The 576,716-nt window shown below is 42.3% G+C and overlaps 7 protein-coding genes and 1 long non-coding RNA gene across 20 annotated transcripts; 3 read left to right on the forward strand and 5 right to left on the reverse strand.

Moving 5' to 3' along the window:
* Window positions 1–7,507: 7,507 nt before the first annotated feature.
* NRBF2 (nuclear receptor binding factor 2) lies at window positions 7,508–23,437 on the reverse strand. 4 transcript variants are annotated; one of them, XM_052799602.1, is made up of 5 exons: window positions 23,257–23,382; window positions 21,144–21,325; window positions 11,805–11,889; window positions 10,207–10,247; window positions 7,508–9,045 (listed from the first exon to the last, which is right to left on the reverse strand). In XM_052799602.1, exons 4-5 carry the CDS (start codon window positions 10,228–10,230, stop codon window positions 8,329–8,331), a joined length of 741 nt encoding a protein of 246 aa, XP_052655562.1. In that variant the 5' UTR covers window positions 10,231–10,247; window positions 11,805–11,889; window positions 21,144–21,325; window positions 23,257–23,382; the 3' UTR covers window positions 7,508–8,328. The 4 variants fall into 4 exon arrangements, with proteins under 4 accessions (XP_052655562.1, XP_052655560.1, XP_052655559.1 ...); XM_052799600.1 differs by lacking the exon at window positions 21,144–21,325 and having other exon boundaries at window positions 23,257–23,437; XM_052799599.1 differs by lacking the exon at window positions 10,207–10,247 and having other exon boundaries at window positions 23,257–23,426.
* A 69,306-nt stretch (window positions 23,438–92,743) lies between these two features.
* LOC128147287 (uncharacterized) lies at window positions 92,744–96,113 on the forward strand. The gene is made up of 3 exons (XR_008236988.1): window positions 92,744–92,789; window positions 93,723–93,780; window positions 96,023–96,113. It is a non-coding gene; the product is annotated as an uncharacterized LOC128147287 (long non-coding RNA).
* Window positions 96,114–97,606: 1,493 nt separating this feature from the next.
* Window positions 97,607–102,326, forward strand: EGR2 (early growth response 2). Of its 2 annotated transcripts, XR_008236971.1 has the most exons (3): window positions 97,757–98,022; window positions 98,378–101,327; window positions 101,843–102,326. XR_008236971.1 is itself a non-coding variant. In XM_052799654.1 (2 exons), the coding sequence occupies exons 1-2, from the start codon at window positions 97,845–97,847 to the stop codon at window positions 99,589–99,591; spliced, it is 1,392 nt and encodes a 463-aa protein (XP_052655614.1). In that variant the 5' UTR covers window positions 97,607–97,844; the 3' UTR covers window positions 99,592–102,326. The 2 variants fall into 2 exon arrangements, 1 of the variants encoding a protein (XP_052655614.1); XM_052799654.1 differs by having other exon boundaries at window positions 97,607–98,022; window positions 98,378–102,326.
* ADO (2-aminoethanethiol dioxygenase) lies at window positions 102,055–105,306 on the reverse strand. Its single transcript, XM_052799655.1, has one exon. It carries the CDS (start codon window positions 105,237–105,239, stop codon window positions 104,505–104,507), a length of 735 nt encoding a protein of 244 aa, XP_052655615.1. The 5' UTR covers window positions 105,240–105,306; the 3' UTR covers window positions 102,055–104,504.
* Window positions 105,307–105,461: 155 nt separating this feature from the next.
* RTKN2 (rhotekin 2) lies at window positions 105,462–315,573 on the forward strand. The gene is made up of 21 exons (XM_052799817.1): window positions 105,462–105,492; window positions 106,188–107,748; window positions 111,945–115,850; window positions 116,867–117,031; window positions 121,673–123,423; window positions 123,535–125,865; window positions 126,853–129,346; window positions 130,017–130,930; window positions 133,477–133,616; window positions 172,661–172,757; window positions 282,316–282,515; window positions 284,564–284,622; window positions 288,799–288,852; window positions 289,844–289,964; window positions 291,476–291,676; window positions 296,447–296,541; window positions 298,079–298,185; window positions 299,222–299,353; window positions 306,131–306,296; window positions 308,248–308,355; window positions 309,854–315,573. The coding sequence occupies exons 11-21, from the start codon at window positions 282,355–282,357 to the stop codon at window positions 310,405–310,407; spliced, it is 1,758 nt and encodes a 585-aa protein (XP_052655777.1). The 5' UTR covers window positions 105,462–105,492; window positions 106,188–107,748; window positions 111,945–115,850; window positions 116,867–117,031; window positions 121,673–123,423; window positions 123,535–125,865; window positions 126,853–129,346; window positions 130,017–130,930; window positions 133,477–133,616; window positions 172,661–172,757; window positions 282,316–282,354; the 3' UTR covers window positions 310,408–315,573.
* ZNF365 (zinc finger protein 365) lies at window positions 241,290–261,441 on the reverse strand. 2 transcript variants are annotated; one of them, XM_052799820.1, is made up of 5 exons: window positions 260,256–261,441; window positions 249,662–249,842; window positions 247,626–247,663; window positions 243,536–243,737; window positions 241,290–242,366 (listed from the first exon to the last, which is right to left on the reverse strand). In XM_052799820.1, the coding sequence occupies exons 1-5, from the start codon at window positions 260,984–260,986 to the stop codon at window positions 242,349–242,351; spliced, it is 1,170 nt and encodes a 389-aa protein (XP_052655780.1). In that variant the 5' UTR covers window positions 260,987–261,441; the 3' UTR covers window positions 241,290–242,348. The 2 variants fall into 2 exon arrangements, with proteins under 2 accessions (XP_052655780.1, XP_052655778.1); XM_052799818.1 differs by having other exon boundaries at window positions 241,290–243,737.
* A 21,214-nt stretch (window positions 315,574–336,787) lies between the features above and the next one.
* On the reverse strand, window positions 336,788–462,299 carry ARID5B (AT-rich interaction domain 5B). 7 transcript variants are annotated; one of them, XM_052799240.1, is made up of 10 exons: window positions 462,184–462,299; window positions 461,690–461,950; window positions 448,090–448,315; window positions 411,986–412,216; window positions 376,482–376,594; window positions 369,799–370,003; window positions 367,421–367,473; window positions 359,745–359,842; window positions 346,623–346,821; window positions 336,788–342,667 (listed from the first exon to the last, which is right to left on the reverse strand). In XM_052799240.1, exons 1-10 carry the CDS (start codon window positions 462,202–462,204, stop codon window positions 340,517–340,519), a joined length of 3,558 nt encoding a protein of 1,185 aa, XP_052655200.1. In that variant the 5' UTR covers window positions 462,205–462,299; the 3' UTR covers window positions 336,788–340,516. The 7 variants fall into 7 exon arrangements, with proteins under 7 accessions (XP_052655200.1, XP_052655199.1, XP_052655202.1 ...); XM_052799239.1 differs by having other exon boundaries at window positions 461,687–461,950; XM_052799242.1 differs by lacking the exon at window positions 461,690–461,950 and having other exon boundaries at window positions 462,184–462,222.
* A 31,432-nt stretch (window positions 462,300–493,731) lies between these two features.
* CABCOCO1 (ciliary associated calcium binding coiled-coil 1) lies at window positions 493,732–559,023 on the reverse strand. Of its 2 annotated transcripts, none has more exons than XM_052800174.1 (8): window positions 558,973–559,023; window positions 551,393–551,505; window positions 548,311–548,480; window positions 545,013–545,157; window positions 539,925–539,997; window positions 509,241–509,363; window positions 508,702–508,842; window positions 493,732–494,163 (listed from the first exon to the last, which is right to left on the reverse strand). In XM_052800174.1, exons 1-8 carry the CDS (start codon window positions 558,988–558,990, stop codon window positions 494,086–494,088), a joined length of 861 nt encoding a protein of 286 aa, XP_052656134.1. In that variant the 5' UTR covers window positions 558,991–559,023; the 3' UTR covers window positions 493,732–494,085. The 2 variants fall into 2 exon arrangements, with proteins under 2 accessions (XP_052656134.1, XP_052656132.1); XM_052800172.1 differs by lacking the exon at window positions 493,732–494,163 and adding an exon at window positions 505,811–505,942.
* Window positions 559,024–576,716: the final 17,693 nt, after the last annotated feature.

A 576,716-nucleotide genomic window follows, 5' to 3' on the forward strand; every position in this document is an offset into this window, starting at 1 on the left:
ATCTGGTTTCATTTAGTAATGATAAATGTTAGACAGTTGAGCAGAATTCTGGTTCTTGGGAGTTAGTTTGAAAAGTGAAAGTGTACATGGATTTAAATTATTAAAACTATTCAGATGTTTAGATTTGATAGCAGATGTTAAGTGCAGCTGTTAGCTAGCTTGTGACATGTCCAAAAGGGGATAGTAACTAGCTTGGTTACTGCTCCCAGCCTGGCAAAGTCTGACTGGGTTTTGGGTCACCAAAAAAACCCCCCAAAACCCCACCAACAGAAAACCCATATAAATTATATTAAGAAATAGTGAAACACGAAAGCAATTTCTGGTTCCAAAAGTAAAGTTCTTTATTTAGTTGGTTTGAAAACCTGATATTTATTTGAAGTTGCAAAGAAATACTTCGGGGTTAACGTTGCCGTGCTTGGCAGTTGATTCTCAACTTCGTACCTGGTTCCACGCAGTGTCTTCCTTTATGCTGCGTGTAGCGTAGAACCGGAGCGTTGGCTGAAGATGCAAAACCTGCCAATGTATGTTTGCTTAATGACAAGTGGACTTAAGTTGCATGTACCTTTTAATTTTTTTTTAAAGTTCAGGATATGTAAATGAGTGAATTTTAATCAAGTCTTAAGTATTTCCCCCCCCGAACTGAGTTTGGGTGAGGTACTTCTAACATTTGTGCAATTTCTTGAGGCTGCTGAAATTTGCATTCCTGCTGCAGATGGCTTGCCCCCCCCTTGGTTTTTTTTCTACACAAAGAGCAGTTGTTCAGGCCTGGGCCATGGCTGTTATGACAGCTCGCTCCTCATGCTAGGCTGTCGTCGTTGAAGGGAATGGGTTGCTTTCCCCTGGGTTTCTATCGGAAAGTGTTGAGCTGCTGTGTCCGTCCTGGCCAAAGCCTCGGGCTTCCTGCTCTACCTCTTCTCAAAGGTGTTGAGGTGCTTTACTGTCAGTGACTGCACAGTGGTCTGAGCATTGGTACCGTCCTTTGGTACCCCTGTGGGGCACTGACCAGCTGCCCCCATCACCCCGCAGCACTTCCAGACCCAGGGATGGATCCCTGTGTCTGCCTGTGAGGTTGGAGAAGTTGTTGCCTCCTCAGGTGGTAACTGAGGGAGTCACTGAACAGAGGCTAATCTGTGTTTTCAGGTGTGAATATTAAAGTTGTTCGTGACCTTTTTCTTGCCCCCTTTGCTGATGAATCCTTAAGTGTGTGACAGAGTTGTTAAATCTGCAAAAACGTGTGGGTGAGACGGCTGGTGAAGCAGCAAGAATCCTCCCAAAGAAAAGTCTGAGAGATTGACAGGATTTTAAGACAAAAAGTCTCATTTTGGAGAGGCAAAACTGGTGGGCTCAAGCCACAGTGTTGCATGGCATGCTGCACAGTCACTGGGGTAAGTAGATCTTCACTGCTTTCACAGCAAAGATAAATTGATAAATCAGTTTGAACTGCATAAATGGGATTTCACTGTACTCACTGTAGTTTAACTACCCACTTGATTTGTTTAGTAGAGTTTATCTGTAGTAAATTGATGCGGTAGTTACACCAGATGCATAGTTGTAAAATTCTGTGGTTAGTGGGCATGTCTGATGGATTTGCAATGCATAAAAATATAACTTGATGCATTTTGCAAATCGCTTTGAGAATTGCTGCACTTGCAGATGGAATGGCCTCATAAAGTGCCCGCAACAATGACAGTGTTTCCCAGTAACTAACGGGAGGGGAAGAAGCCAAAAGCAAGTGAACAAGGACAACATGGCACAAGCGGAGCACAATGGGGAGTGCTATGAAGCATTTACTGCCATCAACTCGAAAAGTCTCAAGTCGCACGCTGCATACGTTAGCAGACCACGAGAAGTTGTTAAAGGTAACAGCTATTCCAAATACCACTGAAAGAGGCCCAAAATTCCGGGGTTTTTTAAGCACTTGGTGTACCAAATTCAGCTTACTCAGTATCTTAAGATTCCTGGCTCGGTCTCAAAGCTCCCTGCTCCCCTACAGGAAATGGGAGTGGGAAGTCGGGCTGGTGTTGCACTCACTGCCAGTATGACCTGAGAGTTTTGTAGCTGATGACTGAGACTAAAGAGGGGCCTGTAGGGAGGTGTTTTGTTTTCAGGTTAGCTTTTCTCTCTCGACCGTTTCCATGTTCTGCAAGGTGTTATTGGGCATGTTTTTCCCATCTTCCTTTCCTAAAGGCTCTGTAGGAGGTTTTCTAGTCTACAATCTCAACTGTTTTAATACAGCCAAAAGTATTCGATGAGATCAGCTGAAGCTGTTTGAGTGCAGGAAGGAACACTGTCAGCTCCTAGAACAAGAATATGAAGTACCGTGTCATCTTTAGCCACTTTCCTATTGAGACCAAGAGCTGTCTCCATCTGCTGTGCTCCCCATGAAACTCTTCTTGTCTGTTTTTCTGTCCCTTGAAAGCTCACTTCTCAAAGTCAGCAGACCTGCAAGCTTGGCTCTCCACACCCCCCTCCCTCCCTCAGCGCTTTCCAGCTCCTTACCATCAATCTCCTTCCACTGCACTGCTGTACAGTAAATGACCACAGCAATTTTCTTCCTATTGTAACTGCAGAAATAACTAATGAAGAGTAAGTAATTAGCAAAGAATAAAGTGGGGCTGCTATGACCTGAAGTATTTCGGCATGGATGGATGGCTGTGTATATGGTTTAGCTGAAACAGAAGTTACTGGATTGCTGGAACTGCTGGCAGTGAAACCGAGGTCCCTGTTAACGCAGGTCAGATGTAGGGGCTTATAACAATCTGATTTTAAAATCTATTTATTCTGCTCTTCCAGCTTCACAGAAATTGCTCAGATCTCCGTGTGTAAACCCAACCCCCATCTGATCAGCACTACGTTCTCATGCTCTCTGACCTTTTCGGTAGGTGGTAATTTTGTTCGTACCCTCTCCCGTGACATCCTGTCAAGCCCTCTCCTGCTCTCGCATCTGACAGCCTTCCCTGCCCTGCACCCATAACTGGGAATTTCCCTTCCTTCCTCCTTCCACAGCCACCATCACCCTGTTCTGCTGCTTTTCTGAGCAGGATGTTTGTGCTCTCCCCCACATCCGCGCCGGAGGAGCTGCCTCTCCCTGTTGAGACTCCCAGACTAAGGCTTTGCTGTGCCTTCCCCTCCCAACCCCCAGCTCTGCCTCAAACAATGTCAGCTCTCCACTGTGCTCCTGCTTTCTACCTTTTGACTTGCGCTTTGTTAGCAGGAGTGCCACTTTTCCTTCTCCGCCTTTGTGTTCCCATGATACGTGTGCCCCAGGAGGGCAGGAGAGCACTCTGTGGCGTGGGGGCTCCTCTGATGCAGCGTCCACTGCCATGTCCCTTTCTTTCTGTCTCAGCAGGGCGGCCTAGGAAACTGACCAAGGAGCAAATGATCTGTAGCCTTAGCAGCACACACACAAACTGACCTCTGTACTTTTCTCATTTGTTCTCGTAGGTTTTGAAAAGGAAGTTATGATCTATATATAGCTGGTAGGAAAATCTTGCCTCACAGCAAATTGAAGACATGTTTTACCTGATGTGTTGCATGCAAACAGTTGCATTTTAAACACGGGCCTTTCTAAAGCCAAGCAGTAGGCTGAAGGATTTTTACTGTTACGTTTCAAAGCACATGTTTCTGGTACCTTCCAACCATACCAATACAATATACCCTTGACGCAGATGCCTGTTTCTTTTTCCAGTCCCTGGGCATGTGGTTTTATCGTAGCTCTGTGCTTCCTTAGTGGAATTAAAGAGTAGGGTTTAGTAGCTCTGAGGCAGGAAATCCTGTATTTTCACAGCTCTAAGGATTTCATATTGTTTGATCTCAATAATACCTTAACTCCTGCAGCAAATGGGCCCAAGGGAACACTTCAGACGATTACAAGACAAAAAGCCTGGGTAAGTTTAGGTTACTTCTGGTAAAACAAACATGGGAGAGAAAGGAGGTGGAGGAAAAGATGGCTATAGCTCTGAGTCTTTAGGGAGCAATGAGCTGCTTTTTATACAGTTGAACTCCACAGGCTGCATACTGAGGCACAAAGGTCTGGCAAATGCTGTCCAGCCTATATCTGATTTGTGGCAGCCACACTACCACTCTGATTCCTTTTGAACAGTTTGATTGACTTCTTTGTTTTCTATTGTATTTTTAGTCCAATTCAGTAAGGGATTTTATCAGCTGTTGTGGCTGTACTTGCTTTTCTCCATCTATTTTAACAGCAAGCCTGCTTTCGTAGAACCACAGAACAGCCCAGGTTGGAAGGGACCTTGAAAGACCATCTGGTCCAACCTTTTGTGGGAGACTTTTAGATTGAGGTGTAGTCCGTACCACTGAAAGCAGGTCAACAGGAACTGCAGATGGCTAAGGAGCTGCTGCAGACAGGAGAGTAGGGAGGAGTTGAAGGCCAGCGTTCCTGAAAACAGAAATGCTCTCAGAGGAAGAGGTCACAAGATCCTCTTTTCCCTTATATAAAACCAAAATGTAAACCCCAACACTTACTTACATATTTTGGTTTTCACTGTCATTGTAAATAGCAACTGGTGATGTGGTCTGCAGATTTTATTCTCAAGAGACTCCAAATTGCTTCCCAGTTGCCTTTCTTTGGTTTCTCCTTCTGTGGAGATACAGCCGGAGTTTGGGTAATTACAATTTCTTTCTGCAAAGCGTATGTTGGCTGTGTTCAACAGGGATAATATTTCCATGTTCCAAGACAAGAGTGGTTTCTGTGGTAAAGCGAAGTCTACAAACAGAAGTCAGTGTCTGGACACAGGTTTAAAATTGGTTCTTGGTGAGATACTTTGAAATAATGGACCACAGAAGTCTTTAGTTCTGTCCAGTATGGAACAATACAGATATCAGACTTGCCACCCATGGGCATCTTTTCACGTATCGCGCCAGTCTTTGGTTACAGGCCCTGTGACCGCCAATAACTTCCCACTTCATCGTTGCTGCTGTAGTTCACGCAAAATGCCTTACTTTCCTCATAGTATTTCCCCACCGCACCTTTTCGTTATCCTTGAAAGGGCGTTAGCAGGACAGCTGGCGGCAAAGAACACGACCCCGCCGGAGAAAGAGAGGGGCTCCGCCGTTCAGCAGGAGCCGAGCAAGGCGCCGGGCTTCCACCAGGTGGCGGCCGGCGGCAGCCGAACGCCGCGGAAAGCGGCCGCCCGCCCGGCGGGAGGGCAGGCTCGGCGGCCGCCCGGCCGGCCACCCCATCTCCTGCAGGGGGAAAGGGGGAAAAACCAAAACAAAACCCAAAATAGCTATCGGTGGGAGGAAGGGAGCGTGGAAATGTGCGTAAACTGTAAGGCCAGCTGAGCCAGAGGTGCTAGGGAAGGAAAACCGGGTGTTCCCTTTTATCATCTCACCATGCCGGAACTCAAACAAGCTGAAAGGCAATAACTATTTAAAACTGTTTTAAATTGTTGGGGCATAAACCGGTTGCTGGCAGACGTTGCAGAAGAATTTCCTTAGACTTACCACTACATGTCTATAAAACTTGTCCACTAGTGGCGATTATTCTCTATACAACCCTTCATTCTTTAAATGGACTGTCTAATTGCTTAGCTCTGAATTCAGACTGAAGAATTAGAAAAATGAAAATATTTCATCTTATTTCATACACTTAGCTCTTTTCCTGGAACATAAAGAATTTTATAAGAAAAAGTCATTATTCAATGGATTATCAGCTGTAGGATGTTTTATAAATGTCCTGTGCTGCTGCTGAAAGCCTGTCTTTCCGTAGGCTTCATGGCTGGCTGACAGTGCGTGCTGCTGCGTGGAAGGGAGGGAAAGAAGAGGCTGGTGGTGCTAGGGCTCTCCTTTCAGCAGGAGCACCTGGGTTGTTCACTAGGCCACGGTCTGACTCTTTACTAGTATCGCCTGCTCCAGCTCTGGGACGGTCTCTGTATTACACAGAAATATTCAGCTTTCCACATCACCTTCATGGGACTTGTGTAATGCTAGCAGTAACAATAGCAGTGTTTATACTGCAGCTCAGTGCTCCTGCCCTATTAAAGGGATTGTTGTACCCATCCATTCTCCTTTCTGCAACACTCACAGGAGTGGAAAACTCTCATGCTAAGCCATGCTGCCTGGAGTTTTATTTCAGCAGCAGTCGTGTTGAGTAGGCAGACCGCAAGAACAAACAAACGTTTGCATTGCAGGAGAGAGAAAAGTTTTAACAACAATTTCAAAAGTAGCAGCATGGGGTTTTGCCCCTACTTGGCTATCTTCCTACAGAGAAGCAGCTTCCTTCGGATCTGGTGTTTTGTTTATGTAGCTATATATGAAGTTTAGTCTTAAAAACAGAAGATAGAGCTTGCAATTCCCCTACCCCTCCTCTGAAGAATCCTGACTCTTCAGCAGAGGCATTCAGGCTAAAAATTGCTTCCTTCTCCTATAGCTGCTGTTTGCAGAGGCAGCTGAAATGTCTGTAGCTAAGACCCCTGGGCTATCAGCCCCGGCAATGACATGAGATAGGTGCTTAAACAATTTTATTTCCTTCTTGTTAGCACATACCATTTTCTTTGCTTTACTTACATGAATAGAAACACTGTGCTCCCCTGCCTTGTTACCTGTAACAGCCAGCCAGGCAGGTGACAGTGGAGAATGTAACTTGCCCTTTTGTGGCAGCAGCGAGCTGGGGTTGACCTGGAACATGTTACTTCATCACAGCTGTTCCGTGGGGCCACATGCTAAACTGGTCCAACTAAAAAAAAGCTTTTTTTCCCCCAGCAAGTTTAGTTTCCTGCTACAATTCAGCACAAGGGACCTCCTCTAATGAACTTGTCTTACCTTTGTTTCCATAGGCTTTTTCTAGCCTTCAGTCCCTACTCTCCTTCAAGCAAGCACAGGAGACATCAGGTATACAGAGGTAAGAGGAGAATTTGCACAGCAGTAAGGTGTTCTTGCTGCGCTTCCAAGCCTATTCTGGAAGAAAAACGTACCCTTAGACAGCAAGCTTATCTTGTAACACCACAAGAATAACTTAAAATGGGGTAGCTTGCAACACTTAGTGCTTTTCAGTAATCGGTAACAGCTAAAGTTAATAATGCCTCCACTACATGTTGCAATATCCCCCCCCCCCCGGGAAAGCCTGGGTTCAGGTAACACTCTAGTGCAGGGGTAGGGCTGGCTAACGCTCTGGGGCAGGGCACGGGCTGACCCACGCTGAAAGGGGCTGAGTATGAGGAGGGCTGCACCGCCCTCCTCAGAAACCAAAGCCCTGAATGGGTGTGCACAGCTCTCACGGTGCGGTTTGTTCAGCTCTGGGTAGCCTGTCCCCAGCAAAACTCCAGTGCTGCTTCCTCTGACACTTCAGTGCTCTGTACGTGTTAGAAGCCAGCTATTAGCCAAGTCACTTCATGTATAGGCAAGGCTCGCTGAATTCATCCCAGCCTTCCCGTATTTGCTGGATGATGAACACAGAAGTTCAGCTGTAGGTGTGTACTAACACTGTTAGTATAAATCTTAATTTGTTTTTTGTACTCTGCAACATTTGTAGAGATTTAACACACGCTTAGTGTCAGAACACCTTGGGTTTTATTTTCATATCCTTTTTGAATCAGGTTAAGCTGTAAACAATTTCTTTTTCAATCAAATACTGCCAGCTAGAATTACTTCCATTCATGCATCACTGAAAACAAAAAGGGTATTTTTCCTTAAGTATAGATTTTTCTTTTTCAAACAATGTCACTTTATACAGAAACCAATAGCTAGATTTGATGCACCCTGATTAGTTATGTAAACAGATAACCCAAAACAACTCGTCAACAGAACTAAGAAGTTGGTTCCTTCATAGAATGGAAATTAAAATCTCTCCTGACTTGAGGTTAACATGGTCAGGAGTATAGAGCGTGGCACATAAATCCATCTGGGAGGTGTATAAATTGCACTGTATCTGAATTAACGAAGTTATGCATAATGAAATGCACAGTTTAAATTCATGCTAGAAAGCATTTTTCAGTATGAAGTGGCAGCCAACTGGCAACCATAACAGTTAGGTTCTGCACCATCATTTATGGCATTATAGATAACTATTACATATAGCATACTTTAAAACCCTGAAGGATTGTGTTACTTAAAACATTCTCCAGGCAGTTATTTGGTTTGAAACATCAGGAGAAAGACTAAAGAGTTTGCCATCTTATACCTAATATGGAACCTTTAACTTTTATGAAGTAGATCAGATATGATGTGTATTTCACAGTAACAAAGTTGCTTTAATGCCTTTTCTCCAACAGGATTGTGTTAGATGTTTCTGCCCTCAGATCACCATTGTCCTGGTGGTTTTCCCTTTTCTTAAGTTTGGGTAACTACATTGAGCACTTTTCCTGGTTTTTAACTATTCATCAGTCCTTTCAGTATATCTTCGGAGAGTTCCAGCAGAGGGAGTTCGGGGGACGGGATGTCCAGGGGAGGAAGGTTGGGTATTGGAATGTCCTTTGCCTTCCCAGCAGTTGTCGCAAACTTCTGCCAAGTTGCAGCAGCAGAAGTAGTTTCTGAGTGTTGCTGCAGACTCCACAATTCTGACTTCTCAACAAAGTCAGCATCTACATCCAACTCCTTGTCTACTGGAGATTTTTGGAGTCTAGCTCTTTCTGCTTTTAACTGCTTATTCTCTCTCCTTAATCTCTCATTTTCAGCTACGAGAAATTCTATGTGCCTTTTCAAATCTGCAATTTTGGTTGCCTGCTCTTCTATTATAGTTTTGTCATCTTTTGGAGCTTTACTCCCAATACATGCTTCCACCGGCTCCTTTTTTTTCTGAAGCAGAAATAATAGTGTATCCGGGTCCCTGTCAAAGACACCCTGAATATCCTGTGGATGTTTCTCTGTGGAAGGGCTGTATTTCTGAGTGACAGGAATCAATACATTTTGATCATCAGAGTCTTCAGCAGATGGCTTATAAGAAATCTGAAGATGTGCGGCTATTTCCTTGTCAGCATTCTGCTGGGCTTTCAGCTTTTCCTCCCTCTTTGCCCTTTTCCACCTCTCCTGGATGAGCAGTAACTGTTTCATGTGACTATCCCTTTGTAATTCCAGTGATAGCTGAGCCTGAGTAAGAACAAGATTAAACAATTTAATAGGTGATCCCTAATCCCACCTGAATATTCACACAAGTAAAGTTACATGCATGTAAATATTTACATAAACAGCATCACAGCATGCCCGAGGGAGGGGGAGGAGCTTTTGTTAATTCAGATACTAAATCCAACAAGAAGTGCTCTCTGTTTGTACAGTGCAACAGATTCAGATATGTCACCCAAATTTAGCATAACTACTGGTATTGTGAAGGAGTGAGTTAACATTTGGTCTGTTTGTTTGTTTGTGTTTTGTTTTTAAGTCACTGACCAGGCTACAATACCTCTGAGTGGAGGCACTAGGAGTTTAACTTACCTATGACCAACACCAAGAAGGAAGAAATTCACTTGATATGCACAGCCACACTTTAGCTAAATAATACAAACTATCTGTATGCTTCTGTGATGTGTAGACATATTAATAACACCCAACACTAAGCAGAGAAGTGCTCCAAGGCCAGATATGGTCCCAAATGATTCAGCCATATTTAATGAAGGAGATGACATGGTGGTTAGTAACTCACAGGAACCACCTGGGTAAGAGGCTACCATTTCTCTACAAGAATGACCCTTTGGAGGAAAGACAGATGTCCGATCTCCAACGGTTATTTGCTCTGATAATATTGGCTAAATTCAAAGCCTGCTGCTACAAAAGTGCTGAGCAGACTACACTACTACATTCAAAGATAGATTTGTGCAATGAATAAGGAAAGGTGTAAGGCTGCTGTTCTGGAGATCCCCCAGTCAGGATGAATAAAACCAAAATTACAGACTGTAGATGAGATGCTCAGCTTTGTGTCTCAGGAAAACAGCCTAAGAGCCTCACAGCAAAAGTTAAATATGAAACTAGTTTTATCACCTACTTGAAAATGCCTTGCAGACTAGAAACCATTGTTGGAGAACCCTTGGATAGGTTAGTAGTTCTCCTGTCCCTGCTCCACATAAACTTGGAAAAACTCTCATGGAAGACTAGCATCACTGCACTTCTAAAACTCCTGGTGCAGTTGCCATGGGTTCAGAAAACTATGCAGAGGCTAACGGCCAAGAGGGGTATGATCAGTTAGGGTGCAATATGACACACAGGCACACAACAGAGCTATGGCTGATTTTGGCATCTGCTGCACTTTGGTCTCACCTGCTCTGACTGGGTCAGCTTCATAGCATCTGTAAGGTATGCTGCAGAATAAAAAATTGATAAACACTTAGGACAGGGTTACAAAACCTGAACGTTTCCATAAGAGCTAAGAAAAGGCTTCAGACCTCCTGTATTCTGAATCCCCACATAAAAGCAGCAGTCCAGAGGCAGAGCATTTACCAAGTTACAGTGGCTGGAAACACCTGCTGTCTGAAAAAATTACTGTAACATCATGTAATACACGCTACACCCTTCCCACGGCATCTTGTTGGCTCAGGTTGTTCCAATTTGTTTTTCAGAGGAGGACAGCAGCCATTTCCAGAAAGTCCCAGAAGAACAACTTTCCCGTGAAGGGAAGAAACACAGCTAAGGACCAGACTTTTAACTTACAAGCATTTTAAGACAAAATGTGGTAAGTAAAATCCGCTCGCCCACGGCACACCACTATTATGAAGTAATGCTTTTTAATTATATTCTTGATGAAGAGGTATAGTCGTAGTTTCCCACTTTTTTCACCAACTTCCCCTCCAAACCACAAAACGTGCTGGCTTAGAGTTAGAGCAGCCCTTTAGACTTTGGGCATATCTTGCTAGTGCTGAAAATGACAAGATGTGAGAAATTCTTAACCAAATTCAGAAGGATGTAAGATAATGGCATAGAATCATCAAATGAAGAAAAGCAAGAAACTTTCAATGTATTTCTGGGTTTTGTCTTGGTATGTGAAGTGAAGGAAACCAAAACGAAAAGTCTGCACATTAGAATGCAAGTGCTATCCCTCATTGCTCTGAGTGTTCATAAATACCAAAGAAACTGTCAGTTTCTCATTTTATGGGGTTTTCTAGTATTTATGCCCTGGTATCTAGGTTACAATGTTTGGAGTAGTCACTTATTTTTTTTCCACACAAGCCCTGTCACTGGAAATGTCCTACTTGTTGCACCAATTAAGACCTCCTCTTTCTTCTTCTGCCAAGCAGTTGCCACGCTGTCAGGCAGCTGATGGACTCCAACACAAATAATTAAGCATCAGTAGTTAAATGGACAGGTAAATACACAAAGTCTCACTTAGGAGAGGCTGTCAATCGCAGCATCAAGGCCTGCGACGCAATCTGCTGTTTTGCTCGAGTTCTGGGAAAGCTGAGCTCATCAGCTGTTCTTAGCTGTCTTGATTCAGGCATTAGGAAAGGGAAGTAAGTAAACTTTTGCAAGCAAACATTTGTCTAAGTATTTCCTTTATCAACAGAGAAAGCAAGTGACTTCAGCTATGAAAGCAGTGAAGAAAATACAAAGTGTAAAGTGAAACTGGCTTACAGCAGGTTCCCAACTGCAGTTTGTGCATGACACAAGGTGTCGGCTTCATCTTGAGTCAAGAACTGCCTTCACAGTGATAACCACCCCCAATCAAAACAACTTTGGAAATGTCTGACTTTAGCTGCTCTTATTAGGAAAAAAAGTTTCTAAGAGGGTGCTTGATCTGGACTGGATAATTCACATTTTAAGAATAAAGATGTTGCAAGTAACTAGATATTCTACTTACACGAAGCATGCAGATCTTCTAGAAGCTGATTTTAAGAGCTGGAATGTGAGAAATACCTACTCACCAGCAGCTTTTTTGTGACAAGAAATTGCTTCTTCATATTTCCCTGCTGCCAGCAAACGGTCTGCTTTTCTGCTCTGCTGGTGAGCCTTAAAATAAAAAAGAGCATTACATCGAGGAGGGTTAACCGACAAATAGTTATACCTGTTTTAAAAGTAATCAGTACATCTATGAAACCTGTACTGATTCCAGTTGTCAGGGGTTTAGGCTCAGATCTCCCACCCCCTTCCAAGCTTTATAATTTGATTTCTTCTTTAATACTACCTTACAAGAATCTGTACTGTACAGGTAAGAACTGAAGTTTGTTAATGCAACAAAGACGGTGTGTACACAACAAAATCCTTTTGAAGCTGTTCCTCAGAAAGTACATGTTCTCCTTCACAGGCAGGCATTTACTGTAGTCATGTAGAAGCTGTAAGTATTTAGGACCAATTCACCTGGCAGAATGCAAGATATTTGAGTTATGTTACAGCTTACAGCTGGTTTGACATTTTCTGCTGCCCCATGCCCAAGAGACTTTGCCTCTTGGGTGAAGAAATTGCAAAAGATCTTTGGTTTTTTTGTTTGCAGCTTACACGAATTAATGGAAGCAGCACAGCCATAGTTAAAGATATCAAAGTCACATTGTTGCTGTACAACAGTTAAGTCTATATGAGTATTTGTAAGCCACTAATGTAAACCACTAAGGTAGACTAGGGATGTTGCTGAAAGCAAGCAATTGATGCAAGTACTTGCATACGCTCAAAGAGGAACAGTATTGCATAACCAGCACTGCAACATTCATGAAAGCAAGTCTTTTTGTCATTACTACAATGAATTTTATGGTCCTTCCTCCAAGACAAGCTGTTTAATATGAAAGGCTACAATCACTAACTGGCAAGACTGCCAGTAACACAGACTATTCATGACAGCTTTACTACATGTTGAGTTTGAAGTAAACAGACATCAGATACTGGGCACTGACTCTGTGAAACAACACAACGCACTTATGAATCTGAAGAAAGTGTTTGTCTGTTTCTTTGTTTAAGATTACTGTTTCTCAAGAAAGCCTTTACCAAACCCATGCTGCCTGAACCTGTATGGTAAACAGAGCTGAAAGCCTGAAATTTGTCTCTGTAATTCTCTCTCTGACCCACACAAATTCCCTATTCCCTCTGTTCACCCAAATAAAGGCATAAAACAGACTTCAGATGTTTGGTGAATATAAGTCACCGACTCACTTTCAGCATGTTCCAGGATCAACATAAAAATGAGCGCATTTGTCCATATCCTAAGACGTTAGAACAGCTGGCTCCCTACAGGCCTTATGGAATTACACTTTTGTCTGTCTCTTGCAGTCTTGGTAGAAGCGTTAAAGGTCAGATAATCCAAACAGGACAGTAACATGATTCTATCAGGACTAACATGATACTTATACTAACATCCATTTAAAAAATAAGTTCCAAAACGCAGGTCAATTTCTTTGTCATCTTTGTCCCCCAAATTGACTTATCACCTACAGTGTTACAGTAAGTTCAATTTTCTACCAGAATTTTAGCAGCTCTACACCACAGAAGAGAATGACTTCTACAGAAAACACTCTTTTGGGCAACAACTGTTCTTAAGCAATCCCTAGCAGTTATATCACTGCGTTTAGACATTTGGCTTTTCTAAAACTGATTTCCTATGCTAATGTGCGAGTGTTCTTAAATAAAAACCCACCACAGCTCCTTGATTCTTCACAACAACTATTTCGGTTATATTCTGCTTTCTTACCTTCATTCAATCCTCAGAGCATTGTCAGCATTCCCTGTTTCTTCTGCCCTGAGGTTAAATAATCTCAGAATAGGAAGTGTTTTTCTATTGGAAAATCATCTATTTTATGGCCTTTTTCTATGGACTCCTACAAATTACATATGCCAGAAAGATAAACTTATTTCCCACGGGAATGAACAAACAGTATCAGCTTATATAGAGCCATCTCCTTGGTTATTCATAGCAGCTCATCCGGTTACAAATTAGCTATGTCATGGACATGAAAACACCTGAGCTAGCTCCTTGCAAAACCAGGGAAAGAGGAAACAGGGTAGCTGGAGACAGAAGAGCTAAGTAATTCAACAAGCCAGGGCCTGGTTCCATTTATTAGTTTTTACATACAAGAATTTGAGTCTGGTGGTTTTCAAAGGTTATTTTCATATGTTTTAAACTACTGGAGCATGATCTTACTCAAATCACTTAAGCACGTGCAGAACATTTGAGGACAGTCATTTGTTATTTGATTGAGCAATTAAATTATTTCCATTCTCAACTCCCAGTGAAGCTGAAGGGAGTCTGAAGAAGTTGGGCTAGACTGTGAATCAAATTAGGAAAACAACAGTCCAGAGATGCTAGCAAAAAGAAAAGCTAGGAGCCTCTGATTACAAACTCAAAATGCCTTTCTTGCTATTACATCAAAATATATAGATGTCAGGCCATCTTACTCTGATGCAGAGCAACAGACTTCCCCAGTGGAAACAACAGGAACCGTGGCAGAGAAAAACCAGTTTCAGCACAGCCTTGTGTGAGAAAGCTAGGTGTTTTGTAGTCAGTCATGGGGGAGGAATTCCTCATTTTGTATGTTTTCCTGCCAGCTTGACAAGGAAATATTTGCTCATTTATTCCACCCTGCAAGTGTTTGTTCCACTTAGTTGATTATGGAAGGACCAAGGAATCTCTCCCATTTTCATGGTAGATTATTCATCACCAGCAGTTTGTAGAAATTAGTGGTGCTGTTTCCTAGCAGCAAGTGATGAAGCTGCAACAGAAGTACTTGGATGTTTGATAGCAATGTATCATGGATAAGCTTCTACATCTTGTCTAGTCTGCTGGTTTATTCTTAGTGCTCAGTTACACTTAGTCACACAGTATCCAACCATTGTTAGCAAATCTATTTTGAACTCAGAGGGGCCTGTATCCCATTATAAAACTGGCAATAGAAGAATTGGTCCTATATCATAAAGTGAAAAAAATGGCTCTCAAATTTATGCCTGGTCTCATGTCATGCTAGAGGAAGGTGTTTATACCAACAATTCTCAAGCTGCTATGTTGGTTCCCAACAGATTCAAGCAGGACTGCTTTGACTTTGTTCCTGCTGCTGTGATGATTACAGAAACAGCTGCCACATAACTGTGGTGGGTTTATATATCTGATTTCTCTTTCCTCTTCCAGTTGCAGTGCTGGAAATAAATGTGGGATGTGGTGTAAGAACAATTATAATTTATTAACAAGCTATGGAATTGAAGGGGGAAGCAGGTCGACAACTACTTCCAGATGTCCCTCCCAATCCAGATAAGCAGGAATTCCCAGTAGGCAAATGGACAGGTGTAACAACTTGACTCTAGTAAGAGGAAGCAGGTATGAGTGAAGGATGACCAAGCTAAAAAGCTTCCTCACCTGGTTCCAACATATTTGGTTCTTACGGGATTTGTGCATGCCTTATTGTGTCACTTAAACCACCATGGATCAACTACAGAAGCGGGTAAGCTAGACAGCTTTCCTCAAACTTTCTAACTGTAGCTGAGATGTTAAGGGGTGATACTTGCATTTGTAAGTTTTTACTGCTATTCCAGAGAAATGTTCCTATTTGATTTTCCACTCAGCTAGCCCAAATCATTGCCTATGTAATCTCTGAGCAACAGAATAAAAAAATAATCAAACCACCCTCTAAAACAGCAATACAGGCCTCCTTTTTACTTAGAGCTTTTTTTAGCAGCCCCAAAGTTAACACTCAACTTCTTTTTTCCCAATATAAACTAGACGATGATGTGACTGCAGGCCAGGAGAAATGAAGCCATAAGGCCTACTTGCCAGATTTCTTACCATTCCCTCAAACTAAAAAATAAAAATGCTAGTTTTCTTTCTAGAGATAGTGCACCATTACAACTTAAAGGATTCCCACCATATGATCCTAGCTTAGGTTGGGGCGGGGGGGGAAGCTGCTGCTTTTCTCATATAATTCCAGTTGATGGCTAGCTGTTATAGAAAGGAGAGTAATAGGAAAAAACCTGCTCGATCCTACAATATCTTTAAAAGGTAGGTGTAGCACTACTCATTTTCAAATAGGGTAAGTCTCCTACTCTCTCCTAAGAGCAGTAATTTGCAACAGTCCTCCTGTAGCTGAGACAGATAGTCTTGTGTATGTTTTGTTTTTCTTTGTTCCCCTAATGGGAACAGCTCTTCCCCAGACAAAGCCTCACTCAAGATGTTAAGCTTACAGCTTTGTTCGTTGTAAGGGACTCTCTAGAAAGTGATATATTTTAATATGACTATGAAGCACAGATTACAGCACCTTACTTACAAATGAAGGCAGTAAAACCCAGCTGCTTAAATGATGGAGCCTGAGGAAAGCTAAATGCAAAGAAGTTCTAGTATAACAGTTTGTATATGTTTTAAGTGAAACCACTGTTTGCTGCTAACATCATCTGTTTCATGCTATGGACTGTGGATACCAGTTATCTTTGCCAGAAAGGATCAATGCCTATGCTCTCTTACTGCTGAAAGCAAAGATGAAGGTATTTTTTTGAGAGATGAGGGATCTATTTGGGGATTTGTTTCCTTAAGGATACAGGGCTGTTTTTCTAAGAATGTATTTTGGAAAAAGGAAGCATCAGAAAGTGCACATTGCATTGCTTCCATATTGTACAAAAGAGTGCTAAGTATCTTCCACACAGATGTTTACAGCAGCAGGCCACAAAGAGTGGGATGAGGTGGTGCACCATTGTTCCCCCCCACCCCACAAACTTTCAAACCTATTCTTACCAGGAAATAGTGAACTTGGGAAGGTTTGAATGCTTATGCCTGCATATGCATTGAAAAATGGAATGAAGAGAGAACACAAGTGGAAAACTTGACCTGAAAGGTCCAAGAATTAGCTATGGCTATCCATTTTTTTATTAGAAAAGAAAAAGTGCAATCATGATGAATAAAACTCAGGGTGACTATGGAAAATGCTTGTATTTACAGGCAGTTACACTAAAAGCAAAAATAATAAAGAGTTGTACTGTAACTTATGTTAAATAATGGGAATATATTTGCCACTAAGCTTAAAGAAATGGTAATGTGTAGCTTTATGAACAGAAGCAACCCCCCTTAAAAATACTCCTTGTATTCTGTAGAGAAAGATAGAGTTGACTGAAGGAGAAACAAAAAATGGCAGAACCCACTGTGGCTGCTCAGCCAAGACCACTAGCCACATGTTAGCTCAATTTTCTGTCTTTGAAAGCCTGTACGTAGCAAGGTTGGCAGAACAATGACTCAACTGTAAATTACAGGTTAGTGTGACTATAGAGCAAAACAAGTATGTGAAACTCTCATGAGAATGTATTCTCAATATTAATAGACTTCTCAGTCACTTCATATTGAACTGTAAAGATGTTGAAGTTCAACTCGCTTGTAAGCAACAGTATTAGAATTTAAATATATGGGCAGACAAGCAACCAGTTGTTTATCCAACCAACATTAATTCACTGAATAGCTCTAATTGACTACGCATGTGTTTCCTACCTATTCCAAATTTAAGATAAAATGGTTAGTCTGAGTTCTTCACCATGCAAATGCAATTAAGAGATCTGGAATTAAACCAACTCACATTCACACTGTTCAGGTTAGGTGGAGTCTTCAAAACCCCATACAGGCATAGCTGCAGCTCTTTCCCTGATCACCTGCAACTTCATTAAGTCACGGTATCCTTTTACCTACTGCATAGTCAAATCAACCTCATTCTCTTCCCTTTCACCCATTTAGTATGATAAAAGCAGTAAATGCTTCAACTTGCTTGTCAGAGCCATTTTGTATACCTACAGTTCTCAGCTGCCTTGGTAATGCTTTTCTTGTCTCTATATATAGTGCTGCACGTGGTACTACACAAGTCTTGCTAACTGGAGGTTATAAGCTAAATGAGAACAGTTCCACTGCCCTGCTAATAAACAAAACCAATCTGGGCTCCTCTGTGTAGCCCTAAACCACATGGCTTAAGCTGTTACAGCAATTGAGCTACTCAGTCGTAACAACCGAATCATCACAACAAATGGTCTAGTAAACAAACTATTCAAGGAGCAACAATTTCAAATAAGTGGGGCAGAAAGGCTTCAGCCATGACTTCAGTCTGCTGCCTCCCAGGCCTCTATGAGATGGCTTCATTTGGGTCTTTAAACTGTTAGGCACACTTACTCAGAGCTGAACTGCACTGCTCGACAATGCCTGACACAGCAGAAAGGCACTGCTGGTAGGTACCCAAACAGCCTAGATATCAGTGAGGAAATAATGTTTCTGTCAACCACCTGTAGCTTAGCTAATTACATTCTTGACTGGGAGCTGCTGCAAGCTGTTATATGTGCAACATGGAACTGTTTTTTGTTGTGCTTTAATAGTAGTTATATGACTGAATACAACATTGTTGAGTTTTTCCAAGGAGGCTGTTACTGATCTGCCTGTTCAGCTGAGTATCTGATGCACCACCTTAGCAGCTCCAGTCACTCAGATATGCTGCTGCCTCTGTGTGTTCATACCTTAGATTTCCCTTAGCTGAAATGAATGGCCCCATATAGATCATGTTGTTACTGGGAAAACCAAGACAAGGCTTCCCATGGTGGTAAAAACAGATTTTGTTAGGCATGTTTATATAACGATGCTTCCACTTTTATTACCTAAAAGCTTGTTTTCTCTAGTTTGAGTTCAGCATTGAGCGCATCTACCTCTCTTTTTTTCATTCTAGATTGGAAGAGCAAGTATAGCAGCTTTCAGGTTAAGCTTTATTTAAAAAAAAAAAAAAAAAAAGAGAAAACAAACTGGATTCAGTGGATGTTTCTGTAGATTAACGTAATATTCCTGTTTTTCCAAACAAAGTAACAGAGGTGAAGGCTGGCATCAAGTCTCAAATATATTGGCCCATGTGATTTAAATCCTTTGGTGTCTGGTAAACATTCATAGGTGCTTTCTATTTTCTCCTCCTACTCTTCCATATTGCATATTTATCCTGCTTGTTATTTTGCCCTCATGTGGATGTACTATTCACCTCACTTCTAAACCATTTCTTAAAATAGACCATTGATTGTCTTGCACTGGAATGGCTGCTACCAGTGGCTTACAGCATTAATATTAAAAGCTGCCATTATATGAGATTCTTGCAATATACACTTTGTGTTATTCTCACTCCAACCACTGATCCGTGCTTTCTGTTTTTGATCAAAACAGCAGCTCTTCAAGCTGGGTCCCTTACACTTCAAGAAACTTAGAGGCAATAGATAATCATCAGATTTTGGATTGTATTTTATTAAACCATACAAAGTGCTATTACCCTGTAGGAAGAATAAAAGGTAGAGGTGGTATGGCTCCTTAGCAAATATTCTACAGGAAGACACTGAGGTATTAAAGTAGAATTGGCAGAGTTATGAAGTCCTGGGTGTCGGACTCTGTTCAACAAGCAAGTTTCCTTTTTAGTCTCTTCTTGAGGTTGGTAACATTTGCCTTGTATTTTTACTGTGTTATTTCCAAGCTTCTGATGGTCAGCAGCATGCTGTTGTGCTTCTTAACTGATACCTTTTGCTCCTATACTTAAGGTTAAAATTATTGCTGGATGTAAGATCAGAATTCTTTGCCTAAACCAGATAGCAGTAGGAAATGCCCCTACAGTAGGTAGCACAGAGAAGCTCTTAACTGCATTCTTTTACAGAGCATCTTTTCGTATGAGACTTATCTTCATGCTTTTGCAGTAGAAGTTTTAATCTGCTAAAGAATGTTGAGATGTCTTAGTTTATGGCACTGGATTATGTGTGAAACAAGTGTTCAGCTGGACTAGATATCCACTATGTGGTTGCCTGCAGGTGTAGGGACTGCACTTAGTCCATATCAGTTTTAAGTTCCACAGCACAACCTAAACGTTTTATTTGTAGGGCTGAAGAACTGGCTTCCTTATTAGTAAAAGCATACAGGTCAGGGCTTTAACCCATTCTTTCAAGATTGGGTGATGTTTCTCATCTGTGAGGCATACAGTACACTAAGGGGGGAGAGGGAATGAGGGAAAAGGGCAAGAGGAAGAGACAAAAATGAATGCTCAAGTATCATCAGAGCTGCCCCAAAACACTTTCCCATGGCTCTAACAACTCAAAGGATGGCAACACGTTTTGGAAAAGTTGTTTCAATTTGTTCCTAACTGAAGTATCACTGGATATAAGGAATACCTTGAGGACAGCTCAGTGGAAAAATCAAATCTGCAGTTAGTATTGTAGCACAAGGCCTAGAAAGGTTAAAAGAAAGAAAGAAAGATGGGCTTAGACTCACCATGATTATTTGTTAAGCATGCCACAATGGCACAGAAGCTATACGAAAAGATAAGAATAACTTTAAAAGGAAAACAAAAAAAAGGGGGGGGGGGCCCTGAAGAACTTGAAGCCCAAATTCTAAAAGGTTAAGTCCATTTCTTATTGAAGTCATTAGACCTGAAGGTCAACAATTAAAACTTCCATTAAACAAAAACCACTGTAGTTATAGATTTTTTTTTTTAACTGATCTGGAAAGCAAATCAGTATTTGTCTAGTGCCATCTACAGAAATAGATCAGTGAAGTAGAGAAACCAAAATATAATTAAGAAAAAGAAATATCATTGATAGTTTAAGGCATTAAGACCCAGATGCATAAAGATAAAATATTATTGTGAGGGAAACTTATCCTTCAGAAGGTAGAAAAAGAATGTAATTGAAGTCAGCAGGATACAACAAGGTATGGCATGCCACCTGTAATTAGGAAGGCTAAGCAAATAGTCAAATATATAAACAATAACTGAAACTGAAAGCCACTAATACAAGTGATTAAGTGCAGCTGGTGTGCTGCATGTGGAGAGAGAAATAGAGACATTAGGGTACTGCAAAACTACTCAGGATTTTGTAATCCATGCTTCCCAGTAATTAAGACTAGATGCTCGAATATACAACTAATGAAAAAGTTTTACAAGACAAAGCAACATCCAAGAACTATAGCAAATTCTAATAAAAAGCCTTAACTAAAGAAAAATCAAGTTCACAAAAATTAGCAAGCCATGATATACTGAAAGAAGGAAAATGTCTTGTACTTAAGGCATTGATAGCAGATAAATAAGCCTAATGATTATTGTATCCAAAACCACTTTGTAGTTTAGGGGTTTTTTTTTTTTGGTTGGGTTTTTTCCCACTCCTCTCTGATAGTTTGGCATCTTTGGAAAAAGTTGTGCTTTTCCAACCCACAGGAACTAGACTTAGATAAGAGAAGACATTTATAGGAGAAGCAAGTGAAATACATGACACTGGACAGTATCAAAAACTTAAATGAACATTTTTATATTGGAGGTTGGCACCTTCCCTGAATGTTGTTGCTAATCTGAAACTCAGCTGCAGAGAGGGACTGTGAATAGAAGAGCTTTGCAAAACTCCAGTTACTCCTGTTCAGGTCCTTGCAAAAACGTAGGCATGTTCTAACCATCGTACTGTACCCATTCAAGCTCTTGTCATCAAGAGTTTTCATGGTGCTTCACACAACCTGAAAAGGCAGGTCATTTTTCTATACAAGATGACTGTATCGTGCAGCAGTTCAAGAAAAGTTTTTGTATTTCAGGATAATTCTTAAAAGGGAGTAGGAACGTATGTACAGGCAACTTCATAATTTTCTGTCCAAAACTATATACAGCAGCTTTTTTTCCTGTATCATCTGTTATGCAGAAGTGTCTTGATCTTGTTAGCCCAGTGCTAGACAGGTGTGGTAACTGCACACTCCTATCATGGTCAGAGGATCATCAACTAGGCTTTAGTCATATTCTTGTCACTCCTACAACCCTTAGTAAGCAGTCTCAGTAAGAAACACTACTAACTGGTGATATCTACACTGCCACAAAATTGCTTCTTTCAGCTGTTTACTAGTGAATATTCAATTATCACTTATTTCCTTAGAAGCTCATGCACTAGATCTACTTTTAAAAGCGTTTTTACAGTGTCTGTGAAATAGCTATAGTTTATCCCTCCTGCATTACTGTGCTACATGTTGTGTGACTTCAAACCCATCATATCAACAAGTTGTAAGAGCTTTCTACTTCCTGCTGTTCCTTATTTCAATCAGGCTTCCAGTATACAAAGTAAAAAGTCTGAGACACCATGATGCAGACATACCCAAAGTGGTTCTGCACCATCAGTTCAGATCTAAATCAACCATCTTTCTGCTACGCTGTCAGCCCTAATTCCATGGGTGGTCTGCAATGCCAATTTTATAAGCCTTTCTGAAACTAGAGAGAGCATCCAGAAATACCTGACTGACTCTGTATGGAGCAGGCAAGGGTTTGTCAAGGCTGACACCATGCTGGAGTGAATAAGCTTTGATTAAAAACTAAACTGACACAAGCCTCTGAGGTTTGCATGGCGATACCTAAACAATTTCTGGATCAAACTCATTCCTGGAAGCACTACAGCTGTATTCCTGGTATGCTGCTCCTGGCTAATTGGACTGCTGGACCAAAGCTAGTTTTCTAAGTGAAAGCTCTGTGTATCACCGCATCTGAGGCACAGTCAGGATACAGCTTTGATAAAACCCACAAGGCAGCAGAGCATTAACTGTTCTTGACCCTAGATCTTGTCTGTGTGACCGAAACCTACCAATTTAAGCTGTTTAAAATCTGATTAGCTTTTGTGAAAATGTACTTTTCAGACATCTGTGTTTCAGTTAAAGTTCCTTAGAAATTTAGTTTAAGCAGAGTTATTACTGATTTAAGACTTTAAAGCACTTCACCTTCTGAAATTAAAAGAAGCATCTAGTGAGTAGTGGGCCGTGGTCTCTCAAACTCTTTGAAATCACGTAGATACAGCCTGTGTCACCTAAACGTTTCCTTCTAGAACTTCCCATCCCTTGTTTTTGCAACTTGGGCCATACTTACCCCCCCCAGCCCCCCGCCCGCCCCAATGTAAACGTACCGCTACACGCACACCTGCGTTGTTCCTACTCCCGCCGTGCTCCCAGCTGCTCCCGGGCTCGGAGCGGCCCCGGCCGCGGGCCCTACAGCAGCTCCCCTACAGCAGTGGGGCAGCGCGGCGCGGCCCGGCCTGGCCATCGCTTCCCCCCGCCTCTCAGCCACCGGACCGGGCTGTGGCGAGGCGAGCCCAGCCCCACCCCCTGCCTCAGAAACCGCCTCAAGTCCCGGACAGCCGCTCAGCCCCGCTCCCCTCCAGCCAGGCCAGGACCCGGTGCCGCCGCGGCAGGGCCTGGCACAAGCCCTGAACAGGTGCCGGGGGGAAGTGGCGCGGGGGGGGGGGGGGGGGCTATTTACTATTCAAGTCGCGCTTCTCCGCCCGGTTACCCTCCGGTAAGAGGGGAGCGGTGTCACACCTTCCCCGCCGCGGGCGCCCGCCGCCGCCCGAGAGCCGAGACCGGCTGACAGGACGCTCCGCTCCCCTCTCCTCTCCCGCCCCCCACGGCCGCGCACTCACCAGGTTGAGGGGCCCCTCCATCACTTCCATGGACGGCGGGGGCTGCGGGCACATGGGCGCGGAGGCGGCCTAGCTCGCCGCTCCCGGTGCCACTGGAGCCCCCACCACCCGGTCCGGTTGCCGGCGCCGCTCCTCCCGCGTCCCCGCCCCGGCGGGTTGTAAACACGGCGGCCGCTTCCGCCCGGCCCACACCGGGCGGCGGCTCGCGAGAGCCGGCGGCTCGCGCGAGACTCGGGCAGTGTCGCCGAGGCAACGGGCGCCGCACCCGGCCCCGCCCCGCCCCTCCAGCGGCCGCCCTCGCGCCGCCCCAACGGCCGTCTTCCCGCCCGCGGGTACGGTGCCCCGCTGAGGGGAGAGAGTGGGGGCCGGTCTGAGGGACCGGCTGAGCGGCCTCTGAAAGGCGGAGAGGTAGCGCCCGCGGTGGGCACGGCCGCAAACCGGGGGAGGAGAGCCTTGCGCCCGTCGCAGGAGGGCACGCAACCGTGATTTCTTCCCACCCCCCTTTTGGTTTTTTGCTCTTCTTTAGCGCTGCGTGTGGCACAGGTCACCGGTCTGTAGATGCGTGGGGTTTCTGTGAGGAAGAAAGCACCCAGCACGGTCATGAAGCGTGGCGGTAAAAGCACCCATTGCCGCAGGGCAGCAAGGTCGGTGCCGGAGTCAGAGAGGTCACGCAGGAGAGCCACAGACATGAGTGACAGCAAGAAGCGCCCGTCCATTGCAAAAGTGCAAAACCAGCTCCTGCCCCGGAGAGTTTAGTTCGGCCCTGAGGTGCATTATCCAATACAAGCAAAGGTGGTGGGGTCCGGGCTGTTATTTCAGCCCTGGGCAGAAAGCTAGTCAGGAGGGTGGCCGGTTCAGCTCTCTGCATGATGGGAAGAAGGAACAGCTATTGCTCTTCGTGGCTTTTCATTGCAGGAATTGCAGTATCTGAAAACAGGTGACAATGACAGTGATACCAAAATTGCCATATCACCATGTATGTGCTAACAAAATAGTAGTATTAATTATTCAAAATAAACTTTCTTGAGAAAGATCAGGTAAGCAGGGCACTGAACAGCAAATAAGCTGACCAGCTAACTTACTGAGCATCGTCATCATCCTTATCCATACAACATTGTGTTTTCTGAAGACTACAGAGAAGAAAACTGCCATAAAGGGATTGTGTATAACTTTCTCAGGTGGAACTAAGGATGGCATGAGTTCATAGGAGCATGGCAGTAATAGACTGAAAGGGGAATGAAGGCAAGAAAAAAAGGGGAAAGAGATGAGGGTAGAAGGTAGTAGGGAAGATGAGACACCTAGAAAACAAGAAGTAAAAAAGCTAATCAGCAGCAAGCAAAGTAAGTCCAGGATTCCCTTTCTACCCTTTGTAGATGTGATCCTCAGACATGAGTGGCATCTGTGGGTCTCTGAGGGAGCCTATGTGGCCTGATATGCCGTAGTTCTCAGCTATCCCTGTGCTATGGGGACTAGCTTTGCAACACAGGAGTGCTGGGGGGAGTTTTCCTTCCAACATACGTGGTTAGACAAAATAGTCTCTTCAGACAAGGAGCTTCCAAAAGATACTTTGCTAGTTTCTATTTTCATTTGCAAGAATTTATCTATCACTTGGTTTAATTATATATCACCAAGTCAGATTCTATGTTGTCCAGAGTGGTTTTGATCTAGAGCCCACTGATTGGATAGAAGATAGGTGAAGTTGTCCTCTACCAGTCATTGAAGGGATAGGTCAGCCAGGGTGAAGAAGAAAGGCTACTTGGCACTTCACTGCCAGTACATACACTCAGAAATATGAGATGATAAAATTCAATTGTTTTGTTGTAACAAACCATTGTGTTTTCCTTCCTCTTAGCTCATGGACACACACACTCATGAAGAGGTAACATTTATCTGTCATCTGTAGGAGTATAGCTCCCATGTTGACCATCCCACTTGGTCACTGTTCCTCTTCATAATGGCAAGCCCTTCTCTAAACCTTAGCCCTGTGCTGCCTGGCCTTTTTCTCTCTCTTGCCAGTAGTGCTACAATAGGAAAAAGTCTGCCAAAGGTCTTTACATCTGAGCACAAAACTTGGTTGTTCAATTGTTAATGAAGTTAAACTGAGTTAATATGTCACAATTTACTGATTCTCTTGCATCTGTACATGAGATCTTACACACTTAGCCAGTTGATTATCCTTTTCCATACTGCATTAATCCAGAGGCAATTTTTGATGATCTTGCTAAATATTATGTAGGATGAGATTTTTAGATGCACTGGCAGTTAAATTGCATACTGTCAAGCTGTTATTTCTAGCCACTTTACTAACTCTTTTTTTCATCTTTGGTGACTGAACTGCAGAGGGGTTTTTTTTAATTTATTTATTTATTTAAACTATATTGCTGATCTGTTTGTGTGTAATTTTTAATTTTGCATAAAATATTTGACTCGTGACAGGTAGTTGCATAGCTGGTTTTTACTATGTACTTATCAGTTCTCCATAAATCATACCAATTTGCTAAAATAGATCATTAGGTCAAACACTTTCTTAGAAGTAAAACAACTAGTTCTGAGAAATGTTTTCCATTCCTCCTGTTGCTGGCTCAGGAAAGACAATTTATTTTATTGGGTTTTAAGAGGCAGTCAATGTCCATTTCAAGACACATTATCTTTAGTGGAAGAAGGAATAAGATGCTGGGCCAATTTACCACTTGTGGAATGGGAGCTAAAGGAGTGAGGAATACTGACTGTATCAACAGAATAAAGGTTTTAGGAGCCGTGTTGCTGAGTCAGGCCAATGTGTTATACAGCATGCCTGTTGTTCACGTAACCAGCAGTGGTCATTACTGTTCCTCCAGCAATGCTGGCAGTGACCGTAAGCCCCTCTGGGGACCTGGCCATGCCTCTTCTCATCCAAGGACTGTTAGCAGATGCCTAAATGGGGCATTTTCCTTGACTTGTGTCAATGTTTTGTTTCCTATATCTAAATCTGATCAAAAATTGAAGGCAAATAAAAAGGAACCTGACAAGATTACCTTTTAAAATCTCATGTTTTAAAAACTGCTAGTCATATGCAGGATTTGCTTCAGAACCATCAGTGTTGCCATTTGCAACACTGTATTCAACTTACTTAGTTTCTAGTGTAATTTTTTTTTTTCCTGATGGATAGGTAGTACTTTTTGGCTTTGGCAAAACAAAAATATCATTGTGCCCTGGTCCTTCAAGAAGCATCATGTTGCCGATTCCTGAAGTGGCTGTGGAAAGCGAGTAAAACCTGTAATGTTATCTGTGTAACATTAGTTGCAATGTGATATAGTGATGTTATTGCTAGTTCAAAATCTAAATTTGTATGAAAGTTCTCCTTTACTCAGAGAATAGTCTTGGGACACTTTGCAGATTTTTGTCCAAAATTCCAAGATCCTGGAGTGCTGGATGTCACATATTCATTCCAGATAGTATGCTAACCTCCATTGCACTGGACTGAAAATGGCTACCATTTTCTACCAGTGTCTACCTAAGAGATTTAAAGTTGCCCTCCAGAGAAAACAGAACCATAGTAAATAGTCTACTGCATTATCTGTAAACTCATCAATGAAAACAAGATGATTCTTTCTTTTCATTACCACCCTTTCTGTGTTTTGCATGTTTTGCTCCTCCCTAGGGACTGCATGGGAATAACATGTTAACTGTGTAAGTATAAATTAAATGTTTGTCTAAAAGAACTATTAAAATGCAATTCTGGGCAGGATGTGCCTGTCAGCAGGAAGCTTCCTAAATTACTCTGTGTTTTAACGGTGGAATTTTAGAGTAGGAGGGAAGCATAGAATTGCTATTTACCTGTCTGATGTTGCTTTTGACACACATGATGAGCCAGCTTCATTTGACTGTCACCTCCTTAGGAGGCAGAATTCCTCAGCCCACACTTTGCTTAGCATTGACTACTTCTTTATTTACTCTTTGTGCCTTTGCATTTTATCTGGACTGTGCATTTTCAGTTAAGCTCCAGTTAAAGACAGGCTTCTCAGTCATGGCATTGTAGGAGGGCCCACAGAGCCTCCCACACAGTGCCTTCCTCAAAGAGAGATGGGGATGTCTGTTTCTTTGAAGAAGCACTTTTGAAACAAAAGGGATTCCCCTATGCCTCTGACAATTTATTTCCCACCACACATGTACAGAGCCATTGGACTGGTGGGCCTCCTTCCATTTGTCAGATTTTTCAGAATAACCAGATTTCAGCGTCTTCCCCTAGAACCTCTGTGTCTCTTTGGGTTGCCTCTGGGGAATGCCTGAGAGGAGCTGTGGGCAAGACAGTGGATGAAGGAGGGCTTTGACAACTGAGGCTGAAGGAGCCTCATTCAGAGAGCTGGGAGATTCAGGACACTGAAATCTTGGAGAAGGTGTAAACTAAATGAAAACCTTTTCCTGTCACCTTTCCCCCTTCTTTTGTGTCTATTTGGATTTTGGCTTCTCAAGGTCCTCTGTGACCTTTTCGCTTATAATTACATGTGGTCAGCAATCAGAACCAAAAACCAAAAGAGCAAGTCATTAAAATGGGCAGAAAACTTGCAATCAGAATGCCTTGGCATGAGGCTTTTATTTCTGAAAGAACTTCAGCACAGCTTAGAAATCAGCAACCGCAGTTTGGCGCTTTCCTTAGCTACCAGAGCAACTGATAGAATTAGAAACCAGTCAGATTTGCAGGGAAGGAAGAACTGGAGAGTTAAAAAACAAGAACACAATGAAGACCATGTCTGAATAAATTTCCAGTCATCTGTACATAGACCATTTATTGAGAAAGATAAGAAAAACTAAATTTTCATAATCCTGATTACATGCAGAGGATTGACCCAGATGCATGATTTTAGCTGTATTTATTATATTTAAACACAATGTATGCCTTCACATGTGTTTACTGAAAAGAGGAACCACAACCATTCAAATTAAAGGCGTTTTTAAATATTACTGTTTAAAAAAGAAACTATTGGATTCCTGCATACTAAGAAGTATATGACTGTGGTACTCTAGAATTAATTAGGTCTCTTATTTTAGTTTTAGAATCAAGAAGATATTTTCTCATTGCTTGCAGAATGAAATAGCTAAATCCTCTGCTTAGATCTGAAAGTAGTTTTGCCCACAGCAATCAAACTAATATTTTCTTTATAGCTCATTCTCTCTGTAAGCTTTCTGCTGATTTCATTAGGCTTTAGATCAGGTTCCAAGTAACTAATTATATTTATAGTGTGATTTCTTTGCTCAGTACAACTAATTTAGGTAAAGGAGTTGGTGGGAATCGTGAAAGGCTAAGTAGTATTCCTTTGCATTACTTTGTCCAGGTGCAAGATACCAGGAAAACTGTCTGTCTTTGTATTCGTAAGCTCTCAGTATTAAGCTGAGCAGAAACTTTCAGTATTTTGTGAGACCGTGATGATGAACAGTTGATATACTGACTTCTTCCTTTCTATTGACTAGGACTGACGTATTTCTGACAGCAAAAATGGGGGTCGGAAAAAGCTGGCCATTTGAAAGTGGTGATGAGGAATCAAACTTGGGTATGTGAGGATGTCCATGTTTTTTGCTCATGCTCCCTTGCCGCAGGTTTCTTCCTAACATTTCTTAATACCTATTCTCTCCTACAGCTCTACTGTAAAGCCACCACCCTCCCTTTCATCACTTTCCCACCCTTGCCACAAATCCCCTCTCACCTATAACCCACAGGCCTGCCCCTATTTCCCCAACTCAGATCTGCTGCTCCACTCACATTCATCTTTGAAAGGGCCAGTGCTGCATCATTGCTTTTGTTATTGCCTTCCTAAATGCTGCCATAGGCAGCTGAATAGTGCTTCTCTCAGCTGGCCCTATCCACAAAAATAAAAGACCCTTCAGCTTTGCTTTCTGGGGATTTAAAAAGCTTGGACAAAAGTAGGTTTGTTTAGCAGCTTTACTTTGCTAAAGGTTATGAAGGTTCTGTTCCTGCATCACTAGCACTGATTCCTTTCTCTTTTTCTAAACTGGGTCTCTTATCCTAACTCCACAGCTGTGTTTCTCTGTCTGGACAGAAAATTATTCCCTTCCTTGCCCATACAAATTGCCTTTTTTTCGAAATCCAATGAACATCACCTACCCTGAGTGCTCAGTCAGAAATTTTTGTTTTGTTTTTCCTCTCTCAGATTGAAATGCGAAGAAATAGGCCCATTTCAAACTGACTTGCTGACAAGAGGTCTGGTATTTGACACAACCCTGTAGGCTACAAGGCTATGTCAGGTCTTTAAAAGCTAGACCTTGATTTTAACAGAGGATTCTAGTGGAAGCCAGCAGTTCTTTGGAGGCCTGAGCCATAACATCACACTCAGTGATCTAAAGTTTACTTGAGGACCTCGAGTTACCTTCTTTTTTTCTGGTATGTTTCCATTCCTGAGAAAAGCAAGAGCTGCAAGACTTACTTATAATATACTCATTCAATTAATCAAGTGAGAGTGAATCAAACCTTTCTAGGCAATTTTGTTTGAAGTGTCTGCACTCTTCTCTGCATCGCATGAGGTGCCAACACCAGTGGGAGTTTGCCTGAGGTAAGAGCTGTGGGTTTGGATGTATTCTTCCATTTTTATTAGGTCTTACACTCACAGGAATTTTGTGCTTTTTAATCTTGTAACTGCACAAAACTTATCAGAGTATGGAGGAAGATAACTTAGTAATTTGCTTTAATTATTCTCATAACTGTTGACATTATGTTATATGAGCTAGTCACACTTAAAAAATTCCAAACCCACTTTTACAGCAAGAAGGTGTTTAACTGAAATCCTTGTGCCATAGATCTAACCAGTACAAAAACAGTAGGTCAGCTGAGCTACTAAGATGCATCAATATTCAGACCTCCTTCCCAGTTGATCCGAGTTGGTCATTAATTTCATGGTATCCATTTTAGCATTTTAATCTCCTTTTCTCTCTCCCTTTATTATCTGGATGCTTTCCCTTAAAATACTTTATATGGAATGACTTCTAGCAGAAAGCAAGTTGTCCAAAAAAAATTCCAGCTAAACACATTAAGTATTTTTTGCTCTTAATATTCAGAGTATAGCTGCAGAATTGAGTATTATTTATTTGGAGCACACTAGTACTGAGATTTCCTTTGCTGGTAAGCATGTCCACATAATACAAGGCAGTCTTACACCCCTTATAATCTTTCAAGACAAGAAAAGGGATTGAAAGTGGAACCAGGAAATGAAGAGGCAAACAGACTTTGGAAAGGTCTCATGGCAAGTACTATGCAATGCACTACATTTTTAAATACAATTAATTAAGCAATTAAGCAGGACTTGTACACTACTTCACATACTCAAAGTAAGATCCTCTGCTGTCTGCTATCTTGGTATTGGAGTCTACCAAAATTCTCTGGGTAAATAACTTGTTCGTTATAAAAAAGAATAATGCCTCAAAATTGTAAGTTGAATCTTTCAGTTAGGGGGGTGGAGGGAGTGGGAGATGGATGTCCAAGGCAGGCATGGGACAACATAAGCAAATCCCATCTGACTTTTCACTAGAACAGGAAATCAAAGTAGATAAATACAACTAGCTCTCTTTCAATGTCAAATATGGCAGTAAAAAGCCAGTTCAGTGTTTGATTTCCTTGCTGCCAGTTAAAAATGCAATATAGAATTATTGACAAATATGAGTTCCAAATTTTCAGATGAACAGGTTTCATTACTGACTTAAAGCTGAAAAGAAAGCTGCTGTCTGCAGCAGTAGAGGCACATTCTCTGGTTTTCCAGGGCGAAACCATCTTACGTTTGCAGATTTAGGCTGTGAATACTAACCCCCATCTATCTCCTTGTCCACCTGCAAAGCGACAGTAGCGTAATTAGGGTAAAAATGAACAGACCAAGGGTATTCCATGTGCCTGACACCCTGCTTCTCAGATCATAGCAAGTTTTTAAATAAATTGGGCTAATTTTTTCCAACTGCAGTGAGGAGTAATGGGTTTTTTTCACTACAGAGGCCATCATCTTTCGGGAAAGGCCCTTGTGCAGAGTTTATGTTAATCCATGCTTTTAAAAGAATGAGACAACTTGCAGTAGAAGAAAACAAAACATTCATATCAGTTACAGACACTGGAATACTTTTGATGGATCTAATATTTAGCCTTTGGCTGGAAGGCAATTTTAAAAGAGCCAACTAGTTAAACTTGAGATACTTCTATTTCCTCATAAGATTTACTTCTCTTCCTTAATCTGTAACTCTCCATAGTGAGTTTCTCTAACCATCAATATGACAGTACAGCAATATTGCCTCATCAGTCATGATTTACTTAATGTTTTCTGAATTTAGTAATATTTGATTAAAATTTAATGTGAACATATCATATCATGCCACATATATTATTGCATCCATTAATCAGGTAACCATAATAATGAAATGTCGGAAGATTGGATGAAAAAGGAGCTGAAGTCTTTGATATATGTTTGGCATGGTTTTGTGAGTGATTAACGAAAAGATATCCAGTCAATTGTGTAAAGCTTCATTAATATACATTTGCAATCATCTATGTACTGTATCATCAGATATTTTTAACCTTAGTTAAACTTGATTTTTTAATTTACTGAATGACACTAAATATTAATAATCCTGAAAAATATATAGTATTCTATTAACTCTCATAATGCCAGAATGATTCATAATGTGTCTTAATGCTTTTGTAACAAAATACATACTAAAAATATTGTCAGAGTTAATGGATTCGGTTTGTTATAGGTGGAATAACAAATGCTTTATGCACGCCTCTATAAACCTCAAATTACACAATTGTATTAAAATAAATGTAAGTCAGTATTTCCATCTACTTTTTTAGTATGCAAAGGTAATGTATGACCTAATCTAGCAAAGCATTTACTCCAGTTTGGCAGAGGAGGTATTGAAGACAGTAAGACTTGAGTTCATACTTGTAAGTATTTCATTAAACAAATAAAGATTTTCCAGATTTAAAAAAACCCTTTAAATCCTTAGGCTTCAGCTCATGAAGGAAGATAAGGACATGTTCTCCAGGTAAGTTTTGAGAGATGTGTCATTGTTTTCCTGATATTTGTGGCAAGAAGCAGCTAAGGCACTGATCCTACAGCCTGGATCTGTGTAGGAAATTCTTTATTGTGTGATGGATCTCAGTGGAGCTGTTTGTAGTGGCAGGAGTACACACGTGGATCTTCAGCTGTGTGTGTTCTTGCACTCAGAGCTGGACGCAAAACAGGTCAGGAGGCACGTGCTTCATTTGTAACATGCTCAATGTTCCCAATGACTTGCAGTACATCTCACTCATTGTAGATAACGTGAAGCGCACTTACAGTGTGTTCTGGAGTCCCATATTGAAAAGCTGCAGCTGTTATATGTCTGTTATTTGCATCATATCTTCTCACTTTTTGTGAGAATTTAATTTATTTGGTTTTCATATATTGATTACTGTAAATCATGGAGAACAGTATAATTTTTTTTGCTGCAGCTGCAGATAGATAAGTACATTTTTACACTACAACAACTTCTAAAAACAGATCTCTTCAAAATAATTTCAGAACAGAGGTGCCATCACAATGGCTTGTGTTTTTGAAGTGTATTTGGTTGGAAGCTGTACACTGATCTCTAAACTGAAATATCACCACTTTGGAAGGCTGCTTGGAGATCATTGTTGTGTAGTGTTAATCTGTATAAGCACTGTGCAGTGTATCAGCATCCAGTCTATATTTTTATCCCACAATGTCTTGTCTTCAGCTGATTCAAGGTCAATTTCTTCAGTAGTGTCTAGTGGGCAAAAGCTGATAGCAGTCATAAGCTACTTGGATAACAGCTTAGTTCTGAGCAAGGTGGATGAGCATATGCATCAATCTACTGATAAAGGGCATTAAAAACAGTCAGGCCAGGATCTATGAATCTTCTAAACTAAATTCAGCCAAAATAAGCCCATGCAGCTCCAACTGGCACCTATACCGTTAAGAAAGGCGAAACTATGGATTGAAGAAAAAGTGGTGAGGCTGGTTACCACTGATTTGGTATGAATGTATTTGTAAACAATCTCACTGAACACTACCCTCTTTTTCCCTCTAGTCTGCTTACTTGGAGATTGACACAAACATAAGTAAAATAATTATTATTCTACCTATAAAAAAAAGATCCACCTGTGCCAAAAATATTTTTAATACATTCTTTACGTAAAAAAAAAAAAAGAGTTGTGAATGCACAAGCTCTGTATAGTGTTGCACCACTTATTTCGCACCACTTAGTTCACATGCTACCTTTACCACCAATAGGTCTCAGCATGTGTCTTTGAGTGTGCAGGCTGGTGATGAAGAAAAACACATTGTGTACTTTCTTTACGTAGCTGTGAGGAAGAATTAAGAAGACACAGGGTGCAGAATTTTTTCCTGGGCTTAGGTGGACTTATGAAAATAAATTTGCTTCTGAGCTCCTGTCAGTTAGACTAGCCATAACTCATTTTCTGTGGCTGTTAATCCTGCCTGTGAGGGGGTAGGGATAGTAATTTTCTTTGTAGCTGAAGGCAGGAACAGCATCATAACAAATAATGACTTTAGGATAAGCCTAAATGGATGAACTGCAATTGCAGTTGTCCTTCAAAATTAAGAACGAGAGGACAAAAAATGCAGAAAATATGATCTAAACTAATATTACGTTCAGCTTTTTTGAGTGCTTTTTAGCCTAGGACCTGTAAAGGCTTGCAAATGCTAAGGCAATGGATGTTGAAACATCTGTGTTAAGCAGTTATTTATTCACATTTTTACAGGTGGGGAAATCAGAGGCACTGGATACAAGTGTCCCTTGTACAGCTAGCAGGAACAGAACAGTGGGTTGTACCCCAGACACCTGTGCTTTGACTTTTAGACAATGCAATTCATCACTATAATAGCAAATAGCATCTAACATGCATTTCCAATCTTTTCTGTAAAGCAAGCTCTTTTCCTTCACATTCACAGTTTTGGGATAGGAGAAAACCCATCAGAGATTTGGTGACTTTCAACAGTGTTTCATCTTTTCATCTTTAATTATAGCTGGACAAATGATGTCAAGTGTAGGCATGGAAAGCCATGGATAGGAACTGCTAAGAGTCTATAGGAAGATCCTATTTTGGTCATTTTTTTTTATGGAAGGGATGAGGAGAAGGTGTCTTTGGGAATGTGGCAATTGCTGCAAAGCACTTAAAGTTATTTCCTCCTAGTAGCATCTGTTTTTCAGGAGAGACAAATGCTGAGATTTTGCTACAGCGTGGAGCTCTAGCATGTCAATGAGGTAGAAGGAGTCCAAATAAATTAACTGTTGTCAGACTCTGATTCCAGTGACTGGGATTTTAAGTGGTTGGGAAAAAATGGTCTCATGTATTTGGAAAATTGTAGCATGTTTTGGCAAGAAGGAAAGTGAGCAGATCAGAGCCTGTTTGTCATGTCATTGAAGTGTTTGGGAACTTGCCTTCTGCTGAGATGGAAGGGAACCTTCTGCAAAATTAAAAGTGTTTGTTACATCTGTCTAAAATGTGTATCCCTTTTCTTGATGTAAGAAGCTTTGCATGGCTTCAGTCTGCTCTTCTGGGCTAGGGAGGTCTGCCTTTTAGCAGTCAAAGGGGATTTCTTTCAGGGATGAACTCTGACAGTTCCTTGGTTTTATGTTGCTGGGTTATGTAAACATTGGTGCAGGGTTTAAGGAAAAAGAGCAACATGAATTTGCTAGTGTTAATGTTCTTGTCCTTTCTCTCTGGAGCAGTCTCTGGTATGATGAATGAAGTGTTGCAAATACTCTTAGTTATTCCTTAATATTATGGATGCAAAAAAGGGAGGGGGGAGATTGTTGATGGCAGACTGCAGCTTGCAAGTTAAGAGTGATTTGCTCATGTTCATATTTCTACATTTTTATATTCAGATCCAATGTCCCCCTGGTGGGCCTCTGAGAATGATGGGGAAATGCCTCTTACACTAAGCTTTGGATATGAAGATGAACTTTATTCTGTTCTCTTCCCTTCCATTTCTATAGACTTGTACATTACAGTTTTCAGCATGGTATTTGAGAACCTAATGGTGCTTTAAGGTTTGTTCTCCTCACCCTTGCAACTAACTGGGAGAGGAACTGCATGCAGCATAGGTTCTTGTGTACAACATAGGTAGGGCTTTAGATGGGTGCTGTAGGGCTTTAGTTTGTTTATTTGGAAATGAGGGTGTTGCTGTGTGTAAATCAGGGAGACCAAAGTGACCAAAAGTTACTTAGCAGAGGGTGATTTAGTTGGAATACCTTGTAGATAACAATTCCTGCCTTACAGAGAACAGGCCATTGAGAAATTTCTGTCTCTTCTGTACAAACACACAGCCACTCAGTAGAGGTCCCTTTGTGCAGCACTGAGCTGAGTTACAGTACCTGAAATTTCAAATGACAAAGGAATCCTGCTGTCAGACTCTCTCTGCTGAGCTGCTGATACAAAGGACTGTGGGAGGCGAGTAGGAACACCAAAACATCTTCAGTTGTTATCAGATAGCTGTTCACAGAAAGGTCTTCCCAGAGTTTGTGGCATAGAAAGCACAACCCACACATCATTGTTATTCATTCGTTCAGTTTAAGAGGCTTGTTTTTTACAGATGTGCTCTTCCTGTTTGGCATCTGTAACTGAGGATTGTTGTTAGTTGAAGAAAAGTGTCATCCAACTATGAATTGAGATTTTCAGCTGATTCATGAACACCTTTGCTAACTACAGCATAAAAAGTAATATGGCTGAGTGTGAAATGTAGGTTAAGCTGTATTTCTACCCCAATATATTATACTACTATGGAAGGGTGAAAAAGAAATCTTAATTAACAGTTACACAAAAATTTCCTGCCCATTTTTATCTCAAATAAAATTAGTAAAGCAATTAGAAGACAGAGGTAATTGCTGTGTATTAGCCTCTCTTATTCATATGGAGCCTATATAGAGAGAGATGTATATATATGGATTTTAAAATAATTAACTAACATTGCTGTACAAAGCAAGTAAAGTAAGCAATCAGTATGTTTTAGTAAGGCTTTCATGTCAGAAGATTGGCCAGACATGCTAAGAAAGGGCAGTAAAACTTGGGAGAAAGGGAGGAAATTAATTATCTCAGAATAATGGGACAAGAGCCATTCACGTGTATATAGCAGATAATTTGTGGAGCTTACATTAATGTGAATCTGGAAAGTTTTGATATCTAAGTTAATGCTACAGCCAAGTAGCATGATCACAAATAAGCAGCTGTTTACTTTTGTTCCAGGGAATAATGATCAGATATGATTTATTTCTGCCCAAGTTTTCTTCAGCATATATGTATCATCTCATTTCTAGCTTTAGTAAAAGCATCCAATTTTTTTAAAAAAGTAATAACTAAAAAAGTAATTTTAAAATAAAAAAATAAAAAGTAAAAAATAAAAAGTAATTTTAAAATAGTTCTTTATACCAAATTGTAACTGTGAAAACAGTTCTGAATTGTCAGGTCTGATTTGACAAAGCAGCTTCCTTTTGGCAGATGGATTAAATGTGCTCTCTGACAGTCCCAGTCACATCTGTATCTGGTTGGGTACTCCATCTCTAGGAATTCACACTCTTCTGAAACAACATTAGGCATGAATCTGGCTACTCTTCAGAAGGCTATCCTTGCTTAGGCTTCCTTAGATCACAGTGACTTTTTAAATGGTAAGGATATCTTTTTAATCCATAGAAGTTCTCCTAAAAATTGATAAGCACACAGAAAGTGCTCATAATTAAAACAAAAAGGCTAAATAACAGCATTTGCCAATACAACAAACTCTGAGTACAGTTTTGCAGCAGAGTGAGAACCCAACATATATCCTTTGAAAATCAGTTTACTAAATTAAGTGTAAAGTAATTATTCTGCATTATTTAATTGACTTTTCATTCTCAAGTTTTTATTTTGTTTTTGCAAGATTCTTTTTATACCTAATATCAAAGATCTAATTTCCTGTACCTGAGCATTGTCAACACATTGGAGAGAAACATCCAAATGGGAATCAAATTTATTCGCTCTGTAAATTACTGCTGTATTTAATGTTGAGTGTTCTGGTATTCTTGGAAATCTTCCTTTTCAGTGAAGTTATCACAAAGAACGCAGCAAATCAGTTTTAGTGGTATTGATCTGATATGTGTTCAGTTGGAAAGAATGAGTGGAAGAGGGAAGAGACATCTGGACGGTGTTACTTCTGCAAAGAAAATATATACACTCCATCATATGGTAGAATGAAGCACCAGAGTGACTCTTCTGATGCTGTGCAAATTGTGGCCGTTCCTCAGCACATCCAATTTCTGTTCTGAGACTTGATTTTTAAGATCTCTTCACTACTAAATCCAGACATATCACACAAGTTGCTCTCCTTCAAGACTCTGAAGATGACTTGGCTCAGGCTGAGATTTATAGGGGCAGAGGCTGTAATCTTCCTGGCAGCTGCCCCCAGCTAATGACCTCCTGTCCATCCTGGGGAGGAAGGGCACTGGTAGTGTGCCCTTAGTTCCAGTCAGTCCTCCCGTTACCCAGTGTGGGGTATAGCTGCTATGCTTCCTTCCCAGATGTCTACAGTATGTGTCTGGGTCTTATCCCAGTGTAGTGTAAGGTAACAGTCCAGGTGTGCTCTCATGCCTTCAGCCTGCAAGCCAGGATGGCCGTGGGACTCATTACCCTCAGAACAAAACATGAGAACTCTTTTTGCCTTAGCTTTTCTCACAAGGACTTTCCCAAATGTGCAGAGCAACAGGGAGCCCCAAAGCAACCTGTCTCCTCATCCCATTCCAAAGTCACCACCTTAAAGGATCATCTCATAATGGGGACTGATTGCCTGTTTGATTTTGGTGAGCCTCAGTTTCACACTAAACCACGCAGATGCCTCAGGGCCACCATAGTAGCACTTGTGACTGAGGGTATTAGTGCATACATGGATGCCGGCACAGTATCTGTTCTGTAGTTAAATACCTTAAATAACCCTTGGAAATTATTCTGGCTGTATTCAAAAGTGGTAGCCTAGCAACTGATTTTTTTCCTTTTTTCTATTTTTTTTTTTTTTTTAACCAGTGAAGGAAGTGAGTTCTAATCCTCTTGAGGGTGCTGTTTATTAAAATTTCCACCATGGAAGTTACAGACTATCTTCCTCTTTCCTGAAACAATTCTGAACTAGTTGCAACAGAAATATTTCATTTGGTTGAGATGTTAGAAGTAGATGTTAGAGATAGAAAACAAAGCAAGCTTTCTTTTTTCCAGAAAACTAGAAATATGTAAGCATGAGGTTTGTTAGCGCATGTATTATATAATGGCTTTATATAATGAGATTAGATGGGAGAGGATATAGGCAGTTTTAGTGCTCTATATAATGGGTCAAGAACCAATAATGAGAATTAGGGTGCCTTGTAAATGTGTTGCAGTCACATTATCAACATTAGCAGTGTGGTGACAAGGAGTTGATTTTCTTCAGCCCATTCTGGACTGCCCTTTCCTGTGATCAGTGAGGGCTGCACTCCATGGAAAGTGATCTGCTTGTAGCCCATGTTACTGGAGCAGAGGAACTAGATGAAGGTTAATTGGCATTTTAAATTTGACCATTTTAGAAGCTCATCTTAGAAAATGGCAATTATACAGTTTTCTTTTTTTTTCCTGCTGAAGATGTATGTTCTGTCTTGCTCTGTTAATATAAAATGTCTTGTTAACATAAAGCATCTCTGCACAGTGTAGGCATTCAAGTCTCAGTCCATTAAAGGACTTAATCCTGATCATAGTATCCTTGACTTCAAAAATGCTTCTGGCTTCAGGGGGAGTACACAAAAAACTACAATTAAATCCGAGTCTTTGTTTTTTACAGAGTGCTGCACTCTGAGAGGCTTCCTGTGCAGACAAATATGTACTTGGCTATGTATCCTGAAATTTGTCATTTCACACCTGAATTGATGATACTGTGTCATTTTCACTATATGTGCAAGGTATTTAGAACTGTATTCTGTTAATTTTTCCTTTAATGTCTGAGACATGGAAGCCAATTAGAAGTTCTTGTATATTTTTTGCATACGTTTCAGACTTCGGTGATCCTGGAATGTCACAATTTCATCAGTTAATCACTGTTTTTAATATCCACCTTCTTTTCTATAGTGTTTTGGTGGTGTTTCCTATTGACAATATTATCCATCTACGTTCAGTTTACTCACCATATTGTAACTGTGCTTCCTCGCCCCTGCATTGTACCCATTGGCAATAGGTTATTCAGAGACTGCTTTAGGGAAGGAGATGCCAGAAAAAAGTAGTGAGAGAAAGACGTAGTGACAATAGAAATTCAAATACTCAGTTGTCCCTGTTGACCACTTTAAGTGGAGACAATTACATTAATCATATCTACAGTAAATATGCTAAATATCAGTAGTAGGTTAATTTTATAAAATTGTAACGACTATCTGTTGATAGCTGAGCCATGTCCAAATGTATAGTAATAACCTTATTACTCTGAGAGCTTCTGTCGTATCTAATGTGCCCCTTTTTCCTCCACAACACCAGCAATATGCATCCAGCGTGTCAACCCAGACAGGTTTTGGATAATCCTGTCAGCAAAGGTAAAATAGGAGTAGCTATGGCCCTGAAATAAATGCGCAGATGCACACAGATACGCAGCTGTAACACAGGACATGGTAGCACAGACAGCCTACTAGCCATTGCTCTCTGGATGGTAGCAGACCCTGTCCAGCCCCAGATATACTCACACCTGTGGCAGGTCAAGGCACAAATTCAGTGTTTCATTGTGGGGGCTTGAGAGTTTCTGGCTGGTAGGTGAGGAGGGGCACTACAAGGTTCCTGGAGAGTTTCTCCCAGCTCTTGCTGAAATGTTTAGTTGTGACACCACACTTGCATGTGTGAGCCATAAACATATAGGGTGTAAAGTATTGAAGGCTCTGGCCCTGCTCTGGCAAAATACCTTTGATAGTCTCACTGTATCTCATGCTCTGAGCCCAAGACCTCGTAATGATCTCATGTCTCAAACTCACCACCTGAAGGTCGGTAGTTCATAGTGCATGAATTCCTAGAGCTGTCCCATCTTGTAGCTCAGGCTATAGAACAGGAAAGACAGCATGGCATGATGCTATGACTGAGGCCAGCTGGGCACAGTATCCAAAGAAACTGCGTGAGGGAATACACTTCCCAGCTCCAGCTGAGCAGAGTGGTCCCTTTTATCGTGTGACCTGACAAATGACCTGCTGCAGGTCAGAGCAGAAGACACATGAAGGGTCTGCATTAGCTGGTGCTTAACTTTAAGTGCTTATGTAGTTACTAATGTTGCTATGAATACTCCAAAATAGTGTTGAAGCTCCTTGGTGTTTCAAGCCCACACTGCTTCACCCCTTGCAAGCCCATGCCCAGGGAAAACATTTTCTAAATCCTCCCATGTCCAAATTCTAGATTTAAGTGGAATGAATTACAAAATTGCATGCAAAAGTTTTCCAGGATTAAAATGTTTTTTTTACAATTGTCGTGGTTTAACCCCAGCCAGCAACTAAACACCACGCAGCCGCTCGCTCACTCCCCCCCACTCAGTGGGATGGGGGAGAAAATCGGGAAAAGAAGCAAAACCCGTGGGTTGAGATAAGAACGGTTTAATAGAACAGAAAAGAAGAAACTAATAATGATAATGATAACACTAATAAAATGACAACAGCAATAATGAAAGGATTGGAATGTACAAATGATACACAGTGCAATTGCTCACCACCCGCCGACCGACACCCAGCCAGTCCCCGAGCGGTGAATCCCTGCCCCCCCCCCACTTCCCCGTTCCTAAACTGGATGGGACGTCACATGGTATGGAATACACCGTTGGCCAGTTTGGGTCAGGTGCCCTGGCTGTGTCCTGTGCCAACTTCTTGTGCCCCTCCAGCTTTCTCACTGGCTGGGCATGAGAAGCTGAAAAATCCTTGACATTAGTCTAAACACTACTGAGCAACAACTGAAAACATCAGTGTTATCAACATTCTTCACATACTGAACTCAAAACATAGCACTGTACCAGCTACTAGGAAGACAGTTAACTCTATCCCAGCTGAAACCAGGACACAATGAAACCTTAAAATTATTATAAAGTGACTATTATAAACTAACAAATTATTTTAAACTAGTTTGCAACATGAGAAATCCACAAGTAACGCATTGGCTCATGCTTCAGAATCAGAAAATGAATTGAGGATCATGGTTTCCAACAGGCTTTGCTGTTCAAGAGCTCAAGGGACCACATTCTCTTTGTAATGAGAAGAAGCTGGTATAAGGCACCATCACTTGAAAAGCAGGGCAAAAGCCATTCATTGAACCATCCACCAGTAAGCAGGACAAGGATGCTGGCTGTGTGTCACCAAGAGGGAAGAAGAGAAATACATCCTCTCTCCTTTGGCAATGGTTCATGCTAGTTACCTGGAACAGGCATTTCCATTTGAACATCTCCATAACCACATGCTAGATGAGAGCACAAGATTAAAGTAGAAATTGCATTCTGCCATGTCAAGAGCAAATCTGTCACCTGCATGGCTTGTCTTCATGATACAAGCATAAGTAAAATTTTGTAAATGCTTTTCATTTTAATAATTAGAAGTTTATCTAAGTGAAGGAAGGCATTTTAAATAATGATTTTGCTTTTTAAAGCTGGGAAGGGGAAGAGAAGAATACAGCAAAGGCCAAATCAATGGAATTTTTGTGTGAGAGGCATGAAGGATTTGATGGTCCAGCCTTATCAATGTTCTAAAACATGAGGCAGGTATTTGTATTAGAAGCAAACAGCATCAGCTCAGTATAGGACAAGTCATATTTAAAAGGGAGGTAATATAATGTAAATGTGACAGAGAACCACATACTCCTCTAAAATATTTGAACTTTAGAAGAATCCATTAAGCTGTACTACAAACAGTTACAGAGCAAAGTGAACCCCATTACTGAAAAGTATTCTTTGCTGTCTACCCCTGTAATGACACAAGTCAGCCTTGGATTTATGATATAAATACCGCTTAAGAAAGATTTTAAAACCATGTGCAATTTAAGAAAAATATTTCATGTAAAACCACACACTGAATTAAAAAAGGAAAGGATTTCATCCTTGAAGAGGCTGTGAAGAACAGAAAACTTCACAAATTCTTGTGTTTAACATTACTTTTTAATATCCTTGCATTAAAAATGAATGATTACTTTTTAATATTACTTGTAACCAACTATCCCCTACCGTATAGATTCATTTCTTGTATGATTTTATTATATGCTCAATAATAGTACCTGTAAGCTCAGATTTCTTTTGAATATAAATGATTGGAAACAATATCTACCCTAAAGCATCTTTAATGTCATTATAGATGGGTAGGAGTAAATTAAGCGGTATTTAGCCACCAAAGTCTTTAATTTCATTGCATTTGAGTAGGAGTTAGACATTATGAGGTCCAATTAAAAAAGTCACTAATGTTTTTACATCTGAGTAGGAGTAAATTAAACAAAATCACTCCTGAGCTGCTAATATAATTTTAATTGAATGTCATTCAGTTTCTAACTGCTGTTACAACACAGTAGATAATGAGTCAAGCTCAACAAATCAACTGAGCTCCAGGTACCATGGCTACTAGGGGTGAAGGTAGAGTTTAGGGATGGAGAGGGAAAATGTTGGAAGTTAGGAGGCTGACAGGAATGATAGCAGACCTGACATCTCTGGGTTGATGAGACCTATGTTCATCTAAAAATATCACCCTAACAAGAGCTAATCTAGCAAGGCTGCAAGCCAGGTCATTATTTCTAGTGTTCAGAGATAAAAAAAAAGAAAAAAAAGCATTTATCCAGAAGATGCGATTTACAGAGTGAATGCTAGAAAGGCTAATTCCATTTATTCACACCTCATGAATAATTCATTGTTTGATTTAATGTTAATCTTGATGATGAGACAATGGTGAAACAATACTAGACAATACATAGACTTAAATATATGAAAAATAAAAAATCATATCCTATCACAAGCATTATTATTTTTTGATCTATAACAGATAATATTGCATTTTCCTCATACCTGGAAATCTTTTCACTTTGGTAAATAGCAGGTTTAAGACAAGCTGTGGCACTTCGTACAGAGACTGTTAAAGAGACTAGAGTGAAAAATACCCTTCACTGAAACTCAAATTACTATAAAACAGTAGATATTTTCCCTTAACAGCAGCTCAACCCATTACAGAATGCTAGGCTTCCATCAGGAGAAACTGCAGGGTTTTAAACCTGTTATTAATTTGTGAGCATCAGATCTATTCTGATGTTACCTGACTGCTAAGAGCAAATATTCCTTTAAAATATGCATTTAATATAAGACCCAAGAGACCAGGGTCTTCTGACTGAAGCTCAACACCTTGTTCCAAACTCAAGCTAGGTGTTGGCTTGGTTTATATTCACACACTTTCATTTGGCCTATGTGATCAAATGTTCCTGTCTCTTTGCAGAAAATGGTGAGGGCAAAGATGTCATTACAGTCTATATGTATGCATGTATCTGGGGCTGCTTCTTGCTCATATTAGGTGTTCAGAAAGTCCCATCAACTATCTCTTGGCTGTGTAATCAAAATCATATAGGGGGAAATTCGCAGTTCTGACTGTTTCTTTCTTATATATGGGACAACTGAAGGAAGTCCACTTTAGCAGATACCATAGACCTGCCTTTCCTCTTACCTCTCTGCAAGACTGAGGCCCCTTCGAAGTGTCTGAGACATAGTTCTTGTTCTTCCTCCATGGGCAGGGAGAAAGTCAGTGCTGCTGGACAGAGGAAGCAACTGCAGAACTGCAAAATGTCTTTCCAGGGGCTTGAGGATACCCTGTTATAAAAGGATGGGTTGCATCTAGCCACAGCAGCCCCCTCTTCCTCAGGGCTTCTCCTGCAGCCCCTGTCTGCAGATAACAGGATGTACCAAGGCAGCACAGTGGCTAGAACAGTCACAGGAGAGATGTCTTGTGACTTTCCAGGATGAATTCCCCCCCCGTTCTCCATCCTAAAGGTTAGTTACTTAGCCCAGGCACTGCTAGGCAGATTTGCAGTAAATTCCAACAATGTGCTTTTGGCCATAGATCATACCCCAATTTTTGCAGTGAGCTGTCTGTGTTGCTATTCTGGTAATGAAAACATTGTGCTGGAACTGATCCTGTGCCAATGGATGATTCTGAAAATTGCCCAGGCTCTGAGAGCAGCATGGGTCTGTGGAGGTAACTGCAGAATTTCAGTTGTAGAATAGGAAAGTTACAATTCCCTCTTGGCAGAAAGGACAGAATTTCCCACCGCCAAGGACACTGTCTTTTCCACTGCTTCAAATATGATGCTTTGAAAAAAATGACTATTGTCAAACTCTGCTTCTTCCCAAGTATTTATCTTATTTAATTGTGAGATTCTCCATTGACCCTTTCAATTATAACCTGCTATGTGTCAGTCTGTAATTCTGGTATCTTTTACCTGTCTTGCAATAAATGGATGTCTGACTAGACATTCTGCACAACTTGAAAGAAGTGGATGAAGAAAAAGAACTGTCAGTGGATGTAAAGAGGGAGGCAATCCACTAGACTGGTGAAGCTCTCAAATGAAAGGCTGGAGTTTGGGTCAGTTAGGGAAAGAGGATGGGAAGTAGAATTCTTCATTTAGGTAGGTTTTGCTTTTAGAACTGATTTTCAAATGAGCAAAGATGAGCAGAAATTCCTGCTTGGGATTCAAGTCTGGCTACTTTTTGCATTCACCTTCCATGATGTGGAACACCAAGGAGACCCAGTCCTGAATTTTGGTTCAGTATTCCCAGCAGGCAAGAGAGCAAGCTCTGTGAACTAAGACTTAAGGCTTTTAAACAGGGTGTGTGAAGAAAAGTTTGAGATTGAGCGTAGGGTAAGCTCTCTGTGTAGATGTATTGTTGCAAACATGCTCTGGGACATATTGAATTATATCGTTACTTGGGGGAACAATGATGAAATGTTTTGACTCAGCCTTTTGTCTTTTCTGTGTAGATTGCACTTGAACATGTTACAGCTTGTTTTAACTAATATGTTACATAGGTTGGTTGTGTCTTGTGTCTGTGAAGTTCCAGTTATAGCACTGCAAAAATAATTACTAAAAAAACCCTTACAGCAACTACTTGGGGAACACTAATGACTCCTGAGGAACTTAATGACTTCTGTCATGTTAAGATTTACTAAGTAGGTAGGATTTTAGTTATTGAAATGCAAGGATACAGGTCTCACTTTGGAATACTGCTTAATGCCATGTCTGTGGCTAAGTGGCAATTTGTGAAACATTTTGCATCTGCACACAAAGTCGTTCCAGTTGTTCTCTGTGTCTGTCAACCATAGAACGACAAAACTTCTTCAAGAGGTCTAAGAACTACTAACTCAGTATTAAAATATTAGACCTGGATCTTACTTTCCTGGAAAAAAAAAAAAATCTCATTGCAGCCTTCTGTTGCCATTCCTTTCATTCTTCCATTGCACTTTCAACATCCCAGAGTCTGAGGTTTGTGAATTGCACTTCGAAGCATTATAGAACCAGGATGTGTTCCCAGGTAAAGAACAAAGGTCTCTTACCCACACAAGTATTGCTAGGGTCGAAGACTGCATGACTGATACTTCTGCTTGCAAGGAGAGCAGTTTAGTTCAGTGAAGAAAGTTGTCACAGTGTATGTAGTAGAAGATACAAGTAGTAAGTGTCTTCAATTAATTTTTTTCTCATATCAATCCTGATTTGAGCACTTGCTTCCCTGAATTGATTTTGGTTGGTCAGGGGAAGTTCATTAGCTGTTCAAGTGTTGACTCTCTCTGGTTTAGCAGTCCTTTTGGAGGCTTTTAATCTTAAGCTTTTAAAGGTTGGTCACAACCACCTTTCTTTTCAAATGGGCCACTTTTTAAATCAAAATTATATATTTCTCAAAAATTTCTAGCTGTAGATACGGTTAGGCATGTCGTATGTAAATTCAGATTACTAATGAATCAGCCTTTTACCTCATGTTGCTCTTACAGTCAAGCACTTAGTTTCCTATCTCAGCAATATTTATATCCTTCATAGCTGAAAAGTCAAGTTTTGCTCAGTGTCTGTTAGTTCAGAGCCGAGGAACTCTCTCCCGTACGACTGGAACATGTAAGCTGTTCTCAGCATGTAGCACGCAGATACCTCTGAAGTGTGTGGGCACAAAATCAGGTAGAAGAGCTCTTGAAAATGCATCTGGTTTCAAACAAGGAACTTTAATTTTTTCTGTAACCATAAGTTACGGAATTAGTTTGATGGTAAGAGTTATGTTTACAGTGTGTTCTTAGTTCTTGCTTTGAAGTGTAGCAGTAAATATAAAAATCAAACTACTCATTGAATTAATCATAGGTGAATCTAGTTTGACCTTTTGCAAATGGCAGTACATTCAGTGCTAGCTGAAAGCAGGAATGGTGATCTTGAGAGAGCTGTTTGTTCACAAAGAACAAAATCACAGAACTGGCTCTTTATGCCCTCTGCCCAGCCACGACCTGCAGAAAGCTGAAACAATGAGGTACTGGAGACTCTGTGCCTGAACCACCTCCCCTGTAAACTGATGTGCCAGAGTGGGTGAAGTTATACTCATTGCAGGTTTTGCACTATTCTGACAGGCGAAAAAAATCATTACAGGTTATGATGTCTATGCCACCTGCTGCAGGCATTCACTTTGTGTATGTTTCAGAGCACGTACAGCTGGAGCTACATTAGGCCTGCCGGAGTTTCACCTGGGCAGTCTGGGTGTCTATGTGCTTGTGAAATATTTGAGTTAGAGAGAAATCTGGACCATTAAAGATCTTTATATGAAGGACCCAGAGCTGGTACTTTTAAGGAGTAGGAAGGACTGCTAATCCTTTTCCCTCCTGCTCTATGGTCTTTGTACCCTGCCTGCTTGGGTATGGCAGTGCTGCCTGTGACCCGTTGTCCTGCCTGAGTCTCAAGGAGGAAGAGATGTTGCGACTTGGCCTATGCAAGCAGCTAACAGTTGTAAGTGGGACCTTATTTCTTTAGGGGTACTCTGGGGAACACACATGCACCACATTTGAGCCCAGACAGGCAAATTCTCTCACATTCGGTTGAAGGAAGATGCCCTCAGAGTACAATTTACGGCATTTAAGTCAGATGCTTAAAATTAGACAGTCTGTATGCATCTTGGTAGCCTTCCTCTGTCTGTATTTTGTATACTAACCTGAAAACCTGGATGATAGGAATCTAATGCTTCCTGAGCCTGTGGGCAAGACAGGCTAGATGATCCACTGCATGGATACTCACACACAAATGCACTATGTTGCCTTTCATCAGCTCTGCCAGGGAACAACAGAACTAAGACTTTTGAAGTCTGCTGTCCCTGCATCTCTGTCTTTCCCAGGCATGCAGCCATCAGAAGTACTGCTCAGATAGTACTGTTTTGCTTACCATCTTACAGGATGAAGAGAAACAAAGTTTTGCCTATAATTTGCTGTACAATGTTTTCCTTAGCAGTCAAGAGTTTGTGATCAGCTTAGAGAGTTTTATATGACTTACTGGTGACTTTGGTTTTGGATCTCTAAATCCATAGAAAAGAAAGAGAAGATTTTTGTGCTTTTGTCCTGGTGCACTTTTAAAAGTTTCTTATTTGTACCCCTTTAGATAAAACTGCAAAATGACCTTTTAAACTTGAACAAAGCAGAGTGTAGTGTGGAGAAGTGCATTCTGAGTACAAGTTAGATTAGAACCCAAATTATTTAATCAAAATCAATAGGATATCACAGATTTAAATAGAGCTCTTTAGAAAGTAGGTCACAAGCTAGAGCTTCAGATTAGTTTAATGACTTGCATAGAGAAGTACATACTTCTGCTTGTAGTTATTTTTTCTCATAGGATCTCAGATTTCACAGTCTATGTACCTGTGTGATAAACATGAATAGATGCTGGCAAAGGGACATTACAGCGCAAACACCCTTTTCCTTTTTATGATGTTTAGATAGATTCATTCTTGTTGAAACTGATAAAAGTTGAGTTCAGGCAGTCAACTCAAAAGAAATGTAGTTGTCAGAATGGGTTTCCAAATATAGTCTTCCCATGTACAACACATGAGACTTAACTGTTCTGGCATCTAGGTGGAATATATCCGTGGTTCCCTGGTATAAACTGAGTACAATACATCGCTTTTAACATCTTGTTCTGAGTATCCTGGATATGTTTAGAAAATGTTGCTGCCAGCTGGCTGAATACATGAGGCTGCCATTCTTGCAGTGTCGTTACAGCCCCACCATTCCTTCATCCATTCTTCTCATCCCTGTAATTCAAAAGAGATGCTTTGCCTGCACCTTCTCTTGTCTTGAGTTTCCCAGGCGTGGCTTTCCTTATTAAACCTCACCTTTGCTGCAATTTTTTGTCATAGGATTATTTTTTTTTTTAAATTAAATTCAGGCAATTAGTTTCTTTTTTTTTCCTAGCTAATTGCTTTTACGTGAGTCTTACTAATCCATAAGTGCCAGTAGTCTCTGAGATACTGGATCTCATTTAATTTCCAAAGAAGCAGAAGAGAGCTAAAACAAGAAAATGTCACAGCATAAACAGACAACAGAAGGGAAGAAAAAACTAGATAAAACAGTTTCTTATCCTCCTACTTTACATTCATTCACTCAGCCATATTACATGTAACATCAGAGAATTATCATCTCTTGAAACTTACTTATCACAGGGAGAGTAAGTAGATCCCCCTTAATTTGCACAATTGCACAGAGTTGCAGAGCCTGAGGGGAGAGGATTATCTTCCTGCCCAGTAACTATTACAGGTTTAAAGGTTCCATTGTTTGTTAGTAGATGCAGTCAATATTTTTTCAATATTTTTTCCCCAGAAAATGAGAGTATGAAATCAAAGCTTGGTTGGTTTGGTTTTTTTTTTTTTAGAAAGGGTGATTTTTAACACAGTATTTGTTTAAAAAATACAGAAGAAAAGCTTTGAAACTATGGAAATGTTTCTTTGGATATTTTTTAAATTAAAAGTTATGTTTTTAGTCCAAGTGACATTTCACTTAGGAATTTAAATTGATTCAAAAAAATCAAAAAGTGAAATGTTTAAAAAATCTTGAAGGATTTTGATTGACTTAATCTCTGTTGTATCTGGGTCTCCATTTGTGGAAAGTTTCATCTTTTTATTCTCATTCCATTATTTTCTAAAAATAGAGGGCATATTGAAGAAACTTAAGTATTATAATTTGAGCCATTGAGAGGAAGAGCTAGTACTCAGACTTGAAATGATATTACCCCATTTACTTGAACAGGTAGCAAAAAAATTAGGATTTTGCACAAGTTCTAGTTCATAGGAGTACTCGGTGATAAGAGTAAAATATCTCAGGTTATGTATATAGGGACTTTCATGGAGAAAAGAATAGATCAAAGAATCAGAAGAGAATTTCCTTGTTCAGAGGCACAAGCCCCTTCCAGCCTCAACTTTTTTGCTTTTTTCAAAAGGTGCTTCCATTAGCTTCCCAGATTAGCTCCAAATTTCAGAGCAGATTTGGATTTGCTTTTGCTTTGAAGAAGTGGGATAAGCTTTATTGTTTCCTACTGGTTAAGTGAAAGACTGACCTATTTTACCCGTCTCAATCGTAACCCTACAGTTATTTGATAGCCTAAGGAAAAAACGTTAACAAAGGAGAATTAAAATTTTGGGACATAACATTTATTAAACTTTGACAAAAGCATTAGAACTTTAGATTTCAATCCTTGCCTTTTATAAATTAATACTACTAGCAATTTTTTTACCGTTAAAAAGGTTATAACCAAATTATTGTGCAACTAGAGAAATAACATGATACTTTTTTCTATGTCAGAGACATAGGAAAATTTCCACTTAAATAAAACAAACCAGACTCTAGTGTATCCTAATGCCTTGGTATACAGTAGAAGAAATGAAACAAAATGGCTCACTATCAAAGTCTATAGCACCACACTGACTTAAGCAGAACTCTGCAATGGGATATTCTGCTTTCAAGTTATCACATGATATAATTTAGACAGTTTTGAAACAGGCTTTGGAACTTGTGCACATACTTTTGCAATTTATTCAAAAGATTTACGTTGTATCATGCCATTTAGTTGCAGGTATCTGTGTTAACATAACATTCATAGGTTAATATTTGAAATATCATTATTTCAGTTGTTATACACACTGTAATTGTCCCTCAGGACTGATATAGCCTATATGAGCAACATTTACAATCATTTAAAAAGATCTGAATAAATAATTAGAAGAGGCAGTTATGAAGTTTTAAATAAAATATTTCCCTTTCAAAGCCAAACCGGGTGAAATAGAAGCTATACGATAGGTTGATTTGAACACATTTCTCATTCTTAATTAGTATATTCTAGTGTTCTGAAATTAAAATAGTCTATCTTACAGAATGAAAAATTCATCTGTGCTGTTCAAAACAAAAAATTTCAATTCCAAACCAAATGTGAAGTAAAAATGTAACAATAAGATGTTGTGCTTTTTAGAAATTGATGGAATATTACAAACAGCATGATGGAAATTTTGTATTTTTTTCATTCAGAAAACACGTCAAGATTCTGGCATTTTGTTTGCATTTGAGACAGGAACTGTTTTGAGATCTTATATTCTCAGAAGATGGAAAAAACATTTCATTCTGGGTAGAAATTATAAATGTAGTGAGGGTAGCTTTGTGATTTATCCTTCCCAGATGCATTGACCTGGTGGATGAGTCTATGAGTGAAAACTTAAAAGGTATCAATGACAGCAAATGTAAAGACAGTTCTTTATCCAGACATTCATCTCTGAACATTGGTGTAGTGGAGAAACTATTTGGCTCATGCCTGCTCAAGGCTTACCACATCCACTGTTGCCCTTGATATTTTGTAAGCTCTTTTTCCAAATAATGTTTGCATACTGAAGTATTCTATTGCCTGAGACTCACTATCATATGATTCTCAGAGAAAAGGCAAAATCAGCTGATAGACAAAATCTCAGAGGTGAAAACGAGGGACAGTTTCTGATAAATCAGAAAGGTAAGTGCCAGAGAATGAGAAGAAACATAACTCATAGTATAATTTTGAAGGTAGCTATCTGACTGTGGATCTATAGATTGAGGAGGTTTTGCCTGGTGTGGATATATTTATCATAACAGAAAATTATTTTGTAGTCAAACTGTTAATGCTATACAAAACTGCTCAAAGAATCGTAACTGTAGGGACAGTTGTTAAGCACATACATAAGGGAAGACACTTATGTTTGCAAGCCTTTGCCCTCATGGAAAGAAACCAGCCATAGTATAGTACTAATTATTAGTATGGAGCTGCTTACTTTTCTCATATTGGTATAAATAATACTGGTGAGAAATATACTGTCCTTGAATTTCTTTTGGTGATTGCCTACACAGTCGGTAGCAATGCCAACCCTCTTTACTTCAACCCGCAAATGGATGGTCCCCACACAGTGATTTTATATAACAGCCTGTCATGGACAGGATTAGGCAATCACGGCAAAGCAAACAGTTTTGTTTGTCTCCACCAGCAAGAAGATGTTTAAAGGCCCCTCAGTCCACAGGCTGTCATACAGACAGTCAACCTCATCCTCATCTTGCTACTCTGACTGGAGGGTTGGTCTTCTGGTCATCCTGCTACAGCTGCAAAACTAGTGCAGCAGAGGATGCAGCAGGTTAACATGGGATGGATACCTTTAGTGCTAGAGTGGAAGAAGACTGCTCCTCCAAAAAGCTGAGCATTTCCCTCCTACCTGGGAGCAGTTCAGGGCATTTAGTACCTCACAGGATCATTGCAAATCCAGCCAGCTAGTTAACATTGCTAATACTTTTGAGTGGGTCAGCGAAAAATGGTGATTATTTGTACAGTAGATGAATAACTAATAGGCTTGCCATTTTTAGTTTAGAGCATATTTTGTGGTTTAATGGTTTCTGACAAGCAATATGAACAAATGCTAGATTGAAAAAGGCAATAATATATGGAAGCTCACAAATGTGAGTGTCAGTGGCAGCAATTTGTTCTTTCTTGTTTGCTACCCAGCCACCTCTCATTATGTTATTCTTCATGTCTTAAAGTCGACCAATTCCAGGAATGAATCAATACCAGGGAAATCCTTTTGTCTTCTTCTAAGGCATAACATGTAAAGAAAGCTCAGTCAATATGTCTTTTAATAACATCTCATGGAAATGCCTGGATTTCCCTTCATGTTCTATAATTAATTGAGCTCCTTGCCACCCACAATGTATAGCTGTTCCCCTCTATAATTCTCTTTTGGCTTAATTGTCATTTGTTTTTCTGTTCTATTTGTCTTCAGCTTTTTTTTTTTATGGTGTTGGATGTGCTTTGTACTTAGTTTTATCTTTCTGTGCTTTTGCTGCTAAATGTCAGCATAATTTTTCTGCCTTATAATATCGGAGATGTTATAACCATCAATCAGTCCAATAGAAGAGCAGAAAAGATTAGATACCATTTATCTGTATTGGTTGCCCATTGTAATGACCCAGTGGACAACATGAACAGATAATCTGTTGCTTTGATGGAAACTAATTATTCTTAAGAGTGACAGCGTCGAAATAGCTTTTGTGACATTGTTTTTAAAAATGATGACTACCTAGTCATTGCTAGTGTAAGACTGCAATTCTGTGCTGTTCCTCAATGATTTCCCTACATAAGCAGCAGGAAACCTAGATTTTTTTTTTTTTTTAAAAGGAAAGAACCCTATTTGCAGAGACAAAAATATCTGACATCCCATGTAAAATGCCTATTAAATTTAATACAGAAAACACTGTGCTAGCTGCTAGAAAGTAAAAGTGCACTGCCATCTTATTTCTGTCGCGTGTAGTTGATCTTGTTGTTCTGTGAATATGAAGCCTGTTTTATTTTGACAGCTAATGGTTCTGCTAGTGTACTGTGCTGGCATTTCACCTCTTGAAAAGAAAGTTTCCTGAAGCTAAAATATATGCCTAATTGAATGATAGAATTAAAAATAAGTGATACAGTTAAAAATAGCTGCTTCCATCCTTTCCAGGCACATATAAATCACACAGCTTTTACTCCATGTCAATTAAAGGACTGGGGGGGGGGGGGGGGGGGGGGGCGAAAAAATAACTGTGCCTTGCAAAAACTTTCAAGAATCTCCTTAAAAATTGCCTATGTGAGGACTTGGTAAATGGCAGGATTCTTCAGTGTGTCCTGAAATTCAGTACACTCAAGCTATTGTTGACTAGGGAGGCATGAGGGAAGAGTTCGGGGAATGGGGTCTCCTCATTTGTACAGATAGTCTATCTGTGACCTTAGATCCTTATGTTGTTACAGGGCTGTGTGTGCCACATAATGAGTGGGAAGTACTTGCCTGGCAGGTGCCATGCGCCTTAGCCAGAAGACAGTAGCTTCTTGAGTATTTTACAGCTGTTGCTAAGCTTGTGAAACTGGTGGCCTTTGGGGCAAATTGAATAGGTGAAGGACTCTTCTGTAGGTTTGCTTTCAGTGAGCACACTGGGTGTGAGCCGCAGCAGCTGAAGGGCTGGTGCTGCCCCTACTCCCAGAGGTGTGTGATGGGCAGCTGGGGATGGTAGTGTTTACATCCATGCTTTCTGGCAAATTATTGACATGTTTGGGAGGAAGCAGAGCAATACCCCTGTCTTCCTAAACAAATGAAGGGAGATACTAAGTTGAGAAAGTTAAGCTGACTCCCTTTAGGTAGATGAGTGCTTTTTCAGTGCTGTCATTTGATTTCTCTGGTCAATAGGACTGGGATGTCTGGAGACACTAGCGATGACCTGGCCTGGTCAAAACGTCACGTTAGCCATTTTCATGGTCAGCTCTGACATGACTTAATCTCACTTGGGCTGTTGTAAATCAAGATGTCAGTTCCACCATGCTGCAAACCCACATAAATGGGATCATGAAACTTGGATCTCTGCCCAGCACTAAGTGCAGATCACCACCAGAGGTCTGTGCTCTTCTGTGGTCTCAGTGAGCCTAACCACAAATTAAAATGGCTGAAGAAATTTGAAGGCTTTGTGGCAATATCAAGGCTTGATTGTTGTGCCCTTCTCTGCAATGCTTTCTTGAAGGGATGGAAAAAGAAAGCTCAGAGGTCAGGAGAAAGGGCTTACTAATTTGAACTGTTAAAACTGATGCATATTGTGAATATTGTAATAGGCAGCACTGGACTAAAGTTGTTTTCATGGGCACTAATGAAAATTTCTTACTTATATAGTTATTTGGAGTCAGGAGCAAGGTATAAAAGTCCAGACTGTTAACTAATAACATAAAATAACCTAAATGCATAACCTAACCTCATAAAGAACATTGAATACTCCACAGCGGAGCTCCTAGAAATCCTTCTGAAGCATCTGAGAATTAAATTGTGGTGGTATTTCAGGATGGAAAGAGTCAATGGTACAAAAGATTTCAAGTGGTTTTGCAGTGAGCACAGCACATGGGAAATACATATTTTAAGAAGCACACTTAACTTCAGTGTGGTCTCTGCAGCCAGTTCTCTGGTCTTCAGACCAGTGTGCCTCTACTTTTTCTTCCACAAGTCTCTCTTCTTCCCTCTGTAAAAGCAACATAAACATATGGACTGATGAATTTTGCTAGAAACTGTTTTTGCAGGAGTTTTCAGCAAGGCGTGCTTTAATCCTGTATACGTATTTTATTAGAAATACATTCAATAGAGACATCTCCATACATATTTCAAATGTGCTTTTGTGTGTGTATGTATTTTTTTAAAAAGTCTCATAGAAATTCCACCATCTCTTCCTGTGTTTTTCTGATTCTTAAATTGCTCCGGTGGTAGAGCCTGCTGTAATCAGCCCTTTTTAAAATACATAAAGCAATCTGTCATCTTCTACACAGCATTTCAGATCTTTCCAAAGTGTCTATCTTAGCATCACTGAAAGAAAAAAAAACTGATGTTAAGAATTGCAAAGTTAATGGTTAATCAACAGTGTCTGGTCCCCATCCATGGGACATCTTGTAGAACAATCAAGCCCTGCTCCGTCATAGTCCCAAGCAGTGATTGCTTCTGCGTCCTATGTGGCATGAGGCACTAGGGATGAAGATGGAACACCTCAGTAGCTAATTAAACAAGGCAACTTACAACTAAAGTACATGCCTGGCTAAATAGGCTGGAGTGGAAATTCTGTCAAGCTGATCTGTCTTTAAGTGCTTTGCACCCTTCACTGTACCTGGTTGAACATTAACATCCCAAATTTGCTGATTTTCACCAATATCCTGCCACATGCAGAGAACTAGCGGAAAGGAAGCTGGTATTTTTTGTAATGTAGTTCCTTGAAGCATTATCCTAAAAAAGACATCAATCTTCACTGTTGCAAAGAAACAGCACAAGATGTTTTAAACATTTTGAAGGGAAAATGCACTGTCTGTACTTTCCTATTTCTCTTCTACTATTTCCTCACTCACTGGGATGTATGTTTTTATAAGAATGCAGAAAAGAAGTATCTAAAGAAAATGAAGGAATAGTAACAAAACAAGTTATCTGCTCTTCCCTGCCTGTTCACAAATTTTCTAACCTTGTCTGTGGCTGAACCTTTTAAAATTATCTTATCTGTACATTTCAAAGGTCACCAGAACTTCTTTCTGAAGAACCAGTGAAGAGAGCTATGCAAAATAAAAAGTGGGAATAAACACAGAGGGAAAGCTTTTCCTCAAAGCATTTTATCTTCATCTCCTGAACCTGTCTGAATCAAAAGAAATACATATGCAAAAATCTAAGGGAAATAAGCAAAATATTTGTTGGAAATAGACATTGAAAAAGGACTCGGGGGGGGGTTGATAAAAAATACAGATGTAGAAGCATGAATGTGAGGGGAAAATAGCATCAAGAATCTGCAGCTAGTGTAGTTGTGAATAATGATCATCTCGAGAGGACAGCAGAGATCACAGACTGGTATTCCAAAAATCTGTGGAAAAGTCTGTGCTGTAATAGAAAGATGTCAGTGTAGAGAAAAACTATTTAGCAAATTTGGCAATAGTTACTAGTGTCTGGGCAGAGCTGAAAATGAAATTTTCCTTTCTGTAAGAAAGGTTGTACCTTTCACATTAAATGATCTCCTTAAATTTATGCATTGTCCTTGGACAAAGGACAGTGCAAAGCAGTTGGAATACACAATATTGGGGTCCAAGACTCCTAGACAATTTTGATAAGAAGCTCAGTTCTTGTTAAGAGTTAAGACTGCTCAGAATAACTGGAGAGTTTGGAAGGTTTGGGGTGAGCAGCCAATTGACATGGGAGAACTTTGACAAGAATTAGCACTGACTGTTTGTACCAGTGAAAGAGTAGGAACGGTTTTGAATGGAGGGTTTTGACCATCTATTGTGAGTGATGTGAATTTTAAGGGTTAAAAACAGTTAACATGAAACATGAAGATGGTTGTGCAGATAGCTGGTGATAATATGCAGAATAACTGTCATGAGGAACTGTTTGATATGGTGGAGGAATGGAACTAATATGGCAGGATGGAAGTATTAATATTGAAAATGTACACACATTCAGGAGCCCTTCCAGGGTATGTAGCGGTGTTCCTAGGAAATACTGGCAGTCCTGTAACATCATAATTAAAGGCAGATAAAATTTCTGAAAATTCATGAGTGAGACTGGGAACCAAACTCTGTCTTCAAAAGGGTATTGGCCACAGAAAGATCTGCAGTGTCTGAGCTGAAATCAGGATGTCATATGCAGAATACACAACTAGTCCTTGAGCAATGACTGGGCTCCAAGCCTTACATTAAGTGCTACGCTACAGTTCATGCTATCACTTTTCTCTGCCCCTCTCTTGTAGAGCAGCTTAAACAGGAAGGCTGGAAAGTGCCCATACTGCTGGGGAGGTGGAGTGATGGAGGCTTCTCAGACAGAGCCGAATACAGTTTCATGCATTTGGCAACTGCAGGCTTATTGCAGAGAAGTGCATGTTATTACATGTAGATAATCCACCTCCGGTGCTGAGAAGGTGTGTTGTACAGAAGGAATAGTCTCTGCATTGCTTGTTACAGAAAGACACTCTGAGCAAGTCCTTCTCTGGGCACTTTGACAAGATCCCAGATTTGTAATGATAAAAGCTCCTGGATGATTGTTTCTGCCCCCAAGAAATTAGTCTGGGTTTGTATAAATGTCTCAGTCCTCAAATGTCTATTTCTATTTATTTTTTTCCAAGCTAAGATATTTCTAAAGCTGCTTTTGATGACAGAGACCTTTCATAGAAAATGGTAGTGAAAGCTAAATTTTACTAAACCATTGGCCTAGGAAGTACACTATAAAAATACTGACATAGGCTGAAGTCTGGAAGTGCAGATGCATCATTGCAGTAACTCTCATCTTAATTGTCTGTTTTCTGTTAAATCAGTGAGAAAATGCAAATTGCCATAACTGGAATGAAATCGGACTTAATTTATATTCTATGTAGCTGAAGTGGTTTGTGAATTTTTTCCCCTACAAAAAAATCCCTTTTGAGATATAGAAAATACTCACAGCAATTTTCAGATATGTGGAAATATTCCTTCTTTCAGTGCAGTAATTCAAAATGGAAAATGCTCTAACTGAACCTGAAGCTAAAATAAAAGGATTTGGGATTTGATTTACCCCAGTACTTCCATTTCTCCTCTTTTTTTCCTTATGGGAAGAGGGCGGAAAATGCCAAAAGCAGAAAACCAAACCATCAAAACTTTTTTTGATTTAGTTTGTTTCAAATCCTCTTTTGTACCTGTGCTACATTCCTAAGATCAAACAAAAACAATCACAAAATAAGTGGAAAAGGACTTACTCCTATTGATGTTATTTGAATTTTGCTACTTGTTTCATCCAGTGCAAAACCAGCACAAGACTGAGCCAGACAATCTTTCTTTGTTCAGTAAAAAGCACCTTTCAAATCAGGTGATCTATCAGCCATGTTTTCAAAGGCAGTAAGGTGCTTAATGCCTGTGTACCTCCTGGCGGGTGTGAAGATTTACCTAATCATTTTGCATTAGTGTAAATAACTGCCCAAACCATGATGTATAGTGAATTTGTCCCTAAAGCTTAATCTTATATCACTTGCATTTCAACTTCAGGGAGAGCATGATGTGCATAAGGAGAGAAGAAGTGATGCCCCAGTTGTACACTGGAGCTTAATTTCGGTCTGAGTACTGAACGTGCAGAGCTTGGCTAATAACAGTCAAAGTTTTCTTGTTACACTGATATTCACTGAAACACCTAAACTAACCCTGAACTGATAAAATTAGAAGTGGATTCAGCAGAATGCTGCAAGACAATATTTCATTTCCTGCAAATGTTTTTCCTGCTAATAAACATCTGCCAGAAAGCACTCCATGGGGGCAAGAACATCTGAAAATATGGAAAATTTAAAGAAGTATTCTTCCATGTTGCTAATGACTTGGTCAACTGAGAGTGGGAAACACAGCTAATTTTTGTTTGTTGTTAGGCAAAACATGCTTGATTCCTAAGTGCAGAAAATATGAGCTTTTGATATCACTACTTAGTCTAATTGACTCATCTGAGTCCTGTTTGAACCCTACGATTCATCATTTTTCAAATTAGTAGGGACATAGGTAGGATAATCTGTGGATATAATCAGTAAAACATTCACAATGCTTTCCACTGTAATGGATTATCCTGTCATTTACAGTATCTCTTATTTCGGTTATTATCAGGGCTTCACATCCCAATTAAAAGCCTCATTAGTTCATTCCTGAGGAAGCTGCCCCTCTGCATTGCTGCTGACAGCTGAAGGAAGTGTGTCAGCTTGTTGTGTAGAGCATTATTTGCTTGAAGTTGGCAGGTCACTTTAGCATAGCCGTCCTCCTGCTACATAGGAGATACTTAAGTGTCAAGCATTTTCAGGCCATCCATCTTCTTTGGCTATTCCACCCACCCATGCTCGAGCCACATCCACCAGTGCTGGTGCCCCTCTCTGCCTTCCCTTTGTCATTATGTCATTGTCAGTTGTTCAGTTTATTCAGTGATTAATCATCATTTGGAAGGTTCTGCTGGGAGTAAACAGAAATGGAGTATTCCTGCAGGTGGTTTCTCTCTGATTAGTTAGAGTCACAATGGCTGGCTGCTGAGCCTTTGTTTCGGTTTCTTCTGAAGATTGCATGGGCTCTTTCCTTACTAGAATTTAACTGGGCTACTGTGGGCCTGCCTTGGGTATCCTACTGGTGTATGCTGAAAATTAGACCTGTTAAGCTCAGCGGATTTGTGCCGGTCTAGCAGAGGAATCAGCTCTTTTGCAAAGATTGGTGGAGGGTTTTTGTAAGGAGTCCCTTGTTACATGTCCATGCTAACGCTGTTACAGGTTTAGCAGCAGAGCTTTCCACTAGTTTGTTCAGAAACACAGAACTATTCATTTTGCCTGGCTGCTTTGTGACTAAAAGATAAAATGTCGCCCAGATGAGGGCAGTTCAGCATCTCGTTTCTCCTTTGTATTTGCACCCACTATTTGATGAAGTGAAGTAATAACCTCTGAGAAGGGGGAATGATGATATTCAAAACTGTGAAAAACAAGGGAGCTCTTTTAAGCTTTGCTTGTGTCTTCTGCACAATGGCTTAAATGCAACTATTTCAGTATCTAATAAAGCATGATTAGTTTTGTGCCTCTTTGGGTCACATGAAAAGTCTTATAAATATTCCATGTATTCTCTCTACTTCTGTATTCCTTGACAATCATAACTTACCAAAACTTATGTTCAGTTAGAAAGCTGGTTGATGACCATAACAGCTATGCCATGGTTCCAGATCTGTTAGCTTGCCTGAGTATTAAATTGCTCTTCATATTTCTCTTGCAGATTAATATTTCTTTTTATGCTGCAGCAGCTTTTAATGTCATCAAAAGGAGACAAGATGAATAAGATACGTGTGGGAGGATGAAGCAGTGGTCACTCAAAGTATCCTGCTGTTTACTCTGGCTGCAGAGTTTATAGTCCCTCCCACAGGGCAGCTGGCACTGGGCTATGATTTTAGTACTTGCATTATTTGCAGTTCACAGCCTCCAGCCATGAAATGACAAACTCTGAGCATTCAGGTAAACTTGCAGCAGCTGTATTCTGACAGGCAGACTCACGAATGTGATGGGGTAGATCTGAGTGACATATGGCAAAGGATACTTTTTTTGCACGCTTACTTTGTTTTATTTGTTTGTTTTATTATATGTGTAAGAAAGGGTGGATAACTGTGGGTGGAAATGGCTTGAAGAGCAGCACAGCTAGACTTACTGAAACCTAAAGAAGATGCAGTCAGGGGCTTAGGTGGTTGTAGGTTTAACTGAAAGCATTCTCGATTTTTGTGCAAAAAGTCCTTCTTTTGGTGTTTTTTACCCTGATTCACAAGGGCTCTGCTCCACACCTTCTCCACATGCAGGAAGTGAAAGGCAAGAAATCCAAGGCAAGCAAATAGTGGTGGTGAATGAGATAGCTTTAAGAAGAGTTCTGTCATGCAGACCTGCTATTCTAGCTTGACTGGGTACGGCCATAGTGAGCATTCCTCTGCCTGGGAATGATTCTCTGGGGGTGTTTCAAAGAGTAAAAAAGCAGCCTGCATGCCCTTTATTGTCCCAAGGCCTAAGCTAGGACATTTCGGGGGAGGGAGGAGAGATAAGACAGGCCAGCAGTCTCATGTATAAGTCTGTACACAGGCCTGTGTCCACACCAAGTATGCAGGCATGGGTGGTAGGTAATGTGCCAACAACTGCTGTTCTAAGCTGCACCAGCATCTCTTCAATTCTGCTGAAATCATGAGTCAAATGAAGGGAAAAAAAATAAAAAAGCAAGCTTAAAAATCATTAAGATTTTGAAAACAAGTTGTTTGAGGGTTTATTTGCCCATACTCCTCAGAGCTTCTGGAAAGTCTCTAACATTTCTCACCAAGGTAAAATTTTCTGCCTAGAAGCATTGAAAAAAATATGAACGTGGGGATTTTTCCAGAACCACACGCCTCTAAGAGGAAGCAGCACCTTCAGGAAAAGCACCAAAACCCACATGGCTTTTAATAACATCGCAAGACCTCATAATACCACTAGCTATCACTAGGAGAGGGCTCACCCACCTCGTTGCATATGCAGAACCCTCTTACAGTTTGTGTCTGTGAAGCACGTCTTATTCTTGTCTCCCAGTGTAGCTCCACAGGTGAGTGTGTGTGTATGCAAACAGGAGCCCTTTGGCTTTTGCAAACCTGAGTAATTGTATGGTCCAAAATGGGAGGCTTGGACTAAAAGTCTGACAAGAGGAAGCCTTGAGAGCCAGGTCTTGTCAATCAGCAAGACTTTTCTTCCAGGAGTTGCCTGGGACACACAAAGAAGGAACCTCCTCTGGCAGTTCTAGTCTTGGCCCTTCATTGCACTTACTCTGCATTATCGGAAAAATCTGGCCGTAAAACACTTGTCACTCATAGTAGTCATGTTTTCCCAATTAATTTATGACTCATACTATATCCCAGCTGTTTCAGAGTCTTTTGCAACTACTCATTTATTGGTGTACATTAAATAAATAAATAAATAGATCTATTAAAAGGCATAAACAGTAACAGAGCTTTATACAGACTTATTCAGAAAAGTGCTATAGGAAAGAATTTAATTGCATTTTTAGGGCTCATGCTTCAGATGAAGTTCACAAGGTTGGCTGCAGTTTGTTTTTCATGAAACATAAGAAAATGGTGGCATGGTGTAGCTATCACAAGACCTCTTGCCCTCTTGTGCTTCCCCTCCCTTGTCATCCCACGGCCAGCATGGAGGAGCAGCAGTTGGCAAAGGGCAGGGGCCAGGGACTCCTGGGGATACAAGGGACCTTTCCCCTTTGGAGCAGCAGGCATCTTCTCTTTCTCCCCCCAAAGCAAAAGCCTCCAGGAGGTGTAGCCAAAAGTCATCCTAGCTGTTGGGGTCAGCATGGGGCGCATTTACTTTTACTGCACCCAGTCCTGTGTTTGGTGGTGTGGTGTTGGCTCCCCGGGGCTATGAGCAGTCCCTCCACCCTGGGGCCAGGCAGTCCCTGCAGCCTTGGGAGCTGGGAGGGCCACAATAGCTGATTAATGCTTTTGTGTTCAATACTATTTAACATTAAAATTTTCCCTTCGTGATTATTTTTGTTTACTCAAGCTCTATTTAGTGCATCATAAAACTAGGTCTTCTAATATGTCTTCATCATATTGTTATGGTTATTGTTTTTTAACAGAGCTACAAAATCGGGTGGACTCTGTATGCAAGCATAGGCTTTACATTTTTCAGTGAAAGGTAGGTTAATTTTTAAAGCATGGAAATTAAGTTGGTGTGCTGTCCATAAAAAGCACCTAATTTGCCAAGAATTTATTTGAAAAGTAACGTTATTATTATTTTAATTGAGGTTGTTATTGTGAATATTTTTAAAGGTTTTATTTAAAAGAAAAATACTTAAAAACAAAGAAATGAGGCAACAGAGAAAGGGAGATCAATGAAGCAAGCTGACTACAGGCAGCAGATACTAATTTAAGAAATAACAAATTATCATTACATTAAATACATGAAATAAAGTACTTATACTCTGGCTTATGCCAGAGAATCTGTACATCCTGAGGGATTTCAGAAGGTAATTGTTTCTGTTAATTGATTAATGCTGATAATATGCCTGGTACTGTACAGTGAGCTCTACCCTGTTGTTAATAGCACAGCCCCATCAATGTAAAGACTATACTAAATTAACATATAGCTGCAGGTGACATGGCATCCTATTTTTGCATAAATCAAATACGCACTCTGATCCAGCTCCTTCAAAACTCTTAGATGCTTTTCCTCAGACCTCCTGTCACTGGAGCCATTTTGGGAATGGGGCATGATGCTGTGATTAATTCTAGTTCAAGCAGCTATTTCTGGCATTTGCATATTTCCCATAGAGCAGAGCCCAAGACTTCACTCAGATAGATGAGATCTGAACTGATCTGGTCACATGTGATCTGTGTCTGAAGGATGCTGGAATAGTAAAGGAGTGTCATGCTTCAAAATGGCAGAAAAGCCACTGATCCTATTCTCCTCTATTTTCACACATGATTAAACGAAATATATATATATATTTTATCTGTATATGTGTGTGTGTATACACACACACATATGTATAATATAGAAAGATATCTTTTTGTGTTTTTGTCAGTTTGGTGGGTTTTTTTAGATCTTGGGAGCCAAAGAGTAACATCCAAATTATATCCTACCCTTCCTATACTGGTGTGCTTTTTGGAAATGAGATCGTTTTGGAAACAGGATTTAATTGGTTTCGTCCACTTAGACCTCATGAGGTATTAAGTTGACTTCATGTGGCAGTGGGTGAGCAGTGCAGCTACACTATTGAAGAGCTAAGGGTCTTCCTTTTTGTAGCTAATGATCCAGTCCTCTCACTACTTACTCTAAACCAAACTGTACATTGTTAATGGCACTGAATTTTTCACAAATGGGAACACCTTAATCAATATACTGAAAAATTTCATCTAGTAATATTTTAATTTAAGGGGTTTTTTTTCAGTTATTTTCATTGTTTCCAACAATGTCTATTATGATCATATAATGGTACTGCATAAATCCTCAAGTGAACTCATTAATGCAGATTGGGTTCATCAGTATATAAATAGCTTCCACTGTGTGTAGTAGACATACCATGTTTGTGTGCTGGAGCAGGCAAGTAATGTTGGTTGTCTTTATTCATTCTCACACTCTCAATTCTTACTGCTCTAAAAGTTTCTACTTACATGTTCTCCTCTGTTGATGTAATTTTGACTCGGGTGAAACAACAACTTTTGGTTTCTTAAGTAAACTAATGAAGAAAAACAATTGGTTCACTAAGCACTGTTACCTTTATCATACATGAGTTGTTAAGGAAAAGATGATATGGATCAAAAGTACAAAGGCTTCTTAATTAAAGGCAGTTAAAGGACCAGTTTTCTGGGAACAAGAGAACAATGAAACGTAAATGCGTGTACAAAAATATGCCCCAGAAAAGATTTGCAAACATGCTCATTGTGAAAAAAAGGAAGTGTATTTAGCTGAGAACATGGAAGACTTTGAACTGCATGAGGACTATTTCTATATAAATATGTCTTCTTATAATGATGAAAATGGAAACAGACACTGGCTGGCATCTCCTTTCTGGCCCAGTAAAACTTATGAAAGCTTCTCAGCCAAAACCATGTCCAACTGGAAAATAGAATTTTGTCAAAATTATTATTTCCTTGGGTAAAGGGTGTAGATTTTGATGGAAAACTTTCTTATTGTTAAATGTAGTAATTTCAGTGCCTTGGACCTTTTATTCAGAACCACTGATTTCTTGTCTAAGTCTTAATTTCACCTTTTTGTTTGGTTGGTTTCTTTTCCCCCTCTGTGGTGACTTTCCAAGGCACCTATCTTCTCAGACTTCAGAAAAATGACAGGGCAGCAGAAAGGAGAAAATGAAATTATTTCTCATTCTGCAAATCTTAGTAGTTGATGGTAGCAAAAAAGTGTTTTTGCTTCTGTAGGCTCAAATGTCCAGCTGCTAGGCAGATCCCTCCCCAAACTAGACACACAGAGATTGGCCTGCAATGGCTAAGAAGTTAGAATAAATAAAAAACTAGCAAAATTAAGAGAATTACCTGGTTAACTAAGAATCATTCATATGAATATATATTGCAGCTTGGGGTACTGTCCCTCAGTTGATAAAATTCTTTATAGCAATGATCATAAAAACACATGTCACTTCCTTTGTTTATATTCTTTTAGAGCTTTGAGAATATGCTCAAGAGATCTTGAATTGTGTCTCCTGAAATGACAAACCTACACAATTCAAGTGTTGTCATACGATAGGTGTATGAAAGAGCGGAAATCTTGCAGATCCCGCTGGCAACATTGATGCCAATAGCGTTGGCTGGAGGTGCAAATGTTCCTGCCGGAGCCATTGTGGTGGAAATGTGCACCAGATGAACAGCTGCCCTCCTCACTCAGCAGGCAGATTCACCGTGCTGAAATAGCTGCTACATAAAGCACGGAGAGAAAAGAGCAGATAAGCACTATTTCAGCTGTAAAGCACAGGAAGATGTGTTTCCCATTGTAACTATAAAAAGTATTTTAATATTTATGTAGCATTTATTCTAATCTCTATGAGTGGGGGATTTATATAGATTACTTGTTGTACATAAAGACAGGAAAATACCCCAAATATTCCATTAGTTATTTATTCCTCCACAAGCATCCATTATGCAGTTTATTTTCCAATTAATCCTTACTATCAGACAAATGTTATTCTCCTTCTCCATCCCCAATGGTAACGTCCTTCTTGTGGAACAGTTTTTCAGTGGGTGAATTAATGAAATGATGCTTGGTGATTTTGTTGCTGTTATAAGAATAATCATGTAACAGCAACTGAGAACCATGCTATTTAAGAAAGACATTTACAAAAAGAGAAAATGCAGTAGTCTACAGAAAGATTATTTTCATGGCAGATTGTAACCGAGATGTGTGCATCTGAATAAGGGAAAGTGAGAGATAGAGAAATGGAAGTGAATTGTTACTTCTCCTTTCTCATCTTCCCCAGTTTTAGACTTCTTTTAGCGTGGTCCCTCCCCAAAGCTTCCTAAAGAAACTGAACTGTGAAAGATGGAAGTTCATCACATGACTAAATGAGTTATTTAAAGGTAGAAAACAAGGAGCAAGAATAAATGATTGGGTTGCTGAATGAAGAGGTGTCACAGGAGAGTCCTTTGGGAACTAGTGCTGATCCTGGGCTGTTCTACATCTTCGTAGATAATCACTTATAAAGTGGGTGATGTTGTAGTGAGTGTGTTCACTGATGTGAGATTATTTAGGACAGTTAAAGAAAAATATTGAAAAAATAAAGGCTTTAAAAGATGTACAGGACAGTTTCATGCTATAGAGTGTCTAGGAAATAAAAAAGGCAGATGAAATGCAGTACAGGTTGAAGTAAGTTAATGTACATGAGGAAAAAACACCTGATACTGCATGCACAGTAATGGGCTCTGAACTGATTACCGTCACAATGACATTATCATAGGTCTTGAAAACATTTAGTCAGTGCTCAGTAGTGGGCAAAGAAACAAACAAAATCAGGAAAAGAGAAGGAAGCAGAAGATAGAAAATACAGTGTGGTCATTGCAGTAAACCATGAGTGCAGCTGAAAGGCTGGCACTTCTGTGCATTGAAGAGAGGTAATGGAGGAAGAGATTATAGAAAGCTGTAAAATCCTGGCAGTCATGAAAAAAATGCATAGGGAATTAATATTCCTTGTCTCCTCCTATACAACCACCAGGAGCCATCAAAAAATGTATCAGACTGCAGACTGAGAACAAGCAAAAGAAGTTACTTCTCCACATAGTGTGCAGTTAAACTCTGGAAGTCACCACCACAGGATGCTGTGGATTGTAACAGGCTTACATGGTTCAAAAAGCAATTAGAAATACCAATGGAAGAAAATCCATCTGCTAAGTGCAAAGATGCCCTAAGTGCAAAGGAAGCTCCTAAGCTGCAAATTACTGCAGAGTGAGAGAGTGTACCATAGATGTAGCATTATACATCTACCCTCTTTTATCTTCTTTCTGACAATCTGCCACTGGCTGTGGTTGGGGCACAGGATGGTTGACCACCTGACTCATGGTGGTTGTTACAGTCAGGTGATGGGTACAGTCAGGAAGGTGGAAGAAGTAGCTTGCCTTTCCTCAGAGCTGTGGAGGTCTATTTGCAATGGGTAGTAAAGGGCTAAATGGTAAGACAGCTGCTTGGTGCATTTTCAGAAAGGAAGTAGCGATTTGGGGAGAAGAGATGGAGCAAAATACACTGAGATGGGAAAAGCCAAGCCTCTTGAGAATCATCTTGGCTATTAGTGTTGGCTTTTGCAAGGAGGAGGTGGGTGTCACTGCATTTTCACACAGTTATCTGTTTGAGGCATGTGAAAACTGCTGCTGCAAAGAGCTGAGGGAGGTCATTACCTGCCATGGTGACCATGGCATGGCTTAGAGCCAGGAGAGGCTCAGCTCCTCCTGTCCTGCACAGACGAGCCTCAGCAAGAAGCTGACTTGTCAGGGCTTTTTGCATGGAGATAGGGCTGAGTTCTCAGGACCTACTTCCACATGTACAGTTGGAGCATGTAGTCACACTGGCTATGAAACCTTGCGTGAGTGGAGGTTTGCAAGATTGGATCCACAAACAGCCTGGTGGGCTTTGGTTATATTCTTATCTGTTTAGGTAAAGATGACTTCATTTTATTCAGTTTATTATTCAAGTTTATACTTGCCTTAGGACGAAAGAGGCGTTTGCTTTACTCTCTGGAGAAGAATGCAGATAGTTGGGGAGTATGTTTTTTACATATTGAGTATCTGGTGGCTTAAAGGTTGAGCTTAGTTGCATAACCCAAGGGCTACATGTCTTGGTGTACAGAACAATTACAAAGAAGTCATTGTTTTCCTATATTCCCTTTTTTTTTAAAGTAAAATTCACATCTGAAACCTCTTTTGAGCAATGCTTTGAAGTAGAGTGTAGCTCCCAGAGGTGCGTTATCTTGATGCTAATTTACTATACAACAATGTGCATTATTAAAGGACATGTGAATGATTCATCCAGTGAATGAAGAAAAATTATTCCAAATTATTATTGATGAGTTAATCAAGATAGCCATGTCAACTTTCTTTTGTCCATTAGTGTGAACAGTATTTCACAATCATGGTAATAAGAGCCAAATGTTAATGACTGAGGTAATCAGACCCTAATGAAGAGCAGTGAAAAGTGCTCTCTTTAAATAGTTTACAGTTTTCATAATCACTGGAGTGGTCAGTTGGTCCCATGATTCTTCATATTTCATAATGTATGTTTACTATCAGATTTTGTTTTTAATTTCCTTTTTCTTTCTCCAAAAGGTGAGTGAACAGAGAAATTAAGAAGGATAAAGCTGTGTAATAGCCTACCAAATAAAATGCACTTTGTAACATGAATTCTTTCTAAGAGAAAAGGATTTTAAACCTGGAGTTATAGGTATCTAGGAGCCTGCTTCTGCCTTTAATTTCTGCTCTTCATATAATTCTTTTGTTGAAAATAATCACTGTCATTTTTAAGAGCTCAGCACAGGCTTAAGCCTTATCCAGCAGACAAAGACCCTTGACTGCTTTGGTGTAGGAGCATTTTGGGGAAGAATATTTTAACTGCTATCTATCTTTCCCAAGTAGTATGCTTGTGGTCCACAAATATGCAGTTCAGGAACTGGTTTGTGTGACTGATCTGTGAGTAAGTTTACTCAAATGGCTTTTGAGGATCAGTGCCTTTCTCCTTGCTTGTATACTTGACTTGCCTTTCTCTCCCTGTGGTGTCTGAGACCGTTCTTTGAAAGTGTGTTTTTTCCTTCAATGTAACATTTGAAAAATCAATAAAAATGATATAATTTTGTGTCATTTTAGGCCAACAGACTTGCAAAGTACTTGTAGTTCTGACTGGTCCACAAAACATCCATCCAGCTTCCTCTGTCTTTTCCCAAGTGATGAAACTTTCTAGCAGTGTCTAATAAAATTGAGACCATTACTGTTAAAAGATCAAAAGCTATAAAATTAGAAAGCATCACAGGAATGTCCTAGGTCACTGCAGTGGCAGCAGATAGCAATAAAAAGGGAAAAAAGCAGTTTGGCCTGGGGGGAAATGCCTTTCTGACTCTAGCAGTCCTTTCCAGTTCTCTTTCCTGGACAAAAATCTTTCCATCCACAAGTCCTTCATTTGATGGATTGCTCTGAAGGCTGGAAGGGGTTACTTGTATAGTTCAGCTACTCACAGTTTGTAAGGTGGGAAGAACACAATGTTATTTTGCTGCACTGTGTATCTGCACCAACTCTGATGTCATTTTGGACAGGGACATGGCATCGTCAAGTTGTTCCTCAGGCTGCTAGGGGCCATGCACCAGACTGGGAAAGACCTTTCATTAGCAGGCCCAAGCCAACTAGTCTATATGCTACAGACTACTCGAGCCTTATCCACACAGCCCAATTGCCTGTCTTGCACCAATGTTGTCTGGATGCTCGTTACAAGGGGAGGGGGAGTGTGATAAACCTGCCTGCTGAGATGCTGCCTTGCATGCAGCTCCCCAGAAAAATCTGTTCTGCTTCTTTGTGAGGCAGGCCATGTTAGTGGGAACTTAGGAACCTTGTGGGCTTGGCCCACTTGGCAAACTCTCAAAACATTCCAGCTTGTGCTCCAGAGGAATGGCAGCTGTGGACCATGATGCATCTTTAAACTCCCCTGAACAGGATAATAGATGCAGATAGGTATTTCAGCAGCTGTTGAATTTGTAATGATGCTCACTGGAGAAGGATTCGTCAATGAAGTCCTATTGAAGGTTGTGAGAAAATGTAAAATTTGACTGATCTCTAGGTTTGCAAGTCTACAATAAGGAACAACCCTTACATGGCAAGGAATTGAGCTGGCTGCAAGACACCTTGATCAACATCTCCAGTAGATCTAGTGCAGGCAGCACCACATGGCCCTGGCTGCTTAGGCAGCGTGGTGCAGTAAAAATGCATCAGTGTCCTCCTCTAAAGGTCTCCAAGAAGGTGTTTGCCACATGACTGCTGGATGACTCGGCCAGTGTCTGCACAATGTCAGGTAAAGTGCATGGTACCAGGCAAAGGAAGCTACCAGGTGAGATTGACCCTATCCTTGCAGGAGACTGAGGTCTTCTCAGAGCTGGGGGGATAGGAACCTTCTGCTCCTACTGTCAGATGCATGTCCAACCCCTTTGCCCTTGAGGGGAACTACTGGGCAGGAATACAAAATCTCCTACTGTTTGGAGCCTGCCCAGGCTGCAAGGTGGCAACTGTCATTCTTCTTTGTGGTTTAAAACATTTTATTTGTTTTTCAGACTCAACTCTTCGGGAGTATTCTTGGAAATCCAGGGGATAGCTGTATCTGGAGACACATAAACATGTGATAATTACAGGAGCTATTTGCTGTGACTTTTACTCACTACAATAACTTGAGATGGTAGAGACAGTTATAGTGTCAAATGAGAAGTGAGAAGGAAGATCTGACAACTTTATTATGGTTATTGCTGTTTAAGAAGCCACTACACAGCTAGTAAGTGTACACTGTATTTAGCACGTCTTGCTGTTTCCTCCCAAGAGAGAGAACATCTTGGATTGTTAGAATTAATGGCACTGTAGTGTAGGTCAGAAACACACTAACAAGTAGAAAGTAGAGGCAAAATTTGCCTTAAAATTGTTCTAAACTCTCTGGGATGTATGTGTGTGTGTATACACCAGCATGGCATTAGGAAAGCCAGGAGGGTCATATTTTTCCTGTTAGGGGCTTGCAAATAATAACTTTACTTTTCATGTTCTGTTAGCTTCTGTCGCTAAGCTGAATTTGCCCTGGTGCATGTGTGTGTATTTGCTTGTGCTGTCTAGGGACGGAGGGAAAATGCAAGCACATTTTTTGAAAGTGTGGCCTAAGGCATAAGTGTACATGCAACACCAGGCACTGTCACATATACATCAGAAGGACCAACTTGTCCTGGCCTGATAGCAACTTTTGAAGTCTGGCAAGCTATAGAACAGAGGTAGTCCTGTAAGTTCAGAGTTCCTCCAACTTCTGGGTACTGAGGTTTTTTGAAAGTGAATTTCATAACTAGTTCTCACTTTATGTCCTGAAATGACATGGTCAAAACATAGGATGTGGCCTTTCCCAGAGTCTGGTAGGAATGAAGATCAGATCTGGACCTAAATCCTATGGTTTAGCACATCTGTACCGGAAAAAGAATATTATACTTTGATGTTATAATTGTTTGATATACTTGTATACTGTATAGTTTACCCAAGAGTAAGGTCTCTTATGCTGTTTTATGCAATAGTAAACTTGGGGTGAACTGCCTTAGTGGGAATTTCCTGAGTCTTGGTCTTGACCCTGCCATGCTACTTATTCCTTCTCACTTATGTAATGCTTATTTTTTTAAAACACCATTATGTTATATGTTATTAGTAGGAGATTCAAATTATCACTTGGGTAAGCTTTTGTCTCCTTTTTATCTGTTTTTTCTTTGAATTATCTGACCTTTAGAAAAATATTAAAATACATTTTCTGCTGTACATAAATGATTTTAAATTAATTGTTTACTAGAGATGAGACATTTACATGAAGTGTGAGTTACTTATGCATGTGAAAGAAGAGATTAAGGAGCTTTTTTATATCAGGTGTACAGTATCACATTTCTGTTAAGTGTCCACCTGCGATCAGTGGCCTTGTAAGACCTTCGACATTTGATTTACAGCTTGCAATCAAATTTCTTGCCCATTGCTTTGCTGCTGCTGATTTTACTTTTAAACACTTATCTTCTTGAGACACTTGTTTGTGAACTTAGCCAGAGACGCAACATGATGCTGAATTCTACTGTATCTCTGCAAGTCATTAATTTCAAACTATTCATGTCCCCATCTGGTTCCCTCTGAGGCTGCTGCCTTTGATTGAACCAAGGCTTTGCGTTCACACAATATGTAATTTGTGTAAATGTATATAGTGTTTAGATCTCATGCTCTTAATAATCAATCTGTCTGTGGCAAAGGCGTATCTTCCCCCAGGAAGGGAGGTCGGGCAGCAATAATGTTCTTGAAAACAGCAGTCTGGGATTGCTGATGGCTTAGAGCAGCAGCCTGATGTCATACTCCTGCTGGAAGATCAGCACCCTGAGCTGTAGGAATAAAAAGCAAGACTCCAGTCTCTGAGAGAAAGTGTGGCCCATGAGATGAGGCAAGCCAGCACAGAGTATTTCATGCTCATTCCCTGCAGCCTCCTCGTGCAGCTTCTTGCCCGACTCCTGTGTTTGGAACAAAGTCCTGTTCTCTTACGTATCTAATCAAGCACGACACATAAGCAGCTGGCTGTAACCCAGCACGAGACTGAGGGTGTATGTGAAAAAGATACAGGTAAAACAAGGTAGGTGAAAGCCCTCCCCAAAGTTTTTTGGACTACTCCAGCGTCTTCCAAAGATATCAAAAATTCTGTTTACAAAGTGAGACAGCAATCGACCTCTTCCCATCTTTGGGGCCTGCATCAGCAAGGTGCTTGTAAAAAATATACAAAATGCAATATTGGATTTTTACATTTTTCTGTTTCTTCTATGCTTGGCTTGGCAGATGTGTCTACGTACCCATTCCATGCATCCTCTGCAGATACCAACATGCAGCACGTAGTCCTTGCATTCATGTTGGCTCCCATTTACAGGCCGCTCACAGTTCTTCTGCTCCCCTGCCTCAAAGCCTTTCCCAAATGGGGTTATGGCAATAGCAGGTATATCTCTGAACTCACAAAATGGGAAACTTCATGCTTAGAGGGGTGTCTTTGTTACAGCCAAATCCTCTGCCAATTTGCTTCAGCTGTGATAAAATTTTAGCTTGCTTTCTTTGAGAAACTTGATCTGTCAAATGATTTGGTGTGGGGTTTTTTTCCCAAAGGTTCCTCTTTTTTTTTCCTGAAACAAGAAGATAACTTACAACTTAGCCAGTCTGCATTTTTCTTGGGTCTGACCATTAATTTTGCTATAAGGAAGAAAAGTACAGGGAGTACCGCTGATGATAAAAGGGCAGCTTTTGTGTTTCATGGACTTAGCTGGTGGTTGATGTTCATATCTCTTTGCCGCTTCAATTCAAGCGAATACTGGGATTGAATTTGGCAAATTAACATGACAAAGTCAATGTCAAGATGCATTACAATAAAGAGAGAGAGAGTTCTTATTTGCAAGGTAGTGTCTTAACAGCCTGGTTGCAGAGGAACACTTTCCCTTCATGTAATCATGAGGAAAATAAGTCAATGGTGATTAATTTGTTGATTTATTTTACCACTGTTTTTTTCAAAAGAATTCCTAAGAAGATAACAGAAATGTCATTTATCCAGCTTCCATCCCAATCTTCTAGCTTAATTTTTCAGAAACACCTAGGTAAACTGTTTTTCATTCCTGCAGTTTTGTTCAATGACTTCAGCTGAGGAACACTGGCACCTGCTTGAAGTTGCACCTGGCAACTTCAGAATCGTCTTTTTCTTTTCTTGAGAGGAGAATATGATTATGCTGACTAGAGGATGTCCCATCTGGGTCTCTGCAGCTTTCAGCCGGCTCTGAGGGCCATATCCTGCTCCAGTTGTATCTGTGCAAGGTTTGTTACTGTAATTTCATTATGCTCACCTGCATGTCAGAGAGTTGGGTCTTAAAGGCCTCATTTAACCATAACAGTTAAATGGGTTCTTTCTCCTGATTGTGAGGACTGGCATGTCTGTTGACTCCTGCAGTCCTTAATCTGGCAAGCACCTTTGTAAAATCAAAGGAGCAGCACCTGTGCTTAAACTAAGTGACCAAAGCAGGGCCCTTAGCATCAATACAGGTGACTTAGCAGCACTTCTAACTGATGTTAGTCTTCTTCAGACTGTTACTGGAAATACCACATTTTGTACTGATTGTGCTTAGCTAAAGAAGTTTCCGGGTATAACTGCCATTGGAGTAACATCCAGAAGAAGTGTATTCAGGCATAAGTCCCTAATCTGTGCCCTTGGATCCACCCTGCCAGCACCTTGAGTTTATGGCAGGTGAAAATGTTCAGCATGTTGCAGGATCTGATTAGTTGTTTGCATGCCATTTTAACATAAAGCTATCAGCCTCCCTTTGCTTTGCAGAAGGATATTTTCCATTTTTTCATAACTTAAAACCAAATGTAAATGCTGGTGGTTTACAGTGCTGAGACTCTGCTGCACAGGGTCATCGGTGGGGCAGTTTGTCAATGAATTCTCAGAAAGACTAGGGTTGAGCAGTGTTGGGAAACATGAGCCATCAGCTGTCTCCTCATTTAAGAAAATTGTTCCAAGTCTGTTGTAGTTCTCAGTGCAGAGAATTAATTAATTATAACATTAAATGTTTAAAAGGGTTATTCGGGGGCTTGTAAAATCTGAGTAAAACCAAATAGGAATGATTCAATTGTTTACATAAAGGACTTCTTCCAGGAAGATTTGATTGCTTAACTACAGTCCTCACTAATTCTTACTGCTCTGCTTGGGGAAAACAGACTCCTAAAATAGTAGTTTTAAATCCTTTTCATGATCCTTTCCTTTTAATTTCTTTTTGCTTTATTGTGTAGTCCCATTAAAACACCATGGTAACAACATGACACTGTCTTCCAAATATAGCTTTGCTGAGGAATGTCTTTCTGACAGTTATGTTTGGGTTTTTTCTCTTTTAGCCCCTCCTTTTGGAGCTGTGTGGCTGTTCTGCTAGCTTTGGGTAGGATGAGCATGTGTTTGTATGTGTGTGTGTGCAGGGAGGGGGGATTGTCCTTTTTGGTACCACTGTGTCAGTATAATGGATGTTTTGTTGTGGGTTAAATTGATAAAATAAGTGTCTCCTGTTTGATAACAATTTAAGGCAGTATTTTTCAGTAATGAAAAAATTATATTTCTAGTAATATCATTTTATATTCACTTTGAAGTCCTGTGGATTCAAATTCTGTAGCGTTAGGTTTTAATATGATGACTTGGCTTTTTGCTTCAATGGTAACTGCTCTGTTTTATTGTTTAGTACTGATTTACATTTTAAACTGAACACAACAGTTTTGAACAAGAAAGAAATAGCAAGGTAGACTGAAATATTTTTAATTGTGGGTTTTTTTTTTAAGCAGGCGACTTTTTGGAAGGCTATATTCTGCAGCCTCCAAAATGCTTAAGTTGCTGCCGTGTGAACTCATGTGAGAGGAGGAAGACAGAGAGCTCAAGTGCCTCATTCTATAGTGTGAAATGAAGTTTGTGGGTGGACTTTTCACAGGGCTGCATTGTGCTTTGTCTCCATGTGACATGCTGGTTAAATGGACAGGACAAACCTTTGTAGTTTTGCAATGTCCCATTGTTATTTAGCACATAAGAACAGTGCAGTATTGGTGCAGCTGTTCATAAACTGGTGATTGGAAAACCTTGTTCAGGGCAAGACAGAAAATGCTGTATCATAATTCGGAGTCTGAGTCTTGAAGATGCTTCTGGCAATGTGAAACACTCCCTTTCCTTAAAAACATGATTACCTCTAATCCTCGTTGTGTGATGCTACAGATGGAGACAGTACTGAGCATCTATTAGCAATTCAGGTACACAGGGCTGAGGTTGAAGTTTTGATCTTTTATGCTGAAGAGTATTTTTGGCCTGGGGGTTTTACACAGCCCTATTTTGTGAGAAATGCTGAGCTTCCGTTTCTTTTCTTTCTGCTTTGCTGAGGGTGGGGTTCTGAAAGCCACTGCTGAAAACTTGAGTTGTAGCCTGTCTTTTTGAAGTAGTTGCATTTTAAATACTTTGTGAACTTAAAGTATTCTAATTTCCCCTGGAATTACAAGCACCTTTCTCTAATGGTAGCCGAGAGGAGACTAGCTAACAACACTTTCACACACACTCCCCAACCTGAAATCTCATACCCCAGGGTACCAGGCCTGTTCTGCACTGCTGACCTGGACATTAACCTTTTACTCTAGCAAGGAAGGAAGGGTTTGGCCTGAACTGTGGATTTGGGATGTTTGCTAGAAGGCTGGGGTGTATAAATGATTAACTAGATGTTTTCATTTGTTGCAGCTGCCACCTTGCATTAGGGGCTCTTGGGAGCTTTTGCTGTTCACAGAGTCTCAGAGAGCTGGTGCCATGCAGGGAGAGCAAACTGAAGGGTCAAGATGATGTCAGGTATGTGCTCACCTGAGGTGTTATAGATGTACTGAAAAAGCCATACAAAAACTAGGATGCATCTGACACCTTCCGACATTCCTTGCTGAGGCTATGGAGTTGGGGAGCACCACTTTGTGGCATTTTAACACTGATCCTGAGAAGTCTAGATATTTTTCTGGCAGGTCTGTGTTAGTAGTTTGGAAATTTAATTTTCCTGTATATTTAATTTTCCTGTATACTGGAAGGCTTGTTTTCTAGATACTCCCAGGTTTCATCATGGTCGTTGAAATTCAATATAAGAGGATGGATCTGTCCTTGCTATTATTTACTCATAGGTGCTTGGTTTAGGAAGCAGCTATCACGGAACAAGATGAAAATATCAATTGGCATGCTGATCACAGTGAAGGCAATATGTCACATGTATATTTCTTCTGCTGAATGCATACTAATATGCGACTCGTGAGATGACACTCTCTGTTGCACTGGCTGCTGTATAAAAGATTAAAGCTTGGAGCAGTTTTTGATTAATTCCAGTATAGCAGATTCCATTACTAGTATGTGACCAGAGGCACTGAGACAAAGGATGATCTTCAGAACATGTTAACTGCAGGGCAGCGGGGGCAACTTTCACAAAGGTCACAGAAAAGGGTTTGTCCCAGCTTGGTGGGTAAGTGATCTCTCTGCAGGAGAAAGCAAATGCTGCTTTTACATACGTGAGGCTCTTATTTGCTCACAACGTGACAGTACAAAAGACAATCAAAGTGAGTTAATATATTCATTCTTTTACTTTTTCTCTTTCTTGATGAGCCATTGTAATTACTCAAAACTAATATATTTTTCAACATTAAAATATTGCATTGGGCTATCAATATTCCAGTTTACTCTTTCATGTTCAGAATGTGGAAGAGGGTTGCTAGAAGAGAACTTCCTGTATTTAATTAAGTAGCTTATATGTACATGGTACTTTTTGGAAAAATGAAATGAATAATCTGAGAAAGGATATTGTCAGGCTGCAGAGTATGAAATGATATATTGCACTGTCTTACCTTATCATTATTTTCCATTAATGAAAATCTTAAAAAACCAAAATCATTAAATGATTATTCAATAATTTGACCAGCGAATGTTCCTACATCTGTGTATTCTGTTTTTTTCTTACAATCGGAAAATACTGCCTACAAAAACTCTGTTGGTCCTTTTATCCCTGTGCAGGGTTACCTGGAACGATCTCAGCATTTCCATACAAGCAGTAAAGAGCAGCTCTTTCCAGTGTCAGACTTGCTTTCTGGCCCAACAGGTATGGGAGTATGTGCTGAGGTTCTGCTACTGTGAATTACTTATTTATAATTTTTAAAGCACCTCTTTTCAGAAGCAAATTAAACTGTTTGGACAGGATTTGTAAAGTTACTGAGGTTCCTAAAATGCAGATAAACTGTAGCTGGGACTTTTAAAATATGAATTAGGACTCCAAGAACTTCTGAGAGTCCAGGTTAGTACATATTTGGATCTTTGGGCCAAATATGGCCCCTGAGTCACTTCTTGAGGGTGGGATTTAGGAACGACTATCACTCGGAGATGTGTCCGAAAGCATGCAAATATTTTGCTGAATAAGACCAGACTTTAAAAAGTGTGTGTTTCAATGTTTTGTTTCATTTGACTGACAGACTTACACCATGCTTTGAATTTTGCAGTATGTGTATGGCTGGCTGAATTTCAGTACCACATTTCCTGAATATGCAGCCTTTGTGCAGAAAATAATGGACTTTACTTCTGGCATCAATGTTGACAGGGAAGTTTTCTTAGAAGCTGCCTGACATGTCACCCAAAGTCCCTTAAGGTAGCCACTCTGCTGGTGAGCCTGGGCTTGCCTGGACTCTCATAAGCAAGCACCTTTAGACTTTCTGTTGTTATGATGTCCTAAACTGTCTGAGGTAATACCTCAGGCTAGCATATAAAGCCCTATATAAGTGCTAAATATTCCCAAAAGTCTATTTGTCTGTGGGTGTCCTTGTTCCTTGCTGAAAAATAAAATAATTCCATTAACATATTTTGTAGAAAAATTAGCCCATCTTTGCTTTTTTTTCACCTATTTCCCTCTCAGTCAGGAGAAAAAAAAAAAAAACAACCTTTTGATGACCGAGGTACTGGCTATATTCAGAGGTTGTATGTCATGTTTTTGGAGTTCTTGGCATTGCCAGGACAAGAGGTCTAGGATTATGAACAGCTTTAAGGTTCAGCTCTTTAGCAACAAGGCTGTCTGCAAAGCTGCTGTTGCAGTATCTTTAAGCAAACTGAACTCTTCTAACCTGATGGCTGGATTAGGAATAAGGACTAAATTTCTCCAAGTTTCTCCCATTTTGATATCATTTGGGAATATTTAGGGCTGAAGAGATTACAGTCAGAACTTTGCAGCCACTGTGTTTCATTGCAAGTGTACTCATTGTTAAAAGACAACCTAGATCTGGTTCAGAAGTACATTAGGTCCACTGAAGTAACAATGTATTTGTTAGAATTAATTTTAATGGTAAACCCTCAACACTAGCAAGTGCAACTTGGTTGCTGAGGCTTGTTCAGTGTGCAATGCATACACGGGCAGCACCCACTGTTCAGCATGTGCCACGTACAGGTGATCAGCCTGCAGCTGCTCTGACTCACAGGTGAGGATGTAGTGTAGGAGAGCATCCTCGCTGCCATGCAGCAGCCAGGAGCATCTATCATCTGGCAGGCCCACCGTCTCCCTTGACTGAAAGAGTTCTGCCTGAGAACACACTCTTTGGCAATACAAAGTTTATATAATACACAGAGAGCACGTATTCTCTTATGAAGAGTAATTGGATGAAAATATAACTGTTGAAACACTGAACTGGGAGTTCTGATTTACTTGCATGAAGATAATTTGTACTCCAATCCAGTGCAACACTTGGATTTTTGTTTAACTGTAAGTCTGTGAGCCTCACTGAAGAAGTATCAAATGGAGCACTTGCAGAAGCATTTATAAGATCATGATCATACTGGTGAGAGACAATGAAGCATGCTTGTGGATGGATACACAGGAACGGTGCCTTCTTTTTGTGTTTTTACAAAACAAGCAAACAAAAATTGCCTGGAGTAGAATAAAAATTATAATGACAGAAAGTTGCAGCGAAAAGCCTGACATTCTTCTAGTGTTCCACAGCCTTCATAACAATGCACATTGTTCTGTGGCAGTGTGTCAGCCACGCAGAGTATTTAGATCAGCAGTGGGGAGATTCGTGATCCTGCAAGAAAATTTATAATCATGACAAAAATGGAATGAAATCCCATTTCCCTCCTTTTTACGTATTTTATCTTGAATTGTACCTTATGTGACAGGACTGCAATTAATATCTCTTGTAAAACAGAAGGCTCGTTAAATTGGTCTCATTATGGTTGCTGAGGTGGTGTGCTGCTGCTGAAAGGGATTCCCCCGTTATCTGTGTTTGACACGTACTCCTAATCAACCAAGCCAATTCTGCTTTATCAAAGGTCTGTCACATGAGTGGAGATAATATTTATTCTGACTTGTACTATTAGCTTAAAAAATGTAGGCTGCGCTGGCAGACACATAACCCTCTGTCACAAATGGCCACACAGGGCATTTATTGAGGTGTTCCCTTTCTGCAAAGGTGATCCTAAAAATAGCCCACTTCACCTTTGGGTACAGGGGACCCAGGTCATCTTGGTTTTTGAAAATCTGTACTTTCAAGGGATATTTATGGAATTAAATTTAAACAGACCTTGAGGAAATCTCACACCAAGAAGTGTTAAGGGGCAAGATTAATATCAATTCTGCAATTTCCTCCACAATTTATTGATAACAACAACAACAACAAAAATCCAGCAGCCCTACATATCCAGCTTCCTTTGGAAGCTCGTTAGAAATAAATGTTCTCCTTTCTGAGAGATCTTAATATGTATCACAATATTACCTCATTTGTTGAAAATTTTCTGAACACTTGGTTTTGTTTCATAGCAATACTCAGTTTAGCAGGGATACAGACATGTTCTCTGTTTATAGAACTGTTCACAGAAAATTGATGAGTTTTAACAGAGGTGATACTACTTTAGTCTGTTGGGTTTAGCAACACTACTACACTAACACAAGGCTTAAGAACATCACCCGTAAAAGGTTTGCACAGGTATTTTCATACTGTTACAGTGTTATGTGTTCAAAAGAAACATTTGTCACTGTAATGCAGCCTCATATGTTTGTATGAGAAACCACCTACCCCAAACCGCAAACCAAATGCTCTCTTAGTTACATGTAAGAAATTTTGGATAAAATGCTACAGACTTATTTTTGATTTTTCATCCTTTTCCTTATATATACAGCATCTCTTAAAGGGGAGGATGCTTCCTTATCTCCAAGAATACAAAGCAGTTTCTGATTTGAGGGAGAAGATGGGAACTGGGAGAAAGGGGAATTGACAGTGCTCATGCCAACTGTTGGAATGATGGTGCAACACCCGGACCAGCACTGATTGCTGCGAAAATGACAGAGAAATGAGGTGCAAGGGTGTTATTGGCTATGCGAGTCCTTATTTGGTTGTTTAAACTCTTTTTTTACATCAGCATAATTTCATTCTTAGATTACCATAAAACTGAAAGAGCACTGACCTGCATTTTGCAGCAGACCCCTTGGTACAGCAGTGCTGAATATTGGCTGATACTTCAGACAAGGTAAATGAAGCCAGGAGAAAACAAACATCATTCCTCCCCAGAAGGAGGTGTGGAAATGTGATTTCTGCAGAAGTCACTGTCACATCAAGGAGGAAGTTGAGGAGTTGTAAGGGTGCTGAGCCTGAATGAAAGCAGATACTGTCCTGCAAGTACCTGGAAGAGGTTTTGCAGGAGGGCCCTTATGAGCACAGCTTAGTGCCAGATCTCTTGGCCTCTCCCTTCCTTCTGTCTTGGGGCTGATGGCTGAAATGCTGGGTGTCCAGGAATCAAAGTATTTCCCAGTGACTATTCTGTCCCTGGGAAAGCTTTATCTGCTAATGAGGGCCATATGTTTATGATTTACTCCACTATGCAAAAAAGCTTCAGCTGGGACTGTAATTCAGAAGGCAACGTTTGTCTCCTTCTACAAGAGATGATCTGAGTCAGTGTGTTGATGCCAAGAGATTGGGCCCTTTATTCCCTGTTGAGAAGAGAACTTTCCTTTTTTCTTTCTCTCTTTCTTCCCCTTCCAAGGTGAAAAGCTCTACATTGTTTCTTTGGTCCCACACAGAATGATGGAGGACTAGCTATATTTTACAAATGAACAGAGACAGAACACTGCACTAGAAAGACTTTAGTCTGATTGTTCTTAGGTGCAGTGTGTAGAACGTTGAAATATCATATAGAGATATCATATGCTAAATCAGTCAGTCACAACTTGGAAATTGTTAATATATTTTTAGCCAAAACATCCAATCCAGGTGAAGCTAAAAGTGAAATGAGGTTTCTGATCATGTAGATAATAATCTTTCCCTTCTGCAGACTCATCTTCCGTGAGCTACCAGTATTGTGTGTACTTCTAACACTGTGTAGCTTGATGCATAATTAACAAGCTTATTATAATGCCATGTTTGTTTATTCATACTTACTTCAGATTTATTAGATGAAATATCCTGAAAGTCAGTGTTGGAAATCAGAAAGCATGGAGCTAGTCTTTTGATGAATAATTTGTTGAGAAGTTGATGCTTTTGCAGATGTAAATCATCAATTAAATAAACATGACTATAGACAACAGAATGGTCTTTGCCCCCTGAAGCTTAACCAGTCCCATTTGCACAAAGTTCCTGCAGGCCTTGTGGAGCTGCTGCCTTGTACATGCAATGATCTGCTTGTCAGCTGCACAGTGGCACACTGGGTTAGCAAGAACTCCCCAGGCATTGCTGTGCTGGGAACAGTGAATGGCTGCATCTTATTTTGGGGGGGGCAATTGCTCCTGGCTTCATTAGGGTTTGGAGCCAGACTTCTTTTTAGTTATTTACAGTACTCGAAGAAGAGGACACCTACATGAACTGCAGTTTGCATTGATTATCAGAGCACAACTCTGCTTGTACTTTCCAATTTTCATTTTTATTGCACAATGTATTATCTTAAGCGCTTTGCAAGATGTGGCAGGAAGGATGCAGAAACACGCGGCTGTGTTTCCTGCAGTAAGTCCATCTTTCCCGCTTTAGTGGACTGAGGTCTCAAAGGGAAAGTCCAAGAGCTGATAAGGACAGGGAATAACTCAGTTAACAGGGCTGAGTGGGCAAATGCTGGGCAGGTCATAAGTTCAGGCATGGTCTGATGCAGGAGGTTGATGTTCTGTAGGAACTTCTGAACATAATTAGCAAACAGAGGCCAAATTCTTTCCTCTGAGTCTTCCTAATCTGGAGGAAACAATGGAAAGAAAAATCTTCCCTATGCAGAGCTCAGAGATGTGCTTTATCCCAAAACAGTGAGGCTGTAAATATAACTTTAAGTGTTTAGGGCAAAGATGTGCCTTTAAAAAGACTTTCACTTAGAGATCAGGAAAACTGGAGAAACAGAAGTGAAGATCTCTGCCTGCACTGAGAGCTGATTTCTCAAGGTCAGCGATACTGGGGTCAGTTTTGGCTGGTTGTGGAGTACTTCTGGTTTTTTTTAATAATTGCAGAGAGACATCTCAATATTTTGTCAAGAAAATGGTGGTGGTAATGAAACCAAAGGGCAGTGATTTATCTGAAAATACTGAGGCAAAATATTTGTGTTGTGAATGTTAGACTGTAGGAGTCAGGCTGGTATTTTGCCAGAAAATGTGATTTTGGGGAATTCTGTGGAAATTTCAAGAGATTATAAACAAAAGCTGTCTGGCAATAGGTATGAAATCCAATATTTTTGTCTTCTGAAATAGACTTATTTAAGAAATACTACAGCTAGGTGAACAATTGAACAGTGCAGGGAGTAGGGGAGGAACTCCTGTTCTTGCTTTAATCCTCCTTTAATTTCCTTCTGACCAATCTCATTTAAGTATCAAGATGACTGATTTCTAACTGCACCCAGCAAAAAAGAGAATTGTTTCTTTTTACTCTGTTTAAATTTTAAGCTTGCTGTGGATTTTTAGAAAGGAATGTCTTTATGGAAATTGGCAATGCTAATGGACTTACAGTTTTCAAAGGAAACTCAATCCAGACTTCATCAGTTCAGTTACTAATATATATATGTGTGTGTGTATATATATATATATACAGTCCTTCTGCTGGACTTTTATTTTAGAAAGGACTTAAAGTTAGACTTCAGTTCAGCACCTTATCTAAATATTCCCCATAGGTAGATACGTGCTCAGCTGACTAGCTGCTAAATTGATAGCTGCCCTAGAAACATTGTCCTTACACTTTAATATCACAAAGGCCTTCTGTTTTAATTCCTTATACATAAGGAAAAACAGAATGGTTTCCAGTGTGAATAGGACAAGAAAATGGGATGCATATGTGTGTGAAGTTAAACGTATATGTAAGTGCTCAAAGTACTGCAGCCTGTACTAATAAAAATTACAGATTTGGAATTTTCAATTACTTTTTCACTCAAAATGGTTGATGAACAGCTTTTTATTCTTGTTTGGAAATATATTTTATTTTAGGGTTTATACAGTATTTCAGACTGCACAAAACATACAGTTCTTACTTGTAGAGCAAGTAGAACAAGCCATTACGCTGGAAAACTTCTCTGTGTCTGCCTGAGTCTTCTACCAGTTTCTCTTAGTTATTACAGACAGTTTGAAATGCCTTCCTTTTTTGTGCTTATATACAATGTCTATCTTGCATCCATATTTTCTATCCTCTAGATCATATTATATTAAAACTGTGTGAAATTAAAAGTGATTTTGGCAATGTATCAAAGTCATTTCAGGAGTAACCTTGTTCTTAATTTTCTATTAATAGGTAGTATTTTTATAATAAATTAATTTTTTTATGGCAGTCATTATTCATCAAAAAGGATTTTGTGTTTCTCCAAATGGGTAGCTCAGTGCCTTTTTATTGGCTCTAAGCCTAAACTTCAGCAAGTGTGTGATCAAGTATACCGGAAAAATTCTTTGTCCATTGCTAAACCTTATGAAATTGTAGATCAAAAGAATTTTCCTATCTTACAAGGACTGTGGTACTATTCATGGGCTAAAAATGACTGTCAAAGTAATAAAACAACTACTGTTGTCAGGCAAAGATTAAAAGCAGCAGCTGGATTGTACACAGTCAACTTTAAAATCTTTCTCTAGGAAGGTAGATGCTTTAGAAAATTATCTGGCTTTTCAGTTGATTTGCCATGATTGGCAGCCCCATAAAATGGCTACTGACACAGGAACTTGCAAAAGAAAGAAGCCTTTTTTTCCCTGTAAAGAGAATATTCTGCTTCTTGCCTTCTCCCAAATTGGGCTCTGCACTTGGAAGTGAGATGTAATGCAATGTCATTGCAATGATGGGTGCCAGCCTTTTCCTCTGTTTTATACAATTTACCTATCCTCTTTTTTTCTGAAATCATTCCTGCTGTCAGTTTTCTGCAACTTGTATTTTAACCTATGTTCTTTCTACTATTTTAGTTTTGTTCCTCAAGTTCATCTGTACATTTTGCAATTCTCCTTACATTCAGTATATTGCAACATCGGTTTCCATGTAATTTTTCCAAGATCATAATCAGCTCAACACTACCAAATACATCTAAACTCCATTCAGATTCTACCTTTATCCCTGGTATCAAGGAGTGAAATTTTTTAATTGTCTCCAAACTTCTAGCCATCCTGATCCTCAGGTTAGCATGTGTGCAATCTTTGAAACTTTATTTATGCAAGGTCAGTGTAATGGTTTCTTTCATTCCTTTCTTTCCATTTTCATTGTCTTTCTTATTTCTAGTCATCCAGACTTTCTTGTTCTCCTGAATGAAGTAGACTATCTTTCTATCTATCACAAGATTTGGCCATCTGCCTTGCACTTGTTAGTGATTTTTCCCAGATTGTTGTTGTCTTTGGGGTTTTCTCTTCCTGTACCTTTTTGATTTATATTTATTTCTTAACCTCTTCCCTCAAATATTTCTGACTACATAACTTGTTAACTTAGAGGGTAGCTGATCTTTCTTTCATCCTGACAGCACCATTGGAAATCAACTAAATGGTTTGCCAAACCTTTTCTTCTCCCAGGCTTCTGATTCCAGCCCTGCTAGTATACCAGCTTGTAATTCTGGGCTCCACATTTCCCTGTGAACATCACTGTACCTGTCCTCACCTCTGCTTGGCTAGATTAACAAATTTAAGACCTGTTTGTCTGTGCTGTTTTCCCTTAGGGTTATGTGCAATGGAGTTATGAAATGGACTGCTTTGTTCCACCACATCCTTTTTTCCATGTGCTGGTCTTAAAACCATGTATGCATTTGGCTTTTGTGGGTCTAAGAATGCATGTGTGTTGCATAATTTGTCACAACTCAAATTCATTAGTGGTGGCTGTGCCAGGCCTGTAACGTGTCTGGTCTGTAAGCATGTACGTTTTCTTCTTGCCTGTTCAGATGCTGGGCTTGGAACATACTGCCCTGCAGTTATCAGGTAACATCTGCAGTGTTCTTCATACCTGTGTTGGGGATGGAAAACTTCAGCTGGGAGCCAAAAGTTACTGCCCCTTCTGATCTTTCTTCAGTGCCCTGCCTGAAAAACACAAGCTCCTACAGCAGGTGACAGTTAAACAGATTCAGAAGGAATGGTGTGCAGAAGGGCTGCTGAGCAGGAGAGGCACTGGATGCAGCCGCTGGCACAATGGCAGGCAATGTGGTCCACCCCCTTGGCAGTTACCCTGCTTACAAACTACCTTTACCCAAATCTATAAGCGCCACCTCCTGAATGCCTTCAGCTCCTTTTTTGGGCTTAAGCTCTAACAGCAGCACCAAACCTCACCCTTGCTGACCGTGGACCTTGAAAAATAGAAGAAAAGGACAATGTCTGATGGTTTTTTCAGATCTTTCTGAAGGAGAAATACAGATAAAAGCAAAGCTCTTTGTGACTGATTTTTTTCACTATCTACTTGAAAGGCAGTGGGTCAGAATTAAGGCATTTTTGCTGCGGAGGAAATGTGTGGGATGTTGGCTGCAAGCCAGTAGCCACTAACGTCCCTGCTGCACTAGGAATACTTGAATGAAGTGGGCGTCAACCTCGGGAGAGCGGGCAGCACTACCTACAGCAGAGGAAAACCTCTTCATTGAGATTCAAGGAGTAAAAATACTGAATGGAGATAAACTAGTCTGGTAGATTTTTCTGTGAGGGACAGTAAAAATGCAAGAATCATCATCCAGTCTGGAAGAATGTCCTCTAAGGTCCTGTGCCTGTCAGGTCCTATTTGTTCTGCAGGAGAAGAGATCCATACAGTCCCTGACTTCTCTGATAATTTTAAAGTTTCATCTTCTAGTTCGGTTTTCTCAACACAAAGAATGGTAAAATAACATCCAGAAACTTTCAGCCAGTCTTTTAGTATTTTTTTCCAAAACCAGAATAAAGATCTGCAGTGTGTCAAATGTTTCTGCAGAATATAATTTATCCAGATACTCATACTGTTTGTGTCCAGCTGAATATCCACTGAGGAAAAAAAAAAAGTGATTTCTAGAGTTCCTTTGTACCACTAAACTATGAATCTGAAGGATCAAACAGAATATTCCCAGTGTTGTCTTTCTCATTGTTATCTGCCCTAGTTACAGAGTTAAGCCATCTCACTGAGTCAGTCACCAGTTCTATCCAATCTAAATATGACCACATTTTTCTTGAATCAAGTCCATCATCAAAACATCATGCCTATGAAATGGTTTTTCTTTCCAGCTCCAGTAATGTGATATGTAAGCAACAGATTTTTTTTGTCCAAAACTACAGATCTATTCTCAGTATGCATAAGGCAAAGGAAATTCCCATCTTATTTGTGACATCACTGAATTATTAGAAAGTAATACATTCATTTTTTCAAACAAGGAAAGTGGCAATGATAGAAAAATGAAAGGAAGTGCTTTGGCTAAGTGTTGGCACTGAACAAAAGTGGCCATGTAGAGACAGAATGGCTAGAATAGAGCATCACAAATACTTTAAAAAGCTCTTCTCCTCGCATGGAAAATAAAGAGATCCTGGATGAGTGACAATACTTCTGTGTAAATCTAGATGTTTACATGGTAGTGATTATTTAGATTTTGGATACAGCTGTGCATGTTGGCTCAAATGCGTCTGGTCTAATAACACTGAGGTTACAAAAAGCTAGGGGATCCAAAATGACAGCTAACTGACATGGATGAAAAAAGTGAATCTGAGCAGCATTTGGGAAGGCTAGACTCATGAACTGGAGCAGGTCTACCAAAGCAGAGAAAGTAATTATTGGCTTTGCTTTTATTATGGATAATAGCCTTGTGTTGACAATTTGCCTTTCAAATTCTGGCTTTGGAAATGACCTGTAACAATGTGTTTGTGGACAATTGCTTTGCAGTGTCCTCCCTCCCGGACAGAAAGCCTGGGGCAGGGGGCCAGTGGGGTGGGGTGGTGGGGGTGGCTGGGAAACAGCTTCACTGCCTCAGGGCTGTGTAGTTCCTGTGGTTGGTAAACTGAAAATCACCAACCAACCAACATAGCAGGTCTAGGTGGGTTGACAGGTAATGTGTGGTATGAAGCAAGCCTGTAAGATCAGGGGGAGAAATGTACCTGCTGGAGCAAAATTAATTGTTGGACTTCTGATGAGTTGGAAAAGTGAATTAGGGCTGCAGCTTGAAATAAATGAGTGAGGCTGAGGAAATGTGTAGCCAGGAGAGCCCATTAACCGATGGATGTGGTGGAAGTTGCAATTGCCAAGGTATGTGTGGACATCTGTGAGAAGACACAGAAAAAAGCCAGGAGTCAAAGTCTGAGATGAGGAGAAGGACCTGGAAGAAAGCTTAATGGCAGCAACATAGGAAGGAGAGAAGGAACGATACAGAGAAGGTTTGGATGCAATATTGGAAGATGCTTAGACACTTCAGCAACAAAAATGGTCTAAGGGGTAAAATACTCGGGGAAGTGGAAGAAAAGAATGTAATCGTAATGTCTTCTACTGTGAAGGACCTTTCTTTTTCTGAGATCCCTGGGTAGCAAGCAGCAAATTAGCAAATCCTCAAAACGAATTTTGAAAGTAACCACACTTTCTGCTCTGAGAGAAAAGTTTAAAATGTCTAACATAGTTTTTGTAAGGAAAAGGAAAATGTGCCTGAGGGCTGAGAGTTCTTAAGACCAAGTTATAAACCTTTGAAAATAGGATTTTATAATGGAAATGCAGAGATCATTAACTATTGTAAGCACCTCTAAGAATGACACCTCTATAGTAAATTACATTCAAATTAATATAAAACTGTAAAGATTCCCTGACAGCTTTGATTATGTAAGTTGATTTTAGTAGTTAAATGTTGACTTTCTATAATGCATTCTCCAAATATTATACTGAATGCTGCATCATATATAACAATTACCATGTCACAGTGCTATTTTGTGTAAATTAAATTATTGACAGCAATATAATTTTGTATTCACTTTATTATTTTGATTCATTTTTCTGTCAAAATGTACAATGACTAGATTTAGAAACCAGAAAAACTCTTTAGATGGTGAAGTATTATTCTCCATACATTATTTTTCCTTAGCCTGTAATGAGGTTGGGGGGGAGAAAGGGAAGCAACATTTGATTCCTTCCCTGACATTGTGTGTGTTTTTAGGCATGCTGTCAACTTTAAATCATGTTACAATAAGTGTGCTTATCAGAAAGCCTGCAAAGTCCACAGCAGCCCTGGTCAGCCCCTCCTAGCATGCTGCAGACCTGGTGTTTTTAGTGTGTTTCAGCACAAACGCTGTCCTGAATCACAGGACAGGGTTTATGATTTGATGATTATTCAGTCTAGATTTAAGGAAGGTCTGTTGTACATCACAGGGTGCATACTTCTTGTTCTTTGAAATTTCTTATGGATAAAAAGTGAAAAACATCATCTGTTTGGTGCTGCTCTTTCTTCACGCCTTGTCTTCCCATGTCCTATGTGGGTTATGGCAACAGTGATTGTCCCTCCTTGGATGCCTAGAAAGTACTTGCAGGTTGTGGTTGTAACAGCAAATTGGTACCTGTAATGCAGCACTTGAAGTTTTCTCATTAACCCTCCTCCAGATGCACAGCCTGTCAGCTCCTTGTGACCTGCTCAAAGCTAGAGTGCAGAAATTGGGACACCAGCTGTGTCTTCCTACTTGATCTCAGCTCTTCTCCAGGCAGGTACCCTGACCTCTGTTGTGGAGCCAGTCCAGCTGGCTCACTTCATGTAAAGCTCAAAGTTTGCATCAGAAAGACATAGGCAGGCCCCAGAGTGACTCTGAAACATGGTTTTGGGTATCATCCTACAAGGTGGAAGAAATGGGCTCAGCTGCATTTAGGCAGAAAAGAGGGCTGAATCCAGCACACCACACACTGTGGGCAAGGACTCTAACTCTGGGTATAAAGATTCCCTCCATTTCAAGTGGTGGTACAAAGGCTCAGAAAATGCTCATCTTCTCAGCTGGTCCAGACCAAGGAGGTTGGGGAAAGCCTACTCTGCAAATCTCAGTGGGGTTTAGTTGTGGCTTAGATGCAGCCAAGCCTTCATCGCGTCTGCATCTGCTCAATAATAAAAAGCAAAGGCACGTTGGCTCTCCTGAGAGCCTGGGAAGCAGTTTCTGGTCCCTGGGCCAGTGAGTGCGGACTTCTTTGTAGCCATACAGCTGTGGGCTAGCTCCCTCTTCAGCAAACAGGCCCAGGGCTGCGCCCCGTGTAGTGCCCTGGGAACCTGAAACCTGAAGATTATTTTTCAGATGCTCTTTGCAGTTTTGTTATTCAGCTGCACTGAGCACGTGGAGTCAAGGAGGCTGGGACAAAAGCTGCAAGTTGCCAGCATGGTGAGGATGGGACAGGGGATGAGAGGTAACAGGGGAGGGCTAAATCCTCTCTGAATTCACCATGGATTTAGCAGTGTTCTCCAAATATGCCAAAGTTCATTTGTCTGTTGACCTGAGGTTGGGAACATGTAAATAAAATATATTCGCTTTCCATGGCAGCACAAAATTGCAGAAACTCATCTGATGCTGATGAAATACACTTAGCCATTGCACTTGTGTTTAATTCAATATGAAAAGTTGTTATATTGTTACATCTGCAGTATACATCAAATTCCTTTGTGCTCACTTTTCAGGGACAGAAGCCCAAAGAGACACTTGGCAGTCTCTGTTGGGGATTAGTGGTAGTGCTGAAAGAAAGATGTCAGTTCTTAGCCTGGATCATTCCTTTTTCCCTTTGCTTAGCCTCTGTTTGATATGACACATTCAAGATATGCAGCGTGGTGGCAGTAGTAGTGGCAGTAGTAGTAGTGTGGACATGGAAAAGAATCTGTTTGCTTGAAGACTGATCTGTTTTTCTGTTAGATGGTCTGATGGAAAAACATTAGAGCTCTGCCAGCTTTGCCCTCCTAAGATATTGGTATTGATGTGTATTCTGTTGGCAAACTGAATGTATTAACAATTATTGCAGAGACAACTGTGGAAGCCCCACATCAGCCTGACCATTTGTGTTGGCTGGTTTATAAAATCCCAGGAAGTCATCGATGGATGGAAGAATCATTTCCTTCTAGCTTCTTGTCTAACGTTTAGCAGCCATCCCTCCTTTGAATGTTTAACTTGTAAGGAAAGATCTTGTCTCTGCATCTTTCTGTGTTTGTAATTTCATGTATCTTTCCCTGTATGAAGCAGTTCCACACACAAACACATGTACAGCAGTACGGTTTTAATAGAACCAGCTTCACTTGGGAGCAGACAAATAGACTTGGGTCTTCTTCTGGCACAGGCACAAAACACTAAGCCATGATGCTGAATTCCTCATTTGGCCTCATTTCTTGTTTGGTTTGCCAGCGTGGGAGTTAATCATGTAAATACAGAAATATGGGGGATAGGGAGAAATACGTTCTGTGCTGTCCTGTCTGTGTAGCTCTATTTCTTGCTGGCTTTGTTAATGTATTGCTAACAGCAGTTTAAATGGCAGGGGTGATGAGGAACAGGTGGTGATGAGAATGAGTTAATGTGAGAGGACATGGAGAAATCATGTTGCTTGATAGGAAATTGTTTCTCCCAGCATATTTCTGTGCTAGCCCATACAAGTGGGACTCTGTAACAGTACCCTGTGACTACACCAGAAGATACAATGGCATTGAGTTCAAGTGTTAAACAGGTATATATCTTGTTTCAGCTAATTCTGGCATCTGAGATTTTAGGTGGCAGTCATTCCCCTTGATGTGTGAGTGCCCAGACATTGTGGTGATGAGCTAGGCCTTGTTAGGACCTCAGGTTACTAACCTGGAGAGAAGAATTTTGCACAAAAGGAGGATTTAACACTAAAACAGAGCAAACAAGAACTAATAGCTGGTTAAGTTATCCTGTGAATTGGGAAAGATGAACCTGCTGGGCAGGTATTCCCTAACAATGTCATTTTGGCTTTACCAGCCTGCCTTCTCATCGACGTATCCTCTATTTGTTCAAAGAAAATCATCTGCTTTTCTCAGTTATTTCAAAGTAAAGTCACAAGAATAGCTTGTTCCCACTCTATTCCAAATATAGCTGTTGGCAGCAATTGCTGAGATAAGGGGGAAGGAAAAGGAACTACCAAGGAAGAGGAAAGGCAGGAGGGGGAAGAGAGAAAAGAGAGCTGAAAAGGTTGGACAATAGAGAGTAGAGAGAGACATGAATGAGAGGGGAGGTAAAAGAACAAGGACAATATGTTGCAGCAAAGAAAACAAATCAAAGATCGAAACAAACTCCTGCAAAACAGGTGGAAGCAGCCCAAATACAGAACGAAAAGGACCATGCCCACCCTCAGGAGAAATTTGAGTTTTAGCCATGAAAATTAACCAAACCTTAAATAAAATCATGTCCAATTTTGACTTTCACTCAGATTGTAGGGGTTATGCCATCAGAAAACTTATGCTAATTTACACCGCTTGAAGATCTGGCCTTAGAAATTTTAAAGCAAAACATGTTGCTTATTTTAATCTCTTGTGGGATTTTTTAAAAAGTTCTCTGCTCCAATAAACTTTGCTGGCAGTTCCTGACAGAAAGCCATCTGAAATTTCAGCCTGAAAATTAACCTGAACACCCTTCTCCTCAGGAGTTCACAGTCAGGATGGTCTTCTGGTGAGACTGGAGCCTGTAGACATGCCCTTGGGAGCAGAAAATAAATGATCATAAAAACTAAGGAAAAGCCAGAACCACGCTCAGACTGACTTACCCAGAGTAAAGAGCTGAGGGTTTTCGAGGCTCAAGGCAGACTGGTTTAAGACCAAAGGACAGAGAAATGAGACACAAATGGAAACAGGTTGTGAGAAGTGGTGCATAGGGCAAACGCAAACGAGTCCTTGGCAATCTAGAAATCCTGTGAATGTCTCCAGCTTCCCTGGAGGGGTGGGAAGTTTCTGAGAAACACCCTACAGAGCAATTCTGCTTCTCTTAGAAGACTGCTTGGAAAATGGTGCCAGAGTTTTGCTTTCCCTCCTGGTCTGCTGAAAAGAGATGCCATACATGACCTTACTCCTCAGCTGAGGATAAAAAGCCATACCCAGTTCTGAAGGTGCTGTTTCCTATAAACTGAGTATGTCCGGAAAGCCTTCTGACAAGCTTTTTAAATACTCAGATGCTAGGTTATGGGACCAACAGGAGAACTGAAAATGTGACACTTGCTATACTTCTTCAGTCCTTCAAGGAAGAAGGCCACATGCATCATTATGGGATGTGCTCAATTAGTCTCTCTCTGGACTAAAGGCACAGTGCAGCCATGGGACAAGATGGTATTTACACAAAGCACGGGAGACATGTTAGAGCAGGAAATACAAGGGTAAGTGAAACTAGTTTCAGAAGAAAGGACTGGAAAGTAGAGCTTAGCAGTCAGACTATCGCTATTCAAAACCAAAGTCGTCATTATTTTCAGTCTTGTCTCATGAATGATATGTATATCCGAGTTATGTTCCCTGTTTATGAGAAGCTTTTGGGGTTTTTTGTCCCTCCAGTAAGCGTCATGCAGAGCTGAGATATTTTAGCCTTTCAGCAGGGCTGCTCCCTCTGTGACTTGCTCCCAGCACCTCCCTGGGACATGTGCTGACACCTTTGGGGCTACGGGGGTCACAGCCTGTGGGGACGGCCATCAGGCAGCCCTGCTGCCCTGGCCGGGATCTCTGACTCAACAGGGCTATACCTTGGTCTCTCTATAGATAGCACTCCTATAATGTAAAGCTTTAGGGGTGCTGTTATATGGTGAAACACCAGCAGCATTCACCCCAGCGCACCACTTTTTGCTCAGCTGCTGTGTCCTCGCCGGCTCCCAGGAGCGTCTTCCCCCAGGAGAGGGCAGTGGAGCCCGCACAGGCTCCCGGCTCCCCTCCCGCCGGTTGCGGGGATCATCCATTCCCTCGGGCGTTACGTCAGGAATGAAAGGGGTGAGCAAAGGTAGGACTAGGCATTTATACATATGCTAGAAACCGCGTACGGGAATATCCAGGAAATGTTCTGCGCATTTACTAACGAGAATAGGTTTTGGGCAAACGAGTTTGTTGTTGCTTTTATTTGCCTGGAAGTTTTCTCTGTCACACATACTTGTTGACAGCCACACAAACTTAAACTAGTAACTTGCTGATTCCACATGGGTTTGTTTAATTCTTATAGCCTGAATTAGAAAATGTTATTGACATTTAAATAACCCTTCGGGATGCTGCTAAGGCTCTCCTGAGCCAAATCCTCACAATAAAGTCATTTACTTATTTCAAATTTACAGGCATTAATCCTGAGACAACAAGCAGCCTTGGCTGAAAACCGCAGAGTGTGGTTTCAAGGTACTGTAATTAAGGGCAGACTGGGATGCCTTTTCCTCTACTCTTTAACCATGCCCTTCCCCTAGCACACCAGCAGTCAGGCAACTGGCTGTTTTCTGTAGGTTCATGTTTACAGCAGGTTTCCCTGGCTGGGTACCAGGTTTCGGTGACTGGCCAGTACAGGCTGAGAGCCTGTATCAATCAGGCCTGTGAGGGGCAGGCAGGGTAAATTTAAGGGAAGTGGCTTTTGCCTGCAGTCTGGGAATGTAGTAGACACCTCTGGCAAAACAAAAGTTATTAGCAAACCAGCATTTCTTCCTGTGAGGACATGACAAACCTCTCTACCCCCAGTGAAAAGGGGCAAATTTAGGAAGCTCTGAAATCAGGCTTTGGAGAGAAGAACTTCTCTTTTATGTGAAACATTTAAAAAAACCACCAACCCCAACCTGAATCTAGCCCAGACTTAGGACAGACATCCCTTGCTGTTGTCAGAGGACAGGATCACTCACCTCCTGTCAAGGAACAAGCCCCTGCTCCCAGCTGAGTCCCCACTCCTGAGGGCACCTGCTGAGCTGGGGCCACCTTGATGTTCCCAAAAGCAGCAGGGTGCACAGTGGAAGTGGCAGAGTGCGTTTCCCAAGCAGGCCTACTAGCATTGCTGCTGTTAGCACATGAGGTTGGTCGAGTTTTGCTACAAAAGCATGGTAAGCCCCTGGAGACATGACTCAAATGTGTGATGTTAAGCTGGTTAAATGGTGCTGCCAGCTCTGCAGATGATGAGCTGCTTTTTCTTCCTCAGCCACTCTCAAGCTCAGGTATGGAGGCAAGGACAATTTCATTTCTACAGCTCCTGTCTCAGGTCCTTGTGGTAGAGAATGACTGCAGGAAAATACACCCAGTGCAATGTCAGCTAGCACCTTGTTAAAAGAGCAAATACAATAAATCCAAAGGGGGCTGGTTTCAAAGAAACCGGGAATGAGAGGTTCTGTCCTTCAGCTCTGAACCCTCCTTACTCAGTGCTATATCCAGTCAGACACGTCCTGCGTGTACAAGGCACAGCTCCTCTCTTGGTGCAAGCGGGGCTTTGGCAATTTACACCAGCAATCTGTCCGTCATATGAAACCACGTGGTTTATAGGAACCACAGGAATTGGTAAGATTTTTTGCGTGTAAGGCTCATTGACGTCAGTGTGAGTTGGACAGTCTAACCGTTGGAGTCTGGTATAATCAGCCAAACGGGGATCAAAGGCACAAAGCACACGCAAAGCACTACAGCAAGAGTATCTGAAAAGGGACGAGAAACATTTGAGTTTCATCTGTCAACATCTTCCTGAAGACCAAGTACTAACTATGTTTCCATCTTGCCCTGCACCAGATCCTGCTGCCATTCAGACAAAGCTCCCATTGAGAGAAGTCCCTGTAAAGGCTGGAAATCAGACACAATTTACCCCATTCTTGAGAAGGCTTTAAAATTAACCAACAAAGTCATCTAATAGTAGTATTCCTTAGGTAAAGTTAGCCAGGAGGTACATTAAATTTTATTCATGTCAGTCTTTCATTGAATCCTGCTCTGTAGTGGAAGAACACTAAATTCGCCAAGTTAGTTCAAAGGTGGAATTGAGACATAGGGAGGTGAAGGTGGGATGTGAAACCTTGGTTCTTATTTCTCACTTATGATTTAGTGTCATCAGTGAGCATGGGGTATTTTCAAATAATACAGGAAGGTGTTGTAGACTATCCCTAAACCCTGTATCTGATATATCTGCGACGTTTTGCAGTAAGGAGGATACTGTACTTAGAGTTACCTGTTTCTCAAATTCATGTAGAGTAACTTGCCCCACTGCACAACAGATTCCAATATTTTGTACTTTCATAGTAGCGATTAGACCAATTATAGCTCGGCTGTAATGGAAAGGTACAATACAATTGCTCCTACTTCTCAGTCAAATTTCCTAGAACCTGTCTCTCTGTCACAATTTAACTTTTAAATTGAGATGGGTTTTTAAAACGAAAATATCTAGAATCCTACTGCAATTGAACACTAACTTGCTTTCAACTAAATCTCATATGCCAAACTGTATTGGCTGTACATTAAGTGCTAGAAAAGACTGGTAACAAAATCTATGTTAAAAACCACTAAGTATTATGTACTTGCTAATTACTGTGCACACTTCCCCAATCACCCATAAAGGAAAATATCTAGGTTTATGCCTACTATTCCTTAGCAAGTATGACAAATGCCCCTCAAACTTTTACTTTTTCAGGCACGCTCCTGTCTAGCCTGGGCTGTGCAGTGACCAGACAAGTAGTGAACCTGGAGCATCACCAAAGGCAGGGAAACAAAAACAGAGGAACTGCGAGAGCCTTTCTCAGCTGGGGTGTGAGGTGTTGCATGGATAAAGAGGAGGCCTGGGAGACAGACACCCTGTGACAGCGTTTGGGACATAAGGCAGAGGTAAGTGCACACGCCATAGGGACACCCGAGCATGCCACACTTCTGTGGCACATGCTGTAATGTACTAAAACCTGTAAATATTGGTATCTGCAGTTAAAAATGGAAGTGAAGAGATTTTAGCCTTCTCGTGTAGTCTCTGGCTTGTTGCTTTGGAGCAGAAGTGCGCTTTTGTAGCATCTCTCGTATGTTGCCGTGTCTTGCTGCTGCTTGGGTTGTCAATAGGGTGGGTTTTTTGCAGACCGCTGTAAAGGGGCCTTGCATGCTACAGGCCATATGTGAGAGTTGCTTTGCGAAATGCAGGAATAAACAGCCATAAGATGAAATATTCATAAGTAATGAGATTAGTGACATGAACATAGCATGGGATACAGCTTTCAAAAATAATTACATCTGACACCCTCATCAGCAAGAAGATGTAGGGGCTGCAAGCTCTGAGCTTGGGAACAGCATATGAAAGATTGGCTTCTCCTGGGAAGGGAGGCACAAGGGAGGTTATTTTTAGTACTTTGTGTAAAAAAAAAAAAAAAAAAGCTAGAATTTAAGCACTCTTTGGCTTGATACCCTCATTATGGAGGAGATGGGGAAAGAAAAGCAAAAAGGGGAGTGGAAATGGTACTGAGGATGGGGCCTGGGGACACGGCAGTGGGACCAAGAGGCTGGTCCGAGAAGGGTGGGAGCGGCGGGCACGGGACGGGGGGATCGGAGGGGGGCCACGGAGTCCCCGCTTGCACCCATCGGTACGATAACAACCCACCGACAGCGGAGCAGGCGGTTCCGGTTTTGCAACGGTATATATAGATCAGACACTTTCCAAAAAAAGCAGCGACGCGCTCGGTCTGCTCGGCGCCTCTTTCCACCCGTAACTCAGAAAAAAAAAAATTATTAATTTTTTTTTTTTTTTTTTTAAGAAAAGAGAAGTCGGATTCCATGACTGCGGCTGTTTTCTGACCCGCCGCCGCTTTGCGGTTACGGGCTGATGAGAAAGTGAGCGGGGTCCGGCGGGGCGGCCCCGGGACCTCCTCTGCTTTTCCGAGCTTTTAAAAATTTTCCGGAACGAGCCCTAAAAAGGACAGGCGGGGCGGGGCCGGATCCTCGCCTTTTTAGGACAAGGGCCCCGCCACCGGAATACCCCCCTGGGCGGCGCGGCGGGCGGCGGCGGGGCGCTGCCGGCGCGGCGGGGGCTGAGCGGGGCCGGGGCGGGTCGGGGCTGCCCCCGCAGGGGCGCGGAGGGCGGGGGGGGGGGGGGGGGGGGAGGAGAATCGGGGCGGGCGCGGGGCGGCGGGTCCCGCACGCGGGGACCCACGTGACCGCCGGGCCCCGTTCCTCAGTCCTTATATGGGCAGTGACGTCCCGGGCATTCAGGGGGCCCCCATAAATACTTACCGCCAGACTTGTCCTCCAGCGCGAGCTGCGGCGGGAGCGCGGCTCTCCCGGGGCACCGCACCGCCGCGACGGGGCGGCCACCCGCCCGCCCGCACATGCCTCCCCGCGCGCCGCGCCGGCTCTCCGCCGTCCCCCCGCGCCGGTAGTGGGAGGCAGGGGGAAGCGCCCCCCTCCTCCGGCTGCCCTCCCCGCACCGAGCGCGCACCGCTGGCCGGGAGCGCCGCTCCCCCGGCCGCCCCGCTGCCCCCATGATGACCGCCAAGGCGGTGGACAAGATCCCGGTGACCCTCGGCGGGTTTGTGCACCAGCTCCCCGAGAGCATTTACCCCGCGGACGACATCTCCGCTGCGCTGCCAACTTCGGTCGCGATCTTCCCCAATGCCGACCTGGCGGGGCCGTTTGACCAGATGAGCGGTGTGGCAGGAGGTAAGCGGAGCCCGCGCGGCCGCGCAGGTGCGGGCCGGGCCGCCCGCAGAGGGCGGCGGGGCGGCGGGCAGGCGGGCGGGGGGCGGACTGGGACGGCGGCTGCGGCCCCCCGGGGCTCGCCCACCGCCCGGCCGGGGCCCCCGGCGCCCCTCGCGGCAGCCCTGCCTCCGCGCCCGGCTCGGGGGAAAAGTTGCGGCCGGCGCGGACCCCCCGCAGCCGGAGCGCAACATGTGCGCGCCGCAGCCCCGCGCCGAGTCGGGCCGGGCCGGGCCGGGCGGCGGCCGGGACCGGTGCCGGGCCGCCCGGCGGGTGGCGGCGCGGAGGGCTGACCGGCTCCTTGCCCCCCCCCCCCCAGACGGCATGATCAATGTGGACATGGGCGACAAGCGGGCCCTGGACCTGCCCTACGGCGGCGGCTTCGCGCCCAGCGCCCCGGCCTCCCGCAACCAGACCTTCACCTACATGGGCAAATTCTCCATCGACCCGCAGTACCCCGGCGCCGGCTGCTACCCCGAGGGCATCATCAACATCGTGAGCGCGGGGATCCTGCAGGGGGTCAGCACGCCCTCCTCCGCCGCCTCCTCCGCCTCCTCCGCCGCCTCCTCCGCCTCCTCCTCGGCCACCGCCGCCTCCGCCGCCTCCCCCAACCCGCTGGCCGGGGCCCTCGGCTGCACCATGGCGCAGGGCCAGCCGGCCGACCTGGAGCACCTCTACTCGCCGCCGCCGCCGCCCTATTCGGGCTGCGGCGACCTGTACCCGCAAGACCCCTCCTCGGCCTTCCTGCCCGCCGCCGGCGGCGGGGCGCTGCCTTTCCCCCCGCCGCCCTCCTACCCCTCCCCGAAGGCGGCGGCGGCCGACGGTGGGCTCTTCACCATGATCCCCGAGTACGGCGGCTTCTTCCCGCCGCCCCAGTGCCAGCGGGAGCTGCACGCCGGCCCCGACCGCAAGCCCTTCCCCTGCCCCCTCGACTCGCTCCGCGTCCCGCCGCCCCTCACGCCGCTCTCCACCATCCGCAACTTCACCATGGGGGCGCCCCCGGCGGGCGCCGCCCCCGGCAGTGCTCCCGGCGGCGGGGGCGAGGGCGCGGGCGCGGGCGCCCGGCTTCCCGCCGGCGCCTACAGCCCGCATCACCTGCCGCTGCGGCCCATCCTGCGGCCCCGCAAGTACCCCAACCGGCCCAGCAAGACGCCGGTCCACGAGCGGCCCTACCCCTGCCCCGCCGAGGGCTGCGACCGCCGCTTCTCCCGCTCCGACGAGCTCACCCGGCACATCCGCATCCACACGGGCCACAAGCCCTTCCAGTGCCGCATCTGCATGCGGAACTTCAGCCGCAGCGACCACCTCACCACCCACATCCGCACGCACACCGGCGAGAAGCCCTTCGCCTGCGACTTCTGCGGCAGGAAGTTCGCCCGCTCCGACGAGAGGAAGCGGCACACCAAGATCCACCTGCGCCAGAAGGAGCGGAAAGGAGCCGCCGCCGCCGCCGCCGGCGGGTGCCCGCAGCCCGGCGGCGGGAGCGGCGCCGCCGCCCTGGTCCCCTGCGCGGCGCGGACGCGGACGCCCTGAAGGCGCGGAGCGGGCAGGAGCCAGCGCTGAGCTGCCGCCGCCGCCGAGCGCGGCGGGGCGCGGAGCGGGGCCCGGCGGGGCGCGAAGAGCACCTGGCGGCGCCGCGGGGCTCCCCCGGGCCGGAGCCGGCCGGGCCGGGCCGGGCCGGGCCGGCGGGTGTACATAGGGGCTGCGGCGGGAGGATGGATGCATGCAGTGCCGTCGTGGTGAGGTGTCCTTGGTGCCTTGTGTGGTGTAGAGCTCGGTCCCCTGTCTGCATGTGGGGGGTGCCTTACCGATCCGCTCCGACGACAGCGGCGACACCGAGACCGGAAAGTTTTTCCTCCCTGGTTTTAGTATGGCTGTACATTTCTGCCTATTAATATTGGGATTTTTTTTTTTTTTTAGAGACTATATTTTTGTACGCACTGGTTTGGGGTTTCGGTTTTGTTTTTTCTTTTTGGTGACTTAAAAGTGTTGCGTTTGTAGTAGGACTTTGGGACGGGATGTAAATACTCTGGCTGGAACCGACGCCCGTTGTCCGCCGGGACCCGGCGCGCAGCAGATAACACGAGTAATGCGCAACCAACTAACGGGACCTGGAAGGAGAGAGGGTTTCTTTCTGCCCACTCTGTAAATAAACTTTTCGACGATAGGGTAGGTGCTTACAACGTTTATAAAAGACGACAAATAAATCTCTTAATTATGCTAAATTGACAGCTTTATTTCCGTAGGTTCCCTGGCCCGGCCTGGGGGAGGGGGTGCCTTCCGCCGGTCCCCGGGCCGCGCCGGACCCCGGCGGCGGGGTGCTGCGGGGCAGCCCGGCCCGGGCGCCGCTGGGCGCACCGCACCGCCTCGGCGCGGAAAACCAGCGTCCCCGGCCCCGGCGTACAAACACTCGCTCTCGGGCGCGGGGATTTCCCTCGGAGACCAGAGACGGGACGATATTAACCGGGGAGCGGGGTGGGTTTTTTTGACTCACTTTCTGTTTTGTTCCGCGGTTACGATCCGCCCCGGGCAACCTCCGCGAGCGGGCTCCGGAAAAGTGAGTACCGCCGCCCCGACGGCCGCCGCTCGGGGGAAGCGGCTCCCGGTGGCGCGGGGCTGCGCGGACGGCACCGCGCCCGCTGTCGGGGGGCTCCGCGGGGGCCCGAGGGCGGCGGCGCTCACCCCCGCGGCACAGCCGGGCTTTTTCTGCTGAACCCATCTGGCCGCAACATCGTGCTTTTTTTTTTTTTAAAACCCTATTTTGATGACTGTTTTTTAAGATGTTATCCCAGCCTGGCCCTGCCAGGGCCCACCCTCGGGTCCTGCCGTCGGTGCAGGGCCGTACTAGCCCCGCGGGCTCGCCCCACTGCCACAGAGATCCCCGATACCGCCCGCACTGCACAGGTGAGCTGTGCGGGATGGACCTCGCTGCAGGGAGCCGGGCTGAAGCCCTTGCCCGGCCGCTCCTAGCCTCTGCATGCCCCAGTGCTGGGTCCCACTGTGCAAAGCCCCAGCGGCACCTGCCTTTTCTGTCCGAAGCACCCTGCTTCCTGTCTCCTGGAACTGGCACCATTTTTGGGGGCAGCTGCTCTTTGCTCAGGCAAGGCCGTTAGTGGTAGCTGAAGTGACGTGCCCGATTTTCAATCGGACGTGAAGCAGGCTTCCAAAGCTGGGCACGGACCTGTCTGCGTGGGATGGAGAAGCCACAGAATGATGCCAGCTCCAGAGTGGCCACGCTCACCACCTCACTGTCCACCATAGCACCACAAGTAAGCCTTTGCCTCCCCTGCCGCATCTCTTGGCAGGCTGCAGCTTTGCCACCTGATCCCATGTGCTCCTGGCCCCCAAATGAGACCACGGCCTGCTGCGGGAGGGATATCAGACAGGAGCGAAACCCCATGGGGGCCACGGCCTCCTCGGTTGGCATCGGTGGTCTGCGGTACAGGGAGGTAGATAGGGATCCAGTGCTCTTAGCCTGCTGGGCTCCTGAAGGTACTGCCACGGCCTTGGATAACCACAGCTCGGTCACAGCCAGAGTGTCATGAGCAGAACTGGGATCTCAGCTACCCAGGCACACAATCTGAGGCTCCACTCACACTTTCCAAACAACTGTCTGCAGCCATGCTACAAGATTAGAACCCCAGTCAAAAGCAAAATGAGATAAACACAGAAATTGTGGATGAGCTGAATTAAGGAAACTGCCGCTGACTCACATACAGCTACAAGAGAACCTTACATTGTGTAACAGTATCGGCGATCTTAAAGCCGTGCTTTTGCCTTACAGTAACAGCCAGCTTCAAAAGTGGTAATACTGCTTGTGCCTGGATTTGTCTGCATGGCGCTGGTGGAAGATTTGGGCTGAGAACTTGGTGTTAAGCATTGCCTTTTCAAGAGAGGCCAGTCGCACCATTCGGACTGTTAGGCAAAAGAAGCTTGTGCTCCGTATGATATTTGGTTCGAAACTGTCATACTTGTGAAGTAATGACTGGTCAGTGGTGAGATAACCTGTATTTATTCTATAATTCAGCAATAACAGTTATGTTGCTGTTGTGAAAACACAATAACCAGACTGCAGAGAGAAGGAACGGCATTACAGACTTAAACCTGCTTACAGATATCAAGAATGTATGAAGTAAGTTTCAATTACTGAGTAAGCAAGAAGTTACACAAAGAGGCTTTTCTTTAATGCATCTCAGGTTTTCTTTGCTATTTTTGCTGGCTTTAATACTTTGGTGCTAACACCTCTATTAAAAAAAAAAAAAAGAAAACGGTTTTGCCACAGTTGTTAACGGTACTCTGCAGTGTAAGGGACCATGCACGAAAAGATGTATTAAAGTCCTATCCCATTAAACATCTCGACTAGGTTTTACACATGGACAAAAAAAAAAAATTAAAAACCAAGCAGAAAGACCTAAGGGGAGGATAGAGCAGATGAGATACAAAATGCTCTCTGTCGCAGTTTGTTTTTCCAGTACAGCTGTTTGCATGCACCACGCTATCTTCTTTGTGGACCTCTGAAAAAGGATGATGGTCTTCATTAGCATCGGAGAGAGTCAGAAACAGGCTGTAGCACAGGGAGGCATTGCGTTACAGTTAATGACTACATTCGATAGAGAATTGTTGCACATTAACTAATGCTAAGCTGCAGGGGAATTCCAGGAAAAGCAGGTAAGCCAGCTGCAGAAATATCAGACGCTTTAAAGTGCTGTAAGAATAAATGGAAATCGCTTGAAATAATTTCCACCAATTTTTCCTTGCAAAAGAATTAATCTCTGCATGCATAACGCTGTGTTTTACATTCATTCTTTCACAGGCCAAAAAAAACCCCAAAACCAAACAACCAATGCCATATCAGAATAATTTAAAAATTCACACATACAAGCCACTGTACAGGAAAAACAAGTCTGCTTTTCATAAATACACAAAGAAAAATTAAAGCCAGTTGTGGAACGATTTCTGGAGCAGGTTGGTACATCACTTAGGAGGCTGGTAAGTGGCGTTTTCTTATTCAAATTCCCACATGGTGACCAAGAGGGTCAAGGCTGCCCTGGCCTGGGTTTGTGGTACGAAGTATGCGTTAGGATGGATGGGCAGACCAGTCCCTGTGGTACAGATGGAGTATTTCACCTATAGAAAAAGTTTCTCCCTTGTTAGAAAGGTCGAATCCCCTGCCGTGGACAAACTGCATCTCCAGACTGCTTCCGTCGTAGCAAGGCGAAATTCATGGTGTCTCTTCTACGCTATATTTATTTAAAAGCCTTATGAAAAAGTAGTCTTTATAAATAGTATAAAGAGGGAAACTGCACGGCTTCAAAAGCCCAAAGCGTTCACTTGTCCATATAAAAACACAGACCACACTTTAAAGAGAAGACATCAGGTCAAATCTTGTCTGTACCTAGGGTACGCGCACTGCTGTATATATAGGGTTTGCAAATACGTCATGTTTCTAGAACAACTTCCACGACGCAACAGTGGATAGTTGGCTTTTCTCTTAAGATACCCACGGTTTCCGCTACCCTGCGCCACTGCTGCACGAGAGGTTCCAAGAGAGGTTAATTAGCAGCTGACTAGTCGCCTTCTCCTAGCTGAAGGAAATACGCATAGATGTACTCTGTAATTCTCAGTTGCAATAGTGAGATCTTCCACACAATGCTTTAAAGAACTGTTGTTAAAAGGTAATTCTGAACCTGACAGCGTCCTTTTGGAGCAGGAATTCCCTTAACTCCAGCCCTGGGGATCACAGGCGTTTACTGGAGGAGCATGTCCTGGCTCGGGAGTTGTTCTGCGTTTGTTTTTCGCTAGCAGGGTACAGCTCTTGGTCAAGACTCACTCTGGAGACGAGTCCCCAAAAGCTGCAGCCAGAGCAGCCCCCTGCCCAGGCTGGGTGGGCACACTCCGCCAGCCCACTGGCACCAGCCAGCTCTGGCAGCGGGAGCGCCTCCGGGGGGAGTCGGGGCGCCCCGCCACAATTCTTATTGCGTTTACTCTCCCTGCTGGAGCCCGATCCCCCCTCACTGACACGTGGCCCCAACTATTTACAGAGGATGCTGGATTATTTTCCCCCAACCGTTCAGCTGAGCAGAAGTTGAACCGTGCTACTCCTCCACATCAGCCCAAAGGAAATAGACACACTCTGATGCTTTATTCCCCTCGACTCACAAAGCCAGGCAGGCCTGTGGAAAGAAGAAGTCTTTGGCTGGTAGTGCTCCCGAGGAGCCCCAGCCAGCTACCCGAGGTCCCACTGGCCGGGCACGGGACACTGGGCAGAGCGCAGCCGTGGGTCCGCCGCTGCTGCCCGCCGCCGGGGCCGACTCGGGCAGCCGGTCCGTGAGGCAGGCGCGGGGCCGGCGGCGGCGACGAGCTCCCCTCACGCCGGCGCGCGGGGGGGTGGGGCGAGCGCCAACCGTCCCAACGTTCCCAACGGCCGGGCCCGGGCCGCCGCCGCCTCAGAGGCAGACGCGGGGCCCGGGGTAGGGCTCGCCCCCGCACCAGAAGTCGGAGGCCTGCGGGGTCTCCATCAGCCACACCTCCCGCGGCAGCCCGGGCTGCTCGGCGCCAGCCCCCGGCGGCGGCCCCTCCAGGAGGCGGTAGTAGTGGCAGTCCCGGCCGTGCTGGGGGTCGTAGGGCGGCGCCAGGATGTCGAGGAAGGCGGCGGGCCCGTCCACGGCGTCGATCTGGTGGAGGTTGTCGGTGTGCGGCGAGAGCAGGCAGGGCGGGGAGGCCGGCGTGTAGTGCTGGCGGGAGCGGAACAGGGCGCGGTGGCAGGGCCCGGCGGCGGGCGGCGGGGCGGCGGCGGCGGGGGGTAGCGTGTCCATGCAGGCGATGCGCAGCGTGCCGTAGAGCACCTTCAGCATGCCGTTCATGCCCGGGTGGTCGTGCAGCGGGATGCAGGCGCCGCTCCGCAGCAGGAACACGCCCATGCTGAAGCTCTCCGTCTCGCAGATGTGCATGTAGCTGACGGGCGGCACCACGCCGGCCCACGGGAGCCCCCCGCCCGCCGCCGCCGCCGCCGCCGCCGGCCCCCGCGGCGCCAAGTGCAAGTCTTCGGCGCGCACCTCGTCCAGCAGCTGCTGCAGCCGGTGCAGGTTCTCCCCGAAGGCCGGCCCCGCCGGACTGCGGAAGGTGATGCGCGCCTGCCGCGCCACCCGCTGGATCAGGGAGGCCATGTTGTCCCGGGGCATGGCGGCGCCCGACCCGGCCCGGCCGCGGCAAGGCGGTCCCGCCGCCGCTTCCGCCTCCTCCCCCTGCCCCCGCCGCGCAGGCGCGCCCGCGCCGCCGTGCACCACGGGGGTCGTAGTCCTGGCCGGCGCCGGCCCCGCACGCCGCCGCGGCCCCGCGACGCCCCCGTTCCGGTTCCCCGGGGTCCCACAGGGGTGTGAAGCCGGGGACGGCGGGGCGGGAGAGGAACTACGGCTCTCAGTGGGGCCGGCGGAGGTGAGTGGCCGGCGGGGGCGGCGCCCCGCGGGGCGGCGTGCGAGGGGCGGCGGGGCCGGCCGGCGCCCGGAGGTGTGCGGGGGCACCGCACCGCCCGCGGCCGCCGTCTTAGCGCCGCGGGGGGGTGAGGCGAAGCGAGGCGGGAAGCATCCTCCGTAGCCCCGGCCCCCCGTAGTCGGGCGCTGAGGGACGGTGGGGGTAGGGGGCGTTGCCCGCCGGTTGCGGGGGCCCGGGGACAGGCACGGCCCCGCTCCCGGCGGGCGGCGGGGGGGTCTCGCCCGCCACGGGGGTCTGCGCAGTGCCCTGCCTGCCGCGGACGGGGAAGCCACAGTAAATCGACAAAGTTGCCGTGCCGCGTGTTTTCTCCCGTGTAGCTGTGGGAGGGTGAGGAGAAGGTGCAGGAGGAACTTCTTGCGTGGCTTGTAGTTTAGCCAAGTAAAACTGAGCACGGGAGTGCAAATGCGGTGTCACGGACATCTAACAGGGACCACGTAAACAGTTTATTTTTGATCACTAATTGCTTGTTACAGCTAAGCCATTTTGGCAAATTTATCAGATTTCAACTTTCTGACACTGCCTCTCCCGTTGGAGTGTTGGATCGAGGTCTCGCTGTACGGCATGCACTGTCCTTGATGTGTCTCCTTATCGTCACTTTTGAGCGTGATTGTATCTGAATTCATTATCTTTAACCACAGATGAACATCGAACGAGCACATGGAGTTCCAGACGCTGATCCTCCGAGAATCCATGTGTGACAGAAAGGATGGAAAATCTTTTGGCTCAGTTCCAGACTGGTGGAGCCTGCATGTGGTTGTTTCAGGCTGATGTGCAAAAAGGGTGCAGCATTTATTCTGCCAGGGCATTACATGCAACGTTTTATTTCACTTACATGTCTGTGGCAACGATCCTATTACCTTGTTTCTAATATGCGTGACTGCTGCATAGCAGATCATGCCTGGAAAATATTGTGGTTTTGAAGTCAGAAATTAACCCGTTAGTGCTGGGACTTGTTAAAGTTAGGCTCTGATCACAAGAATTTACAGGCTCGTACCACCTTGAATTCAATTATTTAAGTGGGTCTTCAGGACCTAAGTACCATTGTAGATCTGGGCCCAGCTGGTTAGGATTCTGAAAACCAGCTGAATGATAATCAAATAGGACTCCAGTGGCTGCAGCCCACCAAGTTAAAAGAATTCATTTAAAAACATGGTAAACCAATGTGTTTTCTTATTAAAGGCAAACTCAAGTCTTAAGATACGCATTAAACTTAAGAAAGATACACGTGGCCTTGTAGTATTCTTACATACTATACATGAATCGGAAATACTGTACATGAATCAGGAGTATAGATGTTGTGAGCATGTGATGGCCCAGTAGAGGATGAAATACGGATACTGAAAACAAAGATCAGTGACTTGACTCTCTCTTCCCAAACCTACTTCTCTCCCTCTATAAATAAGTTTGGTGCACAGAATGCAAATTTACATCATGGCTTTATTGCTTCCTCTTCATAGAGGAGGATGTTCATTCGAGTTGCTGCTTTCGAGTTCCACCTGCAGCTACAAAGCACTGCAATATTCAGCTGTTTCATGTTCACACACCGACGTTTTAAGTCATTTCTCTCTCCAGTGCCAGTGTTGGGAGCATGGGGTGAAGATCAGGTGAGCGTTTCTATACCTGGCAGGAACAGGTCCGCCTGGCAGGGTGCTTAGGATGAGGGGGCAGATGTCTTGAGTTGAGAGGTAGCGTCTTTAATGGCCTGTGAGCCTTTCTGTATCTGAGTGAACTGCTGAAGATACCGACAGTCTCATGGCTGCTGCATTGATTGGCAACTGGCATTTTGTCAGAAACCAAGGGATTTGGAAGGCTCCATGTTCAGGTTGCTCTTCTATTCGGTCCCCTGACTGACAGGGACAGTCAATTTAATTATGGAGGTATGGACTGGAATTTTTGGCAGTTATCATTATTAGTGATAATGATAAATTATCTCTCTATTGCCTTAAGCTATCCATTTGTGTCCTGCTTCAGCAATTACATATTAAGCTTGCAAGTGATTGCTAGAATGCTCACTTTTGAACACACTGGTTCTTTTTATATGCAGCACAAAAATAAGCCAATTTGTGGACACAAAAATGCTTGGTATTGGTAGGACATTGTGCGCTTGGAGTAACATGCAGTTGTAAGAAAGATGAGCATGGAAAACCAGGATCCTGAGTTCTGATCTCAGCCTGATCTTGACTCGCTGGGTGATATTAGGTGAGTTACTTGACCCCTTTAGTGCTTATCGCTCTATAAACCATGACTTGCACGTCCTGTGTACGAGGATGTTTATTAAGATTTTTAAGAACATCTTTGTGTGAATATTCCCAGTGCCATGTTACGTCGGTGATAAGGTTTATATTTTGCATAACTGATCACCTTATGATCCTCAATGTTTTTAACTACTGTATTGATTTCCATTTCTAACAGACAAAAATATGTCCTTGGCACTTAACGTTCCAGTTAAATGCTATATCACACCCACCTTTTTCAGTGCAGTAATATTAAAAAAAAAACCCCAAACCAAAAACCTCAAAAGCAAAGAAGCTGTCCAGCCAACTGACAATTAAATTGACACATTTTTTCTGCTGAAAGGCCATATTCTTAGCTGGCCTCTACCATCTTGAGCACATGTGAAGAAAAAAAACCAAATCACGGTGTAGTTGCTTGGCTGGGCTTTGAGATTGCTTTGTGTCGGTGATGCAATGACCAAAGTTCAGCCCAGTAGTTTTAATACAATCAGTGTGAGGGAGGTCAGGTTCAGGTTACAGTTTTGGTCTCCTGCTGTGTTTGGTCCCTGTCGTGTTCCCCCCCCTCGAAAGAGAATGTGTTGAGAAGTGTTACAGGTATTTTCTCCTGCCCAACTTCTAGGGTCCTCTCCTTTCTACCTGAACTCTCCTGTGGGATTGACAGTTTTTCAGCTTCTCACTTCTTTGTTGCTGTTATGTATTACAATTCCCCCCAAGTTTGTGAAATATCCCATGTTTATTTTCACTTTCTTATAGAGGTTGCTTCCCAGATACACTTAATTCGGTTTGAGAAGTTAGAATTACCTGTAACCATCAGGTAAAACACTAGTCTTGAATGGATGAAAATGACAGCCACCTACTTAGAAGGGCAGTTGTTAGCTGTAACTAAATGTTGTGTCACGATGCTAGAATATTTTACGAGGTGTAGAACTTGGACAGGCAGTACAGAAACCGTCCTCCATTATAACATTGCCAACGGCTGCAGATGTGTGTTTACATAGGGCAAAAAGTAGGAATCTGTGTCAAAGAATGTCTTTTTTGCACTGTTCCTGCCACCGGTTCTGCAAGGGCTTGTATATATATATTATTTGTATATATATTTTTTTTTTTTTATAGCTACCACCAGTCAAGGAGATAGATACGAATGCTAGCCAAACATGATTCAGATGAGAACAAGACTAAAAAGAGATAAGACAAACAACATGTCTGTAATACTTGCTGGCTCTCCAATAATGGCTTACATAAAAGAAAGTTGATTACCAGTTATTCATCAGAGAATTTATATATCAGTAGAAACACATAGGAGTGCTAGATATAACGGTACCAAAATCAAAAGGGGAATTAGGTTCATATATATACCAAACTTCAAGCAGTTCTATGTAACATTAAGAATCCCACCCACCTTTACCACTTCTTTACTGACACACATCCTGTATTCCATTAACCGTGTAATTCACCCCTCGCTGCACTCTTCATTTGTTGTAGCCTCTCAGTTAAATGCACTATTTCTATATAAAGCACATCATTAATGAGTTTTATTCACAGTTTGCCACTGAACAGCCTAGAGCAGGAGTTGGAGTGACTCAGAGTAGGAAAGGCGGTGCAGCATGCAACTCCCTGTGCATGAATTTGCAGACATAATGAGTCTCATTCTGATCTTCTGAGTTTAGCTCCACTAATTTCATGTTTTCCACTGGTGTAAATCAGATCTCTGCTGATGTCTCTGACGCTGCCCAAGTTAGACTGTGGTGATGGGTGCTGTGAGTTCGTCATGGCCTTATTCCTTGTGAACACTCTTGGCTGTTTAGGACCAATCCTGGATGCAGAAGATGTTTACCAGTGTGGTTAGAAGCTGCCCTCCCTTCATGCGCTCCCTTCACGGCATGTAGTTTGCAGGAAGGCATCTCTGGCCAGAGCTGCTTGTGTGGTGTCACTCTTAGCCGCTGCAGCTGTGGAGCTGCATGATACTTTCGCCAGTTGTATGCAGTGGTGACAAAAAAGAGAGAGAGAGAGAGAGGGAGAAATCCCCTAATGGTTGTGGAAAGAGTTGTTACTTGACTTTTCTAAGTTTTTCATGTATGTTTAATGTTTTCTAAAGATAATCTGATTATATAGTCTGGGAAAAATATGAGCTAAAAATATATTCAAGAGTATTGTTGAACTGCCCATAATCCTGAGTGCTCAGATACAGGCAGGAAGGTAAAAAAGATTTTTTTTGTTAATTACTGAGATGAAAGAAACCCACAGCTCAATTTGCAAGTGTAATTCTGAGTCCACAAAAAGCTGTATTATCACTCTTTCTTAATACTGGCATAACTTTCAAAATATCAACAGGAATGCATATGGATACTATGTTATGAGGAATGTAAGTAGAAATAAATGGGAATCATTGATTAAACTGCTTAATCTTACAATATACGGAACACTGTAATTTGGACCATCACTTTTAGTCTTTTAACTGACAGCAGAAAAGACACAGTTAAAGATGTGGTATGTTTACTTGTGATTTCTTCCCTTCATATCTTTATCTCTGGCTGTACTAAAATAATTTTGATATTTGATATTTTACATAAGTGCATTCAAAAGCAGCAAAATGCATAGAAGTCATTTATCATTTTACTGATATAAATTACTGTTCATTTAAATGCTGACACTACCTGTTGGGAAAGTTGAAATCTGTTTCCTGGGATAGTTGGTACAGAATGAAAGTCACACTTGGCTCTAGTCTTGATGCTTTACTAGCATGAGGGGTCTGTTTCCTCCCTGGCAGGTCCCAGCTAGCAGTGAAGTGGAGCACCCGGAGACCGTCCTGCTGTTGCAGGCAGTGAGTGCGGGGTGCCGTGTCCCATCCCCCTGCTGCTCCAGGCATGCCGGAGAGGAGCCACCTGGAGAGGAGCCACCTGGTGCCACTGGCACTGGGTGGTTTCTTGGGCTCAGAGCGTGGCCCTCTCCACCATGTTTGAAACCAGTTCCCTGTAGGTCCTTTGAATTATGTCCCTGTCGCTGGCTGCCAGACCCATAAGGTCCCTCCAGCCTCTATTACATCAGTGCCAAACTCCACTTGTTTTTTTTTCTCCCTGTTACTTTTTCAGAGAATCTCAAGGGTCCCATTTGGTCACTCAGTGGGAGAGCGGAGGGTGGGAGAAAGCTTGGAAGGTCACCTCTGTTTGGAAGCAGCTCCCTTGGCCTTCAGCCCTCCCCTCAGCAGCTGTCTTTCAAATGGCAAGGGAAGGTTTTGTTGATACGACCCAGGGGAAAGGCCCGCTTAGCGTACAAAGGCTCTACAGAGTCCTCATTGTCGGGCAGGGATGAGGAAAGCTGCCCCCTTGCAGCCTTATGTTTCCCTCTCTGTGTGTGTCTGTTCTCCCATTATCACTGACTTCAGTGCTGTATTTACTTTTGCCTGCTTTGAGATAGGTGCGGTTTATAAGCACTTTTGTACTAGGGTAGGGTGTGATTCTGCTCTGTTGGAGTCTGAGGGTTGGCAGTAGATATTTTACTAACTCTGGGGTCCCAGAGGGTCTGAGGTGTGGGTCTACCACTGCTTGTGCTACGCTAAGGCTAGCAAGGTCTAAAGTAATCCTATTTCTCTGGCTTAAAGAGTTAAGCCAGAGTGCAGCTGAGTCACTGTAACCTGCTTGGTGCTCACTCACAGCCTTCCCTTGCTGCCAAAAATGCTTTAGCACAGACTATCTTTAAGCTAAGCCTTTCTTTTTCACAATCACAAGCGAGGACTGGGTATGGTCGTCACACAGGTGATAAGCAGTAACGCATGAAGCCATAGTAACTTGATTGCCTTTGGTTATACATGTAACACATTATTTTAAGAATCTCTTTTCAGCAAGAAAGAGAACTATTTCATTTCTTAATGATTTGGGATCAAATTTATCCTAGTGGAGATCTATACAGGTTAATCAATAGTGCTAAATTTAAGTAGGAAAGAAAAAGTAATTTTTAAGGAATAGCCAAGGGACATTTTTCTATTTTAAATAAATAATAGATACATTTTTTCATGGAAGGACTTAGTGTTCAGCAGAAGAGGTGAACAGAAAAATTTAGTGGATAAGGTATTTAGTGGGACAGGGAAATTTCTTTCAGTGTTTTTAGGTGTTTGTATGTTTAGGTTAATCGGTAAATCCAGTGAAATCCTTCTTTTTCCCATAGGTAAAGGATCCATATTAAACTCAAGGCCTCTGGGAAGAGGAATGAAATTTTATGCAAGTGTTTGAGCAAGGGAGGTGGACTGAGGGAAGCAGAAGAAAAAGGCCAGGACCCACAGGACTGTTACAGCTGCCCACGCAGCAGTATTGATCTTTGAGTTGTTGTTATCAAACAGGTTTTGACGACTTCCAAGAACAAAAGTATTAAAATACAAGAACATCAGTTAGAAAATGTTGGCAATTAGTTAGTAGAGGAAAATGGTGAGGAAAAAGAGGAGGAAGGAAGAGATGCCAGTGTGGATGAAATGCCAGTGAATGAGGTCACGGGGGTGTTCCAGAGAAGCAGCATGCAGAGGTGAGTTGATATTTGAATGTGGAGGGAACGAGGCAAGGAGGGAACGGGGCAGTTTGGTTCTGTGACATACAGTTGTGGGATGCGCAACTGTTAAAGGGAACATACAAAGGCATTTGGAAAATCAGTGCTATGTGTAGGCTAGGTTTTGAAGTGTGGGTTGAAATGATGATACAAAAATTTTAGTTTCTTTAAAAAATTAAGAAAGTAATTATATGTTTGAGGACAAAGTGAAGAGTCACAAATTTGGAAATGACAAATGCTTGCCAGAGCTATAAACATGACCTTTGCTGGTTGTGCTCTAGTACTCACAGTATTTACATGACCACATGTTCTTTTTCAGTTAGAATAACATACTTGTCAGTAACATACCACTTCTGCACTATGCTACAGTGTGCATAGGTGTATCTTCAGATGATTGAGGAAAAACCCCAAACCTGACCAAAGTATAAAGGGAAATTAGTTCAGATATTTAGTATCTAGATTTTACTTTTGCATTTCACGACGTGGTAGCAAAAGTGTGGCAGATTTGTCTTGGAAAATTAGGATGCATTCCAGCAGAAACTGATGCAGAGACTCAGCTTTTTCCTGAAAAATATCTTCCACTATTTCCCATAGCTAAGTATTTAGAGCTTGCAGGATCAGGGCCTAACAAGCCACATAGCCTTCTTACTGTTTTTTGGGGGGTTGGTTTTTTTTTTTCCTTCAGGAAAACAAAACTCTCAATGTTAAAATGATTGGAAATTGAACTTAGGGGGATCTAGCATGTGATTACTTTTTTTAGACAGGATTTTGTTTGTAGCTGAATTGGACTGAGTCTTTTTTTTCTCCCAAACCAGATGGTAAGTGATTCAGTACTTTTAGCAGTAGAAAAATGATTTGTTTTCTTTCCTCAGTAGTTGGTGTGAATGTACTTTTCTTTATCTATTTACATATTATGTAAACACACTTTACCAGCATTTATGTACATAGTTTACAGTCCACAGAGAGCCCTGTATAGGCAAGGCCGTGCACGTAGAAGGAGTTGACGTTGCTTACAGAGAGCTGTTCGCATGGAACTCATGGCAGGGTTGTATTTTTATTTGTATTTGTATTTTTATGTATACTCTTAAATTTATGACACTGTACAAGGATGCCAACAGAACCGTAAGTCCACAAAACAGTTGAGTGACTTTGCACACTTTACTTTTTTTCACTTAACAAAGTCTCTGGGGATGCCCTTGATCTCTTCTGCTGTCTTCCTGTGGTAGGCTGTAGTCCTTGTGACTTTTGAGCTAAAGCTAAAAGCTTTATCCTTATTACAGAGTGTTGGGATGAGTTCTTCCTGGTGTGCAGGGGGAGCGAGGGCCTCATTCGTGTGGCCTTTTGGACTTGTACTGATGCTACTAGGGAGACTTCGGAAGGGATTCCAGGAATGGTGAGAAATATTTGGGAGAGTATTAAAACTTCTTTCACATGTGTACCTGATTTCTCGAGGTTATCTGCATTTATGTTTGTGTATATACAATGTTAAAACTGAATGCTAAATGCAGCGCTGTTGCTTGTTTTGTGCTAAACAAAACATACATGTAAACCATATATATGCTGTGTCAGCATATGGGTATTTGAGGCGGAATGGAAGGATATGAAGCTAATAGTAGACTACATTATAGGGGAATAGTATGTTGTAGTGTCCAGCCATGGATTCCTTATACAAGAAGGTACAAGCAAGGTTGCCCAAGCAGCCTTACAGTTGTCCTTTCCAAGCAGTTAAGAGCTGTTTTGTAAATCTGATGTGCTTTTACCCTAGCTTTGTCTGAGAATTAAAATGTTGAATGCCTTGGAGTCATACTGCTGCTTTACTGGGATGGTAATACTCCATTTCAAAAATAGTGACCAGTTTCTCTCTTTACAAATCTGGCTGTACACAGTCGGAATGGGATTATCCGACTCTCTTCTTGGTTCTTGCCTCATCTACATATGCTTCAGCTGAGTCACTGGGAGTTTGCGCACAGAGGAGCTGGCCCCTTGCCTTGTTTTCCAGGTTTACCAGAGAGTTGCAACCCAGTTCTTAGCATCTTCCACTTGAAAAATGTGACAATCTTCTGCTTCCATGAATTCTAGTAGGGAAAAGAAGACACATGAATTAGTATCAGAAATATTGTGCTGTGACGTGTGTCAAGTTTTTCCCCTGAAATTATTCAGTGGAAGGGTGGCAGAAGAGGGCCCTTGAAAGTAGCACTGTTTTTTTGACATGGATAAGTAGTCAAGCTGGGGTGATTCACTGCGCCTTGTATTTGTGTAATAAATCACTTTTCCCTTTATGTAAGGGGAATTGTTTGGGGGCGTTTGCCTCTCGGGCTATGTGGCTGTTGGTGTGGTCATGCAAGGTGGCAGAAAACTGCGTCTGCAGAAGGATACATAATCCTGTGGGATGCTGCTGCATGGGGTGGCGTGTGAATCCCATCTGAGGTCAGACAGCCTGCTGGGAGGAATGAGAGCTTGCTTGGCCAGCGCTCTTTGTGTGTTTTGTACCAAGGGCTATACCTCTGGATGTACCTTATCACGGTCGCAAACAGTCACATTTTTTATAACTGGGAATTGTGTTATTACACTACCAGAAAGAAATAAAAGCACAAAGCAATGATTATGAACTTCTAAACATTGTATCTGTAGAAGAGCATAACTCCTAACCCAGCTATTGTGGGCATGCAGGGACAGCAGGATTAAGATTTCTGTTCTCTCAGACTTGCTGTGCATGCTCTTGTGCTTGTAATTGCCTCCTGACTGGCAGCAGAGTGCTTGCTTCCCAGTGCCACAGTTCCTGGTGTCCCCTGGCACCTAGCTGCCTGTCCCTCACTGGCCAAGTGTTACATGGGGAATGGTACCATGCCTGGGAGTGTGACAGTGGCTGTGATGTTTAGCAAATGAAGGGAGTCCAGGAGAAGTTAAACTAGGTGATCTGTCAGGGAGAATGAGCAAAATCTGCCCCCATTGTGGAGAGCTCTGAAGAAACAGGGTTGGAGACCAGTTATCTGTTACCTCTTGTGAGCCCCAGGGAGTAAATACTGTGGAGAAAACTTGGCTCAAAGTTTTGAGGACTACGTAATTGCTGGAAGCTCGAGGTTACTTAGGACATAAGCATGCATTTATAAGCACTGGAAGTACTAAAGAGCGTTTCTTCTGATTTCAGTTAATAATCAGGCATGTTGTGTACAGTTTGTTTGCTTGATTGGTTCATTTTATTGTGTGTAAATACACTGTAGAAACAATTTTGTCTTTTGTTCAGTGTTACTCAGCTGGCGTGCTTCTTGTAAATCCAATGAATTAAGGGGAATAAGTAACCTGCTCTGGTCTGTCTGTGAATCAAGGTCCATTTAAAATAAAGGCCCGCGAGGGATACAGTGGGACTGCAGTGAGCAGAGGAGGCGGCGTGTGCAGCAGAACGGAAACCTCCAGGCCACGTGCACCGCAGGCACAGCAACTCACTGGCAATGTGAGTTGCCTCAGTGAAAAAGAAGTTCTGCTCTCCCTTGTGTGGTACGAAACTCAAGCTCCACTGATCTTAGTGGAAATGACGTGGGTTTGCATTAGGGCAAATGAGAGCAGAATCTGGCCAACTGTTAATAGCTTTTTGTATTTGGGGCTGAAATAAAGTGTCTGTGTATGCAAATAATTGTGCAAGCATGACTCCTAAGTGACTTATTAAAGGAGAATTCAATATTTAATTGTTGGAAATACAAACTGTTTGGCACAGATCTCCTGGTTTGGCTGAGCTGTACTTGACCTGTGACAGCGAGAGCAAAGGTGATTTTAAGTCCTGGGATCCAAGGGGCCAGTGTGTAATGTAACTCAAGGCAGAGTCAGCGCATTGGCTGCTTTGTAATTACAGATGCTTATTTTGTGTACAAAACCAGTTGATTCATTATCTTTTGTTTCCATTATCTCATCTCAATCTTTATGGGTGAATCTGAGCTATTTTACTTCAAGGGGGTGGCATATAACTAGAGTTAAAAGGGGTTGATAAGTTGATAACAAGAAGTTGTTATTCTGATATAAAGGATGTTCTGATGTAACCAAAATTATAAAATTGGTTAAATCTATGTGCAGAATCTGAAAACTTTGGGGAAGCATAACAAGTTGAAAAAAAACTTTCTTCTGCTCTGTCCCCTGCATCTCTTGCAATATTTTGACCCATGCCTTGGAACAAGGATAGTTTAGCTCTTAGAATATAAAAGAGATGATTAGAAGCAATCACACTGCTGTAGCTTAACACACTGTCACTCCTCAGCTGTGCTTCAGGAACCAGCTGAACTTCAGGAACTCTGCCCTCACACCCTGCGGTGAAATGATACTTATTGGCTTAAGCCAGCTTCGTGTTGTTAAATTTTTAAACTGTGGTGATCTCACCACAAGTTATCAGCTGTCCTTATGCTTAGAAATATGGCCATCCTATTCAAACTCCTGAGAGCAGAGAACATTTTTGCTGAGGCCAAGATTTAAAAGTGCTTTCACCATTCAAAGAGCCTCCAGAATTTGACAAAGTGGATTTTACTTATGCAAGCTCTTTTTTTTTTTTTTTTTTTTCCTTCCAGCATGTAAAAGTGACAGTACAGGTGTGGATGGTGTGGAGAGACATCAGATTTTGTTGGGACATAAGTGTGAGCCCAGAGGTGATGGGGTATGTTTGAAAATACTTCCTGGCAAAAGTTGTACTGGCTGAGAATCAGAAGCTCGCAGCCCATTGACATCACTGGAAGGTGCACACACAAAGTGAAAGTCCTATGTGGCCTTTAAGCTTCTGTTCCTGTGGTACATGAGGTTTTATACTACACAGAAGAATTGAACCATTCACTTTTCAGGGTAATTGATATAAAATGGGTATCTGTGATCTATTCCAGTCTGCTCTGTCTTGGGTATGCCTCCATGACTTTAACGGTGTGCCACATATGCACAACAAGGAGGCTCTTTGGATGGAAACACTGTACTGCAGGACTCATTAACTGATGATACTTGATAATTTTTAGAGATGAGTACAACAGTTGCTGCTCATCGAGATCATAGATATAACTCGAGGGAATATGTTCACCAAAGTGAAATGTTCTCTAAAATGCTTGCTAAGAGGTTGCTTATGCTTGTTTACTCCAAAAGCGGTATCTTTTTCCCTCAGCCAGACGGAAAATTAGATTTTCTTCTTATTTAAGTATATGAGGAGTAACTGTGAGAATTGTTCGGGTTACATGGATGTTAACTAAGTATCATCAGTGGTAAATCAGGCCCACTGCTTTTTTTGTGTGTTTGGCCAAATGAAGGGGCATTTCCATTGTCTGTTGCTGATTGAGTTCCCCTATGATCTTGTCCAATATGCAGAAACACTGAAACGGTATCAAGAATATGGTCTCTCTTATGCCCTACCACACCGAAAAATCATGTGATCAAGTTCCCTGTTTGTGTGTGTCTCTTCACTTTGACTGTTTGTCTTTTTAGATGCAGGCTCTCTGGGACAGGAGCTGTTGGTCAGTGCGCCAGAGCCTGCAGGCACTGCTGGAATAGAGCGAGCAGCTTTCCTTCCACTCCGCTGTTTGGGTGTGACTGAGGGCTGAGCTGAAAGGCTGGTGGGTGGCTGGCTTGCTTTTCTAGGTGAACCCAGTGAAGCAGATGGATTGCATGAGGAGTCCTGCATCACTCTGGCTGGCACCAAGTGTGGCTGGATACATCACAAATCCCAGAGCTGCTCAGCTCTAAGCTCTGTCTATGCGTCTGCAGCACCAGTCTCCAGGGAACTGAGGTTCCTAGATTGGAGGATATGAGTTGCATTAAAAGACCAGTCCCTGGGGGTTTAGAAGTGATAGCAGAATAAATACTAGAGCTTGCTTTCATGTTACATGGCGTGGGACTTGTTCTTCCTTGCAGATGACTTCTCCAGTGCTGCTTGGATGTGCCTGCTGCTCTGTGATTGCTCCTAAAGCCTTGATTTGACAGTAGCCTCTGGCATGCTGTGGGCCAGCAGATCTGCATAGCAGCAGGCCCACAAGTCTTCCTGCAGATTAAGGGAGTTTTGGAGAAACTGAGTGATTCAAAAATTCACCACTCTTCTCTGGCAGTTCCCTGGATTTGAAGTGTCCCTTGTGTCTGGCACAGCTGGGCAGCAGGCTGGGGAGGAAAGCAGCACTGGTTTTGTTGTCTTTCAAATGCTTGGGGCTGCTGATGTTAGGTGCCATAAGTGTAGTTTTTTTGCAAGGAGAGTTGTAGGTGAGGGAGAAGCATCACTATCACATGAACTGGAGGGGTGGTACTTTGATGTCTTGGCACACAGGGCAGGCTGAGGAGAAGGAATAAGATTAACAGAAAGAAAATCCTCCCAATCTGGGCAATGTCACCTTGTCATCGTGAGTTTGGTAGTTATGTAGCTGCAAGTCTACTGCTGCCTGCTTTGCAAGGGGCAGATCATTAATTACAAGGCATGGCAGAGTGCAGCATGCTTAGGGCTTTGAGGTGCTGACAGGCTGATACTGCCCAGAATAACTGCAGAGAGCATGGTCATGTCCAACATGAGGTACAGTTTTAAGACCTGAAAAAACCTGTTTTCCAGTGTGTCACCCTTGAAGACAACATGGCATACATGCTGAAACCTAAAACTCCCTCGCTTTCTGCCTCCCCAGCAGCTTCATACATGCATTCAGCTTCTCCTTCATGTGAGCCACAAGGTGAGAATCAGGGTAGCACAGGGATCGGAAGAGCTTTGGTGTTTCCCTTGGCCAGCTGGATGTGCAGCAGTCCTGGGCCTTTTGACCTGAGAAGCACTGGAGCACCTGGGGAACGGTGCTGGGCAGGGCATAGGGGTGGAGCAGGCATACAGCTAAGTTGTATAGATCCCTGGCAAGACCAAGAGCCCATTTTGGGATGCGGAGGCAATATTGTGGGTCAGAGTGTGGGACTGAGTTAGGTCAGAGAATGCGAGAGCATGCTCGCTATATGGCTGCTAAGCAGGGAGCAAGAAAGGATTTTACTGTCTGTGGCTTGAGGTTTGGAGTGAGGAATGATGGATCAGGTGGAGAAGAATCTGGTTGGGCTGTGGGGTAATTGTACAATATACCCAGAGCTTGCAATTTATCCCAGACCAGATTGGAAATGTTCTGGTATTCTTCAGGAGTGCTTACAAGCATCTGATAGTCACCGTGCTGGGCACCTGACTCCCTGCCCAGAGCACTGACAATTTCCCCCATCTTGTTTGTCATACGCACCTGCAGATTTAGTACTTTTCTTTTGGAGAATACAGCACTTTCCTGTCCTGTGGGACAATGCTTCTCTTCTGCCATTCTCATGGAGATGTGTGGTGCGATGATATCACTTCCTAGCAAGGGGCTGGTGAATCACTTTGTTAGTGTTCATGAATCACTACTTTGCTACCAGTTTCTGCACTGGTCTTAATACAATTTCCAAAAGCAAAAATCACTATTTCAGAGACATTTTACTTTTTGTTAAAGAGACAATACTGGAATTATCTTGTTGCGTACCGTACTGAACCCAAGCTCCCAGGATGCTGCGGAAGAGCTGTCCGAAATCTATTTGTGTAGCTGAAGGTATTGCCACACATCCCTCCCCAGTAGTGGAGAGCTTGCTTGCAGCAGGGTGTGGAGAGGGAGCACACGTGTTTGTCTCACAGGCTCTGGTGGGTAGTCTGATAACTTAAAGTTTAAAGCTCTGCTGTGGGTCTGATAACTTCTTGCACAGGAGCAGAAGTGCTCTGAGCTGTCATGGCTAGGTGTGCAAAAGCTCTTCTGCTAGTTGAGAGCCTCCCATATTTTATTGCCTGCCTAGGAAGTGTAACTGGTTGTTCATCTCCATAAGCTTTGCACCTCAAGAGGTATAAAGAAGGCAGGAAGCAGGAGTAAGTAGATCCCTCAGAATTTGCTTGTCCAAAGGGAGAACAGATGGCAGGCTGTGTGGTTGTATCGAGGCAATGTCAAAGGTCTTTGACGTGCATCTCCTTATGCATTGGCACAGGGCTTTTTCCTGGGGAAAAAGGAGTTGTGCATGGTGTGGATATGATCTTGTGAGGGTAAAGGCACTCATGGTTTATTCTTGGCAAAGCCTGAGGCTGCTTTAAAGTCACCTTTATGACAGCACTACTCTTCTGGCAACTGCAGGGTCAGGGAATTGCACAAGAAGCGCAGAGGTGCTTTTGCATTTTACCTTGTTTGATGGGCCAAGCGTCCCTCCATCACAAAGATCCAACCTGTTTCTCCGACCAAGCACAGCACATGCTCCAGCAAGCCCACTGCTGCCCTCTCAGGGTATTTCCCTATTGTTTTGTCTTGACCATTACACTTTTACCTTTCTCTGTGATACATTGCATGCTGCCAACTGGTATTTGTAACATGTTCAGTAGAATTTTGAAGTGAAACTTCTTTAGAGGAGGTCAGTGTGCCATGCAGGACACATCCCGCGTGTGGGCAGCATCTGACAGATTCCTGTCACTGTTACCCAACAGGCTTGTCAGAAATGACAGCACCTGCCTGTGGACTGCACTAACACAGCTATACCAGCCAAAATGGGAAGTGTTAACGGTATTGTTTGCCCCGTGTGTTCTTATTCATAGTCCCTCCCCACTATGACAGGCACAGTGTAAATGTCTGGATGGATGGTTACCTGTGTTAGGATAATGAGATCAGATACCATTCAGTTCTGAGCACTGATGTGTAATTATTGTAACAGAAGAGTGGCACAGAAGATTGCTTAAGAGTTTTTCAGTTATCAGTGACTTTTCTACACATAGGCAGGTAAGAAGGTAACCTGTCTAAAAGATTTCTCCTTCCAGAACTAGTGCCAAGGATCAGATCTTCCTGATCCATTGGTGGAAAGCTCTGTTCTCACATTTACGGCGTGCCTACATGCTGGAGATTTTTCTGTTTCATTTCTCTTTTGTGATGGATGAAATAACTTGAAATCTGTTTTTTATATCGAAAGGTTATTTGACTTTTTCTGCCTATGTCGCAGCCATTAGTGTGTTTCATGTATGTCATCAGCACTCTGTAGCAGAATGCTGTTTTGTGCCCAATAGGGATTCTCAAAATAGCCATTGCTTCACCCTCTTTCTAAGCTTGTCTGCAGTCCCAGCCACTTAATTTACCACGTGGTCTGCTGTCAGCCTCCCATTGTAAATTATCTGCCCTTGTAACTCACAGCCTAATTTTTCTTACTCTGTTCAGTGGAGCTACTGACCACTGAATTTAGCAAATCAGGTTGTTGTTAAGACAATACCTGTGAGAACTTCCTAGTTGCATGTTTTGTACTTATTTTGTAAGTTTTGTAAGGCTGTTTGGTTCCCTGCTGCCCTGATCTCAAGTGTGTGACCTTGGAAATCGGTTGATTTGAACGTAACTTTTTTTCATTTGCAGTCCCTGGAGGATTGTAATTGCAGCGTTGCCTTGTGACTGTGCTGAATTAAGAATCGGAGCTCAGCTGAAATTCCCAGACCAAAGGATATGATGGCTACTAGTAACCTTGGTGCCTTTTTTTATGCTTTTTTTCTAAACAGTATCTTTTTGCATTATATATGGTCAGTGTTTTTGGAGAAAAAAAGTTATTTCTTAGGTACCTATTAAAATTTAAGAAAATAGCAGGTCCCCTTGCCCCTTGTGTGCACACCTTCTCCTTCCATATGCTTTAGTGTTGGAAACTGATCATGTCTTTCCATTGTTATGGGAAAACATTTAAATAGCACACCATTTTATAGGCAAAGGAAGGAAAAATCCAACAACTTTGTACTCTGCCTGTAGGAGCTCTCAGTCTAAGTATGGCAAAATTAGCAAATATGAAATGTAGGCTAACAGCTAAGGAGAATAAGGGAGTGAAGTTACAGATGCTAAATAAAGACAGGATGAGATTGTTCAAAGAGGCAGGAGGAAGGACAGAGGATACTTGGCAAGAGAGACTCAATGATATGGGTCAGCTTTACTCTTATTGAACCCGAGTGTTATCCCAGATTTGTGGAGATACAACATCCAAAGCCTTCCCAGGGAGAGAGATCTTAGCCCAGAGGGCAGCATGGAGTGAGGCTCAAAGCAGGGGGAAGAAAAGGAGATGGAAGTGAGTGAAGTGAGTAGGGAGCAGGAAAAGCAGAAGGATTGGGAGCATCCTGGGATAGGACTGTGTAAATGCTAACTGGGGTCTTGAGCAAAGTCAAAAGGAGTTTTCCCAAAAATAACAGTGGTCTCAAGCCCAGCATAAGAACTTGAATTTGACCCAAAAGTAGAGAGAATTACAGCAGTTCTGCTGTGTGTTAGGTCTGCATTTGGAATTTCAAACTTTGTTTTGCCTCTGGAGTCCTCAGTCTTGCACAGTCCCATTACAGCAGTGGTGGTTTTAGTGAGAGTGCAGGTTTTAGTGAGAGTGAGTTCCTGTCCTTGGGCAGCTGCACTTTCATGTGCACAGGCATGTGCATTTTCAGTAAAGGCTGTTCCCAGAGTGAAGATTAGCTGGTGGAACTAACAGCAGCAGCTTTTTGGAAAGCAACACTGAATTTGCCATAGGCATGACCCGGTAGCATTTTCCCCAGCCAAGCACTGGGACTGTGTATGGATGGCTCTGTTTGATGAAATCTGGGGCAGCTGAAGGGCAGACAGGCTATTCTAGTGCTTGCATGTCTGCTGCAGAAGGTGGAGGCGTACCGGTTTAACATGGGGAAATACTGGTGCACACTGAAACTTCCCTAAGAGCTCTGATTAGAAGATGCAAATGTGATGCTTTAAAAAAGGTAATTTACTGACAGAAGAAAAACTAGTAATGAGCTGAACAATTAGCTTATCTTTCACCTTTCTAGATACTTTAACAGCTAAAGACTTAAAATTAATCTAGCAGAAGTCGGAGCATTAATTTGAGGCTGTTAAAATCTTCCTGATCCATTTGTGGTACTCTTCTGGAGGAAGAGTTTCTTACTTCAAGTTAGCTTAACCCTCACTTTATTATTGCTACTGGTCAAATTAATTGCTATATTTGTCAGAGATCACAAACTCTCCACAAATCTGATTGTATTTACTCCTGTGTTTTCATTTCTTGAAAGGTGAAGATGTATAAAAAAAATAAAGGAACTTTGGTGGCAGTTTGTTGGAGTGAGGAATCAAAACTATTTTCAGCACATGTTAGTAATGTACGTGAATTCATAGAATGTATCTGAACTTTTACATGTATTTTAAGGTTTGCTTTTGTTCCACTTGCATCTTTTCCTCTCTCTTCCCAATCATCATTTAAAAAATGTCAGAGGAACCACAACTGAGCATTTCTCCTGTTCCCACCTGTGCTTTGGGATGCGAAAGAATAACATTAGCACACAGAGACCTTGACTTCCTCTTGGATGCATCTGGACAATTTTATTAGGCAGTCCACTGTGTGATCAGTCTGAGAGCAGCTGATGATGAGCATTGTGAAGATATGGTACTGGGCTGCTGATCAATTTTGTGTGTTTCAGAAGACTTGAAAAATTAGATTCATGAAACATCACTCTCATAAACCACAGCCTCACCATGAGGACATTAGGCCAGCCACAACTGTATAAAGTACCTTCACCAGCAATCTTTCACCCTCTGACAAATTTTTATTTCTTGAAGGTAACTGTGGGTGGTCTTCCTTTGTCTAATTTCTGTAAATTTGGTACATCATTTTCTAGTTATGCAGCTGATACTTGTGTTTATATGAATGGCTATTTAACAAAAGGAAAGATCAGATGTTTGTTGTTTCATTTCAACATAAATCAAACTTTGTACTCACATAGCAATTCTAGTTTAGCCCCAGGAATAGCTTTAGTATTGCTAAGTGTCTGGAGAGTATTGACTACAGAGACATGATTTTAAGCGGGCTATAATAGTTTCTACAGCTGTTAACAGTTCACAGAAGAAAGGCAGTATTATTCATCGGTGTTTAAAATGTGCATGACTTGCATTGCACAGAAGTCAGATTGGGAGAATGTCAGAATTTTTTTTTCTGAAATTCTGCCAGGAAAGACTTCAATAACTGGAGAAATTCTTTTCACTGGTGAAATCAACATGCAGCACATTGTGTTATTATAATTGCTTATAGCTCACCATGAAAGTTGTCTTTGTATGTGTGGATGTACGGCTTGTACTGTTTTGTTTTTATTTATTCTGCATTCTTTATTATAATGTTCTTTCCTTTTTTCCAGACCAGAAAGATTGTTATTGAGCCTTCCACAAAGCTGAAATAATGCTGTGTGTTAAAAAAATGTTAACAATTTGAAGAAGTTATAAAAATTTATAAGTTGACTGAATACTTTGGAAATTTCTGCATATTTTAATATAAATAGGTAATGCAAATGTTTGTTCTTTGCATTTAGAGGTGGGTCTCTGTTTTCTAAAGGTCTTGTATATAAATTTGATTCTCACAATTACATTAGAACAAAACCATTATTTTTTCAGATTGTATAATAGGAAAAAATGTATTCACAAAACACAGAACATACATGGTTATCTCTGAATGCCGTATAGTCATGAAATTTAACATAAATAGCATCAGTTCTTTGAATGACTTCATTAAGTGCCTTTAGGGGACTCCCTGTTGCAGTCAGCTGAGGTCCTTCCATTCAGTTCCGCAGGTCCTGGGTTGCCCACAAAGAAAAAGACCATGCTGTGGTTAACTGAGAAATAAGAGGAGATGATTTCGCTATAGATAACATGAAATTTGAGGTTGTACCGGTAGAACTTGCATAGAAATTAAGTCACATAAAATCAAAGAAATCACAGAAGATGAAGGAGTTATTTCAGATGAATTTGGTGTTAGCAATGAGTTCGAACTTTATTTGTAACTGAAATCATAAAACAGAACAAGAGAGTCCAAAAGAAAGAAAGGAAGAGTAGAAATAGGTGAAAGGGAAGAGCTGGGTGACAGAATACTAGCAGGTGAGCAAGGACCTAAATGATGACAGACAGTTTTAACAAAAACTAGTCCAAAATAGTAACAATTCAAATGTTATGGTCTGCTGGAGGTGCTGGTTGGGTAAATATCTGAAAAGACAGGCAGCAAGCTGCTTTTTTAGGAGGATGGAGGGGGAACAATGTGAGTTTTGGGTGGTTGTACATACAGAGTAGAAAGGGTTTGTTAAGTTTCTCTGAAGGAGAACGTATGTCTGATACTCCAAGGCGATTTCTCCACAAGCAAGTATAGTAGCAACTAGGAGTGGACCTGAAGAGCTGCAGCTCTGGTGAGGTCCCCTGGACTGCATGGTGCGTGCAGCTGGTGTGCTTTGCCTGTGCTGTCGGGGTACCTCTTCCAGCTTAGTTTTGTCTGAAAGGAATCTGGTCTGCGCACTTGGGGACCGCTCCATGATGCAAAGCAAAGCACAGTAAGTGGGGCATTTGAGGGGCTGGCTTCAAAAGCGCACTGCTGCTCCAAACTTGAACGCTAATGTAGATGTGCCCTGCCAAACTTTACGGTGGGAGTGGTGACATGGGACAGGGCAGAGGGAATACTCAGAATGCACTAGTTTATGTTGCAGATGCTGGCAGCGTGTGGAGCTGAGAGCAGTGAAAGCCCAAGGGAGTACAGCACCTGAAGAGGTCAGCAGGAGCTGTGGTGCAGGGTAAGCCCTCCAGGAAAGAGAAAGGGAGAATGATTGATGCAAGGATGTGTAGGTGTCCTTAAAAAAAAAAAAGAAAAATATGCGGTTCCCTTAACATACATCTTAAAAGGAGGATTGTGGCATGGTTTTGTCCAATGAAACAATATTATCCAGTGAGTAAGTTCCCTCCAGAAGGGACAAAAATGCCTTTTAGATATATGCAAGGTGACAGTGAAGTTAGCTAAAGCTTTGCATTGTCTGCCTTCTCCTCAGGATAAAGAATACTTCGGGAAAGTTGGTGTCTATCTTAAGGTTACTGTAATTTAGTATTTCAGGATGGATTCCCTCTTGACGTATTGCCTGTGAAATTTTGATAGGGCTAGAAGCACTTTGTAACACCAGCTCCATTAAGAAGTGTGCAAAAATAATGCACAAGGGTCCCAGGTTTTTGATGCGCAGTTTTTATAGGTCTTTTTCTCAAGACATCCTGGAACATGCTTTGCTGTGTTGAAAGGCGTCCTTGGTCGTTGTGTCCAGTGCTATGAAATAACATTGCTGCTAGCTGGTGGTTTGCTCTGTAGAAAGCTGCTTATAATTTTCAAAGACTGCTTTCCAAATGGAATCACTGTGGTAAATGAACCCTTTAAAACTTACACTCACAAAACTGAATTCAGTTCAGGAAACTGTTGATTCTTCAGTCTTTTGTGAGTCACTTCCACTGTAACATTCTCTGGAATCATTCACTTTTGAGTGTTAAAAATGACTGGTTGCTAATGGGAAGTTATCATAGAGTCAGAGGTATTTCCACATTCCCTGTCACTGTGCCACTTCATGCTGTATTTATTCTCACAGAGCCTGTTATGTAAAAGTACCACTTTACAGAGCAGAGGCAGGAGAGAATAAATGATGTAGATAAGTCTGTGTAAGGAAATATGTTGCAGAACTGATCTTGGGTTTCCTCAGCTTATGATGTTTAGCTGCTGGACTAGCTCTCCTTTTGTTCTGCAGCACAGTTCTATTCCTTTCTTGCTGTGGCTCTTGGTCGTCCCATCCAGCACAGCCAAAAACGCTGCTGCAGATACAGCCATCAGGTGAGCCTGAATGTTATCAGAAAGCTGATAGGATTTTTAGCTTTAGTGACAGGATTATGTCAAATAATGTGATGATTAGCTGAGACAAATGTGTTTAGTACCTAAGTATAGCATGTTTATGTATGCCAGTACTTTGAAAACCAGGAAAGCAAAAAATGTATGGACAATAGGTTATTGCCAAGAACTGTTATCCTTGCTACAAGCAATGGGCATACACAACAGTTTGGCTTTTGAACTTTGCTAAAATGATTTGCTAATGAGATTTTGGCTTATGAAAGACGACAAAATGCACGAGCAGAACACAAATGTCTTTACTAGATCTTGTCAGCAGTTGTGAAGATAAATTTTAACAAAGTTAGGATTTCAAAATGACTGTGTTGGCTCGCTAAATATGCTGATTGTTGCATGTCGTTGTCCAAGAACAGTTGGCCTTAATAGCTTCTGAGCAATATTTCCTTTGAAGCTCTCAGATAACAAAAGGCAATCCAGAGAAGTCTGAACGAATCTCTGCTTAGAAACTGGCCATGTTCAATCTGCAAAGCATGTAAAATTCTTTTTTTTCGTGGGGAAAGGCAGAAGAGGGCAATAGGTGCAGGATGTGGAGGGAAGAAGCAGTGCCATGACCCTACAGCATTTCTGCATGTTGAGTCAGGGAGTGACATTTAGACAATTCTCACTGCACCCAATAGGAAAAACTATGATGCAGATCAAATTGCTGGCTGTGCTCAGAGGGAGATGAGGAAGAAAAAGGTCAAGGCACCTGTCTATAGGTAGCCTCTCCTGCGTTTCAGATGTTGGGGGAGCTTACCAGAAAGCCAAATAGGCCTTTTTTTTTTTTTTTTTTTTCCTTTCTTTGAGGGAGTGAATGGCTCCGGACTTTCCATCTTTAGAGCTGGTGGTTTCCACACCACAGTGATTCAGCCAGCATGAACTCTTGACCAAATCCCAGTTTGCTTCCTGGTTTTGTTTTTCTAAAATATTTTACATTTAGCAGGGCACGAAGGCCTCCCTACTACATGACGGTGTAAGGAGAGCCGTGCTCTTTTTACTGGTTAGCTCTCAAGGGACAGTTCTCTATGCTCCTGAAAACATTGCAACCAAAGCAATTGAAAAGGAATCACTGAATTTTGACTAAAACTAAGACTGAATTCTTACATGCTCCTGGCTTTTTGATGCTGTGTGTTTGTGTGGAATTTCCATTGAGGTTTAATAAGGTCTGATTTTTATTTGAGAAATATGCCCTGCCTGCAATGTTCTAAGGGTTAATCACTATGCCATTGCAAAGGAAACCCATATGCATTTGTTTAGTTTCTAGATAAATAGATTAGTATTGACAACGATTTCAGGGGATAGTATGTTGTTAAATTAATGTGAAGGGTCTTGTTCCTTTGCCTTGCTGGATGCTTGTTGATGACTGAATTCTCTGGGGTGCCCTTTTTAGGGAATATGCTGGTGGTTATCCCTGTTACCGTGTAAGTGGTAGGCTCAGTAAGGACTTAGAGTAGCTTGGCTCTGGAGTTTTAAACACTGAGAGAGAGATGCTAGACAGGAAATCTATAGCCTGGGAAAGCTACAAACGAAAGAAATTATACCCTGAAAATTAAAACCATAAAATGTTCTTTCAAAAGTTCATACATTTATATAGATACATTATCCCAAACAATACATCATATGAGTAAACAAAATATTGGTCTAATAGGTTTGAGACCTGAGATAGAAACCTATTACAGTTTACCTCTGTGAAAACACAGCATTACTCCCTTCACACCCTGTGTCTTCTTGTCACCCAGCAGAGAGAAATACTGGTATGTACAGGTTTATTTCAGAGTCCCCTTCATGCAGGGACCCCCATTGTCTGCTTTCTTTTTTACACTACTCTCTATATGTCCCTAATTTTCTCCCTGTACTCCAGTAATTTGTTGCCTATCTCAGAATCTGCAGAGGTTGCCTGAGGCTGTGGGCTGAGGTAAGGTTGCATGGGGCCGTCCTTCTTTTCAAATACTAGTACTTTTTAAATGGTACAGGGCATCCAAAATGCAGGATGCAGAGGTATGGGTATGCTAATAACATTACAGTTGATTAACAAATATTCAGGTCACCAAGTGTTCAGCAGCTGCAAAGTGTCTGAACTAAGGTTGTCTTTGCAGTGGAAGTTCAGCCTTGTTTTGCATACGTGCAATGAGACAAGGTTTCATAACATGATCACATAGGGTGCTTTTTTACTTTCTAGCACAACCTTTGAGTAGAGCAGTCAGGAGGGAGCTGGTGCAGCCATTGCTACGTGCGTTGTGACTTGACGAGTGGCTCTCTGTCCACCTCCACATGGCACTACTACTGTGTCATCTTGGCCGTGCATGAGATTGAGTCTGGTCATAGTGGACATATTGCATGTGGAGCCCATAGGGAAGCAGGTAAGTGTCCTTGCTGCTGTGGCTTTGGAATCGTTGACGATAGATTGCATTGCTGAAGTCAGTGATGCAAGATCAACATAACATCCATACTCATCTCTGAAACCTCAGATTTTCACATTTCAGAATGTAAAACACAACCACCTTTTTGCACTCCATTTTCTAACATGCCTGGCCCAGTTTGAATGTCTTGTTCTGGAGTGGGAAGCAAGTGCTGTACTGCATGTGGAGGATACTATATGGTATCCCATATTCAAATATATGGTTTTCTTCCTGAACAGGGTAAGATGAAAAGGAAAGAGAAATTATTTCAGCTAAGTGAATAATTCACACAGAAGAATTTTTCCAGAGTATCCAACCTTCTCTTCTACTTGCAGCATGTTGATGGTACAATTGCTATTCTCTGTTGTTTATGTACATTTCAAAATTGCTATTACTTTTTTAACTCTGTGGATTGATGTGAAACAGTGTTTTGTGAGCTATTGTTAATCATAGTGTTGGTCTGGTGGGGTTTGGGTGCTCTTGTTGTATTGTTGGTGCTTTCTGTTTGGATGAAAGCACAGATACTTCCAATATAAACTTCAGTTTTCCTGAAGACTGTTCTGTGAAGCTCAGACACTGGCTTTCTTTAAGTGCTTTTGCTGGTACAACTCAATTGCACAAATGTTTGCAGACGGTACAGAGAAAAGGGGCACAAAGCAAGCATGAGGGAATGGAATGGAAGAAACGGTCTGCAGCATAGACTTTAGCTCTTAAAGAGTGCTGATCTCTTTCTGTGCTCAGAGATGCTTATTGTGCAGAATCTTCATAAGCATCAAAGATGAAACTTATACTTAGGCAAGTGCTGGAAGGATCACTGCTCTGTGACCTGCGTCTCTCGGATAGCTTTTTCACTCTTGTACCTGCTAGCAGGTGGTTCCTGTTCTTCAGACTGCTGTTACCTGCTCCAGCAGATAAGGACGGTATGGAATACTGTAGTGTATGGGATAACTGTTCACTGTGGCTGGTTCCTTCTGCTGATATCAAGAGATGATTTATGCCTTTTTGCTTCCCTCATTGTTCTTAGGGCTCCAACTTCTAAGTGTTAAATGACTTTCTTTTTCATGCTTTGCAAATACAGGGATTTCATTGAAGGAGAGTGTTCCAAGCTGCTTTTGAGAAACCTGATGTTTGCAACAGGTGACAGAGGGTATTACTAAATTGACTTCTTGAAAAGGATCCTTCAGGGTATGGTGCTGTCACTGTGTTAGAGAGGTATGGCCACAGGTGGGACTCAGTTGACACTGGTCCAGCGAGTGCCTGATCCAGCACAGCAGAACAGCACAGGCAGCTGTTAAAGCAGTGCACAGTCCCAGATTAGCCAAGGCCTAAATGCTTTGCTCTATTACAGCCTCACTGCAGCTCCCAGGGAAACAGCACAGGCCTCGTGCAGTCCAAGCTGCTCACCCATGCCTGCTCAAGACCAAACCGCCCAGCCTGAGGACCGTGATGAAGCTGTGACCATACTAGCTGCTTCCTCTGTCTCCTGCTGAAGGCCTCTGGCCCCCCATTCGGCTGCATGTAAAAGCATCTGTCAGCCAAGAAAGTGTGAGTAATCTTGCCCAGCTTCTTGGCATTTGTCAGCATAGAGTTAACCTTATGTTTCTGAAGGAGGTTTCAAAGGGCATTCATTAACCCAAAGATCCAGCGCTTTAGGGAATGGGTGAGGCGTGAATGGACAGGACATGGTTAGGTTGGTTCAGAGGCAAGGAACTGGTAGGAGGAAACACCTTTGCACCAGGACAGTTTTACTGCTCCCCCTGAGGGTCAGGGGAAAGTAGGTAAGGAGAACATGGACCTCCAGAAGTAGAACTGGAATGGTGAATGGAAGAGCCAGGGGCCAAGTTATAGAAATCTGGGATGAAGCTGGGACAGGGCCAGGGGTTTCAAAAGTGTTTCTTGAAGTGGGGGGTTGTTGAGAGAGGTGATTGGAGGGGGCTTTGGGAGTCAGTGGAGGAAAGAAGGGCAGCATGCACTTGCAGGACTACAATACAATATATACTATCCGGTACCCACTCGCCCCTGCAAGCAATAGAGATATTCCTGTGTGGGTCTGCAGTTTTGAAAACATCTATTTATTTTGTCTACCTCCATGATTAGGAGGCCAATTTAGGGCTTATCTACTTGGGGAAATCCCTGCAAAATAGGCTAGGGTATGAATTTACAGCCTACTTAAAGACCCAGCAGTAAATGCAGTGTAAATTCACACTTCAGCTTACTTCACAGGAACTCCCCTGCAGAAACAAACCCTCAGAGTCACCTCTGTACCTCAGTCTGGTGCTAAAAGTGAGTGGAAGCTTCTCAAAATGTGGGCCTCCAATTCCATTTTTATAGGTGGGTTTTTCGGTCTCCTGGGGCTTTTTGCAGCTGCTATAAATCTCTGTCACATTGCTGAGGCTGGAGAAGCTGGGCCACTTTATACTGCTCAGGATCTGACCCTTTGCCTCAAGTAACCTTTTATTATCAATTGGCCAGAGGGTATTTTCCTTTTTACTGGCTTTGTTACTAAGCTTGTTCATTCACTCCCACCACTGCTGATGTCTTTTTTTTTTTCTTTCTTTTTTTTTTTCCCTGTGAATTTTGTGTTGTGTCTTTCCTCCCATGTAATTTCCTAATAGTGAACTAGTGACAGAGTGGGCTGCTGGTATTTAATCTTGTGGCTGGAGAGGTCAGGCTGTTTCTGATACAGACAAACACTCCATTACAGTAAACTCACAGAAAGTTTCCTTTTCAACCTGAAAGGAGAAGGAAACAGACTCTCCACCAATGGGCTTTCAAGAATTATTTCTGTGAGCTGAACTTACACTAAAGGCCAGTTTGGCAATGTTCTGTGTAGAGGAAGAAAAAAAAAAAGAGGAAGACGTACTATTTCTTCTTTCCCTTTTTGCCGAGATTTGGCTCGAGTCTTGCCTCCTTATCAGATTAGAGTCCTGCAGTGAAAGCACCAACCCTTTGCACTGTGCACTATTGAAGAAATGGTCATTGCTGATGTCCAGCTAAAATTGCATAAAGATTAAACCTTCAAAGTTCTCTGTCTGCTTTTGGTATTTAGGAAAACTTGCTTCTTGGCAGGAGGAGCTCAGTAATAAGGCAAATACAGAGTGCAGTATGTTTCTTGCTGTACTCTAGGGCAAGACTAAAAACACTGCCCCTGTCTGCTTGATGGCTGTTTAATTTAAATTTATTAGACTGCTCCAGGGTATACATAGAAGTCTAATCCTGTAATCCGTGGTGAGGTTGTATGTACCCAGTATTGCAGTGTTCCCTGTGCATGGAATAATTTGACATCAAATGTGCTCCCTACTTCTCAGGGGAGAGGCAAATGTAACAGAGTATTGTCTTACTGTTCACTACTTGAACTTAGCTGAGTCGCCCTTTATTAGAAAGACATGAATAAAATTAATCTAAGTGTTGAAGGAATAGGAGCTGCAAGATAATAAGTAATTATGTCCCAAGCTTGACATAGTATCATAAATCAATAATTTTGAAGACATTTAATTTTCTTTCTGCCTAATTTCTTGATTTGTAGCACTAGTTTGCTTAAATTTGTTTCTGTGGTAACTTCAGTACTTTTATGCTTCTCCCTTCTACATAAAATTTAGTATTGATTTGCTGATTTCCTCTTTAAATGCAGTCAAAAATCCCCTGTTTGCTAAATTAAGAAACCAATAACATGGAAGGAAAACATGTACTACATTGCATTGCCTGAGCTCTGTGATTTGTTGACTTTGACATGTGCTGTCTATTATTAAAATACATGTTTATATTAAATATATAATATTTTCTTTTCCCTACCATTCTGGTATTATACCTATATGAAAAGTTAGGTTAAAGGGTAGTTAAAAGCCTGGTTAATTTAAGTGTGGGAGCATATCATCAATTGAAAAACATTATTGGAAAGATGACTTTGTAGTTGAAGCTGTTCTATTGCTTGACTGAACATTGCAAGGTCAAATGTGGACCAAGTGAAAAGAAAGTCAATTGATGTGTTTGCACACATTTGTGCTAGGTGTAAGTCATGAATGTTTTGTGCGCTTGATATTCTTCTCCCATCTTTTGTACACTGATTTTTATTATTTATGAAATCCTTGCAGGGAAGAGACAGTGTTCTCCTGCTGCTTTTGGTTTGTGGTGTATCTATCTGCGGGACATACAGAACTTGGTCTAGACAGCCTGGCTAATTTAAAAGCCTTGGAAATAGGATCCTATAAGGAGTTGTACAGGACAAAGTGCTGTAAGTAGTGCCCTCAAAGTATTCATATTGCATAATAAGCCTATTTCAGCTGGTGGCATGTTCTTGAATGTGACTGATCTTTTAAAAGCTGGTTGTTGAGGGATGCTCTCCTAAGCTTGGGGAGCCTAGTGGAGCAGTCAGTGCCTGGCTGCCTCACACTGTGTGCTAACTCAAACAGAAACCCTTTTTCTTTCCAACTGTAGCTGACACAGGCATTTGCTGTTCTGCCTCAGCCACAGGGTAGGTACAAGCCCAGCCAGGATGGCATCTCACTGCCATTGCAGTCTTTATGCCAAATCTATGTTTAAAGACATCTCAATTACTCTGGTCAAAATTCCCATTTAAAAAGAATAGTTAGAATTTGTCAGAGGGAGAACAATCCACAAGTCAATCATCAATGAAGTGTTAAGTGAAGAATGATGTATGTCTTTTGCAGTCTTCACACCTACAAGAAGCCTTTTCAGAGCCTGACTGTGCCGTATTTCATCTAGCTACCTGCTTTATGTGTTTAGAATGAAAATGCACAAAATCCCATTCCCACCCGGAGATAAAGGGCCACGTCACACCACACAGCTGGGTGTTTCAGAGCCAGTCAAACTTGATCCAGTCCCTGGGCCTGTTCCACTGGGGCTTGAACTGCACTCTCATGGGCATGGCAGAAACACCCACTGCAAAACAGGCAGCTGCTCGAAGATCACTGGAGCACAAGGTCACTGCATGCAAATCTTGTACCTCTGTATGATGTTGTGGATCCCTTGGGTCATTTCTACTTCCTGGCAATGCTGCTATTGCTGAGAGAAGCCTGGCAGCCTGCCCTGCCTGGTGCATGCCTTCAAGAGCTTTGAAACCAGCAGGAGAAAGTCTAGCTGCTTTCACACTGACAGAGCCTTGTTCTTCCCTGCCACTTCCCCAGCTATGCAGCTTGGGCCCAAGCAGACTCTCTATGGAAGTGTTAAAAGTACTGCAGAAGCCAAGCCAGGGAAATAAATCAAAGCTATGTTGAAAGGGCAGGGTTACAGGTGTTTGTCTGGACAGAAAGTTTCATGCAGGATACCAAGATCATGCAGAAGGAATCTCATGACCTGGTGTTCCAGCCCTTGGGCCAATGGCTTCTTTTCTTCTTCTCTGTTTGAAAACATACACAGCATGTGATTTGGCAGTGGCCTTCATACTGGGCATATGTGTGATACACATCTACACACAGGTAGCCTGTGCCACACTTCAGTTTCATGTGGAACAGTTATTGACTTATACGGGAATTACCTTTTGTGTTATTGTCATTAATATTAGTGTTGTTTGATTACTGCTTTCATGATAGTTTTATATGGTTATTGTGTCAAGAAGCCACAGTCTGAGTTCCTTTTTCATTTGTCTTGACCATTGGACACATTCAAAGGAAAAGACCATTCAGGTAGGATATATCTTATCCTACTTGAGCTGTCTGAAGGCTAGGTATCTAGTCTAAGCAAAGTGTATGGGCGGTCTCTGTTTCTCCCTCATCACTGAAGGTAGCCAGTGTGATTCATCAGGTATGTGAGTGAATCATCTAGCAATACTGTCTGTCTCTGCTGGTGATGGAGAGAGCCTGGATGATTAGCCTGGACTAGGCATTAACTTTAGGCTAAAGGTGCATGCTTTTCTTGCTCAGAGCCAGGGAAGTGTGAGTTTCATTTCCAGTTAGCAGTATTTAGATGCAAATGAATATAAAAAGGGCCTGGAGAGCTGCATGTCTGCAAAGGCAGCTATTGCCCACAGACAGATGGATGTGCTGCAGATACTTTGAGCATACTGTATATGCCCAGAGCTCCTCTTTGCCACATCTTCAGTGAGCATCTTTTGCATGATGAGACCACAGATAGTTTACCTTTTGCTGACTCTGCAAGGGCAGCTGTAACTTCTGGCAGGATGTACATAGACAGCTAGAGTGGAAATATTTTAAAGTCTAGTGGAAGGTGGACTGAGTTAATCTGTCAGAAACCTCACTCCTGGTTTCCTCACGCCAGCAGCATACCTAGGTCAGTTAGAGGCTGGAGTTTTCTTTACTGAGGTGCTTTTCCTATTGGGAAGATAAAAGTGTACTGGTATGAAGATACTCTGCACTGAAAGTTTGTTCCCCTTCCTGTGGGACACATCAGCACTTCTTAGATCAGTGTTGCTTTATTCATACCAGGCAAAGCAGGGGCCACCTCAGAAACCTTTTATGTTACTAGCATAGTGCAAACAGGCATTTGTTATAAATGAGCACTGGAACATAATTAAAAATGTATCTTTAAAGTTTATGGAAGATCTTTCTTTCTCTGGGAAAAAGAGGGCTGCTGTGAGTCTTATTCCACTGTGGTCAAGTTATTTCTAGTGCATAGTGTGAAAGACAAATCAGGAAGTCTTAGATACCATCTTTTGAAGAACATGAAACCGGATTCAGTACAGCTGCCTGTAGAAAGGTAAGGTCTAGCAACAACTGCAGTACGCAATTACTATTGCAGTTGTCTCTCTTCATCATCTTTTTATACATATATAAATATGGTCTTAGATTATCTGATCTGTCTAGCTCAGGCATGCTTTAGTTCTAGTGTTGGCATTCAAATCTAAAACTACTTCTGGAGATAATCTGAATTATTTCATAATTATGAGAAATTCTGGGGAGGTATCTCAGTGTTTACAGAGGAGTATCTTGCTGTACCACACTCCAGTTTTATCAACACAGCCAATTCTTCTTTTAGTATATTATAGTTTAATTAGCTCCACATCTTGAGTCATAATCTGTTTCTCTGGGGCTGAAGCACAGACACACACACACACAAAACACAAAATGTGAAATGTAAAGAATTGTGATCTTTACCACTTGGATTTGGTACCAACTTCTAAAGTCAGTTTCAAATTTGTTTGTTGAATTGGAGTTTCATGCTGTGAATAATGTTTCCCTTCATTGTGAAGCTGTCAGATGTAGCTCCCCTGAGAAAACCTTCCTGCCAGGCTGAGATCTGAGCCATAATTGCCTCTTGCTCAAAATTGACATGCTTCTAGAAAGCAGTGGCACCGTTTACGCTAGCTGAGGGCCTACCCCATAAAGTCTTTCAAGGGCAAACTCTAATTAGGCAGTGAACCCAAATGTCACCCCAGAGGAGCAATTGCCATGAAAACCTTGGCAGAGTTTCCCCAGATGTGTTGGAGGTGTCTGGGCTTCCCAAGCCACAGATTTTTCCTTGGCTTCTCTAGAATATTACTTCACCACTAACTTGGTCTGTTTACCCCTCTGTCAGAAGGGTTGATGTTTCTGATTTTTCATCCTCTTTTTCACTAGCTTTGTCTTCCAATAACGAAGTGTTGGAGTGACTTCAAGGCTGATATATCTAGAGCTGGCCAGCCTGTGCCTTGGAGATGTATGCAGCTGTTGAGTGTTTCAAGGGTGCCTCTCACGTTGGGACAACATCATATACAAAGGTCTCTGTGCTCACCAGGGCTGCTAGGTAGTCTGGTCTCGCTGTGGGTAGAAGTGAGCTAGATTGCTACACCAGCATCTCTGAGATGCCCAAACCATCTTGCTGTGGAGACATAGGGTCTGGTCAGCCTCTCCTGCCTGGTCAGTTCCTCCTGGACTTCCCCTACCTCTCAGCTCACTGAGGTAAGTGGTACGGATCTCATTGATCTCAGCAGAAGACTTTGATGTGTGGTTTGTTAGATTGGCTCCTCCAGAGCACTCTGTTTCTCTGTTCCAGTGATATTCTTGGATCTGTTCTTAAAGTCCTATACTTTGAACTCTCTGCAGTTAACCTCTCCTGGTGCTTCACTCTCAACTTTTTGGGAGATTTTCCTTGTGTGTGCACTTTTCCACATGTCAGTTACCACTTCTCATGCTTTTCCTGTTAGTCTTACTGGTGTGCAGAGTCATGGCACCATATATGACAACTCTCTCCTCTGTCACCATCATTGTTAACCAGTAGTCACATCTCAGTCATCTTGCCCTTATAAGCTGCAGAGGCTAATGGCATCAGGCTGCATATATTCCTACTGTGTGGCATTTTCTGGTCTGGTTTCCTTTCTTGGTCATGTGTTGATCAGGCAAGGACAGGAGGAGAATGAAGCAGTTAAATGAGATCAAAGTCTCTCATTTGAAACCTGCACAGAGAGTAACCACCATTCTCCCAGAACAGGAGCAGAAAATAGCAGCTTGTGTCACTGTGTGTGATGATGACTGCAATAAGAATGGGAAATAGTACACTTCCCTCATGTCTTTCGCAGCTTCAGGAGTAGATGAATGATAATTTTGGTTCCTTCTCCTCAGATTGAGGAGTAGATGACTAATGTCATTGTGACTGGTGCCATCTAATTGGCTCAAAAGAATTTTCTGGTTGTTCTCATGATTAGCATCACTTCCCATCATGTGCAAGCCATTGGAGAGCAAAGACCTCCTTTTGAACTGTCATGGTATGAAGAAGATGTAAAAGTACTGGGTTCCTGAATCAATTTGATGTATATGAAGTATGTATGAATCAGTATTCTGGTCTTCCTGTGCAGCAAGTCATGATGACTGATCTATTTCTACAGTTACAAATTATATTATGTTAAAAAATACTTGGTGTTGAAGTGACTTCTATGCAAAGTTTCTGTGAAGTTGAGATTTAAGAAGGACTCACCAGGATGGTATAACTGAAATATTTTGCTTTGAGTCGAATTGATCCATTTCAAAACAGTTTGTTGAGCTGGATTGCTGTGTTACTTAATGTTAAGTCCGAGCCATCTGCCTGAACTGCTGTGGCATTTTTGGGACAGGTAGCATTGTATCCTGATTATTTCTTAGTCACCTCCACCTCTGCATTACCTAACCAAGGGTGCATTGCAGTCTCCCTTCTTACCTACTGTAGTGGTGGATCATGGGAAAAAGCTTGGTCAGAGAGCCTCGCTCTGGGCGGATGAGACAAACTGATGTCAAACTGGGTCAAACCAAAATATTTTGCTTTGGTTCAACTCATTGAAATGAAATATTTCAATTCAGGAATACCAAACCACTTCATTTTTTCATCAAAAGTGTGGAAGTAAACATTTGGCACTTGCTAATGTCAGATTTTGAAGGTAAGCATATGAATTTCTCAGGTGGTGTTGACAGGAGATCCTCCCTTCCACATAAGAGTGGATGTTCTTACACAGGCCTGTTAGGGAGAGGTGGCACATAGGTGATGAAGAAATCGAGTCCATCACATTGCACCATACACCAGCCTAGTGAGAAGAGGTCTTTATGCTCAGTTTGAAAAAGGCCAGTGCAAAAGTTACCTGGGTAAGTAAAAATTAAGAAACACATAGAAGGAAAACATTGGAAAGTTTAAAAGGGCGAATATTACAGTAGCACCTTTGGAAGGTCAAGAGGGCAATGTCAATATAAACATGGGAAAAATGGAAAAGACCTGATATTGTAGTGTAGAATCAAATTAAATACTTAATAGGCATGTTAGAAATTAGCCAGGATAAGTGACAGGACTGGAGCATTCTTACAGCTTATTCTAGAAGGGCAGTCTTGGAGAAATGGAGAAGCATTATCCATGCTTGTTCTAAAGTTGTGGAATAAATGAGGGACAGACTTGTCTGGGTGAAGTTAGAGAGAAAGAACAGAGCCTCTTTGACAGGTGGGTGTAGTTTAAGCCACCTCCCTGGGAGGAGTGGAAAGGTGTTTTTGAGCGATTCTTGGAAGCACTTAGTAGCAAAGCCTCAGTGGTAATGGACACTTTATCTGGATATTGCTTGGAAAGGCAATATGGCAAAAACCCTCAATGTATCACCATTTTGGGATATCTTGAGGCAACTCTGTTTCACAAGGTAGACTTTATTAGGGAGTCATTTTAGCTGAGTCTTACTAAGGAGGACTTGCCTGTGCATAGAATCATAGAATAGTTTGCATTGGAACAGACCTTTAAAGGTCATCTAGTGTGTCTCATTGTCCATTGTCCATCCCTCCCCCACCCCAATGACCAGGAGCATCTTCAACTAGATCAGGTTGGTCAGGGCCCCATGCAACCTGACCTTGAATGTTTCCAGGGCTGGGGCATCTGCCACCTCTCTGGGCAACCTGTTCCAGTGTTTCACCACCCTCATTGTAAAAAATTTCTTCCTTATATCTAGTCTAAATCTACCCTCTTTTAGTTTAAAACCATTACCCCTTGTCCTATCACAACAGGGCCTGCTAAAAATTTTGTCACCATCTTTCTTATAAGCCCCCTTTAACTATTCTAAAGAAGGGAATGTTAATGAAGCTGAAAATATGAATCCAGTTAAGAAAGAGGTTTGGATTCCTGGACAGATAGTGGAACAGACTGTCAGACAGTCTGTACAAACCTGGACTGTAAAATGATTAAAAAATACAATTGCCAAGAGTAATTAATGTTAAACTAATATAATGTCCCAGTTTATAGGGCAGCTAGCTGAGGAAAAAAGAGTATGCAGTAGATATCATACAGATATTCTTTTGATCTTGATATATGTCTTGATCTTGATATATCTCTTGATCTTGGCTTTCAACATCATCCTTCATTATATTCTCTGACTAGGTTACCAGTCAAAATCTGGCTGATAAAACTGGGTAACTTGACCCAGTCAAAGTTACCTGGTTGGACAAATATCCTAATGAGGTGATAAGGTAAAGAGACGAGGCTCAAGCATTAGGAAAAATGTTCGAATAGCAGGAGTAGTAAAATCATGGCACAGATTACTTAGGGAGAAAGTAGAATCTTCTTGACTGAATTTTTGCAAGAACAAGAGTGACAAATATTTTTCAGAGATGGTCTAATTTATTTATTCTGCTTTAGAGCAAGAGATTAAATAATCCCTCCAGATCGCCTCTAGGCATGGATTTTTAAACTTCTGTTAAGTGGGTGCTTTGGGGACTTTTAAGATTCCTCCTTCTCAGGTGGAGTCAGGATGAGGATAAACATTGTACTATGGAATTTTCCTCAGGGCAGGTGTACATACAAGTATGGCTTTTGGGTTGTACTGAAAAGAATTATTCTTTATTTGCTCTGCAGAACTTTAGACAAGGATGCCCAACTTCCCAGGTTGAAATAGGGCACATCAGACCAGCATAAGCATTTCTGGAGGCTACAGCAGATTATCTGAAAATGTTTTTGCATGAACCTAATTTTATTAAAGAGTTATGCTCCAATGATGAGGAATACAGGAAGGGCATGTGATAGAAATGTGCAGTGTAAACAGCTTAGATTGCTCCTAGCGATTGCATGGTTTTAATTGGGTAACAGATCATGAACTATATTTGTAAAGATTATTCAGCAGTTTCAAAAAACAAAAATATTTAAGAAAACCATGCCCTTCTGGAGACATCTGGTAAACAGATAAAGAGCCAAAGTTCATTAATAGATGAGTCATTGCTTCTATGTCCGTCCCTGAGATACCCACACAAAACTCTTGCTGCCTTCAGCAGGTGGTACGGTCAGCCTGAAGGAGAGCGTGGTCACTTGGCCTGGCTCTGGCCTGACTTTGATCTCACATGGATTTGTTGGTGATTTTAGGCAAGCAGAGAGGAAAGACTGCCTTAACTAAGAAGGTGCTTTAGCACTCCTCTTTCTCCCTTTCCCCTTCTTGTCCCATCCCTCTCATTGCTGCTTCGGCTCCCCTTATGGCCAGGGACTTGTTGTCCCTTTTTCTGGGCAGTGACCACATGGCCAATCCCTCTGCAAAGCCCTGCCTTGTGAGTGATAGCTGTAAAACTTCTTGCCTTTAACTGGCCACCACTGCTTTCTTCCAGAGTACCTTGCCCTTGCTACAGGGATGGCTGTTGCTTGTGAAGCAGGGGGTGATTTGCAAATTATAAAATTGCAATAATTCTATGTACTTTTATATTGAATTGCAGAAGTACCAATTTAATTGACTGCATGGATTTGCAACCAGCAGTTCAGCAGCTGCTTCATGAGCCATCCTTGCAGGAGGGGAACCTCAGAGAGGTGGGTGAGTTGGATGCTGACAAATGGGAATGGGTCTAGTCATCCCGAGAGAAATCATCCCCATTTGTGAGTCAAAGCCTGCAGTCTCTTGCCTGAGATGAAGGGAATCTCCCAAGGGCAGCTAATCTTGCACGATTTCATCACTTGAGATCAAACATCATGATATCGGGTCAATAGATATTTCTAAAAGTACACGCGAACCTCATTCAAATTCACATTTAGCTCTAGCCAAAACACAACCCGAATCACGATCCAAATAACCTCCTCCTCAGCCCACCTTCATTGCCGTTCTGTTTCAGTGGCAGATGCAGCACAGAAGAGATGCCTGAATGCTTAATTCAGAAATTTACTGTTTAAGGCATTACTTGTATGAACACCAGCGTAACACATAGAATACCAATGCCCTAAATTTAGTAGTTTTGTCTGAGTCATTTTCACTATGTGGGAGGGCTGTGAAGACACTCCACAGAGTGGAGAAACTTGCTGCTGGTGTCTGTCCAATGAGATTATTTTTTTTAAAAGTCAGAACACAACAGAACTACAGATATGTTTGTGAGTAAAATGCAATTTTGTTGCAGACTTCAGTACAGGAAAGGGGCGGTGTTGCTCTCCACCCACTTCAAAAGCTGAAGTCAAGTTTGACAGATATGTATATCTGATACCGAAATAGGTACTGAACTTTTCATGACAGCAACACAAAGACACAGGTAAACACTCTGGCTGCGTGATTTGGAGGGACATGATGTGGTGTAATCCCCAGATTGTCTGTGCAATTATATCTTATTTTCAGATCTTCTAGCAATAGCAGCTGAGTTGTTACAATCCTACATGTTACCAACCAGCAGCCAAAAGCTATTCCTGGGCTTATTCACTGAGGAATGAAATGTTGTCCCACTGAAGACCAGGTGACTTCTGCCACAGAAGTCATTCAGTAGGGCTAGGAATAAACACACAGTTTTTGAAATAGATGTGGGCACGAGTAATTAGGTATGGATGTGAATGAGGCATTTAGACTTGGTGTTCTAAACTGGTAACACCTTCCTGCCAGTCTGGATTTTATTCTTACTCCATTAGACTTTCTGCTTGAATGCAGCTGATTTCAAGTTGATATGAATGAACTTAGAAATTCCATTTTGGAGATTTTTCCTGGGACCTTGTGGAATAAAACTGCCCCTCTCCTCAAGTGAAAACCTAACTTCACTGCCTGAGGTTAGTCAGAATTTATGTTTTTACTCTGAATAAAGGTTAGTTCTAGCATGATCCCTGCACTCTGGGTTTGGAGTGGACTCTTCATCAGGCAGAGATGAAGCATGTTTTCGTGTACTGTATACCGCTTGATATCAGCTGTGGCAGATATGTAAACACACTAGGATTTGATCCTATGGCCCTGATTCTCATGAGTAGTGCCACTGAGTTCAGGGCTCTGCTCACACAAACTGGAGGATCAGTTGTAATGTGTTTAACGTCAATGAGATGAACTCTGTTCCGAGAGAAACTTCAGTAAAATCAAAAGCTTGTTAACAGAAAAAGTAGTTAGCTGTTATCATTAATGGAGCAAAATGCCAAACAAAATTCTGCTCTGCTATTTGTTGCCATGCAGGCATTTAGCTGCCAGGAAGGACCAGTCTTATGAAATTATATCCATGGTAACATGCAAGCCATGTTTAACTTTGCAGCATGTTAAAATGTACATTAAAAAAAAATTTTTTTTTTTATTTTACTGCTGAGAATAGCAATTATGACTTTTAAGTCAGCTATTTTAACTCAGTCAGCCTGGGAGTTGTTGACTGGTGAGGGTAAAGGCCAGAGGCACAGCTCCTTCCTCAGAACACTTGCTATTGCTAGACATTCCCAGAAGGTATTATTGCTTAAACAGCTTGTGTTTTCTTTACCCAGATTCCTTTAACTAGAAAGATATGACAAGTTGTGGTATCGGACTGCAGTGAAGTCCCACCTGTGCTATTCTACCCTTCATGAGTGAGCAGTGCTGGGGCTGTGCAGCTGTCATGCATGTGCCCTTTTTGGGTAAGTACTGGATTCAAGGAGCCTGCTTTGTGTTATGGCTTCCTGGGATTATAAGCACTCTGCTCAGGTGCTGTTTAGTGACTCCTGCATCACGCTGGAAAGCAGATGCTTACATAGTGGGAGAACAGGTGGAGTGGGGAGTAGACCGAATTAGTGTCTGGGCTGGCAAACATATTGGGAGAAGTAACTGAAAGATCCCAACTTGGAGGAAAAGCTGAAGCTGAAAACTGCAGATGGTTTTCTTGTATGTAGGATAATGTCAAACCCAAAAAAGAGAGTTTTCGTGCTCTGTTGTCTGTTTAGTGCAAAGTGAAAATTATGTAGTGGAAAATGAAGCCCTGTGTCTAGAGAAAACAGCTATGACTGTACCTATACAATACCATATAGGAATCTGTGGAAGTTGGGCTTGACTGCTTTTGCGGAGGCCTCTGGAGCCTTGAGCTCTGTGCTGTGGAGTGGAGGGAAGGAAAAAGAACAATGGGATGTGTCCTCAGTATTTTTTATCTATTAGCACCTGCATGATAATGCCACTCTGAGTGAATTGTGCTAGGAGTGACTTCTAAAAACCAGAAATTTCATCTCTAGGGGCAGCAGAACAGCCCATGCTGGATGTGAGGGAAGCACCAGAGGTCGCAATGGCTACAGCTGGATCCCACGAAGTGTGGTGGAAAAGAACAGGGTGTTCTGGTAGCTACTGTCATGTGTGTGTCTTGAAGCAAAGGGGCTGGTGGATGCAGTAGCCTGGGTGTCTGTCTCTGAAAAGACAGCAGCATCTTTGAAGAATATACATATTTTTGCTGTCTTCCCTTAGCTGTTCAGGGTTCTAGAGTTTTTTTAGCTACACAAGTGAGACAAAGATGATACAAGGTGCACTTTGAGTAGAAATTTAAGAACACATGTACTAGCATGTACCTCTCAACAGAAAAGTGGAGATAGTTTATCAGCACAACCTGTCTTCTCACTTGGGTAAATCCCTTTTCTACTAACAGTCAACACTGATGTATAGGAGAGATTCGGACAAGGAGGGTTGGGCTGTACTGTGCCTTTTCCGCTTTTGTAAAGTGGACACAGACCATGTCTTCTAGCAGGGTGTATGATTTGACACTGCAAGACCCAACAGTCCCTCAGTTACTGGAGGTACTGTGTTCAGGCTGGGGAGGATGAAGAGTGTCTGAGATGCCTTGCCACTAAGTTGTTTGCGCACTGGTGCAAAGGGAGAGAGATGAAGCACCAGGCAGTATCAGAATAGTATCCTAGGGGCCTGAGTCCACAGTAACTTTTTACATGCCACTTCAGTGAGCGTTGTCTGTTCCATCATCTTTGAAATACTTATCTTCAGATGCCTAAAATGAGAGCCTAGGAGCCTGAAGTACCTAATTTTGAGAATAAAATGGCCTTTGTTTGCGGGAAGTTTCCTGAAAGGACTTTAGTGGTCATTCTCTAATGAACTTTGGATTCTACCCTGGGTGGTGGTGTCCCTCATGGGATATGCATAGCTCAATCTGTAGAGGGGTCAATGCAAGGCATATTTGCTCTATCAGCTCTGTGGGTACTTTGGCCTTTGCTCTGGATCTTAGGTCTAGTCATGCAACTCTTCTTTTGCAGGATGATAGTATCTTTAGACCTGTCTGCTGGGTTCTTTCTGCCTTCATGCTGAAGAGGTGTGTGGGAGAAGGTGGTCAGGCATGTCAGTAGTGTAATGACCTTTTACTGACGGAGGCACACCGGTGGTGTGTACTGGCAACATGCTCCAGCAGCACATGCATCTATTTCAGCAAAGCTGTGCCTCCTCCTGATTAATCTTGTGGGAGCAGAAGGAAAGAAACAATACTTGCAGAAGTCTAGGTTGGGGGGTGGTGTTGTGTGTGTAACAGCTATGCTGGTGGACACCCAAAGTGGGGGTCCAATGTTAGCCATGGGTTTTACCCCTTCACATTCTAGTGTGCATAGTCATGCCTGTAAAAGTCAGTTGTGTGCATGTAGCTGGGATGTCTTCTGCCACTTTCATTTCTGCTATGGGAAATCTCATTAAAAAGGTCCTTGAGCACTGGCTGAGAGAACTGTGGCACCCATGTGGACACAATGGGACTCAGAGACCCCATTAACTCAAGGACTTTCCCATAACCTTAGCAGACCTCAGGGAAGACCTACAGCACTTGGTTCCTGACCTCATACCAAATGTCTCTGTCAGGCATCAGTGAGGGGAATTTGATAGGATTCTCCTTATTCCACCCTTAAATGCCCACTGGTAGGTTGTTCTGTTGCAGAGACAACAGGACCCACTGAAAAGCTATTTTTCCATGAGGTTAACCTCAGCTTACCGGTGACAGCTATGGTGGGTGGCTATTGAACCAAGAGTGTCAAAGCCAACATCTAAAATGACCTTTAGGCTGTTTACTCAAAGCAGTAACAGACTCGCCCCCGACTTCCTGATAGGGGCCATTACTTATCAAGAAATAAGACGAGCAAGTGGCTAGATATGGAAATCATTGTGGGAGTGAGCCTAATTGAAAACATACAGCATCGTACAGAAGTAATATTAATACACTGGTAACCTTTACCTCTTCTGTGGAATGTGTATGTACAAACTAAGCCAGGAGAATTACCAGGAATTGGGAAAAAAGAAATATATATTAAAAGCCCATTCCAAAACAAATAGAAAACCTTTTCTTGGGCAGACAAATGTGCATAATTTAACTCAAGTATCTCCCTAGGGCTGTGCCACATGCCCCATGATCCTTTTTCCTAGCTATGCAGTAAAGTGTCAGAAATCAGTGATTTTCATCTCACTTAAGTGAAACTTTTTAGAAAAGGAGTCTAAAGTAAGCTAAGGGATTAAGTAGACACTAAAAATTCAGTAAGCTCTTAACTTAGTAGCTAGATATGCAGAAAGTTAAGTAACAAGTAGAAGCCAATAAGACTGGTTTCCACTCTAACTTAGAAAGCTAAATTAGGTTCTTACTTAAAAAAAAGTTTCTGCATAATCATAAGACAAATATATACTTTAATACATGCTTTAAATATGCTTTAAAAAGTGTTTGGAATTTTAATGGATTTACCTCAATAAGCTATATTGTAGCATTTTACCCTCTCAAACTAAGCTTGTTTTTAGCTAATGTTTACCTGGTTTTGTTCAAGAGGTTGTTTCTCTTTTAATTAATTTTTCTGTTCATTTGAGTCAGAATAGCAGCACTGTCTAATCCCACTTTTGTATTTGCTAGAAAATGTCTAGACTGGCTAGCATGAAGGTTTTCATCCTGGAAGGTTTTAGTAAGATCCTTCTCCACTTGGTATATACGTCACGTAAGTACTGAAACTGAAAGTTTCAGATGCGATACAACACCTAGTAACAAACTGTTTCAACTTTTTTTTTTAAAGGAAAAGAAACACCATCTTTTGGCAGTGTTTCCTCTCAAACCTCAGAGACTTGCTGATCTGCCATGTAGATCTGTACTGTGGTTGCAAAGTATCAAAACAGAACTCAGGATTTTTATATCTACTCTTCCCACCCAGCACTCACAGCTCCTTCCCCTTTCCCTGTCTGTTGGGTAGCTTCTGAAGGTGTTGAGAAGACAAGAAGGGACGCAGAACTGACCGTTGGACAGATAAATGGACACGTAGTGCCAACAACTAAGCCTTGTTTCTTTAGGAATGTAGCCTGAAAATGCGTTGGTAATTAGAATGGATTTGGAATATTTTATTTCTTGTGGAAAACTGCAGGGTTTTTGAGGGGAAAAAAAGCAAGGTAGAAGCAGCTGGTTTCCACGCCAGATTCAGGAACTTGCAAGTCTTCAGGGCAAATGACCCATTCTCTTCCTTAAACTCAGGGCTTTTTTAATGTGACTGATGGTTTTCTGTCACCTTGTGCTGTTATGTTACATCATGGGAACATCTGGCAATGATGCATGTTGGCCTTGGAGTCCAGTTGCAGCAAATGGTCCATGAAGAATAATGACATCCAAGCCATAACTCCAGTAAGTCACTGGGATGTTCAATTTCTTATCAAATTTTGGAAATTTCTTTCCAATTTTCTATGCAAAGCAGACACTTGGAGTGAAAAAGGTCATTTTGACAAAAATCCAACTTTTCACTAAAATCAGTTCTCTTCAGTACCCTGTCCCAAAATCTGTTATGTTCACAGTGTTCCAGAAAGCCTTGCCATCTGTCAGAAGCATTTTTAGGTAACAAATTATTCAACCTAACTGTGCCCTATCTTTGCCACACCAGTTGTGCATGTCTTTGAAGTTCCTTGGGATAGATAAGCCTGAGGCTCCCCCATGCCTGCAGGAATCCCCGAGTGCTGAAGGGGGAACCCCTAGAGCCAGGAAACAGAAATATCCTGAGGACATGGGTGTTTCTGAAGCACCAGCCATCTCCTGAGTAGAGATGTCTTTACCTACTACTGCAGAAAGCAAGTGTGTTCCAGCACTGAGGTAGCGCTGTTTCAGAGAGGAGCTTATCTCTTGCTCTCCCTTTAAAATGGATCCTCTTTTGCATATTGTGTGTTCTGGTAGGAGGTGGGAGGTCACACTCAGACTCTTCCTGACAAGATCCAAATTCATATTATCCACCCCCAGTTACTGCCTAAAACATACGAAAAGTGCTCAGATACAGGATTCATCTCTTCCAGCCATGTGTCCTAATCACTGGGCTGAAGATTCAGCCCTTTTAGGATCAAAGCCTGAATTTTTGTTGCATGATTTCAGTAGGATAAGAGGGGAGTCCCCTGTCCAAAGCCCTGTGGTTAAGGCACCTACTGAGGAGGTGAGAGACATGGGTTTGAACTGATGAATACATATCTTATGCTTCCTTTCAAGAGCATGCTAATTACTAGACTATGATATGAGAAGCAGACGGTGTTGCCACTATGAAATCAGTTACTCAGCCTGGGTTTTAAAAGAAAGTGGCCACAGCCGAGTTTGGGAGCCCAGCCAGCGCTGGATCAGTGTGCTGGTAGCTGTACTGCCTCTAGTGTGGGAGGTAGCCAGGCTTTCTGCATCTGGGTTTCAGTCTGGATGCAAGTTCGGTCAAGTCTCTGAGGCTGGGGGATATCCTGGGCAGGCAGTGGGGGGATATGGACTCAAATGGGAGGTGGTTAGAGGCCACAGGCATTGCAGGCTCTGGTGGGGAGGCAGAGGAGAAGCCTCTTCTAGCCATAGTTCTGGACTTAATTTTCTTCAAATGCTGAGATGTAAATGCAACATGTCACTGTGAGAGCTATTGAATATTTGTCATGACACCATTAATGAATTTGATAGCCACCACATTCACGAGTTAGTGGAACAGATTTACCCATCATTTCTGAATTTGAGTTTAAGTGAATGGGACTTCACTCGTGGTTAAAGGTTTGGTTTTTTTTTTTAAAAAGCTCTTAAGTATCTTGCTGGACTGGGACTTTTAACAGTGTTATTTTGTCTCTGCAAGTCTCCTTCAAGATAAGGTTTTCTTGTATTCTGAAATGATGTGGCAGAAGGCAAAAAATAATCTTGTGACTCATTAGGAAATAAACAGAGGCATAATTGCCATCTGTGTTTCAGTCCGTTTAATCTTTTCTCTCTCTCCAGTCATGGAAAAAAGTTCATAAAAAAAGTTGAGGTCTGGTTTTGTGATATTTTTGAGAGAAGCTGGCTTAAAAAAATTACAGAAAAGAAAGGAAAAAAAACCCCAATACTGGCTCTATACATTATCTTAGACAAAATGGATTAAATTTCTGACACCCTACTCATCAAATTCTGACCTTGATTTGACCCCATTGGCTTTTTACTGTTTGATGTTCTCAAACGATTTGGTGACACTTTTCCTTAGTGGTGCAGTTAATTTTGAGTGTTAGATAGAGATCAATAGTCATAGCTTGAAATTGGCACCTTTGGAGGAAAAATATGTTGTGTGGCAGTAACATAGATTTGATAGTACTTCAGTTAAGAAAATGGTGTACTCTTTCATTATTGTTTTCAATGACAGTATCCAGAGTGTTATTTCATTCTCCTACCAAGCTTCTGACAGTCTCTTGTAATATCTTATCTATCAAAGAGTTTTCATTCCTCTCCTTTCATGCTTGGCTTCTGGAGTGGAACTTTATTTAAAAGCTCCCTGAAATTAGAAAGAATGACCATGGCACTTCTGCTATCAAGCTGGTCAGTAAGAAATAAACCCCCATACTTCTAGACTTGTGTCTGGCCTCCTGCTTGCCCACACTGAAATCTCATTTAATGTGCTGGCCGTACAACGGAAGCTTAGCTGTCAAGAAAGTAAGTGGCCTGTTGGATAAGGTCTAATCTTCTCACAGGTAGCTGGGTTTTGCATACTGGCATTAAAAGGAAGGATGGAAATGCCATCCCTACCTTTGTCCATATGAAAGTGCCCTGTGCCTTGCTTTTCAGCCCATTGCTGCAGTGAGAGGTGGGCCTCTGTTTGCAGGGGATGGTTGTTCCTACACTGCTGCTTGGAGTAGCTGCCTCTGAGAGTACACAGCTGCTCTGGAGTACTGGGCTGGGCCTGAGGCAGTCTCTAGGGCACAGATGTGCCAGGACTGTGCTCCTTTCTGTGGCGTCCCACCCCAGAGCACCTGGTCCTTTGGAGGTGTGATGAAACTCTAATTCAGGCTGACAGCAATGCAGGTGCTGAACAGTTAGGGGAGTTTTCAGTGTGCCACTAAAACCTGGCCTTCAGTGCAAGTGTGCCCTTCCTCCTGTGTAACTTTGGATATCCTGACTAGTTTCATCCAAATTTGACAGGTGGTTGGAAATACCTCTTTGACCAAATTCAAAGAAATTACGTATGTGGAGGTAGGGAAGAAAATGCAGATAGGCCCAGGAGAGGAGAGGCTGTGGAGAGAGGCACTTGGGAGAGAGATGTCATGACAGTCTCAGGTACAGGGAGATGTCAGCCATGGCTTGTACCTTCTTCGTACCAAGGAATGCAGCCTTTGGACACAGATGAATAAGGAATGTGGCTGCAGCGGTCTGCTGCTCCTGGAGCTATTTGATTAATTTTCACATATTTCCTAGGAAAAATCACGAGCACCTCTGTTCTACCAACTACCTGAAAAACATTCCCCTGATTCCCCCCAAAAGGAAGTTTTCTTCAAAGATGAAGTGATTTGTTTGTCAGGTGCCTTCTGAAGAGTTTTTAAAATGCCAAGTGCTAACAGTTTCAGATCAGCAAAGTCTTTAATTTCTCTTTTAACTTGAAACCAATGGCAAAAAATACCTGGATGTGTTTTTGATTATTTGTGATGACAAAGCAGGGAAGGGTGGAGCTGTGCAGAGAGTTACTCTCCTGTGCATTGGTTAACCATGTGAATTACTACAGTGTAATCTGGACAATTGTTTCTTTTACACCACCAGCCTTCTGGCTGCTGCTTTGGAGCAGAAATAATCCTCTTCTCTGCTGGGAAACAGTCGATTCAGATGTAGTGATGGGATAGTCAGACTCCTAATTCAGTGCAAATCTTACCAACAGAAAACCTCATCAAAGTGACAACTAGTGGTCATGGCACGTGCGGCTACTCTTTCTAAGTGATTCACTTAGATCAGATTTAAATGGCAGATGAGGGGAGAGTTGTCTGCTACGTAAAGTGATGCTCTGTAGGAACTGGTGCTGATGGTGTCAGTGGCTGGGCAGGAGAGGCTTGTGCTGTAGGCTCACTGACTTGGTCGAGGCTGTTGGCAGCCAACAGTAATTGTTCCACTGCTACCTTTGCTACTTCAGTGTGTTACTGCCATCATTCCACTTATTTGAGTTCGTGATTATGGGAAACAAATGCATTTAGTAAAAAAGACCACAAGTGCAGTAATTTGATACAACTTATTAATACGTGCTTCACAAATACTCCAAGAGGATTTCAAGAGCTGTCCCTTAGGAGTGTTCAGTTCATTACAACAGCTGGAAATGAAGGAAGAGTGTTATCAAGTGAGTCCTTTCTAGAGGCACAGCCCTTTCTTATCCCATTCCACAGAAAGGAGTATCAGTTTCTGTTTTTCACCCTCCATGGCCTCTTCAGGCTGTTTACTTGAGAACCAAGTGCCCAAGCCACAAATCATTTTTACACTTTGGAAGCCAAGATGCCCAGTTTAAAACCATATTGATTATTATTGACTCTGTTCTCTAAGTCATGATACGTAATCTCATTGAGGAAGAGAGTGCACAATATGCAAAGCAGCGGCTTGGATAGTATGCAGGATCTTTGGGTGGTGCAAATAAATGCCAGTCCAAGAAATTCAACAGAACACTGTCCATTTACAGTCACTGAAGATCTGCGCCATGCTACTAGCAATGAAGTCTCTTTGGAGCAAAAGAGAACAGGGAGAGACTTTCAAAAGGCAAGATTGTCTTACTTTGTTAAGAAGCCTGTGGCATGTCATTATCAGCTCTTCCTAGCCAGCAATCAGAAGTTACGGAGTCCGAATGCAAATACAGACTGCAGGGAAAATGAGAGGGCAACCAGGCCCCATTTCTGAAGGATTCCTGCATCTTTGAGTAGCAGAGATGGCTCTGAATAGAAGCAGTTGTGGCAGGTGCACCATGATGCTTTTCATGAAGAAGTGAGGACTTCTGTAACAGGGACAGGCCTCTGAAACTGGTAATATTTTCCTTTCTACTTTCTTTACTGTTCAATCTCTGGAGAGCATGTGCAGATAAAATGGGGAAGAAATATTTCTCCGTGACCTTCTGGCTGTTTAGCAGAGGAGCAATGGCAGAGTGATAGGATAAAGACTGCTGAGAAGGGATGTTGTAGATATCCATGACTCATGCTCTTTACCTGGCAGCACCTCTGAGGCCTGCAGATACAAAAGGGTGTTAGACCTTGTACTAAGGAGCTTCATGCTTTTGTTCTCTGACTCAGGTCTGGAAACGCTTTTTGTACTGGTTTCCTGACATTTACTGCCTCCTGAAGGCAATTGCATTTAGCATGCTTTTCAATAGGCCTGTGTTCTTCTAGCCACAAGCCCCAGCCTGCTGTCAGGAAGGCTTGGACCTATCAAAGCGATGTTCTCCTGACGTGTGACCTGAGTTTATCTGCAGCTGTCTGGAGAAGTTTTCCCTGATAGGAACGCTGGGGGTGTACCAAGATACCAACTTCTCGGGTGCATGGCTGGGGTTCACGCATCATCTTACATAGGGAAGCCCATAGGTGTACGTGTACTCCAAGGGGGGGACTGAAAACTTAAGTTCCTTTCAAGGATGTGTCTTTGTGGCAGACTCCTGCTGTAATCAATGAGCTCAAGATAAATCACAAATTCCTCTCCTAGAGACAAAGCCTCGGTGGTGCTGACTACCAGCAATTCCCATTAGCCTCAATGGCAGCTGCAGGTGCTGAGTGTCCTGGTTATCTCTGCGAGACTCTGGCCCCAGGTCTCACCTCATGCAAGGGGGCAGATCCAACTGCATTTGGATACATACTGTTCTCCTTGGCTAGGATTTGTTACTAGTGGAATAAAGTTACCACACTGCTTTAAATCCAGTTTAACAGCAGGAATAAAGATTTAGTAAAACCAAACCTTTAATAAAACTTTGTTTATCTTTACAACTTTTACTGTCTCCTGAAATTTGTTTAGGTAGGCCAGCTTCTTCACATACCCTCTGTGACTCATCTGGGTCCCTGAGCAGCTGCTTTCCTTCCCAAGTTCAGTTTTAAGCCTAAAAAAAGGCTCAGGCCTTGCCTCCCAACAGCTATTAAGTGTGTTTCGAAAAGCAGTGCCACTGTAGCTGCTTCTGTTCCTCTTGTTTACGCTTCTCCTGACTGATACATTTCAGTGCCAATGTACATTACTCCTGAGTTATTCTAGAGCAGCTCCAAAGCTGTGCCAGGGAGTTTTCCCAGTTTATGGCACCAGCTGTACAGAGAGGTGTTTAACAACCTGCTTGATTGTACATTTAGGTGATGCCATTGATTACTGAAGCAACACATACACTTACAGGTAAGACATGCTTAAAAATGTCTTGCTTGGTCAGGACTGGAGCCCTTAATCTGCTCTGCACACTGCAGTTCACCAGGAAGGCTGGATTTGGTTTAGCGGGAGCAAGAGCTAACTCCAGACCACTGAAGAGGTGAATGGAAGAGAGTAATCCCTGGAAGACTTTGCAGATGAGATTTGATTGCCTTGCTGAATCTGGGGATTCTTCAGGGATGGGATCTGCGAGAAATCCCTGGAATGCTGCTAGTTACATAAAATTGCTATTAATAGTGAATTATTTTTAGAAGGGAGGCTGAATATTGTAAAAGTGTCAAATGATAATGATATGGTAGTTGGTATATGTAATGTGCATTTGCAGCCTGGATTGTTAAGCACTTCCAGGTTTGCTAGAAATTTCAGGTATGCCCTTACTGCAACTTTTAGTGTAGGCAAAATACCCAGCAATACTTAAGTAAATGAATTGGAACAGGAATTGCAAATTCAAAAGAAATGTCTGATTTGCTTTATTACTAGGGTCTACACATGTGCTGAAAGATCTTGGTCTGGTTCATTAGAGCCAGATATAAAAATGCTGCCTCCAGCTAACTCCATCCCTTGCAAACTGCCTTCTGTGAGCGCCTTTCCTCCCCGCTGCCCATCTCCTATGAGCCCTCTGATCTTTGCCTGGCTGGTGAGTGACTGCTCATCCTCTCACCTTTACAGACATTTACCTCAGAGTGCCCACCCCCTCTGTAGCTGAGGTCAAAGCCTCCAAGTCTATCCAAATCTATAGTATTATTTGCCTGGTGTATACCCATATCGGTGTGGCATGGTTGCATTCTTTGCATGACTGTACAGAAAGGAGTGTCTGAGTATTTGTGGATCTGGAAAGGACCATTTTTGTGGGCACACAACTGGTATGTGGGTGTTGTGGTTTAACCAGCCAGCAACTATGCACCACGCAGCCACTCGCTCACTTCCCCCCACCCAGTGGGATGGGGGAGAAAATCGGGAAAAAAAAGTAAAACTTGTGGGTTGAGGTAAAGAGAGTTTAACAAGACAGAAAGGAAGAAAATAATAACAACAACAACAACAATAATAAAATTACAATAATAATAAAAGAACTGGAATATACAAAACAAGCGATGCACAATGCAATTGCTCACCACTCGCCAACTGATGCCCGGTTAGTTCCTGATCAGCAATCTGCCCCCATCCAGCCAACTCCCCCCAGTTTATATACTAGGCATGACGTCACATAGTATGGAATATCGCTTTGGCCACTTCGGGTCAGCTGCCCTGGCTGTGTCCCCTCCCAACTACTTGTGCCCCTCCAGCCTTCTTGCTGGCTGGGCATGAGAAGCTGAAAAATCCTTGACTTAGTCTAAACATTACTTAGCAACAGCTGAAAACATCAGTATGTTATTAACATTCTTCTCATACTAAATCCAAAACATAACACTATACGAGTTACTATGAAGAAAATTAACTCTATCCCAGCTGAAACCAGGACAGTGGGGCATGAGTAAGAACAGTTATGCAGTTTTATAGAGTGAGAGCAGTATACTGGGAAGCTTGATGATGCCTCTGAATATTTTGGCTGAGCTGTTTTGGCCTAGGACTGAGTTTGTCTGAATTGTGGTGATAGCCATTTTGAACAATGTCTTGCTATAACGTCCTGGAGCTGATTGTAGCAAGGGGATAAAAGAAAAGATTGTGAGAAGCAGAGGAAATACTGGACTTTAGTGCTTCTAGGAATAATAAAATGTCTGTTCTCCAATATGTTTAGCAACGCATACAGAAACAAATAATCTGTGGAGTTGCTTAGCGTTTTCCAAGCTTTTATTAGGATGATAAAGGTAAAATCTTGGCCATCTTGAAGACAGTGGGAAACTGCCTTTGCCTCTCTTGGGTCAGGATTTCTCCTTTACATTTATGCCTGCTGTACTTGGCAAATAACCAGAAGCCCCATCGCAGCTAACCTAGGAAAGCAGAGAGGAGCAAGCATCCGAGCTGTACTTTCTAAACAAAATGGAGTGTCCCCAGGCAGTGCTCGGGGGGGATGTTGCACCTGGACACCCTCAGTCCGTCTCCGTGCTGAGGGTCTCCTGAGCAAAGAGGTGGTGAGAGCCAACAGGAAACATAGCTGCTTGAAAACAGAGCTCAGAGATGGCAAGGGACTCATGGCAGGCCAGGGGCAGAGCTGGGAAGAGACCCTGTTGGCCTGACCACCTCTGATATTGTGCGTGTATATGCAAGGAATTTAGATAGTGTCGCAAGTAAGTAAAGTTATCCTGCGTTAAATGCATCCCAGAAGGAAGTGACTTCTGCCCCAAAATCCTGACAAACAGACAAACCAGAAAAAAACCTCTCAATTGCCCAGAAATCTTGCTTATAATATGTATTAGTGCATGGAAATTCTCCAAATTTAAGTGACAAATGTTTAGAGCTGGCGTATGTGAAATGGTGCCATACCTCATTTCTGAGCCATGCAAACCTGGACCAATTTGACCACAGGCACCTCTCCTCTGGTGCCTTAATTCTGAGTAGATAGATTATAATAACTATTCCTACTTAAATACTGCTTTTCCTCTTTTGACCTCAGAACACTTTAAAAAGGGGATACTGCTTCAGCTCAATCATGGGCTAGGAATTTCTGTACCGAGTTTTAGCCTAAGAGCAGTTACAACAGCCCAACTTACAGATCTCTCAAAGATCTTAAACTGATGCTACTGATCTCCAAATGATAGCCTCTTAGATATTATTACTGAAACTTTCTGGAAGTAGTGCAAACCAGGAGGGAGCAATTAATCCTTGGAGTAACCCCATTTACTCTAGCAGTTCGGCCCTGAGGGAGTAGGAGCACTTGATGTCTGACAGCAGCCCCAAATGTCAGTATTTCTCCCCTTGTTCATTTGCCTGCTTGCTGTGGTAGATTTCATGCCGTTATAAGCTGTTTATGTACAGCCTGATCAAAGTACTTAATGACAGGGTTAATTTCTATGTATAATGAGGAAGTCAAGACAGGAGACAGGTACTGTGTAATCAAATTTTTCATTTTGGAATTTGTTTCTCTCCATGTAGGGCTTAGCTTTGATTTTTTATTACCATTAATGTCTGCATTTACTGTTCTTTCTAGTCTCTCAGATGAGCTAAACTTACTGTGGAAATAGTGGAAGCACTGAATTGTTCCAACAGCTTTCGTGAAAGTATGATGATAAAGTAGAAAGAGTCTATAACTTCTCTGCAACAAAACCTCAAAATGCAGTTTGGTTTGGAGGACAGTTCTTAATAAAATTACACTGCTTAAATAGTCTACTGAGACATCTAAGCCTCTTTTTATGACTCAGTAGGTATGTGCACAGGCATGGATGCTTAGTTATGTGTGTACATAGCCAGAGAAAGAGACAAAGATTGTGTTTAAATCCGGAAATCTTATAGTTTATGAAGTGTGTGTCTTCAGCAAGACTTTGTAGACATAAATTACTACCCATAGCATCCCTTTGAAAGAGCTGATGGTGAAAAAGAGGTTAATGGTCCTCACTTCTCAAAGGATGGAAATGAGACATGAAGCATTAGATCTGCATTTGCCCTGCTTATTTTGGCTTTCATTTTTAGATGCACTGAGCACTGTGAATATTTCTGGACATTCAAAAATCTAGGGGTATAGAAGTGATGGAGGCATTAGAAAATATGGCTCTCACTGAGGTAGCCAGCTTCAGGAATCAAGCTGGAAGTGGAGATGAAATTAAACCTGGGCATATCCAGCTCACCCTGCATCCATTGTGTTTCTCTTTTTCTAGCACTCTGTAAATTTTAGGAAAACAGTGATTTAAAAGTTCATGTGATGCTAAATTTTGTGAACCACTGTTAGCCAAGTTTCCTTATAGCTGAAGTAGAATTCTTTCTTTGTGAGGAAAGTGTGCACCTCTATTAGCACCACTGTGCAAGCTGTAGTTTGCAAATGCGGTGGGAGGCTTTGCTCATGCTAATTTGGGCTCAGTCATGCACCTCCTTTTACATGCAAATAGCAGCTGTGTCAGTTTCAGGGATGCCTGCTTGCTCCTTTAACGGAGAGATTCCAGTTCATACCTTCAACCAGTGCATTTGTGCATGGGCAGAGGTATAGCGCAGCGGTACAGTTGCTGACAAGGAAAGAGCTGTGATGGAGGTTGGAACAAGTTAGTGAAATAGAGAAGTTTTGAAAGAAGGCACTGAGCTCTTCTGGTGTGTTTTCATTTATTAAAAAAAAAAGGGGGGGGGGCAGGAGAACAGCAGATAATCCACAATCCTGCCCCCATAAAAAGGGATCTGTTGATTGACAGAGGGATCCATTTCTTTCTTCTGAACCCAAGGATTCAGGCAGCAGCCCCGGGACTGGAGCAGGTCAGCTGCCAGCCTGCGCAGCTAGGACAGTGGTGGGCTGAGCGCAGGTGCTTGTATTTCTCAGCGTGGTGCCCGGTACTGCAGGAGCTGAGGTGGTGAGCTGTCCTGCTGGGAGCTGTGGTGCCACCCTTGCCTGGCTTCTGCAGGCCCTGTGCTCCAGAGGGTCCGTGGCCTTGCCGAGCCACTGGCTGCTCTGCCGCTCTGCTCTCCCAGCGTTTTCCATGGTAGGGTGCTGCATGTCTGCCCTGCTGCAAAGACAAGGAGGTTTACAGTACTTGCTTGGGGCCAGCAGGCAAATTGGGTAGAAGTAATTGAAAATAAAGCATATTGGCATGATTTTATTTTTCTCCTCTGTCTTCAGCCTTCATCTCCGCTTTATGGGTGGGGCTCCCTGAACCCAGCCACTACATTACTCTTTCTGTTCTGAAAGGCCGTCCCTGCTCTTGTGTCACAGAAGTCAATGCAAAATGAAATCAGATAAATTCATTTCCATGGCATCACTTTGGATGCCACTGAACTTACTGAAGAAAGTAGGCATTAGTACCATGTGGGCCACGCAATGTAAGTGTTGAACAACAAGGACCTGTTTAAAAGGGTGTTTGATTTAGGGTGCAAGGATTTCCAGGAATTTGGAGTGCAAAGTTTTCTAGGAAGGTCAGCTCAAAGAAATATGATGTCCCTGTGAAGTTCTCAGTTGAGCCTGTAGGCAGCTTGCCACAAGGGTTTTCAGGTGACAGCTCGCCTTTTAGAAAGCCCTGGCTACTGTTTGTCTGTTCTCCCCTGGAAAGACTGCCTTGATGTCAGTGCCACAGCAGGACTCAGTGTACAGCCAGGACTCAGTGTATGTCTGCTTCATTGTGTGTCCATGGACATCCTTGGAGGCTGTAACATAATAACTGTGAAATAAGGTGCTTCAGCTCCCCTCTGACCTGCTTTATAATCTTCTTGAATATATCCCCTCTGTGTAAGTGCAGGTGACAGAGTGGGGTAAGGGGAAGAAACACATGTACATGCTTTAATCATACTGATGGAGTGGAAGTGATGTCATCTTTATATAGGGAAGGCCCTTAAACACCTCTTTGGCCTCTCCACTGATCTGTGGGAAACAAGGCTGTGGCCTGTAGGGTTTCCATTGACTTCAGATTTGGCAACACTAAATTAAGTGGGTAATATGTTGTGGCACAATAGGATGAAATCCTGTCCCTAGTAATGGCAGTGGATTTTGGTATTGATTTTGAAGGTATTTTAGGATTTCAGCTGTACAAATTAGTGGCAAACCCCATGATGAAATAATCTAGTTATTTCCTCTCAAACAGAGGCTCGTCAGCAACATGGATATTACAGAAAATGCTTTTCAAATGGAAATTTATCCTGTTGCAAAGGAACATCTTGAGCTATTGACCCTGCAAAGTAATACATGCATGTAATAGTTATTTCCTGTCTAGTTAAAACGTCCTTGTAACAACGTGGGTGGATCTGGTTATAGCGTTCTCCGCCATAACAACAGTTTATCCAAAGCAATTCATTGTCTGGCCTAAATTTCGCAAAAATATCTGGTCTTTAAAACATTTGAGAAAGGGAGATATTTGCACCTGACATGACTACAAGTAACTTAGATCAGGTTATTGATCGGTCCTGTATATGTTGCTTTCCAGTGGAAAGATGAGATGGAGAGGCCAATCCATTACTGCAGCTATCTACCACTGGAAAGCAATAGCACTAATGATACAGGTTTTCAATAGCTGATTTATATTATCCTGGTGTCAATAAAAACTCATGATTTTGTCACTGTAGTGTTTAAAGCAATGCTCCCAAATGCTGGCAGGCCCCAAATCTGACCCTCTCTAACACAGCTGCTGTGTTACAAGCTGGTGAAAACATAACAAAACCCCACCAGTCCTCCAGAGTATGGCCTGGACAAGCTCTTTGTTCACTGCGCAGTGGGTCCTGTGAGCCCCGAGCTGGTGTGAGGCTCGTTCCAGTGAGTGATTCCTGTTAAGACTAGCTATGGCTCCAACAGCTGCTCCCCCGCATCATGCCGCCTGTGAGGGGAAAGGTGAAGGAGTTACAGTCCTTTCTCTGGGCAAATATTGCACCTAAGCTCTCAGTGACTGACTGCTAATTTGGCAGTGATGAACGAGAAATACGTGTCAGTGGCTATAAATGAGAGGCAGTAACTGGCTCCCCTCTTCTTCCTTCTAGTGATGCAGGTACTTTCAGCACTACAGAGGAACTGCCTGCTGAATCCAGCATGGTGTAGAGCTCCTGAGGGAGAGAGTGGCAGCAGCGAGGAGCTGCGTTTGCTGGCGAAAGCATTCAACAAGCCATGTGAGAGCCAGCCTGAGCAGTCAGTGGGCAGAGTCCTGTCCTCCCTTTCGGCTGTGTTTGAACATGAGAATGGTCACATTAGAGTGGACTATAACAGGTCAGCTCAGCTAGGCTGGGGGCTTGCCTCGGGATGTGCTGGCGGTTCCGCGCAACATGTGCACAGGGGAAAAGGCTCTGTGCAGACCAGCCGTGCACGTAGAGAGGAGAGGGTAGCTGTAGTGTGGAGGTTTGCATGTTCAGATGGGCTGACCTACAGGGACAATGAATGTCTTTTTGGATTTGTACACCCCCTGTTTTCATGCAAACATTTCGTGCAGATCTGTAACATGCGATAGCTGCTAAGCATCTTTTACACAGTCACAGTCTAGTGACTGAAGGATCCGCTAATTAAGAAGCCCCTAATTAGGCTTTTAAATGATAAACTGTAATAGCTCTAGTGCAGCTGTTATAGAGTAAATTATACCCAGTTGAAAGAGGCTTTAATTACGTATTTATATAACAGACTTTAAGGACTTTGAAAGATAAAAGAATTTTTAGTATCTGCAATTAAAAAAACAAGAAAGCAACAATAGAACTCTTAAACCAATGAAAGCAAGGAAATTAAAAGTTAATCTGAAAAGCTGTGCTGGTACTTTCTTTTATGCTCATGGCATTCTAATTTTTTAGGGGTTGTTTTTGTTCTTTTTTGTTTTCATGATGGATGAGATAAAGAAGTATTGTCAGCCAGGAGTTTATGTCCTCTGCTCTCGATTTCCTAGCTTTTATAGGTCCATGTACGGCATTAATGATACTTCAGCGAACTTTCTGTGGTTTCATTTTTGCAGAAATCCTAGCAAGACGACCCTTATCAGCCAGCTGTTCTCCTTGCATCCGGATTTACAGAATGATTAGTTGTACACATGCCTTTGTGAAGTCAACAGGAGCTCAGAAAATTGGTCATATTGGGCCCTTGGAGACCATGTTCAGGCCAAACCTAGCCTGCACATTGTTGGTGCAGTTTTGGCAGCCATTCACCATGGTGTGCTTACCAAGTTGGGAAAAGATTTGGATGTATCTGGGACTATTCAGCTATTTTGTGATTGCACTCTGGGCTTCTTTTTTACAGGGCTCAGTCCTGCTCCACTGAAATCGAGGAAATTTTAGCCCTTGCCCACATTTGGGGCTGGACCAGACTCCAGTCTGCCTACCCTTTAGACATCAGCACCGCTCCTCTCCCCCAGTGCTGCCTGACAGTGCCTCTCTTGGTAACCTCACCAGTTCTATCTCCAAACTCGCATCTGCACTCAGCCTCCCTCACTTACCCAGCCCTCTTTGCTGCCCTTCCTTGCCACCTCCAATCACAACTAACACTGATGCACTGCAGTGAACAAAGGCCTCTTTACAGAGAAAAGGAAAGATGTCTCTGATGTGCCATCCATTGCTTGATGGCTTTGCTCATCTGTTGCCAATTCTCATTTCTTAGATTCCTGTTCCTCAGGACAAGGTCTGTGCTTTTTGTGCCTGCATGCTGCCACCACATAGAAGATACAGATGTTAGTCTGTGATGTGCAGAGAGCTCAGTTCCTTTAGTTGTTCTCAGGACTGGCCTTCACAGCTGTAGGACTGAGCAGCCCATAACAGCCAAACAAGGTAGTGCTTTTTGCTTATTCCAGCCACATCCAAGTATTTTTATCTGGAAATGTCACAGCAAGGGGAATAAGGACTAAGTTCTCATAGTTAATTTTTATGACTGATTAATTAGCCCAAAGAGTATTAAATTGTGCTAATGTAGTTTGCTTCTTCGATGCTGTCTTTTGACTTCAATGGAACTAAATACATGCTTAAAGTTAACTACATGCCTAAGTGCTGTGGTGAATCGGGGCCTAGGGCGTTAATTAGAACTTGGCTCAGATTTACTTTCAAGGCTTGCCCCCCTCTTTTTTTTTTTTTTTTTTTAACTCTTCAGCGCTCAGCAGTTTAATTGGTATGCAGATGTTCCCCTTTATTGCTGGCAGAGGCCTCTGTCACTGTTCTGAAGGTACTCAGACATCAAGGCTGGTACAGCGGGCAGGAAGAACCCCCCCCTGAAGGCTTTCAAGCTTTGTGGGAAATAATGATGTATGAGACAGCAATTCCTTTGGAACCTGAAGGGAACATGACAGACAGAATAATATGGGAGGAAAACATTGTCTTCACAATTGAGACTGATGGTCTCATCTTGTGTCCTTGTTATTGTTACCAATCAAGACTGAGATGAGCTTTCTTATGAAGAACTTCATTTTGTGGCAGGTTCTATATGTTGGACACACTGCGCTCAGTGGTAGCTTTCCATCCAAGGTACCGATATTGACAGGCTCTGAGAAACCCTTTGGGGTGGTGTTTTAGCTTAAAACCTAAAATTCCTTCCAGCATTGAGATGCATTTTGTCAGGAATGACAGTTGCACTTTGATAATCTTTTACCACTTTGCCTGCCTATCTCAAACAGCTAGCTGGAGGGGAGAAACCCAGAGCTGCTTGGCACAGGAGTGTCAGCTTTATGAATCAGCTTTTCTCGCACTTTATTAATTTCACTTTCCAGTGGTTAGTGCATGTTTGCAAGAGACAATTGATTTGTACAGATCTGTGTAGGATGGAGCAAAACTGGAACTAAAGAAGGAGTGCAAGTTGACAGCAATGCAATAGCTCTAATTGACAGATACCAAAGGCACTATTTAAAGCAACTTTTCTTTTGCTGTTTAGGTTAAAAATGGCCCTCAATTTGTCCTCCAATTGCCATGTTCAAAAACAAGTGTTTTCATATATATTCATTTCAAATGGATTAGCTGAAATATCAAATGCTCATTTTCTATACTTGTATTTTCAAGTTAGATGATTCAAAATGCTGTTGTGCAAGGTACAGGAAGATGGCTGTTTCTTAGCTCCTCCAGAGTAAAAGCTGTCTTTCAGGGGACACTTTGCACATGTGAGATTTGTGTTAGTGTTTTTTGCACCCACAGTTTCATCAGAAATGCATTTCAGCTAATGGAAGGCAGAAGGACTAATACACATGCTACATGTTGTGGGTGCAAAAATACAAATAGAAATTACACCCACCGTGGAAAGGGCTAGGAAAATGTACCTTCCTGGATGTGAGCAGGGCAGGTTAGGAAACATCATTTTCCTTTTACAATTGGCTGTTACTCTTTACATTTCTGGAGAATTGGGATCTTGCTGTTAATCTTACAAAAATAGATGCTGTGGTGAAGCCTCAGGCATGAATAAAATTGGATGTTAATCTTAAAGCAGATTTTTTACAGCTATGTACTCAGAGCCAGTGAATCCAAATGATTTTGGAAACTGTGCTTGTTGCTTACTTAGATCAAAATGCCATGGGGAAAGAGGTCAGTGGCACAGGTACATATTGTAACATTTGGGGCTCCTTAAAGTTGAGCAGATAAGCACAGCAAATATTAAACATCTCTGGCTTGACACAAATAATAGGCAAAGCTGAAAAAAGCCTGCTGACAAGAGGAGTGGGTGTTGGTGGGTGACTTGCCACAGTTTTAGAGCTGTTAAGTGTAGGTTTTTTAGCATTTTCATTATTTAAAAGTGGAATGGTAGTTTCTTCACTCCCTCTGGAAAGTTACTAATTTACTCTGAAATACAGGGTAAGCCACAATGATTTAACAGATTTGTAATGTGCTTTAGAGTGATTTCAAGTAACAGACACCCTTCTTCTCTCCAAGCTTCCCACTGTCTCAGCTCTGCCCTCACTCCTTTCTCTGTGTACATCTGCACTGAAATGCAAAGCAGAGGCTGCCCCACGTGTGGCTTTAATCTGTCCACCTCCAGTGTCAACACGTTGGGTGGCTTTGATCACTGGTGATCATGCCTCATTCACAGTGTTCAGAAACAGAGGCTAAGTTAGCTATGTTCAGATGCTGGGAACGGCATCCTAGAGCGCGGAGTGGCCCACAAGCTGCTGTTCTGCAGGTACTTCTGCAAGTGGACAGGCCTTCCTTAGAGTAGCCCTGACGTGCAGAAGCTGCCTTTTGCCTAGTGCATGTAAAGTGCCTAGTGGAGCATGGCCAAGGACCATGACTAAGGTCCCCAGGACTCTCCTGGAATACAGGCAATATTAAGTAATCTGCAGTCCTATGTGTCTGATTCAGAGAAGGCAGCTGAGTTGTGTTCCCAAGGGGCTGTCCAACAAGACAGGCAGCCTGCGGGGATGGGAGGTGGTCAGAGGATTTTCTCTGGTTATCAGGCTGAACGGGTCTCATCTATCTCATGCTCCAGCTGATTCATGCCTACATATTGCTGTGCTGAATAACCATGCCTATGGCAGGATGCTTAAGCTGGAGGCCTTTTGCATGGATGATATTTAAATTTGATGGAGCCTCGATGAGAAGGAGCTGGCCTTGCATTTACTCAGAGAGGTCTCTAGTGGTTTGTGGTAAGGAATTGGGACCTGGGGCTGAAGCCACAACCTCCAGGACCAAACCACAGAATTTACACAACTGCCAAGGCCTGCCCATTTGACTTCCCAGCAGAAGGTCTGTGTTACCACACATCTGCTGCTTTTCTGTCTGCTCTTGTTATTGCTGTTTGGGGGAAGAATCTATTTTGTTCAATATAGCAATGTTGTCTAGCTTAGTTTAATTTTATTAGCTGATGATGATTTGTTACTATTCTGTGCGTCCATGGGTTTGTTTAGTATCAATAATCAAGGGTAGAAATACTTAAATGGAAAGCTAGATGGAAATGCTGAGGTTCTGGAGGACTCCAGGGTTTCTTTTGCTCTTCTTTGTTTCCCTGTTCTAGGAGGCCTGGATAACACTTATCCATTCATAACAAACTATTCAAGATTCAGGGGCCTGAAAGGTCACTGTAAGTTTCTATTGCTCTTCTGGTGTGATTGGTATAGATCACGTCTTCTAGCAAACTTTAAGGAAGAAAGCTTTTGTTACAAGGAGACATGGTAAGTTTGTGCACCCAACCTCTATTTGGAAGAATATTTTGTTGTGAAACCTTTCTTCTTCTGGAGGCTTGAGCCAACTGCTTTTGATCTGGGAGCTTACGGTGTGAGTAAGCGCAGCCATATTAGGCTGGATAGATGTCACCCTCAGGGATTTGCACACATAACTCTCCTTGACTTGAACTGGAGAAGGGCCAGAGTTTGTTCGCTTTCACTTTCTGTCACTGAGAAAAATGAATGCTGTTCTACAGAAGCTATAATTTTTTCCTTTCTTCCCAAGTAGATGATGACTAAAGAAGGCCTGAACTGAGTATAGATATTCTTACATTTACTTGAAATGAATGTAGCTCATAACTCTTATTTTAGCACCAATCTGGAACACTACTGTGAACAGATTTACAATGTCTGCCTGTTCCTTACCTTGGCATTCTGGCATTTATGCTCATTCTTGCACTGATACTTGGGAGTTTAATGAAGCCAAATGTCTGAAAGGTGAGTAGGTAAAAGGTAGATACTTCCATATACAAACCTATTCCTTTTGTGTGCTCCATAATCTTCTTTTAGTTCTTAAATATGGTTTTATTCTTCTGATACTAAGGGTCTCGGCACTGATTTTTGTTCCAGTATGCATGTCATCAGTGGAGTTATTAGCTGTGTTACAGTTGCATCGTCCTTTGTTGCTGGATTGAAAAGATCTACTAACCTCAACCGTGTGTTTTTAGACTAGACACTTACAGAAAGCCTTTACTGTGTTTATAGAAGAGCACACTTAATCTGGAAGTCATTGAGAAAAACCAATAAAGAACTTCCTTGATGTGATTTTTGGAGTTACCCTGTGGAACTGAATTGCATGTTTTCAGGTATTGGACATAAGGGCACTTGAAAGTATAAAGAAGGTGAAGTGTAGATGATAATGAAAATGTTTTTGGTATTTATAGGTTGGTCAATAATGTCAGTATATTAAAGTGATATGAAATATCTCTTTGATTTCATGGACAGTGTCTTACTGTATATAGTTTACTGTAATAACATGATCCTTGGTATATACTGATGATAAGTTTAGCTTTATAAAAAGTTTGTTAGTAATCCAGTTGCCCTGAAATGCCTTATGAAAAGTATGTTTATTACAGGACACATACAGTTGCTATCTGCCTAGTGTTATCCCTGTTATAGTGATCTAAGCTAAGAAAACACATTTGGAAAAAACATGTGCCAAGTAGAGATGGTTGGGGGTTTTTATTTGTTAGACTTGCTGGAAACATTCATCAATAGTTGGGAGATGTGGTCTTTCAAGTAGATTTCTTTCACCCAGATTATAAGTAAATTGCAGGATTTTTCAAGCATAAAGTCATATGCCAGGAGTATGATATTAGCATTTCTTTTAATAAGAATAACTTTGGAATAGGTACCTTGTTTGGTGAATTGCCTTCCTTGTCATTCATCACTGTGTAACATCTTTGTAGAACTGCAGTAACTGGAAGGAAGGAAAATACTGGAAAGTGTTTCTGTAATTGGAGCTGGGTTTGGCAGAGAGTTCTGCCTTTCTGGAAAAGAAATGCTGATTTTGGTTCTTTACTTTGCCATCCCCTTTTTGTGCTGTTGTGTATTGGAATAAAAGAATAAAGGTGAGCACTAGATGAGCTGTGAATTCCCTTTGGACCAGACTTTGGGAGTCTCTGCTCTGACACACATTTCGGTGTTAATTTTTCCTGGGGGACTTTATTCACAAAATCTCAGAACATATTCTTCCAATAAGATTTCATGTAATTCGATAGATGTTTGGATAAAGTTCATACCATTTTATCAAAGCAGGCACAATAGTTCTTTCTTGAGAAACTGAGCTTAAATGAAATGCTCATTTATGTTGGTGGGATAATAATTAAGACTACAGATCCAAATCAGTGGTTTGTTATTCTGTTGCAGGAGTAGGCTGAATCAAAGCCTATGTCAACAATTAGAGCTGAAATACTGAATTAACATACTCAATAGTAGCACATCAGGAGCAGTCTTCTACTTGGGACAGTGTTGAGATGTACCTTGCTCACAGAAGCTCTGGAAACATTGTGGAACTTGGACAAACACAGTGCATCCTTGGACTGCAAGGATGTTGCTGCTCTCTGAGCACTGCACACTTTGAGTGTGTTCTTGGCTAATGGAAATCTGCACAGTATTAGGGGAGCTTGGTGGTATGGGAGACAGTCACAGCTGCTCTACTAGGATGGCTTATGACTTTCTTGTGGGGCAAGGTACAGCCTCTGTTCTCTTTTGCACTTGTGAAACTAGTATAATATTAATTAGATTGTCATCAGGTTTCATTAGTGAAACCCCATAAAACAAAAAAGGAATGGCTCTATAGTGATGCTAAAATTTGGTATGTTGTTTATATTAAGTGGGTGAGCAGATATCAGTAGCCATGAAGACACTGCTTTTCCAGAAATATGAAATATTTAGGTAAAATATCTAGGTAAACTCTGAACGGAAATTTGATTACTGCCTGCTAAAATGGTGATCTCTTCCCTCCTAAATAGGTTGAATTCTCTTCTTGTTGAGACCCCTGCACCTTCACCTAGATTCCTCCCTGGGCAGCTGTGGTGAATGGATCTGGCTACTGAGTGAATCTGGCCCACTGAATTCCTTTTCTTTTTGTGCAGTTGAATGAAAAGTGTGTCTTTTGTAAAACAGTGACAGAAAGAAATATTGATGACTGCAAGGGCATCTACAGAAAAGGGTAAGAAAATTACTCTACTACAACAGGGAAGACAAAGGGGCTTTGTTAACTCTTTCTTGTAGGTTGTATATATTAATAGTAACAACTAAAGTTTTGTATTTTTTCAGAGAAACACACAAGGCTTTGAATTGTATTGTTTTAATTGCAGCTAACTGAATGAATTAAGTGGAAAATTGCACACAGTACTTTGATTGTCTAACTCTCTGTATGTGAGGCTTTGGGAACAGTTTGTTATTATAAAAGAACAGCACTAACAAGAAATCAGCCAACATATAATTGCTAGGCTGAGGGGCAGTTTGGGGAAAGCTGATATTTATTTATAAATTATTAAATAATAGCACATACTATGTGGATCATCTCTCACTGCCTCCACACTTCATACATTACTCATCTTCCTAAATTTCATGTTCTCCAGGACATTGCTTCTTATAACCAGTGCAGGCATCAAACCTACCCACATCCAGTAAAGGAAATGCCTGTGTGTTTGTTACAATGGCAGTTTTGGTTATGGGACTCATCTAAGAACATGAGCCTTCAGTTCAAGGAAAGGACTCTTGACCAGATTTTTAAAGGTTGTTTTATGTGCCTAAAATACACACAAAGCCCCTGGGACTCTGTTCAGTTAGCTTAAACTCTGGCCAGTGTTTCCTACTGACAAAGTATCTTTGGAGATTTACGGCCAGCCAATATCGTAAATACAAGGACTTAAGAGCAATTTAGGCATTAAATTTAGCAGGGCTCTCAAAAAACTTTGGTTATATAATTCCCATCAGTTTTGGTAAGAATGAGGTAACTTCTGATTGTCCCATATGGTTCTCTCTGCACGCTTAGTGCCTTGCTACCTTAGGAAACACAGCCACTTTGCAGGACACCGAGAGGAGGTATATGGTGGTTGGACTCACCAAGAAGGTGGAACAGTACTTCATCCTCAATGTTTCTGGATACCAAATATCTCTTCCAGCTATCCTGGGGGACAGAGCTGCCGTTCTTTCCTTCAGTATAGATTTGTGGGCTTTTTTCTAGGAGAGCAGATGTAACTATTATGGTTGGCCCAGCTCTTCACAGCTGTACACCATTTCCTCTCATTTCCAGGCAAGAGCCAATAAACTGAAATTATTGATTAGCCTTCTGAGGCTTTCTAGCTGTGTGGGAAGAGCATTCTCCCCTGGCAGCTGAGGAGATGATTTCTGGGGGCACGCACAGCCCAGGTTCCTTGCCTTGCTGCCTTTCTGAAGGGGCAGCAGTAGGTGCTGGTGGATGTGGTGCTCACAGTCAGGTACACAGGGCAACCAATAACAGTATCTCTTTCAGAGGACCCAGTTGCTAACCAGGTGCACTGACATGTAGGCCATTCCTCACGTGCCCACATAACAAGGGGGTGGGTAATGTCCTGGCCTCACAAGAGAGGTATGTGTCCTACAGACCGAGAGGCAAGGCCTTGGCATTCTGCAGCAGAGGTTCTGGGGATGGAAAGGTATGCCATCCCCTGGGTAGCTGGCACTGCTGGACACATCATTGGACTTACTGTGCTGCTATATACAAATGATGTTTGTGCTGTACAAACAAATCACACTATTAAACCACTTAAACAGGGTTTATACAATTTTAAAATGGTAGAGGCTTAATTTTATGCCTTCATCTTCAGGCTTGTTAAAACTTATGTGTCCACACTGAAGTGCTGTGAAGATTATACCACTAATACTGGCTACCAACCTAGCTGATGTGAGACTGTGTTGTGCAGAAGGTGCTTGAGAGATGGAACTGGGCAGAGCTCAGCTTCGCACAGCTCAGCTCTTGCCAAGAGTTGCTTGGTATCCCTGTTGCTGTTTTTTGAAGCCCAAAAATGTTTTCCCGCATATAACCTATTTTTCTACAAGAGAACACAGATGCATTTATGAAAGGTCTCGGCTTCTACAGTAAATCTGGTTTGTATAGTTTCCTCTCTATATGTACGTTGCCTGCATAATTACCAACAGTCATAATGAAAAACACAGTTTTGTTACATGAACTTTCAACAATGGTTTTCAGTAATTTAGAAAGTATTGGAGCTACTTCCAACAAAAGGAAAAAATCAAAACAAAGCAGCTTTGAAAATGTTGATATACTCAGGGAAATAAATCTTCATTTTTGACCCTGTTCTATTCTCTCTCTGATACTAAAACCCATATAAAGCGCTATTGATTTCAGCCAGCTCAACAGGAGATAGCGTACGGCTTCTACCCCACTCTCCCCCGCATTGCGGGGCTAAATCTAGGCCATGCTCCTGTGTGGCCTTTGGCTGGGTTTTATGGGACAGCACTGCAAAAGCTGTCCTCACTGCGAGAAGTAACTCACCTTCACCACACCTCTTTTTCCAGCAGGACATGGGAAAGTTGCTGGATTAAATTCTTCTTGATCACAAAACTTGTTGTATTGGAGGCACTTAAAATATACAGCCTTTCAAACCCTTGTGAGTTCACAGCATTTAAAGATAAGAGCACAGTATTGCCAAGAAATGGGTCTTGTTGAGGCCCGCAATTAACTTTATCAAAAGAAGGAATCTTATTTTTGCCTGCTGCTGATAGAGGGTGCATCTCAAAGCATCCTAAAGATAGATACAGCATCTGGTTCAGATCACAATACGGAGAAAGATTCAGGTTAACTAGTATTTATTCTTAGTTTAAAGTTATTCCTTTTGGCTTGAGCTAACAGGCAGGAATTGGAGCCCCACAAAGTTGCTTCTCCTGGGACGAGAGATCAATGAGATAGACAGTCTCTGTGGTGAAAATGTATTTAGGGATGGGAGTGTCACTAAGGAAGACCGACCATTGCCCCGGGCTCTGTCAACCTGCAGGGAGGATGCTCTGAGGGGCCGCTCACTGCTGGCAGGGAGGATCTGGTGTAAGCATGGACTGAGGCATCCCCGGGGACCGTGGAGAAGGGGAGGTGTCCCAGGTCCCCCCTCAACCCGGTGCTCTCACACCTCTGTGCCCACATGACCCCCATTCACTGCGTGTTGCCCTTTCTGGGTGCTTTTGGCCGCAGGGAGCAGTTGCGCAAGGGTGAGCCGGCAGCTGGCTGGCGGGCAGCCTGCAGAGAAGGCAGCTTTCCAGAGCCCCTCCAAGGCTTTCAATTCCCCTTTCCTTCCACTGTTTTCTGCAACGCCACATGGGCTCTACCAGAAACAACACCACAGTTTGAGTGCAGCTGTTTAAGATACTGAGCTGTTTTTTTTTCCTGAGGTCTCCCCACTGCTCCCACTGCTGGAGACCAGACCTTCATGTTTTTTGCAGCTCCTGTTTTTTATACATTCCCCCCTGCCCCGTGAGTGTTCAGTTGGAGTTGAGATGTTCCTAGCAGGATGTCCTGTGTGTTTGGGCAGAGTGCCCCTTTTCCAGTTACTGCACAGACTGTTTTATTCCCTCAGGCACTTGCAGAGAAGTTAATTTATATTTTGGAGGGAATTTTCTGGCTTTGAAGATGCCTGGTTCCAGTGGCCCTGGGAAAGGGTAGCCCCATGGTGGGCAGGCTCTGGGCTTCCTGCCCCGCAGCCATAGGGCACCACCTCTGCCACTCTGTGACACGATTGGCTGGGCCTTCCCAGCAGGCGGGGCTGTTGATATAAAAGGGCTGCAGGCGTGGCACTCCCATCCTGAGGGGATGAGGAGATGGCTGTTGGGCTGTGGCTGTCTCTGGGCTGCTGTTGTGGCTCAGAGCATGGCGTGGACATGGCTGGGCAGCCTTTGCTTTGTGGGCATGGCTGCACGGGTACACCTGGAGGCCAGGCAGTGTATGTGGATTTGTGACTCTCCCCTGCCCTCTTTTCTGGAAATGTTTGCTTTAAGTTCTCAGCAAGATCTAAACTAAATTCTCTTCATGTGCTTTTGGCTGTCCTCCTTCCCCATCAGCCCTGTGGAGGAGCTGAGGAGGGGCTGGCCCCTCCTAGCCACTTCAGGCAGGCTGCTGAGGTGGGGCTGAGCTTGTGGTCCTCACCAGTGCTTCTGTTTGCAGGGACCTTGCTGAAGAGCTGTTGGGTTGAATAGAGATAAAATAGCATAAACTGTGTTTTTGAATGCAAGTTCACTTGCAGAAGGTGGGAAAAGGACTCCCAAACTTGCACATAAGCAAAATAGGTGGTAATTCTGCCTTGGAAACACCATGGTAGTCTCCGAAGAGACTACTGAGCAGTGAGCTCCAGCCTTGGAGCATGGTGCTGTGCCTTGCAAAACTCTGGTATCATCAGCTCCTCAGTGGTCTGCAGGAGCCTCAGGTGCATGAGACTTGTTGCTTTTAGCATGGGAAAATCCTAAGCTTAAAACAAACCATGTAAAATAAATGGTAAGAGCACCTGTTTCAAGGCTTCTTATGCCATCATAAACTACTAAAAAAAAAAAGAAAAGCAGGAATATGCTTTGTTGCTTACTTAATTGTGGAAGTTTTATTATGTGCTGGTGGTAAAGGCATGTTACCAAGGCTAAATCCCAATTACATCAGGTGTTTTCCATGTCATTGTAGTCTTGAGTGTCAGCTGTTTTAACAGTGCAACAAAACATTTGGGACAAGCAGCCCAGTTACTTGAGAATTTGCCCATGTAGATGCATAGACTCTCTCTTGATTTGGCCACCGCTTACTGTCAGCATGGCATCCTTATACTGCTCTTGAGTATGCAAAGGTGTGGACAAATGGGCTTGGAGGTTAAGCTGATTTAAAACTGGCTTTGTTTCCCTTTTTCCTGCTCCCTTTTCCTGGTCTTTAATTGAATGACTGAAATGTGTGTTCAATAAATACTTACAAATCATCTCTGTCTTTTGTTTGCTCCCAGAAAGAAGAGAACAGCACTTCTACCTGTTACCTGTGTGATGGAAATGTGAGGACAGCTATGAATCTGCAGTGAACTCCAAGCTGTATGGCAGCTACAGGTAAGCTCAGAAATTAAGCTGTTACTATGGAAGGCACAAAGCTTGGAAGCAGTTTGTTCTTGCTCCTTGTGTTGACTACTTGAAAGTAAATTCAGTTTTATGCTGTGCTCAGATACAGTCTTTTCCATAGTCTAGGTGTTCTGCAGGTTCACTGAACAGAACTGACTTTGTGTTTTGGACATGTGATGAGGCTGGATGGGCGGGTGCGGTAGATGGGGTTAGGTGGATCTGCCACCCTGGAAAGCATTGGAGCTGGATTACACTTGTGAGATGCTAGAGTTGAAAGAAGTGTTTAGTGTGTCTTCCCTTTCCTTTTCTCTTGTGCTCTTGGGCAGGTGGGACTTGGAGTCTAGGACCTCAAGTCTAGGGGCTTGGATTATTAATTCCTGCTCCTTGTTGTTCCAAAGTGATGATGGTCCTCCTTCAGCCTTTGCACTGAGTCTGAAAGCTCTGAGCGAGCACAAACCTGTTTCAGGGCTGAACATGGACATAGTTGTCAGTATTAATGTCTAATTATTATAGCTGGTTTTCAGCGTGAGCCTTTCTTTTAACATGAAATGTATTTTCTGAGCTGTTGTCTCAAGCTTTCTACAGATCCAGGAAGACTATGTTGCATGTTAAGTACATACTAAAGAGGATGTGGTTGATTTCACATTTTGAAATAGCTCTTCCACCACAAGGATTAGTAACTACTGCCTTCCTTTTAACTGAGGGTTTCTATCTGTAGTATAAATCTGTGGCAGTGACTCTGGAATATATTTGTAAATATATTTGCCAAAGTTATATATTGGATAATTCCTCTGTTTCCAGCATGTCTGAAATGACACATACAGAATGTAATTAAAAATGAACATGCTATGGTAATCGGGAAATCTGCATGTTTCTATCAGCTTTTTAACACCTTACTAGGAAATACTTTTTCCTGTTTTGTTACATCTTCTATTTAAATTAATGTCATTGACATGAGGAAAATATGTGTATGTGCTGAAGGGGGCTGGCTAAAAGTATTCATTTGTGTTAGAATATTACGAAGCATTTTCAAACTAGAGGCCGTTACAAAATCTAAGCAATCCCATAGCACAGGAAGCCCATAGTTTTCAAGTATTTGGTGTGTGTGGAAGGGAAAAGTTTATAGAAGAGGCTTGTGGGAAATAAATGGGAGGAAAAAGGACATTTACTTTTTTGCATAGTTTGTTGACTGGTTGACAAGTCAGACCATATATATTTCTCTGTATTCCCATGGCTGGCCAGGATCAAGCAAGGGATTTCTTGGAAAGGAAGGGAGATGTCTTGGATTCCCAAACATGAAGAGTTTCTACTTAGTGATTATCATATACTCAGCTCTGTAGAGTGCTAAGTCTTTGGTTTAGTTTCCCATACAGAGAAATGGAACACGACCGAAGCAGGGATTTACACTTATGGCATGTTTCAGAAAGTCCATGGGCTTTCAGCAATGCTCTATACGAACACAGCACAAGTACCAAAGTATATGTATTTCTTGAGGTAACGCTTCACAATATTACATTAATTTCTGAACTTGTATAACTACTAAGAGAGTAAAAAGGACTTGGAAAGAACATCTTTTTCTGAAAGGTTTTCTGCTGCTGGTTTTGGTTGAATCTACCTTACTATAGAGGCATGTTTTTGTCATGCACTCTACATAAGGAGAGCACTCCCTAATAATAAAAAGTTAGCAGGACACAAGGAGATATCATACTGTCCTGGTGGTCATGTTGCCAGCTGCCCACCAGACAGTCTCTCCAAAGTGGATGTCTTTGTCCAAGAGTGAGAAATTTATTTGTGGACCTGGCAAATTCCTGCTATGGGGGGCTATATTTGAAATGACATCTTCTTGGAATAGCTCTCAAGCAGTATGTGCCCGAGTATCCACAGCTGTCCTTTCCCTCTTCCTTTAGTTTGAGTTTTCTGCCATCTTAGCAGAGGGTCTCCTTTTTATGTGTACTCCTTAATACTCAGGAACTGAATGTAACTTTTATCTGTTTATGGGTTCTGCAGCATTCATAAGATGACCCTTTCCCACTGCACTGAGTGCTTTCCCATTCTGCATGAATGATGCACATAGTGTTGGGCTGTATATATTATTTTTCACCAGAAATAAGTTTTATTTCATGAAAGTGGCCAACTGTAGAGAAAATTTGCAGATTAATGCAACTTAGGCAGATGTGTGATGGAACAGTAGAATAAGTATGTGTGTTGAAATGTTTCACTTTCTTTCTATAACCCTCCTTTTATCTTTGACTGCTAAAATTCAGGCTGTCAGCACTGATACCCAATTTCCCTGTTGGCCCTTCAGATTCCAAGTGTGTTTGGTAAACTGCTGAGCTGAGTGCATTTAGCAGGGTGGACACGGTGCTTGTGTCATTGCAATCTGAGATAAAATGAAAATTGCTTTTGGACCAGTATGCTCAGTGTTTCTAGGAGGCCCTTGTAGTATAAGGAGTGGGCAGATGCTGTAGTGGGCATGTAGCCTAAGTAATGCTCTGTGGATCTTCAGATAGATAAGGCAACCATAGTGTGTGTGTTATTGCTACAAGCAGCAGTCCCCTTCAGCACTGTGGGCCCTGCTTTGTTTGGAAGGATGTAGAAGAGAGGAGACAGAGCATCTGCCATTCACACTCAGGCTTTCCGGTCTTCAGGGAATCAGCAGAGCAGCTCATTGCACTCTGGCATTGCCAGTACATCATCCTAGAGAAGAAGGTGGGTGTCTCATTTGAAACACACCGCTTTTTCTTTTCAAAGAACTCTTTCCAAGCCTCCTGGAGCTTCTGTCTTCACCAAGGAACTGGAGAAATACCCAACCATGCAATATCCCTTTCTGTCTCCATATTCTTGGGAGCGTGATGGACAAACAATTCCAATAAAGCTGCTTGTGTGTTAGGTAATCAGGGTCTTTCTCTCCAGACATCTCTCTGTGACAAAGAGCCAAATGCAGACTCCAACACTCCCGGGACTCCTGTGTTTCTCCCTATGGACATTTCAGCCTGTTAAACTCATCCCTGGAAGAGCCCTGCTTTTCCACTTAGAGGTTATGGTGTGCAGAATGGAAAGCTTACTTTATTTCAGTGTTAGAATAGTCACTCCATAGACTTTCATGGAGCCGTGAATCCCTCTCCCCAAGTCAAGTCACGTCTCCCAATTCTTCTCTCTCTCACTCCTGACACAGAACCGTTTGCTTCAGTAGATTCTTGACTTCATTGTCTGTTGCGCGGCCCCTATTACAATACCACAATACCATCCAAACTGTTCAAGATCTTCTATGAATTTTCTTTATGCTACTCACAACAGTTAGAGAAGTGAAACTTATCGAGTACAGAGTTACAGAGAAAACATTAAAGCAACCAAAGAGCAACTGAGGCTGTAGAGCACACCGAAGGAGCATTGCCACTGCTGTCCTGGGTCCCCAGATGGGATGTTCTAAAAGCTGCAGCTGCTTTCCCATCTTACCTTAACTCTCTGAACAAGGGTGGAGAGGAAGCAGGAAGAGAAAGATGTTTCCGCAGCTATTGCAACATGCTGTGATATGCAGATTCCATCTCCCTGCCCTGTGACAAGCACGGTGTAGGCCACAAAGTGCTGCAATCCTTATTGGGGCTTTTGGGGCCATTTTTTTAAAGAATTCTATCTTTGCTGTCACGTCTTCCACCCTCGCTGAAGGGGGGACTGACTAATTAGCATCGGTTCAGTGGCAGATGCTATTGTGAAAATGGTTTGATGGTGATCTAACTGGGAATAAGATCCCCATAAAGATCTGGGCAGACATCTTCTAACCTCTCTATGATACGGGCTCTGTTGGCTGGCGCATGAAACCAGGCCCACAGGTCCTGAAAGGATGAACCCTGTTGCTCACAAACAGCTGCTTCTCTTCCAAGATGATACCTGTGGGCATTATGGTTGCATCCTGTGCTATTACTCACTGACATATTAAAAACAATAACGGCATTGATTGTTTGATATACCTAGTAACATTTTTTAATAGGAGAATAAAATGCTAGGGTTGATGGTAGTTACCTGTTTCACTCTGAACACAGTGAGCATGCAATCAACATTGGTTGTTTTCTTCTCAGTCTGAAATCACATTAACATTAGTCATGTAAAGGGTTATACTGTTTTGAAATAAATATTTATCAACATATGCTATTGTGGTTTATTTTTAGTCTGCTGATGTGTTTGACTAGTATCTCATATGACCATGACATTTGTAAACAGAGTAGGGAGGGTGTGTCACTGCCCTTTAGGTTGGTATTTTCTTGGTAATTGTTGTCAGATTGTGATACATGTCAGACCCTAAACTAATTGTAACAGCTCAGACAGGAGAGCTATAACTTGAGTTCTTGCTGTTACCAGCTTTTCCAGTTGGTTTTAGTTTGGTTTGCAGAGGAATGATTCAGGTGCATAAATGTAGAGGACTAGTGCCATTTGAGGTGCCCACACCCATGGTGCCTGAACTCCAGCTATTGCTGCAGAGGAGCAGTGGCCTCCCAAGTGTCCTGTGCCGTGGTCTCAGCCCTATGCAGGCATTGCAGATGCCCAGAGGTGGCTAAATTGTGTTGGACAAATTGTCCAGGCAACTGACCCTCATCCTAGGTTTCTGCCAGCTGTTTCCCATGGGTGTCACTAGGGAGATACCTTCAGCACACAGCCATCTGCTGACACCTTGTGAGATGATCCTTGTGCCTCCCACTGAGCAGGCACAGGCTCAATCCTCTTAGCTACTCCCTAGCTACTGCATCACTCACTGCAAGCTTGGCGATTTGGGCAGCCTACAGAGAGAGATGTACATACATTTCCCCCCGATATTATTTGGGAAAATTTCCTCACATGTATGAGCAAATACAGTGGTCTCGCCAGCAGAAGATAGGGAAAAGCCTGAAAACTTCAAGTTAAAACTGCCATGCTTTAAGGTGTAATGAATTTGGCTTTTTACACATAATTGAAATCTATATATGTAAGTCGACCATATCCACTGGTTTGAGACTCATAGAGCTATCGTGCAGAAGATAGCAACCCCATGCAGCGCTACAGGCTTGGGGAAGAGTGGCTGGAAAGCTGCCCGGCAGAGAAAGACCTGGGGGTGCTGGTTGACAGCTGGCTGAATATGAGCTGGCAGTGTGCCCAGGTGGCCAAGAAGGCCAATCGCATCCTAGCCTGTATCAGGAACAGTGTGGCCAGCAGGAACAGGGAGGTGGTTGTTCCCCTGTACTCGGCACGGGTGAGGCCGCACCTTGAGTACTGTGTTCAGTTTTGGGCCCCTCACTACAGGAAAGACATTGAGCTGCTAGAGCGTGTCCAGAGGAGGGCAACCAAGTTGGTGAGGGGCCTGGAGCACAAGTCTTATGAGGAGCGGCTGAGGGATCTGGGGTTGTTCAGTCTAGAAAAGAGGAGGCTGAGGGGAGACCTTATCGCTCTCTACAACTACCTGAAAGGGGGTTGTAGTGAGGTGGGTGTTGGTCTCTTCTGTCAGGTGGCTGGAGATAGGACAAGAGGAAATGGCCTCAAGTTGAGGCAAGGGAGATTTAGGTTAGATATTAGGAAAAATTTTTTTACGGAGAGGGTTGTCAAACATTGGAATGGGCTGCCCAGGGAAGTGGTTGATTCACCATCCCTGGAGGTATTCAGAAAGCGAGTGGACAGGGTGCTCCAGGGCATGGTTTAGGGGGCATGGTTAATGGTTGGACTTGATGATCTTGAAGGTCTTTTCCAACCAAAATGATTCTATGATTCTAAGATCAGTGAGTAGTTCAGAGGTGTGTGGGCTGCAGCTTGGCTTGCAGTGTTGGGCTGTGGCAAGAAAGTCTCTTGGTCTCTTAGGTCTCGCCTTGTTTCTGATGATGAACTGTAGAGAGAGAAAGTGTCTCTCACATTTATTGTGGTACTTTCTCAGTACTGAACTGGTTTTCTCCACAGTAATTTCTGCAGCTGTCACAAGAGTGGTATGAGCTTTGAGACTGTGGGGATGTGTCCTTCTCTATCTGAGGTGATGTTCGGGAGTTAGGTGGCAGATTTCATGCCCCAGACAGAGGCTGAGGCCACCAGTGGCGTCAACATTTGCGCAGTCATTGCACAGCATGGGACATGATGTGAAATTCTGGCAGGCCTGTCTGAAGGACACAGGTCTAACAATGCAGCATGGGCAGCTCTTAGGTACTTCTTTCCAGTCGTGCCCTCTGAGGAGAGGGACGAGGACATGTCCTACGTACGGGACCGCTGCCTCCCACTTGTGCCACTGCTCACTGCTATTGCTGACATGGCCTTCTAGGCTGTGGAGGGGTATAAAACTGAGGGCCTGTTCCCATGCATGGCCAGGCTTTCCAGGAAACAAGTTTAACCTGCCATGGATGGTTATTTTCAAAATAAATCTGTCCCCGCTCATCACTATTTCCATCCCGCCACAGATTGTTGCACACCTCAGCTTGTGTGAGCACTCAGGGGAGGTCATCCAGGCTGCGCTGTGTCAGAGTGAGTGCTTTCTGTGCCTTTCCTAGCCTGGCTGATTTTGGAAAAAAGCCTGCCCAACCACTGCTGCAGGGAGGTTTATGTTCCTGAATCCTGTTGGCTGCTTCCAAAAATCATAAGCTGCAGAAGTAGAAAACCTGGTGGATGGAACTGCCAGTTATGCAGTTAAGAATGAATGAAAAAGCAAAGAAATGTAGGAAATAGAGAGTCAGTCAGCTTGTTGCCTAGGAGAGGATTTATAGGATGCCAGAGTTCCTGCTGCCTTAAGGAAATGCTGTAATGACCGGCCAGCAAGGCAAGAGAGAGCTGGAGGGCCTCGTCACTGTGTCACATTGATGGCATGGGTCGGATGTCAGCTGGGATAAGTGGGTGGTGCCTGTCGCCTTTGCTTGTCGAACTCCTGGTCACCAAATACAAGGTGTTTGTTAAAACCCTTCAAAATATTTTACAGGGCATGCATTTGCCCGTGTTCATTGTATTTTTTTAAAGCAGCGGTGCTCAGGCAGTGTCTGAGTTATCTCAGGAGGGAGTTCCTCCCAGCCCATGTGAGATCAGGGAGCTGTGCAGAAGCACCTGCGCCAGTGGGGAGGTCGGTGCTCAACAGACAGCTCCATTTCTCTTGGTTTGTATGGGCATCCTGACTGACCTTCCTGCAGTCCGAGCTGAGCTGAGAGCAGCGTATGGCAGAAGGACCCCCGCTCTGCTCCCCACCTTTGATTTTATCCTGAGGAATGGAGACTTTAAAATTCATAAAGTCAGTGCCTTCCATCAGCCCTGCAAAACTAAAGATAAATGCTAATTGCTGAAGCCTTTTTCAATATGAATGGGCATACATCAGCTCCTGAAAAATGCACTTGCTATTTTAGTTAAAAATAAACAAATCAATTCTTGGGCTTTTGAGCATTTAAGCTGCCTTAAGTGAGCAATAGATTTTTCAGAAGAAAAAACATCTTACTAGGAGGCAATCCAGTACATCTCATTAAGAATAGGCAGGAGCACTAGGAGACCCAGATTCAAATCTTAGTTTTGCCAGAGTTTCCCAATATATGCCTAGAAAAACCAGCTAAATCATGACAAGAATTATCTTTCAGAGTATTCACAGTGTACTTTTCTGATAAACCCAGAATGATGACAGATTTGTTACAGCAGGAATAAAATTCACCTTGCTGATGGGGTAATGTGATAACTAATTGGATAAAATGTTTTTGTAGAGTTTTTGACCAGTGAAAAGGTAGGTGCTGTCAGGTCACTTGTTGCCTGAAATCACTGAGGGGAACAGCATGTCTTGAAAGAAGCAATTGCTGAAATAACCCTGTAGCTCATTTGCATTGATTGAGTGAAAGAATGGTGCTGTCCTCATATTCTCAATATTTTTGTCTGTCCTCAGTGAACAGAGGGAGCTGATGGAGGCACTGACTGATAAGCGCTCCTGCTGTACAGTAGGATTTTGGTTACTATGGGGGGCTTTCTCCCCCCCAGGATAAACTGAATACTGGAAGAAAAGAATAGGGAAGGTCCCAAACAGAGGCACTTCTTTTAAAACAAACAAAAAACCCCACCAGAGTTTTTTTCAGTTTGTGACAGTGAGGCAGCCTTAGCATTTGTTTCATGGAAACCTCTGCAATTGATCAAGACAGGCGATGAGTAAGATTGTGCTCTACTCATGAAAGCACCTTCTTCCAGAGACCACTGCTTGCTCCTGATCTGCTGCTAATTAGTCTCCGCCCTGTGATACTGAGTCATTATATTCTTTGCCATGTCTGCTTTTGGTGTGGAAACTGAGACAAATATTGCTCCCCTGCTGGAAATCATCGTCATGTCGTCAAATTCATCAGTACCTGTAAGCCCAGATGAGAGGGGAATAGTGTTGTGTTTTTTTTTTTTTTAGTCCAGTGATCTCTGACAGGAATGTTTTGAAGTTCAGCCATGCTATATTTTACAGTGATGCACTGCATATAGCATCATATAGCATCTGGCTAGTTTCTGTAATATCAGAAATTATTTTATTTGTTAAAACAGCAAAGCTATTAAGCAGCCTTTAAAGCTACTGTCAGGAAAAGGTGGAGGCATTCCACACTTGATGCTTTTCAGTGCTTCTGTCAATGCAGGTGCCTGTGTTCGTGCTTGCCCATAGCTTGCTACGAGGTGTATTACCTCCAGCCATGACTTCCCAGTTTATTACAGGATTGTGCAGGATGTTTCCCTACAACTCTCCTGCATCCCCTTGTTCCATGCATCACTGGATTAAATGCCTCCTGCCTGATGTGTCAAGTTTTGTTTCGCTTTGTTTTCTTGGTGGAGGAAGAAGGGGACGGGTTGCCAGGGTCACCAGTGTCTTTCCCTGCTATGACCGACTTCCTTGATTTGGCAGGCATTACTAGCACTGGGCTGTTCTTGAGATCGTGTCCTTCTGCTGAATGGTACTTGATCAAGGCTGATTCAGGCTTGGTGCTGTGACTCAGAAGTCTGAGCTGGATAGAGACCCTCAGGACTTATGGAAGCAATTAGCTTAAGATGACCAACTTGGAAAGTTGCTTAGTGGGTTGCATAGTGGGTTACAGTAGCAGATGCACACAGTCATCCCATTATGCCTTAACCCCTGAAGTGGGCCAAGAGCCTCCTAGCTGTGTCCACTGTGATGAGTGGCTGCAAAGCCATAGTGGATGTGCCTAGGCAACAGGAGCAAAACTGAAGTGAGTCATTAAAAAATTTAATTAACAAATAGTAGGACAAGTAGTAGGACACAGCTAACAGTTCCCCAAGAATCCATGTTCCATCCTGTATTGCTCCTTCCCCTGTTATCCCTGAATCCTCAATGTCTGCTGTTTCCCTTTCTTCAGCACTTTGGGGCTAGGTGGCATCTTACCTTTCCACAAAGGCTTGCCAACTGAAAAATGTTACTTGCCTGGATGGCCAGCATGTGCCTCTGGGCTGGCAGCTGGGAATCCTGTGACGCTTTACCTGGTCAGCTCTCAGTGTGGAATAAAAAAAACCTCAAAACATGACTGAGCCTACCTGTCTGGGCTGCTGGGTCTGGGCAGTGCAAGGAGTGTAAGGGTGCTCTCCTAGTGTGCTGGGAGGAGGCTGCTGAGCCCTCCCCACAACAGCAAATTCCTGCTTTTTTTCTTTGCTGTGTTCCTGTGGGAATTAGGATGGCTGTGCCATCCTGGTGCAAATAATTCCACCCGTTGTACATGTACTGCACTGATGAGACTGATGGTGACTGTGTCTGAAAAGGCCACATAGATGGTGACAACTGTCAGTGACTAATTTGATGGAAGGATAAGAATATCATAATAAAATGATTTTTCTGTGGCACAGCAATTATAAGAGTTGGAGTAGCCCAAGTATCCAGTAGCACCGCAAAGACTGGAGGCTTTTTCTACTCTTTCTCCACATCCTTCTCCTAATAAGCATCTGTTGCAATAAAAACAAAGATGCAGGCAGAGAGGAAGAGAAGAACCGTCTGCACTCACGTGAAATGTTAAAATAAAGGCAGCTTTTTTCGAACATGTTGGTGAAGCGGATCTATGGTAACAGCAAGAGTTACAAAAGGGACAAATCCTTACCACTGAATATTTGTTCTTTTTGCAGTGAGCCTTGGTAAAACTCAAATAGTCTCTGACCTTACAACACTAGTTTACAGTATCAGTAGTTTCCTGCCATGACTCAGTGGCTGGAACAGTAATATCTGACAGTCGTGTTTTTCCTCTCTCTTTCCAGATCTCTTTTGAAGCTTCTCAGAGTGGGCGGGGAGAGATGAGTGACAGATATAGTCGTGGTTCTTGCCCTTCCTCTTGGCCCACCCCCCCCTTTAAAAAAAAAAAAAAAAAAAAAGAATCAACTTGCTCCTGCTTTTTCTGTTGCTTTCAGTCCTCTTTTCCATCAGGCTTCCCTTTCACACACGTCCTTGACCAAATCTTACTTTCCTTTTCATTCCTACTGGTGGTGTCTAGGCCTGGTGACAATGCCTGGGAAATACTGAGCTCATTCCCTCCCTGGCTTTTTCCCCTCACTGGTACTTTTCTACTCTCCATATCAAACCCCTTTACATCCTCCCTTCCTCTGTAGTTATCTTGCTGAGCCTGCACTGCTATAATAAACTCTGCTACCAGCAGAGATTGATTGAGTTTTGTATAGTCTAGTCTGGGCTGGATATGGTCTGTGGTTAAAGTTGGAGTAAAAGTTGGCTGTAAGACTGGGGGCAACCTGGCCTTGAAGGTGCTGCTTCATCTTTGGGTCCTCCGTAGCTGGGATAGTGAGTGATAATGGAGTAAGACAATGGCAAGCCCCACCTGTGTGGAAATGGTCTTAATTCTGCCCTGTGGCCTTGCAGTCACAAGGTCCTCCTGCCTCAAGGCTACGAAGCAGCAATTGATGTTTATTCCTGTCAGTTGTCAGCAAGCCCTGAGATCTTCCCAGGAGCCTAGAGTGAAACCCTCCTCCTTCTGTAGAATCCAGTGTAGAGATGGCTGACCCAGCATGAAGCACTGGCTCAGGGTTAGGACAACTAGGAACAGGGAGAGTGTTTCATTACATCCCGAGGGGCAGCCCTCCACCCTCCCTATAGAAGGTGTGAAAACCTACTTGTAGTCCTGACTATGCCTTCTGACCCTACTTAGCCTTTCAGTCTGGACAACAGAGCAAAATACCCTTCTTGTCAAAGTTAAGATAAAGACTCCAGAGTCTCCAGGTACCGATACCAATTTCACTCTCCCAGATTTTCTAATACTGTGTAGTAATCCTGACTCTGCAGCTTCTCTTCTGGAGACCCCAGTCCTATACCTCTGAACAGTACCCTGGGAACTTGCTTCAGACCACAGTTAGGAAGTTCCTTTGAATTCGCAAGTGATGGCCGTGAGCCAATCTTCTAGATTGGCAGAATTATTTCATAATTTGAGTTCTGTACTTTCTTTTCTGCTGAACTTAACCCTTATGTAGGCTGTGCATTAGGATCCCACCTTTATTGGAAGATTTAGCTTGCTTCTGAGGTCTTGGAGTAATAATCATGGCTCTGCTGCATATATTCAGGAGGTGTGAATCTGGGAGACTGACAACAGATAGAGTCCATTTCAGGCCAAAATTAAGTGGAAGGTATTTTAGTCTACTGAAGGCTATCTTCAGCTTTGTATGATCCTTTCAACTTCAGTCTAACCACAGCAGGCCCACAGGCTGGGAAAGTATCTGTGCTCAGTAGAAGCCGCTGGTATGTGGAATTGGCTGTTATTTCTCTGAGGTCACCTCTTCAGGGCATGCGAAGCTCAGGAACAATTTCAGATGTGCAGCTTGCCTGTAACTCACTGCAGGGAACCCAAGTCTTATCCTGGTAGATGAGGAGTACAGCTGAGGCCAAAATGAAGCACAGGATGTTTGAATCTACTGATAACTGTCAAGCTGATCATGCTCTTGCAGCCTCTGTTTTTGGGATCCCTCATGCTGATGTGGGCAATGAAGTAGAAATGTGTTTCAGGCCAAAAATTTGAGGGAAAGTCTACTGACACCAGTCCTCTGCTTTTCTAGTGGGACATACAAAATTTGGTAACAGTCCTGGTTCTCCTCAACAAAACTCTAGCACCATGCCTAATCTGGAATCAGCGTAGGAATATGTCTTGGGCTGGAAAGTCAGAAGATGAGTGAGATTGCAGGCACCCAGGCTCACCTTGGGGAATATTCAACACCGTTCAACGATATTGGTCCTGCAGCTTCTGTTTTGGGGACAGAAGCCTTAATTAACCTCAATTTTTGAAACCAAGTTATAAACCTGACCCTGCTCTGGATACCACATCAGCAATATATTGCAGGCCAAAATTACTTGGAAGCCATCACAATGTTTTGTTTACGCTGTGGTCTAAAGATGTTTGTTGGAAAAATTTAGGAAGAACTATTACAGGCTACAGAAATCGGCCCTTGGTTCAGCTGTGCAATAATTGCTAGTATGTGATATAGCCTTGCCTCTGTGACCTACATTCAGGAGAACCCCTAATTGCAAAATAGACAACAGAGCAGAATAAACAATGCTTTTCATATGAAATACTAAGAAGAAGTAATGTTAGTGTATGGGGATCAGACTTGTCTTTAGCTTGCAGGACTTTATAAAATCAGTTTTTTAGCTATACTCAAGGAAACTCTAGAGTAATTGTTTGGGTGAGAGAGGAGGAATGCTTTTCAGGACTATGTGAAATAGAAACTAGTTGAATTTGCTTCATGTGAAGCTGAAGAGACCAACCCAATAGAAAAGGCAAATCTTTCGTAGACTCTGCAACGTGGCTTGGAAATCTCTACTTTTGTGGAGCCTTCCATGTTGCTGTATGGATGCCCATGTCAATAGGAGCGCTGTTTGGGATGCAATGTCCCTGAGCTGTGGTGGCAGGAGGCGGGATGTGCTGCCAGCAGAGCTGCCTTCTCTGAATCCTCTTGGCTGAAGGGAGAGGCTTTGGGCAGGCAGAGCTGGCCGACAGCTTTCCTGTCACAGGGATAGCCTGTTAGGCAAATGAATAACTTTTTGAAGTTGTTTTCAGTCTCTCCAGACTAGATGTAAACACATGGTGTACTCCTGTGCTTTGAAAATTGCGTTTTTGTTGTGTTTTCCTATACATCCTGGATGTTTACTTAATTTTTTTACCATATGTGCAATTTCCTATGAGAATTTAGCCCTTCAAAGCCCTGAAAGACGTTTGTGTGTGTCATTATTTTTTTCAAAAAGCAAAGCCACTTCTCCGACTTCCACTTTCCCATCAGCAGCTCTTTCCACAAGAACCTCCCTCTCCCGCTAAAACCCAGGAGCCGTGAACACACATGACCTCGGGCATCTCTCAGACCAGGAGCAGGCAAGGTGCTTCCAAGCCTGTGGCCGCTCACCAGCCCCCGCAGCTCTCGCTGGCGGTTTCTCGCCGGGCGTCTGAGCCGCTAGCCGGGGCCTGGGGCAGGCCGAGCCGCTCGGCTCCGGGCAGCCCCGCGCTCCGCCGCTGCCTGAGGCTCCAGCGCCCTCTCTCGGCTCCGCGCCGCCGAGCCCGCCGCCCCGGGGCGGGATGGGGGGCCAGAGCGTCCCCGGGGGAGCTCCCCGCTTAACCCCGGCAGCCTCGTTAACCCGGCGGCGGTGCAGAGCTCCGGAGTAACGCTCGGCCTTCCCGGCTCACGGCGTGAGCCCGCTCCCCCTTACCTGGGTGCAAAGTACACGCTCGTTTCAGCTGGAGAAGGATCAGGACCGACCTCAAATTCACAGTAATGCCCAAAGGATAACGTTTGTCTCCTGCTTGTACGTACAGTAGCTCTGCCTGAGAAGGCTCCTTGCTTTTAGATCGCTAAATGTTGAGGGATCTGGTGTGCTAGAAGGAATAGAAAAACCCGCTGAAATTTTAGGTCTCGGTTAAGTTGCTCTGGACAACAAAGGGAGGCCGCTGCTGGGAATTAGGTAGCGGGTTTTCCCTTGCAAACCATTTGCTTGATGGCTCCTTTTCCCCAGTTCCTTCCTCAAAACCAAGTCCTGTCAGCGGAGGTCTTTCCTTCTAATAAGGAACCATTTATGAAGCCTCTCAAATTCATGTAAAGATAGACCAGTCAAGGGAGAGTCCTAGAGAGCTCTCAGGAGATGTCAGATACTAAAAGTGAGCAGATCAGGTCTGGCTGAATAGTAACAATAACCAGTGATCTAAATTCTCTACTGCAAATGACTCTTCTGCCTAGCCTGAAATTTTGGGTTTGCTAATTTTTTAAGTAACGTGTGGTGGGGAGTATTATTTGTGCTAATTTCAGAAAATCTTCCTTGTGTTACTGTCTCCAAATTTAATTTTAATGTCGATACCAGAATTTACATGTGAAATCTTTTATGTTCCTGAAGATTATGAGAAAGTGAAACAGAGTCCTATCATCTCAGAGCAGTATTTTGCAATAACAAAAGTAACAGGCCTTTGCTTTCTCTAACACCATGTTGAGCATATTAGGCCCAAGCGCTGGGGAATTTCAAAGCAGAAGTCAGACATCCCCTTCGGATCTTACTGTAAAGATGTCTCTGTATTTCTGTAGCTCTGCACTGCAGTTAGCATCTGTCCAACGTCTTTCCATGCCTTCTGGTCATCTGGAATCACAGCCACCAGGTGCAGCCCTGTAAGCTGTTCTGAGGATGATTCTCATGATCTGTTTGTTGGGCACTTGCACTTGACACTGTACTTGCTGTGCTACAAAAACATCGATCCTTTGAACAGACCATTAGTATGGCAGCACACAAAGGTAAGTTGCAGGCACAAAAGTCTATAAGTGGGTACTACATCAACCATGGTATGAAGTCTTCCTCTTACACCAGAGAAAAGTACTGCGGTAATGTGCCCTGCTATGGCATATCTGTCTGAGCTGAGTGTGGCACCGCTGGGTCAGCAGGGGCGAGGAAAGAAAAGAGGTCCTGAACGGCAAGTGATACAGCTAGGAGCCCTAACCTGGGTACAGTCCTGTCTTGTTTGCTGGTATTGTGATATATTTCAGTATTTGTGGAAGCTTTCAGTCAACACACAGCTTTTAAAGGCAAGGTGTGGAGGGTTTTTCTCTGAGTAGGATAGCTGTCTGCCAGCCCTTGCCAGGGGCATGATGCAGGGCTGGGGTGCATTACCCCAGTGCATTGCACAGTGGCAAGCTCCTGCCTTGCACTTTGAGGGAAAGCTCAGCAAGCAATGGGGGTTTGGTTTGTCAGCGCACTTACAGGTTAAAATGTTAAGTATTGCAATAATTAACAATATTTTGTACTTTATACTGTGCTTTTTATTATAGCTAAGATGGAGGTGAACAGTAAACTCAAATCTTCCCCTTTGCTCATTTCTTATCTTTAATATAGCATACATATTTCTGCTATAGTTTTTCTTGTTGCTATAGATCCTGCGTTCATCTTGCTATTCCTATACCATTAAAGGACTGTGAAGTTGGTTTAAGAAGTCACCTGAGAATTTCTGTAGCATGGCCCAAGTTCACAGATATCTGGACCACACTTATTCCCCAGAAAGGCTGGCCACTGTCACAGTAGGCCTTTGTTGTTGTAGGGTCCTCTGAGTATTCCTGAAGCCAGACCAAGCCCAGCAGCTCTCCGGTGCCCACAAGGTCTGAGATCTCATGCTGATATTCTTCCTCTTACCTGGTTGCACTGAGGTGTGAGGGCTAGTGAGAAAGATACTGTGTCCTCAGGACCAAGTGGGATCTGTAAACCATGCAGAAGCTTTGCCCCATTATCCCAATCAGCTTTTGGTTTTAAACTGCTTAAAAAGCAAATAAAACCTGTTTCTTCTGGCTAAGAGCTGAAGTGCTTAAGCAAAGGACTGTCTTGCATGGAGAGTGGAGATGCTTATCCTCTCAGTGTTTCCATGTTCCAAAAAGATATATGAAGTGCTGTAGACCATCTTTTTACTGGGACAAATCAGTTTCCCAAATGATTCCCTGGCTCTTGGGAGAGGTTTGGGGTTTTTGTTTTGCTGTGCATCCTTCAGTCTCTTGTCCTTTTTCCTAGCAGGAGGTGGAAATAATTTTGGAGAAGACATCTTAGCAGTTTTCATGTTTTTTCTTCATTTCCTACAGAAAAGACTGAGAGGGCCAGGAGGTTTTGAGTCCTTAACCTGATGGTCTTCAGAACATTTATCTCAGCATATATGCTCTGGAGGCCCTGTTTCTCAGCCGTCTAAAGAAACAGAGGGTGGAGATGGTGGAACATGGATTTTTGGCACAGAGTTTAGTGCACAGACCAATATGTCAAAATACCACCCAGTATAGTTTGTCAGGACTTGGTGTGTCACCTAGTAACAGACTTTGCAATTAGATCTCTCTGTTGCTCCTTCACGTTAAAAAATCCCACCGACCTCAGGAGGACTCTGCTGCTGTTGTCTCGCTCGGAAGAGCCGCTCTGGCTGATTGGCAGAGTGTTTTGTATTCACCCCAGTAACACCAGTGTTCCAAAGCCATGGAAATCTGGGACACATGTCCTCCCCAAATGGCTACATTTGGCATCTTTTCCTCCAGTGTTTGTCAGGCAGCTCCACATGCTTTCCTCTGAATGCCTCTGGCATGTTGCTATGCGATGGGATATCCCTTCCCAGTGGCTTTCTGGTACCTGTTTCTGGTCACCCACCCTTCAGTGGGAGCTCTTGCAAGCTGTGAAATGTAAGAAATTTTGCTTCGGAAACTCTTGTCACTTTGGGTTGATGGTGGCTTAACATCTGGAGCAGCAACCTAAATATTTATATATGTGTCTCCATGCAGTGAGTCACCTCAGTAGTGGTAAATAATCCCAGTTAATAAATTTTCAATGTGGCTTTAGGTAGCTGTTGTTTTCATAAACAAATGGTTTTGCTGTGCATGTTTCTCCATAAGGGATGGTTTGAGCAAAGCGCTGCTGACAGTTGTGAGCAAGTAGCAATGCCGTTTACATGTCCCTTTGTCATGCGCTTTGTGGTAATGCAGCATAGTGGTTGTTAATAAGAAAGTGCGGTGTGCCGTCTCCTGTCATCCTGCACGAGAGCTGCTGGTGCTTGCACGTGTCTTTAATTCTGTGTATGAGCACCCTGCTGAATCAGTGGGCAGCTTCAGTGAGACTCTTTCGAGTGATTTGTTTTACACAGCAGCGAACAAGCAGCCTGGCTCAGCACAGCTTCAAAGAATGACATTTTTAATATTTTGATTGACTCAATACAAAAAGGGATGAGACTCCAGCAGCTTGGAAAGATGCAGTTACTGTGGTAGGTGTTACCCAGTGATTAATGTCTCTTACTTTAAATCCAAACCTCTCAGCTCCCTTCATACATTTTTGCTAGCAACAGCAGATCCTGTGCCAGTCTCCTCAGTCTGAATTTCTTTAGGTGCAGACACTATTGCCAAATTTGGTTTCTTGGCAATTTTGGGCTTAGGACTTCAGCTCTGACTACGCATGCAGATCCCCAAGTATTCTGCCTGGAAGTTGTTGATCTGTTGAGCTGATTTATAGAGTGTGTTATTCTGCTTTCCTGCGGCACTTTTACTGTATGGAAAACATTTTTTGCTTATTATCACTTGCCACATGCATTTAATCTATTTTTGGTAATTATTCAGGGCCCATCACCATGGTATCCTAGCACCAGTGAACATAATGCCGATACCCATTCAATATGAACTGCTGATGCACAACTCCTTCTAATATTAACACAGCATCGTTATGGTACTTATTTTTCATTTTTCAAATACAAAGCGTTTGTGCTTTAAAAAAAAAAAGGCTTAAAGCTAAGACCAGCATACTGTAGACAGAACCATTTCTAAATGGCCAAATGGAATTAACGAACCCAGTGGACTAGACCCGCCTGTTACTGCTGACTGTGCGTTATTGTGTTGGTGATACACTTGAGATGACTTTTTTTTTAAATTAAAATCTGTAACACTCTAGTGACACAAAGTGGCCAAAGCGCCATGGGTGGCTCTGTCTTGCGGCACTAGCTAAATGATTTTTTTCCTACATGCTGGATATGCTAGTCTGTAGAACGTGTAACAGGCTGCCAATGTGATGAGAGGCATTGCTGTAACATATAGGAGGAGGTGGTCACTAAACCTGATGCACAGCAGTGGATCCAGATGTGTTGACTGCTGTCAATCACCAGTGTCACTCACTATCCTACTTCCAGCCCAGTCAATGGCAGAGTAGTAATTCAGTCATTTCTAACTTTCTCCGAGCTTATACTGTAGGAAAATTAAGTGCTAAGGGGATGTAAGTGATGAGTGTGTAGAAGATAACACTGTAAGAGGTTGTGATTCAGCTCAGTTTCTTTCAACATAACATAGAATTTTACTAAGGTAAATGGCTCTGTGCAAGATAGTAATACACATGTTTAACATGTTCAGTGTTTTTCTTATTACCTACATTTACCTCTTGCTAAATCATTATGCAAATGATTCTAAACTAAATGCTTCACAACTAAAATATGAATGAAAACAAGGTTGTATTTATTCTTTTGGCAAGTACAAGCTCAGGGTATATTTAAAAGACATCAAAGTGGACTGTGTGGGAAAAATGTAAACACGTTTGGATCAAAACCAAACCAGTAATCTTGTGCTCCTGCAAAAGTCTGTGGTGGGAATGCCTGAGACTCTCTTGCACATGCTGGGCAGGTATACAGAGAAAAGGTAGTTCTGAGAGCCAAGTGGTATCTCCTGGGGCTAGTGCTGGTGTTGAGTCTCACCCGTGTTCTGCTCCTAGTGTATTTATCCTACCAGAAGTGAAAGAGTGGCTTGATATTTTAAGGCCAAGATCCACAAAGGTCCCAAATGACTTGTGTGCCAGTGACAAATAATTTTTAAACTGAGTCTCTTGTTCCTTCTCTAACAGCGGCAGATCACCCCTTTCACTTTTTGTGGGTTCATGGGTACCTTAGTACTGTGTCCTTGTGTCAATGTAAGGCAAATGGCATTTTATGTACATGTCTAGCTGTGGTGCGGCAACTTTTTAAAAGTAATACATGTGTATTTTCATTATGCCTAGAAAATATTCATAGAAGGATGGTTAATCTCTTGGCAGAGGATACTTTCAAAAGTTTTTCTCTAACCATAGGTGTCTGGTCTCTGTTAATTGTCCACGTTCACAGGAAGGGGGTGGGTATCTCTGGGAGTGAACACAGCCCATCTGTCTCAGGGCTGGACAAGTCATGTTCTGCATTTCCAGCTACTATGTGCCACTCCATGATTACCAGGTTCTTGCGGGAGATAAGCTGTTGTGATTGAAAATCAAAGCAAAACAAGAAACTCCAGCATACAGTATCTACCATGGATTTAGATGATGACTCACTGTAAAAAGTAGTATGCTGATCATGCAGGCAAGTGCCACTTTTGCCAGTAAAGGCACTATTTCCTTCCTTTAGTTTTAAATTATGGCCTTGTTCTACATAATATTCTCCTAATAAGACTAAAAGAAAGTTTAGTCTTTCCAGCATGTGCTGGAACTGTTGTTTGCAGTGTTCCAGTTGACTCCCCGATTTCTGTGAGTATTGCAGTCCAGAGTGGCATGGCTCACCAGAGGTCAGAAAGGATCATTTCTGTGTAGTCATGGAGCTAGGTGGACCTCAAAAAGCTCTTGGCCAAAGGCAGGATCAGTACTACCTCTCACTTCTGAAGGGTTTTTGCCCAAAGTGTTCCTGGATGCTGGAAACTTTACAGCTTCCTGATGCAAGCTGTAGCTGTTCTTCTCTCCCTTCACCATTAAGAGGGTTTATCTCAAGTCTGAACTGCATTTTCCCAGCTGTGCCCTAAACTCATCACTTCCTATGCTCTTCTGTACATTATGGACTTTAGAAGGTAGATTCTTCCTTTCCTCCAAGCCACAGATTTTACATATCCAAAACCTGCTTTCATGATTTCTCCAGTCTTCATTTCTTTAGATTAAATAATCCCATCTTCTTCCCTCTCTTCCCTGTTGGTGCTGTTTTCTGGCCTTTTAATCATTCTTCTTGTTCCCTGGATTCTTTCCAGTTGTTCCCATGTTTTGTCAGGTGCAGTGCCCAGCCCTGGAAACAGGCAAGGAGGAGATGGGACCTGGGAGCAGGGCTGTGTGCGCAGGACAGGTGACTTGGTGAGCAGTGTAGGCTTCTAGCTCAGTCTATTCATGTCAGTGCAGTGTTTGACTTCTTTCAATACCGTGGTGCAACTGACTCCTGGTTTCCTTTGTGACCCATCCATTGCCAGGTCCTTCTCTTCAGAGCTGCTGCCTGGGCAAGTTATTTTCCTCCTATAGTTGTGAAGCTAATTCTTCCTGCCTGGCAGAAGCATCTTTCAATTTTCCCTATTGAATTTTTTTTCCCCAGACCATTTCTGCAAGCAGTCAAAAAAGTTTTTAAGTCCAAACCTATCCTCCAAGACACTGACAGTCTCATCTGTCTTGCCTCCTGGCTTGTGGTGCCTTGAAAGGCCATGGTCTCTTTTCTTCTACCTGTTTGTATTTTTCTGTCCTTAAAGCAAAGCCCGAACAGCAAACTACAGGTGAACATTGTTTGCTTATGACAGTGTCAAGCCAAGTAATATTGATCTGTCTGCTATTTATTTTGGCAAGTAATGCCTGGAAATGATCAGGACTCAGCAGTCTCCCACTTAACACATCCAAAAGCTCAAGCCTCTTGAGCAGCAGGACCTGAACAGTCCAGCACTGGCATGTAAAATCCCAGTATCAATAGTAAAACACCAGAATAATCTACTGAGTGACAAATCAGTTGTCCTTTTCACTAATACCAAAACTAGGTATGTGTTTTGATTCAAACAGGCAGTCTAGTTTGAATCTGAAACCAGCTTTCACTTTGCAGACATGTGACACACTGGCATTTATTGTTTTCAATCTATTGCATTAAATTAATACAATTTCTTTTAAAAATTAATTACAATCTAGCTTTTTTCTCTCTCCCCTGCTCCTGCCGGGCTTAGGGAAAGCCTGCCACCTAATGCATGTAAGGAATTCACACTGAACACACAAGCTGGGCTGGAAGGATCTAGTCCAGCCCTCCACCTCTGTGACACACCGTACACTGCTTACCCGCTACTGTGGTCTTCACACCATTTCCATTGGTGTTTGGTGGTGAATAATTCATTGGGAGCAGCTGTAGCTCCAATAAGCACTGGGGACGACTCAGACTCCCAAGCACTCACGATAGTATTTTTCCCTGGCTAAACAAGTGCTTTTGTTGGCTTTTGTGGTTTTGCATTTTGTTATTTTAGTACCAAAATGAACTGCTTTGCCAGGGCACTTTCTACTTGTTATTCCAGTGACATTTTGGTAAGATAAATGTTGTTTTAAGAAGAGATTTGTATTTCTGGACAATACTGAGCAGTGGTTCAGGTCCTTGCAAAGACTTAGGGGGACAATTCAGAAAACCGAAGGTCAAAGGGTGACTCCAGCAGGTGTGACCTGTGTGTTACACAGCTCTCTGGCTCATTGCTGTTTCACCAACCCTGCCCATCTCCTGGTAACCTCACAAAAAATGTCCTCAAAGAGGAACAACAATTTACAATGAGGTCCCATGAGGTGGTGGAGGGCAGTGAGCTGTGATCTTGGCCTCTCCTTCTGCCATTTGTAAGCTGGCATCTTTTCCTGAGCAACGCCTGTATTTTACCTCATGTTCAAAGTCTCTACATTCTTCTGTTTTCTGTCTTCTCCATTGAGAGTCCAGAAATAAAATAACCTCCCAATCAATTCTTCTGTAACTATATAACTGGAAATGTAAGTGTAAAGGGAAATGTAAAGTCTCTTCCTGTTGCTTATTAGTCAATGTAATACATTTTCTAGTCTCAGAGAGATTACAGTAATATTTTATGCCACTTTTTTTCTAATCTGCTTTCTCAATTATCAAATCCCTTGGAGGAAAACTTTTCAATTCAGTCATCAGAATAGCCAGAGTTGCTTTATGTGCTGTTTCCATTTTCATTACTCAAGTCTGTATCAGGAAGGGCAAAGAATAACGCTTGTTTGAGTGTCTATTCTCAGCCCATCAAGGAACACAGCAAAATGTAGGCTGCCCGATTGCTGGCTCAGCCAAAGTCCAGGGCCCTTGTACTGTTCAACTCTGTGTGAGAGAGTTTAGATCTAAATGTTGCTTAGAAAGTCTGTAAGTGAAAGAAGGACGGAAAGAGCTTAAAATAAGGCCAAAGAGACTAGAGCGTGGCTTCACTGTTATGGTCCAATAATTATTTCCATTAGTCTCAAGGATTATAAATTAATGACTCCACTATTTATTCTTTTTCTCTCATTGAAGCATTTGGTTAAGCCCATAAACTGCATGAGTCTGTAAATATGAAAAGACTTGGCATTTGATGCCTTCTGTCATGCCAGCGGTGTTGCTGGTTTCTGTTTTCCTCTTAATGTTTCTGTTCCTAAAACACCTTGCTACACACTCCCTGTGCCAGGATTATTTTGAGGCGATAGCAATCCTTTCAGTGTTAGCCCAGGATCCACTCATGCTGAGGGAATTCATGACGATACTTTCCTTGCTTTGCACAGCTAGAGTAGCAGTGGACAGAGAAAGAGATCGGGGTGGATGCCAGGCCTGGTTCTTAGGGGGTTTTCCTCCAGAGGTGCCTAAATCATGCACTGTGTAGCGGCATGCAGGCTTCTTCAAAGTAGTACAGTTGTGCGAAGCTATTGCTGCTGCCTGCAGCTCTGCTTGCGGGCAGTGGCAAGGCATGAACTTCCTCACCCAGGGGACAGGAGCAAGTCTGGGCAGTGATGGGCCAGGCTGTGCCGAGAGTGAGTGAGGGGTCCTGGGTTGGTAACACAGGGGTAGGTTCTGTGGGAGCAGAGCCAGGGTGGAGATAAGGAAGAAGGCAGAGGTCTCAGTGTGTGGGTATGACTTGAGGTTGGAGTTTTGGTTTGGGCAGACACCGTACAAAGATTGGACATGGGCTTAGGGGCCACTTTGGGGAGGATGAGAGTGGTGGGAAAAGAGCAGGGAGATGGGTAGGAGTCCTTGGCAATGGTACTCACAGCTGTGGGCAGTAGCAGAACATGCTATGATTTTGAACCCTTGTTTTACTCTGTTCTGACACTTTCTGGGATATATATAATGTGGAAACAGAAAACCTTTACGTTCAATCCACTGCAGAGAAGACAGATGTTTCCTCCTGGTAAGGGAAGCTTTCAGATGACAGATATTGCAAAGCACACCTTTTAAAAGAATTCAATTGGGTACCAATTAGCCATGATGAAATAAGTTTAATGTGGATGTTTTCATAAGGAAGTGAGCATTAGCTGCTGCAATGTGCAGTGTGAATGGAAGTATCCTGCATTACAGGGCTTTGCTGTGAGAGGGTCAGAGGCGTAATTGTTTGCAGCTGTTCCAGGCTTGCTTCCACTGTCAGTGTAAATACTGGGGATGAGTGCACCGGCTGGCTAGACTTTGGGCTGACCTAGACAGCTTCTGGAAACTCAGGATATGCCATTCCTAAAAGGCTCTTAATTTTTCCCATCCCACACTGATTGAAAACATTCCTCGTTCAGTCAAAATGTGAAGGAGAGAGCAAAGGGTCTAGTTCAGCTCCTGTTGAGAGCAGTGACCAATCTCAGCCAGGGCAGGAGCTGGCTGACAGTGGGTGACAGCAGCCTGCCGCATCACATCAGTCCAATTCTGGCATTTAGAAATCCAGGGTAGTGTCCCCTGTCTCTCCCAATTTTCTTTAAAGCTCTGGAGTCAGATTCTGTTCTGGTGCTGATGTAGGAGCCTGCCAATTTGGCAACAATTTCCTTTACACCATCTGAAAAGCTGATTCATTGCACAGGTCTGTGACAAAAAAACCAGCAGAAGGGCTCTTAGGTGAAGCACTCTATCTACTCCATGGTGAACACACATAGGCTATAGGAGCAATATCCTTTGATTCATTCAAAGAATATTGTAGATTATTTCCTGTTTAAAGAAAAAAACATTTTAACAAAGGAACAAAGAATGAAAAGGGGTTTATTGTAAGAAAAATAGTTTGAAATGAGCCTGACCGCGGCAGCATCTACCAGGTTGACATTTACTACTTGGAGTAGTCACATTTTGGCCACAAATGGGTGACAGAGGAAAAGCCACAATCAGTGTAGTTGATTGTTTCTGGGGCTGATCGCTGAACCTGTTAATTTCTTGTTATTTTTATAAATTGGTAAATTCTAGACTTGTATGTGTAAACAAGACAGATTTGTATTTGACAGGCTGTCTGAAAAGTGATTCATCCAGAGGGAAAACAAATGGGTCAGCCCTTGAGACAGGTTACCAAGAGCAGTGAGATCACCACCAGTGATCCCCATTAATTGCAGTGGATCCTCCTAGGTCTGTTGGAGCCTTTGGATGCTGAGGTTTTAAAGCCTGCAATCCTGGAAATGTCTCCAGGAACCTCTTCGAAGCTGTTTCTCACCTTATTTCGGTTGGGACACAACATCCTGGATCTGGCAACACACACCCATGCTTTCAGTGCAGCCTGGGGATGTTAGTGTGTTAGGAGGCCCTGGGGGCATGAGCCAGACCTGCTGCCTGTGTGTACTGACTGCTACTGCGTACAGTGAACCTGATGCTTCGAGTTGTGGTGACTTTGCCAGCCCTGCTCCTTACTCTAAGGACTGACCTTGACCTCTAGATATTGTATTGTGCCTCTGCAAGAGTTAAAATCCACGAGAAAAGGTTTTACAGGGCTATTGAATAACATGTGTTATCCACATTAATACATCATGGCCATAGGACCCAACCTCGGTGAAAAGCGACCTGGTGCATGATAGCTTTTAAACCTGATTTCTGTTCTCTCTGCTGCACTGTACAACAGGCGTGAGCGATTATCTACGAACACACCTGCCAGTTAACACCTCTGATATTATTGTCCTGCTGTGCTAATGAGGAAGAGTGTGTAAGATTTTGTACCTCATTTTCACCATGTGCAAGCTTTTATTTTTGCGATAGGAGCTCCATTTGAACAATATGCTTCCACGCATGCTGCTGCCCAAATGCTTGCAGCTAGCAACTGCTTTGATTCAGGCACGGGCAAATTAGCACTTCTCTTTCTTTGTGAGTTCCTCCTCTCCATTTATCACCAGTTTATGTGGAAATACGTTCAGTTGGCTATACTCAAAGTAGGGTTTTCAATGAAAAGGTAAATTTGTTTCCCATATTTAAATTACGCCTTTGAGGTATGAAAGATCTTGCTGTTTGCTGTGAGGTATTGAATAGGCTTCTTGCTAGTGTTCAGGGATAGAGGGAACAGGAAATGTTTGAGTCTTGTCACAAGTCAGAGGAACTTGGCAGCACACTCCTACACAGGGAAGGAATTCTTCCCCGCTTGCTGCCAGGGTAGCCCTTAAACAAACAAGAGGACCAGTCAGACTGAAAACTAGCTCTCCACCCTCGTGTGGAATCTGCTGGGTTTTGAAACTCCTGGTAGGATGATTTGCTGTTAGCCTTTCTTCCCTGTCTGGTCACCAGAGGAAGATCTGTGTTGGATGGAAACCTCTTATCCTGATGGTTGGGGTGCAGCTGTAATCCTGGAGAAAGAGGATCATACCTGCTCCTCTGAGGGCAGCCAGCATGAGAGCTTCCAAGTCAGGCAGCAGAGGAAGAGGGGGACAGACAGGGGAGCCTCTGTGTTGCACCAGCCTGGGCTGTTGCCTGGCTCGTAACATAAGGTGGGCTGAAGCCTTCACAAAGTCATGGCGGCTTTTACCGATTCCATGTGGGTCATCACAAGGCTGTTCAAGAGGAGGAAGGTGTGTTCCAGCTGTGCCCTTCATCTTGCATCAGAAGGGTTTTACAGAGGGCGCTAGTCCACCTCTGTGCCAATACAGCATCTCTCCTTGGTAGTGCCATCTTCCTCACACCAGTGACACCAGTTTTAGGGCCAAAATCTGTCCATTGATTAGCAGTTTCCAAAGAGCATCTTGAAAAGGGGCATAAAATACAACAAAAAGGCAATTTAGATGGCCATCGCTTAGGTCCTCTGCAGCGGAGCAGAGAGGAGCTGCCCTGTGGCCCAGAATGCTGCGCAGGGGGCAGTGAGCACGGTGCCTCCGGTGGGCAGCAGCTCTGGGTCCCCGCATGTGGGTCCCTAACGTGCTCCCTCCACCAAGGCATGGAGCAGCAGTGGACTGAGCAAGACTGAGGAGCCAAAAACCAGAGGGAAACACTCCAGAAAATCTCAAGAAACACTGATGCCATGCACCATGGTCTCGCATACTCCTCCTGCCTTTGCTCATGTTTGGGCTGCCAGGTATAATGGCAGCAAAGCTGATGTTTCTCTGCCTTTTTGTTAGGTGGACATGAGTTTCTGCCACTTGGGACAGGTGCACTTATCCCGCAGCGCCAGTGTATGGCACAGCTGAGACCTTTCGTTTGTTTTCCACCCCATATTTGGGTGTGATTTCAGGGATGTTTGCAAGCACGTAAGCAGTTTAAACAACCTGAATTGCTTGTTCCATTATCAGAATCACACCATAGGTCCCCTCTTTCTAATATAATTTACAACTAAAAATAATTTAGATCTTGTCTCCCAAAATGCAAGGCATTGCTAGAATATGAATAGAATACTAGAAAATAAACACACACATGTATACATGCATTCATTAAAAAACCCTTTTGCCTCAAAATTTTGAGCCAAAAAGGTAATTAATTTAGCATCTTAAAGTTTTGTTATCTCTTGGGTAGAGCTGATTTTTTTTTTTCCAAAATTCTGTGTCATTGGATAATCAAATTTCATTTTTTGACCACACTACAGCTTTTTAAAGTTGTAAAATAGAAATGATTGAAGTATGCTGACTTTTCCAAAGAAGTGCTGTCTGTCGGGATAAAGTAAAAATAAGAACAACAAAAAAATATATATTGGGCCACTTCTTAATGCGGTCTCTGCCACAACTGACTTCCAAACATTTAAGCAATGTTCACCTTAAGGAGTTTTAGTGATTCAGTTTCACTCAAAAAATTTTGCATTTTTTTTAAAAACAGTTTTGGTCAAGGAAGTCTTGTACAAATTTGCAAGAAGGAAAAGGTTACACTGTCAAGTAAGAATTCATTTCTTGGTTATACATTGCTTCATTCATATTTTTCATAGAAACAGATGAAAATTAAATTCCAGAGCATGATGCTAATGAAAGCGATAGTCTAGTCACAAAAGTTTGGTGGGTTGTTTTGGTTTTTTGTTGGTTTTTTTTTCCCCTGACTCTGTCTTTTTCCAATCAAAGTTTATTTTTATTGCTGTCTGAATTGGTTTTGGACACTGACCTTACGATGTTTCCCTAACTTGAGACCTCACGAAGTGAAATACAGTTTCCTTAGACCCGTGAAGGAAACAAATTAGATGGGACCGGTTATTTAGACCGCGTTGTGCAACAAAACTGAAGGGAAAAGTCTTTGGCCCAGCTCCAGGCCAGCTGTGGCTCGGCGGATGTAGCTGACTCAGAGGATATCAGACAGTCCGTGCTGGAAGACACTGTGCATGGTGATGGGGTGGTTTGGAAAAGGCTCCCAGCTTGTTTTTGAGGGGGCAGGGAGAGGAAAAACAGTGCAAAGCCAAGGCACTTCTCGCATAGTCCAAAATAACCTGTGTGATGGGGGACCCACAGGTTGAAACACGTAATTACAATACTGCGCAGTGATAGTCTGTGCCTGAGTTGCACTGGCCAAAGCTTTGAGGGGACCCCTGTCAGGAGTTGGGCTGTAAAAGTGGCTGTGATTGCTGGAGGCCGCAGTCTGTTGCACTTCCATCTGGAGCTGGCTGAAGCCATCCCTAAAAATAGACACCTGCCTGTGAGTCACAAATTACCAGTCTGAAAAGAAATTAGATTAGTAGCCCTCAACCTTGAGTATGTTGGGAGCCTTACCCCAGATTTGTTTTAGGAAGAAGGTTCCCATCCCAGCCACGCATGGGTACCCATGGGCTTGGCAACGCCATGGGCTGGGGGCTAGCTGGGGTGCTGGCATCAGTGGTGGCTGGCAGGCTGCTGGGCACTCTGTTTTCTCACAGGTGGGTTCTTTTTGTGCGATTGTCACTTTCAGTATGAGCTTAATGCCAAAACAGCAAAGACTGGAGGCTGGCTGTGAGGAGTAGCCAATTCCCCGTCACAGTTACTGCCTGTGTACCATCAGCATTCAACATCGCTCCATCCTTGTGCGATGGATACGGTAATAGGGATTTGGAGGGAAAATCCTTATAGATTACTATTGGCATATACTGTCTCCATTCCCCCTCCTCCCTCCTCTTAAGGATGCTGCCTGAAACCCTGTTTTTGCCAAGAGTTAAAGTGTTTCTTTGCTAAGAAAATTGAAGCTCTTAAAGAAATTCACCTGTTGGTCTGTGTCATACCATGTCTTTTTGGCAGAGAATCTAAAAGTGGGACTCCCTTCATTTGGGACGCTGGGTTGATTGAACTGTTAGGTACAAATAGTATTTGCTTCTAATTTGTTCCACCTCATTTAAAAAGGACAGTGGAAGTGTTGAGCGGCTTGCGTCTCTCTCAGGCATATGATCTGTTCCACACGGAGTCCCTCTGTTGGCCTTGGCAGGACTGGCGATTGAAAAGGGGAGTTTTAGTTGCTGGAGTAACTACACCATTTGCTGGGAAAAAGTTAGTGTGAAAAATATTTAGCCTGAGCCTCAGAGTTGTGGAAAGAAGCCTGGCTGTTTTTATAGGAAAACGAGTGCTTTCTAAGAACAAACAGAAAACATCCAACACCCTTCTCTTTGCGATAAATAAAAATATTGGCAATAGTGTTTTTATGACTCCCTGCTTGTGTAGTTACTCTGATGACAGAGGAGGGGGCTGGGCAGATGTGCTCAGGGTTGCCAGTGTCCCACCTTCCTGGTGCAGTGGTGGCCGGGCACCCTTTGCAGAGCGCTTTGCTGGCTCGCGCCTCGGCAGAGCTGCGATTTCTGCATGGGGCTTTCCAGAGCATCCCAAAGGAGACCTGTGCTTATGATTCAGACCTGGGGTGTGACAGGCTTTGGTTCATCTGGATTCCAGGCATCATTTAAAATAGCTCGTGGCTTAGCAGCTCAGATTGATTTTTCTTTTCTTTTTTGGTTTGCAAGACATTTATATTCAGGTCCTTCCTATCAAAGTTATTGGTGCATTTCTGAAATTAATGTATTCAGAAACCGTTTGTTTAGTTTGGGTACCATAATACATTTGTTTTCCCATCAGTGTATTAAGGGACTAGATAAATACATGACCAATTTGTAAGAATGCAATTCTGTTTCCTGAAGTTGTCATAAGATCTTCTATTCACCTTCATATGCAAAGCTACACCATAGCTGGAATTCATATTAAAGGAAATATCCAGCGGCATAATCCGTTTCAACTCTGCAGATGTATTTATTATTCTTAATAACAGTGGTTACATATCTGTGGTTCAGTTTTGCAGTTCTCCACATGTTAAGCATACAATTTCCTGTTATATTTGAGTTGGCAAAAATAGAACTGACATTTTTCGCACAACTCAGTTTTTATTTGCTAATATCCATATAAAACACTAGATTTACTGACAAAGTTTCAGAAGAACACCTCACTTCCCCCAAACCTGAAGGCTATAGAAATTTAAAGTGCTGAGGAAAGAGACCAACATTCCTCTCCTGTGCTGTGACACCTTCAGCACTGTCAATAAAGCTCTGCTGATTGCGAGGTGCTCATTTCCAGCTTGGGCAGATAGCAAGAAGCAGGGCACACCCTCGCTTCACTGAGTTAACCTTGGGCAGCACCTCAGAAATGGCCACAAATACTTTTAATCCAAGTAGATCCCCTCCAACTGTCCCACCCTGCAGAAACAACTTTGCCTTGGGACTTCCGAGGTCACTGTTGCAGATTTTGAAAGAGGACGTGGGAAGCATAGCAATGTTTTTGTCTACTAGACCCTGAGAAAGGGTGGGTTTGGACTTCCAAGAGTCCAGATGCTGTTTCTGAGAGCTGTGAGAGGAGGAAATGAAGTCAGGGACAGACAGCAGCCCATGTAGGAGTTTCTTGCAAGGGAAAGTGGGACAGGTTGGAGAATGGAGAGAAGAGGTGCAGCTGAAGCCACTTCCCATCTTATTCACAGTGTGGCCCTTCTGCCTGTGCTTGGTCTGAGGTTTGGTGTTGCAAGGAAAAATTCCAGACGCATTACTCATTTATGTTAGAGTCTGTTGACCTGATACTGTAAGCTGGGAAAACAGACTTGAAACAAAGAGGCGAGACATGAGTGAACAGAATGGTAATGACTTTACAGTAAATCGTGTCGTTTTGAAGAGGTTAATAATATGCTCATATTTTACTGAATGTATTAAAACTCTTAGTTAAATATTGTATGTTACTGGAAGGGGAATAAAATTTTATTTAAGTGGGAGCATTTTAATTTTATCACATTTCCTTTGATTTCCTTGAAGTCTCCAAAATTGATTTTACAGGATTTTCAAAGTGGATAGTATATTTATAGTTTTGCTAGGTTTGCTGCTGAAAACAAAGAAAGCTTCAAGATTAACATGGTTAAGAACCAAGCTCTGCCAAAACTTACACATGTGCAACTGAAAGCCTGCAAGTATTCTCTGTGCACTAATTCAAACTACTCACATGAGTAAATTTAAGAGCTTAATTGCATGCAGGTATTGTTTCCTCAAAATTAAGTATTTGGTTTCTGAGGCTGTGAAGACCTGGTGTTATGCAGCTCCCATGACCCCTGAAATAAGAAAGCATTGTAAAGACTGCATAAAATGACTTCTTTTGTTAAAATATTACTGAGACGAATGCTCCCCTCCCCGCTCCAATTGATATAATCTGAACGTTACATCGTTTCATCTAAAAGAGCTGCAGGTTTATATACTTTTTCTGTGCAGAGCCATATGAAATGAAAACTAATGAGGTTCAAAAGGTTTCTGAACATTTCAAAAAAAGTTTCATTTCAGTTTCCCATCTGGAAACTGCCAGAATTGAGGGGGGAAGGGCTCCTTATTTTTGCACAAGATCCTCTTGAGATCTTTTGTTACAGTGACTTTGCTCTCAAGAACCCACAGAGGGTCTATTCCCAGATGTTTTCCCACCCGCCTTCCCTGCTGTCCCTGCCATCAGCACAGGTTATTGCGGGGTGTGAATCCCATCTCATGGATGGGGCTGAGTTGGAGCAATAGCTTTTTTGGCACCAGCCGACTGGCAGCGATGGGCAACGCCTGCCTGTGCTGTGGGCAGAGCTGTGTGGAGGCAGCCGCGGGTCCCTGGCTCCACGCTTGGCTGTCACAGCCTGCTGGTGCTGTTTGCCTGCCTTCCTCAGGCCCCAAGGATCATTGCTGTAGATATGCCCCCCCATCCTACTTGTTATTTGGGTTCATATCCTTTGTAAAACCTCAGTGTTGGACCCCTTGCAGTTGTTTCAACTGAGACTACATTTATCTCTTAACCAATGAAGTGATTTTTGCCTGTAAACAGTTGCGAGTCCAGTTAGAGATGACCTTCTTTCTTGAGTGATATTCTCACCTGTTCTTTAATTCTCATGCGTCCTCTCCTGATGAAAAGCGTTTTCTCGGACACCTCGTCAGGCCGATGTCTGTCCCCTGCTTACGGCACAGGAGTTCTCCGATGACAGGGCTCTCCCATTTCAGACTAAATTAGTTACTCTATTTAACATCTGCTGGCTCCCTGGGGCGGTTAACTTTTAATATCTCTCCCCACTTTCTGTAAGATGGCTGTTTTTGTGCCACAGCTCTTGCTCCTGGGAGCCTTTTTTCTTTCAGTTGTGACACCCAGGACTCTCAAAGCATTTAAATGGAGGGTGCTTGTGATCTGCTTGTGACAGCTCCCCCCAACTTTGGCCAAGATCCTATTAGGTGTATATTTTAAAGGATGATTATTGATTTTGGGGTAGCCAGTTTTGGCCCCCAAACTTGAGCCATCTTAAAGTTTTTCTGAATTTCAGAGTTCGGTGGCAGGAGTTCATCGTCCAGGGATCCTGGCATTATCCAGGCCAGAAAAAGCTGTTTCAAGTCTTGAAGGAAACCAAATGTTTTCCCTTCCCCTTGCAGCCCTTCCTGCTGCATACGGACTTCCACGCAGATAAAGCATGCCGAGGCTGGAGGAGGCAGGAGGAAGTAGGGAGACAAGCAAGGTGCCGGGGGACCACCAGGGAGACACGGGATTTTTCCCAGCCCACCTGTGGTGGAGGGAAGCGCTCTGCCTGCTGCCTTTCTCTGTGCCAAATAGGAAAAAAAAAAAGGCCATAGTTGAAAAATGCATCTCCTCGCAGGTACTAGTTAACTCATTGAAATGTCACTTAGCAGATATGTAGACACAACCCTTCTGTTTAAAGCACTCTATCTGCTCATAATCACTGCAGGGGGAGTAAAGGCAGCTGTAATGAGCCTATGGGATCAATAATTACTCTTAAGAGTCTGTTTCTGCCTGGTTTTAAACACTGGCAAATACAGAGAAAGGCCCAAGTTACAGAGCTGTATCTTGGCTGCCCACTCTGCCAGTGCTCACTGTAGAGAGCCAGAGTAGCAGCTGCCTCGTGAGGTGAGATCAGGGTGCTTGTGGCAGTGGCTATGGGTAAGGGAAGATATGGACCATCCCAAAATACACCTCCTCTTCCTCCCTGGGGGCAGCAGCAGTACCAACCAGGCTACATGGCTCTGGGCTGCACAACCTCTTCCCTGAAGCTGCAAAATTCAGTTTTTCTTGGCTTTGCATACCCCCTCAGCTCCAGTCAAGAATCATCCTCTTAAAGTTGGTATATCCACAAGAGTGTGATGGCTGTGACAGCAGTCATGGGCAGCCAACCTCCTCCTTTCACTCCTGCTCTGTAGCCTGGCTTATTGGCCCTCTGCAAATGTCTGTCCCAGGTGTAGTCTGACATCTGCTCCCCCCCCTCCCCCTCCATTAAAGCTCACATCTTATTCTGACAAATCTGAGTTGTTTAAATCTTCTATGTTTATGCTGTATGCCTCCTGCATTTGATATACCTCTTTCCTCCTTGTCATCCACAGTTGCTGTCAAATTCACATATTCCACCAATAAATAACAGAAAAAATAATGTTGCTGATAAATAGGCTGAATGACGTTCACCCTAGCGCCGATGCTGGGGGAGCTGAACTGATACCACTTGCTGGCCTGCTGCAGCACCCACTTAATGACTCACTGCTTCCTGGATGTCAACTGGGTTTTTATTCACCTTTATTGTATTAATAACTAGACAATAGCTCCTTGCTTTCTGTGAGCCACCTCCATGTCAGAGATTTTGTTAAAATCTGACAAATGACTGCTTTTCCACCACAGAAGTCTTCAGTTTTACTATCTGTGCTCAGCAACTGCTAAGCTAAAAAAGAGCAATCATTGAAGTAATAGGTCCTAAACAGAGTTGGTATTTGCTACACAAGTAAAAACTGCAAACAAAAGCCATAGGCGACTCACTAAACCACTTTGGTGTGATGTGTTTTCAGAGGTTCAGCAGCCAGCAGAGCCCCTGTAGATGGCTCAATATATGACTGCAAAGGAAAATAAATTAAGTAGCAGGAAAGCCAAGGAAAGGCATGAAGCAAGATGCTGATACAATTACAGCAGAAATGAAACCCAAGCACTCTCTGAAGAGCTGAGTAACATGTATGGTAGAACTGTTAATGTACCTGACACAATACTTTTAAAAGCAAAATCCTGTTCATTTCCTCCGGTAGGTTTGTTTCATACTGAACAGGACATGTAGTCAGAACACAATATTTAAGGCAATGCAAGCTGTGCTGGCGAGCTGCCAGCAGCAGCCTTTCCTCCTGGCTGGCCCAAGAAGCTGGTGGCTGGCAGGGTGCAGTCTCCCACATAACCCCCTGTGGGCAGGGCTGCCAGGTGGGGCTCGCTGCAGGACAGTGGGGTCCCGAGGAGGCCTGTCAGCCTCCACCCTGCTTGAAAGCAGCCTGAGCCCACCCAACTAGCTGTGAGGGGCCAGCGAGCTGAGCGCTGCACCACAGCACCAGGGCAACTGCAAGTCGGGGCCACGTGGCACACGTTAGTAGTGATTTGGGGAGCAGCTATGCTGCTCCCTGGCTTCTCCCTTTGTTGGGCAAAAACTCTCTGCAGCTCCTGAGAGAAAGGCTTGCTTTCCTTTTTCTTACCTGTTTTCCTCATGAGTTACCATCCCCTTCCTTTTCTTGCCTGCAGCTCCCGTTCAGTCTGGATTGCATTTGGCCCTGTGATGCTGGCTGCCTCCTTGCCCTCTGTGGCAGACCTGGTGGCGGTCTCTCTCTGGTTTGGGTGCTGTGCCACTCTGGGGAGGTTTGGGGAATAGCAGAGCAGAAGGATAGCACAGGCCCTCGGTCACTGCTTTCCTCAAGCATCATGCATAACAGATCCATTTTTGCTAGGCACGCTATCACCAGCAGAGCCCTGTCTGTTGTTGGGCCATGGTTTCACAGGCTGGAGTTTCACAGTGCAATCATGTTTGAGCACATAATTGCTTTATCTTGTAGTAACAAATCAGGTTGGAAAATGGAGTCCAAATGATAAAGTACCTAATAAAGTGAGAAATCAGATTCCAATACATATTGGCTTTATTAACTTAAGGAGCAGCAGTATTAAGGCATCTATTCTCACTGCTGAGTTTGTTGGGTTTTTTTTTTCCAGTGAAAGCTGGAAAGTCAGATCACTGGTACTGTCAGAAACAGGTATTACAGTCACTGGGGAGAGATAAGGCAAAAAAAAAAAAAAAAGCTCAGTTGTGGACTGTTACCTCAGCTGCAGATTGTTTGTATCTGTCCTGAGAAGCAGTGGCTGCAGGCAGCAGTGACACAGAAGGAGGTAGCCCTGCCTTCGCATGGGGCTGTCATGTGTGACAGATATACATCATCAACAGAGGGAGAACTGGTTAACTAGTAGTTTCCAATGAGGTTGTTTGAGAAGTACAGATGGTTGTACTGACAAAGTATTTTCTGGTTATTTTATTCTTGATGCAAACTATCTTCTCTAGAAGTTGCCACTCTGAAATTTTGCCCTCCCAAATTAATCCCCAAATACTCCAGAACAAGCCGTGCCATAAGGCATGACACTACCTCTCAGCAACCTTCGCTTGCTGGTACTGCAGCCAAAAGCAGGGGCTACTGGCAGCAGGGCAGCACCGCTGCTCCCAGTGCCTGAGCCCAAGTGCTCAGCCCTGGGCAACACAGCATGAATGCTCTCCACAGGGTTGTGCAAAAATGTTTGAAGGTAGAGTTTAGACCCACGTGGGGAACCGTGAGCACCAGCAACTTTTTATTCTGCTCTATTTGCTCTAAATAGCAGCATTCTGAGGAGGTGTCCACTGCTTCTCTAGGAAATTGTGTCTTTAGGCATGGAGATCTTTTTTTTTTTTTTTTTTTTAAGGGTAGGCAAATATCAGAAGCATTCATTTTAAATCTTCTGGTTTTATTTTTGGCATAGGGTATTAATGAGACAAAAATATCTTTCTGATGTATGAAAGCACTCTTCCTCTTAAATGATATACAATGTACTGATATGAAATAATATAATGAAGGAAAACAAATAACAGTAAATAGCATTTCTAATTGGTCCTACGTACATTTGAATATGAGTGGGAATTAAGTGTTCTGGAACATTTTTAAAGGATGATACTGCTGCTTTCTGATGGTACTTTTATATTTGTCCATAATGACTTGTTTGTCTATTTGGCAAAGCCACATCTAATGGACCTGTGAGTCAGGCCCCTTGGTAGACCCTCAATGTTCTTCCTGAAATTGCGCACATGAGGAGACTCCCAGGGACTCCCTGGTGCCACGTTTTCTCAGAAAACAGGCTCTAACAGGGTAACTTTTTGAAGCAGAAAACATTTCAGGTTAAAATAAAAGGCTCTTTTTGTGTCCTTGGAGGGCAGGTCCCTCCCCTAGTCTTGTTTTTGAGCCCAGTGCCTCCCGTGTTACAGCCTCCAGCTCACTCCCCCATGTCCCCAGGCAAGCCACCATCTCTCTGTTGCACCAAGGCTGGCTCCAGGGTGCTCCCCACTGCTCCTGGGAGGCATGCCAACCCCCCTGGGCATTGCAGTCATCTCTGCTCCCTCTCATGTTCCCTCTCCAAACTGAGGGTGTCCTGAGCTCTCCAGGGAGGGACAACTCCCCTCTTCTCCCAGGACACTCCATCAGACCCAAGGTGCAACAGGGAGAGCAAAGTAAATCAGCAGCTCCCCTCCCTGCCTCCGCAGCAGGCTGGGACATGCTGTACACATGCAGGCAATGGAGAGCAAACACATAAACCAGAGCTGGGCCACCCAACTGGTTATGTGGATTACTCCCTCTTTTGCAGAATTACTGTCTGCTGCATTTTTAGGGCTGAATTTTTGAGCCTCCCCAAAGTAAGGGCATGAGAAGTGATGGGAGCGAAGATGACACTGTGGTATTGCCCTGGGCAGTTGTGTTGGCTTCACAGCGTGTTGCCCATTTGTAGTAAGAGATGTGGCATTTGTATTGGGGGGTAACTACAAACTGGTGTCAATCTAGTGTAGAAACTTGAAACTGCTTAGTAATATCCGGCTGCACAAGGTTGTTTCTTTGCAAGTTTATTTACATTTGTTTTATAGTCAGAAGTGCGAGGAAGTACACTGTGGAAGGCAACGAGAGCTGCTCTCGATCTGCTGGTACTGGCTGAAGTGCCTAGACAGCAAAATCACATTTCTATTTTTTCTCTAAATAACTGAAAGGGGAAAAAACCCTAACATCTTTGTCTGTAAAGGCTTTGTTTATACAAAGGAAAGTTTACACAGCTTGTAGAGAATTAATTTGTAGGAAATGAAACCTCTGTATCTTCTCCATCTTATATACATGGTCACCACCTCATTCCAAATCACACCACCACTTGGGTTGGGACCCAAGTGGGTTTTAGGGTTATCAGCAAGATTTCAGGTTTCAGAAAGAAATGCTTTTAATCTTAGATCGAGAGAAATGAGCAGAAAAAAGAAATGTAAAATCTTGCTTTATAGCCTTTTCAGAGGACCTAGGCTCAGTTAATATCCTGACCTAAATCTGAGAGACCCTGGGAGGATGTAATAGGTCCATTTTGCCCTGCTCTTTATGTTGTGGGACACAGTTTATGTTGGTGCCACCAGGTGCAGCTGGGAGTCCATTACGCACTGGCCTTGGTCTGGCAGAGGACAGGGCACCAGCAAGAGGTGGGCGAGGGCTGCCGTGGGTCTCAGCTGGCAGCGGCCCTGCTGCTGAGCTTGGTACACAGACACTGTAGGGATGCTCAGCTCCGATGGGCAGGAATGGAGACGCACGGCTGATTTGTGGGCACGGGAACCAGGAATGCTGTCAGAGTTGCAGGAAAGCAGCATCAAAGTGATGGCCTGGGCTCAGACTCCTGCTTCCCACTGGCCAGAGGAGGGTCAGGAAAAAGCCAAACTTTCTGGTCAAAACTGAACGGGAAGTTTACAGTGTTTGGGGTCACTTTAAGAATGTAAAAAAGACAGACTCCTGAATGAACTTTTATATCCTCTGATTCTCTGCCTCTGCACATCCTGCTCCCGTGGGCAGTGGGAATGACAAAAGCCTGAACTGTACTTGTAATATTTTTAGCTCAGGCTGCAGCAAGAGTTGCTGGACATCTTATGGACCTTCAAAAACATTTGTTTTTATCCATCAGACCTGGGTAGAAGTCAGCTGCCATCTGAGTCTCTGACATTGGTGTTAGTTTATCAGTTAGCTGCAACAGGTATGCTTGTGCTCCTGAAAGGTACTTGTCATAAATGAACATGGTACCTAAACAAAAACTGCATCCAAGGGCACTTGAAATCTGTGGCCAGTGGAGATGTTTCAGTGAAAGTGAAATCCTTCTTGAGGTGCAGAGTGAATGAATCCAAGGGTTCAGGTTTTAGCAGCAGCTATGCATGGTCGGTTAGAAGCAGTTCTGCATGGCTTTGGGAAGCTGCTAGGCTGTGCAATGCTGGGAGGCCTTGGTGCCCCACGCTACTGGCGTTTGGGACTCTGAGTACAGCCACCTTGCCGGTAGCCTCCAGCCCTTCCTCCGTGGTGCCATGTGAAACCATCTGTTGGTAGAAACCTTCTTCAAACCTGGAAGTAAAACCCCAGTTGGGTTCATCTGATAAACAGGAAGGAAGCAAAAGTGTCATTTCAGTGTTTTCAATAGATTTCACTTGCCTTCCCTGGGGAGTTCCCTTGGACTCAGCTGGCCTCTGCAGCTCTTGTGGCCTTCCTTGTTTAGCCTGGCACAGCTTGAAGTTTTCCACTGAACCATCACCAGGCGTTCACGGTAGCATCCACTCTCCCCCACACACATCTCAAGTTGTGGATGTCTTTTAAAACCAAAATAAGAGCAACAATAAATAAATAGTGCAATCCAGGACTCCTGTGAGAGAGAAGGATGCAGCCTTAGTAATAATTAAGGGTCAAAACATAAAGGAAGGACCAAACAGGAAATAATGGGGGAATGGGATGGGACACAGCAGGAGTTGGATGTGACCGGGGACATCAAACTGGCAGCCATGTTGCCAGCTGATGGCTGAAAGAGCTGGTGGCCTCCGATCCAGATTGTAGCAGGTCATGGTACTCTCATTGCATGGCCTCTGAGTGGTGGGGGCCCTTACACCAAAGAGAAGTCCGTGCTGTTCTGCCGTGCTGGCCCAACGGGGTACCCCAAAAGCACAGACAAGAGGTGCAAGCAGGCCCACGTGGAGACTAGCTCTTCTGCGGACTGTGCTGGAGGTCTGCCATGGACTCGGTCCAGCACATCTGATGAGTACTAAATTCACTGCATTTTTTAAAGAGGAAAAAAATTGGATTTATTTTCAAGATGGATCATGATGTCTTTAACTTAGGGTTTTGGGGGGGGGGGGGGGTTGAAATAAAGATGAGTGCATGGAGGGAGGGACCTGTACCACACAAAATCAATATCAATTACTACGCTGTAAAAGACTAGGCCATGCATATGCACTGCGGCAATAACCAAACCGAATCCCCTTTGTGCAGTGAGTACTTAGCTCTTTCATAGCATTTGTGGCTGTAGTGGTAGTTGAGCTGTTACAGGAACAATTGATGAGGCTAGCTGACGTCAATACTTGAAAAGAACTTCACCTGTTTTAGAAGCAAAAATAAAAATAGATGTCTGTTAAAAAATATAATTTAAGGTAATCAGAATGCCATATAATAAGAGCTCTGTTGCACATAATTGGTGCTCCTCTCTCATTTAGCATAGTGATTTGTCTGTATTCAATTTCCTCACATGGTTTGGTTATTGCTTTTGGTTATTACTATCTATATCTAATGACAAATAAACTTTTTTTTCCTCATTCCTTTCAAAATGGCCTCATGTCATTTTGCATTTAAGGAGAAAATACACATGTATCTGGCTGGGCAAAGTCCTAGATAAGTTTTGCAGTCGCAGATCACTACTTTATTCAGAATTCAGGCATGTTGCCTGGTTGGGTTTGGTGAGCAGCTTTGTGTGAACAGAAGGAAAGACGCAGGATTTTACCTCGGAGGTACAGCTCTTGTACCGCTCTGGCAGTTCGGTGCTTCAGGATTAGTGGTTTTCTGTCAAGGTCAGGTTGCAATTCAGCATGTTAGGGTGAGTGCCAGAGGCCCCATCCTGGTTTCCTAATCTAACCTGTGTCACTCAGTATTTCCCTGGATCTCCTGAACTACTCCATTAAAGGCAGTACAGTACTCAGGACCTAAAAGTTATTGTTTTAACATTGCAGTGAAGGATTTAAACTTTATACAAATTCACAGAAGCATGAATTGAAATAAAGGTTTTTAAAAAGTTTCCAATTAATGGTTAAAGAGCCTTCCAAGCCCTAAAGAAAAGTAACTTTTGCCCTCGTCCCTGTCCATAGCAGAGGTCCCCTTGCTGGCCGCCCCAAGGTGGTGTTAGTCCTTGCATGGTCACTGGCGGGTGCCTGTCCCTGGGTGGTGGGCACTCTCCTCGCCATGGGAGCTGTGCGTCATCCGTGAGGATGTACAGTCATTGCTCCAGATAGCTTAGCAAATGCCCAGCTCAAGGCAAGGGAGTGATGACCCCTGAATGCACCGCTCTACAGCCAGCTCCTTGCACTGCCTGGGGCTCAGGTGGGAGTTTCAGAGGCACCCTGGCTCCTCTTCCCTCTGGTGCTGGCTGTGGCCTCTCCTGCTTCTTTGGCAAAGCAGGCTGACCTCTCTGTTGCCCTACAGTGTTTGGCAGGAGAGGCTTTCTTTTACAGTCTCCCTTTGCCAGAGTGCTCTCCCTCCCAGCCCCCCCGCCCCAGCATTAGCTGCTTACGTTATCAGAGTTTGCCCCTCAGATGATCTGTTACTCAGGTCTCTGTCCAGGATGTATTAATCTGAAAAAAAGGATCATCAAGTTTAACAACTTTCCTTTCCTGTGCCAGCTGCTGTAATTTCTCCTGTCACCTCTGGGGATTTTCGCTCAATACTGAGACAAAACCATGTGGAAAAGGCAAAGTCCCTCGTTTAAAATGGGCTCTGTTCAAGGAATGCTCCCCCTCCCCAAGGAATGGCTGAATACTCTCCTCAGATGTGTAGAAAGAGCCAGCTGAAATGTGTATATCCGAGTACCATATTTTGCTGAATGTTTACTCTTATGAGATTTCTGATGAGATTACTAGATGACCTCTTAAAGTCCTTTCCCACCCAATTATTTATGATTCAGGGTTGCTCTAAGTTCTCATAATGGCTCCTTTATGACTCCTTACATAGTTTACTTGCTATTGAAGTTAAATGAATTGGTTAGTAAATTCCTGGATGCCCCTTTTTATAACTCAGTTGAGTGCTGTATTTTGTGGCTCTGAAATCCTCTGGCACCTCATCTGTTCTCCATGAACTTTCAAAAATCACTGCTCAAGGTATCACACTTCCCTCTATTAGCTCTGTTAGCAATCTTGGATGTTTGTCGTTCAGTCCTGTGGGTTTATAAATACTTTCCCAGGAATTCTTTTCATCTTCCCCTTTGATTTACTCATGATTCAGTCAAATCATCAGTAGAATCCAAGCCTCAGAGTTCCCCCCCCCTTTCCCTGGCACTTTGATTACAAAAAGGCAGCAGTAATTGGTGAAGAGACCTCAGTTTCCCAATGGAGGAGACATGCTCTTGGTTAAGGCGGTCAGCTGAGACCCAGAAAGACTAATTCCTGCTGTACATTGAACAGCTTTTCTGTTCATGATTGCAAACACCACATTGGTCTGATAGCATACAAATTATCCTTCTATAAAGGAAAGTTGTTGTTGAGCTACAAACAAATATTTGATCTGAATATCAAGACCATCGTTGCTTGAAGAGCTGACCACTCTGAGCATATCTCATTTAATCATTTTGCTTCAAAAGTCAAGTTCCAGCAGCTCAGCAGCAGGTCAGACAGGGTAAAACAAAATGGGATTAGTCAAGATGATGTCATAATCAGAAGAATACTAATAAAAAGCCCATAATACATGTAACGATCCACAGATTTTAAATGTCCTGAATCTCCTTGACAAGAACACTGATAATGACATAAATCTGATCAAATCTCGAGTGAACTGGGCTTAGTAAGGAATATGTAGGCAAAAGTTCCCTTGAAAGTGTGAACAATCTTCAGTAATTTGGACAAAACTGTAATAAAATAAAATCAATAATTATTCAGATTAATTTTACATGGGTCCCATACACCACAAAATAACCTGTAGCTGAATCTAGATGAACGCTAATTCACCATTATATAAAGGTACATTTAAGCAGATGAGAAACATGTTTAACAGCAATCAAAAAATTAGATTAAAAAAATAAAATCAATAGTTCCTGGTTATCAGAGGCACTTCTGTTGAGGGAATCTCATGGCAATAATCTGTATGGACCAGTCATATTTCTGACTATGTGCTGGTCCCAAAACACTCTGGACTGCAGCAGAGGCTGTTCAGTCAACTCTGCTCAAAACCCTTCCTGCACATTTATAGTCAGAAAAACTTCCATCTAGAAGAGATCTAGAGAAGAAAGGCACTGAGGTCCTGATTCAATGCACGCACATATGTTTACACCCATGAATTAGAGTGGGAACATTCATGTGCAGAAAGCTTAGCATATGTGTTAATCTTTGCAGGACTGACATGCCCAGTCCTGACACAGATCCTTGATGGAGCTTGTTTTCCTGCCAAGTGTTTATCCTGAGCTCCAAATGGGCCAGTCCTCCCTCACGGCAGGGTGTGAGCTTCCCCCACAGCAAGATCTGCCTGCAGAGAGATTTCCCGCAGCAGCTCCAAAAATATGTCCTTTGGAGAATACTTTTTCCCACCTTCTGCAAGTCTCAACCCATGTGACACTCAAACTTTTTTCTTATGTTGCATCCCTCCTTCATAGGAGAGAACAACACTGGCTGCTTTTTCTCTTTCAGGCTTCTCCAGAGACTTGCTCTTTCTATTTCAGTAGCTTTTCAGTATAGCCGATCTCTTCTTATGGATATAAGGCGCGCCAGAGTTTAGTGTCATCCATTTGTACTTGCAGACCTTGCATTTTGCTCTCAAAGTGGCAAGAGTAGAGAATGACTTTTATAGAAATAAATAGCATTTATTTAACTAAATATTATTTCAGCTCCTGAACTCCAATAGTTACAGGTGACAAGAACTAGATTATTAGATTTCATCAAATGTAGGCAATATTTTGATGTGTTGGCGTCTGTTGAAAAATAGACCATGATCTTTAGAAGAGCCCATTGTGTGGCATTTCTGAATAGTCCAAATCCACAACATCTTTGAGCTCCATTCCTGTAGATCACAGCTCACTCTGTGTCCTCCCTGATGAGTCCCTTCTGTTTGAATCGTTTTGTTGCGAGAAATCCTATCTAATAACAATATTTTGTTGAGATCTTCAGTAAAGCACTCGTCATTCTCCCTCCTTCTTCCTCCCCCACAGTTTCATTTGCTTTCACACTTGCAAATGTTCCCTTCTACAGCTGATTGCTTACCTCCTGTTAAATAAAAAATAATGGAAATCTAGCTGGTAGATTTGCCTGAGAGACATTGCAGGTGCTTAAACATAACCATTACACCCAAAGACCGTACTGAATGAGTGATACACAACTTCACCAACTGGTGTTTACAGCTGAAATATTTTCTGTGTATGTGAACCACAACAAACTTTCCATTGCCTATGTAAACAAAATCCTGTACAACAGAAACCAGGGACTATCCATATTCATGAACATAATTAAAGATTTTTTTTCAGTTAGTCATTTGAATGGTACTTAGTATAGAAATTGAGTTGAAATCCAGGCACCAGGAAATGAAACAGTGTGGTAATAGAGATTCTTCAATGTACTTAAACCTATGTCATTTGTGTTCCTAGAAGTATCACAATTTTCTAAGCTTCCTAAAAGTGTGAAGTGCATCTCTGTTTCCCACATACATTACTCCACAGACATAAGTCATCTGTTAAAATAGGCTCTGTAACAGTCTGAGAAATGCCTCTGTATCTAGCACGTTTGTTTTGGCATTCGTGCTCCAGGCAGAAAGGCCTGAGATGGGGAGGGTGACGGCTGTCCAAGGGGCCTGTGACACTTGGGGACAAGTAAGGAAAATCAAGACATTCGTGAGAAGAAAGTCCACTCTCCCAATCCTCTCATCTCTTAGAAAGACAAGTGGATCAACAAATCTGGGTGACAGGAATACATATTTGTGTGTATGTGTGTATGTGCGTACACAGGAATTCAGCCCCAGGACATTTGCTTTGGCACCTCCACAAGCTTCTCTGCCCTCTTGTTAAGCAGCTGAGCAGAACGATTACTTCCACAGCAACCAGAAGCAGGCCCAAGACACAGAATTGCAGCACTGGTCCCTGGGGGCATTTGTCCAAACCAGAGAGATCCCAGTGCCCGGATAAGGATGCGCAGAGGCATGTCTCTGAGTGCTTTGCTAACAGCTAAAGCCGAACTCCTCCATGGGGCATGGCAGCAAGGAGGGGATGCTGTGGATTGCCCAGGGAACACACTGCCCAAACCCAGGTATGAGGCTCCTGCTTAGCCTGGGATCTTTCCCTTGTGGATGTGGGCAATGGTACAGTTAACAGGTGAAATGTCACATGGGGATCAAAGAGGAGGAATTCTCAGAGTATTGTGTTTTTAATGTGAGTTTTCCATTGAGTAAAACAGCATGTGTCAGATATTCAGTCCTTTATAACTTAGAGGAACTTCCTAGCACATCGGAAACTTCAACAGATCTCATCTGATCCCCAGACTGGAGTGTGGTACCATTGCAGTGATTGTTGCTGGACTTGGATTTCCAACAAATGGATAAGCTGAGAGCTGGAGTCGGGGAGGCACCAGCTATTGCTGCCAAGAATGACTCGCTGTAGCTATGCCAGAGGGGTGAGCGGCTGGTGCTGTTACCTCCTGATGCACTGTGTTATGAGTGAGGCAGGTGGTAACCAGCTCTGAGCTTGCTGTGTCCATCAGTTGAGCAAACTTCTAAAAAAAAAAATCAATTCTGGTTTGATTCTCTACCTGCACAGACCTAATGAAGCCGTGCATGGAAAGGACAGTGTTCCTATGTAATTCAGTGAAAAAAACCCAGGTTAAATAACAGGATGCACTTTGCATGTGCGTTTTCAGAAAATCCCATCCCAGCAATGGCAGTATGGACTGTGAGATAAGGTAATAGCTGTGTCTTTCTGTTCCCAGATGGCCTTTAGCTGATTGGCACTTGAGTGTGCACAGACAGCAAGGTGCACTCTTTTGCCTTTTTCTTTACATTTCATCCAGCTGTGCTTTATAGAAAGATAGTTACCAGCGTCAGTAGGAGTTGGAAGCAAAGGACAACAAAGAAAGCAGTGAAGAGCTCTGTAGCTCTCATTTTTCCTAATGAAAGGGATTTTCTGTGCATGACATTGTTACAATTTCTATCAGGTGTACAAACAAAAAAACCCCACATCTGTTGCTTGCAGTAAATCTTTGTCAATAGCATGCATACACCAAGGCACAAATCCTCATGAAAAGTCCTTGGTGTTAAGAAGCAATTCCTGCAACAATGTTTATTTTTGCCTTGTGATGGTCCCACACACCAACTTATGTAGACATTCCAGACATGAAATTATCTGAAATTGGACAAATGTCTACACAAAATAAAGATTCAGAACATACAGAAAGAGAAAAAATTTAGGAAGTATTCTTCAGTCTGCAGCAGCCAGCTCTGAAAATAACATAGCAGGGGTTGGAAAATGTACCTCAAGTCAATAGCTTCTCAACTGTAAGCTTCATAGCAGTGCAGGCTCTTAGTTTTCAAAGGGATAAAGAGGAGTCAATTCTCCTTGTGCACCCTCTTATGCAACTTATGCCATTGCATAAGTGCCACAACGCGCTGCACTTGTTCAGCTGTTTTACAAGTGAGCCGTATTTGCAGAGCATATTTGCAAGAAGGTGGCAGTGAGACAGAATTTCATTCAGAAGTTCCTCCTAACGCAGTTGCACACCTTGCTTTGCTGCACATCCAGCCCTTTTTTGGTGAATGCAGAGACCAACATTAATCGGGGAAGTGGGCTGGTTTTTTTACTTTGCATTCATTTTGGTTACTTTACTCTTCATTCTTTGTCAGCTGTTTTCTTTTTCCTTCTCCCTGTCTTTCCCCTTGCCATCCGCACACCTGCAGGTGAAAAAGTGCTGGAGGGAGAGCCCGGAGTGCCGGGTGCCCACGGGCTGGAGCCAGCCCTACAGGCAGCAGAGCCTGCCCTGTGGCTACGGCAGGTGCCCTGCAGTCCTTGCTGTGCCCCTGCATGATGCCTCTTCCCATGCCTCTCCCCATGCCTCTCCCCGTGGCGTGGTGCACACAACGTCAGGCTTCCATCCTGCCTGTCCAATGCCAACCAGAGCTGGAGCCAGGAGGGTGGGCAGTGATATTCCAAGAGTGGGAATGGCTTGCTCCTTTTTCTGCCCCTGTGCGTGGGAGGAGAGTGTGCGAGGAAATGGCGAGTGAAATCTTGCAACTCAGAACTGAGCCAGTGAGCCCCACGTGCTGGCTAGCGTGCTGGGCTGAGAGGTATGTTTGAGGCTGCCAAAATGGTTATCTGCAAAATAGGCTCCTACTTTTTACCTTGCCTCATAATTCATCTATTTCTTTATTCTTGTAGTTTTAGTCAATAATCATATATGTGAGCATAACACAATCATGTCACACGTAAGTGTGGAATTGACAGCCATGGGTCTAGCCTGTGGGAAGGCTCTTGGTGCCTCTGGAGCAGATGTGCAGGGAGGAAATTGCTGCAGTAGCTTCTGTGACATACTTGGCTTTCCCCTGTCTATGAGCTGACCCATAATGTGCAAAAGCAATCTCCAAAGTGCCCACATGTGAAAAACATAAACTCCGTTTGGCAGCTCTTGGGATTTGGAATTCACTTGGCCAAGTTTATCCAAGTTTTGTGGTGATTCATGTGGTGCTAGTAGAGAAACAGCAAAGAGGAGCGGGGCTACATCAGCATGAAGCAGGTACGAAGTGGGACTATTAGCTGGCACATAGCCTCTGCAGTGAGCAGCATGGTGTCGTGAGACTCGAGGCATTGCTCCTCCAGGCAGAGATAGCCTTTAGTTTGGTGCTCAATCCTTAGCAACAATTAAGAAAAGAAGTGATGAAATGAAATGCCTTGCAGAATGGTTCATGTGAAAATTTTGACCACTGTTTTTGAGACAGGGAACTGTGTGAGTGGGAAGCGTTTGTAAGCTATTGGAGATTTTTTTTTATGCTGCTTAACTTGTGGTCTCAGCGTCCAGTGCATGTTACTGTGAGTGCTGTGCCAGAGCAGCGCGTGAGCGCTGTTAGAAAGAGAAATGAGTCCATACATCGTGTTCAAAATTGACTTCTTGTCTTCTACTAGCTTGGCATGAATACACAGACCTACTAATTTTACTGTAAATACTGAGATACACCAAAACAAGTAACCAAGCCAGCCATGAACCCGTTTAAAGAGCTTAGATATGAAGTGTGTCCTAGCCTTTAATGCAAAGGCTTCAAATGCTTACACCCAGTTATCCATCAGCCTGGCTAGAGGGTCACTGGGATGTTCCACATGACTATGAAGAGTACACAGTGTCATGGCATAAATAAAGGCAGTCAAATAATAATACCTGGATGGCTGAGGAGAGAAAGCCTCTTAAGACTACATAAGATACTAACCTGTATCCAGGATCCCCAGGCATGTTATATGCTTGCCAAGGGTGACCACAGAAATTCAATACTTCATGTGCAGCTACAAAGCAGAAGTGCCATCTGGTCAAAAAGCAAATACATGCAATACCTGACAGATCTGGGAGCCAAGGAGAAATAGCCTATTTCACTGTTAACCATGTGAACTGCATTTCAGGCAGGATTTGTATGAAATCATCCAGCATTAGGAGGGATGAAAACCAGGCAAATTCAGGCAGGCTCGTTTCAGAAGTAGGTGTGGTCTCTGGCATGCCATAGTTTGAGAGAAAGTGTACCATTTTTGCGTAAGGCAAGAAAATACTTGAATTTGGGGATGGCATTAAGAATTGAGCTGCTTTACTGGTGATCTGAGCATGGCCAGGTAGCTGAAGGGAGCTGCTGGCCTACAGAGCAATGGCCTCTCGGGCAACTGGATGGTAGGGCATGTATGACACGGAGGGAAAATCAAAGCCACCTTTTAGTCATCTTTCCTTTAGCCTTTTTCCTAAGTATTAGGTGTATTATCAGTGCAGGACTGATGCATGCAATGTTTGTGCTATGTTGATGGTTTGAAAGTTACCCATGAAGTTATTTCTGCACACATCAGGGCACTGCCTAGGCCCATTCACAGAAAAATGCTCAAAGATGAAACTAAGTATTTGTGAAATTTGGGAGGAAAAAGCGCCTCACACCCCTCCCCCTCCAGGCTTTCATCTATCACTATTTGTAAACCATATAAATGACTTGTAATGCCAGTCGTTTCAGCAACACAGATGTTTGCAATAAGCATGCAGTTGGGAAGTGTGAAGTGAAGATGAATGTATCATTATTATGCATAAGTAAACTTTTGTGGCCCATTTGTCAGATCAAGCTGAATTGCATCCTGTCTTTCCAGATTATAAATGGCTTGCATTAAAGCAACAGCTTTTTAAGAAGGCTGGGAAAATGTCCTACTCCGATTGCTCATTGTAAATACTTTAGTGCAGAAAGTTTGCCCAGTCTCTTCTCTCTGGGCTTTGGAAATAAAAGCTTAGGTAAAAGCACTATTATTTCCAGTCCGAGACCCCATTCTGTGAGAGGCTGCCAGATCCTTTCCTATCAAGGAGGGGTCCTAGAAGCTATCAACTACTGCATCTATGACAAGATGTTCAAGTGATATATAGATGCGTTCCTCCATCTGTTTTTAAGTTGCTCTTAAACACATTTTCTTTGGAGCAATGTTTCAGCCAAACAAGACAGGAAGGTAGATTTTTTTTTTTTTTTTGCCTTTAAACTAGTGAACATTTTTAAAAGTGAGCTATGCTTCAGTGTTTTTTGGCACACAGAATCCATCTTAATGTGGAGTACATGACAAAAAGTGCCATGCTTTCTATAAAGATCTTAACGAGAATGACTGAGCCCCAGTACCACACTGTAAATTAACTATTGTCCTTTGTCAGCATTGAGTGTGCCCCATCATGTCAAATAACCACAGTTGGCATCCTGTCTATGAGCATGACCCCATTCATTCCATCCACCCCACAGTGAATAATTCATATAGCAAGTTTTACCCTGGGCAAAATACACTGACATCAAGAGTCACTAAACTACAGTCATTCACAGAACAAAATAGTTATTCATGCTTTCAATGTGAACCATTAAATCTTGCCAGTTAAATTTAAGAATGAATTGAATTAATTCATTTAACATCTTCTGACCTCACAATAATGTGCACGCTTGCTGTGCTTTGCTTTACTTTCCCCCTTTTTTTCTGAACTGTTTGTACCTGGAAACTGAAATGCTGTGCCAAGCAGGTTTTAGTAAGCCCTGTAAAGGGAAAGCTCGGGAAAGAAGATAACTCCTAAGTCATGATGCAGCACCCTCAGCTTACAGAGTTTCTTGCATTACACGTCATCAGTTATAAAATGGTAACGTGGTTATCAGGAGTGTTTAAAGCAGCTAAGCGAGCAATGATAGCTCCTAAACACCCAGACCTGCCTCCTGGTGTGCACTGGGGCAGGGTGTGCTGCCTGCTGAGGCCGAGGGGCTGTGCTTGGGTCTCCTCCTGCTCTGCCTTGAGCAGGACCTTGCCTTTCTCCTCTGCAGCGGCTACTGTGCCCCCTGGGGCTGGGAAAAGAGGTGGGCCTGCACCAGAGATGGGAGGGAGCGGGCAGGCCCTCATGCTTTCCGTGAGACCCTGGCTGGCACATTGCTCCCAGGGAAATAATAGCACTGGTCAGATGGCAGAGAAGCACATGCAAGCGAGGGGCAGCAGATGAGATAGGAGGGGATTACATGAAGAGTCCTGTTACCATTGACTCAGGCTTCTTATTTGTTGTTTCCTTGCAAGAAAGAAAATGGCTCTTTTGTGCTGGTGGTGGCTCTTTGTGGCGGTCACCACGTAACTGCAAGTGCAAGGGATGATGTGAGCCCTCCTGTGCTGGTGGGCATTGGCAGGGGTCTCTCAGGTCTGTCACAAAGGCCCGGGGAGGGATCTGTGGGTGTTTTCTGAAAATGCTGTCACTTACAGGAAAAAAATGTATCCGTTAGAGGTTTATCGCAAGACAGTAAACAGGGGAGGTGAGTTTTCATCTGCCATGACCAAAAGAGCTGGTGGATGGGTGGTGGTGGTACGGTCCCGCTTAGTCATGTGGTGAGGAGATTGCATTGTTAAACCTCCACGCGTGGTGGCTCTGTCCTTTCAAAGCCTGGTAACACCTAGAGGTGGCATAGGAGTGGCACCTAATTAGGAAGAGTTAATAATTTACTCTTTTGTGAGTGATGGATGTGCTAACGATATTTGCACTACAGGCACTCTCCCCTTTCAGTGTAACCACTTTAAGCTGTTGCATGCTGGTCATTTCAGGGGGGATGGGCGTCTGTGGCCTAACAAAGGGAGCATCTTCTGGTTGTGAAGGGATTGACGTGTGTTCTTTGGCTCTGTGGCTGAAAACCTTTTCACCCCAGCCTGCAGTAGTCTGTATGCCCACATGCATCCCCTGGCTATTCCAGCCAGTCTTCAACAGCTATTTTGTTTATACTGTACAAGGTCCCTCACATTTTCTGTGTAATTGCTTAGTTTTCTCCCCAGATGTGTTTAAGTTGCTTTGTTTGGAAAACAGCGATGGAAAGATGCAAGAAAAAATTAAGTGTGGTTTACCGCACAAGGGCTACAGGTGAAGCTGTAGCCCTGGTGTAGGGATTCATCCGAGGCAGGTTGGATCCCTTGCTGCCACCACCCATCCTGCCCTATGATCACCGTCAAGCCTAAAATTCGGTGTAAAGTTCTGACCATCTTCCAAGCTGACAAGTCCTCTTTGGAGATGATTTCCTTGTGGTTTGGGCAAAATAATTAGCTGAAGAGTATTTATCACATTCTCCTGGAAAAATAGATCATATTCCAAAACACCTGCTTCCCTCTTAGAAATCACAGCTTCTGATCTGTGTAACATAACACCAACAAATCCAGGTTGCTGCTTTTATTGTGATTAGGGATGTATGTGCTGTGTTGTTTCAGCCTCTGCTTGAGGCTCACTCCCTGTGTGCAAGCAAGTGGGGTGGAGACAGCCAGTGGAGAGTGTTGGGTTTGGTGCTGGACACCACGTGATGGGGTCATGCAGAGAAGGGACACTACTGTCGTAGGCTGCAGTGTCTTCATTGCCTCAGCATGGTACAGCATAATTGTGCAAAACTAGCCTGTATCAGCGTTTGATCCCCTGGACAGGTTGTCTCGCCTTAGTAGAAGTGTGCTTTCAGCTATATGAGCCCTCGTGCCTTGATGTGAACTACAGCCACATTTACTGCAAGAATTTAATTGTGCAGGTCCAGGTTATCTAATGAGCATGACTAATCCATCGTGGTTTACTTTGGATTGCAGTTCACCTAGAAAAGCTCCCCCAGGGGTTGGAGGGAGCAAGGGGATGTGCATGCCTGGGTCTGAGCTTCCCCATATTCCTTCCCACGTCTCGTCCCCCCTGCCAGTGCCCATCCACAGGAGGTGACGGTCCTCTGGTGCCACCTGCCCGATGTGATTCAGGCAGAGGAGCTCCCTGGGGGCTTCCCCAGCTCTAGCAGAGAGAGAAGCTTCTCACTGGGCACTCACCAGTGTTTTTAATATGCACAGCCTGTTAGCTATCCATAAACCAAAACAGAACAGAAAACAATTCCCTCTCCTCCAGTGATCCAGTTACAAGGGGGTTATGTGCCTGTATGGGAAATTCTGGGGGAAGAACAGTTTCATGTAGGTTATCTGAGGGCATGGGCTGTGTGTAGCCTTCTTTTCAGGTAGTTTTTTTTAAGGGTGAGTGGTATATGAGGTGTGAATTATTCTTATTAAAAAAAAGGTAAATTTCTACTGTGGGGCGGGGGTCATTTGCACTTTAGTAAACTGGCTTTCTGACCCTGTTTCCTTGAAATTGCTGTGGTGTCCCTCCAAAAATCATGCTGGTATAGAAGAGCCCTTGCTCTCTCCCATGGCAAGCTCTGCTTCAGCCCCCAGGAGGCAGAGGCTGAGGGGCTGCAGGGGCTGGCAAAGAAAGGGTCACCTGTGGCAGTTGTCTCTACGCAGACAAACCTCTCTGGTTTGCTCTCAGTTGGTTTATATCTTAATCCTCTGGCAGTTTCAGGACCAAATAATTTATTTCTGATTGTTGGTGATTTTTTTAACCTGGCAGAAGAAGGCACAAGAAGAGTCAGTGAATAAACATTAAAGCTAGACACATTCAGACTCAGAAGGCGGCACATGTTTTTCACAGTGGGCACAGTTAACCATCAGAGCAACTTGTGTAGTGATTCAGTGGATTTTCCATCACTTGAAGGCTTTAAATTGAGCCTGAATGTAATATAATATGCTTTAAGCAGAACTTGCAGACTTGATTCAGAATTGCCTGGGTGAGATTTTTTGGTCTGTTTTGTGCAGCTGGACAGAGCAGATGGTCAGAAAAGCTATGAAAATAACTCCCCTAAGAGATCTGTGTTTAAATAAGCAAACAAACAAACCCCTTGAAAATGATATCCACACATACAGATGGATGAAAATTACAAGTCCTTAGCAATACTAGAAAAGGAAATGTTTGTCTGCTGTAACTGGCTGGTTTTGGTACTCCAGACACAGGGTAATTTGGAGGAAAGCGTGGTAAACTGCTCGTGCTGAGAAGGAAAGGGTTAAGATGTGTCACTTGCTGGGGGAATGCCCCCCACATCCTGCCACCCCATGGTGTTGACAGGAGCAGACCCTGGTGCTGTATCACTGCTCCCTGACTTTTGGCATCCCACCCATGCCGGAGTGAGGTGCTTTGGGTCTCTGAGCACCCAGTGACTGAAGGGGTGCGGAGCCAGGCTGTCCCAACTAGGCAGCATGTGGGAAAGCTGAGCTCCTCTTTGAACCCAGCTGCCCAACCTGGGTCAGTCTGTACAGCTTTCTGAGCGCTTGGATCAGGCCCCTCTTCCCTAATAGCCAACCTGTGAAGGCACCAGCCCTCCCAGAGAATGTCAAAGAACAGTTGGAGCTCTTCATTAGAGAGAACCTAATTAGACGTTTATTATTTATGTGATTTTACATTAATGGCCTGGCAACAAGATTTATTTCTCAACTTATTTGTTTCACAATGATGTGGTTTCTTCAGCAATCAATTGATATTTGGTTAGCTTAATAACTATCTTGTTAAAATTAAATTAAATGCTACTCTGATTTAACTGTATTAAAATAAATGTTGTCATTGTTAATGAAATGCAAATAACTGTTTAAATTGTGGCAGTGCTTCATTGAGTTGCCACCGTTGGGTGGAAGGATGTTGAAGAACGTGGCGGTGAGGCAGGGGATGGCAGGAGGTGCTGAGAGCTGGGACCCTCAGTCAGCACCAGCAAGGCAAATGGGAGCTTCCCTCTGTCTCTAGCAGGTCTTGGTCAATAACCACAACAGTGCAGGAAAGCAAAGTTTCTCTGTTTGCATAGGAAATCTGTTCTTTTAATTTTCACTCTCTGATATGCATGCTATGCTAGAAATGAAAACTGAGTCTGGCTACAAGCATCTATGTTCAGACACCACTGTATCTGCTCTAAGGGATCATCAAGCTTTCCCTGCAGTGTGGGACAAAGCCTGACAGAAAGGTGTCCCCATGCTTATTCATTTCCTGTCACTGTATGGTCCCATGCAGAGGCCTGAGCCCTGCACCTCAGTAGACATGGATGGCGGTGGCTATAGCAAGACGAGTCCTCTGTAGGTTCCTGCTGTGTAAATGCCTGTCCCTCCCACCTCCCCATTCCTCTGGCAGGTAGCAAGCACAGAGATGGAAGAAGTCTTCAGTCCGTCTGGGCTGGAAATAAGGATTTGTGAGCAGACAAGCAGCTCATTTGCCATAAACTTCTGCTCCTTAGGTCCGAGGAGGAATCTCTGGGTACAGGCGGTGGGATACCGAACACCAACAAACTCAGCTTCTTCAGCAAATCAGATAGGGGTAAGGGAAGGCTGTGGATCTCTGCAGATCTTTCCATCACTGTAGATGGAAAGAACGATGTCCATACAAAAGTCAAAATGTGTTACCAAAGCTTTCCGCTGATCTGGATGCCTACATGAAATAGTAGAAACAGCAGCTGGAGTCATCAAGAAAAAAGTCCTGACACGTTGCCAAAGCTTTACGCTGAAACTACGCAATCTAAAATGCGTGGCGTGTAGGGTTGATCCAGCTTCCTTTGTAGTCAGCACTGATACCACTTGTGACTGCAGCAGGAGCCGGGGCAGGGCTGCCCTTGTGAGAGAGAGAGAAGGTGAATGCAAAGCTCAACCTTCATAAGTAGGGTCAGGTGTACATCCCTGCATTAAATGGGTCTGCGTGTTTCCCAAAGCAATGGAGAAAATGAAGACATGGTACTGCACAAGTAACTGGTTTTGTCTTTTTTTTTAATGTGCAGATAAATTGTTCATTTGTATCCTTAATGACCAAATTTGTATGCACAAGTCCTTGTTAGTGAGTTACAAGTACTGCAAGAACAGTTGTGTGTACAAAGTTGGAGCAAAGCCATCAGAGAAATCCTTGAACTAACTAACTAACTGCAAAAAGGATCAGTCACAGAGTGAGTTCCCAGTCCTTCTCTCCGAAAGCACTAGCACGTCTAGGCATTTAATATTCACACAAACCGTTAACCACCAGTGGTGCAGCAAAGAACAAACTCCTAACAGAAACCGTGCTGCAGTTTTTAACACTTGTATTTTTGCCCACATGCACTACCAGTTATTGACAAAAGTGCAAGGAACACATGTGTATGCTACAGGGAGAAGTTATTCAAGATGAAGTACAGTACTGGATCTGCATTCCCTCCACAGTCCAGACAGGCATTTAATCACATATATGTGATTTTTTTTTTTCTTTTTGCATTTCCGGATATAATGATGCAACAGATCTAAGCCTGGGTGATATAATAGATAGGATGAGGAATCAGGAAAAAAAAAAGGAGAGAAGTTCAGTTCAGTATGAAATGTCCAAAGATCTAAACTTGGTGTGGTTTTTAATAAAGTTAGATGAACAACATATGATGCCTTGTGCTATATTAATCTTCCAGCACTTGATGCTTCACATGATTTTCCAGCAGCTTTCATTTATTGAATTTCCTGCTTAGATTTTTAGTGAAAAGCAAAGATTATGAAACATCCCCTTTTTAATTCTAATTTAATTGCATACAATTAGCTAAATACATCATTTGCTACAACTTCAGTTAATACATTGTTAAATATTATTTTTACAATAGTGTGCCAAATGACATATTAATAATATTTGGTGTCATTAGCGCTAGATTACAAAAATATTTGCATACTGCTTATTAGGATGTGATATGATGCGTTTCCACATTGGTTGACTATGTAGGTGACTAAGGATTATGAAATAGTTCTCAACCCATACCCTGGATTTTAAAACTTCCAGAATTGTTTATTTAAAAAAAGAATTAAAGTCAAGTTCCTGGCACTGTTTTTGTGGCATGGTTTTCTAGAATAAGTGCATTCAGCCTTATTCCTGTTCAGACTATGCTTTTGTATTTATACTTAGCCTGCCCCAATTCTCTCAAGTTTTGTTTCTTTATTCTTTATTTTTCAGTCTGCCAAGAATGATGAGGGGAAAATTGATCCTGCCTTGGGGATGAGGGACCAGAGTAAATGACCTCCACGGGGCCTTTCCAACCCTAATTTTCTTCGATCCTGTGTAGTCTGGAGCTGTCATGCATCCAGCCGGCTTGTGGTGGAGTCAAAGCGAACCAGTGTCCACGCTTGGCTGCAGCTTCTGTACTGAGAAAAAGAGAGCAGTGCAGCTCCGGCCATCACTTGGTGTTTTTATAACTGTTGTGCTGGTGAGAGATGCAGGGGTCCCTCCTGGGTCAGATGTCCTCTTGTTACTGCCGCTGCCCTGAGGGATTTAGTACTGGGTTGATCCCCCAACCTCCAGGCTTCTTGTTGAGCCCTGGGACACTGGCTGCCTCCTGGCTGGAGGGGGCTGCTGTGGTGCCTGACTGCACCAAATGCTCTTCACTGCAGGGCCTGGGATATAGAGCACTTGATGGTAATGCACCATGCTGCAGTTGCAGAAAAATTGAAGGTGTTACTTGATGTTGCACAGCACAGAAAACCAGTGACAGCTTGTGCCGAGGTGTGCCAGCCAGTGGTGTGCTGGAAACCTCAGGATAATGTGAGAGGGGCTTGAGGTGCCAGATCTCATCCTGGGTTTGAACTTTGTCTCTCCTAACCCTAGGGATGGCTCACTCCAGGGCTTTGGTCTGGCCCAAAAGTGATGACAGGAAGCATTTGCAAACTTGAAATGACATTTGGCTTTTCAGGGCCACCCAGTATTTGGGCTTGCCTTTCCAGGGCTACAAGTACTTCCAGGTGTTTGGGGCAGAGCCATATGTAAAAACATTCTTTTCAAGAGCAATAGGGCTCTGCCACTTGTGCTGTCTGCATCACGGAAGCAACAACTAACAGGAAACCTTAGGGATGAGGGTCAGACAGAAATACAGGTTCTAGCAACCAATTGGAAATGTCAAACATTAATGACTAGTTCAGAAAAATGAAAGTAAGGTGTTACTTTAGTTGTGGTACCAAGTTCTGGGCTGATTGGTCTGGAGGTTGGTGCTCCTAGGTGTGCTGAGCAGATGCTGCAGCAAAACAGTAGCACTCAGTATTTATGCAATACTCTGACATTCATGATTTGCTTTGAAAATAAAAATGAGTAGCTACAACTCAAGAAATGCACAAGCTCTGCCCCAGAGCTGCCTTTACTCTTCTCAGGAATCACTTTCTGCAAGAGGGGAGTTTAATCTATGTTTTTCCTGCAGTCATTGGGCTGGATACCTGTATCTGTACTGGTGGTAACCCCAGGCAGGCAGCAAGGCTGCAAAGGCTGTTTGACAGCTGTGGGGTGTAATGATGAGCTTATGAAGAAAGAACAATTGCTTTGGCTTTTATTGTGTACTTCTGGATTTTTGTTCAAAAGTAAAATTCCAGGATGCTGGTGGAAGGTTTCTTTATTTCTTTCCTTCTTTCTTTTTCTCTCTTAGCGTCTTGAGACAAAAGTGTTTAACAACAGACCTTAATAGAATGGAAAGTAAGTAACAGCAAAGAGCGAGTAGAGAGAGGTAAGGTGAACATGAACTAGTTTCCGCAGCCTTTGACAGCTCATCTGGTGGGAATAATGAGTAATTTATGTAGCATTCCCCACTTCAGATTATCGAGTGGCTAGACTGAAGCTGGGAAACACTCCAGGTCCAAATCAGATACAACAAAGGGGATATTTGTAGTCCTTTGTGTATTCCTTTATTGTATTCATTTTTATTAATTTCCTGATACTTAAAGTATTTGGGGTGGGGAAGACAAGGTTTCACATCCCACACTCTGTCCTCCTGGTAGTCGCTCAGGGTGCCGGGGTCAGCACATCTGTGGCAGGTCTGCGAGGCTGCACTGTCAGCTTTGGATGAGATCCCGGCATCAGGTACTCTGCCCAGCTCTGCTGCTTAATCTGTCACATCCTTGAGCCCACTGCTGATCGGTCAGAAGAAACTGAAGAAAGAATTTACGTTTAGTTTACCAGCAGGGAAGGGTCACTGTGAAGTACTGCCAAGTCATTTTCTGGTCTACAAGCGAGTCGGTCTGCCTCTTCAGGTCCAGACTGACATTCAGCTGGTTCTGGTTTGTCCCAAAAACTGGGCTACCAGAGGACAGCTGCCGCCTCAGCGGAAAGCATGGCGCAGGCGAGACTGCAGTCTCTTTCTCTGCAGTCTCAGACTGTATGGCAGCTCCTCCCCAGCTGCGTGTCTGGCAAACAGCCTGAATTTGTAACCTGGTGGCCATACATACAGTCCTGGTCTCAGCCATAGAGTCAGCATCACTATGGGTGCCTCGTTCTATCCTAGGGAATGGTGAAGGTCAGAGAAGTGCGTGGACAGGGGTATGGCTTCTCCCAGCTAGCCATGCCAAAGGCAAGTTCTCACTTTGGAGCAGTTCAAGGAAAGGCAATTAAATCTCAGTAAATTTAGAAAGCAGCGTTTTCCTTAAAAAGCCCCAGAAAGATGCTGGGGGGTAGGGTGGTCCAGGTTACTGGAGGTGCTGACCCCATCAGCTGCTGTCTCTGGTCAGGCTCATTGTCCCAGCCCTATCCCTGCTCCTGGCACATCTCCTCCGTCTAATGGAGATGCTTGTGTGGGGTGAGGTGATGCTCTGTGGCCTGAATGTGCTAGGGGAACTGGAGTGACCTGCTCAGACACCTGAGAGTCCTGTGTCTGTCCGCATCCTGCCTGCCTTCCTCGCTCTCTGGGAGGGTTCACGTGGCTGGGTTTTGGAGGGGAGAAGCTGCAGGATGGTTGGCCTCCTTGCACCTTTGACTTCAGAAAGCATGTGAAGAAGGGCTCTGTCAACAGAGAGCAAACAGGGGCTCAGGGGGACTTTTTGCAGCACTTACAGCTACTGCAAGCTTTTGGGTCGTTTTTTTGGTAACATTTGTAGTTACTCCACCAATTGTGAATGTCCTCTTGTTCATTTGCCTAAAGAGAAACGATATACAGCAGACTGGGAAATGTCTCCTGTTCCATAAAAACAAACAAAAAGAACAAACAAAATCTAAATAACCCCCTAGAGGCCTTTTTCTACTGCAGCTATTCTAGTATAAGGGGTTAGGAGAGCTTTTGTTAGAGGGGGGAAAAAAGGGATTTCAGCTTGCAGTATATTTTGCCTGTTTTGCTGCTAATGAAATCACATGCTACCCATAACACTTAGGGGCATATTGCTTTACAGATTGCAAATAACCTTTTTGGGTAACTATTAAACAAATTTAAATGTGTCCTAATTACACTTATTCACAGCAGCTAAGATTATTTGAAGTAATGTTACTTTTCCATTGGAAATCTTATAGCCAAGTTAACATTGCCATTAGTTTCCGAACACATATGTCCTTGAAAAAAATACACCAACAGTTCTTCTGAGCCCAATGCTTTCCAACTGCAATCCCTTTATACCATTGCATCCATCTTTTGTAGATGACATTACTCACTCCGTTTTTGTATCAGTGCGGCTAGAAATAGAATTAGGTCTTCTACCTCCAGTCAACATTATTCGGCATTAATCCTCTTTGGCATAGGCAGCAGCCAGCTCGCTGCCAGCTGTTGGCAGGTCGCTGCGAAGCACTGGAGTTAATGTTAGTTTCAGAAGTTGAAAATGCACATGGTGTTTAATGGAGAAGTATTACAAATTTCTTTAAAATGAGTGAGCGCGCTTAAAATTTAAGGCAGCTGTTAGAATGGGTCCTCTATACTCCCATGAGCATTTGGTAGCTGCTAAGGGAGGAAACTGAAAATAAATTATCTGTTTTTTCATTCTCATGCCAATTTACTGTATTAGCATCTCAGTATCTCAGTTTGTCTGTAAAATGGACAAATACTTAACTGGTCACTCTGCCATAGAGCAGTGGGACTTATCTAATATCCTGCAATAGTAATGTTGTAATTATAGCAATCTCCATCAAAAGGGCTGAAAGTGTTCAAAGGAGTAATCGTTATTCTAATTTTGTAAGTGGGGGAAGTGAAACAGAACCGCAGTGACGTGTCAGAGGGGGTGAGTGGCAGGAACCGGGCTTCCCGACCCTCCCTGCCTCTCCTGTGGGGCATCAGGTATGAAGTCAGGGCAAGCAGCAGAGACGCTGCCGTAAGACAGGAGTCTTCATGTGCATCTTGAAATACTATGGGTCTGTACACAGGATACAGCTTTAGGATATCAGCTTACCCTATCAGGGGTAGCTCCTGCAGAGCCTTCTCAGGGGGTTGCAGGTGAGATCAACCATATTCTTCTTGCAGGATTGGGGATGGTTGTGTCTGTTGTTGTAAGAAGAGAAATATCCATAGTTCTCCCCTCTAGTATTTGATATTAAGAATTTAATAATGCAGTTCCTTATGTATTCTTCCTTGCCTTGTTCTCCTTGTATCAATATAAATCTATATTTTCTCCCCTTTTAAGCAACAGGCTAGTATTTCTTTCCATCCCACACAAACTAAGCCTAGAATACCTGCAGTTAGATTAAACACCACTAACAAAACCTCTGTTTTGCGAAGAGTTGGAGGCAAGATGATATAAAGTGACTTGTGGTTTATATACAAGTATATGAAAGCCAAACTAGCCTTTGGATAGCTATGGATAATTCTTTCCGTCCCATAAAAGACTGGTAGTTCATACTGTTTTTCATATTTTAGTTGCTGGGATTTCATACCGATTATGGTATTTATTTGAAATAACAAGCTATATGAGTCTGTCCAATTCCCAAGAACCCCATTGCCACTGTTCATTATGAGCTTCGATTAGTGACAGGATTACATTGTTAATGTCCGCAGGTATTCTGAATATTAGACCTGTCTCTTGTGTGTAGTTCTCCCTTCTGGTTACCTGGGAGTTGTCTGCTTGTATTCCTTCACTTCAAATCTTTACCAACTAGAAATTATACACTTGTAAAACAGGCATGCTGTTCTGTTACAGTGAATCAATGGCTTTGCTCTCAGTCCTCTTTTTGTGTGTTACTAAAAACAGAAGTTTTTTTACATATAGCATGAGTGCTGTTGCTGATTAAAAGTTTGTGTTAGATTTTGAATTGAATCCTCAGCACAAGGGTAAAGGTTAAGTTTGCTGATGGCTTGCGGCTCCACGGTATGTTTCTTTGAAGCTGGAGGTGAGAGAGGAGGACACAGTGATGGGTCTTGGTGTCCATCTAGAAAAGGATTGGGTGATGGACTGGAGTTTGGTCTCCAGAAGACTAAGTTTTATTTGCTAGTGCAAGCTGGTGTTGGCTTAGACCATGTTCAGGTGCTCAGTTGAATTTTTGGCCAACTTGTGATGTAGATCTACTGTTCCTCTTCATCTGTAATATCCCTAGAATATAACTGAATTTTCCCATTAGCCTGTACTTTCATTAAAAAAACCCATATATTTAAATGGTGGCTACAGCCAAAACTTATGGCTCTAGTTTCAAATTCTACAAGGGAAAGCTGGCAATAGCCAGGTTTGCTGCGGCTCCTTGAAAATGTAGAACAGCCCATACAACCACAAAACAGCCGCAAAAGCTTGTTAAACAGCAAGGACTTGTGGTCCCAGAGATTTGGTAGGCTAATTCAGATTAGAAATGCTTTGGGGTTTTAGCTATGAGATGCGTATATCCTAGCATGGAGTGGTTACCTTTCTCCTTAATGCAGTGTTCAGAAATTTGTGTACTGCCCCATACGTATCTGCCCAGTGCGATGGGTAGAATGGTCTCTTGGTGGAGCCCTGTAATGCTGGTTTTGGAGTATGGTAGCAAGGAGAGCGGCACTTGCCATGCTCGTAGTACAGTACTCAAAGGACAGGTTCAAGCTGTGTCTGTCACCGGAATTTACTGCCATGGGAAACCAAGCTGCAGATAATCTAAACAGGGCACTTGCAGAAGATTTTAGTCCCTATATCGCTGCAAGAAGATCAAGATGGCCTGAGTTAAAGTGAAAAGAAGCCCTCATTCTGAGCCCCATATTAACATGTTTTTAATTTCTTTCCAAGTTGACCAAAGTGAAACCAATCTGCCTCAAATTTCATAGTCAAGATTTTGTGCCAAGATTATATATAAAGTGGGTCAGCTATTCAGAGCTGGTAATGTATGTGAATACAGGATTTCTACCGATTTGTTGTTATCTAAAATGACTGATGTTTCATAAAAACAAATTTCTGCTTGTGGATTGCTCTGAGAGTGGCAAATACTGCGTTTGTACCAGCGTGTTACTCTCTGGTGCTGCTCATGGGTAGCTGGTCACTTCAGACAGGGAGGCCTGTCTCTCTCCTTGGACACTGGTGGTCGAGGCACAGAAAGGTAGGGTGGCCCTTGAAACACTCCAGGAAAGAGTGGAAGTAGTTTCTGGAGTGAAGGAAGAACTATGCCAGCTGGATTAAAACATTGTTAGCACATCTAATGTTGTTTGGAAAAAACCCCTAACCTTTTAAATATATATTTGCAACCGTAAAGCCCCCTGAAACTTTCTCAGGGTGGGAAATGGCTAATCGTCAGGCTTGTATGCGTGTTGAACTGATCAGTGTAATAATGATGGGAGCAATGGGTACATTGAATTACTTGTTAATACCTCACCTAGGTGAGAGTCGCCATAGCTTTGGTCATCTTGCATGCCCCCGGCATTGCCTGGGATCTGAGCAGGAGCCGCAGGAGCCCGCCAGGCACAGGACTGCGGGGAATGTGTCCCCGCCATGGTTCCCACCCATGCGCCGTCCATCCTCTCTCCCTCTCCCTTCGCCCACGCCTTTCTGGCCTGGCAGCAAAGCCCTTTGCTCCAGGGCAGGCTGCAGGGTGAAGGTGTCTCCCTGCAGAGGGGATGGGTCCTTGCAGCCCCTGTTTTAGAGGTAGCCTTACCAGCTGGGCTGGTCTTCAGTAGACTCCAATAGGTGGGCCATGGCAGAGCATCAAGAAGCAGATGGGTGTACACTAAAAGCAAAGGGCCATGTGGCATGTAGTCATTAGCCGTTGATGAGTGCATTAGTCCTCTTATGTCTTTCAGAAAGTCACCATTTTATAACAGAAAATTGCTATTTTGTTCCAAGTAGACTTTATTTCTATAATAAGAATAAAACCCCTTAGTTAGGGTTATGAAGAAGCAGAATATCATGTGCTTAATAGGAAGGGCAGTACCTGCTAAGGTCACGCAAGGGGACAGGGGATGGGGCCAGCTGTAGCATGGTGCACAGTATGGCCCTGCACCAGGGTGGCTGCATTGGCGCCCTGCAGCCCAAGGGGTTTGTGGCCGGACAGTTGCTGCCCGGTGCTGCTGAGACAGTGTGGGCGGGGGAGAGGCGTGCTTGGCCTCTTCTGGGAGCAATGCCTTCATCTTCATGTGCTGAAATCCCTGCGCCTCACCAGCCTGCCCTGCACCTCAGCCTTTGGCCGCTGTTCCAGAAAACTCTGCTTTTTGCCTGTGGACCGTGGTGGATATTGTGCAGATTTGGCCCTGTCAGAAGAAGAAATTTTTGATCATTTATGTTCAGTTTGTGTGATTTGGGGATTGGCTCAGCTACTGATACTACCTTTGTTGCCAGCATCCTGTTGCAAATGACCACGGTAGTAGCATGTCATTTGTTGGTCTCCATTCACCATCACTAGTTAATTAAATGACACTTTCATGTATTTGGTGAAGTCCTCTAATTTAATGTATAACTCAAGCTGAGGGCAGACGGAGCGGACTGTCTCTGGTAACAGCAGAGCGTGTTGAAGTGGAACACACGCAACCACCGCGGGGGACGTGAACGGTGAGGAGAGCGTGAACTGCTCCGGTGCGGCGGGACTTGCACTGAGACCGTGCTGCACCAATTCATTATCGGCCATCACCACCTAGTGGCAAAAAGGCTCCGTCTGGACTCAGCTGCCAACTCAGGTGTCTCTTCCAAGGCTTTTCCCCCTAAAAAACGAGTTTTGAGGTAGGGTATGCATTTGCTGGGCTGGTTCTGGACTCACGCTGGCTTTTATGACAACGGGAAATTTCCTTCCGTGCAGAGAACCACTTCTGCTTCGTGCAAACTGACATCCGAACGTACCCATATGTGTTGCCTCCTAGACACCTTGACTGTGTACATGGATAAAATGGAAGTGTTTTAGCTTTTGCCCAGGAGGTGAACAGACCTTTCACACCACCCAGATTCACACATAATATAACCCCAATCCTGAAATCCAAGGAGGTAGGGATCCATGATGCAGGTTTTCATCTACTTACAACAAAAGGAATAAACCCCTGTCCCTAAATAAAAAATAATCTGGTTCTTTTAAGTCCTCTAATGGTGTACCCTAGAAAACAGAGGTGGGAAGACTATACAGTATTGAGGTGGGATGGGCACCTCCATTTCCTTGCTAACAAATGGTTAACAAAACTAAGAAGATACTGAAGCCCACTAAAAGAATAGAAGAAAAAGCACGATATTGCTGTCCTGGTCCCTTCTTTAGCACGTGCCATATTAATCTGTTTCAACTGCATCAGTTGCATCCTCCTTTTTATTCTCCCCACCCATACTTCTGGAAACTTAAACTTCTGCCTGTCCCCTGGCAAATGTTCCTCCTGGTTCACTTGGACCCAGGTTTTTGCCTTCTGCCTGTTGCTCTCAGCTGCCCTCCTCAGAGAGGAGTCTGCAGGTGAAATCCAGATAATGTCTGGTAACATTTTCTTCAGATAGAGAAAGACTCTACAATAAAACTTGTTCCCGATGGTTCAGCGTGCTCACCGTGGCAATTAATTAAGTGACAAAGGAGTTACGGCTCCTTCATTATAGTTGTGACTATCCTTTTAATTTCATGATTTGCTAATGGATAAAATGTTTTACGCCCTTAAGAGTATGTCAGCAGGGTGTTTGCTGCCAAATCGGGCTCCCTCTGCCCTTTCTCTAAACTAGTTGGCTCCCAGTGTGGCTGAAATACTCCTCTGCCTCCGTGGGACCAGAGAAGGGCAGGATGAGCTTGCGTGCGCTCACAAACTGCCCATTGAGATGGTCCCCCCATGCCTTTAAACCCTGTTTTCAAAGCTGCTGTGTGCAATAGAGTTTTTCAATATGTCCCCATGCCTCCCATTACCTCAAATCTTTTGTAGGGGTGGTGGGGAGCCTGGGCAGACTAGGGAAGTGTGCAGCCATGCTGGCAGCCACTGGCACGCCAAGGAGCTGGAAGTCATGGCTTTTGGTGCAGAAAGGAGTTCAGTTCCTATAAATCCGAATTGCTTTGGCTGCCATCGCCAGGCTTTGAGTGATGCCTGATCCATCCCTTGGTTCCTCAGGCTAATCCCCCCAAAGGGCCTCTGCCCAGGGGTGGCCCTGGCGTAGCTTGGCACAAACACCATGGCATACCCTAGCAGCATGCAAAACCGGTGACTTTCACGTGCTCCTCTTAAACAGGTGCCTGAACAGATCTTCAGAGGGTGGGATAATTAAACCATGTCATTTTTAGGAGGTCACCTCTATACCCCGGACCTCAGGACAGTTGGTAGGCCAAGCAGGCTGACACAGAAACAATTAAAGGCTCACTGGTGTGTGAGTTTCTTAGCGTAAGCCTCGTGGATTTGGGGTAGTGCTGGTCCATGAGAAAATATTTCATTTTTTCTGGCTGTTTTTTCTTCCCCATGAGAAAAATTTTAAAAATATCTTCTGAGTCTACGATTTTCTGCAAGGGGGAAAAATTTCTGAAAATTTGCTTCAGGTGAATGTGTTCTGTGATGCCAAAAGTGGTTTTCAGTGGAAGGTGTATATACAGTTCATGGACTAGCTTGTTGGTAGTTTTATTTTGAAAAGTTTCTTTTGGGGTTTTGATCTAGGAGTGATAGAATCTTAAGGAAGAGTAAAATCAGAAGAAAACCAACCTTGTTTCAGTTGTTTTCTTGACCCTCTCCTAGTGCACACACCTGAGCTGTAGTTTGCATGTATGTGTGTTGATCAAATGACCAACGCTCAGCCTCCCCTCTCTTACAAAAATACCCTGAACAGTGCTGGCTGGTGGGAGATCAGAAATCCCTTCAGGAGCAGAGGTCTGTGACGCCTGCCCAAGCTGTACTTCAGCAAAGGGTAATTACCATATGTATAATATCCTTGTGAAAATACTTCTGAAGTGTAGGACGCTGGGCCAAGGTTACCCTCGTTCTCCAGCTGAGGGGCGATAGACTGCAGATGTCTTCTCAGAAGCACACACCTTTGACCTTTCCTTGTTGGTCTACCATCTGTTTGCAAACAGGCATGAGAAGCATGAATGGCAACAGACGCGCTTGCCACCCGGGCGGTGTAAAGCCGCGGCAGAACGAGTGGGATGCCATGCCAGGAGCAAAAACCCAAGCAGCCATCTGGTCCAGAGAGGCGGCTGCAGCAGAGAGCACCGGAGCACCAAGTCTGCACACTTGTAAAAGACAGGGCCTTTTTTATCCTGGCACATCCAGCCTGCCTGCGAGGCTTCGAGTTATCATTCAAGTAGATGAAGCCAACCACATAGCTGCATGCTGTAAGGTTAGGATCTCTTGCACTGTGCACAGCTGTATATTCACACAATGCCTTTTGCCTGTATGGCCCAAATATGCATTTAATCTCAACACAAGACTGTTGCCTGGCCTTCTGCCTCCTGGACTGACTTAAAAGTACCGTGTAGGTGTAGTCATGGCTGGAGTAGGCACGTTTAGCTTTGCCAGGGTGTGGGTAAATACCAATATTGTGCATGTGCGGTGTAATATGTAATGCTCCATCTCCTCTGCCCACCTGGTGAGGGGCAAGTCAAGCAGCCATGCCGCGCACAGCTGGATAATCTGCCACCTTAGTGCAGCAGTTGCCCCCAGCCCGCCAAAGAAAGCACTTCACAAGTGTCTCTGGTACAATGCAGTGACTTATTAGCATGCTGAGGCCCAGGAAAGGTGCTTGCTGCACGTGAGAAACTGTTGAAGGTACTGAGTTGGCAGAAAGAAGAGGGAGGGATCTTGGGAAGCAGACAGAAAAATCAGCAAAGTAATGTAAAGGAAAGCGTTGCTGTGGGAACTGGCTGACAGTCAGGCAGGGTAGAGTCCAGGCAGAACTGCTGGCACCTGGCCAGCTGCTGCCAGTCACCGAGCAGAGATAGGAGAGGGCAAGTACCAAAAGTGTGCAGAAATCCCCCCTGCTGACAAGCCCCTCTTAGCACAGTTACCCACTGTAAGCCAATAAACTATGGTTTGAACAAATACCATGGACAGAGTCTGGGGAATTTCTTGGCAGCCCTTGTCCTGAAGTCTATTACTTTGAAATTAGTAATTAGGCTTCAAAACATGTGTCTAAAGCGTGATTTAAGGACTGAATGTGTCAGGCCTTATATATTCCAATGTTTTGGAGGTCAAAGCCTCTAAGAAAACAGCAGGCAGTAATGAGTCCCACATCCTTTCACTGCTGCCTTATGTGTAGCTCTGGTTTTCCCTCATCTCACACCAGGACACAGTAAATTTCTCCAACCCATCACATTTATCTTTGAAAGTGACTTCTCAAGCAAGCAGAGGATCTCTCCTCCTCTCTCTCTCTCCCTCTCAGCTCAGAAGAGCCTCTTCCTCTTTCATAAGATTATAATGAACCTGTAATCTGTTGTATTTTTTCCAGGCCTTTATGAAAAATTCAAGCCAACTTTTACCTGCCTGCAGTGTGTGATGCTAGGATAGAGACAGCAAGGGGGAAAAGGCTTGTCAAGCCAATGGCTGCATTTAACTTACGTTGCTTGTTTCTCCCTCTCCTTGGAGAGATGTACAATTGAAAATTCAAGAGACCAGAATAAAAAAAGCGTGGCTAGATAGAGGGTGGCATTAGCAACAAAATGGGAAAGGACATTTTGTTCATGTCACAACAGGATCTATTTTTAAGAGCTTGTTGTATGTTTCATGTCATAAAATCACTTCTGGGATTATTTTTTCTAAAAAAAAAAAAATAAAAAAAATAAAACCCATGCCCACTGCAGAAAGCACTAAAATAGTCCATTCCAGCCACTTCAGACAGGATGTATGGAAATGATCAGCATTAGTCTAAGGTAAGAACAAATAGACGTAACTATCTGGTGACGCAGAATAAAGAGAGAGAAGAGCAGGATTTTGCTCAAGTAATTTGAAAGAGCCAGTGGCACTGGAAGGATCATTAGGGATGATAGAAGCACTAACTTGTTTGACCTTGTAACTGCTCTAATTGGTGGCCATCCCTTTGAATATGAATATCCCCTTGAATATTTCCAGTAACTCTCCTGGAAACAAAACAAATGTGTTTAGATATCCTCTGGGTGTGGGAGACTGTTTTTACTACTGACACAGAGAGGGGGTCAGATGCCATCAAGTGCTTTAAAAACACGCTCTCTCTTCAACCAGCAAGAGCATCTCAAAATGATTGTCGTTTTTCTATGTACAGCTCTAATTAAAGGTCTAGGTTTCAATTAGTCTCATTTTCCTGGCCTATAATGTTACATGTCAGTCAGAACATCTTGTTTTAAGCAGAAAGTTCACCTGTAAGGGCCCAGACAGTATACATACTGCTCTGAGATGGTTTTAGTTATAGATGAGGTGTGATTTTAAAAACATATATAGGAATGAGGCATCGAGGTCCTACTGAATTTCACTTTGATGTGAGCATACAACCCACCTAGATGTCTTCAAAACGTCTCCAATGGCAAAATGTGCTAACTGTGCTTCAAATTCATTTTCAAAGATGAGTGGTCAACTTTGTCAGAACACTTTCAGATTTAAAACAATATTTTAAACTTGACATTTTCTGATTCGTGTTATCTCCTTGTAAAGTCCCCCCAAGCTAACAAGTTATATTCAGCCTAGTGCGTGTACCGATCCTTCTCAAGCATTCCACCTCTGTTAATGGGACATGAAGTATAGACATGATACACACATCCAGCAGTCAAGTTCTGCTGATGACCAGACATTAACTTTAAAAATGACCTAGTAAATTGTGTAAACATGACTGGGAAGGAGCCTTTTTTCCTGATGAACATTATTCAGGCTCTCAGGTGTCAGAGGGACCTCATCTCCTCATCCAGTCTTCTACAGCAGGACTATCATCTCGACAGGAACCTGGTTCCCCCATGGGAAAACCTCTCTTTCCAAGTCTTTCCAAGGGAGATACCTGATGAATTGATGACTCAGCAACTGGCAATGTGTGAGGGAGGCTGTATCACCTACTTTCCCCAGGAGCCCGTTTGCCTGAGCCTTCCCTCCACTCCCCCTACCTCTGCTTTGGGCAGGTTATCGGACCATGTGGGTTATCTCAGGAATAATTTTCAGGCATCATTACAGTAGGAAAGGGGCAGGTGATACGTGCAAGGTATGTGGGCAAGATGCTGTAGCTGTCTTTCAGGTTAATTTGTAATGCTTTGAAAGATCATGGCCCAACTTCACTGACATGGTGTTTTATCTGAGGAATAAGTAGAAGTCCAAGCAGGGCTGCCGTTTCTTGTCTTTTTCTCTGCTGTTGGGTAGGCTTTTGTAAGAAACGTATTTTACAGAGTTAAATGACACAGTAACTGAGAAATATATCTTTATTATTAGAATGTTTATATTCTAAAAACTTTTATCTGGGGTTACAGTACAATCCAATTTCTTTCTAATTAACTAACCTGGCATTTTCTCAGCAAGTAACTGTAACTTAGGCTTTGAAAAGTTTAAGAACATGCAACTTTTACTCTCTTTTTCTCTTCTTCCTCCCCCAAAAGGACAACTGACAGTCAAGATTTTGGCGTGATAAATAATAAAATAAACATCTCATTTATGAACTAGTAGTTACACTTAACTTTGGTGACTAACAGAGTAGATAGGCTTTTAAAAATAAAAATATTCTTTCAGTGTCAAGTGGATAAAGGAATGGATGAATATATTTTACTTTATTATCTTCAAAAAGGGTCATTTTTTTCAGGTTTGTAAAAGAATGTGGAAAGCAATAGAAAAAACTCAAGAATGTTTCTATTTTGTGGCTTGCCTAAGAAAGTTGTTGTAACACACAATCTGACCCAAACCCATGCAACACAATTAACAACAACTCTTCAACACACACAATGCCTACCATAAGGCCAAGCGTGGCCTTGTGACATAGTTAAATAAATACTAAAATGTCATTACAACCTGAATACCTGAACTGGTTTTACACTGTGACTTTCTACTGAAACAGTGTTGAGAAATTTTAAACGTATATCTGATTGTTCCATATACAATATTTAAAATAAGTGAGGAATAATACTCTCTTTCTTCACTCTGCTACTTTCTGGGAGCTCTGTGCACTGACAAATGTATGACATCTGTAGTTACCTGATCCTAGCTGACTGACTGGTCATCTTCTGCTTTAAAAATATTGCAACTCAGGTGCTTATTGCAGCAGTAATCATAGTGATACACTGTCTTTTAATACTCAGTTCTGCTTACAGTCATAAAAAATGAAAAACATTTTTCACAGATCTTTGTACACATACTGTAAAAATCACCTTCCACATAAACAATTTACATCTGTTATGAGTATTTAAAAAATAAATTACACAGACTTGTCTCACCTATCCTTTCTTTTTCATGAGAAAACAAATTTCATCAGTAACGTCAACAGGATGTTCTTATCTGTAAACATGGCATGAGGATTCATGTTACCAAAAAACTGTACACACAAAAAATCATCTTGATAAATACTCTGATAAATAAGGATCCTTTTAATTGGCACAAACCAATGTAAACATGTGCATTCCTGTCCTGCAGTCATCTCTAACTTCCTTGCTCTTGGGTTTTTAGTTGAAATTCAGGGATCTCTCAGTCCTGTCAAGATTCTTTAGAGATAAAAACATGAAGGGTTTTGGTTATGATCATTGCCATTTTAGGCCTCTCGTGCTTGAAACCAAGCACAGGCATTGAATGTGGTGCCATGCAATGTAACAGGTTGCTTTAGCCTTTCACTGCTGTACCACAGCTGATAACCTTTTGCTGGCACTTGGTACTGAAATTTCTCCTCTGGCTCAATGCGGTCTATGCTTGTCAAGGCTGCGGTACCAGCTTCTGGTCTCCTTGCTGAGTGATACCAGAGGCTGGTACCTATGGCAAAGCCATAAAGATTCTGGAATTTGAAAACTGTGCTTGAGACACCAGAGCAGCCCAAACTTGTGCCAACAGACAACATGGCTGCTGGCAGGATTGAGCAGTTTAATGTATGTAATAAAATATGGAAATGTGCCCGACTGGCCTTATGGCCAAAAATCCAGGGTACCAATCTTCTGCATCTAAGTATGTCTGTGCAGGCAACAGTTAACCATTGATCTTATATGTACCTAAGCCGAAAGATTGAATATTTAGGTGCCAATTAAATGGATTCTTCGGAACTTCAGCAAGAGCACGGATGGAAAATAAATTACCAAGCCACATGCTGCCACTAAAATAATTAAGGATACAGCCACAGTACTGCCCAGCAAGATAACTGCAGTCATTTAAAATAAGCTCTATAAATAAATAAATGAATGAATAAATAGAAAAACCTCCATGTAAACTGAATAAAATGTCACTTCTCTTATAGTGCCCAAAGAGGGAATGGCGTTACTAAATAATATAAATCTTCCATACTGTATATATTTCTATATATTATATCTGATATGTTTTGGCATGGCCAGATGTATAGGAAAAAGTAGGATGACTAACTTCATTCAGTATTTGTTCTGTTGAAGCCAAGCTCCAGCATTACTATATATTGCTAACCATTCCTATAGCGGTTTGGCCTTTTTACCCATCTTTGATTTTGCGCTTACTTTCCTGGCAGAGCAGACTGGTTCAGCTTTCTTTTGTGCTCTCCATATTTCCCTTGAGCAATCAACAGGTTCATAGAAGCATTTCACTGGCTGCAAGCTGTTTTTTTCATCCTTTGCTTTTTTCAACAAGATTCTTCCTTTTTGAAAGGAATGAGGCTTTGCATCAGGGATATTATACGAAGTGTGTTGACTTCCTCGGCTCCTGAAATTAATAACAGTGATAATTAATAACTATTATTCAATCTTGCAAAGTGATAGGTCCCCAAAATGTCCCAAATGCATACATTTTTGAAGACAGAAATAGCCTTGCTTTAAAGGACCACGCTGAAAGTTAAAAACAGAGTTGCAAGATGAATTACACTTCTCAATACTTAAACCCATCCGTTACTCTAAGAACCCTACATGTGTTACTGGTGGACTCTTCATGCGTGTTCACTTTTATTCAGATAGCATTCTGCTGATTTTGGAGCACTGAGACCTTATTCTCATAACTATATTCTCTGTATTCTCATAACTTGGTGTTCTACAGGGATTTTAAAGATGCACATGTTTACGGCAGCCTTCTGCAAAGAATGAACATTCCATGGTCTTTAGAAGACCATACAGCACCAGTAACAGTAGAAAGCGGGTGCAGGAACTATAGGACCTACTTGGTGGGATCTCAGCAAGATCCCTAGCCTGCGGCCAGGCCCCAGGGAACTGCTGCTACTAATGGCCAATAGCTCAGTAAACTCCAGGCTCTGCCTTTGTGCTGGCCACCCATCTAGGGAAACTTTAGCTTTGCTTTTAGGCTTTGATTTGAAATGGGAGAAGAGGCAAAGGGAATACAGAAATTGGTGGGAAGAAGGGTATGAAAGCTTAAAAGCCAAAGTAAGCTGAATTCTTTGTTCTCTCTGTGATGGTTCAAGCCCAGCAGGATTTGCTGAAATTGGTGGGCTTAGGTGGAGTGACAGCCTAGTGCTGCAAAGGCTGAACCATGCCCTCTGCTCTGAAATTTTACGTTGAAACTGCAGTTCCACAGTTTAGCTAGGTAAGATCATTACAGTCCCTTTTAACATAATCTTGAAATGTTTTACAGCAGATACATGTAGTGTAACAGCAGCACTATGAATATAAGGCACCAGCTCATGTGTGCCCAGCTACTGTGACTGAAGAACAGATGTGCTGATGTACAAGTTGATCTCTTCAGGGTTCCCACAGGGCTATTTTCCATAGCTCATTATTTCTGGAAACCATGTATCTGTAGTATTACTTCTTCTGGGAGTTCAACAATATTGAACAATTGACAAAGCCAGTTTTGGAAAAAGCTGTGGTTGTTCATGTGTGTAGAGCGCAAACTCTCCCCTGCTCTTTAAAAGACCAGAAGGGTGTCACGAAAGCCTCTGTATTTTTTGGTGGAAGGCAGTGAGGGCAAGTTGACAGCACAGGAACTGAGCCTTACCTACAGAACAGTTTTACCTGGTTGGCAGCTTTGCCAACCAGACTTCACTATCGGGAAGTTTTTTGGGAGAAAATGCTGTGCAGGTCCAAGCTGGAGTTTGCAGGCACTGTGCCATGCTGGCCTCGTGCAGGCCTGGGCTCTGACCACTTGCTGGGGGTTAGAAATTACTTTTGTAAATGCACAAGTGTTGGCCGCTCTGGTTTATGATCACTTCTTGGGCACTGTTTGTTACAGTCCGTTACTTAGTTGTTGTTAAAAGATGCAGTGCTCTGTTTTTCTCAGATGTTGTTATGGCAAAAAAGTTACATCATTTACTCCCAAGGTACACACAGGCGTTATTGCAGGTGATGTTAGTCACTCCTCTGCTGCACTGAATGATGCTATTAAAACCAGAAGAAGGTCTAGGTTAGTATGATTGGAGGGGATTGCCTAACAGAGCTAAACTCTATTTAAATTGAACGAGTTTATGGTAGAGAAGATGGACGTCTGTCCCTAATTCACAGTCAGGGTAAGAAGATATCTAAGACGGACAAAGATGCAGGTCATTGCATGTGAAATGCAATGCTGCCAGCTCCAGATGCAGGAAATGTTTTTTCACTGAAAGCGGCAGCTCCTCAATACAAGTGACTGTGAGAGTTTGAACTTCTACTCAAACATATTCCTAATCTGTCGCATTATGGAGAAAGACTGAAATGATGTGACTAAATGCAGCCCACTGCCACAGGCACTTAAGAATCCTATTCTTGCTGCATTTCAGAAACATCAGGTATTTTTCAAGACAGGTCTCATGATCTTGAGAGGCCTAATTCTTAGCTTCTTTACAATGGGAGCTGGCATTTAAAGTTGATTTAGGCACAGATGTGCTGGCAAATCTCAGTGCCCTTGAGAAATGGCTAGTGAGCATCAGCAAAGGTCTGCCATGCCCTCAGTGGAGCATTTCCCAAAAACACCCAGGAGAAATTGGAGAAAAGGAACTGGGAACCAAGGCGGAGGCCTTGGAGCAAGAGGGATTGCAAGTGCTGCCATTGATCCCAAACAACGTAAGCTATCAGTGGCCCCAAACCTGCTGAGATTACACTGCATTTTCTGGATAGGTAGTAACACTTCCCAATCTTTTAAACTGGTACATATCATTAAAACCTTGTTTTATGTACTGAGCTGAGTTAGAGCTCTTAAAAACAGCTGGTGTGGTGAATGCAAATGCTGGATTCATCCACAGAACAGGCAGAGCAAAATAACTTTCCTATCCTTCTGAGCATCCTCTCCCATATCCTCTCTGCTTTGTAGGACAAGTTGGGATATTTTTAATGTGGTAACTCCAAATAAAGGCTACTACTAAATTCTAGTTTTGACAGTGTCTTTTCAAAGTATATCAGTAGTTAAACAGAAACCTCTAAACAATTTCATATATGCCTTTGAACTCCAACTATTTGTCAGCAATTAATGGGTTTTACCAAACTGCACTATATTTAGACCAAAGACTTGTAAGTGGAAGGACTCATCTCACCAAGTCATTGAATTCATTGGTTATATTTTAATTCTATTTTCCTTGATTCCAGTCATATTAAGACATCTAGAAGCCTGAGAAGTGTATACACAGTCAACTGAAAGACTACTTTGAACAATCAAGTTTTTCCAGAATCTCAAATCAGTAGGAAAAAAAAAAGCTATAAAAATAAAAAGTAGAAAGAACAAAGCTAAAGCCCCATGCTGTTAATTATGAATGCAAACACTGCTTATCAGCAAAAGAGTACTTGGCCAGTTGCCTGCTAGGACTATAATATATGAAAAACAGAAAATAGTCAAAGAGCAAAAAGGCCACCCCCAACCCGGTAGGCTATACACTGTAATTTTGCTTTATTTTCCAGCCCATCCATCTGTTCATGCGTGTCTCAGTCTTCCAGTAATTCTTGAACCCATTGGTCAGACACAAACAAATCCGGCAGGGACGCAGAAGTCCCAGACCTGTGGTGATGCAACAAGTTTCATGGCAGTGGGAAGACGACCCAAACTCGTGTTCCCACTAAGAAAGGTTGCCCTGAAGAAGGATGCACTGCCTGACTGTCACTTGGCCAGGCAGCACACATGATGCTCCGAACCAGCTGCTGGGACTCATGACCAATTTGCAAAGACGTGGGAAACCAGCCCCAATTAGTTCTGCTGCTCCCAGGACACCTGCCTGAGTAACATGAGATATTGTTAGTGCCCATGCTTTGTCAGGGCACTTGTTTCATTACGCGTGATTTTTAAGTCGACAGTGTTACTGTCAGTTAGGAAATGACAACTGTCGCTCTCCTACCTACAGAATGTTAAAGATATTTTCAGCTGAAACATGGCCTGTCTTTGCTGAAGAGATTCAGCTACTGTAGCTTTGCAATAGGCTATTATAGTCAGCAGGAAGGAGCCATTCATTTAACAGAAAATTATTCTTTTTTTTTTTCTTTAAAGAATATCTGATTTTAGCTTTGATTTAGCAAAAATCTGTTTTTCCTCCCTTACATGACATAAATATAGATCACACTCAGGTATAGAACCTGATCCAAACCCAACCTGATTCAGGCTTTTGGATAAGGTGAAATGCAAAAGCAGAAATGCAAGCATGTCAAGTTAGTGTATTTAAGTAAGAGAAAAATAAAAAGCTATACGTACAGGCATCTGGGTTTCTTATTTAATGAAATGTCTGTAAACTGCAAAGAAAACAGAAGCAGGTTATTAATATTAGTATTACATGATAATGTAATTAAAGTACAGGGATAAAATATATGCAGTCTTGAAAATCACATTTCCATTCTCACCTGCTGTGAAAAGTAGAAGAATATTCATGAAAGAAATTGAAAAAAAACCCCAACTTACAGATTATTACTCCTCCAACTTATTACATCTGTTTCCAAAATTCGCAACATGTGAGTTAGTGGCTGGATATTTCCCCATTATTTTTATCGTAATGATAATCAAATTGCTCAAGAAGTGTGGGCTGAACAGAGATCTTTCACATTAGATTAAACAGTATGGATACAATGAAAAGTAATTATTGTGTTCAAGATAATTAAGGGACAGTGCCTGACTAAGCTGTATTAAATGAACTTTCTCTCAGAGCCTTTAATTTTGCAGTGATACATTTCCTTTACACAAGCGGCTAGCAAACTCCAGCTACGAGCCCTTGGCTCTGCCTACAGTAGCACTGAAGGGCAGAGGTCGAGAACACAAGCATTTCTCTCCCTTCCCACCCCACATCCTGAGACCACCTAGGGACAGCATAGCCTCAGAGCCAGCACAACTCTGCATGACTTCATTTTTTACAACAGTTTGGTTCACAGTGTGGAAACACTTTTTCTAGTTCCTCTTTTAGTGGAGGTCAGGAAAGGAGGTGTTTAATGCCAGCCCAGCTTAAATCGGTCTGGGTACTAAATCGGTTCTTTGTACTGATATCCCATCAGTGCTACTAGACTGAGCCTTTGAATATCATTTAATGAAGTCACTGAGCCAAGCGAGTCAGATCTGGCATCTGAAAATGATTATGTTCTTGTAAATGTTCCCTCTGTCCCTGGTATTGTCCACACTTTGCAGATGGATTTTTGCCCAGGCTAACTTTGCTTGTCATCTGTCTTGGATGGAGTCTGGAGCCATCTCATGGTGTGCTTTTCTGTAATTACCTCCTGAAGGTCAGGCTGGTCAATATTTGGATGGATGACCTTAGAGGAACGCTGAAGTCACTCAGAATGCAGGGCAGCTACCTCAAAAATTAGTGCCTTCCCCAAGGGACACTGCTGAGCCAGGGATCCCAGTAAACACATCAAGAGCAGGGGAGATGATTTAATACTGAGGCCCATCTTTACGGTCCCCCTCGACACTGTTTGAGATGTCCTGTGCTAGATTTCAGCACATCTACATTTATTCAGGTCTTACCTAAAGCTCTTTGTCTTCCAAATGGCTACAGGAACCTTTGCTTTCCACCACTGCATACCTGTTCAGTGCTGTGCATGATCAAATGCCTTTCCTCTCACATCCCAGGATGAGCAATTACTTAGCATAGGCAGCACGGGGTATTCATTTAAACTGAAAAGTTCTTTGGAATTCATGTGGCTAAAACTTGCCATGTAAATGTAATGTACTGTAGGGAAAATACTGAGTTTAAGTACTAATAATGAAGGCTTTTAAAGAAATAATGTATTTTAAAAAACAACATTCAGACAGCTTTGGTTTCTAACCTGTGGGAATCCATTCACCGTTACTAAGAGTCCCGTGATAGGTAACTACAGAAAGCAAGCTGATTTGCCAGCAGGCTAACATGTCCTCTGTAGGGATCCACACCTTTCCTGAGACTCTTTAGACATCTCCAAAAAAATGCTAAGTCACTGTGACATAAAGGAAAGTGGTTGTTGCAAAGGTAACAGCAGCAATAGCCAAAGCTGGGAAAAAAAGGTAAATATCTGGTAAATATTTCATTATTCTCTGCTCTCCCTTTGCCATCTTTGGCTATTGCTGCTCTTACACTCTCTGCTCCTTTCAATCCTGTGAAATGGCAGTTTAAAACATAAATAAAACACATCTAAAGAAACATTTTACAAATCCAGATCTGTCTGGAGTAGCAATTAGCCTGACCCACTGAGCCCACCCATACTCAAACTCAAGTACTCTCCCTCCGGTGGTGGGTGACAATGAAGAGAAGGACTTTGCTGGCTTACCACATGCTCACTGACGTCAGTGTGGTTGCACACCATCTGCTGATTTTGGTAATATTCTAGCTGCCTTTCTGCCAGATCCACACGCTGCAACAAGTTCTCAATGAAGTGCTGGAGCCTGGCTTTTCCCCGCACTTCTTTTTCTGCTGCTTCTTCCAGGAAGTGGTTGAAAGTAACAACTTCTCTGCAAGATGGAAACATTGCAAAGAGACCACATTTAAATAATGCAAAGGGCCCTGGTCAAAAAATTACTGAAGTTTCTCCTGTTGATCATGGTGATAGCCCATGGTGGCCAATCACTGTCCTTTACCTCTGTTAAAAGATTTCAACCTTTTTGTGGACACAGTGCAGATCTGGAAACCTGAATGATGAATTTAAGTTTATGTGCAGTGGGTTTGGGTTTTTTTGTCACATTATTAGGTGTCTTGGAAATAGTCCTTAGTGGTCCACAGGGTAGAAACGTCATTAAGAATCACCTCTTGAGGTATCTGGAGACAGCTACAGCCACTTTCTCTTTTTTTTTTTTTTTTTTTTTTTTTCACTTACCTGTGTGAGTATCAGCCTGGAAACACAAAGAGAAATGGATGAATCCCCAAATTCGTCTTCCTGGTTCATCATAATCTTACAGTGGTAGTTTAATGTTGCTACTGGGGTGGCTCCTAACTTAAAAGAGCTACTGTGGCCATTAAACTTCATTTTGGCTGTGATCCTGCAAGTACGTCAAAGTGCAGCGTCATGATCTGGAGCTAGTGGGAGCATGGGAGATTAACAGATAATCTACAGATTATAGACCAAGGAATATGTGTATGGGAAGAGCAAGTTTTAGGTCAGGAGTTTAGAAATGTTTCTTGTCTGCTAACACAAGTGGAAGAAAGAGATAGCACCACTGACTGTGAAAGGTCCCAGCTCTGTACTGAGACAAAGCTCATTTTGAAGTGCTCTGCATACTATCAGTTTACTATCAGTAATCCGGCCACCATTTGGACCTCTGATATCACAGGAGTTTCTGGGCGGGAGAAGTTTGGTTGCAGAGTGAAGCATGTATTATGAAAAATGGCAAATCTGAGCACGTAGGACTTCCCCAGTTAATAAATGCCTGGATAAACAGTTCTTGCTCTGCCAAAAATGTTAATTTTTGCTTTGTACAAAACTGAAGGGGTGGGAGTTGGAGGAACCAATGCTTGCCAAATGAGAAAGGGCATGATTGCTGGGCAGAAATACATCGCTTGAGGAAAAAGCATTTTAAGCGGAAACTAGGAAACAGTTTGTAGCAGAAATAACCTTTCAAAGCTTGGCCTATTTATAACAAATCCAAAGTTTCTCTGCATGTCATTGTTATAACTCAGTATAGTTGTAGATAATTGGTTTAACTCAGTATAGTTGTTTTAACAGTGAGCTGTTTTGCCCTAAGAAGAGTTAGGCACAAGTGGTCAGCTATGGAAATTCACCATTTAGGATTTGGGCTGTGTCTGCCTGCTCTATACCACAGCAGAGTGCAGCAAGAGGCTGTTTGCATGGCTGATCTGATGGTAGGAATAAGGTAGAAACAAGCACATATTGTTTGGATGAAGAACGTTGATGAATATTAGTTTATATTAACTGACCCACAAAATCTGGCTTAAGAAACAGAGAGGTACCTTGTTCATTAAGCTCAGCTAATCCATTGCATTTCAAGGCTCTGCACAGTTTCTGTGATTATTAGCTTGCCGAGAGCAACCTGGTAATAAAAAGTCACTGAGGAATGCTTAGGATGAAGCCAGTCTAAACTCATTAAGGACAATTTTAGGGCTTTATTCTCACCACACTTACAGCATTGTAACTTCTTTGATTTCATGATGCCACTCTGGTTTTGTGTTAGTGTGGAAGCAACCTGAAGCCCTTGGCACTCCATTGGGCTCCTCTTTTACAGTAGACAGGAAGCTCAAAAGGACAGAAACTCAGCAGGCTGGCTCCAAATCCCTTAGCCTTTGGGTAAGGAAGAAGTGTGCACGGCCCGCCAGGCCGCTGGCCCTCAAGTGGGAAGGCTGGGCAGAGTGGGGAGCTGCCAGCCTGGGACACCAAATGGACAGCCCTCCCCGGGGCCACAGTCAGCTTGTGTGTCGCTGCAGCGGGAGGCCACAAACATTGAGTACTTGGCATTTGTTTTTAAAAGGTGATAGTTTCAAGAATGCTAACATTTGTAATTGTCTCAGCAAAGGTAATTTACAAGCATTCATTAATTGCCTGCTCCATGGCATTAATAGATCACCCACAAATTTTCCTTTCCTACAAATATCTTGTTAGTGAGCTGTGCCATAAGGGGGACAGGGGGAAGCAGTGTTTTTTCTGGAAGACTTAGATGACTATCAGGAGGAGAACAGAGACATCATGTCAAGAAATTCCCTAGTATTTTCCTTGCTTTCTAGACTACTCAAGATAACTTGGCATGCTACATGCCATTATTTGTAGGAACAGTTATTAGCAGCAGTAGTAGCACTTCTACCAATTTTTCTCTGTTTAGCTGCCTCTGTACAGTCTATGAACCTGCCTTTAATAACTTTTATCTAAAAATTTTCCTTTGGGCTGAAATGGTACCAGCACCCTGTAAATTCCCTTTAGAAATACAGGAGCCAGGATTATACCCACCTGCTAGGTCTTGGTCACATGCCTTGTCCTGATAAGCAGCCCTTCTGTCAGTTCAGCTACATTCTTTGTTTCCACTTCATTCTCATCTCTCAGAAGAACAACATCAAGCCCTGAGGACTGACTGCTGATAAGTCTGTCTACTTGCTCCAACACCTCTTCCTCAGAGAGATCGCTCCGTGCCACAGCTATGCCTTGGTGACCCAAAGGCATTCCCAGAACAATTTTTACCCTCCTCCCACCATGAACAATAGGGAAATGGTTCAAAGAACTCATGTAGCTTCCTGCAGCCACTGTTTATCTGTTTAATTGCCTTTCTTGTCTCTTGTAGTTTGCCCAGACTTTTTCTTAGCCATACTGATGACCCTCTCCCTTCAGTTCTATTTCTAGATATCTGTGATGATTTTTTGCTTATGTTCTTTATTTTACTTTCAGTTTATTTCTCAAGGCCTCTGCCAAGTTTTTGGGGATTATGTGATACAATTTCTATCTTTTACTCTCTGCTCTTATGCTTGTAGAAAGATGGATGTTCACAGACATCAGATGCTGCTCCTCATGAAGTCAGGGGGAAGCTGAGCCCGTGAATATTTTGGGTCCCACTTGGTAGAGGCACAAACCAGAGCATAGCAGCATGGGCCCACTGGGCTCTGTCTTGACAGCCTTGTCAGCAGCACTTACCTGAAACAGGAGTCATTCGTTAAAGCCTGGCTCAGACCTGAAGCATTGCCCTTTCTAATGAGAGGTCTCTGCTACTATTCTACACCTGGAGCACTGCTGCTATACTGAGAAAAGGTTATGTAGAGTTATTAACTCCCCTTATGAACTTCTCCACTCTCAACATCATCTCTTTCGACTCTGCTCTGCTCCTCCGTTTGGTCTCTGCCCGTCAGCCTACAGCCTCCTGCCCCTTTTCACTCAGCTGCACCCTCGCACTTACTGTAGCACAGTAAGCTCTAGATCCTGCCACTAAATTTTCTGAGTGGAGTAGATGATGCTTAGCACAGCTCAGATCTCTGTAAATTTCTGTAATGGATAGCAGAGTGATCTCATCCGTTTGCTTATAGTTTACTATACTAATATTAAACATTAATTAAATTAAAATTAAATTAAATTAAAAATTAAAACATTTTATTAAGGGGCTATGACTGGGCAGCAGGGAGAAAGCTGGGTTTCTTGCTTTGTCTTAGGTGCTCTTGTCAGACAAAACCTTTCAGGAGGAGGGATCACTGCTACTGCCCAGAGAGCAGAGGGCACATCGTACTGCCAGCAGCTTGTGGCAACAGGGTGAGGCAAGCAAGAGGGAAAGACAAGGGGGATGCAGCCTGGGAGGTGTCCAAGAGGAGCAGGAGGTGCCTGTACTGCCAGACTGCCAGAGAAGAGCTCTTCCCAGAGCCAGAGGAGTGCAGGGGAAATTTATTGCAGTGCAGCAGGCAACTCAGAGGTGCTCAGCTGAAAAAACAAGTGCAGAGGGAAGGACTCACTGTAGGCAAGAAAGACTTGCTGCCAAAGCTTTTATTTTAATCTGACTCTGCCAGGGAGTTAACCTGTTATAGTTAACCAGACTTAACTAGTTTGGTGGGTTTTTTGCATTCCAACTGCAGCCTAGCTGCCCTCACAGAAAAACTGCAGACAGCCTGCCTTGAAACTTATCCTGAAACCTTCTTTATGGAGGCTGTTGTCATGAAACAGCATGAGATGTGGTAAATAAAGTTATAAATCATAGACTGACTAGGTGACATTTATTCTTCTGCCTTTACCACTAGATTATACAGTGCTCCTTGCAGGAGTAGTGAGCTGTAATTCTCATTTACTGGAGCAGTTGCTGGCCTGTGGACTCTGCAGACACCCTTAGTATTTGTATGGCTTTCAGCAGTTAAGTGTGTGATACACAGAGTAGATGCAGAAGCTGGGACAGCTCCAGCTCCTTAACAGCTGACAAGAAGGGCTAATGATTTCTCACATTGTGACCAATTCCTTCTATAGATGCATAATACTGGTCCCAGGACTATTTACAGCAACTGGGACACCTGCAACTCTCTGTAGGTGGAGACAAGCATGAGGCTCTATGCAGGTTCTGCACCCAAGTATCAAATCCCTTTAGAGAACTTCATTTGGAATAACTCTGCCTAAAATCAATAGAAAACCAAACACTTATTCTACCTGAAGATGGGAAAATTCCTACTACAGGAAGTAGTAAAGTGATTTACTTGTGAAAATATTTAAAATATGGACATTCATTAAGTATTAATGCCACTGACCTCATCCATCATCCCATTGGTGTTATTGCCTGAAGGCTGCTATCCATTAGGTTATGGTTTCACATTCCTACACCACTATCAGCACATTCGATTTAAGAGGTTCACACCTCCACTTCTCAGAAAGTTATTGACCTACCAGTTGCACCCATTCAGTGGGCTGTGCTCTAGATCTGAGCCCTGAACTTACTGGTGTGACACTGTGAAGACTAAAATGCTGTATTTCACAGAGCCATTCTGTGGGATAGTCATGCTACACTTGAACCAATGCAGCTGTGGGGAGTAATCCCTTGAGGGGGAAGATGAAAGGAAACAGGGAAGAGGGAGTGGGACCACCTGAAACTGAGGGTAGAAGAATAATGTGTAGTTGTGGTCATATTCTACTTAAGAGCAAAATCAAAACTGTTTTGTTGTACAACTGAAATTCGTGTTTTAAGGAAAGCTGTTGTTTTAAAGCACAAATTGCAGTGATCTCTAAAAGCCAACTCTTAATCCCATTGTCAAGATGTTACTTGCACAGATAATTCCATTAATTGCAAATTTAAGGTGAAGCCACTGGCAAGAGTAACTACTCTCTACCACAGCTATTCTGAAATAGCCCTTGCATTCCAGGCTACGCCAGAGCAGAGGCATGACCAGACAGTCTCGAAACAAATGCATTAGACTGGTTAAAGAAATTACTGTCAGAGATAGGGCAACATACTACATTAATGCTCTTACCCTATAATCAGGAGACAAAGTGAAATTGTTTAAGTCACCATTGAAGGTAGCTTCCAGTTGAGGACTGGACAAATGCTTATGCTGTTCAGACTTACTGAAAATCAAACTCTACCAGTTTCATTTTCTTATATAACTTCCTGAAACAAGCCTCTCTGTGTCCTCCAGAAGTTAAGTTCATAGCTGGTTGTAGTTTCAATGGTTTTCTTGATATCTTATTCAACAGTCTTATTCCCTTTGGGCAGGCTTCTGTGTTATCTTTAAGATCACAGCACTCACTCTGAGTTGCATCCTCCTTCATCAAACATTGAATAATCACTTTCAGGGCACATTTTCTAATTAAATCATTCCTTTGCTCAGCAGCTCTGCTGAAAGCTTGACCCTGTAGCCATCATTCATCAAAAATGTCCAGGGCCCAACTGAGGCAGGTTGGTGAACTGGGACCTGTCTTTGGTACCTGTGCCTGCTTCTCTAGAACATCCAGGTTTTTTTTTTTTTTTTCCTTCTCCAAATAGTAATAAAAAGCTTTGGCCTTTGGACTTTCTAAATACACAAATAAGCAACACAAGAGTGACTGCTTTAAGACTCTTCTGTGCTTAGAGTAATACTACTTCAACTACGTATTAGTATAGTTAGTGTGGTACCTCCACCTCTCCTACCCCTCAAAACAGTTCATCTCCACAAGGGCACCACACTAGTATAACAGCATGTACCCATGTGCATATTAGCACACCCATTTTGTAAGGGAACAAAAGTAAAATTTAACTAAAAAGATATCTTCACTTTGTCACTGCCTTTGTTAGACTGCTATAGGCTTTATTTAAAACAAACAAAAAATAATCAACTGACAAGTCTAAAGAAATAACCTTACCGACCCTACAAACTCTTCAAACAGGCATCCCTGTGCCTGCTGGTGGCCTAAACCAACACTGCTCCCTCTTACTGGAATGAGAGGGCAACAGTAAAACGTCATAGTGCTGTCATTTGAAATTAGTGCTTTGATTAGCAACAAAGAATTTAGATCTCTCCTCCCTAAGCCTTCTTGGGGCTTCCTAACCAAATTACTCTTGCCAACACACATTTTTCCTTTCCCTTATCTTTCCTATTTGACTTCACAATCAGATCCAAAATCAGAGCCATCACCCAAAGTGCAGTTGTACTGTTATTTTCTGTCTTCTTGTATACCCTTCTAAAGAGGAAGTTTCTTAAATCCCAACTTTTTGTTTTTTGTTTTTTTTCACAGCCTAAGAGCCCAGATAGGTCCCTGGCTTATCTGGGCACATTTTGTAAAGAATGAAATATACTGGATTGTTAATTTCAGTATTATGGAGTAATTTGATCACTGATAGTGATTGTCCATTCATATAAGATACTGACAGAGTAGGTGGACATGGACTAATACTCAGATATGGGCCCAGTATAAACATCTGTAACTTCTTGTCAGAACGTTGTTATTTTTCAAGAGTTACTTGAAGGGATCCCCATAAAAGTTTTCAGCTTCTTCCCTAGAAGAAGAGTTTTTGTGACCTTATCTAAGATTTGGACTAGTTTGTTGGTTTGGTTTTTTTGTTTGGGGTTCCCCCCCCGCCCCTTTTGGATCTTTGTGGGGTTGGTGGTTTTCTTTGTTTGGGTTTTTTGTTTGTTTGTTTGTTTTTTACCCTCAGACTGATCTAGAGTAGCCATACCTCAGTCTCTCTGAAATCTACAAGTGCATATTGATTATAATCTCTTCCTTGCCTTCACAAGCACCATATTCCATGATCCCTGGTAGCAGGGACAACCATTCAGAGACCAAGGGAAGACTGGTTTCCTTTACTTCCTTAGAAATAGGATAAGGAAGTGTTTCATGGAAGAAGGTGTTTTCTTTTTCCTCCTATAAAGAGGAAACAGGAACAAATTTTCAGCTACAGTGGCTCAATACCAATGCCAGTTTTGGGAAAAGTTATCCATATTCACAAGATTGCTTATGAAAAAAAAAAAACAAACAACCCAAAGAAACTGATGAAAGCATCTATTTCTGAAGGTCAGCAAGTATCAAAACAGTCCCTAAGGGCTGCCTTTGACTTTCCACAGTCTGCCGTGAGAACTCTTGCTTCTGCAATTTCCATTAAGCAGTCTTGTTTGGCTTTCTAATCATCTGGACTTCTTCCAGAAATCAAAGCCAAAGTTGAGATCCTCCTTTTTTGAAGGAGAAAGTCTTTTCAGCACACCAAATAAGTTTTTGAACACACAAAGGACTGCATATGTAGACAGGTCTCAGAATTTACCAACAGTCCATGAGAAAACCAGACAAGTGACACTGTTGTTACCAAAGTCATGAACATCCTTTCTTCTCCCCTCTATTACAGCATACCATCCAGTGCCTCCTTGCTGCTGGCACAAAGCTAAGCATCCCAGGCAATTTTAGAGGTTCAAATCTGAAAAGCTACCCTTAGAAGTACTAGTCCTGCTTTTACAAAGCATTGTTTATACCTACCTTCCTTCTCAATTTGCTAATTGTACAATGACCTTTTAATTGACAAGCCATACAGTGCATTTTTCTATGGCACTATGCCTTGTTATCCCCCAAGATGGGAAATGCAGGAATGATCTGAACAAGAAAAAAATAACATATTTTCAGTTTTTCCTAGGTGAACTCTACGTATTCTTACACCCTGCCTACCCTCTCAGTCTCCTCAGAGTACCTTCATAGTGACTTCTAAGAGGCAATGCTGTGGGGCTAGGCACGGGCATATGCAAGAACATGCTGTGACTCTCCTCTTCCCCCTCAGTACTCTTGGCTGATAGTCTTTCATCTTATCCACTAGCATGCATTAGGCCCATTTATCTTTAGAAATTAACACACCACTGTGTAATATCCATTCACTCATTCCTATTGCTGCTTTTGCTTCTGATTTTTTTTTTTAATCTTCTTTATCGAAAGCTGAAACAAGCTAGCAGTAATCCTAGAAGAGCAATACCCTGGGTACTTGGGTGAAGTCTCTTGTGCAGCTACCTCTGTTGGCTAGTGTTTCTTACCAATCAAATAACCTTCAGTCTTCCCTGTAACACCAACGTAGGAGCTACCTCTTCATCTGCTTATGCCTTCACCCTCCTCCTTTAGAGATGGCTAGAATTGTAACAGCAATCATCTGAGCTCCTGCCCCCTTCCCAAGCCTGGCAATGTCCTAGTGTGAAGGATGGTGTTTCCCCATTTCTCCTCTCATTCTGTGTTCAGTCTTTTCTGGCCTCAGAACCACAGCCTGCCACTGCTGCTAGTAAGCAGTCTGCCAAGGGGGTAAGTGGTCACTTCCTCATGCCTTTTCCTAATATAGTTAAAAATCACAACTTTTGCTGTCTTGTTCTTTTCACAGATCAGTGTCCTTTGTTGTCTTCCCCAGATCATACCCATTCTTTCTACCCAGATAACTCTATACCCCTTCCTCTTTTTCCATGAGCTCTTTTCTTCTGCAGCACTGCAGAACTCTGGTTTTGCTCCACTGAATGGTTTCTGCTTTCTCCTGACAGCCATGTTTTTCCTGTGGATCTCAAGCCTTGAATTTTAAAAGCACATTCTGCCTTTAGTTTGGGGTAAGACTCATACCACTTAACTTTAGGTATCTGAGGTTCAGCATCTTGCCTAAGATGGCTGCTTACCTGAGGTCCCCCTCTAGTCTGCAGATGGAGGAAGGACCTCCACAGAGCAATCCCTCCCTCTCTAAGATACTTTTCTAGAACAAGTAGGATGAATCACACTGTGAAAGAGCCCATAAGTGAAGCTTGGCTAGATGGGAATACCAAAACTGCTCCAAACTGTAAGTTATCTTCATGGCCTCTTTCCAGCATACTTTCAAACCTGTCTCAGTTCCACTATTATCTTTAGCTTCATCTTGAGTCCTTCAATCTTCTCTTCCACAGGGATCACCTGATATTTCAAAAATCAGAGGTTCTGTTGAATATCCCTTCAAGGAAGATACACACTGCAGAGGCTCAAATCCCACCACCTTTGCTGTCCGCTTTTCTGGGAAATCTATAGCACTGCCTCAGGACAGATGACTCCTACCGATGTAGGAGCCATCATCATCTTTTCTTTCTAGTCCTTAGACTACAGGAAGGAATGATGAAAGCCCTCCAAACTTCCTACACTGAACTCCTACACCACCTTCCTTATTTCTTCTAAGATCAGTGTCATGGCAACTAGCACTTCTCATCTTCCCTTGGTAAGCTGATGAATTGGTTTAGAGGCACTCCATTACCAAGGCTCTTTATTTGCATTTCTCTGAAATAAGTTGTGTTGCTCCAAAAAGCCTGAAAGGTTTCAGCAAGTGCTGAACAAACTAAGTAGTTCCTGTATAAATAATATATCAGCTATCACTACATTTTTAATGGATGCATCACAAACATATTTTTAGCTGGCCTAGGTTAGTCAGAACAACTCTGGCATCTGCTTCCCATTCCTATGTAAGTGATTCCAGTTTCACAGTTCTGTGTCCATCTAAAACACCAACTTGGACGTGGCCTTTCCAGCACTGTCTCCAGTACAGCTTTGGTGCTGCACGGGAGACCATCCCACTCCACAGGCAGCCTGCTGACTGACCACGGTGGGATGACTTGAGGGAAAAGGTGCTATTTGGTATTCTTACATACTTCCTCCAGCACTTACCCACCCATCTCTTCTTAAAAAGATAACGGATTAGAGGTGTCAGTGTAAATCAGATTACACGCTGACGACAGCTTCTGCTTGTCCCTACCCCCATGAAACCAGGGACACAACACAGGCATTAGAAAGCATGGTGGGCATAAAAAGCAGAAAGCTGGGCAGTCAAGCATGAAAGCCACCTGCTTGGGGAGCCGTCCCCTGGGCTACAACTCTAGAAATACAGTGGTCAGGAGCTGGTGAGCACCAGGCCCTTTCATACTCGGCAAGCAACCGAACCATCCCCTCCCTTCTCCCCCAGAAGCTTTCACTGGCACAGGTGCTGGCCAGCCCGCGCACAACCATCTGCTCTCGCCTCCCCACTTACTCCTCTTTGCGGTGAAGCTCCTCCTCGGACTCGCTGAGGCGCTGCTTCAAGGCCGCAATCATCTCCACTGCCACGTCCACCTGCCTGCTCAGGGCCCGCTCCCGCCGCTGCACCTCCTGCTTCTTCTGGGACAGCTGCACAAAGGCTGCCCGCACCTCCAGCAGCTCTGCCGTCTTCTGGGCCAGCTCTTTGGTAAGCTTGTCGATTCGCTTCTCGATCGTTTTGTCCACGGCCTCTACCATCCTATTAAACTTTTCTCTGACGTGTGCCTCGAAGGAGGCTCTGGAGTCAGTGGCCGGGAGGCCGGGTTTAGAAATCTGCTCGCTCGGGGAGTCAGCCGGCACATAGTTTGCAACGTAGGAGACGGGCCGCTCAGCTTCCACCTCCAGAGGCTGCCCGCGCTTCGCGCTCTCGCAGGAGGCATCGCAAAAATTCAGGCAGGACCCTTTCGGCTGCACGGCGCCGCCGGGGCTCCCCAGGCTGCCCGGGGCGGCGGGATCCGGTGGGGAGATCAGCTCCGCGCCTTTCAGCGGTGAAAACGGGCTGCTCTTGGGCAGGAGGCTTCTCTCCTCGTAGCTGTGGCTGTACTCCAGGTGCACCCGCAGAGACGAGAGGCTCCTGAACCTCGTGTGGTCGCCGCATCGCGGGCAGCGGAAGGGGAGGCAGACGCTGACGCTCTCGAGCGGCTCCTGCCAGGGGTGCCTGCCTTCATCCCGGGCCGTCTGTTGCATTCCTCGCCGGGCCCTGGCTGGGAGAAAACAGCCCGCGTCCGCGCCCGCCCGGGGCCGGGGCAGCCGGGCAGGCGCGCCGGGAAACTTGGGAAACTTTCCCGGTGATTCTTCAGTGGTATCGCGCCATCTCCGCCTGGCGCCCGGGGAGGCACCCGCCCGGCGCGGCCAGCCGCAGGGCCCCGGTGACGCGACAGCGACGCGGCTCCGCTCGCCTCGGCCGCCGCCCGGGCCTTGCCGGAGCGGAGCGGAGCCGGGCCCCGGCTCGACGCGGGCCTCAGCCGGCCGCAAGGTCGCCGCCCCCGCGCCGCCGCACTCACCCGACTTGTTGCCGGTGGCGGTGCCGCTGGCGGTGTGGCGGCGGGGGAGCCGTTTTCAGCAGAGCCGTAAATCAGGCCGAGCGCGGCGCCGTCGCCGCCACACGCTCTCGCCGCCCGGCCGCCGCCGCGGGGCGGGGCGGGGCGGGGCGGGGCGGGCGGCGGGGGGGAGCGGGCGGGCTGACAGGGCTCTGGCCGCCGGTGCGGGCTGGGGGCTGGTGTGGGCAGCAGGACCGGATCGGGAGGCACAGGCTCAGGGCCAGCTGAGGCCAAACGGGGCTGGGAGCCGGGGTCATTCCCCGCCCGGAGAGCCGGCTCCTGCCCCCGCTCGCCGTGGGCACCCGGTAGTTGGGATTTTGGGGGGGGGGGGGGGGTGCCGGCGTCCTGTTAGCGGTCATAAAAAAGCAGCGAGCTGCGTGGGGGATGTTGGGGACATGCTGAAGGGTAAGGCAATTAAAAGCATTTAAGCAGCAAGACTGACACGTACAAATAGGTATAACCTGGCCTCAGCTTTCTGGGAAGAGAATTGGGTGTGTGTTTTCTTAAAACTATATTTAGTACCCAGAATTTTTTTTTTTTTTTTTTTTTGTAAATATGACCCTGATTTAGCCTAGGGGTTTAGGGAAGGGGAGTCAGTAGTAGTGGGATTTCCATTTTGAGTATGAGGAACGCATGTCATAGAATCATAGAACAGTTTGGGTTGGAAGGGACCTTCAAAGGTCATCAAGTCCAAGCCCCCTGCAATAAGCAGGGACATCTTCAACTAGATCAGGTTGCTCAGAGCCCCATGCAACCTGACCTTGAAGTTTCCAGGGATGGGGCACCTAGCACCTCCCTGGGCAACCTGTTCCAGTGTTTCACTACTCTCACTGTAAAAAATGTCTTCCTTATATCTGGTCTAAATCTACCCTAGATCTACATCAATGTAATTGATGTTGGAGCATGCTGCCAATGGGTCCCCTCAATAGAGGAATATGCTTCTAAGCTTTTTTTTATACCACAGATGTGTGTCTATTTTTACAAATTTTCAGAAACACAAGCAAGGCAGATTGTAGAGTAGCAGCCTTTTTGAGGTAATAGTGAAATATTGCTCTTCTAAAATCTAGTGCTTGAGGCCATAGTGGTAATAAGCTGCAGATTTTTTTATTACTGTGGGAGAAAGCATTGCGGTAAAGTTTAATTCTGTACTAACATATCTGTTCTTTTAGTGCAATATACAGGCAGAGTCCTAAACACTGAGAAAATCCGCGTGCATTGATAGATGCCTTTGATGTGATTAAGACATTCCCAGTAAATGATTCACCAGATGGCACATCAAAGGAAGTTACTCAAATTGCATTTCAGAGCTTCAGCTAATCTCTAAAGTGTGTGGGCTACCATCCAGGCTGCAACGTTTTGCATGAGTTAGTTGTCCTGTATTACCTTGCATAAATGTGGTGATTTTCCCTTCTTCTGTCATCAAGCAGTATCAAAAACCAGAAAGGAGGTCAAGAGGGAATAGTTTTGAACCGTACTTTCCTCCAAATTTTGGGCTTCTGACTATTTCTTTGAAGGAGGCCAACGCTGGCAGGACGAGATGTATGGATGTGACCCTGTTTTGCTCCCCATTTTCTTGGCTGTTGTCCTCTATTGTCCATTATCTCTCTCTTTTGCCCACTGCCTTCCTACCTTCTCCTCCACATCAGGGGAAGGTACTCGGTGCTGGTGTTCAAAGATGCAGATGAATGCTATATAATTCAGGTGAACTTAGCCTGGTAGGATGCTACCTGAGGCTCCATCCATGTTTAGAAGAGCTGATACCCACCCATCCCCTCCAGCTCATGGTAACGAGAGTCCTCATGGCCTTGGGAACAGAAAATGTTGATGGCTTTGAAAGACCCCATTGATCTGCAGCCTAAGCTACGTGGTTTTGGTCAGTTAGATCTGAAATCCAGTGACCATCTAGCCCCAGCAAATCTTCTTTCAAGAGTTCTCAGGGTTTACTTGCACTTTAAATATTTTTTTTGCTGGATTGGGATCCAACTCCTTATCTCTTCAGTTATCTACTCCTGATGCTCCCATTTGGATGTGCAGTTCAGTCATTCTCTCAGTATTTGGAGAGGAACAGTCTCCCTTTGATATATCAGTAAGTGTGCATTTTACACTGGAGGACGTACATCAACCATTACATGTCTGAGCTTCATCCCCTGTGATTTAGATCTGGAGTGGGTAGAATCTAACACTATCGCTTACACAAAGCCCAAATTTACACAGCCATAATGTATGACTCATCTCTGAAATTTTGCCAAGTGCTGGGGAAGCATTATCCAGTTTATTTGTATGCATCTCTCTCTTTCAAGATCTCTTGAAACACTTTGCAAGATTTCCAGAAGGATAAAAGTTACTTAAATGAAACCAGCATGTACCAACCTGCCTGGTGCTGCAAGGAAGGTGGAATATTCAGAATATTCACTTTTTTTTCAGGTAGTTATCTGTATCTGTGGTACTGGGTCCCATAGTTGCTGATTTTGGGTGGAGACTGATTATCTGATCTCTTCCTGTTTTGAGGGTTCCTACAAGCTTAAAAATCATATTTCAAAAGTGAAGTAAATTTTGTTTGGCTGATAATTCCACTTTACTGCAGGTGGCTAGAAGAGGGAGTTTTATAAAACCAGTTTGCTTTTCAAGAGTTACCCTAGGTGTTTATCTTCTGATTTTTTTTTCTCATCCTAGACAAGGAAAATAGGTGAGTCAGTTTTGTTTTTACTTGCAGCCACTTTCCCCTTCAGGCTTGCGATGCTGATATGGTTGGGGGGGGGGCTTTTTCATGTAGCGTAGAACTGGATTCACTGTGACCACTTTGGGTGCATTCAGCAGCCTCTGATTTCCCTTGTTTGCTTACTGGTTTGCTTTGAAAAGAGGTTTCAGAAATTTTTGTCTCTCCCCTTCATGCCCATGCTCCCCACTCAGGTCTTCATTGTGTGATCCAGCTGGTTTATAGGAGACGTGAATCTGCACAGAGTTTCTGTTGGGGAAGTTTGACTAAACTATATATGGGTATATAAAGATAGATGCACACAACTGCAGATCCGTTACCACTGTATACAGATGGAATTGTGAGTTTGGCTCTGGCAAGCAGCACAGTCCCCCCCATTCCACTGTAAAAGCTGTGCCCGAAATAGGTATGCCTGTTCAGCTCTGTTAATTTGCATGCTGGGAACTGCCGTGTTTTTCTTAGTCTTTGGGCATGAACCATAAATGCACATGATAATTTGAGTTGCTGAAACTTACCTGCATTTAATATTTACCATCTCCTCTCTGTTTATTGAGAGGAAGTAACAAGTGAGTAGTAAAATCTAAGGAAAGACCTTAGAAACTTGAAAGAAGTATTTTAGTAACTTTTATGGTAGTGGTGCCTTAGACTGGGATTCATATTATCTTTGCATGCAGATATATTCAGGATACATCAAACGTACAACAAAGTTTATTTTACTGCCACAGGCACTCATACCCACCCAGTAGGAAAGAGATTTTCTGTGGTGCATTTCTAGCATACTGATTGAGGTGCACTCAGCTTGCAAAGAGACTGAATGGGAAGGAAGAGAACATGAATGTACGTATTGGGTTTGTGTGACTGTTTGGTGCTGGTTAGTTGTTGCCTTCTCCTCTTTCGGGGGGGCTTCAATTTGGTCACTGAAAGTCAATTTACCATCTTTTAAAATAAAAAAAAAAGTCAAGTCTGTGTTTTCAAATGAGTTTTGTTGTCACAGCAACAAGAGAGGCAGCATGCTGTGAGAGTGCTCTTGGTCCTGCAGCAGCTTATCCCACACAGTTTGCAATCAGCTTCTAGCCGTTCTGCAGACTCCCCAAGCTCATTTGTGTTCCCATAGGTAACCCCTGGCTGCAGCTCACTCCAGAAAGTTGTTTAGCTTTCCTCTTCTTTACCCATGCTGTTGCATGCTCTTATAGGTGAAAAAAAGATCAAAGTGTTCTCTTCTAGGTTGATTTGCACCATTTAACCCATACCTGGTGAGAGTTGTCAGGTGTGAGATGGCTGCAGGCATATTTTCCAAAAGACAGGAGAAGAACGGGGTGGGGAGGAGTCTCAGCAGTGGGTCTGGCCTGCGCTTCAGCCATCTTGATTTTTCCTCCAAAAAAGTTACTTTTAGGAGGATAAACAAAATATAACTAACACCTCTTGAGAGAGAAAAAGTTGGGGGACTTGCCTTCCAACCGAGTTACTCTTTACTGTGCTTATTTTGAAGGGGAAGAGGAACATAGCAAGTTTCCAATGCTGTTTCCTCAGGGGATGAAAGTCTAAGCTCTAAGTTGTAATGTGCACGAGAATGAGCTGGAGCCTTTTAACAAAGCCGTCCTGTACCTGCCCCTCACACTGGTGGTCTTTTGAAATCTTCCACAGTGTAGCAGCGCCTCTGGCAACAGCATTGGGACCTTGAGGTCTGGTAGTCAGGGACAGGTAACAGGAGCTGAACAGGGTCAAGACATCACTGGTGGCAGTGAGGGACAAATCTAGCATAGCTCTCCAACTGGGACAGGATGTTTTATATGGCTGCAACAAACCGGCCTGGTGTAAGCCAGCTTTGTGCAGCACATGAGTTCCTGTTCAGGTATTAATTGTGGGATTAGCTACCAGATTTATGCACTGAAAGAAGACAGAACAGAGCAGAGAGGTGTACAGCAGTTGTTGGTCCTATAGCTCTTCCAAATTGAGACGCAACCTGCAGCAGAAAAGGGGTAATTTGGTTTTGGAAGAAGCTGCCCCACTCAAAAAAGGAGACTTGAAGACAGCAAAAAACATGTCAGAATATCTTTAAAGAAAGATTTCTCCCTACAGCAAAGCCTTTTCCTCATTGGGACTTACTAAAATATAGACATTTTCTCCAAAGGAAAGAAAAGTACAAAGCACGCCATCAAAGCAAAATTTCAAGCTATTTCATTCTGATAGCGTTCTTTCTGCAATGGACACCGGATGGAATATTGCTTTTAAAACTTCATACCACATGCCTTCCACGTTTGAGGAATTATGTGTGAAATAAATCACATTGATTTCCCAACTGAAAAAAGTGCCCCAAAAGGCCATAAAAGGACCGAGAATTGCCATCTATAACTAATTATCTGCTTTGGTGCCTAATCCGATGTGCTGGGGTTTTAAAAGTTTTTAATTTACATAAGCAGAGACATAAAAAGAACAGTGTTAAGCTGTGGTGGCAAATACAGTCCTCTGCCATATCCAAGCATGTGGGAGAGCACTCCCAAGCCCTGCAGGAAGCAGTGGGGCTGTGCTTCCCCTTCCCCTGTTCTGCCGCATCCCTGACACCTGTGCCAGGGGCAGAGAGGACTCTGCTTTTTGCAGCAGTATCTTGTGTAAAGGAGGTGAGAGCCAGTTGCCTTTAAAGAAAACGTATTCCCTTCTCCTGGAGTTTGCACTTGGCTTTGAATAGACGTTATTGGCATCATAGGGAAAGCGCAGCAAGTAGTCATGTTCAGGGGTGGATCATTTTTCACCTCTGTTTAAAGATCCCTTGTGCAATGGAAGGCACTGTCAGGGTGTATTTATCTGCTTGCAGATACCAAGTAGGTAATTCTGCTGTCGAGCTGAAATGTTATGCTGGTGCATCTATATCAAAGATGTACCCTTGTTATAAGGAACATGCTGAGGAAGAGAAAATTGCATTTCTGCAGAAGGGAGAAAGTATGGCAGAACTATGTTTCACCTCTTTTATGGACCAAAGATCCACTAAAAGCCACGTGATAGCAGCACACATCAGAGTTGTCAGGAATCTGCCTTCAAAGTATAGCCTAACTCAACAAAACATGAAAACAAAGCAGAACAAGCCAACAACCAACACTGAACCAAAAAGGCAAAGCCTCCACCCGGTCCTACTAGGACAGACACCAAATATCACATAGGAACACAGACGACAGTTCAGACCTGCGTCTTTAATGCCATCTGAAAGCATATTGATTTTACTGGATGTTTAGGGACAATTTGCTTCTATTCCTTCATGCTCTCTCCTCTTTCCTCTTTTCTGATATTCATACGGGCAGTTAATTTCCTAGTTTACATTATGTGTAAAGGTCTGGGGGAATCAGCTATTCCTGTCCTGGGAGAATGACTGGTAGGCTGGAGGTTCCTGCACCTGGGCAGGACACTGAATGGGTGGACTTAATGGGGCTTCCAAAGTAACTGGAGAGGGGGTCACTTAAACCAACAGGTTTCCTGTATGTTGAAGAGAAGGAGGACACGATCTACAATAAAGGGACGGACTTAGAAGGAAAGTACAGAGCACTTATTAGTTCCTGAGTGCTAGTGAGATGAAAGAGCCTGGTTCTCTCCAGTGTTTTAGCTTTGCTGGCTAAAACAGCAAAAACATAATACATAAAATACATAAAATAAAATACATTAAAACATAATACTATGTTTAGTATTCATGTTGCAGTTAAGTAACAGCTCAAACTTGGCGAGAAAAGCAACATGGCTGCACAGCCATTCTGAAGTCCTTTGCCTCTTCTGCAACAGGTTGCATGTGTCAAGGACAGAAATTTGTTAGACACAGAAGGTGAAATTCACTGGAGCATGAGGCCAGTGTGAAGGCAAGGCATCGTTTGTCCCTTGTTGCAGCTCTGCTCTTGTCTAAATGGTACTTCTTGTGGGAGCGTTAGGCGCTAGCTTGCTGCAGAAATGGGCCTTTATTTACATCTGGTATTTTGTGCCAAATGGCCTATGTTAAAACAATGTCTTATGTAGTGCAAAATGAGGCATGAGTTCATTGTCCTTCAACAGATGATTTTATTTTTGTTGTTATAATGAATGCTACCCTTTGCAATTGCTAAATCTGCCATGCTCAGAGCAAGGTGATGGATCATCTTTAGTATTTACCACTTTGAAGGCACTGACTGGGAGCATGTGAGCAGGTTCAGCTAAGGGTATTATGCACAAAGCAGATTCTTTTCAAAAGAAGGCTCTGAAGTCAACAACATTCTCATTCACAGGGGCTAAAAAGTGCAATGAACTAAAGATATATATGCAGGTAGCAAACAAACAGACAATACCATGCTCTAGCTAATTTTAACAGATAAGTATCCTTGGAAAAATTAAATCAGTAAAAGGCACAGTCCTTGGGAAATATTGTGCTCCTGCCACTACCACATCTGCAACGACAACATGGGAACACTTACAGTTTGAAAGGTGTATATTACATACCAACAGCTGATATGTAAAAAGATTCCCGAAAACAGATGCTTTCAGGTCTTTCAGGCAGTAGGTATTGAAGGCTGTGTGACTAGACACTTCTAGCTCCATGTGAGGCTGGAAACTGGAAGAACGTGTCTTCACTAAAGGAAAAAAAAAGTATTGTGGCATGGTGCTTTCTGTCTTTTCCTCAAACTTCTTGCCCCCAGATGGCTGTTAACTTTATATGATTTGCAGCCAAGGATCCTCCCACAGGGAGCAGGAACACAGCCCAAACTGATCCCATCCAAATGGGGCTTGCTCCCATCTCCAGACTGACTAATTCCAATGTTGAACTCGGGTGAGCCTTCCCGCCATGTGAAATTTCTCCCGCAGTTTCTCTCCAAGGCTTACATGAAAGCTGTCCTACTACCCAGGATTCGAGTTAGGGCACATTGTCAGCTTCCCATTCTCTGTTGAAACATTTTATCCTAAACTCAGGCTATTTGGTTAGATCAGTAAATTCCGTTTAGAAATGCCCAGAGGTGAAACCATTAGCAACAAGAGAATGATTCGTCCCTTACAAAAATCTGAGGCCTCAGAGATGTAGCCTGGAGAAGCCTGTTTGCTATGGATGACTTTCTAGCCAACTATCGAGATGACTGCCAGTAAAATTCAGTTGGCAGCACATAAACCAATATGGTGCCAATTATGTATGAAAGTTATTACCCCTAAAATGGTCAAAGATGTAGCTGTTCTCCACCAACTTAGTGATGCCACGTAGTAAGATAATTTAGAAGGAATGCCTAAAAATTTGTGTGACTGGGGTGGTGATGAGAAAAACCTGTTCAGATTAGTAATGTGTGTACTGCCTGCATGAAAGCTGCCAATGAAGTTCTGAGTGCTTCAGTGCCTGTTGGTGCCAATTGCCTGTTTAAATCAATTCAGCAAGAGCGTGTACTTGTCTGTGTAGCAGGCAGATGTAACAACACACATATGTGTGTGAAAGAACATGTCCCTCACTAACAAGTGTGGAGAGAGATGTACATTTGGGGAGAGACTTTGATTGACACAAGGGGCAGCTGAGGAGTGACAACCCACTCATGCCTTTCAAAGCTCCCTCCTGGGCTGGCATTTGAAAGATGGAAGTTGATACAGGACTGGAAGACAGTCTATGACAAAGCAGGGATATTTTTAAAAAATTAAGACTGTAGTGTGAGTGTCCATACTATGAAATAAATGAAGTAAAAATGGTCTTCATGTTAGGTAGTGGCTTGCTTTTGCTTGCATTTTCGCTCACAAAATCTAATGCCTATGTATGTAAGTAGGATGACTCAGTGTTGCAGAGATTGTTGATGGACGGGGTCAGGGAAGACATTCCCAAATAGGAAAAGAATAAGAGAAAGCAGAGATTTTAACTTATTGGTTAAAACTGCCTATTGCGGGCCTTAGTGCACAAATGCTGTTTGCACAAACGTATTTGGGAATTATCTTAAAAAAGTGATCCTCTGTGTCCCAGATCAGATTTGGATAACTGCCCCTCTGGGTCTGTGTTAGCTGCTTAAAGACCCTGTTAGGAAAAATTTGCTTGCTGTTTGTTGGGTTTTCTTTAAACGGCCTGATTACATTTTGATGACACTGTATAAACACATGGTTAGAAACAAGTGCTAGAAATAGCCTCCTAGAACTTAAATTGGTTTTTAAAATAAGCAAGTGAATATGTGCATGCATGTAAGTCATGCATGCATCCAGGCAGAACTAGTTATTTTTATTCTTCCAGATGAAATTGTCTGTAAAAACATGAGATACTATTTATTGTTATCATTTTTTATAATTTAAAATGCTAACAGTGACATGAAGTGTTGTCTCAGCTCATTTAACAGGCTGTGAAACAGTTAGAAGGATGGTGGAAATCTCTGACAAACCAACCTCAGGTAAAATATAGTTACTCATATTTGCTACTCAACCCCTGCTTTTTTGTAATGGTGAGTAAAAATGGGTCGTCTTATTAGGCAAAAAAATACTATCATTTGCAAGAAATGTCTCCATCTCACATTGAGGAGAACATAGGTATAGCCCAATGTCATCCCCTCCCCATGGTTTGACTTCAGGGGGAACTGGAATAACAGGCAAAAATAGCAGGACTGGCTTCCCGCAGTGAAACCGTGGTGACCTTGAAGAAGGTATGCTGCCGTTGCCTTGGCTGTGGGGCGTTTACAGGGCAGAGTGTCCTTTGCAGCAGATTTCTCTCCTTAGATCTTTCTACCTTAGGAAAAAGGTATTTTAGTCCCTCTTAGATGTGAATAGACAATTTTGATCCAACACCGGAGTGATTCAACAAAAAATCATCACCTGTATAAAAGACATAGTCTCTGACACTGGGCTTATTCCCAGTAACAGCCTTATGTCCATGAGCAAGGTCCCAGAATTAGCTGTGCTGTGGCAAATGCTTTTTGTTGCATTATGGCTCTTTTGAGGCTTTGTGGAGGCAAGTTATTACACAATGCTATTGCACTCTGAGGGGGAGAGGGAACGGCACCATCTTGCCTCTGGTCACTGCTGGCAGGAGAAAACCACAGCTGAGTTTGGATTTAGGAGGAAGTTTGGTGGAGACACAGGGACTAGGGATGCTCAGAATGGAAAATTAACTGGCAGTTCTAAAAATTTAATTCCTTTTATCCCTTCAGATGTATTTCTTTAATCTAAGCACTTGAGCGGATGAACTGCTAAATAGTGTTTTGGTATCTATTTCTGTGAGAAACAGGAGATAATTGCAAGCCAGGTTTTCCTTAAGGACCAGAGGCTTAAAACCTCTGATAGAAATTTTCAACCACAAATGGTTATTTTGTTGCTTTTAAAAAGTATATTGATTGTAATGAGATATTCTTTGGTTTTTACTGTGTTATTTTCATGAAATAACATTTGCCTTAATCCTTCTTGTTTTGGCTCGCTCTCTTTCTTGGCCTGATCCGTATAAAAAATGCCCATTTATGCAGCTGGTACCCAACTCAGGACTTAGAAAAATGCAGAAAAACCATAGCTTTGTGACAAGGCAGGAAGAACTACAGAGCTATAGACGGTTATAGCCCTAAGTGTAACTGGGAAAACTATTGAGACAAACAAATTGCTTACTGCTGAGAAACAGTTCTTAGGGCAAAGTGAGAGTTTGCAGTAAACTATAGATTCCTACCCATGCCCCTTTGAATATCCTCCCTGAGACAGGATCAAAACAATCCAAAAAGCGTGTGAAATGCAAAGAAATAGTGTTTGATTCACTAGTCCTACCAGACATGGGCTATTGTGCCTCAGTTATGTAGGACAACAGCTGTCACCTCAAAACGTGACTTGGTAAGGGACAGTCGCTATTTACTTCCTTAGCAATGCTGCAGTGCAGGGGGAACTTGAATGCCTCTGGCTGCCCTGAGGGTGGCTTATGTTGCTTGGCCTCAAGACCACATTGCTGTGCCATTTTTCTCTACCTAGATGCCTACACTCCAGTACTTGGAAAAAATCAGACCAGACTACAAACTCACTTCAGGCAGAGACCATTTGCCAAGTATTGTATTCTGCAGAGATATTCTAAATTGTATGGGAAAAAAAGGACACCATCTGCAAATACTCAGCCTGTATCCACCTTCAGACAAAAAATCTGATGCTGATCCTGAGAGCTAACTGGAGAATTTCTCTTTTTTCCTGGGAGATTGCTATCAGAAGTGGGCTTGTATCAGCTCTCCCAGCAACAGATGGTAGTCCTCTGGCTAGCAAAAGGAAGGTGATTTTCTGTCATTATTTTCTCATATAGGAGTTTATCTTTAGATTTGTGATATTCTCAGAGTACTTGCTCCCTGTTTCAAACTCAAAATGGCAATCCATTTAACTGGATCCAGTGACTTTTCACTTGCCTGTGCAAGATCATCACAGACCTGACCCTGAAACCAGAACATATAGTGTCCAGTTAGATTCTCCCATGACACCAAATGCTGACTTCACCAGCAGGCTGTCCAGCAAACATTTGGATGCAACTGCCTCGGACATTTTATACACCAAGCACCACCTGCAGTAAACGCATAAGAAATCAAAGCAGGACTGTATACCCAACAGAGAAATCCTGGTATAAAGGTATGATATGGGAATGACAGTGTACAACCTCTAAGAAATCCTTTTTGTACTGAACATCCCTTTAATATTGAGCAGCTGAAAGGACCTCTCAGAGTTTACATAACAGTATCATTTTTGTATGACCATAATTTCTCTGTGGGTGTAAATGTCCCCCTATTAGCAATGGATCCAAGTAGCCAGTTTCAACGAGGTTTGATGTTGAAAGGAATTAAAGATAATTTCCTTCCTTCAGCTGCTGTGGAGACAGGAAGTCACACAGAAAAGAGAGACCATATAGATTTCTAAACTTAGGGAAAGGCTGCAAAACTCATGCTTTGTTAGACACTGTGTGTCCACATGAAGTGTCTTCTCAGCTGGATGAAGGCTTCTAGTGAAGCTATCAATCACCTCTGAGGATCCTTGTCCAACAGGATACTTCTGATGGGGTTGATTCTGTATTTATGTGGGGACCACATGTGAACTGGCTTCAAAACAAATGCCCCTGGTCTTCCAAGCAGAAACAGAGGATTACATGTGACTAGTCTACCTCAGTTAACCACACTTCATAACTTGTCTTTTTGCACGAGCAACTTTAAGACATAGAGGATCATCAAACTGGAGTTTAAAGTCATGCAGTGCTTAATTTGATTTTTAAGGTTTTCAGGTTTAATCTCAGGAACTGTTTTCCAAATTCACATGAGGATGGATTTTTTGTAACTTACTATTTCTGTTATGACATGTATTTTGAGTGCACTTCTCTCATATATGGTGATTTGAAGAGGCTACAGTAATTTAATCTGGAGGCATTTCAATATGGGATTAACATCAGGAGTACTGGGAGGAGCCAGTTTCTGGACTTTTACCTGGAAAAAGAAAAAACAATTCCTTGCGCTTTTTCAGACTTTTACAGTTTCTTTTAGAAATCCTACAGGAATGTACAACGATCAACAAAATAGTTCATTGAAGCACCTGGTATCAATGTTTTGTTAATGGCATTGCACAGGATGTGGCCCTGGTGCCATTTGGAGCACTAGAGCAGCTGAAGGAGGACTGCAGAATATTAAAAAACCTTGAGCAGAAGATGAGCAAGCTCTCAGGATAAAATGAATCTGAGAACACCTGAAATAATAAGAGTTTACTCTAAGCTATTCTGGCTTCTGCATCTTAATTATCAGAGAAAGGTAAGGATGATGCATCCTAGCTAATTTAGGTACCTGCGTGTTATAGGATGACGTCTTCAAAGACTGACTCCATGACTACCTTAGAGAAGATACCTCCTTCACACTGCTCAGTTAGGTAAATGGAGCCTACAAACTTTTCTCTTGCTGTTGCTTTCACCTTGCTAGGGTTAGGCTTTAGCTCACTGTTGTTGGCCAGATGATTAATTTTCACCTGATGCAATCAAAACTGAAGCAGAAGTGCATGACAGTAAGGTAGTTACCCATATTTAATTTGTTTTGTAGGACTACATGTTGACCTTCTGTGCAGCTAAGGAATCGAAAGACTTCAACTGACCTCAGCAGGCTGAAATGAAGAAATGAGTTACCAAGGCTAATAATTTTGCCATTTAACTTAGTCCTGCCTTCAGTAAGCATTCAGGTAAACACCCTAAATTCCAGAGTCTCTGCCGATTTAACCAATCTATAATGGTCATATGTCATGGTAATCAAAGTCAGTGGCATTCAATGGCAACAGTTTGCTTTTCAGTTTAAAATTAAATAAGTAGAAGTCAGTTATAAAAAGCCTTACAAATTCTTTTCTGTGCGTCCAGTACAAATCTTCATATATTTCCATTTAGGATAAATCTGAATAGGAACTGAATAGATTTCTACTGGCACACTCTGATGATACTCAAGGAGTAGGTGTAGCAAGCTGTGGGAACTAAGAAATTAAGAAAAATATTGCAGTGCTGTCAAGAGTAGGTGTAGACATTTTGTACCTGCTAAACCAAAATGATGGGCCTAACATTTAAAATAATATGCTGATGTAACACTCGAGCAGAACAGTGATTTAGATAGACAATGATCTTTCCTCTGCTATCCAGTTTCCCTAATACTAGAAGGAAGCCAAATGCTTTGCAATGCAAATAGAGTTGCAAATAAAAGGATGGTGTGAAGGTGTGATTCATCTGACAAAAATGTTTCACTTAGGAAACCCCAGAAGGCAGGATATAGATCCCCTATTTAATTCACCCTACCCCCTTCTGGCTTCTCTGCACTAGCGCAGCAGTGACTGTGCAGGATTTTCCTTGTTTTGTAGGTTGTGCCTTGGGTTTCTTTGCCCTTCAGTGGAAGGTTGTCTGGAGAAGAAAACACGGTTACAATGCTTCTTTTTTTATTGTTGCTGTCTGCTGGGATTGCTCTTAAATTAGGGAGCAGAATAATTGCTAGCTGAATCCCAAATCTCTGGATAATATAGATGGCATAAAGCTTTCTTCATTTCAGGTTAGTATGTGTGCTGCAACAGCAGGACAGTGTAGCTGGAGTTAGGCTTGGAGTGCGGAGAGAACATCTTGCCTTGTACAACACCTGCAGAAATGCCATATAAGCCTCAGTCTCATGTTCCCTTAAGAGAAAGGACTAGAAGTTTGGAAATGTTTAATTTTTTAATTAAGCATCTGACAGATCAACTGAATTATGAAGCTTGATTTTATAAAGAAAAAAACGAATGTCTCAGAAGTGAATGCAAAGAAGGACCAAAGCAGAAGCAGGTGCAAGAGCACGAAAAGCCAGACTTTGCAGTAATATGTTTCTAATGTAGTGGAAAACCAAGCATTTGAACCAGCTCAAAAGCAGATAATGCAGTGAGCCTGAGAAGATACTATTCATGTTAATTAGGGCTGAGTCCTACACATTTAACTCCCACTGATTTCTTAAGGGTTCCAATTCAAGTCAATGTCAGTAGGAACATGTAAGGGCTGCAGGCACGGGCTCTTTACACTATTAGCAGTCACATTTTGAGACTTATTAAGACTAGGATTTGCTGAACAGACTGTACTGCAAAACCATGCTAATTAGCATCTAAAATTCTTGGAAAACTGCCACAGATTCCTGGGAGCTGTCTACACCACCAGCAAAAATGGCTTTAGAGATGCTGATTGCCTGAAATAGGTTGGGGCATAACTTGTCCTTTTGCAGTGATTTTTATTGCATCCATGTAGCCACCCTGGCTTTTGACAAAACCCTTTTGCTGCACACCTGAGACAGCTGTTCTTGGTAGTCTCACAGGGAGCGTTTCTGGAAAACTTGAAGCAGTGGGTTTGTTCTAGAGTCTAACCTGGAGTGCTGAACTGCTTGGGATGATGCTGGGTGGAAAGTGTTTCAGTGTGTCTTTTTTACATGTTGTATTACTTTTCTGTGGTAGTGCACTATCTTGTGAGTTGGTGAATGAATTTTGGTAAGGCAGAATTACAGTGATACTTTTCTTATTTGTTTATCTTTACAGTAAGGCTATCATTTCCAGCTGCTCCCATAGTTTACATAAAACTCATTAAAGGGTTTCAGCCACTGATGTTTGTTGAGACTGGAGCTCCTCCTTGCTTACTTTGGTCAAGTGTTGAACTGATGATAATGCAGTTCAGTTAACTTAAGACTTTCACTTGTTTGGTTTTAATTCCAGGAATGGTCTTTCCGTGACATGTTCCTGTTTCTAGTTAGTTTTCCTCTGTAGCCCAGAAAATTACGTGGCGACTTTTGAGGCTGAAATCCCATCCCTGACTGATTCAGGGGAGGCCAGACCACACCTTAAGAGATATGCCTTACTGTGAAGCAAAAGGTACTCTGATTTGGCATCTCATGTTCTCCTCTCTTTTGATGGGTCTCTCTTGATGTGGCTGAAATCCTGAACTCTGTAGCAGAGACAGGAACGCGAGGCTCCTGCTGGGATGCGTGAAGCACCAGGATTACATGGAGACTTTCCTTTTGATCTCCCTCCAACGCACTCTTAGATATCTTGGCTGTCCATACGGAGCTTGTAAAGATCATACCTTGATTAGAGCAAAAGCCTTTTGGCTCCCTGATGGGATTTCTCCACTGGACATAGTGCAGAAAGCCTTCTTTTGAGAAAGTCTCAGTAGCTAAAGAACAGGGGCGAGTATGTAAAAATGGGGAAAAATGTAGCGTCTATAAATACATAACCTAGGGTAGGGCTTCCCAGTTGTGGCATGCATCCTGCCAATGGTACACAGAAGACTTCAGGAAAGTATGAAGGTATTTCATGAAGATCTGAATGCCTCCTTACCCTCAGGAACATGGCCCAAGATGGAGACGGGAACTGCTGAACAGCTGCTGCTGCCGTCTCTGCCTCGAGCTGAGGCTCAAACACTTTGGAGGGAAGCAGAGCTCCCTGTCCTCTGCCTTCCACCAAGGAATATGTACCTTTGGTCCAGAAGTTCATGATTTTCCTTGAAGGCTAGCCCCCTGTGTTTGTGCCCTGATTGTAAATGTCAGGGAGCAAGCAGAGCTGCCAAGCACCCATGTGAAATCCTGATGAAGCAATGAGGCTTTTCAAATTTTCCCTTCTAATTGCATGTTCTTATATTTTAAATAAGCATATGTTAGCCAGGAGACCTCTGTCTTCTGTAGAAAGCTGTTAGCAACACTGTAGATCTCACTCGTTCCAGCACACTTTACTTCTCGCAAATGTTGACAACCATGTGTGAAGCAATGAGGATCCATGCTTGTGACCATCACCCACTGAGAAGGAATTCAGAGAAGAAAGCCAAGAGATCAGGGACGAGGGATGGATGGGGGACATTATTTTGGCTCATTTGTTGCATCTGCTGAAGACAACCAGAGCTGCAGAACTGGCAGCAGAAGAGAGAGATGGCTCCTGTTCCTCTCCGGTCAATCCAATGAATAATTAATGCAGTTTGATTTTAATATATGATAGTATAATATACTTTTCACAATACATGCTACTAGCACAGCTATTGAAGTACCATCGTATTAAAGACGCATAATTAAATGAACTGCAGAAAACCAAGAATGTGGTTAAAAATTGATGGCGTGCTTCCGAGCGGCAGCGGCTGCTGCTGTGTGCTGAACAGCCGGTGGGGAAGCGGCTGTCGGCCTCCCGTTCCAGCTCGTTTAGGGAACATCACTCAGAAAGAAGTGGCATCGGCCTATTTCAGAAAAGTAAATTAATGAGGAACAAAGGAACGGGGGTCTCGAACTTCATTATTCAACACTCTATTCTATTCTAGCTAAATAACAGGGAGTTAGTAATACAATCAATAATAGTTAATAATGCATTTCTGCAAATCTATCCGCAGGATCAAACTGATGATTTTCGCGACGCTGGCCCCCTTGGGAGTTAACAACCCGTGTGCCTGTCGCACCTGGAAGTGGAGGCGTGCCGGCTCCGACCGCGCTCCTCCCGGCGCAGCCTGCTGTGTCGCGCTGGTGTCGCGCGTGGGTGGCCGAAGCCCACGGACGCCGCAAAACGCGGCCGTCCCGGAGCAGCCGGGAGGGGCGGGCGGTGGGCGGGGCCGCGGCGGCCGTTGCGGGGGGCGGGAGTTTTGAACGGCGGTGCCGTGGAGGAGGATGCGGCGGCGGTGTGTGCCAGGTGCCGGTGGCGAGGAGCCGGTGAGCCGCGGGCGTCCCTCACCCGGCGGGCGGGCGGCGGCCTGGGACGGGGGTGGCGGCGGGGAAGACGGCCGGCCGCGGCAGGTGCCGTCCGTTAACGGCTCAGGCCGACCAGCTCCCGCTCCTGCTGCCAGCGGACGGCGACCCGCAGCTGCCCGGCTTCGGGCGGCCCTCGGTAGGCGGGAGCCTGCGCTGCCCCCGAGCTTGGCATGTCCGTTCCGGCTGCGGGCGGCCCCTGAGGGAGCCTGCTTGAGGTGATCGAGCCGGCCGCCTGCTCGGGCCGGGTAGCGGCCAGGGTTGGGTGCGGTAAAGCAGCCCCTCAGCGGAGGCCTGCTGGGGAAAGCGGGGGGCGGGTTAGCTGCCTGGACAAAGGTGACGCTGCTTTGGTGGGCTGAGCTCTCTGCTCACCCTCTTCAGGGTCTCGGAGCGTGAAGCCGATCCTTTCTAGCTCTTCAATCTTTTAGTCATTGATTTTCCTATTAATGAGATTTTTTTTTTTTTTAAACCTCCCATCATTTAAAAAACTGAATTAGTTGAACTCAGCTGTGTCTGTAGAGCTATTGTTGTCAACTGCAACAAATACTTACTTCTGTGTCTAGCTAGAAAAGTCCCCAAGCTAGTACCTTGACTTCACAGCCTCTGTTTGAGAAGAACACTCGCTGCCTGACTACTTGCTTATTTTAAATAAATATAGTAGACCTATGGGCTTTAGATGTAAGCCACTGTGCTAATAAATCAGAAGTATATCTTGGAATAAGATTCTGAAAGCCTGTACTTAAGATATTAATTAAAGTAAAATTTCAATCTGTCCTGCCTTCAGCAGTATCCATGTAATTTTTCTTGGCTATTGTTGGATTTTTTTGTTTGTTTTGTGACTCCATCACCTATGCAAAACTAGAAATCCTTTAAAATTTCTTACATTGTAGGTATGCTTAGGTGAGGAATACAAAGACTTTCAGAAATTATTGCTTAGGTAGTTCCTGAGTGTGGGGCTGAAAATCTCAACATCTGTTAGTAATCTTGTCTGGGTTATGCTGCCACTGGTGGGGGAAGGATGGAGATCACAAGGGAAACAGTGCATTAGTAGACAGCATATGGCAAAACAGTGCTGTGTCATTCCTCCAAGTCCAGATGGTGTGCTCATATTTTTAGAAGGAACTGGGGAAAAAAAAAAAGAAAACCTGACCAACTTTTTTTTGGTAGACATGAAGAACTTCATACATTTCAAATCAGGCTGCTAAGTCATTCCTTCAGATGCAATTTATATGGTGTGATTATTTAAGCTATGGCCCAACAAGCATTTAATGCTAGTCCAGAATATTTTACATGAGCCTGGCTGAGGTGTAGAATGGACTAAATCCTTTGTGTAATTCTGAAAGTCCTAGTACAGATACATGCAGATGCCCCAAACTAGGAGAGTTTATTTCCTCACCATAGTTATGTACCAGGTGATAGAGCTGGAAAGGAGCTGTGGCCTGTGCTGGGTCAGTGCAGAGGCCTGGTACCCTGGGAAATGTTGGGGGGAAAGTACTATTTCACTCTTCTGAGATGAAATTCAGCTTTGAATTCAGCTTTGTAACAGCTGATGTATTAGTTTAGGCTCAAAGAATGAGTAATTATTTCTTAGGAACAGGTGTAGGCCTTGCTTAGCTTTTCACAGCTGTGTAAAATTTGACCCAGAATAAAAGAAGATTGATGAAAGCTATTTGCTTCTCCTGGGATGAGCACTGAGATAACGTGTGGATAGAGAAGCAGGTGCTGGGGATTTGGAAGTGTTGGTGTACTGCTTTATCCTGCATGGGTTGTGGTTGAGACTTTGGAAAGCAAATCCATGGGGGGGGGGGAAACCTGGGGTGGTCTGTGATGCTATACTGGGTCCCAGGCCTTTGAATATCGACTGTAGGGAAGACCAGCAAAACTTCTACGGAAAACATCTCTGATGTGAGCTTTGGGAGCTATTCACCACCAAATGACTCACTGGTGCCAGAAAGCCTGTGTCATGGTAACTTGTGCATGTTCCACATATTTCTTATGGGGTCTCAGATTGAGAGTTCTTAGTTTCTGGAGAGTCCTCTGTACTCTATTAGTGCCCTTCTTCATGGTGGTGTCTAATCATCTGTGCTCTCACCGTGTGACTAAATTGTCTTAAACACTGGTAAATTCAGTAGAACATATATTTGTCCTGCTTTGCCTGATTACACAAGCCTGGGGTCTTTATCATCTTGGGTGGGGGCGAACCCACCTCCTTTATTACCCGAGGAAAATGAGAAACTATGTTTGTGTATGGGGGCTTAGCGACTTGCTGGCTCTTGATATGGGGCAGAAGAACCTTCTGTATGGCTCTAGGTCCCATTTTAGCAAGAATGGAGTTGCTGTCTATAACAGGAGGCAGGAAATAGAAAGAGAGGCTTATACTGCTGAAGGGATCTGATAGCCTCTGGGTTTTTACAGTAGAGTTCTGAGGTGGCTGGGGATCAGCTCTGTTTCAGGCGCCATGTAGTAGAGTATTACAACTTCAGCATGTTGCTGTGCCTATGCTGAGTGTGGCTTGTGGACTGCAGCCCACTGTTCCTTTAGGGTAACAAAGGAGGGTGGTTTGGAAGGAGAAACACTCCGTGAACAGATGGAACAGGAGCTGAAACTTTATCTTTACATTATGGAATCAGGCCTTCAAATACAATAAAACCCACTCCTGCAAGCTGGGAAGGAATGGATGGTGGCTATGTAGTGAGCTTCCACCTGCCTCTTGTGACTGCTATGAAGGGTCACTTTCTCATGTCAAAGGCAGCTAATGACAGAGTGAGTCCCAAGTAAAGAAGAAAATCGTCCACACTACCCATTTTGTGGGTTCTGGATTTCTCAGGTACTTGAGTTGTGGGGAAATTGGCTCCCTCTTTTTTTTTCTATCCTGTTTAGAGTCTTGAGGGAGAGCAGTTGCCAGTTATTTTTCTACCAGCTAAAATACCAAACTTGTAAATTCAATTTATTGTACCATGAGTAGTTTCAGTCAATTGCTTATAGATCCATCCCTAAAGCATTTGTTTTGAGTTCAGATATACTATAAAATTGAAAACTGACACAATGCTTTTAATTCCAGAGGTAGTTGGGACAGTCTTGCTCATTGCTGAAAAAGCTTCATTCATCACCAACTTGCAATGTATTTTCAATGCAACCCTGCAATACAGTGACAGCACTCTGTTCTTTATGTGTCAGAAATATTTGGTTTGGCCAGGGATGGCCACATAACAAGGTAATGTGATCAGAGCCATCAGTGGCATCTAGCACATGTTTAGGAGACCGCAAACTGTGATTCTTCACCTTAATTGTCTTCTGGCTTGGTGTGGATTGACCTCTTTGAAGTGGCAAGTGAGGAATAACATGCATTTTTAAATGTTTGTTTTCTCTGAAAGTAGGTAGGAAAAAGTTGACTTCCCAGAAATTTTTGTAATACCTTGAAAAACCTCAGTCCTTCAAAAAAACAGTGATGCAGAATTCTAGTGACTTGACAGGCAAGTCCATCAGGCAGAGCGTGATCCTTGTGTAGTGTTGAAGCTACCACAGCTGTCTGACTTTCAGTTCATGGCCTGAAACAGTCAAGTATTGGGATATTGTCCTTTTTTTGCCTCTGGTGTCACCTGAATTTTATATCAGCCAGAAGTGAAAAAAACCACATTTTTTTAACGCTTTTTAAGATGACCAAAGAAGTAATGAGATTGGATTTCTGATTTAAAATATTTCAGATGTTTTCCTGAGTTCAGAGTTTATTTTAGTAGCGATCACTGTAAAAAGTGGGATGTTAATTTATAAGCTTTGTTCAGTTAGGCCTCTCAATGACCATATGAGGGGACCATATGTTATTATCCTATGAATTGAGGCACATAAATTTTTAGTAAATTTCAAATGCTATGGTGAGTTAATGTTACTACCTGGTTTGGAATCTTCATGTATAATGGATATAGTGAATCTGTTACATCCTGTGTTTTACTCTCTTGTTCCTGAAGAGAGAACCATCTTTTACATTTAGTAACCATCATAATGGCTGCATATACTTAAAACCTAGGTTTTTCTATCCCAACTGTGAAATAAGTAGAGCTTGTTAAAAATTCAGGATACTGTTAGCTGGCGTTTTGTTTAGTCCTTTGTTTGGTTTTGCATATCTAGGAATGCGACATCCAAGAGAAGATTAACTTTGAAATCCGCATGCGAGAAGGCATCTGTAAACTACTTGCAGTGAGCACACAAAAAGACCAACACTTGCAAGCCGTTAAAAACCTGATGGTTTGCAATGCTCGTATACTTGCATACAGGACAGAGCTACAGAACCAAAAAGAAGAGCTGATCTCGTGCAGAACCGAAGAATGGTGAGTAACAGCTTAAATTCCAATGGAACGTTATGAAGCAGGCTTTTGCCTACGTGAATTTTTAGCAGCCTGTCTAGGAAAGTGGATTTAAACCTTTCCTTCTGTCTTCCCCCATACAAACATACATTACTGCTGCCTTAAAACATTACAAGACCATTCCAGTATCTTCTTTTTACTTTATAAAATTAAAAACAAGTCCTGTTTTTCTGGGTAGATTTTATTACTGACATTAAACTGTAGTTCACCATCTGAATATCAAGTAACATAATAGACATATTTTCTTGATTACCTTTAGCATACAAAAAGGTACCTAACCAAGTCTGAAGGAAGAAAACAAAACTATACAAGTCAGAATACACCTATTTCTACTTTTCATCCTTTCTATTGTTTTTAAGGGCTCGTTAACGATGGAATTATCGTGGTTAATTGGTACCCTCTGCTGGCCACTTCTGTTAACTACAGCAAAGTAATTAATAAACATGAAGAAAAATCAGTTTAGTTGAAAATATTCTCACGTTATAACTCTTGAATGAGCTAAAGTATATGTGGTTTATTTGAATAATGTTATAATTTTTTTCCTAATGGAATATATTTTGGGTGCAATGTTCAGAATCATGGTGCAGACACGCTATTGCTCTCAGGTTATTACTTTAATGAAATATTGCAATTTAGCATAGAAACTCTTCGAGCACATGCTTAGCTCCAGTTAACTGTATCTATAGGAACAGTCCTACTTTTTGCTTTCAGAAATGTGGTCTTATAGGAGAAATTTATTGAAGGAAAGAACTGCATTTTCTGACTATTATTGTGAAAGCTGATTTTGAAATTGTGGTATTCTGTAATTATTGCAGTTGTATTGCTTTTTCCTACTAAGATGAAGACCTTTATAGTGATTCATCTTTTATTTATGTTTTTAATGATGGAATAATATCGAGTATGTATATATGCTGATTTACTCAACTCCTGGTCTTTGATGTCAGTGACCACAGAATGGTGATGGCACATGTCCGGAACAGGGCAGAGATACTTGGAGATATATCTGAACAGCTGTATTGTTTTCTTACAGTCATAGTCAGCTGTATTGTTTACTTGATTTATGTCTGTCATGCATTGCTTTCTGAGGGGTTCTGTCTTAAGGGGTCCTTTGAGCTGTCAGTAGAGGTCATTAGAAGAGATGCATGCTATAGAGTTATTTCTCTACCATTTAGATCATATCTTTGGTAGCTGATAGTGCATTTGCAGTTCTTTTTTCAGTAATTGCTCAAGACTGGAATTTAGTTAAAGCTTAATCCAGATAAGATGATGCTGACTGAGAGAGAAATTTCTGGGGTTTTCGAGTGAATTTTGTCCTTGTTGTATGGGTCTGTAATCTGTGAGTTCTGAAGGTACTATAACTGCCTCTGGAAGTCAGGTTATTGGTAGCAGCTATAAATTTTCATTTCGCCTTATTTGGTTAGGAGTTAGGAGCAGTAGTAAATATAAGGAAAGCACTCTACTGTTACTCAGTATCTACAGATTGTTTTGATTCAATTTAAGGTTGACCTTGAGATCTATGCTCTGGCTACTTAGCAAAGTGTCTGCCTGCATGTAAAATCACAATATTAACAGTGCAACATTTTGTAATTGGTCTCTATTAATATAGATGAGGAGGCAATTCTTGAACCAATAATAGAACTGATAAATTAAGTTGCTTATTCATAGATATGTACAGAATGGGAAAAGTTGATAACGTATTTGATTTTTGCTGGAGCTGGAAAAGACAAGGAAGATTAATCTACTTGTCTTTTAATACCCAGGTTAAATAAGCTTTGGAGTAAAATCTTCTAGGGAATTAAGAAAATTGATGGTGTACCTTCCTTCCAGATAATCCTCAAGAATCTAATGACTCATATCTTAAACCAGAGATACCAAATTTAACTTTAAAGAAAAGCATTTGAAATGAGCTGTAATATGAAAACCCTGACACCTTTTAATGTTTAAAGTGTTAAGTTTTAGAAGTCTAAATGCATAGATCTCAAACCTCATTTTTCTTTTCTTCTTTTTGGCAGGTCTTCAGAAAATGGGACAAAAGACCGTGTGGCATGCAGAGCAAAGGTTGCTATATCAGGTAAGTGGCTGTGTAGTCACATAATTATAGGAGCTAATTGGCTGGACAGTGATTTCTAACACAAATTATACAAACAAGGTGGTATTTTTAAAGTGTGTATGTTGTTCAGGGGCATAAATCCTCTTGTGCTTCAAGGGGACTTGTGCTTTTAAGTCACACACGTGCTTTTGAAGATCCTATCTAGTATTTCCATTTTACTTTCAGGGACTTTCACAGTGGGAAATACTTTTTTCTGTTTGTCACTAACCATTGAATACATTTTGAAGCTAAATAAGTGTAAGTGTGCTGATAACTTTTTTCTCCCCACAAAGACAAACTTTGATGTGATCATACAGGGTATGTCTAACAAATTGAGGGCACAATTATAACTAGTGTGCAAATGTTATTTAGTTAATGCAGATTACATGGCTACAGCAAAGGTATAGTGGTATGGCTTCAATGCAAACTAGTAACAAGAATATTTAACGGTGATTTCCAGTAGGCTGGTACACTGTTTCCTAGCCTGTTCTCAAACTTCAGCACCATGAACTTATCATTTTGTTTCCCTATGCCAATAGTGGATGTTACTATGTTCAGCATTGCTGTAGTTGTTCATTGTGACTGTTCTGCTAGCTTTGCTAACAGATCTGTTTGTGCTCCCTGACATGCTTCATTAAAAATAAAATAGTGTAGAAGGGCTCACTACTTAAACTGTTTAAGTTAATTCTGCATATTTTGACATATCTTTAGGCAAGGTAACTTCTAGTAGAAGAAGAGTGATGAACACATGGTTCAATAATGTTTTCTGCCAGCACAGCTGTTTGCAGAATGTGTGTCTGTCTTTCCTCCTTATGGTAGCTGGATGAAAGCATCTGTTTGCCTGTCTGTGCTGTGGTTGCACCTTTCTTCGGATTTATAGTTATCTGCAGTGAAGACTGTAGGATCGTATAATAGACTTTTATTATCTTTAGAAGATCAGAATTGTGTAAGAACTCTATTTTTAGGATATGAAACCGTTAGCTAGTTTCTTATGACGGGACAAGAGAATACAAGGGTGAAATACACCACTTCCTGTTACATGCTATCTGTTAATGATTCTGTCCTGTTACTAACATAGTGGTTCTCAAACTGGAGGTTATGATCCTCAGAAGTATGGCATAGATCAAGGCAAAGAGAAAGAGGCATCAACTACCTCATTCTGAACTCAAGTTTGTGAGTGCTGGGATGCTGCCATGCCTCACCCCTCTTCAAATACTCCTAGGGAAGCCTAGCCAGGTCCAGTTTAAAGCAGGAAAGCCTAAATGTTCTTCTTGGCCTCTGCTGAGAGGTTTATGCTTTCTATAGATAACCCATTATTAACTCCTTATTTTCCACTGTATGTGCCTGAGAAGCAGACAACTGGGGTGCATGAGAAGTAATTGTGGGGACAGGCTTGTCCGTGCTTGGCAAGGGCAGGAGCTGCCGGGCAAGATACGTGATTGGGAGATCCTGAGATGATGTTAATACATGCCTCCCTGGTTCCTCCTTGTGTTGTACTCTGACCCATTACTCTGTGTCCATTTAGCTTGCCAAATCTGGTCCTGTCTGCTTCCACAGCTGCAGTATGTTCACATCTGTAATATCCCATTATTCTTCTTTCCCTGTCTTTCCCAATCGTTGTGTAGCAAATTGAGCATGCTGCATTTCTTCTCTCTTGTATGCCAGCCTTCACTGGATTTGCAACTGGAGTTGCCCTGCGTGTTTGGAAGGCACACATGCGTGCACATGTGCCTGCCTTGTTGAGAATGCAGTTGTGAGTACAAGCAGCGTGAATCAGGAGATGTCGTGACTGAATTGCCTGGGAGAGGTTGGAAATGAGGAGGAGTGAGTGGTAGTCCATGTAATATGACAAGGCATGTAATTTACAAATTGAAGATATAGAATGGATTTTTTAGGGGAAAGTAATCCATCCACTTATAAATACATTAGCGTATCATATGGTTAGTACATGCCAGAAGCTTAGACTATTACCAAAAAAAATGTGGCCAACACCAGAAGTTCAGGAACAGCTATGCAGGAGTACTGAGGAATGTAGTACAAAAAGAAACTGCATGTCAGATACTGTGTGGGGAGTGCATTCCTTAATCCACAGATTTTCACACTTCTGGTATTTTTACTTATTTATCCCCCACGTGTGTGAATAAATTATGTAACTTATGTTATCTTATCAATCAATTATTTTGTTGGAAGACAATACATTAAATCTTGATCAAGAGGCATAATCATAATTTAAAGTAATTTTATAAAGGGATCATTGGCTTTAAATCTGATTAATTGTAGTGCTTGAATGTATCCAATTTAAATCCACATGGATTTACAGCTAATGGTAACTGAAATTAAGGTGTGTGAAAATTGATCTTTGTTTTTGATAAATGGCAGCTCTTTCAATCCAAGAATGAATTGAAAACTGATTTACAAGTATCATGTTAAACTTGTTCAAGCGATTGACTATCTATATCCTGATGATTTTCTGACTAAGGTGTAAATTTTTCAGCTAGCATGATATTGAAAGTGGCATATGGAAGTAATCTTTAATCTAGTACTCTAATTGTTAACAAGACCTATTGAGCACATTAACATTGTCATTCAGAGTTTGCTATGATTAAAGATGAAAAAAGGCTTTTATTGTAGCTCTATTTTCACATATTTATGTAAATTTAAGACCTTTATCTTTCAGGAAAGAAACATTCTGTGCTTTGTCTCTGACAGATAAATATATATATTTTTTTTTAAAGTTTGAGAGGGACTTCGGTAACTGTTTTAATGAAACTATTTCTGTTTCCTTATTTTAAAAAAACTATTATTAGAAATGCTTGTTATGCAAATGCATCTTTAGAAGTGAAAGGCAGTTTCAGAATGTAGTAATGTATTGATTTTTAGGAAGTTGTGGCAGTCTAAAGCTGTATACTGGCAGTTCACTGTTGAAAATTCATTAGTTTTCATGAACACTTAAAAATAGATGAATTTGCAAGTTTCAAAATTGAAATAGCATGTATAATGAGATGTCCCATAATATAATAAAAATAACTTAAATTTAAATTTTTCATTTAATATAACTTCTGAAACAGTGACTATATGCAGTTTCACTTAACAAGAATTTTTGTGGGTAAAACCCTGTAGGAATACATGACAATCTCTTGCCAAAATACTGGTACTCTTTTGCATCTTAGCATACTATATGTGGATTTTTCCATCAGCCTCATATGAAAATCAACACTGGAGTCAGAAATGCTCCTTTATAAGAATATGGACAATTTTTATCAAAAGACAATTGAACTAGTGCTGTTCACTGCTGCCATCATGTGTCACTTAATATATTGCATATACTTTTAAATAACACTGTGTTGTACTTAAGAAACCAACTTTGGATTTATAAAGCCCTCACTGCATTTGTCTTTTAACAAGGGACTAATAAGAAACATTATATGTAAACCTGAGTCTTTGAAACTGGAGGAAAATGTCACTCAGTACTATGTTGGATTGAGTAGATAAATTGGAAAATTTCTTGAAGAAAATACTTTCCTAATATTAAAATGACAGGCATGGCTTAAAATAATGGTTCTGTAATTGCCTCTCTACTATGGTTCTGAAGTGGAAGGATATTTCTGAGTTAAAAAAATTATTTTTATGCCAACTAAGACAATTCTAACTGGGAATGTGATTACAAGTGATATTTTCTCTGTGGTTAGCAAAACAAGACTTAAATGTTTGCAGTATAAGTATCCCAGTCTTTCCATTAAAACAGGAAGTTTTTCTTCTTGCAGTTGGATGAGTGGTTTCCAGCACAAGGCAAGCAGAGTTTCAGTTTACACCTATGCATAATAATGGACTCAGAACCTCTGAGTTCTGAGAATACCTCTCAGAACTATGTTACACAGCCACTCTGAAATGTTATTTCAGGTACTTTCAAATGAGATTTAAAATATTTTTATCCTAGCATAGTTTCTAAAAGAAAATGACACTTCAAGTTGAACTAATTGATGAATTTTCTTTTGACATGGGTAATAAAACTGAAATAGTTATGCTGTTCTTTGGGTAGAAGGTCCCGTTACCTCCAGAACATCAGGAAAAGAAACAAGAAACTTTTTGTAATTTGTTTTGATCACAGATCTACAGTATTGGCTCTAACTTAATTTCCCTACCTTTTTTTTCTTTTAGGTATTCGAATACCATTAATGTGGAAAGGCTCTGATCACTTCAGCAATAAAGAAAGTATGTAAGATGTAATGAACTACTGTGATAAGCAATTGCTTATGCCTGTAAATTTAAACTGTATGGGGAAGTCCATACTTATCCTAACCCCTTCTTTGACCTTTCAGTAGGTCCCTATTTTACTCCGTTTGTTGCATAGTTGCTCTTAACTTGAAGTTGTTGGTTGCAGCAAGTTGAGTTAGTTCAAAGTCCTGTGGTTCTGTGTATTTAAACCCTAGTCTCTAAAAAGACCTCCTGATGAGAAATTTCAGAGGAAGCAACAGAAAAGTGTTATTAAATGGATAGCCAAGAAACTTCTGATTAAAGATGTCGTTCTATGTCATGTCTACACTTGAGAGAGTATATTGGAGGCTGTTTCCAGTGAGAAATTTAAAGGAAAGTTGTCTGTTAGTGTTGAGTGTATTATTGGATAGTCTTCAAGTACATGCATTCTGCTGTGTCATGGAGATTAACCCTAAATCTGTTCCAGCTGTCACCTGGCATTGATTTCACTTTGCTTTTCAATAGGGTCAGAGGGGCTAAGTGTGGCAAAATAGTCTAATCTTATATAGAATCATAGAATCATTTCGGTTGGAAAAGACCTTCAAGATCATCGAGTCCAACCATTAACCATTATAGTACATTCATAAAATAATACAGGCTTTGGATCAAATGTTAGGGGTTTTTTGCTTAAAATCAGTTTTATTAAACAAAATTACATTTTTACTAACATTTCTGAAGTTGCTAGCACAATCTCCCCCTGATTATCAGAAAAAAAAAAAAAGTTGAGCAGAGGTAGGCATTTTTTCCTCTGTGAATATTGTTCTACCTATACAGCTGCTTTGATAGTTCAATTATCATAAGATCCTATGATGAAAATTTATGGTGGAAAGAATTTGAGGACAATTCCTTAGAGGTCTGAATTACCATTTCTTCTACTTTTGTTTACTGGTAGCATTTAGTATTGTGATGTGTAATACAGCTAACAAAATATTTCTGTGGCTCTTTCCAGAATCACAGCACTATGCAGTTTTTTGTTTGTTCAGAATGGGAGCTGAGGTTTTTGATACAGAGGTGGCCATTGTGGATAAAGCAATAACAGATATCTGTTTTGATGAAAATGTAACCATATTGTGAGTATAATTTATTTCTGTTGAGTGAATTACAAATATTGCTGTTTTCTTTTGAAAGTGGATATGATTATGAGTAAGATTGGCTGAGGTCTACTAAGTTTTTCTGTGGGCAAATGAATCAGCAGAGGTCTTATTGATTTCAGTGGATGGTGGATCCCCCACTCTGGAAGGTTGGTTTTTATGTACATAATGATGCTGGTTGTAGATGTGCCGCCTGAACTCTTCATTTTTGCCATGCTGAAGCCTTTTTCTTTATCTAAAGAGATAAACAAACTTGTACCTCAAGGACAGAATTAAATTAATACTAAAACCTGAAAGCATTATGAAAGTATAGGCACAAATGTTGCACCCAGTGTTTTAAGTATTAGTCTGTACAGCAGGCTATGGTCTCTTTCCACACCTCATGTTCCGTTACACCTATATAAGCATATGCTACAGCCACAGTCCTTATACTTGAAGAATACTAGACAGGAAATTATTCATTTATCTTTAAAAGTAACCTGGAAAAGAGTAGAAAGGTGTTCTCATGTACGTTTTTTCTTGCTTTATAATTTTTAAGAGAGTCCTGAGAGGCACTTAACTTCCTTTTTTTCCCCTGCTTTATTTTTTATATTAGCAATTTAGATTCAGTCTCCTGAGGAAGACTGGCTGGAAAGCTAGGACTACTGAAAACTTTAAATCAAGATCCTGAAAATGGAGTGGTTGAGGGAGAGTGGATCTTTAGATCAGAATTTAAATTCTCTTAAACACCTGTTCAAGTTAAGAGTGGGGGCAAAGATCTAAATCTACTTCTTCAAAGATACGAGACTTGACCATTATAATTTTCTGTGAAATACTGCAACAAAAGCAGAAAAGGCACTCTAACTTGCCTTGTATCTCCCAAGATAAAGACAGACTTATTATAAAAGCCTTTGGGATGATTTCGTTATGGGCATGTGTGCAATGACATGACTTGTACTTGAAAGATGAGGTTAGGCTTCTGGTTTGATGACTAAGCTTGAGAACAAGAGAATCAGCAGTAAGTAGTTAAGTTATGAATGACAGATTTTGTTGGTTGTGAGAGAGACAGGATTTTTTCAGTAATGTGAAGGGGATGGGGTGTGACTAAGATATCTTTAAAACAGTTCAATCTGATTTAGGACCATAGGCACGGATAGGTTTTCAGTCGTGATTTTTGTGTAACAGTAGAGGGCAGATTTAAGTGTGTTTGAATGTCTTGCCTGTGTATTTCCATAACGTGTTTTTTTTTCTAGTTTTTAACATAAACGTTAAATTTCCTGTTTCCTGTTTATGCTTTAATTATAACAGCCATCTCATGACTTCAACACTAAGTAACTGCTGTGTAATCTAGTCTTTAATTCCATATTAATGTATGTCTTCACCTGAATCTTATGGTATTCCTTCCCTTGCTTAGAAATAGATGTTATTTAATATATATAGTAGCAGCAGCATTCCTTGGCTGCGTACTCAGTTTATTAACAAACGCTCTGAAATTTTCTCCCCTGCTTCAGTGATGAAGCAAGACCAGATTTCCAGGTGAAGGTTGAAGTGTATAGTTGCTGTACAGAGGAGTCTTTATATGTAACAAACACTCCTAAGAAACTAGCAAAGAAACTTAAAACATCCCTCAGCAAAGCAACAGGGAAGAAACTCAAAGCTGCACTGGAAGAAGACAGCACTGAATACCTTTTGCCCGCTGACCTGGTCATCCAGTAAGACATATAAATTGATATTCTGGTTTTATCATTTTAAAAATAGAAATAAGCCAAATACAATATTGTAAAATTTTGGAAAATTGCCAAGAAAGTTATTATTTCTGTACTTACCTGAGTGAAAAAAAATTTACATTTTTAAATAGGAAATGAGAAAGTAGGTGTGAATTTGCAACCATGTCGCTCAGTCTTGGGGCCTGGTTCTGATCTTGAACACACGAGTAGGCTTTATCTTTCTGCTATACAGCTAGCTAGCTGGTAAATCCACTGTTATTTGCAAACTCTGTAATATTTTTGGTTTGATCTCTGGAGAAAATGAAGCTTGTACGATCAGTCTGTCTGTGTCCCTCTGTCCATCCACCTCTCCTCCCTTTCCCATTTACTCCCTCCCCCATATTATTTTTGCACCTAGCCAATTTTGCTCATACTTGCCAGACAGGTAGAAGTGTCTAAAAGTTACAAGTTGTGTGAAATAAAAAAAGTGTGGTATGTAGACAGGAGAAACCTTTCTTGTACCCTCTCCTGTAATGAAGCTGACCAAGCTGTTTGTGCCTGGGGTGCATGCTGTGCACGTGGGGGCCATTCCACTTGCTGGCCTTTAAGTAAAACTCTGGACTGTCAAAGGCACTTTACAGTTACAAGCTGCTTAACAGGAGTTTTCTTAACTGACTTCAGCATAGAACATTTTAAAATGACTTACTGGTTTTCAGTGTTCATAGAAATAAGTGCTGTTCCCAGTAATTTACCTGTTTCCTTTTAAAAAAGATCTTAAGTCTTTAATGCATTTTTTAATGAAGTTAACTGCCTACTAATATTTCCCAGCTACTTCAATTTCAGTGGGATTTAAGCAGGCCAAGTACCTAAATTGTAAATATTAATAATATTGATTTTTTTTGTCTGGTTTTTTTTTTGTTTTTTTAGAATGCAATTTTTTCAAGGAATTACTTTTTTTTGGCAGCTGAACAGTAAAGAATCAATGCCTAATTCCTGCCAGGTGTTGAGTGTAGTCTTAGTCTAGCTTCATGTACCTATTTGCCTGGATTTTAAAAGGAAACATTCAAGCACATTTGATCTTTGTCAAACTGATAGTACTGTATACTGATATTACTGTTTCAATCAAAAATAGACATCCAAGAGATCTTAACCACAGACCAAAGCAAATTTTATCACTAACTTTCCAGTGTGTTCCATCTAATGACAATGTATCTCTCAATCTGCATCATCTCAGGTGGCTGTGCTTTCCACAAGCTGCAGCTGGGCGATGACACACTATCATTACATACAGTTTGCTTCAGATATAACAACTAGCTTATTTGCTGGCCATACTCTCTTGAATATAGATTGCCTGTCTTTTAAGGAATAAGCATCAGTAGACAATCTAAACAACTGCCTCTGCCCTTGGGTTTTGCTTTTGGTTTCTCAATTGTAATTGTATTTTGCTTTCCTCCATGTTGAAGTTTATTGTTTCTGCTGTAAAGAATCATCTCACAGTAACTGTTACTTTCTTAACAGAGTCAAATGAACAATGATGTTTTTAATGATGGCTTTTCTAGGTGATTAAAAAAGATTATTGGAAAGAAATGGGTTATTATAGGCAGAAAATAAGTTGTCTTTTTTTTTTATAGGCTCCCCTTAGGATTTATATTAGTAAGACCTTGGTATGTAGTCCTTATAAAGAGGAAGAGATTGCAAGATTACAAGAGGTCTTTCAAGTATTTCCAGAGAGTTTTACCAGTCCAGCAGGTGAAATTAAACTGCAACAGAAAAGGGAACTTTCTGTATTATATGAACACCTTTTCTCTGTGGATTTCAGCTGTATAGGCCTTTTTCTTTTCAGAGCACACATGGGCTAAGTTCTCCATTTTCCAAAATCTCTGTGATCCCTCTGTGTCAAACTTCTTGGCTTAGAAATCTCGCTGGTTAGTGAGGAAGCTGTCAGCATTGTAAATTCTTGCAAAAGCTTAGTGACAAAGTGCTTTGAATGGTTGCTTAGGTTGGTTAACTTCAGTTATACTGATGCTTTCTCTACTCTTAATTACCTCTCATTTAATTTCTATATAGTCTTTTGCATGCTTAATTTTTCTGTTCTAGCTTAATTATTTTTTTTCTTTTTACAGTTGTTATAGAAGGAAAATGTTTAGTGCAGTTATACTATTGAACTCCAGAGTGACTAGGTTGCTCTTTGGATAAATTATTGGAGAGACTCCCTGAAATGCGTGTTTATTCGCTTGCAGAACTAGCCTACACATAGACTTGTTGTTATTGCTTTTTATGTATTGTCCTCCGCTGGGCTGGAGGCATGGCTTCGTTGTCCTATGTTTGAATTGGCAAATTCATAGCGATATTTTGCTAGAAGTATGTAGCCTAATCTAATGGCCTTGCTTTTACGGTTGGGTTCTTTTTAGTACCTGAAGGTTATATTTGTTTTTACCTTCTGTTATTTCAGATCTGATTGGAAGGTGAGCATATTAGATTTTTGGTTTTGTTTTTGGTTTTGTTTTTTTTTTGACTCACAAATCCTCCACTCTATATATCTGGATGAGTGAACTAAGATTGGGATTTCTAACATTGGGATTAATATTCAGGAACAGATTCTGGAATCTGAGATGTATTAATTAATATGCATCGATAGAAAGGGTGATATACACCTTCCCACGCCAGTGTCTGTGTGGCAGCTTTGGTGCCTCTTTCTCTTGATCAGTAAACAGATTTAACAACGAGCCTTTGCCACAGGCATGTTGTGGAGATAAGCTGATTTTTTTTTTTTTAATAGAGTTATTACATGGAAAAAATACTATAGATATGCAAAGTACTGAATGAGATGCAGCAGGCAGATTATTCTTTGTTATACAAAGAAACTGCCTTTTAAGGCAGGTAGCTAATTCTATGAAATGTAGAGGCAAAACGTAGTCAACATCCTGATTAGCCAGTTAAATTTGAAAAATATTTGCAGATAAAACTTTTCTAAATTACATTGCAGCTGGCTGAAAGGAATGACTGCTATATTTTAGAACGAAAATGTTACTGTGAAGCATATTTTAAAAGTGAAGTAGCTATTTTTTTTGGCAAGTTTGTTGTGGTAATTAGTCATGCTTTAGAAAAAAAGTAACTTTAAAATCAGCACAGAAGTTTTATCTATGCAAAGAAACTGAACTTTCTGGTGCAGTTTAAATAGAATGGTAATGTATTGCTCAACTGCATGGCAAAACACAATCAGTGGAGAATCTTTTCTTAGGGAGCAGTCTAGCAGGGAATATATACAAATGCTGATGAGTTTTTGTTCAGATTGCCCTCTTGAAATGTTTCACAGCAGTGGGGTTTTTTTTCCCAGAATGTTATATCATGTTTAATTTACTCTCTATTCCCTTGAGATAGATGTGTAACAGACCTCCCTGCTAACAAACTTGCTACTTTTCCTCCTCCTCTTTCATTAGGGTTAGGGCTAGCTAGGCATCTGCCTTGTTTCTCTGCAAAGCCAAAGATTTTAAAACTGTATGTTCCCACTGTGCTATTAGGAAAAATAACTTTTGAAAAATACTATGATAGACAACTATTTTTAGTGATGTTAGTTCAGTAGTGTCTTCTCACCTTTTATACCACTAAGCTATCTTATGCTGTACTGGAGATATTTTAAGGATTTTATGCTAGATCCTGTTAGGGAGAGTAGTTAGTAATTTTGAGAGGTTTGTTTTCTTGTGAACTTTGTTTAAACTGCCATTAGCCAGGTGGAATTCTTACTGCATTGCTGGACTGTAAATCTGTTACTCGGTCTGAAGAGTATTTGGGGGAAAAGGTTAAACATATACCAAATTTATACTAGTTTATTCCAAGAATTGCATTCCACATGCACTGTGCTGAATTGTAAATGTGATTTTTTTTTTTCCCTAGGCAAAATCCAATACAAAGATATAACATTCTGAAACCTGTAAGCACAATAAGTGAAAGAGTCCTTTATGCTACAAAACTGACTGTAAGATTTCTGCACAGATTTCTGCATGTGAAGAATCAAGCTGTTAGATACTATTAAATACATACATAAACAACTGTTTAATAAAGTGTAGTCTACACAGGCAAAGCAAAAGAGCAGAGCAATATGGAGGAGCAGTATAAGGCCTTTTAATTTTTAACCTGTTTTTTCAGATAAACTTTATCTCATCAGTTGTTCTGTTAACTATAGCAATTCTTGAACCTGTTACCGAATTTAGTTGCTTTAGGCCTAGGAATAAAAGCTGTAAAACTATTAAAAGTTACTTGGTGTATGACTAGAGGAGAGAGATGCTTTTATCATCCTCAGGGTGCAGAGAAGTTGGATAGCACAGCCTTTATGCCTGGGTTTGGCAGCCGCTGGCTCAGCAGTAAGCGTGAGCCCAGCTCGTAGGCAGCAGCCACATGAGAAGTGTGCTGGCTGGCAGGTCCAAGAGAGGTGGCTATGGAGAGAGCCACGTGATGGGGCCTCGTGGCATTGGCCTGGAAGTTGTGGGGTGGCAGGGAGCCGGAGGTACACACAGGGTAGAGGCAGGAGATAAGGTATAGGAAGCAGATGAACAGACTGTGGGACAGTGTTGATTTACAAGGAAAATCAGAGATACAGGAGTTCTGTGGGAAGAGGTTGGGGGGTGGCAATCTGTGGTCACTGGCAGGTGCTACCTTGTACCTTGGCATTCCCTTTAACCAAGTGTGTTATCTCAGGCATGTCTAGACTCCCTTTAATTACTGCCTGAGCAATGTGAAGCAGAAATGTCTTAAACGTGTCTTTTCTTTCACATTTAGTGGAGCAAAGTACAGTTTGCTAGCATATACTACTTTGGGGCTGGAGAGTGCTGAGGACAATTTCAGGACACACAACCTTACCATTACAGGAAATAGTAAGTACATATGGTACCAATTTAAGGAAATAAAAAACCAGTAACATTTTGCATTTCTCTCTCTTGTAAATTAAAGAGCTTAAAGAGATTATTTTTCTTGATACTTAATATAGGACAATTTTAATAAAATATTTAATGGCTCTAAAACAGGCATCTGTACACAGCTGAATAAACTGTAAGTTGAGTAAAATTTCAAGTCCAGATGAAAATCTAATTCTTTTGGGAGTTTCTTCTGTCATTTGCATCTCGGTTTTATGTGAGTCGTAGCTATATACAAATTATTTCCCCTTCCTCACAACCAAGGAAGGGTATCAGAATGAAGAACAGCTTTTTCCTCTGTAGTCAGAAGGAAAGTAGAAAAATAGCTTCAGTTTAGCTAGGTTGTTTCAGGCCCAGATTTAACACAGGATGTAAGCATGTGTGCTTGCAGTTTGCGTTGGTTGCTGTACTTCAGCTCTGGGATAGCACAAGTCGGCAGCAGTCAACCTAGATGCTAACACAGGGACTATGATTATGCTGCAACTGAAGGTAATGTTTTAAGTAGCAGGAGTACAGCTTTTGATACTCCATTATTTTCTGAAAGGATAGGCCCTCCTGTAAGCCACCCTCTAACTGTTAACTTAAGACATGGGATTTTCACTGTATTTCACTGTAGCTTCTGGGAACTTTATCTTTTACTTGGGTAAACTTGACCACAAAGAGAATTTCATTCTTTACACTTCATTAATTCCAAATAAGTACAGATTTGAAGATTTATGGGGCATTTGTTTCTTGAAGGGTTGGATGAATATTTCTGAGTATCTTTGATATTTGTAAGCCTTTCTTCATTAGTACTTTATACTCACTCTTCTTCAAATTCCTTTTTCTGTCATTAATTTACATAAATTAGTCTGGTGAGAAATGACATACCTGGATATTTTGGTTCATTACAAGCATTTCTAAAACATGACCAAAGACAGAGTCATGTCAATGGAATGTTGTATTACCTGCTTCTAATTATGAAAGAGGGAGCCTATTAGATAGCAGAGCTGAGTGAGGAGGGATATTCCAATTGTTTAGAAACTCCTTGGAATCCTAAATGCTCTCCTAGTGCTGAAGACAGAAGTAGATACAAATTCTAAGCCTTAATAAAACAGTCTGAAGCAAAGTGCTTGTGTGTAAATGTAGCTGTGCGCCATGATGTGTTGGGCTCAGGGATCCTCCTTAGATGAGATGGCCAGTGTGCTTATCTTTCAAAAATGTTTCTAGCTGTGACATGAGATTTAGAGCTATATTTTATGTAAGAACAACTTGTTCTTGCAGAACAATATCTCCATTTCTACTTGAAATTATTTTTTTTTAATTAAAAAAACTTACTGAAGACTAAAAATCAGTTTTAGTCTAATCATGCAGGATGAAATCTCTTTAAATATTAAAAAATGCTTATTTTCGGTCATGATCTTAATGTAAAAATGGATGTAGAAAGCTCAACTATATATTTAAGGCAAATGTTCGGAACTAAGTGTTTGTCTTTCTTTTGCCTGGTCTTTTCCCCCAGAGGAATCCTCTTTTTGGCTCCCCCTATATGGAAACATGTGTTGCCGTTTAGTTGCTCAGCCTTCCTGCATGGCTAGGGATATGATGGCAGGATTTCTCAATCAGCAGGTAAGAGGACCTTGCTTGTGTTTACATCCTCTTCTGTTAATAGCTGTCACTAAGAGTCAGTTGTTAAAGCATTTGCTTTTACCTGAAGTAGTTTCTTGAGAACTATTATTTTTCACCTGTACTACCTACAGCAAGGGGAAAATTTATCTCACAGCTGTGTTTACAAATAGCATCTTCAGTGGCTAAGCGTGAAAAAATAAATGTTTCCTTGGCATGCTTTTCAGTAAAATTATTTAGGCCGTTACATAAAGATCAAGTATAGTTGTTGCTTCAGAATTGGTTTAGGCTTGTACTTGACGGCAGCAGTCCTAATAATCCTGTGGCACTCATCCTTGTATATACCTCTCATTGTGCTAGTAGAAGAGTTCATATCACAACATGGTGAATCTGTCTGGTGAACCGAGCTATATTTAAACTCATCCCTTCAGAAATGATTCATGTGAACTCAGTTTACTTCTCTATTTTGGTTCATTGCCCAACTAGGCAAACGAGAAGGTGATAGCAGAGGGCCAGAGCAGCTGGGTCATTTGTCAGGAGCGCTGAATAACAGGCTTTAAACTGGTTGTGAAACTATAATGCATGTATGAAAGCTGTTCAGAAAATTCATTTGAGAAAGTGGAAATTCTAGACAAACATTTTTGCTTGACATTTGTTGAATGTACTCTATTATTTCCAAAGTGAGATACTCTTTTTATTTCTCTTATTGTGTAATTACTGGAGCTAAAAAAGGTGGTTTCTTTCTTACAGTAGACTCGAGTTCTAGATTTCATTCTGTGTGAACCAGCAGATTCTGTATTGTTAGTGTCACATGGCAATAAATCTGTGAAAACTGTAAAATGCCAAAAGACATTTAAAGTATTGCTAACATTTCAAAAATCAGTGACTCTGAAATGTTCTGCAACAGAAGGTCTTTGTTTTAGGAAAGAATTCGGTGTGGCTAAGTTTTGATCACACAGGGCTGATCTGTGTATACCTTGTAATATGCTCTTAATTTGTAGTTTATGTTAGGCAATTTCTGACTACTTCCTCCCTTTAGCAAATGATAGGAAGTCTAACTAGCTGGAGGAGGCTGTATTGTGTACTAAGAGGTGGCAAGCTCTTTTGTTATTACTCACCAGAAGAAATTGAGGCTAAACTGGAGCCAGCATTGACAGTTTCCATCCACAAGGTAAAATTGGTTGTATAGGGTTTTTTTTGGTTGGTTTTTTTTGTGTATTTTGGGGGAGGTTGTTTTTGTTTTAAGACATACCTACAGTCATTTGTGCTCTAAGCTGCTGGTATGCAGAATGCTTTATAGGTAACATGTGGGTGGGATATGCTTCAGTGAAATTTGCAGTTACTGAATTTTTTAGCAAGGCCATTACATTTCTTAGCTGTAGACTTAAGTTCCTTCTATTGCATTAGACTGGTTAACATAGAGGTAAAAAGGAGGATGTTTTTCTTTAGGAAAAGTGATAACTTGTTATATAACAGTTCCATAAGACAGCCCTTGGAAATTTATTGCTTACAGTCCCTTAGCAATGCTCTGGTAGACTTTTTTCCTCAGCAAGGCAGAATTTTAACAAAAGCTTTTTTGTTATTGAGTGTTATTTGGCCACAGTCTTAATTAGAAGGAGAGCTGGAAAATTGTTCAAAATATTTTAGTGCCTTAAAATAAGCTGCTTTTCTTAATACTGGTTTTGTACAGGGCACAATAACTTTGGAAGTTCTGTTCTCTAGGATGGTATTATTGCTGCTTTTCATACCCTGATTGGAAAGGCTGAGTTTAAAATGTAAAGTTAAAAAGTTACTTACTATTTGGCTAAAGAAACATGAAGTATTTAATCTGAAGTAATATTTAAGTGTTCGATTTAGGAATGTTATTGGAAGGACCTTCTAGAATGGCGAGCATTAGAGTGAACAGATGCTTTCAAAAATTGGTTTTGGTGCAGTCATCAAGAGTTAATATCACATAAGGATGACCAGAGGAATTTAATGTTATTTGCAACTGACATAGCTGGATTTGTCCCACATAAGTAGACACATTTGGAAACTGCGTTAAGCACAGGTCGATCTGGATTCTGCTGCTGTACTACTGTGAACGCTTGATGCCAACACTAATTCTGAAAGAAGGATTCCTCCTGTCCGCTTGCTTGTTCAGGCTGCTGTGCTGCTTTATGCCAGGGCAGGCATTAGGGCAGCTGACTGATGAATTGGACAAGGGAACTCATGTGGGTTAAAATTAGCTCATTTTGCGGGCAGGAGGAGGGTTGGCTTCAACTGTGGTTCCCTTTAATAAATTCTCTTATCCAGTTCACTACGTGGCTACACAAATGATTGTGTTGTACAAGAAAGGGGCTAGGCTATGACTGGGAATGCGTAGCGACATAGAGTAATAAAGAACTCCTTCTTAGAACAGCAATATCAGCTTTTGGTGGCTTTAAAGATTCTGGAAAATAGGACTGCATTCTCACCTAGGGTGAGACTTGTATATAAACCAAACATTTAAACAAGGTATAACAATATCACCTGTTTGTGTTAGGACTTCTCTTTTAATGTGCTAAGATTTAAATTAATTCCTTAATTAAAAACACCTTTCTGCTAGTGCTGTATCTTTTAACAAAGCCATTTTTTTCCAGTTGTTCATGCATTTACATTAAATAAATGTCTAGACTGTGATATATATTTAAGCAGGTTTACTTGCTTACCTCTTCAGCCACTTTTAGTTGCACTAGTCAGCCTTTGCCATAATCCTGTTTTCCAGCTGTTCACAATATCAGTTAAGAAATGGTAAACTTTAGTAAATTATAGAATGGCTAAGTCCATATTCTAAAATGTGGCAGTAATATTTTTAAAATTTATCTATCAGGCTACCTCATATCTTTCCTTGGAGGTCTCTGATTTGGTCTATATCCTAGTTTTGCTTTTCCTTTTAAAATAACCATATTCTACCAAGGTATTTTGCTCCTCCAAGTTACCAGTACACTTAGAACCTAAAATTCAGCTTAATAAGCCTTTGCTGGGAGACCGTCCGTACATTTGCAGGGTATCCTTAAAGCTAACATGTAGAAGGTATGTAAATCATGTATCTTATACCATTTTACAAAAATGTCAGACTGCTGAAGAATATGACTGAATACTTCTTCAATTTAAATTAAAACCAGAAAAATATGGCAATTTAAAACATATTTGGATACTTTACTACTTAAACAGTTTCTCTTGAAAATAACTTAATGCCTGCACATATTTTTTGATTCCTTTGTTATGAAATTTCTCTTATGGATTAAATGAAAGCAAACTAATCACATGGGTTTGTCTGTTGTTATAGAAACAGCAATTTCAAAATGAAAGTTGAGATTGAACATCAACTCTAGATGTTCAACTAAAATCTTTTCTGGTTGCCTATGTGGCATTTTCATTTGTAATGTGAAGCTGATCCTTTACATGTAATTGAAAGATACTTTCTGAAAAGTAATGAAATCATCTGGATTTATGAGAAACTCCCTGGAAAATATTCACGCTGATAGCCTTATTTCCCATTCCCTTTGAATTGAGACTTGAAGAAGCTATTAAGACCAGTAAAGTCATTACTTCAACTTCAGATGACTTCACTGCTACTGCTGTTGAGCAAGAATGGTTCTGCAGTTCCTATTATGCAAGTGCTACTATTATTGTTCCAGCTAAATGTGATTATAACATATTATATTGCACAACTAAGTAGGAAAAGAGAAATTATATTTTCTGTAGCAAAGAAAATTTGCTGGAATCCAATTTGAACAAGAAACATTCCTTATGGACCAGTTCCTGAAATTTTTTCAAGTTTTCTTTAGTTTGAAATGGATAATAAAGTTCTTGCCTATACCTGATAGCTTAGCGAATTGGTGCATATGCCAGCGGTTCACATTAGTTGCTCAGTATTTGGAATACATATTCTATTGTGTCCTGGTCATAGATTATAAAACTTTTTTTGTGCCATGTATGCCTGAAGCTTAAGGAATTCTGGGACATCACTTTAAATTAGTGTAGGCCCGTGATTTCCTTCCTGGCATATTTTGACAGTGCAGTCTTTGCTCTGGTGCCACGCAGTGCAGCAGGCCCAGAGCTATCTCCGTCTTCATGCTAATCGTTGAGGTGAACAGGATGAGGAACAACAAGTGTTTGCAGCCATGGGATCAGGGTTTATAGACTGGTTGCTAAACAGTGTAGCAGGAGTGAAAGGACAAAATCAAGCTGGCATTTTTGCAGACTCCTACCTTGAATACAGTTCTTGTTGGAACATCTGTTCTAGGCTAGGTCAGGTAGAGAAATTTGTTGGAAAATGTAGCGATGGCTGCAGCAGCATAACTTCAAGGGAACCATGCAGTATTTCTAGGGAACCAGGGAGTTCACCGTTGGACTGGAGCAAAAGGGTATTGATAGGAGTTCTTGACCATGTGAACATTTAGGGAGCCAGCAATATCAGCAGTGTTCTCCGTGTGCGTCAGGGAACTCCAGCAGTGGTGAAACGAGAGCAGACCTGAAAATATCTATGTTCTCTGTAGTAAGAACTTTGTCCCACTGGTTGACTTAAACAAGCCTTCATACATGTGAAAATATTTTGGAAAAGCAGACTAGTTAAGTGCCTCCAAATGTCTGGTATCTCACATCACATTGCTCAATTTAGTCCTGCAATTGCTTGTAAGAGATTGTGGATGTGGGCAGGGAAGGCAGATATAATACCCAGATCCCACACGGTGGACCTTATAACACACATGCTCAAATTGAGTGGTTTGGAAGCTATACTTTATGGCTCCCTGGTGCTCCACAGAATGCTGGCTAGTAATGTAATGCCATCTCCTTCTCCTGGTTTTTAGCTTCTGCGTTGCACTGAAGATAGCTAAAATGACATAGAAATCCTAATATTGCTTTTCCATATTATACTTACACATTATACTTACCATCCATTAGCCACAAGGATGTTATGTTAATACAAGTTCACAAAACAATGAAGATGAAAGGAGGAAATATTCGTAGCTGATCTGGTGAATTCGGTCTTGTGCATTAATGTGTTTGAAAGCCATAATTTTAAATTTAACCATATTTCCCTGCTTGCCTAAAACAGACCCCATGGAAATTATTAACATTACAGCAGAAACCAGCACATGAACAGAATATATTTTGTTTCCAGTGTTTTGTTGTTATTTCTTGGTTTATTTTTTGGTACTAAAAACATGAAGGAAGTTTGTTATATGTGATTTGGTTTCTTTGATCTTAAAATAGATACACAGAACTGGATCTTAGGTTATTCAATATATTTCTCAAGAACTGTAATTTGTTCTGTTGTCTTAAAATGATCTTTATAACCAGTGCTCCTCAGTGTGTTGGGATTGGTTAGCAAGAAAGTGTTGCACCTCAGCAATAAAAACCTTTTCTCTCTCTCTTTTTTTTTTTTTTGGGGGGGGGGGAGCTTGGTTTTGTTTTCTTTTTAGCTTAAAAGATGAGCTTTCTAGAGAGGTATTACAGGCAAAGACATTTTTTGATTTTGGGGAAAAGTATAGAGGAAGGTTTGTACTTATATTCCATTTTTAAAAAAATCTATCATTTTTCCCTTTTAGTCTTTCCCCACCTCCAAAAAAATAATCTTTTGCATATAGGACATAAAACTGGCTTCAGCTTCCCCAAAAGAGTCATCTGAGTTCAAGATTCAACTCAGTTTTTCCTATTCCAATCCACTGATACGATAGCTGTAGCAGAGTTGATTCAGTTGTCTATAAGACTGCAAAAGGTTGAGCATTGTTACAATGTGGTACCTTAAGACACTTTTTTTTGTTGTTGTTTTGGGTTTTTTTCGGGGGGGGGGTTGTTTGGTGGTTGGGGGTGGTGGTCTGGTTTTGTTTTGGGGTTTTTTTTTGTTAAGTGGAACTGGGCATGTAGTGTAATTCACCCAAGCTTGGTAAATTCCTCAGCCCATTACTGTAACGGCATCTTGTATCACACCCTAAATATTCAAGCATCAGATGTAGATTGTTGCTTGAGGATTTATCTCCTTTGAATAATACCATAGTTGTGGGATAAAACCTGCAGCAAACATCATTAAATAAGCTTGTGTGTATGGTATGCTTGAAGTTCTTACCTGTCAAATGTTAATCTGTTTGATTTAATTTTTTTGCTGGTATCTATGGTTACCTGAGTTAATGGGATATAGAGCACTTATGGATGAATTACTTCATCTCCTATTTTTAGACAGAAGAATTTAAATGAGCATATCTATCAGATATGCTACAAGCAGCTGTTGGTATTTCAAATGGTTACTTCAGTAATGCATTTAAAATCTGGGGAATGTTCTGTAGAATAATTTTTGTTTTTCTGAGTATCAGAACTAGGCTTATCCCCATGGGAGCCCATGCATAAACTTAATTTCTGTAGGTGTATGTTTAACATCTTTAGCAGATGTTTGACATGTGGTTGAACTGTGTAAAAAGGAACATGGTTGATCTGTCCCCACTGTATTTTGAGGAATGCCCCGAGGCCACCTTTGTGGTCAGATTCACTGTCCATCCAGACAGGAGATGTTCAAACACAACCCTGGCTGTGGTTGTTGTCTTCCTTCAAAACCTGGGGCACTCCCCATGCCAGGGGACACCCTTATGCAGCAGGAGGGTGCTGCACGGTCTTAATGTTCGTTAGGCGGCCTCCTGTCCTGCCAGGCCCCGGGCTGGCCAGCTGTAGGGTGCTGGCTGTCTCCCTGGCATCAAAGCTCATTGTCCCATCAGGATCTGTGATTATGCTGCTCTCCTGAGTATGCCAAAAACTCTTTTAAGAGCAGTGTTGTAATAAGCCATTGCTTGTTCAGTCAGGTTGAATTGTATATGCAAAGATATTCCCAGGGTTTCTGCTTTTACTTTTGTAAATAAAGTAATGTTAATTATTTTATTTTGTTCATCACGTTGTGATGAGCAGCAAAGTTGACCAGTTGTGTTTTATCAGACTTTTACTAGAGTCTTTTTTACACATGAAAAGAAATTTTTTTTTCACTCAGGTAGGGGTAAGTGCTTTTTTTTATTGTAGTAATGCCATAACAAAGAAACTGGATACTATGAAAATACCACTGGATCTAGTCTAGATGATAAAAATCAATTGAACTATGTCCCTGAACAGAAGGGGAAACCCTGGCTGTAACAGTGCTGCTGAGTAATCTGAGAGCCTTTCTACCATTAGCTGAAGAAATTTGACAGACTTATGATATACTTCTTATATATATTTTTAAGTGTTTCTATGTAGCTCTCCCTAATTAAGGCAAAACTAAATTGTCTATTTTTAAATGACAAATAGGATTTTTTTTTAATTAGAGCAAAATGTTTTTTCATGCTGGAAATTTGTTCTAGCAGAACTGTATGGGTAACTGCTACAAATGCTGCTTTAAATGTGGACTAGATAAGTTTCTTTTTAAATTTCCTGTCACTATAGTGTTAGCCCTGAATGTCATGATTCACTAAGATGAACATAAAATAGATACAAGTTTAGAATACATTGCATAAACTATGGCCCACAGAAGTACAGTAGGAGACCTAAATAGTAGTGGCACAATGTGGTTGTCCAGCTGAAGAGTTCAGAGAAAAGGAGCTACTTGCTCTCATTTTAGATTATTCACTAAACTACTGCGGAGAAGAACGAGCAGTGTGAGATGAGCTGGTGAAGGCAGAGGGAGGGGAAATATAGAACATACATTCTGTAATTCAGAACTAAGCTGCAACAATTGTGCTCCATTCCCTTATTTTTCATATTTTATGCCATTTTAACAGTTTTATGAGAAAATATTTTTATAAGCAGTTCTTGACATTAGTTTCTTTTTTTTTTTTTTAAATTGAAAATTAATTTGGATTAGATAAAAAGCCAAATGATACCTCCCTTACACTGTCATTGGCCATAGGGTGATACCAGTGTGGAGCTGAAGCAATAACTCATTACCACAGTTTGTTGTTCCTAGGAAACCAGAATTCGAGCTGTGGATAAGGACTCCAAGAGAAGAACTAATAACTTCTCTGTTATCAACCTCGTGTCTGGAGAGGCTGTGACTCAACTTTTTGCTACTGACAGTAGGGATGAACTTCATAAGTGGATGGAGGCTTTCTGGCAGCACTTTTATGATCTGAGTAAGTAAGCAGGCAGTGCTGGCAGCGTGCCCTCCAAGTGGGGTGTTATGTAACATCAAAAGGATCTTTGAACAATTTGAATTGGAATTGCCTCATAAGCATTTGATTGCAACGATGAGAAGAAAAATGTTCTTTGGGATAATATTGGGTGGTGGTCTAAGCCATTGGAAGGCAAATATTTGACTGAACCAAAGTCCACATGTTCAGTCTGTGTTTTTGCGGGAAAACAGAAGCAGAATATATCCATCGATCTCAAAAGAACTTGGTCTCTTTTAGCAGTGTTCTAGATAATTTTTTTAAGGACTGCTAAATTCTTGCAATCTCTTCCTCCACTGTAGCAGGAAGAGTCCACCTCTGCCTGGGCATCCTACCAGTGGTGTGTTGGTTTTGTGAGATTCTGCAAGTATGAAACCTTTGGGCATGGAAGCCTTAGTGGGAAGTGGTGAGGACGCTGGGTTCATTTGGGGCCTTGGCTAGGATGCAGATTTAGCCAGCCCTTGCAAGTAGGCACATGTATATAGGATTTCCTTGCTCAGCAGTATTATGGATGAATTAAATTGCAATTTGTTGCAATAGGGATTACTTGATTCTCTTGGTAATTCTAAAGTTTTGGTACCCCTTGTCACATGGGAATATGCTCACCTAGCCACACTCCAATCCAGTCATGCAAATACACGCTGCTTACTTGAACCTGGTAAAAGCTGTACCTGAGGCTTTGTAACAGATGATATAAATGAGATGATAAATTGATACCCTGATCCTTTGGCTAACCTCTGGAACACCACTGTTCTTACATGAGAGAAGAAACTCATTTATTGGTGTAAAACAGTGAAATGTTATTGAAATAGTATACTGTGTTGCTTGTTTAACACCAAATATTTATTATAAGAATTATATAGATTAATTCATCTTTTTCCTCTGCTTTAGTAGTTTGACTCACAGGTTTATTAAGAGTGGAGAGCAACTGTCAGTTATTATGCTGTCATTGACAAGGTATAGTTGGTTCCTGATAGTCATTTTTATCAGGTCAGAAACAGAACCAGGTCAATTAATGAAATAACAGTCTTTAGTCAGAGGCTACACCAATAAAATCAGTGAATTAAGGTTGTGGAAACTCAGTATTGTAGTTTGTATTTCTAGTCCTTTCTAGCTCTGATTTACAATGAGAAACAGCTCTATCAATTAAAGAAACACACCAAGCAAAAACTAGGGCATCCTCTTTAAATTAGCTGTAGAGTGGGGTAAGAGAACTACTTCTTATTCATTATAGATAGAATACCCATGGATTTTTGAGACATTTTCCTTAGGTTCAGAAAAAATGGGTCACTTGGCATTTAAATGCCTTTTTTCTTCCCTGGTTCTAAAATTCTCTTAAAATTAATGTGCTCAGAAAACTTGGAATGATTGGTATGAACAAAGTAATTTTACTGTGTCTTGTTTTCCTTAAGGTCAAAATCTATTAATAGAAAAGAGGTTTCCTTGTCTGCTAATGGATAAAAGGCAAGTTATCCTCTATTAAAGACAGAAGGTTCCTTTACTATAACATTGTAACATAGATGTATAACATCCAGCTTGCAGTATATTGGAGGTTGACCTGACAACTTCATGAAGCTTCCCTAACCTTAAATTTTTTTTTTGGTTTTTGGGGTTTTTGTTCTGATGAATTTATACTGTATTTGGGGATTTGAAGGCAAATGATGATATTTAACCTTCATAGTATAACGGTACTGCTGGGATGCTTAAATTAAAAGTAGTAGCTTATGATGTTTGTGCTAAGAGAATGAGTACAGAGTTGAAAATACAAACGCATCCTGAGCATGCCTCTAAACAAAAGTAAATGCTTACTGCTTAGCATTGCTTTGGAGATAGTTTCCTAACACAGCCTAATAACTTCAATTTTTTTCAAGCTGAAGTGTTTAAGTTCCAGTCATTGTTCTCTTTTCTCTCTCAGGCCAGTGGAAACATTGTTGTGAAGAACTTATGAAAATTGAGATTATGTCACCACGGAAACCACCTTTGTTCTTGACAAAAGAAGCGACCTCCGTCTACCATGATATGAGTAAGTGGGATTTGTCTTTTCAAGTTGCAGGGTAACAGAAACAACATTGTCTGTATTCAGATGGCTTCTGGTGTTGATGTTGTAACACTGAGTTTTTCAAGGACAATTCAGACAATGAAAGAGCAACATAATTGCATACCAAGGAGTTCATATTAAATCTGAATTTATAATAGCACAAATAATGAATACATCTTTATACCTTGAGCCAAAAAATCTGCAATCTGTAACTAAGGAGCCCTGAACGTATTCAGAAAAAGCTGTCACTAGAAATAAACACTCATCATAAGAATAGTATACAGCTCAGGAAATGTAAAGGTAAAATAGTCCAGTCTGCAAACCAATAATATCTTTAACGAGTCACATGAAATTAATTTGCTGTTCTTAAAGCTATTTAAAGGCTTACCTAACATAACTTGCCAAATTGTTTGGTCTTTGGTAATGATGTTGAAAAATATGCTTGGAAAATCTAGCTAGCATGTGTTTGAGACTTGTATTTTTACAGAGCAAAATGGTATGCAGCAGGATTATTTTAATAGTTTCATTACAGAAATAATATTTACAGACTAGAAAAAGTAGGTCACTTTGTTTTAATGGATCTGATGCAGTATTGGCTGAGACACACTGTACAACTATAAATGCCTGACTGCTTGCTGCCTGAGATTGGAACTGTGAAGATGCTCAAAATGCCATGTGGGTCATTGAGTTACCATGCATCAGAGCACTGAACAGTCAAGAGAGTCCTAAGCTATGAATGCAGAGCAGAAAGCCAGTAAATCAACTGTGTAGAAGTTTTACGAAGGTAACATGGTAGCATAATTCTACTGATACTCAAGTACATCAGTGAGGAGCAGAACACAAACTCTGTTTCATTCTTAATATACAAGGGGTTTTTTTCCTGCTTATTTATAGTATTCCTAGGTAAAACCCCGTGTTTAAAAATGTGTTGAAAATCATTAACGTGTGGCCTGCAATCGAAAAGATATTGCTGCAGTTCGAGGCTAGTATTACTGCAGTATACATAGAAAACTCAATATGAGGGATAAGAAATGGGGCAAGACAGTCTTAAAGCACATAAAGAAAAATGATATATGTAAAGATGTCCCATTTTCTGCAGGCTGGAAGCACAAGAATATTTAGTCATAGACATTTTCATGGGCCTTCTGTGAAACGAAATTTTCAAAGCACTATACAACAAAATATGTTTAATATCTAATACATATAGGTTTCCTAGTAGTACATTATTTTTTCTACTTTTATGTGGAAAGAAATATTAATGCCAGCTGTCACAAAAACAGTTCCCTCCTGTCACCTCAGTTCTCTCTTTGAAAGCATATGTAATCTTTTCCATTTCATCCATTAATACTGTTAATAGTAGTCCAGACTTCATGAGACATAGTTAATACAGTTTTGTATTCTGAATAGCAGTAACGTAATAGGTAGCAGTAAAATCATTGGTAGCATTTTAATCTGAGTTAATTGCCATCCCTTAAAATTACAGGCATTGATTCTCCAGTGAAACGTGAGGGCTTAGCTGATATCATACAAAGAAGAATCGAAGAGAGTGATGGCAAGTTCCTGCTTGGCCAGCAAAAAGAGTCTGCGTCTTCCCTATGGGCTTCACTATTTGATGGGTCTCATGAGATGGTTGTTCAGAAGAACATGCATCTGGGCCCAAAAAGAGATACTACAAGTCCTAATGATAGCAGAGGAAAGAAAAGAAGAGCTCCACCTCCACCCTCCGATAAGTCACCCTACAGTACAAAAGCACAGGTGAACACAGAGCAATTGGGCAAGGAAAACTGGGAGAAGTCTGACCACACATCTGCTAGTAGTTCTTCCTTTGATTCAGTGTTATCTACAAAAATGCAGCAGTTGCAGACACCCATTGCTGCTCCTTGCAAAATTGGTCCTTATAGAAAAAGCAGTTCAGCTGGCCACGGGAATCGCATTTCATTGGTTAACAAGACCGAGTCTGAAACCAAACTGGTACCAACCCCTAGACAGAAATGCATCACAGAAATGCTAGACCCTAGATCATGGTTGCAGCTATAGACATCATAATTAACTTAGAGCCATCCCTGGAATTTTAAGTTTCTCAGTCTTCTACTATAACTCTGGAGTAAAAATAGATTTTAGTATATAGCTTGTAAGTATTGAGGCTAAAGTTTTATTTTCCTTTAGCCAGGGCATTACTACTAGCTGCAGTCTCAGCTGTGTACTCATTATCGCTAACATCAAAATAATTGTACTAGTAACAGGGAGAGTCATCTCTATCTGAAATAACGGTGCCACTTCTGAAAAGAGTGGTTCAGTACTTTCCCCTTGAAAAACCAGGAGGGTTCAGGGTAACTCAGTGTCCCTGCAGCAGGGATGTTACCATTGCCTTCTATCAGTCCCTCAGCTTAGCCCATCTGCAGCTCCTCAGACTACTTCAAGTGGGATTTTCACACACATTCAGCGCAGATCTTGCAAAGCTGATTTTCCTGGGCTCCATGCTTTGCTTCACCTAAAATATTCTTATCTCTCCCTCACTGTTTGGGAACCACTGCTTATAAGATAATGTACTATGAAAAGTTATTGTGCTCTCCTGAACGGCTCTATAACTCCGTATGAATTTCAGAAGCAGTACTATCAATTTAGTGTGGGATCTCCTAATTTCCTACGGGTGCATGTGCTGTCCGAATGGACCAGGATTATCTGTGTATGAACAAGAATGTGATCCATCACTGCTGCTTATTTCAGACTAAGACGAACTTTTAAAAGCAGTACTCTGTATGAACACCTATTCAGGATTTCATTTTTATGGTTTTTTTTTTTTTTATGACAAGTGGGGTTCTGTAGCATAGCTTCTCCTTTATAGAGCTTCTCAGCTGTTCCTGGTAGGTAGCTGTGTTGTAAACGGGGCAGTGTTACTGGTAAACAAATAGGGTTTTTTTCACCACTCATTCTTTCTGAAATAGCAGAGAATAAGTACTTCAGGTGAAAATATTGAACTTTGATATTCTTCCATCAGGCTGTTCACCATTTTTGTAAGAAGCATGGGTTGTTAGGGTTCCTGTAGCACCTGCAAAACGTTTATTGCATACGGAAAAGATTCTGTTCTCCTGGATCCACAGCTTAAATATCCAAGAGCAAAGGTCTGCTTGCAGATCTCCCTCTAGAGCCTTGGTATTCAGACCTGTGTTGAGAGAGTCATATCAGCAACTGTATACATACAGTTCATTGATTTTTCTTTTTTTTTTTTTTTTTTTTTCCTGAAGTACAGATGGCTTTGGGAGCTTTACCATTTCTCCAGAAGATACTGTGTGCATGGTTGATTTGTTTGTTTTATCTGTTTTTTGTCTTCTGCTAAGCTCTTGGCTGCACAGCTGTAAAGGTATCTGCTGAATTCCCTCAGTAGTTCATTGGCTGTTTGGGATGGGGCTTGAGAGGCAGGTTTCATTTACAAATCCTTTCGCAGGATTAGAGCCCTTCGCTTCTAGAATGTCCTTGTTCATTCTTCATTTAATCACATCCCATTTTCCCTCTGAAACAACCGTAATCATTCTTACAATAAATCATGCTGTTACTTAAGTGGATGGTTTATGAATGGTTTATAAATAGGAACAGAAAAACTGAAGAACAACTACATGATTATGTAAATCAGACACAGTCAACTAAGTGGACTGTGCAACTCTGAACAAGAAATAGGAAAAATAAACAGGGGCGGGGGAGGAAGCATATTTTCCAAAATGCAGCTGCAGCTTATTTAGCTTTAAATCTAGCCTTAAATGTTACTGTGCTCTGGAAAGAAAGAATACCTTTTTCTTGGTAACCCCCTTCCATTTCATTGTTATTTATAAGCTTTATTTTGAAATATATATAAGGCAAGAAGGCACCATAATGAGGATTTATTTTTAAATTCAACAGGCCATTGAATTTCAACGAGCAGTTTCGCTATTAAATTCAGTGGCTTTGTTTTGAACTGAACATACATATTTTAGGAAGGCATTTAATATTAATTTAAAGTCTTCAAGTGATGAGAATTCACTCATACCTCCTGTTGCAATAGTTAATTACGCCAGGTACATTTTTTCACTTGATTTTCTATTTGCATTTCTAGCTCCACCTTAAGTTATTTTGGTCTTTTTATGCATTTGATTGCTTATATTGATCTCTGTAGTATCAGCTTTTCTAATTGCTTGTGTGTAGTTATAAATCATGATTATGTCCCTTTTAACCTTTTCTCTGATGAGATGTACTGAATTCCTTAACTTTCTTATGGCAATGAATGATATCAAAGACTAATTAATCTTCATGTTCTTCTCTGTGCTTCTCATGTATTGAAATATTTTTAAGTGTGACATCTGAATTAGATGCCACATGTCAATAGTGATCCATTAGGACTCTATAGAGACATAACATGATCCTCTTACTCTGATTAATATCTTCCTCCCCTCTTTCCTCAAAAATTTTATTATCCTTTTTTTGTGGAAGCATTGCCTTGGATGCTGAATTTGATGGCTTAAGTCCTCTTCAGAGTCTTTTTTCAAGAATGCGGTACACCATCCTCTTATTGTCCTACCTTATTTTTTCTTAGAAATATACACTGTATTTTACCAGCATTAAAATACTGCTCATGACGTGATCCAGATTGCTCTGTGTAAGTGACCTGTCCTCATTCTTTACTACTCCAGCAGCCTGCATGTCCTTTGCAAATTTATTGCAAGTGATTTTTACAGTTTCTTCCAGATCATTGATTTTTAAAATTGAATGCAAGGCAAGGTTTGTAGAGAGAGGTGATAAGTTTTTATTACATCAGTGACATGGGTAGGGGGTGGGGAAAAGCAAACAGACAGGCCATTGAGTTTGTGTCCCTTTTTTCCCAGAGCCTTTGAAAAAATTTAATAAAACGGAAAACAACTATCCTTCTTGCTGATTCCCTCTTAATACTGCATTTTGAAATTAGTTTTCTGTCTTCAACATAACATTCCATATAGATTTGATCTAGTACTGATATTTTAAAGAAAATAACATGTTCATCTGGTTTTCAGTAGGTGACTTAGGGTTCTTACAGGTAACACCTCAGTGCAGCTGTCTTTGCAAGCCGAGCTTACTACATCGAAGAGTAAAATGCAACCTGTTGTTCAAGACCTATTCTTCATGAAGCTGTGTTGATTGACATTTTATATCTATCCTTAGACTCATATGAGCCAGTTCACTATATTGCCCTGATCACTACTAAGCAACCTAGGCCATTAATTGCCCTGATCATCCTGCTTCAGAACAACAGTGTTGTTCTTATGGTCCTGTGAAATGTCATGGCAGTGTTGAGACTTGTTTAACTAATTGCACATTTAGGCTCCTACAGCTGGAAGGACTTCTGCTACCAAATGTAGTTGCTGTTCTTTTAAACAACCACTATATAATCGCTATTATGAAGCATCAGTTGACTTCAAGTTTTAGTATTTATTGTTACTTAGTCTTTTTTCTTTTTCTTCCCCCTTCTGTATTGCCGTTTATTATTGCCTTTGCATCTTCTGTTAAGCAAGTTGGTTTAACTGATAAAAACTGCAGGCTACCAACAAATGCTGATCTTAGCTATACAGTAAAGTCAGTCGTAGGAAATACATTTGTAGTCAGCTTTTGTCTACGCAAGAGAACATAAATATTAGGAATAAAAACAGAGCACAATTTTAGGACTATAATTAGAAGATATATCTGTGAGGAAAATGGACATTTTTTGGCTTTTCCATATAGTGACAAATTGTAATACTTTATGACTTTATTACTTATTGCTTTATTACTTATCATTGCATAGGCTTGTTCAGAAATTAGAACTCTTCCTTTGTTTCTTTTCCTCAAGTTTTCCTGACTGTAATGAGGATGAATATTCAAAACAGGAATTAAGACCAATAAATTGCTTGTACCCAAGCACTCTAATAGGGTGAAGCCAGCTACATCGCAGTGTGGTACAGTAACGTTTTAGACTTTGCACTGATTCACTTCCCAGGCTGTGTGGTTTTAAGGACGTGGCCCAAGGTGGTCGCTGAAGCCCGTCTGTTGGTAGCGTGTGGGGCTGAGGAGCTGTTAGCTTTCATCCTTCAAAGTGGAGGTGGGGGAGGAGTCTAGAGGCAGAGAGGTGGAAGGCAGCCTGTTCCTTACAGGCCATGGTGGAAACCGTTTAACTGCTGCTTCTGGGCACTAAAAGAGAATGTACCCATTAAGCCATCTTATCAGTTGCATTCAATCATGAGGGTGCTTTAATTGCATGACTCAAAATATCAGTGATCAAAACCCAAAAGTCATTTGATTAGCATCTATAAACCATGCTGAAATAAGAAATATTTCACAAAGGCACAGGTCACGTTAGCCAGCCTCCAGCTGGGATGAAGCTTGGAAGACAGCAGGAGGCCTGTGGCTTCTCCCAGCCCTCGCGTCCCATTGCCCCATGTTCACATTTGTGCAGGCAAGTCAGTGTGCTGCTGCCTGGGAGTGGAATGCATGGAAAAACAGTAGGTGTTCAAGAGACACTGCACCCAGAATGAACAGCTCTAACTACCCAGTGTAGCACCGTGAAGACATTGGTGGCACCTGATACTGCTGAACTACACATGTGATTAGGTACTTTTCTGAGGAATGTGTCAGGCCCGCTCTCAAAATTGTACCTGCTTGTTTGCTGCTGGAATGAATTAACTGCTGCTTAAAAGCAGAATTGAGTAGCATGATTGCTGTCTTGAAGTCGGGCAGAGACAATAGTCAACTTGAACTCTTCTTTTCTGAAGTACAACTTGAAAGCAAGTCCAAACTTGAATATAAATTTCACAGAACATGAACAACTTTTGAAATGTTGACTGAACAAAGACCTAATTTAGTAACTTTTTATATACTTAATGTTTTCAGCTGTTCACTTGGTCTTGGAATGGTAGACGGTACCTTTTTGCAATTTTAAAGACATTAGCTTAAAATGTTTACATTTTTACTAGTAATGTGATTTTATGTTTTTTCTATGGTAGTTATATTAATAGTTATTTTATGGTGGTTTGTACATATTTGGAAATACTGTCCTAGTATCCAGAGTTGATTTATAATTAGTGTAGATTACCGTAATAGAAAAATGCAGATTTGGATACTAATGTATTGTGAAATGTTAGAACAGAAATCTTCCTTTTTTGCTGCTAACATAATGTATTTCTGTTAAAATATGCAAGTGAAATTAAAAATGTTTCTAGAGTAAAAGGGTTTTGGTGTAATTTTCTTCAGTCTAGAACTACATTAAGCTTTACTCCAGTTTATAAACCATGGGTGATGGCTGCATTAAAATCAGAGAACTTACGGGTAGCTACTTTTCTAATGGGCCTGCTGAATGTACCCTCTAGGCTCTTACTGACAGTAGCAAACAGTATAGGCCTCAGTTTTCTGAACTGGAGGAAGGGAGAAAAAAACATTTGGCAGCTAGTGTTGATTGCTCGGCTAGTTGTCCAATATATCCAACAGATCTCTGTGTGAATACATGATGTTAGAAATGTTATCTGAGATGCACTTTGTTTCCACAAATGTGCCAAAATGTTTTGGTTTAGGTGCTATCTTACTTCTCTCATAGTCTTGCAAGAAAACGTGTCATGAAGCAGGATTTACATCATTCCACCTGCTTTGTAAGGTGACTTCGTAAATGAGCCGCTGACCCTACTAGTACCATCCATTAATTTATTTCTTTCATAGGCAGTCTTGTGCTGAAGGGGAGCTCCTGTTTGCCTCACCGGTTAGAGCTTGGTGTAGCGCTGCTGATTTAAAGCTAACTGTGCTACTCGAGTAAAGTGTGTAATAAACGTAGAGGGAATTGTTAGACATTTTACTTTTAGAATATCTGACTGATTTAAGAGTCCATGAAAAAAACAAAGTGTGATTGATAATTACAAGGCAAGCCAAGGCAGCTGCGTGATTTAATGAAAATCACGCTGCAGCTAAAGTTGCTGCAGTTTGCTTTAAGGGATCATAGTAAAGTAAGATATGATGATCTCTTCATGTAACCATTAGCAAATGGTTATACTGTAATCTTTCCATATATGTATTACATATTCACAGAAAAATCTGTTTGCGAGACATCAAAATAAATTGCTTTTCGTGGGGAAAAAACAATCTTTCAAGATTTTTATATTAAGATAGCTTTCTAAATGTTCTTTATGTACCTCCCCAAAGGGAGAAAAATTATAGTGAAGTGTCTTTGATTCTGTTAAGGTTTTTCTTCACATTTCTATAAACTTCTTCCAAAATACTTACAAAATAATATAATTTATAAGTTACATCGTTTCACCTGAGGGTTTTTGTCAGATGTTGTCCAGTGTCACCGTGTCAGAAGGCGATACAGGAATACCTGCAGAAGGAAGTTGTGGAGTTGTGTTTCGCACACAGACAGCTTCTTCTGAGCCCTTAGTAATTACAGGCTCTTTTATATGCAGATGTGGGAAGCCTTTTATCCTGTCAAAGCTTCACTGCATGTCTGTGTCTGGACATGAATTCATAGTGGCAGTTAAAAGTAAAAAATTGTAGTTTTTAATTTACTTAAATTTCAGCATCACTGTTGCCTCATAGAACTTGCATTTTGATGACATGCCACAAGAGTTTTCTTTCCAAACTTTAAAATTTGTGTATTTTCTTTTGCTAAGAGGGCAAGAGTCAGTAATCGTCCATTACCTCCCTTTTTTTGTCACTGGCTATAAAGGTGGTACCAAATTACAAGTATCTTTGCTTAAGTTTTTTCACCCTGAAGGCAAATGGTCCCAGTCTTTTCCATATTTCTTGGAATTATATTTTCCATTTTCTAATTAGTGTCTATTTCAAAATCCCACATGTGTTTTGACGATACCTTTCTTGAGCTGGGTGCCCAGAGCTGAACACATACTTCTAGCTCAGGGGTACTCATGATTTGCAAGAACATAATACATTCATTAGTATTGTCTCCATTTTAGCAGCTCATTCTGCATTAGCGAAAAACAAACAAAAATGTTTCTATTGCTCTATGGCCAGAATGGTCTGTGCTTAAGTAAAGATGCACCTTAGGAAAGAAAAGAAGATCCTAGCGCTGTTATGGTGAGCTTAACAACTGACTTAAAAACTTCTCAATAGCAGGAAAAATGTTACGGGTGCGTAGCTGGCGCAAGTAAGCTGCTTTGTCCACACAACATTGGATTTTCAGATGGCAGCAGCTGCTTTACTTTGGTTTTGAGTGATCATTACTCTTCAGTCCCTCATGTCTGTACACAAGGATTGAGGGCTTTTAAAATAAACACAGCAATTTAACTGACCACCTCATGACGTGGGTGTATCGGCCGGCGTCACAATTGTTGAAGTACTGAGCTGCCAGATTCTCAGCCCATGTATTTGGCTTGTATGAAAATTGAGGGCCAATGGCAACTCTGCCTTGCTTTGTCCTGAATCCAGACTTACTGACTGAACGCAGAGGACAAGGCTGCTCTTCTCACCAACATAGCTTTATCTCATGGCATGGGCCATTTGAAATGACATAGGGCAGACTAGCTCTTCAAACATGGAAGAAACTTAGCTCAAAGTTCGAAGAGTCTCATTTCAATTTTATTAAGTAAATGGAAAGCCTTTTGTTAAGGACAAATCCTAATAATGGTATTCCACACACAGCTCCAGGTCAAATTGGATTTCCTATACCGTGCCTTTAATATGTCACAATTTTTTATTGTTTTAATAACAGTTCATTTGTGTGTCTAATAATACATCACATTTTACTCATGACCTCCTTAGAAAGTTTCTTAAATATTTGCTTGATCATTATTCTTCTGTAAAGAATGGTCTGCTGTCTTGGGCCTAACTCGGGTTTATCCCAGCTCATGCAATAGCCAGTTAAGCCTACAGACCAATGCACACTTTTCCATTTATCCATTTAAAATAATTGTATAATTCCTTGGCAAGTAAAGTTAGTGATTTCCAAGCATTAATGCGTAACCCGCTATTTGCATTTTTCATAAGGATAAACCAGAACATATCAGTCTTCTGCTACTCTACAGCTTGCTAGAGTGATTAATACAAACCTCAGCAATAATTTGTTTATTTGCCTTTTTCTACATGTTTTCTTTAGTAGGGCAAATTCTGTCAACCATACCTGCAAAAAAAAGAGGAGAAGATAGAGCCAATTATTTAGTTAGGCTCCATCTGTCTCTTATTGAAGCATTAAAGAGAGCCAAGGGGTTACTGCAGAAACAATTATTTGAATCAGGGTACATCATTACAAGTGTACAAATTCAGTTAGGGCTCTTGCCTATATTAAACAAGAGCCAATGCAAGGGTCACAGCTGCTCAGCTCCTCACCTATAAATAGGGACAGTTGTGACAGTAGTTTCCATCTTCCTTTTTGAGGCATTAGTTCTTAGTGGTGCTGGATTTGGCAAAATGGTGCATTTCATGACCGTGACCTAAATACCACCATCCTCACAGGCTCTTCTGAACTGAGGACATGCAGGAATGGGAAAAGAATTCAGGTTCTCCCCATTTCTAGAGAGATGATGCTAACAAAGGTGTTTTTAACGTAAGAACAGGGCAGTTTTGAAAAGCTGACTGTGTTAGGAGTTTCATGTGACCCACAGAAGCTCAATTAGGAGGATGTTTTCTGTAAAGCTGCCTGATGTTATCACTACCCTTCAGCTTACTGGGCAACTTTTTCAGCTTTCTATGGTGACATAATATTCAGAGATTATATTGTTTAGTCCTCATCCTTCGCATTTGAAGCCCCTTACAATAGAGGGTTTTGAACCTTTGAGCTCTCCTTCCCTTTCAGTGTCACTGTAGGAATTAGTCTTATCTGGCAGGAACATATTTCATCTCGGCTGGCTTGCAAAGCACGCAAGGTACAGCAGCTGAAAGAAGGAAGCACGGCCTTGTGTTTGGCCAGTGCGTTGCAGGCTGTGACTTGTCTGTGGAGCACTCTCACGTGAGATGCTGTGATTCTCCTTGTGCTGTTGAAAGAGCAGCAGTCACACTGGTGAATGCCACGTGGACAATGGAGCTGAAGAGAGATCAGAAACTCCTTTCCAATTGACGTCTTCAGTACCTGCATCAAGCTTCAGCAGTGATCCCACTATTTTCCACAATGGTCTAGTCCCAGCGAAGCACCAACATGCACGCTCAAGATGCAAATGCTCCTGATACCACCCTGGACACACGGCAGAGAGCGAAGGGTGCTGGCGCTGCTGCCTTTCCCCAGCGCCTGGCTCCAAGCATGGCTGCGCACTGAGATGCTTTTGCCCAGCTAGGTCCAGAGCTGAGACGCCCGCTTGCTTGCTCTCTCTTTTTAGCCTATGCCAGTGCAATCACAGCAGCTCCCTTTGTGAGAGAAAGTCTTAAAGTGCTTTATAATCATTAAGCCTCACAATACCCTCTGGGTTAATTATTTATATGGCAGGAGAATCCAGCCACAGAGGTTACATGTATGAGATATCCGCGTGCCAGCCTTTATAGACCTGATCATGCTCAGGTTGGTTTGCCCTTTTAGCTGATCCTGATCCTATAATCAAATTATATGTGTAAGTTCTGTTTTTGATAAACTAAAGCTTAAAAGAACAAACAAGCAAATGAGCTTTTCCACGGCTGCCTCCTCTGTTGCAGTCCGGCATTTCAAGGTGTGATCCTCGAGTGCTCCCTGGAGCAGGGCTGCAGCTTACCGAGCTGGAGTCCCTTCTGGCGCTCTCATTCACGCATTCTGTCAAACAACATTTTCTTTGATTTTTATCAAGATCTTCTTGACTGAGATCTTCAAAGCAATTAATTCAGTGCTCCATGATTGCAGCTGCTGAATAATTGTTTGTTAGAGTATTTTCTTTCCCAGGCAAGAGATGTAAAATAGTTGCTCCCCTCAATAAACAAGTTGTCAAATGTGATTAGTTAATGGACCTGTAATCATGCAATAGCATAAAGGTAAGGATTTGGTAAGTGCGATGTGAAAATGCATATTTAAATTAAAGCTATAAGGGAAGATTTTCCCATAGGAAATCTTGCTATCAATGCTGAAATAGGCTATTTACCATTCATAATGATTAACTGTAGATCATTAATTAAAGAAAACAAGAGATTAGTCATAAAGCATTTCAAATTAAAGATGCATTGATTGTTTGACTTACTTTTAGGTCTGGCTGGGAGATCAGGTTTGTGCCCAGGTCCCCAGGGCTGAGCCAGCCTTCCCACGTAAACTGATACGCAGAAGTAAAAGCCTGTTAAAATTAAGGTAAAAAATTTACTGGCCAATATTAAGCTCCAAGAGCCTGAAATGTGATGCTATGTTCCTAGTCACCAGCCCTGTAATTCGCCACACTGCTCTTGATCAGATGCGTGTTAAGAAGCAGAAATGGAGCACTTGGCCTCGTCAGTTCGTGGGGGAGAGGGAACATCTCATTTTTTGGCAAGTGAATGCTAAATTCCAAGCTGAATGCAGTTACAGCAAATGTGTATTATAGCTCAAAAAGCTAATTAGCTTGTTTTCATCTCTAAATAATAAATCTACCTTTCTGCCAGCCCTTTAGAAGAAATCTCAGACAATCCTGCAGTGGCATCTGTGGAAAGCTGAAGCCCTGTGCAAAGGAATATAGCAAGGTTGGTTCCCCCCCCCTCACCTCGGAAATGTACATTCAATGGTATCATTTCCTAAAAGAGTTTTCCTTGCCAGAAAAAGAAAATACTTTTTTTCTTGTTGTTAAAAGCAGTATCTATTATAGAAATATAATTCTCCATTTGGGAATTACAAGCAGTAATACAATAATAATAGCTGGTTACAACACGCTAATTTCAAACTGTTCCAGGCAGCTGCCTTCTACTTTCTGTGCAAACTCTTAGCGTTTAGGCTCTAATATAAAATGGAATTACTCTGTCCGCCAGATTTGACTATTCTTTTAAAATCATGTAGCTGTTACTTACATTATGTAATAGCAACTGGGGTAATTTATTTACTAAGTCACGTATGAAAAATAAGACTTCAGCTTGCAACCTTCAGGTAATTAACCACCTAATTACTATTAAAAAGAAAATAATCAGGGCACATACTGCTGGGACAATGGACATGTCAAAGCCACTTCACCCGTGATACGCTGTGTGGTTGGAGGCTGTGGGGTCATTGCTTCTTATAGCCCAAACCTGCTCTTTTTTTGTTTGCTTTTTTGGAGGACAGGGGGAGGCAAAGCTTTCATGAGCTCAGCGGTGAACATTTCCTCTGACGTCTGCCAGGATGAGACCCCTTCATGCTGCCAGTCCTCACGTGACTAAGGCACACGTACCCTGACAGCAGGAATTTAGGAATGGGCAGACACTCTCCTGGCCCTGGGAGCTGCGGTGGGAGGGTGTACCGCAGTCCTTGCCCCAGGGCCGGCCGCAATCTGTGGGCTCCCTCGCAGCCTTGCTCCCACTCTTGGGGGGTGCCCCCCCGCCAGCACGAGGGATGATGGCACCGGGTTTCTGCAGGGCTCAAGTCTGATGCTCCTTCCTTGATGTTTTTCACAAGACGAGCGTTTGACTGGGACTACAGGCTACCAGGTATGTGCTAGTAAAGCAGGTTTGTAAGTACAACTATTTGCTAAGAATATTCATCTTTGCCGACCCCAGATCCTACTACTGAGGCAGCTGGCTTTAAAAAAATTCATGGAATATTATTTGTATTGACATTTTGGACATATCCAGTCCAGTAGGTCACACTTTGGGGGCTCTTCTCTTCCAAGGCTATTTTATAATGAAAGTTGAGACTCATGAATACTGTGTTTTCAGACACAACTCCACAAGTTGCCTGTTTAAAGCAAAACCCGCTGTGCTTCAGTGTTGGCACTTTTACAGCTTAACCCCATGGTTTTGCGCCAGCATCCCTCCAGCCCCATCTCCTCTGTAGCTTACTTCAGGGCCTGTCCCCCTCATCCTCTCCCTCCTGGCTGGCTTCCAGTGTCACAACGGGATCCTCTGATTCCCCCTTCCTCCTGCCCCCACCTCTGCTTTTCCTGGTGTGGTATCTAAGGATAGTGGTTGCCTAAGAGAGTGTTTCAAGGCACTGGACCTTATAAAAGTGAGCAGGTTAGCCAAAGGGTAGATCATACACATAAAAATATGATTAATTGCAGGACTCCAGCAGCCAGAGCATGATGTAGATGGCCAAATGTCACAATGCTCGCAATGGCATCCCCCAAGCTGGTGAGACCAAGGGACCAGGGTTAGGACCAGGTTACTCCTTTGGGTAGACGCGTTGCTAACAAAGAGCATCCCGGATTTCCTTGAAGGCTACATGCTGGATCAAGTGGCTGCATCCCTTCTTTGCCCACACGTTGCTCGAGAGCCATTCTCATCCTCGTTAGTATGCAGCTGGTGCGGTTCACTGGCTCTGCCAAGCAGAGCTTTTTAATTCTCTCTCACTGGAGAGAGGAAACTTCTGAACAAGAGAATGATTAATGGGGGGGGGGAGAAGCAAACAAAATTAAAAAAGGAATAATAAAAACCCTCAATGAAAGTGAAACGATCAAGATTTATGAGAATTCTATGAATTCTTCACATTCGTTCAAAGCAGGAATGCATAAGTTGCAGCACACTGCACTCGGCACATCTATTAATGAGAATAGCTGTGTTTATGCTTTCATTTACGCCGCCTTCATGCCCGGAGGCTCCAAGCGTGAGGCCTGTTCACACACGTAAGGGAAAAAACAGAAAGCCAGGCCCAAGTAACTCGGGACCAGCTGGAAGGTTTCTGGCTGTGAAGTGTGGGTCCTGCGTGCAGCACAGCTTGGAGGGGCCGCACAGGATAGCAGCTTCTGGCACGGGGACATCCGAGGGGGGGGGGCACGTAGCAGGGCACTACAGTGAAATCTGGTTTGTTTTTTGTGACTCCACAAAGCATGGTATTTGGATAAATCCAAGTTTCCCTGGGAAGGCTAACAAGCTCGCATTCAGCAGTGTTCACCATAGCCCTGGAGAGATTCGTCAGGCTCTTTTTTTCCTTCCGTCCTCTTCACAGCTTGATGGAAGTCAGTGAAATGTTGCCGGTCAGGTTTCTCACCATGGCTGTGGACACACAGTCTTCCCATGCTCCCACAGCAGTAAGCACAAGCCAAACTGCATTAAGGGTGCCTCCAAGCTGCTTGAAATTAGAAATCGTTAGAGCACATATACTTTACCAGGTCTTTTTTTTCTGGAGAGAGTCCAGCAGAGAAGTGCCCGGCTCAGCTGTTGGACATCTGCAATGAATTGTCTTCATACGAAATACTGAACTTGAATAATATCCCTCCGCTCTCCATGACAGTAGTAGGTGTTTGAGCATTTGCTCTGCACCCCTTGTGCATCCTTTCACCACCAAACTCCCTCTGTCACCGTGGGTAGATAAGGGTGTTAACACCAGGCTAACTTGGATGGTACAAGCTGGGAGAAGTACAGCTCTTACATGATTATCTTTGTAGGCAGTGCAAGCTAGTGTTTGTTCAGGGTAGGTCACAGCAGCTCTCCTATGTGATGTGTTGCAGGATAACTGACAGAAGCATTGGTTATAATCGCAAGAAATGGGCAGAGATGACAGCTGAGCGCAGAAACGTCCCAGCCCTTGCAGACAGAGGTCACACCTGAACTCCTCAGAAGAGCCGAGGTTTGCAGCATGGTCACTCTCCTCAGTGCAACTATCCAAAGACTGCAAACGTTTCTGAACAGGTTCGAAAGCCAGATCAAAATGTTACAGGTTAGTATGACCTCAAACAGACTGTTTAAGAAGCTGCCACTCCAGTATAAAGAAGGTAATTCAGGGGCTGTGAAGAGGAGGGATGGAGGAACAGAGATTGCATCCGTACTATTCCAGATAATAATCATACCATTAACTTGAGGCTGAAATTTTAAAGTCTTTGTGCTGCCTATTGTGTGCACATGTGCATGTGTAAGTTTAAACACTGTCAGCAGCCTAAGACACACGCAGTGGGAGCCCAGACAGCCAGGGCTTGTCAGGCGCAGGCTGCCCTGCAGCACAATCCCAGTGCTTGTAAAATGCAACACCCAACTTCTGCATCCGCCTGTTGCTTCTCAGCTTGATGAATCCAGGAAGTGACATGTTAATTCTTTCCCATCTTCCTGCTTTCTCAATTGGATAAGGAAAATAAATAAAATAAAAAAATAAAATGGCCCGAGCAGAATTTTTCAAACTTTTATGACCATCTACCTAGATTACACCAATGTCAAAACTGAGGGCTGCTCACCTGGTGAAGACAGCCATGTCGATGAAGCAATTCTCACTTGGCCATGGGCTACTCTTGCTAATTTGCCGGCTGCATTTTCTGTGCTGGTCGAGGTGAGGCAATGTCCACATGCTGCAGCAGGGTGCTGTGCAGCAGTGCCCGGTTCAGCTCCAGATGATCTGGCACACGACGATAGCTACAGCCCCGCGGAGCAACCAGCCTGGGCGGGAGAAGCGGCGTAGATATCACGGCATCATATATCTCGTTGTTCTAGCAAATACAGCTTGCTTTCAGGAGGCCTAATTAGCCCAAGCCCAAGCCTAATTAATGCAGTTGATTCAGAATTACGCTGTGCGGCTTGGTTACCCAAAGGGATCTTACAGAGAGGGCTCAGTGCCGGAGCCCAGGGCAGGGGCCCGGGTGTGGGTGCACCCCTGCCCCACAGAGCAAGTGGCATGCAGCCCTCAGCGGGCAAAGGTGCTCTCAGAGCAACAGGTACCGGTCTGCCGGCTCCAAGGAGAGATGTTCGACGGCAAAAAATGACAAGCCTTCCTTTGACAATAAATAAGAAGTGAGATTAAAACAAAGAGTGATGTGGCATACAAGAAAAAAAAAAATAGAGAAAAAGGAAGCCCTCAGAAGGGGGAGAATTGGAGAGTATGCATTTTTTTGTGGACAGAAAGATCACCCAGGACAGAAGACGGGGAAGAGTGGCTTTGGCTACAAAACCACTTGGAAGTGCCCATTTCTACTACCCATTAAACTTGGGGGGTGTGTGCGTGTCTCCCTGGGGAAGGCACAGAAGGTACAAGGAAACCACCGCTGCCCATGGCACCCGGCCAAGTTATTTTCCATTGCTGAAGTATTCCACCACAATTTATCACTTTGACCTTGCTGCCTGTCCTCTTGGTCCCGTCCTCCCCCACCCCCCCGGCTTCTTTCTCAGTGTCTAGAGGCTGCTGATGGTTTGTTGTGCCTGCTTAGAACACAGGATATCTCTGGGGAAGCTTTTGGTCATCCTACCTGCCTCTAGAGAGCATGCACGGCTGTACCACCCTGCCTAGCACAGAGTCACTGGGTCGTGAGACAGCAAAGCAGCTGCGCATACAGAGATGCAGTGGAATTTTAAGAAAAGTTGGTTTTGGAAAGAATAGTAAGAATGAAGATTAACAACGTATCCAAGCCCTGCTCCACCAGAGAGAGGAGCAGTGTTGAAGAGCAGGGATGGCACCAAGGTGAGGGGTGGCATCAGGAAGGCATGGCAGAAGTGCAGAGCTCGAGCCAGCCCACCTGAGATGGAGGGGCTGCTGGATTTCTAGTCCAAGTGACCTTGTTGTTTTATTTGAAGTATCCAGCGTGCAGCTGTAATTCCTTTGCATCTGATCCATATGGAGATATAGCCCAATTCTAATAGCATACAGCTCCTTCTGGCTTCTCTGGGATTTTCTTTACATGGCCTTATAAGGGCCTGTCCAAAAAGCCGAAGCTGGACAGAGTTGGGAACTGCTGCTCCCTACTGTGCTGATTTCAATTCTTTGAGCCATGTATTTCCTCTGAACAGAGGAGGACTGATAATCGATAGGTGCTACAGGCAAGCTATTTAGTGGGACTCCCTCTGAACTGGGATAAATCATTTGACCTCCTTCTGCCTCAATCAATCCCACTGCAAAAGTAGCTTAACGTTGGTTCTAAATGAAAAACAGATGCTCCTGAGCAGAGCTATCATGCACCAGTGGAGAGAGAAGGGGATAAACAAACACACACTCCAATTGCAGCCAGTGGAAAATACAACTGGTGGCTCCACTCTTGGAGTTGCTCCTCTGTCTCCATTAGCAGCTGAAAGCAGAAGATGCAGGCAAAGACTGAGGGACTGTTGGGGTAATGGCTGCTTTCTCAGAGCTACCCTGCAAGCCTGGAAAGCTGGCAGCTCAGGGCATGGCAGATGGAGACTAAGGGAGGTCAGGGTCTGCCTCTGCGAGAGGCAGCGGTACTCTGAGGGGTGAAACCTGACCGCCTTTCACGTCACATTGTAAGTTACTGGGAGAAAAATCCCCTTCCTGTTGACATATGTAATGCCTTAATGAATTGACACCCCTGTCTTCCCATTCCTGCTTCAGAGGCTAGTCCCTTCACTGCAATTTAGACTCTTCTTGTTTACCTTGTTTAGATGTTTTGTACTAGTTTGGAGAAGAGTAGCATCATCAGCAGCTTTATAGGAGAGCTGGTTCGGATCGGAAACCTGTCCACACTGAAATGGATTTGGCTGGTCTCACTGAGGTAAATTCATAAATTAGTGGGTCATTGTCAGGCTTTATTTATTTCAAGTTTATTTTATATCAGTTATCAGGTAGTGTTTGCTTGGGCTGCAATATAGCTCCAGGTGGGAAAATGTAATCCACTCTCCTCCATCCCTTGATGGTCTAGTGGCAGCTTCTCGCTTTCATATTAGATGAAATTGTGGCTGAATGACTGATCTGCTTGGCCTAATTCGAAAGCTACTGTAAATGACAAGAAAACCGTCCAGCAGTTTTTACCGTACACCCCCCGTCCTGCATTTCAGCAGGGACCAGGATTTTATTGTGCAACTATCACGTCCTGAGACAAGATGTCTGTGATGGCAAAGCAGATGGATGCTCAGCCACAGCATGCTTTGGCAGCCTTTTCTGGTTTTGGTGATGGGGGATGCTTTTTTGTAAGTATCAAAAGATGAAGCATTTGACAAAACACTTCACAAAGTCTTTCTCCAAAGGGCTTCTCATGCTTGTTGAAGGCAGCCTGCCGGGTGGTCCACATGGCCACCCAGATCCCACATCACCCACTGGCCAGGACGAGCACTCCAGCTGCTCCCGCAGGAGTGTCCATGCAACCTCCCAGGCAACCCGCTTGCTCTGGCAGCTGCCTGGAGGCCACTGCCCATGCTTTGTGTCCTCCTGGGGACTGGCGGGTTTCACCTGCTGCTCTGCGCACAAGTTGCCTCGGCCCACCACTGCTTCAGGCACACATTGCATGTGAGTGTTATTTGCTCCTTTGCAGGCACCTTATGCAGCTCAACCCCCCCCATAGGTTTTTTTGCTCCATCTAAGCTTTGTTCTGAGTATTAAATGCTGCAAGATAAAAGAGCAATACACACGTGCAAGAGGTGACCTAATCCAAACTATGCTTCTAGCAATGGAGATACCTGACATTCACCTCTGAAAATGAACATCTCCTGTCTAGCTCAGGCAGAAGCTCAGGAACCATCTAGCAAGCTAGGGACACACTTGAGAGCTTCAGCCAGGATGGCTGGCTGCAGCAGAGCACGCGTCTGCTTACTGCCCTTAGAGCAAGGCCTTCACAGACAACAACACTAAACCAACTTTTTAGAACAACTGTGGAAAGAGGAACATACTTTTAACAAGAGGCAATTGAGCCCAGCCTTCCAGGAGCCCATCTAGGCATTAGAAATATTTGGGAGCTTCTGATGAAAATCTAAGAATGACAGGATTTAGGAAATTCTGATGAAAGAAAACACTAATGATACGTGAAATGCTCTGCTCACCACAAAGTAGAAACTAATGGTACAGAAAAACAGGCTACAGTTGGAAATCTGGACTCACTGTATATTAATAACCTAAAGTTAAAGCCCAGATGCTCTGCATTGCACAGAGAAGCTGGTATAAAATCACCCATCCCTTACCCTCCTGCAAGCCCCCCTAAGTCCAGCTACAGACAGGTTATACAGGCAGGATCTGTGCTGTCAAACACCAAGCACCAGAGCGAGATACCAGCTTCAAGCATGTCCCTGATGGGACAAAGGTATTCGATTTGCAGCGCCAGAGCAGGAGTGACACCGCTCACAGATGGGTGACACTCCTCACAGATGGTTGTGCAACTCCAAAGTGTCGGTGTTCTATCCCACAGTCCTGCGAGAGCAGGAGCTGGGCTCTGCTGACAGCTCCTCCACATGGGAACCCACCTCTCCTCCTCACTTGCTTTTTCCCAACCCTAGCCCTGCTAAAATTGTACTGAAAGATCCAGAAAAAAATAGAGCTGAAGTCGTCATTTCTGGATAATATCACCACAAGAAACCATCACCAGCTCCTCATGGAAAGCCACTTCAATGCAAAACCACCAGCAGTCCTGTTTTAACCTCATTGCCCTCATGGTAAATGCTGAGTCCTCGGTACTTCAGAGGTTAACAGAAATCCTCTTTTCTGTGTTATTTTGTATTGGTCTCACTTCCTTGCTTACGAGATTTAGAAAATGACTTGTCCCTCACAGCCGGCTGGTGCAAGCCAAGGACAGCAGTCCCTGCCACCCCAACAGGGACTCAAGTCTTGCAGACGTGCAGTAGCAGCACTGAACACAACACGCACACTCTGTATGTTAGTGTATAAATCAATATTTTTCTACTCCTTACTGACTGTTTTCTCCACCAGAAATTCAGTTCCCATCTAGCCACAGTTCCTCAAATGCCATGGGTGGCTGTGGGGGAACCCGGACAGGACAGTGGCAGCACCCTGACAGCCAAGCCCAGCAGCTGCAGGAAAAATCAAATACATTGGGCATCCTCATTTTGTAAGCTTAATCACCTATGGACATGCTGCTTGTGCAGTTGTGGTGTGTTTCTGTGTGTGCCTGTGTATTTCAATTTGTTAGTGGGTTCCTTCCAAATAAATTTTGAAAGTAACAGCAACCAAATAACCTGTTAAACAATCCCAACCACGAGGGGTGGAGGAGCAGCAGTCTTGGAGGTAATTATGTATTTCATTATATGTTTATATAATGAAAGTGTATATATATATAGTTATCTATATAAATATATATTTAATATATTTCATTATATATTTTTATAATTATATGTTTTGTAATGCCAACAGGCATTATGAAACCCTGCAGATGGCTAGAGTGGCGAGGCAGCTGGTACCCCCACCCCAGGGAGAGCTAGAAGCGCAGGACCAACCCTCACAGGCACTGGGGAAGCCCCAGGGGAAGAGCCACCAGAGGGTACATGCAGAATAAGCCCTCCACAAGGAGCCACCCATCAGAAGGCAGCCTCCCCAGCCTTGCTGCAACCAGCTCTGCCCATTGCTGCCTTTGCTCGCGTGGTCAAACCCATGGTACCCCATCAAGCAGAAAGGAAAAAATCTTTCTGCTAAAAATTCATCATCTCAGTGTTTCAGGTGAGTGCTGAGCAAAACATCCACTTTATGCCCTCCAAGGAATTTTCCCAGCTAAAACAGAGAACATCAGCCTAGATATTTGCAGTTCCAGCAGAAAGCAATCCTCTGCTCTCCTCCATTAATTTGGGGAGCGAGGATAGGGAGGGGAAGCAGACAGGGATGATGCCAGAGGGACTGGGTGGCAGTTGGGCTGGAGCCATTTCACATTCACTTTCTCCTACATCACAAGAAATCAGAAGTGGCACAGATTATTTTTGTCCCTCTTTTGTAGGTCACCTTTAATAGAAATGTTAATAATGTTTGCTATCTGTATATCTGAAATTTTATATGGTAGCTCTGTAATTCACTGTCTTTATCAGCCTTCTTTAATGTATAATTTAATGCTTGTATAACTATTTTGTTTGGGTATGACTCTCAGAATTACGACTAAAAAAAAAGATCTGTATGCTAGTTAACTACTTTTTATGGAAAGTATTTCTTTCATGTTATTTTAAAACCATGGAGCTGGGGGAAGTATTTTATGGACCACAGAACCTCGCAGGGTAGTTAATTTCTGTTTGAGCTGGTTTCTCTGCTATTTTAAAGGGTGCCATCAAGATTATTGCTATTTCAGTTGGTTGGGAGCCAGCTGACTCTTCTGCAGTTGCGACACATCCTTGCGCTGTTATTAAAGCCGGGGAAAAGAGTAAACACGGGAGCTGGTCGCCGTGTCACCCCATGCCAATGGGTAGAAGGAAGGAAGGAGCGTCCACCTCACTGTCCCGGGCACCCCAGGGCAGCTACTGCTTGAAATTAGGCACTGAGGATGCTGCATCCTTCTTCTGATGGGCAGAAAGTATTTCAGCCTGGGAATATGGAGAAGAAAAAAAAAAAAAAGATAATGGCAACTCATGTGCCCAGTCCCAGCTGTCCTGCTGGCTGGGTGTGGGGGGGGCAGGTGAGCTGGCGTGGTCCCATGAAAGACACTTTCTTCCTGCAGGCAGCAAATGGGTCTCAGTCACATGCGCGCCATGGGCTCAATGGAGCATGTGGGCCTTCACCGCATGCGCCTTAGCTTGGAGTAAGAGCTCTCTGCTTTAAAAGCAGTAATTGGGTGGTTAGCTGAGCCCTAGGCAAGCTTGAGTTATGCACTAAATATTCTGCCTTTTGTTTCATAATGAATTATTTTGTGTATCTAAGCAAAGGGGGTTTTCTTTTTGGTCTTTTCTCTGCAGTTTGTTCCTAGCCCACTTGTGGGTGTGTGTTGAAATATCTGCCTTTTGCTTATGAGGTCAAGTGCTTTAATCAGGAGCAAAAAATTTGCGCGCTTTAGTCCTAAATTCTCTGAGCAGTTGCCAAATATAATTAGAAACAAATGGCTTTATTCCTCATTTGAGAGCTCCCTAGACATTGGGGGGGAGAGGGGGGTGAGCTTGCTTTGCCTGGCTGTTTTGGGGGGAGCTTGCAAACAAAAACACTGCCAGAAAAACCCAAGGAAGCCCTGCAAGAGGAGGAGAGTGCCTTGCACTTTCTGCAGAGGACAGAGGGTTTAAGCAGCAGTGCGGGAAGCAGTGCATGGGGTGGACGAGGCACCCCATGTGTGCCTGCTTTGCGAGCAGCTCCATATTTCCCCCCATTGCTACTGGAGAGCGGAGGGGGCCAGAGCAGGGCACTAGCCCAGGAAAGCTGCCTGTATAACCACACACGCTGCTCACGCCAAGGTCCCAGACACTTCAGCGGGAGCCAGAGTGGGGTTTAAACACCCACATGCAGGACAGTTGAGGGATTTAGCCCTCCCTGGGCTTCCCACCCCAGACCACCAGTAGCTAAACCCCAGCTAGACGCACTCATAATGAATAAATTACAAGAGCTGAAGTCTGCTCCATGCAATACCAGTCAGCACCACTCACTGCAGATATCCACATCATCTCTGCTTAAACACATCTGGACTGCCTGTAAATTCAGTTAAATTGTATTTAGGTGTATCCATGAACCATCCACAACCTGAGAGAGATGCAACAGTTTCATCCACCTGGTGTGGGATCCCACCGTGTCCATTACCTTGTACTTCGGGTGTGCGCTGAGAGCACAGCAAGGCTGCCCTCCGCCTTTGCCCCCTGCTCCCCCCCCGCCAGGCAAAAACTGCTCCCCTCACCGTGGTACTTACACAGCTCAGCCCTGCTGTGGCGGCTGAGCTCCTTACATGCAGCTTGTGGATTCCTCTCATGAGGGACACAGCGTCTGGCCCTGGTGACATGGCATTGCCCGCTGGCACTGCAGCTGCCCCCACCCCGGTATGGTGGGCCCTAAATAAAGAGGGGCCGTTGCTCATCCCGCTGGCGTCTCCCAGTGTGAGGGGACAGTTGCTGCCCGCACAAGTGATTGGAGGTCACAAACTGCCTCTTTCAACAAACAGTTTTGGCGCCAAAATGGCTGAAGAGCCTCTCTTACTGGCTTTTACAAGGTGTGAAGTTTTGCAGCATTGCATGACAGCCTGGCATCACCTCATGGCATGGCATTGCCTCACAGCATCACCTCACAGCATGGCATCATTGCCTCATGGAATGGCGTCGCCTGACAGCACAGCACCACCTCACGACATTGCCTCATAGCATGGCATCGCCTCACGGCATCGCGTCACCTCATAGCATCACCTCACGGTGTTGCCTCGCGGCTCGGCCTGCAGCAGAGGAGGGGTGTTGGGGGCAGACGGGGAGCACACCACCACTGCCCCATGGCCACGCAGGTGCTCTGGGGGACAGGACTGCCTCAGACATTGAGAGGGGGATGTTTTTTTTCTTTCCTGAGTAAATTTCAGAGCTAACTGAATAAAATTTGCAAGTTCTGTGGTTTTTGCCTCCCTTAAAGAAGACCCCCATGGGCTGGACACCCTCAGCTACCTCCTTTCCTGGGAGAGCAGGCCCCCCCTGGGTGGGCTCTGGGGGGGGAGCACCTGGGACATGGGCAGGCAAGGTTTGCACCCCAGCTGCAGGACCGGGCTCAGGACCGGGAGTCACAGTGATTGCTGTGAGATGACTAATTGGCTAATCAGCAATTTGATAAATGCTTTTATGCTCATCACCAAAAAAAAAGCAGCTGTCCAGCAGCTCTGCCTCCAGGAACAGCAGGAGGAGGAGCGGAGGGGACCTACCAGGATTTTTGTGCCCCTGTGTTATGGTGGGGCAGACGAGGCAGAGAGTGCAGCACCCAATGACATGGCAGCCCCATGGGCACCCCTCCCAGCACCTCCTGCCCACTGGTGAGCACGGGCAGGTCTTCACAGCTGCTACCGCTTAGGACTTTTGGGTCTCCTGAATGGGGCATTTGCACCTGAGCTGTTGGTTTGCAGCAGGCACCAAAATCTTCATGAATTTGTCTAATCCAGTTTTGAACACGTTTGTCCCCAGCGCCCCAGCCTGCCGGCCCTGGCGGTACCGGTGCTGTGGGGAAGGAGGGTCCGGTCCCCCATGCACCGACCACAAGGACAGGGTAGATCCCATCCCAGGTTCGCCGGTGACACTGCGGGCTCATTCCCCAGGTGAGACACTAGATGGAGCATCTAACATCTTGAATATATATATATATTTTTTTTTAATCCCATAAAGGATAAATTGAAAAGCTAAATGAAAACACAGATTAAGTTGTATCCAGCAGCCCTCGTGTCCCTGTCTCCTCGCTCGAAATGCGTCGGCTCAAAAGCAGGTGTCCGTGCAGGGGGCAGAGGGGGCACTGCCTGGGCCACAGCCTTCTCCTGCAGAAATGCAAACCTCCAGCGGTCACAGGTCCAGGTGCACACGAGGGAGATGGGATGCTTTGGTGGCTACTCTTTTTGCTTTCCTCGAGGCCATACAGCCCTCCCAGGTTTCTCTTCAGCTGCAGAGGCAACATGCTCTGACAGCACCTCAGTTGTGAGCCTGCCCAAACCGGGGAAGGCGAAGATACAGGCTCCAGTTTTCTTGCTCTGGGAGGAGCCAAAGGTGTCTGATATTCCCAGAAAGTCTGTGGGCAAGCGCTGTGTTTCCCAGAGCAAAGTGCCAGTGAGGATTACCAGTGATGTCTGTGCGTGATCTGCTCCTCCCAGCAGCAGAAAATTTCCTAAAAATGTTCCCGAAAACTTCTGGAGCAGAGACATGGCCAGTGCGACAGAGGCAGAGAGGAAGGGCCCCTGTTCCCAACAGGTCAGTGTCACCACAGGTTATGGTCGGCCCAAAGAGGCTGCTGGGAGATGCAGCTGCTGGCCGAGCATCTGCAACCAGCCACACACCCCAGGATCCATCCAGGGCAGGGGATCCTGCCCCAGGACCTCCATCCGCTTCCAGCCGTCTGAGCCCTGCCTGCTGGCAAAAGGCTTGCAAAGGTCCTTCGAGGTACTCAGGAGGCACGTGCATCAGGTGTGTGGGCTGCTGTGGCTCAGAAACCAGAGAAAACCAGCAGCACTGCTCCCATTCTTTCTCACGCATTGATTGTGACTGCAAGGAGTACAGCACGGGGCATTGCAGTGTAATCACAGAAAGGCAAGACAGCAAGAGACAGAACCAAGAGCCTTCAGTCAGGAGAACTAAACTGCAGTCAGCATCACAACTGTTTGCATCTCCGCTTTGCTTCAGACCCCCCAAAACTGTTCATTTCCCACTGCTGGCAGCTGAATTAAAAAAATGGTGTGACAAGGTGGCAAATCCCTCAGCCACAGCAAGCCAGCGGCACAGCATCCCTCGTCCTCACTCAGACCACAGGACATTTCTCTTTCAAAACCAGAAGCAGTTGCGAGTCACTAACAGTAACAAACTCTTCTCAGGGGTAGCTCTGACCTCCTGCAGACCTCACCAGCCCATGGTGGGGTCTGCTGAGCCCCGAGGAGGTGCCCCTGTTCCCCTGCAAGCTCTTTGGGTGATGTTAGCACACAGTCCTCTGCTCCATTGCTTGTATGTGCATGGGGCTGCACCAGCACCCAAGTGACCCTGACAAACTCACTGGGATATGCCCAGCCCAGCCAAGGGAGGATGCTGTGACCCCTCTGCCACTCACAGGCCAGGTTCGTCTGGGTGTGAAAAGCTCCAGCGTGCTGCTCCTGGGGGTCATCTTCCTGGCCACACTCTACAGTGTGGGTAGGGCAGCCCAACAGGCATCCCCCAGCACAGCAGGAACATGCAGCATTGGCTTATGTTAATCCACAGACTAGGAAGGGCTAAAAAAAGCAAGGAAGCAAGCACAGTGCTGGAAACCAAGTTGCACTGGCCACCTCTGCAGCTACTGCAAAGATCAGCATCCGTATGTGTCCGCATTTCCCCCCACCTCCTTCAGATGCTCACTGGTAGGCAATATTTTCAATCTGAAAAGAATAAAATGCCTTAGCTTGGCAAAGGCAGAAGTGGATGGGGGGGGGTTGTTAGAGGGTCCCATCGTCTCCCACAGCTTCACAGCTGGTGTGGGGACAGCACATACGGTGTGATTATTTACTGTTTTTCACAATACAAGAATAAACAAGCAGCAATGGAAATTATCAGGCAACAGGTTAAAGCAGAGGCAGGTTTAGTCTGTCTGCTCATACACAGTGCATACTGAAACCGTGGAAGTCCTTGCACAGCCCGCTCTGAAAAGCAAATGATTGAATGAGGACTCAGCCATCAAAAGAGAAGAGAGCTTGTCAAGGGCAGTTAAGCGCAGCAGTGACCCTCTCGTTGGCTCAGGAAGCACTTCACCGGGACCTGTGCTGGTGGGCCACACCACGGGTGCCTGTCCTGCCCTCGCACCCACTCCCAGACCGTCCCCACTGGAGGGGCATTGCGGAGCTGCTCTGCACAGCTGTGTATGGGGACCGGGCAGGTGTCACCCCGGCTTCCCCCGGGCACACCCAGCCTGTGCATCAACGCAGCCCCACAGCGCTCAACGACACTGTGCTGCTTCATGTGTGCCCAACGGCCGCCTCTTTCCCCGAGCTGGTATTTCCCAGCACACACAAGAAATGCTTTTTTTTTTTTTTTGAGACTTTCCCTCAACCGCAGTGCCTATCTGGAAGCCTCATCTAATGGTGACGTCAACCTGGTTTCTGCTTGCCTGGCTGCAGCACGGTTAGGGGAGCAACTTCCCCATGGTGTGCCGTGCTCCTGTACTTCCCCGCAGGCTGGGGGGTTCCATTGCTGGCAGCAGCAGTGCATACCATAACTGCACCCCAGCCTCGGCAAGTGGCTCGTGCTGCCCTTGGAGATGCTGAACGGGAAAGAGCTCCCTGGGTGCCAGTGAACGCTAGTGCTGCAAATAGCCTCAGCCACGCGCCCGGTGCAGGGCGAAAGCGCGAAGCAGCAGCAGCCTCCAGGACCACTCATGGCTTCAGCTCCTGGTACCCCCAGGGATGGGGAAGGCTTCCCTACCCCCCCCTCCCCGCGCAGGACCACAGAGTTAAGTCACAGTGTGATTAGCGGCTGGCCCTAGCCACTGGGCATGCCGGCCCCACTGCCGAGATGTTGCAGGTGAGGGCAGTACCCAGTCCTGACCTACAGGCAAGCAAATGATGTTCTCATCTACGGAAACCAGTAGCGTAAGAGCGCTCCGACAGCGCTCGCTGTGATAACAGCTTCTCAAAGGGCCACCAGGTTTGGGGGGGCTTTTTGGACCTGTCAAGGAACAGAGTACAAATTAATTTTACTTGGTGGTTGTTCACTGTCACCAGCAAAATTACTAGTTAGCATCCGATTCCAAAAATCTTATTCACGGTTGAGCTGGGAAGAACAGGGGGGCAATTTTCAGATCCCAGCTCAAGCCTGCAGTACTGGCAGAAAGAAATCCTGCTCTGAGACACAAATGGAGCAAATTTGCTACTGGAGCCACTGGCTAAGCACGGATGCAACCCCCTCAAAAGCTATTCCTACAGTCAGCCTGACCACAGCCGCACTTGAATGCGAGCACACTGGAAAAATAGAGGGGTGCTGACTAAAGATCTTGTCTCTTCCTCCTTTAGGAAATTGCAAACTTCCATTTCTTTAATCTAATCATTTGCAGGAGGAGATATTTTTCTCTAGAAAAGCCAATATAAGAGGGCTGAAAGGTCTGATGGGATAATATGTAATCCATTGTGATAAGGGCTGTTTACAGAATTATTAATGAAACACAAAAGGGAACAGATAGTAACATTTTTTATTAAATATTACAGTGGATCAAAAAGTACAAAATATCTTTTGCCTGCTATGTGATTGGGAAACTATTGGCACATAATACAGTATCAAAAGCATTAATAAGTACAATTTGGAAAACATACAAAAATTGAGTGTTTATAGTTGGCTCAGCTTTATTTCTGGTAGTGTTTAAACTAACGCCAAGGTTACTCAATAACCTTTTAAATGGGAAACTATATAATATTACTGGGCCATTTTTATATATACAAATCATCACCTTACAGAGCATATAGGCTACATAACTTGAATCACAAAAAGTATACAATATTTACAACAAAAGAAAGTTAAAAAAGTATAAACAGCTAGTAGATTATGCTGCCATTTTTAGAACATATTTAAAACTGTGGGGCTGGGGGGAGAGGGGACAAGGAGGAAGAGAACGAGCGAGATATCAACCATGTGTACAGCAAACACCACAGGAAGCGCTCAGGGTAGCACTGCCAATGCTGCCCGCCTCACACCAGCGCGCGAAGTCCCATCGCTCATTAAAAGCACGACAACTGCAAAACCGGACCAGATGCGACCTCGCTGACCACCGCAAAGGAACGGACCGGGCAGGGGAGTGGCAAGGGGACCCCAGCGCAGGTCTCTGGAGGCGGCAGCCCTACACCCGCCCGAATGGGGCAGAGGTGCCGGCGGAGGCAGGCACAGCAGTCGCCTCCTGCACCAGCTCCTGGGGCTGCCAAGCCAACCTCTCTGCAGCTGGGACAAACTACTTCCTAGGCACTGACACACCGGGCAAACTTCTCGTGTCAGGCCAGCACGCAGCCAAGACAGACCCGCTGCAAAACGCCGGCTTGCTCCCATCCAGCCTTGCTAGGGGTACGGATTTTACTGGGAGTCAGACCCTACTTCCCACGCATTTCGCGAAGTCTGGCTCAGCGTGTGGCCAGAAGCTACACGCGAGCTGTTTGCTGCCGGGCCTTTTCCTTTCAATCTCACAACCTTTAGCATCCCTAATGAATCCTGGACATAGTGCGTTTGAATTGCAAAATTTCTTGGAACTGGCTCCTGGTAAATTGATTTACGACTCTATTGCCAATTAGATTCCACAGTTTCCTTTACAAACCTACCAATAACAATGCTCTGATTGCACAAAGAAAGGCTTGTGCAATTTCATTCAATAATAAGGCCCCTTGAACTCAAACAATGCAAACAAAGCCCCATTTAAGACATTAAAAAAAAAAAAAAAAAAGACTTTTCAGCCAATGGAGAATTCAATAGTCTTTTGAAAGATTTCCAAGATTTCTGTTAAGAGTTTTTAAACAAATAATGCACCACTTCTGTTGGGGGTTTATGCTACCATTTCTTTTCCCTCACCCTGATGTTTTGCCCAGTGTATTATGAGCTTCCCCACCCAGCAGCGGCCAGCCTCCTCGTGGGGCAAACGAGGAGCCTTCCTCTCCTCTCCCCGTCCCCCAGCCCCGTGCTGCCTCAGCATGGCTCCAAAAAGCCTACCATCAAACTCCAATGGGACATAACCAAAAGGGAAATTGGACACTTCGCGTAAACAAATGCACTCCAGAACACACAACCAAAACAAAGAGAAGCATTTGCTTTGCCAAACACACGACAAGCTTCTGTTTGCGTTTGCTGTAGATTTTTATATTCTCTCCCCCTCCCCCCGCCCTCTTCCCCCCCATCCCCAAACCCCTGATTTTCATGTGATTCAGATCTAGTGCAACTTTACTAGAGATGTTCCTCCACACTGCGGCCTCTGCCCAGATGAGCCTGCGGTTCTGTTTCCTGTACAATTTGTGGAGCAGCAGGATGCTCTGCACTGGCACATCCATGTTCTAAGTTCTACTAGTCTGTTTATCGATCAATTAAATATAGTTTTACCACAGGAATATAAAGTATTTAATTGAAGAAGCTGGATCTTTAACAGTAGACAAGTATATTATTCTGGTTTCCACCTTTGGATATTAAGCATGATACATTATATATTGTATTTGGCTTCATATCACGGGAAAATTTAATGACATGCCTAGCATGCAAAGTGTTTCTTAGTAGTTTCCATCTTTCTTTTCATATCGATTATGCTGTCTTTGAACAGTAACTGACATGGTTTGACTCACAACCAATTTTCACATTGTAAAAAGCCTCCAAGTCACACTTCACTTTATTGATGTCTATGCTCAGCTGCTTGGTGGTCATGTCCTGCAAAGTGAATATACATCCACAGGGAAGCTCCTTTGTTAGGAAAACCCAGCCCCTCCATGCTCAGGCTTTCCCCCTGTGAAAGGATGCCCAAGGAGAGGCTGAGATCCCTGTGGGGGTGTGGAAGGACCATCCCGACCACTGCATGCAGCCCCCTACCCATCCTACTGAGCGCAGCCCGCTCGTGAGGCACAGGACCCGTAAGCCTCTGATCCAAATCAACATTGGCTCCCATTTTAATTTCTGAAATTCTCGACATTCTTGCAAACCACAAATCTGTTTTCTGGACTCCTTTGTCATCCAGCAGCTTGTGCCAGGGAGGTTTTGTTTTCTAGACCGTTTCTCTGGTAGGCAGGAGGGTTTCACAGCCCTTCACAGGTTAAGTACAATGCTCGACAAACTCACGGACCACAATACAGGAAAGCAAAGCTTGGTGGGAGGGGAGAAATGGCGCAGGAGCCATTGCAACAACAGGAGGAGGGTGAGAGGTGCTCAGCACCTTGCAGGGGCGCACTGTGGGGAAAGGAAACTTGTTTGCATCCTTGCACCATAACATCACCTACAGTATGTTTATAACCATCAAGATTAATCTGAACCAGTTGCTTCAGTTTGTAAACAGTAAACGTTACCACAAAAACGAAACAAAAACGCTGCTCAAAAGTATAAAGAAAATGGAAAAATTACAAACACATTAAAAAAAAAATTAGGACAGTCACAGCCTTTAAAAAAAGTTGCAGATAATATGATACTGTTTAATTTAAAAAAAAAAAGAAACCCAAAACAAAAAACCAAACATAAAGAGCACAGAATATACTGGACAAACAAAACTATATAAATTATTGTGACCAAATGTGACACTGGTAGTTTACGAAGTGGATATGTACAGTCAAATTAAACAGTGTTTACCCTTCTGTTCTAATAGTGTTAAAATGAAAAATCTATTGCCGTTTTACTATACATTGCATTGATTGAATTAAAAGTCAGGAAAAGTTACCCAAAAAAGCACATCCACTGATTGTATGGATTCTCAGCCCGCTTCTCCTTTCCAGGTTCATCTCCAGTCCTTGACTCATTTGCAACCATGCATGGCCTCTGGTCCTTGGCTCAGTGAAAGGCAAACGCAGCCCTCACCTGGGATTTCAGTGAGCTCAGGACTGGGCCTGCATTTCCACGGCTCCCTTTGAACATTTGCTCTTACCATATACAAGTCCTTTCAGAAAACACATATGCAAAATCCAATGATTTTTTTCTTCCTTTTTTTTGTTTTTGTTTTTTTTTTGTTTTGTTTTCTTTTTTTGTGGGGGCAGGGATAAGGGGTGAGGGGGCTGATGTGGGAGCCAGAATTAAAGAAGCAGTCCTGTCTCCATCAAACTCTGAAGCGGTCCTCTAGGTGGGATACAACTGCATCCTGGTTGACGAAAATGCAGATCACTAAATCCGCGAGACGTCGTCACAGGGGGAGGAATGTTGCTAACAACTTTTCTCCTCAGACCTTTTTTGTGAGCGAGGGGGCTTACAGTTTTGTGCTGGGATGTACAGAGGATAGCTGGGAAGGTGGGAATGCAGCTTGAGGGTTTATAGCAGCTAAAGGATAAATGCTGTTATGCAAAAGGTCACCATAGGAACTTCCTACAGGTGTTGCCGCAGCTAAGTGTCTGTACAGTTGCTGAGAGTTTGCAGGGGACGTGAGGAATTGTCTCTGCACCATGAAGGAGTGAAGAGCCAAAGGCTGCATTAGTGGGGAGAGCACGGTCTGATTTTTCAAGTACTGCAGGGGATGAGAATACCCAGGTGGGAGGCGATTGTTCAGCCCCGTGCACAGGCTTCCTGGATACAAGCCTGGGAAGATGGGGGCTGAAAGGGGAAATTTGTGGCTTTCCAGCATGCTGCCAGAATGGAGGCCATGCACCTGCTTGCTGCCTTCCCCCTCTGGGTCGGGAACCTTGTCTTTTGCCAGGGTGTCCTTTGGTAAGTGCAGAGGAGAGACAGCTCGGATTTTTTTTTCAGAAATGACTTTGTCCAAATCCTCCAGGCTCCGTTTCAAAGGCCGGGCAGCCCCCACGTTTTGAGGGCTCGTTCTGCGGCTGATGATAGGATGCACCATCCCCTCCATCTTCCTCAGATTCTCCAGCCTCTGGGCCTGCTGCTTCCCAGACCTGTGGAGCAACTCGCTGTGTTTTTTCGGGGCTGTCATGGCCATGGGGGACACGCGACAAGCTTTGGGGTTACAATCTAGGCTCCCCGCCTGGCTGCTCGTAGCCTGGAATGGGGAGATACCTTTGCCTTCTTGCTGTGCCATGGATGAATGAGGGAGGCTGGAGCCCGGAGCCTTTGCAGTCTGTTTGTGTATGCTCTTTGGAAGACTCAAATCTGTTGGCTGATCATCTGAAGAGGCCTCCACTGCTGCCTTTTTCTCTTGCTGATGCAAAGATGGGCGATAATTTAAATTTAGTTTTTCTTGGTGTTTGTGTTGAGTAAAAGTAGAAATATTTTCAGACTCTCTGAACATGTCCCGGGGGAGGTACTTTGATGTCTGTTCATTATTAAGGTGGTGTTCTGTGTGTCTATAAAGGCTGTGCAGATGAGGTGATGAATAAAAATCTGCCAAGAAAGCGGGCACATGGGAGTGCTGCAGTGCCCTTTTCTCACTCATTTTATCTTTGCAGTCCTGGATATCTGTCTTCGGTACATATGACTCGGCAAGAGAACTGAGGTGATGTTTTGAAAAATTACAGCGCTGAGGATCCGGTTTACTTAGCATGTCATGTTTAAAAACGTCATTAATTGATTTCCTTTCTTCCTTGGTTTTAAAACTCTGTACATGTTGTATGACTGAGGGCCTATTAATTGCTACAGGATCAGAATTAGGGGCGTGGGGACCTTGTGATATGCTTGAGGACAGTTCATCTCTGCCATTCAGTTTCTTTTTGCTGATCAAAGGTGGAGGAGAACCGTAAGGATAGCTACATGACAGGGCTGCCCCACTGACCTGCGACAGTAGCTTCTTCTTTGCCAGGGGTGACATGATACCTGGATTGCCCTTGGAGTAGAGCAGTGGTGTGTAACTGAAAGTGGAGTCATCGTTCAAGGACCCGGGCAGCTCCTTTTCCTTGAACATGTCAAAGTTCTGGACCACCAATACTTTGGGCGTTTGCTTTAGTGCGTTGTGGATATCTTCGTTTCCCAGCTGGTCCACTTTCACTGTGCAGTTCGCGATGTAATCAGCCATCTCTGGCAATTTGTCGTCTTCCGTGTCGCTCTGAGTGGGCAGCTGGACTGGGAAAGCCGTGAAGGACATTTCTGGAGGTTCGCTTTCTAAGCTGTCAGTAGAAGCTTTGTGTAGTCTTTGTTCAGGCTTCGCATCTTCTAGGGCATCTGCTGGCGGGTGTAATCTTTTCGTGACGGTGGCATCCAGCACGGTGTCTTCTTCTGGGGGCACAGATATACTTGAGAAAGAGGACGAGTGCTGAACCTCCTCCTTGGCTTTCTCACTGTTCGTGCTGTTTTCTGTCAGGTCTGTCTTTTCCAGAGGCAGTGGCTGAGCTGTCTCTGGTAAAAGAGATGGAGGGCCTTGCACGGGTTGTTTCATCTCTCCCACTGTAGGATGTTCAGGGAAATTTTTCTGGTCTGCTGATTCTTGATCCTTCTCTTGTTCTGGTGAAACCTAATAAAACGATTCAACAGACAGTAATAAGAATGCAGTACGTTTTGGCATACTGTTCATAAGATTATACACAGTACACCGTTGGCTACTTTTAGAGAAGTACTTGTCAATCACCTTGCTGGAATGTGAAGGGTCTAACACCAGGTATCGGACTCAAACAAAGAGATGTACCTCCTGGAATTATTAAGAGATACACCATCCCTGCCAGGGTCAAAATAAGGCCTTTCAAAACAGCAGATATTTGTAACCTGACGAGAGGCACCGGTGGCTTGACCAGATAGCTAAATGCTGAGGTTATACTCTTTTAAAATTAATTAAGCAAATGCAGGAGAGCAGATTTCATACCACGAACAATAAGGCTATAGAAGTTTCTCCTGCTAGCCAACTTCACCTACGAAAATGACACAATTCCAATGTTTTTTCTTACATAAAGTCTCTCCAGCGTAGCTATCTTAAAATTCAGTGATCACGGAGGAGATCGTTCACACCCAGTTCTGCATTAAAGTGTGAAAATGATAGAAATGGCATACTAGGAATCCCTATTGTAGGCAGCAAATCACTGCCACAGCTTAAGTAGGACACACATTTTTTTATTAACGGATTAAAATGAAGTTGTCAACATTCAGTAAGTGTGTGTGCCCGCTATTACAAACATGGCTTTTATACGTTATCGTCAATGGGACCGCAGCTCTTTCTGCTCCCCCATTAATAAAGCTTGTGTGCACAATTCACACTATTCATCCCATTATGTAGCTGGCTGAACTGTGACCCACAGAGGTCACCAGAGCGTTCCATCTGCGATCCAGCTGACTGACAGCCCTTTTCAAAACTGCTGTCACTCTCCTCTGACATGTTGTGGTAGAAGACAGTCATAAAACAGCAGCATTGTGTGAGTCCTTTATTATTATTGTTTTCTTTCTTTCTTCGTTGTAAAGATAAGACGCATCAAGAAAGTTATTATCTAAATACTGCTTTATGGTCTGTCATAGGAGCAGCAGATCGGAGAAGGTCCTAACGATGTAACCCTCTCAGAGATTTATTTCTTCACAGCTGCTTTTAAATATTCCTCTCTGTTTGGTTGGCCTATTAGTTACAGTGTCTGTTAGTCATCCTAACTTCTTCTTTTTAAACTCATAGCTGCCTTTTGTAGCCAAATACCATCATTAGGTCCTTTACAAAGTACCATCGCTAGTCTCTTGAGCTTATAAAATTACAGGAAAATACCAGACAGATGAGCAAAGCAAGGAGGAGGAAAAAAAAAAGAGAAATCATATTTAATAGCTGTACATTCTGCTCTTTGTTTCTGTTAAGCAACATTTTGACTGAAGTTTCAGCTATTGTGAGGAAATGTGCAGTCTAAAGCTAATAGCATTTTGTCTGGTATCTTGTTACATTGACAATGTCATCGTGACAGCAGGAAAACAGCGAAGAGCACAAAAGCAAATGCAGGCCTAATAAATTAAAGTTATATTCTCTCCCTGCATACTTCTTACGGTGTATGAGTTGAACATGCAATTGAGAGAACCACACATTTGTAACTTGATTGCGCTTCTACAGCTCACAGCTATGGCCAGCTTCTAGGCCACACACAGTAGTGGTTTAAGCGGTGGCTTGGTTGGGGCCATGCCTCCACATCTACGTGTGTCACTATAGAGGCTCCCTGTGAGCAACACACCACCACTGCTATGCCTAGGTGAGGACTGCACCCAAACGTGGAGCTTGGCACGGGGCTTCACTGCTGGGGGATGGCTGGGATGAGAGGGACATGCAACCTTCTGCCTGGCTCCAGCAGACTTGGGATTTTGCTCCACCCAAAGGAGCTGGACATCTCCTTTCTGCTGGCCCTGTAAGGGCCACAACCAGGGGACGGAGCCCTCTCTATGGCAGAGCACAGATGAGCTCTAGAGCTCTGCGCCCACCCTGGGTGTAAGCATCCACCCCTGCAGGCTCCTTTGCTGCTTGGGCTTTGTGTGATCACCTACCTGTACGGTGACTTGCAGGAAGGCTGAAGTCCTTAATTGCCCACCCTGATTAAACAGGGACAGGACATGACTCCTATCCCAGTCAGGGAGGAGACATTAATTCTGCTATAAAAGGTACCATTTTACAATAGGAAACTGCTGTAATTGTACATTTTATTGTCTCGTCTAGGCTCCCTACGTTTCCGATAAGCGCAGTTTAAGAACTCTTCCTGCAAACCACACAAAAATAACTGCAGTTTAAGCAGCAGGAAGTTTGAGATAGGGAACAACAAAAGCAAGGAAATTCAAAGTTAAGGCTGACGCTGTGTTGCTGACTTGTTATGTTGTGCTTAGCGGAGGTGGTATGGACACTGTGTAACATATCTTGCTGATCCAAGACCCTTCAATAAATAACCAGGCACGAAGGAATGACAGGGGAAGGGAGCACAAGCCTTCACTTCACATCTCCTTGCTTTGGGCAATTTGTGTTGCCACCTTCCAGTGACTGAAGCAGGTTTGTGTGCGCTCTCCTCTCTACGTATTTTTCATCAGAAGTGGAGGGGTCTTCCCCCAACGGGGTTCCCTGCTTTAAAATTACAGTGTGAGAGAAAACAAAAAAACCTCCCCTCTCTGTGGAGTGCTCTTACATTAGATATTAAAGGTACTGTTGATCAAGGCAATTTAAAACACAAATTCCGGTTTGGACAGGAGATGAAATTGTCCTTGTAAGCACAACTTAAAGAGGTAGTGGGACATGAAAATCAAAATTTTCTGTTCTTAAAACTAGGTACACGAAGTCTCAGAGGCATCCGTGTTTACTGGTCCTGCACTGTTTTCTTTTAAACAATGAGGAGGATGATTGTTGGTAGCTGACTCAATACCAATTTCCAAACTGGTTTAGAAACAGGACTTATGTACCTGCCAGACGGCAATGAAGTCAAAGGAGCAGCCATGGTCTGCCAGGCATGTCATGTGTTTCTACATTCTTTAAATACTTACTTTCACTGCAACGCCTTGAAGGCTGTTGTGATCTGGCAGACAGGAAAAGCAACATCTTGTGTAGGGGTTGTGTGTGAGGAGCTTCACCGCCTTGTTCACATGGGGTGCAAGCAGGGCACAGGAGAAAGTGGGCAGGATGTGCAAAAGAAAGTGCTTAAGTAACACTGGAGCAAAACCCCCATTGATTTTTATATCATTTAGCAACACGTGAAATTTACCCTTATTTGCAGACAAATATGAATTCTACTGATCTATCTTACCTCAGGCTTAAACATAAAATCTCTTCCATGAGGGCTGTCCTATATCTGCAGGTAACCTGGCTCTATGTAGAAACTGGGGCCTGCCCATGTGAAGCAGGTGACAGAATAGGAACCTATCTCAGCTGAAAACCGTCTGTGGCAAGTGAGAGGGAAGTTGGTCTCAGTTAGGGCTTGGAAGATGGGTCCCTCAAAATCTGACCTTTTAGTCCAAAGAGAAATTTAGTATAACATGATAAAAATCCTGGGGAGTGATATGTTTTTTGACAGACGTGCATACATCTGTGAGCACAGAAGGGCTGATCCAGAGGTTACCATTATAAAAATCTGCTGTGTCCAACAGTTACCACAGTATTATCAACAGTATTAGAAGTTCCCACACCCTATACTTAGATTAGGAAATAACTGTGGTAGTTGTGTGGTTTCCTTTTGGCAGCTGCTGATCTTTTAGTGGTGACCACTGTATAATACAATGAGCAGAAATGGTACTTGTTACATCCAGTGCTTGGTCTTCTGCCATCACTGCTACGCAATACAAAGCTAACCAGTTGCCGTTTGTAGCCCAGCAAAACCCCAACACAGACAGTACCACAACAACTGAATTTCCATTGCCGAGCAAACTCAAAGGCCAACTGGTTGAAATTCTCCAGTTGAAATTATGTATTTTGTCACTGGATTTCACGTGATTAAAGCTGTACATTTTCAATCGAAAAGTTGAAAAGCAGGAAAGCAACCAACCTCAGATGCATCTTGGGGTTTCTGTGCATTATCTTTTTCCTTCTTGCTCTTTTGGTTTTCATTTTTGATGCGTTTTGTTCCAGACACTTTTGTTTTTGCTTCACCCTCCTGGGAACTGTTATCCTGTTTTCGAGGTTTCACTGGAGGCAGTGGCTTATCTTCCTCTCCTTTAATAAATCTTTCATATGGCAGGATTAATCTAGGGGATTAAGGAACAAATAATTGATCAGGTTTTGCCATTCTAGCAAAGAACAAAATGTATCTACTATGAGCAGTGTACTTAATAAATCCATTTTTTCCATGCCATAAAAGCAACAGTGTAAACTCTACATCTATAAATCCAAGTATGATAAATCAATTTATTTGGCAAGATTATCATGTGGCATAAATTCAGTGGAGTTAGAGTTGGTGTGGATCGGTTGTCAGTAACACTGCAGTGGTTTGTGTGGCTCCACCAATTTGTACCAGATGAGGATGTGAGCCACTATGTTTTGGACTGATTTAAAAAAAGAAAAAATCCACCTTTTATTTTTATTTTCCCTCCCTACCCTTAAAAGCATGCAGCAAACCCCAGGAAAACACCTACAAAGTCACAGCTAACTTGATAACAGCTACACGATTTCCAGGCTGGCAGTTTCCGAGTGCAAGGGTGAGTGCCAGGAACTCGGCAGAAGACGAGAGGGTAGGGCTGCATGAAACCTACAGCGAAGGGCACAGCACCCGGCACGCTGCAATCAGCACCAGCCCACTGCCACCCTTGCAATGCACCCACACAGTGACAGTCACCACGCTCCCTGCCTTCACCAGTTGAATCTTTTTTACGGAAGGAGGAGAGAGGAAAAGAGTAAAAAGCAAAGGAATTTTTCACTGTGGAACTGTCCTCCACGAAGTGCATGAAATCACTTTAAAAAAGCAAGGAAGAAACACAAACAAAAAATAGCCTCCCCTGAAAGCATCAAATTCTTTGCAATTCTTGATCTGAAAGGAAAAATAACTGATATAATTAAAAGGGATGGATTGCATTACAATCTCAGTTTCAACTTCAGTGATTAAAGTTTTTATAATGCATTTGGTATGATTAATGACTCACTGTGGGATTAATACAAGACTCAGACTTTAAAAATATGAACTTTAATACAGCAAACATAATTTGTTAAAAAAAAAAAAGATGAGCTGACTATGAAGAAAATGTACTTTGCTTATAAACAACATAAATCTGTTCAAATACCAGGAATCCTTAATTATCTTTAATCTGAGACTCCAAGGCAGAAACCTCTTTGGTTCAGATATTCGTTTGTTATCCTAGAATCAGTTTCTAAGCATGCAATTTTGATTTACATACTTAGATGTTCAAACACAGTTTGGGCTTAAGAGAGCAGAAATTAGATTGCTCGTGATCATAATATTTTACATTTTAATAAAATACAACATAAATTATGTTAAAATATAAACCTAATTTATGCTATATTAGAAACAAAATTCATTAACTGAGCATGCTCTGACATGGTATGTGCAAAGAGGCGTGAATAATACTTTCTAGCCCTGAATTTGGCAGGGCTCCAGTAATGAAGCTAAGCAGAGCCCACAGGGAATATTCATCTTCAGATCCCATTACAAACTGAGTTTAAACATGTTACAGCTGCTAAAACTGGAAACTGCTCCCTCTATGCAAACTTAGCAAAATAATACGTAGTTGCCAAATACCTGCTTCCCACTGTAATATTACAGTTAATGTTTATATAATAAAAAGCATAACTAAGCAGAATAAGAAAAAAATAATCTTGTTCATACTTGAGGCTGCTACATTTCATTTGCAAAGCGCAAATATTGGTAAAAACACCGAATTCCTCCCCGCACTGCACAAAGCGCTTTGGACTTCACTGGAGGCAAGGTTGGGTTTCACACAGGGCAACATCGCGGCCGCTCTGCCATGTGTTAAATATTTAAAATCGCTTTTAATAAAAACACATTTTATTACAATAATTGTTAGCACTGTGAGGGGAGTGTTTGACTTTGTTTTGTTTCCATGGGAATGTGTCGCCCATTAAAAATCTACATATTCCATCCATAAAGATTTCAGATGCTATCCCGTGCCCCACAGGAGACAGAGACATTCCTGGCCCACGAGCGGGCCTTTCCATGAAAGATGCCGCGTGATTAACCCCGTGGCTATGGCTGGGACGGGAGCAAGGCCCGGGCCGACACGATTAATCACCACTCGCGTGCTCTCCACCGAGCCTTGTAGGGTAACGTGGGACGCAAACTCCTCCTCCTCCTGCTGCACCTCACCAGAACTCATTAGCTTTGGCGCTAATTAGTAACCGTGGCTTAAATTTCCTTTTCTGATCTTAAGGATTCATGTGGGAGTACAAGGTTTTCATTTTAGTTATTTTTCACTGAGCTCAGCAGTTGGCAGGCCGACAGCAGTAAAAATACATTTCACATAGCCGGTCAAAGGCCCGGAGCCAGAGGCAGGAAATCTGGAATTAAATGTTTCATGTATCGGGGAGGCGGCATGACTAAGGTAAAACTGAATCAAAACACAAGGATGGCTTGTTCTAGGATTTTCCCCTCCTCATTCGAAACGAGAGCCGGCAGGCTGCCGTTCCCTGCCGCTGCTGAGGTGGATTTTGTGGGCCACAGGGGGCAGCTGGAGAGGAGCCGGGCAGGAACACGGGCTGCGAGACCCCGGGGAGCAGCACCGAGTGGAGCAACACCAACAATTGCCGCTCCACGTGGAGATTTCCGTCAGTTGCAATCTTCACTGAATGTTTTTTCAGTTATCCTGTCATGGTACAACACAATTACCCACAGGATATGATCTTATCATTTGATTATTAGAAGTTTTTACAGCGCAGGAGTAATAAAGCTAATACAGCTCTCGGAACATGTAAGCAGCCGGCTCACATGCCATGAAAGCAGACGGCTTAGCCAATTTAAGGTCAATATTGCCCAACACAGGAAGAATGCGATCTTCTGTTAGCCAAATAGTTTAGCAGAATGTGACATGTCTGAAACCAGCACGAGATTTTTTTTTTTTTTTTGTCAAATATTTGCAGCGCAGGTAAGATTTAATCAATCTTTGCACAAGGAGAGGTAAAGACATTGTCCAAAAACCCAGAGCCAGATACCTTGAATGTATCGCACTTTGGAAACAACCACGTTTTCAGTCTCTTTGAACTGTGGCTGTATTTCACGGCGGGGGGGAAGTATCAAAGTATTCATAAAAAAGGAAAAGAGGGGGAATATGTTGTGGTCTAAAGAATATTTACTTGTAAAACCTGCGAGGAGACCAAATAAAAGGGTCTTTATCATGATCAAGATTCCAATATTAAGATTAATAAAATGTATTATTTATAAGTCAATTAACATAAATAGAATATGTAAGCACTAGTGTATTAAAAAATCTTTCCACAGGCAGCAGATTTTTAGCAGCATGAGGTTTTTTTTTTCCTGGAATAATACAAGAATAACATTTTCCAGCCAAGAGCAGAAACAGTAGGGGAGCCTTTGCTATCACAGGGCTTCTTATTAAATTCAGTCACTGTGAAAAGCCAGTCTTTTTTTTTTTTTTTTAAATAAAGACAACTTAAAATCAATACAAGTTAGATTAACAAATCAGTACTATACTAATCCTGATTTATTACAATCAGCAATATTAAGTTTAATCACGTATAAACTGCTACTCAGAAAAAGATTTTGCTTTACTAAGTCCTGAATTAAATAATGGTGCAGAGTGTACTGACTTTTTAGATCTGCATCATCTGATATTATGAAAAATTCAATGTACTTCTCTGCAGCAGATGTCAGAGGTCAGCAAATCTATTACAGTAATGTAAGTAATCTGGCTTTCTGCCAACCTTTTTTTAAAAAACACTGAAGCAGATAATTTTATATTTACAAATTCTAAAATCCTCCAGGGACTGAATCTCTTTCCCAACAAAAAGCAGAAACTTCACATTAGAGAAATGTATTTCACAGTATATCAAACATGTCTTCATCATTAGCATTTCATAAAAAGAAGAAAAAGCCCTTAATCTTTATTAGTCAACATTTTTTTCCCAGCTACAGAACTAACAATACAAGATCTTATCTGATCCAGTAACCACTACATTTTCATGTATTGATTATGGAGACTGAATGACTTTTTTGGCCTGACTCTGCTTCACGGGACACATGAGAGAACATCTATTTATAGACATGATAAAAAAAGTAGTTACAATAATGCAAAGGATCTGACCAGCCCAGAAAGAGGAAGGAAATTAAATGTTAAGGCTGCCAGTTTCCTCTCTAATTCTCCCCACTGTGTATGGATATAATGGGGCTCTCAGGCTGGGGAAGAACCATATGCCCAGGACACACAGGGTGACTGAGGGAAGGAGACAGTTCAGCACAACCCCTACAATATTTTTTATATCGCTTGTTTCAGTGTTTATTTTTGTTTTCTTTCTGGCAGAATAAAATATTCCAGCATGTCTCCCACTGACACGATCTTGCTTTCTCAAGGGCTCCAAGCCCAACACGAAACAGCACGCAATGGAGCCTCTCAGCCACAAGAATAACCTTGGAAGGACTTAAAATACTGAAGCCCATTCCTTGGGAGATGCTGCCCCATTCCCATGCTTGGCCAGAAGGTTAAGCAGGTTGATTGCAACAGGAATGAAGAAAGATTTAAAGCTGCTCCACCAAACGAAGATAGCAACCGGTTAACCTGGGGAACTCACTGACATTGGATATCTTGGGGCCAAGGGATTAGTAAGATTATGCAACAATTAGATGCTAATGTAAATCATGAGAACATTAAGCTCTTAGAGTTTCAAAAACAGTGAAAAGGGACAGACAATAAATCTCTTTATTGGTAGGAGTTTGGAAAACACTTCCCTCTTGGGCACATTATGCCACGGTGGCTGTTGCTCCTTCCTCTGAAGGCACTGCTGGAGCTGGGGAATAAACGGCCAGTCCACCTGCTTCAATAGGGCAACCATCTGGTTAGTAGGTCCTCACAGCAGCTGGGCAGAGCCACTTGCATGCCCTGAAGCCAAATGGTCTGAGTGCAGGGCTGGGATGAGCGGCTGCTGAGCCGGGGCGGCTCGGGGCAGCTCCAGCGACAGGCCCTGTAATGCTAAGGAGCCCCTCTTGATAACCTCAGTGAGAGAAACTGACTCTGTTCCCTAGAAACTCAGTGGCAAAACATTCAGTTGTTTCAAGGGACCAGCAGGAATGCCTGAGCTCTGATCCCAAGAGAAGTCTGGTCTTTTTTACCCTGATGGTCTTCAAAAGGGATAAATCTTGCAGCATTACTTGCAGTGTAAGCACGGGAAACAAGCCACCTTCAACAGCAATCAGCTGGTGGGGATGGCCAGGAGCAGGAGGCAGCTCTCCTGGGCACCAGTGACAAATTCCCAGCAGAGAAGAGAGGAGAGGAATAACCCAAACTCTAAGGTCTCAGCTTGTTTTCCAAAATGGGAATATAAAATACATGGAGGAAATCAAGCAGTGTGTTCCTCAAGCCTGATTTCCCCGGACCACATTGTACAATCCAGGGGTTATGAAAGCAAGCCTCACGTCCTTTTGTGCAGAACACAATAGCAATAGGTTTATTTGCATTTGTCTGAAGTACAAAACTGGCATGTATTTTATCAGCAAAGACAAAATATGCTTGAGTTCAATTTTCTTCCCAAAGAACTTTCCTTCCTTAAAGAAATGGCTCTTTCATCCTTTCGTCAACAACTTTCCTCACAGCCCACTGGGAGTGCTGGTGGGTAATGAGAATGGCTCACTGCTGAAAGGTGGGAACTGCGCTGCTGTAAGAGAATTCAAAGACACTTTTTTTTAAGTAAACTGGAAATTAGTGACATTACAAACAGCTGTTGATTTAGCTGCACAGCCAGGTGAGGGAAGCTCAGGCACTCCTGATCCTATGGCTCAGCAGGGGGAGATGAACAACCCCACTCTTTTGCCTTTGGTACAGATTGGGAAAGATTCAAAGGAAAGGTGATGGGACAGAGCAGCTTCCCCAGGTCACTCTACCAAAACTGCTACAAGCCTCTGTTTTGGCCACAGTCACCGTTTCTGCATCTAAAGGCAGACATGCATTTTATTCCGCAGGTCCATATAGACCCTGCAATGCTTGGTCCCTATGCTCAGGACAAGCTTACAGATGCCATTTTGCACTGCCTGTGGGGTGCAGGTCTCCTGGAGGGACTCCAAAATCCTGCTGACCCTCCCCAGGAGATTTCAGTCCCATCTCCATTGCACGAAGTTGAACAAACTAGGGGCAAGTCCTGCCATGTTAGTAAAGTCCTGCAGTAAAGTACAAAGTGGAGATTCCCAGCAGACCTGGAGAATCTGAAGGGAAAGATCTTACTTGCCATCCCTGGTGCTGCTCCTGCAAAGGAGAATGGCACATCTCCTATCGTGCAGCACTCTCCTGGGGCAGCTCAGCTCCCAGCAAGGAAAAGGGACTTGTCCCCTTGTGTAGTGCCTGTCCCTGCTCCTGGATGTCAAGAAATGAGGTTACCATGCAAGGCACACTTTACCTGATGTTGACCAACCACGAGCACTCAGCTCAGCTGCTAGGAGTGCCAGGACCTCAAGAGCATTGGACACACTGCACAACCTCAGCGCCTGGTAAGCTTCGATGCACATGTGTACAGCGGGCATGCGTGGCAAGTTCCCCTCTGCTTGGGTGACAACACACCCGGGAGCACTGGCTACCACACGGCATCCCCCAATTCTGCTGGGAAAACTCCTGGGTGGAAAGAAGGATGTGGCTGGGAAAACAATTCCCTGCGAGGAGAGAGATCATCTGTTTCCACACACTGGAAGGCAGTGATCAACTGTCCAGCACTCTTGCACCCAGGGACTCCCGCTGACTCTAGTGCTGGCCTGTAAGTCTCCGAGGCTGAAACCCCAGAAATTCTGAAAAAGCTGTGTGTTCTCAGATGTTTTGAATGGACAGCTAAGGATCTGTTTTAATGGTAAACAATTACATTCCTCTGTCATCTGATACTTTTTAAATTTTGGGGAGGGGGGGAAGCTTTCTGAATTTTCAATAGTTCCTTTGTTAAAGCATCTGTTACTCACATAATTGAAAAGATGTTTGTTCAGTGGTATGCTGGAGAGTACAGTTATTTAATCTTAATGATAAAGCCCTCAGGGCAGAAAATCATAAGTAGAAACCTCTTGTTATTTATCAAAAAGAAAAAAAACCAAACCAAAAACCCAGGAAAAGAAAGAGAGAAGTGAGACACCTCATCTATCTTCAGGCTTAAATTCGTGTTTGATGGAAAACTATTGAGACAATTTGCAACTTGCGAAGTTTTCCGGGAGTCTGGTACTAGCTGAAGTGGGAGGGGGGCAGGAAAGTGGGGTGAAGACAAAAATAAACCAACCAAGTTAGTACAACAAGAAAAAACTGCTGCTTGGCAAGATTTTTGGGTCAAAGAAAGAGCTAGCTGTAGTTTACAGCATGACATAACATTTGATTAATTTTTGCCTGAGGATGTTTTCACACTTAACAGTGTAAATCAAAACCTTCCATTAATTACAATGTGTATTAAAAGATAACCATAAGCATTTTCATGTAGATGCTATACCAGCCTCCTATTTTTTGTTCCCTCTAAAAGATTGGCTGCTATTTCCTACAAAACTCCACTGAAATGCTTACACACTACCAAAGTTATCCAAATGCTTTAACAAAACCAAACAGCATTTGCATGGAATGCGAGGCTCTCTTGCATATTGAATTACTGCACAATATCCTTAGGGTAGAGAGACTTTACGGCTGTTAAAGGGAAACTATGTAAGGGACTTACTTTGACCCGCCTTGTGTTTCTGATAATATATAATATTTAGGTCAGCGATTTAGACAGAAAAATGGCAGAATGGGCTCTGAACTGTACAAGACACTCTATTTCCTGGGGTTCAGTCCCCTGGTAAGGGACAGATGTGCAGGGTGCTCCGTAAGTGCCCAGGGGCCACACTCACAGCCACAACAAAACCGTCTGCAGGTCTGTGTCCAAAGTGCGGACACAGTCACCCTGCCAGACTGTGAAGGACGACGACCCACTCTGGGGACCCATCTCACCTATCTGCTCCTCATCAAGTCCCAGGTGGTCGTGGCTCTGCAGAACACTCTCCCACTCAGCCGCCCGAATTTGATGAGAGCATGAAGCCTAATAAACCCCTCTCCAGCTGGGTTTGACCTGGACAGTCTGGTTTTCAAGGTGCTAGTGACGCGCAAGGGCCAGGATATCAGACACACTGCTGAAGACCAGGACATGGCCTGTGGGATGCTCTGGGTCCATCCCTGCTGGAGACCCCAAGGGAACCAGGCTCCCTGCAGCACCCGAAGAGGCCAGGAGGGCTACTGCAGTATGGGACCGTCCAGCTGCCTGCCACGACACCTTCGAACACCAACATGTCTGTCCACCAATGCAGCTGAGGAGTGTTACTGCATGCTGTTGCACACCACGATTCCCCGGCCCGTGCGTGTTTGTGCATAGCTCGTGCACAAAGCTTGCTTTGGAGGAAACCAAGATGAATCACAGCCAGACTTGGAGGCAGAAAAATGCCCCAACAGGCAATTGCTCATATTTTTGTTTTGTTAAATGCATTTTATTGTGAACTTTACATACCTTGCAAAATAGCAGGTTGGGTTTTTTGGTTTGGGGTTTTTTTTTGGGGGTAGTGGTGGTGTAATATTTATGAAAAATCCCTAACAAAAACGTCATCAGCACTGCAGAAACACAGCCTATCGCTCATGCTGGAAAATTAAAGCTGCCGATGATGTGTTCTGTGTAAAAGCGAAAGAAACCTCAAACCCAGCATGTGAAAACCACATCTGCATTATTAGGGGAACGCAGCATGGAGAAGAGTGTTTCGCAGAAAAGTAGCCGTTTCTGAGGGTTTCTTGATAAGAGAGAGATGTAGGGTACTGACAAGGGCTGCAAGAGTGTCACAGGAAAGATTCAGGCTGAATCAGCGAATACCAACCACACATGCCTCTAGCTTTCTGTGATCATGCAAGGTAAGTGCATTAAAGGAGCACAAATGAAGAAAGTAATGACCAAAACAACAACAACTCATAAGCTCTGTACAGTCCGAGTCGTGCACAGAGCAACAGCCCCACGATGGGAAAACACTAATGCTTTTTATATTGGTAATCATCTGTAACATGAGCAATTAAGTACAGTACTAATGGACTATAGCCAAGAGCCTGGTACTAATATTAAAAACTGACAGAGATGAATAGGTTTGGAAGGAAAACTAGGCTGACAAAGACATTTTTATGAACTGCTTGGGCCTATTTGGAATAACCCAATCAGAGGCAGGTTCAGACCAGCCATGCCTACAGTGACAATAACGCATTCATTGGCATTATACGATGCCTGCTATGCTTTAAATAAAAACACCCATTGCTTCTACTCAGCAACCTGCACTTTCATTATTATACTCATTAATAAAACAAAAGTTGTCTAACTAATATACAAATAACACTTACTGAAACACTGGCAGCCTCGCCTTGTTTTAAAATGAAACCAGTTACTGGAAACACAGACCGTACTACATGAAAAATGAATCAGTTGATAATGCACACAAAATCTTTCTTTCCCTTTTACCAGGGAAACAAAGCAAACACCGCACCGACCGAAGCACTCTGCCTACTTATAGCACTGCAGCAGCAACCATGACAAACCCTGATCCAAACAGGGTGGTGTGGAGAGGGAAGCAAAGCATTCCCCACAGCCTTTAAATCTGGCTTTATTTCAGCTTTTGCCATCCTTGGTACCATGGGTCTGCAGCAACATGCTGGCTTTTTAAAGGTTATAAGCACCTTTTGAGAAAAGCAACATTTCTTCATGGGATTTGCTAGACAGAGAGGCAATTCTGCCTTCTCCATGTCTTTTTTTTTTCCCCCTCTCTTTGAAGTTGTGTGTGAAACTCCACCTTGCAGAGGGGAACTTGGCAAGGGCAGGAAGGTGGGATGCAGTACCTGAATGGGACATATGTGCCATTCCACTCCTCAGCATCCTAATGATGTCACTGGAAGGTCACTGCCACCTAAGCAGCCTCGATATGTTAAAGCCAGTGTAAACAGCTAGTAGTTTCTCTGTCATCTTGGAAGAAAGCTAGTTAACACAACATGGATGCCCTTGAGATCTAGTTGTAGAGATGAATGGCAAGGCTAAGGCAAACAGCAGCAGGATCAGTGAAGTCAGGGAACTGCCTGTTCTGCCTCCAGTAAGCAAGAAAAGGCCCGTGGGATTCAGAAAGGAAAAATCATGAGGTTTATTCAGCATTTACTTGCCAGCTAAATTCAATTTCCAGTTTAGCTTTACAGCTCACCTTCAAGTTAGAAAATGTATGTGTGTCCTGAATCACGAATGTGTATTCCTGCACTGCAGTTCTAGTTTTAGATTAAATGTCATCTGAGCACTTTGGCTATAAATGAGCATTACATTTACAGGTGCTGTAGTTAGAATTACCAGCTGAAACAAACCATGACAATTTCATTTACTTTTTTCCAAGTCTGAGGCTTAATACAGCTTTCCTGTGGTAGAAAAAAAAGTGTCTAACACTAGAAATCTAGAGATTGAACCAGTCACTGAGGTTTTTTGTGTACGTGTTTTGGTTTTTCAGACCAGATTGGGTAAAACGTATTTTAGGCAACCTCAGGGCTAACCTAAAAATCCTACAAGACTTCTTCTCCAAATGCTGTCTTTTGACAGCCTGCTAGAGACCTGGAAAATACGTGCTGCCTCATAGCAGACCTAACCCAGAACTACACAACAGACTGGCATCCAAGAACTCAGTTTTGAGCTCTTTAGTGCGCTAAGACCAATCTAACCATAAACTAAAAGAGTCTTTCCTCAGACTGGCTCAAGGCAAGCAGAAGTGCTTTTGGGTAGCCTGGAAAGGCTTTTCAATCTTGAAGGCATCATGAGTCTGCTCAGGTTTTCTAGTGAGCACAATGGGCTTTGTGGCACTTTGTAGCATACCCCTGAGTAAAGTCACACAGACGAGTCTCTATGCATTGAACAGGAGTGCAATTCAAGGGTTTTGCACGTAAAAAAAAAAAAACCACTAGCATGAAAGCAGAAGAGAGAGACAGGGGTTCATGGAGTATTTGTGAATGGCTCATTTATTTTTCCACAACTACAACAGATGCGCTCTCTTGCTCCCTGCGTGACCTAAACCCACAGAGACCTAACTCTTACGTGTGCCTGGGTCTCCTCTGTCAAATAAACAACATCCTACAAAGCCCATCTGGCAAGGGAAGATCCAGACTGCCAGTGTGAAACCCATCAGCTGGCTTGGGTGCAAGAGGAAGCCCTGAGACTCTCGGGGCTGTAATGATGGAGTGGAAGAGCTGAATACCCACAATCTGATGAGTCTATTAAAACAATCTATAACATTTGTCCACAATGCAAAGGCAGGGTGTGGTAGTTTAATCCCAGGAGCAACTAAGCACCACGCAGCTGCTCACTCACTCCCCCCCCACCCCCAGTGGGATGGGGGAGAAAATCGGGAAAAGAAGCAAAACTCATGGGTTGAGATAAGAACGGTTTAAAAGAAGAGAAAAGAAGAAGCTAATAATGATAACTCTAATAAAATGACAACAGTAATAATAAAAGGATTGGAATGTACAAATGATGCGCAGTGCAACTGCTCACCACCCGCTGATCGACACCCAGTTAGTCCCCAAGCGGCGATTCCCCCCGCCCCCACTCCCCCCAGTTTATATACTAGATGTGACGTCACATGGTATGGAATACCCTGTTGGCCACTTTGGGTCAGCTGCCCTGGCTGTGTCCTGTGCCAACTTCTTGTGCCCCTCCAGCTTTCCTGCTGGCTGGGCATCAGAAGCTGAAAAATCCTTGACTTGAGACTAAACATTACTTAGCAACAACTGAAAACATCAGTGTTATCAACACTCTTCTCATACTGAACTCAGAACATAGCACCATACCAGCTACTAGGAAGACAATCAACTCTACCCCAGCTGAAACCAGGACACAGGGAAAAGCCCCATCTGACATGCACAGCAACTCACTCAATTTGCTCTGCTGCTTGGCTCTATCTCCAGAAAGCTTCTAACTGTAACGTTTATAGTGGCATTACATGCAACTTCTTTGTGCACCCAAGTCCTTACATTGGAGATATCTCCTGTAAATGAGGGTGATTGACCTCCCCCTCCATGAGGAGGGCAGCCTCTCCCTTGGAGTGGCCAACACATAAGGCACTAAAAGAAGGTGAAAAACTGCCCACTGAGCACAGCTCTGCTGTGCTGCCTTGTGAACAGCCAAGCACAATCTCCTCCTGATCCCAGCAAAGGAACTTGTTTATGCCCAGGAACGAGTGACTGGACTTTCCTTATTTGAGCCTGAAACTGCAGAGCTTTTATTAACATTTGATTGTCTAAGGAAAGAAAAAAGAAAAAAAAGAAAAAAAAAGAGAGTTGTTTCTAAAACCCATACCAAACCAAAAAAACACTCCAGCTCCAGTATTTTATTTAATGCGTGCTGGCTTCACAAGCCCTGGAAGTTATTATCTACATGGGAAGAATAAGAAATCAACAGTTCTGACCAGCAACAATGGCTGCAGAGAAAGAGTGTTTGGCAGCAGCTTGCAGGCAGGGAGGAGGGAAGGAATGCAATGAAGAAGAGGAATGCAATGCTCTGCATGACCTACAACATTAACAGCACCCTGCCTTGTGGGCCACCCCATTATTTTGATCACAACCACAATTTGCTTAATTGGTATTCCTAAAAAACGACAGAAGACAAGTGTTTGCATCAATTAGCTGTCATTTCTTATTTTTCCTTGAGTATGTTTTGCTCAATTTTTCAGCTTCTTTAACTGGAAAGCTGTTGTAAAAATTAAGATATGTACCAAAGAGAAATAAGATGCTTGTTTTATTTATTTAGTCACTGGAGACATACATTCTGGTTTAAATTACAATGGATTATCTGACTAAACCGTTGGGGGAATATTTACTATATCTTTAAGAAGCCTCTCTCTCTCTCTCTCTTTCTCTAATTCTTTATAAAACACTTTGAAGGCTCTCCAAATTAATTTTTTCATTATTAAACAAGCATTTCAGATTTGTTATCTTACCTTTCATAATGCCTGCGAGTACATGTAGCAGCACTTGTGCTTCCAGGGTTACCACCTAATTCATCATAAATATGTTTCCATTGTCGACGGGCTGTTATCTGTAAAAATGGCAATGGAAAATTTAATCTTGCATCTTTACAGATTCTACAGCATTTGAGTTCACAACAACAAATGCATGTGTGACACTTTCAGAACAGCATATACTACAAGCAGTATAAAAACCCCTACAGAATATATAGAGTGCACAGAGCTTTGGGTGTCTTTTTTTTTTTTTTTTGGGTAAGTTAACACTATGTCTATTTTCTTTCTCTCTAAAATGAAGCAATCTGACTGATTCATTATCAAGTCACAAGCAACATGGCCTCACAGAAGAGAATCTCAATCAATATAGGGTCATTAACCATCAGAAGTTATGCAGACAAATCCCACGGTAAATTATGAAAATGAAGCTCAAACCATACTCAGCACAAATAATGATTACATAGTTATTTTAACTGCATTAGAGAAGATAAATCTGCTGCAAAACCCAAATCCACCACAGAATTCTGTAAATCCACAAAAGCATAGTCTGTAACTCTATATGTTACAAGCTGTTTATTTTTATCCATTTATGTCAGTAAAATATATAGATCAAACAGTAATGAAATCTTAACATACTCCAATGTTAATATTTGAGCTATGTACTTTATTGGACCACGCTGATGAAAATAAACATCTTGTAACATATTGAGTTGCATACCATGGTTCTGTTTTTTTGTACAGAAATTAGGATTATACAGAATAACAGATGGAAGACCTGGCAAAAGAATTGTTTCTGAATACCACTTCATTATTTTATATATTCCACTATATTTAAAACAGGAAGAAAAACAGGAATAGGACAAGCACAACAGATCACCCTCTTTTGCCTGCAGCTCATAAAGAAGGCCAGTGGAAAATTGTGCGGCAATTTGGGGAGAATTTTGTCATTTTCTGTGGAATGCTGTGGATTTTAATATATTCAGCCCCAGAGGCTTCTTTGGAGTTACCCACAGAGCAGTCAATGGTGTTTACTGAGGAGCTAAAGGCAGCAATCAGAACAAAACAAATATTACAATTTGCAATCTGAGGCCTGTAATTTTAATCTAAACAAGAGGAGATAGCTACCGTCATTAAATATTACAGGGTAAGAGGTGTTTCTTTTTTGCTCAATATAAAAGGAAGTTTATTCTCCAAAGAAAGAAATTACTCTCCAAAGCCAAAAGCATGGCTGCAGACTTATCATCTGATAATGTTGCAATTTCTTCAAGTTTATTGTTTGTACAGTTCTCCTTAGAAAACACCACTATCTCCAACTCACTATTAGCACCTGTACATAGTTTGCACCTATAGATACTTGAAAAAAAAAAAAAAGGAGTATTTTATTGTAAACCTTATTTAAAGCAAAATGGACTGACTGCATTCAGTAATTTTATCTTCTGTCTTCTGTAACCAACCCAAGGACCACAGGCACAAGAGAGAAACTGCAATTCAAGGATAAATTCTGCACAAACGGATTAATTAAATACAAATCAAACACTCATCTGAGGATAAGGTTCTTTTTAAGTCTATTTTGTTTAAGTTCTTATGCTGTCTCTTCCCCAGGCTACCCACACTTCTACCCATTATTATTACTAAAGGGCTTGAAGAACTGGAGTCCTAATGAGCCATAAAGAACATCACCTCCTGAGAATATGAACAGATGCTCCTTCTGCAACCTGAAAGGTCAAAAAAGAATTGGACCACGTACCCTGCTGTGGAGGAATGCCTGGATGGGAAGCTACCGCTGGTCCTGCCTCCCACACCTATTCCACTGGTCCTCGGGACAGGCAAAGGACAGAGGCATGGCCAGACAGCCCTTGCCTTCTGGTAGCTCCCCAAAATCACAGATCCCCTGAGGACTGCTGTAAGTGGCTTTATAGTAAATCAAATCTCTGGCAGCCTCACTGACTAGGGGAACAAAGATGCACAAAGCCAATCTGGGGTCTGTGCTCTGGCCCTCTGGCAAGCACAACCTGGCTGGCTTGCCAGGCTGTGGGCCAGGACCTGATGCTTTGGCTAAGTACAGTGATGCTGTGCAGAAGCTATAAACAAAAGCAAAGGATTAGTTAGCAAGAGGACTACTGCAATTCCCCTTTTTAGACATCCTGATGTGACTAAGAAGCATGGTCTCCATTTCCAAAAGGAAAATGTTAACCTTGGAGCCCAAGTCTCATTAACTATGAGCTGACTCAAGAGTCGATACTCAAGCTGGAACATCAGTAAACACAACCAACTTTAAGGGGAAAAGTGAATCCCTTTGAAATCCCTGGATCATTTTTGGTGTCTCTTTCCTCTATGCTGCTTAGACTAGCAGCATTTACACATACATTTGCCCAGCTTTATCCAATTCTGCCTCTGCAATGGACCAGAACTCCTTGGCAATTAGCAGAGCTGTGCCCTCCCACATACAGAGCTAAGTTTAAATTTTACATTCCCTGAAACGATTGTTATTCTAGCAAAGCCTGGGGTTGAGTTTTCCCCTGCTCTGGAAAGTTTAGGTTTTATGCTTAATAAACTTCAAAGGACTAAAGTAACTGATAAATTACATTCTTAAACAATCTGAACAAAATACTGCACTGTGGAGACTTCACAGTTGTCACGCAGGGCAGCACTAGCAGGATGCTCACGCTGGCCACATCCAAATCGAGATCTGCTTTCTTTTCTCATATGAGTCCCTCTCAGCCACCTCAGTGACTAGGAACTTCCTGAGGAGCCAGGAAAGGGCAGTGCTTGGCAATGCTTTGCTTATGGTTGCTGTTCCTACCAAAAATGCCTGCCTTGGCTGCTTTTACACAGTGGTTTTAACTTTGAAAGGGCTCATACGTGCTCCTGGTTAGTAACATATTCATGACCGGGGCATGTGAGGAACAGAAAGGCAGATAACAAAAGGTATGAAAATGGTAAAATATTTTAGCTGCCTGGGCAGGGAATTTCCCATAAACACTCAGGAGCAAGTGTTGGTTTTTTTTTAAGGGCATGGAGCTATAGTGACATAAGACAACTAAGACCCTGCAAAAGCTTTAACAAATGTCCTGAGCAAAGAACCTTTGCTGCTTTAGTTCTCCAATTTTTTTTCCCCTACTCCTACCAGTATATACATCCCTCCCAGTGCCTGCCACATTTCTAAAAGTCAGGATGCTCCAGGCTCACCCATTAATCAAGGCAATTGCACAGGCCAGTCTCATTTCTGACAGCTTCCCATTCCAACGCTGGCTTTAAAGTAGTCTTCTTGTTTGCAGACCCCTCCCACAATTGGCTCAAACCTACAGCTTCACAATCCTAGAGCTAGGCCCATTGGAAGCCAGGAGCTTTGAAAACCTCTGTGACATCTTTCCCAATCAGTAGAATTTGGAGTTAAGCAAGAGACTGGTCTGCCCAGGGACCTAAGAGCATATCTGATCTTGTTCCTATAAGCACAGTATTAGGCAGTGACTGGTACTCAAGAACAACCAAATAAAAGTAATGATCTTATCTATTAAAGTAGAGGACTGTTTATATACATGCTTTTAATGATGTCTTCTGCTTTGAGAAATCTTAAGGTTTTCTGTACTGCAATCCCATGAAAAGGGTTCTTGCTTATTTCCTGCTGCAAATCCAATGGGGGATTTTCTGGTCATGGTATGTGATGTTCACAATGTTCTTCAAAACAGAGCTCTGGGTATTAGCTCTGTATGAAACAAACCCAGGTAGCTTTGCATTCCACTGATACATCAGCTTCTTCGGGCCTGCCCAGGCGCAGGACTGCTGTACATGTCAATCATTAATTTTTAAAAACTAAAGCACTTTATTGTTGCTTCCAGGAGGCAGCAGCTAAATGGGATCCCACCAACCTTCGGCAAAATTTAAGCTGCTATGAACCAAAGGTTAAGCTCCACCTAATTTTCTTTTTATCCTTTATCTTTCTAAGACATCTCCAGGCAGAGTCCATTCAGCACCACAGCCTTCTGCAAACATGCCAAGGCACTCCTTTTGTGTTGGCTTAAAAGGAAAAATGCCACTTCATGACTTGCCAAGGACAACTCTTTAGGTAAGTCCAGGAAGTTTCCCATCTATGAACATCTGCAGTATATAAAAGTACCCTTTTATTCATTTGACTTAGGGTGACTGAGAAAATTCCAGGCAAAGGCTGTTAAATGCCACTGCAGCTGAGCCCCCTAGAATATGACATTGTTTTGTATTTCATCCAGGGATTTGGGGACATTTAAAATCATTCATACTGTGAAGGTCTGCTATCGAGAGTGCTTTCCAATGCACTTTCCTATTATTAGTAACAAAGATGATCATTTCATGTACCTTTGTTTAAGAGAAACATAATCCCACCCATTCCAAAGAGACAGCTTCATCTGTTAAGGACTTAAGCCAATTTCTACAGGTTGCTATTTTTATTAAGCCTGTATTATGTCCAATAAGAAGTACACGGGAGTATGGTATTACACAGTTATAGATGACAACTAACTAAGAATTAGTAATCAGATAATGGACAGATGAGAAATGACCCTCATGAGTACTCTAACTGGAGAGCCCTTAAATATGACACACAATCATGAGTTAACACTACAAGATAGCCTGTATGTATAGCCCATATGTACAGGTAATACTCTCTGTCAAGCCTCACTGGATCCATTCCAGTCCCTGACACATGACAATAAAGGAAAGTCAGACAGATGGCTAAGAAAGTTGTTCCTGGCATCTCATATCCATCCCTGGCTGTTTTCATTCACTTTTAGATTTTTAACCAACAGGACTGGACTCAAGAGGTCTTGCACTGTTCTGTGAATCTGGGCAGAAGCTGGAAAACACCGCACATAATCTCTGCTTGTTTCTCAAAGACGTTTTTAAAACCCCATTGAAGCATCTATACATGGACAAGGTGGACAGGGCAGGGGATGAAATTTAAAATGGGCTGACTATCATTGTTCTGCCAAACACAAGGATGCAAAGTTTGCAACTGCTTTAACTGGGAAGGTTTCTACACTTCCTAATAAAATACTCATCATCTGACCACTCTAAGTTCCCATATATGATTTTAACCAATCTTTTATTTATTTCTTGTGCATAAATGGCTGTCACATGCTGAAGCCAAATATCTACTTTCAAATATTCCTTTCTTTACAACATTTCCAAGAGAAAAGACCCATTTCTATCTCAATGCACAAACCAGAAACCTGTGAAACTTTAAAACAAGGCAAAGATGACGAAGCCCTTCTAATGGACAAATGACTGGTCCAAGTCAGATGGAAGGGTCCATATAGATAAATGTGTATTAATAGGGTAGGTTTGAGAAAGCCTTTCCTCTGCACATGGCTTCTCATCATCAGTAGATATTGCCACTGTGTGAGTGAGTCATGGATTCTGGTTGTTATTGAATTACAGCACTCACTCAAAATTTCTACATCTAAGCAGACATGCCTAAAATTCTGGAACTGATACTGAGGTCCATGTCACCCCAGTCATCCACTGCCTTGCTGAAAAATGAAACACGAATCAAACACAAAAGCTTCTCAGCAATGCTTGCCATGATAAAATATATACAGACAAATGCAGTTTGGAGAACTCAATGAATATCAACTGGCCATAAAATAATAAAAACCAGGGTGTGCACAGGTCAAAGTATTGCAACAGCTACTGGTTTAACATTCAGGGAATGTAAAGCAAAGGCAGATCCATACTGAGGATGAGATTGTTAACAGGAAAGAATGATGTCAGGAAACCTTATGCTCCCCGTACAACTTAAATTGCATCACAGCGGTCCTCCCAACTTCAGCTCTTCTGCACAGAGCACAGACACCACTCACATCATAAAAACAGGATCAGGCCCATCATTTCAGACAGAGTCACTCTTAAACCAAAGCTGGGCTACCAGGTATCTCAGAGGGCATGAGCTATGCTTGCCTTGCCACTTACTGACCAGCAAGCAATTGCTTAGTTTCTTCTCTGTTAAGAATAAGGGCCACTGGTACATTTTCATCAAAGGTGACAAATGCCCCTAAACAGAGAACATCTGTCACTGAGAAAAGGGCAGGAGCTTTCAGACAAGGGCGGACTGATGCTACTCTGGATGACATTCTCACAGATGTGATCCTTCCCCTCTGATCCTCACGTTTCTGCTACCTCTGCCCTCGTGTTCATAAACTCACCATCCTATTCCTGCTCTGTCCCAGGTACAGAGGTTCACCTTCTCCGGCATCTCTAAATCCATCCCTCTCCCTCTCATTCTGGCACTATAATTTCTCCGGCAAGCCACCGCTTTGGCATCCCTGCTTCTATACTCGGTCCCTTCAAGCAGATCTGAAACATTGCTGTGAAAATCACCCGCCTCCCTGAGCACTCTGAACACGCCACTCTCCTTTCAATCTCCCTCCCGGCCTTCCCTTGTGCTCTGGATCAAGTTCAAGATTTTAGCCCTCATTTTCATTGCACTTTACAACTCACGGCAATTACCGTTGGCTCATAATTGCTGTAACGATCTATCTGTGGTAGCTATTCATTCATATATACCCATGAGCACACCCCTGTATGTAAGCATGGTATGTACTGATTAATGAAAGACAGAGGAACAATAAAAGCCAAATCAAGCATATATTTTTGTCAAGAATGTTAGATTTCATGTTTCACAAAATCCCAGCCACACCCATGCTAATCAACCCGGGCTGCTGATTTACAGAACAATATGCTTTACTGTATGGAAGGAAAACAGTGAGTTTTGTATTTTGGTTCAAATGACTTTCAGTTTCTTGATAGTGCATTTCTTCTGGTCATTTCTCTACAGCACAGATACGTCCCAGATTACTTTGTAAACAAAGCAAAAATAATTTCTTTCATCCAGCTGCGGCAGGAACTGAACAACTTAATCTGATCATTGTGTGCAAAGAAAATATTTCCAATGATGACATCTTCCTATGTCAATTGGTTTTTATTACAGATGTCATCTCGATGTGCCATATTAAAGCAGCTCTTTCTTCTCATCTCAAGATTTTAATCTAAGTTTGTTGCTCTAATATTTTATTGGTTCAAAATACATGCTGTAAAATCCATGGCCATCAAATTTTCCTGTGAGCTAAAAATAAACTGCTCGTCAGACATGGTTAGCTGATAAAAAGTGTCAGAGACTTTTCTGAATTACTTTGATAACTTCCTGTTTATGTGGTACTGACCCTTGTCTAATAAAGATCTTTTACACTTGGAATAAGAGAAGATACTGCAGCATACTATTCCTTAATGGACAATGCTGATTACTTTTGAAAGCCTTTAATACATTTCCCATATTAGACATGAACAGATGTCAGGGATGTTGCCAAGTGAAATTTCTTTTATGCAATCTTGGCTTGTTGTACAATAATAGCCCTTTCTCAACATGGGAAAAAATTACAGACCCAACTAATTTCCTTGACAGGGAAGAGTTACATATGTTTTCCACTTGTAGTTTTTACGACAAGTTTACAATTTTGCCAAACCTGGAACTAATTGGGACTGTTTCCAAAAATGGTCCAATAAACCCACAATGTGTACAGCTAGCCTAAAATGCAGCAAATGATTGTTTGCTTTTACATTTTTTTTTTTGAACAGGGAAAAGTTAGATTGCACAATTATTTTATTTAAGTTACTTAAACACTTACTGTTTCATATCCTCCCAGTTTTTGAGCAGCTTGAAACATAGTCCAAAGGTTAACTGTTAGAGGGACAATAAGTATTTAGATAAGCATTGCATTAACCAACATATTTCAAAGAAATGTAAATTAAGCAGTTTTTAAAAAAGAAAAATAGAGAAAAAAAGCTTGCAGCCCCTGAAAAAGCTCCTGTGAAACATTTTCCAAAGAGGTATTTACATAATCTGAAGAGTAAATACTATATATTTTTAATTACATATAAGAGAACACACTTAGATGCCTTAACAGGACTGGAAAAATACACTGAGACAAAGGTCATGGGCTCATTCGACTTTGCTGATAAGAGGCACGGTATAATACCTGTAGCATGTTTCCATAACTCTGATAATAAAAGTTACTCATTGGGAAGAATGTTGCTTTTAATTATTTGTTTAATACTGATTTCATTAGCAAGCAAGCATGAGCCACACACTGGCTCACAGAGAAAACCTATTGATTAAACAAAAATAACCAATATTTACTGCAGCTCAGAAAATGGCCTCCATAATCAATAAACAATAAGCTGCGTTCTAACAGGTCCTGTGTGAATGAACCCAGAGGGAGCACAAATGACAGTTACCGCAATAACTATGGTATGGGTGGTTGTGCCTTGCCCACGACTGTAGGGTTGGAGGAACAGAGGCAACTCAATTCAAAAGATGTGCTGGGAGATGCTTGCTACTTTCTGCAGAACTCTTCCCCTCTCAACGTGCTTTTCATGCTGGCCCACTGTCCCATGGGGCCACTCTTGCTGCTGGTGTCTCACTTTATTTTATTTTATTTTATTTTAATTGCTACAAGAAAAATTGATGTCTTAGGTCTATGAAAGGTGTACGCACTATTCCACCAAGAAACAGTGATTCCCCATAGACATTCTACAAATACTTCAGGCCAGACTAAGCAATAACGCTGTGGACCATGGAGGATGGGATCTCTTCCTCCACAGGGGGATGCTCTGTTGTAGTGTACATACCGCTTCTTCCCACTAACCTATTTATACTGGCAATGTTTGCACAAGTCTTGCTGGACAAATACAGAGCCCTGTCCTGCAAACATTTCTGCTCTTCTCAGCATACTTACTCTTGGCATTTAAGTATTTGCTGGATCAGGCCCCTAATTTATAATGAATGTCAGGCAACTTTCAGGGTATTTCAGCTAAATGTTAGCAGACGGCCCTACCCTTGGCGAGGAATTTTAGAAATAATACTTTAGCTTGTCTTTCAAGCCCACCATGTCCCCATGCTTGAGGGAGTGCAGAATAAAATGGGGGGAGAAAAATCCTGTCTTCAACACAAAAACATTCTGAAAGCCTCATTGAACCTTGTACTGTTTCAAAGCTATCAAGAGCTTTGCTTAGGCCCTGATTTAATCTGAATCAATGCATAATGCAACGAAGCTGTTCATAGTACATTAATTTTACTTCCATTTCAAGTAGCCAGTTTTCAGACAAACACTGTAATCATTCGGAGTTATATAAGTTTATAATGGCTGCTGGAGGCCTGTTGCAATCAGTGCCAATTGCTATTAGGTATGTAAATTGTTATGTAAAACATACAGGTTTGACATTCTTCATCAAAATAACACATGGCTTTAATCTGGGAGATAAATTAGAGTAAATAATATTTCAATCGATGGAGTTTTCCCTTTAAGGAAATAAAGTATCATTCAATCTATAGATAAGAACAAAAAATATCTCCATTTACAGCTTTTGTTGGAAACTCTGAAAGATCTACATTGCACTGCAATATTTATGTAAAATTTAGTTACAACTGTATCTTCTCCACCTACAATTGCTTTACAGATTGTGGCACTACAAACTGAACATGCCAAAGCAATTCTAAACATTGCATTCTGTATTAAACAGATACAGTCTGGTTTTATATTCTCCACAGTCAGTAATTTATTAACTATAAACACATTTTGGGCCTTTAAAAATACGATCCCTTTTGTGCCTTTCTTGACCACCTTTAAATGTCTTCCTTTAATATTTGTCCTTTCATAAAGAACATCTGGGCACAATAAAGATACGTCATATTATTAACTCAGAAGAAAGGCATTACAGACGCTGCAGATTTACAAAACAGAAAACTACAGAGTTTTCAACATGCCTATTTCTAGTCTTAATCAGCGGATTTAAACCTATAAATATCCAGCAGCAACTACCCCAGAACGAAGAGATGCAAATCTAGGCATAAGACAGTGAAATGCCTGGACTGGAAAATGTGTAGATATAAACATGGTCCCCCCAACCATAAGGTTTTAAAATAGGCTTCATGTGCAAATGCTTTCTCCAGAGAAGCCAAACCATTCTAAAATGTCAACAAGAAAGTGAGAAAAAGGATACTTACTCTGCTTAAAACCTAAATAGGGTATTCGTTCAATTGGTGTTTTCCTTTCTTTCATATATTTATAAAGAGCCACAAGGAAAGCCTGCTCATCAGCTCTGCATTCTTCACCTACGGCAATCTTTGATTTATCCTCACTTGAGCCTTTTTTACAGTTGCTGTTGTTACTCTTGGGTTTGGGCAAAGCTGACTTAGCCTCACATTTTACCTGGGAAAAGAAAAGATGTCATATCAGATCTGGGTAACCTTTAATTTTCACTTAAGGAATAAATACCCTCTCCTAGCAGAATGGATTGTTGAAAAAATGAAGGCCAAACCATGCAACTGTGTTTGAGGGGAAAACAAAGGAAGCTATTTATAGAGCTAAATGTCTTGTTCTGAATCTTAGTCACAACATTTTTAAATAGCCACATCTTTAAATCATTATAACCCATTGGTAATGCTCTCCAGATCTGCATTTTTATGACTATACATTGCTATGTCACAGACAGCTCCCATCTCTCACATACACTTGCCATTAGCAAGTCTAATAATAACCTTCATTCCAGGATTGACACTGAGCATTGTCAACTCCCATAGACAACCCTGGGAGCTGAGGGTGCTCAGTGCCTTCCAGGAACGCTCAGCAGCTGGCTCTGAAACGACACATTTTTCTCTCCTTTGGCCCACCAAAATAGATGCAAACCTTGGCAAGCCTTACCCAGGCAGAGCTCTCAGCACACACGAGCACCACAGACTTAAGTCAAGTGGGTCCGAGCATCTGCTTGAACTTAAGCACAGCCGTAAGTATTTAGCAGAAGGAAGAGGCTGGTACCGAGAGTCTTTCCTGGTAGACACTGGCAGCCCCAATGCACGAGTCCCAGAGCTCCAGGTCTCCCACTGGCCTCCCGGCAGACATGTGCCAGTCAGGAAGTCAACAAATTGGAACCACTTTACCTCTCATCGGTATTCAAACATGGGGAAAAATATCCAGTGAGACTGGCTTAATCCTGCAGTCCTCCTGAAGATAATCCTCTTGCTGAATCAAGCAAATTACAACTCAAGCATTCCCATAATTTATGTATACAAAACCCTAAAGAGCAGAACTTTGCAAACTGATGTTGAAAAGCTCTCCATGACCAAGACGGGATCGATACATTTCCACTGAAATACTGGAAGTCCTTTAATACAAGGTAGTGGAGATGGTTACATGTGTTTTGGATTTGCACTGTCCCTTCAATGATGATGAGTGCTGTGAGTAGCCTTCTGGCAGCTCCATACCCCATCCCAGACATGTCCTTTGTGCTCCCAGAGGGAGCAGGGAGACTGTAAGAGCCAGTATTTGGTATTTTAGGAGGACAGCAGAGAAGAGCAGGGTATCTCGCTGCACAGGAAGGCAGGTGCTCTTGGTCAAGTAAGCTATTGACTCTCCTTCACTCTCCTCCGTTCTAAACCAGGTACTTCCTGGGTACTTGTTGACATTTTGGAAGTAAGTTCTATGAAGAGCATTACGTAAGTGCTTGTAAACAACAAATATTTCATTGGAAAGACTATGATATGCTTATTTTATCTCAATAAAGCTACCATGTGTTTCAGGCTCAGGGAAAGCAAAATCTTTTCTTTTATACTCCTCCAGGGTATTAACTCTGCAGAAAGCACTGACTTCAGGTTAGCTGCCTCCATAGTTTTCCACAGATGTTGGACAAAGCAACGCTAGCTCCTAACCAGAGAGGACAAGTGGCTGCAATTTTTCAAGGTAATTGATGCTGCTGAAAAATCTCACTTAGACACTGCAAGGTACAGGCTCACTCCTCCCAGGCAATGCAGCAGGGACTGGGAAATGGACTTCCTGTGGGATTTTTCTTGATCGCTTGCTGCTGAAGTATGTCCGCTGTCCTGCTTGATATTCTCTGGTTGCATGGTTCAAAGAGATATTGTCTTACTATGGCACAAGACACCATCCTTTGCCTTTTAGTAATAGATATGCTTATTGATTAAACTCCTGTAAAGATCCTGGGTTTCATCCAAAACTCAATGGAGCTAATGGGATTTTTTCTTATTAAATGAACTTTGGATTTCCTCATTCACTTTTTAGTTCAGAGCTGTAATCCCTTGACTTTTTTTACTTTGGCCCCTCACAAAATTATTTAACAGCTTCCCCTTATAAAGTTTAGATTACATTGTCATAGTTTTCAATGCTACACCAAAGACTGGGTTAGCACTCCCAATATGAACCCATGATTTCAATAAATTTAAGATTTTTAACTTGAGCTGCAAATTTGTTGCAAGCTGAGACTTGGAACAAATTCACTGGACCTGGGAACAATTTCTCGGTTTTGTCACCCACTTGCTATGTAAAGTCAGTCAATCAATCTTTTTAATGGATTTTCTTTTTCAAACTGGACAATTCAGAACTGTATTTGCAAAGACAGCCTGGGCATAAACGCTAAATGAAATCAAAGCTCACTGCTATGCAAGCAAACTAATGGCAAGGGATGTTACTCCCAAGGAGACAAAAGGAAACAAAGAAAACATTAAGAAAGCCATCAGGAGTGAGCAAACCCCGTGTTGCACACAACCTCCTTCTCTCCAGTGTACAGAGAAGCAAGGTCAAAGCGCCTGTGAACTCGAAGGTGCCACAATGCAACGGACGGACTCCAAGCAGCGTCAGGTTCAACGAAGCTTTCATGAAGGTTGCAATGCTTCATCTGCTCAGCGTTCAAGGCACAAGCCTCACTTTTGGAACCTCCCCACCATCTGACAGGAGATACAGATGAATGCCATGACCAATGATTAGTGAGAACCAAAAGGGCCAAATGCCATTCTGGGTAACATTGGTGTAAATCCAGCATAAACATATCAAAGTCAGTGAGAGTGATGTCATATTTGCACCAGGCACCACAAACCACCCTTCTCTCTCAAAACACGGTTTTGAATCTTCCTAGAGGGCAAAGATATGGAGGAAGTTCCTGAATGTGGAGTTTTGCTTGGCTCTGCTCTCTTTTCTGGTCTGCTCAGAAAGCCTGAATGACTCCGTTATAAAGGGGGAGTTCAGTTTCCACAGGAGTTAAAGCTCCTTCATTGTAGCCTCAACGTGAGTAAATGTACACAGTACCTCCAAAATGAAACTGAGGGCTAAGGCCCTGACAGGTAACCCTGCTGCCTGCGCCACAGCGTGGATAAGCTGGCGGTGTACTGAGATGGGCTCTAGGAACATCTGACCACCTTCCATCAGAGACAGATGATCCATGACCAAATGGCCAGTGAACACTCATGGATACGTCCATGTGTTTGTCGTCTTCTGCCAGAGGTCACACACAACACAGACCACTACAGACCTGCGTTTCAAAGTTTCATTCAGATAATGGCTGAGGTGCTCGGAATAAATCTCCAGGTCTGAGAGCGTGCCAGGCCACCTGTGGCCACAGGAAAAGCATATTCTGGCAACTTTTAAACTAATTTCCCAGATCTTGCTGTACAAATGAAGTGAGAGATTTACTTCAGCATTTGCACTAGGAGATGTAATGAGTAGATTCATTTGGGGACAATTTCCATGTTTAACAAGTTAATCCTCTCAGCTCTTCAAAATGGTCAGATCAGCCAGTTTTAAAAACCCTTACAACGCACTTCTGCACACTTTGAATGGGAGCACTCTTTGGGAGCACGAAGCAGGTATGACGAGGGTTACGCTGGAGCCTGCAAGTCCCAAAAGCTGGTCCAGCACTAATGACACGCGAGGTATGAAAGCCTTCAGAGTCCTGGGAGTGTTTTGAGAGAAGAGCTTGATATATGCCTCTCCAGGAGAGCTGATCCTGCCTCAGTAGATGGCCTCGTATTCTTGTGATTTTTACATTCCCAGCCTGGTAGGGATCTTCCCTGGGATCATCCCCAGGAGGTACTTAAAATGGATGCAGTGAGCAGCAAGGAGATCAAAAGCGAGAAGTGGTACGTGAAAGACCCTCGCGCCACCTGCAGGTCCAGGACCACATTGTCTGTCCCACTATCGCTCTATTTTTAACAAGCCACCTACACTGGAATTTATTCAGAGCTGCTCCTACTCAACCAAAGGCTCTTCTGTGTCAGGTAACAGTAAAAGCCTACAAAACAATCTGCTGATGGGTTTAAGGTAAACATGCCTAATGAGAACTAAGTTGTAAGAAGGTACAAAGCTTTCTAGTCATCGGCAGCGGAGAACATGAAATTCAGCAAGTCATTACAACCATGTGGCTTGCGTTGGTCTTGACAGGCTCAAACCCACAGTCTTCAGAATGCCACTTCTGCCGGTTCCTGACCCAAACTGTACAGCCACTGCATGCCTGTCAGAGCTGTTGCCCTGCCACCCAAGAAATGCAGCTGCTGTCAGAGGCTGGGTGCCATGATCTGAGGGTGAAAGCAGCATAACTTCTGGTCAAAAGGGATTTTAGCTGGAACAGGAATACAGTCAGGATCGCTGCCAAAATGTTTCAGCATCTGATGCAAGTGGATTTGTCCCATTTACACTAGCAGTGTTCATCCCTGCTTTCCATGGACCCACTGTCAGCATTAGTCGGAGATGGAGCACGGACAGAGAAGGAAAACTAATGGTGAAGCCCAACATGGAGCCTAAGATGATGACTTAACATCCCAACTGTTCCCAACAATGAGAAGACAGTAGGTGGATCTCCATTCCCCCCTTCCCCTAATACACTTTCTCTCCTTTCCCAGAAACCCATAGGCAGGGTCTGTAAAAAGTGCAATGCATCTGCTGTAGAGGGTTTCTGATTCACTGTCCTCCTCTTACTAAAGTATATCCACAGCCCTGAGACACTGATATGGAGAGCCACAGTGAAGTCAGTGTGACTACATGCAAGGACATTATATCATGAGCATGTCTATTATTTATAATGAAATTAAGCTGGCCAAGATAATTAATGCTATTAATATCTGCACAATGATGAGCACAGTATGACTAGATAAATAGGCGGAATTACTTCTTATCTGAACTATCCTCCCATTTGACTAGTAGGGTGAACCCAAATATAAACAGAGAGGATGAACAATTTGGTATGAAGTGTTACTGTTGTTTTTAATTATCTAATACCTATATATCAGGTGCTGAAGAGGCAGAACTACTCGTGCTACAGCCTGGGGTGCTTTGACAACACAGTCTATGCCGCAGTTTGCTGGTAATATTTTAACATAAAAATGGCTTGGAGGAAGGGGGAATTGAGGCAAATTGAGACATTTTCACACCACGGATTTTGCACGTTCTTCCACAGAGCAAAAACGTTCAGGCAAACTATAATATCTGGCAGGACCCCGCAACTCAACGCACCAGGCTCCATCACCTTTTACCATGCCTGTCTAACACGATAGTACAGACTCCAACTGAGCACAATAGGGCAGAAAAAGAAGAGAAACAGTGACTTAAAGGCAGAGCCTCATCATGAACTTCAGCTTTTTTTATCATCATCAACAGAAGGCACAATTTTAGCTGAACTTCTAGGGAGGAGGAGGAGGTGGAATTTAATTTGCCTTCCTATGAGAAACTGAGAGCAGAACACTTCCACTTGACCTCTTTAACCTCCTAATCTCCCAGGACATTCACTGTGTACAACAATACCAATGCAAATGTATCTATAGATTCACTGTATTTCCTAAAGAGATGGTCACAACAATGGAATCGTTTTTCAGATACACATCTATCTAATTTATTAAAACAATGGATTCGGGAGGAGTTGGCCTAAAAAATTAGTCTACACAAACCTGTTTAGCTGTTTAGCTCAAAAGTATCACAGTGACAAAGTTCTGCCTCAGATAAAAATCTACAACTATTGCTCTAAGTAATTTTCCATCTTTGCATCTTACAGTTTCAGATTAAATCATCTTGAAAGTAGCCATTTGTGCTGCTTTTTCTTTTAAAAAGAGAAAACCAAATTCCTATTTAAAACCACAGAGACAACATAGAAAATAGGATGTAAATTACACTACAGAAACTCCATTTTAAAATATTTTAAGGAAAAGATACAAACCCATAAACATCTAAAAGATTAAGTCTACAAACACAAATCAGTGATCCAATTTTTACTTGCAGTATGGGCTAAGCACTGCAGCACATACAGAAGACTCTGTAAAAGCATGCACTATTCAACAAACCCTGGAACATGCAGCTCAGCACTAAGTATTAAAGAAACAGCCCAGATTTTTTTTTTTAAGCTTTCCTACTGAATTTCTGCCTTTATCTTTTTTTTTCTAATTTAAAAAAAGTCAAGATCTTAACATTAGGGTAATGTCATTTGTGTGTGCTTCTTAGAAACCATTACTGAAGCAGCTCTTGTTTCATAGTCTGTTTATCTTCAAACTTATATTTAGAAGTACATTGTAACAGGGTGAGCTGCTCCCAGGTTTATTTTTAATTCGAAGATACTGTCACAAACTATGTTTGTGTGTCACAGAATGTGAAAACTAACACTAGATGCCAAGAAAGCTTAAGCACTACCAGTTACCAACAAGCTGATAGCATTAGGTTGTTCAGTGATTATAGTTGCTGGTAACTTTGAACACAGACATGATTTAAAGTGAAGAATAAAACTATTGAAAAAAATTACATTTATCTCCCCAAGAAAATACATTACATTCTAAATTTGAAACAGCATGCTGAGAAACAAAGGCAGGGCTGTACCTAAAAAAGGAGAGTGTACTGAAAAGAGTATTAGTAAGTGATTTACCTTGGCAACAGCTTTGCTTTCAGAATTATTGTTGGAATCCTTAATGCCGTTTAATGAATCTCTTCTCTGTGGGCAAGGCTTCTTTTTGCGCGGTCTGCCTTTAAGATTTGGCGCTGAAAATTAATGGAGAACAATTTGAGTACATTGTCTTATACTGGATTCTTAACAGCTGAAAGCATAATAAATAATTCCACTACAATCAGTCACAGAAATGTACACATCTGTCTACAGTAAATGCTTATTACGAGATTCCCATCCTCCATGGGTTACATCTTGACACACTATACATTTCTATAGAATATCCCTCAAGGCTAATCTATTCTACTTTTACATAACTAATTAATATAAAGTCAAACACTGTTCTCCAAAGGACTCAGAGAGAAAGCACAAATATTTCTCCATGGTACAAAAAAGAACAAAATAGAATATTAATAGGTAACTTTGCGTTAATGAGCCTGCTGCGTTTATTATTTCTAATCTTCACGTAAGAGTACTAACGACTATTTCCAACTTTGAGAAACATCTGGTTTTGGAAATGTTCTGAAATATTGAAATTCCTTACAGCTCCAAGAAATGTTTATATATCCTGTCATTCTTGTCAAAGTTCTTCTAAAAAAGTTAAAAAGAAAAAAAAATTACCCCTAAGTCCTGAAATGGATCAAAAAACCCCTTAACAACTAGTTCTGGAAGTTGACAAGTACTGAAATAAGTGATTGATTGTTTCATAAGGGTTACATACCACACATATAAATTAACATGAACCACCTTCAGTTTTGTCCAATTCTTAAGATAAAACAGCTTTGAAATAACACAATGACTAAATCCTAACCGCGCTGAGCCATACGTAGAATGGGATATCGATCATCATAAAAAATATCAGAGTCATCTTTCAATAGTGGTATTACAATATAAATTATGATCACATACAGAAATAAGAGATGAAGCAGATGTTTGCTCATTATTACGTGTCCCGCCTGCTTTCAGATTTAAAAATCAGCCTACGACTACTATGGCAACATTTAAAATGATAAACAATCATTAACTAATGACTGAACCGAAGAAGATAATTTCCTTTAAACCTTTAATTTCTAGGTAACCATTGTTTTCATTACTTAAAGGGATGATTAGAACAATGTCAGAAATCTAAACACCACAAACCTCTTGAGTGCCTTCTAATTGTTTCTAATCTTACATTTGTCACACAGTAAGCCAGTGGTTTCAGGACATTTTACATTTTAATTAGTTTGCAAACACAATAAAGGGTGCTAATTTGATTTTATAGTTTGAGTAACAGTGTCATATTTGGTCTGTTCAGAGAAAAAGAAAAGCCGTAGGTTTAGAACCAAAAGTCCAAAAGACACATCCTTTTTCTTCCCCCAGCACTGGCACATGGTAAATATATATATATATATATATATGCACGTGCGTATGTGTGTAAGTCAATATTTGTGTCTATATAGAAATATATTTATCTCCCTATAGAAATATCTCCATCTATCTCCAGTGAAGCACATTCTGCTTATTGAAAAGTACTGCAGAAAGCAATTCTGAAATTGTCATCTGAGGCTAACATGCAAAATCAAACAAAGAGAGAAAGAAATTATTACCCATTCCAGTCGACAAACATCTGCCTGATTTATATCTGTACTCATGAATGCTACAGCATGTGACTGCACACTACGTCGCTGGAAGTCTCGACTTGGTGTGGATGTCAGTCTTACACAAAATGAACACTAAGAGTATTTGCTCCGTGCTTACAAATCCCCTCCCCCAGCCGCTCCATTACTCATATAAACAGAGATGAGCGACTCGGCGGGAGCGTGGGATGAGCTCCGAGGACTCCAGCGCCGGCTGCCAGACTGCCAGCCCCAGCCATGCCGCCCTGCCTTATTTATAAACCCCGCTCATCCCTCCGCCTTTGATGTCTTCCTGATGCCTACTTTTTTTTGCACACAACCTGGATGGGATGGACAGATTCTTGACCATGGTTAGCCCCAGCAGTTGCACCTTCTTTAAAAAGGTACTGAAGAAAATAGAAATGTTCCCTCAATTTACTACACCCTGGCACACTCGTTAAAACATTAACCCTTGAATGAATGATCCCCCGATCCGGTCCAACCAATGGCTGGAGAGAGATGTGGTTCAGCTAGGATCAAATACACTTGCATGTGAATTACTTTTTCTTTCTTTCTTTTTTAATAAATAGAGAAACTAGTTCAAGGCTCAATGTTTTCCAAACACACTTGTTATCCTGAGCTTTGGCACTATACTTTGTATGACACTATAAAGGACTCCTAATGTTTTGCTAAAAGCTTTAAAAGCAAGAAGGCATTTGTTCCTAAATTCCAGGTATATTGAGCTTGCATACAAACACTGTTTGAATTGGAGCCTTCCACGGCAGAACTGGCACAAACCCACTATGAAATGGGGTATTTGCATTCTCCCCGTGGCTCAGGAGCTGCAGCCGGGAAGGTCTGTCTGCAGCACACACAAGGACCGTCCCACACGCCCCACAGTATGACTTTAAATCACTTTAAGCCATTCCAGATCAGACACAAAATTAACAAGAAAGCAGCAATAGGAATTAGTAACAGAAGAGAAGGTCCCTGCCTCTAGTATCTACTCTGTAAAAGAAAACATTTGAAATAGTTCCAGTCACACTTGAAACAAAGCCATTAACATTTGCTCCCTAAATCATCATAAATAAATGCATTATTCGAAGATTATTTATATTTCAGCTATATCCATTTTGTTCTCTTGAGCTAGGAAATATGACTAGGACCGAAGCAATAATTTACAAGTCACACACTTGCTTTAATTTTTTTCATTTTTTGTTTAATTTATGACATATTCATGAGCACACTGCACATTTCTTGAATTTGTTATTCATAATTATTTTAAAGCAATTTTACACACATGTTGTGGCTTAGTCCCAGTCAGTTTTCCTGATGACTTTGGATGTTCAGTATGTACTGGACAGCTAAGTGAATATCCCATGTTTTTTTCTGCTCTCTGGTGGAGAAGGACTTCTGGCATGACTACCTGAGAATATCTGAAATAATTCAATTTCTTCATGTTTGTGCATATGGCTTTCGAATTCATTTTCTGAAAGCATTTGTGGCAGTGAGACCTGAAAACTTGTACATTCCCAGAAGGTGAGAACATAAGCAAAGCAAACTAAAGTAAAAAATCTAATAAATAAGTACAGAAAAAAGTTTGCATTTATTTGCCACCTCTTTAGTCTAAGTGCCTGAAACAAGAGTATGAGAGATACGACATACTACCAGTTTAAATACTATCTTTTGTGTGCATTTGACAACATGTTTGCTTTTGCCAATTTGTGTTTTTTTCCCTTCCTTTCTTTCTTTTTGCTTCCTGATATATTGGAAGGAGGGGAAAACTCCACTACTGGAATGTCCACTGGGACCCTTGATGGGCTGCTGGGAACTTTTTTTGCCTCTACTTCGGTGTGATTCAAAGGATCAATATTAGCACAGCATAGGTGCCCTGTACGCTTGCGGTTTGGGATGTGAACTGGAGCACCCCCACGCCTGCAATCAGCAGGTGACAATGCCCCAGGAGGGCAGAGCTGCTGCTGTTCAAGGCAGGCAGGCATGGAAGGGCTGTCAGCAGAGATGTACACCTGGTACAATACAAATGGCCTAAACCTCCAAGTTCAGACCTTTGGAAGCAAAAGGGCGTTCATTCTCTTGAAGCCTGCCCACACACATGCCTGTGCCTTGCTGACTCAAGGAGCCTCTTCTTGAGATTACAGCTCATCCCGAGTTTGCTAATCATCACAAAGGGCAAGTGCATTTAGAAAATGGCAACACACAAGAAATTATTTTCCCTGCAAAATCTGTAGGTGCGATAGCAATCTAGAGCCCAGCAGGGAAAGCCACTTCACCTGCCGAGTCCTGGCAAACATTTCAGGTACGACCACGCAAAACACAGCCAGCTGCAAAATGCGCACAGTACAAGCTAACACTTCTCGTGTTCGGAGAGCTGGAGGAGCACGAGGGCACACTTCCCACCTTGGGCTGGCTATCTTTCCCACACTTGTCATCATTGTGCCTGCTACCTTTACCCATCAACAGGAATTCAGAGGGACCATTTCAGCACTCCTTGGATGCCAGTTTTATATCAGCATGCTGCTTCCTTGCTTCCCTGAGCAGCAGATCCAGCTGGTGTCATTTAAACAAACCTGTCCCTCAGAGCCCACCAACCCGGCTGGCCCCGCAATGCAACCACCACCACTTGCAATGCTGCCCACTACTGCAGAGGATGCTGAGGTTGTAACATGGGGTTTCACAAGGAATCAAGCAAGAATCCAAGATGAACAAAGATCTAATTCAAATGCAAGCATCTGTAACCATAAAGAACAAAAGGTGTGATTATTAACTAGTATGCATGTGGTGTGGACTTTGTTTTTCAGCTGACTACTACTTGGTGGTAAAAGTCTTGTGCTCCCGATTAAGTGAAAGCGTGTGAAATGGATATGTCATGAATATCAACAGTTACACAAGCCATGATGACAACCATATCTTAACAACTCTTCCCATTCTGGAATACGTCTCATTGCCATCTCGGTTGTGAATTCTCAGGGAAAAGAAAATTATTTATAGGAATCTGCCCAGAGACAGGAATGTTTTCTTCCCCTCCATGTTTGAAAGGGTGCCTGGGTGTTGTCTGGAAATAGGTAGTCACTGCAAATCACACAGAGATTGCTGCTTGCCGTTTGACATGCGGGATTGGTTTTTCTTGGAAGACCATCAAACGCTAACTCGTGATTGAGCGGGACACAAGGAGACTGTGCAGGAGAAAAGAGAAGAGGAAACAACTTGTCCCTGTGCCAGTGGAGTGAGAGAGGGAGACAGGGAGCCAGAGAGGGGAGAGGCAGGAGGTGTGCCCCCAGCCCGCTCCTTCTGCGCCGTGTGGCAGGAGAGGTCTCGTTTTCAAATCACACGCTTCCCACACCTGCCTGGGCCACAGCCAGCCGCCCCATGCTGTGCCAGTCTCCAGCGTGCTGTGGTAGTAGGGTGCAGGAGGAGGCAGCCACAATCCTCCTGCCGAGCTGTTCCTTCCCCCGCACGTGGCTCACTGGGGCAAGAGGGAGGGGAGAAGTAATGCCCTCAGATTTTTCTGTTTGGGTAGGGCAAACAACTTTTGCTGGCCACAGCCATGCTGAGCTCCTTCCCAACACCCCTTGGGCTGTCTTGAAACTCCTTCCCTACCTGCAGGAGAGCAAAAGGAGGAGCACATAGGCATGGTCATCACGAGTGGGTAGTGAAAGTGAAGGTGAGGTGCAGAAGCTGCCACTGCCACCTCCTCTGTGCAAATCCTCACTCATGTGCACACCTGCCTTAAAAAACCTGAAAGCATTTAGTCTCTGATGTAATATAACTGCCCTCAGTAATCTGAAATTAAGATTTAATCACTCTTTTCTTCTTCCTAGATGGAAACTTGTACCTTGCCTACTCCCCCCCAAACCGTGGCTAAGCTCTGCAGTGCCAAAACACCAGCAATGCCCTATGTGTTTTTATTGCAAACCATCACACCTGAGAGGTTAAATGCAAACCCAGTGTTATGCATGGCACAGGGAGTTAGATTATCTGTAGATGTAGACTGGCAAATCTTTGCTGACTAAATGTACCCCAGGAGGAAGCTGACCCGAAGCCCAAAGCCTGTTCTTGTGAGCTGCCTACAGACCACCATAATCGAACAAGGACAATCCAGAGGCATGTGCAGCAGAGAATTAAAGATCAGATGTTGGAGATAAGCTCAGTAGCAGGCTCTGACACACAAAGCAAGTGACAGAGGAGCTCAGGGTTAATGCTGCTCAGATCAGCTAGACGTTTCCTCGAAGACAGAGGTCCTCTCTGTTCATGAAGTCACAAACCAGCATCATTGCTTAAAATTACATGTTCCCCTCCAGCACTTTCATCAGTCTATGCAAGCATCAGGACATTGTAGGTGATCAGGAGAGGATCAGAATGTAAGGAAGGAGACGGCTACACTGCCCACCCACTCAGAAAACTGACAAGCTTGTGGTCACTGCTCTCCTGCCACTACCACTCTCAGCTGCCCAACTTTCAGGGACACTGTCTGCCCAGCAGGACAAGGGACAGAGGAGCATTTCCAAGCCTTGCCGCCTAGTACAACTCCCAGCTCTGGGCTAAACCCAAGGATGGCAAGTTCTGTGCAGGGGAAAGAGAAGTACTCAAGAATGGGAGCTGCCGAGGTCAGCCATGGTTAAACACTACATATGGTGGAAAAGTGTAAGCCACCACAAGAAGACAGCACCTCCACCAGCCACCTTCTTTACCTGCATCCCCAGGGAGGCAAGTGATCGCTGCACTTACCATCTCCCTGTTATCAAGTCAGCCTCACTTGAGCCATGTCCATGCCAAGAATGCAACATACTGTGTAAACACAGCCACCCCTAGATGCACAAATAAGCCAAGAGAGAACAGCTGTGGTTTCGGGGTACCTGACTTTAGCAGGTTAGTTACAGTAGAATTATCTCTTTTTTAGGAGTCTGATTATCATTGGAAGTCCAATGTAATTCAACCCTCCCCATAACACTGTTATCTAGATACACATAGTATGGCTGATGTGTTGTTATAGGGAGGGTGTTAAAAAAAATAGTGGCCTTCACACAGCTGAGGTCAAGCTATGTTGGCACTTTGTCAAAATCAGTGGTGTAGCCAAGAGTTTTTAATGAGCCTGGAATGCATTACCTCATTTGTCATACCTGGATCACTTACTCATGCTGAGTCCAAAATAACCTTGGACCTTGTTGGCCGCTCAACAAACCATGTAAGTAAACAGTACTGTACTCATGCCTAAAACATGTACCTTTTTCTTGCTTGCTCCACATTACTTACTCTAGAGAACATCTAAGCAATTGCAATGCCCATGATCAAAGTTCTTGCCTTTTCCAGGCCTCTCTGATCTGCATAAGTATTTCCTGATACAACTTTTGATTCTGGCTTGCTGGCACTCCAGTTTCTCAGAAACACTTCAAAAGTGGGAAAAAAAGAAAAATGGAAGAGGGAAGGACAGCCATTGCTGTAATTTGCTGAGAAATGTACCAGGATAGCTGCTCAGCATTGCTAATGCACTTACAACTTACACTGCTAACCAGATTCTGGCTGCCTGTTGTTTTTGTGACCGCGTTTCTGTCCTGTGGAAAGATGAAGGAAAAGGATGGAACAACAGCATTTTTGCCAACTGCAAGAGTATGACAATACAAAAACACCCCAAACTCTGAGCTTGTAAAAATGTCCTGGGCCATCAGCAAAGAAGGGCCAGTGGAAGATCTGGGTCTACATTTAGGGTAGGCTTACACAGTCAGGTGAGCTCTAAACATGAGAGGTGGGAGTGCACCAGAGGGAGGTAATCACAAAGCCAGGATTAAGGTGGGGCACTGGAAGGTGCAAGAAGTTAATAAACAGGGATGTACTGTGGTGCTGGGTTCAGAAGAGAAGTGTGCTCACATGAGGCAAGCTGCAGCACACCTGCTAAATGCATCAAGAGTCTCTCCTCCCTGTAGGACACCTCACAGAGCATCTCCTCACAGAATCCTTTTGCACTGTGCCAGTCGTTCATACATCTTCCAGTTTTCAGCACACGCACAAAAGCTGCGATACCAGAATGCTTGGCCCTAAGCTGCAAAACCATCAGTAGATACAGAACAGACTAGGACAATTTCCCTCTTAGGCAGGTGGAAACGGCAGGATGTGTCAGATTGCAGAGCTACTCACGATTCAGGTGCCAAAGAGAAGCTGGAGGTGGCATATGGACGTGCCTGGCCATCAAAGTCAAGGTGAGAAGAATGGTCCCAGATCTCCAGAAAATCCATGAACTGACCATGCCTGCTAGCAAGTGGCAAATAGCTGGTTGCTAAGGTCACCCCTAAAGCAGCCCGGTAAAAGTTAGCTCTTGGCTGAAAAACATGCTTACACATTGCACCTTTTAAAATGTAATGAATAGAAAGTTAACAGTTTTAATGGTTTTAACACTTACCCCTCTAGGGGGCTTCTGGCATTCTGCAATATCTGAAAGTTAAGAAAAGCATATTGCTATATTTAAACACGGTCTCAAAAACTATTCAAAGGTTAGTTAATCTTGCATACTGTTCTGCAGTCCCAGCTGCTTCCTTGGATTTCCTTGTTGCCTCCATCTCTTTGTTTTCTCTCCTTCACCTCATTCCCTTTTCTGCATCCTGAGTTCAGGATCTTACATTTCATTTATTTTCCTTTCACCCCTCAAAGTTTATTTAAAAGCTTCTGCCTCATGGAAACAGCGTCCGAGAAGGAGGGCCTGAGGCATTTACTGCCCAGGCATATTGAGCAGAGCTGGTGAAGAGAAGCAAGTTGCAACCAACCTAGTATTGCATCAAAGGGTCAGAAATTAAAGTGGCCGGAAAACACAGCAAAAGATCAGACTACACTAAAAAAACCAGACCTTTGTTTAGGAAACAACAGTATCAACTGAATTTGGGGAATCTCTCTACAGGATCCTAAGCACACCTATGGAAGTCAGTGATGAGCACCTACCAACAACTAAAGCTCTCATTGAGCTCTGAAGGTCACATAGCCTCTCCTCAAACACACCTCTTGCTTGCTCAAGCTGCATGTAAAACAATTTGAATATTAAAACTATTTTTACTAGACTTTTTCTAAATGCAAACACTTGTTTGTTCCTTACTTTATAACTGAACATGCCAGACCTGACCTGGAAACTCTGGAGTACAGCAGCAAACAACCTTGCAGGGAACACTAAGGATCCACACTGCTTTCTAACCCACACGGAGAAAGAGTGGAGTTGTGTAGCCATTTCTGAAAGTTTTGGTTTGGAAATGAGATATCCCATGCTCCATGTGGGGAAAATCAATTTGCTACCTCTCTAAAGAAAACATTCCTCATTTGGAAATAAGTGAAACAGACACTTCCTTGTGTGGATTAATGTGGAGACATATGACTTGCTGCAGACTGTTGTTTTGACCCCCCTCCTGACCAGACAATCTCTGAAAAAAGCAAAAAGGTGGTACTTTTCATGGATTACAGTTCAGACTAGCATTGCTTTTAATAGAAAATTTAGAGGCATTGCAAATATCAGGTTGGCTAATTATGCCAAAAATTGAATGTTTTTCATTTCCATGGAAGACAGGGACAAGATTCAGGATGAGGCTTGGAGTCTTATTTTCTTCATTTCAGCATGGTTGGAAATGAAGACTTTTGCTTGATCTGGGCTTCTTTATGTCCTGCTAATTTGGGTTTTAAAAAAATTGAAAAAGGTTTTTTTTTTGGACAAAATCTATACATGTGTTAGAAATTATGAAGTGTGGTAAATTGAAAAGGGAAACTGAAGACTTCAGAGAAGAATCTATGCCTGACAAATACGTGACATTCAAGTAGACCTTAGAGCAAATTAAAATAATAATAAAAAAATGCAGGCCTACTACTGGCTACAGATGACAGGATTGTTATTAATGATTCAAAAAGAGGCAGAGGTGTTTGGTAAATATTTGTTCCATATTTGCAATGAAGCCAGATGATATGCTTGCAAAAGAATATAATTAAAGCCAGTCAACTGACTTGGTTTTACAGAAACCAGATCTTAAAAAACAGAAAAGAAAAACAAACAAAGCACCTTATTTTATACTTTGAAACGACAAGCTTGGTTAAAGAAACTAGCTGCACACAGAGAACTTACCTGCATTTCAGTAAGACAGTTGATTTAATACTAGATAACACTTTGATTAAAAAACAGCACTATATAATTTTATTCAAGCATATATTAAATGGATTAAGAACTGGCTAAATGATAGAGCTAAAAGCAGGCATCAGTGAGGAATTTCTATCAAATGAAAATATTTCTGGTGGGGTTCCAGAGGGGTTGTTCTTAGCCTTGCTAGTATTCAACATTTTTGTCAGTGAAATAAAAATAAGGTCCCTGACAGTAACATTCACGCTGACACGAGGACCGGCACAATGCTAACACTGAGTTATACGTACAAGTAGTCAGAAGGAAAAATGGACCACGCAAACACAATGCTCTTCAGTACAGCTCCAGCATGAAACCTGTGAGCAAGGACTACAGGTCCCATTGACCAAGCCAAAAGTGACATTTCACAGGCCACCCCCCACTAGAAATTCAACATACCCTGATAGGAAGATGTTGTGGCCAAAGGGAGGTCTGCCCTCAAGGAGGAGGTCGGAATAACTCAAGCTGTGCTGGATTTAAGCAAAAATGACTGAGAAGTGACTTCACCAAGTAATACGAGTGTCTCAAAGGTGAGAAAAAGCTGGTACTCAGAAGCGAGGAGGCATAACCAGGCATGCCTAGGCACTGCAGTCCACATATATGATCTAATGCCAGTATACGGAGGCACGTGTATGACCAGCTTTCAGAAGACCTTTCAGGAGAAGCCTGAGCCAGACAGAACAAGCTGGTGTGCACAGTGCAGGAAGAAATGCATGCAATTTGAGGGTCTTTGTCAACATATCAGACTGGAGCTGGGCGTCCCACCTCAGCCACGGTGAGGGCTGGGTCCAGGCTGCTGCCAGGAGAGCCTTGCCACTGCGGGTGGCTGCAGCAGCCTGGCTGGCTGCACGGAGGAGGCGTCCAGCTGTCTGGCTGTGGTCCTTGCTCAAACAGCTGTTTCCTTTCTCCTTCAGAAAAAAGGTGGTGAACTGGATGAAAGCATTTGCCGGTAATTTTGGCTGATGAGCCACTACTTGGGGTTCATACCAGATTAGATGACTCAGTTGTTCTTCTGGTAAGAAACTGTATGAGTATAGGATCAAATACAGTGAAGTACTGTGCTATGCAGGACAAGGAACATGAAGAGCTGTAGCCTTGATTCAGCAAAGTACATGCCTAACTCGTAAAGACCTGGAGCATGCAAAGACCTCTGATGACCTCACTGGGGCTATTCACATCTTTGAAGCTGAGCCTGTGTTAAGCATCGAACATGACCAAGCCAGCATGACTCTCTCTGTCACTAACAGGAAAGCAGCATTCAAGCCCTGAACAAAGAAACTGTCGTATCTCATCATGAAACACCACCTTGGGCAGCATCACAGGATCAGACATGGGTTCATCAAGTTTCCCTTTCCCTCAGAAATCTGCTGTCAATCTCCAGCCTCCAAGCCCTCTGCCCTCAAAGGTCACCTCCTGGGAAGCTGCACCCGGCAGACAGGGGCTTCACTTTCTCTAGGAGGGTCACAGCAATACTCAAGAAGTGCATATCTGACTTCTCAGAACAGTCTGGGCTAAAAAAAAAAAAAGAAAAAGCAAAGAGAGGAAAGAGTGAGCAGGCACAAACAGATTATGTAATAGCCAAGGCAAAAGCAGCACAAACACAGCAGCGAGAAGTGAAAATGCACAGCAAACCCATGCAAGTCAGCCTCTCATCAAAACTCAGCAGAACACCCAAGGTAGACTTCCCATTAGAGGGCTTTAGGAAATAAAAGGCAAATAAAAACACACAGCAAATCTTAAGGCAGCTTTCCGAGCAATATTTCCTTTTCTCTCCAGTAAAAGCAAGCATTTGTGAAATTGCTGTCTAGCAGAGTCAGCAGTACCCAATGGAGGCGTGACCTACATACCTCAGAAATACAATAGATACGTAGCCAGTCACATCCACGTAGACAGACAGATGAGGTCGGCTAATTGACTCGTAAAGGATGGACACTGCAAGAATCTAAACAGGCAGAAATTCATGCAAGAAGCATAAAATGAATGGCTTCCTGAGCCCTTGCTTTTGGGAATGACAACAGCAGGCAGGAAGCAATGATCACACAGTTGCTCACAACGTGAAAATGACAAATATATTATTTAAAGCTCTTGCATTTCTGATTTGTAACTGATTATATAAGAAAGACTTTTTTTTTTTAGTGTAAGAATTATAATTTTCTTTCATTTTTTTTCTTTGCACTTGATCATTGCACTGTGAAGTAATCAAAATGTTAGGCATAATCAACCTGCATGAAGATATTAGTAAAGTGACATGCAGAAACTAGAGAGTAAGCTCCCTCCTCGATGCCTACACTCAGCTGCCACCACAGTGAGGACTACACAATGTGTTAGGTGGAGACAGGAGCAGCAGCTGTAGCCTAAGCCCTCCTCCCATTCACCTCTTTGGGTCATCACCAACTTCACCAGCAGCAGTTGGCTTGCCAGGCACCCCATCACAGTGCACACAGGTGTCAAGAGGTTCAGGAATAACTCTGCTTCTGCACAGAGCTTGGGACAAAGCCCTTGCTCCCCTGGGGACCTGCACACACCTGACACAGCAGTTTAATGCTGGGGTGTGGAGGTGATGCTGCTTGGCATTGCTGAGCAGAGGAGGGATCTGCACTTTTTCACCGGTAAAACACAGCGGTGGAACTCCGGTAACTTTGTCAAGTTGTGTACGAGTAGAAAGGGAATCCATGTAACTACCAAAAGACATGAAAAATGGTGGTTTTAAAGTCCTGATGGTAAGATCACGTGCCCGGTTTAAACGAGTGCAAGCCCTGTGAACTCGGTGTAATTGTCCGAAACATCAACACAAACAGAATTGAGCCCATCTCTGCGTTACAGCCCCAGTAAATCTCTAGCACTCACAAAAATCCAAATAAAACCGAGCCATATTCATTGATTTATCTAAGCAGGGAAGGGTTTAAACTAAATATGAAGTCAATTGTGCAATATTCTTTCATAGTCAATACTGGTTCTTAGGAAATTATCCGAGTGAATTAAGTGGAAGGACTATTAAACAATTTACACACTTCCTTGTGTTTCAGATGTCTAATTATAGCCGTGTTTGTCTCTCCCCGCAGAACTGTTGTATACCACATGGTATGCATATTTCAGCATCCAGCATTATTAACTCATGACCGACTGTCAGTTGATCATTATCTAACACATGGGGTCTGCAAAAAAAGCCTTATTTGGGCAAAAGCAGGCTTCTGACCCGCTCCTGCTGTATTTTCCCCCAGAAGAACTTAAGTTGCATTATTATTTGCTGTCAATGGAAGCTCAGAGGTTACATATGTGAAATCTGCAGACAGGAAAATAAATCCTTACCGAGTTTAAACACTTAGTTGATATTAAAACCATCTCTCCAGCTTGGTTGGTTTAAAGAAAACTCTCAGTTGCCCTCTAGTGTCATCCGGCTGCCATGCCAGGCAGCCTGCTCGCCGCAGCCAAGGTCACAAAATTTAACCTGATATCATGCGATAAGATTTACTATACGTGTAATATTTCGTATAAAAGGGTGAGGGGGGGGATGCTTTTCCGTCCTGGAAATTTCAAGGCTTGGGCCCCTGGAAGCCCAGAGCTTGCATAATGTTTACTGCTGTAATTGCAGCGCATGACACACGGGTTTTATGAGCGAGAATCTCTGAAATCACTCTGCATGCTGCACTCCATAAAGTTCATTCATAACTAAAAATAGACTAATGTACAAACTGATTTAGCATTATACTGAAGCTAAGGAACATGGGGAGTCTGCAGAATTCCCTAATATGGAAGAGAAGCTGAGTTTTCAAAAGCAGCAGTTTATTTGTTTCTGAAAATGGACAACATATGTAAAAGATTTAATATACAGAACCAGGTGTATATATAGCCTAGATCTTCATATGTGCCCATTTTCATTCTATATAAAGACTTTATACAGCCTGAAACTATAAATTTAATAATAGATTACTAAATTAAGTCTGCACAATCACTTCATAAAAAAAATAATTTCAATTTAAAATACAGCTGTAGGGGTTTGGACAATTTCCTGCATAATAGAGGCCCATCCCTGAAATGTAAATAACATGGGTATTAAAACAAGTCAATCAGGCACATCAGGAAAAAAAAAAAAAAAAGGTACATGAAAACATAAATGCATTTTCCAGCCTATCCTAAGTAAGGATGCCAAACCTTTATTTTATGCGAATGCTGCTTTGATAAATCACTACTGCTTCAGCTGGCTTTTTTTTGTTTCTTTTTTTTCCCAAATGTCCTGTTTTTTCCTAAAAGAAGTCCAGGGCTGATTAAGTCTTAACATTTTGAATATACCAAACCATCAGGGTTTTGCAATAAGAATTATTCACTTCTTTCCTATGTACCATTAGCAGTCTTAAAACGCTGTTACTATAAAATTAAACAGCGTGCTCTTCAGAAATGCATGACATCGCCTGCTCTGTCTTTTTCAACTGCAATTGTGCATTTTTAAAATTCTCTTCTTTCTCAATGCCTCCTCCCCAAACAAATACCTTTGATGGCTGTAAGATTACAAAACCAAGTTAGACTTTTTTTTTTTTTGAAACTTATAGGCCACCTCTAATATTATTGACTGATTACACAGTAAAAATGACAAATATTACTTTATTTGGTATATATCCTAAGTTAATTATAAGGCTTTCTCTTCTTAATTTGACAAGACTGAAATATCACAAGAAGTACATATGGCAATTCAGAAAATATAAGCAGAGAAAAGGTGAAATGAACATTTGAAAAGACAAATGATTTGATTTGCATAAGCAGGTATTTGTAAGGCACCGCCTTTCTCCACTGCCTGAATAGCACTTTCCAGTTGCTCTCGCTCTCACAGCATAGCTCACAAGCACAGTAATTGTGCTTTCTACCCCAAGTGTTGCCCCTGTTGGCGACAGGAGGCTTTTGCCGGCAGCACCCAGTGATGCTGTGGGACACTGTGAAGAGGAGACATGGTAGAGCTGGGTAAGGAAGCAGCAGGGAGGTGCCAGACCCCATGTCCAGGGATCCTGAGCCAGTGGCTCCAGCCACACGCACTGCCCCAGCAACCCCACTTTTCAGGGGAAGGCTGTCTCTCAGCTTCAACCTAAGCCAGGGCCCCGAAATACTGAAATTGCTATTGAAATAATAAAGGGGCTATTACAGTCCTGTTTGACAGGGCTTGGTCAGGGCTACACTATTTGCTCTATGCTCCTGGTGACCAAACCCTGGCTCTCAAGTTGCAGGAAGCTTGTAGGGTTTCCAAGCCCAGCTCCCAAGCCAGGGAACATAACAAGACCAGCAGTGGGGAGCAGGGGCTCGGGAGTGACTTTAATACTGACCTGTAAAAGGCCATTGCAATAGGGACACAACTGGCTGCTGAACCCAGCATCATCCAGCTGTGTCGGAGCTCACCCGCTCCCAGACCTGTAACTCAGGGGAAGGTTGGGATGCCTGGCAAGCCACGGTCCCCCTTGCCTGCAGACTGGTCTCCTGGGCTGTGCCTTTCTTTAACTCTGCACAATACCTGATGTTGTGCTCTGTGGGATTAGGCTGCTGGAAGACGGTGGGAGGTTCAGAAAGCTCAAAACCTTGTTTTCTCTGCCTCATGAAATACACAGCAAGAATTTTATTGACTAATTCTCATCAGTCCCCTCCTCCTGATAGCATCTGGAAGGGCTTTCACGTTGTATGGGAATCCTCATCCTTCCAATAAAGGGATTGCTCCACTCCCAGACTTACCCGCTCTGCCTGCTTCTGGATCTAGGTTTTTCCTAGAAGCCTCCCTACCAGCCATGACCTGATGCTGCTTTGTTTAGGAAACCTGACAAAGTGACATGAGTGGCCAAACCTTCTGTGTATCTAATTTTAAACAGATAAAAGTAGCACCAAGACAAATCAGTGCCTCTCCTGGATTTACAAGTACACTATTAAGTAGACTTGGACTTCAACTAAGGTGAATATGAAGATTCATTGTCCCAAGAGATAAATATTGACTGCGGAAAAGCAAAGGTCAAATTGGTCAATATTTACTCAAGAAACTCTAAATCTTGATGCAGTGTAACGTACACTCTGAATGTCTTCATCAGCTGCCTCTGGAGTCTTTTTGTTATGACTAAGGATTTCAAAAGTATAATCTTCTCCCTTCTAAAATTCATATTTAAAAAAAAAGAAACTCGCACACACCTACTGCAAATAGGAAGCTTTCCATGCCTATGGCCTCAGCAAAAGGAGATGTGTTGATGTGCAAATGCTATCTGCCCAGTCCGCATGCCAAAACTCAGTAGCCCTGATGTCTGAAGACATGAACAATAAAAACTTTCTGACTCATCACATGACAGTATTTCAGATTACCATGAACAGGAATTTCTTCTTTGGTAAGGATTAATACACTCCCTTCTCCCTCCATCTCAAATATCTGTAAAGTAAGGCTGAAATTTTATCTCAGGCTTCCATTTCACATAAGGAATTACTTTGAGACAGTGGCAATCAAGAGTTTTGGGGGAGTTATAGTCCTATTATTTACTGTGGCAAGTATATTAGACCTATTATTTATCTAAGGTTTCAAGCTTACTGCCTGGTTTCTGAAGGTCTTCTACTGTGCTATTTTTGCCTGAAGCCACAGCACTACGGACTCTTCTTTCCACAGAACAACACTGTTGAAAACAAAAATTCCAGGAAATTTATAAATGCTGATTTTTCTGAAGATGCATGAGGAAGACAGACACTTGACTCCTCTGGAGTTTCAATGGGGTTATTTCCCGAATTCCCCTCAGCACCTTCATACGGCCACTCAATGATCGGGAAGGTACCAACCCCCCTACTCCTCTGTTCATTCAAATAGTCTAGCATGGCGGGTGAACTCCTATTTCTAACCTTTGTCTTCACTAAACAGTCAAACATAGCACAGATTTGTTGCAGTCACCATGGAGATCAGCTGGTTTCAAATTAGGCACAAACTGTTTGTTTCCTTTGCTATTTTTATTGTGTTTTGAGCCTATTATGCTCCTCCCACCCTGCCCTTTCTTTATCTTTACTTGTAAATGAGAAAATCTTACTTTATTGGGAAGTCAAATCCTAGCCACAGCTGCTCCTGAACTCAGTGGGGGATGGCGGTGGTCCCCCTTTCTCAATTGCCTTCCCTCGCTGGTTGGCAACCAGTAAGTCTGTACGAGGTCAGACTCTGCAGATGAGATGACACAGAAGGTGCAAATAAAGTACCTGTTAGCTGGAAGAAAAATGTGAGCCTTGCCCTATGCAATTTCATAGTTAGGCCTACTAGGGATGGAAGAATTAATTTATTCTCTGCAAGAGGGAATAATAGGTAGGCTTTGGTTTCACGTCTGCAATGGCATGAATGAACCACCAAGGGCTGCCACGAGAGAAATGGCATTATCCTGGAGTAAGAAAGAGGGACCAGGATGGGGACCATGCGGCAAAGGGGGGCAAGAGGTGAGCGCCTGGCACGAGGAACTGAGGAACAGGAGGACTGAAGCAATGGGGAGTGGGGGAAGCCAGACTTCTGGGCTGTTTGGGTTACACACAGAAAGCAAATAAATCCAGCACCACCAAGCCAGGTGCAAGTGTCACTCTTCCACCGGGAGATACGTGGGCTACTGCAGCCAGAGGCTACTGAGCACCTTCTTGCCATGGAAAGGCTGTCCTGCACCACTGAAAGCATGGAAGACTTTTTATTTGACTCCCAAAGACATGAAGTCTCTAACAGAAGTTCCTTTGGAGGTGCAGAAAAAGGCACAAGGACCGATAGTGCTGAATGTAGGTTTCCCACAGCCCAAGTCAATGGGCTCCCTGTGCCAAAAATGCAGCAGGCTGGGATCTGACAGTCCCAAAGATGCATATGCCAAACGCAAGCCTTTCCCACAGTTCTGTGACAGGTACATCATTGCCTTTAAAACAGCATCAAGTCTCCACTAAAACATCCCTCTGCTTCTGGAATCATACACAATCCATAATGTGGAACTTAAGTTTAAATTCAAAGACCAATTAAAAAAAAAAATCAATGAAATGCTTTTATGAAACAGGAGATTGATCTGCAGCTTAAAACTTCCAGTAATGTAATATTTTAGAACTTTAATAAATAATGCTTTTATCTTGATTGCAAAATAATACCCTGCCATGAAAACACGGAGCAGAGGTAGGAAACTGTTCAACAAGAATTAAAATGTCACACTTTGCACAGAACGGAGCATTACCATTATTGGTGAAACACATTTTTCATACTTGTTAACACAAAATTAACAATTACATACATCACTTAATTCTATAAGTGCATATCTCTCAAAGTACCCATTAGCTAACCATGCCTAGTTCAGTTTTAATATACATGCAGGCTTTGCAGCACAGAGGGGATGTAACTATGCGAGCGCTGGCACAGTAAACCCTGAAATGGCAAGTGCTATTAAATTGAGATGCAATCACATCGAAAGGGAAACATGAACAAACAGCAGACAATTGAGAAGAAAATACAGGGCGCTTGTGTTCTAATACATGTGCTTCAAAACCTTATATAACTATTCATTGTCTAGTTCATCTGGCCAGGGGCCCAGTTTGCTCTATGCTATGCTATACTAATTTTATAATAATAAACTGTTACACAAGCTTTTTGCAGTCATGCATATGAAGAGGTTGTGGAAGACATTACATTTGATTATCTTTCTAGCAAAGACACCATCTTGAAATTAAACATAGCCTGGTAGAAGTATATATGAGTTTAACAAAAAAATAAGAAGAAAAACAAATGTGAGTATATCATTAAGATAAAAAAAAAAACAACCCAAAACCTTTCAAAAAGGCTCTTTTCCTCCTCTGAGTATCACCTTCATATTATGCATGACAGATGAATACCACTAATCCCATAATACAATGCAAGAATCTGCATGTTCCTGGACTATGTTCGTTTGAAGACAATCAGTGATTTTTGGAAACGCATGCTTTTTTTTTTTTTTTAAATACACCTCCTTTTTGTAAAAACAAGGGAAAATGGTTTACAAAGCCAAAAGGAATGCATGAAATAGACGGGGTTTAAAAACCCTTTATGTTATTTGTTGCTTTAGCGTGAACCAACATGAACCACTGAGGTGCTTCAGTTAAGATTTATCTGCACCACAAAACATTTATAGGATAGTAGTTGGAAAACATGGGGATGAGAGACATGGGGCACAAAAGCATATACAGTACAAACCAGATGCGATCCAGAAAAGTCATTTAATATTCCACGTTTGTCTATGGAATTGTCTGAGAATTTTCTGCTGAACATTATTTCCAGGTTTATCACAGTGGTTCAAAACTGGCTATATTTAGTCACCGACCAGTGCCAGAAAACACTACCAGACTATAGGATCATGGCATATTTTAAGTTTGATATCTCATCAACCGTCAAGGCCAGAAATAAATGCCGTTTATAATCAGAAAGAGTAAAAGCCTCAGACCTCTGAGATACACAAGGGATTTTTTTCAGCTCTAAGTCATGAGATATCAACCTCAAAAATCACATTATTCTGATTACCATTGTGAGTCTGCTACTTCCCAACCACCCCCTACATATTTTGATTTCCACATTTTAACATCTAATCTAAAAATCCCCACTAAAGCTAGTGAACCAATGTTTTATGTGGGGCCCCTGAGGCACTTCCACATGCAAATACCACCACCACATAGCAAAAGCAAAGAGTCGGCAGTCAAGTGGTACTGAAGTTGAGGGGTGTAGGAGCAAACCCCAAAAAGCTTTAATGCCAGATTCTGATCTAAATCACATCACTGTCAATCCAAAGTAATTGACTCCTGTGGATTTACATGAGTGGAAAGGAGATCATAATCTTGGTCTTAACCTTTACCTTTGAAGTAGAGATGGTCATAAATCCGATTTTTCTATCCAACAGGAAAATGTCAGAATTTCATAATTTTCTTCAAATTGGGACAGGCAGTCAAAAAAGTTCTGAGCAACACTAGAGGATAACTATCAGGCTGTTTAATTTTAATGTGTCTAATGAAAAGAAATCAACTGAAAGTACTTCTACAGCTCAAAACACTTTTGTCTCAAATAGTTTTGATATTAAAGTGCATCCCACCAAACTATGGGTCCCAGGGCCCTGTGCTCCCATGCTCCACTGTGTCGAGCACTGAGTGCCCTGAGCCACTGAGATGGTACAACCACTGGGGAGACTGTGGAGCAGCACCAAACCTCGTCCAGAGAAAGGGATGGGCAAAGGACGTGGCCACACTAGCATAGCTGTGGCAGCGTTGTGCCCAAGAGTATGTCAACCCAGCATGATAAAGTTCAGTCCTTCCAACCCTAGACCAAGCATTTCATTTCAACCTTTCTGATTAAAAAAAAAAAAAAAAAAAAGAAAAAGAAAAAAAGGAAAAAAGACCAAAATCCAAACAGACTATAGTGGCTGTGGGCTGTTACTGTGAAAAATATTTCCATTTCATTCAAATGGTATCTTCTAGTGCTAAAAAAGGCATCAACGACTTGACTCAGAAGAGTGAGAAAACCTCCCGTAAGGTAAAAGTTATGCCAGAATTAAAACGCAAAACAAGAAGTGGGAACCAGGTGGCAATGCAAGAGAAGGGCTGGAGCTAAGCCCCATGGAAAGGGGTTGCCTGGCACTTAGACCCATGCCCGAAAACCTCCACCAAAGGAAGCGGAAACTTTACCCATTCTCTAGCTGCAGGTGGAATACAACGCAAGGTGGCAAAACTTTCCTCAGCCGTTAAGGAGTGTTTGTTGACTTTCTGTAATTTATTTTAACTATTGTTACGTTGTTTTGGTCTAGGCTTCTGAAACTAAGAAAGCCCAACCGACTGCAACCTCCTGCAACTGCTTCTGGCAGTGCGACTTGTCTTGTCTCTGCACCTGACTGACTGCGAGTTGGAGCTTGTATTTGCTACTTTGGGATTGTCCAATTTTCATGGATATTCATGCTTAGACCCAAACAGTCAGCACAGCTCTGACGCCTTCTCGAGCTCACCTGAAATGGGAGCTGATGTTTCTGCTCATTCATCTCGGCTTCCTCTGCTTTCCCGAATATTTCTGATGGTTGCTAGGCAACTATTGTTGAATACATGCATGAGGCATTAATTGTCTGAGCACTTTAAAAGAGGAAAATTCTTTAAAACTGAGGACATTGCCATACCCCAAATAGGATATTTCCTTTATGAAGGGCAACACTCGTGGCCGGGAATGTTGATGGCTGCAGTATGTCAGAGGCTAGATGAGTCACCAGGATTACTCACATGCAATGCAGCACAAAAGAACCGCCTTAGGAGACCTGACTTTATTATAAAGTTTTATTTTAAATGAAGTGCTTCAGATCTAGTTTTATCTTCTGACTGCTGTCATTGGGATATCACCGTCTACATTTTCATGAAATTAATGGCACTGGGTCCAGCTTCTGTTACAGATGGTGTTAGAACTTACCAAATGTATCAGCTCATTACCTTCTAAACCCAATACGGCACCGCCAAATACTCCGCTACACTTCAAAGAGATACTGTAGCCTCACTGCTGATCCTAAGTGCTCTGTGCTCCTTACGGGTAAATGTGGATTTCATTTTATAGGGTCTTTTTTTCCAAAATACATTCCAATGTCATGATCAAGCTCTAAAGACAGTAAACACAGACTTCCATAAATTGACTTAAACTTCCAAACTAAAGGATTTGCAGCTAGGTAATTTTGGGGGTTTTGTTTTGTTTTATAACAAACCCATCTCTACCATAACTAAACATTCACAATGTACATGTACTCATCTTAATTACAGGCTGCCTTTCAAAACAATCAACACCAAAAAAACCCCTGAAGAACCATCATTTTTTTGGCAAATCAGTCAAATGATTATGGTTCATTGCAAAATCAGGATGTTATAAAAGAATGAGGGCAACTATACTGCTAATTTTGAACATGGTATTCTGAGCTAAGAGCTGCTGAAGACCCTGGGAATAATCTTTTCCATTTTTCAAACTTGTGCTCTACCTCTGTGAAAGTAGGTAATGGGACACAGGCTCTTCATCTCTGCAAAGTTCAGCTGAGGTTTGTACGACTTTAAGATGAAGATGCAGTGACTTATTTAATCACCGAAGTGAGAAGTAGAATCATCAACACCTATTTAAAAGTAAATATGCCACCCCACAGCAAAGAGCTGTTTTCACTGGGAGTTTAACTTCTACTACAGTTGCAAATCCAGAGTGAAACACAGGAGGGTGATAACAGAGCTGGAAGGTTGCACAGTACCTCTCTGTCGAAGCAATAGCAGCATCTGCAAATGTCACCCATGTTAGCATGATGATCACCATTAGCCTTTTCACATATTCTCTCATCCTTTCTGTGGGCTGAAACTGCTGTTTTCAAATAAATTCCTCCTCTTTTATTACTCACTTGTTGCTAACACCTGCTTTTTAATTAACATGCTCTTTAAAGCTATTATGCAAAAATGTAAGGTGACTGGAGATGTCTGTGAAGGACCCATCAGGGAAGACTCATGAAGTCGGTACAGTAAGTCTGTAGATGATCTCGCAGTGTATCGCTGCACATTTAAAGGAGATGCTATTGAGTTACAGTTTCCATACTTTAACTGAGGAGACAGCCCTTTGTAGAAATTTCTGAAGTGGCCTAAAATGGACCAGATCCAATTCTCCTTGAGCTGATCTCCACAACAGAGAACACGCAAGGGACTGATGAGCCCTCAGAGACCAGAGCAGAGGAGCACGCTGCCCAGTCGGTGCTTCAAGACAGGCAACTGCTCATGGTGGATGGAGACTGGGAAGGAGAACAAAGAGGACATGCAGTACCAACAGCCACCAACGTGGAGCAGTGAAGACACTGGCATTTAGCTTCTAACGCACCAGCTTCGTCCATAACCCTGTTCCTCAGCCTTCGGTCCACACAGCAGATGCAAAGCTCTGCCTTGTCTACTCAAGAGTGTAAGCAAATGGTAGGAAGCTTTGTTTTATTGTATAATGGACACAAGATCCAGCACAATCTAGTGTTTACTGGCCCAGATGCTACGAATTACATATATTAACACAGTAACAGTTTTTAAGGCCAAAATGAATGGGTAGTATGTTAGCACCTTGTTTACTTTCTGCAAATACTGCCTATACAATGTCAGTGACCACTGGACGAAGACAGTATCTATTCCTTGAGTAAGGATCATGTCTTTTGGAAAGCAGTCTTGATTTAAAAAATTCAAGTAATAAAGAATCAATGTTACTCCTAGCTAAGTTGTTCCCATGGTTAATTACCCCTCACTGCTGGATAATTGTGCCTTAGTTTCAGCATTAATTTATCTGCTTCCACTTTGAAGCTTGGGGTCCTGCTATGTGACTGTTTGCCAAATTAGAGACGCCTCTACCATCACAGGTCTTCTCCTCATGGACATACTAACAGACTGTGATCGAGTCCTTCCTTAGTCTTCTCCTCCATGCACTAAACAGATTGACATTCTTTAGTCTTTCACTTGAAGGCAAATTTTCTGTGCCATGAGTTGTTTTTTGGGTCCTTCCTTAACCCTGTCCAGTATTTCAATACAATATGCAAAGCATGGGCATCAGAATCAGGCACAAAGCTGAAAGTGGGGAAAAATCTCTCTAATAAACTCTTCCTGCTCTTCCGTGTTCCTCTGCAGCCCATAGTTCAGAATAATACATTTGTGTATTAGTACTGTGGTTATCCCATGAAATTGTATCACCCTTTTTGCAAAAAGCCATCATCGACTGACTTACCAAAAATGTTAGCTCTTAGGGGGTTTGATAATGATTTCCTCTAGCGTTATATGCAGCAGTAGTAACACCTCTCTATTTCTTCTCACTATTCCCCTGCTTATTCATCTAAGAACCAGGTTTGCTCTCCTACTCTATTCAGTTGGTTATCTATCATTACCCTCAAGTAATTTATGGCATTAAGACCAACACAACAGCCCTGAGGCACAAGGAAATGCTTGTCTGATCACTAAAAGACCAAGATACAGCTATATAATACCAAGGCTCAAACTTCAGCTGAAATGTAAACTCTCACTGCTTCACTGGCCTTTGGCCCATAATGGACAATAAATCAATTAAAAAACATCACAAAGTCCTAATTGCCAGTGATAAACTTACAAGAAAAAGCAACACTTTTTTTTTTTTTTTTTAATTTGCTTTCCTATTCAGTACTTATGCATAAACCCAAGGTCCTACGAAGAAACTACTAGCATCCCCTGGCTATCTCTGGGAAGATGGATGCTCACAGTATAATGCATTGGTACCTTCTCCAGTGGACACAAGCAAAAAGGGATTGCTGAGGCCTCTTTAGCTGTTTCCGTAAATGATAAACTAATTCACATATTGTCCGTGATCTGTCTGATCAGGTTTATGCTGACAAGTAATGAGAACTTACTCAAACAGCACTAGTGTCAATAGGGGGAAAAACCCCTCCTCTGGATGACCCTTAATGCTCTCACTTGATTTCAGAGAGAGAAAACTATAGCAAGAATTTTAATGCCCTATTTTGCCTCTTTTGCAATTTGATTTAAAAACAAATTCACAACAACCCAGCCACATGGAATTTAAATTCTGCAGAAGTCTCACCCACCAGTAATTACTACTGCAGTGTTTCAAATTTTAAAAGAAAACAAACCCAAACCCGAACAAAACACTATTTTTCAATTAATTTTCTTCCTCTGATTTCTCTCCACATTGCATCATCTCCCAATTACAGTGATTTTGCTGAGTGTGCCAGTTTCTTAAAGACACAGCTATAAAATGTATGGACTAATTGTTGAGCAGAACTGAAGAGCTATTAAAACTGCAATAGTACAGCACTTCCAACGGTAGTCTATTATTTCTACATGATTGGTTTTGTACAGTCCAACTCATGCAGTGAAACTCTTAGATAAATTAACTCCTTCGTTTTGACGTAAACATCAAAGGGAAAATTAAAGGAGAATGAACATTATTTTCTGCTGCTATTTTAGACATACTGTTCATAACACCCATGCATGTTCCTGGAAAGTTACAAATTATTTAAATTGAGAAAGCCATTTCTGTTTTATCAAGTCTGTAATACATAAAATTTGGCTCCAGAATTATCTCATTTTCCCATTTCATGTTTCCCTGTCATCTATATGGTAGAGCATGTTTACAGAGCTTTATAACTATAATATACAATTCAGTCATTTCTAAACAGCTCTATAAGAGTAAGTCTGAAATGTACACATTTTAAAGATTACTTAGTGAACACCAAACCCTTTCCCAGCTGTTTTAAATTTTGAATTTCCCAATAAATGAATAACATACTAAAAAAGCAAATAAGATCTGACATTATTTAGTCTAAGTTTCTAAAATGGCATAACATCTGTAGCTAAAAACAATTTTGAATAACTATATTTAACTAGAGCAGTATTCTATTATTCATAGCTCATTTTCCTTACAGACTAGGGGACTTAATGTGGTGTTCAAACATTTCAAACATCTCTTTTAATTGTTTAGTCCTTCCAACAGCCAAACTGCAGCAAAAAGGGGAGGGGGGGGAGAATCTTCACTCATATCTTTTATATATATTCATGTGACCAACCCATGATCTCAGTTAAGTGCCACAACTGTTCATTAACACACATCACAGCCCCCCAGTCAGCACTGCGAGCTTTGAAACCATGCCAGAGGCAGGGGCTCAACAAATGGCACTTTGACCTTTTCACTACTAACTTCAATCTTTATTAAAATCTCTAAGACGTCAGCTCTGTCTCCCTCTTTTACCATCTTTTATCTGCTCCTGAAATACCTAATATTCATTCATTAAACAGAAAAGTTTGCTACATTCTTATGTAATGATAGATTCCCCTTTCACTCGCAATCGGCTTGTGAAATGCCTTTGATTAAAAAAGAGAACGAAACACCCCCTCCCCCCTCCAAACAACTCTAAATTCAGATAGCTCACTCATTTCCAAGGAAATCAAGCATGCTGCCTAATATTAAAAAATCTCACGGCATCCAGGCAAAAGTTTAGCTCCATTTTATGTTGCTCTTATTAAATTCCAACTTAGCAACACACGAAATGCTCACCCAGCTCTTTGCTTGCTTTTTTAATTTCAAGTTTGCATCTTCACATCTTCAGCCTGAGCATTTGTGGGGGGATAGAGACTGATTTTTTGACCAGCAGGGTTTCCGTTCTCTACAGTAGAGTCACCAAAACCAGTAATCCCATGGAGGGAAATGTAACTAGAGACAAATAGAGGCTTTGATCATTTTTATGGTGCTCAAACATAGACTGGGGGGGGACAGAAATCATGCTTTTTTTTTTTTTTTGCCTAGCAGTAATTAACTAATTACACATTAAGAAAAAAAAATCAGAAAAAGTTCACGAGTCATTTATGCGTTTTCACTCTTTGTAAACTTTTTGGCACACCCTATATGCTTCATTTCTTGCTTTAAAGAAGTACTGGAAAATATGCATAGTATTTGGAACCAAGGGGAATGACATATTAATTCGAAGTTTGCTTTGTGTAAGTTTGCATTTTCCAGATTTGAAATGAAACTTCAAGGAAACCTAACACTCGCCTGCAACCTTTAATTTATACATCCCTTCACCCACGGATTATCTAGAAGGTATAAGCTATTCATTTAAGCAGCACAGTGAAGTATCACCATTAGGTGGTTTAGTTGCCTGGGATACTACTATCAGCCTGACCAGTAGGGAACCAGGGAAGCATGAGCTCGGAAGGGGGGAAAAGTAAACAAAGTAATGAGTAACAGTTACAGCTCCTTAAAATGTGTACATTAACCTTGGTATTGGGAAACTATTTGCTTTTTAGAGGCAGCACCCTCTCATTGAAATAATGATAAATATTTTGGAAATTGCATCTGAAGCCAAAGTGAAATTACTCAAGTGCACTCTGGAAGAACAAAGCTTTTTAGTATACCTTCAAATGAACTCAGGTAAGTTTACAAATGGCCCATAACTAAAAGACCATTAAGTAAAATTACATTTGTTTTTATTGAAAGACAGCCTCAAGTGCTGACATGTAATATATGACATGTGATACATAATAATACTCTTAAACCAGTTCTGACATAATATCTCCCAAGGCATAATAACCACAAATGACTGCTTTAGTTAAGAACTAGCCAGAAGCAAAATAGATCCATGTAAAAGTAGCTTTAACCATAAATACCTCAACAATATTTTATGTCACTTTGTAAAAAAGTTAAAGGAGTCCCATAATAATTAACAACAAAAACTTCATGTTCTTTACTATTGTATGGTGGTTGTGAAAGGTTATTTCATAGTCCCGCAGCTGCCAATGCTGTAAATTATGCAGGCACCAAGAAGCATTAAGGAGAAATAATAGCAATTTAAACTAAGGCTGACGTAATTCATGATAAACAGTCATTGGAAAATATTACAATGTTGTCTTTTTTGAGTGGGTTTAATCAGAAGAATGTGACCATATTCTGACATAAACCACTTCTCTTTTCCATTGTACAGGCACGGGAACAGGGGCCATTCCCTGGCCACAAAGGTCTTCCCTGCTGCTGGTCACTGCTGAGCCTCGGCACCTTGGGGACACTGCTCACGAGGCTTGGGACACCGGTGGACTGAAAGCTCTCCCAAGACAAAACTCAAGAGTCTGGGCAGGCCTGGTGGTCCAAGGGAGGCACTGAAACCAGGGGAACAATCAAACGAGGATGCTCTACTGAAGGCATATCAAAACAAACAAAAAAAGATGATGGCTCCAGAAATGACAACATGTATGATGGACATGGCTCACACTCACAATGAACACAGCTTGGCTTACTTTTCGCTATAATGACAAAAAGTGATTTTGATAGCTGAATCATAAAACTAGCCATTGTGTGGAAATCTTATATAGGAGGAATTAGTCATTTTTATCTACAATCATTTAGTGAACGGACACCAATAGAACAGACACATGTGTAACATGACAAAATGCATGCGATAATTTTACATTTATCAGGCAGAGAAGAACAGCTCACTCGCAAACCCTTCATTTGCTGGAACTGCACATTAATTCTCTGCCAAACTCCATCTGATAAAACACGTAAACCCCACAATACCATCACGTATTCATTCTTCAATTCAAAATTAGAAAGGAGAAGAAGTTAGAAGTGCCAGACTGGAAGCGGGCACACCCAGGCTCGCAGCTCTGCCATGGGAGCTCGCAGAAGGGAGGATATCTCATCTCCCATCCCGTGAGAGCCCCAAACCCCGGGCTGTCCCAGCAGGGAGGCCGTACCAGCCACCCCACGGTTCACAGCCCTGATACTTCCTCAAGCAGCCGTGTCACAGCCACACACAGTCACTGCAGGCACGCGGCACCGCACGCTCACAGCGTAAGCCTCTCCCTCTCCCGGACTGCAACCCAAGGGCACCCAAAGAAGCAAGGAGCCATACCAATTTCCCAAGCGCCCTCACCACGGGAGCTGTGCTCTCGCAGTGGTGCCAGCCGGCCGCTGCAGGCTTCTTGGGCAGCTACCCCACTACTCTGCGCAGGACAGAGGACCACCACCAGCCCCAGCTGAGAAGTGATGCCAAGGGGCCGGAGGAAATGGGCAGAAGCAGCTTTTCAGGCAGCACCCGCCCCTCCACTCAGCATCTGCTGCCTTCCTGAGGGCAGCGGGAACACGCAACCTGAATAAAATCAGCGGTCTCCATAAAGAAGTTTTGATTATAAAGTGAAAAATAATCCAGCTTAATATTTATCCCGGTTACAGCTACGGTTGCTAGTGAAAATGTACCAAAAAAAAAAAAAAAAGGTAGAAGCTAACAGCATTTGTTTCTGTTGAAGTTCTTGCAGACAGGAAGGTATTTTATCTTACTTTACCACACATTACTTATGTTCACTTAACAGCTTGCTGTTAACATTGGGTGAGATTCTGCCCTTGGTTAACTGGTGAAAATCTTGAGTAAGAGCCACTGAAGTGGATCAAGTTATTTTGGATTTACGCCACTAAGTGAGACAGAATGTGACCCCTTATCAGTGCCTTTTTGCTTTGAGTATACAAATATTTTATGCATTTCAATGAGTGACAGAATGCAAAACTTGCAAATATTTATTTTTAGATGTATGGGGAAAAAGCAATTAGAGCTAAAAATGTTAAGAATGAAGAAATCACTTAACAGAAGCAATTATGTTGGGCACATAAACAGCTCTGCCTTCAGCCATTTTATTCAAACGCTGTAGAGCGCACTAGAAAATAGCAATTGTTTAAAAAACCTGCAAGTATTTTTTCACAACTGAAAAATCAATAGTTATAAACAACATCTGGGGATCATTAATATCTTACTCTACAGTTGAATTAACAAAATAAGAAAGAAGTCTGACCAGAATCCAGAACATTTCCAGATCTGCTTTTTCAAGCTAAAAGCTTATGTTTGCAGAGGTGGGGTGGGAGGGAAGAGGAAATGTACATTTAACTATATTGTATATAGCACTATTATGCATTAATCATTACTTCCCCTCCAGCTATGTACTGTTTTTGTTTTGAGAGAGTTAAAATTTGAAATATTTAGCTAAGCCACCCTGCTCAGGACCTTGGAAAAGATTTGCATATTTTTCAGACTGTTGGAGATGCCACCATAAAGCTCCATCTAAGGAGGTCCCAGTATCCATGCTAATAAAAAGCCTCCATACTCTTTCTATTGCATTTCTAAATGCTTAAACGTTCTAGTCTTAGCAGAGGAGCACTAACAAAGATCCCGCTCTAACATCACATTTGTGTTAAAACAAAGAAGCCCAAAGCACCTATCTGGAAGCTTCAGGGTTTTCTGAATTTCACTGACATGAATTATCCTGCAGGTAGCCAAAATAGTCAATAGCAATAATGCTGATAGTTTATATCAGCTGAAAAACATTAAAAAACGCACCCTTTCAGGCCTAAGTATGATTTTTGTAGTAGAGCTGGTTTAAAAACAAAAGCCAGCTTTGACTCACACAAATAAAGTCACCAACAGAAAAACTGTATTTCATTTAGACTGGAAACATTCTTTCTTTCTTCCTTTTTTTTTTTTTAAAGTCTCATTCCCTGCCAAGATTTTGTTTGGTTATGTTTTTCCCCTAAACAACTGATTTTATCTGAGTCACAAACTTCTGTAAACTGAGATGTATAACAAAAGCAAAGACCAAATTTCAGCTGTACCAGGAGTAATGCTACCACGCTATATCCTGAAGTCATCAGCTCTCATCCTACACATTTTTTCTGGCACATGACCCATACCTAAAAAGTCCCTTCTTCATAGCACTGTCCTGCCATGGCTTCGCTGATCAATGACAAGATGGAAGGTAAGTCCTTCTGAAATTGTTGGCTCAGAAACCCTGGTGGCTGGGAGGCTGCGTAAGTCGCCCGTCGCTCCTAACCACTCCCTGCCAGCCCTGGAAGTGAGAGAATCTGCTTTCTGCATTGTTTTACAAGGAGATCTGAGTTGTTGCAGGTTTTGGGTTTTGTTTTGTTTTTAATGTAGATGATTTTTCCCAATGCAAGCAATATATCGTTAAGGTTTTTTTGGGGGAAAGGGGAGAGGAGGGAAGTGGGGACTGCTATGCCCTTTACACATCATTTTTTTCAATAAGCAGTTGCCCTCTGCATTGCTCATGTTATGGTAAAATGAAGAAGTTCCATTTTTCAGAGAAAAAATGATATTAATACAACAGCAGGATGTAGTTCTCTCACTTTTTGGTATGAAATGTTTTATAAAAAATTGGCCTTTACACACAAAAATAAAACTTTTCACCTTCTTTTGGGGGTGAACAAGTGTTTACAGTACCTCAGGGACCAAACAGCTTGTTTAACGGCATATTGGACCCAGCTTGCTATAAAAATAATCCAGAATGATTTAAAATTTACCAAATAGTTTTTAAAAATCGAGAAGAAATAAGGTATTCAGTTTTCTCTCACACTCCTGTTTTTAGAAAAAGCAACCCCATGCTCACAAAATGAGAGAGACCCTTCTGGTTCATCTTTAGCAGGCAGGATTTGTAATATTTATCTAGCAAAGCACCATGACAAATCCTTCTGTGCGAGATTTTCACCTGGCGAAGCTGATGGAGCTGTAGAAATCCACCGTCACCCAAGCACCTGACCCTCCTGCTTCTAAGCTGCGTGTCTGTTCCTGCCACCCTGTGAGTCCCCAAGCCTGAAGAAGGTGACAGACACATCTGTGTGCTCTCTTGCTGTAGGGGCCTGTATGCATTTGGCAATGCAGCCCACAACTGGGTCACAGAAGGATCCATGCTCATCGATGCACCCTGGAAGTCACTCCATGTGGTGGAGCAGGCACAAGTTGGGTAGAAGGCCAAGTCACCTTCTTTGGACAAGCAAACACAAAGGATGTGTGCTGTTCTAGCAACAACTGCACACTGATTTCTGCCCTGTGACCCTCAGATACACCGGATTCCGGACACTGCACAGGCAGCTTTGCCTCCGGCTAGATCTCTTTGGTCTATAATGAAAACTATTAGGATCCCTATTTTTTCATTCCTTCTCTCTTGTAGCATACATGACCACACAGCAAATGCCAGTAAATTTTATGCATTTACAAAAGTTACTCAGTAACAGTAACCCCAGAGGCTGATAAATGAAAATGATTTTGAAAAATGTCTTCACCAATGATCTCAAGCTGAAGAGAAACAAATTGTTCAGCTGGCGCATATTATTTTCATTTTAAGGGAGCAGGGGAATGAGGAAATAGGGTTTCAGTTTTTTTCCACATGCCAATTAATAAGAGCAGTTAGATAAAGGAATGCGTAGGTGAACTCTGGTCTGCGCAGAGAACTAAAACAAGACTGTGAAGAGAACTGACCCCATTTGCTCACCCTGCTGCATCCAACCAGTGCCTCCCTTGGGCAGGCAGACACAGCCCGTGGGGCCGCGGCAGGGATGCCGCTGCCACTGCTGCCCGGGCCCAGCCTGAGGTGTCCCCATGGCCCTCACTCAGTGCCACCTGCAAGCCTGCACCGGCTGGCAGCACCGCCAGGCAGGGCTCAAGCCTTTGTGCTTCAGTTCAACTGTGGACAACTCCACTGCAGCCTCCCTGTGCAGGTTCAAAATCTCAGATTTCTTGTTCCCAGCCAGCAACACCTGGGAACAGCATTTCATTATCCACCTGGACTGTTTTGTGCTGGTGAGGACCTCTAACTGCTCTTACTTCAGGAAGGGAAGAGGGATACAGTCTGACTGTGGTCATATCCATGAACTTTGGCTATCAAGACATCCAAGCACGGCTTATGTCTCCTGCCTTCTGAACAGAAGCAAGCTTTTGAGCCTATTTGCATTCTGGAGGGGAACCCCCCAAGGCAGTTAGATTAACTAATCAGTAGTTATATCAACAAGAATGGGAGCAGGAGGCTTCCCACTTAGAGCAGTCTTTCCTCTGTAAATGGAGAGCAAGTCCTTCCCTGGCAGGCTACAAAGAAATAGATGCAAATGTTTAAGCCTTCCAGCTGCCGAGCCTATTCCTCAGCAGCCCGCTTCTCCAGTGGCCTCCTTGACGGGATGTTGTGGCACACTGCACCAAGTTAGAGGAGTATCAGAAAAGTACTCTGCAAGAAGATCAGTCCTGAATAGTCCTGCTCAAACCACTTGGGCACGTGCCACACAGCAGTGCAGAGGCAGGACAGAGGCAGACCCAGGCAGCTGCAGTGTCAGCAGCAGGTACTGGCTGCGGTAGCTCACACTGAAGCTGGAGGGGAAGCTTACCACAACCTAAACCTTACAGAAGCTCTACGGAAATACAGAGGCCATCCACACGGGACTGCCCAAAACATCAAAGCATCTCTTCCAGCCATGTCTGCAGGAGCTCACAGCAGCATCTACATACCTCCTCTACTTAAAAAAAATCCCACACCAAAAAGACATTATTTATTGTCAACAAAACTTGATTTTAATTCCTCATTCCCTGCTTTATTTATTTTTGTTAAAACCTACAGAATGGGGAAAGAAAGGGGGTTGCATGAGAAGGAGGCAGAGCTGAACAAAATGTTTTTGTTATAAATGTATAATAAAAGTAGAGAGAATACTTCCTGGAAAAATGTTTCTCTCTGTTAAAACTGCCTAACAAGGACAACAGCTTACACGCTGCGGTGAATGGGGCTCTTTGTAAAGGTGCTTCTGGTGTCTCACTTGTGACATGCTGTGTCTGTTGCACAGTAGTCCAACGTGCAGAGAACTTGTAACATCTTCCCCAACAGCAATGTTTCTGAAGAAGACCTGGCATCCGTATCAGAAGCCAGCACTTCCCACATAAAGACGTTAGTAGACTGTATTTCCCAAATTTTGTACTCACTTTAGAGTTGGAGAATTTCAGGTGATGGGGAAATACATGTTCCTATCTTGCTCCTTCTGCACACTTCTTTCATTTGCAAGGTAAGAAATAGCCAAGTCCTTCAAATTAAATGTGTCTGGATCTCCTTATAGACACCTTTTCAGAATTTTAGTCATATTTCTGTAATCTGGTCTCCCCTCAGATTTGACTGATAAATACCAGTGCCTTAGAGTAATCCATTTATCTGCTGTACCACCCTGCCTCTGTTTAGCTTTAGCAGTCATCACTTTCCACATGTGACATCAATCTACATGATATCAATGTAAACTGTTTGTATAACGAAGTGTTGTACATTTTATTGTCCTGCCAGCAAAGAGAAGGACAAAATAGCACTGTGCCTGTTGCCTTCAACAAAGGTAGTATAATTGACACCATACATTTTGCAATACAGAAACGGAACCATACATTGGCCGTTTTTTTCTTCCTAACACAGCAGGGCTTGCAAATTTTACCACATAATTATTTTCATAAGAAATACTTTTAAAGAGTAGCATTTTTTTTTGTTTTTATAGGCATTTTAAAAAATCTGCTTCTTAAACCAAGCTAATTTTAAATACACATTATTAACTTCTATGGCTAAGATTTCTGTGGGTCTGGTTTGATAATGAGATAATTGCCTTGCAAAGGTCAAGAGAATGGCATAGTTAGCTTTCAGAGACTGAACAAAGCACTTGCTATGGTTCACTAAGCGTAGTTTCTGCATCACTCCACATGTCTTTGATTCATCTATTACTAATATTCCATGATACACTTACATTATGGATCCAACTATTTCAACAAACCTGTAATCAAGGAATGACCCTGAATAAAATACTCCACAGAAAGCAGATGGTACGCTCATCAAACGCCTTCAAGCCTAAAATAACCTTTCCCATATAAAAAGGATAGCCAATTAAAACTGAACGTTATATTCTGAGCTGGAGCTCAGAGTAAATAAAAATCAACATGATACTATTGTGTTATTGGACCAAACTTCCAGGGCATTCCATTCACTTTTTTGCCACCCCCACCCCCTAAGAGCAACCAACACTTTTATTCATAGTTCACTCAAAACCCGTAATGTTTTGTGTGAGCGTGAGCAGACTTGACAGTTTGGGCCTGATCCTGCAAAAGCTTGACATCACAAAATTAAAACTATTCACAGCAGTAATGTGCTCCAGTGACGACACCACATGAGGAACCATCTCTCCTGCCAGTCAGGAGCTGATTGGTGCAGCAGCAGAGGAGCAATCCTGCACTACCTCACAAAATGCCCCAGTGATACCAGTTGGGTCAGCGTTTCTCTGCCAGCACAAGGCCTGGACTGGGCGCCAAGATCAAAGCCAGTGTGCTAGAGTTAGGAAAAAGGGGGAGATGATTCTGCCATCACAGGCATCATCGAACCCCTTCCCTCTCACTCCCATTATTATATGTTAAATGCATAATCAGAAATTCTCTAAGAGACCACAAGAGCTTCCTTGCAGAGACATAGGGGTCTTGCACAGCAAAGGTGTACCCACCACTATGCAAACAGACTTTGCCAGCATTAGCCGCAGCGCTCATCCATCTGGTGATATGGGTAATAAAACTTAATTCTCACAGCATAGGTACACTGCTAAGGAAATTACACTGGACCGATTACTGGAGTTACCCTGGGTGTGTACACAACATACATTCTGCCACACATTCAGCAGCACATCCACTGCCCTTGGGTTGATCTGACACCAAAAAAAAAAGCTGTGAAATCACCTGGCAGCTATCAGGAGTCAAATCTTGCAGCCCTCTCTCCCAGCTCTAAGGGGCTATATACTCCTCCAGAGCTGCAGAGTATTCTCTACACCCTTGAGTTAAGAGGTCACCTCCCAGAAGTGCCTCTGCACTTGTAAAATCAAGCTCCTAGCACTGGCAAAGCCCCCGCTGAAAAAGCCCACATTCCAGGAAGGCCAGAAACACACCAGCTATAGCTGACACTTGTTCAGGGCCCTGGGAGCATACGTGCAGTTGATGAGTGCTCTGCAACAGCAATGGGACATGCAGGGAGTCTCTCCTATTTTGCTTTTGTTAGAATATTGCACCAACAACTTTAAAAAAAACCAACACACTTTGTAAAGCTTCTGCAATGACATAGGCTATAGGTGAATGGTTAAGGTAGATAAATTTCAAACCCAAACAAGGGATCCCTTCACTCATACCAAGTATCTGCAACACACTCTACCCATGTAACATTATCTTTGATTGTGATAAACTCAAGTTGCAATAGCGAGATCACTAGTGGCTAGAAGCCTTCAGTCTCACAGAGGAAAGAGCACATTTGGTACTTAACATTTCAAACATAAATAGCATTGGTTCGCTTCAAAGGAATCACATCTTCCCCTTGGAAATCAGTGGCCACTTAAAAAGGAGAAAAATATCTTTACCTGTGAGAAAAAGAAAATAGCTGTAAAGATGACTTACCAAACTCATCACATATACTTTCATTTTCTATTAGAGTAGGATGATCAAATGTATCCCGACAGTAGAAGATTTGGGGGTTCTTGCTTGTTACTGCAATGCCTCCCAGAGCTAAAACAAACTGGTCTGTTAGTATTGAAGAAGGCTTGTCCTGAATGCGCTTTAACATGGAACGATATCGACAGTACTGTGGGTAGCTGAGAATTAGCAGATTTGAATCTTCATCATCCTCACCTGAAAGAAGAAAAAAAAAACAAACGACTTTTAGTATGTCAGAAAAAATACAGAACAAGAGCTGTAACTCAAGCATCTCAGAAAACCCATGGCCCACTGGTTCAGTCTTTTCTCAAGATCTTTTACAGCACAGTAGTTTTCGAAAGAAAGGTTAAAACCAGAAATTTAAAAAAAGGTTTATTGAAACAGCTTCTTTTCTGGCTTTCTGTTCAGTCCTCCCATGCTCACCCACAAGGACTACCTGGATGAGTAAGAAAACACCGCTCTGCAGAAGTTGGCCAATGGTCTGAATCAAAGTGCTCTCCATACTTTGCCAACTTGGCTGCTTTATAGAAACATTATCTGTCATTTTTGCTCAGCTCCCTATACAACCTTACTGAACTCATGTTTACACCAGCTAACGTCTTTTAAAAATAATAATATACAAGCCCCAGAGCATACAGCTATTAATTCTCCTTTGAAGCATCTGATACTGGCAACTACCAATGAGCCCCTGGGCCAGGGAGGTGGACTGATCTGACCTGGCCATTGATACTGAGCTCCCCCAACAGGTGGAAATAACTTTCCTCACGTTAATTGCAAATGCATCAGGACTCAATAAAACACCTACAGAGCACAACGAGCAAATGAATTTTCAAACTGCCCATAATGTTGAAATGTGGGCCCAAAATATAAAGCAATCTAGAGCTCAGACTTTTCCATTCCCCCAGGTTTTAGATGATAGTAGGCATACGGGCAGCAAATCTTGAAATACCACAATCAAGTTTCATCATATGATAACCAGCAGGAAACCTAACAGCAAAAAAACCCAACCAGAGACACAAACATGAGAAATTATTCATTTGCAGGTATGCAGCCAGTACTTAACAGCACTTCTTTTTATGCTCATTTATCTCCTCAGGTGGGGTAACTGAACATGGCTTTCCATGCATGCCAATGAAGACAAAGCAAGAGCATTCACTTTACGTTTTCAAGCTGTACTCTGATTACTGAATAACTCAGCTATTTCTTCTGTCAGAGACAAAAGGTCTACTATTTAATCCCATTACCAACACTGAAATAATCTTTCTTACCCTTGAAGTAAAAATCACTTCAGATATTGAAAGAAATGTCAGATCAGTTCTCCCCAACTAAATATGATGGCACAACTCATCTTGAGTCGCGTGAGGCAATGGAAATGTTGACACGTAAAAGGCTAAATTTTAAGAAGTCTCTGGAAGCAGATATATCACCTAGAATGTCATCACTACAGATGAACGCAATGCCGTAAAAAAATCAACATGGCAGACAGACTTGGGAAGTACTGATTTTACAAGCATAGCTCCTGAAGCCATCACTTTTAAAAAATCAGAACTTTCCCCACTACCCTGATGTAGGTGGGGAGATCAAACAATTTGTGTAAAAAAGTAAGAGTAATACATTTTGGTAAACAGCATCGACATTACTTTTCTAAGAAAATAAAATTTATGGCCTAAAACCTCTTTTGGTCAATAAGGATGTAGTCATGTTTTTCTTTGTTTTCAACAAGTAAGTATTCCAATAAGCCTACACAACAGCACGATTGAGCCAATTGCTCCTGGGAATAAGGCTCTCTTCTTTATTAAGAAACTCTAAAAATCAGATCAGGAAAACTGTTCTAGGAATTAACAAGCACATGATCCATCCTTCAGCTCCTCTGAGAGTTTCATATACGCCTGCCTGACAGTTATTACTACTTTATACCTTTGTGTAGATAGTGGTGAGCTGAATCTGTTGATCTGACAGCACTTTTCTTATGCCAGGATGTGGTCAGCTTTTTAAACAGGGTGTATATAAATGTATGTCCCATGTGCCTTTGTAGTAAACCATTAGCTTCTAGACAAATGTGCTGTAAGTCCCTGTGCAGAATTACACAAACTTTCTGCCCCTGACAACTGACGGCTTAACTCAAACCCCTGGCATAAATTAAAATCAAGTCATTTTTTACAGGACCACTTTTATACAAACTTGTGCAACTCCAACGAGTACTTTATGATGCATTTGTTTCCCTTCCTTATTCACTCCAGGTTCAATAGATAAATCTAAGAATGAACAAAGGCTGAATAAACTGAAGATTTGTTTAGTGAAAGACAAACAGAGTGTTCCTGGAACAAAGACTTTTTTTCTCAACCACGCCCACATGAGAAAAGAGAAATCAAAGTAGACAAATCCCTAATAAAATGCAAGCCCAAAGAAGAACTATTTTTTCCTTCTAGCAAAATCTAACACGTGCCATTTAATGGTGGGCTTAGTGTATATTGCTGAATTTTTTTCATAAATATGATCAGAAAGAGTTTAGTCTCAGGAGGAGCAGAGATCAAAATGGGGATCACATTCCATTAAAATCGAGAAAAATAACATAATTTCAAAAAACGTTTGACTGAGATCTTAGAAAACCGAGATGCTGTATTTCTGAATCTCATTTTAGCTTCAACAGAGAGAACATGGTAAAAGATAATACCTACAGTACGCCACTTGTAAGGCTCAACTGAAATTACTTTAATCCCATGCTTATATCATAATTGTGTGTTTTAATAACTCCCTCCAATGTCAATTTTTCACTTATTTATATATTTCAGGGCTGAAAACAGAGAAACTGTAATTAGAAGGCAAGGTTCCCCCCCTGCCTTCCAAGTGCTGCCTATATATGCATAGATGTAATCCAACAGTTCCCTTTGTGAGGGGTAAAGAGAGCTGGGATTTGGCACAGCCTGGCATTTATGTTGGATTACATGTTCTTCAAGTTGTCTTTGTAAGTAAGAGATGCATGAAATGCCAAACACAATGAATCTATGCAAGAACTGACTTTTCAAATCAGCACAACCATTTTTAATATGTAACGCAAGACAATTAAAAGCCCCAAAAGAAAAAAAAATAAAGCCCACTAAAAGCACGAATTCCTAACAAATCCATCTAGATCCAGAACTATTTACAGAGCGAGCAGAAAAATACAAAACTGTAACTCACTTTTTGTTTGCTTGTTTCGGAAACATCAGCCTATAATGTTATCGCTAACTGCCATAATCTACTCTCAACATCAGTAAGCATTTTTTTCTTTAAAAAGACCTTCACACCAGGATTTTATAGAGCTTGATGGAAAAACTATGCATGTTCCTTCCTGTACCTAATTACCTCAACTGCAAAAGCTGCCAAATATTTTGCCCTTTAGTTCTTTTAATCGTATTAGTGCAAATGCATTTGGATGCCAACAGAAACAAACATTTAAAGATTTTTGCTTAAAAGATTCCAAATATGTACGAGGCTGGTGCTAGAAAAGCACACTCCACTTCTTCCCAGAAAGCACAGAGGTATTTCTGTGGAAGAAATATGAATTTGTGCCTCTTGTAAGAGTAAATGTCTAGTTTCGACCCAATTTAAGTAAAATAATGTCAATATGAACTGCTCTCACAATGATTTATGCTACCTTCTGTTACTTTATTACATTAGACATTCCTTTCTCTAAGCTTTATACTTTTCACCGTGCTCCTAGCAACCACATAAAGGCTGAGCACCAACTTTACGCGCCTGGCACCCTTCCAGGCTCGACTGTTATTGATAATTATATTGAAGTTTCAATTTAATTGCTACTCTGTTGTGACACAGAATATTTTTTGTAATTAGGCATTTCCCATTTTCTGTCCATTCATTTTTTGTATTACTGAAAACAATTTTTTTCCCCCAGAAAACAGAAGCAGAACAATGATGCAGATAAGGGTATGTACATCTGTTACTATCATTACCAACACAGTAATGTGAAGGGAAGAAAAAAAAAATTTAAAGGACAAAAAAATCGTGAATATAATTTCTCAGAAGGTAATTTTCTTTTCAGTTTAAGTGCTCTTATTCTTCTTACAGTTACTCAATGATTTCCTGTTCTAATTACAAGACATTATACAGAAAGTAATTTTTAAAAAGGAAATGTACTAAAGCAGGAGGCTAAATAGCATCACTCATTTGGTATGGTTTGAAATTCCAAACTTTTGCATCTCTTTTATCAATTCTCTGCTCTACCTTTGTGCAATATATTCTACCACAAATCTACCATCTCTTTCAAGGCAGTTAACACAAATATATAGATCGAAAAGGAAAATACACTTGCAGTTAAACTGCAGGCAAAAGAAAAAAAAAAAAACCCACATTTTTTTCCTCCTCAGTGTAGCTGGTAAATTGGAGGCAAGCCAAGCCTAGGAGTGGAAAATATTAAAAAGTAAAAAAAAAAAAAGAAAAGAAAGAAAGAAGAAAGCTTGATTAAAAAGTGAGAGAAGAGATATTCAGTTCTAAATCTAAATGAATAAGCCACAAACTATTTCATAAAAACATACTGTGACGTAAATTACACATCAGTATTGCACTGTTGTGGTTATTTTGAGAAATGGCTTGTACTGTAAGTCAGCTGGTAAAACCCCACCCTTAATGATTTTGTAATTCTCCATACAGCAATCAACTGGAGCAGTCATGAAATTGCCAAGAAGGAAAACAGACAGAGCTGTAGAGAGTTTGTAATAAAAAGATAATGCACTTTTAACATAACAGAAGTAGAAGATTGGTTTTATTAACTAAAAAAACTACTTAAAAGGTCCCAGGCTTGCCATTTGTTTTGATAAATGTTGACACAGATCTTCATAAGATAAGCAGTGGAAGTATCAGGGGAACCAGATAAAATGGGACAATGCTTTGGTGTGTGGGTAGCAAATTGAGCAAGGGAGTAATTTGGAATATAGAGCAAAAATGAAGGAAATTGCAGGGCTCTGTCCGTCAGGCTCCTCTCCCACACAGTGCCCTTGCTACTCTGCCTTCTTTCATTACCCTCAGTTACTAAGGGGGTCTCCCAGAGGATGCACATATCATAATTAGTTTATCATTGCTTGTATGCATGGCTTTGACCATATCATCAATATGTAGCAGACACAGATGTAATGGAGAATGCATCTGGATGTCTGGAGGGACTGGGAATGACGAGGGTTAGCTGTGCTGAATAAACACGGCTGTGACTCCCAAGATGGGATGTCTCTTGACTATTTCAGGGCAGCGTTCAGGTGTCACTGCCCTCCCAAGACCCTCAGCAACCCACTGGAGCACACAATGGGACTCGTTTCATCTAATAATGCAGTTTTAGTCGACAACAGTTGTGCAGATCCCTCTGTAGTCAGAGATCTCTCCTTCCAACCTGCTGTTTTGCAAGACATGGATCACCTCACTCTCTGGAGCTACTACTCTCTCATCAATGACACCTAGCTTAGTCTAAGAGGCTTAACTTGCAGATCAAATTGAGTGAGTGAAATTAATTCCACCTAAGTGACAAAGAAGTCTGCCCTATGCCAAAGCGATGGTCCAAACGCATGCTAAAAAAATCCCCTCCCAGCTGATACACTTGCCATCAAGATAAAAAAGGTTGATCTCATCTGTGGCAGTGGACTTTGGCTCTTCCAGCTCTTAAGACAGGATCCAGTTCTCCTTCTCCTTGCTGGCTGATAGCCAGCTGAATATGAGCCAGCAGTGTGCCCAGGTGGCCAAGGCGGCCAACGGCATCCTAGCCTGTATCAGAAATAGTGTGGCCAGCAGGAGCAGGCAAGTGATCGTCCCCCTGTAATCAGCACTGGTGAGGCCGCACCTTGAGTACTGTGTTCAGTATTGGGCCCCTCACTACAAGAAAGACATTGAGGTGCTGGAGCGTGTCCAGAGAAGGGCAACCAAGCTGGTGAGGGGCCTGGATCACAAGTCTTATGAGGAGCGGCTGAGGGAGCTGGGGCTGTTTAGTCTGGAGAAGAGGAGGCTGAGGGGAGACCTTATCGCTCTCTACAACCACCTGAAAGGAGGTTGTAGTGAGGTGGGTGCTGGTCTCTTCTGTCAGGTGGCTGGAGACAGGACGAGAGGAAATGGCCTCAAGTTGTGGCAAGGGAGATTTAGGTTAGATAGTAGGAAAAATTTCTTTACTGAGAGGGTTGTCAGACATTGGAACAGGCTGCCCAGGGAAGTGGTTGAGTCACCGTCCCTGGAGGTATTCAAAAAGGGGGTAGACGGGGTACTCCATAATGTGGTTTAGTAACATGGTCCAGTGGGTTGGACTCAATGATCTTGAAGGTCTTTTCCAACCTAAATGATTCTATGATTCTATGATTCCCTTGTTCTACTCCTTTGGCAAGGACTTTCTGCAGTACGGGTATTAGAACACAGGTGTAGATGGGACAAAGACGTGTGTAGCTGACCGTTCAACACCAACGACTGCAGGTCAGGCAGCACATCTCAAAGCTGCCTGTTCTAATAACAACCCAAAGCCTGTTCTAATAACAACCCAAAGGGAGATAGCACAGCTTTCCGGCACACAGAAAAGAACTTACTACACGACTACCTAAAAACCCTGAACCTTTCAGAAAGTCCAAAAGCAACAGAAACAGCAGAACGGTGAAAGAGTAACCAGAAGGAGGAAGAAGAAACTGGGTCTTTATGACCTAAAGACCTTTAAGAGGAATTGTGCAGTGAGAACATGTTCCCAATTCACCATCTAGTCATAACCTGCCAAACACCCCCAAATCATCACCCAGATAACTGCAGCTGGCCAAGAAGCAATGACAATCATCACCTACATCTCTGGGTACTCCTTTGAGAGCAAGGATGGCTCTCCCAGTGAAATAACCTTCATGGGAGAATTATGTCTGGCTCCTTGCTTGACCACTTCTCACATCGAATCCTCTGTGCAGACACAAGGCTAAGAACCGCAGTAGGAATCCACGTCCCTTTGCACCAGGCTGCTGTGATCTAGGAGCAACAGCTGAGGAGTAGCTGCATCATTGTCACGAAACTACTTCTGCATGCTCTAGCACACCAATCCACTCTCTCTCCCATGATTATGGAAGACTTATCAAACACAGCTCTTCCAATCCCCCCTGCCTTTTCATTCCCACGGTCTTTGTTCGCTCTAGTAACACCACTTGGTGTGCCTTGGCTGGCTAATTAATCATAAGACCTAAAAATATTAATCCAGGAATCATATTTCTCTCACAGATAAATGCAAATACAGTAATGATTTAGCCCCATGAAATGGGACAGGAAATCTGTGGGTTTGGGTTTAAATAAATTTGGGTAAATTATTGACACAACAGGGATACCGCTTCATTGGCAGGACCCATGCTACTCATCCTTGCTTTGAGAACCCCCCTCTATTTGAATGCTAATGTAATCAAGAACAAAGGCAACATGTTGCAGGATATGGAACACAGTGATTACATCTATGTTTACCAGATAATGATGATGTTAACATGTTGCCTGTAATTCTTACGTGGACTTTTGCCTGCCTGATTTTGCTTTTACATTTATCAAAAGGCAAAAGCCATTTCTGCCAATATACAGAATAAAACACACAGCCTTTCTGCATGTATCAGATATTTCTTCCCTTGTAAGGAGGAGACAGAGCTAATTCTGAGAATTTTGTGCCACTTCCCCAGCCCTCCGTTTTCTGTCACAGTGCCAGCAAAGCGTCAGCCATTCAAAGAATTCCTAAGATTAGTTTAACATTTGAAAGAAAGAGAATACTTACAAATCTACTGGAGATTAAAACTACTGTTCAACCCAACACCAATACAGTCATTAAAAAAAAAGAAAAAAGACAGCACCATCTAATACGTACTTAAAGCACATGGTTGAAGAACATTTTACAGTCAGTGATTTGGATCTGAGTTGTTCTAGTCCTAGTTAATGGGGACGAAACCAAGTATGTTGATCAATGACTGACAGTATGTCCACTTAATCAAATCTTCCATAATATTTATCTTGTTAAATCACTTTGAATTTGAATCACAAATTCAAGTTTTGAAGAAGACAAAAGAAATTTAATACTGAAAAAGTTTCCAATCAGCCATTCAACAACCTTTTTCAGATCCTAATTCTTCAGCTCCTCATAACTGCAGCTCCTACCCTGCGCTCCCAGGATCCTCCTGCGCCTTACGAAGCGGGTTTATGAGGTGTTTCTAGACTCAAAAGAAGAGTGACTGACAATCGTCATTTCCAGCTTTTATATAACCCTTCCATCCACAGGCCTCAAGCTGCTTTATGGAGGTGAGTAAAAATTATTATCCCCATTACACAGAGAGAGAAACTGAGACAGAGAGAGCTTAAAGGATTTATTCTACAGCATCAAGCAACTTGGAGAGCAAGGGAGAGAGCAAACAGGCCAAGCAGAAATCCTTGTCGGGGGGATTTCTGGGTAAGTGAGAGTTTCCTGTTTCCTCGAAAGGGAAGTGGCCGTCTCCAGCCACCCCAGCCAGCCTGCCTGCCTCCACCAGAGACAGGGGATGGACCAAGCAGGGGCTCTGTGTTGAGGCTTCTCTCCTACCACAATCATTTTCCCTGTCCCACACAATCCCAGTCACTCCTTCATTTTATTTAGCTGCTGCCTGGTTGGGATTATCTTCCCCCTTCATGGAGGGTTTGCAAAGCAGCGGTTTGCCCTCCCGCCGAACAGCAGGTGACTGCTGCAGCGATAGCTGGAGGAGCACAAGAAAAGTGAGCTGATGCTGGGGATGTGGCCAAGTTCAGAACTGGGCTGTGGCCAAGTTCAGAACTGGGCTGTGAAATCGCCTCCCTGCCTCCCAGAATTTCCTTCTCTCCTTACTCCTCAGGTCACAGGCGTGGGTCAGCCCATGTCCAAATGGCCATGGCTGGCTACAGAAAACCACTTTGATATAAAAGGTTTTTAAAAACTGCCCTCTTAGCTTTCTAAAGCAGATGGAGACGGAGGGAAGGGAGAGACTGATTGCAGAAGGGTGCACATGCTGCCTGTCCTCTTGAATGTTCTGGGTCATGTGGACCATTCAGGTTGAATGTGCATAAGCTTTAAAACAAGTATTTATCCTGGTTGTCGTGGTTACTGATAAGCAGCTTCAATTCTGCTGATAACAAAAAGAAGAAAGAATTAAAAAGGGGAGGGGGGCTGAAAACATAATTTGGTAATATGACGAAGCCAAGAAGAGGAATTAAATCACATTAAACAAGCCAACTGTACTGTAAATGGCTCTGCCTCTGTATTTGCTTTTAAATATCTAAGGCTCTAACATGGCAGCTGCTTCAGTTTTAACAAACAAACAGTAAAAATCCCTTTTAAGAACGAAAGGAAATAATGATATACTTTGCTTTAGCTGAATTCAAACATAATTTAATTTTTCCTGAGGTGAGATTTGCACAGGGAACAATCAGATAATAAGTGTTATCATTCTCATAGACAAAACTGAACCAGCACTTTGCAACTCAAAGTGCTATTTAATGCACCGTTTTCAGCAACCTCTGAACACCATCCAACATACCACTGAACTACGCTTCAGTACTTAACATAAAGCCTGATCTTGCAAATACTTGAGCATAGGAGTTATGCTACAAACATAAGTACTTCCACTGCTGCTGTGGCTGAAGTTACACATTCCCTGAAGCACCTTCGTGACGGGCGTCACATCCAGTAACTTTTCCTACACCACCTTCTCATCATCTTTATTATTATTACTATTACTATGATTACGTGCCTTAGTCTCCCTTTCTTCTGAAGTGTAGCACTGCACAGAGTAGAATACTGGAGAATGAAAAACTCTAGCAGAGAAACACGCAACTAGAGCCACCTGCAAGGGAGGGGCACACATTCTTACAGCGATGACAACCACTGGAACAACAAGCTCAAGGACGTAACAGGTTCTCCAATCCAGTGCTCAAGACTGAGTCTTTTTTTCCTGAAGATATTCTGTGGTCCGATGAGTTTTAAACTTGTGGTCTGTTGTGAGCCCTCTGTGCTGAAGAGGTCCACAACAAATCTATACTTGCTTGGGAAAATTTTAAGGCATGAAAAACTGAAAAAAGAATGGAAAGCCACTGAGAGTTAAACTGAGTTACTGGGCTTAATACCAGAGTAACCAGGTCTCCTGTTGTCTCCTCTCTCATCTTCGCACACCATTCAAACACAAATGAGAGAGAAGCATATGCAGCCTTACTTGTAAGGGACTGTTACACCACTTCTTTCACACGGCAGAATCAACCGCCTTCATTTTCCATTGCCCCCAAAAGAATGAGTCAAAAGCCTTATCTTGGTGTTTCACACAGGGAACTTTCACTATCATTCTGAAAATTCGGAGGAACTGCACCCTCCTCGAAATAGCAACGGCAGAAGCAGCCGGCCTCAGAGCTGTGACATGAGGGGTGGAGAGTGGAAATGGTCCAGTGATTTAAACAGTCGAGCTCTGCTTTTGACATTTATGCCCTCTTTGAAACCCTTAATGAAGTAACAACCCCGTTAATTCTTGCAGGGTATTTAGTACACATAAAAACTGCATTATCTACTATTTACAATTTACTACACACAAGCAGTATCTGGCTCTGTATAAAAATAACAAGCTCACTGTAACCCTCCGCTCCCTAACCATACTGCTGATTTCTTTGACACATGGAGAAGTGAGAATAATTACATTTTACTCAGTGCGTCTCATTACACTGATTTAAGTAAGATTTCCAAAGCTGCAAAAATATGCTTTTCGATTTCATTTGTTTCTAGCAATTCACTCTGAAGATGGTTAGTAAAACCTTCAGAAATCATCATCAATATGGACAAAAATTGTACCCTTCTCATGTGGACATTTGACAGAGGGATAATAGGGTCTAGAAACACCACAGTCAGACGTTCCTTTTCTATTTAATGTTTCCTTCTGTGCCAAACATAATATAACAGACAAGTGTTAGAGAGACATGCAGGGGGGAGCCTGAATAGAGAGCTTTAAAAGAGGTCCTTAATAGAGAAGCTGTATGCTTAGTCTTCAACAACATTCAATGGCAATTTATTTGCAGCCATTTTCTCATGTAACCTTTCACATGGGAGCAGGTAAGATAGAGCACAAGACAATTTGTCAACTGCCAGATATGAACAAAAGAAACCATTTTTAATAAGCTTCAGCGGCCCCTTGTATTTGTTTTGCAACATGTTAATAACTTTTTTGGAAGCCAATCAAAGACAAGAAGAGAAAAAGAAGTCAAGCTGGGAAACGAAAACCACAGTTAAAGAATTTTACAGATAAACTTGTGTTATCATCTGCAGTGTAATAGTGCTTAAATCCAGGAGTGGCACAGAATTAGAATTAGCATGATGCCATTTCTTAAAAAAAAAAAAAAAAATTGCAATTACAAAAATGCTAGCGTCTTATTTTTTTTCCCCAGGAATTTGCTGTCCTTTATCTCATCCTAATGTAGTACATACCTGTTCCCCGATACAACCTTATTCTCGTTCCCCTCCTTCCTGGTGACAAGGTGAAACTCAACATGAGGACTATCATGAGGAAAGGCCAGTTAGGAGTTGCCAAAATCCAGGCCACTGACCCAACTCCCCCACACCACGCTCCCTCAGCTACTCGCGGAGTCTCACCTCCTAACTGAACTTCTCATGTTGCACCAAATTGTTGCTCTGAAAAACAACCCAAATGTAGCTTCAATAGCCGTTACAGGTATATGAGTAAGTCTGTGGTTGCTCATTTAATCCAATTCTGCATCACAACAAAGTAGACTCAAGCTGAAAAGGAGTAATAGGAAGAAGGTGTAAAGGAAAAGGGAGCTAATGTACTCTCCTGTCTAGGATACAAGGACCAAAAACTGAGCAATCTGCAGGACAAGATGAACAAACCAACTGTGCTGAAGTTCCGCAATGCCAGAGCCTTCCTGTTTGACCAAGGTCATATTGTTAGGTCTTTCTGTGGCACAGCATCATTTCTGTGGAAAAGGAATTAGTTGCAGCCATGTGAGAGCTTGTGGGCCAGTTGCTCCTGATTCCCTCCCCTTTATGAAGGCACAAGAGGAGGTGCAGAGAGCCTCCTTAAAATGGTATCTACTGATGCCTGTGCCCAAAAGATTTCTGCAGGGCTAAGGTTCAACTGTTGGACCAAATGCTGATATGAGCCCTCAGTCCCATTTCTAAGGGAAGTGTCTTCTAGTACTGAAGAAAAGTCCAAGTGCCCAAACAGGGAGGCATCAAAATCCCAGCAACATACACTGAAAAATCTGATGAAGTGTTAAGAAATATCATTAACGTTATTAAAACATAGAAAATTCCCTTGGAAAATTTCACACAGGCTTTCCCATCTCGTTGCACATTACTCATGGCCTGAGAGACGTGTGAGGAGCAAATGGAGAGAAATAAAGCTTCTCTCCAGTTAATTTGGACCGAGTCCTAGTCTTACTGGTAGAAAGACCTGGCTTGTGGGCTTCAGTGAGAACAGGGCTGGGTCCTTTGAACTAGATTATTATGGCATCTGTAAGAGAGGTACAAAAGTATATGGTGAGAGAAGATGCACCAGAGAACAAAAGGAGCTGCTGGTCAGATGACAAGCCTCCTCATTGCGATGATGAAAAGACTCCCAGACTTCAGCAGACACACACCTTCAGAGTTTAGTATCCTATCCCCCAAATTAGATTTTGCCTTGTAAGGACTATGCAGAGGAGTCTGTTACCCAGTGAAGGAAAAGAATGTAAGCATTTGCGCTTCAAGAGAGAGGAATGGCCTTTTGAATAAGAAAGGGCTCCCTGCGATGGGAACCTACCAGCCCAGCCCCATGCTCCTCCTGAGAACTAATACAGGATTTCTCTTCCTCTTCTGCAGGACCAGGAAACCATTCCTGGAGAAGAGGAGAAACCGTGCTACTTGAATTATCTGAAAAGGCCTCAGGTGGAGGCAGGGTGAGAAAGGATTTCAGGACAAGTTATGCCTATGAACTGAGGAGAAAAAGCAAGTATCCTCCCACTCTTTTCTCTAGGCAATCTCTCTTTCCAAGTTTTCAGCAAGAGCTTCAGTCTGCAGTGAATCTGCCCAGGAAGGGCCTGGCAGAGCACTGCCAATCTTCCAGAAAACACCAGGCGGCTCGTGCCTGGCTCCTGATGGGCTTCTGTCCCACACCCAGCAGAGAGGAAGGCTCCCAAGTAGAAAACAATCCTAACATACTATCTACTAGTCTGGAGCGTGCTCTAATAATAGATAGCACTGTCTATTTCAAAGCACTTAATGGACGCTAATTAGTCCTCAGGGCATTCCTATGAAGCAGGTAGACAGATAAGTATTATTTCCCCTGTTTTACATATGAAATAACCTCATCAGAGATGTTCTGACTTGCTTAAGGCCACCGAATGAGTCACTGAGCTCAGCTCTCAGCAGGTCCTGGCTCCCAGACCTGTGCTCAGACCTCTCAGCCATACCTCTTTCACAAGTGCAAAATCTTCATTTCAAACATGGAGGGAGAGAGGAAAGATCAAGAAGGGGTGATAACACTGGGAAAAAATACTCTCTGAGAACGGAGCTTCCAGAAGAACGACAAAACAGAGCCTTGTATCTACTGAATGCTAGATACCAAATCTAGGACAAGGAGAGAGATGAAAAACACACTCTGATACAAAATTTTAAGAGTTTTTGTTATGTATTCTCTTCAAGCAGTCATAGCTATCTATTGTGATTTGTAACCACTGCTTATGTCAGTTAAATAGTTTTAGACTCCTAATTTCTAGCATGGCTACAAGTGTTAAAGAACATGCAAGGGCAGCAGGCAGCAGTCCTGGACACACAGAATATATATGCTTAGTACATACATGTAAGTTATGTGCCCACACCCACAAAGTTACACTGAAGTGTTGTTCCATGCTAGAGACCTTTGTGACTTTAGATACCACGCTGCCCTGGTAGGCAGGAACACGTAAATGATGGATTTTATATCTCTTTGGGAGATTGGGAAAGAGCAGCAAATGGTTTTAGCCACCATTCGTGAACAGCCAGAACTCACAAGACACCAGATATTAAATGGCACATGCTTTGTCGAACCAACAGCATGCTGTATCTCCCACTACTTACTCCTCTCGACAAGTGCAGAGCGAGCTGGGCAGATTATGCCCTAAACTTCTAAGACTCCAAATCTAATACACTTTTTTCACATTCCTGAACGTGCCTCTCAGTGACACCTTCCCTTTCAGCCCGCAGCCCCCCGTCCCACTGACTCCCATGACCACATTGCATCCCCGTGCCTCTGGGCTCCTCCTCTCCGGCCATGGCTGCTGGGGATCACCAACATCAGGCAGCTGCAGCCTGGTTCTCGCTCCCTGGGCATGCCTGCCTCTCAGAAACCTGGACTGATTACCACCGGTCACAGGCTGCAGAGCCTAATCTCATCTGTGCAAGGAAGCAGGATTACCTTTCTCCCATTTCAGCCAGGGGAATGGCTACACTGGGATGTGCCCACTGTTCATACGGGCAGGCCAGCGACACTTCCTCCGTGGTAACAGCCCAGCACTGGCCAGGACAGAGGACCCTGCAGTGCAGGGTGCTGCATTGACCGCTCCTATTCCAGAGAGGTGCTGAGAGCAGCAACACACACAAGATCCATGTGGAGATGAGAGAATAACAGTACTGACCGTACAAGCCCCATGTTTCTTATTCCAGACACACTTGTCAATCCATTTCTGACTCTCAACTACACAATTAAGTGAACCAGGGTCCCTGAAAAAGCGAACACAGCGTGCTGGTCCCCCACAACGTTCACTAATTGTTTGTGCTAAAAATAATCTTAATTTTTGCTTCTACAGGATTCAAGGACCAATCCCTACCAACTACAGGCTACGCAAAACATTACTTATTTTTCAGAGGGAAAAAAATTATGCAGTGCATTATCAATCTCAAATGGTGATGTTTGAGCACAAGTTTGATGAACTACATGCAGCATAATACAGCTGCTTTGCATTTTGATTCCTTTATTTATAGACCACAGCAAATTAATAACTCAAAAATGTTGTTTCAGGCAAAGTAATGGACACACAATAAAACTATTCATTTCCTCAAAGGTCACTCTAGGAGAAGCATACATTGTTTAGAAGCCTACCAACAATGCTATTGTTCCAAAGAAAAGTGAAAATATACAATGAGCAGTTAGTGCCTATATCTGCATCGGAGACCCTAAGCTAATTTAAAGTGCAATCTTAAGGCAATCAATCATACTCTAAAATTACTTCATTTTCCAAACTGTTTACACTTTTAAAGTTACAAATCCACTTTCTGCTATTTCAACTCACGATTTACAGCTACAGATTTAGCCTGCCTTGGCTTGCTGCCAAACTCTAGTCATGAGGGAGCTAATGATCTGAACAGATCAGTGTTTTATAATGGAGAAAAGCGCATGTAAATTTCCAGCATGTCTGCAAGTAATCAAGGCATGCTGACTATAAATGAGGCGGCCTCACATTTATTTTAGGAGAAATATCTTAAAGCCCCACTTTTTATCCGGGCCAACAACAACAACAAAAAAATTTAAAAAAAAAATCCTTTTTAAAAGGTACTCCAAGATTATTCCAAATGATTCTAAATGAAACTGCTAGGCAAACAATATGTTAAAGAATAGTACAATAGCTAATTTCCTTTAGTGTTTCTATCTCAACCAGATCATATCCTTATCATGGCAAGCTGGAACATTAAACTCTAGTTCATGGAATCAAAACACAAGAGTGCTTCATATTACATTATAGAAAAATGAGCCATTCCCTACAAACAAGGTCAGATTTCTGGAATGCCAAAGGTCTACATTTAAACAGAGCTGGGAGGAGGGGAGGCTTTGCCCACCCTGCTCTCTAAAAAGCAGTGGGAAACTGGACCAGCAATTTAAATTTGTTTTAATAGCCAAAATGGTAGAAGGAGAGCAAGAAGTCTCTTGAGAGATGATACTTAAATTAAGTATGATCTTTATTATTTCATTACAGTGGCATAGCCAAATAATGACTTTCTGTTACTCTACAAACAATGCCAGATCCTCATTTTCTAGCGGAAATAATTACTCTATTCTATCATTTTCTGCTTACAATCAACCTGCACCCCCCTCCCTATGTAGGCAATGGGTTGTGGTAGGTTTGGGGCTGGACTGAGAAAAGTTTCAGATTTTCTCCTGTTTTTAAAGGCCATACCAAGGAGGCATATTCTGACCCAAAAGTGGCTTTAAGAATGGAGCTATAAATATTCTTGTGTCGTACTTCATGAAATTCAATCCATCATGATGGATGTTTCTGTTATAACATTATTACATGCCTAAACTCAATTGTATAATTGGATAGGGCCAGAAACAATAAGCTGGCATTGCTTTGTTACAGCATACTACAGCTTTAAAATACCTGTAATCATAAATCAACATAATTATTTGAAGATCTGTCACGAAGAGAACAGGAAAAGAAAAATTAAAATAAACTAGCTGGTAAAGAATCTCATTTTACTTTCTAGAGACTGAAAGTTTTTACCGGATTTGAGTCTTACCACCACTACAACTGGGAAAGTCTTTCTCCTTTCTAGGTTGCCTTGAAAGGCACCTCCTCCAAGAAAGATTTTGCCTCCTTACAGCTTTCCAACACAACTGGCAGGCCTGCACTGAAGAATCCCGCAAATTCATAGTATGATGGATGTATCTGCATTGCAGCCATTGAGACCAGGGTAACGGGGAGCTGGGGCTGGAAGAGACAAAGCGATCTGAGCCCCCCCACAGCCAGCCAAAAACCTGGTGGGCCAAAGGTTCAGGGGCCGAGTATCAACCATTGCTGCTGGGGCATTGGTCATGCTAGAAGCCCTGGAGGGAGATAGCTGAAGTCCCTCCTTGCTGTGGAAGCAGAGTCAACTGAGCATTTTTTGTCCCAGCTTGTGAAATATTTTGTTACTCATCTGCACAAAATAATTTACTAACTCCTCCTGACCTCTCTGCACTTCTTACCTCACCACAGTCAGGATCAAAACCAACAGACCCTTTTCTTGCTCTTTTTCTACCCCCAAGACATATAAGCGAGAGCCAGGGTGCAGCTTTGATGGACAGCCCCTGGATTTGAAGAGGGTTTGCTGCCTGTTGGTTTATTTTTAATTATTGCTAAGCAACTGCAATCAGGAGCTAGCCCTCGTGAGACCATCGCCCAGCTGAGGCAGAGGACAGAGCAGAGGCGAGCACACGTGCCCTCCGGTGCCTCCCCCCAGCATATGAAAACACCACAAAGTGCTTTGGGACAGACTGCATCGTGTTACTGTAAGAGGCAAAAGCACTGATGGTGGCTAAGGCATTTCTTCCCTCCCCTCACCTACAGTTATGCGACAGTTCTCCAAATCTCATCCCCACCTACCTTCCAGCCATGCAAAGCTTCATGCTCATTGGAGGCACTGGGCTACAGCATGACTGAAGTTAATATTAAAATATGGATTCCTCCTACAGCTTCACTGAAAAAAAACATTGCATTCACAGGGACGGAGATCTCCAAGAACCTTCTTGTTCTGTTTTACTTGCTGCTATTACAGTTCTTTTAAAATCTCTTTTCCTCCCTTCTTTCTCTTTTGATCTTTGTAGGTCTCAAACAATGTATTTTGTTACTTCTGATACTTATGTGAGGAATGCTAAGTCTTTCATAGCGATACTCTTTTGGCCAAGTGCTTTATGGGTATCAGACCTCAGCAACATATACGGTTGTGTGTATACACACACATACACTTGCAGTTTCACTGTAGATGACTACATGTATATACATACAGAATAAATTATACAATTACTGTAACATGATTAAAAACCTTACTTTCTCAAATTCTCAACTTTTACTCTCGCACACTGTGACATCATAAAGTGGATAAGTAGCTGAAAATAGGTAAGACCTGAATTTCCTCAGTCAAAGAATAAGAGGAAGAAAAACCTCTTCTCTTTCAATATATCTAACAGAAGCAAAAAAGGGTGAACAAACAGATTTTGAAGGAAGAGGCAAGACAACTCAAGCTCAGCAAAAATTTCTAGAGGATAAAAACAAGTATAAATAAAAAAAGGAGATATAAATAGGTGATGTGAACAATTCTCGAGAACAAAAAAGCACTTGGTATCATCAGAGATGGTGTCACAGGGTAGCTATTAACCAGCATAAACATTCATTTTCAGTCCCACTGAGTCACCCAGAAGAGCTGGCTCTTGAATAATTACGCTGATGGAGCCTGAGATCCAGTTCTACTTTTCTTTACTCCAACTTGGAACTGTTGCACAATTACGATACAGAACGTCAGGATATGATAAACAGAACTGAAAAAGGGAAAGAAAACAATTTTTTCCCCTACAAGTCAGGTTCAGTGCTTTTGCCTATTAAAGTAACCAAACATGTTTCTCTCTGAAATCAAAGCCAAAAGGCAGCATGCCAGGCACAGTTAACAGATAAATCAATGTTCCCAAAGGGCGGGCTTTTTTGTTTTGGGGGGTTTCTGCCTGACAACAATCTTGCAGCAAGCAAACAGAACACTCACTACACATCTTGTCAATCCACTCGCATGAAACAGGGAAGGAAAAGTGAATACTTTTGAAGATCTAGGCACTGTTTGGAAAAACTTCATGTTCTAACCTCCCTGTCAAAGGTCATGGTTTTCATAACTACAAAGTCTGCAGCTATTGTAAAGCCCACTACATATAACGTGTAACTGCGGTTAATTTATCACTAAGGTCATTGTATATTAGCTGGGAGTTTGTAAACAAGAATGAATCACAGGTTTCATTTTTGTATCCCTTTCAAATTGGAAGACCTAACAGTTTCCTGTTCCAACATAGAAAATAGTATTGCTTCTATAAACCTACTCGGGTCTCCTTGCCAGCAGTTTCCATTTAATTAAACTGACAGCGAAACAGGGCCCTTGCTAATGTGATCCAGACCAGTTTGCCTTCAATGTAAATTCTCAGGCATGATATTACGTCTGAAACAGACACAATAATCCCTCTATATCTCAGTCATAAGTTTAATCTATACTAAAATAACATTTTCTTTGTCTATATTGAAGTCTGTTTTAGAATTCAGTGATCTTTTCTTCTTTTCCCAGTTGAAGTTCAGGGAGTTATTCAACTTCCATTCACCTTACAGTCAATTCAGAATTTTCTTCTTGCCTGTAATTTATACATTCATTGTTGGTTTCTAGGTCACGGGTAGCAAAATGATCTTGTATGTGAGAAACCAGATTTGGGACCTACTTCAAACTTTCACTTTCTGGAAACGAAATAGGCTGGTAGCGCTATAAAACTAGTTCACAGCTGCTTAAAGCAATCTAACTTGCCCAAGCTAACAGCCTGATCTTTCACACAGATCCTTGGGTCAACTAGCTGTAAAGAAAAAAAACCTGATGAGATTTATAGGTACCTTCAATAAAATGAAGGTGGGGTGGTTTGTTTGTTTAATGACCCATAACATTTCACTCTCGTCTACTCATTCTCGTCGGTACTCAACTGATGTGCTAATTCCTACAATGCCCAGGAAGAACAGAATATGCAAAAGAATATCTACTTATCACACAGTAACCACAGTGTTCATGATGAGCAACTCAATAAATTGCAGGGTGCATTTATGCCAGATGCAAGTGAGATGGGAATTTCTGAGAGATGCAAAGCATTTCATTGCTGGCCTGCGGGTTGCCTCCTCCTCCATCAGCTCCAGGACAAGCCTGGGGACACTACAGCCCCCCTGCAGTTCAAGCCTGTGATATCAGAGGGCTTTGAAAAACAGGGAGGTACGGTATCCAGAGAGTAAGATCTGGAAAAGTCACAATTAGTAGGGGAAGGGCAAATAACTGATCTCTTCTTACTCAAGCCAGTGGGTGCCACAGCAAGGTCCTCACTGTGACTGCCAAGCCACACCTTTCCACTTTGATAGGACAAAGAAGCTATATCTCTGTCAGTTAAACAGTGATTGAAAAAACGCTCTCCCAAACTCCCAACCTCGCAGCCAAGTCCAGGAACGATATTGGAGAAGCTGCTCTTCTTTGCTGCTCTGTGGATTCCTGATAATGGAAGAGTACATCACCCGAGCTATGCTGCAGCAGGTCTCCAAACTCAGTGGGAATGACACAACACTTAGCCAGCAACACGTAATGATAGATCAGGACATTCATTTTGAGACACTGTGGCAGGATGGCTTGGGCTTCAGAGTGCCTAGCAGTGACTGTCAGCTCAACATTTTGATCCTGGAAAGGAAAATCAAGTCTACTATGTGCAATTACATTTCTTCTGATGCCAGCCATGTAGGTAAACTGATTGTTTTAAAAGGAAGCTTGAAGCCATTCTGAAGACAGATTTTGGGTGAAGTTTTAGCACCACGACATCTTTACAAAAAGCTGTATAGATGAGTTCAGATTTAGGTACCTGAACCTCTTGTCTTCTGGTCAAAGTGACAGATGAGGTGGCATAAGAGAAAAAGCTGCAAAGGAACCTTGTAAAAAAAGGAATGAAAGGACAGTCTGCTCCAAGAGCGTGGCATCTTTGTTATCCTCACCAGACCTGGCCATCTCACATCGCCAATGTCAAAACCTGCTTCCGTTTAGATGAGTACTTCTTGTTTCTTGTTTATGTTCTTGTGCTTAACACCTGCATTTTCTGACCACGGAAGGAACTGTGAACAGCTGTGAGGACAGTACCCATAAGGTACCCATTATCCCTACAAGTTTTCAAATGGGGGAAGCAATGGCAGGGATTTACTATAGCTCTGTTGCTGGTACCATGACGCCTCTGCGTCTTAGGTAGAGATATCAAAACGGTTCCTGCACCAAATGAAACTGAGGATTCACTCTGGTGTAAATCTGGTCTCTGTGTTCAGGCTGTCACACACAAGAGGGCTTCTTGGCTTTAGAGTCAGCAGTCATTAGCATGGAACTGGTGTCACTTCATCTGGTGAAAGTGAATGCACAGGACAAAGAAAGTCGTTGCTGTAGCTACTTCTCCAAGGGGCTTTGTGTCCTATTTTGGTTTGGGCAATCTGGCTAGTGAACTGACTGGAAAATGGAGATGGCAGGAAATTCTTACGGATAGTTGGGGCAAAGATCTCAAGGAGGCACGCACAAAACTCCAGTCCTACACGCAGTCCACGCAGACATGCTCTGAAGGAAAAGGAGCAACAAAATGGAAACTGCAGTCCCATTTTTTCTATGAATACCATCCCATTCTGTCACATCTTGATAACCTCCAGTGATGAAGACGAAGTGCCCTGTCAGCCACATCGAGCTCAGAGCATTCCTTACACCACCTGTGACACTCAGTACATTGTGGGACTGGGCCCAAGGACTTCTGTTTCCTGAGAGCTTGTGCTCCAACTGGATGACCCTAAGAAGCACAAGTGACAAAACCACCGTAAAACAAGAGAAAACTGAACTACAGTGTATTTTTCAAGTTTCTACTCACTCAACCAAACATTTGCAAAACCTTAGTTACATGCCCAACTAAAAATATCTGCTGCCCAAAAAATGTCACATGACTTTAAGTAAGAAATTTGCCACATGCCCAGCAAGGTATAAATAATGCTTTTAGACAAATGCACTCCAAATGTTTTCAGAGATGGGACAATAAAATTTCCAAGCACTGTTGTCACAATCTTCCTCTTCAAATAAGAACTTTAATTGCATTGTTTTCTGAAAAAGTAGAAAGAGAAGTGCTTACTTAAGAAAACCAGCCATACACTAAGTAGTCTGACATTCTTTGAAAAAGAAAGAAAATTTCATTTGTGCAGCAGAAGACAATGGTCAGTCATTAGCATGATCAGAAATCATTACAGGTCCTTCTGGCAACTGCTATTCTGCTTCACTGTTCACGAAGGTCTTGCTTTAGAAACAACACTTAACAAGTATTCTCCTGGTAAAAAGTATGTAAAACTTTTCTTACTGTTATACTAACTTCGTCTACAAGGTGATGAGGGAAAAAGGGTCTAATACAGAACAGCAGCCCTTCTTCAACGCTGGTTATTAAGAATCAGCTCCCTGTGCTTCCCCAAGCCAACAGAGATGGCAAAGAGGTACTGCTTTGTGCAAACACTGTACACAACTGGCCAGAGATGAGGGAATGACTTTTCATATTAACTTATATGGATTTGCTGGTATGTCTGATCAGTTAAAAGTCTCTCAATGAGGCAGAGAAACTACCGATACAGTTTCTGCTGCAGAGGGTGAAAAATGCTCCTATTCCATTTGTGCAAATATGCTGGGCTCATGTTATCAAACACATGAATTCCTGTCCACACTCTCTCTGTCTCTCCTGCGCACCCTGCCATCAAAATAGCAAGGACAAAATTGGCCTAATTTCCTGTATATTTCATATAGACCTAAACGTTCTTAAGTATGTTGTCAGGGAATATATTTTAAGGCTGCTATGCTCTCATCTGATCTCCTACTCTGTGCTTTTAAGATATTAAATAGGGTTTACCCAATAAATCACATGTTTTGTGCCTTGGAATCACATGGTATCTGAAATCACCAAAGGCTAAATCCTGCACCATTCACATTCATTATACGCAAGTCAGAGGGCCCAGGTCTAAAAAACAAAGTAAAAGCTGAGCACCAACCTTCCCTGCAGGGAAGGCTAACAAAAAAACCCAAGTCACGCATACCAAAAAAACCCAGCAGCAAGGTAGCGAAGCAGCCCGTATTGCTATCTCCAGCAATTCTCATCACCACTCCCATTCCAGCTTTGTACCACCGCTCTCGCTCCATCACGGGAGGATCAAAGCTGGAGGTCGTGGTGGAGTATGGACTCAGCATTGACCTTCTCAAGCATCCCAGGCTAGTCTGAAGCCTAAAGAAAATGGCACTGACCACCCAAAACCCGAGTGGGATGATTATCCCAGAGGCTCCTTCCTGTGAGGGATATAATAGCTGGGTAGGAAAAACAAAACCACTCTCTCAAAGTTTTTCACAAAGGCACACAGGACCCGATTTTCCTGCCACTCACACTGCTGCAAGGTTTGCTACTGAGCGTCACAGCAGCAAGCCTAAGCCTGCGGTACATCACTGAATAGTCACCACAAGAAAAAGAAATGCTCCTTCAAATTCTCCCTACCTAAGCTGGAAGGCTCCCCTAAGGGAGGAGTGGAGCAGGCAGTTGATGGGGCTGAACACTTCTCAAGGGAGCAAGCCCCCTGCCCTCATTCAAGCTGACAGGTCCACTGAAATACCAGGAGCCTCCCACACACAAAACTACAGGATCTAATCTTTGATGTTTTACAATAGCACAAAGACAACATATAAAAACACATTGTGGGAAATGCGCCAGCATTTTAAGGAACGTTCCCTTTGGACATGAAGCCTTTTTTAGCCAAACCACTATGATTTTGTTTTAGTGACTCATACGAATGGATTCTCGATTAAGGTTTAAAAATGGGATATTTTCTCTTCTGCTCCTAGGTTCACCTCAAGACATGTGAATGAAAAAATAGCAGTAAGACTATTAGGCTGGACTTACATTCACCAACAGACACTAAATAGGGATCTACTAAATTTGTAAAGCTTAGCTGAAGTTTCAAATATATAATTCTGAAAATGCAATTCCTCCTGAAGTCGGGCTAAGAAAGGATCATAAAACTATAAAAAGATACTTTGTCCCTAAAGATTACAAGAAGCTAATCATTAGCCACTCGTTTATAGTGTTTACCTTTTTATTACATTATTCTGGTATTTTTCCTTCGCAGGGACCTACTCCTTATTTCTACCATATGGGTAACAAAAAAGATCCACTGCCTTTAGGCAAAGTGTTTTTAAAAACAAAGACATTTGCAAGATTTAAAACAAACATACAAACAAAGTGTACATAATGTGTTTGACTACTGTTGGGCATCTGGAATGGCACACATTTTCTTTGGAAAATTTTTCTTCCAGTTTTTTTATACAAATGACAGTAAAATATGTACCCAGCAGCAAATTGAGAGAACTAAATTTAAAATGCACTTTCAGACCACTCTTTCATTTTTCTCTTTTTAACTTCTCTTTTGCAAGGCGAGAGGGGAGGAGGGAGCTCATACTGATGTTTTGAAGTACTGTATGTTCTTTTGCCTTTTAACAGAAATATGTAAACAAGGTGTATGACTGTAGGGTAATGTTCTAGTCACAAAGCATTCAAGAGCCAGAGTGAAGTTATTTAAAGAATGGAGTATTCAATTCCTGAGGCCAGATGCTAGTATAAATATGAAACTATGTTCACACTGCAGATTAAATTATTTTTAGTTTCTGCATTTGAACTGCCAAAATTATTTGGGTTGGGTCTTTTTTTTTTTACTGTACCACAGAACTTATGGGGCCACATTTTTATGTATCTGAACAGAGGATTAAAAACACAAGCATAAAAGGACTTTTTCAGCTGTTTTCTCTGTGCAACAAAAGTAGAAGTGTATAGTGACAAAGACGGTCACAAGTAAGGGTCATTCAGGGAGTAAGAAAACTAAAAATAAAGATGGAGCTGAAACATTTGAGATTCTTGAAATAGATTTTTATAGTGCCTTATCATTTAATTTTCATCCCTCAAAGCTTTTAATCTGGAAATACTCAGTGTGAAAGAAAGTGGAGACTGTGGTTTTAAAATAATTAAAGAGAAAAAAATGCATTAAGATTGCATTACACCCTGTCTACTGGGTTTGCCACAAGAGCTCACACAGATATTGCTAAGAATATCAAGTTAAAGTCACTAGTAATTAACTAAAACAAATAATCAATAATCCCATGACCTTGCCATAGCAAAAACATGCATGAATTCAGGAGAGAAAGATAGTGAAATAAACTGGCAGTGATCGAAGTAAATCTAGGCTCAGTGACTAGCTGGGTGAGGACCTATCACTGACACACATTAAAGCCTACGAGACACATACAAGGCTGCCAAGACCCTCTTGCTGACAACCACTTCACTGTTTTTATTTTTTTTGGTCTTGTAATTATCTTCTCTTTGCTTCATCAGCTGACAAGGATGGAAGGTCCAGGATGTATCTCAAGGATGCAATTCATCTGCTGATATCAGGGAGTTAGTCTACGAAGACACAAAAAGTAAAACAGGAACTGTGTGGAGGGACGTCAACCAAATCATAGACCCTTCCTGCTGCAAATGCCACAAATGCCCTGGAAGACCTGGATGTACAGCCAGGAGCGTAAATCTGTGAGAAGGATGAGCAGAAAGACTGCAGCTTGGTCAGTCGAGAGACCTCCTGCAACACTAAGGAATGTGGAATTACTGAGCAGACTTGCTCTGCACCACGCTGAACATGCATATTTTGCCGATGACTTACAAGAAGGATGAGGCCAGTAACACCATACAGCTGGCTGGGGGAAGATGCTAGGAGGGGAAGGGGTCCTGCAGTGCCGGGGCTGTAACCCATCTAACATTGAGATGTGTGAACTGACACTAAGTACCTGTGGAGACTCTGTCACCGCCCCAATTCAGGAAGGCAGGGGACATCAGGCTTAATTACAAACAGGTGACGTGGCACATGCTGAAAGCTGAACATGCTCTGGAATATCACGTCAGGTTCAGCCCCAGTTCCTAATTAACTGCTCCTAGCAGGCACGGATCTGGTATCACAACAGCAAAGCCTCCTTTCAGTGGACAGGCTGACAATCCCAGCCTTCCCTGGGTATTTACAACATGCTTTTAAAATGCATTAGCCTGTACTTTAAAGAAACCTGGTACCAGAACATCTGGGCTTTGGTTGTTTTGTTTCTCAGTAATAAAGAGTGAAAAAAACAATGCAGCTGTGGATAAAATGTTCAGGAACACAGCAGCTACCTTGTCATCCTTTACCTATTTACCCTTCACTAGCCTTGTTCACAGGAGCAGAACAGGACATGGGGGAACTTGGAGGAGGATGAGAGGGAATGTTTCCCACCTTTTTCTTAAATTAGATTTTCGATTTGTTATAGGATCCTTGAATTGTACAACACGCGGGGCTTTATTCCACTCATGACACACATGCATAACTCCCCTTGGCACTAATGGGAATGACGAACGTGTTGTGAGAGGAGAATTGCCCCCTAAAACTGCAGGAGTGTGAACAAGGTTGTAAATATATCTCAAGGTTCTGGTAACATTAGAAACCAGTCTAGCGAATTTCTCATGGTTTATTATGATATCACCAAATCCCCTCTATGTATTTATAGCCTTGTAATTCACAATTATTCTGGGTCCATAAATGTTTTTGGCATCTGAATGTAGAACTGATACTATTATTTCACATATTATGGTACTGTCCGTGAATGCTAAATTTATTCCAGCAGAGACTCCTGGAGTTCATTCATCAGATATTTTATGCTACTGTTCTTTTAATGATTCATTTATCCTTAGTAATATTTGTATTCTGAAGTGTGGCGTCTCCAGCCGACAGCACAATGCTCTGCTGAATTATCTTTTTCTTTCACAGCATAACAAAGTAGAGCACCGTCAAATTGAAGATGGCCTTTAGTACACTGTCAGAACAATACTGCTTACCAAGCATATCCAGACACATTTCTCAAACCACATGTAATGCTCTGGCTGCCAACATGCTCATAAAGTCATTAACCAGCATCTTAAAATGAAGGTGTGATACATATATCTAAATATTTAGGAAAATCAAATGTGTGCTCTTCTGGAAGCTTATTTTGAATTTCAGCTTCTACATATATCAATTATGCAGCAGCGCGCAGATGTAGAAATTCACCTTGATTTTTCACAAGCTGCTAAAATATACTCCTGCTAAAATAATACACATTATCTATCACTAACAAAAACTTCTTCATGGCATTAACTATTTGTCCTTCACAATGTAACAGAGCAAGAGAGACCCAAGCTTAAGGTTTACGGTGCTGAGGATTCATTTTTACAAGCAAATTATTATTAGCAGTAAAATTAAGGAGGAACTTATTTTACATGGTACAGATTTTACTAAATGAAGTAAATAAAGGTTCTGCCGCAATTCTCTCCAATACAAAACCTACCAAGTAAGTTACAATTCATGCCGTTACATTTTTTAAATATACGCCTTCTCTATCACCCACTCCCACAAACTGCACTCCAATTTATACATGTATTAGGTTTAACCCTTCCCTTCCCAAACACCCTCATCTATCAATGGTCTCATCACGCAAGGATCACCAAGTCAGCAAAGACAAGCATGAACCAAATTAACCAAAAGAGATTAAGCAGTCAGAATATTGATACCAGCAGTCTTAAAACTCAGTTTAACGAGGGCAATGATGCCAAAACCACAGTCTTCTCTTGTGTGCCTCCATACAGCCTCTCTTGGTGCTCACAGATGTGACACAGAACGCTGTGGGAGATCCCTGAGCTGTGCACATTGGGAAGGCAGGTTCGCTACTGCCCACAGCTGCTGGAGCCAAGCCCCTTCCCACACTCTTTCCCGACACCTTCCTTTTCTTTCTAGCCTACCCACCTCCCACCTTCCCTTGCCAGCCCAAGCAAAACTCCACCTTGGCAAGCTGAGGGCCCATCACCTCCTGTTGCTGAGGTCCCCATAAATGCTGACATGGCCATTCGCTGGCATTACAGCCCCACACAGCTTGGGCAGTAGCCTGGGCTTTGCTCCTGTGTGCCTCTGTCCTAGCAAATGATTTTGTGAAAAGAGGAGAAGGGGGAGAAAAAGCAAGTCTCCTCCTTCAATTTCAAATGCACAAAGGATGCTTTCTCTGACAAACTCCCATGGCACCAGACTGGTCATCTATAAGAAGATGAATATTGTATCTCAGAGAACAAGCACTAGCCTTTCTCCAACATGGCAGTCAGAACTGGACTAAGATATTTAGGAAGATACATGATGACAGGCCAGGCACGTCACAGGGTGCCTGTAAACAAAAGGCAAGTAGTCTTTCTGGGCATGGGAGTAACGAAGAGCAACTGGGAAGAGCAACTGGGAAGGGAGGTGGTGAATAAGTTGGCTTTAGCTTTCCTCCTCCCCCTAGGAAGGGAACTGACACCCAGGTCTGCCCATGGTGTCAAGAGCACCCACAGGAGAGCCTGAGCATCTCAGCACGGCAGCACAGGTCACAAGCCAGAATGATTCATAAGCTGGTATGAAGACAGCTTCGACTTGATTAACGGAGCGCTCAGAGTCAAAGATGACCAAAGGACTCCAAGTCCTGGACTCCAGCAGTGCAGAATTACAGCACAGGAAAGCAGCCAGGCAGGAAAAAGAGGACGTCCTCAGGGCCCACCCAAATCCACATTATATAGGTGCTCGGTTTACAGATCTCAGTACTCAGCCAATTTTGGCTGGCTGCGTGGAAAGGATTCAAGGCAGGAAAAAGGCATCAATGATCTATGAGGGGCCAACAGCTCTAACCAGTAACCATGGCACAGAGAGGAGACCACTGACCACCTCCCTCCACGGTGCTGGGCAAGGGAAGCGCAGGGACACAAAACAATAGACATCCCAAACTGGGTCCTCCTGGGACCCAGAAACAATATGGGCAGGGACGGAAACTAGAGGGAAGGCTGGGGAGGAAAACAGCACCCTCTAAACCCAAAAGTTAAAAAAGAAAAAAAGGCTGACATTGAGATAGTCAGATTCAGAGCACAGCAGCGCTGCACCAGGAGGCACACGTTTCCAGTTACTGGAACAAAACCTCATGGTCAGTAAGAATTAAATGCATGATCCAAAAGTGACTAGAAGGGAAAAAATCCTGGAGAGCAGACACATGTGGGTTATTACACAGCCTGGCAAGGTCAATCTCGGTGCTAAAAACAGACAAAAATAAAAAAAGCTGTCAAACATTTTTAAAGGGACACTGTCCCACACTGGCTGCTTTGACGCTGTCTGTGAATGGTCCTTATTTTTTATCTACTTATTTTTTAATTATGTAGGCTACTCCTGTTCCAACCAGAGGCTGCAACAAAACTCTTATTGATGGTGCAAACTGCTGCAACTTCGGCTTTAGGAGAACATGGAGCAGTTCCTTCTAGCTTCACAAGGCAGTAAAATTTAACTCTTCCTCCTCTCGATTTGCAGCACTGATTCCTTCCCTGATGTTTCTGAATAGACCAGAAGTGCAATTGCAAATGGCTGTGCTCTACACCAACGACAAAGTGCCCTGTCATACCAATACATAATTGAAAATGCTGACACAGTGACAACTGCTATCAGCACAATTCTGATAATCATGTTAGCTTGCTCCTGCTGCAGGAACCGGTGGGGGTGGGGAACAGGCACTGTGATTTAGGGGCTACCTAGAGAGAAGTTATGTGGGATTTTGTTTACATTTCTTGGCAGATCTTCTGCATTTCAAAGAACAAAATACCCACCTCCTCAATTCCCAGGGGCAACGCTACCACCCCCTTTTATAAGAGCTCAAAGGCAGGTCAAAGTTTGAGAAGCAATCCAAATTTTATCTCTTTGATAAGGCATGCTTGAAGTTTGAGATGTGTGGTGTTAACACTCCTTTCAAGAGCCACAAATAGATGAGGCTCAACACAATCCAGTGGCAAATGAAAGGCTTCCATAGCCAGTGCTCCATATTAAAACGTTTTTGTCACCCCCATACACTTCCTCTGTAATGAAGTAGGCTGTCCCCAGAGAAAGGAAGAAATTAACAGCACTTAAATCATCCCAGCATTGCTTGGGGAAACACGTGGCCTTGGGAAGGACCAGATGGCTACAGACAACCTCCCAAGGACCCTGCCAACCTCTGCCCAGGGTGGCTGGGGAAGGTGCAGAGGAGAGCAGCAGTGGCTCAAGAGAGAGGAGCAAGTGAGGAGGGGGAGCCCCCAAATGCTACTGGAGATAGGGTCACCTCCAGGAGAAAATTATCATAGGATTATTGGGGGTACACCGCACCTAAGTACAGCATCACTTTTCAGCGTTTAAAAGGCAGCCAGCAACTGAAGCCAACAAGCCAACAGGTATTAGTTATCTTAAACCAACTGCTTGACAAATAATAAAATAAACATTTATCTTGCCCTCTTCACACAAGGCCAGGCAAAACTGTCTGTCTGCTCAGCACCTCAGGTTATCTCTGATCCCAAACATGTCAACACTAAAGGTAAGCGGTAATTAAACCAAAAGAAGATGTACAGCCAAAGGAATCTTCCTGCTCCACAGCCTTTCTGAACAGCAATCCCAACAGCGCTGCTCTGCAGCTTGCTGGTGCTCTCGTTCTGCTGCAGCAGTGCCCACACCTGCTAGGAGCTGCACAAACACAGAAGAAAATGCCAGGCCACAGTCCTTTTTCCCTAAGGGAGCCATCCTCCTCTCTTCAGGCCCCATGGAGCACAACAGACAAGTCATGTAATAGCCTCATCTACGGCAAAAGAGCTGTATCAATTGGGCTGGTTAAAATGAGTTAGAGAGGTCACTCTGACCCACGAGACAAAAAACAACATACGGTGCACAAGGGCAGAGAGGGAAATATGGGATAATGGGACACTTACAGGAGCCTTATCAAGACCAAAATGGCATTCAGCTAGGGCAAGGGGACAGGAAGAGACAAGGAAGAGGCAAAGATTGCAGACAAACAGGGAAGGAGGGGAGGGGAAGAGAGAGGCATGACTTAGGCACAAAGTATCTGAAGTAGCTGTACTCTGAAGAGCTAACAATTAGTTGGTCAGAAAATTATTGCATCAAGTTAAGCCAGGCGAGCCTGAACTCAGCAGCACGTGACAAACAACGAAAAAGCAGAGTCGGCGTCAGTTCAGAAGTCACCACAAGTGCCTGAGCGCACTACAGCTGCAGATTATCAGTTTCGATAATATTATAATTTGACTACATTATGACTTGATAATCTTCATCTGGAGAAGTCATGCCTGTTGCAAGGCCACTGACAAGTGAAATCAGAAAGGCCATGCAACAGTCCAGTGCCTGCTGGGGTCAGGCACTGTGGCTGCCTGGGCACTGAGGGGTCAGCACCTTCCTGCAAGATAGCTCATCCCTGCTCTGCTTTTCCTTCCAAACACACTGCAATTTGCCATGGATTGGCCAATTTATACGGCAACACAAGATCGAGGAGCTGCGATCTCCCAGGTGAAGCTATGCAAATTATGAGACTGGTAAAGAAGAGAAGGAAAAGAGAGGGTGAGCCAGTCCTGTGGCATCCAGCCCCTGCCTGGCAAGCTCCACTGGAGGGTTCAAAAAAGCAAAGTAGGAAACAACTGCTGGAAAAACACCTACGGACTAGAAAAGGGTGACTGCTAAAATCTAAACCTCAACTAGAAGTAGTACTTGATTTTCCTGGATTTCACAGAGAACAAAGATCCAGATTCTACATCCCCAAATGCATGACTGTGGGGAATATGAAAGACAGGACAGAACTGACTGCTAAATTTTCTTTGGGTTCCCCCTCACCCAAACAAACAAACCCAAACAAACAAGCAGTAACTGCCACAAAAAGCCCTTCAGTATGCATCAGAACTTGCTCATCCCCATTACTAACGCTGCCAGTGCAGGAAAGGGAGTGCCCACCACGTGGCAACCTCAACCATCCATTTTGGCATGATAAAGACTTATAAAGGACGGCTAAAAAGAGTGGCAATGACAGTCTGGGGACCAAACCCAGACCTCTGCCATCACAGACTTGTGAGCCAGAGGGATGCAGATTGCCTGGCTGGGGCAGCAGCAGCTCCCACCTCCCTGGCCCGGCACCGGCAGGGGCTGTTTGTTCTTCAGCTAAACCCAGGCAGCGCTGCAGCCCAGCCTAACCCAAACCAACAGAGCCAGTGAGCACTAAATTCAGTCATTTTTCCCTCAGTCTCTTCTCTCAATTTCAGCTCTGACTCCTCTATCTTTTATTTCTTTTTCTAAAGACACATTTAGAGATGAAACCATTCATAACTGCCTATCCACAGACAGTTTGTGGCAGCATAATTGACAATGAGTCTGCTGCAAAAATGAAAATGCTGTTTTAATAACCTTGGCCTAAAATACATTCTGTTGTATGCCTCAAAGGGTTTCAATAAAAAGTCAACCTGTAGAGACATATTTTCTTGGCTTAAACAACAATCCAAAGCATATAAATGTAGTCCAACTATAATGACATATTTATAGGCCAATAAAGCTTACACTGCAGCTTTCATACTTCACTTAAAGGAAGTCTGTAAGAAGCAGTGTTATATAAAATAATTTGAATTTTTTTCGAACTATAGCCCAAGGAATACAAATATGCAACTTTGCCATATTTAACCAATAGCGTTTACATTGCTTAGTTGCTAAAAATTTTGTAAAATGAAATAATTCCTCATTTAGTGACTTCCCACTGGTTTACCAAATATGGGTGTACAAGTCCATTTATTACAAAGAAAAATCCCCTAAATAATTCTAAAGACAAAAATAAATAACTAGCGGCCTTAGTAGTGAATGATTTAATCAGACCAATTCTTCTGGAAAAACAGGTTCTCATGTTCATTATGAATAATACATTCCGAGCAACTCTATTTTTATATGCTGCATTGTTGTTATTCTTTATTTTTCTCAATATTTGAAAGAAATATTCAGAAAGCTATAAATAGTCTTAAGACATAAACTGCTAGCATTCAATATTGACATATTTGTAGAAAGGGACAGAATGTATAACATAAATATCTCAACAGGCAGAAAGAAATAATTCTTAAATATCATTTTTCAGGCTGAAATCTTGAAGCTCACACAAAACTGCCATTGCTAGATCTTTTATTTAATACAGTCCTAAGGAAAAGTTCTGCATAATTCACTAGTGATAAAAACAATGGCATTTTACAGAAAAAAAAACAGGTTCTGCAGAAAAGAAAGCCAAAGAGAAAAGAAAAAAAGAAAGAAGAAAAAAGAGACAAGAGGGAAAAAAGAGAAGAGGAAAAAAAAAGAGAAGAGAAAAAAGAGAGAACAAAAAAGGAGACAGAACTACCAAATTTGAATTAGGGTCAACTTTCAATTGTAGGCGCATGGTTTCTCTGGGTTGTGGATTAACCAGGTGTCGCCTTAGTTTTAGCTAAGTGAGTGCCACAGAGTATATGGCACAGGGTATACGCTGCTCACACGAGGTCCCACTTTGCCTGGTTATTGTTTAAAGCTGCCCTGCTCCCAGCAGCAACACGTTTAATTAAGTATGTTTGCGCAGTGCCACTTCTGTGGTTCTGTATCAGCCATGTTTTCATTTCATCCGGGTTATTTCACCCTTCACTACTCCTGGATAGTGTGTGAAAACTGATTTTGTTTCTTCCGTAAAGTTTTTTTGAGCTCTTTGGTAGGGATATAATTTCCTATTACTTTCTACAGCTTGGTTCAAAAACATCTAGTAGGAAAAATTTCAGAATCTACTCACTTGTATGGGATTTTCCTGTAATGTAAACATGCCGTTTCACAGGAAAAAAGGGGGCCAGGAGATCACCTTGTTTATCTAGGCCTTTCAACACCTGGTTCAGCAACTTCCTTGTCTACAGCCAGGGTTAAACATGGGCATCACTACAGACTCATGCATGGCCCGCCAGACTAGCACAAGAAGGGATTTATTCCTTTCAGATCCAAGTTCTGTACAAAGTGGTCTGCCCTGTCACAGCCACCCCACTCTGCCCGATGGGGAAGCCCTCCATGAAACATCCCCATCAGTGCGGCACTAAGCACCTGATTAGGGGGGGAACCGCGCTGCAGTGGTGGGAAGTGGTGGATGTGCAGGAGATCGCCTCTCCATTTGGGCTGATTAGCCTTGCTAATATAGCTGTGCTGATGCTCTCACCAGAGGGACCTCTGCATGACAGTGCACCACACTCCCTCACAGTTTACAACCCCATTTTAAGAGAAAAACTACCCCATCCCATTGTGCTGGAGACTTACTGCAGAAGTTACTGCTAATAAATCTTTGGTCACTGCAGCTGAGCATTGCTCTGTTGGCAAGATGCTGAGTATTGGAAAAGGTCTGTGGGCACACGTCGTAACAGGCAGTAAACCTGTCATTTTGACAGCACAGAAGATACAACACTGGCAGCTCAAATCTCTATGCCTTGGACACTGCACGTTATGCTACTGCCTTTGCCTACAGCTAGGGAGATGACAATTCCCAGAGCACAATGTCAACCTTGACCAACCACTCAGAGTGAGAGAAGTAAATCTTCTTCACTTGGTGGGTGTTAAACCTCCATCCCATAGTTAAGCCAAACACCAGAGCTCATGGGTTGCCTACAGGACACAACCAAATAGGGCTACCTCACAAGCAGTGAAGATCACTGATCTTCGGAGTTTTTCTCAGACCCGGGAAGCAAAATATGCTTAAATTAATGGGTCTTTCAAATAGTAAAAAAATCATCTTAGTACTAGATGTAAGGAAATTCTTTGATTGCCTTTCATAGGCTTGATCAGTTGTCTGTATCAATGTGCCTAATCAGCTACAGGTCTTCCTGAACTTTTGGTTTCACTCCCACTGACCAGTCATGATGAAGAAAAAGGCAATCATAATCAAACATTAGTCAAAATACCCTTTTCTACTTAAAATAAAAGACCCAACAATAAAGCCAGAGCCACCAACTGAAAATGAGCAACATCAGAATGTGGGTTATCAAAATTATACCATATAGTTTGCATTCCATAAGCGTTTTCCCTATAACCCCTACTTTCAAAGGCTTAACATGGAACTATACGCTTTAGGCTTAAAGATAATTTTCTGTGGCTCCTAGGGTAGATAATAGCCATTTCATAACTTACCACAAGGGGTTTTTTGTTTGTTAAAAACAAAAACAAGAAACATTAACACACAAAAGTCCTGTCTGAAAAACATTAAGATTCTTCTGATGCAACAAACAAATGCAAATAAATGTAGCGCGTAAAGAAGATGCCAGGGCAATAGCAGAGAAAATTACTGCACGTAATTATGAACCAGAAAAATCCACACAGAAAAGCAAAGGAAAAGAAAGAATTACATGGGTTATTTTTATTCCTGGCCATGTAATTAAAAATAAGGTCAACTTCCAATTGGACTTTAATCTTCCAACCTACATATCTAACAGTAAAATGTGAGATTGACAAAATCACTTCACCATTTGATAAGATCAGAAAAACGAGATGCAGAAGATAAATCCTCCAAGACAGATCTTCAGCTTAGTGTAACTTGGCTTCAATGCCAACACAGTAGTGCCATTATAAAACTGAACTTGGCCCTGCATCTCCTGTTCACGTAGGTACAAAAGCACTTCCTCACATGCATCAGCCTTAGCTTTTAATTTCTTAGCTTTCCAGCCATTATGGCCTAAACGTGATACTCTTCAAACCTGGAACATTTGTTAAAAGCTTGGTACAACAGAGAAATATCCCTGGGATGCACTTCAAAGCACCGTCTCTGACAGCTATTACACATCCGAGGTCCTAATACCACAAGCAGGCACGTTTACCAACAGGAGACCTATCAACCTCAAGCCCCCACCACGGATTTTAGAGGTGTGAGTGTCTGCACACCAAAGCGGCCCCAGAGCTGCAAGCCTGTCTGCAACCATCCAAAGTAGAAGAGCTATCATTTCCCTCCCTAAAAATGGACAGGGAAAGAAAGCACAGGTCTATCTGGAGAGAACAGTGGGGTGCTCGCAGAGGCCTATGCTATATAGTAACATAAAGCTCACAAGCGAATGCTATAGAAGGCTACAGAAGGGACATCTCCCTACAAAACAAGACACAAAGCTGACTGTACGGAGACAGGACAAGCACCAAACACAGGTGACAATGCTGCACTTCTGGAAGATGGGACGGGAGAAATTAAAGGCCTTTGCTCTCCCCTGCCTGTTGGAGGAGGCCTCAGGAAGATGTGTCAGCCTCCTCTCCTCAGAACCCACAGCTCTGACCTGGCCCCCCGGCCTCCAGAGCCCCAGGGAGAGCCCTTGACAATTATTTGCATGTGCATCTTCAGGGTTTGAGCCTTAGTGCTCAGGGACACATCTAAAGAGCAGACAGGTATCACATGAGTTACCCCATGCTAATCTCAAAGGAGCCTACGATGAGCTCACCACCACCACCCATCCCGGTCGGGTACCTCATCACCACACCTCTGCCTGAAGCACAGACGTACCTTGGGAATCGGTGACGGCTTGGCAGGATTGGGCTTATCTGTCTTTGAAAGACTCTCACCTATGGGCCCTTCCCCACAGGAGAAAGTAAGGGATACTCACCAAGGTCAGCCTTTTCCTTCAGAATGTCTTTGAAGTTCAAGCCACTGTTGAGTGTGGATTGTCTGTATCTTGTCAAGGCCTCCTTCTGCCCATTCTTCCCCACATCCATCGGCTTGACCGGCTCAGCCCGGAAACCACACTTCCACTTGGAGAAATCGGACTGTGCCCATTTTGCCAAGTCCTCAAGCTTCACAGTAACTTTCTCTGAAACAGCAATAACTTCATCCTGCAAGAAGCGGTCAAATGAGAATACGACACGTCACGTGGGGCTACACGATGACTGAAAAACCCATAACGCCACCCCTCCCATAGGCTATTGGAAAAGCCTATCTTGCTGTTGGCAGATTAATTTTTCTGAAATACAGAATAGCTAGTACTTAATTTCTTCCTCCTGCCACCTAAGTGGAAATATTAGTTGTTTACTTGAAGCAAATAACACATGATCTAAAGACAATTTCTAGGACCAGGACAATGATCCTAAAATGAATCTGAAATACAGGTTGCCAAATCACACTCTGTATAGCCCAAAGCCTTGAAGGAAAGTTTGTTTTTTAGGTGCAATTAGCTGCAAATGTAAAAATTCATGGCTGGATGACTAATGGTTATAGCTAGTCCTGAAATAAATGGACTAAGTAAATCTCAGATTCTTGGAACTCTGACTCACCAGAAAATTCCTATGTTTATGGTACATTTTCCCTTGGCTTATACACAAATATTGAATTTAACTATTGTCCTAAAAATTAAATAAAACTGTGATGTAATCCCAAAAGAAATACTACATAAATGTTATGTGCTTCCCACCAAAAGAAACTTGCACATTCTCATGTTTCTTAAAACCTTTTTCAAGATCAGAACTGTAATTTTTTTCCCTTCTTAAACATACATTCTAAGAAAAGCACTTAAACTTAGTTTAGCCTCCAGAACATATACTCGAATTAAACAGCTCTAATTGCTGAATTTTATCCTTCCAGGAAACAATCAAGTCCCCTCAGTCATGATGAATAAGCAGAATGTTTTACAGCTGACTCCAGTGAGCAGGGGCTCAAGAAAGCCTCACAAAAAACCCCAAACAAACATACACTCATATCCAGCAAGATACACTCCAGATTTTTAGTTAAAACAGCAGAAATAATTTATGTTGTAATGAGAGCTGTCTGCACACCACACCTTGCACACCATACATTTCTAGCACTAAATAAGGTTACAGGTTCTTGAAATAAATAAACCGGAATCCAATTTTTCTCTCAAATCAACACAAGTATTTGCAAAGGGCAGACAAATTCTTTGAGTTATTAAACAAAGAGAAAAGCAAGATTGATTCTCTCTGTGGTTTTTTTTTCCACTGAACACATTCCTCAGGAAATAAAATACTGCTCAATAGGGAAAAAAAAAAAAGCTTTATTGTGATAAGTTACACACAATACAAAACCTGAAGTATCTCTAGTAAAAAAGCAGATCTGATATTCCACTCTCCCTTATATAACACAAAATTATTTTATAAGCAGGCACCTTCATTACATTTAGTGCAATAACAAATATTTGGTCAGAAATGAACTGCATGCTTATATGCTAAGGAAGCTTGTAATAAAATATTTTCCTTTATCATTGCACAGCATAAGAGCTTCCACCGAACAACAAACAATAACAGTGATGTTTTAAATCTCTGTTTATGACAAACGTCAATACTTTGTAAACAAGCGTTGGGTACTACAAAGTACAATTTCAATGGATGGTTTCACCCCATTTCATTACACCATCCATGCAAAATATAAAAGCTGTAGTTGCTATGTATTTTATAGCTATTACATGGTGATTATTAAATGTCAGGATGGAAAAAAAGTAATACATATATATAAATATCAGCCTGCCTGCAGACAGTCTCAGCAATTTCTGGATGAAGTCCTCTTTTAGGATGTTGAATACCATCACCAGCTACTACACAATTTCTAATATTCAACACTAGAGAAATCTATTTAGCAGCAGTTTTAAAAAAAACTTGACTTGGAGATCAGATGTGGTTTTGGTTAAAATATTATTTTCCAAATAGCTCTCATGATCAAATGATTATGATTTCAATTACTAGTTTCTTCATACCCTTTCCAAGAACTGGTATGACTAATTTTGGCTGGCATACAAAGTAAGCTGAGCAGACAATTTATTAACCAAAAGAAAAGTACAATCACTATTACATCATCAATGAATAAACTTGTTTTTGAGAATACAACCTTCGCACACACGCACATGATGTGTACACAGGAAAAAAAAAAAAGAAGAAAGAAAAAAAAGAAACCCTACTGTAACAAGGGTGAAGCAATGCCAGTGCACTCGCTGGCTCTGCCCAGGCTGCCATGGAGGGGAACCAGAGAGGTGGCTTTCGGGGGGCAGGGGAGAGCACACCCCAGCCATATGCTTTCTGTGGCAGCGCCACGAAAACATGTGGTGTTTAGCATCTCCACACTGATGTGAGGGGCCAGGAAAAGACCCTGTGAAAAGACCATTGTGTGCTCGCCTCAGCCCTTCACAAAATGGCACTGGGTCTCTAAATACAGCCGCCATGGCGCAAAGGGGTGCCCAGAATGGCACCACAGAGCAGCTGAGCACACAAGTAGAGTGCAGGAATATAAAACAAATTCAGGCTGTCACTGTGCTGTGACAGAGGTTGTGGGATGAACCCCCTCCATGCAGGCAGTGCTAGGCGACGGCCCCGTGTCAGGGCTGCCCCATCACCCCTGCAGCATCTGTGTCCCCAAGGGCACCTGGTCCCTGTCACCCCTGCGGCAGCCACATCCCTAAGGGCACCAGGCTGACCCCCAAATTGGCTGGGATGCCCTGAGGAGGGTGGCTAACCGCAAGTCTCATGCTCATGGCTGCTAAGCTGGACCTCGTGCCACCGCCGAGCAATGGCAGCACCCACCTTATGGCTGTCAGGCCAAGAGGGCCCATCTCGCACCTGCTGTAACTGCAGCTCCACTGCCATCAACCCCTCCCTCCAAAAGCCAGAGCTGTTCCCAACATTAAAGACACCGCTGTGGGGTTTCGGGGTTGCCCCGAAGGAAGCGGGGCCGAGGCCAGGCCTGGCCTGCAGAGGCGACGGCTGCAGGACGAGCCCCTCGTGAGGGAGGCCAGGCGGTGCCGCCTCTCCAGCACCCAGGAGCACCCAGCCATCCTCCACACCAGCAGCAGCCTTGTGCCCTCCCCTTGTACCACTAGCGATCACCACGGCTGCACCAGGGAAACATGGCCAAGTTCACTTTTAGCCAGAAAACAGAAAAATTACCCTATATATTTCAGCGCCTGACTTGGGTCACCCTGCCCTACTCACAGTGGGACTGGGTAGACCTGCTCTCTCTCTCCACCTCTTTTTTGAGCTCTTGCTCATTTTCGGCCCAATTCAGAGACAACCGGCCATGTCCTCCTCAACTCCCCACACATCACAGCAGTCACAGGTTGGACTGCAGTCCTCCTCCAAGCACTGCTGCCAACATCGATCTCGCCAGCGAGAGACTGCATCCCCAGAGATGTTTTCACCCCAGCACCTCATCATTCAAACACTGTCTGTCACCCAGCAAAACATGGCAGGTAGCTTCACCCCCTTCTTTCTGAGGAGCCCGAGCCACAGGCAGCTTCCAGAGAGGCTGTCTTCCCCACATCTCGGCAGTTTGCTAACACAAGAGGTCATCTGCCCCAATGCCACCCAAACAGAGGTCACCCAGCTATTTCATCAGCTCTGGGATTTTGATGTGCCTTGCCAAGCTTTCGCACATCCTTAAGCAACCTTTCCAAGCACTCAGACCCAAACTACGAGTCAGGGGCGGGGTGGGGGGGTGTATTATTTTTTTGGAGCAGCAGGTGACCCTCTCCTTTTTTGTTAAGCAAAAATGTCTCACAGTTATGACAAAAATTGCTTCAGGATCTGCAGGGCTCTGCCAGCCAGAGGAGCCCCCATAGCCATTCGGTATCAACTGCTGCGCACCTACTGCCACAACCCTTCTAGAGAAACCCTTTCAATGAGATGACAAAGGAATACAGATGTTAAATAAATAAAAACCAGGTACACGGTGACACATGACTAACAAACCTTTAGAAGATTAAAGAAATCTGCTGTATAACCTTCATGTCATTCATAATTATATCTCTGTGTAAACATGAAAAACCACCCACGTCGCATACAGTGCATATATATATATCTATACAAAAATCAACTCATTGTGTATTAGCTATGCTCTGAAGTGATATGTTTATGAGGTCTCCATTGGGTGGTTAAGTCTTTAATTGTAGTTTTTTCCTGCTACAGCAAGATGAGGTTTGCAAGACAAAACAGCCAGTGCCGATTTCAGCTCTGCTCAGCAATGAGATTTATCTTGGATGGGCCTTTTTGGATGCTGATCAACCAATGGCAACGCTTTTCCCAGCCACAAAGTTGTCTAAATCTTGAAATAAGCACTGACTATAAAAAAAGGCACTTTTTCTTCTGTTTCTATAAAAGTGAGTATCTAGTCAGCCTATAATTTTAGCACATCTTACAAGGCTCCTGAGCAAAGTACAATACTTTCACCTATCAAGTGGGAAATGGGGAGATGGTTAAGAAAGATGGTGATACGAACCCTTCTCATCACTCTCTCGGTTTTTAAGAGCGTATCGGATTTGCATTTTCAGAGAAGTTGTCCAGGGAGAAGGGGACAGCATCTTCTCGAGAGCCATTATGCTTAAATATTATGTCACTGTTGTCTAAGCAACCATCACAGCCTCCCGAAAGCACAGAATGCTATATTGCCTGACTCAGCAGATGGTTGAAATACATTCAGGGAAAGAGGTCAGGTAGTTATAATAGTTTAAAGTAGATAATTATTTTTTAGACGAAATATTAACTCTTACAAGGCAGAGAGTCACAGGGCAGCACAGGGAGGTCATACATCTTGATTGCACACCCGCATATGGTACGTCACAACTCCTCACTCATTGCTAATAACTAGGAAAGATTTATATTTTAGAGATGCCGAGGCAGCCTTAAAAGAATTACGGCAACTGAGATACCTCAAAATTTTGACATGCTGAGACTGTTTTCACTCCAGTGCTTCCAGAGGTCATTTAAGGAATTCTGGAGGGCACGAGTGAGTCGAACACCTGCTTGGCTGTCTCCTAACATCAAATACGTGGCCTAGAGAGAAACAGGAGACATACTGTAAAAACTCTTGCCGATAATTACAGGAGACACTGCGTGTCATTTATCTGATCACTATGATTTGCATTAGAAAACATCTTCAAGCCTTTTTACTGAAACCTTTAGCACGGTAGATAGCTGGGGATGCATATTTTACAACCCAGTACATTGCCGATGAAAACACATTCATCCACAGGAGCAAAAAATACAGTGCGACTCTTACAGACTGCATTCACTGAGGATAATAGAACTGCATATTTCATTTGGGCATAAAGGCCTCTATTATTCTGTTTTTTTTTTTTTTACAACCCATGTATTTTTTAGTTTTTTGCAATTTAGGTGAAAAGGACCTTCCTGTACCTTGCACAACAACGCAATTCTCGCCCCAGGAATCCGGTTCCCTGCCCTAGATCCCTTTGAGGAGCCGAAGGTCATGTTGCAGAGAAAGAAAGGAGGGGGCTTATTTCCAATAAGCACCTCTCCTGCAGCAATGCTTTTACCTGGGTGTTTGAGGAAAGTACCATCACCTTTACTTGACAGCACTGTCAAACCAAGAGGCCCTGTTGGCAGACTCTGTAGTCCAGAGCAATTCTCTGCCGTACAGATGCTACCAGGGCTTTGGGACAGCGGTGGAAACCAGGTCATCTCAATTCAGCCCTAACCCACTTGACAAAAGTCACTCAGGGACCTGAACCCAGGTCTCTAGAGTCATCTCCTACAAGCAGCATGTCACCCATGCTTTCCTCCAGGGACCATGTTCAGGCCTAAAGGGGCAGAGGACGTTTGTACAGGACTGCTTTGCTCCCAGAGACTTTCTCCAGAGTAAGAAGGTCCTGTCCCTGCTGCGGACTGGGGGTATACATAGGGTTTTTTAAGACTGCAGGATCACAGACTAGCTAAAAACCTGTTGCTGCGTCATACAAAAGGTCTGGCTCTGGCAACTGCCCTGTTCAGCCTCCTGACAAGGCACACAAAGGACTCTCCTGCCATCCACTCTCTTATTACATGTTGCTTTTCCAGTACAACCTTTCTAAGCAGGCTGCAGACCTGGGGAGCCAGGGCAGAGCTCTGCCTGGTGGGAACTGCTGCTCCTGTTCTGCAGGTGGGATCCCCCAGCAACGGGGAAGCCTCACAAGAGGCTCCAGCACGTGGCACGGGCAGGGGTAGCTTTCTTTTCCCCTTTCCCTGCCCCAAGTGCCTCATTTGGTGCCATCTCCTCGTGCATCTCTAGCCTGGGACAGATGGAGGTGTCCCAAGGGATGTGTGGAGCAGAACTGACCACTGGGGTCTGGGCCTGCAACGCTCCCCAAAGATGTCAGCATGCAGGGACCTACAGAGACCACTGCTCTCCACCTGTAAACCTACGGGCAGAGCCTTGAGAATGGACACACGCACAGCCTAGGAGTTTACCTGGCACAGGGAGAATTTTAAAGAGGCCAAGGCAGAACCTTTCATCTGTTAATCCTTCGCTAATTACTTTAAAGGGCTGTAATGATCTCGTTAAATTCAGGTGACAGGTATTTCCCCAGCCTACCACGCTATTTCCCCAGCCTAAGCACAGCTGCGCATAGCTGTCTGAAACTCATGCCGACGGAGAACGCTACCTCCTGACGTGTTCATCCAGTCTGCCAGGGGCCAAAACCCAAAAGAAGGGACCAAGATTAAGGACACAGGTGAAGCAGATGAAGTCCTGTGGTACTTGCCTTCCTTTGTATTAGCAAGCAGCTTTTTCTGCGTGACTTGGTATTTCCAAAACGAGACACGCAAAATGTCCTGGGGCAGGGCAGCACCGTGTTTTTGTAGGATGCTTTGTGGGATACTGGTACATCTGGGCCAGAAGTGGGGTGGAGGTAGAGCACACAGAGGGATGGCTGTGAGCAGCTAGACTTGACATTTCTACTGTGAGCCTCCTCCTTCATTTCTGGGGTGGTTTTTTTCTCCCTCCTCCCACTCCCGAGCAGAGGTTCAAATTGAATTTATATCTGTCATTCCAGATAGAAGTTCTGACCAAAGAGAAAATAGGCTTCAGTCAAAATGTTTTCCCGTCAGATAGCTCACAGATCTTGAAGAGCTGTTTTAGTTTAGGCAAGTTGACAAGCAATTCATTCCTAATTTTGCCTACTACAGTTACAGTAAGAAAAGCTTTCCTCGTAGATTACATAATTATATTTTTCTTAATAAGGAGTACATTGCATTAGCAGGTTTAAATTATGCAAGCTTATTCTTTTGTCTTTTGTTATATTGTGTTCTATTGTGCTAGTAAAACAATATGTGCTTTAATTAGCAAATATCTGTAAATAATTTACTTGCTTTTCATACAGCAGAACAATGGAGCCAATTTTCACATACATCCACTGAGCATGTCTAGGGGGTTTCTTGCCAGAACCTTCCATTGTTCAGTATCTGTATCAATCTGCCCATCATTAGCAGCTAACGTTCAACAACCCAGGAAGACATTAAAGTTTTGGCCCCCGGGAGCAGCCTCAAGCCCCCCAAACCCGAGGCTATGCTTTGCAAAGAAAGATTAAAATATCCAGAAAATGAAAACAAACTCTTTTTATTATCTATAACCCTGGCACCTTCGCATAGAAACATGGACGCCTGCCAAGCATTAAGGTCATTGGATTAATGCCATAAAATGCTGATGTTCATCTGACCTTCCGACTGCATTTTAGCTACAAAATAAAAAGCTCAACTTGATACGACACTATGAGTCACGCAAGCGTCTAGGCTCTGCAGGGTTAACGCTGGGTGTGAACCCACGCTGCACACGCACAAACACACACACACACACACACACAAAGAAAAAAGCTCTTAAATCAAGAGTGGATGACTGTTCGGAGACTTAAGGCATTGTTATTTTGAATGCGAATGAAAGGGCCAGAACAAGCATTGCAAGAGTATTTCAATTATGTATTTCCCAGAACTACATCTCTGAGCAACTAATGCAAATATTGCTCCCACAGCAGTAGAACTTCTTCCCGAATAAAAGCATGTAAGAGCTTGAATCAGAACAGACTTTCTATATCATTCGCATATTGTTTGAATATTATTAAAAATGCAAAATCTATGTATGCGTTACTCTCCTGAGCAATACAGTAATTATGATTAAGGGACAAGCAGCACAAAAAGAGCCAATTTATCTTACTTGTGCTTAGGAATACTATTGTGTAACTAAGCAACTAAAGACAAAATATAGTCTAATTAATTCACTCCTATGCTTATTTAAAAGACACAATTAGAACATTTTTATTTTCCAGCCTGCACAGTATCTCAACATGCTTGAGGGTGTACCATGTGAGGCCTATTATTCTCCAAAGACAAGAGTTTAATGTTTAGTGCCACTGATCAGACTGGGAACAGCAACTCCAGAGAGCAGTGGGTGTATTTTACAGTCTGAATGCACTGGGAAGTGGAGGGAAAGGGGAAAGGGAAAAAAAATAGAAAATAATAATAACAATAACAAAAAAGGGAATCTGCCTTAAGTGACCAGATATGCCAGATTGCTGGCTAATGGCTAGCAACATGTGGCTTCTCTGAGTAATATCACTGCCCTCTCCTTCCTTTGCCAGCACATGCTACTGGTGGCGAGAGATAAAAATATACAGAGTGGATATGCAATTACCAAAACCATGATATTTTATGACAAATGCCATTTCTCTAACACTGCTATTACAGTGCGCCTGATTTCCAAAGCTGAATTAATTTGAGCAAGTGTACATTGGAGATTGATGCTACTAGCATGATTTTTAAAGCACCCTTTAATAATCATAATCTGCATGTTTGAAACGTGTTGTCATTACCAGTGTTGACAGATACGAGCATAAGGCACGCACCGTCCACAGAGACTAAAACGGGGCCGTTCTCATTTCAGATAAGAGCATACAGATTCCCACGTCTCTCAAAAAAAAATCTATTACTGTGCAAAGGGAGTAGCATATTTTTCAAGGGGGGTGGCAATAAAGCACTAGCAGTGTAAGACACCACGCTCGGGCCAGCCTGTGCTACCTTTACGCACTGGGGTAGGAACTCCGCACACGGAGAGCCCCTCAGAAACGAATCAGGCTTTTGAGAGATGCTGTGAGCGTCTGTCCCGAAATGAAGAGAGAACAAACCCAATGCCTCCCTTAACTTTCTGGAAGCATCTCTTCTGCAATTACAAATGACATACATTTATGGAGTGACGACTTTTTTTTTTTTTCTTTCCCCCAATTAGTCTGAAAATGCAAAATACTGCTAGGGAAATAATTACAGGAAACTAGCTCTCTCCTCTCCTCTGTTTGAGCAACGCTTACTCATGTAAATTACTTGCATGAGTAAGGATTATTTGCAAGACGAAAAGCATTGCATCAGATCCCCAGTTTGGGAGAAGAGATGAAATCAACATGAGTTCGTAGTAACTTAGCTGCTGATGAATGAACCAAAGGCAGATCCCCACTGACAGTCCAGCCTCAGCAGAAGCAGCACTCACGACGATGCAGGGCAATGCAGAGAATGTCATACCATGCAAAATGAATTAGTTGCTTGTTTGGGGTTTTTTAGGAATTGTACACATCACGTCAAATACCATCCTTGGATTTAACGAGCACCGGCTTTGATATATATTTTTAAGCCCAGTCTAATTAATGCCAACACCTTTAAAAACATAAAAACACAAGGCACTAACAAGCATTTTGCTCTAGAACTGCTTCTGCAAAGGTCAGTCGTTCCACAGCCCCACGCTACCCCTTGGAGCAGAGGGGAGTAAATGAGCCGGAGGAGGGTTTGGCTAGGACGCCCTGGGCTGCAGGGCTCGGGGGCTGAGCCCACCTCGCGCCCCCCAAGTGCCATGGGGCCAGGGTGCTGTGCGAGGAGACTGGGCAGGGGCTTTTTGCTGGCAGACAACCGGCATCTACTTCTCACAGTTGGGTACTGGAAAAGCTGGGGGACTGCTTTCCACACACACCCCGTGAAACCATTTCAAGCATGACAGCGTGTTCTTACAGCCGCTCCCTACAGACTTTCGCAGCCCCCCGAGCATCCTCCTCCGAGCCCTGTGTGAGGTGGCTGCTGTCGTGGAGTTCTTCCCATCCCCTGCAGGACGTGACACAGGGGACCGCGCCGGTCCACAAGCGGCCGAGAAAACCAGGGCAAGGTAGCATCTTCCTCCGGCAAAACAGACACTCTCTCCATTTTGGTGGTGGCCCTCCCAGGAATGGAGGACGGCCACTTCTTCCCTGCTGGAGGGAAGGGGGAGAAGGCGGCTCCCACTCTCCGACCAGCACTGCACCTGCTGTGGCGTTTGGGCTTGACAGTGAGGCCAGAGGCAGCACACCCGGGGCCCCAGTGTTTTAAAAGCAGCAACAAAGTTTTCAGTGAAGTAGAGCAAAACTCTTCTAGCTCACCTAACAGTGTCCCCAAAGGCACCATCACTCTCACAAAAATGTCTCCGCTGCTCCTGCGCAGCAAGACTCCTGGCCCAAGCGTGACGCCGGAGCCGGTCCCAGCCTCTCCACGCGTGTCGCTCCAGGACACAATGAGCATCGGGACCAGGAGCGCTCATACCTGAAGCGCGCAACCAGCCCCATCCCATGTCTGCCATCCACTGAGACTCCCTGGGAAGCAATCTCCGGCTGGCTCCTGGGGCTGAAGGAGAGTTTCTCCACAGTGCTTACGGGGATGCTGAGTCTTAGGCGGAGGGAGGGGTACCTTGGCGGAAGCACACCTTGGGTTTGAACCCTTTGCTGCGTCTGGGCCCCAGCGTATGGAAACATCCGGTTTTAGCAGCAGTCAGGGTTATATTTAAATCTGGATGATGAATTCAGCTAGCTATAAAAAGCGGTATTTACACTTACCGCTGATTAGCTCAAACATTTGGCAATCAGATAAAATACACCATCAGAAATTTCTGAGTAACAGAAGCATTACATAGCTCTCTGCTTCTCCTCCCTCCTCACAGCCACTAGCTGAATATTGTCATAGTGTCAATGCTGCTATTACGGAAAACAGGCAGCGAGCTCCTTCTATTAATCATGCCACTAGCGCAGGTAGCTGCTAGCGACTATGCCTAAATCTCCAGTGGGCTCGATCACAAGCCTGCCATTCGACCGCTTGCCCCCCTCACCAACAATTTTATTGACAGTGAGCGCCCCTGTCGCCCTTTGCCTCGGACACCGCAGATTTGCAATACATGTTTAAGCACCGGCTCGCTTCATCCCTGCTCCCCGAACGCAAGACAAGGTGTTTTACCCTGCTGGCAGTCCCATGCCACAAATAAGGTCTACCCTGATGGCTATAAGCCGCCTCTGACTTGAAAGCTGCGTCTCCTCCCGCAGAAGGAACCCAGCCCGGAGTTAGGAAGCCTTGCGACCCCAGAGGCGGCCCTGCCACCGCTTTGGGGACAGCTATGGACGTCATTTACGTAAGGAACCACGACCGCGGGGTGGTGAAGTGAAACAGCCGCCCCGTGCCCCGATGAAGCCCGTTGCCCCCACCCAGACGGCACTTTGCAAAGCGTCAGCCAGCACCCAGGCTTTTGTCTCTCGGCTGCCTGCGCATCCCTGGGCACAATTCGGATCATTCCAAACTATAAAAATCAATAATAAAAAATCATTCCGATGTCTATAAACAAGTTAATGGAGTAAGTGAAACAAAGTACATTTCTTAATGGGAGTGTTATGTTGCCCTCTCTAGGCCCTGGCTCTCAGTGCCGGTTTCTGTAGGCTCCCTGCCAGAGAAGTATCACTCAGAGCTGTTGCTGTTGCTGCTGCTGCTGCTGCTGCTACTCTGCTAATGAATGACTAACTGAGGCCAGAGGGGAAATGACATCACCGGGGTGTAAAACACAACTGCATTAGGAAACTTTTTACCTGCTTTACATTTGTCATAATTATTCTACACAGTATGACCGGCATTTGCATAATTTCAAGGCGTGCCATTATCTTAATTGAAAATTGTTTTCATATGGTTGAATAATGCAGAATGACATCAGTTAAAGCCCCAATGAAATGCACAAGTATAATCACACGGCTAATTACTAGCGGTGTTTGCATGTAAAAATAAATAAAATTGTGCATATTATTAGGAAGGTACATGCAGCTGAGAACTCTCGCACCGGAGCAGCGTTTCACTCGTAATGGTAGGATTAATTTTCTCTGATGTTCCTACCACAGTAACATGAGCTGATCATTAAGGTGTATTAAAATGATTTGTGTCCCTTTCCTCACCCCCCTCCCTTCCAAATATCTTTCATTTTACACACACACACGCACATGAGACACACAGAGGCACAGTTTTAAATAGTCACCACGGGCAATTTCAGAGCATCCATTGCTCACTGTCATCTCCCTGATTCTTAGGAAAAGGCTCCCTTATCTCAGCCGCACGCACAGAAAATTAAAGTGAAGAGGTGGCAGCGAGCGAAGGTGGCTCTGAAAAGCGTTCGACTGCGTACGCATGTCTATGGGTACACGGCTATGTCGGCGCCACACGTGCCTCCGAAAACAGCCCCTGCGGACAGCTGCCCCGCGTTGGACCGACACCCCCCCCGCCCCAGCATCTCCAACAGAAGTTCCCCCCAAACATCTCGTGTCCCGTCCCCCCCGCCCCCCCCCCGGTCTCCCACCCCTCTCGGGGACCCCTTCCATCCCCGCAGCCCTTTCTGGGTACCTCATTCTTCCCCCTCCCCACCCTCACGGACCGTGCTGAAGCAAGAAATCTGAAAAGCAAATAACGGGAGGGAGCGGGGATGGGGCGGGGGGAGCGGCCCGGGGCGGGGGCGCAACCTGCGCGGCTCCGCGGCCCCATCCCGGGCGGTGCGGGGCGGGCACGGAGCAGAGCGGCGGCGGTGGGTGCCGGCGCGCAGCGTGTTTGCGCCGGCCGCCCGGCGGCTCCGAAATACGCCCAGGCATATCTGCAAGTTATTTGAATGTATTATTCCCGTACCTGTCATTTATCACTTTATTCAACACGTCCCTGCCAGCTCCATAGCTTTTGATCTCCCTCAGCCTCCATTTCGTAATTTCCGCCCTCTTAAACATATCGAACACTAAAAAAAAAAGCCCCGAACAATATCGAATCCCCCCCCCCCAACATTCCCCTCCCCTCTTTTCTGTGTGTTTTGGGTTTGGGGTTTTTTTTGTTGTTGTTGTTAACGAAGCCGGAGAAGGGCAGGGCGAGCCCCGCACGCACTCCGCTGCCCGCCGGGCCGGGAGAAGCCCCGCACTCCGACCCCCTCTCCTCTCCGAACCGCTCCCCCCTCCCCCCCCCCCCGCCCGCACAAGTTCCCGGGCAACGCGCATCGGAGCGCCCCGACGGTGCGGCCCCTCCGCGCTGCCCCGCCACGCACAGCGGGGAGGGGGACGCGGAGGGGGGGGACCGGGGGGGTAGCCGAGCCCGGGGCATGCAGGTGGGGACGGGCGCGGAGGGGGGGGGGGGGGGGGCCGGCGCTGCGTTTACCACCTCGCCATGGTCACTGGTCCTGCCCTGGGGGGTGTCCTCGGGGAGAAAATAAAGTTTGGCGCTGGAGAGAAGTTGCCGGCTGGTGCGCTCCTCCCAGAGCAGCTGCAGCTCCGCGATGCAGGCGGGCTCCTCCGCGCGGCACCGCACGAAGAAGAAGTCGCCGAGGGAGAGGACCCGCGCCCGGCCGCCGCCGCGGCGCTGGAAGCGGAACGCCCTGTAGAAGACGTAGGGGCCGTGCGAGCCGCACGGGGCGCCGACCCACTGCGGGGAACAACAACACGGCAGCGGCATCAGCGCCGGCTCCGCGCCGCGCCGCGCAGCGCCGCGCAGGAGGAGGGAGGGCGGGCGGAGGGAGGGAGGGCAGGCGGGAGGGAGGGAGGGAGGGAGGGAGGGAGGGCGGTGGGGAGGGGAGGGGGCGCGCAGCGGCGCGGAGGCTCCGCGGCGGCGGCGGGCGCGGGGCGGGGCGCGCGGGGCGGCGCGGGGCGGCGCGGTACCTGCAGTGCGCTGCGCTCCATCGCGGCTCCGGCGTGATTGAACTCAACATTCTCCCAAACTTGTTGGCGTGAATGGAGCCCGGCAGGTCCTGGCAGGGCAAAGCCGGCCCCGCCGCCCGCCGCCCCCCGCCGCCGCCGCCCCCGCGCCGCCCCACCGCCGCCGCCGCCCCTCGCCGCGCCGCGCGCGGCGACGCCCCCCCCCGACGCCCTCTCCCCGCCCCGACGCCCCGCCGACGCCCCGCCGCGCCCCGCCGACGCCGACGCCCGACGCCGGCCGGCCCCCCGGCGCCCGCCCCGGCCCGGCAAAAATGCCGCGGGGCGGCGGCGGCACCCGGGGGGGCGGCGCGGGGGCGGCGGGGCGGCGGCGGGGGCCGCCGCGGCCCCCGGCGATTTTTGGGGGGCCGAAAGGGCGGGCGGGCGCGCTGCGGATCTGACAGGACCTGCCTGTATATGTCTAATATAAAGACCATTTCCTGCGGCGCGAGGGGCGCTGCTCGTCCCCGCGCGCGCCCGGCGGGGCCGCCGCGCTCCCACCGCCGGGCTTTGCGGAGCGGCGCGGAGAGCGGGGGCTGCCTCCCCCTCCCCCCCCCGGTGGGCCCGGCCGGCCGGCCCGGCGGCCCGCTGAGGGCGGGCGGCTCGTCCTGAATTTATTTATCGGGGTTTTTTTTCCCCGGGAAGGGAGGAAAGTGGGTTATCGATTATATAAACACATCAATATTCATGCGCCGCCGCGCTGTGCGGAGAGACGCGGCTCGGCCAGAAAAAACAACGGCAACGGGGGAGGGGCGCGCTCCCTCCGCGCTGGCGGAGCGCGCAGCGGGACGTGCCGGCACTGCCGATCCGCCGGGCGCTGCAGGAGCCGCCACCGCGGGGGGCGGGATGGTTCCGCGGGCGCGGACGGGTGCGGGACGGGCGGCTACGCGCCCCGCCCGCCCACCCCCCGGCGGCGCCGCACGTCGGGGAGAGCCGCGGGGCTCTGCCCATCCCGCGGAGCTTCCGCGCCCCCGCGTTAACGCGGGCAGCTTGGGGCGCCGCCGCAGAGCCGCCGCCGCCGCCGCGGAGAGCTCCGGCCAGGGGGTAGGGGGGGGCACCGCCGGCTCCGCGGGGGCAAGCGGCCGCGCCGGGGGGCCGCACCCGCGCAAGGACCGCCCGCAGCGCCGGGCACGGAAAGTTTCCATCAGAGCCCCGTGAGCCGCAGCCCCGCAAGCAGATGCCGCTGCGTCCGGCGGCGGTGCGCGGCCCTCCGCGCCCGCGGAGCCCCCAGCCATCCCCGGGCAGTGACGGGCGGATCTCTTGGGGGGGTGGGGGGGTGTCTGTCCTTCCCGCCTTTTTCCCCGGGTGCTGCCTCGCTTCGCGCCAGCGCAGCCAACCGTAGCTCCGCGGGGCGGGGGGACAGCGGTGCGAAGCGGCTCTGCGGGGACCTGCCCTCCCCCCCATTCCCCAGTACTGGCACTATCTCCCCTTTTTTTGTGTTATGCCCCCCAAGCCCTCTCCGCGGACCCTGCTCCCGGGGGGGGCCGAGGGGGAGGCGGGCGGACACACGCTCGAAGCCGCCTCGGCGGGGCAGGTCCGGCCCTGCCGCCTCGAAACGGCGGGGACGGAAATGATAAATAAAGAAGCGAATTAAAAAAAAAATCCTTAATAATGACGACAGCGGTGACGTCAGCACCGCGTGCACCACGACATAGCGGGGGGGCAGCAACAAGTGCGGGCGGCGGCGCCGCTGCCGGGGCGACCCCTGGCGCCCGCCCGCCGTACCGCGGAGCCGTCCCCGCTATAGCGCGGGCACCGCTGCTCGGGGCCCGGGGGGGGGCGGGGGGGCCGCCGCCCTGACGAGCCCGAATCCGCGGTGCTTCTGAGCGCATTTAGCCTAGAAACGCGCTTTCCACGTCCCAAAACCAGATTTCACGGTGTTGCGTGGGCGGCCGAAGCAGCTTTGGTAAAGTGGGGTGGAAGGCAGGAGGGCTCAGCCCGCGGTGAGCCGCGGGGGAGGATTTTTGGTGACTGGGGATAAGGAGCAAGCCCCCATCCGCGTGAGGTGCGGGCGAAGGCTCGCTTGGCCCCGGGCAGAAGGCATGGAGCGGGCACGGGAATTTGGGCAGCGCTCACAATGGCACTGTGAGGATGAGGGACTTCACCCCAACATCCTCGGTGCTCGTGTCAGGCTCCCCTGGGACGCTGGGTGCTTCTCTGGGGGGGGGAGGCTGCTTTCCTTCTGGTTCCTCTGGAGGAAACACCAAATTCTTCCTTCCAGTTTGTAAAAGGTTTCATGTCTCCTGACCTACATCCCTCTGAGATGCCCCGAGTGTCTGTCCGGCCTGTGGGGCCACAGTTTCTCGGCTCGTACTGCGGCGAGGTGGAAGAAAGGGAATTTGCTTCTGGCGTTGGGTGTGCCGGAGACAACGATCCTGGAGCTCAGGCTGTGGGAGAGCTGATGTGCTCTCCCAGGGCTTCAGAAAGCGGGAGCAGGCACTAGAGCAGCGGGGCTGTGAGCACCAGGAGGAGGCTGGGACGCTGGATGGGGCGGGCGGAAAGCCAGAAGGTACCAGTGCTCGGCCTGTCACCTGGCACTGGTGGCTCGTGTCTTGGATGGGCAAAACCAGCAGAACAGCTCAGAAGAGTTGCTACTAGCAGCCCTTTCGGCCACTAAAGTCTGACGCTTTGTGCTGGAGAGCTCAAGCCCCCGGTGGAGGGTGTTTTGCAGGGGCTGGGTAGGTATGGGAGGTGATGCGAGACCCACACTTGACACATCCCCGCAGAACGGGGAGTGCTGCTCCATTTCACCCCCAGTGAACTCCCGGCCAGAATAACTCGCATTTCTTCAGCAATTCACCTTTGTTTTCACTGACCTTGGCGTGTTTAATCAGGGTTATATTCTCACACAGATAAAACCGTCCTCAAACGATTGTTACAATATATTGGGCACAAACAGGTTTTTATTTGTTTATTCATTTTCTTTATCTCAGGCAGGTAGGGCTGCTCCTTTCCCACAATATGTAATCAGGTAGCAAAGAGAACTTCCCGTCTCCGTTTGTGCCCGAATCTCTCTGCTTCTACCCCAGCAGCCAGAGCCCACGCACCGCTGGCAGCCTTGGTGCTGGCCCTGAGATCTTGTCCGCTGCACAGAGCACCACTCACGGCTCCGATAGTTGCAGAACCCCATCCTTCGCACCTTGCTCCTTGGGAAGCGAGCGTCCCTCCAAGCCATGGCGTTCTAACTGCTGTCAGGAAGGTGGTGAGGCTGCACGACCACGCAAGGGCATGTTTTGGTGTGCTCAGCAGGGATCACTTATCCGTGCAGCACACTGGGAGGCAGGGGTTATGCACGATGACCCAAGCCGCCACTGCATGCACTGAGCTCCTGCAGGGCTCCATCTCACCTCCAGGTTCTGGGGGAGCTCAACTCCAAAGTCCATATTTGAGCTTACGTCCATAAGGGTTACATTTAAAGCCAGAATTCAGACAGTGGGACAATCTGATGTTCACTTCAAGATCCAGCTCTCTAATGTCTAAAAGGTCCCCTGAGTAGGTAGGTTTCTTCTCACTGACCTTTGATTGTCTGAAGGTTTGGTGTCCAGTGTGAGCCGGTGGCCCAGTTTCACACCTTAGACACCAGCAAAAGGCAATTCCTGCAGGCCACTCGCCGGGGACACCTAGTCTCCCACAGGTACAGACTTGCTTCACTCGAAGCAAAGGTGCACAGAGCCGTCAGAAGAGGACGAGGTTTGTGTGGCCATCCGCCCACCGCCCCGCAGGTCCCCTCCCTGCCGCTCCCCCAGTGTCCGAGGGGCAAGGGGAGGGAGCCCAGCACGGGCAAAAGGAAGGGTTCACCCTCCATCCCCACGGCTCTAGCCCCCAGCCCATGGTGTCTCTTCAGCCAGTGCCGCTGGGAGGAGGTGGTAGGACCATCAGCACCCTGCTTAAGTTTCTAACATTGGTAGCATTTTGAGTGGGATAGCAACAGGGGCTGTGGCAGTACAGAAGAGCACCTATTCCCAGCAGCAAGGGTATGCGTATTCATCATTGCTCTGACATAAATTACATAGGAGCATTCTCCCCTTCCAAAACTCTTTATACTTCAAAATAAAATTAAAAAAAAAAAAAACACAAACAAAAAAAACCCACCCAAAACCCACAGCCTGTTTATAGCAGAAATTGAAATTCCACATATAATCAAAAGTTGGATTTTGTCCTGCAGGCACTGCATAAGTTTCTTTGTATGAATATTTTGTAACTTTCTCTGGCCAAAAGAAATGTGCAAAATGTTGTAATGTTTCTGTGCTTTCCTTTGGACATTCCAGGCTTTTGCTTAAGCTTCTAATAAAAGGCTATTTTCAGTGGAGGGAGAAAAAAAGCAGCCTACAGTATGCCGAGTCAATAAAGTAATGCAAAACCATAAAACACAGCAATGATAACAACAGAAGATCAGTAGATTACAAAGGAAATAAGATGGGGATCAGACAGAGCGGTAGCTGGAAATGAATGCATAGAAGCCAAATAAACAGCCAAAGTTGAACCAAAAAGCATTCAAAGTGTTAATTTATTAAATAACATTATTTTCATGCCTTACAATTAAAAATAGTTGCGGTCAGGCATGTTGGGAGACAGGAAGCAATTGGAGTCTTCGAGCCCGGTTTCATGCTTGGGAGGAAACGCAGCCTGACCCACTCTGCGAGCTGGGCTGTGCCTGTGCGGGGGCTGGCAAGCCAGCATTGCTTTGGGGTGCCCAAGTTCACTTACTGATTTTCTACTCAGAGCTTTTCTCTTCCAGGCTTTTAAGGCACGGAGGAGTTTTGTGGGGAGCACTCAGGGTGGGAGATGGAGCCACAGCGGAGCTGCGAGGGTGATGCCAGCCCCTGCTCCCGCTCGGCACGCGGGGCAGGATGCAAAGCCCTTTGAAGCTGCTGGGAGGCCCTGTGTTCACTTCAGCAGGTTTTGGGATCACTCTCTTGCTTTGGGAGCCCTTTAGATCAGACGTTCGAGTCACCAGCTCGAAGCATTAAAAATTCCAGGAGTCAGAGCATTTATCTTCCCTCCCAAAAATCCACCAGCCCCAATCAGCAACCTAACCGAGCATAAAACCCCACATGAGATCAGCTTTCAAATCCCAGCCTTTAATTCATATGTGCATTTGGAGTTATTTTTATTTACCTTGCATTTCTTTTTGTCATCCCGGCATCATATTTTTAACCTCCCCTGTAGGACTGCTAGCAGCTCACCTGAAACAAGCACCCCACTGCCCCAGGGCTCCCAGACTGGGCTGGTTACAAAAAAATAATCATCACTGAGTATCGAGAGATTTAATGGTAAAAAAGATCCGGGGTGGGACAGATCACCTGCCAATGCAGAAACTAGGAGGGTGCCCAGATTGTTGCCGAGCATTACAAGCCCCATAATGAGGGGTGCAGCCATGGGATGGGAAGAGCCGGCAGTTCGGCAGCCCCCAAAATATTTGCTTAACTCACCCGGTAACAGTAAGCTGAGGCAGCTGCTACCTGCTGCCTGGAAAGCTGGTTTCATGTTGTGGCACATGGTGATGGGTCAGCTAAAACAGAGCCCACGCAGTTTGTGCCTGATCGGTTACTAACTAAGATACACTTTTCAGATGCTGTTAATTGAGTCTGATGAATTTTGCTCCGGTGGGACCTATTATGGGCAAAAATACAAGTGACATCAGAGCCATAACTCATAAAAATCAAGTCCCTGAATTACATCTGAGAGCAATATGAAAATGCAAGTGGGATTTCAAATGATATCAAATAACTTTCTGTCATACCTTATTAATACCACAGAGCTAATAGAAACAGCTATATTATCATCCTAATGTCATTATACATATATAATACACACGCGCGCATACACACAAACAGTGTGTATAATTATAACAACATTATTTTGTTCACACAGCCTGAAAAATGTGATTAGATGGCGGCTCTGAAATGGCAATATTCAATCAGGTATGACTTGTATATTGGCTCAGAGCACAGTCTTCTACTTATGTAAAATTATGCCTTGTTATGTGCAGTCGTAGCGTGGATGGCTGCGAAGGAAAGAGGGAGCCGAGGCCACAGACATCATTTCATCTCAAGTCGGAAGGGCTGAATTGTCATTTCAAAGCTGAAACACTGTCACTGTCCAGCGAGCTATCCCCAGCTATCCTTTCTTGCCTATATCACTTCAGAAAACATGCTAATTTATCTGCTAAAAATATCTGCCTACTCACAAAATCCCAAATGAAATCTCTCCACTGGAAATGATCCTAAACGTGACCAAACTATTTCTTTTTTAATCATAAAGCTCGGAAGGGGACGTCGCCTGGTAGGGCTTTAGATGGGCTTCAGTTTCCAAACGGCGCACGGGAAACATGCACACCAGCCATTTCACATCCAGCTCCTGTCAAATAATTTACCTCAACTGTTTTTAGTGAAAATATACATATGTATATATATCCCTGCGTGAGGGGGATAGCTGGAGCTGGAAATATCGTCGTAAGAATGCCAGGCCATATTTACCCAAGTCAGTGGTCAAAGCAAGTTGCTATTCTCGGTGTACCAGATTTAAATCGGTTTAAGTAAACAAGCTGACCTCTTTCCACTTAGCAGGTCTTAGCCGTCATGGCTTTTTTTCTGAGAAAATTCTTTTTTTTTTTTTTGTAAATTCAGCAGGCCCCAGAGGAGGGTAAGCAGCTACCTCGGAGGGAGCAGCCGGTGCTGCCGGGGAGCAAGCCAGGGAGGGCAAGGCGGGTTTCCCAGGGAAGGGATGCAGCAGCCAAACTCAAAATTTGCCTTTTTCTGCCCTGCCCTCATTTGAAAGCAGGGGACTTCACCTCCTCATTTGCCCTGAATGCCTTGCCCATGTCTAAGTGCTTATGGCAACTCTTGCTCTCCTGTTCTGGGATCGAGTTTTTCTGTTTTTCCCGGCTTGGTTTGTGCAAGGACAACTGACCTCCTGGTTATCGAGACCTTTTTTAACAGCACTAGGATGAGATGCAGTGACACAGAGAAAGAGCTCCTGAAGTCCCCGGAGTACCTGCAAGGCTGCTGGCCAGCCCTGCGCTTGCAGGTGGAGGATGCAGGGCTGGTGTGTCCACCGCCACCACCTTGCTCTTCCCTTTGCACGCCTGTTTTTTCCCTGTCGCTCTAGCAGTCACTTCTACACATTTATTCCCACGTCTTCATCCTTTGTCTGAGTTACAAGTGCAACAAAACTGATGAGTCACTCATCTAGCACAGTGTAGCGATGTTCAACCTTTGGCTAAGCTGTCTTCGAGCTCTTCCTACCTAAGTACATACTTGAGGCAGCTCAGCAAACAATCTGCTGGGGACTGCCCTGCAACTCGCCTCCTCCCAAATTTTGCCTGAAAAAGGCTTTTGGCATCTGATGCCAAGTGGCAGCAGAGGAGAAAAAAAGCAAAATAGCTCCTGGTACCTCAACTCTATGGCATGAAGGCTGCTTCTTGCCTCACAGGACAACTGGCTCAATAAGCAAGTGCTCCTCTGTGCCGGGTGGCTGTGGTCCCCAGCGCTGGCATCGAGGGGGGGGGGGTGGCCAGTTCTGCACCTCCTGCTGAACCGGCCTTACAGTCCAGCTGAAATAACTACCGATTATAAACACAAGACTTGTCTGGTAAACACTGGAGAGGACACAGAAGCCATTCCTCCTCCTCTCAATTCAGGTACATGTGTCAAACTAAAATACTAGAGGGGAAAAGGAATTGATCTGCAAGTCCAGCTCTGCCAAACACATGGGGTTATCCAGCCACCGTTTCCAGGGAGCACAGATATCTGCCACACCAGAGAGCCTTTCTTCTCCTCCTTTCCAGCTCCTCTTTTTCTTACCCAAGTGAGCGTTGGACACGTTTCCGAAGTACAAGAATCTCTGAGGTCTAACCACCATGGATCCAAGCCTCTAGGGATGATAGAGTTGGTGGTTTTTTTAAAATCCTCTTGAGAAACAGATGCTTTGGCTCATCTTCATTATACCTAGCCTGATTTATTTTAATTGCTCTGGGTATCCGGAATACTATGATTGCATAATCTCATGCACATGCCTTTAGAAGGAAGCCTTGGCTGCAACGCCAGGAAGGCAATGTTAAATACGGAAAAAGTACTACGCAAAGTCTCATTTATTTTGGAAATCACTGGAAAGAGTTCTGCTGAAAATTCACAGCAAAACATATGCCACATTTGAATAATGATTTTGAGAGGTGCTTTACCTAGCTTTGCAATAAAAAGGGCTCTGAAAATTGCAGTCCTTCAGAAAGCTCTCACTCCCAACCCCTGAATTTCGGTGAAATCAGAGGACGGTTAGGTCCATGGTGGCAGCCTCAGGGTTGGCTGCCAAGGGCGAGGTGAGGGCTGGCTGCCTGGCACTGCGCACCTGGGGGGATCGCTTCCACCCCGTACGAAAATAACCAAAAAACAGTAACCTAACAGAAAACCTGTTTTGAGCAGGGTCAATGGGAACCACAGGCTCAGGACAGTGAGAAAGGAGGCGGCCTGCTGAGGTCTTCCCTTCCTGGGTTTAGAAATACAGGACTTCATCTCAATAAAACAAAGCAGGAATAACAGGACTGCAGAGAAATACCTGAATATAATCCACTTGTCTTAACTGATGCAGTGCACAAGATGCCAAATATTTTCTGCTTGGGAAAAAAGGTCTGCAGTTAATTCTTCCAGTTAATAAAAAATATTATTTAAGGTACTTCTTCATAATTGGACCTAGAATAAGGATTTATTTTGAAGTCACGTCAATACATTATCTGTTATTAAGACGCTGCTTTTCTGGAGAGGGATCCATATCTTACCAAAAGTTTATTTTTTCTCTGTATTTTTTAAACTTATCTCATTGAACAAATTAATACCTGCCTTAAATACTGTCCCTGAAGCCAGTGGGGATACTCTGTGAAAGAATTTGATCAAGAACTGAAAAAAAAAACCCAAACCCTTTGGCTTATTGATATGCTTTCCTGTCTTCTAGGGAAAGGAAAAGCCAGGAATTTTATACATAACATACACTGTATTAATTATTTAAAAACATGCAACTGAGATTTTGTTTTGCAGGAAACACAGGCAGTTTATCCTCACGAGCCTTAGTGTCCACACAGAGAAACATATGTGCATACCCTGTGCCTCTGGATGCGCAACAGATACTGGGGGGGATGATTAACCAAACACGGGCTCTGCACAGTGCTGGGATAGCAAGTCCAATAAACTTCACAGATGAAGGAGGAGACCCATAATCATATCTTCTGATCTTGAAGTGAGCACTTTTCACTTGAGTTCACTTGGTATCATTTGTCTGGGACCGAACCGGATTCACGTAGATTTGGCAATACCCGTTTGCCAAGCCAGATCCCAGGAGCACTGTCAGTGCTACCATACCCGGCTGGCAGGCACTTTGCAAATAGGTTGTATGAGGGGCTCTGAACAGGCAGCAGTGCCACAATTTACAGGCTACACCTTTAAACGCCCACAAATTTACTTTGGGTTCACAGATGATAATGAGATTCATGTTTGGGAGAAGGACCCCACAGAGACTATCAGGAATATTAATGTTATCACAGAAGTTTATTAGTGCCTGCAGGTTGAGAAATGGGTAAGGAAACCCTCTGGGTTTTGTTGCACTATCAGCAATTATCATGCAAGAAGATTTCTCTTCCTGGTCCTCCCTCTGATAGGGTTTGGAAAAAAAGGCTCCAAGATTGATCTTTGGGAAGTGTTTGGGTTTTTAAACAGTGCAGATGTTTCCTCCATTGCCTTCTGCAAACCTTCATTTCTCAAACAAGAGCTGAGGGCTTTCCCTGTCCGAACCTCTCCAAAGCATTGGCATTTCTAGCCCAATGAACCCGTGTGCCTCATGCTTGCAAAATTTCTACGTGCATCTGCCATCGCACAGAATTAAAATAACCCTTCTGATGTGGGTCTGCACATCTGCTATGTTCACATCTTTCAAGCCAAGCTACAGCCCTTTGCCTCACTCCCCTCTTCCTCCTTGTGCTCCTGTCTCGTCTCTGCTGGTGGAGGGGTATCACCAGTATTGGGTTTTTGGTGGAAGCAATGTGGTGCTGTTTTTTGTTCAGATGCCAAGAAGTTGTCGGCGATCAGCTTCATGAGGAACAAGCCACCAAGATGTGAGCATGGGTTCTGGAAACCTGTTCCTGACACACCAGAAACCCTTCCTGTCCCTTCTCCTCTTTCTCTTTTAATGGGGTAAGGGCTATAAAAACTTGTGCCTTTATCTAGGCTGGGATCTAGTGCCGTGATCAGTCTTTCTGAAAGTTTTACATTCTTTTAAGCTCTTTATACATTAAAGAAGGGAAAAACATAAAAAGGAAAGGAAGAAGCCCGCAGTCAGGCCGACCGATCGGAGAGGAACCACTCAGCACAATTCAGGGCTGCTGCCCGAGGAGGTGGCGGTGCCGCAGAAATCAATGGGCTGGTGGCAAGAGCGCTCAGGAAGAGGGATGTGCTCAGGAGGAGACCCATTTCTCCTGAAAGCTTCGTTAAGGCTCCTCCGTCTAGGAGGTATGGTTAAAGATAAACCAGACTTCTTGGGAGTGCTTCGGCACGAACCTGCCCACGCCGGGTTCCAGAGGAGCTACAGTATGCATGTGAAATTTCAACCATATTTACATTTTGAAACAAAATACAGAACAGGCACTTGCTCCAATAGCCGCGCGGACTGGGATAAGGCCCCGCAGCCACCAGTTGCAGGCTGGGCAGGCGTGCCCTGCTGCCGCCTTTCTGGAGGCAGAGGCAAAGAGTGCTGGCTCGTTTTTCCCAGGCAGCACAAGCCAGGCACTGCCGGCCCCTTGCTGGGAGGTGTACCTACAGCCCGCTGAAGCACCCTCAGCCCAACGGCACCTTTGCTGTTGGACGTGGTATCCCGTTAGCATCCCCCCAACAGAGACGTACCGACACACCTTCCAAACTGCAGACAAGGCCTTAAATTGGTCTTGGTTAAACTCCTGCAGCTCAGTCTGCTTTGAGAAGTGGGGCATTTGCTGATGGAGGAGCTCCGGGCTGTTACATTTAATTAAGGATTCTGCTGAAAGTTCTGCTTAAAATCACAAGGCTTGCTGCTTAGAAAAGCGTAGGTGATTCCCCCAGAGGCCTGGCCAGCATTCCTGCTCCTATTGTACAACATTATTGATTAATCAAAACTAATGCTCACAGCTGTTGCCTGATGGATAATGCCTTTGGTGTTTGCCTGCATATAATTATTTACTACTTTATTGATGTTATTTATTTCTTCATTAAGTATTGTTGGCTGTTTAATTACGTGAAACACAACTGCAAGTGTTGCTGCTAAAAGCCATGGGAAGGGCTGCCCAGAGCTGAAATCTTTCAACCATGAAACTCTAAAAATAAATCTAAAGATAGAAATATTTTAGCCAGTGTTTTGAGTGAAGACCATCAAACCACAAATGTGTTACATGTCATCTGGAAGCTGATGCCAGAGCACCACGATCAGATAGATTTGCAATGCTGATTTGATTGCGCACGGCAAAGGACTTTTGCAGACTTGTATATTTCATTAGATCTCCAAAACACGTAAGAAAGGTCCCTATCTTATTCTTGGTTGCTGAACGTTTGAAATAAATCAAAGGGAAACTGTGATTTCCCAAAGCTTACAGTCAGGAGTGCCTAACCAAGCTCCTTTCCAAAACCAATTCCGGTGCCGAGATCCAAGGACCTCCCAGGCCAGATGCTGGCCCTGTCCAGCGCCCCAGTGACAAACTAGGGAGTCTCTCCAAGAGCTCCCTCCAGGCTCTCCCTTCTACCCCCCCAGCTCTCTGTGAGTGACGCAGACCCAAGGGCCCCTGTGCCCACCCTGCCCCAGCACCCCACTGCCCTTGCCCTCCTCAGAAGCACCAGGCACAGCTGCTGCAGCAGGTCTATGCCTGACCTTGCTGAATTAGGGAGCTGACATCTAATCCTTGGATCCATGTGGGATGAGAAGGGATGTGCTGAGGCTTGCTTAGCTTGTGATGTAAGACCAACCTTAACAGAACCACTTTTCCTTGCCAAGACCAAGCCATGGGGGGTTGGGGGCAAAAATCAGCATCTTAAATTCTATCCGGAAACCAAGAGGCAGTAAGGACAAATGACATTTAAGACATGTTGTGGCTCTCAGCAATCTCTAGGTACTTACAGTTTTAAAAAAACAGCCAGGTACATGACTACAAATATGGTATTAAAGAACTTGGAAGGATCTTCTCAGCCTGCAAAAAAACCAGATGATGCACAAACCCTGCTGTAGCTCACAAATCATTAACGCACCTATAACAGGTCAGAAATAGCCTCTGTATCTCCTTGCTCATAAAATAAAAATCCGTTCTCTGATATCTTTCCAAACAGCCCTCATCAGGCCCTTTCCCCAGGGCAGGAGAACAAATAGCTCTGGCAGTCTGCACTTGGCCATCAGTGTATTTGTTATTTGGTAGCTACGAGCCTGAATGTTTCTACGCAGCTCCCTATAGATCTCTTGCTTACTTCCAAGGTAGTGCAATAAAATTAGTGAGGTCTTAGCCACTGCTTTATGAAAAGTACATGAGATGACTGGTTGCCAAACCTCTAAGTTCCCTATGGCCTCTGTCCTAGGGCAGCAGCCTCTGCTTTTTCTTTAGGAGCCCAGAGGAAGACCAGATGAACGCCTGGCGCCATCAGGTCACCTGCAGCTCTTCCAATGCGTCTCAAGCCCAGAGCGTGAGCAGAAGTTGACCGTGGGGCCCAAGTTCTGCCCATGCTCTCGATACACAGCGTATGCTCACCTCTTTTTTAACTAAGACACGTCGGGGAAAACCTGAGAGAAATAGTGAAAAGAGAGGAAGGATAAAAAAAGAAAAATGATGGCTCTAGGGAATTGGGAATTTGGTCTCTATTTCCCTCTTTGTTTCCTCCCCAACCCCCACATTTTCATGCATTTCCTCTGCCTAGAGCCAGTTCTTCCTCCACCTGTTTTTTTGAAGTGTCACAATCCCTTATCCCTTGTGCCCACATTGTGTGGGTACCATGGGCACCTTTCCAGCAGGGATGCGCAGTGCGATGGGGAGCACAGCTAGGATTTTCAAAGGAAGCTAAGGAAATCTTTACGGAGAACTTGGTGGGTGAGAATTTGGCACTTGGCACCGGCACTCTTCTGCTCTTTTGAAAGTCCCACCCTACAGGAACAATCTAAACAAATGTATGCCCCAATGCTGATAAATCCATTTGGAAAGATATCAAAGAAAAGCTTGCTGGGTTTGGAGACCTTTGAAGAAAGGGAAATATCCTGCCAACCTGACACTGAGATCTATCTTGTTCCACCATGTGGTCCAAATCATCAGAGTCCTCCACGGCTCCCCTTCCTCCTCGGGGCGTGGAGGGCAGCACTGCCTCACTGAAGAAAGGAATTTGGGGGCCGAGAGGACAGCATAATTTGAGGAAAATTCAAATGAGAAATTACTTAACAATGGAAGTTGTTACTGTGTCTAAAAATATCTCAGTGAGTCAGATTACTGAAAACAGCAAAGCTATGGAGCAAAACCATAGCCTCTTCTCAGCAGTCAACTGGCTTCACTCACTAGCCTGGCATCTCTTTCCCCTTATGTTTTTAATATCATAAGAGTGGGGTTTTTTTTAAGTCTACAATAAGTTAATGTTTAATGGATTGCCCTGTACAGTTCTTGGTGTTTACATGTTCTCCAACTAACCAAATTTGTAGAGCAAATTAAAAGTCTGTAAGACCAGGACAAGTGGATTACAGATATTTGTTGCTCAGAAACTATCGCCTCATTCAGTCCCACATGTCCCCCAAATAAACGGTTTCAATTATGTTTTCACCTTCCCCAGCAATATTAACATCTCTCCCCACTGCTGGCCAGGGCTATGGCTCCTTAGTCTGCAACTGTTACGGCTTTGTGCACATAAGCTTCCTGTGAATGCGTCCCGGTGTTTGCAGGGTAACTTATTAAACCGGGCTGGCTCAGGACCAGGCACGCTAGAGAAACGTGGGAGAAGGAAAGGTGGAGACTACAGTGTTGTTGATGCCTTTTTTATACTACTGAGAGGGGTGGGTGTGGCCCTTTTCTTCCACCAACCAAAATATAAATAGCCAGTGAGAGTCTTCCACTCCCCGACGAGCAAATCACTGCCGAGTGAGCCATTCCCAACACCACGCTATAGGGTGCTTTCTTGGTTTCTCCAGTTTTCACATGCGAGTGACTTCGCCCAGTCAGTCTAAAGGTCCCGAGACCCCTCCCTCCTTCAGACCTGGCCCAGGTGGGACCCTGGGCTCTGGCCCCGTGCCCACCCTGCGAGCAGCTGTGAGGGAAGCCACCAAACTCCTCAAAACCCCACGACACCGATGGGAGGGCAGGGCAGCCCGGAGACGCCGCCTTCCCTATGCACATGCCGTAAATCTGAATGTTACCCACTCTGCGTGATGTTTTGGGTTCATTTTCTGCGTTGCTGAGGTCTCCCTGTTGATGCAACCCGAGGCAGCTGATGTCCCCGTGAGGGGCTGGGGGCACTGGGCAGCACTGAGCCCACTGTCCTTCTGCGGGAAGGGGCGAACAAATCCCTCCGTCCCACCCTGCGCGGGGCAGCTGGAAAGCCAGCGGCTGTAGTAACTTGGCACAGCGGGACCTAAGGAAACAAAATGAATTTTTTAGGCTAGAAAACATCAGAAAAAGGAAATGGGGCTTGTGTCATCAATGGTGCAAATCCCACCGGTGCTGGCGGGCCCAGGATCGGGCCCAGGCTGCACCCCTGTGCTTTCCCAGGCTCATGAGGATATAAAATTCTGGTTTTCAAATGACGGTTTAATTTCTGGCTGACCTGTTTGGCTTGAACTGTTACGTGTTTTCTTTTGTCAGGCTTATTTTTCTTCTCCTGTATTAGTACACAAACCTAAGGAAGAACAAAACAACAACCATGTGTCGTTCCTGCCCCTCCATCAGCTGAACAGTTTGAAGTCCTCCAAACCCATTGCAATCCCCCCACAACATCTGGCTCCTCTCGGACTGTTAGTGCGTTCTTTGCACTCTAAATACACCAAGGGGAGGGAAGAGGTGAAGGTGACGGCGCACGGGCACGACACGCTCCTGCCCAAGCAATACCTCTGTGCAGATCTAACAGCTGACATCCCCACCATGGGGGCAGCTAGGGATGAACCGCAGCTGGCATCGGGTGTTTTGGTCAAAGAAACTTCTCACATGCACATTTTGGTTGGTTTTTGTCATTTGATGTCAATGGTGGGCTGTGACATTCCTGTGTTGGTTTTTTTTTCCCCTCCTTATTTGAAGAACAAGATTTTATCTTCCCTTCCCACCTCCCCCCCTTCATCCTGTTCCTATTTCACTAGAACCTGCCTTTCGGGTCAGCGTGCTGGTAAGAGATTAATTTTACACTGCAAGAAACACTGAGCAAGGTATTTCAGCTTGGACATATGAGATGCCCGTTATAATATTGCAGTTTTTCTAAATTAAATATTAGGAAAAATTAAACCCAATTGTGGTTCGTATTCCTATGGAAAATATTTCTGTTGAAAACAGTCCTTCCACGCTAAATGACTTAAGTAACTGAAAACACAATAAATATGCAGCAAGTTAAAACCCCAGATTATTCAGGTTTTAAGGCTTATAACTAAAAGTGGTTTAATGTTTCATGCCTAATAATAGATTACTCCTATCACATTTCTAACCTTTATTTCTACCAGCTTTGAAGTCCAGCCATATAAAGGCTGTTTGTAGAACCACACGAAAGTTAAAGCAAATATTACTCAGAGTGATTCATATGAACAAGAATTTGCAATGAAGGCAGAGGGGTTTTTGTGTCTGTATCAAAGGAAATGAAATGTTTGCAATATTTTCCAGTTGATAAATGCATTAAAACATTTTAGTTGTGTAGTATGAACATTGCTGACATAAACAGACTTTGACCTGAAACAGACTGTATTAAGCTCCGTGGGGGAGGTAACATTAAAAGAAGTAAAAATAAAATAAAAAATAGAAATTCCTAGGTTTCAAAATCTGCCACAAGGTCACTGCATTCCTTAATTAGCTGAATACATTAAGAGAAGGCTAGAATACAGATTCTGTAAAGAGAGCAAATGTATGTTTAATCCTCCATTCTTTGCTTACAGATTACCCTTTCAGAAGGAGTAACCTTATTTTCTTTTTAAATATCTATTTACCTTTTTGAGCTTTGCATAGCAAAGCAAGGTTTTCTTTTTTTTTTTTTTCCTCTCCAGTGTTGCAAAAGAAATTAATTTGTTGCTGGTTGCTATGCATTGGCAGGATTTCTGCATAAAGAATGTAAGCCATCTATCTTTGTATTCGAGATATAGTTAATCTGGCAGTTAAAATACTTTGGAAACATTTTGATGACTTATCTGGAAAAGTAGCTTTGCATTTTCAAAGAAAACTCAGAACTGTATTGCAAGGGGAAGATAAAAGATATACGAAGTGTTTGTTCCAAGCGATACTATTCATTTAAAGATCAGAATGTAACCCCACCCAAGCAATTATTGTGGAAAAACAAGACAAAAATCCTTATACAGCTTTCTGACACAGTCTTTATTTGGGAAACAAAATAACTATATTACAGTTATAGCCTAATGGATTGCAAGCTGTTTTATTAGAGTCAGCTGAATCCTGTTTAGCATAAAAAAGAACTCTGTTTGCTATCAAGAACACATTTACATTAATATGACTTTGACAAAGTAAAATAAAATCGCATTAAGATGATGTAAGTAGATAAGACAATGAAATCTCTGTGAGATAGTTTTGGCACACCAATTAGAGTCAAGTCCCTACAGGAAAGAAACATATTTTTACACCAAGTATCCATGTGTTTTTAAGTCGTAGAGTGGCCAAAATTAATTCCACGCTTAAAATATTTCCAGCAAGGGAAAAGAAGAAGTTTATTATTATTATTATTTTTATTTTTCCCTTGAAAGGTAAAATTTCTGATAAACTACATTTTTATTTGCAATAATACAAACAAGTTTTGTTCTCTGCACTAGCCTGTAATCATCCTGATTATTGCAAGGGACTTTCCAATATAGAGCAGCTGAAAACAAGGTTTTAGATTACATGGTAATTTAGGAATGCATGAAAAGCCAAGCAGTCACCATAATAGACCACTGCATAAACTTCATGGCTTTTACAGCAAAATATAACATATGTTTTGTGATTCATTCAAAAGATTTTTCAGTTTTTTTGGTCGAAAAATATGTCGAGCTCTAGTATACGTCCTATATTTAGGGAACCTTACTCTCGAAAAACAACGACGACACCACCACCCCGACTTTGATGTCTCTCTTTTTAGTTTGGTCATTAAAAGAACAGCAGTGATGGATGGTGATAATGCTGTGGATTTTATGAGTAATCAGGCCTTGGCAGCCACAATATTTCTTTTGTAGTGAAACTTTAATATTCCTTTGGCCCTGCGTAAACTTTTTCTGCTTTTGGAATGACGTTACACAAGCTACTCGCTAAGCATTGCAAAACGGTTCTTACCCCAAAGTTAGCGCTTTAACTTAACGCCTGACAGGGTGAAGCTTCCCCCCCACAACACACAGAGCTCCTCTGTAACAGCCCTCCCGCGTTCGGGGCACTCTCACATTTGCAGGAGGACGGGCGGAGGCAGGCAGCAGGCTGGTGGCAGACCCTGGCACGGGAGATGAATTTCCTCTGGCTGCGTGGCCGAGCCCCGAGCACCGGACAGGGCACCCCCGACACCCCCGCTCTCCTCTCCCCCCTTCCACATGTTTCTAGTGAATTTTGCTGCAACAAACACCAGGTGTCTCCACTTAGCTGGGCTACAGCTTAAAAAAAGGGGCCTGCTACTAAAAAAAAAAAAAAGGGGGGGGGGGAAATTAGGGTTGCTCCTAATCTGCCTGTTGCAAGGCTGTGTGCGCGAGGAAGAGAATGTATGTACACGCAGATATTCTCGTACTAGGGTCGTATTTTATTTTGTCACTTGATACGCCTCTGTCAGGCAAGGCAAGACTTACCAGAGTTTGAAATAATCCAAATTCAATCACTTTAAAGCTGCTACAATATGCAAGTCTTGGCAGCCGTTTTAAATTAATGGAACATCAGATGTGCTCTGATCCTCTCAATTTCCTTGGGCAAGGGAAATTCTGCTGCGGTGGTAGCAGGAGGGGAAATACAGGGCTATCAGTAAAATAAATGTCAGCTTTTGTCTGCTGATAAAAAAAATGCATACAGCAAAAAAAGACACGATATTTATTGCTCCATAATTAAAATGTATTTCTGTATGCAGTAAGGATTATCTTAGTGGTTTGGACGAGCAAACACTGTGCAGCCTGAGCCACACAAACGGACATTAAATTAAGCCAAAATACAAAATTGCTTTTTATTTGGGGTTTTACAAATACAGCTAAATAATTTGTTTGGGTGTACATATTTATTTTTTTGCGCCTGCTGGCATGCTTATCAATAAAAATATTAGAACACCAGCCTTGAAAGCCCAGTTCCAGGGCAAGGACGGGTTTTTGGCAAGAAATGGGCGGGGGGGTTGGGGGGGTAATAAAAAAATCCCCGTAGCAAGATGCCAGCCCATGCAAATGCACTTGGTTTGGGGTTTACTTAGAAAGCATAAACATTCATGTTTGCAGACTTGAGAACCTTTTGATCAAACCTGGGCTGTGTTTTGAGGAAACCTGCACTGGAATATGGTTTTCAAGGTGCAATTCAGTAGCTTTGCTTTTGAAATACAAACAAGCCCAAAAATTCAAATCAAGGCTCTGAACCTTTGCACAAGCTTTTATGGTCTGCATGGGTTTTGCTGATCTGTAGGACTTATCACCCAGGGCTGTGTCCTGGCTGCAAGGGCCCATGTTTCGTAAAGTCTTTTTCCTGAAACAAAAATACAATACAAGCTGTCAGAGTTAAATTGAGGACAAAATATTTCTTTAATTCTGATTTTTCAGTTATTTGCTTTATATGAGGAGAGCCTGGCTTCTTCTGTGCTAACTGGGACTCAACATTGCCAGACAGTATGTTTTAAGTTATTTTTAAAAATGCTGGGTTTGAAGGCTCTTAAATCCTTCGATGTAAATGAAAATAAAATCATAGTCTGGAACCTAACAGGGACTTTTAATCTTGATCTTAAAACCATGAATCAGACTACAGCATAGAGTAAAACTATTTTCTGTCCTCTGCACTCACCTTCTCTACACATACTGATATTTGATATTTATAGGTGGCAATTAGAGATCTCAGGTAGTCCCAGTGCCTCATGCCAACCTCTGTACACAGTTACTGCCTCACAGTCTATGGCTGAGCTTTCTACAGCCTTGCTGTTTTTCTCTTAAATGTAACATTTCAAGCAAGCCTGATTAAAACAAAGCAAAGCAGAAGCAAAATGTCTCAAATTCCACGTGTGTAACGTTATGGCAACAAAACTTAGACTGATTACTGTCTCAGAGTAGGAAAACTAGTGGCAAGGTAGGGGTGTTGCAATAAAATTACAGAAAAACTTCTCCCATAGCCACCCTGGAAAACCCAGCCATCATTTTCTGCCAGAGCTGGGGCAGAGCCCAAGCCCAGCCCCAGCTCAGAGGGAAAGCCTGGCAGACTGGCTGCTCCCCTGGGTCTCAGAAGTGCAGCCAGTGCACGGATGCCAGGTTTCAAATACTGGATGAAGAACGACTGGCTGAAATACATTTTTTATCAGATTTTCATACTGTAAAATTCTGACTTGATGCTAAAAGGACAGCATCCCCTCCCAAACCTGCCGCAGAGGCATCCCTTCCCTTTGCCTGCCTGGAGCAGGGGTTAGCAGCTGCCAGGATGCTCACTTGGGATGGGCACTTGGCAGGGGCAGTAGCTACCAAAACCCATTGCCTCTTTCAGTGGTCCCCAAATGAAGATAACAGTTGAACTCGACCGAGGATGCTCTCCTCAGCCCAAAGTGCTCCTCCAAGATCCTCTGCCAAATCAGCTGCCTAGCAGCTGCAAGGGTGCAGCATGGCTGATGGTAGCCAGAAATGTTGGGTCCTTTACCCCAATGATCATCCCGAGAGCTGCCGGAAAGCTGTACACAGCCTGTGAGTGCCCCTGTCTGTGAGCAGACATGTGCTGGGGGGGGGGGGGGGCGGTACCGGGCCCTTGAGGAGTGCCATGGATGTTGTCAGCTGGCTTTTATTCTCCAGGATCCTGCCATGGTTTTTTTCCCAGAAGAAGAGGCTGTGATCAGCAAGAAATGAATTCCAGTATTTGTTTACAAGTCACGCAGCCTCTTCCTGGCGAGTCTGAAGATGACTCAGGGTGCTTTCCACAGTTACACCTGCCACCAAACCATGACAGAAGAAACAATCAAGATGGAAGTTCATCCTACCTATGTGAAACAGGCATTGAATCCCCATATCTGAATCCTTCTGGATTTAAAACTCTCCATTACCTCCACTGGAGTTTTAAGGCAAAGAATTTCAAGATTTGTGCCTGAATAAAAAGTACCAAATGAATATAACAGCATGGTGGAGTTTCCATTTACTGCACACAACAGTCAAGATACTCAGACTTATGGCTCCCACTGCAATTGTAATTCAGTTTCCTTGCTCATACATAATGTTTTTATCTACTCTGAATGGGGTTATCTTTAGTTCCTTAACAAGCCCATATAATTCAGCTGTCACGGTTTCCATAAGAACAATACCTTGGAATTTCCTGCCTTTTAATTTGGACTAACTCCTGTCTATAGCATCGCATTAACAATGTTTCCAACATGTGTGGTGATGCTCAAATCAACCATTACATACAGGTTACATATATATTTATAACATTCAAGTACCATTTGTAGAGGTAACATCTCAAAGTAATGTAAGGATCTCATCTTGATAAATCTAACAGCCCCAGCTGGGCTGCCTCCTCTCTGTTTCAGGCTTTGCAGCTGGGCTGTTAGCTGTGAAGGAAATTCTCCTGCCCAAGCAGGTGGAGACAACAGATAGGAACCTGCCTCAAGTCCTTCCCTGCCTTTTCTGCTATGAGGCCCTGCCTGGCCACAGGAAGATGGTGGTCCTCAGGACAGAAATGCCTCTCGGCACACGCAGCAGCATCTTACCTGCCGCAGAAGCGCAGTAGGGGAGCTCACCCAGACGACCCATTGAACCGAGCTGTGCCCAGCCCCTGAGGAGAAATTGCTATTGCTGTCTCTATTTTGTAAGGAAATGAGGCAGGACATTTAGCAGTTCAGATCTGAGGCTTCCCAATTAGCCATCCAGTAGCGTGTTGACAGATGGCTGTTTCTATTTTTGCCTCCCTTACTCCAGGCCCATTCATTCAGTGCACTCCTTTTAATTACACAGAACCACGTGCCCAAAACCTTGTCCACTTTTTCCTGAGTGTATCCGTTGGTCTAACAGGAGATGTTACCTTTCCCTAAAACACCATTTTCGAGTTCCACCGTTTGTTTTGTGGCATCGAAGAAGACCTGCGGTTTGACTGTGCTTGTACTTGGCAGTTCCCCCTGAGCTTCAGGAGACCAAGAGCTCTTCACAGAAGAGCAAATATTCTCTCTCCCTTGCCCCAGAGTCCCCTCCTACATACCTGCAAGCCAAGCTGGCAAGGAGGGGCATCAGGACACAGCAACAGACAGGAAAGATTCAGCACAAGGCAATCTGTATCAGCATAAATTCAAGCAAGGCAGCATCACATAAAGACCTGATAAACCTCCCTTTCTAGGTTTGCTCCCTCAAAAGCACAAGTCCTCAATTCAATATACAGTAGAGCCAAAAACGTATGCATAGGCTAAGCAGCCCAAGAGTGACACGTTGTTTCATCCCTCTTCCCCTGGCTCCATATTCTCTTCTCATCCCAAAAGTTTTCTAAAACCTTGACTGCATTCTCAATCTAAGAATGTCCTAATTTGCAGAATAAAGAGAACTGGGGATGAAAAACAAGACCAACAAAAGGCTGGTGTGGGTGACCTCCAGCATAGCTCTGGGGGACCAACCTGCAAGCTGCCCTCTGCCGAAAAAGCAAAAAATGGCAGGAGCCTGGCCGAGGAGCTCAGGGCTACCTGAGCAGACCCGGCACCACGCACATGGTTTTAAAACCACTTGTCCTTTCCAGAAGGATCTCAACCTGGAACCCACCATTGTTATGCTGCTTACAGGGAATAGCTCTCACCCATTTATCTCCCATTCACTTGTGGTCAATGGCCCTGTGGAGAAATGGCATTGATAATGAATAAGTAGCAAAAGACATGCTCTATCTTTCCAGCCCTGGCTGTAACGAAGACCATCAGGTGGTATAAATTACTTCACCTTGGCCATGTTGATTTTTACCAGCTGGGAATCCAGCCCAGGTTTCATCTGGTTCATGAGGGAAATAAACCATATAGTATCACGGCTGAGTTGACGACGCAGGTAGACCACAATTTCCACAAAATGTGGCTGGAGGGACGGTAAGGCTATTTGCATTGACCAAACGGCACAAGCACAGTTTACCAAGTGTGGAAAAAATATCCAGCCACAGAGAGGCTGCTGCTGGCTTGGTTGGGGCTCTGGCACCAAATCTCTGCACGAACCCAAGCTTTCTAAAGAGTCTGTGAGAAGATGCGAAAGCCCGTCCAAGGCTGAGTAGGCAGTGCCAGTGACACAGTAGATGCATATGTTTCTAAGAATACTGAGGGGCAGCCTGGCACTCTGGTGAGTGCTGGAAGCTGCGCTGCACATGCACACGCAGCCATCGCAATCATTAGGGTTTTGCTGCTTTGGCACCTCTTCTTAATTTACTTAATTTCTATTTATACCATTCTGTTTCTGTTTTGAGCCTTTATCAGATGCTGATGTGTTTTGTGCAGAGCCAAACTTTGGAAGGAGGCTTTGGAAAGAAGTCATTTAAGGGGGGCTTAAAAATGTCAGAGCACTGGGAAGGGCCATTCCCAAATGAGAGGTGGTCACTGTAACTGCGAAAAGGCAATTGGGCCAGTTTACCCCAGGGCTAGGCCAGTGCTTTCCTGCTGGGAGGAAGCAGGGCCCTGAGGGTCTGTGGAACATACTGGGGAGTCTGTGAAGACTAGTGGGGAAAAAAACTAACTGCGTTGACAGCAGTTTTCCACACCTGGGTCTGAACCTCCATTGGAAAATGAAGGTAGAGGTCTGCAAATCAGGAGAGGTTGAAAACCACAGTATAAATATGTCCCAGCTCTGTCTCTGGGGTAGCTACTAATTGTGTCCAACTGATAAGTATTTCTGAAATAAATTGCTTAGTTATTGTGATTATACTGCAAAGCATAGGCAGAGGATAGGGGGTGACACTTTCTTTCCTTTGCCTCCATCTGTGGCCCAGTGACAAGCTTGACATGGCTTGGCTGGAGGACATATGCAGCTCCTGAGAAACAGTTTCTAGGGAAAAGCTATACATGCCCTGTCTGAACAGTGCTGATCGACAGTTTTGGTGGTTAAAACTCCAAGAGCTCAAATACAAGTAGCAGATGAGAACACAGCTGTTGATGTTGACATGTTGCTGGCCTTATGGAATGATGATAAACAGCTGGAAATGCATGTGATGCGCTGGGGAAGAGGGATGGAGCAAAGAATTTCAGACTTGCTGGAAGATCACAAATGAAAAGGCGATCAACTGAGGACACTGAATTCTTCCTTTGCAAATCATTTATAGATCTTTTACTGCTTCATACTACAATGGGCTTCAGTCCCCTGGCTTCGGGAAGACACACATGGCAAGGCTGCAGGCCTCCAGGCTGGCCAGGCCCACACAGGCATCCTCAGAACCTCCCAACACAGCGAAAACATTTAAGGTGGATTAATATCTTCAGGCAGAAGAAAAGAGAAACCCTGTTTCCCTGTTTGCAGATGACTGAGGAGAAGATGTAGAATGGGTTCACAGTAGAAAATCTCCCTTCTTGGAGGAGCTTTTTTTCTTTTTTTTTTTCATGAATATTACACCATTAGCGAGTCCTCTGTGCAGAGCAGTCCCAGGCTTCAGAGCACATCGCTCCCTACACATCTCCAAGGCCAGGTGTGGCACTGACAGCTGTAGGACTTCTCTTCAAGCCATTCCCCAGGCAGAGCAGCTACTGAAGCATGGAAAGCCCTGTCTGGAGCTACCTTAAAACTGGGGAGCTTATCTCTGTATTTCAATGGTGTCTAGTGGTGTATTCTGCCAAAAGCTTTAATTGTTGCTGTTTTGAAGAAAGCCTTTGTTCAATACAACTGCCTACTTCACGATGACATCATCCAAGACTGTGGAAAAAAAGCACAGCCTGGAGTAGCCAGGCATGTGATGATGTATAAATAGCACTGACAGAACAATATTATAAACTCTATTGGTACAGCTGAGATAAAAATAGCAAGTTGCTGATTCATCTAAGATATCGGGTAGAGGAATGGCATGAGGTTCAGCTACAATAAACCTTCTCAGCTAAAAGCATATTAATTCACCATGAATCAGCTGCTCAGATCTTTCATTCTTTTCAGAAAAGCACCTGTCTCCTCCTGCTTTGGTCCTCCATTACTGAACACATGAAATATAGGGCCTGATTTTATTTCTGCTTCTCTTATGCTGAAATACATTGCAGTCAGAGAGTTCTCTAAGGCTTTATATACACGTAGGAAAAGCAGAAGCATTCCTAAAACTGTTTGCCAAGTGCTTGGTAACAGCAAGGTTTATGTTATTGTTCACAGCTATGTTTCTACTTTGCCGGCCTCTAGAAAAACAAACAAGGGACCATTATTTCAATAAACCTGGAAATAACGGAACCATACTTCCAACATCTCTGAATCTGTAACGACCAGATGGCTTTCAATAAGATACATGCAAAGTCAAGTACACGTCCACATACTATGCGCTTTTCAAATAGACAAAATGAAACCTGACGCACCAAGCCTAGAAATACAGGAATTAAAGGAAAAAAAGAAGCCAAGAGACAGGTGACTTGCTCCTTAGAACACATCAGCAGTGCTTACTTGTGCTTTTTTCTCACATGGCCCACAATTTATGCTCTTGTTTAACTTTTTTAGTATCTGGACCGTAACATCAGCCACGTTGATGCTATGCCCCCTCTTCACAGGAAGACCCTGGAGGGCTACAGTACCAAAAACTAGTGCTAGAGCTGCAAATTCAAGGGCAGCTGCTCTTGGAAAGCAGAATCTCACACTGCAGCCTGTCTGCTCCCAGAGCATGCATCATGGTAACAAGAAGTTGCCCGATGTAGCATGCTGACTGGTCACAGCCACAGATAAACAGGCAGCTCCAGGAATCCCCCTCTTGTGGCAAATTCTCAGCCACAATGTGGCCACTGTATTTTTAGACACAATTAAAAGAGCTCTTAAATGCTTAACTTCCATTTTTTTAACACTACAGCCATATGGCAAAAAGAAGCACAGATAATAAATGGTACTTGTAAACAGGAAGATTATGAGGTTTCACTCCTTTCATGTTGGGCAAGCTCCTCTGTAATCAGTGTAACACTGCTCAGTGCCTTGGCTTGGGCTAATGAGGAAAGCCAGGACACTCACAGCCAGCTCCTTCACCTCCTGCATGACTGTCTCTTCCCCACAATGCCTTCTATTGCTAGTGCATCAGCTTGTGATCATTGTGCACGCTTGTGATCATGGCATAATGATGACAAAATCTCTAGCAGTGCGAAAGAAGACAGGTCACCCTCTACCTGTGAACACCTTCCTGCTGGATCTCTGCGGACAGTGGGTGACAGAAACAAACTCTAATAAACGCAATTGCTTTGCAATTTATCACCCATGATTCCACTTACTAATAGCCTATTAAGTTTCTGTGTGCCAGCAACTTAAGTCCACATTCTGTTCCTCAAGAGCATGATCTTACGCTGTGATCATCATCCACATGAGCATCAACTACATGGACATAGAGCCCCATTAGAGCAGCTTGCTTTGTACAAGTAGAGGTCTTTATGTACTGACTACATCTTGGTTTGCATCAAAGCTAAGTTGCTTGTTTAGGACCATCAAAATGACTTATACAATTACAGACCTTTATATTAATTTTTAAAACTTGCAGATGTTGCAATCTGTACATGGGGGAATAGTGCCAAATGTTATGATGACAGAAAAAAGTTATATTGGCTGGGTTTTAAAAGTAAGGAAGCAGGAAAAAGAAAAATCTCACCCTACCTCTAGCAAGGCATTACATGTATCTCGTTTTGCACACATCTTTTAGTTAGCAGCTTTGCATTTCTGATAGTGAGCTAATCAGCTAATATTTTTATGAGCACAAAACCAATAAAATAGTGTGGGGGAATGACAACAAAAAGCCCTTACTTCCTTTTGATGTATTTTTATATTCACTAAATCCTTCTTGCTATGCCCAAAGAAAACCTTTGCTGCACATGAGTTTCACAGAGCAATGCCAGCAGTGATCCTACATATCTGCTGCTTGTGTCAACGTCCTCCTCTGGGGCGAGCAGTGCTGGGAAGAGCGCCCTTTGGGATGCCACTGTGCCGTTGTGCAGTGTCTCAAAGAATTTGCAGCTCTAGTGCTATTTTGGCTGAGGTTGCTGGTCGATCAACATGCTGAGGTGCTTTGCAGAGAGCATTTCAGTGATGCTCAATGATCTACATAAGTAACACATGGTTTATATTATCATTATCAACATCCCCTTTGTTTTCCAGTTGCATGTCAGTACCGGTAGAACCTACTGATGCAAAGACCAGCTTCAGCTTTGAAGCTCAGCACAATAACAAAATAACCAGCTATTTGTTTATGTTAGTAATAGAATCTACCGGCAACTGCGATTTGATTGTGGCTTTAACAAGAAGGCTAGCCAAAGGAAACCTTCTCGATAAATAGGAGACGAAGGAAGCGGATGGGTTGTCTGTGGATTTTCTAAATCTAGCCCAAGAAGCTGATGGTTATGCTTAAAGTCTCAAATTATTTTGGACCCCAGCTTTCCAAAAGATTGCTTGGAGGACAAAGAGAGATGGTAGCATTCACCTCTTCCTAGGATAAAGGTTTTGAGAGATGGAGCAGAGCCAAACACTACAATTGCTGTTTTCCTGAATCCATCAGAAGCAGCCAAGGAGCAAGGCTGGATGCACTGCCCCAGCATGGCAGGCTCTCCTGATCGCTGTCTTCCCTGGGCATCCCTCCCTGCTCCTCCTCCTGCCCTGCCTCTATTCCTTCTGCCACATGGTCAGCCGTATGGATTATCCTCTGCCTTGGGGCTGGGAGAATGGGCGCCCTTGTATTGCACTATGAAGCCATCTGGGGGACGGCAGCAGCAGCATGTGCATAATCACCAGATAGCTTCTTGAATTGAGAGATATAAATATACAACATACCAATGCCACTACAGGTATAGGCATGCTACATGGGAACAGATCAAGTGTACCTTTTGCATGTAATCAGTCCTTATGCAGTAGTGTTGCATTTCTGAGGTAGAAAAAAGCTAGTTTATAGAGCACACCTAAGCAGACAATTTCAACTTTTGGCATCTCTTCACCAATATCTCCACCACTGGCGAACGTGTGAATGTCATGGTGGCTCACCACAGCCCTGCTCGATGGATTTTACAACAGAGCATTCTGATAACACCATAGACTTACATGTGAGTAAGGCTTCTAATATAGTGGCACAATTTATTCCCATTTCCAGTTTAATGCAGCCTTTCTGAGCAATTTTCACAGCATTGTGCAAGGGTTTTTTTTTCCTGCTGTACAAAAGAGAAGAGCTCCTAACGTGTTCCTGAAATGCCTTGTGAAGTTAATGTGACTTATTCTCTATCATCAAGAGAATGATACTGGAATGAATGAAAGTCAATATTTTTTCTCAAAGTTTCTTAATATTCAGTCCTCATACAGCATAAGGGAGTAAACTCTCAATTACACAAAGGCAAATACAGAGAAATCCATCAAAGTCAATAGAGTTATTCTGGACACCTGAGTAATTTGTCCCTTGGTATGATTCAGTCTCCAAAATCCACTCCGAATATCCATAACGGCTGTTTGCTATTCACTTACATTTTTAGCTCTGTTATAATTCTAATTTTTTCCATGTTTCACAAATAGCTGGAGTCAGTTTCTTTCAGATGATGCTGTTTCCCCAACTTGGTTTCCCTGTGAATAACCTCCATCATCACTATGCTACTTTCACTCAAATGTTTCTTTTTTAACAATAAACATCTATCCCAGATGCCTTATTTTCAGCTTCATTAAATGTTTTACTAGTTCATCTTGAGTCATGTCAATATTTACCTTGGACACAGTTCCGTATCCTTTAGTTTCTAATACCAGAATTCTCCAGACAAGCTTATTGTTCCTGGCTTGACTTCTCCAAGTCACAGCTTAAAACTTTTTTTGACGTACTAAATAAGATGCAAATTCACCCAACTATTTGCTTTGCTGCGTGCTGCCAGCTATGCCTATTCCAAACATCTCTGAACTGATTTACTTCAATTTCTGTGTACACACAGGCCCCAAACCTGTACCCAGTTACTCTGAGGTAATAATTTCAAAGCCATTTAATAACAGCAATTAGCAGAAGAGAAAGCAGAAATCAGACATCAACCTTTCGGGCATAGTACAACAACAGAACATTTCTACTGACCTTTTTCATCCTAGAGAAAGGGTGTCAGGACCCAGGAGGGGTTGCCAGCCCCTGCACCTTTGCGTTGGTCCTCACTGCGCAAACCTGGACGCTATTCTGAGAGATGGGACTGTGTTTCTTCACTCCAGCTCTCTCCCCTGCTCCTGACCAGCAGGACCAACTTGTGCTGAGCTGTGCGCAGCATGAAGGTTATCATGCTGCTGCTTGTACTCACCTGTGTACTGCGCAGGTCAGACGAAACCTTGTAAAAGTGTGAGCAGCAGCAGGATGCTGTGTTCACCACCAGCAGCAGCGGTGTGGAAGTAAGTTCTCCAGTAATATCAATAACATAGGTAATTGTAGTAACTAAGGGAGAGGAGAGGTGGTGTTGAGGGTCATATTGGAGCAATATAGAGCCTAGGAGGACGCAAAGGCGAGTGGAACAGGTTCTGCTCCTTCAGCAGCTGCATAAGAGCAACCCCTGGCTTTGGCAAGAGGTTGGCAACAGCTGGTGTATGGCAATGACAGGATGTGTAAAGGAAAGCAGCTGTGGGCATGGGGAGGAGCAGCGCAGGTGTCAGGGGGATGATATTTTCGGGGACGTAATGGACAGCCAGTCTGTCTTTGTGGGACCCCAGTACAAGGGATACCTGAAATAGCTCAGTGTGCTCATCCCCAAGCACTCCTGAGCTGTCACCCACAGAGCCACCTGCATCCAGGCTGCTTCTTACTGCTGTAAGTATGCTTGCTTGAGAAAAGTTTTTCTAAATACGTACAAGACAATGGGGAACAAAAGTTTGAGAAGTGGAATTTTCTTGATAATTTTCTCGATGTTTACGCTGAGTTTACTTCAGGTCCTTTTTCAAAGCAGTAGCACAAAAAAGGTAGGGTGCTGTTTGATATATTTATATTTTATATTCATGTACTGCACTGGAATAAAACATTTTGAATTTTATATTGGATATAAAAAAGCAAAGGTGTCAAGCTGGGAAAGTGCCTTGAAAATAACAAAGGACTTTATGTGGGATTGTTTGAGGTCATTTTATCTGTTGTTCCTGACAGTATTTAAATGCCTCCTTTCAGTTCGAAATGCCTTTGGTTGTCATTCACTGAAATCAGCGGTGGAGACTAGCAGGGCAGGTGGGCATGCACCACAAGGGGATACATGGAGAAAGAAGCACTCAGATTTTCAGAGATCTCCAAAGCAAATGTTATACCCGTGCCATCAACCCACATTTGTCAAGAGGTGTCAACATGGCCTAAAGAAGCAGCGAGCCATGTTCTCGTGAGAGGGGAGACCATTTCACATCATGCTGACTTCCCTGAGCAAGATACTCCTAGGAGCAGGTCAAGGAGATGGCTTTAGATCTCAACCCAGGTGTGCAACAGTTTTAAGCAGAAATCCAGGGTATTAAGCTGAGTTCACAGTGCAACGATTTCAGTGACTGCCATGCATGCAGATACACAGGGCTAGTTTTGAAATACCTCGCTTGGGTGCTTTAGCAATAGCAGCACAAGTAAATAATTTCTGTAGTTAGCCCATGTACCATTGCTAACATCCCAGGAAGAGTACATCCGCATGGTGTAATGAAGCTAGTATTTCTGTGCACCCTAGACCACATTATAGCTTACAGACTGTTCCCCCGTACTTTGACCCAAAAGGGCTGTACTGCCAAGAGGACAATTGAGGTTTTATTTGGTTTTAAAAGAACTTGCTCACTTCTAAAGCAGAGGTGGTCATTTTCCTCTTCTGGTCTAAGCCAGAATCAGAAAAAGAGATGACTTTGAAACTGGGATATTCAAATTCCCTTCTCTGCCCTATGTCCCCCTGCACATATACTCCAGTGAAAAAAAGCAGCTTGGTATGGGAAGGGAGATGAGACAGGATGAGGGACCATTGTCTCCCACAAACACATGCAGCCAGAAGATAAAAGGGAATGGTTGAATACTAGATTAAATGCAAGTTTCATGTAAATGATCACGTACAGAGACCTAATAAATGATTCTGTGCAATGCATTGTCAGAGATTTTTCTCTGCCATTTTTGTTTTGCATGTGTATTTAGGAGCTTTTTCCCCTTGGAGGATAATGTTCAGGTTTAAAAATTTATATTAATCTGTCACTACATTCATCTGTCACTCTGTGAAAGGACTTCTTTTTTTAACAAAGTGGGTTTTTTTTCTTTTTAATATGTTGCCATATCAGAATGGAGTATTTAGGATAAGCCCTTTCAACAGCAGTACTCCACAGGATGGGATGACAAGTAGGAAGGCTGCTTTTTATATAGTGTGATCTCTTTTGACCCAAACAACTAATCAGAGTTTTAGAGGTTTTGTATTTACTCTGGCTGGGGACTGGCAAGGGTCTTCACTGCAAATCTCTCTGCTCCCAAGGACAGTCATTTCTACAGCAAAGGAGGACTCAACCAGAGACAGACGCTTTGCTGACAGATCCCCAATGCTTCTTGCAGGCAAGAGCGCTGGCCCAAAAGCTCTCAGGTTGGGTTTGGTTTTTTTGTTGTTTTGGTTTGGTTTTTTGGTTGTTTTTTTTTTTTCCCCATTGGGTCAGGGGTGCCACTCTAAAGAAATTACTACTTGCTCCCTTCAGAGCAAAGGTCTTTGACAGCCTCTGCTAGGTACCATCAGAAGTCCTCCTCTCCCCTGGTCTCCATCCCACCTTCCAGCTAGAGGTTACCTCAGGCTGCGAGCTGCACCTTACCCACCCTCACTCCCTTGTCTGGTGTGGTTGTGAAAATCCCCCCATGAGGTTCAGCCTGTGTGTTGACTGAGACATAGCAATCAGGTCTGTCCTTCCACCTTTGCTTGGAATATGGACAGGAAGGGGACAATATAGGAAGGCACTGCAAAAAAAAAAAAAAAAGATTGCAGAGGATGTCCATCAAATCCTCACATTTCTTGTTGTTGCTGTCCTCGATAGCCACCTGGGCTAACTGCTTGCATGGGGTCTCACTCAAGTCTGTACATCTAAGCCCCTGTGGCCACAGAGGACACCTTTCTCTCACTCTGTGCTGTCTCAATGCTTCTTATTCTGAGCTCGCTCTACCTTGTGACCTAACTAAAAATGGCATCAGATTACTGTGCCATGAACAGCGTGTTCACTTCCTCTCATTCACTCTTTGCTTGTGTACCTTCAATTCTTTTTTTCTTCCCATCAAAATACCTGGAAGAATTCCAATAACTTTTCCTGCTGCTAAATATGAGCATTTTATTTGCTAACATCCACTTGAATTTGATCTTGAACAGCATGATGGCTTTACACATAATATTTCACATAGGGCCCATGATTTCAGTGCCAATTGCAAAACAGAGACATGCTAGTCCCACCTGTTTGAGTTTGGCTTTCTCCTCAGCTCTGGGAATTTCCATTTCGCTTGTCTTCATTCCCACCAGCCATCCTGCGTTTGGCCATATGATTGCTTTCCTCCTGGAACAGAGGGGACAGTCATTCAGCCTGCAGGTCATACCTAGATTATTTTTAATCACTAGGCAGCTTCACTGATAGCAATCTCATTTCCTCTTTCACAATAAGGGAAAAACCCTCCATGAAAAGACAAAGGGTGCGAGGATGCTTCTGAATTAGTCACCAAAAAAAAGGTCCAAGGCTCAATTCTTATTATCAGTCTCTTTAGTGGAAACACAGAGTGACTCCAGTAAAATCAGTGGAGCCATGATAGTGTAGCCAAGATCCAGATCTAGATAGAGGTTTTGGAATATGCTGCTCTGAGGGTTTTGTTTTTTTTATTACAGACATCTCATCTCCTGCTTTATGAGTTATTTTGAAGGTTTACTGTATCTGAGAAAGTAGAGCAGGAGTTCAGATTATGAACTTTGATTGCTCATGGTTTATTCAATATTTTTAATAAAGTTTGAAAAGGTTCCCTTCCATCAAAGAATGTCCCCTTTGATTAATCAATTGAATTTGATATTTTCTCCATGGAGAATACAAAGCAGTATACCCCTTTGCCAGTTGTTTACAGGCAGCTTCGCAGCACACAATAGAACAATTATATTCTAAGTAAAAGAGCTGTGATCAGAAATGTTAATAAACCAGTTAATAGTGTAGCGTCTTTTTCTTCCTTTACAAAACACACAATAAGGGCATATCAAGCCTTTTTTAATATAATCTGCATACTTTCCAAATAACATATTCAGGGAAACAGAGTTGTCTTAAATGGCCTTCCTCACATTTACATCTGTAACAACTGCAGTAGCAGCTCTGTCGGGCTTGATTTTATTCAGTGTTGCAGGATCAACATAAAATCTAGGCTGAAAATTAAAGGGAATAAATGTCCCCCTGACAGTCAAGAGAATGATTTTGGTCCAAGAGTATTTCTGGCCTCAACTCACTTTCAAAAGCAGCTTTGTCATTTGTGCCTGGCCTAGTCCCAGTAAGCGCTATTATGATTTGTTACATTTTCTATAGAACCAGGAGACCATTTATTAGCCCCATGGTATTGTATTCAGCTTCAATTATGTAATAGTTATTATTCTGCTGAATATCCGAATCTTTGTAAGAAAGTTTTAGTTCTGGAAAGAAACATACAAGGTTCTCAAATGATTTCGAGGAAGATCAAACTCCCCCTTTTTTGCTAGTTGAAAGAGGAAAGGTCCCTTCTTGATATAAATCATGAATAATTTGAATAGACTTTTTTCTAAAGAAAACCTCCTTTTTCTTTGAAAGCCATTGATAGCTTGGGATTCAAGCAGAAAAGAATAAAAGAAGAAATAATAGTTTCTTCCTAGAAGAGAACGTGACAGGTATGCTTCCAAATTAGTGAGATTTTAATTTAATTATAACTGAGGAGTGTGTGTGCATGTGTGCTTTGCCTGCTTATAAATGAGGAAAAAGGGTCTCCCCCATACGTAGTGTGGAAGAGGAGGGGGCAAGTCCTCAGCCGGTGTTAGCCTGGCTAAGGCCTCTGTGATGCTGTTTTTGCAGCTGACGTAAGAAATCGAAGATGCGCCCCACAGTCCTGTTTGCTTGTTTAGCTGCCCTTCACGGTTCAACAATGCAAACTCTTGATACTTAATCAAGTCCCAGTGGCCTTCCACTTCCAACTGGTCTGAGCCATCTGCATCTCCCAGACTTGTCAACAAATTAACTGCCACAAAATAACCAGTTAACTAGTTACCTGACATCATCCTTTCTATCACCCCTTAGTGTCTGTTAAAAAAAAAACAAAACAAAAACCCCAAAACATAGATTTTAAAAAGCACTGACATAAAAATAAAAATTGATCAGCTCCAAGCAATTCTGTCCTTCACAAGCCATTTTACATGATTGAAGGCTTCAGCTTCCAGTTCTCAGACGCTTCTCCAGTTCTCAATCATGTCTGAATTTTTCCCTGCTCTCTGTCAACAGCCAGACACTACAGTTCCTGTAACCACCAGCCACCAGGTAAAAGTCAGTCCAGCTGTTGCTGCTGATTTTTATTTTTTTTAAACTAATAACAAATACACCACACACACAATGCACATACAACACATACACGCAACAGCTGCTCTGCCTCAGAGTAGCAAACCCAATTACTCCTAGGTACTCTCAGGAAATGGAAAAGCAACGCTCCCAAGGCTGACAGACTTCTGAAATGACCTTTCTTTAATGTATGCTCAGTTTAACTGGTATTTTAGTAAAATTACTCTAGCTTTATGCCAGCTGAAGAGAAAGTAGAAAGTACATCAACAAGCTTTTTCTCGGATAGACTTTAGTATCTCAAAAATTCACAACCAATGGAAATTTGCTGCCAAGGTTGCACCCCTATTACAAAGAGAGCCAATTCAAACAAACACCACTGCTACAACTCAGTGCGGCTACAGCTGTTGCATAGCAAGCGTATGTATGCTTGAATGTACGTTTTGCCCTCTGTGAGGGCAAGCAAGAATAAAGCAGGTAATAACACATTTTGACCACAACCATGTCATCCCCTGGTTATTTTTTGCAGTATAAATGAGTGACATATGGGTCAGATGCATTTGCGTTTCATTCACTAATTCCACTCAGAGCAGCATTTAAGCATCCTTATTTTTCCACAATAAGAGTAAAGAAGTTGGATACCCAGTTTATCTTAAAAAATGTGAAGTAAAATGCATTTGCAGGTTGCACATTTATCGGATCAAGTGAAACAAGGCATCAAGCCAGAATCTGATTTTGTTTGCCAGTATGTAAACGATGAGTAAGTCTGCTAGGGTCAACAGAGCAGCAGCGGAGTCACGAGTCACAGCACACTGCTCTTCGGAAAGATTTCTCCATGGCTAAATATACTATTCCAGTTGCTTCAAGAAAAGCCCTGCATCAAGTCCTAATAAATGCTGGCAGTGATGCTAAGCTCTGAGCAGTCATAAAGCCAAAAAGATGAACAGGAATTAACAAGTGGCCTTAAAAACCTATTGAGGAGAACGGAAGTTTTGTTCACACAAAAACTGAAGAATCAGAACTTTGGTAATGAAAATCATGACCTAATTTTTCCGCCACCCACATTTAGCCACCTTTCAAATGGGTCTGGGGAAAAAAAAAAAGTAGAAAAGGAAACAGAATTTTCTTCAGGACCAAAGTGCAGAAAATACCACTAAACTCAATAGACTAAGTTTGTACAAGTTACCACTCAACCATGCGACAACACAGAGTTTGTTTCACTATAATTTTAACCAGGCATGTCCCAATAAATGATGTCTTGCTCCTCCCAGGGGAATGCACTAAATGAACCTACTGTTGTCAGTGAACAGGAGCAGCCACACCGACAGAAGCCAATCCAACACCCCATCCCCATGATCCAGCAAAATGGTAATTCCAATAAATACCCTTTATATCTCCATCTGATACACACAGTGCTGAATGTGGAAAAATGAGAGCTCCATAGACCATAAAAGAGATGCCCTTTGGCCTTTTCTTTTTTCAGTGGGGTCATAATCTAGTGCTATTACAACAATAGTTTTAGGTAACTAAAATTGCTTATCAAATGTAGGTTTGCATTCTCTATCAACAAAGTACTGAATTAGAAGAGATTTCATAATTCCTTATGAATTTCTCTCCTACCTAGTCTTTCCACTGGAAGCCTGATTAAATGAGTATTATTTCTTCTTAAGTGGTTTTACAGGTCGTTTATCTTAGATTTACGAGTATCAACCTACTTTAGAAGGTATTAGATAGCTTTAACGTTTGACACGTATTCTCTAAATCATTTACAGTGCTCTCCATTTGCACTAGACAATCAGTAATCTTCTCAATATTAGGTTTTATTGACAATGCACCATATAGAGTCCTTATTATATGGTAATGATTTAAGATAGGTGCAAGATTGGGAATTAATAAATCCAAAAGCTCATTTTTGATTGTTGACAGAGCTGAGGAATAATGTGCATCCATCTAAATCACTCTGTCTCTCAATAACGTAACACACATACATGTTTAACCTGTTAGAAGCACAGTGCAGAGATGTGCAAACAGATCCTAATTCCTGCACTGAGCCTGACAGACTCACGCTTAAAGCTCTATATTTACTCAGAGAAAACCACCAGCGGACGCGAGGGTCCCCCATCATGTGGAAGCACCTGCACCCGCCTTACGCCATGGGGTGGGTGCAGGTAATGATGCAGCCGGGGGAGCAGGGGGCTCTCAGCCTGGGTCTCCTGGTTCCTGAGCACCGGTTCATGCCTAGCTCCAGCTGGCTCATTGCTGGCTGCTGCTGTCATCCAAGCCTGACAGCCTCAAGCAGTCCAAGCATGCCTCTGTTATACTTGAGTCACGCCAAGGTAAATATGCCTATTGAGATCAAGAAGCATTTTGCCTGAGTAGTGAGTTAGTAAGGCTGAGATTAAGGGCTTAAAAATCAGTCCCATAATTTATATTTGGGAGACAATACAGAAAGCTGTCATATATAACAAAGACATACCTTCACGTAGCCCTACACAATAATAATTTCACAGAAATATTGGCATTGATAGTAATTGAACTCAGTTGAATAATTGATTTGACTACTTCAACAGAAGATCAGCCCCCATATCTATATTACTCACAGAAAATTGGAGTAGAAGAAAAAAAAATTAAAGCGAGAGTCTTTGGTAGCAAATGAACATCTCTCCACTCAGTTCTACAGAATTAGTGTCTCATGTGCGACCCTGTAATCCAAAGGTATGTCTCTGAAATGCAGTCAAGAGATCTGTATCAGTCCTGCTTTTACAGTACGTCATTGGAAATGGTTTCTCGGGCATCGGAGCTGCATGAACTGGCAATTTCTTAAGCTGAAATGTGACATTTCAAAAAAAAAGCTGGAATGATCTCAGAGCAAAACCACCACAAAATCTGAACCCTGCTTTTATCCCAACAGCCACCTGGTAAGAAAACTCCAGTGAAAAATTGGTGTTAGTGGCAAAATTGCCCTGTGACAATTACACATGACTGTAATTGTGAATAGCAGGGAAGTACAGTAAAGAGGTGGCTTTCTCATACCTTGCTCATTCAGAAAAACAACCCCAAAATCCTTACTCAGGCTAAAGGCTTGGCAGGCTCACTCAGCTATCAACAAATGACTTAGCAGCAGAGGAACTGGTGCTACTAAACATTGAGAACTCCAAACTCCAATCAAAATAAGACACCTTGTTCAAAGCAATGCAGTAAGCATCGCTGTTGCCTTGTCTTATTTTGGTAAGACCAGGCATAGATTTGCTGGGGGAAGGGAGGAGAAAAAAAAAAAAAAAAATCTTCCCAGATTAGGACTCCCCAGTGCCGTATGCACACTTCTGGCCTTCAGGGAGTGCCTGCAGACCCCCAATCTAACAATGCATTAGCAGGCAATTTACTAACGCACAGTGAAATGGCAGAAATATCACAAGTTCCATTTCTCTTATTAGTGGAGCTAACTGCATTCTGCAATGCAGTATCTACATTTTTGTAAGCTTGTTTCATTTGCTCAGTTCCTAAATCAGCAAAATTTAGCAATCTTCAACATCTCTCTGTGATGAGGGAAATTTCTTTTACTACTGTGAGGAAGGGAGGAGGTCAAGAAGGCTTGGGAAAATTTGTTAGTATGATCTGTAATATGAATTTGGCAGAAAAGAAATTGAGAACATTTCTTTGGAAAACAATCAAAGGGCAAAGTTTTCCTCTTGGAGCTGCATGGTAATTCATGACTTATATGCTCCGAAGAGACTTGCTGCTCTGATGATTAGGATAGCAAAATATTCACTGTCTGCCTGACAGACCAAAGATGGTCATTTTTCCTCCTTTTGTCAGTATCCTTCTGTTCAGGAAAGGCCACATGTGTGTCACTTGACACACAGATAAAGATTAAATGATGCATCTCTGCTCAGGAAGATTATAATCTAAGTTAGATTTGGCACAAAATGAAATGACAAGAAGTAACAGGGTAGGTGGTAGAAATTTTGGCTCAGTCTTGCAGAGAATGACACATGCTTTCTCCTACCTGGATCTCAGCTGCTCCTGGTGTACATGAAAAGTCAGTGTCTTTGTGGTTAACCACTTACACCACCTCAACACACACGCAAGCGACCAATAAAACTGCGGATCTTGAGAGCCTCTGAGATGAGGAATCCTGAGCCTCCTGTATGTGTTCCAGCTGGGGTTAATCAGCAACACAAAATTAAAGTGTGGAAATTATTGCCATCGAACAGTTTGGTGGCCAGGAGTACAACTGAGTTCAAAAAATGACTAGACAAATTCATGGAGAAGACGTCCTTTGATTTCAAACCACCGTTGGGTCTGGGTGCATACTTTGGCTCCACAAGGTTCTAAAGCACTGATCAATGGAAGGGTATGGCTTCATGTGGTGGATCACTCTCAGGGTGCCCCGTTCCTATACTCTTCCCTAAGCATCTGTCGTGGTTTAACCCCAGCCAGCAACTAAGCACCACGCAGCTGCTCACTCACTCCCCCCCACCCAGCGGGATGGGGAGAAAATCGTGAAAAGAAGTAAAACTTGTGGGTTGAGATAAGAACGGTTTAATAGAACAGAAAAGAAGAAACTAATAATGATAATGATAACACTAATAAATTGACAACAGTAATAATAAAAGGATTGGAATATACAAATGATGCGCAGTGCAGTTGCTCACCACCCACCGATCGACACCCAGTTAGTCCCCGAGGGGCGATTCCCCCAGCCCCCCACTTCCCCCCAGTTTATATACTGGGCATGATGTCACATGGTATGGAATACCCTGTTGGCCACTTTGGGTCAGCTGCCCTGGCTGTGTCCCCTCCCAACTTCTTGTGCCTCTCCAGCTTTCCTGCTGGCTGGGCATCAGAAGCTGAAAAAATCCTTGACTTGAGACTAAACATTACTTAGCAACAACTGTGAAAACATCAGTGTTATCAACATTCTTCCCATACTGAACTCAAAACATAGCACTGTACCAGCTACCAGGAAGACAATCAACTCTATCCCAGCTGAAACCAGGACAGCATCTCCCATAGCCAAGGCCAAAGGAAGAACCCTGGGACACCTGGATCCTGCTCTGTTCAGACATGACATTTCGTACACTATAATCAATACAATCATAAAAATAGACTGTTAAGACAAGAACATTGTCTTGGTCAGAGTTTAAAAGATACAAGATTCAAATTTTAAGAAAATGGTGTAGAAGGCATCTTCAGAAAGGCTTAAAAAGAGGTAAATGAAAACTTTGAAATATTAATCTAGAACAACCTTAGTGGAGGGACAAAAAATCCTGAGGCATTTTTTGCATTCACTGGAGGAACTGGCTCGTCTAGAAGGTGCTTCAGAGCACCTTACGGAGGCTCCCACGATGAATCACTATCCACATCAGCATCCCAAACCAATAGAGTTCCAGTAGCCTTTTTCCAGGAAGGGAGAAGTACCATACTCATTTTAGGTGAATAACTTTTATGGACCATTCTTCCTTGTAGCCTCTAAACAATCTCCTTCTGTCAGGCCACAGGTGTCCCCTCTTGCTCCCCCTACCCCACCTGGCCGGGGTGCTTGTAGCAACTCACCTTTTCCTTTTTTGTTCTGTGAATCAGCTGCATAAACATGCAAAATACATACAGCTACCAGCAGGCTTAGGCAACACTCTGAGCGCAGAATTCTGCACGAACACAAACCTCACATTTAATACAGTCTTTGTTGCGTCACTGACAGCACAGGCCTTAAAGCAGTCTACTATGTAAAAAGCCAGGTTGTTTCTACCCTGGAAATATTTTACATCCTGTTCTTTCTGCAGTGTTACTAATTCCAAGTTCTGTTTAATGCTCTGCATCTGAATAGGACTCTCAATTACATGAGTCACTGCAACTACTCTTTGATTTTTTTTCTTTTTTTTTTTTTGTCACGTATGTGTAATCTGAATCCACAACTGCTGGAGCCTGAAGCTTGCTCTGCACACTGGAAGTGCCACAACAAAATGGGCTGAAACGTTACATTCAGTTTTGAGTTGCTCATGGCCAACAACACTGTCCGTGTGTTTTGTCACTACTGTCACTTCCTTGTGAACTGTGGCAGAGAAGTGGAGGTGATTTGGCCTTGAACACAACCCCTCCCTAGACTGCCAGCATACAGGAGAACTATGTGGTTGCACGTTGTGGCAGGGGGTGGGTATAACACCATCCTAAGATTAGGGAGGAGGGAGAGAAAAGAGGGTGAATTGTCCAGTTACCTGCAGTATCTCTCACTGCTGGATGACATGCCATACTGGCTGGTGCTAAGAAGAGTACAAACATTCCTTTCACACCCCAGAAAATCCATAGGTGTTAGCTGTGAATTCTTTACCAGCCTTGCTACATATGTAACCCATGTTAAAGTTCACCTGTCACATCCACACTCCACCATAAATAGGTGCAAGCTGCAGATGAGAGGGTACAGCCCATGTTAGCATCCTTTCTTCTGAGCAGCTCTCTTCTACACACTTCTGGGTTAGCGCAGGATCAAACCTATATGCTCTGGGGGCTTTTCAGATAAGTGCGATATGTACATCTGGATGAATGCGTTTTGGTGGTCAGCTGAATCATGTGCTTAAGAGTCTGATTTAAATGGACCAATGCTGGTTTTCCACACATTTTGTGGTCAGGTTGGCAGTGTAAGTTATTGAAGAAAATGTCTTTTTCTCACTTGTGAGAAGCTGCATTTGAAGCCTACACACAGTGGCTTTTCTGGGAAAGCAAATTTTCTAGGAATGCCAGTTACAATTTTAGGAAGGAAACAATGTGGTAATTTTCAAATTCAAATCAAGTTTTGGTGCAGAAGAAGAGAAGCAAGGCTTGAGAAGAAAAGGTCATGGCAAAACACTATGAAACAGGTAAAAAACTGTTTTCCCTTTTCTCTCCCATCTTTTTCAAGCCAGCTTCTTACTAGAAAAGCTGCTTTCCATCTCTTCTAAACTTCCATCACTCTGTCAGTATAAAGCAGGAAAGCACTGCCTGAAAATAGAGCTTTTCTTTTCCTAGAGGATAATTACTAGCTGTTCACTGTCTCATTATAAAATCCTAGTGAGGACCAGGATTTTACCATGAAGATGCTAAAAAGCATCAATATTATACCTTATATAGGAAAAACTATACTGTTTCCTCTGTCCTCTGGAAAACCACCACTTCTCTGGCAGACAAGGTAGAACGTAACACCTCTTTCCTTCCTTTCTACAAGATCTGTCTGATTTAAATTGAAAGCTCTGTAGGGTGGGAACCTGTTAGGAACTATGTTAAGTATGCATATTGTAAAGAACTATGTTACATCGAGAGCGTTGAAAAAAAAAATAATCAAAGATTGTTATACCAAAGCCTCAACTATATAGGTCCCAGGAATGACAGTATAATTATTTTTAGAGATGACTATAGCAGTAACTCAACATGACATGAGAGACCTGAGAAACAGCAAGCCTGATTTAAACCAATGGAAAAGCCAGGAATGCAGAATGGAGACTGTTCTTAATGCACCATATTGCATCTGAACATTTTGTTCCTACCCATCTATCCAAAGCATGACGTTTTGCATTTCATATTAACATTCTGGCGACATTAAAGGATTCTTCAATTTGATGTTCATATGCTGTGTCAGAACACGCACTCTGACTGCTTAGAGAGACATTATGTCTACCTTTTACTCATCTTCCCTCCTTCAGCCTCCTAACCAACCCTCCCTCCCACTCCCCCAAAATCCCTGGGCTATTTTTATTGGTAGCATTATTTAGTTCAGCAGGAAGATAGTTACAAATACGGTTTGCGGGATTTGAACTTCACTTTGGATTTCTGCACTACCTCAGCTGTTATGCATATGTACCAAGACTGAATGCTAACAAATCATTGCAGTAATAGCTGATGTTCGTATACAATTTCTCATCTTCAAAGCAGTTTAAAATTTCCCAGAGGTTCTACAAAATCCGGGAGAGGGAGGCAGCGATTTGGGCAAAAGCCTTTGTTTAGCATTGGTCTTAAGATAAATCATAGCTGGGCCCTTTCTGCTTAGCCCTATAGCAGGAACATTGTCGTCTTCAGATTTAAGTCTGAAGTGCTCAACGGCCGGTAACACATTTTCACTAAAAAGCATTTGAAATACTCTTTTTTTTTCTTTCATAGGGACAGCTCTCTTCCAAAATCCTGTTCTCACCTTTGAGCTCAGAACGAGGGACACTTGCGACACGAGCATAACGCGCCGGGAGATGAATTTGTGTATCAAAACTAAGGGCATTGTGATTTCCCACAGTTGCGATACCAAAAAGTCGTATTCCAAAGCCATAAAACACCAAAGAGCAAAACCAGGAATCGTAACAGTTTTACAAGATTTTTCTAGAGGCAAAACTAACGATTCTTCCTGAGTTCCTTCAGCGTTCGAGCACGGCAGCCGGCTTTTAAGAGCGGGAAGGAAGCTCTCGCTAGTTTGCCGGCCAGCGCTGGAAAAGGGCGAGCGAGAACACTCGGCAGGGAACCGTCACGGGCCTGACTTCTCCTGCCGTTGTCCCGGGGGAAGGAATTTTCCCTCAGCGCGGGAGAGACCCGGCCGAACGGCCCCCGCCGCCTCCCCAGGGCCTCGGCGCCGGCTCCAGGCCGCCGGCACGCGCCCGGCCTCCGGCGCGCGCGGGCAGCGCCCCCTGCTGGCGGCGCCCACCCCTCCAAAGCCGGCCGGGTTTTGACCGGGCCGCGTCAGGCTGGCGAACCGTTCCCGTCACCACCGTGGAAAAAGGGCGGCCGGGAGGGAAGGCGAGCCCGACTCTTCGTACGTCGTGGGAAGCAAAGAGGGGCTCGTAACGAATAAAGCGCTCTCCGCCGCAGATGCTCCGCCAAACGCGTGAGCCCGAGCCGGGCGGCGCGTCCGAGAGCGTGGCGTGTATTGAACCGGCTTTCCAGGGCACAGGGCTCCGGAACGCGACAATTGGTACCGGCTACGGTTTCGCAACACAGACGTTGAACCGGTTCTTCGGACGTCATTTATTTGGCTAGATTCCTTTTGAACCATTTCCATCGCGTCTGGCAAAATATGGAAACGTTCTCAGGGGAATTCCAGAAAAATTGCCACCGAAATCAAAAGGAACTCTTCTTGGGAATACTGGGAAAGCGCAAACTCTTCCTTTACGCAGTTTTGATATGGTGGAAATAAAGAAGCATAAGATGTTAAATCTGTTTTAATGCTTAGGAAGCAATTTAAAATGAAATAACATACATATTATTAATGAATAACTACAGTGAAAAGGTTGTAATTACATGTTAATTAAATTCTCTCCTCATTATATATCTGCAGTGCCTCGAAATGATGTTTTCTCTCTATGTGTTCTCCTTCTAGCAAAATTTCTTGAAAAAAACCCATAGGTGTAAAGCAGAAACTGTTAAATATTTCACAACCGGAAAAAGGAAAGAGAATGAAACTACAGCGAATTTTTTTTTTTTTTTAATTAGGATTTCTATTGAGAAATAAACTGAACTTCAACATGTTTCAATTACAAATCCTTCTGTTTATAGTCTGCTATTTAAGCCTAAACTAAATAACAGCACTGGCAGAACACAGTAAATTTGAGGAACTGTGATGAGCTAGTTCTAGGTAAATGTTAACAGAACCATTTTCCTTTATACAACAAATAATTACATTCAGGCAGGGAGCCAGTCTTCTGTGCGCGGCATCCCCTACTGTCCAATTTCTGTAAAATTCAACATCACCTTTCTTATCTGGCTATTTAGGACTTTTTAAGCTTTCTGTTCTCAAAGCATAAGCTGCTGCTTGTATTTGCAGCTTTTCATTTATCTCTGCCTGTAAAGAAAAGCAGAAGAAAAAAGTGGTTGTGATGGAGCTATCTTAGGCTGCACATTGTCTTTGTGGTTTTAACACACTGTAGTCCAGTAAGACATTATCCTACACACCTTCCTGTTTTGCAGACATAACAGTGTTTCAGCCTGTACTTAGGCGATAACGCTTTATCATATTACTGTGCACAATTCCGATGTATGTATGGTATGACTGCCATGAACAGGAAGTGATCCAGGACAGCCATTTCTCATGTAACCTTGTCTTGGGAGATGGGCTAATTAGCCCATATTCTCAGACAGCCTTTACCAATAAACACCAAATCAGAAAAATTGCTTTGGGATTTGGTTGTTGCCACTGTTTTCCTTTGCTGCAGATGTTTGTTCTCTAGTGTAATGCATTTTATTGAAACATTGCTGGAATCAGAAAGCATTACTGAAAGTGAACAATAAAAAACCATATTTCTGTGATGTTGCTTGTCTTTCTTAATTACAAACACAATTATGAATGTGTATCTCATTCTGGAAATCCAGACTGCTGTAGACATTGAGTGCAAATTTACAATGTAACATTTGTGGGGAAGGTACAAGGGTTGTGACATATTTTAGTAAAATCTTTGGCAGTGATAACGCATAGCAATCTTTAATTCTATAGCATTTGGAAATGTGGCATCACTGAAAAAGGCCACAAATACTGGGGTTTTACGGGGAATTTATGTATATTTCTCAATATCAGCATTCATCACTGCAAAAATACATGAGAAATGGAAGGAGCACAATGATAGTCTTTCCAAGAGTTGCAAAGGTTAGTTCAAACAACTGGAACAGGCTCAAAGGTCCTTCACAGACCCCACATAAACTGTTTCAAAACTTATAGTTACATTCTTAATGGACTTCATGTAATTTTGGTAAAGTGAATGGATTTGGCCCAGAAAAGCTTGCAGTAACTTGCCATTTTAGGAACTTTTTGGCTTGCCAGTCCTAGAAACCCCTACCAGTCTATATTGCAACCCATCAATGGATAGCCACAGCTAAAATGTTTTCAGAGTTTGCAGTAGCTCAAATTAGCATCAGCTCAGATTAGCATCAAAAAGCTGGAATTTCTACCTCAACTTTGTATCTTTGGAGACGGCCTTCACCATATTCAATCCACCCTCAAATATCCACAAATATGCCCCCATCCCTTTACATTATATGCAAACTTAGTTGCTTTGCTGTGGAATGCTGATCCTCTAGGCTAATCCTCTCCCAGCCACCCCAGCTGCCTTTTCTTCTCCAGTTTTTACATCCCTCTGTCTTTGATTCTACCTTCAGTGAAAATCAGCTGCCACCATACTTCATGATGGCTGCTGTTGTGATCACTGAGTGTCAGCACTGTGATTTCAGACTAAAAGTTATTTTCTAGACTCCACTAGAGCAACAGCTGCCTAATGTTCCCTGGAGACATAATGCAGATTGTGAATCACAGTTCACACATAACAACAAAACCGTATGAGTCTGACCATGTATCAGGTAAAAATCTAATGATAAGATTACCTCAGAGGTCAAGAAACTGAGAAACCAGGTGAAAAAGATACATTGCTGGAAGACTTTTAGAAACTAAATGGAAATTATTTTCTGCGTATATAACCAGATTTGCAAATGAGGAAGAAGAAGAAAAAAGGGCTTTTTTCTCATCTGTGCGTTTTTTGCAAAGAAAAAAAGCTCTTAGCACCAATGCTAATGAAATCAAGGTCAAGTGAAAAACAGGCATTTCATTTTTTCTGTAGGTAGAGACAGGAATAAGACAACAGAGACCAGGTTCCCTCCTGTTTTTGAAGACATATTGAAATAGAATATGAAATCAAATAGGTAGATCTAATGATGGCATCATTATTCTAATTTATATTCCCCATTCATACATAATCCATGTAAAGCAATTTATCAATATCAAACTCTTTTCAGATAATATATAGATATTTAATAAACTGCTGCTCGGTCAACAGTGTCCAATGTGCTGTATCTAAAGTTTAAAGTGCCTAATGCCACCTGGCTGCTGCAAATAAGACCAAATTCCACCAGTTCCTTGGTGGAACTGAGTTCTAGCTGGTTTGCTTTCAATAATTGCATAGGCTTGAGGGAGCAGTTTGCAAAATAACAATGATCTACTCTGCTGGCTTTTCACATGTTTCAATTTACAGACCTCCCTGTAGAGAAGCAGATCACCCTACAACAAATTTAAGTCCACTGACAATAGCTTCCTTCCCTTTCATGGACCCCAGAAGCAAGAACTCATGGACTCCTCAGAGTCTGCAGACCACTTACTGAAACCTGATCTGTTCCATTAAGGCAGCTCTCATATAGTTATGCACCTACCAAATGAAGTCTAGAATTGGCATAAATGTGTTATTTCTTAAACAGATTGAAGGATGTGTAACATAGATGCATCTAACAATTCATATTAAGCATACATTGCATATGCTCCATCAGACCAGCTGATCCTGAAAAGGAATTCTATCACTGATGTCACTGAGAGCAGGATTTGGCCCATGTTTCTTAACACATAGTACTGCTGAAGATATATGTTGTTATATTACTGAGTATTTTTTATCTTATCACATGTAAGCTGACTAAACTAGGAGTTATTTATAGAGGCTAATTCACATTTTCACAGCATATGGATGTGCTTTTTGCCAGCTTTAGCATGAATACAGTTTATGTTCATTAAGGCTGAGCTAGATAATTAACCATAGACAGAATTAGTGAACAGCTTTCTAGTAATAGTACCTCAAGGTTGCCAATAATTTCATTTGAGATTTCACCCACTGCGGACTTCTGATCTTCAGCAGTGACACCAGCCACAGCACCTGCCTCGAAGGACTCTGCCTCTGGACAGGGCTCTTCCAGGTAACCCTCTTGATCAGACCCCTAGCAGCAACCACCCACAAGAAATGTGTGAGTACATCCTCCTGCTCTCTTCAAGATCGAACAGCGTCAGCCCAAAGACATGCGACAACACACGAAGCCTGCTTTTGAGACCTCCTACTCTGACAGAGACCGTCAGTCTCTCTTTCAGTGCCCAGGCCAGGCAGATCCTGAGGTTATGAAATTGCACGGGCGAAAGCCCAGAGGTGCCGACTCAAATAAATGTCCTCTGCTGACTGATTAATGCATTAAAAGTAATTTCTTAGAAGAGAATGCATGCTATATTCTGGAGAATAAATGTCATTAGTGGCTGGGCTCCAGTGGGAATGAATGAGGTAGGAGAATCATAGAAAAACAGCTTTAAAAAATAATAAAAAAAAAAAAGGAATAAAACTCTATACCTTAGATTCCATCTCTGCAGCTGTTGGTGATATTATGAATGATGAATTGATATCCAAAGGTATGCCTTCTTCCAGCAGAGCAGGGAAGGGGGGAACCGCAGGTTGGGCAAGTTCAATCACATACTGGTAGTACAAAAAAAAAAAAAAAAGAAAAAAGAAAAAAGAAGAAAAAAGTAATTCAGGTTTAATTATTTCTCAGAGGTTTATTGCAGAATTTTTTAAATGGAAATGAAATGGCTGGCAAACAACAAAAAACAATACCTTTCTTGTTACTATCCAGGTGCTCAGAAATGGAAAGCATACTGAAAATGATTATAGATCAGCTTTAATTTCTAGCTGCATCTCAAGGGGCCCTCTTTATAATACTTGGAAAGAACAGATGATTTTCATAATTTCATAACACTACAACTTCTTACTCATGTGGATAATTAAGTTTAGAAAACACAGAGCTTAGGTAACATGCAGTCTTCCCAATGCTAATTCGTCACTTCTGAATGGGGATCTTGTTGCATTTTGGAATTAAAGGGCCAGCTGACCACTAGGGTATTCTATCAAAGGAGTCAGTTGGAGTACACTTCTAGTGACACTGCATGAAATAAGGCCCTAAGAAAAACATTTTAATATGACTATAATTTAAGAGTTGTTAATGGTCCAAGTTTTGCTGCTTCATCAACTTGCTCCTCTTTCTCTTTCCTGTGAACATGGGAACCTCACTGGTATTCTGCTGGCATGTGAACTGCGGCTCCAGGAATGCTCTGACAAGGAAATGGCTTTTTCCCCCCCAGAGAAGCTGGATGCAGCACTTAGTCTGTGCTGGGGCTCTCATGAGTGGTGCAGAAGGTGGCCCTGTGTTCTCTAAAGGGGCAATGTTTTGTGTCGTTTTTTTAAAAAAATGCACGACAGAGAACATATATGCCAAATACGGTGACAAAAGGCATTTTTGAACAAGCAAAGAATGAGGTATAATACTAAAATGGTACATTTGGGGCCTCTACAATGGGAAATGCCCACAGAGAATACCAGGCAGATGTTCCAGTTCTGAGTCAGCTATTACAAACATGATTTTGCTTGGATGGTGTAAGTCAACCACATTAATTCACATCAGGGTAATTGCAGCTCCCATAAATTAATTTCCTCATACCTTTGAAATCATAGCTAGGTTGCTATTTGGTTTATTTAGTTACTTGCTACAGTTAAACATACTGAAAATATTAAAGATTCTATACATTTGAAAACAGTGATAGCAAAAATTTAAAATAAATGGTGAGACGTAGCCATTGCACTCTATTGCATTAAAAATCTCTTTTGTATTCCTGAAAGCTTTTCAGCAGTTATGTTTGGGCTCTGTCATTATCTTCAAGATTCCCTGTCATGTGAGCTCACTAAAAAAGGTAGACAGTGTTAGCCCATATTTATAAGAACCCAAAAGGCTGACAGAAATATTTCCAGAATTTAAGTGAGGAGAAAACCAGATTTTATAGAAGCATTTTCCTGTATCACTTGTGAGTCAAATTTTACAGCACTCTGCTAGTGCCTACAGACTCACAAAAGGAATACTCAGAAAGTTTAGATTTTGTGGCAAAATGAAAAAGCCTTAAGCTGAGCTGCATGTTATTCTTTCTAAAAAAAAAGAAGCTTTGTTTTCAAATTCTGATTTTTTTTTTTAAACTAGAGGTCTTTTGATTTAGCAAATAATTCCATTTTCTCTGATTTCTTACCTTATATTTTCTCATTTAAAAATATTAGCTGAATTGGATGAGAATTCACAATTACTTTCTGCTTCCTTAAAATAACATTTTTCGGTTAGTTAGTTAACTATTCACTCAAAATATTTTCTTTATTTAGATTAAATCATTATTCCATTTATTCCCTGCAGTCCAAATTTAAAAAAATGAAATAATGTAAAAAAACTAGACTGGGTTTTTAAAATAAATTCCGGGCTGATCAAATACATTTTTGTAACATGGATAAGATTTTCAGAGGTTCTGTTTTAGAATAATATTTTTACTTCACTGCATCCTTTTAAAGAGAGCCATTCTTTACTCATCTGTTCCGTGTCTAATAATAACCCTTGGATCATTAAGAAATAACTAAATTACAGCAGAACTAGTCTCTTTAATGAGCCGTAATAGCCTCAACATTCAGCCAAAAGTTTTTTTAAAAGACTGTGAAACTTCAATGTAGAAAATGAAGTATTTTGTTTAGTAATAATAAGTTTATGAGCAGTGCTACAGTTTACAGCCAAAATATAGTGACCTAAAAATGCCATTCTGCATTGCTCCTTCCTATACATTGTGTCCTTAACAAGTCCAGGGGAAAATTAGAACAAATGAATTGTGGTGAGAGCCCAAAGCCAACAAACGTATTTAAATGAATCCTTCTGATGCAATACTTTCCTTTAAAAAACACAATTAAGTCTTTGTATTTCCTTTGAACAAAACCTCATGTTTAATAGCACCAATGGCTCTGTAGTAAAATCTATTTAAAAACAGAGAAGGAGACACAGTAAGTTTTATACAGTTACAGTGGCTTTAAAAAATGTTGCTAGTTTCTGAAGTCTGAGTAAATTTATGGTGAATTACTTCCACTGACCTACATTAAAAAATTCATCCTCCTTTTTGAAATTCCTGAAGATTTGTCATTATGTGAGCATTATTCACTATGACAAAGATGTATTACTCAAATGTCCTCTTGAATCAATATAACTATCGAAATATGAGAAACAGTTTGGCAAGATGATAATGCCTTTAAATTAATTGGCAATATTTTCCTGCACATTGTGGTCCAGTGGGTCCATGAGAATTCAAGCATAAAGAAATCGTAAGGCAGTTGCACAAATGTAGAGGGCATATCGGTGTCAGCTGCAGATAAAAGGATGCTCCGAAAGTGACTGGAGGGAGCAGAAGTTAAATGCAATATTCTTACTAATTCCTAGGTGCAGTGGCATGCCAAAAGGCCACTTGAAGTTGGACAAGTTAGAGCAGGCTAGAAGCTGCTCTAACATTTAGCAGAGGTTAATGTGGGAAATATCATTCAGCATCACCTTTACTTTCCCGCCCCAGTTGCATCAAGCCTCGGTGTAATCACAGCTGAGGACTGTAGCTGGTGTTCAAACATTGCTTTCAATGTACAGCCCTATGCCACAATTTTTCTCTGGAATTCTTTCAAGTAAAAATGTGCATAAAGAGAGGTAAGTATAAGTGTCATGTTGTCCTGTACATAAACCCACATACTTTTCTTGTTGTTGAGAGCTAGTAAATTACCTTTTTATAAACGTAGGCAGAGCAAAGACAATAAAACAGTATACAGGAAAATTTCTAAAACAGAATAATGGCAGGAAAGAAGATTGGTAAAGCATTCTAATAAATGAGTTCCACAGATGTAGTAGTTATTATAAAATTAGTTTTGCATAACTTACCAATATACCATTACATTTTCCCCCAGATGTTATCTGTTACTTAAATTAATTTTGCTTAAGTTACTATTATTGCAGATTTTATCCACACTGTATTTTATTATTTTAAGTTTCTGTGGCATAAAACAAGCCCTGGCTGATAGCATTACTTTTAATAATATATGTAAGAGGTTTTAGTATTATACAAATGGCTGCTGGGTATATCTTAATAGTCATAGCACAGAACGTCTGCTCTCAAAATATTATGTAGATTAAAACCAGCTATTTACTTACACTCTAATTCAAGTTATTGGAAAGGTTTGCAGTATTTATGGATGTGGTATGAAGGGAAACAATCTACTCCGGGAATAAATATCAGAGTTTGGAAATTAGCAAAGCTAAGGTCAAGGTCAGTTTGGATTTACTAACATACTTGCTGAAAATTAGAATTTATAGTTTATGCTTACTTATTTCATAAATGAGAAAAGAGACTGAGGCGGTGGTGTATTTGCCTCTTTGATACAAGGCTTTTGTATCATAGAAACATTTTTAAACCACATTTTCAGCTTAAGATTATCTGAAATTCTGTACTCCTCTCCACGGAGCCTTAACATAAATTCTCTATAGCTAATCTTACCAAGCATAGGAAAATAATTATTTATAAGGCTTGGAAAAAACACCCCATGTTCAGCATGGACCATTTCTAAAGCTTTGTAACATCTTTCAAAGCCTTTCAATGGATACAGATTTGATTTTATATGAATGATAGATTCACTTAAAAAAAGGGTGTTCTTTGTGTGTTATTCTCTATATTCATATCATCTGTGTAGTTTCTACTTGTATGGCATAGGACTTTATGCTACCAGAGACCTGCACAGACTTCTCTCATATATATGTGAGATTTGCTATGAACCAAAATATTTCATACAGGATTTACATTAGTTTGCCGTTCATGCTAAGCACACCCAGCTGCACACCTACAAATGTGCTGAATTTCAGTTGCTGGAATAAAAGGCATTTACAAGATATGGTTCGTTAGCTGCCTGTATTTCATGTGGTTGAATTTGAATGAATAACTAATGGACAGAGATGCACTGTCTCGCACTGATTCAAACCAGCCTGCCTTCCCACTGCCCCCGCCGCCCCCCCCCCCCCGCCTTTAACCTGCCAGCATATGCAAACACAACAAATCCACCCTACCTTTCTCCTGAGGCATTGCCCGCCAGCGCTCCCACAGGAGGTTTCTGGGAGACTGCTGATAGCTCTACAAATACATTTGCCATCCTATTTTGCAGCAATGCTATACACAAGGTCCAAAGGACCGAAGGATATTATGAAGCACTCAAAAACTTAATCCAGATATATGATCTGTGCAGCGTGACTAAGATGGCAGAGCTTCCTTCTGAACGCCTTCACTGTACACATTTGTGTTAATATTTAAAGTAGAATTAAGATCAATGAGGGACTAAACTTGGCCTCTGAAGTATGTTCCCCAGTTGCTAATGATGCACATGGAAATTCTGTGTGCATGTTCCTGGGCAGGATTTTTCAAACCACTATTTCTTAAATGAGACTAAAGTTTGGTAAGTCAAAGGTATACTTTATGCTCTTTTTCCTGCATTTCAGAATTCAAGTTAGTATGTTTTAAAGAGAGTTTTCCATGTTTCTGAGCTGAGATGTGAATCAACTTTGTTGACAATACTTCAGTAATTAATCTAGTCCAAAATAACTATCTGAAGCAATTTGGTGCCTACATTGACAAAACAGGATCTACTCCTCTCCCCAGGAAGCTGTAAATCAGTCTGTGACATCTGGCCTCAAGGACATCAGAGTCATCTGAAATGTGGTAATTTATATTAATGAACATCAATATTAATTTTTAAATAAAAAGAATTTGCTACTGCCATTATGTTTACATACGGAATATTATTTATAGCTTGTGTACCTCCTTTCCTACATTTTGCCCATAAATTATTGTAAGGAAACACACTGTCACAGTCATAAATATTTTTCCTTGGAGTTAAAGCTTTTACATATCCTCTTACTGTTTTCACTAACTATATGAGGGCAACAACCAGGATTTTCTTGCTACTCCAGGAACTGCTGCCAATTTTAATGCTCAACTGAGTAGAAAAGGGTGCTTCTACAAAAACAACAAAAGCCTTCCTCTCTAGAGATACCTTAATGCAGAATGCCCTTAATACCTAGATTCTGAAAGAATACCCTGACATACTGGAAAAAAAAAAAAAACAAAACCCAAACGATTTTATGGGGCTTCAGTCATCTATTTCTGCTTTTACCAAGCTTCCAGTTATTACTACCAATTCAAAGATTATTTACAAAGACAAAATAAGAAAGGTCCAAAAAAAAAAAAAATCTCCAGTTGGCTTTCATGCTGAGGACACATCACTGAATAATTCACCTTGGAATGGTCACTCTAAATTCACATTGTATTTAGCATTGCCAAATCTCCTAGAGTTATGGGATTACAAGAGAATCTCAACTTTCATTTAAAAAATAAAGTCAGTGTCTAGCCCTTATGGTTGCAGAGGAAAGATGGAGAACATGAATCTTGAAAGCTCAAAAACTAAACTGCAAGCAAAAGGAACTAAACAGTAATTACTTTTAAGCAACTCTCATGATTTTTTGGGATCTGTCTCACCATTTTAAATACTTGAGGTTAGCAAAACCCTTTTAAAAACAATGCATACAGATTTTTAAGGACGGGTGAAGGATTTTTTTTCAATACCTGAAAGTGCAACTCTTGCATGTCAGGACTCTTCAAAGTGCCAACCCCATCTTTCCACTTCAAGGGCACCCATCAAACAAACAGAGAGCAGGCAGCTCCTATTCTGGCTGTGCAGTTATACTCAACAGGGATCTAAAGCCATTTAAAAAACCCAACCAAAACACAAGAATCTTTCCCACAGTAACCATCTAGCTGGATCTACAAATATTAAAAAAAGTAAGGCTTTTTTTTATTACTCATGTGATCACATTAGAAAACCATAAAAGTAGGTTCTGTTGAACCCAATGCACAATAGACAGTCTAATATTTAGGTGGCATACACCTTATCAGGTCAGAGCTTTACTTTTCCTTGTACATCTCTGTTTCCAAATCATTTAATCAGGAAAGATCTAATATGAATGCTGAAAACATTAAGATAAAAATGTGAAAGCATACTTGGCCAGGTGTGTTTTGGTACCTCTTTCTGGGAGGAGGCTTCATACGTTTTATAAAGACTTGCTGCAGTCTCACACTTCCAGAAAATCAATTTGCATGCGAGCATGTGCCTTTGGCAACAAAATGGCCTATAAGAATTAAATCGCTTAGGGGGATGGTATTGATCACACCTGGTTTAGGGGCTTTGTCAACCCCCTAAGCCCCTCCTTGTAGTAAGCACAAAGAAGACTGCATCTCCTGAGAGGCAGTCAGAGCAACTAAGATAAATTAAGAACCTAACAATTGCTTAATATACCTGCCCTGGACCACAGCAGGCACAGCCTGTTACCTCTCCCATTGACTATACAGGAAACCTGGGAAAGCTGGGTGCCTCACTCAGGCTCCCCGGTTTGCCTGGTGCTGGGAAATATGAGATATTCCCTTTTTTATTCAAAGGACCACTGTAAAAACTCAGTGGGGATTAACAGCACCACACGTTCCTCCTGCAGCCCTGAGCACGTATGGTAAAAGTCAGACAGCTGTTGGCACTGTCCTGGGCTGTTTTTTCCAGGTGTTACATCCGAGATGCAGCAATGTCTCACTGACTACTACTGTTCCACAGGGCTTCAGGTCAGTCCTAAGACTGCTCAAAAAATGCTCATGTAGACATGCCTATCTCCAGCATGCAGGTCTATCTCTGGCACATTTCAGGCTGTGTACACGCCAGTTAGAGCAGGCATATGTCTTGGGAGCTGCATGATACCCCACCAGATTTCTCTTAGTTCAGTAAGCACAGTCTTCGGGCTTTATTTAAGCATGAGTACAACGTACATGAAAGAAAGGCACCAAGAAGATTCCCCCCCAAACTAGGAAAACTTTAAAAGAAACTTTTGAAACAAAAAGGGTTCAAGAAGTGATTGGGAGCTCCTGCTGAGAAAGTCTGACAGCAGAAAAATAATCTTCTGCTGTTGATACAGTAATGTGTAATCACTGCCTCAAGTTGGACAGAGGTCCTATCTCCTGCCTTTGTCTACCGGCACTCTTGAACAGCCTTCCCTTCCTATCCATTTTCTCTGAAACCAGCATTTTCTCTATGCAAGACTGGTCACGGAAAAGCCCCTTGCACAACTGCCCCATACTCTGTACATTCCCGCACCACCAAACGACAAAGGAACAAGCTCTCTCTAAACGCCGCTCAGTCATCAGGTACATTAGATGGGCATAGGCTTGTCTATATTGATTCACCCCTAGCTGATGCTGCAGAAAAAAAGCTGCTCTAACATTTAAAAGGTTGCATTAAAAAAACCCAACAAACAACAACCTAAAGAATATTGATTCTGAGCTAAGAGGGAAAAAAAATTGCTCACACAACTTAAAAACTACAATATAGATTTTTTTAAATATGCTACATTAGAAAACTTTTCAGGATATACGGTCACATAAAAATGGGGAGCTTGTGTTCTTTGTTATTAGACCTAAAACATAAAGCCTTTGCCTGAGTGTGTAAGTTTCTGTTAAAACAACAATTTGTCCTGTGGACTGTAAATTCAATTACTGTTTTTATTGGAATCACATTTTGCTTTGGAAACAATCATGCAGAAAAACAACCAGTAACTTAGACATCTTAAAAACATCTCAAAACAGGCATGGCTCTGAGAACAAATCAGTTATGGTAATTCTTCCACTGTGAACTGCAATGTTTTTAAAATCCACTTCCATATTTTTAATCAACACCTTGTTAAAAATAAAAATCTTACTGTAGGTCATTTTAATCACAAATAGGAAAACAAATTTATTTTATCAGAAAATTGACTTGACACTATTTTAGGGACTTATTTTTCATGTTTTTATCATCAAAATTAAGTTATTAACATACATTTCCCAACTTAGGAATGCAGAAGTAAGCCAATTTTTCTCTCAAATTTCAGAGTTACAGTTTTCAGTCACCTCTCTATGTGAAACTAGTCTATTTTAACACCAGAAGATTAACACCAGAATATTTGATCGGTACACATAAAAACCCACATAAGTCTAAGATATCAGTACTTCTTTACAACTGCATTTCTATAACTTGAATCTGCAGTATTCTAAACATAGCCTGTTAGTCAAAAGAAACCACCACTTCCTTATATGACACTTGAATTTCATACCCCATTGTAAGCAGGCTCTCCTTATTACAGTACATGTTCATAAATCTGTTTATACTGGATCTCAGCTTGAATGCTGGAGCTAGTTTTAACTCTATCTTATCATACTGTCACTCACATTAAATAAAAATGCAGTTGTGGATAGGGGCAGGGTTAGTCTGGTGAATGCAAGAGTTAAACAAAGCTTTGTTTCAGCATAGCTTGGCTTGGTGAATGACTTGAAATCTAGTAAGCTTCCTCCTGGTAAACTGCCAAAGCCAACCACACCTTGGATGATGTGAGGTTGTTTTTGAGAAGGTAACATCTTACAGATTATCTCCTCCCACTTCGACTTGGAAGGTTTCTGAGAAGCGTCATTTCCATTTCTGTTGGGGCATGAAATGGTTTCTGGTGAAAAAGCCCATAAATTTCATTCTGCTTTGACTTGTTAGGAAGCTCACGACAAATCGTATAATCCAATGTGGATATTTCAAAATTTGTTTAAAAAAAGCATGAGAATAAACAAGCATTTCTACTGAATAATTTCTCCCCAAATAAAAAACTCCAACAAACCAACACTTACTTAACTCCTTATCCCTTGTAACCTCTAAGTTAACTTTATCTTTTAGAAAATTACCACACACGCAAGAAACAACAAAAAAAAATCTGACATTTGTTCAAAGAAGGTTTCTACAATCATACAGAATTTTAACCCAAGTCAGAATCGAGAGCAAACTTTGAAGTGAAAAATCTTGAGTCGGCTATAAAGTGAACACAAAGGGTACTGGGTTGAATTGTACGCTACAGGCTTTCCTCTCCTCCCCTTGTGTTTTGTCTTCTTGAGACACTCTGTTCTACAAGAACAGGCAAACACAATGTGATCATAAAGTTTGCACACAGTTTGCCTGATGAGATAAAGACAATGTGTCAGCTTTTGATGGAAAAAATTGAAGCAATGATGTCAAAGGGATTTATCTATTTATTCCTTTTAGCAGCACCTTTTCCCTGGCAGTTTTCCTAAATGCCAACATCCTAAGTACCTAGAGGGAGCAAACGCCAAACAGCAGCACCTTCTCTTAAGAATGCATAGCTATACCCAGAAACATGACATTGCCTACTCTGAAGCTCCTGTCTTTCAATCCAACCCTCAGAAGAGAACACCTATCAGGAACATCAGATGTGTCTGGATTGCCAAGCAGAGAAGTTGAGGAGAGGGTAGAAAAATCACTAATGACTAGAAAGCTCAGCTGGCAACAGAGAGAAAAGCGGCGTGCATGGGGACACAGGAATTAAATTGGTCCTGTGGAAGGAAAGACTTATTCAGCAGCTCAGGGAAAAGTGTGGGTCAAGGTGCAGAGGAAGAGAGCAGGAGTGGTGGGAAGTAACTAACAACAGAGTCGACTGTCTCATGCAGAGGAGAGGCAGTGGGGCTGAATAGATCCATCTTTACCACTCCGGTAGCAGAGTGCAATGCTGAACTGGACACTTATTTCTCTAGTCTCAAACTCCCCTTTGGCCCCAACTGCCAAGCATGCCAGACTGCATGAAGCAGCTGAATGTCTAGTGTGGCTCCAACAGTATCTCTTGTCATCAAACCAAGATTTTAACTTCCTTTTCCAACAGATTTGTAACCTGAAGACTGTATCAAAGATGGCACTCCAAAGACTTCTGGAGGTGGGCCTTATTCACTTCTGTATCTATGTCAGGCTATTTCCCTCTGATAATCCCTTGCTCCATCTAGACAAAATGTCACATATCCTAGGTCCTCCTGTCATATGACTCTTTATTTTGATTTTAACATTTGGCAGAATGTGAAGCAACTCTCACCACTGCTGTTGGGTTTGTGTTTTTATGTTGGCCAGAAATATTCACCTATGCACTGAAACACAGTCTTTCTCCAGCTGATGCAATCCATATAGACACACACACACATATATATAACTGCTAATTGTTGTTGAAGCCTAGAAGGATGAAAAAATCCAAAACAAAAAATGGCTTTTAAAGAAGGGCTCGATACCAAGTAGAGAAAAGACCCTACTAGAGACCCTAAAGAGAAAAGACCTTACCAAATATAATAGACAAATTTTCAGTATAGTTCCTCTGCACACAATCTTCACATTTACAGGACTGACTGGTTTAAGTGCTCTTTGCAGGTGTTCATTATATCATGTATACACCCTAATAAATCACACTGGATGCACAGCTCCATGTGGAAGAAATAGAGCTGATAGGAGATACCTTTGAAAAACTTGGCCCCAAAACCAGAGACAGGTTATTTCTCCATGACAACAAGTAACTTAACAGATATATTAGTCTCTCAATGGTAAATTAGTCTCAAAGCAACATCCTCCATCAGAGAAAGATCTTAAGGTGTTCTTATAATACAAGCAATAGCTAATTTGAGCACTTTAACTGGATTTCTTTACAGCCCTAAAATTATTAAAACTGTGAACTTTAAATAATTATTTTTCAACCAGTGTTTTACTAGTTCTCTCCCTACCTTCTCCGATTTTAATTTTCTCACTTGTCAGCATGTCTTGGCAGTGAGAACAAGAAAGACCTCAAACCTTTGCTGATTGCTTTCCACGCAATCTGATTTCTATAAATTAGAAGTTGCTGATGGGGAAGCAGACAGCGGTACCCTTTGATCAAGATACACATCTTGATCTCTTTTATCATTTTTTAAAAAACCAATAATATTACAACAAAAAAAATCATCATACAAGCATTTCGATCAAAGTGTGTCACTGTCTGCTTCCCAGTCAACATAATGCCAGTAAATTGGCAAGGTGCCTGGAAAGAGCCGGCAGCAGCTGGTGGGTTTGATTACCATCTGTATATCCACTAATGTATGAAATATAATGTCTCCATCTAGTGGGCAACTGCATTTAACAGGAAACCTCAAAATGGGTTGGAGCCTACTTCCACGGATGGCAGAAGGAACTTTGCTAGACTCCCCATCAGCACAGTTGGGCTCTAAAGGTGTCTCACATTGGAAAGCTACCTAAAACAAGAAAGGCTTTGAAGCTGCGCCAGTGGTTCCATCCCTGTGCTGGCACTTGCCCTTGAAATCATGTTTTCTCCGGAAGCATTCATGGAATACCTATTTCTGTGCTCTCCCAACAAACCAGCTCTTTCTAATGATCTGCAGCACCCTGGAAGTCTTAATGGCCAAAATCTGAAAATGTGGAAGAGAGAGAGCAGGAAAAGGAAGGTGAGAGCAAGGATGCCATTAAGGTCCAGAGCTCCTGGAATAGGCAATAAGGAATGAGATCAATATGCCAGGACAATGTCTTCTTTTAAGAAAGAAACTACAGCATATTAAAGCATTACTCCCCTGACTACTTGATGACAGGACATGCAAAATACTATGTTAACTTTGTCATGTGGTGTCAGATAACATCCTAGACTGAATTGCAACAGGGGTAGCATGAGATACACAAATCTGTTTTCAGGAAAGTGCCATAGAAACAGTCCTTGAGACACAGATTTTAGAATCCACATGGCCACCCAAAGGAGAAACTGTGGCACAAGCCAGCGCTGTGACAGCTCTCTCTCGACAGACACAGGGCTAGAACAAATAGTTAATAAAAGACAAATTCTACCACTTTCATTATACCACCCTCCCTTTCATCGATTACGATCCTTTTTGACAACAACTCCGCTAGCAATGTACTGACTGGACATATTTTATGCACAGCTGTCTAGTGTGAAAACTGCATCCTAATGAACTATCAGTACAGCAAAATGAAATGAAAAACAACAACGAGAAGATCATACTATTGATTTTTTCCATCCACATATGGACTAGACCTAAATTCCCTTAGCTTGAGAAATCTGTTGAGAGAACTCTGCAACACAGCATGATTACGTTTCATTTAATGACTTCTCTGGATGCATCATAGGTTCTAAAATAGCTCTTCTTTTTCTGAATATCTTTTAATAAAGTTGTTTCAGATACATTTTGATTTGACACACCTAAACTGGTTACAGTAAAGCATTTTCTACTTTTATCATATACTCCATTGCATTAGAAGTAAGTTTATTAACTCTATAAATAATTAATTCAAAGGAACTTCAGTTTAACACCACCTAATTGACACAATCACTTAAGGTAGCATGCTGGCAAATTTCAGCTTTAAATCAGAAGCTGATCTGTCTTCATATAAAAAAAATCAACTTAGAAGAAGAAAGCATCATTTTTAAGAAACTCAGGCATGAGCGCTTAAAAATGAAGTCAATACATGCCAACAACTTCTGTGCTAATTTATTATATTGCTTGTTTGTGCAGGAAGGGGATGAGATTTGTTTCAATCTAATCTAATTCCCTTTATTTCAACAGAAACTACAAGAATTAGAAATGAATGTTGTTCCCTTAACAATTTGCTGTGATAGAATCTTTATTTTTCAGGTCAGCACTCTCTGTTTTTGATTGCTCAATGGGAGCGCCAAAATGGCTAAAAAAAGAAGGCTCTGAAACATTAGGAAATAGAAACTGCTGACTACCTGGTGAAGGAATAATGATTTATAATATACGAACAGGGGCAATAATTGGATAGCAGGCTGTACTCAAAAAAGCCTTAATTCACAGATCTGACATCAGAAAGTCATAATCCATCGATCTAGCATCAGAATGATGGATTATGACTTTTTAAGAACATGTAGACATGTCAGCTTCATAAGCATTCCGGGAATTGTAGTCCAAATTGTTTTACTGAGGTCATTTGAACAATTTCAGCTTTTTCCAATAAAGCTGATGCACTAACATTTCGAAATGTAAAAGTTCCATTGGATCTAATTTTTTTCTTTCAAGCCCTAAAAATCCACCAACAAAATATTGCGGGTTGCCATAATTTGTGATTGAAGAATTGTTTTTTTTTAATTACTTCAAGTCTGTGTCATTTTCTTACAGAGATGACAACAATTTAAAATCCTAATTGATTTTTATGTCAAAAAAGTTCTGTATTCAAATTTGGAGGTGAAAGAAACAAAGTGCAAAGTGAGGGATTCATTACCACATTTTCTTTCAGGAAGAGCACTGACATAAACTATGTACATTTCCCCCTGGACTACTGCAAAAATTTCTTATTTTTGACCTCTGACGACTTCCTTTTTTTGACCCTGATTAGGTTTTAAACTGTCACTGCCAAAAATAAAGTTATGATGTGAATTTAGATGGAATCTTTTATGAAAAGAAATAATACTCTTGCAATGTGTGGATACCTAGAGGTTGAAATGCATTTTTTACAGAGAAGCTTTTGACATATTAACTCAAAAAGACATCTAAGCGTCTTCAATGAAATACTTGGAACTTCACTTTCCTCATAAAAACAAACATGGGCTATGGTTATTGAATGAAAAATTCAGGAAAGTTCAGAGATCCTTTCATTGACCATCACATATTTACAAGTAAACCACGATTTCATTCATAAAATGCTATTACAAAGTCTTCTAGTGGCGTTTCCTCATTACAATTAAGTGAAACCACCTATAAATTAACAACCGCTACATTAGACTAATTCAATGGCTCAGGCAGCTAAGAGTTCTTAAAAAAATGCTTTCTGCTCTAGACAAGTGCTGAGAATAAAAAGAAAATCCCACATTAAATGTAAGATACGACTAAATATTTTCAATCTGTACACATATTAAAACCATAAAAAACCAGTGACTAAAACCTCTTCCAAAGGTATAAAAACTTTAAGTATACAAGTAACAAGGGCTAAAGGGCAAAAGAAACAAACCAAACCAAGCTGGCGTTGCATATCTCTGTATTTATCCCCGCAAACTCCTTTGTCTAGAAGGCTGAGTTTCTCCTTCTCTGGTCTTTCTCACCTTATATCCCTTCTTACTTGTGAAATGTTTTTAAGACAGCTTATTAATAAAGTAACTACTTATGTGAAGCTTTTTTTTTTTTTACTTTTGTATGTGTTCATAACTAAAGCCATTATGGAAAGGAGAAGAAGTCATAGGGCTCTTTTACAATGGTTGAAATAATTTATTTCACTAAAAAACATGTACACTGACAAAGGCATCCTGGGTCCAGTCTCAGCCCAGATTTCAAAACAAAGAATGACAAAAAGATCAAAGGAAGAGAAAAGGCAGCTGTGCAACAGTACCCTTTAAAATCTCAGTGGTTCATAGAACAAAAGGGAAAAATAATACACTTCTTACAACAGTAGACAGAAGCAATTTACTTCATTTTGACAACTAAATATGAAATGGCTAATAAAAATCACTGCCACGTTACACACACTCCTTCCTCTAAAAACACCTAATCTTCTTAAGAGGTCTCACATAAAGGGATCACATCACTGAAAAGCAACTACTTCTTTAACAAAGCCTTAAACAACAATAACACTGCACAACTGATCAAAAGAGAGAGTACCTCATTCGATTAACTTTACTGGGGAATTAACATTGGCAGGCTGTAATTACTCACTTGGATGGCAATCATGAGGACACCATGGCCAACAGTTTTCTGCTTGCGATTTATACGCTTGAGGTAATGACAAGTGGTCAGGATATCAGTTTTGCAGCTTCCTTCAAAGAGCCTGTTGTGCATTGCCCTACCATCATCAAACCAGGTTCACTATTACTTCATCATCAAACCATCTTCTACCTGAATTTTCCTTGGATCCTTTCCGACCTAGTATTTACCCAGCTCAACTCAGTTAAGCTTATGACATCAAATGAGACCAAGTAGGGTGGCTACAACCTTCCTAACTTTTCCAGACTGAAGAACAAATACAGCCCTTAGGACTGCATGCAGGGGAAGACAGGAGCCTGGTATATTTGGTAACTCCCAATTCTGCCTCTTTTTTGGATATATGCATTATTCCTACCTCTTTTCTTGTTATTAAACTGGTTGTATCCTCTCCTTGTCTCCACTGACACCACTAACTCATTTCATGTATATTATGAAGCAGAAGTCAGATGTTAACTTTCTGTCGTTAATGATGTGTGCATGAACTGATGACCTTGAAGTGAAAGGCTCTGTAGGTCTTTAGCATTCCCTCAATACTCCAGGCCCCTTTATTCATCTAGTTTATAAGCAAAACCTGTGTGCAAAAGGAACGCTTACTCACAATTATTATTATGATAGTTCTGCTGTGGCAGTACATTGCACTGAAAAAATATGAATTATAAAGTGCATGGGTTAGTAAAATTTAAATCAAGCAAAAGTTTAATATTAAGCCATTTCATCTTTTCCCAAAGTTTGGCAAATTTATTACAAAGCATTGAAATTGCACTTCAAGCCCTAAGGCTTGCAGTGTTGGAGCCTGCCTGATTAATGTAATTAAAAGAATAGCATAACTCAAAATTTATTAAATATTAAATATATGTGGCCTTACTGTTTACTTCCAACTGATAACATGATTTCTAGCTAAAAATTTTCACTGCTTAATACCTGACAAGTTGTTAAAGCACATCCCCTTTCTCCTGCTATGCATATGATTAAAAGAGCAGAGGTTAAACACGGCAATAAGAAAAAAAATTAGGGAATTCTATTTTTGGTCACAGTGGTGCTTAGTTCTCCCTTCTCATTTTTACAATGAGCAGGTGCTGCTGAAGAGGTGCAAAGTCTCATGGCAGGAGGGCATCAAGCTGGAGAAGGGTAGGAAAATGCTTCCTTGGACAGAATCTTCCTCCTCTCCACAGTCACTAAGTGTCTTGTATTGCATTTTTCTCTCTTAGCCAAAACCCAGCTTGCAGGAGGAGCCAAGCTATATGAATAAGATTACTAGATATACATAGCTTGTGAGGCCTGATCCAGAGTAATGTTCAATGGGTGCAAAGCTGCCAAGTTTATGTGGCATAAAAATACTCTCTTACACAGTGCTTGTGAGACACTTACAAGTGTATGGCCAGCAAATGCTGGCTAGTGTACTGAGGGATCCCAGAGGTCTAAGAGGCATGTTTTATGGGACAGAAACTTAATTTTCTTCACTCTGAAACCAGGGTAAAAAAAGCTTACTTTTTCTGCAAATGTTGCCTGCATATCTCCATTTTCTCCTGCAACAATTCTGCCTTTTCCTTCAGCCAGTATACTGATCTGCAGCCCCTCCCAGTACATGAGGTGGAAAGTGAATGAAAAAATTAAAACAAGTTGGCAAATGTACCTATATATACATATTTCATGTTAGCACAGTTATGCTTTAGAAATTATGGCAACAGCAATAGAATTCTGCTGCTGTGATCATGGATAATCAAAGCAAGTGAAAAAAAAGCCAGTGCTGAAATATTTTCAAAGGTATGAAAGTCTTTACTGTTGTGTAATTTAAATTTACTTGCCATTACTTGAAATTTCCTTTCGTCTGTGTGATTAGAATTTAAATGCTCCCAAAATATATTAACAAATATAATTCCTGCTATATTGCAGAAATACTGCAGCAACCTTCTCTTAATGTTGAAAACTAACTAGGTTCCTTAATTTACTACCGAAAATACAAAGTAAAATTAGTTAAAATGTTTTGAATGTGAAGTCTTATTTGGGAATGATCCACAAGATTAACTAATTCAGCACTTTCTACTCTATTTACACATACACACACATCACAAAGCTATAGCAGTATTTTATACAACTGTAAATATGGGATGCTTGCATTTTGCAAGAATATTTTTGAATTTAATAGTTTTCAGTTTGAGGCCCAATTTTGCTACCATTACATACCATGGTAATGTACTGTGTCTATTTTAGATACAATCCTAGTAGATTCCCTAAAATTACTTGGGGTACAGTGGATTAAGGATACCTGAAATGGATTGTAAATCCTAACTGCACACTCAAAACTTATACCTGAGAGCAGTAAAAAACCCCAGACATTAAAAGCTTTCTCATGGGTTATCCCATGATGAATTTGTCCAAAAGTCTCCATCTCAACAATTTCTTTAATTTTCAAATTCAAAATGTCATTGATGAGTAGAAATTACTGTTCCTTGAAGATAGAGCTCAACAGAATATTAGCATCACACTGAAGTTTTTATGCAGCCCAAGTAAATTGGGTCTTAACAGGGAACTAGTTGACAGAATCAATCTGACCCCCAGGTAAAAATGAAACTGCAATACCCCGCTGCACCACTACTGTTTATTGTAGCATTGGGCAAGTTTAATGTACTCTTAATGAGAGCCTTTATTAATTTCCCCCGCCATACTGATCTTAATGGACTTGACACACAGAAACCTGTAAGTGGCACAAATCTATAAAAATGGCCTTTTATACAACTGAATTCCACAGAGCAGGGTTTAGTTTGTTAACAGTCATGCTACCTTTTCCTTACTCTTCATCCATTCTTCTCCAATTGATTTGGCAGAAAGAGAAAAAGGAAAATAAAACTAAAAAATCAAATTCTGTATTTCTGTATAGGCTGGAGTTATTGACACCTATCTGATTAAGAAATTAATTTTGCTTCTAAAATTTGTAGTACATTAACAGATAAGTGGTAAGGAAGAAAGCAGGTTGTCTTTTAAATTGTATTTGTTCACTATGAAGTGGAACAAGAACAATTCATGTTATAGTCTGCAAAGTGGTAAATGTATTAAAATGGCAATTGAGCACTGAAAAACTTTAGTGTCTAATTCCCAATTCCCAGAGCAACCCACAGTCCCCTGTTTAATATACCATGTCCTGTTGGCTGTTTAATGTACAGTCTTTAAACTTTCCTGTTTCCTAAATAAGCTCCCTTACTGCAAACTTCTACATTTTATTCTAATACATACGGTTTGCTCCTTATTAGTTTGTGTAATGTTCCCGCTACTATGAAAGAAAAAAAAAATCCACAAGACAGGTTCTTATTTTATCTTGTACTTGTCAAATATTAAGATTCTCCTAGTCTGTCAGACTTCTAAGCTTGTCTAATGTCTGTCATCTGTATCCAAAATTAATAAGTCTATCCATGCTGTACGATTTTTCAGTTGCTCTGATTCTGATTACACACAATAATTTGTAATTTAAATTCACAAAAAATGTACCAATGTAGCAATGTGTTTGCATTGTCAGTTTTAAAGGCTTGGCCTTTATGACTCTGATACCAAAGCCCTGTTCTTTCCGCTCATTACAAAGTTCCAGTAATGCTTGGGCTGACCAATTACTTCTGGTAATTTGTTTATGTATCCTCTTTCTTTTGTTATTTACCCATTTAGCTGAGGATTGATCAGAACAAAGAGAGACAATTAAATACACTGCAATAAAACCAGTATGAATAACAAGAGTAGGAACTGAAGTCAAATGAGCAGTAGTTAGGAAACACAGAGATAAGACTGAAATCCTGTCTTTAACTTTTCCTATTGTGTTTTGCTGTGTCAGGGTTGCAAAGAAAAGGATATTATTTTTACATTCAGTAATTCAGAGAGCTATATTTGCAAGGGCAGCAAGGAGAGAGGGACAAAAGATAAAATCTCTGTCGTAGCAAAATGTGTAACTTTTGGCTCCTTACTTCCACCTTGGCAATTTCTAGATTTCTCACACAAATGTGATTATTAAACAGAAATGAATGGTTCAGTACTGAGTTACATACCAGCATGCATGCACCTATCAATAGACTCAAAGCATCATTCTCAAAATGGACAGAAACGTAATGACGTTTTTAGAAATCCCACCGGAGGGCACAACAATTCACCACTGGTAGGACTTTAAAAAAAAAAAAAAGAAAAAAAGAAAAAAAGAAAAAAAGAGAAAAGAAAAAAGTAAAAAAGAAAAAAGAAAAAAGAAAAAAGAAAAAAAGAAAAAAAGAAAGTCAGCAACCCAGCCTCTAGCCCTCAATCTCTTTTAATCTAGGCCTGCAGGGACAACAGTAATGCTAAAAATTGAAAATAGTCTTCCGCAACAAGCCTAAGTGAGGGTAAAACCTTTAAATACTTCATTTGAAATATGATCATTACAGGTAATTTAACATTTCTCCAAATGTAAATCTTAAACTACCTCTTAACTCCTGAAGAATACAAAAAGCTGGCAAAGTAACTTCCTTAGAACAAAAGAAAATTATTAAGAGTCCTAAATGTATAACAGACAGAGATGAAAATGATAAATGGGTGTCATGAATACAAAATGAATGCTAAGAAAAACTCTGAGAGAATGTTAGGCAGATATTCAAAGTAGAATAAGCTCCAAGGAACATCCCTATCACTCCTCTGTTTTATTAAATAAGAGCACTACACACGTTGTCAATGGTTGCAATGTATTGCAAACCTATTCACAATACACAACATTCAGTGAATCTGAAGACACAGACCTGAATTCCAGCCTGTTAGTGCCTGAAACTTGCCCACAGCCTTGACCAGTGCAAAATTCAAGACTTCTCAAGCACGGGATGTTTTCACAACTCTGAGACCATATTTGGATGGTCTTGCTATAAATGAAGCACGCAACATTCATCTTTATCACTTAGAATCTATTCCATTTCCTTAGACTGTATTCACAAGCCAAATTTGATATGCACAGTCAAAATAAACTACAGAGCGACTGCACAGAAGATATCATTCCTTATGTAGCGTTATTTGAATAGAACAGAGACAACAAAACCTTTACCAAGCACATGAATTCTAACACTAAGAAAATAGTAATACACGTATTAGGCTGTAATTCATGCAAAATGTTCTGTGCTGTGAGAGCAGTAACAGTATTTCCTGCAAAATGTTTTACAATATTGTTGGGTTCTTGTAGAACCAACCAAAAAGATCAAAAGGACCACTCATCATAAAAATTGGAGAGCACAACGTTAATGTATTTCAGCTGAAAACATCCATGTTTGTTTGGATTTTATCCTGGACACAGCACCATCTGCAATGTAACTCTGCAGAACCTATGCAGGCTCTGGCATAGGCTTTGCAATCTGAGACAAAGACAAAATTTGAGGGTGAAATCAGTCTGGGGAAAAAAAAAAAGGCAAATAAAGTTCATACAAATACTCACCACCTTAGCGTCCTAAGGTCAGCCAAAGATTCTGCCCACTCTTACAAATAAGAAAAAGAAAATATTAGATATAAACAATTAATTATTCCTCCTCAGCTGTTTTAAGTTGGCCAAGAGGAGACTCAGGATGACTTCATCACCAAATTTTCAACAGTGCAATGGGAAGTCAAACCATAAAATACTTCAGATAAAAGCCTTAATCATTAAACACTCTAAAAGACTCCAGCTGCCATCTTTTCAAGCCCACCCTGAGGAGATACAGTATAGTCTACCTATTTGATGTTGTTTTTCTGAGTGCAATAGCTGGAAATACATACTGAAGTCTTAGCTTCTATAAGCAACACAGTGGGTTTGAGGGAGACTCACAAAGCGCGAGGTTAGTTAAGGCTGATGAATGAAAATTACAGATAGGAACCTATTTCCCAAAACAGAAGAACAAGAGATAGTGAAGCTCAGAGGGCTGGAGCTGGTGGGAGCTGGCCATCAGCCCACACTGAAGGGGATCGGAAGGACAAAATTTCGCCCTCTGCTCTTTTGCTACCAACCTGTAAATGACTCCTACTTCAGGATCAAATGGTGAAAGAAATAGTACAGGAACTTGGTCATGGCCCCTTTCTCTCCTATCTGCATAGCTGCACATGGGCTACCTCGGCTTGGTCTCTTTAGGTGCTCACTAGGTACAGGAAAGGAGGACATGAAGAGCGCACTAAGCCCAACTATATGGCTCTCCTTCCAGTACCACTTGGCAGCTTCTTCCCACATTTCTGGTGCCTCATAATATTGTTGCAGTGTATTCGGACTCTTATGAAAGAATCAAGCATTTTGCTTTGGATAAAGTCCATCCCTTTGCCAAATGTTTTCCCCATTTAAGGCCTAATAAAAACATTTTGAATTATTACACTAAACCTAAATGGTGTTGAAGTCTTCCAAAAGTCTAGCAAAATACAAAGAACAAATAATACAAACATTGAAGAAAACAGTTGTTTTGTTAATATACTGTTTACACAGCTGGCATCTTAGGAATTTTATCCATCTGTATATTTAGTAAGGAAGGCAAATTAATGTGAAGAATTGCCATTTCCTAAGTGAAAAAAAAAAAAAAGCAGTAATATTAAAAGAATGGTCCCCCCCAATCTGTCTTTCTCTACTCCATTCCAGTAGACACGCACACCTCCCCCGTAGCCATGAACCATGAAGTAACTGGAGAGGATTCTTCACAGACAGATGTAATTTATAACAAAGACAGGAAAAGGCAACCCTAACTCAGAGCTTGCTGCCCTTCCTATAAAGTTCACCTCCTTACCAAGAAAAAGCAGAGAATAATTTGTTTGGTTTCTGTACTTAACTCATTTTTCTTTTATTGTGAAAAGTTTCCATTGTCCTTTTATGTTTTGATTATTGAGTAAGTTTAAAGACTTGCCAAATAGCCCTAGATTGTTAACAGACCACCACTATTTAACTTTGAATGCTTTAACAAAATAAAGGCACAGTTCACATTAATATTCTATGCCCTCATTTTATTTATTATCTTTTCTTTGAAATTTAAACAATTTTCCTAGCTAAAGTTTATTAAATGCAAGCCTAAGTAGCAATATAAGTTACCTCACATACCAACCAGACATCCTATAAAACTCAGCTTTCTAATTAGTAACACCACATTTTGCTGAGCTTAGCATATTTATAGGAAATCAAAATAATGTTTTATGAATTAAATATTCAAATACATCAGATTCAATGTTCAGTAAAAATACTTTATGATGTATCTTATGACAAGTCATAAAATGCAAGGTGAAATTAGAAAACATACAAACTTTCTGGTGCATTTTAAAAAGGGACTTTAAAGGATTGCAAAACTTGTCTGTTATTTAGACTTTCAATACGTTTGTCCGCATTAAAAGGATAAAAATTTATAAAAATGTATGTATATTGATTATAAATCATCACAGTAAAGAAATGCCATGCTGTTTATTTATATGAATAAGGTCAATATGTTATTCGTAACATAAGGCCACAAGATGTATGAATTTGATACATAAATATTCACCCATGGGGATACATTCTCATGAAATATCACATCACTTGTCCATTCCACAGATACTTTTATGAATACAATTTAATCTTCAAGATGATGAAAAGCTGCAGATAAAGGCAGTGGGTACAAAAAGAGTTATCCACTGTAGTATAACTTCATGGATCTCTGCCTGCCAATTAACAAAAATTGTGATGGAAATTTTGGAAATAGGGCAATTGCTCTGGTAAACCAGTCTCCAGTAAGTCACACTGGACCAGCAAGTACCCAAATGGTACCTGCTGGCAAACAATTTAAAAAAAAAAAAAAAAAAAAAAGCAGCTAAATTTGAACCAGCAAAACATAAATGAAACACAGTACCTTCTTGAATAACTCCTTGATCCATGCTATGTTACATGGAACAGTTTAACACTGAAAATAGTATTGTTCTGCAGTGGCCATAATGCATTGGGTTAATTCAAATAAAATGTGTCCTCTTTCTTTTTGGCAGATACATTACAAATGTTGTTCTTTGAACTACCTAAAAAATTAGGACAGAGTTTGCAGAAATTACTTTCTACCAACACAACAGCAGCAGCCTACCTGGTTCTCACCAGCTTATGTACAAAGCTCTTGTGACAGTTTGCCATGTTGGCTGACCTAACAGCCTGCTTTCTAGATTCCTGGCTCCCCAACAACATGTCTTATGGACAGCTGAGGGCACATCGCAGACCCCAGAATCATGTGGACCTTGCTCCAGCAGAGCCAACTACGCTGTATGGCGCCAGGATGGAGCTTGGGCTCTGAAACTGTCTTCAAGAGCACTGCTTTGCTGTGAGGGAGTTTAAACAGAGACATCTAAGAATAGCAATTCTGTTAGAAGTGTTTATTTTTTGTTTCAAACTGGAATTAAATCAAACTGCAAAAATCTCAGAATCTTCTGTGAAACAAAATTACTGATCTTTGCTCAGTTCCAATTATTTGTTTTATGCTGGTCAAGTAAAACAACAAGAACTCCCAAAGGGCATCAACAGAGTAAGCTATTCAGGAATGCTAGAAAAGTAAAACAAAATTCATATCCTAATAGTCTACCTTCAGGTACTTTGCTTAACCACTTTAAAATTTCCCCAAGTCAATACATTTCTGCCAATCTCACCATCTTCCATTAAAATTCACATATTGATTGGTAAATATTTTTAAACTTGTGCTATAGTCTTCTGATATACCATTTAGTCATTTGGATCTTACAACTTTCTGATGAATAGCAGAAACATGCTGTCATTAATATACTGTCTGTACTTCCAGTCAAAGCCTACAATTCCTAGCTGACCTGCATTCCAGCAAATAAATAAGCCATTACTGCTGTTGTCAGAACTATGTATGTTTACATACACACATGCATACAGAAATCAAGCCAATTTCTAAATAAATACTTAAAAAACGGAGAGAGCACATCTGTGCGTATATTAATTCCTGTAGTTCCAGAAATGTTTTATTGCCAACAACTCCAGTTTTTTTCCTCTCTCTCTTATTTAACATCATACAGTCAAAAAATGTGTTGCTTTGTCAATGGTACAACTGAAATAAAAAGTTATGATGAGCTTCAAAATTTTTTTTTTGCTGTAGTGTCTTTAGCTTTTCATCTTCCAGAGTGCTGAGTAATGTGACCCCAGTCACTTCTCAGTTTAACTCTGTCTGTGTGAATAGGTCCATTGAAATAAAAGTTCCCAAGTGCTTAAAAAGAGGCACTTGTTTAAATGCTGGCTGGGTCAGAACCATAGTGCTCAGCATACTGAAGGAATAGCTTATGTCAGCTATTTGGCATTTTTCCTGCCTGAATTTTTACTTTCATGACTTCACACATGTTACTGAATTAAAAAGCAGGTTTGGTTTGGTTTGTATTTGATGTTTCCTAAGAAAATAATTTTAAAAACATTTTGTCAATCGTTCTCTAAAGCAAGATTTGTAAAAGTACTCAGCACTGGCTTACGAATTCCACTAACTCTCTGGAGCTCTCACTGGCTTTCAGGGCAGCACAGTTCAGCTACCAAAACTCTGGAATGTTAAAATTGCTGCAGAAGACCATCAGCATGCAACCTACATGGAAACGTAACTGTTAAAGGTCAGTATATCTCCACTACTGGCAACTGAGTATACCAAAGACAATCTCTGAAGAACAAGGGTGGTTTCTACTGTGCAAGATATGCTTAAAATATTTCAAGTAATACTGCATACAATTCCAACAGACTCCACTTTTCATTCAGACTAATCACAAGTCCTTCAAGATCTCTCTGGTTATAGCCATAGCAAGCTTCAAGATCAAAGGACCGAATATCAGTGATTTTTGTCACAAAACCCACTGGCTCTCCAGCCACTTACTTCAGTAATCCAGTCTTGGGTACTACACTCTTCTGTAACGGACATCAAAAAATTCCCCTCAGACATCAAAAGACCAAGTACCAGTTTGCTAGTTTTAAACATTCATAATCGTAAAATAATGAACCTACTCCTGAAGCTGTAGTTTTGATCTTCATAGCAGTAAAGGCTTGAGGAACATGTTTTGAAGAAAAAATAAATAAAGACATGGAAATTAAAGAAAAATAGGATATAACACAACATCGGTTTATCAAAGATACACAATGCCAGACGAATTTCATAGTTTATTTAATAAGATAACTAATTTTCTAGACAAAAGAAATGAGAGAGACATGATCAATTCATGAGAGGGCAGGAATATCATACAGATGGGACTGAATGACCTTGAAGATTATTCACTCTTGTATTCAATGACAAATTGTGAGGTGACATTGTAGGGACATAATTTTTTTAAAACGTACTGTGCACTGGGAGTACCTCAGCTGGAAAATACAGTAATAAAGGAGAACCAGAACAGCAGACCTACGAAGGGACAGCCACATGATACACATATAAAATGTGATTCTAGGACCTATCACGTAGGCTATTCCCAGTAGAGAAAAAGAAAGCACTATTGATATTGTACAAGGCCTTGCTTTTATCTCAGCAACACTATTATGTCAGTTTGGTCACTTATGTTCAAACAAAACTGATTTAAAGTGGAACAATTATAGAAAAAGGCCAACTGGATGACTAGAGGCTTGTACATATGTAAGAATGCATGTATCAAAAGCCTACATTAAAAGCAAAGATTGGAGAAGGCTGGCTTTTCTAGTTTTGCTAAATGAAGGCTGACAATAAGATTGCTGTCTCTTTATACATTAGAAAAATAAACACTGGGGATGGAACAAGAACTAAAGGTCACTACTGGCACAAATTGGCACAAGGACAAACGCATGTAAGCTTGTCATGAATACACTTAGACTGGAAATCAGAAGTTTTATAACCATTACAGAAACCAGGCACCAGGGCAGCTTTCTAACTGGAAGAGCAAAGACAAAAAAATTAACTTTTTAAGCCGGAGTTTGACAAGTTTCTGAAGAGGATTATAGATGTTTTCCTGCGAGAAAGTGGCACTAGAGCTGACAATTGAAGAGGTCCCTTCCAGTCCTATGCTCTTATTTCCCTCAAAGGAGTATTGATGTCTTTGCAATGGTGATATTTACAAAACAAAGCTAGAGAAAATCAACTCAGTGGTTTTTAAGCATTACAAATATCTGAAACCTCCAAGCTTTGAAAAGCATGCACTCCATTAGCTGAGGAATGAGTCTCTCTAGTGTGAACTGATATGCTTATGGAAATGTTCTGGTTTCATACATCTTTAAAATGCAGTTCTCAAGAAATCATTGAGCAAATTCATTTAAACAATGATTGATTAACCAATCTAAATATGCAACACCTAATGAGGATTACATATCAAAGTCAAGTCCCAGACTTCAGGTCTTTTGCCATCAGAAAAAAAGCCTTATTAACTTTCAAATAGTATATTCTTCCTATCCACCCCCTTAAATTCAAACACAGAAGGGATTTTGTTCAAACTTTCAAAAAAAAACCAACCCAAAATTGGATAAAGAGCAGACATAGTCCAAAAGCTTAATGTTTCAGAAAGTAAGGAGTACATGGAAAGAAGGCATTAATGGAAACTGGTTTGGAACTCTAAGTACAGAGGATGATATCTAGTGACTGCTATAATACTGAATCTGCACTGCCATTAAACTTAATCTTTGATATTTTTATTGCAACCTGACCCACTATGACATCTCTAAAGAAAATTACATTGTATGCTACTATTTCAAGAAGTCAAACTTAGCTAGTCGTCTGGGCCATAAAATAGCAGATTACTCCATCAGGCTGGCTAAAGCAATTAGGAATAAAAACTAGATTCACCAACCACATTATTTTTATTAGGAAATGTTTCAAAGTAGACATAATCCCAAAAGACCTTAGCCTCATTCCATCCAAAAATACACAACAGAGAGCAGCAACAACATGAACTGCAGTATGAGGTACAATTTGTAAATGTGAGAAAAAAAAATACAAGATGTGCTGTAATATATCATCCTATCAAAGCAAAATAAATTAACTGAACATAGAAATAGAAACAAATAAAAACTTCTACGCGATTCATGTATTAACAATTTAAACCTTTGTTATAAGATCTGACATGTGTTAATAGGAATTGCTCCATCGAATCCCTGCACATCAAGATTTAGTCTGCACTCGTTTTGCTTTCTTTGAAATTGCAGGCTAATATAGGTGTACTAAATCACAGCTAGAGAGTAAAACCTCTAGAACAGGCAAAAGGAAAAAACAGTATCTTTAACAACAATATTCCTGAAGAACTCTGGTATGTTAGCACTACATGCATTTTATTTTGGATCATAGCCACAGAACAGCTAAAGAACTCCTTCATCTGTAATCATTCTAAATGCGGGGAACTGCTCATAATTCTAACAGAAAAACAACAAATTTACTTGGCAATCTTAACTCTTCTCAGTAATTCCTTGTACTGTCATGTTTTCTAACAGGTATTCATGCATACATAATATATAGGTCTTTGTAGATCTGGAATGAAGGAGAAGTAAGGGATTTGATAGCTGGAAAGGCAAAGTTTTAAATTTTAAATGCTGCCAAAGTAGGTTAGCTGTATGATGTGTGTTTTATCATCTAACCAAGCATTCATGTCTTTCAGTTTTAACTTTTTTTTTCTAGGCAATATGATCACCTCAGGCAGTTTGGTTTAAAGGCTTTAGCCAATCTAAAAATATATTTAAATTAGCCAGGCTTTTTTTTTTTTTTTTTTAAGACTTAAATGCTGTATTTTACAAAGGTGGTTCTATTATGCTAGCTGCATCAAACACAGAATATTAATCAGACTGTGAAGCTCTACTAATTACCTGCCACATTTAAGTAACTTAAATTTTTTTAAGTGGCATGGCCACAGATATTGTATGCATAATCTGAGTTTTGAGTCATTTCCCTTTTCTTGTCTGATTTTATTCTACACAGGAAATGACAGGGTCATTTGGAAATAACTGCAGTGAGAGATCAAAAAGGAAACCTGATTGAGAACACTGTATAATTGCCTGTGCTAGAGAAAAAATAAAATCCAATTAGTTTACAATCCATTGCCATAAGATTTCTCTGGAAAACACATACTGCGGTTTCTCTAAAAGGATATCCATTACAACACTAAGCACTGCTTTTATTTGTTGTAGCTGCATCTCATTTTAAAAAGCAAGTCTTCTCATTAGGCTATTGGACTTTTATTCAGTAGGTAATACTTTCGGCACATGTGGAGCACAAATTTAGCCACTGAGCTAAAGCAAGCCATTGCAGTCGAAGCAAATAATTTCAGTTGAAGCAAGTCATTTCACTGACTCGTCTCAAAGTCTTCACTTGCAAAAGGAGATAATACTGTAATTAATCTCTTGGAACACCATGGTTCTTGTTATTTGGGCAAATCTGGCCATTAAAATTTACAATTCCCCCTTGCAAAAGAACAGACTTTTATTGCTGGAGCTAAAAGAAAACCTTTTAGACATTAGCAGCACTCAGCTTAGAGTAAGGATCATATCCAGCTGTGGGCCACGGTGTGTCTATGTGGGGGGGGGGTTTGTTTGTTTGTTTGTTTGGGTTTTTTTGGTAAGACATCAATCTACCTAGCAAGACAGCAGTCAGCCTTTCAGCATGCAGATTTCCAGCCGGTCTCCTGCCTCCTTCTGTTCCTTGAACAGATGCACTGCAGAGCACATGACTCCAGGCATGCTCCTGCCATAGCCATACACACCAAACCACATCAGCCCCACTAACTTGTCAGGGTTTGAGGTGTTCATCTAAGGGACTGCAAACATTGAAGGTAGTGCTCTCCTTTATGGATAAGCATTTCTAAATACAACAAAGTTGTAGCAAAAGAACTTAAAGACTATCTTGGGTTCACCTCATCACAATTTAACACATAAAGCAAGTGCAAATAATGCCATAAATTTGTATGTGTAGCTTCAATGCCTTAAACTGTTACTTATTGAAGAACAATGTATCACCCTATCAAACTAAACTCTACAGGAATATAATAAGAATTGATTTTCTTGGGCATTGCAGTGCTGTTGGACAAATTAAAGACTCTCAGCCATGGAACTCAGAATACAAAACAGATGGATTAAACTGAACTGGTGCAGAGGTAAGAAATGGCCGTAAAAGAGTTATGGCTACAAATTGTCATGAAGGTTTTTGTGACAGTTATAATTACAGATTGCGCTTGTGTCTTTGATGGATCGTCACCAAAGTAATTCACAGAAACACATGTGAAACAGAAAATTTGTGCCATTCCCTAGGGGAGGTGGTACCTTCAGCAGAGGTGGTACTCCCCAGCAGACAGACTGTGCAGAGCAACCACTCTTCTGTGGCTGCGACAGCATACACAGGTCTCAGCCATCCAGAAATGGGTTTTAAGAAAACACAAAGACATTTCTTTTAAGCTAGTCTACAACTGATAAGATACATTACCCAGATTTACACAAGAAATTACTTAATCAAAGCCTCATTAAAAATAATTTTACCAATTAGAAAGTGCTGACCAGCCATTGATCTGATTAGCCAATAAAAAACTGACCCTAACACAGTAATGCTGAAGCCCTACTCTACTTACATAACGACAGTTTTGTCACTGATCTCATCATAGTTGGAATTTTTACCCACCTTAGAAATGACACCTTAGAAATTACGAGAATAATTTCCAAATATTTGCATCCATGTCAAGAAAAGTCCTTCTTTTTTATAATATGGCTATTTAAAAGCAACATGGAAAGAAATTATCCCACATCATTTACAGAGTCAAGCCACCAGCTTAAAGCATAAAGAAAATTCTCCAGTGCATTAATTTTAACTTCACTGTGTACTGATAAGCTAAAATATAAGTGGATCAAAAAAATTCCACTACTGTGCCTCTCTGAGCAACCAGTTGTCTCCTAATATAAATTATAAATGTAAATCCTTTTCAATGTATTGTAACATATATCCTCAAAATGCACAGCGAGGCTAAAGGAAGGTTTATTTGATGAATTGAATCTGTCCATTTGATTAAAGGCCACATCCTGCATCAATGCATTTTCCCATATATTTTTTCACATATAAGTTAGAATACATGACAAAGTTTACAGTCAAGCCAATTCACTATTATTAACTGAATGCTTTCAATATGCTGAATTTCTAGCTAGCTTGTTTCTTTATAGTCAGTATAATTAACTGTTGGTGGCTACAGCTGAAACAAAACTCTGTACATACACATGCATACATAAATATGAGGTCTGTGGTCAGACTAGGCTTAGTACACAACCTTCTCTAATTTTGATTGCTGATTTTAAGAGAGTCAGATTCATGCATTGCTAATTCAAATTACATGCATCAATTTATAAATACATACACAAAAGTGTTCCTGATTTAAGACAACTAACATCTTAACCAAGCAATGCATTTACACTTTTTTGAAATCCAAAATTAATTTTGAATATGAGGATCAAAACATCTAACTTGTATTCTTTAATCAGCCATTTTACGTTAGTAATGCAGTAATGTTGACATGAAGTTGCTTTGAGCAATATAAAACATATGCCACAGTGCATTCATTAAATAACTCTGCATAATGAGTTCCATCTATATAAATGACTTACCTCATTACTTATCACAAGTTCTTCTCTAGGACTGTGGAAGAGGTATTCATATAGTTTATAGTGTTTAAATAAGCTGGAAAACAACAGAATATAGTACTGTTACAGCTGCAAATCTTTGGAAAGGTAACAATATTTAAAATTCTGTTAAACTAAGAGTTACTCTCCAGCACGGTAATACTCCAAGTTTTAAAAAGAAACAGTTGTTTAACTTTAGGTACAACGTGCAGAATATTTAATTTACAGGATTTACTATCAGATGGCCATAGAAAATACAGTATGATGCTTAAAAATACATCCACTTTGTCCTTATGAAATTGAACCCTGAGAAGACAAAGTTCTACTCTGAAAAAAGTAATTCCTGAAAAACTTATCACCAGGATACTTATGCCTTTAATACAAGCAGTTGTGGACAAGAAGGAAACAAAGCCAAATCAGCTTTCAGATTCTGGGATGGGCTGCCAGTCCAGGGAGCAAGTTTGATCTTGGAACACCAAAACAATAAAGAATAGAAGCATTTATTCTCTCAAGGTCATGTTTCAAAATCAGCGTATTATTTCCTTAAAGAAAAACTAAAAAGCTGGATTGGCACACTGGAATTTTGTGTGTTACAACAAAAGTAACTTTAAGCAGACTTTCTCAATGGCCTAAAATATTTATCTTCCTTAAAACATATATAGCTTTCCTTTTCACATGTTTTAAATAATTTTGCTTGTTCCCTTTCCTAATGATCAATGATATGGCATTTGTTTAATCAAAGGTTTGGGTTGTCACAGTCCATCTGTTACAATTATTTGTTCTCTTAAAATCATGATACAGAACTTCTGGCTTCTGTCATGTCATTTTGACATCTGATTTAGAACACAGCTCTGTAATTTCATAGCAAGTCCAGGTTGAAGAATGATTCCAGTTTATCACACTCCTGCCTGATGTACCCATGAAAGATACAGCAATACTTGCAGGGAACATCTGTAACTGGTTCCTGTGCTTTCCGGCTAAGGACAGGACACAGGTTCTTTCCTTAAGAGAGCCATCAACTGGGAGGGCAATGCCTCTTTGCTTGGCACTTGCAAGGCCACATCTGGAATACTGAGGCCTGCTGCGAGGAGGGCTTTGGACTAGACGGCCTCCAGAAGTCCCTTCCAACCTCAACGTTTCTATGGGTCTATGAAAGTGACTACTACACCCAACATAGGCAATTACCTAGCTAATGCTAAAGACACTGCTAGTAGCTGCGGGATTTCATGCCGGTGCTATGAAAGGGTGTTTACAACACCAGTGCCTGGCCACACAACCCAACACAGGCTGCTCTTCGAGACGTAGTGCTCCCCGAGGCTCTCGGAGAGCCAGTCCCCGCAGGTGCCACCCCAGCTGGCTGGCTACCCCATGGCGCTCAGGCTTTTCTCCCACCTGGCAGCCTCGCATCCCAGCAGGAGGGCTCGACCAGCCAGCTGCATGCAAAGCGAGGTGGGACATAGGTGTCTGAAATACAATCCCGGCTCTGGGAGGTAAGAGGGAAGCCAGCTGTGAGAGTCGATACTCGGTACACACTATGTTAGCTGACTGTCCTTCCCTGAATCACCACCGATACTTACACGCTGCCACAGGCCACTGCCACAGTACCATAGGTTCCAGGAAATACTGCAGGCCGGAGATGATTTGCTCTAATTTCAGCAGTGCTGAAATGCTGATTAATGTACAGCAGCGGTTCTTCCAGCTCACGAAAGCAGCTCGGAATCAGGAGAATAAAATGGTGGCATGGCCTGCCTCTCTTACAAGACAACAATACATCTTCCAGCAGTTAGTCAAATGCATCTGTGACACTTTCAAATACATTTTTACCTGAATAGGCACAGACGTTTTTGCATGTATGTACAGATGCATTTCCTAATTTGGTGAGAAGTATTATGGCAGCCTCACTGAACATTTGGCTCTTTAAGTGCCATATAAAAGTTTTATTCTACTGTTACATTTAATTCAGTCATTCAATTACCATTAGTTAAAAAACAAATTTGTTTACCAACTTGCATAAGAAATTTGGCTACTATAAACTACAAGTTGCCTTCCTCCAAACCCAAAGCACACAGGCAATTAAGTTGTTACAAGATTTGCCATTTCATTTGCAGTACATTTTTACTGCAGTACTTCACCAAACAATTCCTGCCACATTTCAGTGAAGATAGAGGAATTATGTTTAAGCAGACTTCTGGACTAAACCTGGAAATGACTCACACTAATTTATGAAAATACACGTGTCCCCTCATATACACACCTACTATTTGGTAAAATTCTAACAGGGACTATTTGAAAAAGACAAAAAATATTTTATGAACATCACAGACACACAAGAAATAAGATGCATATCTTTCAAACTGCACTGGCAGAAATTAACATTTCAAACTTTCTTATTTTATTTATTCCAGTGACTTGGAAATGAGCCAGATTTACAGCACCTGAAAAACAGTTCTTTCCCTTCCCCTCTAAATGTGTTATGATATTCTTTATGGACTGTGTTACAGGTACAGATAATTTATAATATTCCCAAAAATATAAGCATTTCTGAATTTTATTTATTTATTTTAAAACAGAAGTCTATTCAGCCTGGCACCCTTAATCCGGTATCAAGGAAATAATTCCTCCATTTAATGCTCTTTAAATCAAATCATGTAAATTATACATCAGTATTTATTTTGAAACAGCAGTGTAGTTTTCTTTCTTCCATCAAGCATTATATAAAATGCTTTTTTGTTTGTATCTGTCATGAATAATTAAAAAACTCCATACCAGCATTTTTAGCAATGACACAAAAATAATTTTACTCATGCAAGTCAGATTGTTAAGAACAGACCCTCGTATGATGTCATATGAGAATCTGAGGGTGATTGACAATGACATATTTCCCTAGCTCCACTGCTTCCTGAAAGAAATGTCAAGAGCTATGTTGATGTGTGTTTGCCCAAGGAAACAAGATAAAAAGATGATAACTGTCACCTTCCACCAAATCTGAAGGTGTCATTATAGTTGCTGCACAGTTTGTGCCAACGTGGTTAAGCATTTGTCCCCAATTCCATTATAAATCCCATGGGTTTATAGCTCATCTGTAAGAATGTGACTTGAACTAAAACATGTCATACTATCTAGAGTAGAAAAAAAAAAGCTATAGTCCTATCATTTAAAATTAAACAAAAGAAGTGAAGAACAAGAAAAAATGTTCAAGTAATACATTAATTTGAATTGTAATAAAACTCAGTCAACCTACTTCTGAGTTCATAAAGTTCAAAATATACCCACATAAGTGTGCTGATTCAGTTCTTATTTAGAAAAAAATATTCAAATGACTGAAATAATGGATTGTATAAACTGGACACATATGACCAGTGTATGTGTATATATCCATGACCTTGCAACAGCACATACTTGTAATAAATTGAGCAGTTTGAACACACAACCACATATTTGGTGGCCAAAATACCATTCTGCTGCAAAAGTCTTTTGGCTTGATTGTATTCCCACCCAGTTAATACTTCAGTGGTAGTAGGATGGAGCACCTAATCTCTTGGATGAAATTCTTGCAACTGTGAAGGAATTACTTCATGAACAAGATATCTCTCAATGGATAATTTACACAAGAGCTATAGACATGCTATTTGGAAAGAACATTTGTTCCAAATAAATATACAAAAGGCACAGACAGGAAGGGAGAAGTAAAAGAAGTTGAGTGAGACATCTTAAATGCCAAGTTTCCTTTTAGTTTAGGGCTAGTACTTGGCAGGATATTGGTTTGCCTTGACTACAGAAATGTGAGCTTTAAAGAGATGTTCTCATTTCATATGGGAAGAACCTGAAGTTTTTTATATTTTCCATGAAAAAGGAACAAAAGAAAAAAATCAGAGAGCAGGAGAGAGAGACAAACTTTATAGCCCAATTGTAAGAGAAATCACCTGTGGTGGGTTTAAATCCCCAATCTGAATCTGAGTACCCTAAATTGGAAGGCTATCAGCTATCCTAGTATTTTTGTCTGTCTTAAAGAGGAAATACTTTTCTGCATCCAGGAAAGCACTCTAACAACACCTCTTTGTTGTGTTAAACTTTTCCTAGCAAAAGAACAGTCAGAAAATTCCCAACAGTTCTATGTATGGATCAGTCATGACCTTACTCACTTTTTATGCCCATCTGCCACAAAATCTCTTCCTCTAACCACCATTCAGGTTAGAAAACAGGCTGAAGGGCTACAGATGTAGTACAGTATATGAGCATATATTACAATAGTACCATTTTCCATCTCCTTGCCCCCAACATTCACGGATGATACAACAGCCTGAGAACCATTTTGTCTATCTCGTATTGGAAACAGTGGTATATGAGTATAGCCACTGTCTTAACTACAGCATTTCAGTGGAGAAAGGTCTGTATATGTTACTGTATAGTTAAGACTTTACATGGGGAGGTGTGATTGGCTGCTATCAGATCCTTAATTTTTTTCTCAGATAAATAACTGAATTACTGCTGTTTGTATTTCTTTCTGTGTCTCTGTTTAAAAGCTGAGACCTGTCACGAAACCTTCTCATGTAGATACCGAACTTTTGCTAACTTTGAAATGCAACATTTTTATGACTCATTGTATGACCATAGCCTTAATTCTGTAAAGTACATAACTTTAAACCACTTAAGAAGTCCATTACAGCTGTCAAGGCCAGAGAAATACTTATAGACAAGACCTAGGATTTTGTTCAGCTGGAATCTAAAAGTAGAATGTTTTAAAAGCAAACCGAAAATATTCTCTATACACCACTCTCCCCTTTTCCTTTTATCATCCAAAACAAAACCCAGAATGAAGCTTTTGAGCATAATCTTACATTTTGATAGAATTCCAGTCTAATTTTATTTCCTGGGATTTGATACCTGAGGCCAGATCTTTACCGCGACTTGCATATTCTCTCTTCTTTTTAATGTTTTAAAGTTTGGTGTGTGCAGTATGTTGGCACAGTATGAACATATCCAATTAAATAATTTTAACTTATTTTATCAGCCAATTTCCCACCACATGAAATTATTCAAAAAAGAAATAATGGATCCTATAGAAATAAATACCTGATATTCAAGTAATCAATGACTGCTTTGGCTTGCTCAATGCTGAAGAAATTCAAGTCACCAGTTCTTTCTGAATCAGTTTCTCCTATTCCAGCCATTGCTTTTCCAAGTTCTTTTAAATTATCTCCTAAGGTCATATGTTTGTCTGCAAAGTAATCCCGAAGAACAAAAACTAAGTATAAACATGACAGGGTGGGTTGGGGTTTTTTGGCCCATTTTAATTATAAGACTTCTTGAAGTTTAAGAAGTTATGAGCCATGTAGAAACTTAAAAAGCAACAGCAGTCAAACATTTTTGTCTGTTGCCATTATTCTTATCAATAAAATCTGCATTAAAATTCCACCACAAAAATCACTGATCCACCTCCATAATGTAAGGATCACAATAATGGGTGTTTAAGATACTACAGCTTTGCCTCGTACTTATGCAGAGATAACCACAGGCAGAATAGTATGTAATTTTGAGATGCATAGTATATTTATCTTTAAAATAAATTTACTACTGTTTATGTATTGTAAAAGATGGTTCTTCTGACCATGCCCCTTGCAACATAAACCGTTAATACAGGAACAGATATTAAAAAGGGTAACAAATTTAATAGGGTTTTTTTTTAAGTGCTTACAGTCATAATTGATTAAACATGAATTATGCATAATACTCTGCATGTATCATCAAACCTGGAGACATTTTTGCACCCCTCCAAAATAGATAATTACTTTACATTTTTACCCTGGAAATCAAAACCAAATGCTGAAACAGCTTTGAATTAAAATTTAAATTCTTTTTGTTAACTGTCTTGACAAAGAGGAAAATCTGAAATAGATCAGTATTTGCTGAACCTTTAAAAAGAAAGAATTCATCTTTCTGATTTTTGTACTGTGTGTGCCATCACTAGAACCATGGTGGAGTTTAAAAAAAGCTTCGAACACAATTTACTTGGTCTTTTTAAGTCTAAAAAATCTAGAGTAGAAAATGGGGAAATATCCACCAGTGGTGAAATAGATTTATTTTCCATATTGTTTTAATTCTGCTCCTTGGTTCTTCGTATAGAAAACAAATTAAAAAAAACTTAGAAGATTCTGGGCTTTATAGTTTTGCCCTTCAGTGGTACAGCAATCAAAACTCTGAAAATTTCACCTCAGTTTTCAGTAACAGAGGCAGCACAATATAAATAACTGTAATCGAAGAAACAAGAAAGAAATACAGAGACTATGTAGGAAATAGAAGCCATGGGAAATGAGAAGGAGTAATAGAACCAGAAATACCACAGTTAGTAGGGAAGTAAAGCCACACAACAAGATCATGAGAAGTCACAAAACCCAGGCCCAGGCCTGTTGCCAGCTAGTCCAAATTTTCTCTTTCCTCTGCACACCTGATTTTCAGCCCCAACTACCTCGCTCAGGAAGGTTCTCACTGTACTTCTGTGAGGTAAGCAGCACTTTACCCTCAATGTATAGAAGATGAATCAAATCATGTAAGTAATTCATTCTGGCTCCCAAACAACCAAAGCCTCCAGTTTCCAAATTTCAGTTATCCTCTCTCCTTTACCAGCCTTAAATGAGTTTCCACTACTCTCCTTCTCTAAATCCATTCTTCCTGCTCCATGCTATTCTTGCTATTATGGTCAAATCAGCTTAATTCTCCAGGCCGCTTGGGTCCAGTGTAGGTAAGGGAAAGCAAATGGTCATTAATATAGAAGACATTAGCATTTTGCTCTTAGCTGAAATATTTGGTCTTGGAACTTGCACCAGCTGAGAACAGTAATTACAAGGAAATTCATCTCAGCCCCGGGCTACAGCTTACTTTATAAGATGGATTATTTGCGAAACTTAGCTGTGAAGAAAATATAAGAAGTCTCCTGTAAGCATTTACAAAATACATTTTCTTTCCCTAAAAGCCATGTGTCTTAGCCAAATCCGAATGCATTTTCACAGACAGCAAAAAGCAAATTCATAACACTTGCTTGCCAAACCTTATGTCCTTATTTCAAAGCATAGGGGTATTAGAGCTGTTGAAAAAAAAAAAAAAGGCGCAAAATAATACTTTTTTTTTTCTACAGCCTCTGTCTGCAAGCCCATTGAACTGTTTTAGTTGTAATTTTACATATAAAAATTAATCAGAGGCAGACACTGCCATGGAAAATTTCAGTTTAAAGAGTTAAAGTTTGGCAAAGCTTTATGCAACTAAGATCACATTCCTGAAAAACGTCAGACAGCTTTAATAATCAGTTGTGCTACCAGCCTGTCTAGTATACACGCATTACATACAGTCTCATAAAACTAATTTCTGACAGGTTTCCATTCTTCTCCATTGTTACATTAATATAGTTAGCATATGTTAAGATACTTTCTCATTGGAGACAGGAAGGACAACTGGAATTCCAACGATCATAAAGCACGTACATATTCTGTCAAAATTCCAAGTCAGAAAGGCCCTTGAATTAAATTACAATGGAAGAGTATAATAACTGATATGAGCTTGATCTTAAATATTCATCTTCTCCTTTGAATAGAACTGCTGAGTCCTTTCGCTCTTCCTCTGGGATGGACTTTTCTCGACATAATCACCTTCAAAGTGAATGTTAAGTAAGCATTGTGGTCTCTGAAAAACGGGTTTTAGAGGATGCTGCTACCATTTTTTCTGGCTATTTTGTTCCCACAAGACCCAAGCTACACGTTTTGTTGCAAATTTCCTCATAGCCACAGGAGCTACAGTCCTTTCATTGTCATTTTTCATCTTCAGCAGTGATGCCAGTTTACTTCCCCCACCAGTCTTTAGTTAACTGATACATTTTGTGCCAGAAGTGCAGCATTTGCCATATAGAAAGCTGCCTGAGAGTTGACCTCCAAGGATAAAATAAATGTAATTCACCTGCTGTAATGCTACAGGATGTACTGAATATCTCAAACAGCAGAGAAATGTGCCCAAGGCTACAGTGAGTCAGTCACTGAGACAGCTGGAATTGGAGTTTAGGAGCTCCTTGCTCTCACTCTACTGTAATTATTTATTTTACCAAAGCAAAGACGAAGTATCTTCAGGACCTGGCCCTTTTGTACCACATACTGTACAAACAAAGATTGAGGGATATTCTGCTAAAAAGACTACAGATCTCTAACAAAAGTTTAATATCTGCCAATGAGAATTATTTTCAGGTACAAGGTATAACATGCCAACGTTCAAGAGGAAAATAAATCATTTTACAATTACTTGTAATTAAATATCGCTTTATTAAAATGACTGGAAAACATTCTTGCCTTCCACTTCAGATATTTATTTTACAATTTTAAATTATTCTTACCACTGAGGTTCTCCAACAGGAAATTTAATAGATCCATGAATCCTGAGAGCTGTTTAAGACTGAAGTTCATTTCTTTAGCCCACCAAAACCCCGCAGTATAATAATCTAGCAAAATAGCTTCTTTCAAAGATGTCTTTAATTGTTTAAAATTCAGAAATTCTTTCAGCTTTCTAGAAGAAATTGCAGAGTAAAATAATTAAATTAAAAAAATAAATTACACATTCCAAAGTTTAACTTAAGTCTGCTTGTAATTATATCTATATTTATTATTACTGTATTTTATGTATATTTACATATCTTCCTGCAACTTAGCTACACCAATTTCTAGATATGAATGTTTATGATCAGAGGATATATCAGCTGAAAAAAGTAAACAAACACCTACAGGTTTCAACAGACACTACTTAAATGTTAAGATATGATTAATGAAATAACAAAAATAAGAGCATTACAAAAACCAAAGAGAAATACACTGAAAATCCCAGAGAAAAATAAGTGTTCAGGAAGGGGTTTGTAGGATGAAAATGAACAATTAGTTTCCACTTTCCACTACCACTCTTTCACTCTCATTGAGATAGTTTTACAGTACTAAAAAGATCTTGCTTCCCTTTCAAGATTATTTTTCATGTAGCCTCTGAAGAAAAATTATATTTGAAAACTAATGTAAATAGTATAATATAAAATTACTGAAAGTACTTAAAACATTTAGAAGTTTAAATTCCACTTTCATAATGGTCAAGACACTTAAGAAGAGCCTCATCCTATTTTACAGGCACACTGTGGAAATTTTTCCACTTACTTTAACTTGAAAAATTAATGAAAAAATACACTCCCTTGTAGGACACCACGCTGTTGCTGACACATTTATGCCTACTCTATCCAAACATAGAATAAGTTATGTCTTTTATAATAATTGTGTGCATTTTTCCACATGAAGAAAGAGGAACAGGGCTAGGACTTCAGTTTGCCGTTCTTCCAGTATAACTTCAGCCATGTCTCAGATAGTTAAGTTTTACACTAAAGCAATCCTTGGCTTCTTAACTATACCTGACGATACAGGTGCCAGTTGTGACCACAGTTTCTAGCCCCCTGTAAAGGAGCAGAGTCTTTCCCCCCTCCCCACGTCTCATTCCTTCCTAAGAAGGGCATCAATCTCAGACCTACTGATAGGCAGCCATTAGTTTTTCAGGGGTTTCCCCAAGCCAGTAGAGATACACTGTCAAATAAGTGGAGTTTCTTCTTTTTAATTAAAGCTTCAATAGCTAACAAAGTAAAGCATATAATCCAATCAGTTTTGTTTAAAACATGTATTCCTTTGTTCTGCATGACAGATTTGTAAGGCTGCACACATGCAAGTCAGTTAAAAACACTTAACTGTGTACTGAAATAGAAGTGGAACATGGCCAGCTGAACCTTCCAAGGTTTGAAACAGTCCATATCCTCTCTTTCTGAAGCTTCTGCCAACTCTGTGTTTTCATAATCAGAGCTTCTCAGGGATTTAGATTTTCTCTGATGCTTCTAACAATGCCAGTACTCACTCATCTTTTCAATATTCTGTAAGGCATGTCACTGACAACAGTATCCATAAATGACTGGGAAATGATGGGGCATTTAGATTTCCTAGTTACCCTGATTGCTATTTCTTCCTTCACAGAAGGTTCTCAAGTCCTACGGAGACAGACATAAAACTCCATGATAGATGGGAATGCAGGACATGAAAATTCTAATACCGAATCAGATCTATTCTGATTTTCTAACCCTAGCTGTGGCCTTCAAACTGCTCTTGTGTACAGACATGATGCACTGTGGTAAACTAACAAAATTTCCATGCTGCTGCTAAACTGCTTAGAGTGCATAAAATACCCTGTAACTATCCTCTTTCCAGTCAGATGCAGTATATACTTTATGTTCCACTTGTACAGTGTGTGTATATATATATAAAAATACATGTGATCAGCTGAGATTAAGAAGAAATGTACAATCTTCCAATGCTTTTCTTTTTAATCTTAATGAGAAAGTTTCACAATAAGATACATCATTAAGCACATTTTAGTCTCCAGTGAGTTGTATGCTTCAGTCTCCTCTAAAATAAGAGGCCTATTGTGCAAAAGAAAACTGTAAATGAAAGAATTTTTTTTTTATAATTTGACGGGAACGAATTTTCTTTCCAGTTTTCTTAAAACAAAAATAAATATATATATATATATATATACCAGAATGAACTTTTTTCCCTCAGAACAGTGACAAATAGGAGGAACAGAATATATTTCAGGAATAACATTTTAATCTATATTAAATGGTTTATGTATTCAGAAGGATGAAGTTGGATTTTTTATTCCACTCCCCCCCCAAACTAGTCCAGTGGACAGCCCTTTGGCTTTCAATTCTCTAAGAATTTGCTAGTGGACACAAATGCTCCTAAATAATTCGGGCACTTCTGAAAAATCCCATCCTTAAAATATAAGTCTAGAGTCTCAAGTTGAACTCCTGGCCTCCTAAATTTAGCTGCTATTAAGCCCTAATAACAAGGGAGAGTGTTGCTACAGGAAAGACAAGATGGGCTTACATCAGAAGTCTCTGGCTGCCTCCTATTTCCCCAGTGCACCATAATGGCTAACTACTAATAACTTCTTAAGCTTTCCATCCTTTTCTGAACTTTTAAAACCTTTCTGATTTTTCAATAGCTCATGTTACAGTACAGAATCTTAAATGTTTTAGAAAAAAAGTTACCAAGTGAGACTTATTAAAAAAGCTAAGCATTGGCCTGTTTTTATTTACATCTTACTCTTGCATTTACAGCGTAATTAATATTATTGTAAGTCAAAAACTGTATCAATGTGAAATAATAGTGGGGAAAAAAAGAGTAAAAGAAAAATCAAGAGATATAGGAAATACAGTAAAACAAAGTGGATCTGAGATCAACAGTATTTCTTCCTATCTTTCATGAATCATTAAATATTAGTGATTTAACTGAACAATTAAAGACTAATGATGTAACCATCACAAAAGAAATCTAACAAATAGTCTATAATTTTTATTTCATTATTGTAGTGGTTCTAGCATTATCATCATTGCCACTTACTTTTGAACTCCTTCTAGATTTTGTTCTGACAAAGCAGTAATTTGGGAAAGAGAAAGAAACGTCCGATTAATAATCTTCTTTCCAACTATGGCATCCTGATCTTGGTCTTCTTCCTATACACACATATATAGCAATATAATTTTAAAAGGTTTATTTTATTATGTCAGTAACTTATCTAAATAACATTTTTATTTTGAGAGAGTACACAAGGGATAAATTCAACAATGCCAAAAATGTAACACAGCTATAATTATATGGCAGTAACACAATACCCTAACACATTTTCACTAGAGAAAAGCTAGGCAGATACATGGAAAACAGTATTCTTATCTTAAATTCATGTGGGAACATAGTGACATACCATGTGCAGCACAAGATTAAATTAACTTGTAAGTAAGAACAATAGAAATGTAAAGATGCAAAAAATCCATGAATCTAGATTTGACCAACATGATACTATATTGCACAGTAATTAAATTTTAAAATCAGTTTCTGCTTAAGATATTATGAGTATACATACACATTACTATGCTATTTGCTCTTCACCCTATACTTGATTGCATTTTCAAATTTACTGTCTACACTGACTCCTTCCCTAACCAAAAAAAAAAGTCCAAGAAGTTTGCTGCAACACAGTGATACACGTACAAAGATCTGATACTACTGTTTCAGGGAAGGTCAGTATATTTCTAATACAGAAAACAGTTCTTTATAGGAAATACAAGGATGTACATGTTATAGGGGATAACAAACTGAGCGTGAATCAACAATGCAACGGTCTTACAAAAAATAGGAACATTTGATGATATTTTATTTAGTGTGTGTCACTGATCAAAAACATTTGACCAGAGACTTCAGTAAGAAATCTATGAAATAAATAAAACAGTAGAAGAAAAGCCTGTTTTCCAACAGAATATGTAGGCGACAAAGTGAGGTGTCAAATCACATTATAAAATGTGAGATGAGGCAGACTCTTTACAGAGGTCCATGGCAGGGGAGCAAGGGACAATGGTCATAGAATAGAACAGAATAGAATAGAATATTTCAGTTAGAAGGGATCTAGAATATATTATCATGGGACAGCATAAGTAAAAATATTTCACTATGAATCATAGAGTCATATCATAGAATGGTTTGGGTTGGAAGGGACCTTAAAGATCATCTAGTTCCAACGCCCCTGCCATGGGCAGGGACACCTTCTACTAGACCAGGTTGCTCAAAGCCCCATCCAACCTGGCCTTGAACACTTCCAGGGAGGGGGCATCCATAACCTCTCTGGGCAACCTGTTCCAGTGCCTCACCACCCTCACAGTGAAGAACTTCTGCCTTATATCTAATCTAAATCTACCCTCTTGCAGTTTAAAGCTATTACCTCTTATCCGATCACTACATGCCCTTGTAGAAAGTCCCTCTCTGGCTTTCCTGCAGGCCCCCTTTAGGTACTGGAAGGCTGCTATAAGGTCTCCCTGGAGCCTTCTCTTCTCCAGACTAAACAACCCCAACTCTCTCAGCCTGTCTTCATAGGAGAGGTGCTCCAGCCCTCTGACCATCTTCATGGCCCTCCTCTGGACTCACTCCAACAGGTCCATGTCTTCCTTATGTTGGGGGCACCAGAGCTGAACGCAGTACTCCAGGTGGGGTCTCACGAGAGCAGAGTAGAATGGGGGGAATCACCTCCCTCGACCTGCTGGTCGTGTGTCTTTTGATGCAGCCCAGGATATGGTGATAATCAGGCATTAGAATAGGTTACCGAGAAAGGTGCAAGAATCTCCATCCTTGCAGGTTTTCAAGACTGAACTGGACAAAGTCCCGATCTGCATTCAGTGCTGACCCAGCCCTGAGCAGGCAGCTGAACCAGCTCACATCCCAAAGATCCCTTCCAGCCTCATGACTGAGAGTCTAATTGGCCTGACCTGCTTCTACACCAGGACACAAAAACCTGATCATAATTTACTCATAGCAGGTACACTTCTACATCTGGGGAACTTGGGCTTTACAGAAGTGCAGCAAGGCAAAGCTTGCAGAATAATGTTTCTCGCTCACCTAGAGAGAGAGAAGTGGAAGATTTCCTAGCATGAGCTGATTTTTGAGCCTGAACAGCATTGTTCTGAGCTGACGATCAACTAACTCTAGCTTTGGTCAAGGAGAGCCCCCAAATAAAGCTACACTACTCCCCCTGCTGCTGCCAAACTGCATGATATACTTAAAACTTGGACTAGCTGAATTAAAACTTTCAACACTGATGAAACAAGACTGAGAGGAACAAAGAACACTTAGTGGACAGACTAGTTTTTTCCTCTAATTAAGTACTAGAGTACTTTCACATGTACTTTAATATGAAAAATTACTGTTCCCAACTGTAAAAAAGTTAGTCTCAAATACAATGTCTCATCAGAACAACAGGAATGAAGTAAACGAAGGCTTCCTTCACATAGGAGCATGATGTCAGTTTGCTTTTGTTTTATTAGCAACAATTCATGCAGTATAAAAAGAAATACTCCTACAGTCAGTAATGTTGATATAATTGAAGCTACATGCCCTAGCTAGGGGAAAAAAAAAAAAAAAGAATTAATAGCTCAACATGCTAATATTATACAATCATTGAAAGATATTTTGAATAAATAGAAAAAATATGAAGGCTTTCCTGAAGTGACAAGTAGTGTTAGAAACCTGTTGAACAAGAGATTCTTTAGAAGTAGTGAGAGCTGAATTAAAAGAATAACTGATATTGATGTTTTGGAAACTGAATTAAAATGTATTCATCTCTTTCTCTTAGGATGTTCAATACATAGGATATATTACTATGTATTTTTGCACCATTACCAGTCAGTCAGTCAGTCAACACCCTTACTGTCCATACTTCTTAATAAGGCAAAATGTTTACATTTCAAAGGCATCACCCCAGATAGACTTTATCAGTATAGCATGAGGAATTTAGCACTGTATCAGAAAGAAAAGCATAAGAAAGTTCAAGGCATAATAGTTTTGTTCTTATCACGGTATCTTCCAGGTTCTCCTCTGTGGCTACAGGCCAGGTGTGAGTACGAACAACGACCCTCCCATAACACTCTCAACTACCTGCACAACACTCCTCCATCATTCAAGATCACAGCAGTAGCCCTGTAAATAGAGGTGCATCAAAATTATTCTTTTTTTTTCCCTCCCATTGCTTATATCTCCTGCTGTAAGGAACATGTTAGCAGGCAAAGAGTTGAACATTCTGGAAAGCAACTTTTTACCTGAACTCCCAAGAATCTTATCCAAACTAATTCCTCGCTGCTTCTTGAAAGGTATCAGGCAACATCCACCATGTCAGAAAAAGCTTGTCCAAAAAGGAATTTTCTCCTGCCTCCAATATGTACCTGGCTTACTACAGTATGAAGCTTTCTAACCTACATGGTATCGACAGGCCCAGCATACTTAACATGCTGCTGCTAAGGCTCATCTCATTCTCTGAATTACGAACAGCAAGAAGGACCTCTGGGAAAATTTGCTGAGGTCATAGTGTTGTATTATAGCAATATATAAGATTACAAAAATTAATTTAAAAATAACTCCAGGTGCCTTGCACTTAGTCACCTATAATCTCTTTCAACATGTGTAAAGGTCCTCTAGCATTAGAAATATATTCTTTAACTAACTAAAGTTTGCAGTTTCAACCTAAGATATTCAAGCTGTTGTAACTCAGTATTGCAGATAGGCTCTGTAATCTGTACATCAAAATCTGACAGTTTACATGGCAAGGTGAATGCCTCCCATTTCACCATTTCATCACCTAGCATCTGTAACGATACACCCAGGAGCAACACCCCCCACCAATGCATTACTCTATTTGTTACTGTTCATGATAAGGATGGATTTGTAGCACCACTGTCCACTACAACAAGCACAGGTATCAGATAATAAGAAATACTGTTCTAAACGTCTAATGAAGAACTGTGGGAGAGAAAGTATGTAATTTAGAAAATTAATTTTTGAAATTATCAGTGTTTCTGTAATTTAAAAAAGTAGTGAGAGTCCATGAATCATTTGAACGATCCCATATTTGTGAAAGTTTCTGTTTGGGCAGAACCTCCACACAGACATGACTAAAAGCTTGTAATTATTTTGATTGAATACTGTTTTGCCTTTTGATTGCTGCTTTAACCACCACTGCAAATTCGAAGAGAAGTTATTTTATATTCATGTTCACTGATGTCAAAGAATTTACCATTCATTTTACCGTTAACTGTAGTGACTGACTGAGATAATCTAAGGTGAGTTAATTCTGGTAACACTATTCTCATGCGTTAGGAAAGAAAAAAAAACAAACCCAAACCAATCCTACCAACACACACTCCCAGCAGTAAACTTAACTTACTTAAATACAGACCACTACTAGAGAATTATTTGTTACTGTTTTATTTTCCTTCAAAGAATTTTTAGCTGTTCTGAATATATAACGTTTCTGGATGTTCAGTACATTACTCCAAATGCTTTGGGCACCCCTTGTCAACAGCATCAAATCAAAATATCAAATCAGATATTCTAAAACAAAAGAATAAGATCTTCCTTGAATCCCTCGGCCAATGTTCACAAGCCACCATGAAGTAGAAAATATTAGCAGAAGAGTGTTATAGTTAAATAGTAAATTGCAAAAAACTTCTGTGTTTGGGGAGGTGGAGAAGAACTCTCTCTCAAAAACCCAAACCCCAAATGAGTTATCCCTGGCTAGAAAAAATGCCCCACTACCTGCAGTTTTGGTGATGGCCTTTCCAGAGCAGCAAAACCTTGAAACACAGCAATGGAATTTAGCCCAGTGCTCCTGAAGGAAAATAAGCTTGTCCTTTGGGATGAGCCCTCTGCATTGGCTGAAGATGTTATTATTTGTATTTGTTTAACAACACAACACCATGCTTTGCAAAATCATGACTTTCAAAAATATATTCACAAAGGAATAGCTTACCAGCTCTCTTAAGCTATAGCAAATACGTAAAGCGTAAGGAACCCAAGATGCTCCTGTCCACACCCCAGCAGGGAAATTACACTGGACTAAGCTCTGCTGTCACAGCTCGATAGTTTCCAGTATCTGAGCTAGTTCATTTAAAGCTAGCTCAGCTACCTCTGTCTGAGCGATACTGCTGACAGCAGTACAGATGTACCCTGAAAGAGTGTTACATATCAGTTACAACTTTAATCAAAATGGGAATGAAAAAAACCCAACCACACCAGCAACACAGGCTGTTATTTGTATTATTATACACATTTTGTTATCAAGCTGTCAAATACTTCAGCAGAAGCAGAAAATCTTGAAGCTGTCTACATAAATAGTTAAGGCAGAAAAAGAAATGCATTCACTGTTCCTGTTTGTTTTAAAAAGGCCCCACTTGTCCGCTCCCACAATGGGAAGTTAAAATCAATGTTGCTATTTTTAGTCATGATACTTCTTTTTTTGTCAAACAAACGAGGAAATAAAAATAGTAACGCTAATTTCAACTACATTCAAAAGAGAAACAAGCAGATATGTCAAATGCAAAAGATAAAACCTATATAGAAGGAAAGCTTTCAGAGGACCATTATAAAGAACAGATGCTGATATTGTCCTTTTAATAACAAAATATGTTTCAAAAATTTCACACAGTCCAAACATCAAGATTTATGGATGACCAAATATATTACAACATTAAACTTTACTGATGTTTTGACAGCTGCAGACTACTTATTGGAAAAAATGTTGTTAAAAATAAAGCAGCGGCAAGACTTGCTAAGATCAGGATTCAGATTTTTCTAATACGCTTTCTGCTGAAAGTAATTACAAGTCAGAACAATTATAAATATTCAATTTAAATCAAAATGATTTGTCTCAAGATCTAAGAAACAATGTAACAAAAATAGTGGCAGAATAGGGTGTTTCTTACAGCTTACCTATAGACCACGCAAAGCTAGCTTCAGCCAAAACTGGAAACTATATAATTGAATTTGTAAAACCACACAATTCCACAGAGTTTACAATAAAAATAAATCATAATGGATAGTAGAAAATATCACAAAGGTAAGCTATCATGTGTAGAACAGACTTCAGTACATAAGGAACAAAAAATAAGTGGAAAAAAAAAAAGTTCACTGAATTCCTCTAAAGATTCCTTCTATAAAGCCACAAAGTAAAAATGACAAAAATTTCAGTGGTACATTTCAAATGGATATACAATATATTTTTGACAGCCTGTCGTTTCCCATACAGTATACCTTGCATCCTTTTACTATGATCTGACTGCATTACCCCAGTGTTACGCTGTTCCAACTGCCAAAATATTTACAGAGAACACTAACAGAGAATACTGTGAAAGATGCATGTATTTTTCATAAAGCATTTAGAATATGTAATAATACATTTCACACAGAAGAGGATTTATTTGCTTAAGGAAACATAAACATTAAGCTTTTGTACCGACAACACTAGAGTAGCTCTGTGCCAACAGATGCAACCGTTACACTGGCTGAAAGCGGTTAATCGCTTCCACAACAATCACAGTAACTTCTTGGCCATCTAAGACAACAAAGCAGTTCAGCCAGAAGAAAATTATCTCCTAGTAGCTACAACTATATAGACAGGCTTGAGGGAGAAATTCTGAGCTGACGCAACACCTCATACATTCTTGGGAGGAATAACTTGTATTCTTAGATTTCTCTTGACATGCTGCATGAGATGCGTTGCTTATCAGAAATCACACCTCTGTCAACCAAGTAAAAAACTGCAATGCAAAGAAAAAAAAAAGCAAGCAAGAAAAAAAAAATTGAGGCGGCCAGAGACAAGGAAAAAAGCAAATGTTATGGAAAACGATGTGGATTTGTGAAATCCTCTAGAGCACTCTGACTACCTAAAGTAATAGAAGGTGAGAAATACAGCCGTGATGTTGCTGGAAGCAAGGTACGAGGTTGCTTCCACCCCCTCAGTGCTCTTTGAAGGGAAACCATACACCTTTCCCTCAACAACCAAAAATTAGGAGATTCCTACCACCACGAACAAGCCACGAATAGCCATATGCTTAAAAACGAGGGTCCATAACCAACTGAAAATTGGCGAGCGTGGCGGGAGGTGCGGAAGGTGGGCAAGGAGGTCACCGGTGAGGCGAGACGAGGCAAGGCAAGGCAAGGCGGACACTGGCCAGGCATGTGCCAGACAAGGCCTCCGCCGGTTTATGGCAGAGGAATTGCCCCGCCGGGGCGGGCGGGTGGACGGGCGACTCTCGCTTAAACTGTCTTGGGGATGAAGGTTACGCAGGTACGTATACCCACGCTACATTTTTAACGCCCCACCCTTTTTACCTTCCTTGAAGCTTAGCGAAGGCGTTTAAAATAAATCATAAAAAGAGGGGGCGCAAAGGCGGCGGGGCGCCGGGTCACCGCCGGGGGGAGGACGCGGGCACCGCTGCCCCAGCCCTGCCCCCGTAGCACGCCGCCTCGGCGGCGCCGGCGCCGCGGCCCCTCACACCGCCCCGCCCCCGCTCCCACTCCCACGGGATGAGCTACCGCCGGTGAAACACGCGGGGAGGGGAGGAGGGCCGGGCGCGCCGCCGCACAACCGCCGGGGAGGGGAGTACCTGCCCCGGCGCCGCCATGCTGCCCGCGGCTCGGCGTCACCGTCGCCCAGGAAACGGGGGCGGGGCCCGGGCAGCTGGCGGGGCGCGGAGCTCCTCCCCCCGGGACCCGGTCGCCTGCTGTCACCCTGGCCCGGCGCCATCTTGGCTGCTCTGCGTACTTACTTCAGGTGCTCCCTCACGGGCTCACGGGGGGCTGTGGATGGCCTTTCTCCTCCGCAGGCTGCCCGTGTGCAGCACTGTCACAGCAGCGGTGGCTCAGGAGTAGGGGATTGGCGGGCCTCTGTGGCAGATGCCTTGAGGGTAGCCCGGCATTGCCCATGGGGCTGAGGGCAGGCAAGGCTGAGGTGAGCTGCCTTCACAGCTCCTGCCCAGGATGCAGCTTACGGTTCTCTCGGGTGCCCAGTGGCATGCCACCCAGGAAGGAGCCAGCGTGAGGAGCGATCTGTCAGCCCAAAAGCTCCATCTGATCTCAGTTCTTTGCAGCATGTCCAGCCAGTCAGTCACAGCAGCATGGGTGAACTGCACAGTTCACACAGCAAACATTACAGATGGTGTTTGTAAGGAGGGCACAGGCACATAAGGACGTGGCGTACTTAAAAACAGCATCATGGAGTCTGTGAGAGCAGTCAGCAAGAAGGCGGCAGAGGTCTGAGGTACTCCTGCGCCTTGAGGGCTGTGCCACCTCAGGGCCAATGCCCACGTCTGCCTTCACGATCCAGTGACCGCTGCCTCAAAGCCTGTGTGGAGAGACGTTATGAGGCAATGTCTTAGGAATATCACGCACTATGAAGCAATGTTTTCATGGCTGTTTTAATTTAGATCATACCATTTTCCTAATCCAAATAGTGCCAGTAACTACTGTAAGCGTTGTTTGAATAACAATTACAAGGATAGCATCATGCAGTTATCCCTGCAGTTACCGTAACAACATCCCAATGTTTTCAGCTTCTTGAAAACCATGTTTGACCTAAATACCTAAACCCAAATACAGTCCAAGAACGTCAACACCAATTACTATAGCTCAGATGTCAGCAGGTGTAAACCAGCACATCTGTTGGGACTGATGGAGGGATATGTAGTTACTCCAGCTAAGGATCTGGGCTTAAATGTTCATATTTTATGTACAATTTCAGGATAATTTACAAACTATAGTAAGTGGAAGAAGACTTAGAGGCTGAACTGCATTTTCATTACGATGTACATCAGTATTTCTTGTTTCTTCTTTGTCCTTTTTTCATTTTTTTTTAAGCTTGGAAGACTAATAAACTCAGGTATGCTGAAACATTTTCTCTGTCAGCTTTGTGTTGCATGCAGACTCGCAGCAGCAGCAGCAGCAACAATTCAGAGTAATAGCACTTACCTGCAAGATCAAATAAAATGTAAGCATTTGGTGGGTGAACAGTAACGAGAACAAAGAAAAAGCTAACTTATTTTGCAAAGTTTATTGATGTTCTGAGGAAGCTGCTATGACAAAACAATTTCTTTGCAGTGCCCCACATAAAGCAAGGACCTCCTGGAATTTCTGCAGCTGTTTCAAGGTCTGCTGCTGTTTCTCAGCAGTTTGCCACTTTCTCAAGTTTGTCATCATCAGTTTCTTAAAATGTGCAAACCACTAAGTACAGTACCTGTGTCTTAGCTGGGTCACAAGAGACAAAAACCTGCCCATTACCCACTAAGATTCTGATTTATAGTGTGAGATTCGACATGTATGTAAGTCCTCTTCCTGCTCAAACACCCTGACCCTCACTGACACACATACACCAATTGCGCTTCCAAAAGGAGTCAGAAATCTGTTTGAATGAGGTTCAGAGAGCTGGATCCTGCAGTGTTTTGTGGAATTATTCATAGTATTTTAAAGAATTGCTTAGCTCTGTGTAGAGCCCACACTGTGAATTCCTACAATTTGTGCCATGCTCTGTAGCTGATGGCAGTACAGCTGCAGTTACTTCCCCTTTTACTGTGTATATAAATCTAACCAAATAAGAACATTATTCAGAGCTGCAAGCACCACACGTAGTAAGGTGTAAAAACTGGGGAATTAAATGTGATATTTGGATGCAATCTAACATTGTGTACATTCATTCTGATGTTATCTAGTTGGTGACGGGTAGATTTTGGACTGAACCCTGCATTCCTTTAGTACTGAAAATGCCCACCAACTTCCACGAACATTTTCAATGTAAAAAGACATGGAGGCTCAAATCCCTTAGAAGGAGCTGTTTCCATTTCTCTTACTCAATATTAAAGGACTGTATTCTTTCTTACGCAAAACCTGCACTGAGCAGGTTGATTGAAGCTGAGCACTGATTGAAGCTCAGCCCACATTTCCGGTAGTGAGCTCCTAAACTTCCTACTTTTCAATTTAAATTTTTAGACAGTCACGGTCACAAAGGTTAGATATAAAAAAAGACACCAACAAAAAAGATTCAACAGTGGCATTAAGCCATTCTAATTTCATGTGGATCCTTCATGTTTACAAAACCCACATTTGTACACACGTGAATATTTAAGGCGGCTTTTTAATTTCCTTCACATGCAGGACTTGTAAGTGCAACACAGAAGTAGTGGTCTTAAAATGCTGATCTAGTCTTTTCCTACTACAGGTAACCATGGTAGATTTTCTATTATTACTAATGGTCACAGACACTTCAGGTCAGAGGAGAACAACAGCTCCTGCTATAAAGCTCCATCTTCTCTGCTGGTGTAGCTGTGTCAGATGCAAAGGTTCCCTGAAAGTGTCTGTTCCAGCATGTGTAATTTAAACAGACCATATCTGAAAATCTGGCTTTACACAGCGTTACACTGTAAGTGCTCTTCTACTTATCTGGGAAGCAACCAGAGTTCAGGTTTCTGAGCTGCTTTGCCAAGGCTGGTATCACCCAGCACATGAGTATCTCGGAGGGAACACTTTCCCCCTCTTCTTTCTGTCTGATTAAAGCTCTTAAGCTCATGGTGCCTGGCCCACCTCTAGCCTATTAAAGATAACCATGTGGCCCACTTACACTCAGCCCCGCTGTCCTCAATTTTCATCAGGTCCTCAGATTTTCATTTTGGTAATGATGCAGTGAAGCATCATGAATATAGCAACTGCAAGCTGCTCCCTGCACAATGAACTACACTGCTGTCTTCCTAGAAATGCTTTCCTCTTCCTCATGATATCACATCTTTGGGGAAGGGAGCAGGCTCACCTGCATCACACAAGTCCATGTTGGAAGGGGAAAAAAGGTCACAGCTGCACGTGAAGCTTTACAGGGCTTTGATGGTGCAGGCCACCTGCAATTGGAACAAAACCAGCAGCTGCAAGAGGACTCCAAAATATTCCACTGAGGCCTCCAAAGTTTAAATAACCAAGGTGATTCAGTCCGATTTTGTTACTCGTTTGCAGAGGTCCTTGCATTTCAGCAGTAGATGAAGTTTATGAATTCAAGAAAAGGAAAGAATTTTCAGAAGCCTTCTTTTAAAAAGCAACGTTTTTGTAAACTCCGAGCCTATTACACATCCTCCTATTGATAGAGATCCTATGAAAATATTCAATTGCAAACATGTTTCCATTCACCTTTAGTTAAGCATCACCAAGCACAGTAATTATACATAGGCAAATTCAGGTGGGAAAGCAGATGGAAATCCCTAGCAGAGCCTTGCTTGTTACAACAACATCAGACGGACATATAGCTCCCCTGGCTGCCAGCCCTCACGACAACAAATTGCTTATATTCTTGCCCTGGGGACAAGGATCAAGAAAGCACAGGCACGTGTGGAGATCTTGCACACAGTATTTGGGTTTGACCCTCTTAGTAACAAATGGGTAATTTGTGAAAACAACAGTGCATTAGTGCTGCATGGCTCTTAGTAAGGAGTCATGCATTATTGTATGTAGGTGCATTAACGTAGTAATTAATCATCCTTTCCTGGCTCCTTTATAACATTCATCGCATATACTCTATCCGGGGAACAGTATTCCCTCTAGGTAATGTTCTTCTGTTTTACATATCATATATCTTCAGAAAAAAATTCAGGGCATGATTATGTACTAGAAAAAGAAACACATAAATCCCAGGTTGTCAGAGAAACTTGTTTTTAAAACAAAAAGATAGTTCTGCCATTTCTCAGGCACTATCCAATTAAAATAAGATACAAGTGCAAGAGTATCACTGCCTTCAGTGTATCAGCAGTAGGATGGACTGAGTCCTGAGTTGTTTAGGGAGAGATGCTGTTTCTTTGAGCTCACCATTCTTCAATACAATCTAGCTCAGAATCTGCCCCTATTTAATTAATAGGTAGGCAAAATTTCCATGGGATTTCACAGTGATTTTGAGAGACTTGTACTTGGCCCACCAATAGGAAAGTACAAGTTCAGGAGTACTGTGTTCAGCTCTGGTGCCCCCAACATAAGGAAGACATGGATCTGTTGGAGTGAGTCCAGAGGAGGGCCATGAAGACGCTCAGAGGGCTGGAGCACCTCTCCTATGAAGACAGGCTGAGAGAGTTGGGGTTGTTTAGTCTGGAGAAGAGAAGGCTCCAGGGAGACCTTATAGCAGCCTTCCAGTACCTAAAGGGGGCCTACAGGAAAGCTGGAGAGGGACTTTCTACAAGGGCATGTAGTGATCGGACAAGGGGTAATGGCTTTAAACTGCAAGAGGGTAGATTTAGATTAGATATAAGGCAGAAGTTCTTCACTGTGAGGGTGGTGAGGCACTGGAACAGGTTGCCCAGAGAGGTTGTGGATGCCCCCTCCCTGGAAGTGTTCAAGGCCAGGTTGGATGGGGCTTTGAGCAACCTGGTCTAGTGGAAGGTGTCCCTGCCCATGGTGGGGGGTTGGAACTAGATGATCTTTAAGGTCCCTTCCAACCCAAACCATTCTATGATTCTATGAAGTTAAATTTAGCAAATCATAAATTTTCAATTATTTAAAGCAATATGCATACAGAGAAACAAAAGAAGTAAAACAGATACTCTATCAATGATTCCATTATCCTCTCCCCATAAAGAGAAGTGGCTCAATGGAGGATAAAAGCAAATAGTAGATTGATTCTATTCTTGATCTTAGCCAAAAGACTGCTATATCTAGTGCCAAGAAATTGAATTGAGGTTCATAGAAATCCTAAAAATTAGATAGAAAAGACTTAAAAGGACATGTAGTCCATCTCCAGGGGACCTGTACTTTTTCTTGCCAACAAGAACTTCAAGAAGAAATATGAATTTATTTAAGCCAGTAGTTCAGGACAGTCCCTTACTATGTATTACACTGAGGAAGTAATGTAAATGTGCATATAATATTGCAGTATGCTATTAGTATGAACTAAGAGAGCTTAGGATTTTCTGCCCTCTAAGTACCTTTCAGTTCAAGAATCTAAACTGTGAGACCTGATGCATAAGGTGAAGCAATTAGATAATTTAGAGCACAGCTATTTCAGACTACCTACCCCCAGGGTCACCAATTGCTAAAACAAAACAAAATCTCTGTGGATCTAAAGGACTCCTCACAGTCAGCATTTAGACCAGAACAATCCACTAAGAATTGCCAAATTCAAAACAAGAGACAAAAAGAACAGCACTGACCATTAAGTGACTCTCAGCCCCTCAGGACAGGAATTGACTTTCTAAGTCTTATACAGCCATGAGTACACTGGTGACAATGAATAAACAAATAATTTAACATAAGCTTAATGTAGGTCTTTGGGTTTATTGAGAGCACATAGGAAAGCAACGTTTCACTGACTGAGAGCTATATTCTTTGGGGGGACAAGCTGTTCAGTACAGAACAAGCCAATTAGCGTAGCAAGGAAAATTACCAGAAGGAATAACCCAAATTAAACAACAAAATATATTATAATTGCAAACAGAGATAAAAGTTGTTAAATACAATTTTACATATATTTATATAATATATAAAATATATATTATATATTAAACATATATATGCAAGTATTGTTTTTATATAATACATACGAATATATTCTTTCTTCAGACTACCTTTTGAGCTCAGATTCCCATCTCCTCTATGTCTTTCCTAAAGGTATAAACTACCATTAATCTTGACAAGTTTGCATGAACTGGAATATTAAACTCCATGCAAAAGACATTTGTCTTTTGAGCAAACCGTCTTCAAATTTCATTTTGATAGTCAAAACTTGACTTTTCAGGTTGAACTCTTGTTTCATTCTGTTGGCAGACCAAAGAAGACAGAAAGGCACAACTGTGTAAAGTAAAAGCCTGAAACTATTATTACATCTTAATAACATAGCAAAGCCTGCGAAAAAATATAAATTCACAGATTCCATTGTCCTTGCCCTTTTGCCCCCAAATGGGAACATCATTTCTTTCAGAGATTTCATATTTTACTTCTTTCATGTCTTTGCTGTGAAGCTCTATTGATTTTTTGCCACCTTCTCCATATGATGTTAACCAGCTTTTAGAGTAACATATAACAATTTAGGGCAGTAAGTGAAAAAATACATCCAGCTGAAATTATGGGAGGATTTTCAATAGAGAGGATATAATTACCCAAGACACAAGTTGGCTCGTATACTGGAGCTTACAAAACCATCTTTTGAAAAAAAATGCCCTGTGACTTTTATGCCAGCCTGGATCTGTGTGCAACTTTAAGCTTGTCACTATTTCTAGTTTAAATTGACTGTATTTTTTCTTTATACATTTGTGAACAGTTTGCTTGTTGGACTACACAAACAGCTTCCAAGGTATCTCGATATTTCTTTACTTATTTAATATGGACTGGCAAGCCTGAATTACTGGGACATAACATAATGTTTAAGTGATGCCTTGGAGCAAGATCACAACTATAGCAGCAATACCTGGAGAGTCAGTATGGCAAGTGTATCTCCACCTTACAGAGTGAGGTCTATTCAAGAGAGTGAAATTTGTCACTGTGCAGTCTAGCAAAAAATCCTAAGTGTCCCTGCCACTGGGACCAACTAATAAAATTGGCGTAGGTGGCACATGTGTCTTCTCCTTGTGTACTTAGAATCACAGAGTACAAATCCCAATGAGTGGATGGGCACGCTCAGGAAGAATGTGTCCATGTAGTCTCCTTAAATATCTAAGTGTAAAGGTTATTCCATGATCACTAGGCAATATGGTTAAAATTACGATGAAGCTGTTTGTTATTGCCCTTCTCCTTTTCTTCCCTGACTCATTTGAGGTTATGGACTCATCTTGGCAGAGTACATTAAAATAAAAGGGTATATAACTCAGCAATCAGTCCTGGGAGCACTTTCCTTCCTGGATTCTGAGTTTGAAATATCTGCTGTGCAAGCAGAGGTTTATAGAGAGCTGCAAGGAGGAGTTAATGTCCATATTCACTCCGAAAAGGTTATGTAGTTGCATGTAAAAAATGAATTTGCAGAGCTCTAGAGAGCTTAAGTATATTACTCCTAGTAAAAATAAAACTCATTGAGCAGAGGACCTGAGGCCAGCATATATATTTGTGCTAAGAATATCACTTTAACTGCAACACCAGCTCTGCCTGTGATGTCATAAGTAACATTCATGGATTTCTCCTAGAACGGGGGTCAAATGCTTCCATAAGATATTTATTAAAGTAATTTATTGATTTAGTTGAGGCAGAATCTAAAATTAGCCTCTTGGACAGTGAAAGACTAATTAGTCTAACCCAGTCTAACCCATTGTTGAGTTCTTCAGTATCTTGGAACTCAAAATTCAAAGGAAGACAAAGATGGGGCACAGCACACATCAGCCAGTCTTTCCCTCAGCTTGAGCACCAAGACATACTCTGTTGATATTTGTGACTGTTGAGTTATGAAGAACAATGGCATATTTCTGGTCCACAGGGAACAGAGTTACCCACCAGCTTATATTAGAAAATTTAGAAGCAGAATGAAAACCTTGGTGCACCGTTTGACAATGTTCCTTGAACATGAGCTTATGCTTTTCTCATTTAATTGAAGAGAAATTTGAAGGAAAATGATAGAAGCTAATGGAGTTTCATTATTGTAAACCAATGTAAATGAATCATCCTCCTTGTTTTAACATTTGTCTTCCTCTTCCTCGCAAATGAAACACATGAGATTCTGCTCAAGTTTTAATGCTATTTGGCATCTGTGTGTGTATTGCCAGGGACATTCAGAACCATTTACATTAACAGCAAATATTATTTTTACTCTAAAGAAGGGAACATATCCTTATTGATATTCAGCAAGTGGTGCATTGTTACAACCAAGATATAATTTACTCACTTGTCTGACTGGATTACATTACTCCATGCGTTTTGTAGTTTCATCTGTGAAAAATCGAACTTTGGTTCTACTGTTGTCATTTCCCATAATTCTTTAAAAACAGTCTGTGGCAAAAAGAGAAAAAATAGCTCCAATAGAAACTGCTTCTGGGGATGGCATTTGAAAGGACATTATTTAGAGTTAATGAATTAGACTAAGAAGTTTGTCATATTCTTTACATGAGCTGTGAGTCAGACTTTGTATACAAGTATTTCTTCCATTTGTGTACTTTCTAAAGGCCACGACTTCCTTTGTTCCCTGGGAACCCTGCAGTGAAAGCATTTTTCTTCAGAAGCACAGGGCTTTGTTAGGCTGCATAAGTAAGATTTCCAGTTGTTCTCCTCAACCTTTTGGGTTGCTCAGAACCAGCAATGCACCCACCCGTTGTCGTCCCTAGTCAGGACTCCCTTAACTCAGCATTGCAGCCACCTGAGCAGGACAGCACCTCATCAATTTACAGCAAAATCCAGAGGAGTTCAGCCTACACGAGGCTGGTAGGACCGAGCCATTACTTATTTATAAAAGTAGCAGTTAGAACTTGAATGCAGTAAAAATGGGAAGTCCCAGAAACGGAGGATTGGGGATGCTCTTTCAACTGTGATTTCTTCCTCCTTACTGCCTCTGATGTAAATTTGGAAACTCCCTTTGATGAAAAGAAGATCAAGCTCCAAAACCAGATTTAGCTTCAAAAGATGATTACAGGCCTTCCTACACCAAACTGACTTAAAGTTTTATCTCCTGGGACTATCAAGCACAATCTAATTTTTCTCCTACCTCTTGCTTTTACACTATTACACAGATCACGCGTCACTTTTTGGTAACTAGCTTTTCCGTGTTACCCAAGCCAAAGACATTACTCTTGATAAATGACTATTTAAATTTTAACTGCCTCTGCTACATTTTAAAGTATAAACTGTAACTGGATGTTTTATATACATGTAAGAGAAATATTTTTTCTCATAGCCACAATGAAAAGTTATTTTGTTGAAAATATAGAGAAATTGAATGCAATCCAAATAAAGCATTTTTTTAAGTTTAACTCAGCCATGTAAATTTTTGATGCCAAATGAGAAATAAAAATCAGAGGCTGCAAGTAGGGGATTATAATGGAAACCATTTTTCCAGTCTTACCTACACCTTTTGCTGCTATTCATGAATCCCATTATCACTCATGTAATAATGGTAATCGTAATTATTTCTGTATCAGTCAAAAAAAAAAAATCCTCTGTATGATTTCATCTGATGTTAATAAAATGTAAATCATTACACTAAGTTGATAATATTTGTCTGGTTATGGAAAAAATGGACTCAATCTTCTTCCTCCCCACCCTATATAATTAAAAAAAAAAAAAAATCAGAAATCAATTTTTAGCCAAGCATTCATCAGAGTATGTATTGTTAACAGGTGTTGTGTATTCATTTCCCATGCACACAGTGTTGGAATGTAAAACTGTAATACTGCTCCTAGGAACAAGTAGCATAATTAAAATTCTTTGCGAGTTTGATTTCCTGGGTATTTTCTTCCTTTAAAATAACTACATTGTAAACAAGAGCCAATTTCTTAGATTTGATCTATGGGTTGTACAGCTTGTACTTCAGGTTCAAAATGGTGATTTAGACAATAATGCATAACAGCTGAATAGTTATTTATAATAGCGCAGCACCTGCGGCAGATTGTCAGCTGAAAAAGCAAATCTAAATGCTTTCAAATTCTCTTGTGTATTATAATAGGAGTAGCAGAGGCCACTATAGATACAATAGTTAGGCATGTAATGTAACTTTTGTTTCTGATTGCTTGCCATTTTCTCAATTTTATTCCTTTAAATTTGAAAATGTTCATACTTAGTGTCAGTCCATATGCATTTTTAAAAGTTCAGGCACAATTTAGCTTTTTGTTAATTATGGGGGTGTGTCAATGAAATTAAATATTAAATAGAACATCAAACGCTTTCCTCATAATTTCAAGATTTCCCACATTTCCTGGACTTTTGTACATGCATAATTAACACAACTTTGGGGTTTTTTTTTCATCTTGATTAATGCTGCTGAGCTCTCTGGAAAAATTGGATCTGAAATTTTAAAACTATAAAGACACTTTTCTCACCTCAGGATGTAGCAGGATTTTCCTATGAGCCTTTTAGCAGCAGCTCCCATTTAAAATTCTGAAATTGTGCATATGCACAGTTTCCTTTTATATTTGGTTCCCTCCTGGATTCAAAAGAGCATTGATCATTTGTGTGATGATGTGATAATTCTGCAGTGATCTGAAACACATGTTAGGAAGAAATGTAACAGCTTGTTGCAGCAGATCCAGGACCATACACAAACCATCAGGGTGCTGATGTAACCTCCACCCACAACATGAAGTCCATTTAGATGCACAGTCCACCAAGCAACGTTCAGATTTCCACCAGAAGGAGCAACTGGTATGTGAACGTGCAAGGACCATTCCCAACATGCAAACACTCTAAACCCATAAGAATTTTCAAGGCAAGACAGAGTTTTAACTTCTCTTGTCTATTAAATACCTACAAAAGTACCTATTTACCTTCCAAGTGGTAGTGGTGAGAGGCATAAGACTGCTGATGTGCTTTGAGATCTTCAGTTGCAAGGTGACAGGCAGTATTAAGTACAATGGTACAGTTTTATCAGAACAAGAAAAATCATATTAGCTTCTAGTAACACTAAAAACATAAGCAGCAGTAGAATCTGTCTCCAGATGAAAGGAAAAATAGTTTTCAAGAAGCTAATTGCTTTAGAATACAAACAATAGAAAAAGAAAAGAAAGAAGTGACTGGCCTTTAATAGAGATAGCTGTAATGGAGGCTAGAAGCAATCCACTTGCTCTGGGGTGACGGGATGATGTCATTGCCAATTAGCAGGAGTACTTCATTTTATAACATCTATCTATTCTATGTATGACCTATTTTAGTGTACAGCTACAAAACCATCTTTGGAGTGCTTGCACTGGAGCCAAGGGAGTTACTCCAGGAATTAGCTTGGCCAGTGGAGTAGTTCATACACAATAGAAATATGTACAGAAACTTAGTCAGAAAAGAGTAATAGAGAGAGATTCATTCTTGCCATAAATCTTCTTGGCTTTGTGCTAATGTTATTTATGCACTCGAGATAGGGAGAGCATTATATAATGTATGCATATTGTGTAATACGGGATAGTGGCTTTGTAATGTAAACTGTCCATTAGTAATGCAAAGCAACTTATTTTCATCTGCTAGATCATTACTGCAAATTTTTCTCCTGGGTTTTGACATATTATAAAACTTGATGAAGTCAACATTTCTTCTCTTTATCCTTTACTTCCATTTGATTCACTCTACTTAAAATGCATATAAATGCACTGTAAGACCACTGAGCTTTATGCGATTTCAGCAGGACAATGTTTTCCACTCCTAGGAAGCAGCTGATACCCCAAATCTCCACCCGCCAGTCTAGCTGGGAGAAACTCAGATGCTGGCCTGAGCATCCCTCACTCCACGGTGCCTGTACCACCACAAGACACAAAGTTTTTAACTGGGTTGAAGCACAGCTTGAGAAAGCCAAGAGGAGCTGTGGCTCAGTGGCCCTACAGCAACCCACTAAGCAGGGTGGCAGGGAAGAAAGTGTAATGGCTCCTCCAGCATGCCCCTACCCAGCAGTAACCAGCATCCCTCTCAAGTGGTGCGCGCGTTTCTCAAGTGCATTGGCAGCAATACATGATAAAGCAGTTTTTGGCTGTGGGGAGGATAGCTGACTCAGGGTCTGACTCACATCCTGTTCAGCCTCCCATCCTTCAGTTGTGTGAGCACTTCTTGGCATTGCTTTTGTAAATGTAACAGTAAATGATTGCTAGCAGTACATCCGGCCCCTTGCCAGCTGATGACACCAAACCAAATGTGGCTGCTTCTACCAACTCCCAGAACTGACATCTCAAACAAGTTGCCATATGGTAAGTTTGTAGATACAGGTTCACCTGGATTTATTTTATATGGTCACAATATTTATTTCACATATTCTCCATTTGCCAGTAAAGAAAAGGTGAAATGAAAGAAGTGGCAGACTGCTACTCACTCTGGAATTACTTCAGGTTTGACAAGAATACTTGGGCTTATTATTAACCCTTTGCCTATAATGCCTATACAGTACAGAAAGATGCATTTATCTGGGCTCCTGCCTTGGACAGCTGCTTCTCATCAGTAAACCTATCTCATCTTAGTGCAGCAGCGTCTATACTGTTGCACCCAACTCCCTCCCTAGAAGACCATTCTATGCCAAGGGAGTAGCTTTGCATTCCAACACCAGGATTATCTGCATGCTCTATATTATTCCAACTACCTTATAACAATGTTGAAAGAAATAAATGGGCTTGTAGGGCACCTGTCCTATTGCACTTCCTACTGAAGATCTGCAAACGCAGCCACTGACAACTCTTCCATGCTATTATGCTTTCTCTGTAGTTTAATGTTTTCTTTAGCTAGCTGTTACTGTAGCCTCTATCACCAAATGTTCAAAGCAGGTACTTGAGAGCACAAGCTTGCTGCTGCAGTTGGCACTTATAAGGTCCAGTGATGTCTGTGCCTGGTGTCTCATTGTCATCCTCAGATCTTATGGCATAATTTCACTGAATATGCAAAGCTGAACCTACTAGCACCTTAAGACAGTTAGATAGGCAATGTTTGTGTATCTCTGGAGTCAAGAAAGCTGGAACAAAATCAGTCTAGTACACAACAGGCTGGTCATGGCAGAACGATCTTAAAAATTAAAATAAGGACTTTCGCTTCCAGCTCTTAACTTTGCCTCGCACTCATTTTTGTGGTTTTGGTCAAGCCACTAACAGAGTTTTAAAAAGTGTTTTCATTATAAAAATAGGCACCCACGATTTTCAAAAGCATCAAGGCATTAATGTAACTTAGAACTCAAAGTGTTTTTAAAAATCACTAAAGGTGTGTGTCTGAACCTTTCATGCAAACTTAAATTTTCTTTCAAGATTTGTCTCCACTTCCTTCAAATTCTTGATTTCATCATGTAATAACTGCATACACTTTCTAGGTATCTTCTAAGTTCACAAGGATCTACTAAAATTATTTCATTAATAGTTATAAACCACAAGTAAAACTGTAAAGCTTTTTTTCCTACAATAAGACTTACTCTTTTAGCATTGCAGTTATATATTTGTAGGAGGTATTTATTGGATTTTATAATCGCTACTCTGTGGGAATCCTGCAAAAAATAAGATTTAGCTGACAGTCATTTATCCAGGAAATCCTGATTAGTGGATTCTTACATAAGAAATATAGAAAAGTAATGCACTTTTATATTCTCTTTAGGAATAGGCTCTGGGGATCTGGATTTTCCCCTCTTTGGGCAAGCACCTCCAGGGAATTTCAACCCAGGAATTAGACACTTTTGCTTCTTTCTTTCATTCTCTTTAATGCCCATAAGCCATCTCTACTCTTTGAAGACTACCAAATATCTGGCAAGGGGATGTCCTTTATTTTTAAATAGTCCTTAGCTCTTTAAACAGTTCACTGACTAACAGTTACAGGTTAATAAGATAAAAGCATTAAGCACACTTTCTGCATGCTTTTCACCCAAGGTGAATTCCCAAACACTTCATACCGTATGTGAATACTGCAATTTGCCAGATAACCAAACCTAGAATCATCGGTAACTCAGCTGACTTATTGTGGTTAGCAAGGATTATAAAAGTTTGTGCATATATTCCACCAATATCTGTGTGTTACAAGACATGTTAAAATTAATGTCAGAATTCAGTCTGTGGTCCAGTTCCATTCACACTAGCTTCTAGACAGGTGCAGCAGAGCTACCTTGGGTACATGAGTATCAGTGCCTTAAACAATGACTTCCCTCTCCTGCGGCAAGGATGCTGCCTTGCTTCTTATTGCAAACACATGGACATGGAGCAGTCACTTTTTTTTATGCTTTTCTAGTTATCAGCATCACTGCTTTTTGGCAGGAATAAGCAATACACCACAGCAAAACAGCCAGCAACCATGACCAGTTGCCAAGCCTTCCATGTAGCTAACAAGAATGTAATTTTTGGCTTCAGGCTACAGAAGACATTAAACCTGCCCCTTTGCATCTTCCCCCTCACTCTGGTAAGCGGGAAATGCCTTTCCTTTGCCACATCTGTTAGGGAAGGTTTGATGAATGATGACCCTGTACTATCTTGTATTTACATCAAAGTGGCAGAATCATATTGACTTGTTACCCCATACCATTTGATGGTAGTCACTGCGCCACTGACTCCCTTATCTTATACGACCATTTTGAGCTTGACAAGCTGCCTGACAGCAAACTGACACCAAATATTCTGAAAGCCTTATTCACTTTACATAGATTAAAGCAATATAAGCCCATAGGTTATATTTGGAGACTATTGGAGATAAGTAGTTTGTTAGCAATAATCCATCAAAATTCAAACTATTTGGCAACAGGTAGAGAAACTCTTAAAAGATGCTGTAATTATAAGGCTGAGTAATTTCTTTATATTTATTTTAATAGTACATATTTTAAAGTGCCTTCTGGGAGCAGAAAGATGTTTGTAGAGATAAAGCTGTAGGGAGTGATACATTTGTGCCAACATGTGTAGCTTAACCACCAATTTTGTTTTATTAATTTAGTTGTTGGATTTGTTCCTGATATCTACAGCTGTATTATCCCCTCATAGAGGTGGATGAGTGGGTGGAATGAGGTTGATTACAATTGATTGAGTAACCAAAGAGTAATTTTTTCCATTGTTTGTTCAGCACATTACTAAACATGTGGTTTAATTACAGTTGCCTTGTGTTCTTTTCAGTCTGGTATTGCTTATTTTACCAAGACACTGATTTATGCAAAATATTAATTGAAATAGAAAACAGACTTACTACGAGAGCTGACATCCATGAAAACATTAGTTACTCATATTTTGCACCGAGCCTATTGGACTTCTCAGGGGAATTGGTGTTTACAGTTTAATTTGGAACAACATGGGCTCCCTCATTCCAGAGACAGGGGTAGTGCATGTACTGCATCCTGGAGAACGGGTCAGAACTTTACTTTTTCCAGAAGCTGCAAAAGGAAGTCCTCAGAGTTCTTCAAAGTCTCAAAAATGTGCTGAGGTAGCTGTTCCATTTCAGTGTGATTGCAATAATTGTATGCAAATGTCTCATTAAAAGTAACTAAACTTTATATAGCTACTATGCTGTTGGAATGTGTTTCCAGGCCGTTAAGTAGTATAGTAAAGATTCATGGATTCTCTCAATAGGTTAGGTAATCACCCCCCCCCGCTGACTCCCCTCCCCCCAAATCAAAACGTTGAGAGATCTTGTTTTGTTTTCAGAGTCATCTTTGTAATTAATCTGTTTGGAATAAATAAGTTACTAAATATAAGTAGAAAATAATGTTCAGTCACAGAACTCATAACTCAATATATCCAGGAGGAATGTGTTCATATCTTGTTTCCTATTCAGGATTTTAATTCAATCCAGTGAATTTTGCTGTCTCTTTTTCATAAACCAAATCTAATATAGAATCAACTTTATAACCAGATAGTCAGAATGCAGAATTAAAATGGTTTTGCAGAGAGACACATAAAATCCTTCCAAATATTTTTAGGAGAGAGTATGAGAATTTTGTAACCTTCACTACCCACTAACAGGATTCAGATAACCACTGTGAAATGATCCAAATATTTTCTGGGTAACAGCCTTTGCAGTTATAATATTAATATTTAAAAAAAACACATAGCTAATGCACATATCTGTATGCTGCAGTACAGAGATAGTGATAGAAACCAAGACTAGACATTGAGGGCAAAGCAAAAGCAAGCCACAGTATCCAAGTCAGCAGAAACGGCAGAGAAAAGGATTCAGATACCACCACCAAGACCACATCCAAGACTGTGGCAAGAATAAGACACATAAAGCAAATCCAAAAGTGAATTTAAAGTTTGGCCTATGAGGAGGTGGGGTCTAGATACACAATTTCTCAGTGGCATCATTAGGCAACTAAAATACGTGTACAAGGCGGTACACACTGCAGGTGCGTTATTGCCTCCTGCATTCCCCTCTGCCTGGCCTAGGCTTCACTGAGAAGATTTTCTTTTGATTGGTACTTAAAACTAAGATAGGAAAATCAACAGATTTCCTAATAAGAATGAGAATACTAGACATTGTTGTGGGACCATAAAGGGGTGTTAAAATGGATGCATGGTACATTTTTGCCTTAGTTTAACCTCCAAAGATTTTCAAGGATTCAGAAACAGGAGGAAGTACAGCTGGACTCAAAGGAGAAAAAGAGGAGAGGGAAGGCAGGAGGGAAGAGAAGAGTTGAAGTTTCAGTGATTTTTTAACTTTAGTAACAAAGGACAAGATGATACTACATGGTTGTGGGAGCATCAGGAGAAAAAAGGGAAGAGAGGGTGGGGGGGCATGCAAGATACGTCCCCGCTGAAGTCGGCTAGAACAGGAAATGGCCACTGTAAGTGCAAGGTACTATTAGACACATGGTTACTCTTAAATAGCAACTACTGTGCATATTGTCTGGTTTGCTTCTGCCCCCTTTCACTCCCAAGCTGCCACAGAAACAAACCAGATATAATTGTTTCAAATCCTGAATGCTTTCAGTGGCAATTTCAGGAAGCATAATGTACCTGATCCCTGCACTAGTGTCTGTAGATGGGCACAGTGCAGGTTGTAAAGCGAGGCAGTATCCTGGTAGCAGCAAAAGGAGGTGCCACAGCCCCTAACTCACCCGTTTCCACTCCAGGTCAGCCCCTACAGATTCCCAAGCTCTTCCCTTCCATATCCAGCCAATAACAGAACCACGTTTTCCCCACACTCCTGAGAAATCTTGAAGCCTGTATTGGAACGTATCAGTGCTTGCCTTCTCTGTGAAGGGCTGACTGCAACTGCAGTGCTTACGCAGCTCACCACGCAGGGTTGCACCCTGGAAAGGGAGGAGAAAGAAGGGCATAGAGTTGCAGAACTACTCAAGTGTAGTCAGCTCAGAACAGATGCCAGGCACATGGGGACAAGCCACCAGGTCTCCAAACGAAGTATCTTCTCCTCTCTGAGGAAGTTCTAAGCCAAGGAGCTAAACCCGAGCAATTCCCAATCTGGGCAGCTCCTAATGCAGTTCATGGGCAACAGGGTCTAGTTTTGTAAATCTTTGAATGCTGTTTTCTAAAACTCTTCAGCTATTGGAGACTTCCCTGTGTTAGTGTCTTGCATCCTCCAAAGGTTTGTAGCAGCCTATTAAACACAGTCTTAGTATGATACACCCCTAAACTTTTCCTCCTCTTGGAATAGAACCACAGCGTGGGGCAAGATATGATTCAGTGATACAACATGCATAACGACAATTTTCCAGCATATAAGCATAGGAGAAAAAATCCAAACCCATCACAGTCACCCTCACACAGTAGCTTGGAAACCTGAACCAACAGAAGAAAAATAAACCAACAGAGAAAGAAAAAGAAATAAACAACTC

The sequence above is a fragment of the Harpia harpyja genome, chromosome 10, assembly GCF_026419915.1.
Source record: "Harpia harpyja isolate bHarHar1 chromosome 10, bHarHar1 primary haplotype, whole genome shotgun sequence".
In the NCBI taxonomy this organism is placed as follows: Eukaryota; Metazoa; Chordata; class Aves; order Accipitriformes; family Accipitridae; genus Harpia; species Harpia harpyja.

Excerpts from the sequence above, each read along its gene's own strand:
- NRBF2 (XM_052799599.1), bottom strand. The coding sequence starts at position 21,310 with ATGAAAACTCTTGATGACAAGAGCTTGAATGGGTACAGTACGATGGTT. Across the intron at positions 11,890-21,143 it reads AGCAACAACATTCAGGGAAG|GCTCACCAGCAGAGCAGAAA; the intron begins GTGCCAACCTCC and ends TTTTATTTTAAG. Across the intron at positions 9,046-11,804 it reads TTGTCACAAAAAAGCTGCTG|GCTCAGCTATCACTGGAATT; the intron begins GTGAGTAGGTAT and ends GTTCTTACTCAG.
- EGR2 (XM_052799654.1), top strand. The coding sequence starts at position 97,845 with ATGATGACCGCCAAGGCGGTGGACAAGATCCCGGTGACCCTCGGCGGG. Across the intron at positions 98,023-98,377 it reads GATGAGCGGTGTGGCAGGAG|ACGGCATGATCAATGTGGAC; the intron begins GTAAGCGGAGCC and ends CCCCCCCCCCAG.
- ADO (XM_052799655.1), bottom strand. The coding sequence starts at position 105,239 with ATGCCCCGGGACAACATGGCCTCCCTGATCCAGCGGGTGGCGCGGCAG.
- ZNF365 (XM_052799818.1), bottom strand. The coding sequence starts at position 260,986 with ATGCAACAGACGGCCCGGGATGAAGGCAGGCACCCCTGGCAGGAGCCG. Across the intron at positions 249,843-260,255 it reads GAGCTTCACCGCAAAGAGGA|AGAAGTTGTTACTTTCAACC; the intron begins GTAAGTGGGGAG and ends TCCATCTTGCAG. Across the intron at positions 243,738-247,625 it reads AATAAGAAACCCAGATGCCT|GAGCCGAGGAAGTCAACACA; the intron begins GTACGTATAGCT and ends TATTAATTTCAG.
- RTKN2 (XM_052799817.1), top strand. The coding sequence starts at position 282,355 with ATGCGAGAAGGCATCTGTAAACTACTTGCAGTGAGCACACAAAAAGAC. Across the intron at positions 298,186-299,221 it reads CAGGATTTCTCAATCAGCAG|CAAATGATAGGAAGTCTAAC; the intron begins GTAAGAGGACCT and ends TCCTCCCTTTAG. Across the intron at positions 299,354-306,130 it reads TGACAGTTTCCATCCACAAG|GAAACCAGAATTCGAGCTGT; the intron begins GTAAAATTGGTT and ends TGTTGTTCCTAG.
- ARID5B (XM_052799237.1), bottom strand. The coding sequence starts at position 461,980 with ATGCCGCTGCCGTGTTGTTGTTCCCCGCAGTGGGTCGGCGCCCCGTGC. Across the intron at positions 412,217-448,089 it reads GAAGGAAAAGGCTGACCTTG|GTGAGGATGATGAAGATTCA; the intron begins GTGAGTATCCCT and ends TTCTTCTTTCAG. Across the intron at positions 367,474-369,798 it reads CTATTTAGGTTTTAAGCAGA|TTAACCTTTGGACTATGTTT; the intron begins GTAAGTATCCTT and ends TCCCTCTAACAG.
- CABCOCO1 (XM_052800174.1), bottom strand. Across the intron at positions 545,158-548,310 it reads CCTGTTGGAGAACCTCAGTG|ACAAACATATGACCTTAGGA; the intron begins GTAAGAATAATT and ends ATTACTTTGCAG. Across the intron at positions 508,843-509,240 it reads CTGCAGAGATGGAATCTAAG|GGGTCTGATCAAGAGGGTTA; the intron begins GTATAGAGTTTT and ends GGTTGCTGCTAG.